Source organism: Chionomys nivalis, chromosome 5 (assembly GCF_950005125.1).
Source record: "Chionomys nivalis chromosome 5, mChiNiv1.1, whole genome shotgun sequence".
In the NCBI taxonomy this organism is placed as follows: Eukaryota; Metazoa; Chordata; class Mammalia; order Rodentia; family Cricetidae; genus Chionomys; species Chionomys nivalis.
In genome coordinates this window covers 90864893-91332974 of record NC_080090.1, presented here as the reverse complement: position 1 = coordinate 91332974, position 468082 = coordinate 90864893, and the positions used below count along the sequence as shown (strand labels likewise).

Genomic DNA, 468082 nt, shown 5'->3' with positions numbered 1-468082 from the left:
AAGTCCAAATGGATCAAAGACCTCAATATCAATCTGAACACACTGAACCTGATAGAAGAGAAAATGGGAAGTACTCTACAACATATGGGCACTGGAGATCGCTTCCTATGTATAACCCCAGCAGCACAGACATTAAGGGCAACATTGAATAAATGGGACCTCCTGAAACTGAGAAGCTTCTGTAAAGCAAAGGACACTGTCATTAAGACAAAAAGGCAGCCTACTGACTGGGAGAAGATCTTCACCAACCCCGCCAGAGACTAAGGTCTGATCTCCAAAATATATAAAGAACTCAAGAAACTAGACTTTAAAAGGATAATTAACCCAATTAAAAAATGGGGCACTGGGGGGCTGGAGAGATGGCTCAGTGGTTAAGAGCATTGACTGTTCTTCCAGAGGACCTGAGTTCTATTCCCAGCAACCACATGGTGGCTCACAACCATCTGTAATGAGATCTGGTGCCCTCTTCTGGCATGCAGGCATACATGGAGGAAGAATGTTGTATACATAATAAAAAAAAATAAAAAAAAAATCTTTAAAAATGGGGCACTGAACTGAACAGAGAATTCTCAACAGAAGAAGTTAAAATGGCCAAAAGATACTTAAGGTCATGCTCAACCTCCTTAGCGATCAGAGAAATGCAAATCAAAACAACTTTGAGATATCATCTTACACCTGTCAGAATGGCTAAAATCAAAAACACCAAGGATAGCCTTTGCTGGAGAGGTTGTGGAGAAAGGGGTACCCTCATCCATTGCTGGTGGGACTGCAAACTTGTGCAACCACTTTGGAAATCAGTGTGGCGGTTTCTCAGAAAAATTGGGATCAACCTACCCCTGGACCCAGCAATACCACTCTTGGGAATATACCCAAGAGATGCCCTATCATATGACAAAAGCATTTGTCCAACTATGTTCATAGCAGCATTATTTGTAATAGCCAGAACCTGGAAGCAACCTAGATGCCCTTCAATGGAAGAATGGATGAAGAAAGTGTGGAATATATACACATTAGAGTACTACTCTGCGGTAAAAAACAATGACTTCTCGAATTTTGCATGCAAATGGATGGAAATAGAAAATACGATCCTTAGCGAGGTAACCCAGACCCAAAAAGAAGAACATGGGATGTACTCACTCATAATTGGTTTCTAGCCATGGATAGGGGCCACTGAGTCTATAATTTGTGATCCTAAAGAAGCTAAACAAGAGGGTAAACCCAAGGAAAAACATATAGATATCCTCCCAGCTATGGGAAATAGACATGACTGATGGGCAAAAAATTGGAATCTTGGGGGTGGGGTGGGATGGGGATGAGGGGTGATGGGGAGAGAAAAGTGTGAAGGAGAGGATGAGGGGAACTGGGGGAATCGGGGTGATTGGGGATAAAGGAAGGTTGGATAGGGGAGCAGGGAAACTCATACCTTAGGTAAGGGAGCCACCTAAGGGGTGGCAAGAGACTTGAACTTGGAATGGCTACCAGATGCCCAGGGCAATGTCCCCAGTTAGTTCATTGGGGCACCTGAGGATAGGGAACCTGAAATGAACCTATCCTATAATCATGCTGATGAATATCTTGCATATCGCCATGGAACCTTCATCTAGCGATGGATGGAGATAGAGCCAGAGACCCACACTGGAGCACCGGACTGAGCTCCCAAGGTTATAATGAGGAGCAGAAGGAGAGAGAACATGAACAAGGAAGTCAGGACCATGAGGGGTGCACCCAACCACTGAGACAGTGGGGCCGATCTATTGGGAGCTCACCAAGGTCAGCTGGACTGCTACTGAAAAAACATGGGATAAAACCGGACTCTCGGAATGTGGCGGACAATGAGAGCTGACAAGAGGCCAAGGAGAATGGCACAGGAACTTTCAACTGGCGATAGATCGAGAGAGAGACAGAGACCCAAATTGGAGCAACGGTCTGAGCTCTTAAGGTCCAAATGAGGAGCAGAAGGAGGGAGAACATGAGCAAGGAAATCAGGACCACGAGGCGTGCACCCACCACCCACTGTGACAGTGGAAATGATCTCTTGGGAGCTCTTCAAGGCCAGCTGGACTGGGACTGAATAAGCATGGGTTGAAACTGGACTCTCTGAACATGGCGGACAATGAAGGCTGATGAGAAGCCAGGGACAATGGCACTAGGTTTCGATCCTAATACATGAACTGGCTTTGTGGGAGCTTAGCCTGTTTGGATGCTCACCTTCCTGGGCCTGGATGGAAGTGGGAGGACCTTGGTCTTCCTGTAGGGCAGGGAATTTGGACTGCTCTTCAGTATCAAGAGGGAGGGGGAATGGACTGGGGGGAGGAGAATAGGAGTGGGGATGGGGGAGGGGAGTGGGGGGAGGGGGCAATGTGTGGGAGGAGGGGAGGGAAATGGGAAACGGGGAGCAGTTGGAAATTTTAATTAAAAAAGAATAAAAAAAAAAAAGAAAAAAAAATTTAAAAAACCTCCACAATATGCATAATCCAGACTCTCTGTGTATTTTCCATCTTTACATGGCTTATTTTTCTACTCTATTACTTTTTAATATTTATTTTATTATCTTTATTCCTTTAATCTATGACTGTACTCTGTCTCTTTAAAGACTGTTTTATTAAAAAAAACCATTTACTTCTTTTTATAAATCTCTATACTCTTTTTCTTCTCTCTCCCAAGCCTACATACATTTTTTAAACACACTGTGACCCATTTAGATGTGTTTTTCATCTGAATCTGTCTTTATTGTGTATCTGTAATTATTTTCTGACCAGGACCAATTCTTAAAATGCTAAGTGGGTGTGGCTAGGGACAACATGGCCCTGCTTGCTTGCTCCACCCAATCCAGCATGGGGAAGACATGTTCACTGCCTCTGAGAGCCATGCTCACAGCTCCATTTTTAGGCACACAACAGGTCTATGTTGCCATTAAGCAAGTTGTAGCACTCTGCTCACATTGAAATGCTCCATAGCTGGATCTCCCAAAAGAGTCAGAGCTGTTTGTGCTGGTGAACCAGGATGCCGTCGTTTTGAAACCTCAGAGTTTGTTTTTTTCTTTTGTTACCGCTAAATCAGGAAGACCTCTTTTAAAGGAGCTGCAGCATGCTGTCAGCAAGCAGAGCCCATCTGGAAAAAAATGCATCTAAACTTAAGTTTTTCAGTGTCTAGAATTCCTTTCCAAGCCCTCTCAGGTTTTATGTGGATTTAGTGAGCACACGTTTGAGTGCCAATTTGTAGTAGGAGGCCGCTTGTTTGTTCCTGGCTGCTCAGTCCTGAAATAACCATATAGAAACTGTATTAATTAAATTACCACTTGGCCTATTAGCTCTAGCTTCTTACTGGCTAGCTCTTATGGTGAGGGAGAATTGTCTGTATTCTGTCAATCATGTTTTAAATAAACGCTGATTGGTCAATAGCCAGGCAAGAAGTATAGGCAGGAAAACCAGACAGGAAGTAGAGGTGGAACAATGAGAACAGGAGTATTCTGGGAAGAAGGACGCTCTTCCCCGAGACCTGCCCAGATTACGGAAGCAGGATGTGACCTGCCCCGCTGAAAAAGGTACTGAGCCAATTGGTTAATATAAGCTACAAGATCTAATAAGAAGCCTGAGCTAATGGGCCAATCAGTTTATAACCTAATGTAGACTCTGTGTGATTTTCTTTGGGGGCTTACCAGCTGTGGGAACTGAGCAGGACAGAAACCCCAACAAGCAGGCCCACATGCTACACTCTTACATCTTAATTTAACCCTTTTCTATTAATCTGTGTATCGCCATGTGCCAGTGGCTTACCAGCAAGGTTCCATCTGGTGTCTGATGGGCTACATGGCTTCTCCTGACTCTGCCTTCTTTTTCCCAGCATTCAGTTTAGTTTTTCCCACCTAGCTCTACTCTGCCCTATCACAGGCCAATGCAGATTCTTTATTCATTAACCAATAAAAGCAACACATATACAGAAGGACTTCCTACATCAAGGATCTCTCAACTCTCAATCTCAGAGCTGGAGGATACGTCTGGTTTTGTCAGCCATTCCCTCTAGGGATCTCCGGTCTCGCTCTTCTGGGACTGAACTAGAAGAGGTAGGATGCCATTTGATATGGGCTTTCTAGTCCCTAGGTCCAGATATTTCCTTTTCTTTTCTCAGAGTTCAGGATCTTTCAGAGTTGAGTCCATCCCCCTTTACAGTTTTTTTGTTTGTTTTTGTTTTTTTTTTTTTTTGTTGTTGTTGTTGAAGTCCCTGAGGGGTTGACTCTGCACCCATAGCTGTCTCCTTCCCTGACTGTGCACTTCTGCACACAGGGGTGCTCCTGCCATGCTCCTGTTCTCGCAGGTCCTCCACTTGTTCTTTGTTAGTTTCTTTTTGAGACAGAATCATGAACTACAGGCTGACCCCAAATTCACAAAGTCAAAGATGACCTTGAACTCCTGATCCTCCTGCCTCTGGCTCTCCAATGCTGGGATTACAGGCCTGCACCACCAGGTCTGGTTTCTGTGGTACTAGAGATGAAACCCAGAGCTTTATGCTGTTATTCCCAAGTCACACAGAAACCCCAAAGACCACCACAGAGCCGATATCCAGTGCAAACACACTGGGGTTTACTCATGTTAGCTTGGACTGTAATCCAACACAACGAAGCAGAGCGTGGGGGAAAACGGCCCCGAGGCTTCAGGGTAGGGGGCTTTTAAAGGGAAAAACCATAAGCAGGTGGCACAAGAACAAGCCAGGGTGGAGCAAGCCAGGGTGGCACAAGCCTTGGCGTTTCGAGATTGGGTATGGATATTCACTTGGGTTATAAGGGAATTTCAAAACAGCGACTGTCAGCAGACAAGAATTTCAAAACAACAGTTAATCAGATACCGGCAAGGATGTTTGTTTGAAGCAAGCAGATGTTGTTTGGACACCCTGGTGGGTCACTTTGACCAAGGCAGGCATGGTTTCTTGGGTATGTTTATGAATTTGCTGGGCTGCATTCACTTCCCTAGTTAGGTCCTGTCTAAAATGGAGTTTGTCCTGCTGCCTTAGTGCTTTCTAGGCAAGCATTCTACCAATAGACCTACATTACCAGCTCTGAACACAAATCGTCTTTTCTCCCCCACTGCAGCACTGGGGACTGAAGCCAGGGCCTCACACACCCTTCCACATCCTCTTCTAGTCTTAGCCCCCAAGTGCTCCCCTTGGCACACACACAGGGCAGCTTTCCTTCAGACTGATGGGACATCCCTGGGGTCAGCCTCTGCCTGCCTTTATTTTCAGTTCCCTAACCACTCATGTCAATGCAGCTGGTGGGTAAAGCAGAGCAAACCAGGGGAGGCGAAGCCACTGAACTGTGAGGGAGAGAGGGAGATGAGGCAGCTGGGGAACCTACATGGCAAATGCTCGATCTAGACAAGAACCCAGCTCCATGGATCATACCATAAAATGTGGGGTACCAGGGAAGACTGCTTGGACATAGGTTTAAGGCAACAGAAGATCTTTATTACCTAGCTGGTGACTGCATGGGTGTTCAGGATCCCAGCATAGTCAGGAGTCCTCTGAAGACCAGTGAATGCCCTTCCCACTGGGTCGTCCCTCCAGTTCATCACTTAATTCTTCACTGTTACCATTGTATTTTGAGTGTCTAATCTTCTGATTATGTTTTTATATAGTCAATTTTATCATCATTAGTCGTGTGTGTGTGTGTGTGTGTGCGCGCGCGCGCACGCGCGTCTGCATGCATGGAGAACACGCATGTAGAGGCCGATCTCTGACTAACCCTGAAGCTCACCCTCTCACTGTTCCTCAGGGAGCTCCAGGGATCCCTCTGTTTCTGCCTAATTGGTGCTGGGGTCATAGACGTGCCATCACATCAAGGTTTTTATACAGGTTTGGGGGTTCAGACTCAAGCTATCAGCTTCTGTGGCCAGCACCTCATCAATGGAGCCATTTCCCAATACCATCATCACTTTATTTTCGAGACAGGGTCTTACATGTTACATGACCGTGCCTGGCCTGAAACTCACTGTAGAGAGCTGGCTGACCTTAAACTCACGAAGACCCACCTGCCTCTGCCTCCTGAATTCTGGAATTAAAGACATGCTCCACCATGACTGGCTTGTCATCTTTTTAAAAGAGGTACCAGAAATAAATTTCATAAACTAGGATTCAGAAATGGAGAGATGGTTCAGTGGTTAGGCGTGTTTGTTGCTCTTCCGGGAAAACATCAGTTCAGTTTCTACCACTCTTGCTGAATGGCTTATAGCTCCCTGTAATTCCAGGTCTGGCAGATTAAACTGTACTCATACCTCCATACAGGGACACAGAAACACATAACTTTTTAAAAAATCTTTAAAAAGTACAAGATTATTTTAAAAACAAAATATTGCCAGGCGGTACTGGCACATGCGTTTTATCCCAGCACTTGGGAGACAGAGGCAGGCGGATCTCTGTGAGTTTGAAGTCAGCCTGGTCTACAAGAGCTAGTTCCAGGACAGGCTCCAAAGCTACAGAGAAACCCCTGAGAGAGATGCAGAGAGGGGAAGAGATAGAAGAAGAGAGAGACAGAAAACTGCCTCCTCAGAGAAATGGCAGAAAGGAAGAGAGAGGGAGTAGGCGGGACTTGTCTCTTAAAGGGACAGGGTGCTGTCTGCCATGCAGGCAGGCCTGACGCAGGACGTAGGGCTTGATGCACTGTGCCAGGTTCCCAAGGGGCAGAGCCAAGGTGTGCCTGGATGCAAACACTACCAGACAATGAAGACCAGGAGACAGAGGTTCTTTCGATAATTAGCCTGGTTTTACACATAAAAACAAAACAAATGGAAAAAAGTAACATGCAAGCAAACAGAAAACTAGACCATAAGAGTTTGGTGGCATTGTATTTTATGTTCTATCTCTGTTCCCATGATCGCCCAGAGCATACAAATTGTACACAGAAGCCACTGTCACAATTAGCTTATTTACAAAAGTATCTTCTCAAGAAAGATGGCTGGCCCAGAAGGCAACATCCTGAACACACACAGCTCTTCTCCAGGAGGCAGGCTGGCCGTGGTTGGTCCAGAGTTCCACAGTAATGATGGCTTTCTTCCAAAATGCCCCTGATTTTTCTAGAATTTCCATTTATACCCCACAATCCAGAACTAATACTAACCAAGAAGCAACTGCCAGGTATTGGGAATATATTTATCACATATTACATGCACAGTGCAGCGATGAGGGCGTATAAGGGGAAACAAAAGCTGAACAAAGTTTTCCCGAAACATGACTGACAACCTCCATGGAGTCCGCAGACCACAGAAACGCTTCCCATCACTCCTCAGTTCCTGCTAGCTGCTTCATTTTGAGAGCACTTAGCACAAAGTCTAAATTCTAGCTCTTGATGATGTTTAAACACTTTTCACTCTTAAGATACGAGACAAACACCAAGAGACATCTCGTCAGCCCCTCTACCTGCAGGCCATTTGCTCTGTTTACCCCGCTACTTCTTCACCAGAAACCGAGTGATGTCTGACCCGTGCTTCATCGCCAGGGAACGTCGTCTCGCCTGACTCCTTTCCTTGGCTTGCTGGGCAGTTCTCTAGAAGTCAGCAAATGCAAGGTTCAGGTTAGGGGAGACTGCGCTGCAGTGGCGCATGGCCAGAGAGCCATGAGTGTTAAGTGAGTGAGCTACCCACTGAGCTGCATTTTCAGAGAAGGAATGAAGAGGGTAGCAGCCATCCCACTTCTGACTGTGCGCTTCCACGGAGCCATTGTCAGGAAGCACCTCACATGTGCTCCCAGATGGGGCTGCAAGCTTGCCCAGCCTCGCCCACCCGTGTGCACAAGTTCCCCCCAGGGCTGCTTGGACTAGCACACACGTGTGATTGTCACTGACCTCCCTGTGGCACACGGTGCAGAGAGTCTGCAGGTTGTCCAGGGAGCACTGTCCCCCTCCCTCATACACTGGCTTGATGTGATCCACCTGCCAGAAGTGGCCTTCTCCTGGGTTTCTTAGCATTTCATTTAGCTGCAGGAAGAACATATAATCAGCAAGGAGCTGTGGCCGTGCACTGTGCAATCCCTTTCTACAGCAAAAGCACAGGAGAAACACGTCAGGACGCCTTTTATAGCTGTTGTTGTAAGTTAAAACAAACCATAGAACTCAAGGTTAGCAATTTGAAGGCAATAAAATGTTCCTAAAGGACGTTTTCCCCCATATTACCTAACATATTTGAGAAATCTTATAACCAAATACAAGATACCAAGGCTCCTGACAGATTGGGGGAAAACTGGTTGCTTTTTTACTCTTTAAGTTGCTTTATATATTTATGAAGCCAAAAGTGAGAAAATAAGAACAGATTGGAAATTAAAAGCTATATTAATACTAATAAAAGCAGTATTAATAACTAAATAACCATCCATTATTGACCTAAATGCATTTGTTCCTATATCAACGGCAGGTTAACACTAATATCCACAATGTTTTGTTTGGTCTTATTTTCTAGGAAACATCTTTTGTATCCCAGGCTGGGATCAAACTAATCAAGTAGCCAAAGATGACCTTGAACTCTTGACCCCCCTCTTCCACCTTCAAGTGCTGGGATCAGAGCCTGCAGCATCATGCTGGGTTTATGCAGTGCTGGGCATGGAACCCAGGTTTCCATGTGCACTCGACAAGCTCTCTACTGAGTTGCATCAGCTCTGGCCAGAACTTTTGTTATTTACCAGACAAGTCCTCAGGTTCCATGGACTGGCATGGCACAAAATCTCCACAAAACGTCTGTACCTTACGTATTTGGAATAAACGAAGATATCTGCTTTAAACAGTCAGTATCTAGTCCACTCTGCACACACACTTAGCTAGTGATCCCCTTTGCTATAATGAGATATATTTGAACATTTTCCTGAGATAGTAAAACCAGTGTGCACGAGGGTACTGCGACTGTTTAAATCTCAGAGATTAGCATGTACAATGTTTTTTATTTTTTTAGTCTTAGATAAGAAACATTAAAATTAATTTTATGAGTGCTGGCCATAGGAACCCATGATTAGATCTACCCTAAAGCAGAAACACAGCTAGAGGCATCATATTCCTGACCTCAAAGTGACAAAGACAGTATACTGCTGGCACACAAGAAGACACACAGACCAGTGGAACACAACAGAGGACCCAGAAACAGACCAATTATAGACACCTTTTTTTTTTTTTTTTTTTTTTTTGACAGGGTTTCTCTTTCTCTGTGTAAAAGCTCTGGCTGTCCTGGAACTCACTCTGAGACCAGGCTGGCCTTGAACTCTCAGAGATCATCTGCCTCTGCCTCCTGAGTGCTGGGATTAAAGATGTGCGCCACCACCGGCCGGCTTGGACCCCTAATTTTTAACAAAAGTTCTGTGTGGTTTGACTAGGAATGACACCTATAGACTCATGTGTTCAAATGCTTAGCCTATAGAGTGGCAATATTAGGAGGCGTGACTTTTTTGGAGTAGGTGTAGCCTTGTTGGAAGAAGTGTGTCACTTTGGGGCCAGGCTTTGAGGTCTCATATGCTCAAGCTAAGCCTAGTGTGGCTCATAGTCTCTTTTTCCTGCCTGCGGATCAAGATAGATGTAGGACTCCTGGCTTCTTCTCCAGCACCATGTCTGCCTACATACCACCATGTTTCCTCCCATGAGGATAATGGACTAAACCTCTGAACTGTATGTAAGTCAGCCCCAAATAAATGTTTTCCTTTATAAGAGTCACTGTGGTCATGGTGTTTCTTCACAGCAATAAAACCCTAAGACAGGTGTCAAACATAGACCCTGGAAAAAAGACAACCTTTCAGTAGATGGTGCTGGCCAAGCTGGACATTTGTAAGGCACTTTAGTGGACCAGTGACCTGACCAGTAGCGCCAACCCGAGGAGTTCTCAGGCGGCAAGCTGGTGCAGGGAACTTTGTCCTGATAATGTTAGTCACTGCCTGACTTTCTTTCTTCCGTACTGAGCTTCCAGCCTTCTGTTAGAAGGAACAGATTGAGTTTAGAAGTAGTGACAAATGTCATTCCAAATGGCATATTCTTAGAAGAAAAGAATCCATTTGCTTCTGCCCTTTGCAGCCATTTTTTTTTTCTCTCTGAGCATCTTTAACTGGCAGATTCAATGGTCCAGAAGATGTCTTTATTTTCTCTGGGAAATGCACAGCAGATCCCCGGGGGCCAGCTCTTATCATGCTGAATTTGCCTCATGAAAAGAATCCTGTTCAATGTGAGCCTCCTGCTGAGGCTCCTCCCTTAGCACTCCTGGGAGCAGCGGCTAACAAGCAGTGGCTGCTACATTCCTAGACAGGTCACTTTCAAAATGATCGTGAGTCTCATGCATCTTTAGAAGTCTGCTTTCCCAGGCAGCAGGCAGTGTGGGAGCTTGGCTGAGGGGTGCAGTTAAACCAGGGGATATCTCAGGAATATTGCTAGAGAAATAGTGTATTTCTTGAGATCCCACAGATACATTAAGTCATCGTTTAGAAACAAATGTTAGCTAATTCTATCATAATGTAGGAGGTAAATTAAATTAAAATATATAATTTGTTTTTTAATTAATTAATTCTAGTCAAGGTCTCACTACGTAGCCTTCTTGGCTGTCCTGGAACTCACTCTGTGGACCAGGCTAGCCTTGAACTTGCTGAGATCCTCCTGCCTCTGTTTCCCCGAGTAAGTGTCGGGATTAAAGGTGTGTGATACCACACCTGGTTAAAAATATATAATCTGTATAGCTGACAGGAATTCCTCTGATATCTTAGTGGCAAGGATTGCTTGGGTGACCCTTTTTTGACTAAGCACACCACAAAATGAGACATTTTCGTTTAGTTGGAATCTTAGAATAGTTTTTGTAAGAAGATCAGACATCTGATTGTGCTTCGGGAAGCTAAGTGAATACTGATGAGTGTGCTAGGCAGGGTAACTGGCCAAAAGCTTTTACTAAAGTCATATTGTGCAATGGATCACACACAGCCTTTTCATTATAAGCTGCAGTTTGGAGTTACCCCCTTACGCCTGGCCCTAAGATAGGAACATATTGGAAGTAGCTCAGTGTCTGTGTTTGCAGCCATGCACCACACTTAACCCTTAAGACAGAATCAGAATCCGAGCACACGCTAGATCACAGAGCCACTACTGAGGAAAACAAGTCGGGACGTCATGTGGACACAGCGAGACACAGAGTGAAGGGATCTCTACGGGAAATGGTCCTGTTTCTTTCCTCAAGCAACAGTACAAAAAGGGAGGGGATGCCAGAGACTAAACAAAGCATAAATGGCATGACAACCAAAACAAAGATGTATTTTGATCCTAATTTGAACAAAATAAATGCGGTAATCTTGAAAAGCAAACATGCACTCACTCTAACTGACAACTTCTCATTGTTGGCTGTAGCCATTTGTACTGTGATTATGTTTTTACACAGGAAGAGCTGAGAGAAGAGAGGGAGGAAGAGGGAGGGAGGAGAATGAGGGAGAGGCAGGGTAAGAGAGACAGGAAGGGAGGGGAAAGAAGGAAAGGATGGAGGGAGAAAAGGGGGAGGAGAAGGAGGGAAGAAGAAAGGAAGGAGGAGGAAGAAGGAGGGAGGGAGAGAACAGAGGGAGAGAAGGGAGGCGGGCGGCAGTCATTGCCCATGAGATGCATAATGAAGATGAGCTGACTGGACGAAGTGAGAGACAGATGCAAGCGGAGAGCCACATGGTGAGCGCTAAAGCTGGTGATGGTGTGGGTTTTCTATTTTCTCTCCCTCTGTACACGTCCGTCAGCACTCACCTCAGACCGCGCCACTGTGACAGGCCCGCGCCATACCTGTTCCAGTGGGAGCTCTGCGGCCCAGGCAGCGTCTAGAAGACTCTTCCTCTGACTTTTAGGGGCGCCTCTCACTCGCAGAAAGAGTTCCTGTGCATTCAGCCCGCAGAGCTGACACACGCCATGTTCTGCTGCAAACACCTGGGCTCGCAGGTAACTGTTATTGGATCGGATCCAGAATTCCTCCTGACATTCCAGGGAGCAGAAGCGTGAGTCCCAGGCGCTAGACCCTTGCTCAGGCTGGCAGGTGGGATGCTGGCAGCGGAGACAAAGCGGCCTTCCTTCCTTATCCACAGCCTGAATGTAGCCTTTAGATGGCGACGGCTCAAGAGCAAGATCAGCAGGGCAGGGTTTTGGAAATGGGAGGCAAGCACTGTCAAGCTTTCTACAATAGAACAAAACACTGTATAGTAAGTAGAAAGGCTTTGGAGAAAGGCCTCGGATCAGGAATTCAGTCAGGAGGTGAAATGGCTGTGGTCGGTAGTACCCCATAGTCCAGCCTACTTGACAAGAACCATGCCACAAAAACTAATTTGACACAAGCAGCCTCTTTTATGGCTGAGGGGCCTCCCCACTAAGCACTTCCAGACATCAGATGAGATATACTGGAGATGATGCTGGACCATGGGATGGACTGGAAATGCTCATCCAAACTAATGTGAACTCTCTGGAACCCTACTGGCTGCGCCGCTCCTCACTCAGCTGGCTTATACACCTCCTCAGCCTCAGGACACTATGGATTCTGTTTTTTGTTTTTTTTTTTTTTCCCTGCCTTACAGAGCGAAGGGACTGTCATAGCCAGAGTGATAGAGCAGAACACTTGTTAAATATCAGGTTTCTCCAGGTAAACTACAAGTTGATCAGACAAACACTAGACGTGAAACACAACAGGACACACGCTCACTTGAGTGGGGCCCCCAGCCAGACTGGGCTGATATAACCGGAACAATGCCAGGCTGGCAGACAGAGTCAGGTCTAAGGCCAGGTCTCCTGGCATCTTTACCCACCTGGGGCAGGTGACATAGGCTCCTGGTTTTGAGTATTCCTCGTCTCTGATGTCTAAGATGATGAGCTCATGGGCCGAGGAGCATTGTTAGGAGGCCTAAAAAGCTAGTAAATCCTGACACTGCTTTGTGACCTCTGAAGTGGTCACACCATGGGGGCTATTATCACAGAAACTGGTGTGTAAGTTTGAAGCAGTATTTTTCACTGGGTGGAAGTGTCACGGGGCACTTACTTTATAGAAGAATCCTGTGGCTTGGACTCCTTGGTGATCAGACGGACGTGGCCCCCATCGATTTTCACTTTATTCATGGAGGCCGTGGCAACATCTTCTTTAGTGATATATCTAGAACAATTAGATGTTGAATATGTTTTTCTCCACTCGGGAGGCAGAGGCAGGCGGATCTCTGTGAGTTCGAGGCCAGCCTGGTCTACAGAGCTAGTTCCAGGACAGGAACCAAAAAGCTACGGAGAAACCCTGTCTCGAAAAATCAAAAAAAAAAAAAATATGTTTTTCTCATATAGGAGTTTCTGGGGAGGGAGGGGCATTCTGAGAGTGTAGTCGCTGGTGAGGTATCCATGCTCTAGAAACTAAGTCTTCAGCCACGCTCCTGTAAGTACCCTGAATACGCTCAGAGTATTGTGGTCACACACACAAAGGCGAGGATACAGAAGACAGACTAGTTAGGAAGAGGAAGGGGTCAGTGGGAAAGGAAAGGGAACAAGAGAGGGTGATGGGGTGAGTCTGAACAAAATGCATTGTCTGTATTATATATGTGAATGAAAACATCACAGTGAAACCCATTATTATGTGCAGTTAACTCGGAGTAACAACATAAAAAGAGTTTCTATACTCTTTTCTGTTTTGAGTCCCACTGTGTAGTGGTCCTAGCTGGCCTGCAACTCCCTAGATAGACCAAGCTGGCCTTTAACTCAGAGATCTGCTTGCTCAGCTTCTGAAGTGCTGGGATTAAAAATGTACAGCATTTTTGCTCAGTTATTTTCTGTATTTTTAGAAAATCCTTACAATTGTAAAATGATGTATGTGTACACACACACACACACACACACACACACACACACACACAGTGCATGCAGTTCCTACAGAGGCCAGAAGAGAGCATCATATCCGCCCCCTACCCCGGAAATGGAGGGCTATGCAGTCCAATGTGGGTGCTGGAAACCAGTCCAGATCCTCGGTAAGTAGCTAGTACTCCTAACTGCTGAGCCAGCTCTATAGAGCCTTAAATCCTTTTAAAAATGACCCCTTTCTCTCTGTTACAAGTCAGCTTTGTTTTCTCCTTCTAACATGTGGGTTCTAAGGATTGAACTCAGATGCCTTTACCCACTGAGCCATCTTGCCAGCTCATAATGGATCACCAACACAGTCTCAACTTGGTGGTTGCCTCCTTTCCCCCTGGTACCAAAGACTGACTCTGGAACCCACCTCATGCAAGCTAATCAAGTGTTCTGCACTGAGTTATACTCTCAAGAAGTATCTGTAACTCATATTCACCGTGCTCCTGGTGAAAGTAAAGGAGCAAAGGAAAGATGCAATTGTTTCCTAGCTGACCGTGACGTTTGAAAATGGGCTTGTCCTTCTGGCTGCTGTTTGTTATGTGGGAAATAACAAGTCAGTTGTCACAATATTCGTTTCTCCAAGAAAGTCAAGAGTCATTCATAATTTTTAATTGTCAACTCTGCACAGACTAGCATTACCCGAGAGGAAAGTCTGGCTGAGGAATTACTCAGATATGCTTACCTGTGGGCATGTCTGTAGGGACTGTCTTGACAGTTCATTGGTGTTGGAGGTCCCAGCCCACTGTGGGTGGCACCATTTCCTGGCCAGATAGGTGATCCCACATTGTAGAAGAAAGCTGCAGAGTGAGCCAGAGAGCTAACTAGGAAGCAGCAAACCTCATGGTTCCTTCTCAGTTCCTTCCTCAAGTTCCCAACCTCAACCTATTTTTCCTCACTAATCAGAGTGTGGCCTGGAAGTATAAGCTGAACAGACCCTTTCCTGTCCAAGTTACTTATGATCAGAGTATTTTACTGTAGCAAGAAAACCAGACTACATAAACTCTCAAATCTGTGGGAAGAAAGGAGTGGATGTGGGCATAAGAAATGATCAAATACACGTACGGCCGACAGCCGTAAGGAAACTGCCTCTCAAACTGCACAGAGACTTTCCAGGTGTGCCCCTCCTCTTCTGAGCTTTGAGGTCCCAGCAACTCAGCTCTGTCAGCTACAACACCACACAGCTTTCGTGTAAAGTGATTCTTTTAGTTAACCGAGTTCGACTGGATGTCCTATAAACTCGAGGTTGCAGCCCAAGGCAGCAGCCCCTTAACTTGCCAGTCTTAGCAGAACAAAGCCCTCTTGATGTGGGAGCCAGACCCTCTCACGCACTATCAGTAACACCTGGTCTAGATGTGGGAAGTAAAAAAGAAAGTAATTCAATTCAAGGTAAAGGGGTATTAAGTAGGTGAAATGCAATTACCCAATTAATTTTTTCTAATTAGCATGACCCAATTTCTTGGCTAGTTTACCCTTATTGTAGATATTTTAAATTCCACATGAACTTCTTCATGCCCAGCCTTTTGTTTTGTTTTTTCACACGCGTGATGGGGATTTGAACACTGGCCTTTATGCTTGCAAAACAAGTTCTCTTTACTCACTGAACTATATGTCCAGCCCTCCCTATTCATTTTAATGGTTGCATGCCACTCCACTATCACCATGTGATAACCTGTATACCTAGTTTCTGATGAGTGGCTGTCAGGCAAAAGCATACATTTACCCTACCACATTTAAAGATGCTCTAGACTCTAGGGGGGACATGGGTCTCTTACAATACTTTGGTTTATGTGTATAGCTGTTTTGCCTGCACACACATTTGTGTACCACTTGTGCCTAGTGTGTGTGGGAATCAGAAAAGGGAGTCCAATCTCCTGGAGCTGGAGTTACAGATTGTTCTAAGCTGCCCTGTGGGTGCTGGGAATTGAACCTGGGTCTTCTCGAAGAGCAGCCAGTGCTCTTAACCCAAGTCATCTCTCCAGCCCTCCACTGTATTTTTTATACATGAACTGTATATATAGAGATTAGGGAGATGGCTTAGTGGTTAAAGTGCTTGAAGAGCAAGTGTGAGAAATAGGATTTTGATCCCCAAAAATCCATCCAATTGCCAGATGGGTGTGGGCGCCTGTAGTTCTGCTTCAATGGCTTGCCATATAGGTAAGCTCTGGATTTCAGAGACATGCCTCAATGAACAAGGTGGAAAATTAATTGAGGATGATTCCTGACATCTCTATATGCGCACACACACATACACACGCACGTGTACTCCACACACACACACACACACACACACATAATGGAAACAGAAACACACACATATATTAAATTCCCAGAACTAGAATCTCTAGGTTAAAAGTCTTGGCTGCTGTGAGCTGGGTTTAGAGTCACACACCTTAAATCCCAGCACTCAGGAGGCAGAGAGGCAGAGGCAGGTCAGCCTGTTCTTTGTTGTGAGTTCCAGGACAGCCAAAGAATACAATGAGACCCTGTCTTGAAAAAGCAAAAAACAACAGTCTTGGTTGCTTTATGTGTGACAGACTGTTCTCTTCAGCAACAAATAAGTCTACAAGAGCTAGCTTCAGGACAGTCAGTGCTGTTACACAGAGAAATCCTGTCTCAAAAAACCATATATATAGTGTGTAGCTGTGTGTGTATATATACACACACAATATATGATATATCATATATGTACATAGAGAATTAAATATTATTTGTTTATTTTTGTACTTATGTCTGTTTCTTTTTTTTTTTTTTTGGTTTTTCGAGACAGGGTTTCTCTGTGGTTTTGGAGCCTGTCCTGGAACTAGCTCTTGTAGACCAGGCTGGTCTCGAACTCACAGAGATCCGCCTGCCTCTGCCTCCCAAGTGCTGGGATTAAAGGCGTGCGCCACCACCGCCCGGCTTTATGTCTGTTTCTTGAAGCAAAACTCAGGCTTACTCATAGTGAGTTACCTTGATCTTCTAGTTTCTAAGCCTCCTTCTTGGCCTCCATCCCCCAGCCACTTCATTTGCAGACAGAAGCATCTGCTAACACATTTCTGAGGGTTCTAAATGACTCAGACTTCCTCAGCTTTGCAGAGTAGGGGCTGTCAAGCCTGGCCTTGGGTACTGTCAATGGATAAGAGCTCGGATGTCTAATCCAGTCATTTCAGAGGTGCTGAGACATCTAGTCAGAGTTAAAAATGGAAAATAACCACTTGCTTTCGTGGAGAAGGTTTAAACGTAAGTTTCTGAAAACTACAAGAAAAAGATTGACCCCAAAGAAGGGAAATGACACATTTTAAAACTTAGTGTCATGTTTCCAATATTTCATTTTTCATTGTGGCTTCCAGACATTCGTAGAAATATGACAGCTCCTAAAGGGATTATGGTAAATCTCAATTTTGGCAAACAGAGAAGGAAGACTGCTACCCACAAAACCAGTTTCTGAATAAGATTCCAGTAAAAGATAGACACTTATTTTTTTTAAGATTTATTTATTTTATGTATACAAGTGTTCTATCTGATTGTGCACTCATCAGAAGAGGGCATCAGATCTCACTATAGATGGTTGGGAGCCACCATGAGGTTGCTGGGAATTGAGCTCAGGACCTTTTGGAAGAACAGCCAGTGCTCCAAGCCATCTCTCCAGCCCCCAAGACAGACATTTTTGGAAAGTGGCTCATAGTGATGGCTATAATCCTGAGCTTTCGGGTGCTAACCTGCTGGTAGAGGGTCTAAGGTAATAGAGCTGCCACTAAATCTGCCTGGCCTCTGAGAAACGGAACTCATTCAGGAACCATCGCAGTTGTTGCTGGTCTTGGTCATTTCCCATCATCCTAGACTGAGTTACCTAGAAGCTAGCTACAACCTCAGGTTGGATAAGGCCTAAAACTGCTGGGGCTGTTTGGTGTTTGCTGGGACATAATTTTGTGGGGATCTAATCAATTTTTCAGGAATCCCAAAATTTCATGTCTATGTCTTTTTTGTTATTGCTCTTCTTGACATACTTAGTGTGTGTGTGTGTGTATGTGTGTGTGTGTGTGTGAGAGAGAGAGAGATGGAGAGAGAGAGAGAGAGAGATGGAGAGAGAGAGAGAGATGGAGAGAGAGAGAGAGAGAGAGAGAGAGAGAGAGAATATCTGTCTCTGTGGTTGCATGTAGATGCATGTGTGCGCGGAGGCCAAGGGTTGATCTCAGCCGTCTGTTGCTGGACCACTTTCCACTTCACCAAAGCTGGGTCTTTTGCTGAATCTGGAGTTCAATCACTTGGCGAGTCTAGCTAGTCAACTTGCCCAAAGGATCCCTGTCTCTGTGTCCTGACTGACTGCTGGGTCGACTTAGCTTATAAATGGGTCTGGGGATATGAACTTCGTTCCTCATACAGGTGATTTACACACCGAGCCATGTCTCCAGCCTGACATTTAATGTTTTATAGAAATGACTCCTCCCTGTGCATGCCTAGGGAGTGAAGGGTGAAGCAGCCCCCTTCATGCCCACTGGGCTGAGGGTTTCTAAGAGGCTCTTGGTTAATTTCTCTAAAATAGTCAGACAGGGTGACAAGGGGAAAGAGACTGGAGTCTAAGGCAGTCTCAGGTGGCGCTCTGCCGTTCGGTCTTCCACACCTGCTCTGTGGACACACTCTTCCTCCTGCCACTGCTACTCACCAAGGCACCCACAGGACGCCAGTGCTGAGCTCTTCCCCTCTGTGGCTACAAAGGTTTCCCTGAAAGACTTCCCTCTCTCTGACCAGTCACAAGGTGTCTAAATGAACCCCGTGAACAGCTTTCTTCATTCTCCTCCTCCTGTTCACAGGGCCAACTCCTTAACCAAGCTGGTCTCTAGGTATGTTCTGCAGTGTGATAACCTAAAATGTCCTCAGACGTTTCGACACTCAGGAAAACTGACCCTTAGGGCAGCTATTTTCCACTTTTGGAAACATGGTGCCTATGGAAGCCAGAGGAGGTAACTAGATCTCCTTGAGCTGTTATGTGGGTGCTGGGAACCAAACCCAGGTCCTCTGCATCCTTCTATCCTTCCCTCTTGACTAGCGCAAATGTAGACTTAAGGAGGAAGGTGTATCAGGCAGGTTTGTCACTCTGTACAGAGCAGCTGGCAACCTCTCCTGGCACTCTGTTCCATGCTAGGAGAAGCAGGGTTTCTGATCACAGAGACACGGATGTTTACAATGTCACACACACAGGGAGTAGAAACGGGCTTTTGGTGAAGATGGCAGATGATACTAAAAATGTGTCACAATTAATCTTTATTTTCCAGTCTGGGAACATGGTGGTGTGTTACAATGGGACCAGCCCCCTGCTGCAAGGCAGATAAGAGCCCCAGGGCATGCTCTGCCCTCTGGGGTAAAAGTCTCTGTTATATCACAGGTACACCAACCCCTGTCTCTGGCCTGTTAATGAGCAGGATTCCTGGTAAGTAAAATCCAGACAATCTGATGTCTCCCAGCAGATCTGACTGAATTCGCTATATATATAGCTATGTTCTATGAAATGATATAGCTATCATTTTAAGTGTAATTCTTTCTCCCTTCCTCCCTCTCTTAAAACAAGGTTCTTGTTATCCAGACTACCCTTGAACTCCCCATATAGCTGAGAATGACCTTGAATTCCTGATCCTCATGCCTCCACCGCCTAAGGGGTACAATTACAAGTGTGTAACCCACAACTGGCTTATTCATTGCTACGAAGGAATGCAGGGCTTGTAATGAAAGCAATCTACCACAAGATGCGAAGGAAAGGCACGCTTACCTTTTAGCACTGCTTTCTTTGGCCTGCTGTTTTGTGATCTCTTCTAAGACCAGGACTGGGCTGCAGAACAGCTGCCCACTTTTCCTGATCATCTTCTGCTTCATGGCTGTCAGGCTATTCCACTCTCGGACAAGCCTCAAAATCTGGCAGAACAGAAGTGATGAAGAGGTAACCGTTCTTCATGTACCTTCCTTTGAAAGTCGTTACTTACATGAGAAAACCGATGTCTTACAGCATCCCTCAAACAAGCTGAGCCCTATAGTTTGTCTCCAACTTGATACTACTTTCATGTTATAAATTGCCTATGGCAAGTTCAATCCAGAGTCTCTAAAGGCAGTTCAGCATATGATCTGAACACACAGACACCAATAGGGAGAAGTGCTCACAGAAACCAAAACAGGGTAGAAGTATGGACCCCTGCAGCCGCCCTGGAAAAGCTAGCCTTAGGGAGGCAGATCCTGCAGGGGCCGCAGGGGATGGTGCAACTCCCCATGATCACACTGTGTTAGATGCCTCAGACACCAAAGGATAAAAGCCAGCAATAAATTGAGGTTATCACAATTGTTCTTTATCAGTCAGTTCTGGATAACTGGTTCAATGGCTTTGGTTTTATTATCTATCTGTCTGTCTATCTCTCTATCATCCATCCATCCATCCATCCATCCATCTTACCATCTATTTATCTCTATCAATCATATATCCATGTATCTAATGCATCTATCCAATCTATCTAATCTAGCATCTATCTGAACCTGAGCATCAGTATTGAGTGATGCTAAAGAAAACAGTTCACTGCTACCTCTTCCTACAAGAGGGGTGCAGCTGACCTTCAGGTGCTACTTCATTTCCACAAACAGGGTAGTAAAAGCAAAAACAAGGCAACAAAACCTCTGCTACTTTCTTATAAATACAAATGGTGGTGTGCAATGGAGGTTAAGGTCTCCCTGGCAGCTGGCTGACCTGCAGCTGCAGCACAGAGGTCACTCTGACAATGAGTCCAGAGTCACAGTGTGGCATTATCCTGGCTCTTGGCATGTGCCATTGTTAGAATTTAACCTTAGAAGACAAAATGTGATTCTGACAGATGTGTCACAGCTGCTAATCCGATGAATGAGAGCGAAAAGATGTGAGGACGATTCTGTCCTCAGCAGCCGCACAGGTGTGATCACGCACCAAGGAAACAGATGTCACATTTATTCTTAGCACCAGTGGAATTAACAGACACTGTCTGGATGGACAGAAATGCAGCCTGCAGTCTGACTCTGCAACAGCTGGAAGGTTTGTTTCATTAAACTAAAAGTGATCTCTAAAATTCCTAAATTTTATTTCAAATAAATGCAACTGTATTATTTAGAACTCTTCCTACCTGTGAGCGATTCTGTTTTAGCTGAAACCTTGCTGGCAAGTCTTCCCAAAGGTCTAACTTTATATCCAAAGGAATGAAATTACAGTTCATCGGTTTTCCATCCTGAGAACAGATGAGGAGACACTGTTAGTGCAATTCAGCCTGTAGGTACTAGGAACTACTTTATAAGAAAACTCAATTATGATGCAGCATGACCATTCTTCTCAAAAATACACCAGGAGGCACATTCTAGACAAGGGTGTATCCAACACGAGCCCCCTGTAGAGCTGAGGTGGGAGGGGAGGCTTTTATTTTGCCTGTACGCAGCCCAAGCTTTCTGCTGTCAGCCTGGATGCTGTGCTTCTGCCCCAAATACTTCTCTACTGCCTAACCTTGGAAATACACACGGAGATGATGAAACTGTAAACTCATACAGAAGAACAGCTCGTCCTTGGCATTAACACAGGCACCTCCAATCCCCAAGTGATCTTTACAGTATTACAGACATGACTCCTATCAGACAACAGCACCAATAAACATCTTGCCATCCCTTCCCAGGTGGTTGACACATCTGCCCATTGTTATTGGCAGGAGGAGAAGTGAGACAGAAATTCTAGAGACCTATTTTAAAAATCTGCTTCTCCGCCGGGCGGTGGTGGCGCACGCCTTTAATCCCAGCACTCGGGAGGCAGAGGCAGGTGGATCTCTGTGAGTTCGAGGCCAGCCTGGTCTACAAGAGCTAGTTCCAGTCCAGGACAGGAACCAAAAAAAGCTACAGAGAAACCCTGTCTTGAAAATTAAAAAAAAAAAAAAAAAAAAAATTTGCTTCTCCAAAGCTATACTACACTGCTGCTTCGTGAAGACCAGCTGTCCATGCCCCTGGCTGGAGAGGAAGATACGACTGCATTGAGGAGTAATATCGGGGGGAATTATCTGCCCATCAAGCTCTTACTCCCTCATGATTGAGTCTCCTTAACAGTCTTCCAGGTGAATTTCTGAGTTCAAGGCCAGTGAGTTCCAGGACAGTTGGGGTGACACAGAGAAACCCTGTCTTGAACCCCTCCCAAAAAACCCCCAAACCAAACAAAAAGCACATGTTATTTATATGAATGTTAGTTATTTTAAAACTAATAATACATCAGTATTTTAAGTGTCTTCATTTTGCTTCAGAATGGAGTAACTATCAATAGATATAACCCATATCAACAAGAGCTCTTAGGGTTTTCAACACATTTCCATCATGGAAAGGGTCTTCAGACTAAAACGTGTGACCTTTGCTAGCCCAGGCTACTGCAGCAGTCTGAATGCTCACTTTAGAAAGCCTATTCTCTGACATTCGGCATGGAGGCTGGGGTGGGGGTGTGAGATATGGGGAGTGGGGCGGTTGGAGGTGAGGTGTTAGGCAGCCACAAATGTTGCTCCAAATGCTGAGTGATCTACAGGGATGAGCTTGTTCTACCGTTGCAACAAACCCTCCCTACATTTTACAGCTGAGGAAATGGAAGCCCATATGTTCAGGATCATGCTAAATGGTAACACTGCAATCGAGGTCTCTTTCCCTGAAGTCTTAATGACTCCACTTTGACATCTCTTTGTCTTGTGATTTGACGGGAATTTAACAAGTCATATGCAAGCAGAAAACTGGGTGCCTGTCTCACTGTTAGGATCTCTACTGGAAAGTGAAGAAAGGAAGTCTGGCTTTATATTCTGAGACACAGATCTGTGTGGCACTTGCCTGGGTATAGAGGTGGATCCGGTCTGTGTTTTTACTTGCACAAAACATAAAGGTCTCACACGCTGGCAGGGTGCCCGAATCATTCTTTTGCTCTAATGAAGAAAACAAAAGAGAATCTGAAAAGCCTGTCTACTCTCTGTCTAAAATAGCATACTTGGGGTCTGGAGAGATGGCTCAGCAGCTATAAACATCTGTTGTTCTTTCAAAGACTGTGGGTAGCTCACAGCTACCTATAATTCCAGCTTCAGGGGATCTGATGCCCTCTTCTGGCTTCTCTGGGTATCCACACACACATGGTCATACACATGTTCAGACAGATAAATAAAATATAAACAGATCTTCAAAAAGCAGCTTATTTCACTGTTTTGCAGGTTAGAATAATGAAATAGCTATGTTTAAAAACTAACACATTCAATAAGCTTGTCTAGGCTTGAATGAAACTTTCAAGGAAGGTCTTTTTTTTTTTTTTAAGATTTATTTATTTTTTATGTATACAACATTCCTTCAATGTATGCCTGCAGGCCAGAAGAGGGCACCAGACCTCATTATAGATGGTTGTGAGCCACCATGTGGTTGCCAGGAATTGAACTCAGGACCTTTGGAAGAGCAGGCAGTGCTCTTAACCGCTGAGCCATCTCTCCAGCCCATCAAGGCAGGTCTTTTAAGAGCATGGCATATTTGGAAACTGGGCCTTCTTTGCTAATGATTGAACAAGAAGTAACAGATCCAGAATCATTTGGAAAGATATGAGTGTGTCAGAAGGGATCTTTCCCTAATATCAGAAATCATTACCAGACTTGAAGGGTTTTAGAATTTCTCCCCTTTGCTGAGCATACTGCAGCTGGGACAAAATAGTCCCCATTTGATTATGAGTATCAGGACAGCACCTGTTGAGTGCCACCGATGCGCCTGGGTTGGTCCCATTACCCAGAATTCTTCAGGAGAGAAAACTTGTGGAGGCAAGTCTACATGATAATTAGAGCTAAAGGGGCTGAGGCTGCAGTCCAGGAGTAGAGTATTTGTCTAGCATGCCCGAAGACCCTGCGTTGGATCCCAAGTACAATTAAAACCAAACCCCCAAAGCACAAGTTAAATAATGAATGCAGTTAATGCCTACTAAACACACCAGTGGCCCAGGAACTGTGCTAACTGCTGTCTCCAGTTCATTTCTCACACATGAAGAGCACATTTTAACAGGCGGAATCTCAGCACATTAACCTGCTTAATAGGAAAGGGGCTCCAGAGCTTGTACTCTTAAAACTCACTATTTTTATTTATGCGATGTGTACACCTGTGTGAATTTATGTGCACTGTGTGCATGCAGATGCCAGTGGGGCCAGTGGGCATCAGATCCTAAACTAGAGTTAAGGTGATTGTGAACCCCCTGGTTTGGGTGCTGGGAACCAAAGTCAGGTCACTCTTGGTCACTGGCTATCTTTCTAGTTGCCGAGTTTATACTCTTAATTCAGTTGTGGTTGGTCAGTGACTTCTGAACATTCTTTCCTAGGTCGAGAAGCTCAACTTTACTTGCCATTCCCCTAGGCAATACCATCACCGTAGTAATTTTCTAGTAGACCTATTATATACCTATTAACAAAGCAGCTGAAGGCAGAAGGCACTGCTGGTCCTGATCCCCAGGACAAACAACAGTCACGGCCACAGGTGGCATGTCTGGGCTTTGTAAGGTGCTGGGCCACGGTTTAATGGGAAGTTCTTTCTGCCGACCTTGAGCAGAAGAGCATTTGTAATCAGTGCGTCTCCATATTTGAAGAATTAGGCATTAATGTGTAAAGATTAGAAATCACTCTTTGACTGCTGGAGAGAAGGCTCAGCAGTTAAGAGCATTGGCTGCTCTTCCAGAAGTCCCTGGTTCAATTCCCAGCACACATGTGGTGGCTTACAACCACCTGTGATGAGATCTTCTGGCCTGCAAGCATACATGCAGGCAGAACACTATATACATGATAAATAAATGAATCTTTTGGTTTTTGAGGCAGGGTTTCTCTGTAGCTTTGGAGCCTATCCTGGAACTCGTTCTGTAGACCAGGCTGGTCTCGAACTCACAGAGATCTGCCTATCTCTGCCTCCCATGCTTGCAGGGCAGGCACATTACCCACTGAGGCATCTCTCTAGCTTGTTTCAGACAGTCTTGAAATTATGTTCCTTAAAATTGTTTCTTAAAAATGCTAGCTGAGCGTAGACATCTAAAAGCATCCATGTGAAAAAGGTTAGTGATCTGCTAAAGGGCTGTTGACTCTGTCAGTCTCATTACTGTGCCCTGATGTACCACCCAAATAAAAACAGCTCTCTCCCTGTCAACGAGGTCACTGTGGTTGCACAGGGCAACATTCTGGTGGCAGTAGCAATTTGTTGGTTGTGATACCGTGTAGTGTTGATGCCAGCAGAGAGTCCTCTGGTATTTAAAGATGTGTTTTAACATAAAAGGGAATAAAAGGTACATGGCATAAGGTATCAATCACGAATCTAGTAACAGCATTATGTATTAAAGTATACGGCACTTCTTTATTTAGTTTTTTAATTTTGAAATAGGGTCTCATTATAGCCCAGGCTAGCCTCAGATTAATTACACAACCAAGGACGACCTTGATTTCATAGCATTCCCATCCCTTCCTCCTGAGTGCTGGGCACTAAGGTTGTAGACTTATACGTGGTAGCTACGAACTCTACCAACTGAGCCACAGCCTTGGCCCTCACATAGTTATTATCTGAGCACTAGAAACAAAAGCAATACTTACCATTCCCTGCCTGGGACGTCAGTCTGTCCTTCCTCTCATCTTTCCATGTTTCTTCCTTGCTATTAGTCGACTGCTCAGGTTCTGACTGTTCAGGATGTTCCTTTACACAGTCCAAATTAGCCAGGTCATTTCTGGGGGCGTTTTTCTGAGAATCACCATCCCCATTTTTATTGCCATCCTGCATACGGTTGAGGACAGCTGGAATTATTAAAATAAAATAAGTTACAAGCATAGATTAAAATGTCACAGCTCAATTTTATTTTTTAAAAAAGGAAGAAATAGCGAGCTTGGTGGTGCACACCTTTATTCTCAGCACTTGGGAGGCAGAGGCAGGCAGACTTACAAACATCAGGAAGGACTGACTATTCGCCTTTCCTCCCGAGGATCTCTTCTAAGATGCATTTTTACACAAAAGTGTAAACAAACAAATAAAAACTGTGTCTAGCCATGCTCTCAGAGAGTCCCACCAAGCTCAGAGCTGCTGCTGCCCCTAGCTAAGGGCTTACACTGTTGGGTATACTCTACACAGAACTGGAGAGCAACGGAGACCTTTAGAGGAGGAATGATGATTGCAGTTTGGTTGGTGGTGGTGTTTTCCCCCAAGGTCTCCTGTAGCCTTGGCTGGCCTGTACTCATAGAGATCCGCTGACCTCTGCCTCCAATCTGCTGCTAAGCCCAGCCAATCCGTTATTAAAGGGTGACTCTGTTTTGCATGGAAAGATCCCAAAGGGCAAGACTAGAGGATGCTACTGGGTCTTGATCAGAGCTAATGATGGCTTTTATGTGGCAGCAACAGGAGGGGTTGGAGTAGAGATACACTTTGTAGTTTAACAACTGAGAGGAGGTGAGAAGGATAAAGGGTACCACTGGATTTTTTATTATTTATTTTCATTTTGTGCATATGGGTATTGGTCTACATGTATGCCTGTGCACCATGTGTGTGTGGGGTCCATGGAGGTCAGAAGACCATGTTAGATCCTCTAAGACTGCAGTAATAGACTGTTGTGAGCAGCCATATAGATGCTGGGAATCGAACGTGGGTCCTCTGGGTCCAGTTCTCTCCAGCTGAGCCATCTCTCCAAGCCAATGCTGAAGATTTTAATTTTTGCAACACACTTGTGCACATGTGTGCACACATATGCGCGTGCACACACCACATGCTGAAAGTTGACATGTGGTGCCTTCTTCAATCATTTCCCACCTTATTTTGGTCTCTCACTGAACCTGGAGCTCACTAAATTGACTTTCCTGGCTAGCCAGTTGGTTAGTTTCAGAAATAGGCCTGTCTGGACATTCCCATGATGGGGACGTTTGCTGTGCCTGGCTTTCTATGTGGGGGCTGAGATTTAAACCTGGGTCTTAATGCTTGTGCTGTAAGCAGCTGAGCGACTGGGATCTCTGAACCTTCAGGATTCTAGCCCGGGCCTGTCAAGCCTGAGGCTCCATTGGGCTCCAAAGTAAAGTGGTCTGTAGGCTGCTTTGGACATAACCACTCTGACATTCAAATCAGAGATGCAAAACTGGGCAATTTCAACTGTTGTTGAATATTACCATCCCATGTATCCATACCACATCCACTCCAAAGTAGCATGCTGCCTCAATAGACCGCAACATCCTAATATGGCTCCTCTGATTTTTTGGATTCTTCTGTTTAAGTAGTATTAATTCTGTCTTTCAACACTTTGGGGACACAAACAAACCAAGGTAGGCAATTGTTATGTCAAGGGTAATAATGTAAAGCTGACCACTGCAATGTTGAGAATACATTGTTACTTAAATTTTTTATTTTTTTTCTCTAAGCAGATTGTCTCATGTTCAAAAATGTGTTTATTTTTTAAAGTTTCTTGGCAGGTTGCTTATTGAATCAAAGGTTTAGAAGCTTTCATTGTTGCTCTTTGCATCATAAGGAAAAAATCAGAACTATCAAACACATAATAAACTATGATTTTTTAAAAAGTTAGCTATTTAATTTTGATTTTCCCCCTAAGGTCATCACCTTATACTCTCACTGTGAGCTGTCACCATTCTAGAGTCACACGTTGCTGTATTTCATTGTCTGCACCAGCTGGGGACTGCAGGGGTCATGTTAACTGGGCAAGGGCACTGCATGGAGAAAATGTGTGGTTCTGGTTTAGTTTCAGAGAACAGGTGCCCACGTAACACACACAACTACCCAGATGGCCATTTGTCAATTTTGAGTTCTCAGAAGTGAGAGACTGATATATTGTCAGGAGCCATTTCAGGCTTCTCCTTTCTCACATCTCACAGGGCCTTGAAGTAAAAATCTTGAGACAGAAAACTTAAAGTTAGCCAAAACATTACGTGCTGACCGTGGAGACTCAAGCTCTGGAAAGCACCACAGAGTGTCTTCATGGCTTGCTGCTTATCACTAACGGCAGGTGTTCTAGCCACTGACCTTGCAACTGCCCTGCTTAGCTGCCAAACTGCCCCGCTTAGTTGCCCAGCTACCGAGCCCCTCCTTTCCTTCCTCCTTTTCCCCCTTCCTCAGTTCCCCCTGCCCGAGCTCCTCACTGAGGAGTATATAAGACATCAAACTTGCTTCAATAAACGGATGCCTTGACAAGGAATACTGCTTGGCGTCCGTTTCTCTTTCCTCCCGTGTCTTTCAGATAGTGCCTCTTCAAGACCCTGGAGTAACTTAGGACCTGCTGGGCGGGTCGATATATTTTCCTTCAGATCAAAACTAAGAGAGAAGGAGTAGGAACATGGCAACACCAGAGTTCTCTTAGCTCCGTCTTCACTAGAGTCGCTGTCGGAAGAATGAATCTACATGGAGAACTGACGTGAACAACTGTGCAGGCCTTTAATACAGCAGCCACTTCTAGTGTCCAAAACTGGCCACCCGGCCTTTTTTTCATTGGCATAAAACATTCTCTGAAACTGAATGCTAAGGACATTTTTTCTATTATATTGTATTTATTTTGTGTGTGTGTGTGTTGGCAGATTCCTTTAATAAAATCTTGAGAAGAATTCATGATTTGTCAAACAAACAAACAAAAAACATGGTGCAATGTATACTAAGCAGGCAAAGCAGTTACAGAAAAGATTCCATTTAAATATAGAAATCCTCTATAATTTCCTTAAAAACAAGAATATCTATGTGTTTTATAACAGCAGGCCTGTGACGGGCAGCACATTTGCTACCATAGCAACACGGCTTCTCCTGCCCACTGAGCTCACATCCTGCTGACATTAATCAGAAATGCCCACTTGCACTAAATTAATGCCAAGCCAGTGACACTCAGGATATACATTCTTGACAGAACAGGAGTCATTCACATTCCACAGGGGATGAATTTACAGTCGTCACTCAGTGAAATTCTTATTCCATTTTAAGGGCTGCAGGCTGCTGAGTCATAGAACACTTTGCATCTGTAACAGCCGTGTCTGAAAATTTGTTCTTCATACACCGCCACTGCCCCATCCCCTCACCTTCACCTTCTGAGTACTCACCAGCTCGGCCCCGGGGGCTCTCACACATCTCACAGTAAGGAAGGACTAAGTCATTGATGAATGTGCAGAAGCCACACTGCCACCCCTTCTCGGGAAGGGATGGGGAGGCCGGTGTGGACTTGACCTCAGGGCCGTCCACGGATGTGGCTCTGACTTGCAAGGGTGGTCTTCCCTCCAGCGCACTGCTGAGGGTCTTCAATCTTTTAGCTTCAGGTTCAGAACCATTTCTGTCATCAGTGCAGTCATCTGCAGTCACTTCTCTAGGGTCTGAGGCCACTGTAGTCTTCTCCTTGAACGTCTTGGATGTTTCCAACTGTCTCTTTGTCGATTTTGGTAAGAAGAATGATCGAATGTCATGTTGCTTTTCTTTTTCAAACTAAAAATCAGACAACAGTTATCAAATGAGGGAGCAGTTCTTCCTAAATGAAAGGACTTAGCATTTTCATTAATCAGACTGACAGGAAATGAATCTAACTATAGTGCAACTCTTCATAAATACAGACAGCTCAGGGCAATAAACAGTCGTGCACTGAGTGAATACAGCCATGTACTTCCCATGTCTTTTTGCTTAGCACTATGTGGGCTGAACTTATTAACCCTACTGTGAAATCAGCATTCAGGTGAGGAAACATTTTAGAAAAGTTAGGAACTTAGCTAGAGTTATAAAATAAAAATATACTTTCTAAACTACCTGCCTTAGATGCACATCAGGTAAAAGAAGGAATTGCATATGTAAACATTTCAGGCATATAAAATAATATCTTAAGTCAATCAAGAACCTAGAAAAATACTTTCACGCTCAAACTATAAACACACTGTACATAAACTAGGACACTCGTATTAAAACAGTACGCTGACCAGGAAACATTTTTCAAACAGCATTAAAATATTCATTCTGACCTCTACATGCACACATATACAAACGAATGTGGATTCTCACATGTATTTCACATATCTGCAAGCATACAAACATACATATATAACACACATACAAATGAGAAGGAAAAGAACGGTGAAATAAAAACAGATCACCAAGGATGAATGAAGGAGAGAGCCAGACAACTCACGGGGATGACTTAGCCTTCCGTTCACTGTCGCTCCAACTGTGAGCTTTGATATCCTTCAACTTCGAGCCGATTTCTTATATTACTTTGCTTTCTCTATATGCCCCCCCTTTTTTTCTGGGGGTGTTTGAGACAGGGTCTCTTTGTATAGTCCTGGCTGTTTGAAACTTGCTCTGTAGACCAGGCTGGCCTCAAAGTCTCTGAGATCCACCTGCCTCTGCCTCCCGAGTGCTGGGATTAAAGGCGTGCGCCACCACCACCCGGCTGCTTTCTCTGTATTTTCTTATGTTCTTTCTGGGTGCTTTCCTCCTTGTCTTTTATTCCTTGTTAAATCATTAATTTTGGCATACAAAAGTTGTTTTCTGTCCCTATTTGCTGACTTCTCCCTTACTTTTTTTTTTTTTTTTTTTTTTTTTGGTTTCTCGAGACAGGGTTTCTCTGTGGTTTTGGAGTCTGTCCTGGAACTAGCTCTTCTAGACCAGGCTGGACTTGAACTCACAGAGATCCGCCTGCCTCTGCCTCCTGAGTGCTGGGATTAAAGGCGTGCACCACCACCGCCCGGTTCCCTTACTTTTCATAGATCCAATAATCCCATTTATTTTTCTGTGACTATTAAGGACGCTTTTACTTTGTTTTGTTCTGCTTTCTTCATTCACTGTTTGTTTTACCAGTGGCCCTTTCTTGGAATAAAGAATTCAATCTGATTTTCAAGTGAAAAGTTTTACACAATGCTGGTGGCCTTTCATCACCACTAGAAAAACAAAGCCCTCTTCTAATAAATGAATCACACACAGGGCCTAAAATATAAATATCCTTAATTAGGTTATTCCTAAAAGTATTTTAATTACATTTATTATTTTGTATGTGCATGTATACATGCAGGTGCATGTATGTATGTGTATGTGGGAGGTCAGAGGACAATGTGCAGGAGACAGTTCTCCTTCCACCATGTGTGCTCCGAGGATTAAACTCAGGTCATGAGGCTTGGTAGCAGGGTTCTCTACCCACTGAGTTATCTCACCAGACCTAATTAAGCTATTTAATGTGTCTGTTCACATTTAAAGAAGTTGTACATGGAAGACTTTACAGTATCGTCATCAGTAACTATTGGGTCTAGTCTAGTTGTCTTTTCAAATAACTGCCGTGGTGGTCACCAGGGAGCAGACCACACAAAAGTGATAGACATCTTACATTAGCTAGAGTCTTTTCCTCCATCTGTTTCCTTCTGATGTTGTGACATTACCCCCTCAACTGCCTCCTTCCTCGCTTCCTCTCTCCCTCCCTCCCTTCCTTCCTTTTCTTTCTGTTTCTTTCCTTCTTCTTCTCTTCTTCCTACTCCTCCTTCCCTTTCTTTTTCAGGTTTTTCGAGACACGGCTTCTCTGTGCAATAGCTCTGACTGTCCTGAAACTCCCTTTGTAAACCAGGCTGGCCTTGAACTCTCAGAGGTCCGTTTGCCTCTGATTCCTGAGTGCTGGGATTAAAGCCACTTGCCACCACCACCCCGTGACCTCTTTTTGTTTTGATTTTTTTGGGGATACATGGTTTAAAACTTTTTTTAAATGAGGATCAAATAAAGCATATGTCAGTATGAGGGCTAGTCTTGGTTGTCAACTTGACTACATTTGGAATTAGCTAAAACCACCAAATTGAGGGCACACCTCTGAGGGATTTTTGCTTAATTTGAAGCAGGAAGCTCCACTTCTAATAAGGATCTCTGAGGTAGGAAGATGTGCCGTTAACCCATTTCTTTCTGAGAGGGGGAAAAGGCGTGCCAGTAATCAAGGTCTCAAGGTAGGAAGACACACGTTTAATCCAGATCTAATCTGGGCCACACACTCTGCTGGAAGCCTATATAAGGACATGGAAGAAGGAAGCTTTGGCTCTTTGCTAACAAGTCCACTCCTCTGGCATTAGAGCTACTTCCTCAGGATCCCAGAGTCTACTGAAGAGCAGCTGAGACATTAGCCCCATGGGCTGAACAACTACTGGACTCTTGGACTTTCCTTTCACACGCAGCCATTGTTAGGTCATATGGACTGCAGTTTATAAGTCATTCTGATAAATCCCCTTCTATATAGATAGAGCCATTCCGTACGTTCTGTTACTCTAGAGAAGCATGACTAACACAGTCAGTATAGTTATATATGAAATACACATTAGTGAGCTATCACATACATTCAATTGTGTTTAATAATATCAGCATCTTTTGAGCTCTCTGCTTTACTGAACTACCATCATCGTTGGGTGCATGTTGTGTAGTCCTGAGATTGATCGAGGGTGTCTTTCGCAATCACTATCTTATAAACGGAGGCGGGGTCTCTTCTGAACCCAGTGCCCACTGTTTTGGCTAGTCTGGCTGGCTGGCCTGCCCTGATGATCCATGTCTCCACCTCCTTTGTGTTGGGATTACAAGTGGGCCACCACGGGCACCTGACTTTAGTGGTTTCTGGAGACCCAAGCTCTAGTCTTCGTACTTGCACTACGACCGATTCCCCATGAATCACCCCAATCCCTCAGTCTATGTTTTCAATAATTTATTTTTTTACAGACTTACCTAGCCAGCTCACCACTGAAAGGGGAAAAATGCATATAGGAGTTCTTGAAAGCAATCCCCCCCTCCAAAAAAAAAAAAACCCTTAAAGAAATCTTTAATGACTTCTCAGGGCCTTCAAATATAGTCGACCTTAAGGAAGCCATTTACTTAAGCTATTTATTTTTTAAAAGAATTTTTTTTTTTAAAAAAGAATTAACACAGGGCAGCACTTGGGAGGCAGAGGCCAGAACTCTGTGACTTCGAGGCCAGCCTGGTCTATAGAATGAGTTCCGGGACAGCCAGGGGTACATAGAGAAACCCCGTGCCAAAAGAGGAATAACTAGTTTGGGAAAGTAGCATCTGAGAAATTCTCATTTTGTGCTAGAGAGAACGGAGAGGGATGTGCAGCAGTGAGAGACTGCACTCAGAGAGGTCAGCTCTGCCATGCTCGAGGTCACCAGCAGTGTGTGGCAGTGACGGGTGAGTCCTGTGTACGTGCTGATTGGAACCCACGTGCCGCTGGGTATGACAGTCCGAGACCTCAGCAAATAAACTCCAGGAACATGGCAGTGGCTGGAAAATAATTGTAATAATTTCTCAAACAAGATTAAGATTCTTGCAAACAAAGCACTAGCGAGGACGCTACCTAATGCTACAGGGACGGCTAAGGTGGATGACGAGGATGCTGTGACCGCAGGGCTGGAGGAGCACAGCGTCCGTTACAGTCCTCAGTTAGAGACCTGATCCCAGCATCAGCTAAACTTTCTGATTAGAGCCTCTGGGCAACTGAGAGGCACTGATGAGGTTTCTTTGACATTTAGCAGCCATGACTGGTAGAAAAACATGGCAGAAAAATCCCTTTGATACATCCTAAAGATAATTATTATGTACTGGTTGGGAACAGAAAAGGATTAGTGATATATATTCTTGCAGGCCACAGACAGCCTCTAACTATATACACTTATTTGAACTCTGTAACCCAACTAAGATGAAGTCGTGAGAATAAAATGAGTTTTACTAGCTCCATTTCTCTTACCAAGTTAAAGTAGATAAAGAGGGACCAAGTGTTCACACGTGAGAAATGTACACTGGTAGTAAATGAAACCTATATATGAGTGTATGTCCATGCATGTAGTTGTGCAGGTGTGTGCATGGGAGTGATGCCCACGACTGCCCCGGGAGGCTGGAGGACATCTAGTGTCCTCTCCTACTTCTCTCTGCCTTATTCCACTGACTGAACCCAGACCTCACCACTTTTCAGACAGGATTGCTGTGCAGCAAGCCCCAGTGAGCCTTCTGTCTTAGCTCCCCAAAGTGCTAGTTTTAGGTGTTGGGGGCCATGCCTGGCTTTTTATGTAGGGGCTGGGGCTCTGAACTCACATTTGCACAAGAACTCTTACCCACTGAGCCGTATCCTCACCCTCAATGAAACAAAGTATGAATTTTCTCTTTTTGTTTTCTATTTTGAGAGATGGTACTTATACCCAGGCTGGCCTGGAACTTGTTCAGTAGCCAAGGGTAACCTTAAACTCCCGATCTTGCTGCTTTTGCCTCTCCAGTGTTAGGATAACAGGAGGAGACCACTATTTCTGGTCTTTTATTTCGCAGCAGTATCTGAACACTTCTTGCAAATCCTTCCAACTTCAAAGATTAATATTTTAAGGCTTGGTAGATACATACGCAGAGGAACTCCTATGCAGCCACAACTCATGCCACTGTAGGTTCTCTGTACATCACTGAGACTGCACTCGGAGAGAAGAACGGGCACAGGGGTAAGAACTGCCACACGGCTGAAAGAGGGACACTGTGCATGAGATGAGCAGAGAAAAGTGTAAGGACTCTGGGAAACCACTGTACTGGAAGGAGATAGGGGACCCAGATGTGGGCGTTGGAGAGATGCTTAGGGGCCAAGGGCAAGCACTACTGCAGACGACACGAGTTTGGTTTCTAGCACCCACGTCACACAGCCCACAGACACCAGCTCCAGAGGATCCCATGCCTCTGGCCTCCAGCAACACCTGCAATTACAGGCATACTCCCCCCTCTTTTACACACACACACACACACACACACATTCTTAAAGAAAAAGAACTCAAATGCCATGCAGCTTAAAACAAAACATGCTGTCTAATATTCTGAGATGAGACACAGTGATGGCACTGTGCCCATCGGCAGATAGGTAGGTGTTAGGACATGGCAGGTTAATAAGAAGCCAGGTATGGTGCACCAACCTGTGAAGTCAGGAGGATCAGAAGCTCAAGGGCATCCTTGGCTACACGATGAGACTGAGCAGCCTGTGATACATAAGATGCCGGGGTTTTGTTCGTTTGTTTGCTCTTGTTTTGTTTTTTAAAAATGCTTCTAGTAAATTTTTTTTTTGAGACACTCTTCTGTAGTTCAGGCTGGCCTTGAGCTTGATATAGAGCAGAAAGAGACCTTGAATTCCTGGCCCTCCTGCACCTACCTCTTGAGGGCTAAGACTGTAGGCAAGAACTACAATATCCCTTTCTCTAATGATTTCTATATTGTTCTTTATTATTAAGCTGAGTTTTTATTCAGCATCCACTTTTAGTGTTGGTGACTGCTGGAAGCGGATGGCGTCACGTGTGAGAGCTCTGGGTGCTGGTAAGAACACTCAGAGAGGACTGGGCCTGGAGGTCTCAGTTTCTCCGGAACCCGGGACTGCTCTTGGAATGTGTTTGCTCCTCCCAGAGGTATCAGGTAGGAGTGAGTTCACTCCAGATTACTCAGTATTGCTTCTGCTGTTATTCAGTTGAATCTTTAAACTATCCTTTATTTGCCTCTGTGGAAAAAACGTGGTTTGCCACGAGCAGCTTGTCCTTGTGATTGTGCACAGCTTGAACTCGTGGGAACGTTACTCAGAGGACCTTCTCAACCCTCAGGGTTCATACTGTCTGAGGTTCTGGATAAAGCTGGCCATTGCATGAGATTTTAGCCCACCTTATTTACTGGCTGCCTTCTCCCAGGTGCCGCCGCCTCTAGAGTGGTGACACCGACATTCCTGGAGTACTTGGATCCAGAGATCAAAGCGTCTGAGGACAAGGCACTAATATTTCCCAAACAATCATGTTTTCTAAAAATTTTACCCTTATCAATAATGTAACTCCCTGTCACTTAGAGGCTAAAGAAATAAGTTTGTTGGTCTCACTATGACAGGCCAGGATCTTCAAATTCCAACATCCAACTTGACAGCTTAATGTTTAGCATATCATGCTGCCAGGATACTTATATTTTTTAATTTATTTATATTTTATGTATGAGTGCTCTGCCTGTATACCTGTATGCCAGAAGAGGGCATTAGGTTCTATTATAGATGGTTGTGAGCCACCATGTAGGTACTGGGAATTGAATTCAGGACCTCCAGAAGAACAGCCAGTGCTCTTAACCACTGAGCCATCTCAACAGCCCCATGGATACTTATTTTTTTAAAAAGATTTATTAGTTTTAATATTATGTGTATGAGTGTTTTGCCTGTATGAATGTCTATGTACCACATACATGCCTGGTGCCCACAGAGGCCAGAAGAGGGCACCAGATCTCTTAGAAGTGGAGTTGCAGACAGTTGTGAGCTCCTGTGTACTGGGTACAGGGAATCACACTTGGGTCCTCTGCAAGAGCAGCTAGTGTTCTTAACCAACATGCCACCTCTCCAGCTCTGTGGTTTACTTTAAAATGAATGACTTTATTATTTCCATTTTTCTTAGAGAGGCCGTAACACAGAAAGGCAAACTATTTTTATTAGCTAGTAAAGCTGTATTACTGGACAGCTTATGTCATGCTTGCACTTAGAAAAGCCACTACAGTAGGGTCATGGACAATATCCAATTCTTCATGACTAGTTGTCTTTTAATCCCAGCAAGTGATTCTCTTTTTGATTAAAAGTTGGCATTTTTAAATAGGAGATAGGATCTGACCCAATAGACATTTCATCACCAATGAGAATCCAAGTTCCCAGAGAAAAGTCACACCTGTGATGAAGCGCCTACAGGCTGATGGGCTGAGGAGCACTTCCCGGACTGTGGGAGGCTGACAGCACTTCCCAGACTGTGGGAAGATAAAAGCTGCAAAAGTGGAGCCAAAACTTTCTTGTGCAATCTTTAGTACCCCATCCCCTCCTTCTGTTGAACACTGCACAGCCTGGAACTTGCTATGTAGACGAGGCAGACCTTGAACTTGCAGCAACCTTTCTGCTTCTGTGTCCTGAGCTCTAGGACTATAGGCATATACCACCACACCCAAGTTCTAGGACTATAGGCATATACCACCACACCTGAATTCTAGGATTATAGGCATATACCACCACACCTGAGTTCTAGGATTATAGGCATATACCACCATGCCTGAGTTCTAGGATTATAGGCATATACCACCACGCCTGAGTTCTAGGATTACAGGCATATAACACCATGCCTGGCTCCCTGGCCTTCTTCTGTGAGGCTTTCTGGGACATACAAATACACTCCCAAGCTTCCGCCACTCCAAAGCACCCATCAGCAGACAGCATCTGAAAACGATAGCAGAGCTTGCCCCACTCTGCTGGAAGCTGCCTGCCTCCTGTTCTACTAGGGTGTCAGAATGCCTTGACTTATGACTTGTTTCCATCCTGTAACCATAAAAACTTCATGGAACCATTTCCAGATTGGCCCTTGCTATTTGGAGCAGCCCAAATGAACGCTGCCAGGCCATGGGCACTCACATTTATCTCAATAAAGCCTAAGTTCCTTCTGAGGTGAAGCTGCTTCTTGGGAGACAGAGAAGAAATTCCTCTCTTTGGTTACACGGCTAGCAGTTGCTGTGTCCCTATCCTCTGTTCAGTCATTGTTCAATAAAAACAAAAGAAAAATATTGCCTTTGGTGAGCAGTCCTGGGAATGAGAGTTGCGAAATGCATACGGTGGTTGATGCGTGTTTTCTCTGAAAGGTTGGGGACCTCAATCAGCTCTCTTTGGCCTCAAGGTAAATGCAGGGTCCTTTGAGATAAATCCCCTGGCCTTGATGACAGGAGTAAAAGTCAGTTATTAGAGCTGAAAAGTGGAAAAGGAAATGCAGACAAACTCATAAAAACAATAAAGCACTTCAAAGCTGGTGCTGATCCAGCAGGGAGCAGGCCGCCGACGTGAGGGAGCGCCGACGTCACGGTTAATAGACTCTGATCAAAGGCCTCTGCAAGGAGCCATCCTGCCTCCTGTCACTCGGCCCCATTTCTAACAAAATTAATAAACCTGCTTTACAAATGCTGTCTGGGGCATCAGGCTGACCTCCACAAAGACACCAAATGGATGACTGGAACAGCAACGGAAGACACTTCACATCTGCAAACTCCACAAAGAGTCTGTTTTCAAAGGAGGAGGGTGACAGAGTAAGGATTTAATAAGCTAAGTGAAAAAAATGTATTTAAGGTACCTTGAAAAAGAAATCATTGCTTTCTCCATCCCTCTATTTTTTCTAAAAAGATCAGTCCCACATAGCTGAAAAACTTCGACAGTGACCCACTCCTAGGTACACCCAGTTTCTCTCTGCCAGCACAGAGATAAAAGAACAAAAGAAACCAACTCTACTCTGGTTTAAAACAAAAGCAAAAAATAAAATAAATATGTAAATAAAATGTAGCTGGCAAGATGGCTCAGAGGGTAAAAGTATCCGTGGCTTACTCTAGAATCCAAGTGGGATCCCCGCGACCTACAACGGGGGACAGAATGTGGATGCCCGCAACTTGTTCTTTGGCTGGCACACGCACAGTACATATTTAGCTTTCTGTGCAAATATATGTTTTCATGCAGTTTTTCATGTAGAAAAAAAAGCCCTGAAACAATGATATCCCAAAGGAGTAAAAAAAAAAATCCCAATTTTCAAATAGTATCTTATAGTAAAAGGAAGTAGGAAGCTCCTTAAAGAAAAGGCCAGCTCCAATTCTGGGCCAAATAAAATTCAAAGTAGAGCCTATTTAATCATAGCACTCAAGAGGCAGAAGCAGGAAGATCTCTCTGAGTTCGAAGCCAGCTTGGTCTACAGAACAAGTTCTAGGACAGCCAACACCGCACAGAGGAAACCCTGTCTCAAAACAAAACAAAAAGAATTTTTTTTAAATTTTTCTAAGGTCAGCATCTCAATACATTTTTTTGTTACTTGTGTATTTTGAGGCAAACCATTATCCTTCCCCACCTTCGAGGTCATAAAAATATTTTCTCCAGTATTATTTTCTGAAGATTAGATTCTATTCAGGTTGTTTTTCGAGAGAACTGAGCATTAAGTTTTGAAACTGTTGGAAAATAGCAAAGTCCAGTAGCAAAGCTAATTTTTGGTTCTTGACATTTTCTAGCTTTGAGCAAAACAGCCTCTCATATAGAGCATAATTTATTACGAATTTCTGTTTACAATGATAAAGTACATTTTCCAGTAGAGAAAAGGGGCAGGAGAGATGACTCAGCAGGCAAAGTACTCGCTGTGAAAGCAAGTGAAAGCCTCTGCGCACGCACACACACACACTACACACGAGTGTGCACACTCGCGCGTGCACAGATAAAGCACACGTAAATAAGAAAGTAGAAAAAAATTCTCTTACATGAGTGAACACAGCATCCTTGCTGAGCTCTTCACAACTGTCACTTGGGGTCCATGCTTCAGCAAACTGCAGAAAACCCCACTTTTCCTTGTCTTCTTCTGTAGCCTGGAGTTTCTCCTTCCTGCCATTCAGTGTGCTCCCAGTGACTTGAGCCTGTGAGCAGACACATGAAGACCAGATCATACCACAGTCACCCCACAGCTGACTCTGATTAGTGCCCCGATTCTGCACTGAAGTCACAAAGGTACCCCTTTATGACTCAACATTTAAGAAATCGCGACTTTAGTAATAAGATTATTCAAAATCAAAATTATAATTTAATTAGCAACTGTTTGGGGAGATTTAACAAAAACATGGTACAATATTCACTTTCCTCATGAAAATTTTATTTTAATGTTTATATACTTGAAGATTTTCCCAAAATATGACGGGTCATTATACATATATTTATATTCACTACTCAGAACTCACTAATTATACATATACATATTTATATTTAATACTCAGAACTCGTTTGGCTGGGCGGTGGTGGTGCACGCCTTTAATCCCAGCACTAGGGAGGCAGAGGCAGGTGGATCTCTGTGAGTTCGAGGCCAGCCTGGTCTACAAGAGCTAGTTCCAGGACAGGCACCAAAAACTACAGAGAAAGTCTGTCTCAAAAATAAAAAATAAAAGCCGGGTGGTGGTGGCGCACGCCTTTAATCCCAGCACTAGGGAGGCAGAGGCAGGTGGATCTCCGTGAGTTCGAGGCCAGCCTGGTCTACAAGAGCTAGTTCCAGGACAGGCTCCAAAACCACAGAGAAACCCTGTCTCGAAAAACCAATAAATAAATAAATGAATGAATGAATGAATGAATGAATGAATGAATGAAAAAGAAGAATGTTCGTTTGTGCCCTGACCTTGTCTCATTACAGTGAAATCCTTACTTTCTTTTCCATTTGCTGATGTTAGGACACGGCGTCTTGGGGAAGTAATTAGTCATGAATGTCGGGTCCACTTCCATGGGACTAGCAACAGACTACATTTCTGTTTATTTCTATGGTAGTTTATTGTAGTAGCTCAAATTACTTATACAGAAGTTGGTGCTCCAAAAGTGTGGTTGCTGCCTGGAGGTGTGCGAGTGTTTACAAAGTAGGTAATGGGTAGAGGCTGGGAGTTTAAGTACGCATGCTGGGAAATTCCACAAATGGAAATTTAAAGGTATTTCCAGTCAACAAGGAGAGCAACAGAGCAAGCATCTCTCTTCTTAAAGAACACCCACATAATCACGAACAGAATGTTGATGGAATACAGATTGCAAAGGCCGTTCTGATAAGGTTTCAGATGGAAATGAAAAACACGCTATTGGAAACCGGAGGAAAGGTCACTTTATTCAAAAGCCAAGAACTTAACTGCGGGGACAATGTTCTAGTTATTTCTCAAAGAACTTGCAAGCAATAAAACTACATCTCTCTGAGATTTCCGAGGACGTGCTAAAGGGGCAGTATGGCTCCTTCTGACTACATGGGGTAAACAGAAAAGATAAATACAGACAAAATTGTTAAGCAAAAAAGTAACAATTTCAATTTTGGAAAATTCTTGGCCCATCAAGACTGTGCAAATGAGAAAAAATGTTTTGCAAAGAACATTGAGGTATGTCCAAGAGGCCATGCGAAATAACAGCTGGCATGGACAAGAACGCAAATTTAATCAGCCACCTTAATAAGAGTGAGAAGCAGACAGGACTGCATCCGTAGAAACAGTGTCAGCTGGGAAGCAAGCACTCACAGGCAATGGGACAGAGCGAGGGCAGCCTGTCAGTCTTCCTCACCTGCACAGACCTGCAGCACAGCACTGCCTGGCTACAAAACCAAACAAGGGAGACTACCAAGGCAAGTTGGGGATCCTCGCCTCGCTTCTACAGCAGCAGGAGCAGCCGTGAAAACACTTGAAGCATGTGTGAGGCACAGTCGAGGCCCTGAGTCAACCTTAGCACATGAGAAAATCAGGAGGAACAGGAAACAGTAGACAAAGGGCTTCCAGAGGAGCGAGAGGGAGGACTCAGAAGTTAAAAGCTCTAGCAGAGCACCCACAGTTGGCTCCTTGAACCCACAGCCTTTGTAACTCCAACTCCAGGGAAACTGATGCTTTTGCCTGGCCTCCATGGACACCTGCATGCATGTGTACACACCCCAACACGGACATGCATGCATGCATACACCCAGACAACAGAGCTAAAAATAAATCTTCTTGGCTGGATGGTGGTGGTTGCACGCCTTTAATTCCAGCACTCAAGAGGCAGGTGGATCTCTGAGTTTGAGGATAGCCTGGTCTACTAAGTGAATTCCAGGACAGCCAGGACTGATACACTGAGAATACACTGAGAAACCTTGTCTCAAAAAACAAAAAAAGAAAGAAAGAAAGAGAAAAAAGAAGAAAAAAAGCTTCTTTAAAAAATGAAAATAAAAAGGGAGGGGCTTGGAAAAAAATAGCCAAGGGAAGTAGAAAAAGACAAAATCTTCTGAGTAAATTGGGACCATTGGGATAGGGTTGAAGGGGAGGGGAGAGGCATGGAGGCGAGTAGAGGAAAATGTAGAGCTCAATAAAAATCAATAAAAAAATGTAAACACTAAAAAATTAAAATTGTTTGATACTACAAAAAAAAAAAAAAAAGCCAAGCTTGGAAAGTGATGCCTTGGTATGGCGCTTCAAGTAATGAAGGACCAATTGAGTCCTTTATCATCTTAGTCTCTACTACTGTTATTCTGGTATACGTAAGTAGCCTTTGCCTGGACACATTAAAATCCAGCCTCCTAACCCATGTGGTACACAGACCATTAGAACTCAAGCACTACCTTTCGATTCAGCAGCGCCCACATTAGGCTGTCCAGAGTACCGTTTGCAATAAGATAGTGAACATTCACAGAACTGCACTGTCCAATTCGATGAGCGCGGTCTTCAGCTTGTTTGATATGTCCAGGGTCCCAGTACAACTCAGCGAAGACAACGTGACTTGCAGCAGTAAACGTTAGACCCTGAGCAAAACAAAGCAAAGTAACTGAGGCACAAATAAGCTGAGCATGAGATACATACACAGAGCACGAAACTCACGTGTAATATAAAGCCTTCCTGAACACATTAAAAGGAGAGGAAGTAAGAGTTCTAGTCAGCTTTAACTGTCAGCTTGACAGAAAGTAGTCATCTGAGAAGGGAGAAGACAATTGAGTGACTGCTCAGGTCAGCCTGGCCTGTGGGATCATCCTGACTGTTACTAACATAAGAGGGCTCAGCCCGCTGTGGTGGCACCGTCCCCTGGGCAGGCGGTCCCTGGCTTTGGAAGCCAGCTGAGCACGAGTGAGTAAGGCAGCAGTGTTCCTCCTTCAAGCCCTGCTTGACCTTCCTGAATGACGGACTATAACCTGTAAGCTGAAGTAAATCCTTTCTTCCCCTAAATTGCTTCTGGCCAAAGTGTTTTTATCACAGCAACAGAGATGAAACTAGAACACTAAAACTTAACACAAGTGAGTCATGCGATGTAAGACAAATTAAGAAGATCTAATTCATGAACGGCAGATGAAGGCTTCTTATTGCAAAATATTCAAGTGAGCTACGAGAAACATATTTAAAGACATTTCAATAGGCAGGTTTATGGGCACTGAACATACAAACAAAACCAACTTTATCCCTTGGAAGAGTCTGATTCACTTTACTGCTGGAAAAATCTAACGAAATACATTATAAAAGAGAATATGATTTGTAGCGCATGGTATCCATGGCAACTAGGCATCAAGCACTGACACGCTCTTCATTTAATTCAATCCACTGTGCTGGAAAGTGAGAGGAACATGTCTCTAGCCAAGCAATTTCCTCCTGTGAAATCTCCCATGCGACAACTCTAAGACCCTCGAGTTTATTGCCACTAGTCTCAGTGTGTCGTGCAGCTGCTGTATTCTCTGTGCGACTGCCGTTTACATGAACATGAAATACTGTGGCGGGAAAACATTAAGTCTTACTTCACATCCAATCCATGAAAATGTGTCAGGACGCACAGCTCCTACAGTGGTGGGCTGAGTGAGCTCTGAAGCATGCATACAGCCAAAGGTGTGGGCAGACGACAAAAAGTCTACCTCGCTTTAGAAATATGGTTTAATTCATGTTGTTCACAAGAACTAGAGCTTCTATGAGGGATGGTTCTCAGAACCCACATAAAAAGCTGAAGCCGGGCGGTGGTGGCGCACGCCTTTAATCCCAGCACTCGGGAGGCAGAGGCAGGCGGATCTCTGTGAGTTCGAGACCAGCCTGGTCTACAAGAGTTAGTTCCAGGACAGGCTCCAAAACCACAGCGAAACCCTGTCTCGAAAAAAACCAAAAAAAAACCAAACCGAAAAAAAAATAAAAGCTGAGTGTGGAGGTGTGCACTTGTAATTCTAGCACTCGGGAGGTTGAGATGGACAGAGTCCTGGGATTCATTGCCTAGACTAACTGGGGAGCCCCACCCTCAATACCATGTCTCAACAACACCAGATGCAAAAGCCCAGCATGGTGGCGTGCGCTTTAATCCTAGCGCTCAGAAGGCAGAGGCAGCCTGCTCTACTAGTGAGTTCCTGGACAGAGAGCGAAACATAGAGAAACCCTGTCTCAAAAACCCCAAAATAGAGAAACAAAGAAAAAAAGAAACAAACCACCTAAAAACAAGGTAAATGATTCTGGAGCTACAATTCCAGACCCCTGAGACTCACACATGACCATGCTTGCAAGATCACTATCATTCTAAGAAGTAGTCAGTCTACAGTATGAGATATCAGCCAGGACAACACCCTTGCTTCTTCCTTTTGTTCTTACAAGCATATTAGTCTTCAAGTATACAAGCGTTGACTTATGTAAGCGCTTCAGGAGCACTACCCTGAATAAAATATGAGTGCCCTGTACATTCTTAATTTCAAACTGTCATTTATTTTTAATCATATTTTAAGCCCTGCCTTTCCTGTCTGGTTTCGTCTTACTTATCATGTCTCCTGACAGGGACAATCACCCATATCTAATTTTAGGTTCTTGGTAAAATTCTGTATGGCTAGAATATTCTAACTGATAAATATGTCAGATTTTAGGAAGCTTAATCCAACATAAGGAAATACTGAGACAACTCCTCGTGGGTCCTAAACACTTTTTCTATACACAGAATTTTATAGACCTCAACTAGCTGGGTAAAACTGCTTTTTAACATATAACAGGTGTATGCCAGTTAGCCTCCCCCATGCTAAATGAAATGATATGGTTTAGACATTCACATCAAAACATAAAAACAGCATAAATCCAAAATGATCCTCTCTTGCACAGTGAGGCTATAACTGCCACTCCTTTATGTAATACTTACTTTCCTAGATCTTTTTAACATGACACCTTACTCTCCATGGGCAACCTGGAATGTGATGGTCTGAATAGGAATGACCCCTATCGGCTCATATAAACTGTTTGGAAAGGTTAGGAGGTATGGCCTTGTTGAAAGAAGTGTGTCAGGCTTTGAGGTTTCAAAAGGCCATGCCATTCCCAGTTTAATCTCTGCTTTGTGCCCGTGGATCAGGATGTAAGCTCTCAGCTACTGCTCCAGCACCATGCCTGCCTGCCTGCGCCTGTGCTCCCTGCCATGATGATCATGGAATATAACCCTCCGGAAGCATAAGCTCCAAATTTCCAAATTACAGCCTTCCTTCCTTCCTTCCTTCCTTCCTTCCTTCCTTCCTTCCTTCCTTCCTTCCTTCCTTCCTTCCTTCCTTCCTTTTTTAAATAAATTGCCTTGGCAATGGTATTTTGTCACAGCAATAGAAAAGTAACTAAGACAAGGACTAAAGACTGCTCGTCCCAGATGCCCTTGTAGTTAGCTGGGGCCATGAACTAACTGCTGTTTACTGAGAGGCAATGTACCTTCCTTCCCAGGAAGCCAATTGGACTACAGATTTGAATCTGAGGTCCTTGTTTGGGGGCTGGGCATGATGGCGCATGTCTTTAATTCCAGCCCTGGGGAGGCAGAGACAGAAGGATTTCTTTGAGTTAGAGGCCAGCCTTATCTAAAAAGTGAGTTTCAGGACAGCCAGGGCTATTACACAGAGAAACCCTGTCTTAAAGTAAAAAAAGGTGAGATCATTGCTTGGAGTAGAAAATTCTGGAAGAAGCCAGATGTGGTGGTGTATGCTTTTAATCCTAGCACTCTGAGAGGCAAAGGCAAGTAGATCCCTGTGAGCCCAAGGCCAGCCTGGTCTACATAGTGAGTTCCAGGTCAGCACGGCATAATAAAGTGAAACCTTATTTCAAACAACAAACAAAAAAAGAAAAACAAACTGCTAGAAGGGATGTGGCCCTAAGGACTTTGGGGGACAATTATTGTGCAAGGCAAAAGAATCTGCATGATAAAATTACACTAATTAATTAAGTGTGTGCATGCACTGAGGCCAGAGGACAACCTGAGTTACTGTTCTTTGTGGTTCAGGTGGTCAACGGTAGGAGGCCCATGCCCAGTGGCTGACTCCGCACGCATGTGCACAAGAGCAGCACTAACTGGACAGTCAGTGGGGTATTTAGGAAGGAGATGCATTAGATGAGGGTGAGAGGAGCTAAGAGAAGGGGATAAGGGGCAGACATGACTACAATACATGCATGAAGTTTTCAAAGAATAAAAATAAGAGGCTGCCCTCTTATGTTTTCTAGCACTCTGACATAGAACTTATTAGAGCAAGCATCCATATATAAAATACAATTTTATAAACCAAAATTAGCATTAATGGACTCTTTGTTATTTTCATGACACTTTCTTATCAGACTTAGACCTGAGTCTCTTACCTGGCCAGCAGCCTGAATGCTCAGAATAGCCACATGAGTATCGGGGTCCTTCTGAAACTGATTAACCAGGTGAATCCTTTCTGAAGATGGAACACTTCCATCTATCCTGATGTAACGAGCCTAGAATAAGGGTAATGGCAAAATTAGACAAGCCCTAGGCAGCCTTCTTATTCTATATATTTTATACCTTATTTTAGTAGTCATATAAAGATACAAACTGGTTAAAATGGCACATCAGGAAATGTCACACAGTAAGAAATAACAGAATATAGCAACTTCTTACTTAAAACTTTTTATATAAATGTGTGTGTGTGTGTGTGTGTGTTTGGGCACGCACACGTACATATATGGAGGTCAGAGGACAATTTACAGGAGCTGCTTCTCTCCTTCTACCATGTGGGTTTCAGTGACTGAACTCAGGTTATCAGGTTTGGCGACAAGCTGAACCATCTTGCCTACCCCTATTTCTGACTTTTTAGCCTACTTGAAGATAGGCTGTTTAATGCATTTAATGCACTTTTTTTTTCCTTGAGACCAGGTCTGTATAGCTTTGGAGCCTGTCCTGGAACTAGCTCTTGTAGACCAGACTTGCCTCGAACTCACAGAGACCTTCCTGCCTCTGCCTCCCAAGTGCCGGGATTAAAGTGGTGTTCCACCACAGCCCAGCTATGTTTAATGCATCTTAATTCCACTGTGGTGGTCTGAAAGAGAATAGTCCCTAGAGATTCACATTTCTGAACGTTTGGCCCCTGTTGGTGAGACTGTTTGGGAAGCACTGGGAGGCGTGGCCATGTTGCAGGAGGTGTGTCAATGGTGAGGGGTGGGTTTGAAGGTTTCACAATCCACACCATTCCCAGGTTAGCTTTCTCTCTGCCTTGTGGTTGTCTCAACATGTAGGCTCTTGGCTACTGCTCCAGCACCGTGCCTGCCTGCCACCATGCTCTCTGGTATAATGGTCATGGACTCAACCCCTGAAACTGTAAGCTCAATAACTCTTTTCCTATAAATTGCCTTGGTCATGCTGTCTTTATACAGTAATAGAAAAGTAACTAAGATAGCCAACAATGCCAAGGGCAATTGCTTTTATGCAACAGAAGCTCTATAAATATTTTTTAATAAAGCAAATGTTCCTTCAGTAAAATTCTATCAAAGTTCAGAGGCAAACTTTAGGCAGTAGGTAAGAGTAACTTTAGGGTCACAGGATTAGTTACTTCAGAATAAAATGAAAAGTAGATGTGAGAGGAGAGATGATTTTATTCAGGTATTAGGGAAGTGCGGAGACTGGTATAAGTGTTTCTGAAACACAACCAAACATTACTTGGGAAAGTAATACTCTAAATCTACCATTCATGACCTCTTTTTCCACATTATTAAACTCGAAAGAACTATGTGAGATGACTGTATCCATTGAAGAGAGGAATTACGACACCCACAGACACCTTTAAAAAACGGAGACTCATTAAGTGTTAAATTGAACAGACTTGTCTTCAAGAACAATTTCTGCTGTGAAAAGAGTCGTGTGTTAGAAATAGCTAAAAAGAACAAATCCAGCCTCACAAAAATAAGTTAAGCTGTCAGTCTGCAGCACAGTGTGGCACACATCTTTAATTCCCAGCACTTGAGAGGCAGAGACAGTGGATCTCTATGTTCAAGGCCAGCCTGGTCTACAGAGTGAGTTCTAAGACATCCAGGACTACACAGGGAGACCCTGTCTTGAAAAGCCAAAAGAAAAGAAAAGTTAAGCCCTAATTTCCAAATCAAACTGTCCAAGTATCATTAAATGATTCTTAAAAACAAAACAAAACCAAACAAAACCCTACATACCTGGACATATGTGTGAGTGTGGGTAAGTGGTTGCCCCAGTGTGGAGGTGGAGGTCAGAAAACAACCTCAAGGGTTGGTCCTGGCTTTCCACCTTGTCTGAAGGGAGTCGCTGGTTTTTCCACCGTGCACAGCAGGCTAGCAGGGTGCTCCTGTCTTGTTTCCCATATCACAGTAGGAGTGCTGGGATTAGGACAGCAACTATGTCCTGGTTCCTCATGCTCACAAAGCAAACTACTCACTGAGTCCTCTCACTGGCCCTAAATTAGTAACTTTGCTTCTTCACAAAGCATACATAACCTGACCAATGAACCACTCAGTATCCCTTACAGATCTTTCTAAAGAAAACCCTTGGTCAGAGTGTGGGAAGATGGAGAGAAATCCATCTTGCTCCATGAACAGCTACATTTTTAACTGCAAAGCAGAGTGAGAAACCAGCACATCAGCAAAAGAGCGAACCGCTGCGCCCGGGTCAGAATCTAGGAAATCTACGATTAAATATAGGAAGGGTAGATACGGGAGCAGCGAAGTATATATCCTAACTAAGGGAGCCATCTTAGGGTTGGCAAGAGACTTGACTCTAGAGGGGCTCGCAGGTGTCCAGGGAGATGTCCCCAGCTGGTACCTTGGGCAACTGAGGAGAGGGAACCTGAAATGACCCTATCCTATACTGATGAATATCTTGCATATCACCTTAGAACCTTCATCTGGCGATGGATCGAGATAGAAACTGAGACCCAATTTGGAGCAACGGTCTGAGCTCTTAAGGTCCAAATGAGGAGCAGAAGGAGGGAGAACATGAGCAAGGAAGTCAGGACCACGAGGGGTGCACCCACCCACTGTGACAGTGGAACTGATCTATTGGGAGCCCACCAAGGCCAGATGGACTGGGACTGAATAAGCATGGGTTGAAACTGGACTCTCTGAACATGGCGGACAATGAAGGCTGATGAGAAGCCAAGGACAATGGCACTAGGTTTCGATCCTGATACATGAACTGGCTTTGTGGGAGCTTAGCCTGTTTGGACACTCACCTTCCTGGACCTAGATAGAAGTGGGAGGACCTTGGTCTTCCTCCAGAGCAAGGAATTTGGACTGCTCTTCAGTATCGAGAGGGAGGGGGAATGGAGTGGGGGGAGGAGAAGAGGAGTGGGAATGGGGGGGAGTGGGGGAGGGGCAATATGTGGGAGGAGGGGGAGGGAAATGGGAAACGGGGAGCAGGTGGAAATTTTAATTAAAAAAGAATAAAAATTAAAAAAAAGGGGCTGGAGAGATGGCTCAGTGGTTAAGAGCACTGGCTGCTCTTCCAAAGGTCCTGAGTTCAATTCCCAGCAACCACATGGTGGCTCACAACCATCTGAATTGAGATCTGGCACCCTCCTCTGGCATACGGGCATACGTGGAGCAGAATGTTGTATACATAATAATAATAAAAAAAAAGAATCTAGGAAATCTACGATTAAATAAATTCAGAATGGGAAAGTAATAGGAATCTATTCTTTTCAATGACTTAAAAATTACTTGTAAGGTTAACGAAGTCTTTCTCAGAGTGAAAATCAATAGAACCTTTCACGTTAAGACATCACACTATGCTATCATAAACCTGTCTGTGAAGGAAGACACCAGAACGTATTACAAACACACTAGCTAACGACTAGCACGGTTTAGTTCTGTCTTTGAAAACACTGGCTGTACTGGCTGTATTGCTCCAGGTGTGCAAGGTTCACACCAGTTGCCAGGATGTTTCTTGCAGCTGCTGCCACACACCTGTGCAAGCCCCAAGCACACACAGGGCAGATGGCAGGCAAAGCTTTGAAATGAACAATGGGAGATGCCATCTCTGATGTGAATACTGGAAACTGAAGTGGGTCTCAGAGGATTCCGGGAAGATCACTGACCTTGCGGGTACGGCCTGGTCAACTGAGTGGGCCACTCACATGAACCATGTGCTTTAATGGGTCCATACTCATTTGTAACGACAACTTCCCATAGAGTATATGGCCCGTGAGCTTAAAAGGTCTGAAAGTTTGGGGACCGTGATTTTCATCACTGTGTTCTCTCCCATTCGCGACATTTAGGTGTGTCTGCAATCATACCACTCTTGTGTGCTATCTCCAGGAACAGGGAAGGTCTCCCTTAGGGAGTCAGGACAGAATAGCTTCGTCAACTCAGATAAACTGGACAAAGGAAAATTTAAGATTGATATAAAGAAGAAAACAATATACCATGGTATTAATATAATATTACTAAAATTTGTAAGAAAATATTCAATTATTGATAAAACAATATATTATAAAAACATCATCCACATAAATCATGGGACTAAAAGTGATTTTCAGTACGGTGAAAATATGCATTCTAAAAATTGTTTTATAAAAAAAAGTCACAATACCTTGCTTTCGATGACTGCTTCTGTGCAAGCTTGGAGCATAGTTAAATGGTGAGCAAAGACCAGAAATTTAAGTGACTCATTCTGGAGCAGCATCTTAATATAGTCCTTCACTGCACCTGCCTGAATATAAAGTCAGGTTTTAGTAACATCATCAAAATTTGTAATAAAGCACAGTGTCACTTTAATAAAGGGAAATCAGAAAGCTCCCGACCCCAGGAAGCATCTTCAGACCACATCTCCGCGCCTCTAGCTGGCGCCCTCGGGCAGCCTGTGGAAAAGCTACCCGAGTACGCGCGCTGCTGTTTGGTGTGCTGGAGGGACAAAATGCGCGGAGAAATCCATTTAAAGCATAGGAAAATTATTTTGGTGCCAAGTTTCCTCCCAGTCCCCGGTCAGCTCCGAGTACTGGGAAGGCAGAGCATCATGGCAGGCAACCTGTGCTGGGGGTGCAGCTCATCTCCCCGCAGCTCCACGGCAAGGGGGAGGCATCGTGGACTAGATACACACCTTACTTACCAGACTTAGAAGCTGTAAGGTGAAAAGAACGCTTTCCTCCCCAAGATGCTTTTGGTCATGCTGTCTGATCATAGTAATAGAAATCATGATAAAACAAGAAAGTTCTGGAAGAACCTGAAGAGACAGGCTCAAGAGCACAAGAGGGAGGACTAAGATAACAGAATGAAATGGAGGAATTGATGTAGAAAGAATAAACATCATGAAAATTAACATTGAATCGGCATTCTTAGGTAAAGTCTCTCCAAGTTATCCAGCAAGAGTAAGAAATAAGGAAGGGGTGACTTAAACTTAAAATATGAATATACTATCCTTTAGCTGTTACTGGTTGATTGTGGTAGTATATGCCTGCAATTCTAGGAGGCTGAGCCAGAAAGATTACAAGTTTACGACTAGCCTGGGTTATACAGTGAGTTCAAGAATTAAAAATAAACAAATAAATAAAAAAGGAGAGGGGCTGGAAAAATGGTTCACTGATTAAGAGTGCTTGCTCGTACAGAGAACCCAAGTACTGTTTCCCAGCATGTACACTATGTGGCTCACAAGCACCTGTAGCTCCAGGGTGTATGATGCCCTCTTATTGCCCACAGGCTCCTAAGTGCATGCACAAACATGAACATACACATACACATATAGAGGCACATACACATATATAAATAAAGTTAAAATAAATGTTTTAATAAACGAATGACAAAAATTTGGTTACTCAGAAATTTTGGATAAAGATGTCAGGCTGAACTCACTCAAGCCTACTCCTTCTTAGTCTAAGAAGGGCAAAGGACACAAGCCCAAAGTCAAGAGCAAAATCTAGGAAGTTAAGAAGTACATGATGCCTGGTAACTGATTCTCCATCCTGGGAGATCCTAGGCTGGCAATATGGGATACACAGGAGTACCTGGTTTCTCCTACAGCCGCCATGTAAAAGGCCCAGGAGGGATAGGGTGAGGGGGAGCTAGAACAGGGACAAGCTAAGGAAATGTAGAAGTAGGGGGCTGTGCACAGCTTGGGCCTCATCCTGAACATATATGTTCCATGCCACAGGTACAGACAGCACCCATGCTGGCAGAAAACTGGAATATATTGTTCAGATGGGGGTAAAACAGGAATGAGTGGAATCCTGCACTGAGGGTAAGCAGTAGGGTGTGAAGGCGAGCTCAAAAAAGATAGACTGGGCGTGTAATCCCCAATGCAACAGTGGTGAGTGGCAGGGTCAAAAAGGTTATGAGGTTTCTACACTCATGTCCAGCCTCCAGAACTGTGAGCTAGATAATTGTACATTGTTTATAAATGTTCCAGTCTCAAATGTTGTGCCATAGATGCACACAAGTGAATCAGGGAGAAGGCACAGTGCATAAAAATTGTGAGTATTAGCCGGGCGGTGGTGGCGCATGCCTTTAATCCCAGCACTCGGGAGGCAGAGACAGGCGGATCTCTGTGAGTTCGAGACCAGCCTGGTCTACAAGAGCTAGTTCCAGGACAGACTCCAAAACCACAGAGAAACCCTGTCTCAAAAAACCAAAAAAAAAAAAAAAAAAAAAAAAAAAAAAAAAAATTGTGAGTATTAAAATAAAGTTATATTAATAGATACTGAAAGACTGGGCATATAATTCAGGGACAAAGCACATATTTTCCTAGTGTTTACAAATTTCTAGGCTTGATATCTAGACATTAGAAAAGAAGGAAGGGAGAGAGGGAGGAAGGGAAGAAGAGGAGGAGGAAGAGAAGAAGGAAAAGGGAGGGAATAGGAAGAAGAGGAGAAGGAGGGGGAAGAAGGAGGGGAGGGGAAAAAAGGATGGTGACAATCTTGAAAGAAAATAAAATGAGTCACAGAGAAAAGAAAGCTCAATAAATTAGAACAAAGCAAGACATTCTGGTGTGCTGCTACTACGCAGCTGTGGATACCGACGTGCATATTTCAAAAAGCTAGAGCTAGAGAAGGAATTTTAAATGTTTTCACCATAAAAAATGACAAGGCACTACATGCTGCCCTGATTTAAGTATTATATAACATATTAGAATATTACATGGCATAAAACAAACTAACAGTATATCCCAAGGCTTACCTGAAAATATTTTAAACATGGGTCTAATAACATATGTAGTGAATACTGATCAGAACAAAATTAGCATAACTTTAAAAGTTAGTAAAATTATACCACTTGGATGGAAGGATGGGAATAAGAGACAGGTTTGCATCTGGGGAGGGGGCAGAGACATAAGGAGGTGACGTTTTTATCAAGGCTATTGGCAAGTAAATTGACACGGCTGGCACTAAAAGGGAAGCTGTAATGCAAACTAAGATGCCACAGAAGCAAGGCTGAGACTGAACGAATTAGCACAAAACAAAGGCCAGCACTCAGCTTTCACAGGAACTGGAAGTGACAGTTAACGGTACGGGACTTACTTTTGAAGTGATTATTTTCCATTGTTAACATAGCTTTAGTAATCTTTAAATTAAAAATTTGAAAAATGCCTACCTAAAATTTATATGTATTAATTACAAATCTTCAAAAGGTTTATTCTGCTGTATTTTGCATGCCTGTTTTCTGAACAATGGAATTCATCACATAGTGAGTCTGGAGGTTGGCAAAAGCTTTAGATGTCAGTGCCTCAGAAAGTGGAAAAGAAGTTCTCTCAAAACAAGCAGCTATAAAGTCTAGATATGTTGTCATGGCAACTGAAGCACTTTAATAAAGTGCATGTTTGCCTAAAGAGCTATATTTACTGGGATAAGCTTTTCAGTAAGCACATGCCAAGCTGGAATGTGTCAAGGGGACATTCATTACAATCCAAGTCTAGATTTACAAATGGAACAATTGTTGTAACCTGGTCTGACATGCCTTCTTCCCAAGTGAGACCTATATCTATATCTATATCTATACCTATATCTATACCTATATACACACACATGTCAAGCCCTACCATTCCCACCTCAGCCCGAGGCTCAGAAAAGGTGGGGCAGAAAGAATAAAAAGAGCCTGAGGATGAAGAAATGTTATAAAAGTGCTGTGCTCCAGACATGGCATAGCTCTGGTACACGTGAATTCACAAGAGTTGTGGCTACCTGTATAACCAAGTCAGTTACAGCTCCAGCATGAATGAGGGAGGGACACCTGAGACCCCACACCTAGGTGAGGCTCTGCTGATAGTTAATGGCTGGGAGGCAGGCAGCCATGTTTGGGATTGTAGCCACCAGTAGATTGCCCATGCACTGGTGTGTAGCTCCACACCTATGAGCAGCACTAACTGGACTCAGTGGGTTATATTTAAGGAGGGGCTAATGTCAGGAGGGAGATGTCCTTGGGGAGCTTATGGAGCTTTAATGAGGAGTGGGGGTGGATATGATCAAGATATATTATATACATACATACAATTTGAAGAATAATTTTTTAATAATTTATTTCTATTTTATGTGCATTGGTGTTTTCCTGAATCTCTATCTGTGTGAGGGTGTCTGATCCCCTGTACCTGGAGTTACAGACAGTTGTGAGCTGCCGTGTGGGTGCTGGGAGTTGAACCTGGGATCTCTAGAAGAACCAGTGCTAAGCCATCTATCTCCAGCACTGACGAATAATTTTTAAATGATGATTGGATGGAGTTTTGAGTTAATTGCACAACAGGTAAATCAAAGTTATTTGTATGTATATGTGTGCATGCACATAAAGACATACGCTTAAAACATTCAATGTATGCATAGAGCTGCTTTTCCAAAGTTAGGCCTGATGTGGAATTTCCCTCTGTATGCTGTGATTACCATTAATGAATAAAGAACTGCTTTGAGCCTATAGCAGAGCAGGGCGGGGTAGAGCAGAGCTAGGCGGGGAGGACTGGACTGAATGCTGGGAGGAAGGAGGCAGGATAAAAGAGAGACACCATGTTGCCCTGCCAGAGACAGATGCCGAAACTTTAGCCAGTAAGCCACAGCCATGTGGCCATACACAGATTAATAGAAATGAGTTAAATTAATATGTAAGAGTAGGCAATAAGAAGCTGGAGCCAATGGGCCAAGCAGTGGTTTAATTAATACAGTTTTGTGTGATTATTTTGGTTCTGGGCAGCCAGGACAAACAAGCGGCACTCCTCTAACGTAAGTCTCTACAGAGTATGCAGTATATGATCTCAGATACAGCATGGAGGAGGCAGAGGTTGGTGGAGCTCTGTGAATTTGAGGCTAGCCTGGTTTACATGGAGTTCCAGGCTAGTCAAACCTGTCTCAAAAAAAGAAAAACATTAGTCTTAAAAGAGATAAAATAAGCTAGGACTGACACAGCAACTGAAACACCATTTGAGATGTTGATTTCTAGGAGCGAATGCATTTGGAATGCAAAATACCTACATAGTAAGTGAACTCTAAGGATTCTTTCAGGTTCTGAAATTAGCAATGGCATGGATTTGCATTTTATTTTGCTTTGCAAAGATTTGTTTTATTTTTAATTATGTGCACGCATATAAGTGTGGATACCCACAGAAGCCAGAGGTGTCAGCGCCTTTATAGCTGGTGCTGGGAACTGAACTCTGGTTCTCTGGAAGAGCAGCACTCGCTCTTAACTGAGTCATGTCTCCATGACCCAGGTTGGCATTGTAGAAAGTATTCTACATGCATTTTTACTATATTTCATTTTAACTAGCTATCAATGCCATTGCACCGCCAGATTTTAAATGATCTGAACAAGCATTTGCTTACAATGTTAGTAGGTGTGTGTGGTGGCGGCCCTGGTAAGGATCAATGCCTTAGTGATGCTGGCTCAGGCTTTGTGGTAGTTTTAGAAAAAGCAAGAATTCACAACTGTTTTATTTTACTGAAATGAATATCTGTCTGTTAGGTCAAAGCCTTGGTAATTAGTGGAGACCACATACTATATACCTTATTTAAAGAAACAGTATTTTTAACTGTTTGTTTGAGATGGGGTTTTGCTATACAGAGCATGTTGGCCATGAAGCCCATGAGAATATGCAGGCCCCTGACAGTGGAGTGTGTACTGTCACATCCATCTGGGAATGTTTTTCTTTATGTGTGTGTGTGTGTGTGTGTGTGTGTGTGTGTGTGAGAGAGAGAGAGAGAGAGAGAGAGAGAGAGAGAGAGAGAGAGAGAGAGAGAGAATGAATGCCACATGTCCAAGTGCTTGCAGAAGCCAGAAGAGGGAGTTACATCTCATGATGAGATGCCCAGTATAGGTGCTGGGAACTGAACTTCTGCAAGAGCGGAAAGGTATTCTGAGTCATATCTCTGGCCTCAACTAACTAACTATCTTTCTTTTTCTTCCTTTCTTTCTTTCTTCCTTTCTTTTTCTTTTCTTTTTTTCTTTTCTTTTTTTTTTTTTTTTTTGAGAAAGGGTTTCTTTGTAGCTTTGCAACCTGTCCTGGAACTTGCTTTGTAGACCAGGCTGGTTTCAAATTTAAAGAGATCCGCCTGTCTCTGTCTCCCAAGTGCTGGGATTAAAGGTGTGTGATGTCGGCCAGCAATTTTCAAATATTTCATAAGTAAAGAGGTATATGTCATACATTGTGAAATAAAAAGTGAAAAAAAAAAACATCTTGGCTCTCCTTCTTCTGTTTTCTTCAGCGTGGCCGCGCTCTCTCTGGCTCTTTCCCTCTCTCCCTCTCTCCCTCTCTCCCTCTCCCTCTCTCTCTCTCTATCTCTCCCTCCCTCCCTCCCTCCCTCCCCCTTTTCTCCCCTTTTAATAAATGCTTTTATGGCTAAAAAAAAAAAAAAAAAAGTGAAAAAAACTATATTGATTGACAACCTGATAAAAGGTATTTAAAATTGTCAGCCTTAAATCAAATAATAACAACAGAAAAAAAGGCATAGGAGGGGTACAGCAAGACCAAATTTCAGTCAGCTTCTCCTAGCTCTCAGATACTCCTGCCCTTGTCGGATCTGCCACTCAACCCCAGAAGATTCCCACTGTGTCTGTCATCAGGATCCTCCACATTTGATAGGTGGTCAGTTGGTGATCTAACCTAACTCCTCCTTCTATATTGGCTGTGTAAATTCTTGGCAACCTAAAGGCAAGAATCCTTCCGGGTCAGGGGACTGGGAAGGAAGCTGGCTCAGTGAGCAAAAGTGAGAAGGACCTGAGTTCAGGTCCCTGATGTGGGAGTGTCATATCAATCTGTTGATTTCATTGGTTAATCAATAAAGAAACTGCTTGGCCTGATAGGTTAGAACATAGGTGGGTGAAGTAAACAGAACAGAATGCTGGGAGGAAGAGGAAGTGAGGCAGATGCCAGGCCGCTCCTCTCCAGGGCAGACGCGATGAAGCTCCGACCCAGGATGGACGTAGGCTAGAATCTTCCTGGTAAGCGCACCTCGTGGTGCTACACACATTAATAGAAATGGGCCAAGCAGTGTTTATATGAATACAGTTTGTGTGTCGTTATTTTGGGCCATAACCTAGCAAGGCAGCCAGGAGCCGGGCGGCAGGAACACAGCCTGCAGCTCCTCACTACAGGTTCCCCAGACCCATGTAAAACTGGATGCAGGAGAATGCATCTGTAATCCCAGAGCTCTGACAGTGAGAAGGGAGATAGAGACAGAATCCCCAGAAACTCACAGGCCAGCCAGCCTGGCATAAGCACCAGTGAACAAGAGATCCTATCTCAAATAAGGCAGAAGATAGGGACTGACACTTGAGGTTTTCCTCTGATCTGTATATGTGTACCATGCACTCCCATGCTGCCACTCATAAATGAGTACCCGTCCCCATACACAAATATTTAAAAAAAAATAGAATTCAGTCAGATCAGTTTTACAAGAATCCCCCAAGCCATCATGTCTCTTTAATCAACTGCCCATCCACTCACACATCACTCATCTTCTTCAACCTACACAAATTCCCACTTGTCCTTCCCTATTACAGCTGAGGTGTCCATCTTGCAGAGTATTCTTTTTTTTTTTTTTTCCCGAGACAGGGATTCTCTGTGGTTTTGGAGCCTGTCCTGGAACTAGCTCTGTAGACCAGGCAGAGTATTCTTTAGCTCAACAAGTGTCACAGTGACCTCTGTTTTAACAGTCATAACTGGCAGGGAATGCAGGCATAAAAGAAACCTCCTCTAGTCCTCTGGCTGGGATGACAGACATGCTAGATTTCCTGGGGTTCTGGGGATCCCAACTCCAGGCTTTACATCTGCATGGCAAGCACCTTAACCACTGAGGCATCTTAGCCCTAATCTCAGATTTTAAGCATCTGGGACTCCTTATAGGAAACTGTTTCCTCTAAGATGATATTAGTATTTTATTTGTACTTTATTGATTACTGCTGACTGCTTCCTACTAATGAACAGGAGGCAGGCTGTCTGCTCCTGGTTCAGCCTGACATTTCCCAAACCACAGATCAAGCACAGGAATAGGCCCTCTGCAGCCTTGGCTCCTCCTAGGCCCTGGCAGTGGAAAACTGTAATCGCCTTATTTTCCCTTATTGCATTTTAAAGTGGGATTGTACTCATGTTAAGCTGCTAAAGCAATTAAATAGAAAACATTATGTACCTTAAGGGAACATGTTTAAAGAAACTTCCCTTCAGCAAATAAGGCACGGAAGAATGCTACTATCCCCAAAGTGACAGGAAGTTTCAAATTATGGCTTGGTTTTAGTAATTTTCATTAAAAAACTGGCATTTCTCTTTAAATAGTTTTCTCTAAAACTGAGACAATATTGTAATGTGCTCCCAATAAGTGATAATTGGCTGAACCAAATATACTACATATATCTTGTTTATAAAAAGATTTATTCGAGGGCTGAAGAGATAAGTCAGTGGATTAAGAGCATTTGATGCTCTTGTAGAGGACTCGGGTTCAGGTCCCAGCACCTACATGGTGGTTTATAACCACCTGTAACTCCAGTACAGGGGAGTCTGACCCCATTTTGTCCTCCACAGGTACTGCATGCATATGGTGCCCATACAGGTAAAACACCCACACACATAAAAGAAATAGATCTTTAAAAAGATTTTTTAAAATTATGTATGTACATGCTGCTACAGATGCCCACAAGAAGGTGTTGGATTCTCTGGGGCTGGAATTAAAGGTAGTTGTGATCCAAGTGATGCAGATGCTTCAAATCAAGTCTGATCCTCGGCAAGAGCAGTATGCTTACTTTATCTCTGACTCATTTCTTCAGCCCTGAATATCTGCCGCCTCCTCAGAGGCTATCATGCTGACTCTAATTCTGAGGAATCCTCCTTGTATCAATTTCATTCACACTAAATATGATAAGATACAATAGACAGAGGAAAAAACAGTCTTTCGTGTTGGAACTGGAAAGCCCAGTGGTGGGGGTGCTTGCCCACCTAGTTCTGGTTGTAGGTGACTGTCTATTTCACTGGTCTCTCCTAAAGGCTTCAGATTCTTTGAGAAGTCGACACTGTGCTATTTTCATCACGCCCCTTCAGCATGGTGAAATAGGGATTCAATGTTACACTTTTTTTGTTTTGTTTTTAAAAATGAAGCTTCAACACTAATGCATACACTGTAATAACCCATCTAAAATCTCTATGACGCCGGGCGGTGGTGGCGCACGCCTTTAATCCCAGCACTCGGGAGGCAGAGGCAGGTGAATCTCTGTGAGTTCGAGACCAGCCTGGTCTACAAGAGCTAGTTCCAGGACAGGCTCCAAAACCACAGAGAAACCCTGTCTCGAAAAACCAAAAAAAAAAAAAAATAAAATAAAAAAATAAAATCTCTATGACTTCAATTCAATTTTCTTTTTTTCTTTTTCTTTTTTCTTTTTTTTTTTTTTTTTTGGTTTTTCGAGACAGGGTTTCTCTGTGGTTTTGGAGCCTGTCCTGGAACTAGCTCTTGTAGACCAGGCTGGTCTCGAACTCACAGAGATCCACCTGCCTCTGCCTCCCAAGGGCTGGGATTAAAGGTGTGCGCCACCACCGCCCGGCCTTCAATTCAATTTTCAAACTGGTATGTGAGAACTCAGCAACACATTTTGTCATAGAAAACAGAAGTGGCCTATAAATAGTTACCCCATAGTAATAATTCATAATAAACCCACTTAACCTACATGGTGGATACACTGTATTATTCACAGTTAGAGCAGACATTAACTACTGAAACTCAATAACATATGGGGGGAATGTATTAAGCATCCCAATTTTTTTTTAACAACAGGAACTAATGGTTTCTTGCTGTATCCAGGAATAGAAAAACATCGAAAATACATTGGTGGCTGAAAACAGAGCTTCTGGTGTGGAAGGGAAGAAGGATGACTAAAATCTCCAGAAGCTGAGTGCCAGGAATTGGCACTTTATTTTTAAGATTGCAACTCAATTTGGAGACAGTTGATTTTAATCTCTTTTCTTTCAAGGGTCTTAATAAGTTAGATGTCAACGTCCTACTAACAACCATCACTCACAACTGACAACTACAGCTTCTTAACACAGACAAAAATCACCTAAAGAGTTCTTTCTCACCATGCAGTGATGGCTCATGCCTTTAAACCCAGCACTCAGGAAGTACAGGCAGGTGGATCTCAGTGAGTTCGAGGCCAGCCTGGTCTACAAAGTGAGTTCCAGGATAGGCATGACTGTTACAGAAAAACCCTATCTCAAAAAAACAAAACAAACAAACAAATGAGAGCTCTTTCTCTTATTTTAAAGAAGCATTCTATATTTAGCATTAAGCACAAAGACAGATAAGCAAACAAAACAAGCACATGGTTATTAACAGCAAGAAAAACGCTGTCAGCGAAATGGAGTTAGAGCTGGAGGGGGATGTGTGACTGTCCGTACAATGTGAACAGTGACCACCAATCAAATGAGAACTTATGACAACTACAGCACGGGACAATGAAGGCGCGAAAGAATGTAGATCTTTTCTTCCAATTAATGTTTTGCATTTTCATTCCTATAAAAATGTCTTTCAAACATAAAACTTAAAAAACAAAAGTTTAACCAAAAGCAATCTACAGATTCAACACAATGCCCATCAAAATCTCAGCAAAATTCTTCAATTATCTCAAAAGAACAGTATTCAACTTCATTTGGAAAAGCAAAACAATCCAGGATAGCCAAAACAATCCTGTGCAATAAAAGAACTTCTGGAGGCATCACAATCCCTTACTTCAAACTCTACAACAGAGTTATAGTACTGAAAACAGCCTCGGATTGGCATAAGAACAGACAGGAAGACACAATGGAATCAAATAGAAGACCCGGATATCAATCCACACATCTTCAAACATCTGATCTTTGACAAAGAAGCAAAAAAAAAAAAAAAAAAAAAAAAAAAACAAATGGAAAAAAGAAAGCATATTTAACAAGTAGTGCTAGCATAACAGGATATCAACATGTAGAAGAATGAAAATTGACCCATATCTATCACCATGCACAAAACTCGAGTCCAAATGGATCAAAGACCTCAACATAAAGCCAGCCACACTGAACCTTATAGAAGAGAAAGTAGGAAGTACACTTGAACACATTGGCACAAGGAACCACTTCCTAAATACCCCAGCAGCACAGACACTGAGAGAAACAATTAATAAATGGGACCTCCTGAAACTGAAAAGCTTCTGTGAGGCAAAGGACACGGTCAACAAGACAAAACGACAGCCTACAGAATGGGAAAAGATTTTCACTAACTCCACATCAGACAGAGGTCCAATCTCCAAAATATACAAAGAACTCAAGAAATTGGGCACCAAAAGAACATATAATCCAATAAAAAAAAATGGAGTACAGACCTAAACAGAGGACTCTCAACAGAGGAATCTAAAATGGCTGAAAGACACTCGAGGAAATGTTCAACATCCTTAGTCATCAGAGAAAAGCAAATCAAAACAACTCTGAGATTCCATCTTACACCCGTAAGAATGGCCAAGATCAAAAACAATGATGACAACTTATGCTGGAGAGGTTGTGGGGAAAAGGAAACACTTCTGCATTGCTGGTGGGAGTGCAAGCTGGTACAGCCCCTTTGGATGTCAGTGTGGCGATTTCTCAGAAAATGAGGAAACAACCTTCCTCAAGACCCAATAATACCACTTTTGGGTATATATCCAAAGGATGCTCAATTGTGCCACAAGGACATGTGTTCAACTATGTTCATAGCAGCTTTGTTTGTCACAGCCAGAAACTGGAAACAACCTAAATGCCCCTCAACTGAAGAATGGATATGGAAAATGTGGTACATTTACACAACGGAGTACTACACAGCAGAAAAAAAATAACGACAGCTTGAATTTTGCAGGAAAATGGATGGAGCTAGAAAACATTGTGATAGGACAATGGAGCATTATGATAGAACAATGGAGCACTGTGATAGAACAATGGAGCACTGAGACTGAACAATGGATCACTGTGACAGCACAATGGATCACTGTGATAGAACAATGGAGCACTGTGATAGAACAATGGAGCACTGTGATAGAACAATGGAGCACTGTGACGGAACAATGGAGCACTGTGACGGAACAATGGAGCACTGTGACAGCACAATGGATCACTGTGATAGAACAATGGAGCACTGTGATGGAACAATGGAGCACTGTGATAGAACAATGGAGCACTGTGATAGAACAATGGAGCACTGTGATAGAACAATGGAGCACTGTGATAGAACAATGGAGCACTATGTTGGAACAATGGAGCACTGTGATGAAACAATGGAGCACTGTGATAGAACAATGAAACAATGTGATGGAACAATGGAGCACTGTGATGGAACAATGGAGCACTGTGTTGGAACAATGGAGCACTGTGATGAAACAATGAAGCACTGTGATAGAACAATGGAGCACTGTGATGGAACAATGGAGCACTGTGATGGAACAATGGAGCACTATGTTGGAACAATGGAGCACTGTGATGAAACAATGAAGCACTGTGATAGAACAATGGAGCACTGTGATGAAACAATGGAGCACTGTTATGGCACAATGGAGCACTGTGATAGAACAATGGTGCACTGTGATGGAACAATGAAGCACTGTGATGAAACAATGAAGCACTGTGATAGAACAATGGAGCACTGTGATGGAACAATGGAGCACTGTGATGGAACAATGGAGCACTGTGATAGAACAATAAAACAATGTGATGGAACAATGGAGCACTGTGATGGAACAATGGAGCACTGTGATGAAACAATGAAGCACTGTGATGAAACAATGAAGCACTGTGATGGAACAATGGAGCACTGTGATGAAACAATGAAGCACTGTGATGAAACAATGAAGCACTGTGATAGAACAATGGAGCACTGTGATGGAACAATGGAGCACTGTTATGGCACAATGGAGCACTGTGATAGAACAATGGTGCACTGTGATGGAACAATGAAGCACTGTGATGAAACAATGAAGCACTGTGATAGAACAATGGAGCACTGTGATGGAACAATGGAGCACTGTGATGGAACAATGGAGCACTGTGATAGAACAATGGAGCACTGTGATAGAACAATGGAGCACTGTGATAGAACAATGGAGCACTGTGATAGAACAATGGAGCACTATGTTGGAACAATGGAGCACTGTGATGAAACAATGGAGCACTGTGATAGAACAATGAAACAATGTGATGGAACAATGGAGCACTGTGATGGAACAATGGAGCACTGTGTTGGAACAATGGAGCACTGTGATGAAACAATGAAGCACTGTGATAGAACAATGGAGCACTGTGATGGAACAATGGAGCACTGTGATGGAACAATGGAGCACTATGTTGGAACAATGGAGCACTGTGATGAAACAATGAAGCACTGTGATAGAACAATGGAGCACTGTGATGAAACAATGGAGCACTGTTATGGCACAATGGAGCACTGTGATAGAACAATGGTGCACTGTGATGGAACAATGAAGCACTGTGATGAAACAATGAAGCACTGTGATAGAACAATGGAGCACTGTGATGGAACAATGGAGCACTGTGATGGAACAATGGAGCACTGTGATAGAACAATAAAACAATGTGATGGAACAATGGAGCACTGTGATGGAACAATGGAGCACTGTGATGAAACAATGAAGCACTGTGATGAAACAATGAAGCACTGTGATGGAACAATGGAGCACTGTGATGAAACAATGAAGCACTGTGATGAAACAATGAAGCACTGTGATAGAACAATGGAGCACTGTGATGGAACAATGGAGCACTGTTATGGCACAATGGAGCACTGTGATAGAACAATGGTGCACTGTGATGGAACAATGGATCACTGTGATGAAACAATGGATCACTGTGATAGAACAATGGAGCACTGTGATGGAACAATGGAGCACTGTTATGGCACAATGGAGCACTGTGATAGAACAATGGAGCACTGTGATGGAACAATGGAGCACTGTGATAGAACAATGGAGCACTGTTATGGCACAATGGAGCGCTGTGATGAAAAAAATAGAGCATTGTGATGGAACAATGAAACAGTGTGATGAAGAATGGAGCACTATGAGAAGAATGGAGAGCTGTGATGGAACAATGGAGCACTGTGATGGAACAATGGAGCGCTGTGATGGAACAATGGAGCACTGTGATGGAATAATGGAGTACTGTGATGGAAAAATGGAGCACTGTGATAGAACAATTGAGTACTGTGATAAAACAATAGAGTACTGTAATGAAACAGTGGAGTACTGTGATGGAACAATGGAGCACTATTATGGCACAATGGAGCACTGTGACAGAACAATGGAGCACTATTATGGCACAATGGAGCACTACGACAGAACAATGGAGCACTGTGATGGAGCAATGGAGCATTGTGATGGCACAATTGAGCACTATGATGAAATAGAGCTGTGGTTCTCAACCTACCTAATGCTGCAACCATTTAGTACTCACGTAATTTTTAGAAAAATTTTATGTGCATTGGTGTTCTACCTGCATATGTGACAGTGCCAGATCTCGGAATTACAAACAGCTGTGAGCACCATGTGGGTACTAGGAACTGATCTAGGGTCCTTTGGAAGAGTGGTCAATACTCTTAACCAACAACATCTCTCCAGCAAGTCCTCATGCAATCTTATAGCCATAAAATTACTTTTGGCCGGGCGCATGCCTTTAATCCCAGCAGAGGCAGAGGCAGGCGGATCTCTGTGAGTTCAAGACCAGCCTGGTCTATAAGAGCTAGTTCCAGGACAGGCTCCAAAACCACAGAGAAACGCTGTCTTGAAAAACCAAAAAAAAAAAAAAAAAAAAAAAAAAATTTGTTGGGACCGCAGAGACATTGTAATTTTATAGTCATAAAATTATTTTTATTGGGGCTGGAGAGAGGGCTCAGTGGTTAAGAGCACTGGCTGTCCTTCCAGAGGTCCTGAGTTTAATTCCCAGCAACCACATGGTGGCTCACAACCTTCTGTAGTGAGATCTGGTGCCCTCTTCTGGCCTGCAGGGATAAATTTAGGCAGAACACTGCATACATAATAAATAAAAAATATTTTTGTTGCCTCTCCATAACTGTACTTTTGCAAATTTTATATATTTGTTATGACTTATAATGTAATCATCTACACTTTTCCAGGTCTTAGGCAACCCCTGTGAAGGCTGTTCTACCTCAAGAAACACTGTCACTGGAGAGAGTCATGGAGCACTGTGACAGGATAACAGAGCAATTTTGGCACAGTGAAACGGTGTGATGTACAGCAGAGTACTGGGATGGCACAACAGAGCTCTCTGATAAGAGAGAAATACCCTGGGAGAGGATAATGTGGTGTAGGAGGCTCTTCTGTATTTGTGTTGCTTTCATTGGTTATTAAAGAAGCTGCTTGCCGGGCGGTGGTGGCGCACGCCTTTAATCCCAGCACTCGGGAGGCAGAGGCAGGCGGATCTCTGTGAGTTCGAGACCAGCCTGGTCTACAGAACTAGTTCCAGGATAGGCTCCAAAAAACCACAGAGAAACCCTGTCTCGAAAAACCAAAAAAAAAATAAAAAGAAGCTGCTTTGGCCTAGTTGATAGGGCGGAACACAAGTAGGCGGGGAAGACAGAACAAAACTCTGGGAGTGAGAAAGCAGAGACAGGCAGACGCCATGAATCTCCGGCCTGAGATGGACATAGGTTAGAATCTTGCCGGTAAGCCACCATCACGTGGTGATACGCAGATTTAATAGAATTGGGTTAATCAAGATGTGAGAGTTAGCCACTAAGAGGCTAGAGCTAAAAGGCCAGGCAGTAATTTAATTAATACAATTTCTGTGTGGTTATTTTGGGGGTTAAGATAGCTGGGTGGCGGGACGCAGCCCGCTCCTCCTAATACAACAATAGCGGAGAATGGTGAAGGAACATTGGAGCGTAGGTGGACAATGGAACATTATGATTGAGCATCAGGCCACTGTGACGGAACAAGAAAAGCATGTGACAATACAAGGGAGCGAGCGTTGTGATGGGATAATGGAGTCTGTAACGGGAATGGAGACACACACACACACCTCTTAAATTAAAAAAAAATCTTGAATCTCCATCTTTATGTTATGTAAAGAATTAACTCTAAACTGGGAGTGGTGGCTCACACCTTTAATCCAAGCACTTTGGAATAAGAGGCAGGAGGATCTCTGTGAGTTCAAGGCCAGCTTTCAGGCCAACTAGGGCTACCTATTAAGATCCTGTCTAAAAACAAAAATAAAAATAAAACAAAACAGAATTAACTCTCAAAATCTTCATAGACTTCATATTCATGCTAAAGCTATAGCATTATTAGAAGAAAATGTGGTATCTTTGTAAATTTGTATTAGGCAAAAGTTTCTCAGGACTCAAAAATCAAGAAAAGAAGAATAAAAAGGACACACTGAAATATTTTCTGGGCAGTGGTGGTACATATCTTTAATCCCAGCAGTCAGGGAGGCAGAGGCAAGTGGATCTCTGTGAGTTCGAGGCTAACCTGGTCTGCAGCGAAACTCTGTCTTGAAAAACCAAAAAAGAAATATTTAAAAATTACAAATTTCTGTTCTCTAAAACAGCATTTAAGAAAGTAAAAATAGGGGCGCTGGAGAGATGGCTCAGTGGTTGAGAGCACCAGCTGTTCTTCCAGAGGACCCATATTCAGTTCCCAGCATCCCATGGCAGATGACAGAACTGCCTATAACTCCAGTGCATGGTGGCACACACCTTTAATTCCAGAACTCAGGAAGCAGAGGCAGGTGGATCTCTGAATCTGAGGCCAATTTGGTCTGTGTAGTAAGATCTAGGACAGTTAGTGCTATGCAGCAAGAACCGGTCTCAAAAACCAACAAACAAATTTTTAAAAAACCAAATAAATAAATAAATAAATAAATAAATAAATAAATAAATAAATAGAATACACAGGGTTGGGGGCGAAATTTGCAAAGATATCCAGATCTGTATGAAGAGTCATTCCTCAACATAAAGAATCCTTATAAGCCAATATTAATAGGAGACTAATTTAGGTAGATAACTCACAAGAGAAAATAACTAACTAAAAGGAATATAAAAATATGTCCAACATAACATCGACTTAGGAACAAACAAATGAAAACAAAATAAAAAGGCACTTCATAGTTGCAAAAAATGAAAGATGACAACACCATGTGCTGACCACGATGTGAGACAACTGGAGCTCTCAGGCTATGCTGGCAGAAATGCAAAGTGGTAAAACCGTCTGTAACATTTTGGCAAAGTGTTTTGGGAGTTAAGCATGTGTTTCTCTGACAATTCTATATCTAGATTTCTACCCTTCAAGAGATAAAAATGATGTCTAAGGCTGGAGAGACGGCTTAGTAGGTAAAAGTGCTTGTTAAGTTTGGTGACTTCAAGTTGGTCCCTGGATTCCGTGTAAACAGCTGGATATGGTAGCCCACACCTGTAACCTCAGCACTCTTAAGGCAGGATGAGAGGTGGGGATAGGAGAAGTAACAGAAGTCTGCGGGCCAGCAAGCTCGGAGTAGGCAGTTCAGCCACAGAAACCAGAGACTGACATAGAAAAGAGAGGAGAGAACCAACTCCTGAAGTTGTCCTCTGACTTGTACAATGAAAAACAATGAAAGTGATGACAAAATAAGCAGATACATGGATGATGATATTATTTTTATTTATAATAGCATATCCTACTATTGAGGGACATCCTAAAATTTGGAATGCCGTAAAAGTCTACTAACTACCTGAAGATATAAACACTAAGCTGTATTTTGACACATTGGAGGAGACACAGGGTGTGACAGAAAGAAAAAATTACTTATGTTACATCCTGGATTGAACTAAGAGCTTTAGAGAACATGAAAAAACTGAACTCAAGGCTTTATACTGTGTTCTGGTTTTGACCTATTTTTAAAGAGCTATTTATTTTTATTTTATGTGCATGAGTTTGCCTGCATGTATATCTATGCACCCACCACATGTATGCAGCACTCACAGAGGCCAGAGGAGAGAGTAGGGTCCCCTGGAACAGGAGTTACAAATGATGGTTGTGAGCCACAATGCAGGTGCGGGGAACTGAACCCAAATAAATCCTCCAGAACAACCATCAACCCTCTTTATGGTCCCTAGCTATACAAGATGGGATTTCACTGTGTAGCCCTGGCTGTCCTGGAACTCCTTCTGTTCCTAAGGCTGGCCTTGAACGTACAGAGATCCACCTGCCTCTGCCTCCCAAGTGCTGGGATAAAGATGTGTACAACCGTGGGCTGGCTTCCGATCTATACAGTTTTTTGTTGTTGTTGTTGCTTGCAGAGGCAGGCAGATCTCTGAGTTCAAGGCCAGCCTGGTCTACAGAGCGAGTTCCAGGACAGCCAGGATTTTTACACAGAGAAAATCTGTCTTGAAAAACAAAAACAAAACAAAAAGATGATTGGTTCAACCTTTTAAAAGATTATTTGCAGGAATCATATAGGAATCATTGCCAAAAGCTAATAAGAGGACCATCTGTACATCCTTAAAGAAGGCGTGTATGGGAAATTATAAAAAGTAATGTTCTCCTACTGCTGTCTGTTTTCAATAGTTTGGTTTTCCATAATAATTAAAAAATGGGAGAGTTATGTTGTAGCATATAAATAACCAATTGGGTAAATTAAAACACATTGAAAACTTTTTATGAAAACGAATACATAATGGCCCAATCAGGAGTACCTTGGCAATCGCAGTCTGTTTAAACATGCGCGTTATCAACCCCATAACTGTCTCCACGGCACCTGAATTTGGAGCTCTCATTAGTTTTTGCCATTCTTCAAAGCTGGCATTCAGTTCCTACATGGGAAGGAACAACACTGTTTAAGAATATAGCATCAAGAACAGAACAATTAATTCAATCATGCGGCAGGTCCTACTTCCCCCTTCTCTGTAAAGAAAGGGTTTTTTGTTTGTTTGTTTGTTTGTTTTTTGAGACAGGGTTTCTCTGTGGCTTCAGTGCCTGTCCTGGAACTAGCTCTTGTAGACCAGGCTGGCCTCGAACTCAGAGATCCGCCTGCCTCTGCCTTCCAAGTGCTGGGATTAAAAGCGTGCACCACCACCGCTCAGCTATAGAAAGTTATAAAAAGAAAATTCCCGCCAGGCGGTGGTGGCATACGCCTTTTTGGGAGGCAGAGGCAGGCAGATCTTTGTGAGTTCGAGGCCAACCTGGTCTACAAGAGCTAGTTCCAGGAAAGACTCCAAAGCTACACAGAAAACCTGTCTCGAAAAACAAAAACAAAAAAAGGGAGAAAAAAAAAAGGAAAAAAGAAAATTCCCATAGATAACAATGTGTTCATCTAAAATCTAAAATCACAATGCAGAGATCGGCAAGATGTCTATGCTAATGAGAGAAGGCAGTGACAAGCTATGTCATACCATAATTCAAACAACTGAAAGTTCCTCTTTAAAAACAGTGTATGAAGCAAAAAAGATCTGAACACATAAGAAAACTGGGTGGTACAATTTATATTGGTAGTAAGATGTATTATTTAAACAAGAATAAGGATGAAAGAAACATTAGTTACATAAAATATTATATGATCATAAATTGATTCTTCATTTCATTTTTCTTGCTAATGTTAAAATAGCAAATAAAGAAAATAAGATCATTCTTATTTGAGAAATACCATAGTATCCAACGTTTATAAGACACTTATTTAACTTCTAAGATGTAACAATGAAAAACTTCTTGTTCACTCAGTCACATCCAGAGACTGTATAGGTACAGTGCTATCCAAAATTAAATCTAGTTGAGGAACAGGGAAAACAAACATTTGGCTTTCATATATGCTAAATATTACATCCTGCAATGTTACCACTGGGGTTTCAGATTTCAAGAACAGGGGTATATTCAAGTTATTCTACGATATAGCTATTTATACTTAAATTTTTTTCATGTGTGTGATGTGTGTGTCTCTCTCTGTGTGTACATGTATGCATGCATTCATGCACTCTATGGCATATGTGTAGGGGGCAGTCAGGGACAACTAGTGTGTGGGTCTCACCTCCCCGCTCACTTGAGACAGGGTCTGCTGTTGTTCACGCTATGGCCTGAAAGTTTCTGGAGACTCATGTCTCTGCCCCATCTCATTTTGGCAGCCCTGGAGTTACAGATGCACCTACTATGGTACCAGTTTTACTTGGGTTCTGAGATGCTCAAGTCAAGTCCTCACACTTGCATAGCAAGCATTTCACCCATGGAGCCATCGCCCCAGCCTCGGCCCCAGCTTTGTGTGTGTATGTATCCACAGAACAGGAAACACAGTATCTCTCACTAATTATATTATGAATCCTTAATACTATATAGTTTTAAAATCATAGAGGTTTTTCCTATGTTCAGTAGAAATTTTTTGAATCACTAGGAACTTTATCTGTTCAAATATTTGATAATTAAAATTTTCTTGTGCTTTTCCTGAAATGATAAAAAACCAATAGAATTCTACTAATCAAACCTGTTTTAAGAAAGCATTCTTTTCTGTGAAGTATGATATACAATCTTTAATAGCTTAATTCATAAGGTTTAAAGTAAGACTTTCAAGTAAATACAGGCGCTCACCTTGACAGCTGCTGGCGGGAGGTCGAATGGAATGCGTTGTCTGACTTTAGGGGGCAGCTGGCTGAGGACTTCACTCTTTAGTCTTCTGATCATTACGTCACTTAGCAGCTGGTGAAGTTCGCCAAGGTTTGATGCCCCTCTACAATCCCACTGACGCCTTTTACCAAAGTATCTGTCAAGATGAAAAGACAAGCAGCAAAGCTGAATGCCAGAGTAGGAAACCCATGTATGCAGTATGTCCTTCCTTTTAATAAGGAACAAAGGCCCTGTTTCCTGTCATTTCCAAATGAAAACCAGTTTCAAAAAGCTAGTCTAAGGGGCCAAAGAGATGGTTCCGTGGTAAAGATGGCACAGTGATCTTGCAGTAGACCTAAGTTCAGTCTCGGACTGACATCAGATGGCTCACATCTGATAGCCTCAGAGTCTGTCTGTCTGTCTGTCTGTCTGTCTCTCTCTCTCTCTCTCTCTCTCACACACACACACACACACACAATTTAAAAATAAATCAAGTTACCTAAGTAGTATAATCCTCACAACTCTAATTCTAGGACTCAAGGGACTAAGGCATGAGGATCACTATGAATGTATACTAGGCAGGCACGCTCCCAACTGAGCTACACCAACCTGACATATTTTCATGCTAATGAAATATTTTGCTTTCTTTAATGTTTGTGTAGTCATATTTAAAGATCTGTGTACAGATTAAGCTGAGAAAATGCTGAGCAGTGGTGGTGCATGTCTTTAAGGAAGGCAGAGGCAGGAGGATCTCTGAGTTCCAGGGCAACCTGGTCTACAGAGCAAGACCCAGGACAGCCAGAGCTACACAGAGAAACCCTGTCTTGTGAAACAAACAAACAAAGCACTGGAAAAATGCTTGCCAATACCTGATTCTGTCACAGATTTTTTCCTTTCAACCACATCAATAACAGAAGAAACCTAAGATTCCAAACTGCCGCCACAGAGAGAAGACGTTGGAAGGGCTCTTTAATCTTGAATTAAAACGGACTTTTGTTTGTTTTGGTTTTTTGAGATGGGGTTTCTCTGTGTATCTCTGGCTGTCCTGAAACTCACTTTGTGGACCAGGCTGGCCTTGAACTCACAGGATCCACCTGACTCTGCCTCCCAAGTGCTAGATTAAAAGCACCACCACCGCCCTGAAAATGGACTCCTAAGCAGACTATCTGAAGGTTCATGGGATAAGACTGTATACAGACAGGCACAGATCGCCTTACAGGTGTTGTCTGTCTCCTTCAGAAACCAATACCCGAGTTTCAGAAGCGTAGACACTTGAGCATCTCCCCTGTGACACTAATGGCTGAACCCAGGGTCTCGCACATGCTAGGCAAGTCCATCCCCAGCTTGAAGTTTGATCAATCTAACATCTGACCGCCACAGTACAGTGTTAAGTGTCATGGGGGGCTTCTCCACTCTTCCTGGAGACTATGCATCGCATGAGCAATTGTTTCCTGGGTGTTTTATCTCAAGCTTATTGTAAACCATATGATTGGCATGGAGTAGAGATTACAAAAACCATTTCTGACTGCAATCTATCTCCACTACACCTATTCATCAGATGCCAAGAAGCCAGAGGTGGCGCATACTCTAAAGAATACTGGAAGCCTGGGAAATAGGGTGGGGGTGGATCTGGAAGGAGTGAGGGGGAATTAAGGGAGGGATGAATATGGTCAAAATACATTGTATGAACATATAAAATTCTCAAAGAACAAAACTATTCTAATAAGGAGGCTGGAGGCTGGGAGTGGTTGCCCCCTGCGATCAATTCCACCACTGAGGAAGCAAAGGCTTACCTCTGTGAGTTTGAAACCAGCTGGGTCTATGTCAGGCGTTTCAGGCAAGTGAGACAGGGTCTTAAAACAAAAGAATTCCTAAGCTCATATTTGGGAAGCAAAGGGAAATGCAGAATGGGCTAGAAGAGCCACCACGCAACAACATTATATTTGAAAGTGATTATAGATAACTTTTATAAAATTGCATTTGTTTGTGATGGGGCATATACCATGGTGCATGTGTGGAGGTCAGAGAACAAGGTGTGGGAGTCAGTTCTCTCCTTCCATCATGTGAGCTCCTTACCTGCTGAGCCACCTCACCAGCCCGAATATTCTACTTTTAAAACCAGCCCTATTGGAAACAGAATTCACACTTCCATACAAAACATGACAAATGCAGAGTTCAGTGGCTTTTTAGATATGCATAGATTTGTAGCAGTTTAACTGCTACAGATATTAGAACATTTTTATCACCTCAAGAAGGAATCCTATGTCCTTGGCTGGGGTTGCAGCTCAATTGAATGCTTGCCTGGCTCTAGCCCCTGCATCACATAGGTATGGTAGTACACACCTATAATACCAGCACCCAGGCATTAGAGGCAGAAAGATCAGAAGTTCAAGGCCATTCTCTTTTACATAATAAGTTTGAGGGCAGCCTGGGCTATATAGGACCACTTCTTAGAAAACAAAGATGGGGGTAGGTATGAAGGAAAGAAGGGAGACAGGAAGGAAGAAAAAGACCCCATGCCCTAATCAAATACTACTTTACTCATTTGGGGGGGGATTATTATTATTGCTGTTGTTGTTGTTGTTGTGACAGCGTCTACTGAGCACTGGCTATCCTGGGACTTACTATGTAGACTATGTTGGTCTCTGACTCAGAGACCCTCTTGCCTCTGCCTCATGAATGCTGCGATTAAGAGGATGGCTACTAAACCCAGTTTACTTATTTAGATTTTGTTCCAATTAAGTTGCTTGTTGATTCTTATTTATGAGTGAAACCATATACTGAATGCTCATTTATGGTCGCTTTCCTTCACTAAATACTGTTTTTGTTTTTTTTTGTTTTTTGGTTTTTTTTTTGGTTTTTTCGAGACAGGGTTTCTCTGTGGTTTTGGAGCCTGTCCTGGAACTAGCTCTTGTAGACCAGGCTGGTCTCGAACTCACAGAGATCCGCCTGCCTCTGCCTCCCAAGTGCTGGGATTAAAGGCGTGCGCCACCACCGCCCGGCTGTGTGTTTTTTTTAAAATTTCCATGTACAGCAGCATTAATGGATCTTCTACCCTTTTAATGGCTGAATGAAATTCCATTGTACAAATAGATCACAACTTTTTAGCCATTCCCACTGAAGGACATCTGGTATGGTCCCAAGTTTTGTATCTAATGAATAAAGCTGCTCCAGGCATCCAGGAAAGTGAGCAAGTTGTGCACTTCCATTTCCCTGGGGTATATTCTAGGCTGGAAGACTGAAACAGTAATGTTTGATTACTGAAGGAATTACTAGGTTTTCAGAAGCAATGCATACACCTACCAACCATAGAAAAGGGAAACCAGGACACACCATGTGACATATCCTCCACACCAACATGTATCTATCTAGTCTTGTGGGTCTTGCCAGGTATACATATCTCTCTTGTAGTTTTGAGTCACTTCCTCCGATGACAGAAAGCATCTTAAAATGTTTGTTAGTCATTTATATATCTTTTATTGTGAAATGTCTATTCATATCGCTTGCTCATTTTAGTTGAGTTGGTCTTAGTACTGAGTTCTAAGAGCTATACCCATATTAGACACATGTCATCTACCAAGGGCACAATTTGCAAATATTTTTCCCATTCTGTGAGTACTCTTTTCAAGGTACCCAGGTGGACTTCAATTTTGTGATTCTCCTGCCTCAGCCAGGTAGAGCACTAGGACTACACCATGCCCAGTTCAATTTCTTAATGGTATCTCTCTCTCTCTCTCTCTCTCTCTCTCTCTTGGTTTTTCGAGACAGGGTTTCTCTGTGTAGACCTGACTGTGCTGGAACTAGCTCTTGTAGACCAGGCTGGCCTCGAACTCACAGAGATCCGCCTGTCTCTGCCTTCCGGGTGCTGGGATTAAAGGTGCGCATAACCACAATGATCAGGCTGAATATCTTTCCTAAACATTTTTTTTTACATTTATTTATTTTATATATAGTACAGTACATGTGGAAGTCAGACAACCAGTTCTGAGAGTCACTTCTCTCCTTGTACCAGGTGGATCCTGGGACTCAAAGTCAGGCTATCAGACTTGGCAGCAAGTGCCTTCACATATGAGTCCTCTTGCCAGCCCTAGACATCTGTTCTTGTATAACTACCATACTGCCGTGAATAATCAGTACAACCAAGCCTTCTAGTCAATTTTTCTTTTTCATGTTTAGGTTATTCTGGGTCCCTGAAAATTCCATACAAAATAAAGCCTCATGTGGTGGGGTACACTTTTAATCCCAGCACTCTGGAGACAGGGGCAGGCAGATTTCAGAGTTCAAGGCCAGCCTAGTCTACAGAGTGAGTTCCAGCACAGCCAGTGCTACATAGAGAAACCTTGTTCTCTGTGTACAACCATGTGTGTATGTGTACAACAATAATAATTAGAGAAAAAGAGCTCGTGAATTTAAAAGGGAGCAGGAAGGGGCATGGGAGGAATTGGAAGCAGAAATGATATAATTATACTTCATTTAAAATAAAATAAACTAAAAACAAAAAATAAAAAAAGATATATTATTTAGCTTGTACATCATACCATGATGTGGATAAATAAAGTATATATCTGATGTTAGCAATAATGATAAATGTTGTTGGGTGGAAAAGAGCTGAACAGTTTGTTTACTATGTAATGTTTTCCTCCTTATTTTATTTTATTTTTTTTAATATTTATTTATTTATTATGTATACAATATTGTGTCTGTGTGTATGTCTGCAGGTCAGAAGAGGGCACCAGACCTCATTACAGATGGTTGTGAGCCACCATGTGGTTGCCGGGAATTGAACTCAGGACCTTTGGAAGAGCAGGCAATGCTCTTAACCACTGAGCCATCTCTCCAGCCCTCCTTATTTTTAACCTATACCTACAAACATAAATAATTGGGGCTGGAGAGACAGTTCAGCAGTTAAGAGTACAGGCTGACTTTCTAAGACCAGTGTTTGGTTGCTAGAACCCATGGTAGGCAGCTCACAACTACCTGTAACTCCAGCTTCAGGGGATCTGAAGCCCTCTTCTGGTCACTGCACTTGTGCACAAACCAATATACAGATACACATATACACATAATTAAAAATTTAAAAATCTTATAAAACCATAAACATTTCATCTGTATGGAGCACTATATATTCAAGTACCATTTTTACTACTTGCTTCTAGTAACCAAAGGTGATGGCTAAAAATAGCAGTATGTATAGAGAAAAAACCGTATGGCCAAGGTGTCTGCACTAATCTCTGTAAACCTTTATGCAATTGAGGAATTGCTTTTGTACAAATCACAGGCCCTCTGCTGTCTCCGCAGGGGTCCATATATACATTTGGTTGCAGCCACTATCCTCCCCTCCACCGCCCCAACCCAATACCTCTCCTCTGTTTCCCTTCCTTTCCCCCTTCCCTTCTTCCTTCCTCATGATTTTTTTTATTTACATTAAAAGACAGCGTTTCTTGAGCCCAGGGTGACCTCAAGATCAGTAAATATGTTCCCAAGGATGACCTGTCAAGTCCTGAGATCACTCACAGGAGTACCCCACCAGGCCTAGCTTCAGAGACTACTTTAGACTAGCATATGACATTTAGGTACTGTTAACATTTCAGAGCTTTATTTTAAAAGAATATTTTTATTAAAGCAATACATACACAAAGCTCCAAAACTAAGTGAAAAGACTTTCACACAGTGTGGAAACTTTGATGTATCAGGGTGGATAAACAGAGAGAGAGCACAGAAGTTCACATCTGGAGACAAAGTCAAGACAAGTATTGCTGCAGCCCAGAAACAAAAGTGTAAAGTGAGAACTGAAATAACAAATCTACTCCTTTTATGCCTAAGAACAGGCAACAGCAGCTAAGAAGACTATTTTTGTACAACTTTATCATATACTGCATTTTTCTAGATATTGTAAATAACGTTAGCTAAAAGGGATATCCTACATTGTTTGGTGGGAAACTCAACTCAGAATACTTTGTCAGTGTGGAAAACCAGGCCAATGACCCCAAAATACTCTGGTGGCTAAGCTGTAATACATATAACTGTGATTTATTAACTACTGTTTGGAGACATCAGTGTAGTACTGGCTACCATCTGGACAAGACGTGGTGTACTGGCTATCATACAGACACAGCTGTGGTGTACTGGCTATCATACAGACACAGCCGTGGTGTACTGGCTATCATATAGACACAGCCGTGGTGTGCTGGCTATCATATAGACACAGCCGTGGTGTACTGGCTATCATATAGACACAGCCGTGGTGTACTGGCTATCATATAGACACAGCCGTGGTGTACTGGCTATCATATAGACACAGCCGTGGTGTACTGGCTATCATATAGACACAGCCGTGGTGTACTGGCTATCATATAGACACAGCCGTGGTGTACTGGCTATCATATAGACACAGCTGTGGTGTACTGGCTATCATATAGACACAGCTGTGGTGTACTGACTATCATATAGACACAGCTGTGGTGTACTGGCTATCATATAGACACAGCTGTGGTGTATTGGCTATCATATGGACACAGCTGTGATGTGCTGGCTACCATCTGGACAAGCTGTGATGTGCTGGCTATCATATGGACACAGCTGTGGTGTACTGGCTACCATACAGACACAGCTGGTATATATTAGCTTTCGTAATAACAGTATCCACAATTCTAAACCCACCAAATTTTCATCAATTTTATGATTTATATTTCTCTAAATTTATATACCTGGAATTTACATTTGAGCAAATCAGTTTAGCTTCAGAAATTATCCTTTGGTGGCACATAAAATAATAGTGCATATATCATAATTGAAGAAGTTTCAGATTTCATATAACCATAAATACAAACTTATTTATTATACTCATTTTAATTGTGTTCTAATATAGTCTCAATCTACTTACATATTAAAGTACATGTTTTTAGTTACCTTAACTTATTTTCTCTCTGCATTATGTTGGATCCTTTCTTTATTTGAAATTACAAGTGGCTATATATGGTTATGCACATGAAATTCCTCCCAGAATAGAGCTGAGAAATGCTGCTGCTCAAATAATAACCACGTCTTTACTTATGGCTACTGTGCAGTACACACACAAGATATGTTAGGTTGAGAAGAGACAACCCAAGGAAATCTGCATTATTGAAATATTGAATTGCTAATTAATATTCATATCTAAAACAGAGAACACCAGGCCCAGGTGGACTTACTCTTGAGTTCTACCAAACACTCCTGGAAAAAATTATACAAGCCATCTAGGAGGACTGCGCAGTAAGCAAAGTGCTGGCCATACAATCATGAGGACAGGGGTTTGGTCCTCAGAGCCCTCTCCTCCAATTCTACATACATAACAAGTTTTAAAGTTCTCGAGTTAAGCCAAAATCTACAACCTAAATAAGTTTCACTACTGGCCTAGTTTTCTCTTAGTGACACAAAGACAAAAAAGTCTAATTCCTTTAAAATGTGACAGAAAAATGTGACAGAGCTTTAAATTTAATTTAAGAACTTGTTCCCCTAAGGTCTCCTTTTCCAAAATTCCAATAGCTTTGTAAGATTGAGCACCATCTAGGCAGGCGGAACTTTGTGAGTTTGAGGCCAGCCTGGTCTACAAGAGCTAGTTCCAGGACAGGCTCCAAAGCCACAGAGAAACCCTGTCTCGAAAAACCAAAAAAAATGCTTCCTAGGAACAAGGATGACACCAATAGACATGATAACTTGAAGGGATAACGTTCAGGAGGCCTCAACCCTAGACAAATACCACAGGCCACTAAGGAATGCCGCGAGGGGAAGAAATAGTCCTCCCAGGGAGCACACCAACTGGTTATCCAATACGGACTAGTCAGCCCTGATAGCATACACACACAAGTAACATTATATGGACTGAGGAGGTTATATGTACCTATTTAGGAACATACACGCACGTATACACACACACACATACACACACACACACCAAAATTAAAGAAAAAGAGGCCATGAATTTGAGGAGAGGGTAGATGGGAGGGAACAGAGGGAGGAAAGGAAGAAATGATGTAATTATGACCTCAAAAGAAAATAAACTTTTTAAAATATGATTTTCAGTTCTCTCTTACATCTTTGTTCTTCTTGTCTTTATGAGCGCCTACAAGCCTACTCCCTGCACTGCGTTTTCACAGCTATAATCTTACCCAGAAATCAGCTCTATCTGAAAAGCTGAAAACTACTCTTGGAATTTGAGAGATGATTCAGTACTGAAGAGACCTTTCTGCTCTTGCAGGTAACAAGAGTTCAATTCCCAGCACCCACATCAGATGGCTCTCAATCACTTCTAATTGCTGTAATTACTGTAAAATGGCAAGAGTGAGGACCGCAGCAGGTGACTGAGTACACCAAGCAGAAAGACCTTGAGTGTGGAGATAAAGGGAATGGGAAGAGAAGCCAGATGTGGTGGTGTCTCTTTAATTCCAGCACTTAGGAGGCAGAGGCAGGCAGATATCTGTGAGTTCAAGGTCTACAAGATTTACTTCCAGGACAGGCTCCAAAACTACAGAGAAACCCTCTCTCGAAAAACCAAAATAAACAAACAAACAAAAAAAGAAATGGGAAGGTAAGAAAAAACAGAGAGAAAGGAAGGGTTGGGGCGGGGAGAAGGAGAGAGACAGAGATCTGGTTCTTCAGAAGAATTGATGGGAAGAGAGAGAGAGATCAGGAGTGGGCAGAGCTTGTATCTTAAAGGACCTTTGCACTTGTGTACAGATTAGGATTTTGGGCTGGCCAGGGGACAGCCTGGGTACATCCTGCCAGATGACAGGGCAGGCCAGCATAATGCCTGAATTCTAACAACTACAGTTCCTCTGGCCTCCATAGGCACCAGTACTCATGCGCACAACCTCCTTTTCCCATTTTTAAATGGCTTTGTTTCTACTCCAACCAAGCAGCTGCTTCTTATCTACCCGCCAAGATGATGCTGGCCCTGCAGAGCAGCATATCAGGCATGCTGTAAAAGATGTTCTAATTCCAAAAATGACGAGACAAGGACAGAGAGAGGTGTTCTGAACAAGTCAAATATTTTACTAAAAGTTACAAGGATGCCAAAATCCATATGTTAGTAAAATGCCAGAAAGGAAATTCTGCATTGAAAGGATGTCTAACTGCTGATTATAATGATGCAGCCGTTGATGAAGAATACAAACTGGACCATCTCAAAGAAAGGAGAGAATTCAGATAACCAGGAATTCCTGCTGAGAAAAGGCTACAGAAGCTTCCAATAAGCATGTAGGCAAATATTTAAGTGAGTCAGAAACTTCTGTTTTTATGGAAACCATTTATAATGTCAACTACAAGTAGCAGACAGAAACAATGTTTACTTTATCCTAATTGTGAAAATACTGATATTTTATGAAATAAAAATCTTTATTTCAGAGTTCTGGTTTATTAAATACAGGATAGGAGAAAAAAAAATAATAATGATGATAATAATTCTAGTCTCTGCTCATTCTACTACCATTCATTTGCGCTGCACGGTACCCTGCTCACCATGATGTTCTGGGCACGTGACTGTTGCAGCCTTCCTGTTCCCATGCTGGCCTCTGAGTCTAACCAGGATAACCAATCCTCCTTGTCCTTCAGCCTCTCGTCCACTGGAAGTTGGTACAAAACTCCCAGTGTTAGATCCAACTCTAGGCGTACTTCAGGCCTATACCACACTGCTGTGGAAGTTCACCGAGAAGACCGGCCCCACCACTAATCTGTGACACTGATCTCAGCTGGAGACTCGGCATTGCTAGCAAACCTATGCTACTAATCTCACTGTCTCAATTTCCATCCTGCACAAGTTCAGACCATGTCAACTTTTGGATTTTTAACCCCCTACTTCTTCATTTCTTTAAACAAGACATCTTTTTGATAAGAAAATGTAAACTCCCTTAAGCCCTATTGCTCCAGAAAGTATGTTATAGCCCCAATAATATGCCACTTAATGATGCAAACTCCCTCATATCTCTGGCATCTCTGAAACTAGAGTATAATCTCTACAATATGACATTGCAACTATGACAAATATTTATGTAGAAAAAAGGGTAAAAATTCAAAAGTACAAAAATGCTTATGTTTTTAATACACTAATCTCTTTTCCAAAAATATGAATGCTCTTACTCTTCTATTAGTTTAAGATTTTGAGCCATGTAAAAATATAACAAAGAAACTTGTAAATCTTATCACACATGACTCTCCCACACTTTACAAGTTCACAGTGCAGAGGCTGAATTAAGAGATGGAGACCACTGTTGAATAGGTACAGAGATTTAGATTAGGATGATAAAATGTGTTAGCATTAAAAGTTCTGATGGTTTGCAACAACAATATGAATGTTATTTAAGGCTATCAAACTATACTTAAAATGATTAAATAGTACATTTTCTTATGTATTTCTATTGCAAAAACAAAACAAAAAAAGCCCACAACAATAATAAGTAACACTCACAAAAGAAACAGAAAAACGGAAGCCACCTCCAATGTCTTCCTATTCCCATTCTGATGAACTAGATTGTAATTTGACTCCTACCTAACTCTATTTTTGTTTAACTCCTAACTAGCTGTCTTTGTCTAAAGATCTTGGTTTAGCTCTAGGATGATTGTTCAGCTGAGCAGGACTTGCTTTAGTTTCTCAAGGTAGCAGTGAGTTCTCGTTTTGGCTTTAGCGTACAGAACTCCCACGTCCTGAAAAGGAAGGAAATAGATTTGCTCACAGGATGCTTCTGAGCTATCTTTACTGGTTCGCTCTGGCGCCCTCAGCCACAGCACCCTTCCCTTCCTTCCTCCACCCTTTCCATGACATTCATCAAAACTGCAATTATACAGCTAGGGCCCGAACTGACAATTCAGTGAAAGCTCGGATTATTTTTGTTTGTTTTTCAAGACATAGCTTCTCTATTTGGCTCTGGCTGTCCTGGAACTCACTCTGTAGACTAGGCTGGCCTCAAACTCAGAGATCTGCCTGCGTCTGCCTTCCGAGTGCTAGGAAAAAAGATGTGCCCCATCACCACCTGACAAGTTTGGATTATTTTGATCTCTGGAGCATATCTGATAGCTAACATTATAGCCTAGTATATAGCAGGTAACCTAAAAATACATTTTATTTTATATATATGAACTTTGCCTAAATGTAAGTCTGCGCAAAACAAGTGAGCTTGGTGTCTGTGGAAGCCAGAGGAGGATGTCGGATCCTCTGCAACTGGAATTATAGATGGTTATTATAATTGTCATGTGAGTGCTGGGAGTTCAACTGGGGGCCCTGAAAGAGCAGCCAGGGCTCCTAACCACCAAGTCATCTCTCCAACCCCCCAAAATACTTTTTGAATGAATGGATTAATTAAAAATCAAGTCAGAGGCAGTAGGGGCATGAAATGGCCTCATACACCAACTCAGCATAGGAGGATTCAAAATCAGAAGTCTGTTGGAACTGAAATAAAGACACTGTGTTCTCACATCGCTTCAACACATATCTGACTTTCCAAGGACAAATGCAGAATTTATCCTACGTCTTATTTAACTATTACTCAAACATACCTTGATTATTCAGTATATTAACTATTATTTCAGATCTGAGTCATTTGCACATGGAACAGTGCTGGAGATACATGGAGGTAAACATAACCCCAACCATGCTGTAAATGGAATTAACGCCTTGAGTATATTATCAATCTGCATTTTCCCTCTCAAGAAAATTTAGACAAGTAATTCTCCTAAGTAGTGGAGCTGGCATAGAACTTGATACCCCACCCCGGGGAAAGAACCTTGGACCATGTGCATAAGAAGCAAGCACAATTTCCCCAAATCTTCCTAGGATAATTTAAGTTTTAAGCCCAACATAAAAAAGGACAGATGACTTCCCAAAGCACAACTTTGTTTTTAGTTTGAGACAGTGTCTCCCTATGTAGCCCTTGGGTGGCCTAGAATTCACTGTGTAGACCAGAAGAGCCTCAAACTCAGAGATCTACTTGCTTCTGCCTTCCAAGGGCTGGTATTAAAGGCTTGTGCCTTAACACCTGGCTCCAAAGCACACACTAAGGAGAGTTCTTGCTGGAGGATGCTTGGCCGCATCAGCCACACGTCTTCTTGTAAGTACAGGAATATTTAGTAAAGTTGCCACTTCTGAAGTCTCTCATGCTGAGAGAAAAAGTCAAGAACAATGGGGAAGAAATACAAAAGAAAATAGCAAGACATAGGGTAAGTGATTTAACCCCCAAAGTGCACATGGGGACTAAGTGGGCTCTAAACCTTCCCATGCTAGAACAATGTTAATCAATTTCTTCACTGTGCTTCCTTCTCCAGATCCCATGTGTATTTATAGTTGCCTCTACATAGAATTCAGAAGAGTGACTAACGTATGGCATTTGGGTAAGGGTATCCTGGTTGAGTGATCCCTTTTCCCTATGCCTCTCAAATCATATGGGGTATGTGGTATTTGGTTACTTACACCCTAAGTTCTTTTTTCAGATTCTATATGCATTAACATGCTTCTTTAGGGCATGTCTCTGGAATTTAATAAGTTCTTTAAAGACAAAGTTAACATTCTTGCTCAAGCATTTCACTAAAACTTTATTTTGAATGCAGCATGACATTTCAAATATAAAATATGGGTCTAGGATGGAATAACGATCCATAATTGCATTCTGTAAAATTATAGTGTGAAAATGACACCTTTCCAGAATAAAAACACTGTGGATGAAAATAAAGCATCCCACAGCCTAACTTGAAATGTCAGGAAATGCCTTGATCTGAATAAAAGATTATGGAACCACAGTGCTTTCAAGGTAAAGGAATGAAGGAGTAGGAAGACTTCTGAAATGGGTGTAGAAGAAAACATCTTCAGAGGGCTGGAGATCGCTCAGCCCTTACGAGCACATACGGCTCTTTCAGAGGACCTAAGTTCAGTTCCCAGCACCCATGTGGGATAGCTGAAATGCCAGCTCCAGGAGGTCTGACTCTCTATCCTGGCCTCCATGATACCTGCACTCACATATGCATATACCCATTTACAGACATACACATGTACACATAGTTAAAAAGAAAGAAAATGCTTTTGAGAAGCACAGTGCCCTTGAAATGACTTTATCAAGTAAGTAGAAAACAGAAGATAACCTACACCAATACACAACATTTCACAGAGATGAGATATTTCTCTCTTGGCATTAATAAGTGAGGTACACACTACTGTTGTCATATGACATATAGTAATCAAGAAACAGACAGTAGGGGGCTGGAGAGAGGGCTCAGCAGTTAAGAGCACAGGCTTCTGTTCCAGAGGACCCAGTCCCACAGAGCAGCTCACAGCTGTCTCTAACTCCAGTTCCAGGGAATCTGACTCCTTCACACAGACATACATGCAGGCAAAATACCAATGCACATAAAATTAAAACAGATAAATTTTAAAAAAGAAATGCACAATAGGACAGACTTGCCGATTAAGTGTTTAGCCTGTTCTAGTTGTCCAATGGGAAATGTAGGTAATATATATCATGTGAACAAATTTGGCATCTCCAGTGCAAAGGTCACCATTAAGGTTGTTTGTTCAGTTGCTTTTTTGTTTTAATCAACACCTAGACTATGTCAAACAGACCTGTCATGGCAACAATACAAATATTAGGAAGGATCATGTATGGGAATCATAATTGTATCTAAAAGGAACTAAAACTCTGAATTAAGTTAACTTCCTAAAACAAAACTATCACAACACATAACAAGAAACAGTGCAGGACGGCCCCTGGACTGACTGATACCAGGTTCTATACATCTCTCCACTTACGGTGCTTTGAATGAGAACAGTCCCCATAGGCTCATATATTTGAATGTTTGATTCTCAAGTTTGAGATTTCAAAAGCCCATACTAGGCCCTGTCTAGCTCTTTTCCTCCAACTTGCAGATCGATGTAGACATAAGCTTTCAGCTATTGCTTCAGCTCCATACCTTCCTGCCTGCCACCTTACTCCCACCATGATGGTCATGGAACTGTAAGCATGCTGCTAATTAAGTGCTTTCTTTTTATGTTGCCTTGGTAACAGAGTCTCTTCAGAGCAAGAGAACAGTAACTAAGACATCACTGTAACACCAAATCCTGCCTCATCTAAGCCTGACACCCCACACAGTCAAACGAATAGCAGGACAACACACCTCCATGCACACACACACCTCACAAACAGGCACATCTTCTTTCATCCTTGACAAGGACTCACTACGTATTGGCAAGTATGGCCTCTGGCAATTCGACTCTTTACTTCCCAAGTGCTAGAATCAAAGACGTGTGAACCACACCTAGCTATTTCTTTTACATTTTGTGTAGGTCACCTACACAAGTTTTTACTTAAAGAAATCCTTTCACAGCTACAGTAAGTTTGAAGACCACTGGAATGAGGAATGATAACAGCGTTTAATGCTTAGAGTTTCAAGGTTGTGCAGATAAAAGCTTATGGAGAATAATCCTACCTGACGTGTGCATTGCAGTATCTTTTAGCATACTCGATCCAAGTTCCAAATTTTTGTGGGAAGAGAGCCTCAATCTGCATGAAAAGCTGGAACAATACAAATGTTCTTAATATATTGCAATATTTCCAACTAAATTATTATGGTAATAAAAGAAATTAATAAAAATATTAAGAGGTATAAAAACAAAAATACTTTTCCCTCAAGGCCTTTCCTTTCTCTTTACTCCCACCCTATCCATTCTTCAGGGATAACAAATGTATATACACAGACACACACACACAGAGAGACACACACATATATATAAAGTGTGTGTGTGTGTGTATATATATATATATATATATATATATATATATATATATTTTAAATCTTGGAATCTAGCATGTTTATTATATACATCTGAAGAGGGGGCAGGGTTATTGCTTACACTTAATGAAGGAGGTAGAGCTATTACACACAGACAACCAAGGAGGCAGGGGTATTCTATATAGCTGAACAAGGAAACAGGCTTAGCTAATCTTGGTAAGCATTCTCCGTGGGGAAAGTCTTCTAGACATGACATAACCATCTAAGAACAGAGAGATATGGTAGACATTTCTGCACACAGTCAACATTTGCTTTCAACATTACATTTCTTAGCCTCCTGGCTGTGCCACTCCTCACTCCCATGGAGCAAAGGTGTAAGTAGTTGATATGCTCATGCCTATGTCAAACAATACAAACAAAACACATTCATTTAGGACTTCACTAACCCCCAACATAAAGAAGAAGACCAGTGGAACATACTAGGCAATAAAGCGAAAATGTGTCAGGACCAAGGTCATGCTGAGATCGAACAGCAGTGTACAAGGTATGCTTAGGCTGTGTCTTGGCTACTGTTACGATCAGCATATAATCTTCCAGGTTATCTTGTGAACAAAAAGATAACATTTACAAAAAACAGGAATGCTCCAAAAAAAACAAAACAAAACAAAACAAAACAAAACAAAAAAAATAAACCAAGCCAGGCGATGGTGGCGCACGCCTTTAATCCCAGCACTCGGGAGGCAGAGGCAGGCGGATCTCTGTGAGTTCGAGACCAGCCTGGTCTACAGAGCTAGTTCCAGGACAGGCTCCAAAGCCACAGAGAAACCCTGTCTCGAAAAACCAAAAAAAAAAAAAAAAACAAAAAAAAACAAAAAACAGGAATGCTTCCATATAATGTTTCCTTATGCCGGTGGTCTGCTTGGGAAGAAAGCTCCATCTCTGATGCCCTAAGTGTCACATACCATTAAAATTCTTATCGTCTTTTTTTTTTTTGGTTTTTCGAGACAGGGTTTCTCTGTGGCTTTGGAGCCTGTCCTGGAACTAGCTCTGTAGACCAGTCTGGTCTCGAACTCACAGAGATCCGCCTGCCTCTGCCTCCCAAGTGCTGGGATTAAAGGCGTGCGCCACCATCGCCCGGCTTCTTATCGTCTTTTATGCCTTCTCTATGACTGCCTAAGACTTGTAGTCCTTAAGTCCTTATCCTTGAGAATACAAACAGGCATAGGAAATTATTTTACATGCATTTCAATTATATCCTTTCACTTTCAAACAATGATTTATTTACTTGTTTTGAAGTACCAGGTATAGAACACAAAACCTCACACAAGTCAAACCAGGGTTAAATATCACCAAGAACTAAATATTTCCATGAATTTGTTGTAAAGACATTGATTTCCTAGATATTCTTTCTTTATTATCATGTCTTATCTGTCTATATGGAAAAAAAATCAGTCAGGCTTTCAATTTGGCATTGCACTTACCATCATAAAAATAGAACATTTTTCCTAAAACTTTCTGTAGATAAGGCTGGTCTCAAATTCACAGAGAGATCCACCTGCCTCTGCTTTCTGAGTGCTAGGATTAAAGGCATGCACCACCACTGCCAAGCCCAGCTATTTTTTCTGATTTTCAAAGAAAATCTGATTTTCTGATTTCAAATTTTTAAAATAAAATTACATTCTATAATTGCAACACAGTTCTGTACAACAGCAAAGAAACTCCTTTGTGATTTTCCTTTATATTAAATACATAATTTTAAAGTGTAAATTTCCAAGCCGGGCGGTGGTGGGAGGCAGAGGCAGGCGGATCTCTGTGAGTTCAAGGCCAGCCTGGTCTAGCTAGTTCCAGGACAGGCACCAAAGCTATAGAGAAACCCTGTCTCGAAAAACAAACAAACAAACAAACAAAAAAAAGTGTAAATTTCCAAGCAACAGTGATTATGGAATGGAGAATGAATATTCTTTAATTATTGGGTTATCTGATCATCATCTACCACACTACCAAGTATGTTTATGTTAAGAAAAGGTTTATAAATACAGAAGGGAAATTCGTTACTACTTGTTTATTTTGTGTCCATGGATGTGTCTAATCTACACTTTAAAAGGTATTTTTTTCTTGCCGGGTGGTAGTGGCACACACCTTTAATCCCAGCACTCGGGAGGCAGAGGCAGGCAGACAAGACAGGCTTCAAAAGCTACAGAGAAACGCTGTTTCTAAAAACAAAACATTTTTTTTTCTCATTTTAAAAAGAGTATGAGTATATGATGGAATCAGCCAGAGACAATGCAGATAGAAGTTGCACTTCTAGGATACTTATATATGATTCACAGTATCTCCAGAAGGACATTTAGCTAAGATGATAAATGAGTCCTTTTACTTGTTCTACCAGAATACAAAGAAAGTGAGTGCATATTTGCTTCACTTATAGGACTTGCATAATTTATAGTTCAGATAGACATAAAAGATTTATTTTTATTTATTCTTTTATACAATACATTCTGACTACAGCTTTCCTTCCTTCCACTCCTCCCAGTCCTCCCTCACCTCAACTCCCACCACCATCTACCCCCCAAAAAGAGCAGGCCTCCCAAGAATATCAAAGGAACACAGCACAGTAAGATACAATAATACTAGGAACAAAACGTCACATGAAGGCTGGGCAAGGAAACCTAGTGGGAGGAAAAGGGTCCCAAAAGCAGACAAGAGTCAGAGACACCCTCACTCCCACTGTTAGGAGCCCCCACACCAAGCCAACCGCCGTAACTTATGTGCAGAGGACCTAGTGCAGACCTATATAGGCTCTGGTTGTCACTTCTTTCTCTGTGAGCCCCATGAGCCCTGCTTAGTGAATTCCTCTCCTGGTGTCCCCCACCTCTCTGGTCCCCATAATTCATTCCTCTTCTCCCTCTTTGCAGGATTCCCCAATTAACTCTCTCATTTTCATCATTTTTCTCAAGAAACTAGACATCAACCAACCAAACAATCCAATTTAAAAAACAGGTACAGATCTAAACAGAGAATTCTCAACAGAAGAATCTCAAATGACTAAGAAACACTTAAAGAATGTTCAACATCAGCCAGGCAATGGTGGTGGCACACACCTTTAATCCCAGCACTTGGAAGGCAGAGGCAGGCAGATCTCTGTGAGTTCGAGGCCAGCCTGGTCTACAAGAGCTAGTTCCAGGACAGGCTCTAAAACTACAGCAAAACCCTGTCTCGGAAGAAAAAAAAAAAAAAAAAAAGAATGTTCAACATCCTTAGCTATGAAGGAAATGCAAGCGAAAACTACTTTGAGATTCCACCTTACACACATCAGAATGGCTAAGATCAGTAACACAAGAGATAGCTCATGCTGGTGAAGATATAGAGCTAGGGAAACACTCCTCCATTGCTGGTGAAGATGTAGAGCTAGGGAAACACTCCTCCATTGCTGGTGGGAGTGCAAAAACTTGTACAGCCACTACGGAAATCAGTATGGCGGTCCCTCAGAAAACAGGCAATCAATCTACCTCAAGACCCAGCTACACCACTCTTGGACATAAACGCAAAGGATACTCCATCCTACTACAAGGACACTTGCTCAGTTATGTTCATAGTTGCTTATATTCATGAAAGTCAGAAACTGGAAACAACCTAGATGTCCCTCAACCAAAGAGTGGGTAAAGAAAATGTTGTACATGTATACAAAGGAGTATTATTCAGCAGTAAGGAAGTGAAATTTGCAGGCAAAGGGATGAACTAGAAAAAAACCCATTCTGAGTGAGGTAACCCAGACCGAGAAAGACAAACACGGTGTATACTCACTCATAAGTGCACATTCGCTGTTGAGTTAATGATAACCGTGCTACAATCCACAGACCCAGAGGAGGACTCATTAGGGTTACCCTTGCAGATTCCAGGGAGTTTCCACTGCACTAGGTTTCCACATCCCACCCCATGCCCTCCAATTCCAGTCATCTCTTCCAATCCTCTCTCCCTATATTCCCCACCCCATCCCTCCTATTCCCATCCCCACCAGCCTTGAGTCTCCCCACAAACCCTATTCTATTTCCCCTTCCTAGGGAGACCCATGCATGCCTGCTTGACTCCTTTATATATTTTGGATATCAGCCCTATGTTAGATGTGGAGCTGGTAAAAATCTTTTCCCATTCAGTAGCCGCTGCTTTGTCAGTCTGACAGTGTCCTTTACCTGACAGAAGCTTTTTAGTTTCATCAAGTCCCATTAATTATCTATCTTAGGGGCTGGGCTAAGTGGTGTTCTTTTCTGGAACTTGTCTCTTGTGCCAATGCATTTAAAGTTGTTCCCCACTTTCTCTTCAATCAGGTTCAGGGTATATGGTTTTATGTTGAGGTCTTTGATCCATTTGGAGTTGAGTTGCGCACAGGTGATAAATACAGATCTGTTTGCATTCTTCTGTCTTTGTTAGGGTTTCCACTGCTGTGATGAGACACCATGACCACAACAACTCTTATAAGGAAAAGATTTAATTGGGGTGGCTCTCTTATAGTTTAGAGGTTCAGTCCATTATCATCATGGTAGGGAGCATGGCAGCATGCAGGCAGACATGGTGCTGGAGAAGCAGCTGAGAGTTTTATATCTTGCTGGCCACATGAAATGGTCTGGCATACTGGGCAGTATCTCAAGGAAACCTTCCTCCAACAAGGCCATATCTACTCCGACAAAGCCACAGCTCCTAACAGTGCCACTCCCTGTGAATTTATGGGGGCCAATTACATTCAAACTACCACATTCTATATGCTGATATCCAGCTTGATCAACACTATTTGTTGAAGATTTTTTTTTATTCCATTGTGTATTTCTGGTTTCTTTATCAAAAATCACATGTTCTTAGGTGTGTGGATTTACTTTTGGGTCTTTGATTCGATTCCATATATTAATGTGTCTTTATAATACCATGTAGTTTTTATTACTATCACTCTATACAGCTTGAAATCAGGGATGGTGATATCTCTGGAAATTCTATTATTATTTAGGATTAGTTTACTTATTTTGGATTTTTGGTCTTTCCATATGAAGTTGAGTATTGTCCTTGTAAGATCTATAAAGAATTGTGTTGGAATTCTGATGGAGATTGTGTTGAATCTGTAGATTGCTTTTGGCAGTAATCTTTTTTTTTTTTTTTTTTTTGGTTTTTCGAGACAGGGTTTCTCTGTGGTTTTGGAGCCTGTCCTGGAACTAGCTCTTGTAGACCAGGCTGGTCTCGAACTCAGAGATCCGCCTGCCTCTGCCTCCCAAGTGCTGGGATTAAAGGCGTGCGCCACCACCGCCAGGCTTTGGCAGTAATCTTGTACTTCCAAATCATGCTTGGTAGTAACATGGCCATTTTTATCATGTTAACACTACCAATTCATGAGCATGAGAGATCTTTCCATTTTCTGATATCTTCTTCAATGTCTTTCTTCAAATCCTTGAAGTTTCTGTCATAAAAATCTATCACTCACTTGATTAGTTACCCCAAAATATTTTATTTGTGGCCTTTGAGAAGGGTGTGCTGCCCTCATTTCTTTGTTTGTCATTTGCATATAGAAGGGATGTTGATTTTTTGGAGTTAATCTTATATTCAGCCACTTCATTGAAGGTGTTTATTAGCTGTTAGAGTTCCCTGGTAGAACTTTTGGAGTCTCTCATATATAATATCATATCATCCGGACATAGTGATACTTTTGACTTTTCTTTACAATTTGTATCCTTTTGATCTCTTTCAATTGTCTTATTGTTTTATCTAGAATTTCAAGTACTATATTGAGTAGGATTGGGGAAGAGTGAATAGCCTTGTCTTGTTTGTGATTTTAGTGGAGTTTTTCTCCATTTAATTTGCTGTTGACAATAGGCTTGCTGTAAAATGTCTTTATTATGTTTAGGTATGTTCCTTATATCCCCAATCCCTCTAGGATTTTTATCATGAAGGGGTGCTACATTTTGTCAAAGGCCTTTTCTGTATATAAAGAGAATATACATATATATGTGTGTGTGTGTGTTTTCTCCAATTTGTTTATATGGTAGATTACACTGACTGATTTTTGTATGTTGAACCATCCCTGCATCTCAGAGATGAAGCCTGCTTGGTCATGGATAATCTTTTTGATGTGTTCTTGGATTCAGTTTTTGAGTATTTGATTGAGAATTTTTGCATTTATTTTTCATAAGAGTGGACATAAATGTGTTTGGGTATCATGGTAACTGTGGCCTCATAAAATGAATTTGTCAATGTTCCTTCTGTTTCTATTTTGTGTAACAATTTGAGGATATTGGCATAGCTCTTCTTTAAAAGCCTGGAAGAATTCTGTGTTAAAACTGTCTGGTCCTGGAATTTTTTTTTTTTTTTTTTTTTTTTTTTTTTTTTTTCTGGGAGAATTTTAATGACTGTTTCTATTTCCTTAGGAGTTATAGGTCTACTAAAATTGTTTATCTCATCCTCATTTAACTTTGGTAAGATATGTCTATTGAGAAAATTATCCATTTCTTACAGATTTTCCAATTTTGTGGAGTACAGTTTTATCAAGTAAGAACTAATGATTCCTTGGACTTCCCCAGTGTCTGTTGTTATATCCCCTGTTTCATTTCTGATTTTGTTAATTTGGATATTCTCTCTTTGTCTTTTAGTTTGGATAAGTGTTTTTCTATCTTGTTGATTTTATCAAGGAACAAACTCTTTGTTTTATTCATTTTTTGTGTTGTTTTTCTTTGTTTCTATTTTATTGATTGCAGCTCTCAGTTTGATTATTTCCTGCTATCTACTCTTCTGTGTGTGCTTACTTCTTTTAGTTCTAGAGCTTTCAGGTGCTCTGTTAAGATGCTATTATGTGATACTGACGTACCCCACTATCAATGTATGAGGGTTGATGTGTGATTTAAGCTTTAGTAGTATCTCCTTTAAAATGTGAGTGCCCTTGTGTTTGTGGCATAAATGTTAAGAACTGAAACATTTTGACCGTTTTTCCTTTAATGAGTATGACGTGCCCTTCTCTCTCTCTCTCTCTCTCTCTCTCTCTCTCTCTCTCTCTCTCTCTCTCTCAAAAAACCAGAGAGAGAGAGAGAGAGAGACAGGGTTTCCCTGTGTAGCTTTGCAGTCTATCCTGGAACTCACTCTGTCGACCAAGTAGCCTCGAACTCAGAGATCCACGTGCCTCTGCCTCCTGCCGGGATTAAAGGTGTGCACCACTACCACTTACTTGGCTCTCTGACTTTTTTGATGAACTTTGGTTAAGACTTTATTTATGTATTTATTTTTGATATTAGAATGGCTATACCAGTTTGTTTCTTAGGTCCATTTGCTTGGAAATTGTTTTTCCAAAGAAACTCTTTTTTTTTTAAAAGCTTTTTAAGATTTTATTTATTTCTTAGGTATACGTATTCTGTCTGCATGGAAGAGAGCACCATACCTCATTAGAGGTGTTGTGAGCCACCATGTGGTTGCTGGGGATTGAACTCAGGACCTCTGGGAGAGCCTAAATGCCAGTACAACAACACCGTCAACAATAGCCAAAGCAGTGTGTCTCCACCAGAGCCTAGCTATCCTGAATATTCTAACACAGCAGAAACATAAGGGAAGACCTTAAAACTAACTTTATAAAGATGACAGGCAACCTTAAAAGAAAAATGCATAAATATCTTAAAGAAATTGAGAAAAAGACAAAAATTTGGAGGAAATAAATGTGGTGGTTTGAATAGATATGGCCCCCATAGACTCAGGTGTTTGAATGCTTGGCCCATAGAAAGTAGGACTGTTAGGAGGGGTGGCCTTGTTGGAGTAGATGCGTACTTGTTAGAGGAAGTGTGTCACTATGGGGGCGGGCTTTAGAGTCTCTTATATGCTCTCTGGTTTTCTGACTGGTGTGGCCTGTGGTTAAGAAGGTAGTTTCCACCCGAGTTGGGGCTGGACTTCTGGTGGCCAGTATGGCCTCTATGGTTGAACACAGGGGTCTCCACCAGAGTTGGTGGCTGTGCTATGACACAGCAACAAGGAGGGGTGGGGGGTTGGGGATAGAGTGTGGGGTACAGAGAGTCAGTGGTTGGTCCATGGGCAGGTGGCCTACTTGGATTTCTGGTGGCTGGAACGACACCTTGTTGCATGAAGGTCTCCACCCAAGTTTAATAATGAAGAACTTTTAAAGCGCTGAATAATCATTTATTGTTGTGTATATATGACAAAATATTTATTTATTCATGCATTTTATGTGTATGAGTCTTCGTGCATACCAGAAGAAGGAGTCTGATGCCACTACAGATGGTTGTGAGCCATCATATGGTTGCTGGGACTTGAACACAGGACCTCTGGAAGAACAGTCAAGTGCTCTTAACTGATGAGCCATCTCTTCGGCCCCGACAAAATATTTAAACAGATGCCTGTTAATGAATAAATAGGCTATTTCTATCTTTTGTGCAGTCATAAAATTAATAATTTCGTATAATTATATTTGTGTATATATGTTATACATGATTATCAGTCATCTATTTATTTATCCATTCATATGTATTTGTTCATTTGAAATGGGGTATTTATGTAGCTATTATGTAACCAGGCTGGCCTCAACATTTAATCCTCCTGCTAGGGCTTCCTGCATGCTGGGAGTAAAGGTATGTGACACCAGACTTCCAACCTTCTAGCTGCATCCTTATCGGATGAGTTTTATATAATTTTAGAAATGGAACAGGTGGTTTTAGGGGTTAAACACAGATGCACAGTAGGCAAGTTCTACACTACTAAGTTTCATCACTGGCCCAAGGATTATGCTTTTCCTTTTCTTTTGGAATTTTTGTCTCTGTGTGTAGTGTGTACGTTCATGTGGAAGCTTGAGCTAACATCAGTGTCTTCTTCAATTATTCTGAACCTTATAAGTTGAGACAGAGTTTCTCACTGAATCTGGAACTTGCATTTCTGCGTGTCTAGCTAGCAGCTTGCTGGGGTATTCTTTGTCTCCTTCTCTCACACTGGGATTACTGCCTGACTTTGTATGGGGTCCCGGGGATTGAACTCTGGACCTCACATTTGTGCATTAAGCATTGTACCTGCTGAGCTATCTTCCCAGCCTAGACATATGCTTTTAAAAATTATTAAAGTTTAACATGTAAGCCAATAGTATTATTGAGCTTTTTCATCTTACAGCTCTGATAGGCTGCACACAATAATATTTTACTGTTATTTTTAATAAGCACTTCAACATAATGGCTTTAATGATATTTAATATACCAATTTACCATAAAGTTCACTCTTCAAGTATGAAATTCAGTGACTTTCAGCACAGTCACAAAGATGTACGTCAAACACTGCTCTTTACACAACACTGCTACTATCCTAAAAAGAACCCACCTCCATTAGTGGTCAAAGCCTCTTCCCCTCCCACCTGATCCTGGCAAGCATTAAGCTGTTTTCTAATTTCATAAATCTTTCAATTCCTGGCATTTCACATACAAAAAAACCAACCACAGTACAGACGTTTGCTGAATACACCTATGTTAACATGAAATAAAGATCTCCAATCAACAACCTAATTTCCCAGCTAGCAAGGGAAGAGCAAGCTAAGTGAGAAGGCAAGAACTGAAGGAAAAACACTAAAAGCATTTTGATGAAAATAAAGTAGAAAAGAGAAAATTGGCAAACCCAAGTTGGTTCTTCAAACAGTCATTAACACAAACTAAATGGTAGTCAATTACCCAACGAAACAAAAGCTTTCAAAAATTAGCAATGCATAAGGAAATTCTACCACCAATCACAGAGATACACAGTAGTAGGGTTTGATACTATACACAACTGTGTTGTGGGGCAATGGTCTTTTATCCTGTCAGTTGTATTATTTTTCATACAATGCTGATTGGCCAGTAGCCAGGCAGGAAGTATAGGTGGGGTGACAGTGAACAGGCAGGAAGTAGAGGTGTGGCAATGAGAATTATGGGAAGAGGGAAGTTTCAGTCTGCAGTCATCACCCAGACAAAAAGGAAGCCAGACACAGAGCGAGCAAGATGTGACTGCTTTGCTGAAAAAGGTATCAAGCCATGTGGCTAACACAGACAAGAATTATGGGCCGATATAAGTTATAAGAATTAATTAATAAGAAGCCTGAGCTAATGGGCCAATCAGTTTATAATTAATGTAGACCTCTGTGTGATTCTTTGGGACTTAATGACTGCAGGACTGGGTGGGACAGAAACCTCGGTCAACACGAATGTTTTCCAGTAAATTAGATTCCTCAGACAAAAGGTTCAGAAGGCACCAAGGGAGACTGAAGAAGACACTCTGAACATGGCCTAGTCAAACTATGAAAGACCCCAGCTTAGCTGCTGTTATGCCATTTTGCAAGGCTTTCACACAAAAATGTAAGTTCAAGGTAAAGTCGGTACTCCTAGGCTGCCAAACAGGATACATCAGGCCTAGGAGGGGAACAAAAAGTTCTGGGAAAAACTACATGTGCCCTAGATAGGGCCAAGTCAGCTATTATCAGATCTACATGTCCCCGAGGAGCTTGTCCCCAAGTGAACCCATCGCCTCATTCGAACTGACCAATGGGATCCCTGTAACCATCCATCTGCTTCTATATGCCTGCCTCTGCTGCCCTTTTCCTATAAAAAGACCTTCTCCCAGACTGCAGGGCGCGCAAGTCCTCCGAAAGACTTTGCCGCCCGCAGGTACCTGTGTACACCCAATAAACCTCTTGCTATTTACAGCCAGTGGTCTCAGACTGTTCCTTGGGTTCAGGGGTCTCCTCCTGAGGGAAGGTCCTCCCCGAGGGTCTTTCAACTAGATACCTCACCCTGCCTGCAGTGCACCCTAGCTTGTTCCCACATTCCGAAGCATAGCTGCTAGAGGGGATAAAGAACTATAGACAAGGTCTGTAGTGGGTAGACACAGATATCAGGAGCTCACTGACCAGCTGGCCCAGCGAAATTATGGCACTCCAGGCTCAGTGTGAGAAGCCATCTCAAAAAAGAAGGTGGAGAGTTACATATACACACATATACATATACAAAGTAAACTTCAACTCTAAGACTTTTTTTTATGTAAACTAGATAAAGTAACAAAAAAGCCCCAGAAACATGTGATCAGCCTTGAAAATACATACTAAATAAAGAGATTTTATAATTGGGCGTGGTAGTGCACACCTTGAACCCTAGCATCAGGCAGGCTGAGCACGACGAGTGGTCTACTACACAGCACATTTCAGGCCACTCAGAGCTGCATAATAAGACCTCAGGTCAGAACAAACAAATAAATAACAGCAAAACAACAACAATTTTAAAAGCAAAGAGAAAAAGAGAAAAGGAAATGCTATCCTAAAGGGAAAACTATTTTATGCCTACTTGTAAGTAAGGCTAAGACTTACGAATAAATAGGTTTGTAAAACCCACTTATAAGAAAAATAGTGTTTAATCATTAATAGTGCCCTGGAAAGTCCCAATCTCCTATTTTGGCATTTGAAGCATCCAACTCGAAACTAAAACTTGCCAAGCAGAAGACAGAATCAGTTTTCCTATTACACTCAAAGCACAGAAATTCTAGTACCTCCTCAGGCCTTCCCAGAGCTGGGGTTCCCGTAAGAAGAATGGCTCGCCTGGCTTTCTGCACCAGAGGCAGGAGAATCTTGCTGCGGGCAGCAGTTCTGGACTTCATGTAGTGTGATTCGTCCACTATCACGACTCTGAAGTTCTGGCTGTTCAGTGCACCTATCAAAGTCTCTGCGTCTGTGGTTAGAAGACCATAGCCTAGAACAGTCACTCTGCTGGTTGATATTCTCCTAGAAAAGAAAATTCGCCTGCTTAAAAAATATCTCAGCAATGAATCTATCACAAGCAAAACAACACTCTTGGCTGGGGGTGGGGTAAGAGACGGTCCTACTGCTGAATCTCAACTATTCACATAGTTCAGATTTTACATTTCTCCAATATGTTAAGCCAAGACTTAGAATTCTGGTCAAGTGGTTTTTGGAAGACTTTGATAACTAGAAAGCCACATTTTACTAGGACAAGAATATTACTTTATAGCCCGGCGATGGTGGCGCACTCCTTTAATCCCAGCACTTGGGAGGCAGAGGCAGGCGGATCTCTGTGAGTTCGAGATCAGCCTGGTCTACAGAGCTAGTTCCAGGACAGGCTCCAAAGCCACAGAGAAACCCTGTCTCGAAAAACCGCCTTTGCTCTCTATGATACACATCTGCAAATGTCTTTAATTTCTATTATGAATTTATTCCTATACACATTTCCTTACTATGTAGGAGACCAGTGAGGGCAGGAAATGTGTGTAACTCATCTTTATACACAAAGTACTTTACTCCTAGTGCAGAATGAAGTAATGAGACAAGCTCATGAACACTAAAATGTACCGCTTTTTCATTCTCTATTATCACTAACAATACAGGACTTCACCTGCCGCTTTGTTATTCTGTGCATGTGTGCTTGTATGCATGTAGCCATGTGTGTGTGTGAAGGAATGTGCTTGCTTAATGCAATGGATGCTAGAGGTTGATATGAAGCATCCTCCTCCACCACTCTCCATTTATTCAATATCCAAGGCATCTTGCTGAATTCAGAGCTCTCCAATTTGGCTAGTCGAGCTAGCCAGCTCGCCCTGGGGCCCCATGTCTTTTCTCCACAACTCAAGGACTGGGATTACTGGCAGGCTAACATGCTAGCCCAGTTCCTCGGTCAGATTCCTTGTCTTCACCCACCTCTCTAGTGTGAAGGCAGGCCACCATGCCCATCTACCACTTACACTGAGGCTGAGGATTGCAAGTGTTTACTCTCACGGCCATCCCCTACCCCCTAGACCCATTTTCTATCCTCCACAGAAATAGTGAGAGCTCCTAACTTGTGAGTAGCATTTGAAGGTCTGGACACATCTAAGAGAACTATGATTTCCTCCATGTGCTCAGATAGCAGAAGAGCCCACAGAAGAAAAGTATGGGCTTACGAGCCACTAGGGTACACTGTGAATAATATCCATCAGATAAAGGTATTAGAGGTCACTTTAGCCATCTTGATGGCTTCTAGTCTGACATAGGGCTGGGTGATAGTTCAGCAACAGCTGGCACTAGGAGTAATCTCTTTATGTAGTGCACATATACCAACATAGGTTGGTACAGATCCAAATCTACTTTAAGGATCTAGAAGACACCAAGTAATTTTTATGACCTTGGTTAACATCTTCCAAAAATGTACACTTCTATGTTGTGGTCCTATCTACCACATCCAGACAGTATATAAACAAAGGCCAGTACTACTAGGCACCACAAGAGTGTATTCTCCTAAATAATAACAAGAAGCAGATGATCCAATGCCAAAAAAGATGTCAAAAAATAGATTTTAAGAAAATGTCAGCCGGGCGATGGTGGCGCACGCCTTTAATCCCAGCACTCGGGAGGCAGAGGCAAGCGGATCTCTGTGAGTTCGAGGCCAGCCTGGTCTAGAAGAGCTAGACAGGAACCAAAAAAAAAGCTACAGAGAAATCCTGTCTCGAAAAAAAAAAAAAGTCAATATAGACATTTAAATTAAGATAAGAAAGCCTTAAACATTTAACATTCTCTAAATTTGTATCTTTTCAATTTTATGCAGTTTTTCTGGAGAAGTAACCAATTAACAAGAATTGCCAGCCGGGCGGTGGTGGCACACGCCTTTAATCCCAGCACTCGGGAGGCAGAGGCAGGTGGATCTCTGTGAGTTCGAGGCCAGCCTGGTCTACAAGAGTTAGTTCCAGGACAGGAACCAAAAAGCTATGGAGAAACCCTGTCTCGAAAATCCAAAAAAGAGGCCGGGCGGTGGTGGCGCACGCCTTTAATCCCAGCACTTGGGAGGCAGAGGCAGGCAGATCTCTGTGAGTTCGAGACCAGCCTGGTCTACAAGAGCTAGTTCCAGGACAGGCTCCAAAACCACAGAGAAACCCTGTCTCAAAAAAACAAAAACAAAAAAAAAAAAAAAAAAAGAATTGCCTACATTTTATTATAGTAATGCAAATAGGGCCTACTTTGCCTTGGATTCATACATATAAATGCTAATGAGTTAGGGATCCACGGTTAAAAGAGGTAAAAGATTCTACATCTATGCTGTCTGCTTCCTCCTTCTCCATGCAAGCTGAAGTTCCCCTACAGACACTATTTATATTCACAGCGTGAGATGACACAGTCCAGAACACTATTACCAGGAATGATCTAAGATCTAACAGAGACTTATTTCTGGTAGAGGTGTTATTTTTAAAGCCCAGAAAGTGGTAATTTGTGTCACCCCCATCCTTCTTTTTTTTCCCTTCTAACACAGGGCTTCTCTGTGTAGCCCTGGCTGTCCTGCAACTTGTTCTGTAGACAAGGCTGGCCTTGAATTCACAGAGATCTGCCTGCCTCGGCCTCCGAATGCTGGGATCAAAGGTGTGTGCCACCACCACATCTGACTATATTTTTTCTTCAAAACAAGTAAGTTCTTCTTACCCAATGTCAGTTTTGTTCATGATGATATTGATCTCCTGTGGCTCTAGTTCTGGGATCCATTTTTCTAGTTCTTCTGTCCAAGGGTACCTCAGAGATGAAGGGACGACTATCAGCAGAGGCCACTCCTCTTTGTAGAAGTAAGCAACTGCAATTGCCTGGATTGTCTTCCCTAGCCCCATCTGCATAAAAAATTTTAAAAATTATATGTTACAAATGAAACCTATATCCTGAAAGAAATTACTAAATACTAAAAAGTGTTACATCAAGAATTTTATTATAGCAATTGGAATATATAGTTAATAAAAAGTTCAAGATGCTAGGAACTTGAAGAGTCATTAAAGATATTATATATATATATATATATATTTTTTTTTTTGATTTTCGAGACAGGGTTTCTCCGTAGCTTTTGGTTCCTGTCCTGGAACTAGCTCTTGTAGACCAGGCTGGCCTCAAACTCACAGAGATCCGCCTGGCTCTGCCTCCCGAGTGCTGGGATTAAAGGTGTGCGCCACCACCGCCCAGCGATATTATACTATTTTAAAGATCATTTGTGATTATAATTAAAGGCAGATGACCCCTAGATATAAACATTATACCGATTTCATCTGCAGTTTCTCCTTTTTGAGAACAGAACAATAAATGCATTACCTGCTGAGCAGAGGACCATGTTATTTAAAGTAAAATAACTGTGAGTCATACATGTTTTCTAAAGAAACAGTAAGATAGAGAGTTGGAATTATTTAAACCACAGCTAACTGATACAAAATTAGGATGAGATTCCAGGTCTGTGATATCTTTTTCCTCTGACCATCTCTATGCTAGTCCCACCAGCCCTTCCTAAGCTGTTTCCATGGCAAAGGAAGCTCCTAAGTGAACTTTTAAAGAGGTCTTCTCCACAATAGTCAGAAACTAAAGACAATTCAAATGTCTTTCACCTGGAGCATTCTAGTCAAATGTTCACTGATGAAAGGGAGTAAAATGTGCCAGGGTGTCTGTGGCTCAGCACAGATCAGGAGCAAATGGAAGCCACTAGGCTCAACCTCCGGCAACCCATGCCCTGATTTTTAAAAAAGAAGTAAATTACTGCCGTCTATGATACTGTTGGCATGTTACTGTGGAAAAGGCAAAACAGTAAGCACAGTCAGTGGGGGGAAGGCAGCAGTGAAATGGCACCTTGATTTCAGAACAGTGACATGGCTGCACACATTGTCAGAAGTCATGGACAGTTTAATAAACACAGTCAAACGGGCTGAAGAGATGGCTCAGTGCACAAAAGCACTTGCTATGTAAGCAGAACTGAGTTTGAATTCCCAGCACCCATGCAAAAAACCCTGGCATGTCTGCATGTGTCTGTAGTCCCAGTGCTGAGGGGCAGAGATGGAGAGAGAGGTCCTGGGAGCTTGCCAGCCAGTGAGCCTAATCAAATAAATGAGAAGAGTCGTGATCAGTGAGAGACCTGTCTCAAGGACAGAGTGGCATAGCAGGACACTAGACATCTTCCTTTGGCTTCCATGTATACACAAGTGCACACACACATATGTCACACATACTATGTTGAGGACAAACTGGTCACTGAGGAAGCGAAGCAGCACTTGGAGACCTTTTTAATGCTAGCAGGCCTGGACAGAGCTAGTGCTCAGAAAAGTCTGGCCAGTAACTGCAGTGGCCACTTGCTGACAGTCTCTGTGTTTCATGGCCACCAAGTGGAAACTTCATTGTATTTGGGCATATCTTCCTAAGCAGGACTGGTATGGGCAATGAATATGTTTTCTTAAGATAGTTTTGTGTTTGTTCTCTCAACATAAGGGATTTGGTTGGGGCTTGAACAGGTATGAGAGCAGAATTCAGCATTTCTAAATATATTGGAAGTAAAAAAAAAAAATTTTTTTTTTTTTTTTTTTTTGGTTTTTCGAGATAGAGTTTCTCAATAGCTATGGAGCCAGTCCTGGAACTCACTCTGTAGACCAGGTTGGCCTCGAACTCACAGAGATCTGCCTGCCTCTGGAAGTAAAATTTTAATTTATTTTATTTCTATGTAATCCTAGGCAGGAATTGTTATTTAAGTGTCTTACAGTAAGACAGTAGTTTGACTAATTAGGTGTATATTAAAGATAATAAATGTGTAACATATTTTTGTTTCTCCTTTAACTATTCCACTCTCACACATAATAATTAAAAGTTAAAAAATGGAGCCGGACAGTGATAGCACACACCTTTAATCCCAGCACTCAGGAAGCAGAGGCTGGCGATCTCTGTGAGTTAGAGGCCAGTCTGGTCCAGAAGAACTAGTTCCAGGACAGGCTCCAAAGCTACTGAGAAATCCTGTCTCGAAAGAAAGAAAGAGAGAAAGGAAGGAAGGAAGGAAGGAAGGAAGGAAGGAAGGAAGGAAGGAAGGAAGGAAGGAAGGAAGGAAGGAAGGAAGGAATTTTAAAAAATGGAACACATACATCTTACTTCACCTTATTTACCCATGTAGGTAAATTACACCACAATGGTCCTTACATTTACAAAGAAATTACTATAATAAACAAGTCTGAAGAAAAAGACTAATAGATATAGGTTTTGCATGACAGACTATTCAAAAGAAAAAAAGATAGAAACATAAAAGAATAAGTTTCAAATGCTAAGTGAGATTAAAGAAAAGAGAAAATGGGATCTTTATCAAGTCTATTATAGAAACTGTTTTTCTTTATATATATGATTTTATTTTTGTTTTTATTTAATTTTATGTGCATTGGTGTTTGCCTGCATGTGCGAGGGAGTCAGATCCCCTGGAACTGGAGTTACAGGCAGTTATGAGCTGACATGTGGGTGCCAGGAATTGAACTCGGGTCCTCTGGAAGAGCAACCAGTGCTCTTAACCACTTAGCCATCTCTCCAGTCCTCTATGAGTTTTTCCTTTAACAAGAATCTTGGTTATCTCACTAGGATAATTGTTTCCAGCTTCATTCATTTACCTGTGAATTTTACAACTTCTTTTTTCTTTCTTTTTTTTTTTGGATTTCTTTTTTTTAATTGATATTTATTGAGCTCTACATTTTTCTCTGCTGCTCCCTGCCTTTCCCTTTCCCCCAGTCAATCCTCCCCCAAGGTCCTTATGCTCCCAATTTACTCAGGAGATTTGTCTTTTTTTTTTTTTTTTTTTTTTTTGATTTTTGAGACAAGGTTTCTCTGTAGTTTTGGAGCCTGTCCTGGAACTAGCTCTTGTAGACCAGGCTGGTCTCGAATTCACAGAGATCCACCTGCCTCCGCTTCCCAAGTGCTGGGACTAAAAGCATGCACCACCACCTCCCAGCAACTTCATTTTTCTGAACAGCCAAATAACATTCCATTTGTATAACCCAAATAGAAAAGACAAACACCATATGTTTTCTCTTATATGTGGATGCCAACTTTGGATCTTTAGATATGTGTGTTTCATCTGGAAAAAAGGGCAGGAATCTATAAAGGACAACGGGGAGGAGCTCTCAAGGGAGAGGAGATAGAATGCAGTGATACAAAGGGGAAAAGAGGAGCACTCTGAGCTACAACAATGACTTGCCTGGCAAGATATGGTCAGCAGAATAATAATGACATAAATGTTACAGAAGCAACCAAACACAAGATATAGCTTATATTTGAGACTATTATGGGATCTAGGAACCTGGAGTTAGATAGGCTATCGACCCCCAGGGAGAACCTATTACTATTATTCTTCTAAAAGGACAGAGTATTAAACCAACTCCTACTGACTTAGCTCTATATTCATAGATAGGTGCATCTGTCAGCCGTGAGCAGAGATAGGTGCATCTGTCAGCCGTGAGCAGAGATAGGTGCATCTGTCAGCCCGTGAGCAGAGAAGTTTCTTTTTTGAACTGGGACCCACTGTTCAAAGAAAAGCTTCTTTCTGCCTTAAACAGAGATTAACATAGAGATCCACAAATGGTCAGTTGTCAGAGACTAAAAGTCTTAGGAGTGCTTGGCACTAAAGGGACATCTATATCACAGCCCTCCCCCAAAAGCTCAGGGATCCTCGAAGAAGAGGAGAGAGGTGGAAGAGGTGGTAGCTGATTACAGTGAAATTTTGAGCACAGCACTGCAGCTGCATTTATAAGCACTGACAAGATTTGTGCAAACTCAAGCCAGATTCCAGCATGGGAGAGCAGGTGGGTTCGCCCAGGCTGAGGAAGGATTGGAGATTGATAGCTGATGCTTCAGGGCAGGCTCCACACCCAAAATGATTTGGGTAGCAGAAATACGACTCAAGAAAAAGGGCTAGAAGTTGGGTGGGTGAGGATAGTTAAGGTAGGAATTGGGGGAGAGGGGCTGAATATAATCAAAGTATACTGAATGACAGTCTCAAAGAATTTATTAAAAATTATATATAAAAATACTCAGTGGGTAGAGTACTTGTCTAGATGAAGCACTGGGTTCAATACTGTCCAATAAACTGGGCATGGTGGAACAAGCCTGTAATATACATTTATGAGGTAGAGGCTGCAGAGGCGGGGGTTCAAGGGCATCCTAAGCTACACAGAAAGTTCATCACCATTGCCATAGTATTATTTGATAGCAAGAGTGAATGGATGCTTTAGGGAAAGACAAGCAACGTACATTCCCTGGAGTTGATAACCTGCAGATGAAGAAGGTGCTTGCAGTTCTAAATGGGCAATGCAAAAGCTTTAAGTCCAGCAAGGCAGTATGACCAGTTACCATTCAGCTTCAAGCCACGTGGAGTGGAAAGAGGGAACTCAAGTCTAACAGGTTTTAATACTGAGGAAGATCCAGCTGGAGAGCAAAATCTTTGTCTTAATCTTTTAAGGATAAAATTGATATGGCAGGCATAGAGGTGCAGGCTGAAGCAGAAGGCTCTGGGTTTGAAAACATCCTGGACTACCTTGTAATTTCAAAGCCAGCCTGGGTTACAAAACCAAGACCCATCTCTATGACAAGGCAAATTTGTTCTAGAGAAACATTTGCTAATGGGAAGATGACTGCCTATAACTATGTTTTATTGCTGTTAGATACAAATGTTTAAATCATGGATTTAGAAGTCAGTATACTGAGGAGAATTTAAAACAACATAACAATTAAAGCACTAACACACCACTTAATTTTGGTATATGAAATAACTACACTCAACAGGGAGCTCAAAGCCCCTGGTTTTAACCAAATTTCAGTTTGTTAAAGTGGAATCCTCCAGTGTTTCTTCACTTAAGAATGAATCACTATTAAGAACTAAAGTTGGCTCAATCATAGAACAGATGTCTACATAAGAATTAAATAGAATATATGAATGTTAATAGTACATTTTATCAATGTTTTCAAAATAGTCATCATTCAGTTTGGAAGAATAATTTCAGGTTTTCTATTAAAATTAAGAATAATTAACAATGATCTTTTTTATTTTTATTTATTTTTTTAAAATTTTTTTTAGATTTATTTATTATGTCTACAACATTCTGTCTCCATGTAAAGACTTCTGCCTCCTCCCCGCCACCGCCTCCCATTTCCCTCCCCCTCCCCCGATCAAGTCCCCCTCCCTCCTCAGCCCAAAGAGCAATCAGGGTTCTCTGCCCTGTGGGAAGTCCAAGGACCACCCACCTCCATCCAGGTCTAGTAAGGTGAGCATCCAAACTGCTTAGGCTCCCACAATGATCTTAATATGGAATTTTAATTTCAATTTTCTATGCTGTGATTGCTTTTATATAGCAATTTTTAAGCACAGACAATGCCATCTGAGAACCGTCTGAATTTGGAAGAAATTCAAGCTTTAGAGTTAAAAGCAGCTAGCACTTTTTTGGTGTGGAAATGGGGGAGAGAAGTTATTTTTAAACCGGATGTCCTATTTGTTCTGGAAGAGGCTCCCTGGGAAAACCACTTTAAGTAAGCAGGTTTAAAAATCTTAAGAGATTTAAATTAAGGAAATCCACATAGGGAAATGTAAGATTTAAAATCTATTTTCTATTATTTATTTTTGTTTTTTGGGTTTTTGTTTTGTTTTGTTTTGTTTTTGAGACTGGTTTTCTCTGTGTAGCACTGGCTATCCTAGAACTCACTCTATAGACCAAAGTGGCTTTGAACTCAGAGATCCAACTGCCTCTGCCTCCTGAGTGCTGGTATTAAAGGCGTGCACCCACCTGGCTATTATTTATTATTTTAAGGAGCACATGTTTTAGTAGAACTGTCTTTGTGAATTTACCTTTGAGTAACTAAATTACAACTGTCTTTCCTACTAGGAGTTACAGGTGGCATATGTGAAAGTTACAGTGTTAGAACTGGTGTGCCACACGAGACCTGCAGTGGAGCAGACCCTTGGAAATACATTCGGGTCCCTTTGTTTTCCTCAATACTGAAGAGCCATTGAGGTCACACTTCAGGAAATCTGTCAGCACCTCACTGGCTTACCCTTTGACAGGGTCAGGCTTTCTCTTAGAGAGAACTCACTGGTTAAAAAGGTCAAGGGCTGTGCAGAGTTAGCAGGAAGGGAAGAACAAAACACCTATTTCTCTCTCTCTCTCTCTCTCTCTCTCTCTCTCTCTCTCTCTCTCTCTCTCTCTCCCCCCCCCCCCCCTCCAAAAGCACCACATGTTGCTGAGCAGTCTCAAGTAGGCCTGCAGTCTAAAGAATGGCTTTAGGGGAGCTCTGCCGGGCTGTGCCAAAGCAGAGAAGGCTGTAGAAAGGCACTTGCATTTTAATTACTCTGTTTTTCTTTTAATAATCTACTTTTCGGTTCATTGCTGTTTTGCCTGCATGTATGCCTGTGTGAGGATGTCGGGTCCCCTGGAACTGGAGTTACAGACAGGTGTGAGCTACCATGTGGGTGCTGGGAATTCAGCCTGAGTCCTCTAGAAGAGCAAGCAGTCAGTGCTTTAACTGCTGAACTATCCCTCCAGCGCCCTAGAAAGGCCATTTGTAAATGTCTGTGAGCAAAACTGTCTTAAGAGAAGTTATTTCTCGCATGGTCAGATGCTAGGCTTTTAGGATGGCATTCCTAACTAAAGTTTCTAGGGAGCTTTTTTTAGAATCCCTTTATAAACGAGATAAAAGTTATCAGCACAAGAATGGGATAAGGAGTGATAAAGAGATTGAGGTAGGTATGAATGCATACATACATACGGACAGAAGGATAGAATCATTCATCTCTTCTCAGCTCTTCTACAATTGTGAAATTCCTTCTAAATAAACGATGGACAAGCACAAAGACACAGTTCTAGAAGACAGCATGAGCTTTACTCAGAGGAAGGACAAAAATACTGTTCTAGGGCTGGAGAGATGGCTCAGCGATTAAGAGCATTGCCTGCTCTTCCAAAGGTCCTGAGTTCAAATCCCAGCAACCACATGGTGGGTCACAACCATCTGTAATGAGGTCTGGTGCCCTCTTCTGGCCTGCAGACAGAATATTGTATACATAATAAATAAATATTAAAAACAAATACTGTTCTATCAGGAATGGCCAAGAAGAAAGGACTTTACGCTATTTCAGACACTGATCAGAGAAAAGGTTTCCAAATTCTTACAAAAATATTTTACAAGACAGTGTAATATTGATAATAAGACAAGCAAAGCAGCAAAAAGAGATAAATTCTGTATGTAGGCATTGGTAAAAACATTGTATAAGCATTGGGAAAACATTTGAAGTAGACTAGTAGAATTCAGAACTCAGTAAAATATTTTTAAAAATCCTACCTGTGGGGGTTTGAATAGGAATGGCCCCTCAGAGTGTTTGAATGATTGGGACAGAGGGAGTGGCACTATTAGAGGCCACTATTGGAGGAAGTGTGTCAGTGTGGGGGCAGGCTTTGAAGGCTCAGATGCTTAGGCCCAGGCTCAGGGGCACACAGTTCTTACTACTTGTGGATCAGGATGTAGAACTCTCAGCTCCATCTGCAGCACCTGTCTGCCTGCACACTGCCATTCTTTCCGCCATGACAATCATGGACTACACCCGGAAACTGTAACCCAGCCCCAATGAAATGTTCTCCTTTATAAGAGTTGCCGTGGTCATGGTGTCTCTCACAGCAATATAAACCCTAACTAAGACACTGACCAAGAGTTCTAGTTCAAGAACTATTCAACACAAGAAAATCCATTACTATAATGCATAGTAGTGAAAAGGAAGAATGTTTAACGTGTGTGTGTGTGTTTGCTACAAGTAGGAAGGCTCCTTCGGAGGCCACAAGAGAGCATCAAATCCCCTGAAGCAGTATTTTTCAGCCTTCTAAATGCTGTGATCCGTTAATACAGTTCCTCATGTGGTGACACCAACCATAAAATTATTTTGTTTCAACAACAAAAAAAAAAAAGTCAGATGGTGGTGGCACACACCTTTAATCCCAGCACTTGGGAGGCAGAGGCAGGCGGATCTCTGTGACTTCAAGGTCAGCCTGGTCTACAAGGCAAGTCCAGGGCAGCCAGGACTGTTACATAGAGAACCCTGTCTTCAACAACAACAACAACAGAGGTTTTGTTGTTACTTCATAACTGTAACGGGATACTGTTATGAACTATGGTGTAAATATCTGACATGAGACCCCAAGGCCTGTGACCCACAGGGTGAGAGCTGCTGCCCTAGAGCCAGAGCTGCAGGAGGGTAGGAGCCAGGATATGCATGTGAGGAACCAAACTCGGGTCCGCTCTCCAGCTCCCATACGATTCTCCTTAAATGCTCAACAGGCAACTGGCAAAATTTAATTTTCATTCCTAAAATTTTAAAAAGCTCAAAAATTGTCAGGCAGTTATGGTATACACCTTTATTAATCCCAGGACTTCAGAGACAGAGGTAGGTGGATCTCTGTGAACTCAAGGCCAAACTAGTCTACAGAGCAAATTCTAGGATAGCCAACACTAGACAGAAAGCTGTGTTTCACTTCTTAAATATAACCCCAGCAGCACAGACACTGAGAGAAACTATTAATAAATGGGACCTCCTGAAACTGCAAAGCTTCTGCAAAGCAAAGGACACAGTCAACAAGACAAAACGACAGCCTACAGAATGGGAAAAGGTCTTCACTAACTCCACATCAGACAGAGGTCTAATCTCCAAAATATACAAAGAACTCAAGAAATTGGACACCAAAAATCACATAATTCAATAAAAAAAAAAATGGAGTACAGACCTAAACAGAGAACTCTCAACAGAGGAATCTAAAATGGCTGAAAGACACTTAAGGAAATGTTCAACATCCGTAGTCAGAGAAATGCAAATCAAAACAACTCTGAGATTCCATCTTACAACTGTTAAATGCTTGCCTAGCATGCAGCAGGCCCCGGGTTCCATTCCCAGCACTGCATAAACTAAGTAAGGTGATAAATGGCAGCAACCCCAGCACTCAGGGGCCAGACGAGGCCTTCTGAGAAACCCTGTTTCAAGAGGACACATGGGGCTGGGGTATGTGGGAGGAATCAGAGGAGGTACGTGGTGGATGGGCATGACCAAATACATTGCATGCATCTATGAAATTCTCAAAGAATAAACTTTTTAAACCCAGAAAGATGAAAGAAGCAAGCAATAAGGAAATAAAGTGCTTAAGGATATCCTTAGCAGCTGTAAAACTGTCACAACTGGCTAGAATGAAACCCCAGTGAGTTTGGTGTATCTGTAAAGACTAAGTATAAAGGAAGTCGGGAAACCCAAGGCTGGAACTGGCAATGAGACTGTCAAAGAAGTCAGGCTGTAAACTCAACCCCATCACTCTAAGACAAGGCTATGAAACACTACGAACAGTAAAATTTGCCATTTAAAAGGCCTAGGCTGCATAGGTAAAACAAACAAAACCTGGACACAAAGGGAAAAGGAAGAGAAAAATCAATGCTTTAAAAATAAGCCGGGCGGTGGTGGCGCACGCCTTTAATCCCAGCACTTGGGAGGCAGAGACAGGCGGATCTCTGTGAGTTCGAGACCAGCCTGGTCTACAAGAGCTAGTTTCAGGATAGGCTCCAAAACCACAGAGAAACCCTGTCTCGAAAAACCAAAAAAAAAAAAAAAAAAAACCAAAAACCTGTTAAGATTAAATTTCATTCTTTTATAGAATATTTGCAAAGTTTTTTTTTGTCTCAAAGCAAACCATTCCATATCAAAGTAGATGATTTTGGGGGGTTTAAACAATACAGTTTTTTTTTCTTTATGAACATGTATAATAGAGATAGGTTACGTTGGTGGTTAGTTTTTAATTGTCAACCTAACACAAATTAGAATCACCTGGACAGGGTTCTAATCTGGGAAAGCCTGATTGTTTACTGGGGAAGGGTGCCATTCCTCGGGCAGGCGATCCTGAACTGGATGGGGGCAGAACACACCAGGAAAGGAAAGTGTGTGTTTATCGTTCTCTGCCCTTCACTAGGGGCACAACTCGGTGCTTCCAGCTCCTCCCGCTCTGAGTTTCTTATGACATTGTAGACTGGAACTCTAGACTGAAATAAACAGTTTTTTGCCCTAAATTGCTTTTGGTCGGGGCATTTTATCACAGAAAAAGAACAATTATATCTGTAGTAGACAGGTACAGGCAGTTTCTCCTACAACGCCAAGTCACCAAGAATCTTAAAATCTATTTTGTTTTTGATATTTTTCTTGGGGAGAAACACCCTACTATTTCCCCAACATTACCTAATAGATTATTAAATAACTCTCTCTTCTTTAGTAGGATTAATAATAAATAGTTTCAAATTTCCTAAACAATTCTTAAGTGCAGAATTGGCTCAAAAGTGCATAGTCTATCAATTATTATTGAATTAATTCAAATTTGATCTATAAAAGTAAACAAGATATATCAAAATTATAAGGTCATCAAGTCTTTTCAACTCTTTAACTGTGAAATTACTTCCAAATAAATGACTAGGAAGCAAAAGACGTTAGCCATGGTAGTGATTTATAAAATATTATCTGTGTCAATAAAAAAAATGACTCTGGTTTTAGGGAACCAGTTGAGTAGAACAAAGGAGATACATCTGAACTTCAAAAGAAAATGTTACATAAGAAATGTTACATAAGAAATAAATGTTATTTGAAAATTATTAGCAATTATAATACATATAAATAAGTAATAGGTGTATATGGGTTTATGCCAGGAATCTTAGCATTCAGGTTTTTAGCCAGTCTGAACCATATACTGAGTTTTGAGAAAATGTTAGCTACAGAGTGAGTCTGTCTCAAAAAACAAAAAAAGAAAGAACAAAGGAAGGAAGGGCTCGAGAGGGAAAGGAAAAGGAAGAAGGGAGGGATTTCAAAGAGAATCTGAGTTAAATACTAAGTTCAAGTCAAGCCTGGAATACATGAGAACCTAATCTCAGAAAACTTTTTTAAAAATTAAATTCATACTATGTTACAAACTAGTAAGATTTTAAAAGTTATAAAAATATTTAAATAAGGCCAGGCAGTGGTGGCATACGCCTTTAATCCCAACACTCGGGAGGCAGAGGCAGGTGGATCTCTGTGAGTTCGAGGCCAGCCTGGTCTACAGAGTGAGTTCCAGGACAGGCTCCAATGCTAGAGAAACCCTGTCTCGAAAAACAATAAATAAATAAATAAATAAATAAATAAATAAATAAATAAATAAATAAATAAATAATGATAGGAGTTAATGCTAAAATAAAAAAGTAAGGTAACTAAGTCAAGCTCAGAGTTAATGATATGTTATGAATTAAACTAAAATGTAGCTATGGCACACTCCTTTAATTCAGTACCTAGGAAGCAGAGGTAGAGACAAATAGATACACAAACACCTTATGAAGATGGAGAGAGAAAATGAAATGATAACATCTGCAAGCCAAGAAATGCCAGCCAGTCAGCCCTTACAGACAGGTTATCCCTGGGAGCTCTCAAGAGATCACTCAGGCTGATACCTACCTCAGGTTGTACCTTCATCATCAAACTACAGCCTGACACCTATCTTAAGTTGTACCCTCACCATCAAACTATAGCCCCAGCACTCTGACACCTATCTCAGGCTGTACGCTCACCATTAAACTATAGCCCCAGCACTCTGACACTTCTAACATCCAGAAAGTTGACATTATACGGCTTTAAACATATCCATTTAGTAATTCTTAATTATACCAGCAATAGGAAACCGATACACCATGTAATGCAGAAACTCCGTGATTTCTGCTCAATCCATGAAAAAACTGATGCCCACAGGATAAGTGGAGGGAAGTGGCTCGCGTACCATTGTACCCACATTATGAGCTACACCATATTCAAACCCTAGAAGAACCAAGATGTTGCTTCACTGGGGTGAACAGAAAAAAAAAACTGTGGAGGACTGGAAAGATAGGTCAGTAGTTAATAAGGTGCAGTGCTTTTCCAAGTGACTTGAAGCCAGTTTGCTGGTGGCTCACAACTTCCTGTAACTCCAGCTCCAGGGGATCTGACGCCCTCTTCTGGACTCCACAGGCAATGCACTCATATGCACATAGACATCTCACACAAACACATACTAACACACACACAGGCTTAAAAGTTAAAATGAAGCCTTTTTAAAAAAAGAAAAAAATTGTGGTATATCCATATTATAAAATAAAAGTACTCAGTCACAAAAAGAAAGAAAAGAAAGACTGCTAAGCTAAAAACATGTAGAGAAGCCAAATGCATTGATGCACACCTTTAATCTCAACACTCTGGAGGCAGAGGGAGGATCTCTGTGAGTCCAAGACCAGCTTGGTCTAATATCAAGTTCCGGGTCAGCCAAAGCTACACAGTGAGCCCCTGTTTCAAAAAGACAATACACAGCAAACAACAAGGTGTGGAGGAATCTTATGGTGGTTAATATTACTCACCAACTTGAAATGCTGGAGAGCAAACTAAGAAACTGAGCCCTGAGCATGTTTACAGATTATAAATTTATAAATGAGGGATTTTATACATTAGGTTAATTGAAGTGGAAAGATCTACCCTGAATATGGGCGGCACCATTCTATGGCCTGGGGTCCCACACTGAATAAAAGAAGAAAGTGAATGAAACACCAGCAACTCATCTCTCTCTGCCCCGACTGGAGATGCAATGTGACCAGCAGCCTCAAGCTCCTGCGGCCACGCCTTCCCCACTATGAAGAACTGTACCCGCAAACTGTGAGCCAAAAGAAACCACTCCTTCCCTGAGCTGCTTCAGTCTGGTATTTCGTTGTAGCAACAGTAAGTAACTTGCACAGCTCTTAAACATATATCACTATGAGAGTAAAACCAGTCTGAAAAAGCTTTATTTGATTCTATTTATATGACAGTTTAGAAAAGGAAAATTTATATAGGCATTAGCTGTATCACTGATGGCTGAGGTTTGTGTAGTGGGACTTAGGAACTGTGTAGGACACTGAAACCATAGTGCTATACTAGAACAGAGATTCCAAAGCACTGGCCAATGTCCACTGATGAAAATTTAATAGCTCAAAACGTAAACATAAAATATGCACATATATGTAAAAAAAATGAGGTCAGGAGATTCCAGAATGAACTGCAGAACACACTTTGTCCAGTAGACCCAATGTTCTCTTCTAGCTTCCTTGAGCTTCAGGCACAAACATGGTGCAAAAACACATGTTCAGGCCGGGCGGTGGTGGCGCACGCCTTTAATCCCAGCACTCGGGAGGCAGAGACAGGCGGATCTCTGTGAGTTCGAGACCAGCCTGGTCTACAAGAGCTAGTTCCAGGACAGGCTCCAAAACCACAGAGAAACCCTGTCTCAAAAAACCAAAAAAAAAAAAAAAAAAAAAACCAAAAAAAAAACACATGTTCAGGCAAAACATACACATTAAAGTTTTTTTTTTCAAAAGTCTGAAACAATATTATTGAATGGCATTCGGAAGAGGAGAGTGCTGGTCTGTGCAGTCTGGAAATGAATGGTACCTGGAAGCATACAAACACAGGCACCAGGCACAAATTTGGTTCAGACATACATACAGACAAACATTCACACAAAAGTAAATAAATAAATAAAATTTTCAAATATTTGAAATAAGACAAAGCAGTACCGATGAAGAGTGATGTGAAACTGTATCTAAACAAGAACAAAGCGCTGGGTGGTGGTGGCGCACGCCTTTAATCCCTGCTCTTGGGAAGCAGAAGCAGGCAGATCTCTGTGAGTTCGAGGCCAGCCTGGTCTACAAAGTGAGTTCAAGAACAGTCAGGGAGCCAGGCGATGGTGACGCAAGTCTTTAATCCCAGCACTCGGGAGGCAGAGGCACGCGTATCTCTGTGAGTTCGAGACCAGCCTGGTCTACAGAGCTAGTTCTAGGACAGGCTCCAAAGCCACAGAGAAACCCTGTCTCGAAAAACCAAAAAAAAAAAAAAAAGAACAGCCAGGGATGTTATACAGGGAAACCCTGTCTCAAAACAAATAAACAAAAACAACAACAACAAAATAACGAAACAAGAACTCACGGTAGGAAAAGATTTCCAGACTAAGAGTTCATAATGAATTCTGTAAACTGGCTAATATCCACTGAGAACACTGGAGACTCTAAAAGTTAATGGGTGGTTGTAAAACTGACCAAATGCTTGTCCTACTTCACGAGAAATTTTGTGTAGTGTGTGTGTGTGTTTAAATCTCCAAGCCGTCAAAGAGAAGGCTAATCTGGTGGCTAGAGTGAGAAAGTCTTCCAGCGGCTCACATATGTGAACAACTGATTGGTAGTCCTATTTGGGAAGGAGTGTTGCTAGAGGAAATACATGACTAGGGACGGCTTGTATAACCTGACCACACTTCATGTTATCTGTTTCCTGTGTGTAGATAAAATGTAATCAATTGAGCAGCTTTCTGCTCCTACCACACCTCCCCACCTGTTCCTATGTCTTTGCTGGTCCTGGTGGAATCCACCCCTTTGAATCCCTATGTCCTGAGTTGCCTTTGGTCATGATACCTTATCACAGCAATGGAAAAGTTACTAAGGCAGTCAAGATACAAAAGCATACTGTAGCTGTGAACTCTTGCAAGGACGTCCTTGTGAAGACTTAGCAGAGTGTTAACTTTGTATTTTATGTGGACAAAACTGGTTGCTTTTGAAAGTTGACACATATACACAAAATTATATGCATTGTACATAGACGTTTTTGAGGGGAAATGACTATTATACAAGTAAATTTATTTCTTTTTGTGTTTCCCCCACTACACCGGTAGATATATGGTTACATGAGAAAACAGAGGCAGAGTCAATACAGAAAACAGAAGACAGCCGGGTGGTGGTGGCGCACGCCTTTAATCCCAGCACTCGGGAGGCAGAGGCAGGCGGATCTCTGTGAGTTCGAGACCAGCCTGATCTACAGAGCTAGTTCCAGGACAGGCTCCAAAGCCACAGAGAAACCCTGTCTCGAAAAAAAAAACCAAAAAAAAAAAAAAAAAAGAAAGAAAGAAAGAAAACAGAAGACAGTAAATACCAGTTTTAGAGAAGGCTCAAGAGTACTTACTTCGTCTGCCACCATACACCTGGAAAAAAGAAAAACAAAATAACAAGTTAATTTCCTAATCAAAGTGACGACTATTCAGAGTTCTGATTAAGTAACTCACGACAGCACACTTTACAAAAGCTAAAGGATTACGCCAGAGAGGTGTCTGCAACAGCATGTGAGCACTGGACAGTGGTGATGTCAACTCTATGGCTATGTCTGTCTATGTGGGAGTGTCAGCGCTTCAGGTAAGTTATTACCACTACTCACCGTGGAGGGACATGCAAATAAAGACAATTGAGGAACCAAAGCAAAATGGCAAGAGATTACGAAGAATGCCTGTGCCTCCATCCTTAAACCAGAAGCCTGGCTGTTTCTATAGTTGAGAATGCTGGATTAAAGAACAGTGCGATGGTGCATGCTTTTAATTCCAGAACTCTGGAGGCAGAGGCAAGTGGACCTCTGAGTTCAAGGCCAGCCTGGTCTACATAGTGAGCCCCAGGACAGCCAGAGCTACATAGTGAGACCAAGTCTCAATTAATTAATTAACTAATTAATTAAACAAGAAAATGAAAGATTTTGTTTTATTTGTTTCTGTAATAAAGTACCTTGACAATTCTAGTACAGCACAGAACTCAAGGAGACAAGAACTCAAAACAGCTACATCTCGATGACAGGCAAGAGCAGAAAGTAATTAACGTATATGTGTTTCCTACTTGGCCAGCTTCCTCTACACCCAGTCCTTCCTCACACAGTCCAGGACCCTAAATTAGGAAACAGTGCTGCCTACTTTCAGGCCAGATCCTCTGACATTAACGAATGCAATACAACAAAAGCACACAGTCAGGTCCACAGGCCAACCTGACCTAGACTCACAAAGACTCTTCCCAGGTTATTCTAGATGTATCTAGTTGACAATACTAGCCATTACACTGACTAGCAACCACATTTTGGCACAAATCTGAGATCTGATTTTATATGCCAAATCTAAGTATGTGTGCTATAGTTCGGTCTTTGTTGTGATGAATTTGATTTCTATTATTTTGCTAACTTTATCTTGTGTGGAGGAGTGAAGGTGTGTGTGTGTGTGTGTGTGCACACGCACATGTACATTTGTGATTTCTATGTGTTCCCAGACATCTAGAGGCCAGAATGGAAGGTCTCTCCAACCTCCTATTTTGAGATAGGTTTTCTCACTGAAGCTGGAGCTCACTGACCTGGGTAGGCTAGTTGGTTATTTTTTAGCACCAGGGGAGTCACCTGTCACCACCTCTCCAGGGCTAGGATTACAGACGTACAACCCCTCATCTGGTATCAGAACTCAGGTCCTTACGCTTGTGCAGTAAGCACTCCACCAAGAAAGCTATCTCCCCAGCCTATATCTGCTGTATTCTTTTTTAAAAACTGATTTCTAGAAGTAAATTTGATCCAGTGTGAAGTGAGCACTGGGCTCATAAACTGAGATTTTAAGTAAGAGAAACAGAGAGAAAAAAGAGCACAGCAAGCATGGTCAGGATAATCAGTGACCAGCTGCAGGCAGCAAGTGCAGCATGAGGACAAAAATAATCCCAGCTAAGGGAAAGTTAAAATACAAGTAATTTAGTAGAAATTGGTTTACTACACTTTTTAGAGAAAGTAGAAAATTAAGTAACACGGCATTTTCCCAGACAGATTCATGAATTTTAAAACATAAGCCAAAGGCTGGGGAGATGCTCGCCATGCAGGTGTGAGGATCTGAGTCCAGCCTATAAAATACACATAAAATCGGGCATGCTGGTGCTCACTAATCCCAGCATGAAAAAAGTAGAAACAGGTAGATGTTTGGGGTTCACTGGCCAGCCACGCTAACCAAAACGGTGAACTCTGGGTTGAGTAAGAGACCCTGTCTCAAAAATAAAGTATCAAGCAATACAGAAAGATAGCCGAAGTCAATCTCTAATCTCTACAATTGCACATACAAGAAAATAAAACCCAACTGAAATTAAACATGTCTCTTGAGGAGTATATTATTTATTCAGAGTCAAATGTGTAGATATCACTGTGCTGGAGAGATGGTGAACTTCAGTCTTTCCCTTATGTTGTGTGATATTTTTGTTGTGTTTTGACCCATACAGCTTGCTTGGAGTCAGAGGGTGGAGCCAGCCACTAGTGGACCAAAATTAACCATAGAAGTTTGGAGGACTGTAGACAGAGAAGAGACGGGAAGTAGCAGGGTGGGGCTGAGAGTGGACCAGCCCTTTTGGGACAGAGGAACAGAAGAGGTAGGAAAGGACGGGGCTGCTCCCTGCTTCTTTGACCTTTCAGGTTCATACCTGGGTATCTGACTCCCAATTTTTTATTGATAAAGATTAATTAGATTAACGCTTCACCCTTAAGTACAGTGACTGGAAGAAAAAAATACTTGATTTTGGTGGCAGTACGTCCTCTTTAAAACCTAAAACAAGTGAGGCATAATAGAGAATAGGGAATGAAGGGAGGCAAGAGTCATGAAGGAGTCTAAAGGAGGAGTGCTTTAACAGGGATAAGAAGTGCAAAGGCCCACCAGCCTGGTCTACAAGAGCTAGTTCCAGGATAGGCTCCAAAACCACAGAGAAACCCTGTCTCGAAAACAAACAAACAAACAAAAAAGAAGTGCAAAGGCCCAAGAGATGCCCAATCATACTACAAAAGCATTTGTTCAACTATGTTCATAGCAGCATTATTTGTAATAGCCAGAACCTGGAAACAACCTAGATGCCCCTCAATGGAAGAATGGATAAAGAAAGTGTGGCACATCTACACATTAGAGTACTACTCAGCGGTAAAAAACAATGACATCTTGAATTTTGCATGTGAATGGATGGAAATAGAAAACACTATCCTGAGTGAGATAACCCAGACCCAAAAAGATGAATATGGTATGTACTCACTCATTAGTGGATTCTAGCCATAAACAAAGGACATTGAGCCTAAAGTTCGCAATCCTAGAGAAGCTAAGTAATAAGCTGAACCCAAAGAAAAACATATATAGATCCTCCTGGAAATTGGAAGCAGACAAGATCACCAGGCAAAAGTTGGAGCATGGGGGTAGGGATGGAGTAGGGGAAGGGGAGAGGAAAAGAGAGAGAAGAGAAGGGGAGGGTTGGGCAGAGTTTGGGATGGTTGAGATGGAGGAAGGATGGATATGAGAGCAGGGAAGGAGCTATCTTAATTGAGGGAGCCATTTTGGGGTTGGCAAAGAGGCTTAGCCCTGGAGGGGTTCCCAGGAGTCCACGGGGATGATCCCAGCTAGGACCCTGGGCAGTAGAGGAGAGGGTGCCTGAACTGGCCTTGTCCTGTAGTCAGACTGATGACTATCTTCAATATCACCATAGAACCTTCGTCTGGCAACGGATAGAGACAGAGACCCACATGGGAGCACTGGACTGAGCTCCCAAGGTCCAGTTGAAGAGCAGAAGGAGAGAGAAGATGAGCAAGGAAGTCAGGACCACGAGGGGTTGGTCCACCCACTGAGACAGGTGCTTGATCTAATGGGAGCTCACCAAACCCAGCTGGACTGGGACTAAATGAGCATGGGGTCAAACTGGACCCTCTGAATGTGGCTGACAATTGGAGCAGACTGAGAAGTCAAAGATAACGGCACTGGGATTTGTCTTTACAGCATGTACTGGATTTTTGGGGTCCTATTCTTTTTGGATGCATACCTTCCTAAGCCTGGAAGGAGGGGGAGAGGGTCTTGGACTTTTCACAGGGCAAGGTACCTTGCCCTTTCTCAGGACTGAGGGGGTGGAGGTGTGGGAACAGGAGGGATGTGGGAGGAGGTAGAAATTTTGATTGGTATTATTTATAAAGTAATAAAAAAGACAAAAAAAGATTTGTCTCGTGCAACCAAAGAACAACACAAATGCTCAGTAAATATAGATCCACACTGGAAAAAAAAAAACAACTCTAAACGAGTTAGCGTATTTAAAAATATACATTGGCTTGGGAGAGAGAGAAGAGAAAAGGTATATATAGTCATAGATTAAAAAATAGTTTAAAAATAATAAAGTTCTTAAAAGAAATAAAGTAATAATAATAAGCCACATAAAAATGAGAAATACACAGTATAATGATTTCAGTCACATAAGGCTGATACTTCTGGGTTCTAGGGATCATGCAGGTGCAGAAAAGCTCTCAGGCAGAAGTGCCTAATGGGCCCAGGGGATGTTAACGCCCCCACCTACCCCTGCATGACCCACGTGTGGCATGGATTACATCATCCACGTATGACTCAGCTAAGCCCTTGTGCACATGCGTGGTTGCATCACCCACTTATGACTCAGCTAAGCCCTTGTGCACATGCGTGTTAGAATCATCCACGTATGACTCAGCTAAGCCCTTCGTGCATGTGTGAGCCCCGTCATCTGCGTATAAACGCAGCCATGTCAACCCCCTATGCGCATGTACTAGGCAGCTTTTAGAAGCTGAACAGGCCATCTTCCTCTCTCTCTGAACACTGACTTCCCCAGGCCTGTGCATGCCTCCTCTAATAAACTCCTAAGCAGATTTGTTGCGTGTTCCTTGTTTCCTTCTCACTTGCACCAGGTAATTTCAAACAGAGATACTGTATGTTACTTTGTTATCTTTAGATTTCTGATTGCTAGTGAAGAAACAACAGCTACTAAGACACATTGGATTACACAAACTGCTGGATTAAACCAACATATATATTTTAAAAATGTCTTGACTTCAAAATAGAAGCCAAAAGATATGTGACTTTGGAGAAGAGGCTATGCTTTTATTCCCGTAGGAAATGAAAGGCCATAGATTCATTCCAGGTCGATATGGATCAGATCTGACCCTAGAAGACCCTGAAAATCCTGGCTACAGACAATAAGAAATAGACCTAGAAAAGTTACAAAACACATAAAACACATTTTACCTGCCGAACATAAGACAAAAAATAATCTTTGGCTAACTTGCATATTGTGTACAGTTTATACTTGTGTGTGTGTGTGTATGTGTGTGTGTTATCTCTAAAAAATTTATGTATTTTCAGAACAAGGAGACCAGAAACCAATAAAAACAAATGGCCTAGGTGACCCAACACCTCAAAATACCTCTGTTAGATTTTCCTCAGAACTCTGCATCCAGACAGCTTCAAGGTTGCTGGCTGAGATGATTCAACCTCACAAATTACTTCAGTCAAGACTTTTCTAATTTCTCAAGGTTTCGCCAAAGATACCAGTGCCCACAAACAACACAATGCCCACATTTCCATGAGATGGGGTATGAATTGTGGGTTTTCGTTATTCAATGGGTTATGCATGTTTGTCACTGTTTGGGGGGGGGGGGTTACAAGTTACTTTTTTTCTTTTCTTTTCTTTTCTTTTTTTTTTTGTTTTGGTTTTGGTTTTGGTTTTTCGAGACAGGATTTCTCTGTGGCTTTGGAGCCTGTCCTGGACCTAGCTCTTATAGACCAGGCTGGTCTCGAACTCACAGAGATCCTCCTGCCTCTGCCTCCCGAGTGATGGGATACAAGTTACTATTGATCATAGTCAGAAAAAAAGTTAAACAAAAGAGTTAAATTCAAAGATTTCTTTCTAAAGAAAACCATGGTGATATGACACAGAAATGAGATTAGATTACTAAATCTACTTTAATCCAAAAAAAAAAAACCCACTATTAATCTCAATGTATTTTACATTGGTATGGATTTTGGTTTACTGATACAAATTTAAGGGGTTTTTAATACTGTCTACACGTTTCTACCCTTGTTTAGGGTATTTTGATTATATACATTTAGGTTATTTTGTTAGAATACACTGTACATACATTTCTTCTCTTGTTAAAGGTATGGTACCTATACAGCTCAATTAAAATGTAGTGTAACTTTCTAGTCCTTGAGAGACATGGAGGCCGGAGCAGTGAGTACACAGTCAGCAAGCAGAGAGAGGAGTATGGCATGCAGTTTGCCTTCTCCTTTGCATTTAAAGGCCCCAGATCATGGAATGCTTTGCCCAAATTCAGGGTGGGTCTACCCTCCTCTGTGAAGTCTTCTTGAAAACCTTCACAGACACCTGCAGAGGTGTGTCTCTTAGATGATTCTGGAAACAGCTAACTGGACAAGCAAGAGTTCCCAACACAACAGTTCTTACAATTTTTCACTTTATTAGAACCTTCCTATCATGTTTGATGGAAACTAAAGTCTACTTTGTAAAAGGGGCAAGCTGCTAATAGTTACAGTCACTCACAGAAATGCAAACAACTGGTTTCTTTACAGAAAAATGGCAGATAGGGGCTGGAGAGACGGCTCAGTGGTTAAGAGCACTGGCTGCTCTTCCAGAGGATCTGAGTTCAATTCCCAGCAACCACATGGTGGCTCACAACCATCTGTAATGAGATCTGGCGCCCTCTTCTGGCGTGCGGGCATACATGGAGGCAGAATGTTGTATACATAAGAAATAAATAAATCTTTAAAAAAAAAGAAAAATGGCAGATACAACTCCAGTTTCGATTCTTTAAACCACAGTTGTAAAAAAAAAAAAAAACCAAACCAATCTTCCTGGCTTAAAACTACCCATTGTGGGGGCTAGAAAGATGGCTCAGTGGTTAAGAGCACTGGCTGCTCTTCCAGAGAACATGGGTTTAATTCCCAGGACTCATATGGCAGCTCACACCTGTCTGTGACTCCAGTTCCAGGGCTTCTGACACCCTCACACAGATATGCATGCAGGCACACATCAATGATCATAAAATAAAGAAATAAACTACTAAAAACAAAAACAACAAAACAACCCTATCTGCTGTAGGAACTCCTTCAGCCTGTAGCCTTTAAGATACTAGCCCACTTGGGTGTGGCCTCTTATAATATAAAGGCCGAAGTAAAGCACATTCCTGTTCCCCGTTTGTTCTGAGGACTGTGAGTCTACCCCTAAATAAACAATCCTTTACTATACTCAATTCGGAGCTAGTGTGGGATCATTTTTTTAGCATCCATCTTTGTCTTTCCACTGTGTTTGCCAAACAGTAAGTATACCAACAGCCCTACAATTCTACTGATTTCACAAGCAATTTGGCTTTCCACTATTTAAAAAGAAAGTGAAATAAATTCATTGTTAATTAGTTGCATTGTAATTTATCCAGCTTGACTGCAGATATTAAAAAGCCTCTTTGCATTTTACTGAGCTGTTTCCAAAGCCTAAGGCTCCTCACACTCATCAGCCACTTACAGTATCAGCATGGACCCCAGTGTGCGCAGCAGACATATCTTATGGTGCACATTTCGGTTATCTTTAAATTCAAATTCAGATACAGACAGGAAACAGAAAAGTGTATAGCATTATACTTTCTGAGAATCATTTTATATACTATCCAGTTTTCTATTCAAAGATACATTTAGCTAAATGATTTATATCTAACTTGAAGCTTTTCAATTTCTTGACACAAGAAATAACTTTTCTATCATCTCCGTATCTCTTCAATAAATTACATCTATACAAAGAAAACAGACTCTACAAGAAAATACTATACTTCTACCTAAGATTCTATGAGGGGTACAGACATAAAACGGGCACTCTTCCTCTGTGGGGAATCCTAAATACTCTGAGCTTGCTACCTGAGAATAAGATGTGCTTAATCAGTTATCATATAAACTTGAGCTTCAGACGTAGGCTATTGTTGCAGAGAAATTTTTGGTCTATTAGGTACTCATAAAATCATTCCAATAGTAGGAATCAATTCCAAATTGTGTGTGTGTGTGTGTGTGTGTGTAGATGTGTGCATGCATATATCCACACTCATGCACATACACATTCTTAAAGTATTTTACCAATTTTAACATAGTAACACAGGTGTTATAAATGGGGTAATATTGTCACCCCTTCAAGGCCAAGTGGAAATTTTAGAAAGGGGTGGAAAGAACGTGAGAGCCGAAGGCGGGAAACTCACATGAAGCTAGCTGTCTTCTGGACACCACATGGCCACTGTACTATTAAGTCACAGCAGATGTGGCTTGACTTTGTACTTATCCCAAGACTCTTCCAAATTCTTGTGTAGCTTTCTAGAAATATCTATGCATATAAGTTACTATATATCACAAAGAGCTTATCAGCTACAACTTCCCTAATTTAGTATAAAATCTGAAATATATAAAAATACATAAAACAATATTGCAACATCACAAAAACTAAGATAAAGAAAATTCTGATTGAAATAAAAATGCTCTGTGTTTGCCATTGCTTTGGCAAATGGAAGTATGCCCTGTCCTTCCAGCTTCAGCTGTTCTGAGCTTGGCCTCTTTGAGGTCTTGGACAGAAGCACCAATCTCTGGAAAGTGTGAATGAACTTCATCATCTTGGTTCTACTTGGAGCTCCCTTTTCTGCTTCTTCCCACCCTCACTGGTGCTCAGTCCTGAGTCACGTTTCCTTCTATTTACCTCACAGCCAGGATAGCATTCACCCTCATATGTCTAAGACCCATCTATGTACAAGTCCTGAACTAGTAAGTACAAAATCGATATAGATGAAGATACATATTTAAAAACCTGCATGGGGCCTGGGAGATGGCTCAGTGGGTAAAGTGCTTGACATGTAAGCCTGAGGATACGATTGAATCTTCAGACATACATAAAGTCAGGGTAGCCCTAAACTGTAATCCCACTACTCTCGGGAGGGATGGGAGGCAGAGACAGGACACCCCCACCATAGAAGCTTGCAAGTGAGACAGCCTGGCACATGCAGTGGTGAACATAAGAGACAATGTGCCAAACAAGGTGTAACTGAGGATGGACATCCAAGGTTGTCTTGTGATTACCAAGTTAATGTCCTTAAACACATACATATACACTCTTTTGGGGAATGCTTTCTTAACCTAGATACTCTGAAGTAATTATAACACAGAATGGATATTGATTATTTGACAAAAAAAATTTAGATTTAAAAAGTCGTAAAGAATTATTTGAACAATTGAGTCTGAGATTCTTACTCTTTTCTCAGGAATTTCTATATTGAAAACTATGAACACTAGCTTTTATCTCGCTTGCATATCAAATTAGTTGCTGCATTTCTGGAAAAGCTCAAGGAACTTATTTTCAAGCCTATAATTATAAATACCTTACCAAGTCCCTTTTTGAAAAAATGACTTATTTGTTTGTATGTGTATGGGTGTTTTGCCTGCATGTGTATCTGTGTCGGATCCTAATTGCAGGTAGTTGTGAAACATCTGGTATTAGGAATCAAACTGGGTTCTCTGGAAGAACAACTAGTGCTCTTAATTGCTATCTCTCCAGGCCCTAGACTTGTCTTCTTACTCATCCTTTGTAAATGAAGAGTATCGTAAAACCCTTATTGTTGCTTTGATGTGAAGCTAAGTTCTGTTTGACATAAACCAATAAGCTATGTCGTCTTGCCCAAGAATATCAGCAATGGTTATACAGGAGTAGCAGAGAATGGTAGCTTCAGACTTAGCTGTTATAACTAAAAAAAAAAAAGAAGATTGGCTTAAAAATAGTTTTTAGAAACTCTGTCAATCATACTGCTGACCAAGAACCAAAACCAAACTCAAAATGACTCAATTGCTAATAGGAGTTCATTATTTAATATATAAAAGGAAAAAGAATGGGACAGGTCAAAGATCATTAATTCTAGAAGCTTTGTTGGCTAGTTTTAATTGTCAAATTGACACAACCTAGAATCATATGGGTAGAGAGCCTTAATGAAGGACTGTCTAGATCAGGTTGGCCTGTGCACATATCTGTCTATAGAGGATCGTCTTCATTGCTAATTGATATAGAAGTCCCGGACCATGGTAGGCAGCACCATTCCTTAAACTGGATCCTAAACTGTAGAAAAGTAAAGAAAGCCAGCAGCAAATACAAAAAAAAAGACACTCTCTTTTTGTTCTTGACTGCGGATGTGACCTGACTAGTTTCTTGAGGACTTGCCTTGAATGTCCCCATATGAGGAACTGTAACCTGTGATTGTAATCCAAAATAAAGCCGTCCTCCATGAAGTTGCTTTTGGTCAGTATATGTTATCACAAGAGACATAAAACTGGAATGGAAGCCTTATCTCATCCCTCTAGTCTAATGGTCCAGACATGTCCTCATCCATCAACCTCAGGAGCATATGGAAGGCACACCCATACAATCCTAAATGAGACGAAGAGCTGAAGCAAATGGCTACCAGCTAAAACCTTGAAAAACAAGTTAAAATAGCATTTAGTGTTACTGTTCATCTTAGCCCTTTGTTCATTTAGAGCTTTTACCATTATTAGTCAAGTTCAGGAAAGACATAAAAGCTTCTGATGATTTCTGAATAAATGAAGAGATGCAGGGTAATGCCAATAAATCTTGTGTATGTCCTGAAAACCTAATGCATTTTTAAAAGAATTGCCTCATCTGTTTATTAGCTTCAAAAAAATTAAACTAGTCTCTACTTTTTTTTTTTTTTTTTTTTTTGGTTTTTCGAGACAGGGTTTCTCTGTAGCTACAGAGCCTGGCCTGGAACTAGCTCTTGTAGACCAGGCTGGCCTCGAACTCACAAAGATCCGCCTGTCTCTGCCTCCCGAGTGCTGGGATTAAAGGCGTGCGCCACCACCGCCCGGCTTAAACTAGTCTCTAATGCTTAGTAATATAATGAAAATATTATGCTTCATTAGTCTGACCTCACTAGCACAAAACTGCCATGTAGCTTTTACCAATAAAGAACAGAAAAGCAATTAGTCTCTGTGCTACTAGACAGCTGGAGAAAGAAGGTGTAGTTCACCTGTCTTGAGAAGACATACAAAAATTCCCACCAAGGGGTTGGAGACATGCCACAGTGGGTCCTCTGCAAGACCCACTTTAGCTCTCAGAACCCATATGATAGCCCACAATCTTCTCTAACTCTAGTTTCATGAAATCTCATACCTTCTTTTTTTTTTGGGGGGGGGGTTCGAGACAGGGTTTCTCTGTGGTTTTGGAGCCTGTCCTGGAACTAGCTCTTGTAGACCAGGCTGGTCTCGAACTCACAGAGATCCGCCTGCCTCTGCCTCCCGAGTGCTGGGATTAAAGGCGTGCGCCACCACCGCCCGGCTCTCATACCTTCTTTTGACTTCTGTAGGTACTAGGTACACATGTGGTGTATATATATGTACATATGCTGGCACTACATTCATACACATAAAATAAATACATCTTTAAAAAAATCCTTCTGAGCTTATATTAGTTTTTACACAATTATCTACTGTTGTTTATAAAACTTTAAGTAAAAAAGTTGACTATCCCTGTAACAATTCATAGAGAATTTTTATAGCCCAAATAGACAGTAACATTTATTTGAATATTATAGAGTTAAAAAAGCAAAATATAACTACATAAAATATTGAGGCCAGTGAGACAGCTCAATGGTTAAGGCCCTTGCTACAGAGCCCGACAGCCTGAGTTAGATGCTCAGGTCCCGCACAGTGGAAGGCGACCCAACTCCACCAAGCTGTCCTCTAATGAGCATGTTCCTGCCAGCCCTGCCCCCAAAAATGTAAAAACAATTTAAAATAAAAAGTAGCTCAGATATGCTTGACTGAGTCTATGGAAATTACATAAGTAAAGCAAAGCAATTTACAGTATTATAACTGCTTCATTTGTAAAGACAGACAAAATAACTTCAATTTCATGGACAGATAGAAGAATGAGGTCGACAGTGTTGGTAAAAATCAAAAGCCTCTCAGACTATAATGGGGTCACTAAGCTTTCTGACTTTGGACACAATGTGATCAGCCTCATGTCCCTGTCACCATGTTTCCCTTCCAGGACAGACTGTACTCTCAAATTGTAAATCAAAATAAGCTTTACATCCATAAGTTGCTTCTGTCATGTATTCTCTTGGAGTGGTGATAAAAGTAACTCATATAAGAGAATAAATTTCATATTACAAATATTTTTTTTCGAGACAGGGTTTCTCTGTAGTTTTGGAGCTGGTCCTGGAACTAGCTCTTATAGACCAGGCTGGTCTCGAACTCACAGAGATCCATCTGCCTCTGCCTCCCAAATGCTGGAACTAAAGGCGTGCGCCACCACCGCCAAGACATATGAGTATTTTAACACAACAAAAATTATTTTTCAAAGTAACAAAACCATACTAAAATGCCAAAATATGAGGCTTTAAGAAAGTCAATGATATAAACATAAGACATTCTAAAAGGCACACAAGGAATGCTTATGAACAAAAAGTTTAGTTCTTATTTCCTTATCATTTATTTTTAAATGGATTAAATGTGGACACCACCATGCCTGGCTTACTTTAAGATTTTTAAAAGATCACGGTACTCAACTTCATATGAAAAAGCAAAAAACCCAGGATAGCCAAAACAATCCTATACAATAAAAGAACTTCTGGAGGCATCACAATCCCTTACTTCAAACTCTACTACAGAGCTACAGTACTGAAAACAGCCTGGTATTGACATAAGAACAGAGAGGAGGACCAATGGAACCAAATAGAAGATCCGGATATGAATCCACACATCTTTGAACACCTGATCTTTGAAAAAGAAGCAAAAAATATCAAATGGAAAAAAGAAAGCATATTTAACAAATGGTGCTGGCATAACTGGATATCAACAAGTAGCAGAATGAAAATACACCCGTATCTATCACCATGCACAGAACTCAAGTCCAAATGGATCAAAGACCTCAACATAAAGCCAGCCACACTGAACCTTATAGAAGAGAAAGTGGAAGTACACTTGAATGCATTGGCACAGAGAACCACTTCCTAAATAGAACCCCAGCAGTACAGACACCGAGAGAAACAATAAAAGGGACCTCCTGAAACTGAAAAGCTTCTGTAAAGCAAAGGACCTGGTCAACAAGACAAAACGACTGCCCACAGAATGGGAAAATATCTTCACTAACCCCACATCAGACAGAGGTCTAATTGTTGTGAACCAGCTGCTCTCATTCCCCCTGACTGACAGCGGAACTGCCTTGTGGTCTGTAATTGACAAGGATGTTTATGTTCTTTCTGGCTGTAATTGACAAGGATGTTTATGTTCTTTCTGGCTGGTGGGTCTCCACAGAAGGAGTAGAGGTATAAAAAGTTGCTGGGCAAAATAAAGCTTGCTGTTCTTCCACCTGAAAAGAAGCCTCTGTGTCTCAATCCCGGCACACCCCCCCCAGTCTTGGCTATCCAGGCTGCGCTGACTGCAGCATCTAATCTCCAAAATACACAAAGAACTCAAGAAATTGAACACCAAAAGATCACATAATCCAATAAAAAAAAAAAAAATGGAGGCCAGGCGGTGGTGGCGCACACCTTTAATCCCAGCACTCGGGAGGCAGAGGCAGGCGGATCTCTGTGAGTTTGAGACCAGCCTGGTCTACAGAGCTAGTTCCAGGACAGGCTCCAAAACCACAGAGAAACCCTGTCTCGAAAAACCAAAAAAAAAAAAAAAAAAAAAATGGAGTACAGACCTAAACAGAGGAATCTAAAATGGCTGAAAGACACTTAAGGAAATGTTCAACATCCTTAGTCATCAGAGAAAAGCAAATCAAAACAACTCTGAGATTCCATCTTACACCTGTAAGAATGGCCAAGATCAAAAACACTGATGACAACTTATGCTGGAGAGGTTGTGGGGAAAAGGGAACACTTCTGCATTGCTGGTGGGAATGCAGGCTGGTACAACCCCTTTGGATGTCAGTGTGGCGATTTCTCAGAAAATTAGGAAACAACCTTCCTCAAGACCCAGTAATACCACTTTTGGGTATATATCCAAAGGATGCTCAATCGTGCCACAAGGACATGTGCTCAGCTATGTTCATAGTAGCATTGTTTGTCATAGTCAGAACCTGGAAACAACCTAAATGCCCCTTGATCGAAGACTGGATAAGGAAAATGTGGTATATTTACAGAAAAAAATAACGACAGCTTGAATTTTGCAGGCAAATGGATGGAGCTAGAAAACACCATTTTGAGTGAGGTAACCCAGACATAGAAAGACAGTTATCACATGTACTCACTCATAGGTGGTTTTTAAACACAAAGCAAAGAAAGCCAGCTATAAACCACAATCCCAGAGAATTTAGACAACGATGAGGACACTAAGAGAGACTTACATAGATATAATCTACATGGGAAATAGAAAGTAGAAAAAGACAAGATCTCCTGAGTAAATTGGGAGCATGGGGACCTTGGGGGAGGATTGAAGGGGCGGGGAGAGGCAGGGAAGGGAGCAGAGAAAAATGTAGAGCTCAATAAATATCAATAAAAAATTATAAAAAAGATTTATTTTTAATTTTATGTGCATTGATATTTATCTACATGTATGTCTGTGTAAGAATGCTAGATTTCCTAGAAATGGAGTTACAGACTAAAGGTGCTGGGAATTGAACCCAGGTTCAGGCCCATTTGAAGATTTTTAAATTGTACATATATGTATGAAACTGAGTATGGGTTGTTGCACACGAGTGCAGATACCTGCAGAGCCCAGAAGAGGGCATCAGTTCCTTTGGAGGCACTCAAACTAGACAATGGAAACAGAACTCAGGTTCACATTCTTAACCACTGAGCGATCTCTCCAAGTCTGTTCAGCACCACTTAATGTCTGTGTTTTCCTTGGAAACAGTTCCTCAACGTAAGACTCAAACAAATGTAGTAACAACACGAACAAGAAAGCTCCTGGTGATGTTCACTAAAGACAAAAAATGGAAGAAAAAAAAAACTAGCGTTTAGCAGCACTGGAAGGAAGGCGTGAGTAAATTGTGACACATTCTTAGAACAGAGTCCTGTAGAGCACCGGGAATCAACACTCTGCAGTTACATACTATGATAGGGTAAAGCCCACAGAAATCATCAGCCAAGTAGTATAGTTTTTAGAGGGAAGTCAAACATAATGCAACATGATGTGATTTTACTTATCAAATATTCTGAAATGAAAAGCAACTTTTGCAACTTCGTAGTTGCAAAAGGAGCTAATAGTGTATGAGCTCACACCTTGAACCTTGGCCAGGGGTTCACAACCTTCCTGAAGATGAGACCCTTTCATACAGTTCCTCATGTTGTGGTGGTCCAATCGCAAAATTATTTTCGTTGCTACTTCGTAACTGTAATTTTGGTACTGTTATGAGTCATAAAGGTTTGCCAAAGGGTTACAACCCACAGGCTGAGAACCACTGGGTTAGAAAAATGTATTTCTGGATTCAAATCCTGGTTAAATGCTAGTGTTCCCTTTGTGAAAAATTCACAAAGCTACTCATGTATGTTGGTGGTGCTTTCTGTTAACGTGACAAACTTTAGTTCAAACTTACATCAGGAGAAGCTAGGCATGGTGCCATAAACACGTAATTCCAGGACACCAGAGGCTGAGACATGAAGACAGCAACTTTGAGGACAGTAAATTCAAGGTGTTGTCGAGATACATCTGGGAACTTGCCTTAAAAAAAGAAAACAGCAAGCACAGTGGCACATGCCTTTAACCCCCGCACTCGGGAGGCACAGGCTGGTAGATCTCGGTAAGGTCCAGGCTCTAGGACAGCAAAGGCTACAGAGTGAGAATCTGACTTAAAAACAACTCCGCTGGGCGGTAGACATGCCTTTAATCCCAGTACTTGGGAGGCAGAGGCAGGAAGGTGGATCTCTGTGAGTTCAAGGCCAGCCTGGTCTACTAGTTCCAGGACTGGCACCAAAGCAACGGAGAAACCCTGTCTCAAAAAACAAACAAACAAACAAACAAAAAATAACACTGGGTGGAGACATGGCTCAGTGGTTAAGAGTACTGACTGCTCTTCCAGAGGACGTGGGTTCAATTCCCAGCATCCACATGGCAGCTCTCACTGTCTAACTCCAGTTCCAGGTATCCAACACCCTCACACAGACAAATGTGCAAATAAAAAAATTAAATATTTTAAAAAACAACCGCACTTATTTATTTATTTGTGTGCATGTCATAAAAGTGGAGGTGAGAGGACACCTTGCAGGTCTGTCCTCTTCTTCCAGGCAGATCCCAGGGACTGAAATCAGGTCACACTTGGTGGGCAAGTGCTTTTATCAGCTGAACAATTTCACTTAGTTGTGTTAAGAAAGTGTCTCCCACATCCTGAGCGACCCTTGGACTTACTACAGAGCCAAGGCTGGCCATGAATGACTGATCTTTCTGCCTCCTTTCAAAACAACAACAAAACTGATACTGATCTTTCTACCCCCTTTAAAAAAAAAAGTTGAAGTGTATGGCTCAGTGATTAAGAGCACTTGCTGCTCTTGCAGAAGGTCCAGAGCTCACATGACAATTAACAACCATTTATCAATCCAGTTTCAGGGGATGCAATGCCCTCCTCTGGCTTCAATGGGCAGTAAACATATATGACATGCATGCACACATGAGGCAGCATACTCACACACATAACCCCTCTTTTTTTAATGCAAGGGTTGGGGAAGGTCATTGAACCCTCACTGGAATATCCGGTACCTCCCTACCCTCTTAAAGAAGAGCACAGAGTAGTGGTTCTCAACCTCTGGATTCTGACCCTTTCAAGGGTTGACCAACCCTTTCACAGGGTCACCTAAGACCATTGGAAAACACAGGTATTTACATTACAATCCATAACAGTAGAAAATTACAGTTATGAAGTAGCAACAAGAATAACTTTATGGTTGGGATCCCCACAACATGAGGAACTGTATTAAGGAGTCACAGCATTGGGAAGGTTGAGAAGCACTGCCACCAGGTGAAGAGTAATCACATCCACTATTCTCACCATCCTCTTGCCAAAATCGATTCCACTACGGAGGGCAGTATTGATAACCCTCAATAATACGCTTCTATTTCAATTGTATCATTCATTAACTACAGGTATTATCTATTTACTCCTGCAGTAAGAGAAAATTACAAAAGTATATCTTTCCTTTCATCCTTGCCAGAAAGTATTTATGCTGAGGTCAGAGTCTTAGGTCTGAATAAAGAGCTGGTTTATGAAGAACTTTTGAAAACAGGGACAGGGTTTTGAAAGTCCCCCTGGTAGTTCAAATGTGTAGTCAAGGTTGGCTGAGTCAGAGATCTACCCAACTATCAAGAGTTCAGTCCCCAGACTCACGGAGAATAAAGAGAGAACAATTTCCAGGATTGTCCTCTGACCTTCCGTCATGTCTTATGGAACACGTACATGTGTACACTACAAAATAAATACACATATTTTTACTAAGTTAAAACCCAGGTCTCTGAATTCCCAGGTTAACAGACATTGTTGTTTATAGATTATAAGGTAGCCTAAGCTCACAATTTACTTATTAGCCAAGTCCAAATTTCAATCCTCCTGCCTCTCCCTCCTGAGTGCTCGTTTCAGTCATGCTGACCACACCCACTACTGGGGAGTGAGGATCAAACTGAGTGTGTTCTGCATGCTAGGAAAGCGTCCGCTAGTATGGAGCTTGAGCTGTACACCTAGCCCAAGATACTTCTCTTACTTTTCCCTGGAGTAACCATAAAATGACATGAGAGCATCTATGCCTTTTTTCTTATATATGTGAATAACTTCCAGGTTTTCACATTCAGAAAGGTCCAATATAGCAATGGTGGATTCAGAAGTTAAATAAAATCCCGAATCATTCTATCTGAGCCCCTCCTTTTGCCTTATTATTTTCTCAATTAAAACATACTTACAATGCTTTGGGATACAGTACCATCACTGTAGCAGTAAATTAATCTATCTAGTTTTGATACAATTTCCTCACATTCATGCTATCCAAATTATCCAGTAAAAGCTCAAGCTTAAATCGAGGAATAAGAAAAAAAAAATCACTGTGACCAGAGAAGAATGAATATCACACACATCATTGTAATTTCCTCTCATTATTAATGCCCTATTATTATTCTGTCAAAGGAAGATACAAAGAAGAAACCACGATCCTTTGTTCCACTGGAGAATGGTATTTGCTTTTTTGATTAAAAAAATAATACATTTTGTCACACTGCTTGTCATTTAAAATCTCAAAAAGAAAGTAAAGGTCTAAAAAAATGAGAGCTGAACAAAAGCCAAAGAATGTTCTGCTTCCAACACTTGCTATAACTCCTTAAAAAGAAAACCTTGTAACGATGTAATTAACTGTAAAGGGGCTGATCTAGACTGCTGACAAGCCTTCTGGAGTACTAACTTTGAAAACAACTTCAAGGAATCATGTTGATTTGATTCACACTAACCTGATGGTAGATGTAAGAATTACAAAAAAAAAAAAAAAATTCCAACAGACAAGTCTTCTGTTCATTTGTCTCAAAGATTAATCTAAACCCTGGCTTTCGACTCTTTCTGCCTTCCTCACTCATGCAGACCTCATCAGTGATGTGGCATTCCTCCTAAATGAAGCTATTCTTCACAGAAAGGGGGATGTACGAGAGAGATGATGTAATGAATGGGGAGAGAAGGTAGGGACACATGAAAATTTCAAATGTCCCTCCTTAACTTGACTCAGAATTCCTATCACATTGTATTACATACTCAGCCACACAAACAAGTCTACACTTCAGTAATAACTTTAAATTCCGCTGAATATAGATAGTATATATATATATGTGTGTGTGTATAGGGTTGAATTTAAATAAATTATACTTTTTGTACAAATCAGATTTTCAGAAGCACATTGAATTTAGTATTGTATTTTGCATTAATATTTTATGATATGATTCATCCAATATAAACTACAAATCAATAGAGCTGTACTACCCAATAGGGTAGTCACTAGTTATTCGCGATTAATTTTAAATCCAAATTAAGTGAAATGAAAACTTTAGCCCCCCGTCATGCTCTATAAGCACAGTAGCCATTAGGTGCCACATTAGACATCAAAACAAGTCGTCACTACTAAAAGCTGTAATTCAGAGGACTGAAAATGATTATGGAGGCTGACACTCCCATTAAGAGTGAAATTTCTCCATGGTTACCATCATCACTCCTGGGTAACTCACACATATACTATTCTTTTATTATGCTACAAATAAGAATGACTGGTAACACTGGTTAGATCTTTAGAAACAAAATGTAATGTTAAACAGTATACATGTAAGATAGGTTTGGCAGTAAATTCGTAAGTCAGTGTCTTTGTGATAATAAACCATTTAAGACTAAAAATAAGTCTAAAATTATGAGACTAAAATGGGAAACACTGTAACTGCACTGAGAAACAGTAGGTTCCTTGTTGCTAGGAATGATGAATTAGTTTTAAGGCATAAAACTATTCAAATATAGCTTCTATTTTTCTGGCAGAGAAACCTGAAATCCACGGAAGCTAGTTCCTGCACAAAAAAAAAAAAAAAAAAAAAACAACCCTAGATATCAGTGCATACCTAAAAACAGTTAGCAGGGTTTACATTTTTTAAATCTATGAACCATTCAGCAGGTTCTCCATGCAAAGTGAAAATTCAGTGAACATTCCTATCCTGGAAGAGATTAAATTTCAACAAAAAGGTTTCTGGATTCTAGAGGAAGGGGACGGAGTGGCACTAATTTCAAAGGCCATTCAATGGGAATAACAAGTGAACAGTACATAGAAAACTCAACGTGATTTAAGTAGAATAACAGTACTTTGCTTTATTTATTTCACATGTATTTCCCATATTTGAATAACTATCATATCTATGCATCTATTATCTATTTATCTATCATCTTATAACTATATATCAATTCCAGCATTTACTCATCAATCATCTATCTTTTAGTTATATATCTATCATTTATCAGTCTATTCTATTGATTATCTATTTTATATCTATGTATCTATCATCTATCTTCCAACTTATCATCTATCTTATATATCTAACATCAATCTATTCATCCATTTATCTACATTGTTGTGCCAATAATAAACATTTTGATGTTTATTTGATGAAGAGTTGTCCCAACATATCTCTTCACTTAGGAGCCTTATGAACTTCTCCTTCCTATAATGAAATCCTGTAAAGACTTGTTCCCAGGGTTCAGGATACAGCTTGGTGGCAGAGTGATTGCTAAGCATATGAGAGACATGGGGTACAATTGCCAGTGCTGCAAAAATAGACAAGTGCATATGTGTGTGTGCACGGGCTTTTACACACACACACACACACACACACAAACTTGTTCCCTAGATAGCAAAAAGTTGTAGCAATAATCTACTGCTACAATTTCATATAAATAATACATATACTCAGCCATAGTAAAAGCACGCTATTTTCAGGTAGCTTTCATACTAAAATCCTCTTCCTTTAACTACCTTTTGTCTAATCTGTACTCAACCAGTCTTACCAAGTCCTTCACAGGGGGAAACTATTCCAAACATTATGGGAGTCAAAGCACTTTGTTAAATTGACATAAGTCTAAGGTGTTTTGAAAAAAAGCACCAGTGATGGGGGAAAAATGAGAGGTGGTGGTTCTCCTGGGTTGGAAAGTTGCTGAGAATGGAGACAGGTCTAAGAATGATCACTATTACACCAGATGAGGTGGCACATGCCTTTAATCATTGCACGCGCAAGGTAGAGGCAGGAGGATCTCTGTAAGTTCAAGACTAGCCTGGTCTGCATAGTGAATTCCAGGACATCCAGGGATGTGTATAGAGACCCTCCCTCAAAAACAAAACAAACCAACAAAAAAGAATGCTCACTATGTTACTTCTACTCTGTTTCAAGTGTGTAAATCATTTTAAAGCAATATCTAATATTTCAAAAAGAAAAAGTTTTATTTTACATAGCCAGTTTTGCTACTCTTCCTCCCATTTTCCTACAAAAATTATCAAATTATTAGGTTGAGAACTAAATTTAACTTGAAGATAATCAAGTACTTTGATCTTAGAGGGGAAAGTTCCAAACTTATTCATCTACAAAATCATGAAAAAATATTTTAAATGTTGGGTCTATGGAAGATGCAAATTGCTGGAGGTGGTGGTGCATGCCATTATCTCAGCACTCAGGAGGCAGTGCAGGTCAAGGCCAGCCAGAGCCACAGAGAACCTGCCTTGAAAAACAAAAGCAAAGAGATGTAAATATATGCGATGATCATAATTTCGAGAAATGAAAAGGACCCCTACACACACACACACATACACACACACACAGCTGAATCAGTCTCCAGGATAAGCTACAGTTATTTCCAACTGACAGGGTCAGTTCGTAAAATTGAGTTTTTGTTACTTTACATGAATTTATCCAAAACAGGGTTTTTCTTTTTTTTTTTTTTCGAGACAGGGTTTCTCTGTGGTTTTGGAGCCTGTCCTGGAACTAGCTCTTGTAGACCAGGCTGGTCTCGAACTCACAGAGATCCGCCTACCTCTGCCTCCCGACTGCTGGGATTAAAGGCGTGCGCCACCACCGCCCGGCACAGGGTTTTTCAAAAACAGTTTTTAGGTGTAAAGAAAGGCTTTATGCCTCCAAAAAGCTGAGATAATGCTGAGAGCTGACCTCCCTACCTGCTACTAAACAGCCCCGCAGCCCTTGAGTAACTTCAGAGCCTAGCTATAGCAACTAGAGTGGCTGACGAAGCTAGAGATACAAGACGTGGTGCTTTCCTGAAAACAGAGTGTGCAAAAGGTCATGTGTCTTGCAATGGGATTTGCTTAGATCCTAGTGTGATTATGTAAAATAAGATTTAAAAATATAAATATAAAAAAGAAATTAGAACATGTCATGAAAATTCTTAGGAAAAAAACCCCGAGAAACCCAGCAAAGTTGGAAGGATCATATGAATTGGCAGTAACTGGAGGAATCCAACAAGCAGCTTCGCTCTAAGTTTCAAGGCATATGCTACTTCAGAACCAACTCCTGACACTGGAATGGGTCACCTGCCTAGTTTACATAAATTCGCTTCAGGAAATGTTGGCCAGTCCTTCTAAAGAGCACATGCGTATCAAGGGTGACTCGACACAGTACTGAAAGCTCAAAATGTATTTATCAGTCACCTGACTCACGTGTTACTAGGGTCTTTCTTTTAATTAATACTTTAGAGGACAAACAAAGTTGTCAAACGGGAACCTGTTTTGATGTGTTGGGCCATGGCCTTATGTGCATACACACACAAACACACACACACACACACACACAAACACGTATGTGAGCTTGATGGTATACAAAGCTCCTCTCTGCTATTTAGAAGCACTTGGAGTTTGAGCAGATATAGAAAACTAAAAATAGTCTCAGTCTAGGCACATACTATCTCCAAGAAAAACAAAACTCAGAATGGAAGAAAGAATTTTAGTTCTCAGAGAAGCACGAGTGTGGAACTGGATTTGCTGGGAACTGTGATGGTGAACTAGTCCCTAAGGTGTGGCAGATATTCTATAGCTGCAAAAATGGTTAAATCTTCGAAAAAAGGACACCCAGGCAAAACACCTTAGATACAAAACTCGTTGGTCCCAGTGTCACCTTCAAGTTCACACTGGTTCTTATGACAAGCTAACAAAACATGCATCCAGGACTGTAAGTCTGAGTCCTACGCAAGGGCAGCCAGCTTCAAATACATATTCAGCTTCATATTCTGAAAACTGCCCATTCCACTAGAAATGCTGAGTCCTTACAGTATTTGTTACTAAGTTCTTTCTGAGATCCTCAATTTGATTACCTAAAAATAATGATAACGATGATAACTGTGTATAAACCTGAAAGCTTGGACTTTTAAAACGTTTTCATTCAAACATTCCTAGGGATAGCATGATGGCTGTCCTAGCTTGCTTTTATTGCTGTTATTTACACTACAGTCAAAAGAAATCTGGGAGGAAAGGATTTATTTCATCTCCTACTTCCAGGTCACAGTCCATCGCTAAGGGAAATGAGAGAAAGATTTGGAAGTAAGAAGCTGAGGCTGTGAAGGAATGTTGCTTACCGGCTTCTTCCCCATGGCTTGCTCAACTACCTTATAAAACTCAGGACCAACTGCAGAGGAGCATCAATACCCACGAAGGGCAACGTCATCTCACATCAATTATTATTCAAGGAAATGCCTCACAGACCTATACACAGGCCAGTGATGAAACATTTTCTCCCTTGAGGTTCCCTCTTCCCAGCTTGTGTCAAGTTGACAAAACAAAACAAAAAAAAACCCTGCACAATGGCTCAGTGGGTAAACATGTTTGTCACTAAACCCAATAACTTAAGTTTGATTTCCAGTATCTACATAATAGAAGAGAACTGACTCTTACAAGTTGTCCTCTGACCTCCACAATCACACTTTGGCATGTGTATACCCTCCCTCGAATAAATAAAATAAAAGTTACAGTTTGGATGATCTCATCCTAAAAAATTCCTAAATGAAGAAAAACATAAATTGAAAAAAAGAATCTGTGTATGAGGACAGGAGGCAGATGTACCACAGCACACATGGAGAGGTCACAGAACAACTTCACAGAGTAGATGTTCTTTTCCCTCATGTGGGTCCTGGGGACTGAACTCAGGTTCGTCAGGCTTGTGGTAAGCACTTTTAGCTGTAGAGCCATCCCATCAGCCCTCTGATACAATTTTAAGCAAACACAATCAAGATGTTAGCAAGGAAATAGTCATATAAGAATATATATTCTATTACATCAAAAATAATAACTGACATGAAATAACAACTTAGAGTTATACAAGAGATATTCTGCAAATATAACTGACCATCTAAATTAGATATTTGAAGAGGGACATCAGTTAAATGCTGAGGACTAAGAAGAATCTGGTGAAGAAACTGAAAACCAGGACATGAAGAAATGAATAAGCATTATGAGTAAAAATGCTTTAGATGTGAGTCAGGCGTGACAGCAATCCTAAATACATATGCAAAGGCTGTGCAGCGGCAGTTTTAGTAACTCACTAAAATAGAGGCAATGTAGTGTGGGTGAAGGAACAGGGAACTGTGAGTTAAGAATATGTAGTTTGGGATGAGGATGGCCAGTGAGGAAAGTGCTCTCCCCACAAGCCTGAAGACCTGAGTCTGATGCTCCAGAATTCATCAAACCAAATGAAACAAAACAAAAACAGCTGTGGCTGTGCATGTCTTTAATCTCAGCCCTAGGGAGGCAAAAACAAAGGCTCACTGGGATTCAATAGTCAGACACTCTAGCCAAGGTGGCACAAAAAACAAACAAACAAACCCAGAGACAGATAATGAGATTCAACCTGAAGATCAGAAAAGCAAAGCAGCCAGCCACTAGCTGTTACCTCTATCTCAGCCCCAAAATGGGTGGTGCACACCTTTACTCCCAGCACTCAGGAGGCAGAGGCAGGCAGATCTCTGTGAGCTTGAGACCAGCCTGGTCTACGAGAGCTAGTTCCAGGACAGGCTCCAGAACCACAGAGAAACCCTGTCTCGGAAAACCGAAAGAACAAGTCTACACTCTTTAAGGGCGACACATTCCCATTGGTTTGGGTGTCAGGACTTCATTTCCCTGATGAACATGAGCTGTGGCTTTATGTCTCAACACAAGACTTCTTGAGGTTGTTTACACTCTTGCTTCACTTTTCCTAGCCTGAAGCTTTGCTAAGCAGGTTTCATTATCTACTTCCAGGTAAACACTTCAGCAGAGCATCAACCCCCTTCTGTATCCTAGGTAGTCAGGCTTTCTCCATTAAAACACTCAGAAACCAACTCTCCATCCAGCTGTGAAGATCCCCACTGTGCTGTGAAGAGCACTTTCAACTAGTATGAGCTCAGAGGTACAGTAGACTCATCTCCAGAGATACATTCCAGGAACCCCAGTGGATGCCTGCAAGCTCAAATGTTCTAAATACTAGATAAATGATGTTTCTCCTATACATACACCTACAATAAAGCTTAACTTACATGACAGACACAGTAAGACATTAACAATAGAAAACAATGCAATTATAACAATTTGGGATAGTGAAAGCTATATGAATGTGTTCTCTCACATACTCTCTCAAAGGAGTTACTTAAACACAGACACGGTAATTCTGTGACAATGGATCTGATAACCAACATGGCTAACAGATAGGTAATGTATACAGTGTAGACATACTAACAAAAGATAATTCACATCCCAGATGGGTTAGGGTAGCATGTTGCAAGATTTCACCATATTATTTTAGAATCTCATATAGTTTAATATTTACAAATTATTTACTTTTGGAATTTTTCCTTTCATATTTTTAAAATACAATTGATGCAACTGAAGTTATAGAAAGGAAAACTGTTATGAGGGAGGATTTTCTTGTCCGTGACTACTTAAAGTATTCTATGTACAAGCAAAGTAGTCCAAAAAGCTGACCCAGAGATAAACTAACCACAGTTAATTTGGCAATGCCAATCTTAGCTCTTATCTACACTGCATTCAAGTCTTTCTATCCTAGGTAGTATTCCTTCAGGCACTACCTAACTCCAGATCTCTCTTCTTACATTCTCATAATAGTTCAGTATTGATTATCTCTTCTTTGACCTATTTCTCCTTCTCTTTGCTGAACAGATTCTATTAGCATTTATACATGCAAAGCATTGCCACTGTAAATAAAAAGAATTCTCCCCTGCTCCTTACTTTGCCTCTCCAGCTCCCAGCTGATTGCTGCGCACCGTGGTCCCAGTCTGCGCTCTACGCGCTAGATCCCAGTTCGTGAGCTTCGGTCAAGGGGCTGGAGGTTGAGAACACAGACGCAGAGACAGACTGACAGGCAGACCTTTTATCGCTGATACCAAAGCCGCTCTTTATTAGCACCATGTAGGCTTAAATACAGTGCGGTCAATGGCCAACAGGTGAAAATCTCATCCTCTGATCCTCTAAGCTAGACACAGCTTCTAGTAACTTTGATTAGAAGGTTCTAGGAGGGAAGAGCAGCTGAAGGCCAGGACTCATTAATCCCAACATTCAGCTGAAGGCCAGGACTCATTAGTCCCAACAGCTGCTTTCCTCCAGTTCCTTACAACCAAGGCTCTAGCCTCAGTTTTTGTTTTTCCAAGTCCCAGTTCTCAGATCCAATGAGCTACAGTAAGTTCTTTAAGCTCAGACTCTGAAAGCAAATGGATGCACCTTCCAGCATTTCTGTTGGTAAGCCTAGCTGGATCAGCTCACCTCTGGGCCTTAGTTCAGAGCACATCAAGTGGGGCCACCAACTTAGCAGATTATACACTGATAAATAAATCTGTGCCTAACTTACATTTTAAAAATATGCAGTAAGAGTAATATCAGCACTAATCTAACTGAGACAGAAAGACTGCAAATTCAAGGCCAGCTGGACTACATAGGAAGTTGAAAGCTGGCCTAAGCAACATAGGGAAACCCTGTCTCAGGCACAGAGGCGCGCGTGCACACACACACACACACACACACACAGAGCTAATGCTTAAATATAAACTTAGTAGAAAATTAGGCATCTCAAGTTGGGCAGCGGTGGCGCACGCCTTTAATCCCAGCACTCGGGAGGCAGAGGCAGGCGGATCTCTGTGAGTTCGAGGTCAGCCTGGTCTACAAGAGCTAGTTGCAGGACAGGCTCCCAAGTTACAGAGAAACACTGTCTTGAAAAATAAAAACAAACAAGAAGAAGAAGAAAGAAAATTAGGTTTTAGAAATAAAGAAAACATGATTCTATATCTGTTACTCACTTGTATCATTAATGCTTAACATTGACCAGACATGGCTAGAAGAGAAATCAGTGCAAATGCAATGTGGTTAAGGGTGAACGAAGTCTTTCTTAAAAAGAAAACAAAACAAAATAGCAATACTCTTAACATCTGCGGGCTGGTGATGACTCAGTAGATAATGGTGCTTGCCATTAACTTTGATGACGTGTGGATTTCAATCCTTGAAACCTACAAAGTGGAAAGAGACAACTCCACAGAGCTGAATCTGAAAATCCAAACATCCCCTACGGGACACACACATACACACACACACACACCAAACAATAAACAAACAACAAATAAAGTGAAAAGTCGCATTGTGGTGGCACACACCTCTAATCCCAGCCTCAGGAGGCAGAGGGGCAGGTAGATCTCTGTGAGTTTGAGGTCAGCCTGGCCTACAGAGCAAGTTCCAGGACAGGCTCCTAAGCTATAAAGATACCCTGTCTCAAAAACCCAGATAAAGGGCTGGAGAGATGGCTCAGAGGTTAAGAACACTGACTTCTCTTCCTGAGGTCCTGAGTTCAATTCCCAGCAACCACATGGTGGCTCACAGCCATCTGTAATGAGATCTGGTGCCCTCTTCCGGCCTGCAAGCATACATGGAAGGAATGTTGTACACATAATAAATAAATATTTAAAAAAAAAAAACCCAGATTAAAAAAAATAAATACACAAGTAAGTAAGAAAGCAAGTAAATAAATAAATGTACAAAAGGCTATTCTACAAAAACAAGAAAAACCTTCTAAAATAACACATGCATTTCTCGTTAACAAATCTCCCTATGTGCTGTGCTCCTTTTTTGCCTAAAATAATTTCATGAAAGCTCCCTGATGGGGTTTTGTAGCTCTAATATAAAATATTCAGCTTTAATAAAGGGAAGAAGGGGAAATTACAAAACCTGGGTTCTAGCGATTCAGGAGCGCAGGAAAAACAAAGAGGAGGAGACAAACGCACATGGATATTTATATGTTTTCTTTGGCCCAAGGGAACATGCCCAAAACAGAATGTGATTGGCTGAGGTTCCCCATCAGCTCCCTTCCTATAGCCTACCTTATTCAGTAAGTAAATGCATATTTGACCTTAAAAATCCAGTTTGTAGCAGTCCTCTGAGAACTAGTTCCAGATCACATGTGTTTCTGGCTTCCATCTGTAATTAGGATGCCCTGTACACTCAACACGCTTAGCATCTCTTACAGTATCACTTACAGCATCACAGTACTTTTGTGTATGTTCTGCCAACACGCTTAGCATCTCTTACAGTATCACTTACAGCATCACAGTACTTTTGTGTATGTTCTGCTACTGGACAATGAACTTCTTGAATATAAGGCACTGTCATTCAATTCTATATTCCAACAGCCTCTCTGTGGCCAATACCCAGAGAGCCATACATTATGTGAAGTCATCTCAGAAAGAAAGCAAGGTATTTCGACCCTAATTTGAGAATGCAGGTTTAAGAACCACATCCATCCTTTCCAGGTGGCAGTGGTGCATACCTTTAATCCCAGCACTCAGGAGGCAGAGGCAGGTCAATTTCTGTGAGTTCAAGGCCAGCATGGTCTACAGAATGAGTTCCAGGACAGCCAGGGCTATATGGAGAAACCCTGTCTCGAAAAACGAGAGGTGGAAAAAAACAACACATCCAATTCTAAAAAAATCTCTCTCTCTCTCTCTCTCTCTCTCTCTCTCTCTCTCACACACACACACACACACACACACACACAACCATATACTCAAATAGTTAACATCTTTAAAACCAAAATCACCAAAAACATTCTATTACCCATATCCAAACACCAGGTTCATAACCGTAAAAGCTGCCCTACAGTTAGTTGGTTTGTATGCTTAAGGATTTATAATAGGTATAATAGTGTTACCAATCCTTTAAACTTTTGATCAAGTTTGTGTTCTCTTAGGATGAAATAATTCCATCTCAAGTTAACGAGCATATGCAATTTCTAGCCCATACCAATGAGAAATGTGAAAATCTAAGACCTGAGCCGGGCAGTGGTGGCGCACGCCTTTAATCCCAGCACTCGGGAGGCAGAGGCAGGCAGATCTCTGTGAGTTCGAGACCAGCCTGGCCTACAAGAGCTAGTTCCAGGACAGGAACCAAAACCACAGAGAAACCCTGTCTCGAAAAACCAAAAAAAAAAAAAAAAAAAGAAAAAAGAAAGAAAAAGAAAATCTAAGACCTGTCAGTGGGGCCTTAGGCATCCAAGGAGCTGTATTCCTCCAGCAGCAGGGGCAACAGACCTACACAAGATTTCAGCGTATCCACAAGTGGACACATATCCATCAGCTCTCCTCAAGGTTAAGAAGGAAGAAATCCTTGAGGGGACTGTATAGAGAGCCAGCAGCTGGGGCTGCAGCAGTAACTACAATGTGAGAACAAACAAAGCAAGCAGGCTTCGCATCCATAGGCAATAGGCAGGCAACAATACTTCTTAGGTAAGTGAGTAGAGAAAGAAGGGAGCCATGGGCAAACTGGTTCAGACCAGTGGCTGTCAAGATGAATATTAAGTGACTGAGAACTGTCCTTAGCTTCATTAAGACCACTTCGTAATTCTGTTAGTTTTGAGCCCTGTGTAAATGAAGCATATACAATAAGAGTCCCGTCCTTACCAAGAAAACCAGCAGTACTCAAAACCTTTCCTGGAAGGGCCATTCAAACTCTTCGCCACAAAATGAAATGTACATTTGTTGTTTAGCTACTCCATCAGCTGTGCCCTTCCTCCTACAGCTTGCTCTGCCTCTGATGTAACCTGCTGTTTCTCTTCTATAATAAACTTTCACTTGAAAATAACAATAGCCCCAAACCAAAAGCCAACCAAAGAGGAAAACACCAGAAAATTCTCCATATCAATAAAACCTTATTTGTAATATTCAACTTAAACATATTTTGAGCAACAGAAGAAATATAATTAAGATTATGTAATGTTAGCATGCAAACGTGTGCCTTTATTAAAATTGAAGTCTCAAAAGGCCTGTCTCTGAGAAGTGAACACTATATAATACGTTGTCAGTAAAATAGCTTGGTCTGTTTTTCAGACTGTGGATGTGACGTGCTAAAACATTATTTAATTGTACTGATATTTTATTTTAAAGATAGCCTAAAATACTCTCAATTTTGGTTTGCTTTATTATGTGGATTTTAAGTTAAAAAAAAACCTGAAGCAGAGCAAATTGCTTCAAATTTGGAATAGGCCCTTTGTCGTATTAAAAATGTTCAAGATTTAAAAGATTTTAACCTTTAAAACAGATATTTGCCACGGTAATGAAGAAATTACTGAAATTTGTTTAATGAATACTGTTCCATTAAGTAGACTGCTGGAACGTGGTATAGAGAAGAACAGCACATACTGGCTGTCTCTGGTGTGGGTGTCCTGGTATCCTCAGGATCTTCACCCACTCATGAGTCAGTTTTACATAACACAGTAATGTATAATTTCCCTCCTACGCACAAGCCACCACTTTGGAGATAACATTTTACCTGTGTTATTTAAAGAATATGGTAATTTGGAACATTTTAATATTTTGCAAAACGTATAAACAACCAAATTATTATCGTGTCTGTAACAAAGTTCTTTGGCTTCAAAGAAGCATTCCAGTGTATTTTAATGCTGTAATGATTTAGGAAAAGGTATTTGGAAAATATATAAATTGTAACAAAATAAAAACGTTATTTGTTAGAGGTTTTTTCTATTTGATTCTATGTATGCATGTGTGTCCATGTGGTGTATGTGCATATGGTGCCTGTGGACAGGGGTAGAACCCTAGAGCAGGAAGAACAGGCAGCCGTGGCTGATGTGGGCTCTGGAAAACAACCTCGGGCCCTCTCGAAGAGCAGCAAGTACTCTTTACTGAGCCATCTCCCTAAGGAATAACTTTAAAAAAAAAACCTAGGTAAAATTGGTCATTTTTGGTCATGGGAAAATCAAGAAAATAGACAGCAATTTAACAATGATATATTAAATGGAGAATTGTTTCCATATATACCTACTAAAGGTAAGTAATATGGTTCCAGAAAAGTAAGGTGGAGCAGGAGTGCAGGACAGGCTTGGTTTTCTCCACAGTATTATATTCCTTTTCTGAAGAGCAAAGATAAATGCGTGGTGTTTACCACAAATAATAACTGAATATCTAGATCAATTTGTTGTTTATGCTAAAACTTTTATACTCATAGTATTACTAGAATTTCATTCCTTGACAAAACTTTAAAAATTACGACTATAATAACACCTTTCTCATTTAATTATTTATCATGGTGGAAAACTTTTCAATTTTCTAGTATTAGAATGAAAGGATAGTCCAAAAAGAAGAAAGAAGGAAGGAAGGAGAAGAAAGAAGTAGGAGGAAGAAGAGAACATGTATAAATGAAAGAAGATACTTAAAACATCAGATAGAGCCAGGCTGTGGTGTTACACGCCTTTAATATCAGTATTTAGGAGGCAGAAGCAGGTGAATCTCTGAGAGTTCGAGGGTAGCCTGGTCTACAGAGTGAGTTCCAGCTACTGGGAAACCCTTTCATAAAAAACAAAAATAAGCAAAACTGCCCGAGAACTGCAGATAGGTTTTAAGAATGGCCTTCATCCCTCACAGATGGTAGAGACCCCAGGGCATTGGGAAGAAAGATCTTGTCTTGGTTTCTTACTGCTGTGACAAAATCCCCGACAGAAGCAATTTATGGGAGGAAGGGTTTACACAGATGGCACGTCCATCATTAGGAGAGAACATGAGGTAGGGACACGATGCAGCTGCCTACATTGTGTCTGCAGCCAGGAAGCAGTGATTTGGTGATATTCAGCTCACTTTTTCCTTTTTCTTCCATCCAACACCCCAAGCCATCGGATGATATCTTCCACAATTAGGTGTCTTTTCACTTCAATTAACCCAATCAACAATCCCTAACAGGCAACCCTATAAGCTGATCACCCCTCAAAAGTATGCCTGGGGCCAGGTGGTGGTAGCACGTGCCTCCCAGTATTTGGGAGGCAGAGACTGTGGACCTCTGTGAGTTCAAGGCCAACCTGGTCCACAGAGGGAGTTCGAGGCCAGCCAGGTAACACAGAGAAACCCTGTTTTGAAAAACCAACAAAGAAAAGAAAAGAATGGTTGGAAGCTTGTCTTCTATGCTTACAATTAACGCTGACCATCACAGGAATCAACAATATCTGATGGAAAACGGACTGTCAAACAAGAACAAAGTGCTGCAGCAGATGGCATCACAGCACATGAAGTGTTCTCATCTTATGCGTTCTACACAAAACAGCTATGACTTGCTTGAAGGCAGTAGAGGCTGGGATTATCTCAGGATGATCAATCTGTCAAGAGCAGATTCTTCCCCCTTTCTGGTGAAGAACCATGACACGTACTCCATTAAAATCTACAGCTGCAATTTTCTCATGGAAGGCAGACTGGGAGAGCCAGGGAAGCAGGAATGAGAAAGGGAGAGAAAACAAGGAAATCAAATGCATGTCAGTAACAAGGAAAAAAGGAAGTGGGCCTAAATCTAAGATGTTTTTGTATGTATGTGAGTTTACAAGTCCTTAAAACATACTATCCTGAGAGTTAAGAAATTGAAAGTTGGGCTGGAGAGATGGTTCAGCTGTTAAAGGCTAGGTTCACAACCAAAAATATAAGAGTTTGGTTCCCAGCACCCACAGCTGGCTCTCCAGCCACCAAAAATAAAAAATTAAGAAGAAAAAAAAAATTGAAAGTTGGGGCTGGGGCTGGAGAGATGGCTCAGAGGTTAAGAGCACTGCCTGCTCTTCCAAAGGTCCTGAGTTCAATTCCCAGTAACCACATGGTGGCTCACAACCATCTGTAATGAGGTCTGGTGCCCTCTTCTGGCCTGCAGGCAAACAAGTAGACAGAATACTGTATAAATAATAAATAAATAACCTTTTAAAAAAAAGAAAGTTGGGGCTGGTGAGATGGCTCAGTGGTTAAGAGCACTGGTTGCTCTTACAGAGGTTCTGAATTTAATTCCCAGCAACTACATAGTGGCTCACAACATCTATAGCGGGATCTGATCTCTATTCTGGAATAATAGGAAGTAGCACTATTCCATAAAACTCATGTAATACATATTACCTTTGTTTCATGATTGTAATATTCTTTAAAAAAAAAAAAAAAAAAGAGCTGGGCAGTGGCGCATGCCTTTAATCTCAGCACTTGGGAGGCCGAGACAGGCGGACACCCATGTATCCAAGCCAGCGTGGTCAACAGAGTGAGTTCCAGGATAGACAGGGCTACACAGAAAAGCCATATTTATTTCAAAAGAAAAAAAAAGCAAAGAAAAAAAAAGAGAAGAAAAAGAAAAAAGGGCCGGGCGGTGGTGGCGCACGCCTTTAACCCCAGCACTCGGGAGGCAGAGGCAGGCAGATCTCTGTGAGTTCGAGACCAGCCTGGCCTACAAGAGCTAGTTCCAGGACAGGCTCCAAAACCACAGAGAAACCCTGTCTCGAAAAACCAAAGAGGAAAAAAAAAAAAGAAAAAAAAAAGAAAAGAGAAAGAGAGAGAGAATATGAGAAACACATTGTGGTGATATTTGTTTGTGCTGTGACGAATAAAAGCTTGCCTGAAGATCAGAGTGTGGAGCTAGCCGCACTAGTTAGCCATACAGGCCAGGCAGTGGTGGCACACAGCTTTAATCCCAGCAGAGGCAGGTGAGCTCTGTGAGTTCAAGGATACCCAGGGGTACACAAATTAATCCAGTCTAAAAGAGAAACAGAGCCAAGCTTTGATAGTTCACAGCTTTAATCCCAATACTTGCGAGTCACAGGCCTTAAATCCCAGCACTAAGAGGATAGAGGCAAGAAGGGATATGGCTGGGCAGAGAGAGGAATGTAAGGTGGGAGGAGACAGGAGAGCATTGCGTTCAGTCTGAGGACACATAGAGAAAGGATCATTCATTCGGTCTGAGGATTTCATAAAGGTAAGAACTAGGGCTGGCTGCTCTGATATTTCAGCATTTACCTCTCTATCTGACTCTGGTTTTTATTATTAAGACCAATTAGAAACTGAGCTACAACACATTGTCTCTAATTTTTTAAAATAATATTGCATCATTCTGCATTAAGTGAAGATTATTCTGGTAACTACAAGATCACACGCATTGTCTTCATACTTGTCTTAGTAGTATCATGGTCAGTGTCAGAGACTCCGGCACTGGCTATACTGCCATGGCAGTCTTTCTACCGCTGCCGACCCCAGCAACGTGTCCCAGAGCTACTGACCTCACAACACAAAAACATCACCTCTTATAAATGAACCTTATTCACCTGACAGGAAAGCAATATCTGAAAGAGCTACTGGAGGATGCTAAAATCTAGAACAGTTACTATGGGTTCATCTAAGTTTAAGTAAAGAATATGAATTCACCAGATTCTGCCATGTTTGACCATATTATGAGCCCAAAGCTGTTAGAACAGACCCCACCATAGTTTTTCCTCTACTTCACAAGGACTTTAGGAAATAAATGATTGTTGGGGGAAAGAACAAGCCTTTTCTTCAGTGCTACATGGAAGCACTGATAAGTTCCTGTAAATAATCCTTCATCCATGATCCTCTAAGAAACCCTAACTAAATCCACTGGAACACACACACACACAGACATAAAAGCAGAAGGGGCTGGCTGAGAAAAGAGACAGCAGAAGCGGGGAACAAGCGAGGAAACTGGGGCAAATATGATCAGAATGCTAGTAACGTTCTAACGAGGTCTATGGTTCAGGAATAGAGGACTGGCTCGCAGTTTAAAGCACTTATTGTTCTCTCAAAGGACTTTGCTTCCCAGCACCTACATGGTGCCCACAAGCACCCATAATTCCAGTTGTAGGGAATCTGAAGCCCTCCATTTCCACAGGCACCAGGCATGCATGTGGTATACATGCAAACATGCAGGCAAGCACCCACATACATAAAGTACAGATAAAAATATCTTTAAGAAATCAGTACTCACTCATAATCGGTTTCTAGCCATAAATAAAAGACATTAAGCATATAATTTGTGATCCTATAGAAGTTAAATAAGAAAGTGAACCCAAAGAAAATCATATAGTCATCCGCATGGAGAGGGGGAAGTAGACAAGATTGCAGGGCAAAAACTGGGAACTTGCGGGTGAGGTGGCATGGGGCAAAGGGGAAATGGGATGAGAAACATGAGAAGGGGAGGATGGGAGGAGCTCGGGGGATTGGGATGGTTGGGATATAGGAAGGATTGATACGGGAGCAGCGAAGTATATACCCTATCTAAGGGAGCCATCTTAGGGTTGGCAAGAGACTTGACTCTTGAGGGGTTTGCAGGTGTCCAGGAATATGTCCCCAGCTGGTACCTTGGGCAACTAAGGAGAGGGAACCTGAAATGACCCTATCCTATACTGATGAATATCTTGCATATCTCCTTAGAACCTTCATCTGGCGATGGATCGAGGTAGAGACAGAGTCTCAATTTGGAGCAACGGTCTGAGCTCTTAAGGTCCAAATGAGGAGCAGAAGGAGGGAGAACATGAGCAAAAAATCAGGACCACGAGGGATGCACCCACCCACTGTGACAGTGGAACTGATTTATTGGGAGCCCACCAAGGCCAGCTGGTCTGGGACTGAATAAGCATGGGTTGATTCCGGACTCTCTGAGCATGGCGGACAATGAAGGCAGATGAGAAGCCAAGGACAATGGCACTAGGTTTCGATCCTAATACATGAACCGGCTTTGTGGGAGCTTAGCCTGTTTAGATGCTCACCTTCCTGGAAGTAGACAGAAGACCTTCGTCTTCCCGCAGGGCAGAGAATTTGGACTGCTCTTCAGTATCAAGAGGGAGGGGGAATGGTGTGGGGGGAGGAGAAGAGGAGTGGGGATAGGGGGAGGGAAGTGGGGGGAGGGGGCAATATTTGGGAGGAGGGGAGGGAAATGGGAAACGGGGAGCAGGTGGAAATTTTAATTAAAAAAGAAAAAAAAACAATAAAACAAAGCAAAACAAAAAAAAAAAAAAGAAATCAGTTTTAGTTTTAATCACACATTTGCTAGCACAATAAAGTATCACATATTTAGGTGTCAGGAGCTTTTTTGCTCTAAGCTACAAATAAAAAGTGAAAGAAGAAGGAGGCTGTATTCATGATACAGGGACAACCATTGCTTTGTTCCCAAAACACACCACCTACACACACCTATTCACCCATTATGACCCTGAGCAAGACACTGGCAGACTTCTGCCTATACCATTACGAGAAGATAGGAAACTCAGTATTTTCCTCTACAAAGACATACACCTGTGCATGTTTGTGTGTGTATCTGTGTGTGTGTGTGTGGGGGGGTGTATGTGTGCGTGAGATATCATGGCACCTGTCTTTCTTTCTTTCTTTTTTTTTTTTTTTTTGGTTTTTCGAGACAGGGTTTCTCTGTGGTTTTGGAGCCTGTTCTGGAACTAGCTCTTGCAGACCAGGCAGGTCTCGAACTCACAGAGATCCGCCTGCCTCTGCCTCCCAAGTGCTGGGATTAAAGGTGTGCCCCACTACCACCCGGCGGCACCTGTCTTTCATAGCACTTGGAAGGTAGAGACAATAGGATCTCAGTGAGCGCAAGGCCAGTTCACTGTGAGCTCCAGGACAGCTAGGGCTACACAGAAAGACCATATCTTAAAACAGCAATGAACCCCCCAGCACTCCCACACTTTTGTGGTGTTGAGGATCCATACAACTATTCATTCTCATTGATGTAAGTTTTTCACTATGTAACATACCACAGTTATGCCCTACTTTCTGATAATGGACAGTTTAGTTAGCTATATGAACAATGTTTTGCTAAACATATATACTCCCATAAACTCAGAGATGAACTACTGGATGATACACAGTAGAAATAGTCAAACTGTTTTCCAAAGTAGTTAGCACAATTTCCCTTTATAAGCACAGTGCAACATAGCTATACTTTTCACATCTTTACTGGAACAATACATCTATATCTCTCTATATAGACATTTGAGCCATTTGGGCGAATGTGTGGTTTTCTAATTTGCTCTTATATGTATTTTCAACAAAAACTATGCATGTTCAATATAATTTAATATTATTCCTTAAATTTATAGGCTACAGAGTTAAAGAAGGCTATTTCCTAACTAGAAGTAAAAAAAAAAATCTAATGGAGATTTAAAAACATTATTAAGTTAATTTATTAAAAAGTAGAATTAGCTGGGCAGTGGTGGCACATGCCTTTAATTCCAGCACTTGGGAGGCAGAGGTAAGCAGATCTTTGTGAGTTTGAGGCCAGCCTGGTCTACAGAGAACATTCCAGGACAGGTACCAAAGCTACACAGAGAAACCCTGTCTCGAAAAAACAAAAATAAAAATGGAGAATTATAGGGATTAAGGAGATTTCAGTAAGTAACGTGCTTGTTCTAGAAAAATAAAGATCTAATTTTGGAACTCTAGTACTGATATAAAAAAACAAGTCGAGCAGAGCATGTCTATAATCCCAGTACCGGAGAGGTGGGAGCAGGAGGCTACATGGGGCTTGCAGGCCAGTCACTTTAGCAGAAATGGTGAATTCCAGGTTTAATGAGAAACGGTATCAAAACACAAGCTGGAGAGCGATGAGAAAGAGACCCCGTGCTGATGCCTGGGCTCCACAACGCAGGTACGGCACCCTCAAACGTGTATATGTATGCATATATCACACAGAATTTTTGACATATGCATCAATAATACTTTCAGACACAGGGCTCAATAGATACTCTGTAAAGTTCTATTCTGATTGGGGACCAGGAAAAATAATGAATTCACTCTACAAAACAAATTGTTTAGAGTGCCAAGATTTGGCTTCTTCAATGACACTATTAGACTGTATGTAATCAACTAGCACATCTTTCTAAAACTTACTTCTTTCACAAATTAAGAGTCATACTTGAATGCTACTCACATTTATCCTAATTATCCTTAGATTATTAAATTCAAACGATAAGTAGGAAAATTAATGCCTTAATATTAAAATAATTTAACAAAGGATCTTTTTTTGTAACAAAATCACCACATGCTTCAAAATTGAATATGTCTTACACCAAACAAATTAGGATTATAGCACTACACCTAAATATAACAGAAAACTTCAATTTTAGGAAAAAAGGAGAAGAATGAAAGAAATTAGATTGTCATCGGTGGTCCATTCCAGGACACCAAGTTACTACAAATGGTTCACTTATATTTTTGAACAAGAGTTAGTCTTCTCCATGTAAACAGAGAAATAAAAATAAATTATCCTACCAGTATTTGCAGAAAAATGAAAAATGAAAATCCATTTTATGTGAGATGATATCTACACACAACAGCTAAGGATGAAGGCAACAATCACAGGATGCGACACCAAACCTTGTACCAACTCTTTCAGGACAAGCAGGCTTCATCTATTGCCTTAGATGTAAATAAACAATAGCTAAGAAACTTTGTTCAACTGTATGCTAAAAACTTCATATATTGCTTCTCAATCACATATACACACAAATACACACATGTAAGCCTAAATATGTACAGAGAAATAGCTGTTCAATAATTCCATAGTTCATTTCATACTGAGCATGGTGGAGCAGAGGAGGAAAGATCTGAAGCAGTTAAGCATCATCTTTGAAAATGACAAAACAGGAAGAATAGTTATAACCATATTAAATATTGGCCTGCAAGATGGCTCAGTATAAAAGCACTTGCAGCCACGCCTGGTGATGTAAGTACAGTTCCTAAGATGTACACAGTGGAAGGAGAGAACCAGTCCCCACAAGCTATCCTCTGATTTACACACAAATGCCACTGTATGCTTTCATGCACACCTATACGTAGACACACATACACACACCCACATAAATGGAAAAAATAGGTGTTATTTATTTTAAAAACTTTAAAAAAGAGCACTTTAGTAGCCTAAGGAAAACAAAGCAAACAAAACCCAGTGGGACACAGTCCTAAAGCTAGAGTTTCCACCATTACCAAGTTCAGAGACTTTGCAATAACAGAGGATTGGAGGACTGGAAGCCAGGATGTGCCTAGACCAAATCTGGCTAGAGAAGAGGTGCAAGGTTCAATGACACAAATAAGAGGAGTTTTATTGCCGGGCGGTGGTGGCGCACGCCTTTAATCCCAGCACTTGGGAGGCAGAGGCAGGCAGATCTCTGTGAGTTCGAGACCAGCCTGGTCTACAGAGCTAGTTCCAGGACAGGCACCAAAGCCACAGAGAAACCCTGTCTCGAAAAACCAAAAAAAAAAAAAAAAGAGGAGTTTTATTGATCTAGCTGCCCTAGAAGCATCCATTTCTTTCTACTCAGGAGGAATATAGTTAATGGACCTAAACACTCAGAAAAGTAATATACTAAAGAGGGGTCAGTATAGACCACAGCTGTGTCCTCTGCAAGATGCTCTTGCAGCTACAGCATCATGAAAAGTATATTTTTCCTTAACTGGTGTTGGGAGGAAAATTAACCAAAAATAAAGTAATAGGAGCCGGGCGGTGGTGACGCATGCCTTTAATCCCAGCACTCGGGAGGCAGAGGCAGGCGGATCTCTGTGAGTTTGAGGCCAGCCTGGTCTACAAGAGCTAGTTCCAGGACAGCTCCAAAAGCTACAGAGAAACCCTGTCTCGAAAAACAAAACAAAAAAACAAAACAAAAAAAGGAAGAAAATAAATAAAGAACTAGAACATGGAAACAAAATTTAAAAACCTATTATTTTTATTTTAATTTTTAGTTGTTTCAAGACAGGGTCTCACTGTGTAGTTCTGATTGTCCTGGATCTCATTGTATAGACCAGGTCAGGCTTACTTTGAACTCAGAGAGATCTGCCTGCCTTTGCCTATCAAGTGCTGGGATTAAAGGTGGGTGCCATCATACCAGCTTGAATTTTTTTTTTTTTTTTGGTTTTTTCGAGACAGGGCTTCTCTGTGGTTTTGGAGCCTGTCCTGGAACTAGCTCTTGTAGACCAGGCTGGTCTCGAACTCACATAGATCCGCCTGCCTCTGCCTCCCGAGTGCTGGGATTAATTTTTTTTTTTTTTGAGACAGGGTTTCTCTGTAGCTTTGGAGCCTGTCCTGGAACTAGCTCTTGTAGAAGAAGCTGGCCTTGAACTCAGAGATCTATTTGCCTCTGCCTCCCAAGTACTGGAATTAAAGGTGTGCACCATCACTGCCCAGCAAAATAATAATAATAATTACTATTATTATTATTTTAAGAAAATGTTAGCATGGACAGATTTTTTTTTTTTTTTTTTTTTTAAAGACAGGGTTTCTCTGCGTAGCCCTGGCTGTTCTAGAACTCACTCTGTACACCAGCTGGCTTCAAACTCACAGAGATCTGTCAGCCTCTGCTGGGATTAAAGGTGTGTGTCACCACTGCCTGGGGAGAAATAAAGTTTAATTAAAAACTTTGTCATGAATTTACACATAGAGAAGCATGTGCCGCTATAACCAAAGAGAGATAAAGCAGAAGCTCAGGTGACTATCAGAAAAATTGATAAACAAATGAAATGTCAGCAGACAGGACAGACAAACACAAATAACTGAAACGAAGTTCAGCCCAGCCTCCTGGTGTCTGCTGCAACCAGTGCCGCTCCCAGGGCAGAACCAAATGGAGCCCTGGAGAGCTGGCAGCAGTGGCTGGTCCAATCCACTCCAGACAGGAAAGGACAGGCGGGGGTCTGAGGTAGGGCATCCTCTCGGGTCTAGAACTTTACAGAGCGAGGACCTGGAGCAGAAAACGAGCTAAACGTCTCAGTGCAGAACAGACTGACATGAAGTCAGAATCTTAGCCAATAGTCTGTGCAGGCCTCAGCACTGGTTTTTCAACCAGCTTAAATACATACTGTGGATGACCTTATTTGTAATGTAATTGATACACAGGCGAGGGGCGTAATTGGGAAATTAAAAATTGACTGGGGGTAAAACAGATTGCTAGTAATCAGAAACATCAAGCAACTGACTTTGTTAGCACTGGTCTTCACTCAGCAAAGCTTTGAAAGCAGACAGAAGGATGCCACATTCAAGTGTGAAGTGTGTCTTAGTTTCTTTTTCCTGGAAAAAGGGTGTGACCAACTCAAACAGCAGCTTACAGGCATTCAAATCACAGCTTCCTATAATCTCGAGATTTTGAAGACAAGGCAAAAGGATTAGAATTTAAGGTCATCCACAACAAGTTTGAGGCGAGCATGAGCTACATAAGACACTGCTTCAAGCGAAAGAAAAAAAGTAAGCTGCAATTTACAGAAATAAAGAAAATGTTAGGCAATAGAAAATCAGAAAAAGAGAGGCATAAGGATTACCACTAAAGCATACTATGCTCTTGAACTGCCAAATGGGAAGTGAGAAAGAAACACTGATCACTATGGAGGAAAAGCTAGGGAGCTAGCTGTCTTATTTTTCTATTGCTATGAAGAGACACCAGGACCAATGTTATAAAAGAAAGCATTTAGCTGGGGTCTTCCTTACAGTTTCAGAGGGTTAAGCCATGATCATCACGTTGAGAAGCATGATGGCTCAGAGGCATGGGACAGTAACTGAGAGCTTACATCTAATTTATAAGCATAAAGCGTGCACAGAGAAAGAGGGGGGGCTGGTGAGGACTTTAGGAACATCAAAGCCCACCCTCAGTAACACCTTCTCCAACAAGGCCACACCTCCCAATCCTTTCTAAACTCTCCACCTACTGGGAACACAGTCTTCAAAAATATTAGCCTATGGAGGCTTTTCTTGCTCAAAACAATGTAAACACTAAACAACGTATACACTAAACAATGTATACACTAAACAAAAATGAAATTAGAAAGAAAAGCACTGTGGTGAAAGAAGTCAGCGCAGGGTTGTCAAATTTAGAAGAGCTGATTAGGAACAGGTGTAATGTGTTTCATGAACACATTCTGTGGTTAGAAAACCTATCAGAACCTTAATAAGTACACACAGAAAGCCTGAGCATTTTATTAAATTAAACATTGCCTAAATTCTAAGTCAAAGAAGCAAATACATCTGTCATGATTTGGTAATCAAGTTCAAAATTGTAAAATGCTAGATAAAGTGGTGAACATGACAGCCTAGCACTTAGGAGAGAGTTGGCAGGTCAGAAAGACAAGACCTGCCCTTACCCACATAGAAAGTTCAAGGCTAGCAAACAAAAATCAAAATCACAGCCCTAAAGTTGCCCTGAAAATGAATTTGATATTTACGTTACATAGCTGACCTGGGAAAGAAGGGAAGAACGAAGTTTTGCTAATCTCCATTCTGAGAATTTACTAACCAAGCCAGGTGGTGGTGGCACAGGTCTTTAATGCCAGCACCTGGGACATAGAGATACGTTGATCTCTGTGAGTTCAAGGCCAGCCTGGTCTACAAAGCAAGTTCCATGACAGCCAGGACTACACAGAGAAACCCTGTTCAAAAAACAAAAGAGAACTTACTAATCATTTAATTTTCTACATATTAAGATTCTTAACTACTGAGAAAAGTTATGACACCAGAAAATACATTAGGTTTCCTAGTCAGTTTTCACTGTCAAGCTGATACATCCTTAAGTTGCCTAAGAAGGGTTCTAATCGAAGGACTATCCGATTAGATTGGTCTGTGCATGTGTGTGTGTGTGTGTGTGTGTGTGTGTGTGTGTGTGTGAGAGAGAGAGAGAGAGAGAGAGAGATCACTAATTATGCAGGAGAGCCCAGCCCACTGTGGGTGACCTGGAAATATAATTCAAATAAACCTTTTTCTTCTGTAAATTGCTTTCAGTCAAACTGCTTTATCATAGCAACAGAAAGGAAATGAACACTAGGAAATAAAATATATAGAACAACAAAAAAACAAAATAGTCCTCAATATATAAATAAAATTCTAAATATATACAGAAATAAAGACAGAACTAAAACATGGCATGTAACAAGACTCAGAAGACTTGTTTTGGATATGCTAGATTTAAAAATATACTGCTGAAATTAAGAGCAGGGTTCACAATGCTCCTACTCTCTAATTGTGGGAAAAGAAAGGACTAACTGTTCTTTGACATTAGTCAGCTAATCCCTGAGCTGGACACAGAAGCCCAGCCAATCCTAAAACATTCCTTTTCTGAAAGTCTCCATCACACTTACCAAAGCCTGGTGTGATGGCAACTGTTCTGTGTAGAGAATATTTAGTAATACAGCTCTCCCATGTGAGCAACAAAAAACAAGTGGTTTTAGTTTCACAAACACCAGTAGTTCCTTTCTCGGGACAAGAGTAGCAAAAGGTAGTAAACTAGAGTGAAGGTAAGCACACACGTGTGCTAGTCTCTAGCTCAGAGACTAGGTGTACGGAAGGCCTCGTCGTGTGAAATGTACACAAACAGGTAAATATAGGGGCACATCTACACACAGATGTTTATATATGTAGAAGGCAAAATCTAAAAATAAAACAGAGTAGGAGATATGAAGGATACTGACGAAAGGTCTAACACAGATGTAAACAGAGCCCAAGAGTAAGGCATGGGACAAAGACATGACTGGGAGCTGGCCAGATGGATCGGTGAGTAAAGTCACCTGCTGCCAAACCTGATGATCCTAGTTTGATCCCCGAGATGCCACATAGTGGTAGTAAAGAACGAAAGTCCCAAAAGTTGTCCTCTGACCTGGTTGGTACATTGTGGTATGTACATGTAAATACAAGCACACAAACAAAATAAATATACGAATGTGATTCTTTAAAAAGATACCGGTACAGGTAACAACTGTAGAATCTTTAATGTGAATGCATAGTATCACCAAGTCAAAAAATAGAACAAAGAAAATCATACGAACTAAAACTTCTGGAGAGTGAGAATATAGGAAAAATTACAACAGAAAGATAATTTACAACAATCCGAGGATTAACTATGGTAGTTGATATGGAAGATCTAGTCATTGTAGACTAAGAAATATGGGCTTGTGGGAAAAGATGCAAGAATTAAAGTTTCCTTTGTGGGACTGTGAATGAAAGTTGGAACCACAAAAAAAAAAAAAAAAAAAAAAATCAGATTACTCCAAAGCAAAAAAAAGGAAACAAAAGCACCAAACAGACAGTCTGTCATCAAGCACAGGCTGCCGAGGATATGCAGGGCGTGGAGAGCTACACAAGGTTAGTAGGAATATAATTCGTGCAGGTCCTGTGGAAATGACTATGGAGGCTCCTCAAAGTACTAAAGGACAGTCAGTGCACATCTGCAACCCTAGCACACAGGAGACAGGGCAGGAGGATGTGAGATTGAGTTCAGTCATGGCTACATAGCAAGTTCCAGGCCAGCTTGGGTGACAAACATAACGTGATCTTCTCTCAAAATCACTTAATTAAATAAAACTCTACAGAACTAAAAATACAGCCCCTATAATCCAGATCAACCACATCTGGGTAGAGAACTAAAAGTCAAAGACAGCAAACAGGAAACATATATGCACATTCAAGTTTACTGAAACACTATTCACAATAACAAGCCACAAAATCAGCCCAAATGCCCAGCAACAGATGAAATGGTAAAGGAAGTGCGGTCTATAACAAATATTATCATTAATATGTAATAATAAGCACATTTTATTAAATCACATACATCAAAAATATGTCATTTCTAGGAAAATGGATGAAACTGGGTGTTACCATGTTAAACAAAGTAAGCAAAACTGAAAAGATAAAGATCACATGTAAAATCTACATGAAAAGTAAAAAGGGAACTGTTTGGGAAGCAGAAGGATACCAAACTGGGGGCTAGGGCAGGCAAAGGTGTTTGCCATGCAAACTTAGTGGCCTGAGTTCAATCCCTTGAACCTATCTATACATAAAGGTGGAAGGAAAGAACCAATTCCACAGAGTTGCCCTCTGACCACTACACTCACGTAATGGCACATGTGCCTTCCTTAATAATTAAAATAAATGGGCCTGTCCGTAGTGGCTTACGCCTTTAACCCCAGCACTCGGGAGGCAGAGGCAGGTGGATCTCTGTGAGTTTGAGGCCAGTCTGGTCTACAAGAGCTAGTTCCATCCCAGCACTTGGGAGGCAGAGGTAGGCGGATCTCTGTGAGTTCGAGACTAGCCTGGTCTACAAGAGCTAGTTCCAGGACAGGCTCCAAAACCAGAGAAACCCTTCTCGAAAAACCAAAAAAAAAAAAAAAGAGCTAGTTCCAGGACAGGCTCCAAAGCTACAGAGAAATCGTCTCGATAAACCAAAATAATAATAATAATAAATAATTAAAATAAATGAAATTAATATTAAAAATAAAGTCTGGAAAGAGAGTTCAGCAGCTGGGAGTACTTCCTGTTCTTGCAGAGCTCAGCAGCTGGGCGTACTTCCTGTTCTTGCAGAGGACCTGAATTTGGTTCTCTCCACCCAAGCAGCTAACAACTGTTTTTAACTACAGCTCTAAGAAATCTGATACTCTCTTCTGGCCACCGTGGGCACCTGCACACATGTTATACACACAGACATGTAAGCATATACATAAATAAAAATAAAATAATTGAAATTAAAATTGGTGGGCTAAAGAGATGGCTCAATGAGTAAAAGAACTTGCTCTACAAGCATGAGGACCTGGGTTCAAATGCCCAGAAGTACATAAAAGACCAAGAATGACTGTGCATTAGTAAATTCAGAGCTATTGGGGACAGAGACAGGAGGATTGCCGGGACTTACTATCTCCCAGTTTAGCTCCAGGTTCATTGAGAGGCAGTGTCTCTAAGGACTATGATAAAGCAGGATATCCAATATCCTCCTCTCACCTCCAGGGGCATGTGTAGCTTTTGGTTCCTGGCCTGGCCTGGAACTAGCTCTTGTAGACCAGGCTGGCCTCAAACTCACAGAGATCCGCCTGCCTCTGCCTCCCAAGTGCTGGGATTAAAGGCATGCGCCACCACCGCCCAGCAAAACAAACAATTTTAAAAAGATACAAGAAGACCTGAGTTTGATCCCCAGAACTCACATGGTGATTCTGGCAAGCCGACCTCAACAAGTACATGTTGCTATATATGTACAGCAAGCATAAATAAACCAAATGCAATTGAAGCACAGTATTGTTCAATGTATTTCCACCTCAAGTATAAGTCAATTACAGCTTATGGATAAAGTCTATTCATTACAATCACTTTGACTATACAAAGATTTGAGATATTTGGAAAGAATGGATTAAATAGAGGTTGGCTTTTTTTTAGTGATTTTTTTTTTTAAAGCAATTTTTGGCATGCCTTATTAAAGTACTTTACCTGCCGTCTCTTCTGAGGGCAAAAATGATGCCATCTTTCTGGAATGGAAGCAGCTTTTCTCTAAGTTTATCAGGTAAAAAATCCAGCTGTGTATATGATTCGCTTGCCAAAGAAGAAATCTGAGGTGTAGGAGCCTTCTTTTTGTTACCAGCTGTAGGCATGGTGAGCCTGGATACAAGGAGCTACAACAAACAAAAGGGTGGGGAAGTCATTATTAACCACATTGCAGAATCCCACACGTAACACTGAAAAAGAGTCATATAGCAACTGGATTTTTACAAAACTAGCAACATTTAAACCTTCTGAATTATTTTCCTTTTCTGTCTGTTATGGTGCTGTGGATGAAACCCAGGACTTGCTAAAGCTAAACAAGTGTTCTACTACTGAGCTAAAATTCCAGCTCGGATAATTCTTTAAAAAAATAGAAAAATGAATGCGCCAGGTGGAGGTGGTGCATGCCAGCCTTTAATGGGCATTCCGGAGGCAGAGGCAGGCTCTGTGAGTTCAAGGTCAGCCTGGTCTACACAGTGAGTTCCGGGACTGGTTCCATAGCTACTGAGAAACCCTGTCTCAAAAACAAACAAACAAACAAAAACAAACAAAGAAAAATAAACCAAAACAACGACAACAACAGTGAATGCACGTCTTAGGTGATTTAAAAATTCTTGGGCGAGCTGACTCAGTGAGTAAAAGTGCTTACCCCACAAGCCTGAGGACCTGAGTTTGATCTCCAGGCCCCGTGTGAAAAAGAACCGACGACTGCACAAAGTTTTGCTCTGAGCTTTGCCTGTGCCCCAACATATAAAATAAAGCAACAGTTATTGTCTAGGAAAATTTGGGGAATGAAAGATACAGTAGAGTTCACTTTTAGATAATTCTCTTAAAAAGTAACACTCGCACTGTGCACAGTGGTGCCAGCACTCAGGGAGCCAGTCTGGTCTACACACTGAGTTCCAGCTCAGCTAGGGCTACGTGGTGTGAATTAGTCTCAAAAAGAGGGTGAAAAGAAAATGATGTATCTAGAATGGTAAAATCCAGAACGGCAAAATTCTCAGACCATATAGGCAAAATAAAGCAAAAGTGAGGCAAAGTTGTAGGTATTTCCTCTATTCGTCATCGGAAATGTGCCCGAGTTACACATTCTGCTTTGTGGCTAAATCACAGTAAAAAATACCTGTTTTTAATAGGTAGAATATTTTCCCTAAAGAGAGCCATAATTTAAAATGCTTAGCACCCAACCTCTTGAACTCCATGGCACTGTGCATTCAGAAATAAGAGTCTCAGCCGGGCGATGGTGGCGCACGCCTTTAATCCCAGCACTCGGGAGGAAGAGGCAGGCGGATCTCTGTGAGTTCGAGACCAGCCTGGTCTACAGAGCTAGTTCCAGGACAGGCTCCAAAGCCATAGAGAAACCCTGTCTCGAAAAACCAAAAAAACAAAACAAAACAAAACAAAAAAAACAAAAACAAAAAAAAAAAAAGAAAGAAGAGTCTCAGTATACACACAGAGTAGACTATGTGCTGGACTCTGGCTATCTAGTAGTAAATACAGATGCTCTGAAAAAAACGTCTGTAGGAAGGTACTTGTATTGAGCTCGGACAGAAGAAGGACTTGTTTTTTTATATCTGGGGGTTTAGAAGAGAACACACACACATACACAAACACACACACACACATATATACATATGTTAATATGCATATACATTAAAATTAAAGCCTGAATAATAAACTTAGTAACTAAAACAGACGGGATCAAAAAGAGTTCTTGGAAGAAGTATAGCATATACAAAACCCTGGCTTAGGAAGAAAAGGAAGACACATCTTGGGAAAGAATAATGAGTCTTCGTCTTACTTATTGGTCCTTCCATTGTAGTAGCCCTCCCCATTTAATTGTATTTTCACTAGAGTCTAGAACACAGACTCAAAGTTCTCATCCCGCCTCACTTGTTAAGAGTCTAGAACAGACTCACAGTTCTCATCCCACTCACTGGTTAATAGAGTCTAGAACAGACTCACAGTTCTCATCCCACTCACTGGTTAATAGAGTCTAGAACAGACTCACAGTTCTCATCCCACTCACTGGTTAATAGAGTCTAGAACAGACTCACAGTTCTCATCCCACTCACTGGTCAATTATTCTCATCTAAACTTCACTCCTGGACTAGGGCTCAGTTCCTAGTAGCTTTCTTTATTCTTGAATGTTATCTTATACAAGGTTTAAAATAATATTTCTCAGACAACAATTTCTACATTTATACAAGGGAAACTCTTGTAAACTTCAGATTCACACATCTGACTAGACATCTCTACCTGGCTAATAGGCATCTCTAAGGTTCCAAAAGTAGAAATCCAACTCTCTTCCCTAATCTTTGCTTCATTCATTGCATCCGTTCAGGTACTCACAGTTCTGTCTCAAACTCCACACCAATCTATCAGCAACTCCTGTTGACTCTACATTCTTTTTTTTTTTTTTTTTTGGTTTTTCGAGACAGGGTTTCTCTGTGGTTTTGGAGCCTGTCCTGGAACTAGCTCTTGTAGACCAGGCTGGTCTCGAACTCACAGAGATCCGCCTGCTTGACTCTACATTCTGATTATATCCAGAACCTCACCACTTCTAATCATTTACAAATCTACTTGCCTGATATGAGCCACCATTGTCTCTAGTCAGAATTTTTGGGAAAATTTAGCTATTACCTGTGTCCACCTTGCCTTAATACTTTTTTTGCAATACAACAGTGGGGTACTCTGAAAGAGACCATTTGATCATGTTATTTCTCAGAATACTTCTTGCCTTAACTCAGATTTCAGTCCCGCTATAGGGTGTTTTTTTGTCTGTTTGTTTTGTTTTTTGTTTTTTTTTTCAAGACAGGGTGTCTCTGTAGCTTTGGAGCCTGTCCTGGAACTAGCTCTTATAGACCAGGCTGGCAGAAATTCACTTGCCTCTGCCTCCCAAGTACTGGGATTAAAGGTGTGTGCCACCACCACCCGGCCCCACTACAGGCTTTCAATGTGTTGTCCCCGCCACCTGCCATGACCTCTCCATCCCTTACCTGCTTTTATCAGGCTAATGTTCTTGTTCTTTCAGGTCTCAGAACTTTTCACTAGCTGATCTGTCTGAATAGCATTCTACCTCCATATACCTGCACATCTGATCTGAGCCACCATTTCCAGCATCCTTCACACTCCTCTAAATGATCATTTATCAATAAATACTTTAACCACTCTATTTAGATTTTAACTCCTCATAGCTCTGCCCCGCCTCACTTTTTTTCTCCTCGATAGCCCCTATGAATTTACAAAGTACTTACTATACAGTTTACATCTTTTGCTGTTTATTTCTCTTAGTTTGGACATAGCTTCATAAAGGCAGGGGTTTATTGGTGTTTTTGCTTTTTTTGTAATAAGGATTGAATGAGGGCCTAAGTTTTGCTTTGAATTTTGTGTGTGTCCCAACACATAAAATAAAACAACAGTTATTGCCGGGGCGGTGGTGGCGCACGCCTTTAATCCCAGCACTCGGGAGGCAGAGGCAGGATCTCTGTGAGTTCGAGGCCAGCCTGGTCTACAAGAGCTAGTTCCAGGACAGGAACCAAAAAGCTATGGAGAAACCCTGTCTCGAAAATTCAAAAAAAAAAAAAAAAAGAAAGAAAGAAAGAAAGAAAGAAAGAAAGAAAGAAAGAAAGAAAAGAAAAGAAAAAAAACAACAGTTATTGTCTAGGAAAATTTGGGGAAAAAAAGATTTAGTAGAATTCTTTTAATTAATTCTCTTCCTTGTGCATGCTAAACAGGCACTATACGGCTGAGCTGTATCTCCAGACTTTTACTTTTTATTTCTAGACACGGTCTGACTAAATCAACCAGGCTGACCTTGAGTTTGTGATCCTTCTGGTGCAGCAACCTCTGAAGTAGGTGAACCCAGCAACTCAAGATTTCTTTCTGTTTTGTTTACTAATGTTAAACACCCAGAAGTTCCTGGCACTAAGTAGTCACTATTATTTGTCTCTTGAAAGTTTTAAAGGACAGGCTTTAATCCCAGCACCAGAGAGGCAGAGACAGATCTCTGAGTTCGTGGTCAGCCTAGTCTACAGAGTGAATTCAACGAGAACCAGGGCTACAGAGAAACCCTGTCTTGAAACACACACACAAACCACCACCAACAACAACAAAAACCACCACCACAACAACAAAAAACCCACCACCACCACAACAATAACAACAAAGGTTAGGAGGTCCATGCTGGGTCCAGAGGTAGGAGAGGGTCTAGGGATGAGAAGCTATAAATTGTGGCCATAGGCGTGCACAGTGCTAGTGTGCAACTAGAGTTCACGAGAGATGCGGCAGGGGGAACTAAGAGACAAGTACAGTGCTCTGCATGCTTATAAGTAGAAGTCACTGTAGTATATACAAAATATACACTAAATTCAATTATAATACGTTAGTGCATTTTGCAGAGGGATTAAGATTAGAACCAGTACTAAACTACCCTCCAGCCCTGATACAACTATATTTATAGGTCATCAGTAAACTAAATCCTAAATCTAATAAATTGGGATGTTCAATTGGCAAAATTTAATATTATATAATAGCATATCAATTGCAATAGAATTACATAATATTTTCTGACTTGTTTATCACAAGGCTTCCTAAGCTGCTATATCAAATGTCAATTACTTTAAAAGCAAAGATACCTTTCATTCCATAGGCAACTGTTTTCAGAAGAAAGATAAAACAACTCCCATTTACTGGAAGGCCGCTATGCTCACCAATATACCATCAACACATCAACTCCCACTTACTGGACAATTAATCTCTTCCATGTAGGCACTACGCTGACGCATTTTATAAAATCTCTGCATTCTCAAAGCAACTTACAAAGCATTTATTTTTAACATTTATTTATCCAGTGGTGTGTGTGTGTGTGTGTGTATGTGTGTGTGCCCTTGAGAGCGCTGTAACATCTGTGTAGGGATCAGAGACTTATCCCGGTCCTCAGCCTTGGCAGTAAGTGCCTTTATCCACTGTGCCATTTCACTGGCCGACAAAATACTGTTATCTGCATGTTGAAATTGAGATTTTGGACTAATAAGTAATTTACACAAGTCTTAGAACTGACTGGTGATGACACCGAGTCCAGGGCTTAGACTGGTCTGATGTAAAAGTCTGAACTTCTCCATCCTACAGCATTGCTTCCAGATCATCACTCATCTGACAATATTTAAGGAGGGCATAGCACGTGCTTGTAACGCTAGCACTAGGGAGGTAGAGACAGGAGGATGGGAGTTCAAGGTCAACATCAGCTACATAGAGAGTTTAAGGCTACTTGAGGATGATCTAAAAACAAGACCAAAAGCTAGCTCAGTGACAGAAAGCTGAAGACCTGTTAAATTCCCAGCACCTTACAAAACAATCCCAATTGTGTTCTTTAAACCAAAAAACAATATAAGTAACTAGAAAAAAAAATGGGAAAAAATTAACGATACTTTTCTTTTTTTTTTTTTTTTTTGTACACCGGAGAGAGGAAATTACTTTTGACACCACAGATAGACACTACAAAAGAATGAAGCTAGACAGTGGTGGCACTCGGGAGCAGAGGCAGGTGGATCTCTGTGTGTTCAAGGCCAGCCTGGTCTACAGAGCGAGTTCCAGGTCAGGCACCAAAGCAACACAAAGAAATTGTCTGGGGGAGGGGGGAAAGACTGTTAGATTTGAACACTAAAGTAATTATTTAAACTCATTTCAGGGGAAAAAACCCAGCATTTAAAAGTTAAAAAGAAAATTTTAAATGTGAGTAAAAGATTCCCCAAATATGTGAAAAAACTGAAGTATTTCTTTAAAATGATTATGATGCTAGGACAGTAATAGGCTTCTTAAAAGAAACTATACATCAACAGGCAATATACATATAAAGCATATTCAGCACCAGGGGGATTCAAATAGATACAAATTGCATTAATGAGTCATCACTTTATAATCGGACTAGACAGAGTAAAGAGACAGGAAATGGGGCTCAGGAAATGGCTCAGTGGGTAACATGTTTGCTGTACAAGTCTGAGGTCCTGAATTCAGACCTCCAGAACCCATATAAAATTAAACTATAACCCAAGCACTGAGGTGGGTGGGGTATATCAAGGACAACAGGGTCCTGGCAGTTCCTAAGCCAGCCAGGATGATATGGGAAGCTTCAGGTTGGGTGAGAGACACTGTCTCAAAAAGTATGGTGGAGAAGAGATTGAGGAGACACCCTAGAGTGAAAGTCTAGTCTCCACAAGCACGCGCACAAGTGAGTGCAGCTGCAGACCACAAATACACAATCACACACATAAGTGGGAAACAGGTTCTCTCCAAGAGTCCTACAGCAAAGGAAATGGAAATACTTCTTCTGAAGAACAATTTAGGGATCACAGAAGCTCTGCAGCTAAACCTACTTTTAAAAAGTTGGGTAGACGAGACGGCTCAGAAGGTAAAAATTCCTGCAGCCAAGCCCAGTGACCTGAGTTTGCTCTCTTGCCCCACACAGTAAGAGAGAACTGACTACCACAGCTCCACACAGAGTCTACAGTTCAGTTTGTGCACACACATATACAAAGAATTTGCACTCCCATGTTAGTTGCAGCACTGGCCACAAAAGCCAAGAGTGAAAAGCAACCTAAATGCCTACCAGCAGATGAATTCATTTACATAGTGTTAGTACCAGGGATTCAGGAAATCCTACCACATCCTACATGATGAACTCTGGAGACATTAAGTTAAATAAGCGAGTCACAAAATGTTCAACACTGCAGGATCCTGTTAAATTTGTATGAGGTATAAAACAAGCTCTTAGAAACAGAAATCAAGGGGTCAGGGAAGAGTTTATGAAAAAGCCCAACTAAGCAGTTAGGGATCATAATGCTAAACACCATGAGAAATTCCAAGTCCACAATGGGACGATGCAGCTCAATGGCACCTTCTGCTTTATATGCAGATTGTACCGGAGGTTCTGTGCTGTGGGACAATGGTCTCTACCCTGTGACTTGTATTTTAAATAAATGCTAATTGTCCAATAGCCAAGCCAGGAAGTAGAGGTGGGACAACCAGGCAGAAAGTACAGGCAGGGCAAAGAGAATTCTGGGAAGAGGGAAGTTTGAGTCTGCAGTCATCACCCAGAGGAAGAGAACACAAGATGTGACTGCCTTGCCAAAAAGGGTACCAAGCCACATAGCTAACACAGACAAGAATTATGGGCTAATATAAGTTATAAGAGTTAATAAGAAGCCTGAGCTACTAGGCCAGTCAGTTTATAATAAATGTAGACCCCTGTGTGTTTATTTGGGACTAAACAGTCGTGAGTGGTGTGGCTAACACAGAAGGACCTGGTGTCAACAGAAAACCCTGTCAACAGTAATGAGTTCATTAACACACACATACACACTCACACATGCCAAAGTATCACATTAAAAAACAAAGACTTTTTCCCCCTTAACAAACAGAAAGCACAGCTAGAGCCGTTACACAGAGAAACTCTGTCCTGAAAAACAAAACCAAACAGGAAGTAAGACTGCTTTGGGTGTATGCAAGTTACAGATATATTTCTGTATCTAGGATTGCACTAGTTAAGAGTTTCATTCATGTGTTAAACACCTCTTATGAGTACCAGGACACAAACTTGATAGAACTTCAATAAAAATAATGGAAATAGACAATCATTTTTTAATTTTAAATTTAAAAGTAAAAAGCAAAAAGAAAACCAAATCAACACACAAATCAGGACTTTGAAGATGCTGGATTTAAGGAGATATTAGAAGACATTTTGTTTAATCTTTCTCTTCCTCACGCTTTTTAAACAACAAACATTAAAAAAAAACCTTACCTTTCTCTGCACTGTTGTTGAACCCTTTAAGTCTGGTACACTCACTACTAGTGTAAGTGTTCAATAAATATTTACAAGAAAAGTTGTAAGACCAAGTCTCCAGTAAAATGATGGGAGAGACTCTGAAGGGCATCAGACTTGAGGTGAGCAGTCTGGCATGCCTCATTTGCTAAGTTTACTAGGCTGTGAATTCTGAAGCCTTCTTGATGATGTCTTTTGGTCACTTGAGTATTACAGGAGTCACCTGACCGCCACTTAATATTATGAATGGGTTACTCAAAACCAGAATGGCAACAGGACCATTCCATTAGTCTAACAACCCTGAGCTTTCTTCCTTTAAAGGCAACTTCTGGAGAGTGTTTGTATAAATAGGAGGAATTAGCTCAGGACTTTGAAGTCCTTCCAGTCAAACTGAAGATACAAACCCCCGCTGCTTCATGTTCAGTGGATAAAAGCAAATTAAAGGGCCCTCTACAACTCAAAAGAGGTGCAATCTTACTAGTGAGCGAAACTGATAAACAATGGGTCCGCAGAAATAAAAAGCAGGATAGGAAATTACATTAGGGGCTCGGAAATTACACTCATGTCATCTCACCTCTCTCTCTCTCTCTCTCTCTCTCTCTCTCTCTCTCTCTCTCTCTCTCTCTCTGTGTGTGTGTGTGTGTGTGTGTGTGTGGTGTTAGACAAGGTCAATTCTGCAGTCCCAGCTATTCTAACACTCACTTTGTAGCGCAGCTTGTGAACTCGCGTCGATCTTTCGGCTTCTTGCTGTGATAGGCATGAGCCACGACGACTCTTACCCACTTTTTTCTTAAAACGCAACTAAAATATACTCAATATCCCACCTCTTGCCCCACACAGCACTCCCAGGCCGCCAATACTGGTGTGCTAATTTGAGAATCTGCAACTCCCGCCAAGGTTTTTGCAAGTGTCCTCGTCTAGGCGGAAGTGACGTCAGGAAGCGACCTGCCAGTGGGTGAGTTCAAATATCAGCACTCTAAAACCCTGTGGAGCTCCGAGAAAACTGCCCACCCTTCTTTTATATTTTCTCTCCTCTTTCAGTAAGGCGAAAAGACCTGAAGAAAACCTTGCGACCTCATTCGAAAGTCCAAATTATTCAAAACTTTACCCCTACCCATTTGGACAAGAAGGGCGCGTGGTAACATCTCAAGAACTACAATTCCCATGAGACGCGACAGGAAGCAAGAGGAGGAAACTGCTCGGGGGCGTCGCGAAGCATCTTGGGAACTGTAGTTCCACAAGCCAAAGCACCCCCGCAGTCCTGCCCTCCACCACTAAGACTGGAGAAACCAGGTGTTCCGCTTGGAACCCGTTACCGCTAAGGGGAGGAGCCACATCCTTAAAGCCTTCCCCACATCTCCCACAAGACGGACAAAATTCTCCTTTCCTCCTGAGGAGCTCTACAAATATTCCCTGAAGAAATATAGCTGCCTTCCATATATCCAGTGACTAAAATCTCCCGGAACTAGTCTACCTCACGGTCCTTACTCGTGGGAAAAGGTGGTTCTTTCACAAGTGGGCAAAATGGCTGTCCTCCCAGCTTCATCATTGGTTGTCTATTGCGTCCTTCAAGAACGATCACTTGCCTAGGATTGGTTCTTTCTCTTTGGGGGCTGGAGATAGACTTAGCCCAGTTCTCCCGCGGCCCCGCAGTGATAATGGGGTGGGGCTAAAGTGGTTTTTCAAACTACGATTGGATAAACATTATGTCACTCAGTGTTCACCCAGCGTATGAGGGAACCGGCTACCCGTCACCGCGAACGGGGAGGCGGGGCTAGTGCGTGGTGGGAAGGGGCGGGATCCTGCCGCCGCGGCTGCCGCTGGAGCCGGTGTCCGGGCTGGTGATGGGGTTAATTCCCTTCCGTGAGACTCTTCCTTGCAACCAGCCGGCCCCGCCGTCGCCCCGCCACGCCGCGCTCACGCCGCCTCCTCCTGCTCCTTCTCCTCAGTAACGCGGGTAAGCGATGTCGTCCCCTCCCCCGCGGCGTCCCGGGAATAACGCGCTTGCTCCCCTCCCCCGCCCGCCGACCGGTAGCGCTAACGGAGCGGGAGAGTCAGGCAGCCAGCGAGCGACGCGCTGAGGAGCCAGCGTCCCTCTCGCCACCCCGTCGGGGGTCGTGGGGTTCGGTGGCGAGCCCGCCCGCTGCTCCCACCGCGCCGTGCCCGCCGGCCCGCCGGGGGCCATGTGCAGCGCCAACCCCTTGAGGCCTAGCGGGGGAACTGGGGACAGGTTCCCCGAGCGTCCCTGATGCAGCTGCTGCTCTCGTGAGCCCCGCAGATCCGGAAAGGACCGAGGGGAGAAGCAGCCACAGCCAGGCCGGGCCGGAGCTGGGGCCGTTCGTGTAGCTGTTTTCCGTGGCCCGGCGCAGATGCCCAGGGCTGGTAGCCCCGCTCCGGGGATTTGTCACCCTCGCCGATAAGGAAACAGCTCGTTGAGCCTGTGCTGCGAGAAAAAAACATAGTGGAGAAATTAGCAAGAAAGTTAAATGACTGTCAGGGCCTTGGTCGCTCATGGTCCTACAGGGACGTTATGATGTTGTTCACTCCCCTCCCCCCTTTCCATCCCTGTGTATTGGAAGTTTTTTTTTTCTCATTTCTGCTTTGTTTGTTTTCTTTTTTGTTGTTGTTGTTGTGCTGATTACGTGCAAGAGGGTGTCACTGTTGTTTGAACTTGCTTTTATAGATAGACAAATTGGGCCTGGCTGTTGTGACCCCTACGATTTGGGCCCTGAGATAGCAAGCCTTCTAAACTAGCTAGAGGTGAAGAGGTATCTTTCAAACCAGTAAGGTTTAATTAAATAAGTTGAATTTCTGAAGAGGAAAAAATGAAGTTCCAGTATGAATGAATATGCACAGAAACGGATACCCCAACACTAAGATTGTAGTTGGAATGGGTGAGTTTAAAGAATCTGTGCCCCCCCCCCACACACACACACTCACCTTTGGGGGCATGGTGTTCCAGACAGGGTCTCTCTGTAGCCTTGGCTGTCCTAGAACTCTTTATGTAGACCAGGCTGGTCTCACAGAAATCCATCTTCCTCTGCCTCCCAAGTGCTGGGATTATGGAGGAGTAAAACCCCCACCCAGCTAAAGAAACTCCTTAAATTTAAATGTCATTGATTTCAAGAGCACTGTGTCATTAAAAAGATGATTCAAATCAAACTGGAAGTCCCTTTTTGTAATACTTGCCTCAATAAAGTTCATGTAGCTACACATTTAACTGAACAAACATTATTAAAATTTTTCGTCTTTAGCTATATTTTAGGGAGTTTTCTTATAATTGTATCAGGCTTTGATAGTGTGCTCATCTTTTCAAGTTCCACTGTTTTTGGCTTAGGAAAGTATAACTTAATGAATCTGATAATCTATAATATAATGACTACAGACCACCCCATTTCTAAGATTTACTAGTTTCTAGAGTAAACTGAGAAGTCTGCTCTTTGACTGATAGACTATTTCTTCAGGGTCGGAGAAGTCTATAGTATCTTAGGAATCTGCCATATTCTTAAAATAATGCAAGTAGGTACTGAAGTGAAATAGATCCATTAATTTGGATCAAGAAGTAATCTGCTTGTGTGTTATTATTTTTTTAAATGTAGTACATAGCTTTGGAAGATTAGTTCCCTTAGCTCTTCTGTGAAGTTCTTATACATTGCCTAGCATATTTCTCAGAACCTGATAATTAACTGGTAATTTATGCAATGATATTTTTAGGTCTCATGAATTCTTTGCAGGGAAGAACTGATGAAAATACAGGAGACTACATTCTTTTACTAGTTGTAGGATCCTTTTGTGAGTCTCTGTTAGGTTTCCTCATCTGTATAACGGGGGAGGATAATGCTTAATCTATGGAGTTGAGAGGCCTAGATAGAGAATATATAAAGTTACTAGGATTGTTTCTCATACATAGTTATTTTATTACATTAAATTTAATTTTTGTTTTCTCATTTATTTTCATATTTAGAGAATGAATTTGTTGTTCATGTGCACAGGGTATTGCTTTAGCCTCAAAATTTCTTCTGCTGTTGAGTATTGTAGGAGCGTTAACATACACAATGACCTAAAATAATAGCTTATAGCCATTTTTGTTTGTTTTATTACATTTACTTAGTGGGTGACACACACAACTGCCATAGCACATCTTGGGAGGTAGAAGACAGTGGTACAATCTGCGGAAGTCATTTCTGCCCTTGTATCATGTTGGTCTCTGGGATTGAACTCAGGCAATCAGATTTGAAAGTGGAGTGCCTTTATGCACTTAGCCATCTTGCTGGCCTCTAGCTATTTTTTTTTTTTTTTAAACAGAAACTACATGAGAAATAGTCATTGGGTACCTAAGAGAATTTTTACAAGATTTTTTTTCTTTTGTTTTAAAATTTCTGTTTTTGAAATGTATTTCAAATAGATTACCCATAATAACAATTTATTTTGTGTTGTAGTAGTTAAGTGTTATGATATTGTCTAAATGGTTAATATGTTTCAAGATCTAGTTTACAGTTGCTATCCTAGCCCTTGTGCTGCCAGGGAAGGCAAGTGCCTCTTTGATACAAAATTAAAGTTGAGCAAGTTATTCGAATTTATATGACCATACCAGACTGTTGCTTTGTGCTCTTCATATTTGTTGGTTTGGTTTTGGGTTTTTGTTGTTTTCCTCAGTGCTGGGGATTGAACATCTCACCTCACACATTCTAGCAGATTCTTTGCTAATAAGCGAAGTCCTTGCTCTTTAGTTTCAGCCCATTGTTAGCAGTCCTTGAATGTTTCTTTTCTTTGAAATAACATGTTCCTTTCTGTTCCCCAGCTGTTTTGAAAATATAGTGGGTTTTCACACAATAAAGGTGTCCTTGGAGTTTGTGCAGTTGAGGCAATTTTAGATTAGCAAGCGAACAGTTGTGTTGTGAAGTGTTGATGGCAGTGATAGCCAAGGTTGACAGCATCTGAACAGCCAAATGGTACTTGGGTTCTTCTCTAAGGGGACTTACCAAAAGAAATTTTCTTTTCAGTTGGTGTTTTAAAATATATAGCTATAGTCCCAGCCCTTGGGAGGCAGAGACAAATGAATCTCTGAATTCGAGGCCAGCCTGGTCTACAGATCAAGTTCCAGGACAGCCAAGGATATACAGAGAAACCCAGTCTCAAGTGGGGGGGGGGGGGGCAATCCTGTTATAGTCATTTGTGTTAATATTAACCTTTAATTCTCAGAAGTAAGGAAGTTTAGTAAGGGTTGATAGTTTTTTTTTTTTTTTTTTTTTTTTTTTTTGGTTTTTCGAGACAGGGTTTCTCTGTGGTTTTGGAGCCTGTCCTGGAACTAGCTCTTGTAGACCAGGCTGGTCTCGAACTCACAGAGATCCGCCTGCCTCTGCCTCCCGAGTGCTGGGATTAAAGGCGTGCGCCACCACCGCCCGGCTGATAGTTTTTTTTTTTAAGTGTTATACAAATCATGCTAAAGACTTAATGAGTCTGTAATATACTGTACCTACTTGAATAGAAAACTTTCTTATTAACACTATTGAACTATTGTACAATGTCCAGCAGTCATATGTCACAGAGGTGTGGTTATGAATGGGAATGAAAATTTTGCTCCTGTTGCAAACCACAGAACGAGTGATGTGTCTATAGTCACTCTTATCTATAGGAAGAATGATGTACTTACAGCTTTAGGTAATAAATTGACATGGCAGATGAAAGAAAAGGAAATGAGTCCATTTTTCCTGGTAATATTAAACTTAAAAAATATTAAATTGTCTTTCACATAATCCTTGAGGTTCACTGTAATCTTTTATCAGTAATACATGTCATGCATCAAATAACATAAATGAAATTTCTATCAAATTAACTTTGGTTCTCATATAAAGTACAAATTAAACAAAATTGAACAAATTTGCTTGTATTTGTGTTAGCCTACATATGAATATGTGTAATCTCCAAAATATGGTTTAATTAGTCACCAACGGACAAGTGACATGACATACTAAACCCTGGTTCAGAGCTAGTTCTCGCCTGGCTTTCCCAGCAATTTGATTTTTTTCAGGTTTTTAGTATTTTGCTGTCGTTAATCTTCACATACGTTGCATTAAACATCTCCTTACATTTTATTTTGTTCTTTGCTTTATTAGTTGGCAGATGGGTGCCTTTTAAAAAATTATTTACTAATACTTTCGGTGTGTGGATATTTTGCCTGCATTTGTCTGTGTACCTCTTGTATGCCTGGTGCCCTCAGACTTTAGAAGACATCATCTGGAACTTGAATTATAGACTGTTGTGAGCTGCCATGTGGTGGTAGGATTTGAATCCAGTTTCTCTGAAAGAGCAGCCAGTGCTCCTACCCCACTGGGCCATCTCTCCAGCCTCTGTGACCTCTTGTCTTAATTTTGACCGTAAACTCACTTCTCCAGACAAATTGTATGTTTTGAACCTCTTATTCTGTAAATACTAGGTCACTTAGCATTTTTAAAGGGTACTTCTTTGGCCTTCTTAACTTATGTCATCCACAACTTGCTATAATTTCCTTCCAAAAGAAATTAAATTGAGAAATTGTTTGTATTCCTGACCTTGAGAGGCAGTTATCTGAAGTCTAGTGTAGGGGAAGTTCAACCATTTGACTTCTGCTGGTTTTAGTTTACCGAGTGACAGAGCGAAGCTGCCTTTGCAGACTAGCTGTGCAGGTAGCTTTACTAGCCCGTCTTCTACATGAAAGGGGCTCCATAACTACACTCAGGTGCCACCTTGTAGAGGTAGAAATTTAATCAACTGCAGGTTCTTCTTGATGGTCATCATAGTAAGGGAAGATCTAGAATATAAGAAATTTAAATAAAAAGTTTGTTTTTTTTTTTTTTTTTTTGGTTTTTCGAGACAGGGTTTCTCTGTGGCTTTGGAGCCTGTCCTGGAACTAGCTCTGTAGACCAGGCTGGTCTCGAACTCACAGAGATCCGCCTGCCTCTGCCTCCCGAGTGCTGGGATTAAAGGCATGCGCCACCACGCCCGGCCTAAATAAAAAGTTTTAATGTGAAATTAAAATTTTCTGCAAGAAATAGCTTAAACAAGTGTTAGTCCCCCCTCCTCATTTTTTTTTTTTTTTTTTTTGTTTGGTTTGGTTTGGGTTTTTTTTTTAGTCTTGAAAAAGGAACTTCCATGTTACAGAATTGTTGTTTTAAAAAAGTAATTGAGTAGTTGTTTTCTGGAAATAACCCCAGTGATCCTCACTGAGTAAGTTAAGCTGATATATCCATAGCATTCTAGGCATGGAGTACTGTGCAGCAATAAAGGGGGCAAGCTATTGGTACAGCAGCATCTTGGAAAATAGGAAAACTTAAAAAAAAATCTTAGAAGGTTGTATGCCATATGGTTCCGTTTATATAACATTCTTGAAAGATAAAGTTGGGATGGTGATGGATGATGATGGGGAAGGGTGTAGTGGTGAAACAGCTCTGTATCTCGATTATGGTGGTTGTTGGTAAATTAACCTATACATTTCATAGAATTGTACATCACCACACTCTCAGATAAGTCTTGAGTGTGGTTTTGCTTTGTTTTTTGGTTTGGGGTTGTGGTTTTGAAACAGGGTTTCCCTTTGTAGCCCGTGGCTGGCCTGACACTCACTACGTAGTAAGTAAGTAAGGTTTTAAACTAAATAAATAGCTAAAAAAGTAGCTTTGATAGTAAAAGGTATTCTTGTTACGGTATTAGGGGAAGCTAAATGAATGGTACATTTTAGATTTTACTATACTGTTTTTGTTTGTTTTCAATTTCCTGTGAACCTACAGTTATTTAAAACTTAAAATACACTCCGGCGGTGTTGGTGCACACCTTTAATTCCAGCACTCTGGAGGCAGCGGCCGGCGGATCTCTGTGAGTTCGATCTACAGAGTTCTAGGACAGGTTCCAAAGCTACAGAGAAATCCTGTCTCAAAAAACTAATAAGTACATAATTAAAGTTGGGAACTAGGCTGTGCTATTTAAAAAGCTTTTAAGAATTTGCACCTAGTATTGTGGCACACACCTTTAATCCAGCATTTGGGAGGCAGAGGTCTCTGTGAGTTTGAGGCCTGGCCAACATAGAGAGTTCCAAGACAGCAAAGGCTGTTACACAGAAAAACCCTGTCTCCAAAAATCCTAGACAAATAAATAAAAATATTAAAAAGATAAAAAATTTAAGTTTTGAGAAGTAAGGCTTTTTGGGTTTTGATTTTAATTTTGGTAGCGCTGGAGATGAAACTCAGAGTTTCCATGTGGTGTTAAGTACTCTACCACGCATTGTTTGTGTATTTGTTTATATTTTAAGATGATGTTGCCCTGTTGCCCTGGCTGATCTGGAGCTACTGAGCGCAAACAATCCTTGTAACTCCTCCCATCCCCCTCATCCAAGTAGCTGGAACTACAGGGTCATGCCATTATACCTGACGGAAATAGAACATTTTAATAACTAGTTTATTTTAACCAGTGTTCTCATCCCTTCCATGCATACTTTCTTGGTTATCTAAATGATTTTTTGTGTTTGAAAGTCTTTGTGGAGTAAAATATATTCGAGCTGGAAGAAACTCATTAGATTTCATTATGAAATGAAGCACAGTACTCGATTCACTTTTCATAAAGTATGTTCCTTATGAAACAGGAAGATGGATGGAAATATCAAGGCCAGTCAAGGCTATATACTGAGTATCAGCCAACCAGGGGTTAAAATAATGCAACATATAAATAATATTAGATTTAGCCAGTATAGAGTTCCTTGTGCTACTTTGTTTTACACAGCTTTGGGGGATAATCCACATACCTTAAGAGTTATGAATTTGAAGTATACAGCTCACCAGGTTTCGTGCATTCACAGGCTATGACAATAGCCACAATCCAACTGTAGCCTCCTCATTGTCCAGATAGAAACCCTGTACCCATCAGAGGTCCTCTCACCACCACACATGCACCCCACTTCAATCTGGGATAAGCAGAAATCTTTGTCTCACAGTTGTCTGTTCTAGTCATATGTAGATAGCATTGTGCAACATGTGGAAATCTTTCCCTTGGTGTGTTTTCAAGGTTCACCCTGTTGCAGCATTGATCAACTACTTGGTGTCTATCTTTACATATAATCGTGCTAGTAGATATTTAGCGGTGTCTTCATTTTTTGATTTACATTTCTCTACAGGGTAAAGATAGCCAATAGCTTTATATATGCTTATTGGCCACTGTTAATTTTATGTAGACTTTGATATTTAGATGTTAGTTGTATAACTCTTTTCTATTTACTCAGGATTCTGAATGTGTATTCCATGTAAAAATACAGGTATGGGTGTGAACATATCAAAAGCCTAATTCTAAAGCCAAAACAAAGAATTGGCTAGTTCTTGTTAGGAAGAACATCTTTTTTTAATGGGCATGTATTATATGTAAAAGAAAATAGAATGTGTTTTTCAAAGTGTACTAGTCTTAGATTGGGGTCGTATAAGAAGGCATGAGCAAAGCTGAGCTCAGCAATGTTTTCCATCTAGTCTCGTGAGTAGTGAGTATAGAGGATGTTTCTCATATATATATGCAAGAAATAAGAATTAGTGGGAAGGCTGGGCGGTGGTGGCGCACGCCTTTAATCCCAGCACTCGGGAGGCAGAGGCAGGCGGATCTCTGTGAGTTCGAGGCCAGCCTGGTCTACAAAGGGAGTTCCAGGACAGGCTCCAAAGCTACAGAGAAACCCTGTCTCAAAAAACCAAAAAAAAAAAAAAAAAAAAAAAAAAAAAAATTAGTGGGGAACAAGAGATAGGTAGAAATGCAATTTTAGATTCTGAACCATCCAAGAATGAATATAGAATGGTATCACTGTTTTTTTTTTAATATGGAGGTCAGTAGAATTGCATAATATTTAGGCATAGGTCATCTGTAAGCCCAGCACGGTTTTGTTGTTGTTGTTGTTGTTGTTGTTTTTGTTTACGTATTTTTGAGTCAGGCTTTCTTTGTGTGGACCAGGCTGGCCTTGAACTCACAGAAAACCTCCTGCTTCTGCCTCAGGCACCACCTCCCAGCCAAGCCCAGCCCTTTTTAAGATGGTCATTTGCATAGACCTATCAGATGCCTGTCTGGGTTTTCAGATGTATGTTTCTTTTCTTCTTATATAACTGTTGTTGAGAGTGAATACTTTGACTTAGTATGAATACACTAAAAATTGTAGATGCACTGATTATTGTTGAAAGATTTGTTTTGCGTCGTTAACATTTTCTTACTTGAATGATTAGAAATAATGGCACATACTTAAGAACAGTTATCTGTATCTCAGAAGATACAGATACTTGTTACTGGCTTGAGATTATGCATTAGGTAGGAATTTGAGAGTGTTCTTAGGCCATAACACTAACTTATACTGCCTTCGGTATAATTATTTACACAGCATATTTTATTGAAAAATTCTTTAGATCAATGAGAAATCTGTTACCAACTTTTAAGGTATAATTAGCATACAATAAACTATATACATTCAAAATGTATACCTTGAATTTTTTTGTTATTGTTATTTTCTGTTTTGTAAGACAGCATTTCTCTGTGTAACCCTAACTGGAACTTGCTTTGTAGGCCAGGCTGGCTTCAAATTCAGAGATCTGCCTGCCTCTACCTCCTGAGTGCTGGGGTTAAAAGCTACATCCTCCCAGCTGAAATTTTGTTTTGTTTTTTGAGATAGGATTGTCCTGGAACTCACAGAGATCCGCCTGTCTTTGCCTCCCAAGTACTAGGATTTAAGGCATATACCACCAATGCCTGGCTTGAAAATATTTTTTAATATATTATTTTTATTTTATGCTCATTGGTGTTTTGCCTTGATGTATATCTGTATGAGGGTGTCAGAAGCCCTGGAACTGGAGTTACAGACAGGTGTGAGCTGCCATGTGTGGGTGCTAAGAATTGAACTGGGTCCACTGGAATTAACAGCTGATTCATCTCTCCAGTTGCAAAGAAATACTTTTAAATTTTTACTTTATATGCATAAGTGTTTTACCTGCATATATGTCGGTGCACCGCTTACTGGACTCCAGATGGACATGAGCTGAATTAAATCAGGAAGAGAAGCCTATGCTCTTAAGCACTGAGGTGTTGACTAAGGTTTCTGTCCTGCCTGGTTCCTGCAGTTTTTAAGTCCCAAAGAAATCACACAGAGGTCTACATTACTTATAAACTGATTTTCCTAGTATCTCAGGCTTCTTATTAACTCTTATAACTTATATTAACCCATAATTCTTGTCTGTGTTGGCTTTTTCGGCGAGGCAGTCACATCTTGCTTGCTTTGTGTCTGGCTTCCTCTCTGTCTGAGTGACGACTGCAGACTGAAGCTTTCCAATTTCCATAATTCTCCTCACCACACCTCTACTTCTGGTCATTGTCACCCTGCCTATACTTCCTGCCTGGCTACTGGCCAATCAGTATTTTATTAAAAATAATACAAGTGACAGGATAAAAGATCATTGTCCCATAGCACTGAGGCATCTTTCTAGCCCTTAAAAAGATTTCTTCTAATTAATAGGATGGTCAAAATATAGATTATAGTTTGTCTCCTGTGCATGTAGGATCTAGATAGAGAGATAAAATATCTCCTATGCTAACTCTGCTTGTCATCTTGGTTAAGACATGCCTAGTAAGTCATACTTCTGAGTATATCTGTGTAGACATTTCCAGAAAGAATGAAGAGGGGCAGACCATTAGTGAATGTGGGTGGTAAAGGAATAAGTCACAAAACAATCCCACACCAGTTTGGAATTATGATTAATAAAAGGGTTATTTATTTAAAGGAAAAATTTACAGATCACCGTCCTAGACAACAGCCCTCTGCACGACCAGGAAAGAGTCTGTTGGCCAGAAGCAAGAGAGGGAGCACATGGCTACTGCTGCTTCCCCCCCCCCCCCCAAGCCAAAGAGACCACGCCCAAGTGGGCTGGTATCTTAAAGGCTATTGGCTGAAGGAGCGAAAGGAGCTCCTGCAGCAGGGTGGCACTGTCTAGTAAGCTAGGGACTCAGATGAAATTAAAAGGGAAAGAAGGAAACAGCCCACAGACAGGTGTATTCATCCCAATGACTCACCCACCGTCCGTCCGTCCGTCCGTCCTTCCTTCCTTCCTTCCTTCCTTCCTTCCTTCCTTCCTTCCTTCCTTCCTTCCATCTTTCCTTCCTTCCCCATCCTTCACCTTTTTCCCCTTCCTTCCCTCCCTCCCTTCCTCCCTCCCTCCTTTCTTCCTTCCTTCCTTCCATCTTTTCTTCCTTCCCCATCCTTCGCCTTCTTTCCCCTTCCTTCCTTTCCTTCCTCTCATCCATCCATCCATCTATGATGGACTGTCTTCTGCCATGCTCTCCTCACGAAGGTGTACTAAAACGTAGGAAACTGTGAGCCAAACTAAATCTCTTTCCTCAAGTTGTTTGCTTGGATATTTATCTCAGCAGCACAACGGTTAACTAACAGCAGAAAATCAGTCTAGAAAAGCTCTAGGATGCTATAAGCAAAGCTTAGTGAGTGATTCTGATCAGGGTTCAGAGGATCAGAATATGGATATGAATGTCAAGAGTGAAGACTTCTCCTGAGGTTTAAGATGAGAATAAAGGCTTCTTCTATTAGAAATTGTGCAAGAGGGAGTTCATGTTACATTATGGCAAAGAATGCCATAATGTCTGCATTTCCTTTGTGCCCTTAACCTTTATATGAAATTAAGTTTAAAGATGACGGAAAATTCAGTAAGGAAATTTCAGAGTAGCCTAATAATATTTAGGCTGCTCTATGGTTAGTGCTGGCTGCTTTTACGCATTATTTATAGTCTGAATTTAGAAACAAAAGCAGACCCAAATGAATTGGTTTCCCACTTCTGTATGCCCAGACTCCCAGACATTGTGTACTGTTGAATATGTTTGTCTTCCTGGAATTTGTTCTTACCTTGGTTCCATCCCACCTTTCTGTGCCCTTGTTCCTCCATTTTGAAATAGAAATGTTTACTCTGTTCCATTTTTCTCAGGAGTATATAACTTATTTTGTAATTTCATACAGGCTCATAGCTAACAGTTTGCCTGACTCAGAAGAGGCTTAGGGCTTTTGTGGAATGCCGAAACTATGTTGAAACTATACGAACTCCTGCAGCTAGATTAAATGTATTTGCATTATGAGATGGAGGTGAGCCTTTGGGGATCAGGGGCAGAATGCTGTGGTTTGAATATGAAATGTTTATATGATGGGTTTGGTTGTTAGCTGATTGGTTTTTACAGAATGATTGCACCTTGAGGGTTCTGACCTAAAAGGGGATGATGTCTTGATTAAATTTATAATATAATGACTTTATTAGGAGATGGTAAAAGTAGGAAGGAATTGGGTGGGAGGAATTTGGTCACTGGTCACTGAGGGTGTGTGGCTGGGAATATGTATCGTCCCTACCTGTTTACTTCTTTCCAGTTGGCATGAGTTCTTATACTTTGCCATGCTGTGGTCTTCCTCCATCATGCTCTGCTTCACCACAGGCCGAAAAATATAGCCAGCTGACCTCAGGCTGAGGTATCTGAAACCCTGAGCCAAATAAATCTTTTTTCTTTCAAGCTATTTTTCTTAGGTGTTACAGTGATAGAGTCTGACTACCCAGCTGTTAATCTGAGAGAAAAAAAAAAAGTCATGAGTTGTCCACTAAATGATGTTTTACTTTGTGTTATTTTTAAGATTTGTCCATTTTTATGGAGTAGGTCCTTGTCTACCTAGTGTCTTTTAATGCATACATCTTTATTTATTTATTTTTTTAATGTATTTATTTATTATGTATACAGTGTTTTGCCTGGGTGTATGCTTGTACACCAGATGAGGGCACCAGATCTCAATGCAGTTGGTTGTGAGCCACCATGTGATTGCTGGGAATTGAACTCAGGACCTCTGGAAGAGTAGTCAGTGCTCTTAACCTCTGAGCCATCTCTCCAGCCCCTGCATACATCTTTAAATGAGAGAACGTGAATAAGTATTAATATGCAGGCATCTGTCCTGGCCTGCCCTTAGGGTCCTAATAGGATATGTCCTCAGCTGCAGTCACTAAGATCACCCCCTGTGCATATTTGCTGTGTTCGCTTTTAAAAGGTAGGCCTCACCCCCCACCCTTCTCTCTTTCTCTTCTGCCAATCTTGTCCCCCCTCTCTGCTCCTTCTTTCTCTTCTTTCAGTAAACCTATGTGAGCCTTCTTGCATGGTGTGACTTCTCTTTGCGACGCTTTTAAATAAATTATAACAGTAAGTACATGTCATATTGACCACATGAAATAGTAAATGCTCAAAAAGCAAATGGTGGCTAGACTGGAGGATTGGGGGTGTTATGAGACATACAGTAGATCATGAAACAAAAAGACTGGTAGAAGCAACAGTGCTTTGGAGCCAAGAGCCTAGAGAAGAGATGTGACTCAAGGAGGCTATGGCTGGAAAGGGATCTAGAGAGCAGTCATATGGCACACAAAGTAACTGCTCTAGTGTGGCTGCAATTCAGGACAAATGAGAAGTAATCAAAATGGAAAGTTAGGTGTGGGCATGATTATAGTGGACTTCCTATTCCTAAATATCTTGATTTCTTTCTTTGGCTTCAAGGGAAACTTATGAGGGTACTTCGGAATAATGTGATAGTAATAGATTTCATCATGTTTCTCAGCCTTCATTTCTCTTTAAACATTTGCAATGTCACCTCTAACTCTATGTTGTGAATCATTATCCTTCCATAACTGTGGTTGTAGTGATCAGGAATTTAAAAATGTTATTTTAGCCGGGCAGTGGTGGTGCACACCTTTAATCCCAGCACTCAGGAGGCAGAAGCAGGTGGATCTCTGTGAGTTCAAGGCCAGCCTGGTCTATAAGAGCTAGTTACAGGACAGGCTCCAAAGCTGCAGAGAAACTCAGTCTTGAAAAACCAAAAAAAAAAAAAAAGTTATTTTTTTACTCAGTTTATCACTTCCCTGTTTTTCTCAGTATTATCCAACCTCTTGGCTTTTTATAAGAAAGAGATATTATTAATACTGTTAAAGTTTATCTTAAATGAGAAAACATTACAACTTCAGGCAAAATACATTCTAGGCAATCAAGTCTGGAAAAATCAGTGATACTAGACCTCCAAAAATGTAATATGCCAGGATTATACTGCCTCCTTATTTCTTCAATCTTTATTTTAAAATTTAAAGAGACAGTAGATTATTACCACCCCATATTGCTTTAAAATCAGAAAAGGACTGGGCATTGGTGGTGCATGCCTTTAATCCCAACACTTAGGAGGCAGAGGCAGGCAGATCTCTGTGAGGTGTTTTTTTTTTTTTTTGGTTTTTCGAGACAGGGTTTCTCTGTGGTTTTGGAGCCTGTCCTGGAACTAGCTCTTGTAGACCAGGCTGGTCTCGAACTCACAGAGATCCGCCTGCCTCTGCCTCCCGAGTGCTGGGATTAAAGGCGTGCGCCACCACCGCCCGGCTCAGATCTCTGTGAGTTTGAGGCCAACCTGGTCTACAGAGTGAGTTCCAGGACAGGCTCCAAAGCTATAGAAAAACCTGTCCCAAAAAACCAATGAAGGAAGGACGAAGAAGATAAAATCAGAAAAAATATCCATCTAGTTTTATTTTTTTCATTCATAGGTTTTTTGGTTTTTTTTTTTTTTTTGAGTATGTATTAAGGACTTAGGAGACAGTGTCCCACTATGTACTCTAGGCAGGCCTTGAATTCGTGATCCTTCTGCCTTGACCCCACAAGTGCTGGAATATTGGTGTGTGCCATTTTGCCTGAACAGCATTAGAATTTTGATAGGGATTATTTTCATTATTTTTGGGTCTTTATTTTGCAGGCAACTCAGTTGAGAAAATAGTCATGTCCTCCTGCTTTTCCTAGTATTCCTTGTTAATGACAGATTTGTATTATTTTGCCTGAGATTCTGCATAAACCACTACCACCTAGCATCATCACTAGGCAGGAAGATCTTGGTGGCGCCTGTGAGGTTATGTTCTGTATTCTGAGGTTAAAGTGTTCTGCTAACTGTACTCTGTAGTCCCATGAGATCCCACTGACTGCACTCTGTTGGATAGGGGTGCTGGGGAGTTTCTTTAGTCATCTCTGAGCAAGCAGGATTACTGGTTGTCTTCTCTGTTCCTCTGGAACTGTTTTCGGTTTGGGTTGTTTTGGCCGATGTAGATGGTTACACTAGTTTAGTGAGGTCTCTGGGTTTACAGCTTTGCTACTTGCAATGGGCCACATCAAAAGCATGCTCCGTAGATATCTGTATACTGAAACTTGCTTTCTGTTCTGAGGCAGGTGTAGTAGAACACCTGTATTTGATTGAGTCACCACTTTGCAGCTAACATGATTATGGTCACATACTTATCTATAGGTTAACTGCTGACCTAGAACTGTCTTAACTTGGAAATTTAACAATAGTATCATACCCAGGCATGGGTTCTGTCTAGTACTACTAGCTTGAGGCCTGTGACCTATGACCTAGAAGATCATGGACTTTGTTGTTGCCACCTAATGCCTTGATTAGCTTCCTTGGAGTGACACCTTTGTTGGGCAGAATACAAAGAAACTGTTAAGATCCCCAAGATTGTAGCATTGACAGATGAACTCCACCACTGTTTGTGTCTTAGTGAGTTGAGAGGTTTAGCCCTGTCAGTGTTATTACTAGTGCTTCTTGGGGGATCAAACTTGAGTGAGTTTCCTGAAAAGGTTCTTAGGGTGACTACAGTAGATCAGGGATACCTGAAAAACTCATGTTTCTGCCCAGTTAAAGTTCACTGGTTAACACTGCCCTGTTTTAAATTCAGGAGTAGGGGAAGTGCAGTGTAATTACTAAGGATACTGCTCTTGATCTTAGAAGACTGTGAAGTGATAAATTAAGGGTAAGGAATATTAACATGAAAACAAATGTTGCTTTGTTAAGCCATACATAAAATTTCCCTTAATAAGAATCTTTTCAAATAAGAGATTTGCCTCATTTTTCTCTTCAGAGTTGATTGAAGTCAGTGCCTTGACCTTAATTTATGGCTCTCTCATGGTACCCTTACCATGCTTCTTCTGGGATACCAGTGATATTTAGCCATGTGTGGTTTTAAATAACTGTCTAAATACCTGTTGAAGGAGGGTATTGGTCTCTAATTTCAGGTGAATATATTCTCTGTTTTTCGAACTTCCCAGCTTTCCCTAGATCTGTCAGTTCCTGACCACACACGTCAGAGAGTGATGGACAATAGAAAACGCTTGCCCACAGGACTGTACTTGGGCTTCCATCCATCTGTTATTCTCATCCTTAGTGATATATTTTACTTTTTCTTTCTAAAACAAATTTTTAAGTGGAAGAAAGATTGTTTTCCCTTAATATGGGATTCCCCTCTGTATGCTGTGAATATATTTTATTGCCAATGGCTTAACAGAATATAGCCAGGTTGGAAAAGAGAATAGGTCTGTTAGTGAGAAAGATGTGGGAACCTTGCCCGTAGGCCACGACCTCATGGTGATGCATAGATTAATAGAGATGGTTGATTTAAGGTGTAAGAACTAGCTAGAAATACACTTAAGCTATTGGCCAAACAGTATTGCAAATAATATATAGTTTCTGTGTGATTATTTCGGGTTAGGGCAGCAGGAACAAATGAACGGCCTCTGCCAACATTCCTTCAAGGAGATAAAAGGAAGAAATTTCTTTCTTTTTTTTATTTAAAAAAAATTTTGTTTGGTGTCTTTCTGCATGTCTAGAGTCCATGGAGGACAGAAGACTTTGGGTATCAGATGCCTGGGAACTGGAGTCACAGGTGGTTGTGAACCACCATGTGGATGCTGGGATTTAAGTTCTCTGCAAGAGCAGCAAATTGCTTAACTACTGCTCAGCCATCTCTGAAGCTCCACCATCCTTTCCACTGTACCATCTTAATCATTCCCTTGGAGATTTCTGATAAGAAAATGTTTTGTGTGGTAGTAAGAAGATCAAAGAGATGAAGGACTCTGTGGTCTTTTTTATTAATCCTAGCCTTGAATAAAGATGAATTTCAACTTTTGTGTGTTATATAAACATCATTCCTTTCTCATATAGACTAGTCTAGTATCTTGTAACACAGTACTAAATAGACTTAATCTGAGCTGTTCTTTTTTTTGTTAATATTTATTTATTATGTATACAATATTCTGTCTGTGTGTGTGTCTGCAGGCCAGAAGAGGGCACCAAATCTCATCATAGATGGTTTGAACCACCATGTGGTTCCTGGGAATTGAACTCGTGACCTTTGGAAGAGTAGGCAATGCTCTTAACCACTGAGCCATCTCTCCAGCCCCTGAGCTGTTCTTTAGTAATATAGTTATGGGTTAGGGTGGGTAGATGAATACATGTATAAATGCATATAATGTACACAACCCTAAATCATAAAGAACATTTGACACTGTGAGTAGTTGCCAAGTTTTTATTTTTTAATGTGATAAAACACATGTAATGAAAATTATCACCTTAACCTTTGTAACCGTTATATAGCCATTTTTATATAAACTTGTATAGATTTAAGTTGAAGAAAATTATACCTTGATATATGTATCAAGTTGACTGCTACAGTTCAGTTCATATGTCTGTCTCTTCACAGTTACTCTTTTTTGTTTGTTTATTTTTTGAGACAGGGTTTCTTAGTAGCTATAGAGCCAGTTCTGGAACTCACAGAGATCTGCCTGCCTCTGTCTCCGAGGGCTGGTATCAAAGGCGTGCGCCACCACCACCCAGCCACAGTTACTTTTTTATGGTCTAGTATATTAACTCAGATAGTTTATTAACTGCACCATCATGCTGTATTTTAGTTATGTAGAACGTCATCATATTTGTGCAGCTGAAATTTTATATCCTTAGACAAGTTTCTCCCCATCGACCTGACTTTTGGCCTCTTTCCCTTCTGTAATCACCATTCTTTTGTACTTTTATGAATTTGATTTTTGTAGCTTAGATATATTCATGACCTTGCAAGTTGTGTTTTTTGTTGTTGTTGTTGTTGTTGTTTCTGTTTATTTGTTTTGGTCTTTCAAGACAGGATTTCTCAGTAGCTGTAGAGCCAGTCCTAGGACTTGCTCTATAGAACAGGTTGGCCTTTAATTCACAGAGATCCTCCTGCCCTCTGCCTCCTGAGTGCTGGGATTAAAGACTTGTGCCACCATGGCCCAGACAGATTTCCTTTTCCTCCTCCTCCTCCTTTTTTTTTTTTTTTTTTTTTCTGTTTGTTTGTTTTTGAGACTGGTTTCTCTGAGTAGCTTTGGCTGTCCTGGAACTTTGTAGACCAGGCCATCCCAGGCTGACCTCAAGACTCAAAGAGATCCCCACCTTCCTCTGCCTCCGAGTCCTTGGTGTTAAAGACACAAACCATCAATGCCCAGTTCAGGATTCCTTTTTATGTTTGTGTGTACCCTTGTCCTTCAGCATGTGTTGGAGATTCGTTAGAAAAGTACCCCTCTATAACTAAATCCACAATTGCCCTAAAGTCTCTGTTTGTATATAAATTATGCACATCCTTCTATATATTTTATATTATCTCTACATCATACATGATACCTATTACAGTGCAAATACAATGCTTTCTTACACCTCGAATGTATTCATGGCAGTACCAAAGGACTCGGCATGTGAAAAGGCATTTTTAAAGGTATATAAGAGGACTCTTGCTGGGCGGTGGTGGCCCAGCACTCAGAGGCAGAAGCAGGCAGATCTCTGTGATTTTGAGGCCAGCCTGGTCTACAAGAGCTAGTTCCAGGACAGGCTTCAAAGCTACAGAGAAACCCTGTCTCCAAAAGAAGAAGACTATTATTTTTCTACCATCACCATTTTTAAATTACAATATTTGTAACACTGGTGTACTGAACTGTCTAAAATTGATATGCTGACAGTTCAAGTCTCACTACCTCCAAATGTAACTTTACTTGTAAATAGTCATTAATTAGTTAAGATGAGGTTGTAGTAGAGTATTTTAAGTCACCTGTCCAGTATAACTGATAACTCTAAAATGGAAATTTAGAGACAAGTGTTCATTCAGTAAAACATCATATGAACATGAAAACAGCTATTGGTAAACCAAACAGAGAGGCCCGAAACAGATCATTCAGAGCACTAGAAAAGAACCAACCTTGCTACCATCTTATTGGACTTTTGGTTTTAAGAACTATGGATATTACATTTCTGCGGTTTGTTATACTTTGTTACTGTAACCTTAATAGGCTAATAGATGGGTTTATTTATTAGCCCCTGCCCTTTTTGTCTTAGAAATTTACTTTCTCCTTTATGCTGATGACCATTCCTGCTAAGGGAAAACAGTTAAAAATCAGGTAGACAAGTCAGAGACCTTTGTCATCAGCATATCCACCGTAGTGATGTCTGCCGGTACCTTGACTAGTTAAACACTTAAATGATTGAATGGGAGTTCCCTTATAACTAAAGAATTCCATATTCCTAAGTAGAAATTGAAGTATGTTCACAAGAACTTGTATATAAATGTTCATAATGAAATAGCCTTATTTGCAATATTGAAGAAAGTAAAACCAACTCAGTGTCTATTACCTGATACATAAAATACGACTACACATGTACATTGGAATAGTGTATGGCTACAAACATTAGTAAAATCGTGTTTTATTCTATAATATGGTTGCATCTTGAATAACATGCTAAATATTAGTAATGATCCCAGGTATGTGCTGTATCTCAGGTTATTTGTGAATCTCTGATTTACAGAGATTGAGAGACTTAGGTTCTGACTTAGAGAGAAAACTTATAAAATAAAATATTGTTATTTTGAAACAGTGTATTACAATTCATATTTTTAAAGCTTATTAAAATTGTAATATATCTTTAAGTGTTTACAGCTACCTATATACTAATTCATATTACTCTAGTTTTAACTATGTATTTTCCCTTTTTTACAGAAAAGGGCATTGTTTAATGATTGAAAACCATAAAGCAGACTGCTGTCTAAGACCACACAGATAACCCCTTCCCTAAATGACTTTCAAACCTCTGCTTGGCTCTAATGAAAAATCCAGAACATTGCTTGATTCCTCTTGTTTTTTAGGGGCAATTAACAAATAAAGTGACCCTGAAGGAAGTAGTTGTTTGCTGTTGACTTACTTCTGTCTCTTTTTCTCTCTGTGTAATTTGTAGGTTATTTACTCTTATTTTAGTGGTTATCCCCTTTTAACACATATAGCTAGTAATATAGGTATATTCACACTTTTTTTACAAATAATATAAGATTCAGAACTCCTATAGCTGACGATTCTACCCTTGTTCTTTTTAATTGTATGAAAAGAAATCCAAAACATCCTAACTCAGCAAAGGATGAATTTATTAATTCATCTGAATGCTAGCTCCCAACGTTTAAGCTACAGCTAGGCCCTTAAGAGTAAGCTAGGGGCTTACCCTTACTTTTATCTCTTCTCTGCACATGTAGCACAGCTTCGTGTTTGTTGTCTGGACAAATATCTGGTCCTACCTAACTTTATGGCTCTGACTAAGTAGAAATGATCTGATGACAGAAAATATCATGAGAAACATTGAGTGACCCAACTTAAGAACGTGTTCAGTTCTGAACTATGGCCAGAAACTCCAGTATGATTTATTTCTAAATCATACATTCATTCCTTGTCTAGTAGTGGAGGTTGAGTTCAGTGCCAGGCAAAGCTATTGACAAGAGTGATCTATTCTCAGATGAAAAGGAACTGAGCACTAAGGACCCAAAGGTAACAAGGGTCAGTATATATAGTGAGGATTTGTTGAACAAAATACATGAACCCATGTACAAGATAAATTTTTGACATCAACTCTTTACAGTAGATATGGGATATGGAATCCACAGTGCTAGAGAAGTACACATTTTAGCTGAGTTGGTGGCAGATGCCCCTAACCCAGTTGAGAGAATGAAGGTCAACCTAAGCTATAGAGTGGAAGGAGGGAAGAAAGGAGAGAGAGGGATTGATTTTAGAAGACATATTGTAGATAGTAAATAGCAGTGAGTAGGGGGAAGATAAACCATTGGAAATATTGAAGTTAAAGTATACTGTTCATTTGTAAGTATGTTTGTTTTCACCTTAAGGCGTACTACATGGTGGTTAATATCATAAAGCAGTGTTGTCCATCTGTATCTTTCCACAATAATAGAATCATTCTATGTCAGAACGTCCCAACACAGCATTATTAGCACATTGGTCCTGAGCACTTGAAATGTATCTAACATAACTAAAGAATTGACTTTACATTTCTATTTAATATTAATAAAATTTTAATAGCCACTTGTGGCTAAATATGTACCTTAGTAGAAAGTTCTGGATTGCACTTCTTTCTCTCCTTCCCCTGTATTTAGTGCTTGTAATATGTAAAAAGCTTACTAAACTTTCCCTGCCCTTAATTTCTGCACGTGTAAGATGAAGATTCATGTTTTATGTATCTCAGGTGAGATATTTTGAAGACCTAATGACTTAATTCATGTAAATGTGGTTGACATTTCTCTGGCATATAGCATTTAGGTATTAGTCTTTGTTCTTATTTTCACTGTTAGAACAGAAGCTAAAGAAACAGGGTCAGCAATCCAACCACTAAAGAATTTTATTGGACAGTTTTTGGCATATGGTACTTGATCCATTTATTTCCTGTGTACACATCATAAGTATAGAAAACAGAGTTAAAATACTTGGTAATAACAGTATGTAAAATTTGTTGCCAAAAGAGAGAATGAGATTTTTATCAAACCAAAGTTTGGGCATGACTTGATGTATACAACAGTATATGGTATAAAACAGTATCATTTAAAAAAAAATTTTTTTTTAAATATTTTAAAGTTGTTTACTTGCAATACCAATTTATCTTACTAATTCACTTCTTTATATGTTGTATATGTAGTGCTATGGTTGAACCCCAAGTCTTGCGTGTACTACTATATAAGTGCCCTACCACTAAACCGCATCCCCAACCAACCTTTCTTAAAATTTCATTTTGAGGCAGAATCTTTTTTTTTTCTTACTCTTTCAAAATGGAGATTTTATTGGTTGAGGAGTAAAGTACACAGACATTTCAATTCTTTTTTTTTTTTTTTTTTTTTTTTTTTTTTTTTTTTTTGGTTTTTCGAGACAGGGTTTCTCTGTGGCTTTGGAGCCTGTCCTGGAACTAGCTCTTGTAGACCAGGCTGGCCTCGAACTCACAGAGATCCGCCTGCCTCTGCCTCCCAAGTGCTGGGATTAAAGGCGTGCGCCACCATCGCCCGGCGACATTTCAATTCTTAAAACATGTACCCAAGCTCTGAGGAATCATACATTGTGTTCACGTACCCAAGAGCCATGTGTTGTTGTTTCTCTTTGAACTTACTCCAAGTGATGTTCCATCCCCAAACTTGGCAAGTCTTCCCTAAGACCTCACATAACAGTCAGATGCTCACAATCCTCAACTCCACTGACTCATTTTTTTGCCACATGTAGTACACACTCAAAAGTTCAATTTTTCACAGCACATTATTACACTTGTTAGGAAAATGGACCACCATGATCAGAGACAGTCCTGACAGGGCAAGGACTGAGGAGTGGATTTTTAGCTAACAATTCTACTAGAAACACAAAACCGGATATAACTGAAAATATTCCAGACACACATGCATGACCAAGATGCCAAATTACCATTTAGAATGCTTTGTGTTGTAGGATATAAGACTAGCCCCCTCTATGGAATGTTATGGTGACCCCCCCCCCCAAGACAGTCACAGCTTCTCCTGATTCAGTATCCTGCTATTTTCTGGTTTTACCAAAAAATAAACAACCAGCAAGTAATTTAACCTCTTAAAAAAAAATCATTTACACTTAAAAAATGGGATGAGAGGCCGGGCGGTGGTGGCGCACGCCTTTAATCCCAGCACTTGGGAGGCAGAGGCAGGTGGATCTCTGTGAGTTCGAGACCAACCTGGTCTACAAGAGCTAGTTCCAGGACAGGTTCCAAAGCCACAGAGAAACCCTGTCTCGAAAAACCAAAAAAAAAAAAAGAGGGGATGAGAAGGGATTTCTCGCCACCTTCTAAAAAACTCACATCTACAAAATAGTTGATAAAAATATTCCTCTGGATTACACAAGAAGGGTGCGGGGACGCTGACAGGCATGGTAGGTGGTCAGTCAGACTTGGCTTCTTTCTCTTCTGCTTCAGAGGCTAGTCTCTGTTTTCAGTCTTTCCGTTCTCTGCGGGCAGATCTGTGGTTTGCTGGTCAGCCACTTTGGAGACAAACTCTTTCTAAGTCCCATACATTGGCCTTGAAGTTGCTGTACATCCCAGGTAGGTGTTAGACCTGTAATCGTTCTGCCTCAGCCTGCTGACAAGCTTGAATTATAGACTTGTTCCTACACCAGCCTGAAAGGAGATTTGTAAAGTTAAATTGCTAAATTACCAGCAGTACTGAACTCCTTAGGCTTTTTCATTTCTCTGCCTCCCACACTATAATTTACTGTAATCTTCAGATAGTTGTATAGGGGTTGGTTGTCTCTCATTATTGTTAGGCTGTAGAATCCATTTATCCTCAGACATATTTGAAGTATATGCTGCAAGACCCTGATCTTAGGCTTTTCATGATAATAGTGGTAGACTTTACTTAACGAGCTAGTTATCATATATTGAAATCCATCAAACTTCTTTGAATTTTATGTCTTTCTCCATTTGGGTTATTTCCTAAGATATACCATATTAGGATAAACAAGACTAATTTTTTAGTTTGATTTTGAGATATGGGCTTTTAAAAATTGTTTTTTAGTCTTTCTTTTCTGTTACAAGTAACATTCTCTTTGTGAGTTAACATTTTTGGGTTTCAATATACTTCTTTTGTCATATGTATATAGTTTACTGGTTTGCATAGAAGTTAGTATTTGGATCAATATGCTGACCTGTGGTTTTTAAATTCTTGGTTTTAATCCATCTTGAGTTGTGAACTAATTGTTTAATGCTTTATGTTTTTGTAAGTGAAATCTTCTGACCAAGGTATAAAACAGATACATTAGATTAAAAGGAAAAGATACTGTTTTAGTATACACATTAGATACAGATGAACAGTGTAGAAAATCCTTCACTATCATGTATAATTCAGCATTCATATCTTCCATAATTTACTGTGTCAGTTCAAGGAGATAGTTGGGATTTCTTAAATAGCTGTTTTTCTCTGTAATGATGATATATAAATTATTTTAACTTTTATTTACAAAGTCAGCACACAGACATACTTCTCTTCAAGACTTGAAGATCTTTCAGTTATAAATTACAGAATGTTTAAAATTTCAACCATTTTGATTCAGTAGTAATATGTAGGCATACTCATGGAAGTCTATAAATGAAAGAATTTAAATATACTATAGGAAATAATTAGATTCCTTTGTTTTAGTTCTAACTCAGACAAGGCTTTTATTTTTGCTTTACTGCCAGCCATTTTGAGTTTTGTCTTTTTTAATTTATTTTTTAAATTTCATTTTATGCTCCATCCACAGTTCTACTCCTTCCTCCCATCTTCCCCAGCTCAAACCCCATCCACTTCTCTCAATGGATAAGGGTTCCCTTGGGAAGTCAACACATTAAGTTGGGGCAGAACCAAGGGCCTCCCCTCTGCATTAATGCTGAGCATGGCATCTCCCAGCTAATAATTTGATATTACTTTCTGAATCCATTTTATTTTTAATTCCATGTTATTAAGTTTTCTGGTAAAAATGAACATTATACTTGAGATCTTTATAATTGTACAATGTTTGAGTACAGATAAAAAATATACATAAATCATGGTAAGGTACTTAGCCATACTCATTACTCTTCTGCTTCATGGGCATCTGGAATCAGACACAGCCATCCCTACTGCAGCTTGGCAGAAGCATGTAACTGGTTCTGATTGTGAGCATAGAAGCTGCATAGAAGCTGTGTGTTGAAATGGCAGAGCCACTTATGAGAAAGACACCGGAATCAGAAGGTAGAATCAGCCTGCATCTGAGTCACCATGTGGAAGTCACAGAGTAAATATTTCAAGACCTGTAAACCATGTTCCATTTCTGGGCCATGTTCTTCTTCCTGTAATTGTTTTATGTTGTACTCACAAATTAAAAAAAAAAAATCTAAAAGTCTTCCGCAGTGTAAGGAACATAGAGAAAGCGGGCATGGACCTTCATTAATATCTGTTGTAGAGAGTCACTAGAGTGATACAAAGTCTGTAGTGTAGGCAAAATGGAAGTCTGTATGTTAATCTGGTAAAGGTTAGGTGTTTATCATCAGAGCATAACCTAACTAGCACATGGCTGATCTCAGCTAACACATGGCTCTCGTATGTCCAAACTGCAGTCTGTAAGATGGCCTATTGTTGGAGACTCCATTTATAAAAATCCTTTCTAGTGGCTCAAGTCTTGGTCCCATTTGACCTAGGATTTTGTACTTAAGCCTCTGGGTGGAAATGACATGTCCTAGAAGCTTCACTATCCTAAGACACTTTTCAAATCTCCTTTAATTTGTCAGTCTAGGAAAAGTTATGTATTGTCATTACTGCTACAAAACACTAGGCTCAAAAGTAGTTATTAGCTAGAATATAATAAAACAACAAGCATTTAAGTTTAGAAAAACAATTACAGCCGGGCGGTGGTGGCGCACGCCTTTAATCCCAGCACTCGGGAGGCAGAGGCAGGCGGATCTCTGTGAGTTCGAGGCCAGCCTGGTCTAGAAGAGCTAGTTCCAGGACAGGAACCAAAAAGCCATGGAGAAACCCTGTCTCGAAAAATCCAAAAAAAAAAGAAAAGAAAAGAAAAAGAAAAGAAAAACAATTACACTAGTGATAAAAATACTTGGTTCCAAATTCATGAGAAGCTATCAACTCAGTATAAAGTCATAAGATCACATTTATAATATTGAATTGTAGTTTGTGTGTTTGGTTTTGTTATTGTTTAGGACAGCACTTAGTATCGGTAGAACTGTGTAAGGACAAATTAACAAAGTTGACCTCCAGAATTGGCCACCAGAATGGTTAGGCAGAAGTCTGGAAGCCATATCATAGAAGGAATTATTGAAAGGAATTATGAAATTTTTATTTTTAAAGAGAAACAGACAAAACTAATGCTAAGGTGGTTAAAACGAAGTTCCTCTGATCTTCACAGTAACTGGCTAATCGCTGTTTGTTGTGCTGAGGTGCATAGGCCACTCGAGCTTTGAATGTTACCAGTAGAACTTTTCAGTTGATAACTTTAACATAGACTAAGCACTTACTACAAAATTGATTGTTAGATATTTGTTATCATCTTTTAGTGCTTTTGCACATCATCCCCAAAACTTGTAAGGATATTTGGTAAAGATATTTATTACTTTTTGGGGGGGGCGGGGTTCAAGACAGGGTTTCTCTGTGGCTTTGGAGCCTGTCCTGGAACTAGCTCTTGTAGACCAGGCCGGTCTCGAACTCACAGAGATTCACCTGCCTCTGCCTCCCAAGTGCTGGGATTAAAGGCGTGCGCCACCACCACCACCCGGCGCTTTTTTGAGACAGGATCTCTCAGTGTAGACCAGGCTGTTGTCCTTGAACTCACAAAGATCCTCCTCTGTTATTAAAGGTGTGCGCCACCACTTAATCTCCTAAAGAATTTTTAATTGGAGTTGGAGAGATGGCTCAGTGGGTAAGGGTGCTAACTATGAAAGCAAGCCAGCTTGGTTTCACATTCCCAGCGCACATACAAAAAGCTGGGCATGGTTGTTGGTACCTGTAACGCCAGCTTTAAGGGGTAGAGGTAGTGGATCACAGGAGTTCACAGGCCAGCTAGCTTACCCTAAAGAGGTTCTCTTCCCAGGTGGCCCTAACTTGTGTGAAGCTGATTTAAAAAACAAAACAAAACAAAAAAAACCCTATCATACCAGTATACTCTTCTTCAAGTTAGATTTTAGTTGGATGTTAGATTATAGTTAGAAATATGTTTGGTGAATAGGCCTCAGCTGGAGGAAAAATAATTGGTTGAATTATCTGATAGAAATATGTTTGTCCTAGAGGGAGAAAAAACACCAAATGCTTTGTACCTAGATACAATCAAACGTGAAAGAATGTCTTTGTAATTTTAAGAGGATCAGGAGTAGTGCCTGTAGTGCTGGTGACTATGTGAATCTTGCAGTGACTCTGCAAGATCCTAGACTATACAGCACACAAGCTGGAAAAATTTTTGTTATTTCTCTTTATAGACTTTTTTCTCTTAGGACCCAGTATATACCCAAGCACTTTGAATACCGTTGGGCAGTAGCATGATTTGTTCCCAAACACAGATGATTACATTGTGCACATAGATAATGTAAGCCTTACTTCCTACCTCCAAAACATGATGTTCACCTAGGTTTCTGTCCCATCCAGTCCCAAAGAAATCACACGTTAATTATAAACTGAATGGCCCATTAGCTCAGGCTTCTTATTAACTCCTATACTTCTATTAGCCCATTATTCTTGTCTGTGTTAGCCACGTTGCTTGCTACCTTATTCTGCAAGGCAGTCACATCTTGCTTTCTCTGCATCTGGGTCACAACTGCAGACTGAAACTTCACTCTTCCCAGAATTCTTGTTACCCTGCCTCTACTTCCTGCCTGGTCACCCCACCCATACTTCCTGCATGGCTTCTGGTCAATCAGCGTTTTATTAAAAATAATGCAAGTGACAGGATGAAAGACCATTGTCCCACAGCACTCCTCTCCTTTTTTTCCCAAAGAGATTCCTGAGCCTACATAATTCCCCACCACCACCCTATACTAATTATAATCAACCCCTAAATGATGTCCCTAACCCTGAGGACAAACTTGGTTGGGTGAGGGTATGTCATCTTCTAGAATTACTTCCAGCTGTCATGGGGGCAGTGTTCTCTCTATGGGATCCTGTGAAAGTAAAATGTTGGTTAAGTTCCACGATGACTGTCTGGTATAATTGCACATAGTCTCTGAGTATTCTCATGATGTACACCAGTGTAGAGAACTGCCTGCTTACTACTTGCCTACACATACCAGAGCAGTTACTTGGTAGTCACATACCTTTAATCCCAGTACTAGGAAGGTGGAAACAGGAAGGGATATGACTGGGTGGGAGGAGACAGGAGCTCAGGGCATTCATACTGAGGATTCCTAGAGACAGGATCGCCCCTTTGGTCTGAGGATTTGGTAGAGGTAAGAACTAGTGACTGGCTGCTCTGCTTCTCTGATCTTTCAGGATTTACCCCTGTATCTGACTCGGAGTTTCTATTATTAAAACCAATTAGAATTTGTGCTACAGTACCATACATTTTTTTATTTAATAGCAAAAATAAAACAAGCATTATTAATTAATTTCATGTAATGAGTTATCAGACACTAAAATCTTTTTAATGTAGGTACAGGCTAACTATTTTTCAACAAAGGAAACACTGAGATCCTGTGATCTTAGTAGAATATGTATGTGCATGTTTAGCCTAAACAAGACCCTGAATTCAATTGTGGACCTGAAAAAGATTTCTGTAAATGCTTCATGAGAACTGGCAAGACGGCTCAGTAGGTAATTCACATGGTAGGAAGAATCAACTCCACAGAGTTGTCCTGTACATGCATGTGTACACACACAAACACGCACTATAAAATGAATGAACAAACATTGGGGCAACGTTTTGAACGAACATCAAATTATGCCTTAAAATAGCTGGAGAATAGCCGGGCGGTGGTGGCGCACGCCTTTAATCCCAGCACTCGGGAGGCAGAGGCAGGCGGATCTCTGTGAGTTTGAGACCAGCCTGGTCTACAAGAGCTAGTTCCAGGACAGGCTTCAAAACCACAGAGAAACTCTGTCTCGAAAAAAACCAAAAAAAAAAAAAAAAAAAAAAAAAAAGCTGGAGAATCATTTTAGCTAGACATGGTGCAGGAAAGATGGGGATGAAATTCTAGGAAAGAACATTCTTGGATCACAAGTCCAATAGACTCTATTTCATGGGATTCCTAATCCCTTCATATTTATGTACTCATATTTGCAAGTCATTACGTAAGAGTTAAGCAAGCCAACAAACGGGTAAAGCCAGGTTTGTTGGAGGCATCACCCCAGTAATGTGTCAGAGACTGTTAGTATAGATTCTCATTAGCTGGTTAATCTTACTACAAGCCGACTTGATGTAAAACGGATCAGATGCCTGAATTTTAGTTATTGACCTGTAAATAAGGTATGGAATGGAATGCTTCTGGGGTGTTTTCTAACTGAACAGTTACTGTGTTTCTATTTTATTTCCTGTCAAGCATCATATTATAGATGTGTGTGCTGTTTAAATAAGAGTTTGACAAACCAAACCTTTGTGCTTTTATTGTTTATTGCCAGTTATTGGGAATATGTGTTTTTATTGAGAATATTATGCTGTTTAAGAAATTAAAAGTAAGTGAAAAATTATTCAGTCAGACTTCTAGAGTATCTGCTTCTAGAGTATCTGTTTCTTAACAAGTTTCTTTGTAATTTTAAAGTAAAGATGTCTCGAAATTATGCATGCTATAAGAAGCAAAGATTTTATCTGAGAAAAATCACTTGTACCCTGGTACAATAGGAAGCCCTGGTTTTGGTTTCCATGTTACAGAAAAAAAGAAAAAATAGATCACAGAAAGTAAATTTCTTCCTTTTGGATGTTATAATTTCCTGTTTAGTAAAACAGACATTTAAGGGATGAGGGAACCACTTCCAGAGTTTAAAAGCTTTGATCATCCTTTTTGGTTGCCATGGTGTCTACAGCACAGGATGCCAGGTAGGTGGAGGCACAGGAGGGCAGTACTGCCTGGAATCAGGTAGTAGGGGGAGCCTTAGCAGGACAATGCCACATATTTCATTTTAGATTTCTATGTGAGATGTTTTTTACTTCAAATCTGTTTCAAAAGTAGAATGTATATGTACTGATAGCGAGGTATTACTATATAATGGTCTCCTTGTCCATAACATTGTTAAAAAAAATCTTGGGTTGTATTTGTTGTACACATACATTTAAAATCCTAGGGCTGGAGAGACGGCTCAGAGGTTAAGAGCATTGCCTGCTCTTCCAAAGGTCCTGAGTTCAATTCCCAGCAACCACATGGTGGCTCACAACCATCTGTAACGACGTCTGGTGCCCTTTTCTGGCCTGCAGGCATACACACAGACAGAATATTGTATACATAATAAATAAATAAATAAATATTTTAAAAAAAATAAAATCCTAATAAACACATCATCACAGTTTAAAAACATTTTTGACTTAGTAAAGGATTTTACCTCACGAAGGAAAAAAGCAAGCCAAGCATGATGAAGGAAGATTCTGAATTCAAAACCTGAAGTCAAGGCCCTTTGATGTTGCCAGGGAGTGAGTTTGTATATGTGTGCATGTGTGTGCGCATATGCGTGAGCACGCACACACACAGCTTGGCAGTTCCCCACGCCCATCTCTATCCATTCCTGGATTTTTCCTCATTTCTTCCCTCTATTTTTATCATACCCGAGAAATTTAACATTGGTTAAGTTAGTTAGTATTGGTTAAATTTCTTTAATTTTCTTGGTTAATTTTCTTTTAATTTCTGTAATTAATAAAATACATTTTTAATATACTAACCATATTTATACCATGTTTTTCCACAATTATCCTCAATTTTGTTGTTGTTGTTGTTGTTTTTCGAGACAGGGTTTCTCTGTAGCTTTGGTGCCCGTCCCAGAACTAGCTCTTGTAGACCAGGCTGGCCTCAAACTCCCAGAGATCCGCCTGCCTCTGCCTCCCGAGTGCTGGGATTAAAGGCGTGCGCCACCACCGCCTGGCTATCCTCAATTTTTAAAGCATCTAAAATCAATCTAATATAATGCTTTAGTTCACTTTCATGTCTTTTTTCTTTTATAAAGTTTATTTATATATTGTATATATAAAGATTCATTTATACATTTTATGTGTGTGAGTCTGTTTGTATGTATGTCTGCACACCAGAAGAGGGTATCGGATCCCAGTATATTAATGGTTGTGAGAGTCCATGTAGTTGTGGGAGTGTTCTTAAACACTGACCTATCTCTTTATTCCCCTAAATTTTATGTTTTTAAAAGTTTAGGATAGCTTTCTTAAAGAATGGTCAATAGTCTAAACTATATAATTGTTACATATTTAGGGTTGAACACAGCATAAATGACTGTATTATATCAGGAGCTAAATAATAGCTTATGCTAGAGTATCTTGTCTGAGGAATTTCATATTAATTTGTCTGCAGTTTCCTTCCCATTCTCATTTCTCCATTGTACTATCCTTTATCATGTATGTTCTGTTCAGCTATTTAAAAAATATTAAAATTGAATGCTAGCCTAAGTTCCCCCAAATCAGTCATCCCAGCTCAGTTTTTCCAGAAATAGTTACTGCTTCTAACAAAGGGTACATGATTTTTCTCAGAAAAAATCTTTGCTTCTTATAGCATGCATAATTTCAAGACATCTTTACTTTAAAATTACAAAGAAACTTGTTAAGAAACAGATAGACACACTGACAGATAAAATAAAACAAAGCAAGGCACTTATGGTATGACAAACCAAAATGCTTCAAATGATTCCCTTTTTAAGATTTTTAAATTACTAGGTCTTATAAATTCAGCATTCATTTAATTATGACAAATCATAATTAAAACATTTAAAATAGTTTTATTGTTGTCAAGTGCAAGCTTCCCTTTAATATATATGTGGAGTTTTGTTGTTTGTTTGTTTGTTTCTTTTTTCGAGACAGGGTTTCTCTGTATCTTTGGAACTTGTCCAGGAAGTAATTCTTGTAGACCAGGCCGGCCTTGAACTCACAAAGATCCAACTGCCTCTGTCTCCCGAGTGCTGGGATTAAAGGCGTGCAGCACCACCGCCTGGCTATCTGGTTTTTAAAAAAGGCTTTTCTGCTGATAGTAAAACCCCAGTGGTGCACAGTGCTTATTGAGCAGCCGAGTTAGGCTGGACGTAGTCCTCAGCACTGAAGGGGGAAAGCAAACTCCAGTAATAAACAACCCTTTTTAATCTTTAACTTCTAAGTTAGACACAGAACCTTATTTTCAGTGCTATACGATTAATTATCTAAGTTGGCTTTGTTACCCTATGTTAAACTGAGTTAGAAAGGTTCTTTTCTCCCTCTCTTCATTTCTTTTATGAATTGTTAGATCATCTTTGTTGAATAGTCAGAGAAAAGTTTGTGGATTTATATATATTTAAGTTCTGTGAACCTGAACCAGAGCTTGTTGTTTTGGGTTTTTTTGGGGGGGGAGGGGTGTTTGTTTGTTTGTTTGTTTTGGAGAGGAATATAATAGTACTTAGGCACTCTAAAGTCTGTATCTTTTGTCTTAGTGTTTGTCCCACTTCTAAAATGAGCCCAGCTAGCTGATCTCATAGACTGTTGCGTTATACACTTCATATAAGACATTTTAGTTTTATGATTTCTAGCTAATGGTTTGCATATTTTTCTTCAGTTAGTGCAGGTATTATGTGAACATTGTCAGATGGGATCCTTCGAGCATTTCTGCATGCTTGTGGAGATGCAGTCTTTGTGAAACAGAATAGGAAACTAAGGCAGATAAGAATAAAAAGACCCGTTCCAGTTATTCAGTGTTTTACCCAAGAGATGGAAATTATTTTTTTCATTTTTTTTGTCTTCTCATGCTTAATGAACACCAAGGTTTTTTTTTTATTTCCGTTTCTTTTATGTCATCCTTGTACTAAGGGTTGACATCTGCATCTGACTGAGCCACCCTGTGCCGTAGCTTGTCACTGTCTCCATCTATTGGTGTGAAGAAGTAATGCTCCTGCCTGGATATGCAAGTTGTTTTATTTTAGCAAAAATAATTTAAACAACAATGAATTGTGCTCTAAATGCATTTTTTTTTCAGTTTGAAGATGCTAAAGTGTCATGTAATTTTTAGCTTTTGGAGACAGGGTGTGTATGTGTCTGTCTGTGTGTATGCATGTGTGCCTGTTGGGGGGCTTTTAATGATTAAATTAGAGAGTTGCTTAAAATTTATATATATTGTAGGTGAGTGTTGTGGTGCACACCTTTAATTCTAGTACTCAGGAGGCAGAGTCAGATTTGTGTGAGCTCAAAGCCAGGCTGTTATTAAGTTCCAAGACAGCCAGAGAGCTACTTAGTGAGATCCTGACCTGAGAAAAACAAAATCCTAAAATTATATATATATATATTAATCATACCAGATTCGTATTTTATTCTTTAGAAAATATGACCATCTTGCCTTTTTGCATCGTGATGAGATTGGTATCCTGGTGCAAAGATATTTTAATAGCAAGAAATTTCCAAAATTCTGACAGTCTTTGTACATTGAGATTCTTGGATTTTATATCGTTGCTTCTGACTTGCTAATGAAGACGCTCAATATAGCTTCTGATGCATTCCAGATACTCTGAATGGTGACTGGCTAGAGAATTACTGACATCACAACATACAGTTGTTGATTTCTATTGTCTCTTAGTCTTCAGTAAGTGCTTTATTCTGCTTCTGGTGCCTGACTAATCTGAGTGTGTGTGTGTGTGTGTTCATTCCCAGTCATACATGTGTGTTTGACTCTGTAGAGGAGCAATGCAGAGCCACAGTGTATAGACAGTATGGAATGTGAACCTTCAGTAACTCTGTATGATGAAGCAAATACCAGGGCAATGAAGGTATGTGATTTTGAACTCATTTGTTAAATGCATATGAAAGGCAATTGAAAAGATAAATTATGTTTGTTTCCTTAGTGTCGTCATTTTTATTAGTGGATATATGCAATAAAATCCAAAATTAGGGCGTTTAAAAATATTTATTTTTACAAAGATGTATGTACATTTAGATGGGTAAGAGTCATGTACTTCTCTACAGGAATGCCAGTTTTTCTCTATACCTCAGTTTTTCAAAAATATTTTTATATCATGTGGATGTAGCGATTTACATCTTGCTAATTTGTGTGTATATGTGTATATATATATATCAAAATATAGTTTAAAATGTCTTGTTCAGGTTCATTATAAAATGGGCAGGTTATTGACTTGTTCAATTTTTAAATGTCTTTATGAAATAAATGCAATGTGAATGGGATACTGGTTGGAAATGAAGAAATTGAGCACCTTAACTCTCAAAACTCATGTTACTATTCGTGTCCTTGATTGGGAGGGTGTAGGTAATTTTTTAAGCACTTAGGGGAAAAAAAACCTAGATATGTCTTTGCTGTAGTTGGCATAATGAAATACCATGTTACAAAAAGAGGAAAAATACCAGTCTACCTCTAATTTTTGCAATTATCTGTTGTCTGAAAACCTTGACATCCACTTTGTTTTCTGGTTCCTCAAAACTGGACTCTTACCTTCTGGGTTATGCTAATAATGACAACATGTCCCCAGTGGTGTAACTGGCTTGTTTATAAAATTTTATAGGTAATTTTTAGGAGTTTACATGCTTTTTACCTGGAATTAGTTGAAATTTCAAGATTTGGAATTGCTGTGCTATTTTTAAACATCTCCCCTTGTATAACAGTTCTTTTGTTCTTAAGAAACAGTTCGTTTTAGAGAACATAGAAAAATCACTAAATGGCTGTTTATGAATATTAGGTATCATTTTTCTTCCTCCTCCAGTTCTCAGTTCTATTTGTAATTAGATTCGTAAATACACTAGTACCTATTATTGAATCTAGACTTTTATCGAAATTATCATTTCAACCTCATGCTCAGAAAATCCTATCACTATTTCTTGTTTAGCTTCAGATTTTTTCAATTTTATATTGAAAACTTCAAAAAGGACTAAAAGTTAAAACAAGCAGTACTTACCTTTATTCTTATATATTCTTAACAACTGCTCTCACCCAAGCATCCTAGCTCTCTTTACCCCGTCCCCTGTTCCTTTATTGTTTCTTGTTGTTGTTGGTTGTTGTCGTTGTTGGTTTTTTTTTGGTCTGTGTCTCTGCCTCTTCTATTGTATTCATCCCCCCTCTTCCATCTTCTGTCTCTCTTTGTCTCAGATGTCTCCGTCTATTTGGTGACTCCTCCTTCCCCTTTCTGATTCTATACTAATTTCTTCACTCCTGTTCTCCCTTCCTCTCTTTTCCCAACATTCACTGCTTTTTTTTTTTTCTTTCCCTCCTTCTCTCTCTCCCTTTCTTCTAGTCTCTGGTCTGTCTTTCTGATGACTTGTGTCTGACCTCATGTTTCTTCCTTTCTCTCCATACTCTCATCCCTCCTCTGGCCTCACCTCATTCTTCTGTGCTTCTTTCATTGTCGTGTCTAAAGACCTGCCTCTGACTACTGGTCTTTGGGGTTTTTTGTTTTCCATTGCTCGCTCTCATGGCTCTTTCTCCCACTGCTTCATATATAAGGTTTCAATTTTCATTTAATGTAGATGTGCAGTTGATTTTAACCTGTTTTTCTTGTCATCGCTGTTTAGTCAGCAGCAGTTACTGGTTGAATTTAATTTATGTTAAATTCTGTTCTCTCTCAAACTAGTAAGTAAAGAGTTATGATCCTAAGGTTATATATCAAACAGACTTCTAACCTTTTTCAGTTTTCTTTAGAGCTTCATGCTTGAAGCATTGTAATTAGATTGAAGTTATTACATACTGAGAAAAATTTTAAATGCTTTGTGTTCCCAAGTTGTACACAGACAGGTCATTAAGAGACAGAGGTTTTTCTCTTAAATGAAAATGTCTATTAAATTTTCAAGTCTGTAGAAAGCAGTTAAAAATAAAGATACCTGCCGGGCGGCGGTGGCGCACGCCTTTAATCCCAGCACTCGGGAGGCAGAGACAGGTGGATCTCTGTGAGTTCGAGACCAGCCTGGTCTCCAAGAGCCAGTTCCAGGACAGGCTCCAAAACCACAGAGAAACCCTGTCTCGAAAAACCAAAAAAAAAAAAAAAAAAAAAAAGAAAGATACCTATAGTTAATTCCCTCTTAGTAATATTGTAGGTTATGAATAAACTTGTATTTTTCAATACCTCTGTGGCCTTTTTATATCATTATTTAAATCTGTTTTAACATATACCTCTATCTCTCACTGCCGAAATCAAGCACTTATTACTTCTACCTTCTTTTAATGACTCTACTGCTTTGTTACTATATGTCTCTGCTCTATGATTAGATCCTTGATGTGGAGGTGAAATTAGATCACCCCCCCCCCCCCCCAAAAAAAGTTCATTGTCTCTGTAAGTTTTCTCATTCCTCTGGAGCTAACCAATACTCATTTCAATTGATTTGTGTTAATTTTGCTACAGAATATAGTCTGGCCATTCCTAATTCCCAAATCCAAAATGCAAAATAATCTTTCTGAGGAAAATGATGACATAAAGAAAATTCTACGCTTCATCTTGTGTAAAAGTCAAAATGAAAGGAATGTTAAAAATATAAATAAAACTACTTCTAGGCAAGGAAGACAGACACCCTATTGTTTGTATGTATAAAGGTTGGATATACACGCATATATGTACATGTATATGCAAATGTCATTTAAAAAGGTATGTATGCATATGCCTACTTGTCTGTATATGTATCATGTATGTTCAGGTGCCCAAAAAGGCCAGAAGAGGGTATCAGAGTGCCAAGAGTTGGAATTCTAGGCAATCATGAGCCACCTGATAATGGATGCTGGGAACTGAACCTAGGTCCACTGCAAAAAGGACAGATGTTCTTAATCTCCAAGCCATCTCTCCAGCTCTAAAATATGGCATAATGTTTTTAAATACAAAACACTGCTGATCTTTAGCAATTGGACAAAAGCTACTCAATCTGTATACTCAATATTATTTACCCCCTAAATTTCAAGGAAGCTCAGTTAATATCTCAGTACTTAGCCCTATGTTCTCTCTTGAGCAGAGCAAGTTTATATGCATGTAAATATATATTTCTTAATTCTTAGTTCTCCAGATGCATATACATGACTAGCATACAAATATAGTTGTATATTGTGTACAAGATACGGTTTCTCTATATATTTCAAACTGGCTTCAAAATTGCTGTCATGTAGCATTTGAAGTGCTAGGGTTACAGATAGGCACCAACAACTCTTATTTTATACATGTGTGTTATAAAATGGGATGCATCATATAGTATTATAAATATGTCGCATTAAATGGTGTTATTAAATCTGATTTATACAGTTATACATCATTTTATTATGTGACTTGCATATTTTTTGACGTATTTATATGTCTACATGTAGCTAATATAAATCTTTGATTGTACATTTATATAATATGCATGCAGGAAATAAAAATCAAGGTTTGTTAAGATTTATGTGGTGATTATGAGAAGCCATGAATTCCTAAAATCACATGGTCTCTGAGTCTGCATGTGGGAGGAAACCACTGTGATTTTCAGGTGGTTTTTGTTGTTGTTCACCAAAACAGGGTCTCATATAGTCCAGATGGAACTTGAGCTCTGTGTGTAGTTGAAGGTGACTTTCAACTTCTGATTTTCCTTCCTCCCCCTCACAGCCACACCGGTTTATTCAGTGTCTGGGTATGGAATGCTGTCTATCAACTGAGTTACATCCCCGGCCCAGACTTGTCTTCAAAGTAAACAGTGACCTACAATAACTGAGCATATGATATCTTAGATTTCCACAGAGTCACCCGGGGGAAGTAACAGAACATTTTATTGTTCTAGTACTTTTATGGTACTGCAGACCATGAGCAACAACAAAAACTGAACAGTGAATGAAACAGTTACAGTACAAAAGAAATTTACTAAGTATTGACTACAAAACGAGGCATAGCTAGAAATAAGAAGTGAAGTCGTTTTAAAAATTAAAACATTACACCCTTTCTATTCATTCAGCTTGCAGCCCTAGGAAGCTGAGCCAATATGACAGCTCAGTATGTCTTGTGGTGATGAGTCTCTAGATACAGTGAGCAGCTGAGGATTGTTTGTGCTAAGCAGCAGCCCCTCACGTACTTTATAGGACTTGTAACTTTATGGCATATGAGGGTCGGTAATGGCTGTTTTGAAACTATTTGTTACTAAAATCTAAACTGCTCTTTTGTTTTGTTTTCAAGACAGGGTTTCTCTGTAGCTTTAGAGTCTGTCCTGGAACTAGGACTTGTAAACCACCAGGCTGGTCTCAAATTCACAGAGATCCTCCTACCTCTACCACAGCCCCACCAGTAAACTGCTTTTTTACCAAAAGGAGAAACAAAACCTTTTGAGTCCCCCACCTTGTGTGATCATCCTTAGAGATGCTGCCTTGAGCAAGGGCTTTGTTTTTATTTTTTTTTATTTTTTTAGAAAAAATGTAGTTGACAATTTAAGTAAAGGTAGCACATTAAGTTATAAAACAGAGTGTTTGCCAGTTGTTGCATATTTAATAATTTTATAAAAGAAACATGATGCATCAGAAAAGGAATATCTTTACTCTCCTCTTCATTTCATCCTTTTGTTCTAGTCTGTCCATCTTTCCATAACTGTATATTCTATTTCCCCTTCCTCGGGAGAGCCTCATCTCTTACCTAGACCTTTATTCACCTAACCGCCTTGATTTTATGGATTATAGCATCATGCCTATCGAAGAATTAAGAGCTAACATCCATATTAAGGGAATATATACTATATTTCTCTTTCTGTGTCTAGGTTGCCTCTCACGTGGTTTTTTTTTTTCCTAGCTCCATTCATTTACCTGCAAATTTCATGATTTTGTGGGATTTTTGTGTGTGTATTTTTATTTTTGAAACAGGGTTTCTCTATGTAATAGCCCTAGATGTCCTGAAACCCACTTTGTAGATGACACTGGCCTTGAACTCAGAGCAATCCACCTGCCTCTGCCTCCCAAGTGCTGGGATTAAACACATGCACCACCACCACTGCCCAGGAGGTTTATTGTTTTTAACGACTGAATTATATTCCATTGTGTAAATTACCACATTTTCTTTATTCATTTATTTGCTGATTCATATATGTCTAGGCTGTTTTCAGTTTCTGGCTATTATGACTGAAGAGAGCACCAATGAACATGGATGAGGGAGTGTCTGTAGTAGAATGTAGAGTCCTTTTGGGTTCCAAGGGTGGTATAGCTGCGTCTTGAGGTAGCTCTATTCCCAGCTTCCTGAATAACTGCTATATGACTTCCATAGTGACTGTACAAGCTTGTACTTTTACCAGTAATGGAAGAGTGTTCCAATTACCCTACATTCTCGTCAGCAGGAGCTGTCATTTGTCCTATTGATCTTGGCCATTCTGGCTGATATATATTGAAATTTCAGGGTAGTTTTGGTTTGCATAAATGCTTCTTTTTAAAGCAGTTTTTGAAGAGTTTGTATAAGATGTGAATTGTTCTGTCATGCATGCACAACTGTGTTACCATTAGTGCTGTTTGTATTAGATCTCATTATGCTCAATTGTTTTACCTAAAATTATATTATTCTGTTTATCTGAATATTGTTAAAGGAAATTGGAAGAGCCATGTGATCTTTTTCAGTGTTTTCTTCTTGCTTAATAACTTTCACTTGCACCAAACAAAATAAAACTGACTTTAAAAATACATGTGAGGGCTGGTGAGATGTAGAGTGAGTCTAAATAATTTTTTAAAATGTTTTAAATACAATATGGTGAGAATTTTGGGTATTGATTTTTATAGATGTCACTAAAACTCATTGCACCCTTTATACATTTTCTTTTATCAGGCACAATGGATTTCTTTGGGAGCATTAAGTGGATTATTACAACCTTTCTTCTTTTAAAGCTCCAAGATATACTATTTTTATCCTGAATTACAGTCTTCAACCCATAGTTAGAGTTCTAGGTGAAACCCTAGCTCTTGGCCTTAAAGTGATTGATAAAGTAGGGCTGCCGTCTTCCCTGCTGCACTAACCATGCTGTGCATTTGTTGCTTCCTCTTCTCTCCCCTCTGCCTTTTAGATCAGCTCTGTTGTCTCATATAACTCCTTCCTTAAACCTCAGAATTAGTTATAACATTCTGACCCTTGTTTAGAAAGTAGTGTGATCTTCAACACTAGCTCTTTAATTTCTAAGTTACTGTAGAGTGTTCCATTTCCTGTCCTGTTTGTTTATTTGTTTTAGTTTTTTAATGTTTTTTGTTTTTCTTGTAGGCCACTGGAAGGTATGATATATTTGATCCAAGACAGTCCATTTCAGCCCAGGAATCTACAGTGGTGACAAGGACATGGGACTCCTCTCGCGAGATTACTGCTGGCTCAATACAGTTGACACCCTGGCTGACAGCTGTGAAAAGGAACATTGGGCTATTTTATTTTATTTTTGTGGAACACCACAATCCCAGATCCATAGGACACATCAGGTAATGTTCTTCTGTGTCTTTGGGTAGCCTGTATTCTTTACAGTTCATTCAGAAGGAAATGAAGGAGCTTGAATATCTTTCTTAGCCACCTTCTCTCTACTTTGCAACCTGAATTGTTTTCAGAATGAGCTAATGTACTTCTGGTTTGGGATCAAATTACAGATGACATTTTGGTTGCTTGTTTGCTTGCTGGCTTGTTAGAGTACCCCAAAATACTGCCAAACTTATCTTACTACAGGTGAGTCAGCCCTCCCTCTCATAGGTGCTGCACTGCAACCCTGTCTAAATAAGATGTGGCTTTGTTTTTATTCTTCTAATTCAGATTAGTCTATGATTTTATGAATTATTTCTTTTGTAGTTTTAAAATGTATTTATCTGTTAAGGCTTTTGTTTGGGGGGGGGGCTTTTAATTTTCCAGCTTGTTAAAGAGAAGACAGATTTACTGACTTTTTTTTTCATCGTGACTTAATTATAAAAACTGTCAAAATTATAATAAAGTTGAAAGGATTTTACAGTGTGTCTGATAAACCAATCATTCATTCCTTTGTTTTGTAGTTGACAGTTTCCATACCAGTTTCACCCTATTTTCCATGTGTCTCTGCCTCTAGTTTTTGCTTAATCTCTGATGGATTCCTGTTCCTGATAGCTGGGATGAAATTCCCCCTTTTTCTCTTAGATTCACCAGTTACATGAAATATACTAATGTCCGTGTCTGATCTCTCAGAAAGTTCATTTCTTTCCTTTTTATTTTCTCATATATTACATCCTGTTTGCAGTTTCCCCTCCCGTTCCTACCCAGCTTTCCAATCCCCCTACCTCTCCACCTCCCTCTATCTCCGCTCAGAAAAGAACAAGTCCCCACAGGGACATCAACCAAACATGACATAATATACTACAGTAAAACCGGGCTGGATGAAGTAACTCACTAGGAGGAAAACAGTTCCATAAGTAGACAAAAGAGTAAGCTCCCTCCCCTGTTCCCACTGTTAGTAGTTCCATGAGAACATCAAGCTATTCAGCCATAACAAATATGCAGAGGACCTAGGTCAGACCCCTACAGGCTCACCATCTCTGCCTGCCTCCATGAGTCCCAGTCATTTGATTCTCAGGAAGTTCATTTTCTAGAGTGCATGATTATACATGTTTTTTGGCATTGAATCACATGAATCAAAAGACATTAATGCTTTGTTTACATTATAAAACAGAATTGTTAGCCCAGACTCACAAATGTGTTTTATATAGAATGTTTGCTTTTCATTTTTATGATTAAATCAGGGCAGGTTTTTTTTTCCTTTTTGTTTTGTTTGTTTTGTGATACAGGGTTTCTTTGTGCCTATCTTGGAACTTCTCTGTAGACCAGGTTAGCCTTGAACTCACAGGATCTGCTTGCCTCTGCACCACTGCTGCCTGACCAGGAAAATTTTTAAAGCTTGGAATTTTAGGAATCAAGGTGTAAACTGTGACGGGAAAATGCATTTCCTATATGGGAATAGTGAATACTCAGAGTAGAGGAGGATGTGGGGAAATGTTGAGAGTATTTGTTTAAGAAGGATACTTTAATGCTACCTAAGTATATTTAAGTAATCACTCAGCCAACACTTCTCATCTTGATCTAGCTCAGGTCTCTTCGCACTGTATTATAACATTTTTAAGGAACACCTTCCTTGAAGGTAGGAATTTTGCTTTTGCTTCTGTGCATTCGGCATTGTTCTTGGAAATCAGAAGTCTTTAGTTAATATTATGTAGTAACTGAATATAAAGAATGTTTCAAACTAAATTAAGATTACTTTTCTTTTTTGCCAAGGCTTCAAGTTCCCTGTAGAATTCTAAAATAACCTTTGCTAATGAGGATGTCTGATATTGTTATTATAAAAGATGAAACTGAAACAATGAAGGATTTGGAGGCAGAAGTGAAAGATACAACCAGAGTTGAAAATCTTATTAAATCAGAAAACTATGGGAAGATTTTGGCAGAGAAGAATGAACATTGTATTGACAACAATATTGATTTGCAGGTAAATAGAGTTTTCTCCATGGCTAAAATTATCTAACATTCATTGTATAGTGCGCTTCTTTTTATATCGAACTCACTTTTCACATACTTTTTTTTTCTCTTTTGGTTTTTCGAGACAGAATTTCTCTGTGTAGCTCTGACTGTACTGGAACTAGCTCTGTAGACCAGGCTGACTTCGATCTCTGAGATCAGTCTGCCTCTGCCTCCTGAGTTAAGGTGTGGGCCACCACTACCTAGTCACTTTTAAGAATTCTAAAAGGGCCAGTTGACTCTTCAGCTGACATATTTACTAGCATATTTTTGAGTTATCTTGACAGCTTGCTGAGTCTTAGGTCTTTGATTAGCTTATATGTTTCACATGGTATGATTCTTTACATTCGTGTAGCCAGTATGTTTTCATTGGCTTTCTACGTTTACACTTCACTTCTCTTCCTGTGCTGTAATTAATCAGAATTTAACCTAAGAACTCTTAGAGGAGAGAGAAATAGAGTGATCAAACCTGCAGAAGATTTACTCTGAGTAAAGAAGCTTGTGGGGAAGGGGCAGATTTTACCTAATGTTTTTGTTGCTGTGCATTCATGATAATTTAGAACCAACCATAGAGAAGGTTTTTATTTCCAGGTAGAGACTAGAAATTTAAGTTTGAGGAAATACTCCTGGTTTTTTGCTTAACCTTTCTCTTTCCTTTTTTATTATCTGTTATTTATTTTTGAGCGTTCATTACTCACCTCTCCACTTATAGTGTAATTTTTTTATGGGGTCCCTCAACATACTCTCTTGTACACCTAGCTACGCTTTTGTGCATTTTGGGATTCACCTCTTGCCCCACGTTGGGTACCATATGTCGGGGACAAAACACTTCTTGCCAGGATAAGGGTGTGGGGATTTAGAAATGTTAGTAAGGAATATGAAGACAAGTGAAAAATAATAAAACAAAAACCGTAGAATAGTACCGGGAGGGAATTCCAATGAATACCGAAATTGTCTGCATTTAAGTTTCCATGTGCTTTTATACCCCAATATAAAAAAGGGTGAGAAAAGGCAACCAAAATATTTCTTTAACATGGTACAAAGAACAAAGTGTTAATGCTTTAAGGCATCAAGTCATTAGCATTCTGTTATTTAGGCAGTAAAGCCACACTAGACCAAGTATCCTGAAGGAAGCCATTCCCCAGGTAACCCCATATTACCAAAAAAAGGAGCAAAAGTATGCTTGAATATCCTGACCATCTGTCGGGAGGGAATGAATCTACTTGTATGAGCCATCAAAACAACAAACAAATCATCACATCCTGAGTCAGGATGTGTAGCTACACTTGTCAGCCATTTTGAGCAACCTCCAAACTCTCTGACCATCAGATAAGGTAAAAATAGGCTCACATTTTCGGGCCTCCACCATTAAAGTTGAAAATTAAGATTAACCATCAGGAGCTAGGGAGATTGCTCAATTGGTTAAGTGTCTCTTGCACAAATTGAGGACCTGGACCCGAGTTCATGTCTTCAGCAGCATTGTAGAAGCCAAGTGTGGAAGCAAACAGGAAAACCGCTAGAGCTTGCTGGCCAGCCAGTTTATCCACTTCATTGAGAGATCCTGACTCCAAATGTAAGATGGAAAGTATAGAGCACCTGACATTCACTATTGGCATTCATATGTGCATGCACATGCAGTACACGCACAGAGGTACTCATCATACTTATGAATAGGGGATCCTAATTGAGAAAATACTGTCATTTGTATGTGTGTCCATGATTTATGTGGGCAGGTATGCCACTATACACTAGTGTAGTTCAGAGGATAACCTTTTAGTCTTTGTTCTCTCTGTCCACCTTTATGTGGGCTTTTTAGGTATCAGACTCAGGTTGCCAGACTTTAGAAACAAACTGGGACATCTTTCCAGCTCTGTTCTGTCGTTCTTAAAATAACCAGAGGACTTTAGCAAATGCAGTTGCATGTACCTATTATGCGTGTTCTGGGGTAGTCTGGGCAACATTCTGATACCCTGTCTCAAAACAATGAAAAATCATGAACACATCAAAGTAAAACAGACCTTGACGGCTACTTACCAAAGGTTATTGTTTCACTTCATTTCTGTTATTGCTCAGTAAAGTTCCTTTAAAGGGTGCCTCATTCTTGTGTTTCCTCATTCATTCTTAAGTTTTGTATTTTCATACCATGTCTGACACCAAGGTAGACAATGATGTTAATTCCTACGGCTTTAAAAAACATTTAGGGTTTTAAACTGTTTTCCATTAAGTATAATCAAAGGGTAATCTTTTTCTCTTTTTCCTTCTTCCTCCTACCCCCCCCCCCCCCCGTTTGTTTTAAGATACCAAGTCACGTAGTCTAAGCGAGGCTTAAATTCACTGTGGCCCAGTCTGCCCGTTAATTCCTGACCCTTCTTCCTCTGCCTCTAAGTGGCACCATGCCTAGCTTAAATGGTAATGTTCTAAGAAATCAGGAGACACTACATTTTTTTCCATTTTTAGTTAAACTCTTTTTAAAACAAGAAAATTACCTTCTCTAATCAGTATGCTCTTTAGCAGTGCGCCACTGTTCTGATTTCATTAGAGAGAGTTTACAAAAAAATTTTGCAATTGTGATTAAAATAATAAGGATTTGACCTGTAAAGATGACACTTGCTGCTTTCCAGAGACCTGAGGTTCTGTTCCCAGTACCCAAATGGTTGCTCACAACAGGATATTTGACACTCTTTGTAGCCTCTTGTAAGTACCAGGGATGCACATGGTACATACATGTATATAGGCAAAACATACATATATACACATAACTTTTTAATTAAATAATGTCTTTAGTACAGTCTCTGTTCTGCATCTTATATGCATTCTCATGCTTATCCTTATCAATAAGTCTGAGTGATCAAGTCAGACTACTGCATTCTACCGTGTCTGTGTTTGCTCTGAGAAATAATCTCAGGAGCATTCCTGAATAACACCAAAGCTCAGTTAGACTTCAAGAAAAACCTATGGTTTTGTATGTACTAGGCAAGCACTCTACCACCTCCAAACCAATACAAGTATTTATTAAAAGACTACTTATTCTTTGTACTGAATGAACATGTTGTTTGCCATATGTACTATATAGTTTATTGACTGTAAAGAGGAAAGTAGATATGGAATTCATTTTATTTTAATCCACCAAGTCTCTATAAACCATGTCTTCAAATGTTTTCTTAGAAGTTATTCTATATAAGAATACTGACTTTTTTTACCTTTTCAGACCAGGTACCTGGCAAGACTTATTACAGTTGAAATAACTTGTACAGAAAATACATAAGTAATAGGAACACTAGAAAGTAATCTATCCTGTTTATATTAAGTAAGAAATAATGGCTCTGTTTTAAGAAGAGTGGTTGGGCTGGAGAGAGGACACAGCTGCTAAAGGCTAGGCTCACAACCAAAAATCTAAGAATAGTGGCTAATTGACTATCTTAAGATGATCACAATAAAAAATAGCCTAAACTATACAGTGAGACCTGTCTTAAAATAATAGTGTGGCTATTTCCATATTTTGTTAGTAACTGTTATGGGGTAAAAGAGAGTAGTTTTTGTTAACACATGGTGTTTTGGTACCTGAAGAGAAAAACTCCTTAAAAGCCTGAATAAGTCAGTATCTGATGGGACTTTCCCAAGCAGATTAGGGGGAAGTATCCTTAGCTTCACTTGGTTTGAGTTCTTTTTTTTTTTTTTTTTTTAAGGTTTATTTAGTTAGTATGTCTACAGTGTTCTGCCTCCATATATGCTTGCACACCAAAAGAAGGCATCATATTTCATTATACTCATTATAGATGGTTGTGAGCCACCATGTGGTTGCTGGGAATTGAACTCTGGACCTCTGGAAGAGCAGCCAGTGCTCTTAACCTCTGAGCCATCTCTTCAGCACCTGGTTTAGTTTTTAAGAGCAAAAAAAAAAATTGCTTTTAGTTTTTAAAGGCACTTGTGACATATACAGAAAAGCGGCTTTGCAGATCTTCAACAAACAAGCATTGTTTACAGAAGCAGCAAGATAGCAGTTAGTCAAAACAGTTAACCTTAATGTAGGGTCACATTGTATTGGAATTTAGGGCTGTTCCAGAGACCAGTTTTATCCAAGATAGTTTTAGCACTTAAAGTCTTTTTGGAACATTTTCATGAGATGGCATAACTATAGTTCAGTAGCATACTACAATTGACCTGTTTTCAGGGTACATAAATTTTTATCTGATGTGTATGATTTTTTTCCCACATACATAGTATCAATTAAACTAGGTAGTTAGTATAGTTTATTTCTAGTAAACTGTTTGGTGAAACTCCGACATTGTACTTCTGAATTACTTGCAATGCTTTCCTTCAAAGGGGATTGAGGGAACCGAAGCCATTCGGAAGTAGGAGGATGTGTTGGTCCAGGTCATCTTGGTTACATTTGAAGTTCAAGTCTATTATAGGCTAATCCTATATTGGGGGGGGGGGCGTGGAGAAAGTAAAACACATCAGGGCATACCTGAGAGGGGTTGAATAGGCAACAGATTTCTTAACTGATGAAACAAATGCAAAGTATAGTATTTGTCTGATCAAGTCCAAAAGAAACTGGCTATCTGTGGTACCTATTAGTGTGCCAAAGCTTATGCTAACCTTCAGTACTACTTTGATTTCTTCTGTGGACTATTCCACTTGCCTCTGGCTTTACTCTCCCTCATATCTATAAGAAAAACCTTACCCTCAACTGTAGCTCAGTTTATACAATATTATCTTTATAATCTTGCTGTTATCAATTACTAAAAACACAGCTACACAGTTTCTCAAATTTCTCCCTTCATTGTCATACAAGATAGAGTTTCTTCAACAATAAAGCTTGTTTTTTAACACCTTCCCAAAATTACAATTTCAACACAACTTTAGTCTTTTAAGCCTATTTATCTGGTTTGCTTTTATTGAATTTTATAAGCATTAAATAAGTTTAACAACTTTAAAAACTTAGAATTCACTTTCCAAAATAATACATTATTATTTAAAATTATTTCTAGAATTCGTCATTCTCAATTGATCTTGGGTCATATACAAATAATGGTGATGGCATTTATAAGCATGGCGATAAAGAAATACTTGAGTATAGTTTTTTACATTGGATAATTTTTATATATTCACCGTTATAATGAAGAACTCTTGTCTTCATTTAAGATGTGGAATGATTGACCATGTGACTGTGATGAGTTTTCTTGGGAACTTTGTTTAAATTTCTAAGATAAACCTTTGGATTTTAACCTCATAGTCTATGGCTGAAAGGATTAAGTGGTAACATTAAATTGGTGATTGTGTTTGGCTGGTTGATTTATTGACTTTCTTTTTCCATCTCTCTTAAGAAAACATTGTTTTCATTTTGATAGGAATTGTCAGCCTGGCGTTGGTTGTTTTCACTCCCTATTTTTATCTTTAGCTAAGTACTGAATTCATTCTATTCTTCCACATAATTACTCTTAATCCTTACTGTTGTACAGAAATGCAGTGCAAATTAGTAACCTGCAAGGTGTGGTCTTAGTAAAAAAGTTTCAAATGTTACAGTTCATTTTGTTAATTGAATGAAAAAAGAAAAAGGAAAGGACATGGCTGCTTCTAGGTATGATGGAGGAGAAAGCTAATGGAAATGTAGGAGAGCACAGTTAGAGGCAGGGACATCTGGGAGAGTTCACAGTGGTCATGACCTGAGTGAGCTGGGCCACGTGGGAAAAGGGGGAGGGGAAGGAAGAGGCAAGAGGGGAACCAGGAGCAGCAGATTATGTAGGGAAGGGTGTTCTGGCCAGGAGGGTCCTGTAACAGTTAGGGACTGGGGGAAGTTGGGAGAACCTGGCAGCCAGGTCTGCTTTGATATGTTAAGTAGGCACCTCAGCCATTTGTCCTGGGTTTGAACCTAACAATAAAATTACTGGTTATAAATAAAAATGACTCCCTTCATGAAATAAGTTGGATTTCCTCTAAATTGAATGATACTGGATTGGCAAATAGTCTGTGCTAGCACACAGTATAAACATGAAGATTACTTGGATCTTCCTCAGTTTATCTCCAAACTCTAGTAACTGGTGTCTCTGCCAGTGTGTTATCAGTTTAAAACTAAGAGTTCATTAAGAATGTTCTATATTATGTACCCATTTGTTGACCTAGTTTCTGTTTGTTCTTTGGTATAAACAGGATAAACTATATAAATTGGGGCTTGCCCTTCAGCTCTCTAATTCTAATTCACTCAGTATTTCTCACTACAAAAGAGTTGCCATATTTTTACTGTCAAAATAAGGTTCTACTAAAAGTGAAACATGTGCTCCGAATAAATAAAATCCACTTAACAAAATGATTGTAAATCAAACTGTAAGAATTGCTATTCAAAGCCAAGTCAAACTGGCAGCAGAATAAAAATAAATAAATGAGGGACATTTATTTATATAAATAAATATATATAAATATAAATATATATAAATAAATGATTTTCTCTGCTCTATTGTGTATGCTGGTGCATATGGCAGATTTTCTAGTATATATTATACAATATGTATCTTCTATTTGAAATGGAAAGAAATAAATAATTTTATGCAATAATGCCACTTTGGCACTTTACTTAAATTATTAGTATATTCGTTTTCTCTTGCTGCTTATCAGAACCTTAGAGACTTACGGTGACTCCCCATTAGGAGTTTACAGTAGATTATATCCGGGTTTTCTGCTTAAAGTTTTACAGAGCCAAAATCAAGAGTGTTAGCCACCCTGATCATCTTTGGAAGGGTTTGGGAAGAATAGGCATCAAGGTACATTCCTTTTTCAGCAGACCTCAGTTCCAAAGTTGGTATAAGGTCCATGTTTCCTGGGTAGCCTTTTTATCTTCAAAGCAAGCAGTGCATTTGAATCTTTTAAATCTCTCAGACTTGACAGTTTTGTTTCAACCAAAGAAAACTCAGCTTTTAAGAGGCTCACTTTAGTTGTGACCAGGCGATCAACTACTACTGTAAAATCCCTTCACAGCAGAGCCCAGCTTTGCATATCATTTAATTATCAAAAGGATGGGAAATCATTCTTGGGAAATGTCTTTGGATTTCTATCTCCCATATCTGTATATTTGTCACATACGTGTATAGGTGGAATGTGAGGTTACTGGACTGAGATTCAGAAGCACTTAGGTTGAGTTTGACTAATTTGTAACTGTTTCTGGACTGTGAGACCTTAAGAGCAGGCAGGAACTGTGTCTTTCTTATTTCCATGTGACTAACTAAAAGTCCACTTTTAACTCTCTGTTAGTCACAAGGAAATAAAGGGAAGAGGAGACCAAGTTGAAATTAATACATGGATGCTAGGATCCTCTTAGGGCAGTACTCCCCTTTGCAAACATATTCAGACTGCTTTTCCTACATTAGCACTAGTTTTTTTTTTTTCCTTTTCTCTCTCTGTTTCTTCATTTTTGGTTTTCTGTTTCTTAGGTTTTATTGTCTAGAGTCAAAATTTTAGGAATATGGTGTTTTAATCTTTTAAAGGCCTTAAGATCCAAAATAGAGGTTTTGGCATTTTCATTCTCTGGCCTGTATTTCTATTGGCCTCACGAATAAGTCTTTTGGGATGTTAGTATACAAAATATCTTTCTCCATTTTTTAAAATGTAAAGCTTACTATCCTGAGGATTAGCTTGAAAATGTATTGTGTTTGATGCCTAATTGGCTCCCTACTACTAATGAGAATAGATGTTTGGTCCCTGCCCTATGGGGAGCCAGAGGTGAAATAATGGATAGGAAGGAGTTTTAAATTTGTCTGGTTTGGAGTTACACTATAGGTTCTACACACTATAGGCTCTGGTTCTGAGTTACACTGGAAGCTTAATAGGCTCAAGCACAGATTACGCCTCGTTGCTTCTGTGAGCTCTCTGATGGTGTGACTAATGATCTGACTATTTTGCTAACTACCTTTATTGGAAGTCGGCCTTCTTTCTTTCCTTCGGGCCTCATTGCCTTACCCAAAACCCAGTGACTAGTTTTCGTTACTAAACTGGTGGTGTGTCCTTCATGTTTTACTGAAAAGGCTCAGCAGTTGAAAGATGACTCTTTGGACTATTCGAACTTTTTCTTAGTGAGGTTGAACCTTTCTGAATTCAGCTAATAGAAGTTGCTGAATGGTTTGATCTGTCCGCTTACCCCAACAATAATAAAATACTGAAGAAACGTACTTTATTTTGCTATGAAAAAGTCACCTTCAAAGTTCCGTATAATGTTCATTTAATACAAAAATTTGCTGATTTAAAGAAAATGCCAGTCCACAGAGGGGTTTAGTAACCAGTGTGTGTCTGGAGGAATCAATACTTTTTCCCTGAATCATCTTTGATTTTCTCGTTTAGCAAATTCTGAGGTTTAGGTGTATGAATTAAGAAGCAATTTTTCTGTTTGAGTGTGAAATTTAATAAAATCTTTCTTATTGTATATTTAGCGGCCCCTGCAGTCATTTGGACAGACAGGAAAAAGGTCTAAGGTATAGTAACTATTTGGTGTGCTGGCATGCAAAGGCCTTCCTTCATGCTTGATGAATTCTTGTTTTCATACAGCACTACATTCAGTTTAGTTATTTTTCATCATTTGTTTGGGGCAGAAAGCTTCTTTTGTTTTATTTGGGTTTTTTTGTCTTGCCTAGTCGCTTTTGTGCATTGCTTTTAATTATCCTTGGTGGGGTTTTTGTTGTTGTTCTTTTTTTTTTAACTATAGAGGAAAAAGTGCTTTCTCACCATTTGTTGAATTTGAAATTGGAATTATTCTCATTCTTGCTATTGCTATAATTTTTAAAACCAGTTGTTTATATTCACTTTGAAGGGTTTAGTGCTATTTAATGATACATCTAACTACACATTTCATCTGCTTTCTTATCATGGCGGAAACTAAAAAGAAATTTAGACACTCTCTAAGGGGCTTTTGAATATGCCCTAATTTATGAAATGTAGTGTTAATTTTAAATACTTCTCTTTAGTCAAGCTCAAAGTTAAAGCTAGTTCGGAGCCTTGCAGTATGTGAAGAATCTCCACCACCCCCTGCAGCAGAGATTTCACAGGAGACCCAGGTAAACAACAATAAAGCGAAACAAAAATTATCTGGAGCCATTCTTTGATATAGGTCAATAAAAGTTGAGTGTGAATATATTCTTACATTTCTAGTAAATGAAACTGATTTGATAATATTTGTTAATGAGAATCCAGATGAGTTAGGAAAATTCTTTAGTTCAGTGTGAGGCTTACAATAGACATTCTTTTGGGAAACCCTTTGAGATTATATGATTATCTAGGAATGTGACTTTTAAGAAAGCTAGAGGGTGGTGGTGGTGCACGCCTTTAATCCTAGCACTTGGGAGGCAGAGGCAGGCCAATCTATGTGAGTACAAGGCCAGCCTGGTCTACTGGGCAAGTTCCAGGACAGCCAGGACTACACAGAAAGATTCTATCTTGAAATAAAGGGGGAGAACGTTATAAGTTATTATTCAAAAGTATTCAGTAGTAAAGTACTTTCAGTGATTATAATTATGATATAATTCCCCTTTCAATTTTGGGCTTGGGTGGGGAATTTGTTGTGTTATTGTTGTTTCTTTGGGAACTACCCTGACTTCTGCTTACTAATTTGGTTAGCTTGAGTGCGTAGTAAGGCCAGTATCCACTTTGTATGGGTCTTTAGTAGTTGTCTAATACTTTTCTGTTTGTTCTTATAAAACATAAGGTAATGAGATTTAAGCAAACTACTGAGTTTGAAACCTATACTCTTTTTTTTCCTTTTTTTTTAGTATTAATCGTAACTGCAGATGGGCTTTGAATAGTACTTTCAGCTTCGCTGATGATTATCAATGTGGCTACTAGTGAATGGCTTCTATTTCATAAGAGGGTTTTAAGCAACTTAAAATTAAGTTTCTAAAGAAGCAAGACAACTGATACTTATTTAAGAAACCAGGTGAATTTTTTTTTAAAAGAGAAGGTCATGACATACTGTACATCTTTTTAAAATATGAAATGCCGTGCAGGAGCAGTGGGGTACACCTTAATTCAAGCACCCTGGAGGCAGAAGCAGGTGGATCTTTTTGATTAGGCTGCCTTGGTCTATATAGCAAGTTCCAGGCCACCCAGGGATAAGCAGTGAGCCCTGTCTCCAATTTAAAAAAAAAAAAAAGCCATGCGATGGTGGCGTACGCCTTTAATCCCAGCACTTGGGAGGCAGAGGCAGGCGGATCTCTATGAGTTCGAGACCAGCCTGGTCTACAAGAGCTAGTTCCAGGACAGGCTCCAAAACCACAGAGAAACCCTGTCTCGAAAAACCAAAAAAAAAAAAAAAAAACAAAAACAAAACTTTTGCCTTAAAAAAAAATGCTTTTGAAGCAAATGTCAGTTGTACAGTTGTTGATTCAAGCAAACCTTTTCTGCTTTCCCATGGATTAAGCAATGATCCTGAAGAAATAATGTAGATGCCTAAGCTAGTTTTGACATGCTTATACTGTGTCTTACGTTTACAAATTATTATATTTTATTTCTAAGATGCAAAAAAGGGGAAATTTTAATTTATAGGTAATAATAAACTTTAAAAAAAATTGGTAGTTCAGATATTCAGAATTCATTTGATTTTTTTTTTGCATTGGAGGTATATAAAATATGCATTAAGTATGTATTTGATTAAATGTATTTAGCAATTTTTTTTAGCAAGGTCAGAAATAACGTCAAACTGCTTCACTGAGTGTAATTGCCTTTAAAATACTTTTAAGCTTAATCCTCTGGGCCTTTGTTTTACATAATGTAGTTGTTTCATATGAAGCATTACATGGCTGATTGTTAGTAAAGCTAGTGAGTTATGGCATAGTCTGGAAGGAAAAAAACAATAAAATTGTTCTTTGAAATAGCAGTTTTTAAAAGTTCTCTTATGGACTGGAAAAATAGCTCAGCGGTTAAGAGCACTGGCTGCTTTTCCAGGGAGGGGACCCATATTTGATTCCCAGCGCCTACATGCAGCACATCTGTAACTCCAGTTCCAAGGGATCTGATACCTCTTCTGGTTTCCTTGACACCAGGCATGTTTGTGGTACAGAGATGCACATCTAAAACACTCATACACATAGAAATAAGTTAAACAAAAATATTAAAGGAATTTCTTTTTTGCTGTTTTTTGTTTGGTTTGGTTTTGGTTTTTGCTTTTTTTTTTTTTTCAAGACAGGGTTTCCCTGTAGCTTTTGGAGCATGCCCTGGCACTCACTTTGAAGATCAATATGTGCTGGTCTCAGACTCAAGAGATCCACCTACCTTTGCCTCCCGAGTGCTGGGATTAAAGTTGTGTGCCACCACTGCCCAGGGTGGAATTTTTTTTTAAGATTTATTTATTTATTATGTACATAGTGTTCAGCCTCCATGTATGCCTGCAGGCCAGAAGAGGGAACCAGTCTCATTACAGATGGTTGTGAGCCACCATGTGGCTGCTGGGAATTAAACTCAGGACCTCCGGAAGAGCAGTCAGTGCTCTTAACCTCTGAGCCATCTCTCCGGCCCCCGGAAATTTCTTTTATAAGTTAGAAATGTATACCTTCTGAGAAAAACCATTGTAATCTTTGTTTTTAATTTTCCATTTATTTTACAGTATGTGAAAAATGTTAGGGGCAGTGGGGATTGTCTTATACTACAGAAACCTACATAGTGAAAATTCTTTTGAAAAATATTTACTAGGATATGTGTCAGCTATTAGTATATATATTGGTCATAGAGGGTTTTTTTTTTTTAAAAGAGTTACACCATCTGTATAAGATGTTATTCAGAATTCAGTTATTCCACTTACTATGTTGTTTCTCAGTTTCTCTTAAACATAATCATTTTTGTTTGGATAATAATGTCTTTTGCCCCTCTGAATAAAAGATACTTTTTTAAAGTAAAAACCTTTTATTCATGCCTTAAATTGACTAAAATGCGCCTGAAAAGGAACTAGAAAATAAGTGTTCTGCTCTCTGTTCTCATCCTTGGTATGGTTTCAACAATTTTCCCCATGGCGTAGTAATTTTTGGTGATTTAATATGGCATAAAACTCATAAAAAAAAGTTGAGAAACAATTACAAGAGAGATGTCACTTGTGTGATGAGAGTTTCTAATAGAGAAATGACCTTAATCACAGATGTTATAAATGTCATAGTAAAGAGTAAGGTGATTGCAGTTTCCTGTGTACATGTTCCCATTATTTATAGTTAGAAGAATTTACATTACAACCCAGCATTCCGAAAGGGTTTTCTTTATTCATGTACTGAAAACAGGGTCAGCTGATGACAAGACACCAGCCTTCTCTACTAGAATTGCAAAATATAGTTTAACTTGATTAAGTAATTTAATATCTATAAACAGATATCTATGATTCAGAGAAAATAATTTAGAAATGAAATCTGCTAGTCACTAGAAGCACATTTTAGTGAGGGTTTAAGAATTTAGTGTGGAGTCTTTTTCCCTACATACATTTTACTGGACTATCCACCTGAGTAGTAAGAAGCTTCAAAGAAGAGCACTCCTAAATGTTCTCTTACAATATAATTCTATAGCCATTTATAAATATCTGAAAACTATGGTAAGAATAGAAACAGAAAAAGGCTTAAAAAATAAATCAAAGTCACAAAGTCACAGTATATACAACATCCTGTGTTTGGTAAGAAAGACAGAGAAGGCGGAAAGCAAGTTCTCATCATCCTGGTAGGAACTTCCAGTGGGTAGTGTTTACTGTGTGTTCTGAGCATGATTGTGCCACTGAGCAGATCCCCAGGCCCTGAAATTGGAATATAGATGGAATGGAAGAAAAAACAAAAAAGAAGAAAACATTAGCAAATTATCTTACTTAATATATGTATAATTATGTATACATAACCAAAATTCTACTAACAGTTGTTTTGAAAATAATTTTATGTGTGGTGGAAAGAAGTTTAAAAGAAATTCTACTGGCAGTAAGTTTGAGAATCCTGATGTTTGTTTACTCTATATTGCTGACCACTTCTACTACTGCTTAGAAAGGTTAAGTAATGTACAACAGTATAATTCAGTCTAAGAATGGGCCACACTTTTATCTTTTGTTGAGTTTATTGTATAGTTCTTGTAATTTTGCCTGAATAAACATAGCTCAACGTAATCTTTGCCTTTCAGGGTATGTAAGTTAATTTCCTAGTAATCTCTGCTGGCTCTAAAATTGCTTTAATGACATTATTTTCAACATAAGTATTCTCCATTTTGATTTGAGATGGTATTATTACTTTATAGTTGTTACATATCAGGAAGAAACAATGTTATTTGGTATCTTTCTAAAACAGCTATGTGATAATTAAAGGAGGCACAGTGATACATAAACCTCAAGTGAGAAAACAGGTACCACAATTTTGAAAATTTTTCTGCTTACATTTTTCTCTTTCAAGAGAAAGAATGGAGTGTGCTTATATGGGATACTCAAAAAACTAAACCTGGGCTAGGGATACAGCTCAGTTTGTAGAATGCTTGTAGCATTCACAAAACCCTGGATTTCATCCCTAGCACCATATGAATTAGATGTACTTTGCACACTTGTAATCCCAGCACTTGGGAGGTGGAGGCAAAAAAATTAGACATTCAGGGTCATTCTCGTCTATATAGCAAACCCGAAGTGAGCCTAGCATACATTAGATACCATCTCAAAAAGAAGCTGAATTTTGTTAATTGTTTTCCTGGTACCAACATATTTCTGTTGTCATGGTTGATAATTGTGAGCATCTCCACTGGAACAATAATAGGTCAAGAAGACCTGAGTTCCGACCTCTAGGGTGTTTGTAAACAAATGCACTAAACTGTAATGGTAAACATTTCTTTTCTCCAAAACAATTATAAAGGTCTGCTTTTAATTGATACATTCAAATGAACATATTTGATGTAGTTTTGGTTTTGTGCGCCACCATACCTAACTGAACAAACTGTTTTAACCTTTCTTCTCAGTACATTTTTTAAGTGTCTTTTTTTGTTTGTTTTGAGGTGGGGTTTCACAGTGTTGACCAAGCTGGCCTCGAATTCATAGTATTCATAGATTTGCCTGTCTCTGCCTGTGAGTGCTGATATTAAAGGCCTGTACCACCTTCTTCTTCTCCTTTTTTGTCCTTCATACAGTTTTAAGTTATTGGTATTGGGAAATACCAATAATTAATATTGAATTAGTTTTTATAATTTCATGGAGTAACTAATTTTTTCTTCCAACAGGAAAAAATTCAAATCCAGTTAACACAATCATTTGAAAAAGAGGAAAAGCCCTCAAAAGATGAAACAGATAAAGAAAAAGCCAGTGATAAGTTGCCCAGAAAAATGTTATCAAGAGGTTAGTAATTTATTTTTTTAGTTTTTAAATAAAAGTTTAGTTTCATTATTAATAATTCTTTGCCCCTTGAATAACGTGTCACATAAATATATTGAAAATGCCATAGCTGACTGGAGAGATGATGTAATATTTAGTCATCTGGTTTATCGTGGTTATGTATAATATTAAGATTCTCCAGGCAAAAATTATAACATAAATCTCAGTTACTAAAGAATATGGTCATCAAAGTCAGTTCAAGTCTCACTCATATTCAAATTCCAGAATCATAGTTTGTGTTATATTGTTCATTACAAGAAATCGGTATCATATTAAGAATATTGTTGAAAGCCCCAGAATGTTTGTCTTCATAAAAAGTTTTGAGGATTTTCATTATTGAATACAAGAGTTCAATCAAAATGTTAAAGCTTATAAATTCTGTCGCCGGGCGGTGGTGGCGCACGCCTTTAATCCCAGCACTTGGGAGGCAGAGGCAGGCGGATCTCTGTGAGTTCGAGACCAGCCTGGTCTACAGGAGCTAGTTCCAGGACAGGTTCCAAAACCACAGAGAAACCCTGCCTCAAAAAAATAAATAAATAAATAAATAAATAAATAAATAAATAAATAAATAAATAAATTCTGTCATATTGACCATTATTACCAGCACATTCCATTTATGGGGATAAATACACATGAGTATTTGTAAAATATTTTTAAACCAAACCTTTGGCACTGAATTTCAAGAATCTTGAATAAATAATGTTAGAACTAAAATTTTCCCAAAGTACTGTTTCTGCTCATATACATTCAGATGAATTGAACTCTTTAAATTTGCTACAATAGAAATAATTATCAAAATCATTCATTTTTTTCACCTCAGAAAACATGTTTGAACATGAGAATATGATGAGTACATGAGGATCATTAAGGAAATCAGGATAAATTTAGTCTGACATTAAATTTAAGAATGTGTATGTACATGCAGTTGAAAAATAGTAGTCCTCTGCCTTCATCATAAATTTCATTTTCTTACTTTGTCATTTATTTTCTTTTTCTTGGGCATCTCATTTTATTTAAGATAGATAGAATGTACAAAAGGGGAAGGGATTTGTGTTCAAACAACTTTATACTGGGTTTTTGTGTTGTTGTTTTTTAGATTCCAGTCAAGAATATACTGATTCAACTGGCATAGATCTACATGAATTTTTAGTGAATACATTAAAAAACAATCCCAGGTAAAAATTAAACTTATAATATTTACATTGTTTCTAGTACCATAATCTTGCTATATATGTTTCCATTATTGAATTTGAGTTTTAAGGTAAGATTATAGCTATATGCAATATAACAAAAACATTTTAGTTTCTTAGGACTAAGATGTTGGTCTACTAAATGAAGATATATAAATATCTTTGCATTATGCATGTTATAATAATATGCAGATCATTCCTATTCTTTAGGAATTTCTAGAAGTACAGGTCACCAATATATTTAGACTCTGAATTGGGATTAAGAGAGAGATTTATTCATGCGTGTCTTTCCATAATATCCTCCATCCACATAAGAACTCTATAACTTATTATGTGTAAATCTTGTTCTCTCTTGCTTAGTTTATAAACTTCCAATCAAAAGCCGTTTACACTGTTCATTTGAGTCAATACTTAAATTGTGAAATCCATTTTGCCTAACGTAGGAGGTGATTACTTTTAAATTTCTGGCAGGGACCTTTAAAGACCCACAAAAAGGCTATATACGCACAGTGCACTTACCGAGGCTGAGAATCTTTCCTCTAGTTATTAGCTTCACAATGTGGTAGTCACATAACCGTGGAATAAAGATGAGACAGTGTCAGTAGGAAGGAGCAGCTGTGAGGTGATGTGAGTAGTGTCTTTAGTGTCTCTGGGACTTTGTTCAGTTGTGCTCCAGCATGATTGTTGACTATTGCTCTCATTCAAATTTGCTGTGTGTACTACTCACTTAATTTTCAGTTTTGTACTTAGCCGCTGAAGGAGATCTACCACAACCAAAAATGGTCTCCTTTACTATGAATTTGAAAGAAAACAAGGAGGCTATAAAGGAAAGATTGAATGGAGGGAAGGGAAGGAGGAAATGATGTAATTATATCAAAAAATAATTTTATAAAGAATGGTCTTATGGGGCTATGCACGGGGTGCGCACCTTTAATCCCAGTAGGAGGCAGAGACAGGCGGATCTCTGAGTTCAAGGCCAACCTGGTCTACAAGAGCCAGGACTGTTATAGAGAGAAACTCTTGTCTTGAAAAACCAAACAAAAACGAGAGAGCGGGGAGGGGAGGGGAAAAGAAAAGAGGTCTTATTTCAGTGATGAGACCTGAAGGACTATAGGTCTGAAGTGACCAAGAAATTTTGTGAAGGAGATTGTTTCGGCTGCTATAAAAACCAAAGGGAGGGGTTAGAGAATGGCTCAGCTGTTAAGAGCACTTGCTCCTCTTCCAGAGGACCCAAGTTCTGTTCCCAGTACCCACCCTCATCAGGCAGCTCACAACTGCCTGTAATGTAACTCTAGCTTCTAGGGATCTGACATCCTCTTCTGACCTCCATGGGCACCCACATTTGTATATACACAGTCATACACACACACATATATAAAATAAAAATCTTAAGCAGGGCATTGTCATTGACATACACTTGTTTGTTTGGTTTTGTTCTTCTAAACATAGGATTTTTCCTTGCAGTCCTGGCTGTCTGAAACTTTGTAGAGTAGACTGACCTTGAACTCAAAGACCCAACTGCCTCTGCTCCCTGGGTGCTGAAATTAAAGGCGTGTCTTACCTCTGCATGTTCGACACTTTAATACTGAAGAAGGAGGATTACTGAAAGTTACAGGGCTACAAAATAAAACAGATCTTCATGTTGTGGTGACAACTATTTTCGTTGCTACTTAATAAATGTAATTTTGCTACCATTATCAATCGTAATGTAAATATCTGATATGTGGTATCTGATATGTGACATCTGTGAAGGTGTCATTCTACCCCAAAGGGGTTGCAACCCACAGGTTGAAAGCCATTGTTAGAAGTATGCATGCTCTTTGAGGACTGGAGCATCTACATCCTGCCATCGTAAATTTTGCTTATCTAACAGACCACTTACCTTTGGGATGTTTGGAGGGATGGCTAGCTAAATTTTACTTGGTGTGATTTAATGTCTCCTAAGTAAATCTATTGGTACATCCTTTATTATGTTAATTATATTAGTTTTAGTTTCTTCTACATCAAGAGAACAGTTTCACAGAAGATAAAACAACAAAGAGCCAAATAGATGTACCCAAAGTATCCCATTGGAATGGGAAATTAGAAAGCTACTGACTACTTTAGCATGTTTTTCTTGCAGAACTGAGTGGTTCCAGGAATAAATGAGAAAATAGGAGATTCTTAGCTAGTCTGAGTAAGATCCAAATGGGTAAAACTTTCCTCATAATCTTTATCAAGAACAACCAAACAAAACCCAGCAAGCGACATTCTCTGTTCTGTGATTCTGTTTCTGTTTACAAATATAATAGCTTTTTAATTATCTTCTTGTCCTTTTTAATGTGTGACTTAATGCTTTTAGTATATCCACAGGTATTTGTTGCTATAAAAGAAAGTTTTTAGAGCTTTTTGTTCACATCTTTTTATAAAAACAACCTTTAGCTGTCAATGTGCTTTCTGGTCCTATGTTTTTTTCCTCCTCTGGACCATCATTTTAATCATCTTACCAAATACATGGGTCTGTAGCACGATTAATGAAAACCCAGAGACAAATATTGGGGTTCAACCTGAAGACCAGAAAAGCAAAGCAGTCAGCCACTAGCTCTTACTTTTACCTCAGTCCCAAAATGGTGATCCTGCCTCCAGGAATCCTCAGAATGAAACCTGTTTTATATTCCTCTCTAGTGCTGGGATTAAAGGCGTTCACCACTATACCCAGTTTCTATGGCAAACTAATGTGGCTACTGGGATTAAAGGTGTGTGCCACCACTGCCTGGTCTGTATGACTGACTGATCAGTGCAGCTGTTTTACTTTCTGATCTTCATGGCAAGCTTTATTTATTAACATACAAATGAAATATCACTACAGTGGTCTTCATTTAGTACTTTGTCCATTGCTCACCCATTGCAGCTTTATCAGTGTGTTATTTCTTCTGTGTATGCAGTTCTATTTAAGCTAACAAATGGGTGAATAATTTATTTAATGCCTGGCATATAAGTTATTACTAATGTCATTGTTTTAGGGGTTTAATTTTTTACTAAATCACTGAACTCTCAAGCAGATGATTATTACTTGATACACAATTAAGTACAGACGATTTTTACTAAAGGTTTCAGGATTTGGTATATCCTAGAGAATTCTACTAGATGCCAAATATATTTGTCCAATTATTACATTTACTAATACATTTGTTTATTCATTTTGAGTGCATGTATGTGGGTGGGTGTGCCTTCCATTGTGACTATGTATAGGCCACAGAACAACTTTTCCAAGTATGTGCTCTGCCTCCACCACAAGGATCCAGCCAGGTCATTCGACTTGTCAGCAAGCTCTTTTACCTACTGAGCTATTTCACTAGCACTATACTTTTAGTTTTTATATATTTTTATTTTTAGCAGTTATGGAGATTGAACGGTGGGCCTCATGCATACTAAGCTGACTTACAGCCCCAACCTTTTGATTTTGTTCCTTTATATCGTTAAATCTCTGTTTTAATTCTCAGACTATTAAACTTAATTTGAAATGGTAAATAATGAAATATTTAGAATTTCTGTTTGCAAGAAATATTTTCTATGTGTTTGACAGAGTTACATATACTGACATAATCTTACACCTTGTTAGTTTAAGTTTAATTTTTTTATTTTATTTTATGTGCACTGGTGTTTTGCCTGCATTTATTTCTACATGAAGGTGTCAGACCTCCTGGAACTGGAGTTACAATTGTGAGCTGCCATGTGGGTGCTGGGAATTGAACCTGGGTCCTGTGGAAGAGCAACCAGTCTGTTTGTTTGTTTGTTTCTTTGTTAAGGGCAGGGTTTGTCTGTAACTTGCAAGCCTGTCCTGGAACTTGCTCCATAGACCAGGCTGGCCTTGAACTCACAGAGATCCATCTGCTGTGATTAAAGGTATGCGCCACCACTGCCTGGCCAAGCAGCCAGTGTTCTTAACTACTGAACCAGCCCCCAATATTTGAATTTAATAGGTAGAAAAGTGTTACAAGTAGCTATATTGTGTAAAATAATGGAGGAATAAGCAAGACCATGGATTAATCGTGGTAATTTTTTTAATTAATATTTTTTAAATAATTTAGACTTGCTCATATTTAGCTATGTGTTTTTGTAAAATATACCTAAAAATTACTTTGATTGGAATAATGTTACATCACTGTTACAAGCCCCTCCTCACTGCATCAAGCCTGAACATAGTATCCCATCATAGGGAATAGGCTCCAAAAAGCCAGCTCATGTGACAGGGATAAATCCTGGTCCCCCTTCCAGGGGCCCCTCAAACAGACCAAGCTACACAACTGTCAACACATGCAGAAGGCCTACTTTGGCCCCATGTACGCTCCCCAGATGTCAGTCCAGAGTCCATGAACTCCCAGCTCAGGTCAGCCGTCTCTGTTTCCCTATCTTGATCTTGACCCCCTCCCCCCAATTCATATTATTCCTTCTCCTTCTCTTCAACTGGACTTCAGCAGCCGGGACCAGTGCTTAACTGTGGATCTCTGAATCTGCTTCCATCTGTAAATGGATGAAGGTTCTGTTGACAGACCGCTGGGGCTGCTGAAAGCCCACATATTATTGCTCCTTTATTTAAGTAGTTTTATGTCGTTTTGATTGAAATCCTTGTTTTTATGTGTTTAATGATAGCATATATTAGTTCATTTTTTTAGCTTATGTCTATTACTAAAATATTTATAACCTTGCTTATAGATGTGAAAACTTAGGATATTAGACTACTACAGTGATTAAAAAGTCAAGTGTGTAGAATTAAGATCTTGGGAAACTTACTGCTCCTTATGTTTCTAGTACATTCTACTAACAGTGGGGAAAATTATTTAAAATGATTGGGTATGATAATGATAGAAAAATCGCCTGCAATCAGTAGGTTACGCCTGACTTTCTATCGTGGCTGATAGAATCACATTCAACACAAAGATCATTTGAAATATCTTTCATCCGCGATTTATTTCCTATACAGAAAACCAATTTAAGTGCACTGCTCTCTGTGAATTCTATTAAATAAAGTGCTGCTTCATAGTTTCTTATTCAATTAAAGTTTATGAAACTCAAAAAATTGATGAAAATTATATCGTCTCAATTTGACCCCAAAAGTTCATATGGAAAAGATCTAGGGTCTGGAGTGATGCATCAATGCTTAAAAACAAGCCTTCCCTAACTCCAGTTCCACAGGATTTGATGACATCTGTCCTCCACAGGTTCCAGGCACACACGTGGTGCACAGATGTACATGCAGGCAAAACATTTGCATCAAATAAAGTAAATAAGTCTAAAAGTACAAAGAAATTTAAAGAAAAATAAGACCTAACCATTAAGAGGATAAATCTGTTTCATGGGGCAGATTGTGTGGAAGAAAAAGTTCTTTATCTTTTCTAAAATGTAATGGAAGAAGATTATGTAAGGACTTTCTGAAATAGTTTTATTTATCCCATGCAAAACATAATTTGTTTAGAACCTGTATATTATATATAATCCATATATTTATATAATGATAACTATGATGTATGCTTTTAAAATAGGAACAAATTTTAAGAGAATATAAAAGGCTGTTCTGGGCAAACAGCTTAAGGAACAAGGTAGTTCAAGAGTTCCTTAGAACCATGACAGAGGTAGTCCAGATGATGAGAAATTTGTGAGTTCTAAAAATGAAGCTTATCTTGTGCCTAGCTTGTAGGATCATTACAGAATTTGAATTCTAAAAGCAATGGGAAACCTCTCACAGATTAAACCAAAGGAATGCTGTGATTACATAAGTACTTTTACAAGACTATTATGCATGTTCCACATAGAACAGGTTAGACCATCACAAGAAAAATGTTGAAATCCTGATTGCTGGGACACAGGAGCATTGCAGTAGAACCAAAGAAGGTGGATAAAACTTGCAGCAATAGTTAAATCAATAGGAGAATTACCTTGAGGATTGTGTGGAATGTGATGATGTGTACCTTTAGTCTGAGAATTCAGGAGGCCAAGGTAAGAGACTTAAATTTGAAGGAAGACAGGATTACATAACAAGACTATGTTTAAAAACAAAACAACAATAAAAAATTGGGTTCTAATGATTCTGCAGTAGCACCTACTCAGAGGGCTGAGAGGCAGGAAAATCACAAATTCAGTAATTTTCTGGATCTCAACTTGAGTTCAAGGCCAGCCTGGACAAGTCATTAAGATCTTGTCTTTTAAAAAGAATGAAAGAAATCTGTAGGAAAAAAATGGGACTGGAGAGATTGATTGCTCAGTAGGAAAAGTATTTGCCACACAGATATGATCATCGACATTTAGATCCCAGCATTCATATGAAAAGCTAAGCTTAGGCGCTGCAGTAACAGCACCATGTAACCTTGTCTATCTTTGATCTCGCTCTGTAGACCATGCTGGTCTTGAACTCACAGAAATCCACCTGCCTCTACCTCCTGGGTGCTGGGTTAAAGGCGTGCGCCACCATGTCTGGAATAAAATCTTTTAAAAATAAAAGCTGGGCATGCCTATAGTCTCAGTGCTGAGAGATGGATACAGGATAATCTTAGGGGCTCAGTAGCTAGCCAGTCTAACAAGTCTGAGTTTCAGGTTCAGTGAAAGACCCTGTCTTTAAAAAAGGAAATAATACAGAAAGTCATCAAGAAAGACAACCCAGCTTAAACTCACTCTGCATGCTTATATGTATGTGCATGCCCACATGAACAAATATACATACTCTCATGTTTCCATGTCATACACAGACACAAAGGAAAATTCTTGTTCTGCCATACCACAGTAAATAGAAGGTGGTACCATTTATTAAGATGACAAATAGCAAAAAAGAATCAGGTCAGAGGGCGAAATTGAATGTTACTAGAATTTGCACTAAAATGTACTCTTGTTTTTGGATTTGGGTTTGAAATTGTTGAAGCATAATTTTCTCTTTTTGTACATATTGTAAATATAGAAAGTAACTTTTTGTTGAATAAATGAATAAACTAAAAGGTATTCTGTTTTATGGGACTTGTTTTGCAGTGCATGGGGAGTGTCAAACACAGTATTTATGCACAGACTTTTAGGTGACTCAAGAATCAACTCCAACTCTTGTGTTAAATTTTAGGAGTTTCTTCTCTGTAGTGTTTATTTTAGAGAACTTTTTGGGCCATACTATTTGTGAACTTAAAATCTTTAGAAAACAATCTGTAAAGCTATCTCTGAGGTTTTTTGTTTTGTTCCCCACATTAACATGAAATCTGCAATGAGTAGAGGAAAACCGTAGAGCCATATTTTCAATGTATATGAACCAAGAGGAGTCGGGCAGTGGTGGCACATGCCTTTAATCCAAGATCAGTAAGCAGAGGCAGACGGATCTCTGTAAATTTAAAATCTGCCTGCCTGGTCTACTGAGTGAGTTCCAGGACATCCAGGGCTGTTAAACAGAGAAACCCTGTCTCAAAACAAAACAAAAGAACCAAGAGGAATGACTCCATTGACTTTTAGAGCCTAAATGCCCTGCGTAGGACCCTAGTCATCTGAAGGGGCACATGCAGAAACTCACTTGAGACTGATTCATTTTAGATGGTGGATGTATTTGCTTCATTTTGTGAGGAATTTTCTCAAGATCTTAGATATACATAGTAGCAGCCTACAGAATGAGAAGTAAGAGCATTGACTTGCCATAAGTGTTCGTTACTATGAACAGAATCTCATGTTCTTTAGAGCATTGTTTCTGAGGAGCTAAAGATAACATAGTTGGGCTCTTAGAGTGTACACTGTCCTGTCTACATTTGTGTGTGTATGTTTGTGTGTGTGTGTGTGTGTGTGTGTGAGAGAGAGAGAGAGGGAGAGAGGGAGAGAGGGAGGAGAGAGAGAGAGAGACTACCATAAAAAGTTACACTGAAAAAATTTTCATTCTCTTAACTCTTCTTTTTTAGGGAGCTTATAAATACACTAGCATCAAGCTTGTATTATCTCTGAGCGTGTTCTTTTTAGGGGGGGAATTAGTAAATTTCATAATCTGTTGACATTTATGATTACTTCGGTGCTAAGTTTATATGTAAGGGTCTCCATCCTTTCTTTCAGGGACAGAATGATGCTGCTGAAATTGGAACAAGAAATTTTAGATTTCATTGGTAATAATGAGTAAGTTCTGACATTTAATAAGAAAAGGAATTGTCATTGTAGTTCTCCTTGAGTTATTAAATTAGCTGTTCTCTTCCTTCAGGTCCCCACGTAAGAAGTTTCCCCCAATGACATCTTACCACAGGATGCTGTTACACAGAGTGGCTGCCTACTTTGGATTAGACCACAATGTTGATCAGAGTGGAAAGTCTGTCATAGTGAACAAAACTAGCAACACAAGAATGTAAGTGTTCAGTTATGTTGTCTGTGAACTAATACTTGCCTTCCTACAGCACCTTCCATTTGTGGTAAATTCCATGATAACTTTGTGTGATGGAGCCAAAAAGTACATTTATCTCGCTGTGAACAAAATGCAGACCTGGATTCAGATGAGGAATATGAGCTTTGTCTTAGGCACAACTACAACAAACACCTCGGAGAACATATTATCAACCTTGTTTGACAGCTTAATGAATTTTTAAAGTTAATTTAGGTATCCACGGCCACCTTTAGGCAATTTGTTTAAATAATTTTAAAAAAGAAAAAGCGTTTCAGATTTTGACACCCTCACATCGTCTACCACTTTGTTATCATTTCCAAAATCTTGTTTCGTTTTGTTGGTTTGTTTCGTTTTTGTTTTTTTTCCTTGTTCGACGTCAAATATGAAGAAACTGAAACTCCAGTCTTCCATACTGCTATGTTCTTTCTTGGGCCATATCTGATTTACTGAGGAAAGTTTTTAAATGGTTAAAAGGAACCCTTTGCTTTAAAAGTAATTGCTTTTTGAAAGCCCTTTAAAAGGCTGGGCTTACAGCTCAACGGTACAACACATGACTATGCTCAAGGATCTGCACTCAGTCCCTTGAATTATAAAAAAGTCCTCTAGTCTCATTCTCTGTAGCACTGGGATTATAGGTCTGTGCCAGCATACATGGTGCAATAGTATTCTCTTTATCATTTTCAATAGACCTAAGACAATAAGTAGCACTCAATTTCAAGTGCCATGAATAATGTTCTTCACTTCATTATTTTTTCTGCTTTTCCTCAGGTCAAATACCTCCCAGAGTCTTATCTGTACCATTCATTTTTACATGGTTATATTTAATTTATCTAGTCCCTTCAATTACCATAGTCTTTGCCAGTCTAGGTGCCATATTGCTTGATGAAGCAAAATAGGGGCTCCTCAATTTCAGATAGTCTTTATCAACTAGATAGGTGTATTCCATATTTTAAATGACCATTCCTACAACACAAAATAATAAATTGCCTTGGGCAGAAAGTCCTTATTAATTTCTGGGGATTATTAGAAAATACAAATCTGATTTAGTTTCATCGTGTCTATTCATTAATCTTATTGAAACAGCTTTTATCAATTAATCTTTTCCCAGTTAATTATATAATGACTAAAACAGGATAGTATTTAGTAAGATGTAGGTGAATTGAAAGTGCTAGAAATTACTCTCTTTAACCAGTACCCTTCAACATTACTTAGAGCTGCTGGATGCCCAAACACATGAACATTAGCAGGCATTTTGACTAACATTTTGACTGACAACTCTCTAAGGTTTTCAATACAGTGTAACTTCAGTTATTTGAATTCTATAAATGATGTCAGAAAAGTTTTTAGGGTTCTATTTGTAAAAGTAATCAAAAATTTAGTTAAGCAGAGATATTTACAAAGTATGGGTTAGTGTAATTATAACTGTTTCAGATCATTGAAGTTACACTGTATTCTTACTTTATATCTTCTGGGATCTGAAGAAGGTTGTAAATCAGAAAACCTTAGAGATCTGCTCCACATTGAATAAAAACAAACTTACCTTTTCCTCATAGGGAGATTACCCGCTCCAGCCTTGAACCAGTGGTGTTGTGGATGTCAACAACCGGGTGTCCACTGGGGTGTCTCAATGGAGCGGGAAGTTGCCGATTGCAGGGCAGTAAATTCAGGCATCTTTAAAAGAAAGAGGTAAGACAGTCTTAAGGTTAGCTGAAATGCCTGCCATATTTTGTGTGGGAATCCAGCTGTTCTTAGAAAAGTTGCCAGGGCCTTGGTTAAACTGTAGAGCTCACTTTAGAATAAGAGTCTCTCACTCAAATACAGATGCCTCAAGTAAGAACATGTGACTTTACACAGCTACAGCTATAGGTAATAATAGTAAATAAATCAGCTCTATGACAAACGGCGTACTGTCATGGTCGGTACTAAATACATAACTTGAAACTCTGAAGGAAACGGACTCTCATCGTTTTGGTCATGAAGCGTTGTACTCTCACCTTTTTTACTTTGATATGGATTTTTTTATCTGCTCTGTTTCATTCGTCATTTTACAATACATTTTTTTCATCTTGTTTAGATAATTTTCATCTTTAAAACTCCCTTTGTGTAATGTAGAGGAGTCAACTACAGTGTTTTATTAAAAATTGGTAAATTGATCTGAGTGTGGTGGCACATGACTTTAATCCTAGGTCTTAGTGAGTAGAGGCAGGGGAATCTCTGCATTTCTGGTCAGCCTGATTTACATAGCAAGTTTCAGACCAGCCAAGGTTATACAGTGAGACCCTATCATAAAAACAAAAATTAGTCGCTAAACTGAAACATGTTTATGCATGTGTTTTGGATTCTATTTATAATGAAATGTCTGATCTTGGTTTGCTGAAACATCATTGCTTGAGTTTATGATTAAAATTTGCTGATTGCCAGGCATGGTGATGCACACCTTTAATCCCAGCACTTAGGAAGCAGAGACAGGTAGACTCTGGGAGTTAAGGTCAGCCTGGTCTACAAAGCAAGTTCTGGGCTAACCAGAGCTACACAGTGAGACACTGTCTCAAAGAAATGAAATTTTATTCATGGTGTTCTCGTATTGCTTATATTATATATAAATATGTAGATATGTATTTGAACTATACAGAAAATATATATTGTATTGTTTATGTTAGCATATGTAGTTATGTATTAAATAGAACTGTATAGGGAATTTATTAGATTTTCTTTAAATATATTAAAATGTTTAGTGTTATATTTCAAAACAGTAATTACAATGTAAAATGGTAATAGGTTGTACAATATTAGTTGAATTAACTTGTTGGAGCTCAGAATATATTGTCAGAGGTCAATTTTAACATAAGTTGAATGTCTAAGACCCATGACCTTCCAGGTTTAGTGAAGCTTCTAACATTTCTAATCTGGAAAAACTATTATGTTACAGAAGTAGTACTAAACTCCACAGTCATTGCTTTGGTTTCCAGTGTTAATCTCTACATAAGAGCTTACCTTTTCTAACCTGTTTAAGTTAGTGTAAAACAAAGTTATACTCTGATGTAATTTAGAATTTTGGGCAACTTGAAAATTTCAAGTTGTTTCTTAGGTTTTCAGTTAATTCTGTACAAAATCCTTGCTTGCTTTCATTCTGTGGCATGAAGACTGTAGGAATATAATGCGTGTGATACAGTACTTAGCTTTTCTTTGTCTGTGCATAGACAACATAGACAGGATATCAGCCTGGGAGTGTGACCCCATGTGCTCCACCTGTAGCATTGTCGTGTACTTACCCTTTGACTTTCCACAGGTGCTTTCCCCTCTTGAAGCCCAGTTTCCTCGGGGTTTATTATAATGACAAGTTCTTCTGGGTGCTCTTTCTTTACTGTTAATTTCAACTTAGAACAACCCTGTAAAGTAGATAAATGCATTATATAATTCTCGTCTTACATATGAGAAAATGGGAATAAAATATTAAATAATTATGCATATCTTAAAGCCAGTACTATGTTGAAAAGCTAGACTTGAACCCAAACAGTTTCTGAAAAGCCTCTACACTATCCCGTAGAGTAGCGTTTGCTCAGAGGAGTCTTACGATGATGAAGTGAGGTGATAGTAGTGTGTCTGAAGCAGCACTGATAGATAACAATATTACTTTTTTATTAACTTGCATATATTGTTTTACTTGTTTATAAATACAGTACATTAAATTTTTTGTTCCTTTGTCTTGTTTCTTTTTTTCAGACCTGATCAGAAATTTAATGAACACATTAAGGATGATAGGGGTGAAGACTTTCAGAAACGATACATCCTTAAGAGAGATAACTCTAGCTTTGACAAAGATGATAGCCAGGTAATCTTGAGAAAAATGCTACATTCTTTTTAAGTGCGAGCTTTAATTATATCAACAGTTCATTTTTCTAATAATCATTTTTGCCTCTTTAGATGAGAATACGTTTAAGAGATGACAGAAGAAGCAAATCTATAGAAGAAAGAGAAGAAGAATACCAGAGAGCTAGAGATCGGATATTTTCCCAAGATGTATGTGCTAACTTACCCTTAGGACTTTATCTAACAACATTCTAGCCCCCCCCCCGCAAGCTATTGATCATATTATTTTTAACCATATCATATCAGGTCGTGTTTTTGAAATAAGCATATTGTTCCTCTTAATTTGATATAGTACATTGGAACAATACTATGAAGTTTTACCAATATTGAAAACAGGTGGACCACAGGACTCAATAGAGGATGGGAATGAGTTGCTATTTTTATAACTTTTTTAAAGCTTATAACAAATGAGGTTTTTACAACATCAGTAACTATAAATCTTGCATTGTTTGTAGTGGCCTTAATCTTAATAAATACTTAAATAAGGAAACCAAGGCAACAGAAAGCTATGCAAAGTAGCCAAAATAAATATACCTAGTTAATGGCTGAGTAGGAATTTTAATCCAGATCTGCTGAACTCAACATCTATATTAGATTAATGATTTTCAGTATTTTATTTATTTATTTATTTTTTTTTTCTTTAGCTCTTAGTTAAAATGTGTGATTTTCAGTATTTTATAAGCTCGATGGCATACTGCTGTTGACAGGTTGACAGGTAATACAGTGTGTGAATCACGGAGACACGTAAAAATGTAATAGAGTCACAGTAGACAGAGAAGTACTACAAAGTTGAACTGGGGAGGGGATAGGAAAGTAAGCTTCTGAGAGCCCAAAGTTCAAGTAGGAAATCAGTGTTTGCAGAGGCTCACAGGAAGAATCGAATGATTTAGAGTAGCTAGAACATAGCCTGGCAGGCAGCATAAATAAGGAAGCTTTAGACTGGAATATATTTCAGGAACTTGGCCCTAAACCTTTGCTATGGTAGCTGAACTTCAGGTGTGGGTTTTTGTTTTTGTTTTGTTTTTCTGTAAAAGGCCATGTGATCGATATTTTAGGCATCTTGAGTCACACATGTATATCTGCTCAAAACTGACTCTGATGTGACAGCCACCATAGTACATAGTCATGGTTGTGTTCCATTCAATCTTTATTCGTTGAAACAGGTGGTTGGCCTGTTGTTCCTGATCCTTGTACCAAGGAGCCATGAGAGATGGAAGAATTACATTTTAGAGAGCTTGCTTTGGCTCCTGATCTATAAAGTGAATGAGTAGGGCAAATTTAGAAGACTGTCGCAATAATGCAAACAGAAGTGACTTAGAGTGACAACACTGGAGGAATTTGACTGCTTATTCTCTGCTTTATCCCTATTTGCTGTGTGTTAACTACTTCCACAAATAGAAATGGCCACTGTGTTACAGTGAATTAATTAGCCTTTGCTTTTTACATTTATTATTTGTATGTGTATACACGTGCATGAGAAAGGTCAGAAGACAGCTAAGTCATAACTAAGGTCATAAGTTAGTTCTTTTACCATGTGGCTTGGACTCAGGCCTTCTGGCTTGGCATCAGGTGTCTTTACTTTTGGAACCATTTTTCCCATGCCCTCTGTTAGCTTTTGATTACTGCTAATCAAATATTTGTGAATAAGAGAGAATCTGTAGACTTTAAATATATGATAAGTGAAACTTGAATCCACCCCCATTAAGAAGATTTATTTAAATTTCAAATCCATTTTGACAATAAATGACTTCTAAGATAGGTATCTATTAAAAATAATCATCATATCTCCAAGCCATGATAAATTCCATTATCGTTCATTGGATCTTTTTGGAGGTATACTCTTATATTTCTAGTTGTAAGCCTAGTCTTTAGCTGCTAAGCCATCTCTTCCGCCCTTGGGTATACTCTTAAGTTACTGTATATGATTTTTGTTGTTACTATTAGTATACAAAAGACCATGTATTTGAAAAACTTTATGCCTTTCTTTCTTTCCAGTCCCTGTGTTCCCAAGAAAACTATATTATTGACAAAAGGTAAGGAAATCTTTAATATCTATTCTGGTTGTTATCTAATGGAAGCTAATAACAATTTGCGTGTCTTATTAAAATGCCAACAGAATCCAAGATGAGGACACTAGTGGTACCCAGCAGAGGCGCCAGATATTTAGGTATTGGAATGTTTTCCAGTCAGTGGTAAAAAAGTTGCATATTTTTTCTTTTTCCCCCTACTAGCTTTTCAATGTTTTATTTCTAAATTACAGAGTTAATAAAGATGCTTCAGGGAGATCAACCAATAGCCATCAGAGCAGCACTGAAAATGAGTTGAAATACTCAGAGCCACGACCCTGGAGCAGCACAGATTCAGACAGCTCCTTCCGGAACCTGAAACCTGCTGTAACCAAAGCCAGCAGCTTTAGTGGAATCTCGGTCCTGACAAGAGGTGATAGTTCTGGAAGCAGCAGAAGCATAGGCAGGCTTTCAAAAACAGGTATAAGTATCTACCGAGAACTGTACAGTCAAAATGTTACTTTGGGTATAAGTATCTACCGAGAACTGTACAGTCAAATGTTACTTTGCCTAAAGTCTTAGCTTCTCATCACATGATGCTGATTATCCCCCAATGAAATGTTACCTCTAGCTTAGTTACCTACAAAGCACAGAAGGAGTGATGACCACAGCGACTTTAGGATTCATTTGGTCCTGGAGATAAAAATTACAAACTGAAGTAAAGCACCTTGGCTGTTGCTCTATAAACTTAATCTCATAGTTCAGGGATTGATTTCTTGCGTAGAGGAGGGGACTGGAAATTCTTCTTTGCATGGCTTCTCACCTAGGATTGTTTGACATTAGGTGTTTCTCATACTGCCAAATGTTGATTGCACTCTTCATGACTTACCTATAACAAATGAATAAGATTGCTGAGAAATTTTTGAGGAACTTTAAAACCAAAGGAAAATAATATACATACAACTATTATAAATAGAAATTTAAATAATCTGTTGATTCTTTTGACTGCTTTGTACTTTTCTCTTGTACAGAATTTATTGTGTCTTTTAGAACTTTTGTAGATATTTATTTATTTATTATTTATTTATTTTTATCTCAAAATAAAGATAGAAGACAGAAATGGCCATTTCTCCCTAACCTGTTTAGATTAGGTTAAACATACAGTTAGTTTTGGGCAGCTACTTTTGGAAGGTATATTAAGGCAGCAAAAAATTTTAATATAGTATATGCTTTAAATTGCTAATATTTGTGAATTTCAGTTCTCACCTTAAAATATAAATCTATTGAAAACGTCTTAGTGGATATGTTAACATTGCTAAAGACAATAAATTTTTTGAATGTTTTTGAAATTTGTATACTTATCTGTGTATACTGCAATTTGGTCATAAATGAAGGAAAATAAATCTCTGTTGTGAGGAAGTCATTTAGAGAGTGCAAAATTCAAGCTTCTGCCTTCTGGGTGCTGGGATTAAAGATGTATACCCCCATGCCTGGCCTAAATTAAAACATTTTAATAACTTGGGACCACTGAGGTTTCCCAGTCAGTCAGTATACTTTCTGTACAAATCTGATGGCCTGAGTTTAGATACCCTAGTAGAACTAATTCTCGAAAGTTGTTTTCTGAGCTCCACATGTTACACACACACACACACACACACAAATAAGGAAAAACTAAAAATAACTTGTGCTATCTTATTTTAAGAGACAATGTATGTTTTAATCCTTTAATAGGTAAAAGTGATAGTGTGTCATTCCCCCCCACACACACACACACAGTAGTGCACACCTTCAATCCCAGCACTCTGGAGGCAGAGGCAGGTTGATCTCTGAATTCCAGGACAACCAGGGCTACACAGAGAAACCCTGTCTCGTAAAAAGAGAAAAAGAAAGAAAGCAAAGTGGTAAAGTTGACATGTCATTTTTATATGACTTGTAGTAAAAGCTTTCTTCAGAAGGCAGTCTGTATAGTGTATCGTAATTATTCATTACATCCATTAGAACCTTCACCCCAGAGTCAGCCCTTAGTAACAACCTAACTAAACTACAAGTACTGTCTGAGTCTGTATATTTCGTTGTCTCCTTGTCCACCTCATTTATTATGCTTTAAATGTCAATAACAGTTTCAACCTTGTCCCTGTGAAATAGACTGTAGGCTTGAAAGTAGCTAAAATTAAAGTTTTAAATAAAGTAAGAAATAAATTTTAAGGTGGTCCTAACATAAATAAATACTTGGGATGCTTTTCATACTATTTATGTCACTAGTTAAAAGAGAAAGGTGGTTGAGTTTTTATTATAGGAGGATGCTGATTTTCAAGATGAAATTCTATAATGAAACAGCGTTGCTTCTTTCAGTAGATAATTTATTATTTATATTGTTTCCCATACCATTCTTAATCTTTCTGTGTTCTTATAGATAAGGGGTTCTGATACGTGAGGTTTGGGGCATTTGACTGTGCTAAATTCTTTTTCCTGGGGAAATTGTAATCTGTATATTCTTAAGTGTTAAAAGGTAAAATATATATAAAACGTGTCCTTTTGAAAGTGTCAGTAGTACACTTTGTTGGCTGTCTGTGACTTGTGTTACTGTAAACTCGGTAATTGCATGATTTGGCTATGACTTCCTGACAGTTTCTGTGGCGCTACTTGTTGCGCTAAACATTTAGGAGGATAAACAAGAACCACTGGTCAGTAAATCATAATAGCTATTGCTGTTATGTTGTAAGTGCATGTTGTAGAATATGAATTGTACTATTAGGTTTTAAACCTGTACTTTCCTATTAAAAGTTTTTTTTTTTTTTTAATTCCATGTTTTTCATTATTCTCCCTCTAGGATCTGAGTCTTCAGGTAGCGTAGGGTCCTCTACAGGCTCTCTTTCTCACTCCCAGCAGCCTCTCCCAGGTTCAGCTCTTAGCCAACCTTCTCATGGCGCACCTGTCATCTACCCAGCAGCCAGCACTCACAGTTCTCTTTCCTTTGATGGTGGCCTCAGTGGTCAAGGTGCATCTCCTAGCACTAGCTTCCTTTTGCTTCCCTTGGAAGCAACTGGCATACCACCTGGCAGTATTCTGATCAACCCACAGACAGGTGGGTATCCAGAGAGAGAGTTTATTTCAGTTGACATAGCAGGAAATATCTGTAAATTAGAGTACCTTTTAAAATGAATTATTTTAAAGTATATATGTTAGCTTTTTAATTTTGATAAATAAGTGTCATTGTCTTGACCACTTTAATAGAGGTGTTTAGGCTGTAAAATGTTATAAGTTTTAATCATATTGAAATAATTCTTCCTATTTGACATCTATGTATAAACTAGATAAATAGCCTGACTATAATTAAACAATTCATGCCATTGAAATGAGTCAGTTACCTTTGAGAGAGCTTTATGTGATATAGCATTTTTATTCTGTAGCCAATAATATGTTCTTTATGAAGACATAAGTAAATAAAAAATATATAATGTTCTTGAAAATATGGTAATTGCTTTCTACATAAGAAATAAAGACATTTGTTTTTATAAAAGGGAGTTGTTATAATTTAATATTGACAATATATGTTTTTAGTCCTTGACATAAGCTAATAATAATTTTATTGGACTTTTACTTTAGACCATATCCAGTTTGATAGGGTATTGCGCCAGACCCTACTGAGCTCATTATAATCAAAATATCTTCTGAGGGCCGTAGAGGTGACTCAGTCATTTGAAAGCTCTGGCTTCTCTTTCTGAGGACCTAGGTTCAGTTCCCATCAATCACATATTCGTACTTTAAATTCTTCATTGATGACCTTTTTAATGCCCCTTTAGGTAGCGAAAAACCCCATTTACAGCAGGGAAATTGAAGTATGTATAGATAAGGTTGTTATATAATGTTTTGCTATGCATAATCTATTGCTATTAAACTGATTTCATAATTACATGTTTTAAGCTGTCAGTTATCTACATTTTCAACCTATTTTTTTAAGTTGAATATATTCAATGTAGACAACAACCTTGATTATTTCCCATCCCCTTGAAAATTTTTGAATGGTTTCCTGATATCTTAGAATCGGGTGTTTTTCTTTTGAACTGAAATGCACACAAACCCTAATGACCATGGTAAGGCTAGCCAAGGGTGGGAGTGCTGGGTCTTTTGAATGTTGCTGACCCTTCTCCTTTGTTTATAGTAACTGAATACCTGGAGCAGAATGATATTCGAAACTCAAACTTTTTAGAAAATATTTCTTTCAAGATTATTTTTATTTTATATGTTTTGTTGGAGTATATGTTTATGCACCTTATGAGTGTCATGTCTGCAGAAACCAGAAGAGGGCATCAGATCCCCTGGAACTAGAGTTATAGATGGTTGTGAGTTGCCATGTGGCTGATGGGAACCAAACTTGGGTCCCCAGGAAGGGCAGTCAATGCTCTTTAACTGCTAAGCCATCTCCCAGTCCTTCAGAAACATATTTTGATTATCCAGTGAGCTCAGTGGGGTCTGAAACAACACCCTGTCCCACAAACTAGTAACATTTGAATATTTATACTAACAACAAAAAAAAAATAAAGATTGTTAATAGCTTCTTTTCAAATCAAGATACTTGCCAAGCTAAGAAAAACTTTTGGCTTAAGGACCTGGGAGTTGTGGTTTGTGCATAAGGAATTTATGGATGTGTTTTATAAATCAGCAGTGACAGTTTTATTTTCAAACCCTGCTGTATATTGGCTTTTTTCTCTTTTTTCACCTTTTCAGGTCAGCCTTTCATAAATCCAGATGGAAGTCCAGTTGTGTACAATCCTCCTATGACTCAACAGCCAGTTCGAACCCAAGTGCCTGGTCCTCCACAGCCACCTCTGCCACCCCCACCACCTCAACAGCCAGCAGCCAGTCACATTTTCTCACAGGTGCACAAATCCATGATTATGTAATGCTAAGTTCATCTGCCTTTGCACATGTAGGGCTAATGACTGAGATAGCCAAGTAAGTATCTCTTACAGCTTTAATATTATGCCCCTATGACATCACATTCAGTAGGCACAGGAAGAAAATGGTAAAATTAAACACTTTCAACTAATAAATACTGATAATATATTAGAAAAATTATCATGAGTCATTTTATCTCATGAGCTTAACTAGTAAGTAATTTATCCCTGTTTTACAGCAAGAAGTAGACAAGGCAGAATAACTACAGATTGCTCTTTGACCTAGTGAGTAAAGTGCGCTATTAAGATTGAATAGATTCAGCAGAAGAAACTGCACTAGGTTGCTCAAGCCATGCAGAGTATTCTATTGCAAGGGTGAAGTGGGGTGGGTGGGTATTCTGAGAGTCAGTTCTTTTTTTTATTAAATGAATTAAATGAATACACACTGTATGTGTGTGTGCACACGTGCATGTGCATGTTTGGGCATGTGTGTGTTTATGTTTGTTCCACATCATGCATTTACTTGATCAAAGAACAGCTTAGAAAGAACAGTTGATTCTTTCCTTCTATCAGAACTCAGGTTTTCAGGCTTGTCAGCAAATACTTTTGCCTCTTGGACCATCTCTTGTATTTGCTTTTATTGTCTTTACACTGCTATGTGTTTTACCAGGAGTTTTATAGGACTGACTGCCACTTTTACTTAATTTGATGGAAATAAGATTAGTACAGCTTTTGAGATTTCAAAGATTTCCTTGTTATAGATTATTGTCTCAAATTATTATCTCTTAGGTATAATTTTGCCTACCAATCCTCAGACTTGAGGTTATGATCAAGTGTAGAAATAGCTTTGTCACATGTAGTTATGATGACATCCTGGATGAAGGAATAGAGAGTAGTTTGGAAACAGATTCATGAAAGAGCTAAATTTCAGGTGTTGAGGTAAATATCCAACATTCTGATTGATTTAACTTGGACATTTTTTGAAAGTGTTGCTGTTAGATCCTCAAAGAAACAAAAAATCATTAACTAAATGATACCCAGTTTCTATCTTTCACATATTCTGAGATAAATGATTTGTACAATCTCACATAACCAAACGCACTAAATGTGGGAATTCCAAATATAGCCCCTTCTATTTTCTGAACATATAGCATAAAACCAGCCACTACATGGATGTTATTTCGTAGCCACAGTTCAAGTAGGAAAAGGAAATGCAAAGACTTTTCCTTGTCAGTGTGGCCTCAGGGTTTTACTTTTTCAACCACTCTTCTAATTTACAGTTTTCTCTACCATGTAGCACTCTTGGATACATTCACTTAAACCATAGGTTCTCATCTCAGATTCCTTCTATTCTCCAGCAGATCTAAGTTTTTGTTCATCTGACACTTGAGTTGGTCAGACTGACTGACTGAAGAAAGATCATGTCTTACTGTTTATTTGAGTTAGTGCATCAAGTAGCCAGTGGTAGGACTTAGGATTTCCAGCAGTCACACCTCGCTAGTGTGCTTCAGCTTCCTCGGCTAGTGATTCATGGCCCACTAGCAGTTCTGCAGATCACCCGGCTTTACTTCTTTCCTGCTGTTCTTCTACACCCTTTTTTCTTTTATTGACTCTAAGCTGATCTAAACCTTCTATACTTTTAGATTATTCTGTTAATTTTGTGGTTAAAAAAAAGTCTGTGATCACTGTAAATCTTAGTTTTTACAAATGGTTTTCTTTGTTTATTCCCTGGACAGTTTCACTGTTACTTGCATTTTAAGATTATTCTTTTGGGGAACTTTTTCCAGTGCAGGATTCATTTGTAAATACATACTTTAATCAAATGAGTTTTTAATCACATAAGAATTACCTGTGTTGCCGGGCGGTGGTGGCGCATGCCTTTAATCCCAGCACTTGGGAGGCAGAGGCAGGTGGATCTCTGTGAGTTCGAGACCAGCCTGGTCTACAAGAGCTAGTTCCAGGACAGGCTCCAAAACCACAGAGAAACCCTGTTTCGAAAAACTTTAAAAAAAAAAAAAAAAAAAAAAAGAATTACCTGTGTTGTTGTTGTTCTTCTTTTTTTAAGATTTTATTTATTTGTTTGTTTGTTTGTTTGTTTGTTTATTTTTTTATTGTGTGCAGTGTTCTGCCTGCCGACCAGAAGAGGGCATCAGATATCATTACTGATGGTTGTGAGCCACCATGTGGTTGCTGGGAATTGAACTCAGGACCTCTGGAAGAACAGCCAGTGTTCTCAACTGCTGAGCCATCTCTCCCGTCCCCTCTGTTGTTCTTCTGCTTGCTTATCTGGCATAGTAAAAGTCACTTTATCTTACTGTGATTTTTTTTTTCATTTATAAAGTAGATTACAGTAGATAATCACCAAGTTTCTTATACCTTTGGAAAGCTTTTTTTTCCTGAAACAGAAGAATATTTGGCTAAAGATTTCTGATATGTAATTTCTCATGTCCTACCATGAATTCTTTTAATTAAAATGCACTTACCCACAAAGAAAGGTTTTATTTTTTCCTTCATAAAAGATGTTTGTTTGTGTGTATGTAGATATGTTTCATCCTGATGTGGTTATTAAGATTTATTTATCTTATGTGTATGTGTGTTTAAATTGCCTGTATATATGTGTACGTACTATGTGAGTGTGTGTTGCTTGTGGAGGTCAAAAGGACATCAGATCCCCTAGAACTAGAGTAACAGATAGTTATGAGCCAGCATGTGGGCCCTGGGGACATGTTCTGAAGCACTGACACAGCCCTCCAGTCCCTGAGGGATTATTCTCAACAGCTTTTCTCACAAAACACTTAAATTTTAGGAACATTGTCTCTGAGAATTTAAACATGTTTTATGAAATAGAAGAGTTGGTACAAATACTATGTAGATTTATAAGGTTTTTGTTTATAATTTAGTAGTATAGAGCAGCATAAACATAGGACAGCCCCTTCATAAAAAATCAGAAATAATAGTAAGAAGTTTTGTTTTTATTGTCATAACTCTGATATTAAGATTTGAAATGGCTAATTACCAGTTTCTATTAATATGCACATAATTACATTTATGACATAAAAGTTATTATTCTCATTATGACATCAACTTGAGCCTAGGTATGTTCTTGCTGTGTAGAGTTCTTCTTTGGGTACTGTTTTTCTTGTTGATTCTCTTGTATTTTTTAATGACTTTATAAGTGTTAAAGCTGTTGCCCCAAAGTGTACATTTCCATGCTATGCAATTCTTGTAACATTTTCTTCTGACATTAACTGTTTGCCCACCTGTTATTCCTAGCCTGTTGGTCCTCTGCAGTCCTCTTCTCAGCCTGCTCAGTGCTCTCCAGCCCCCTACCCATCCCCGCTCCTGCCAGTCTCACCCACCCAGCAGTACTCCGTGGTACTGTATCTCTTTTCACCTCGTTGTTACAGTGTGTAATGAATGCTTCAGATTGTGATCAGTGTGATATGCTCTTTTTTTTTTTACAGGCAGGTGCATAAGTAACAAAGGTGTTTTCTAATCCATATTAATAATAACTTATTCCTTTTAATAAGACAGTGAGTATATCAGCTATCATAGTGCCTGTTTAAAGGATAATAGTCCTGATTTTTCTAAAGGATAAGTTTCAAGATGAGTGTTCTGAACTAAAAATATTCTTAGATATTATAGTTGCTTTTCTTTACTGATGCCAGTTTTGAATCTATGTAGTCCTGGAATGCACTGTCATGGGGTTTCTGTTGCTCTAATGAAAACATTATGGCTAAGAGCAACTTGGTGAGGAAAGGGTTTATTTCATTTTACAACTCTCAGGCCACGCTATCTCTGTGGGAAGTTGGAGCGTGAACTCAAGGCATGAACCTATAGGCCAGAACTGAAGCAGAGGCCATGAAGGGGTGCTACTCACTGGCTTGCTCCTCATAGCTTGCTCAGCCTGATGTGTTATACAACCCAAGACCACCTGCCCAGTGGTGGCACCACCCACTATGGAGTGGGCTTTCCAACATCTTTCACCACAGACTTGCCTCCCGGTCCGTCTTCCCAAATGACTCTGTATATGTTGAGTTGACATAAAGCTAGCCAGGACAGGCAGCTTTCCTCTTGTTCATATTAAGTATTCTTTTTCCAGTGCTGGTCAGAACCAGTTAATTTAGATGAATTGTAGCCTGTACTACAGAGAACTCTGTCTGATTTTATTATCACTTGACGATTTCTGACTCTAAAATTATACCCTTAATCAAAAGTGTGTGCTGAATTCTAACTGTAAGCCTCTGTAATAGCTCAGGCTGTCACCCTGAAACATTGTGTCCCTTTTCATAACTCCATACATGAAGTAGCTTTTACATTTAAACAAAATTGCTTTCTTTAAAGTGAACTTCCTGATGGCTTGCTTGCTTTTACTAGGGATAGTCTATGTTGCTTCCATTAATTGTTCCATATTGAAACTGTGCTTCAAATCGGATTATAAACTATAGCTGAAAAACCATTCTCAGTGCTTTTTGGAAATTGCTCTGTGGAGGGTGCATTCCTTTTGAACTGGGCAGCCTTATTTACCAGATTCATCTCTGAATGATTTTCTCAAATAACTTTCTGTCTACACAAAAGAAATAATACTTTTTGTGAGTGACTCTTGACAATAGTATGTATATACACTACCTCTTGTAAAAATATTTAGCCGTATTACTTTGTAATTTAGAACTCTTAGGTATTTTAATGTTTAGAAACCATTTCATATGCTGTTACATTCCATTTTCCTCTATACTGTCATTTGAGGGACCAAGAAGAACTAATACTTACGCTGTCAAGTTAGGAACTATGTATGTCATACGACCCATAAATTTTAAACCCTGCCTTGGCTGGATACCACTAGTTGCTCACCAATGATCCAGAAACAGGACACTTTGATTTATATTATTCTGCTCTTTTAACTTACATGACAGACTGAGAAACACTAAGAACAGAAGTTATTAAAGAAAAGGAATGACTGGTTGGACATAAGAAAGGCATAGAACCTGAACCCTGCTTTTTAGAAAGAGTTATTTAAAAATAACTCCTTTCAGATTATATATTGATTATATAATATAAAAGTGTCCAGTTTTACTTCTGAACCAAAGTCAGCATTTGAAGTTCATTAAATAAATGTAGTTTTTTTTTTTTTTTTTTTTTTTTTACTGAAGAGGCACCCTAATCTTTTCGTCATTCTATGATTTCCATTAAGTATATTTTCCTTTTTTTGTTTGTTTTTTTTTGTTTTTTTTTTTGTTTTTCGAGACAGGTTTCTCTGTGGTTTTGGAGCCTGTCCTGGAACTAGCTCTTGTAGACCAGGCTGGTCTCGAACTCACAGAGATCCACCTGCCTCTGCCTCCCGAGTGCTGGGATTAAAGGCGTGCGCCACCACCGCCCGGCATATTTTCTAAATAATATGTAATGATAGCATTATTGCATACCTTCCCCCTCCTGCATTGGAATTCTCATTTTCTTGAACCTGTTCTCTCATATCTTACCTATTTTACATACGTATGATGTCCATACATACACTGCTACAGCTTGCTTATTAATGTATAAAGTATAGGGCCTGGGAGATATAGCTTAGTTTGGTGAAGTACTTGCCTTGGACAGAGTCTTGGGTTCATTCATAAGCACAGCACAAATCAGACATTGTGGTTTACACCTGTAATCCCCTCACTCAAGAAGTAGAGACAGGAGGACCAGAAATTCAAGTCATCTTCAGCTACGTGAGTTTGAGGCTAGTCTAGGCTACATGAGATACTCAAATGAAATAATGTGTGTGTGTGTGTGTGTGTGTGTGTGTGTGTATAGCACTTTTCATAGATAAATGTGATCCATGAATGAAAGACTACTGATGGCTAACTTCTTTTCAACAGGATAACCTTGGCTCTCAGTTCAGCCACATGAGTCTTGCCCGCCAGCCATCAGCTGATGGTTCTGACCCTCATGCCACCATGTTCCAGTCTACTGTCGTTCTTCAGTCTCCACAACAGTCTGGTTACATTGTTACGACAGCACCCCCACATCCTCCCCCGCCTCCTCCACCACCTCCCCCTCCTTCCCTGCCTCCTGGGCAGTCAGTCCCCACTGCCAGTTTCTCTGCCTCTGGACATCCTGTCAGCCAGCCTGTGCTCCAGCAGCAGGGGTATGTTCCTCAGCCCTCACCGCAGGTGCGTTGCTTTTGCATGCTCTCTCTCTCTCTCTCCTCTAACTTAGGAACAATTTATGAGATAGTATAAGTAAAGAGCCCTTGTTACCTCTGTAGATTGTCAAGTACCTGGGGAGCAGCCACATGACAGGTAACTACAATTTAGTTAGGTGACTTAAAATATGTGTCCTTGCCTGGTGGTGGTGGCACACATCTTTAATCCCAACACTCAGCAGGCAGAGGCAGATGGATCTCTGTGAGTTCGAGTCCAGCCTGGTGTACAAGAGCTAGTTCCAGGCCAGGCTCGAAAAAACAGAAATAAATAAATAAAAATAAAAAGGTATGTGTTCTTTGAATTTCCCTCTGACTCTGGTAAGTGTGTTTTGTTTTGTTTAATTATCTTAGGAAAACATAATAAGTGTGTGTTATTTCGGGTTACTATTGTAGTAAAGCATGACCAAAAGCAAGTTGGGCAGGAATGAGTTTATTTATTTATTCCACATCACAAATTCATCATTTAAAGAAATCAGAACAGGAATTCAAATCAAGGTAAGAACCTTGAGGCAAGAGTTGATGCAGAGATCATGAAGGGATGCTGTTAACTGGCTTGTTCATCATGGCCTGCTCTGCCTGCTTTCATACAGAAGCTAGGATTCTTTGCCCAGGGCACCACCCATAATGTGCTGGACCTTTTTTCCATCAATTACTAATTAAGAAAAGGCCCTACAGCTGGATGTTATAGCAGCATTTTTCTCAATTGAGGTTTCCTCTTTTCAGATGACTCCAGCCTTTGTCAAGTTGGCATAAAACTAGCCAACACAGTGTAAAAGGACTGGAAAGTATATATGACAGCATTTCAAGAATACACCAGGTTGAATAGAAGTAGCATCATAGTATCAACTTTTCAGTTTAGGAAAAAAAATTTGTCACTTCTATCTTAATTTTTCTCAGTATTTTTTGCGGTGGGGAGGGCAGCAGTGAATTGGAGATAGGGTTTCTCTCTGTGTAGCGCTGGCTATCCTGGACCTTTCTCTGTAGACCAGGCTGACCTCGAACTTAAGAGATCTGCCTTTCTCTGCCTCCCGAGTGCTGGGAGTAAAAGTGTGCACCACTATGCCTAGCTATTTTGCCCTTTTCATTAGATAGATATTCCACATTTTATTAAGAATACTTGAAACATTTAATGTTTTAGTTGCTTCTATAAATGGGACTTTTTAAATACATTTTTTTATTGATATTTATTGAGCTCTACATTTTTCTGTGCTCCCCTCCCGGCCTCTCTCTTCCTCCCCCAAGGTCCCCATGCTTCCAATTTACTCAGGAGATCTTGTCTTTTTCTGCTTTCTAATTCCCATGTAAATCAGATCTAAGAAAGTCTCTCTTAGTGTCCTCATTGTTATCTAAGTTCTCTGGGATTGTGGTTTGTAGCCTGGCTTTCTTTGCTTTATGCTTAAAAACCACCTATGAGTGAGTACATGTGATAATTGTCTTTCTGGGTCTGGGTTACCTCACTCAAAATGATGTTTTCTAGCTCCATCCATTTGCCTGCAGAATTCAAGGTATCAATTTTTTCTGCTGTGTAGTACTCCATTGTGTAAATGTACCACATTTTTCTTCTCCATTCTTTGATCAAGGGGCATTTAGTTTATTTCCAGGTTCTGGCTATGACAAACAAATCTACTATGAACATAGTTGAGCACATGTCCTTGTGACACGATTGAGCATCCTTTGGTTATATACGCAAAAGTGGTATTACTGGGTCTTGAGGAAGGTTGTTTCCTAATTTTCTGAGAAATCGCCACACTGACATCCAAAGGGGCTGTACCAGCTTGCATTCCCACCAGCAATGCAGAAGTGTTCCCTTTTTCCCACAACCTCTCCAGCATAAGTTGTCATCAGTGTTTTTGATCTTGGCCATTTTTATAGGTGTAAGATGGAATCTCAGAGTTGTTTTGATTTGCATTTTCTCTGATTGACTAAGGATGTTGAGCATTTCCTCAAGTGTCTTTCAGCCATTTTAGATTCCTCTGTTGAGAGTTCACTGTTTAGGTCAGTACTCCATTTTATTTAATTGGATTATGTGATCTTTTGGTGTCCAATTTCTTGAGTTCTTTGTATATTTTGGAGATCAGACCTGTCTGATATGGTGTTAGTGAAGATATTTTCCCATTCTATAGACTGTCGTTTTGTCTTGTTGACTGTGTCCTTTGCTTTACAGAAGATTTTCAGTTTCAGAAGGTCCCATTTATTGATTGTTTCTCTCAGTGTCTGTGCTGCTAGGGTTATATTTAGGAAGGTGTTCCGTGTGCCAATGCGTTCAAGTATACTTCCCTCTTTCTCTTCTATAAGGTCCAGTGTGACTGGCTTTACATTGAGGTCTTTGATCCATTTAGATTTGAGTTTTGTGCATGGTGATAGATACAGGTCTATTTTCATTCTTCTGCATGTTGATGTCCAGTTAATGCCAGCACCACTTGTTAAATATGCTTTTTTTCTTTTTTTATTTATTTATTCATTATGTATACAATATTCTGTCTGTGTGTATGCCTACACAGACCCCATTACAGGTGGTTGTGAGCCACCATTTGGTGCTGGGAATTGAACTCAGGACCTTTGGAAGAGCAGGCAATGCTCTTAACCTCTGAGCCATCTCTCCAGCCCAATATGCTTTTTTTTTTCCCATTTGATATTTCTTTTGCTTCTTTGTCAAAAATCATGTGTTTGAAGATGTGTAGATCAATATCCCGGTCTTCTATTCTGTTCCATTGGTCCTCCTGTCTGTTCCTATGCCAATAAGATACCAGGCTGTTTTCAGTACTGTAGCTCTGTAGTAGAATTCGAAGTCAGGGATTGTGATGCCTCCAGAAGTTCTTTTATTGTACAGGATTGTTTTGGTTATCCTGGATTTTTTGCTTTTCCATATGAAGTTGAGTACCATTCTTCCGAGGTCTTTGAAAAATTTTGCTGGGATTTTGATGGTCATTGCATTGAATAATGGGACTGTTTTTAAATTTTACTTTTTTATCTTCCATGATAAAAAGAATTTGAGCATATTGATCTTATATCCTGTGAATTTTCTCCCTCCCCTGTTGTTTAGCTTTTTTGTCTGAATTGAAGCATTCCCTCTTAATGGGAGGAAGGAAGCTTATACACTGAGGAAACTTACCAAGCTTCTAAAACTAAGAAGACTTACAAAGGCCTCCCTGATGTTATAGTGATGTGCTAAGGGAGGAGCCTCTCCAAGGAGATAGTAACTGCCTGTGGTCCTTCCCAGGGAGTTCCAGTGATATGGTTTTCATGAGTTGTCACCCATGCTTCAGTGGAGTCTTCAGTGGTACAAAATCACTTCTAGTCATCCAGTAAACTCCTGGGGTTCACTAAGCTAGATTTGGGTGGACTCATTTCTTTGGTCTGTCTGTGTCTTCCTGGGTATCTAGGGAAAGTAGGCATTTGTTCCCATCTCCCTGCTGGGAAAGAATCACACAACACTTTCCCATGGATGTTCATTTTCATAGTATATTTAAGTTCTTTGTTCATTTTTTGTTGTTGTTGTTGTTTTGTTTTTATTGTTTCTGCAGGTTAATTTGTTTTGTATTTGCCTTTCCTTTAAACAGCCATTTTTAATCCAATCAATGATTTTACACATAGTAAGGAAATACCCTGCTATTAAAATACAGCAGCCTTCCTGTAGCCTTTTTATTGAGTTATTGTAGTGAGGATTTTGGTTTTATAGGCTGCTTAGAACTAAGTATGTGACAGATCATTTCTTTATACAAGATTGTTTCCAATGCATTTTATTTTTTTTCCTCACTGCAACTAAACTAGGTCAGGTTAACTTAAAAGAAATTTATACTGGTTATGATGGCACTTTCCTTTAATGCCAGCTCTCAGGAGACAGAGGCAGATGGATCTCTCTGAATTCAAAGCCAGTCTGATCTACATACAGAGTTCCAGACCAACCATAGCTACATCATGAGACCCTATGTCAAAAAAAGTAAAGAAAAAGAAGTGTGTAATATCTAAACGTGCTATCAAGACAATGTTCTGGTCCTCTGGTTCTTCTTACAATCTTTCCACTCACTCTCTTCAATGATTTTCTTTAAACCTAAGATGTAGGGAGGAAAATGTTTCAATTTGGGATGGTCACTCCATGGTTACTTACTCTCTACATTTTAACCATTTCTAAACAGAGTATAGCTAGAAATGATATTAGTTTAGTAAAATGATAGTCATGGGTTCTTCATAGGGTCTCTAACCTCTCCAGACACAGATAGTTGGCTAGGTTCACTGCACCAGGCATGAACTCCCTCCTACTGAGTGGGCATTGTTAAGTCTAATTAGATAATTTCTGCTATCCACAAGACAAAAGTGCTGCTCTTGCAGCATTAGCGATATTTTTCAAGGCTGTCATTGTTGTGATTTGTAGGGGTACAGGTGGATAAGGCTATTATTGATTGCTTTTCTTCCTTGGCAGCTTACATAGCACTTTTTGATAGTATGTGAGCTCGTCCTCAGGGACGAGGTTTCCAAATCAGTTCCAACTCAATTTCTCCCAGTCCCAGGTCTAAAGTATATGTTGTAAGGTCTTGTCTTCAAGGTCTGGTAGACAACCAAGGACAGCAGCAGTTCTCAGTAGTTTTTCAGCAAAGCAAACTTTGTTTTATAAAGAGAAATGTGAAACTAATACAGCTATAAAATTCACATCTAAATGGGATTGGTGGGCACAGCGGTAAATGTACTTTGTTCTGTTTTGTTTGATTTGGGGGGTTGGTTTGGTTAGGTTTGGTTTTTGGAGACGGTCTCTGCATAGCTCTGGCAGGTCTGGAAATCACTATGCAGACCAGGCTGGCCTCATACTCACAAAGAACCACTTGCTTTACAAATGCTAGAATTAAACAGCCATTTTTAATCCAATCAATGATTTTACACATAGTAAGGAAATACCCTGCTATTAAAATACAGCAGCCTTCCTGTAGCCTTTTTATTGAGTTATTGTAGTGAGGATGTGACCATGCCTAGAGGAGGTTATCTTTTTAAAGATATCTTATATCTGGACTTTATAGTTTTAAATTTAGTTAAATATAGTAGATTTTACAAGTCAGTTGGTTTGCAAAGGGTTCGTACTAAAATTATTGCTCATTGCATCTTGTGTGCCTCATGGGAAAATTACTCTTCCAAGTAAAACTAATTTATGTCCTCAATGCTTATGATTGTAGATGCCAGCCTGTTACTGTGCTCCAGGCCACTATCACTCCAGCCAGCCCCAGTACCGCCCTGTCCCTTCTATCCATTACAGTTCACATCTAAACCAGCCACTGCCACAGCCTGCACAGCAGACAGGTGAGTTATGTTCTGATACCAGGATTTTTAGCTATTGGACATTAATATTTCCAAATTTATTTCAGTATTTACAGTAAGATATTATCATGCTCAGTCTTTGAAGATATTAGATATATGCGTGTGAGTGTGTAAGCCAGTTACATTTAAAGGAGTGGAAAAATCATACATTCTTCAGAAATTCTACACAGATTTGTATGATAAAGGGTTGAATAGGAAGGTTCTGCATGGCCAACAGTCTTGGAAGTAGCTGTTGGAACCCCGCTGCCATGGTAGTAGGAGCCCTCTTTGCATCCTATTAATTCCCCAAATAGAAATGGCTGGGAGACCTTGTGCAACTAATCAGAATCAAAGCCTGCTAAATTTGATTCATTTGAATTTTAGCTAAAGGATGACACTTTAATGTAAAAGATACTTGTTTGATGATGTGTATTCTTACACATACTTCTGTCTCATTTTCAGTTTGATAATTATTTGGTGAAAAAGAAACAAGTAGAATCTAATACTAGACATAATTTTAAAAATCTTATTTCCTTTTTGCCATTTTCTTCAAGAATGTATTGACTTGAACCCCAATCTCATTTTTAAATGAGTAATAACTTAGCATATAGAATGAGTGCTTTGCAAACTTGGGCACCTGCGTAGGGTCCCCATCACATAACAACAGGCAGAGTATAATACCTGTAATAGAGCACTGGCAAGGCAGAGACAAATGGATTCCCGGAACTTGATTCCCAGCCAGCCTGTCTTAATTGATGTATTCAGAATAGTGAGAGACCTGTTTTAAGAAAACAGAGTAGATTGGGGGAGGAGGAGGGAAATGGCGGGGAGGAGGCAGAAATCTTTAATAAATAAATTTAAAAAAAGAAAACAGAGAAGACAACTCTTGAGAACCATACTCTAAGACAAACTCTGGTTTGTACACGCATGTGCAGTCATAAATGCAATTCCACAGACATATAGAAAACTATCTTACTGACTCTGTTTCCATCCTGGTTTTGTCTTGTTACAAATATTTAATAAGGTGTTTAGCTAAAGCCTTGTTTTACATAAATTGGATAATTGAACTTAGATTTTATTACCTATTTTTATAGAGCATTTTGAGCTATTTGTTATTGTTGGAGGTATGGGTTTTGTGCAGAGGCATTTGAACTCTACCTCCATGAGGGAGTCTGCTGCTTCAGTACTATCTGCTCACTCTTGAGAACTACTTCTGGGCTGGCTCTTCCAGTAAAAGTACTCTTCCTTCTTGTGCTAATGCGGTCATCAACTTCCGCTGTCAGACAAGAGTTATCGTTACCACAACTCTGCAGCCACGCTTTCATGTCCTTAACCTGTTAGACCTGGAAGTTTTCTTGTTCTTAGTATGCGGGCTCTTTTCTTCTTTGTATGGAGATACCCTACATTGTGTGTACAACAGATGTGTTTTTCTAATGGAATTTGGCCATCATCTGACCATTTTAGCTAAGCTATAATTTGTTTGGTTTTAAATTTGACTCCTTTTAATATCAGATTTCCCTGAAGCCTACTAATACAACTCATGTCAAAAATATAAACCGTATATAATCTCAGTTCAAAAGACATCAAAAGTTGTTCCTCACTAGCTCAGCAGGTAAAGTTGCTTTCTGTGCAAGCCTGACAGTCTGAATTTGATGTCCATAACTTTTATAATGGTAGAGGGGGAAAGAACAAATTCCACAAAGTTGTCTCTGACTTCCACACATGTGTTGTGACACATAATGTAACATCCCTCCCTCTCTTTACACATATGCACACATCTTTACAGTAATAAATTACAACTTCTTAAAAATGTTTTTACAATGATTCATCCTGAGGCCAGATGTGGTGGTACACGCCTTTTTATCCCAGTGCTCAGAAGATAGAGGCAGGTGGATCCCTGAATTCGAGGCCAACCTATTCTACAGAGAGAGTTCCAAGACATCCAGAGCTGTTACACAGAAAAACCCTGTCTCAGAAAACAAAGAATTGTTCATCATTAAGAACATTGATCATAACATTGCTCATTTAAAGTAACATATTGTTTTCTAATAAAAATGGTATTCTAGCTGGAACCAGTGACATATGCTTACAATCTCAGCGCTCTGTATCTGTTTTTTTTTAACCTTTCAAAATTATAACAACTAGTTTGATTTTAGTTATTTTTTTTCTCCTATGGTTCTGGAAATAGGACTCAGGGCTTTGTCTATGCTAGGCAGACATTTACTGCCTAGTGGCATCCCTACCTGTGATGGCTCAATAATTTTGAGTTTTGGAGAGATGACTTAGAGGTCAAGAGCACTTGCTGCTCTTTCAATTCTCAGCACCCACACAAAGACTTAAAATCATCTGTTAACTCCAGATCTAGGGAATCCATCCAGTGCTCTCTTCTGACCTCTGCAGGCACCAAGCATGTGTGTGGTACACATACATGCAGACACACACTTAGACACATCAAATAATAAAATAATCCAAAAATTGTTTAATAGAAAAAAGTAAATTGACCTTCATGCCATTCATTGAAGTCCCTTTTATGTGACTTTCTGTTTTAACAAACCCTGGTAATAAAGCAGCAAAGATCGTCTGCTATGTATTTATGAAAGCTTTTGTCTTATTTTTTTGGTAAAATTTATTTCTTCCCATAATCAGACTATCTACAAAATAAGGCCTTAACCACGAGTTGGGACTGAGATGCTAATTCAGTTCCATCTCTGCCCACAGATATTCCCACTTAATGGGAAATAATTAAAAAGGCCAAATAGGCATAATATCTATGTGGTAGGAAGGTGTTTATCACTTGTGAGAGTTTGTGGGTTTTCTACTGTTGGTCACGATGAGAGAGAACAGAACAGTAAACCAGACAACACAGGTGCAGAAGAGGACAGCCTGTAAATCATTGTGATGAAAGCCCACTCTTTACCATATTCTCTGTGTTATCCTAGTAATGTATAGCTTGATTCAGTTATGCCTCATTCTGTTTAAAGAATAAAAGGGAAGTCCTTAAACATTCTTATCTGAAATGACAGATAATTTTTTTGTGCCTATAAGTGTAATAGAAAATAGAAAACTTCCCTTTAAGGAAATGTTCAACCACCAGAATCAGTGATACGTTGGTAATTATATTAGCCTCTTCATAGAACTGGTAGGAATTTGAATTCTTTTTAACAAAGTTGGAATTTTGGGGGGTTTTGTCTTTTAAGACAGAGTTTCACTGTATAGCCTTGGCTGTCCTGAATCTCCCTCTGTAGACTAGACTGGGTTTGAACTCTCAGAGATCTGCCTGCCATTGCCTCCAGAGTGCTGGGATTAAAGGCATGTGCCATCACACCTGGCTCAAAGTTGTATTCTTATTTATTTATTTATTTATTTATTTATTTATTTATTTATTTATTGTGTATACAATATTCTGTTTGTGTGCCTGTCTGCAGACCAGAAGAGGGCACCAGACCTCCTTACAGATGGTTGTGAGCCACCATGTGGTTGCTGGGAATTGAACTCAGAATCTTTGAAGAGCAAGCAGTGCTCTTAACCACTGAGCCATCTCTCCAGCCCCTCAAAGTTGTATTCTTAAAACTCAGTTTCCTAGATTTTTTTATACCCTAGCTTTGTATCTGAATCCTAATATAATAACAAAGAACTAGCCGAGTAGTAGAGGCAGGTGGATCTCTGTGAGCTAGTTCCAGGACAGCTAGCGCTGTTAAACATAGAAATCCTGTCTCGGGGGAATAAAAAACAGAATTAGGCAATTTCTGTTTCTATTTTTTTGTTTCGTTTACTGATTTCTGTCCCAATTTTCATATGTAAACATAGTTTCTGTTTTTTCTTTTAATATGCTTTATTTCCTTATTTTTTTACCATCACAATTGATTAAATATAAACTTTACCAATTTTTTTTGGTTCTTGTCAACCATGCTTATGTATTCAAAAAGAACTCACAAAGGTTGTTACAATTTTTTTGATTTCAAAAGAAAATGGACTAATCATTGAGACAAATAATGAAAAATTGCAGCAGATTTTCTTTGGCCTGGCACCATTAATACTTGAATGCTTTTATATGAATTTAAAGAACATTTCCCCTAAATTAACATAGTCAACTGAGTTGAGTTAGGCGGTGGTGGTGCACACCTTTAAACCCAGTACTCTGGAGTCAGAGGCAGGTGGATCTCCGTGAATTCAAGGCTAGCCTGGTCTACAGAATGAGTTCCAGGACAACCAGGGCTGTTACACAGAGAAACCCTGCCTCGGGGTTGGGGGAGAATATTCTTCTGAAACCACATAGACAATGGAAATAATAGGTTTACTGTTATTTTCCTCTTTGTAGAATAAACATCGGGAAATTCTTTTTAGAATTTCTAAAATTCTAAAGTTCTAGCCTTGTCTGTGCCAATATTGATCTCTTTGAGAATAAAATTCCATCTACTGTGGGACCCCAACTATAGCAATATTAGATAGGGGAGTGTATGATCTTGTTCTCTGTTGTGAGTGAAATTACTGACTGTGGTCATTCAAAATAAGATCGAGTCAGCACTTGTTGACAGTCACTCAATTTTTTTTCTACACAGGCTGTACTGGAACTCAATCTGTAGACCAGGCTGTCCTTGAGCTCACAGAGATCCGCCTGCCTCTGCCTCCCAAGTGCTGGGATTAAAGACATGCACCACCACCACCCAGCAATTACCAGACTATTTTTGTTTGTTTTTTGATTTGTTTGTTTTACATGTATGGGTGCTTTGCCTTTATGTGTGTCTGTGAATTACATTCATGCAGTGCCCAAGGAGGCCAGTAGAGTTTCCTAGGACTAGAGTTACAGACAGTTGTGAGCCATCGTCAGCGAGTGGATGCTGGGAATAGAACCTACGCCCCTACAAGAGCAGCCATCTCTTAACTAAGTCATCTCTCCAGCCCCCACAGTCGTTTTTAACTAGTGGCAGTTATCTTAGTTATAAAGCCTGGGGCTTTTGGTTTGCTCCCTTTATAAAATTAGGGTTTGTTATTTATTGTCTAGCCTCTGTGGACTCAAAAGTTGGAGGATTTTGTGTCTCTTTTTAGTCATTTCTTGTTTAAAAGGTGAACATCAACTGGACAGTAGTGACACACTTTTAATCCCAGCACTTGGGCGGGTTGGGGTTGGTGCAGAGGCAGGTAGATCTCCGTGATTTTGAGGCCAACCCAATTTACAGAACTAGTTCAAGAGCAGTCAGGACTACACAGAGAAACCTTGTCTCGATAAACTAAAAAGAAAGGTGAACATCAGAACTTAAAATAGCTTAGTGTCTTAATGTTGTTAATAACTGCTGTTATGCAAGCAGCTATTTCAAAAGATCAGTAACTTGCCAATTGCAATACTACAAATTTATTATTTTAACCCTTAGTGTAAAAGGTGCACCATGGATATTATACAGTACAATGGACATACTATAAGGAGTGTAAAGAAATGAACCCACAGGTAGTGACTGTAACAAAACCTCAGGTTCTGGCTCTATGATACATAGCTGCTTTCATTCTTAGGACTCTTTTGAAAAGTTTGCAGCTTCACCATATGTATGTGTTTAATATTTTACAATAATTGGCCTTGTCCTGAGCTGTTGGATTCGGGGCCGTAGCACTGTCTGAGAGGTGTACATTTCTCACAGTGAACCGGTCTCTTTTTCAGCTGCTTCCTGGCTTCTTTTTACTCAGGGTTTCACTGCTTTTTGCTTTTTTTGTCTTTTTAAAATTTATTTATTTTTGTGCTATATTAAATTACTGATGTTTGTTTATATTTTCCTTTAACTGTAATTGCTTTTTACTCTCATATCATACTAAGAAATAATGGTTTGAATTTAAATGGCAGCCTCATTTACCTTATAAAAATTCAAAAAATTCAAGAGAGCTATTGCTTTCATTTCTTTTCCAAAGCTTTTTTGGATGGCAGATTCAGTTTGGTTTGCAGCGTACCTATAAAGTTTAATGTCTGGGCTGGAGAGATGGCTCAGTGGTTAAGAGCATTGCCTGCTCTTCCAGAGGTCCTGAGTTCAATTCCCAGCAACCACATGGTGGCTCACAACCATCTGTAATGAGGTCTGGTGCCCTCTTCCTGACTGTAGGCATCCACAGACTGAATATTGTATACATAATAAATAAATAAATATTTAAAAAAAAATAAATAAATAAAGTTTAATGTCTTAAGCATTCCAAACTCACTAGTGGATGTCAAATTTGACTATTTCCTTCTTGTTATACAACTTCTTAGGAGAATAATTACTCATTTAAACATGGACCAAATAGACCAAAGGCATGCATTTTAAGTTGATTGAGCCCTTACCAAGATTTATAATTCAATTTCTCCCAGAAATGTTATTAGTGCATGCCTATGAGAAACAAAATAGTTCTCTGAAACTGAATCCAATTTTAGTTTTATAGCCAGCTGGTACATTTAATTAATATCATTGAGTTATATTTTTAATCTTAATTTTTCAAGTAACTCAGAACCATGTGATTATACAGTACAGCAAACTGTGAGAGCATAATGGTGAACTAAACGGCGTAAGGAACACTTTAGAATGAGCAGGATTTCCGGTGTGCAAAGAATAGGAGTGGTAAACATATACACACACACATATAGTCAGAATTGCAGGCCACAGATTAGGAAGTTCCATCTCCAGCACTACATACACTGCATTTTGTAGGTGGTGTCTTATTCCCAGTATGTAGGAGGTAGAAGTTAGAAGGTCGAGGTCATTCTTTTCTACACAAAGAGTTTGAAGCTAGCATGAGATAATTAAAGCTGTGTCTTAAACTAATAATGAAAATAAATAAATAAAAGTAACTAGGATGTGAAAACTAGGAAGAGTCTACACTGTGGGTGAACAGAAGCAGATCATACTGATAAGAGGTTCAGTTAGTCACACAGGGACTGTAAGAGCAGAACTGATCATTTCTCTGTTGATAATTTTTGACCCGTATAATAGGAATCTTGTGTTACTAGGTGATGGCCTGATTTTACTTAGTTTTTTTGTTGATTCTGTGAGCATTTCTTAGTTTTGCATGAGCTGCATAAATTCAGAAATTGTATAATAAGTACAATTCCACCTATTTCCCTTTCCCCTCTTCATTAAATCTGCTGCCACTGAAATATGGAGCAAATGTGTTTGGTAAGTACTTACAGGTTTCCTTGAGTTGTTTAGGGTAGTTATTTAAACAACTAAGAGCTGTAACATCTTTGTGGCTGATTTTATCCAGGCTAACTTTTGCCAACCTTTCCGTTGAGTGAAGCGTGAGAGGAGAAAGATTGGCAGAGGAGAAACACTAATGAAGCTGTGTTGGCAACTATGTCTCTGCCCAAATACAAGTGAGAATTGACTTTGATTGAACTTGCCCATATACCAAATAGTACCAGACAAAAGACACGCCTGGTTTATAAAGTTAAGATTCTTCTAAATTACCATATCAACACCTAGCTCAAATAAACTTTAGATTCAGCAAAAATACTTTTTAAAAGCTTAACTTCCTTCACAGTGCTTCTTTTGTGCAAGTCTAATCTGGAAAAATTGTTAGTACTGGTAAGGAAAATACACTTAGATTCCTAGTGATGGTCATGTTGATGAAGGATTTCTTCAGCTTGTCTTGCTATCTGATAATGGCTAATCTGTTTTGAAGGATGCTTTCTATTAACACAAATTCTAGTACTGGTCACCTCTGATAAGTAAATCTAGCTTGTTAGTCTAGATAGCACTTTTCTGCTGAGCACTGTTTCCTTCTTCCTTCTGTTGAAATGAGAGAGAGTTAAAAATAGAGTATTCTTTGTCTTCTTCCAGGGTCATTCTTGAACCATTAATTCATAATGCCCTTGTTCTCTCAGCTTGAACCATTAATTCATAATGCCCTTGTTCTCTCAGCTTGCAAAATTGTTGGTGCTTTCTTCAGAAAGTCTTGGCAGAAGTGGACTAATACTGCAGCAGTATAGTCCTTTAACAAAGAACAGTAGTGGTTAAAAAAAAAAAAACTAACTGGATGTTAGTTAATTCTGTTTGTAATCACCCACTATTGGTGTTGTTTTTCCACCAGATTGACAGATTTCTATAAAAGATACCTTACTTTTCTCTAACTTTCTGATTATTTCTAAATAAGTCACAAAGAAATTTTTTTAAAAAAAATGTTTAAATCTCTCATACTGAAACTACTTTTTATAAAGAATAATTTCTGTTGTATTGGGGGTCTGGTGTATTGTATCAGGATACTAGAAATGCTGTCAGCACTTTTTTAACCCAATGGTCCTTTTCTTTCTCTAGGAATCCACTTCTCCTTCCTTATCCTCAGTCTCATACTTGGCAGTCTTCAGACTATATTTTTGAAATTATTGAAACGATGTACCCTTTCCTCTTGTCTGAGATTAGATAAGGAACTTGAACCACAGAGCCAGTTGTCATAAGCGACACTCCCTCATTATCCAGTATTATCCAGGCTTAGTACTGTAAAACTCCTTTGTTTAAACAGAAGTTCTGAGAAAATTTTCAGAAGTTTGAACACTTTTTTAAAAATATGAATTTTGTTCAACATATGCACATAAACTGAAACATGCGTGTCATTAATGTCATGGGGTACTAAGTGATTAATGACTTTTGGCTCCATAAATAACAGAAAGTGTGTTTTCTGTATTTGAAATACAGTATTATGCCTCTCCCCCATGGTTTTAGTCTTTCCATGTTTCTAACTTTCTTTACAGTTATAGTAAACTTTGGCCAACAGGTCCCACAGTTATCTTCCATTATGGAAAGCTCAATAATCTTTTAATATCCTGCTCTTTAGAAAGTATAATTCAAAGACACATACTTGTTAGCCATTTCTTGGGTATTGAAATTACTGGAATGAAGGATCAAACATTTCATTATGATTTAAAAAATAAAAACAAATCAAATATCTTTCCTCATAACATTAAAATTTCCCTCCTAAATATTAGTTTTATAGAGGATATGTTAAATGATGGTTTTAGTTGTGGTAGTCTTTAAAAAGTTCCATTGTAAATGTTCCTGATGTCTCTCCTACCAGTGTGGTTCAAACCTGGTATGTTTTCCTGCCTCAATGCCAAAATAAATAGAAAGCAACTCTTCTGATGGTGAGAGAGGCCATTGTGAGACAACCCCTGCATATGAGGCGTCCTAATTAAAGCGGGGAGGCCCACTGAGTAAGTCTTACATCGTGGAGAAGACAGCCCACATCCATGAAAATCCATAGACTCATCCAGAATATGGCAGCACAGTCTTTTTAAGCCAAAGCAACCTCAAACAAAACTAGAAAGCTGAGTCCTCAAGATAATGGCTGTAGATTAAAAGGGGGAAGCACTCAAAATTAGAGACACCAAGCTGCAGGGATCAGCCTGGGATACATTATCCTTTGGGCTTCCTCTCCCTTTCCTGATTATTTTCTACTGAGAAATCTAGTCTGATAATAAGGCAAAAGCATGGCTTTGAAGTACACAGATCACAGGCCATGCCAAGATAGTGGGGAGAACAATGAGGACAGCGTGGGGTAGTCGTAAAACCTTTATTCTGGGTGACTTTTTAACCCTTAAGTCCATGTAGCTGCTTTCTGGACTAACTACTTACTCTGCTTTCTATTTTTGATAATTATGCTTGTTCTCACAAATACTCATTAATTCTCATGAACAATTAGTTGTCTGGCTGGTTTACTCATTTATAATAATTATGTTTTCTAGCCAGGCATGGTGGCACATACCTTTCATCCCAGCACTTGGGAGAAGACAAAGACAGGCAGAGGCCAAATTGGTCTACAGTAATGAGTTCCATCCAGGACAGGTAGGGCTACATAGTCTCTATCTCAAAAGAAAAAAATAATAACGATAATAGTTAAACAATAAAAGAAATGAATTCTAGATTTTCCTGCAAGTAAACTTACCTAGAAACTTAGGTGTGTTAAACTAGAGTAGATGTCTTCTCTAACCAAAAGTCTCAGAAAATCAAAGATCACAGATCCTACTTACTTGAGTACTTCTGTAGTACTCACTCTGCTTCAGCACTTGTTCTTGGGGAAGGGAAATCTTACATGCAGATCTCAGCTATATACTGACCGGCTTGTGACCTTGGACTAAGGTATGAAATTTTCTGTGCCTTTGTTTCCTCACCTGAAGATGAGGATAATTGTGTCGGTTTAAAATAATTGTATCTATGAATGTGGAATGAGTTACTTCATGTGCACAGAGCAGTGCTGACATGTAATGAACTTATGAGTATCAGCTGTTAATTCTATCTTTGGATAGCTTTGAGGCAGTGATACTTACCTGATATTCTAAATGAAAAGGCATAAGAGTTTTGGACTAAATTTAATGCTAAGGGCAAGAATAGCAGTTTCCTGAAGTAGTGAGTCTTTTTAGGTTCTTAGTACATGCTTTCATCCTTAAAGTATGTTAGAGATCAACTGAGTTAATTTCTTACCCTTTAGTTGTTATACTTAAGAGTAAGTGTTTTGTTTTATGTTGTGTTGTATTGTTTTGTTTTGGGATCAGGGCTCACAGTATCACCTTGGCTGGCCTAGAACTCACTCTTTAGATAAGGAAGGCTGGTCTCAGACTCACCAAGATAACCTCTGCCTCTTGAGTGCTGGGAGCAATGACATGTACCACTACTCCTGGCCGAATCATAATCAGGTCTTAAGATATTTTTTAGGGGCTAGAGAGATGGTTCAGCGATTAAGAGCACTTCCAGAGAACCTGTGTTCGGTTGCCAGCACTTACATGAAAGCTCACAACATGCTAACAAGCTGTGCATTCAGTTCCAGGGTTCCTGATGTCCTCTTCTGACCTCTTTGATGGTGTACATACATCTAAGCAAAATGCCTATGCACATAAATAAATCTCAGGAAAGGGATTGTCACTTCAAAATAAATAAATGTAATGTTTTAGTTTAAAAAAAGAAAATTTATTTAAATATTTCCCACTACATTGTAAAGTTAAAATTTCTCTTAATCAGATTTAGAAGCATTAAAGAAAAGGCAAGGTTAACCACACAGAAACAGTAAATAGTGATTATAGATAAATGCTTTGCAAGTTTTTTTTCTAAACTTTCTACCACGAGTGTCTTTTATCATCACCTGATTATCATATTTGTTTCAGAAATGTTAAAATAATTCTTTCAAAATTTGCATATTAGATACAAATTGAAACAGCTTCATAGTCTTCCTGATCAATTCACAACTTCGTGTCTCTGCTGCTGGATAGTTTCCTAAAAGACGTTTAATGCACTAGTGAGCCATAAACTCAGATTGATGGAATTTGTATTTATGGAATTACCAGTTTAGTGAAAGAGACTAAATAGACTCAACTTCATAAATTTAAATGTTATATTAACATATAATATTAAGTTATATGTTATATTATAATATTATATTAAATGTTATATATGTTGGTCAAGAGTACTTAAACTATGGGGCTGGAGAGATGGCTCAGACGTTAAGAGCTCTGACTACTCTTTCAAAGGTCCTGAGTCCAATTCACAGCAACCACACTGTGACTCACCACCAATTGTAATGAGATCTGACGCCCTCTTCTGCCTGCGGGTATATATGGAGAAAGAACACTGTAAACATAACAAATAAATAAATCTTTAAAAAAAATTAAACTTTTGCCATCAGAAAGAATTACTAAAATGGGTTGTGAGAAACTGGCCTTTCAGCACATAGTAAGTCTGTGGATTTGTGTAGGAGAATGCTTTGTTTCTACTCTAAAATGTGTTTTTCACCATTATTTTAAGTATGCATGTTGAATGTCTACATTTTACCTGAGTGACAGTTAATATTAATTACTTTGTTCTGAAAGGGCAATGATGGCTGTAACATTTCTATCCATTTCCTTTTTTGAACAGTATACACGAACCAAACCATGAAAGGAAGAATTAGAAAGAACAAGTCCATGTTACCAGTAGTTTTGGGGGTGGTCTATAAGGCAATAGACAGAATTGACACAAGAGAGCATCTTAAGGAAAAGGCATTTTCTTTTAAAGTACCTATCATTTTTATTTTCAATAAACCTCACTGTTGGTTGAGGGTACATTCACAATCTGTATTGCTTGTGAATGAAATATTAATGTAAAAATGCATCCCCATCAGTCAGTGGGGCGTTTAATGAATTTCAGTCCAAAGGAAGTGTGGTTCACAGCACAGCCATAACATCCTACTCCCACTGAATCTTCTCTGATCTCAGAAGCAGAAAAGTGTGAGGCTCAAACTTGATTATCAACTTTACTAGGTGGAGAAACACTTAGAAAGTTTGTGCTCCTTCTCCCTCTACATCTGTGTGTACCTGTAGGGGTCTTTCCAGATACAATTAAGTGGAGAAGACCTAGCCTGTGTGTGATTGAAAGGCTGGGGTTTAGAAAGGAAGGGGATGAGGGAGTAGAAAGGCTGCTAACTCAGGCATTCTTTTCCCTGCTCTTTGGCCACCTGTGTGAGCTGCTCTGCTCTGCCCTTCCCTGCATGATGGACTGAAACTTCTGAAACCCTGAGCCAAATAAACCCTTCCTGCCTCAGGACAGAAGGGTAACTCTTTGCATACAGTATCTCTCCACTGAGTTCTTTTTTACCTTTATTGTGGGCCATTCAGTCCACACTCTGTATCTGACACTTTCCATCCATCAAACACAGTAAATTTCCCCTTTATTCCAGCCCTTTACTTTTTGTTGGAATATTCTTTTTCTTTAAACCAAATCACAGACATTAATACAGTATAAATTCCTCTCCCTCCTTCACAACATTCTGTAGTTTCGTGGTTTTGTCCTCTCAGAATCGTCTTTTCTTGAAGATGGTCTCATTCTCGTTGCTCATGTCACCCCGCTGGCAGTGCAGTACAAGCTCTCCTCTGCACACGATGACGAGGCTGCTCAGATGTGTGGGATGTCCTGTTACCTTATCTCCAGATGTTAATGATGCTAGTTTATGTTTTAGCATGTGGCAATTAGTAAACATAGAAATGGGAATTTCGTGATGCAAATTCTGTAATGTACTATCCAAGTGATCCTACATTAAACCCTGCCACGTGGTCTCTGTAGCTCTTCGCTTGAAAACCTTCTATATTGGTGTATTTTCAAAATAGTTTTAGGAAAGATGCCACAAAGACGGGTCTCCAAAACTTGAAAAGTATAAATAAGGCTTTTTTTGTTTTGTTTAAAGAACCGCATTTGCAATGTAGACTGGCTTTCCCCCTTACATACCGTTTTTTTCCCCTTAAATAGGCAGTCTTGATCTTTTTTAATAAAATGTAAAGATAACATTCTGACTGGGAGTTTAGTTCAGTGGCTCATACATTACATTGCAAGTGAGAGGTCATGTGTTTGATTCTCCCGCACTACTCCAAAAAAAAAAAAAAAGAGTTAATGTACAAAACACTTTATTGGTGAAATATGACCAGTCAATTCTGCCAGGTAGGGTGTGTGTGTGTGTGTGTTCTGAAAAGTGGCATCTCAGACATAATGTCTCATGGTCGTTTCCCATTTTTGTTTCTGTCTTAATTGTTTTTAAGGATGAAAATGTGTTAGTGTACTTGTATTGATAGTGCTTGTGATTTATAAATTTGTGTATGAATTTGAAGTACTTATTATTTGATGAACTGAAGATAGGATTGAATACTGTTAGACCAAAATGTTTTTCAACTCTTCTGACCATGTCCAAACTTAAGCAGTGTAGGAAATGCATAAGAGAGGAGATATGACAACATAGTCTATTTTTTACAGAGAAGAATCTAGAATATGTATTTTTATGCAAATTAGAATGCCATGAAGTCAACTATATTGATGCTTCTGTTTACAATTAATGCCTGAGGTTTTGATATAGTTCTTCTCACTTTAAAGTTAAAATTTATTTAACAAAATACATGGTGCAATCGGGGACACAACACAATTTCACCAAACCTTTACCTGTTGACATTTGCATTCGCAGCACTGGTGTTCTTTGTAAAAACTTTTTTCAGTGCCCTGAAGCTAAATAATGACTTGTTTTCAATCAGGTTTTCTTTTTATTTTTCTTTATTTTTTAATGAAAGCATCTTTTGGTAATGTTTAGAAATCTTTCTTGTGCTAATTGACATTCACAAGAGTGTTCTTAGACTCGGGAAACAAAATATAATCGATATTCAAAGCTTATTCATCATTGTAGATTCTTGTAAGTCAAAAGTAAACACGTTCTTACTACTTATGTTAGTAATCAAGCTTAATCTTAATGATCTGATTCTCTGTCAGCTGAAATTAGTAATACAGTGAGATCCCTAAAAATGAACTGAATGGCTCCATTCACCCTATATTTCTGAAATACTCCTAAAGAAATTTGGTGTGGTTTGTTGTTGTTAAAAACAAACAAACAAAAACTTCCGAACCTTTCTTAAAACCTGGCCTTTATATATGCATAGTCTTTTCTGTTTCCCAGCAGAGGCACTGATGACATGCAGCTTACACAGGTGCATTGGTATACATCCATTATATCTTTAATGTTCTGCTCTTACTAAAAGAAATTCTTAATATTTTTTTAAAGGATTGGTGCCTATTTCCTTCTTAGACAGGGCTCTAACAAATTATGGAAGGCATTCCAATTCCCAGAGACTAATTGTCAATAAGCATTGTGATACAAACTAAATATGCTTGTTCTTTGTTAAAACAAGTCTGTGACCCAGTAAATTTCCTAACCGTAGAAGGAATCTTTATATATACATATATAATATCAATAAATATATATATTTTATTTGAATAGAGTTGGGGGAGGGTCGAATTTTATTTCATGGTAAACCTTGTAAATCTTAAGTAATCTTGGTTATTTGCTGATTAAGTAAAATGACATTTTGAGTCATACAGAGCTTGCTTTAAAATACAGAATACACTATTATTTACAATGAACTCAAACCATTACAGGTTATCAAGTTATGCCCAACCAGCAACAAAACTACCAAGGAATAGTTGGAGTTCAGCCACCCCAAAGTCAGAGCCTCGTGGGAGGCCAGCCAAACAGCACTGGAAGTCATATCCAAGGAGTGGTCATCCCCTACCCTTCAGTGCCATCATATCAGGTATGTTTTCTCTCACCTTCTTTAAAGATAGATAATTTCTGATCAGCTAAATCTATAGCTGTGGCAAGGTCACGCCTATAATCCTGCACTTGAAACACTGAGGCCAGAAAATTGTAGGTTTAAAGCCAAGTCTGGGTTTAGAAAACTCCATGACAGCCTGGCTAGCCAGAGGGTTCCTGCTTCAAAAAATAAAATAAAAAGCATGACTATAGTATATTATTTCTGTTCTTTTGTGTCTTTGCTTGTTTTTAATTTTTGGTTTTGGTTTGAATTTTTGAGAAAGAGTCTTATTACTGTAGCCTAGGCCAGCTTTGAGTTCACTGTGCAGTCTCAGCTGTATTCAAGCTTATGGTTCTCCACAGGCATATGCTATCACACTCAGTTACTCTGTTCCTTTAATGTTAGGGAAGCGCTTTTGTGAGACAGAGAGCATTATCTTCTTAAGAGTTTTGTTATTTCAACTTCATTTACCTTTACTTTATTGCTTTTTTTTTTTTTAAAGGTTTATTTATTTATTATGTATACAACATTCTGCCTCAATGTATGCCCGCACGCCAGAGCAGGGCGCCAGATCTCAGTACAGATGGTTGTGAGCCACCATGTGGTTGCTGGGAATTGAACTCAGGACCTCTGGAAGAGCAGCCAGTGCTCTTTACCTCTGAGCCATCTCTCCAGCCCCTACTTTATTGCTTTATTCATTTGCTTTATTAATATTTAGAATATTTGAACCACATTGATAATGGCCTATAAGTTTTACCTGGTACTGTGTTTCCAACTATACAGCTATATAAGCAAATGTCCTGCTAAATTGTTCACTTCCCTAGAAAGCCTACTGTGGGAAGAAAGATTAGGCAGGAAAATAGAAGTGATAAATAAATGTTTGATATAATAAGATGGGTATATCCACAATAAATCCATATTTGTAGAATTTGTATTTATGTGCAGTTTTCCAAACAAGACTACTGTTTACTTCAGTCCCAAACTGGTATGATTTATTGTGTATTTAAAATGCCATGGTAGGCTAATTATGGTGACACACATCTTTAATCCGAGTACTCAGAAGGCAGAGGCAAGTGAATCTCTATGAGTTAAAGGCCAATTTGGTCTATGTAGTGAGTTTCAGGACAGCCAGAGCTATATTGTCAGACCCTGACTCAAAAACAAAAACAAGAAAAGCCATGGAAGACCAGTCATGGTGGTACACATATGTAATCCCAACACTTGGGTGGTAAGGTTAAACAGGTGTGTGTGAGTGAATTCAAAGCTAGCCTGGCCTACGTAGTGAGTCAGTGAGTCAGTCAGAGCTACATAGTGAGACTTCGTCTCAAATAAATAAAATTAAAATGTTTGTTTTGTAGATCTAGAACAGAAATATTTATTTGTTTCCCAAATAAATAGACTTCTTTCCTGTTTTTGTTTTGTTGTTTTTGAACACGGGATTTGTCTTTGTAGCCCTGACTGTCCTGAACTGAATCTGCAGACCAGGCTGGCCCCAAACTTAGAGATCTGCCTGTCTCTGTCTGCCTCCCGAGTGCTGGGATTAAAGGCGTGTGCCACACCTGATCTAAATAGATGTCTGTGTTATATGACATTTTCAGAAATTTGCTTTTTCTCCCTTCTTCAGGGAGTGTCCTAGTTTACTTTCTATTCCAGTGATAAACACTGTGACCTAAAGCAGCTCGCAGGGAAAAGGGTTTTTTCATCTTAACAGCTTATAGGCCATTTATCAGAGAAAGCACTCCAGCAGGGTGGGAACTTAAAGCAGAAGTCATGAAGGAATACTGCTTTCTAGATAGGCTTACCTGCATACCTATCTGTCTTGTGCAATCCAGACCCACCTGTCCACAGTGGTTGGGTTCTCATACATCAATAAGTTATCAAAAAAATGCCACCATACAACCATGCTCAGTCTGATGGATGCAATTCTTCATTTTAAGTTCCTCTTCCCCATGTATCAAATTGACAATAGAAACTAAACCAGTACAGGAAGTAATTTGTAAGTGGGTTGAATCTACTAGCCTGCCAGTTTTCCATAGCTAAGGAATGGAATGTTAAGAAGAGTCCAAAGGTCATTGTTATTGAAATAAAAATTTAAACTTATTGTGAAAAGAAAATGTGCATAGAAGGGGCTGGAGAGATGGCTCAGCGGTTAAGAGCACTGGCTGCTCTTCCAAAGGTCCTGAGTTTAATTCCCAGCAACCACATGGTGGCTCTCAACCATCTGTAATGAGATCGGGTGTCCTCTTCTGGCCTGCAGGCATACATGCAGGCAGAATACTGAGACTACAGTATTCATAATAAATAAATAAATCTTTAAAAAATGTGCATAGATTATATCTAAACGTAGGTAAGCAAATTGGTTATCTTGTTGAACAGACTAATAACAGAGAAACCACAAGTGAAGCAGTGAGCCTGTGAAAGGCCTACTGCCAAAGACTGGGAAGTTAGGTGTTAGGATTCTGTGCAGGAGAGAGCTCTTGGCAGGAGAGTCCAAACCATGTCAGGTGAGGGATAGACACGCCATGCAGACAGAGCTTACATGGGAAGTTTTAGTGAGAGAAAGGGAATGGAAAGGGATAAAAGTGAGGAAAGAGACCGGCCTCTGGGGATAGGAGTTGTGGAAAAGGAGGGAGAAAGGGGAAGAAGGAGATACAAAGAGAGGAAGAAGACAGGGAAGTAGGTGGAGTTTCTCCTTTTAAAGGGACAGGGTGTCAGGTCCTCAAGGGCCAGGGCCAGGTGTACATGGATGCTAATATAAGGATCCTTCAGCTAGTGGTTGGTCATAGTGGTGCATGGTTCAGAAGGCAGAGGTGGATGTCTATGAGTTCAAGACCAGTCTGATCTACATAGTTCCAGTGTAGCCAGGGTTACACAGAGAGATCTTATTTAAAAATAACCTTCAACTATTTTTACAAGAAAAGTCAAGGCATAAATTAGCTGTAAAGATATTCAAAGGATGGAGAAGGATGTAAGCGATTATGTAAGCATATTCCTTATAGTTCCAGAAAAGTTAAGTATTTGCAATGTGGAATTGTGCAGGAATTTTGATGAAGTAGTTTGGAGTATCTGGCTTTGCAGCTTATTGATAATATATAGGGATCAAAAAACAAACACCATTAAAATAGTTTCACCTCTTTTTCTCTCCCTTATGTCCTCTGTGCCTTTTATAAAACCATCAATTCTTGACTTAGTCACATAATCCTTCCATTCCCTAGCCAGAACCACTGCCTTCTACAGTTAATCCAGAGCATCAAGCATTCTCTTCTGATTCTAAATATTCAGGGAAAAGAGATTTGCCCTTAGTTTTTAGAGACTCACAGTCTATTTCAAGAAATGTTATTTTAAATAAGGTATAGCTTTGTTAATATAGTTTTTTGTTGTTGTTATTTTATTTTTTGTTTTTCAAGACAAAGTTTCTGTATGTAGCTGTCCTGAAAGTCACTCTGTAGACCAGGCTCGCTTTGAATTTAGAGATTTGTCTGCCTCTGCCTCCTAGGTGCCAGGATTAAAGGTGTGAGCCGCTACCACCCAGTCGGTATAATAATTTTTAAATGGAGCTAGATGTTGAAAATAGTTATATTTTTGTTTTTGGAGAGAAACTTTGGTTTTGTAGTTCTGGAGTTTAAAGCATTAAGCTTGTGTTATATCATGTCTTTTTTTTTACATGTTGTTCCTTATAGTATATCAAGCAATCCTCACACTGGGTAAATTTGAAAGTAAATGATAAGAGAAAGTGTTGTGGCCATCTGTGAACGGAAGCTTTCTTTGTCATGTTTCCACCATTTTGAGTAGATGGGTACAATAGTGATAAACTACCATCTGAAAAACAGGCCAGGCAAAAGACTTATCCTTCACAGTGTGTTCTTGTGAACGGAGACTGCGCTTTAGTTTTCCGGCTGCCCAGACCCGAGTAATTCCACAAAAACTGTATTAATTCCAACACTGTTTGGCCAGCACCTTAGGCCAAACTCTTCTAGCTTAAATTAACACATTTCTATTCATCTGTGTATCGTCACTAGGCTGTGACTTACTAGTAAGGTTCTGGCGTCTTTCTCCTTTGGCAGCTACGTGGCATCTCTTTGACTCTGCCTTCTATATTTATCTCTGTTCAGATTTCCCACCTGTCTTTACTCTGCTAAGCCATTAGCCAAAAGAACTTTTTTCATCAACCAATAAAAGCAACACGTATACAGAAGGACATCCCATACATCATGTTCTGAAGCCACACTTTTTATTTTTTAATTTTATTGATTCTTTTTGGATTTTACATCATGTATCCTGATTCTACTCACCTCCCTGTCCCCTTGCCTCTGGCATCTGTCCTTTTGACCTCCCCCACACACACACCCCCCACACAAAAAAAATTTTAAAGTATAATGTCAAAACAAAGACAAAGGGAAAAAAAAGGAAATCTCTGCATGGAAGCCATAGTGTTCCCCATGAGTCATACAGTATACCCCTTAGTCCATACATCTTGTAAGTGTTCTTTGCAATGGTTCTTGATCTGGTTCGATACCTCTGGCTTCTGCTGTTCTACCAACACTATTATTTGTTATTCAAATAATATTTGAATTATTAATATTCCTCCTCGGAACTCCTCCTGGATATGTATTGTATAGCCCGAATTCTAATTGGTCTTGATAAATAAAACCCAGATTCAGATATTAGGGGGTGAAAGCTGAAGGACCAGAGAAGCAGTGCGGCCAGCCACTAGAGAAACCTTTTACCTCTCCCAATGCTCAGACAGAAGGGGAGATCCTGTCCTCAGTCTGTCTCCTCCAACTTCATCCTCAGACTGCAACTTTCTCCACTAAATCTTGTACCACACTGAGTTCCTGTCTCCTCTCACCTTATATTCCTCTTTCCTCCCAGCCATATCACTCCTGTTTCCACCTCCCTAGTGCTGGGATTAAAGGTGTGTGGTTCCCAAGTGCTGTGATCACCTTTGTGTGGCTCTCTTTCTCTTTTAGACAGATTCAATCTTAATATAGCCACGATGGCCTTGAACTAACAGAGATCCCTCTGCCTCTGTCTCCTGCTTACTGGGACTAAAGGTATGTGCCACCACTCCCTGGTCACTAGTAGCTTAGTGCTGTCCTCTGATCTTCAGGCAAGCTTTATTTGTTAAAACATGAACAAAATATCCCTACATTCCCCCTTTTATAAAAGGAAAATTCTTTTTTTTTTTTTTTTAAGATTTATTTATTATTTTATTATGTATACAACATTCTGCCTCCATGTATACCCGCACGCCAGAAGAGGGCACCAGATGTCATTACGGATGGTTGTGAGCCATCATGTGGTTGCTGGGAATTGAACTCAGGACCTCTGGAGGAGCAGCCGGTGCTCTTAACCTCTGAGCCATCTCTCCAGCCCCTAAAAGGAAAATTCTAAAATACAAAAAGGCTATAACTAACATAAGAAAAGTTATAAACAGTAAGTACAGTAACTGTATAAAATATGTACAATTAGATCAACATTGTGTAGTCCGTTTGCATTTGACAAATTCAGAGAAAATACTCCATTATCTGTCCTATTTTAGTGAGTTCAAAGTCTTGTAACTAATTTACTTTCTATCATAACTTGCATTACCATCCAAAACTATCTTTTGATACCTCCCAACTAGTAAATTTCTTTTCTGCATCTGGTTAACAATGAAACTACAGCTATCTAGTCTATCTAGTCTTCAGCTCCCTCAGAGACCTGGAAAAGGAAACATCATTAACTGAGTAAGCAGGAAGTACAAGTAAGCGACTTCCAAAAAAAAAAAAACAAAAATTCTCCTTTTTCTTCAGATGTCTCATTTGTCCAGTGTTCTTTGGATTCCTTGGCTGGATAGCTTTATTCTCCTGAAAAGACAGAAACAAAACCCTACCCCAACCCTAATTTGGGGGAGATTCTCTTTTGCGCAAGTTATTTCTGATGAAATGAAAAGCATTTGTTAGTGTTATAGGTTAGTTTAAATAGCCATGCTGTTTGATGAACTATCATCTCTTCTAATTGAGAAGTGTCTCTTGTTCAAATCATATCTTTATCCATCTTGATTGTATCCATAGCTTTTCTTCTCCTGTGAAAACAAAAGCAAAACCTTCCCCAACATAATACATGTCCTGGTTTTCCATTCTGAAGTCAATAAATCTTTAAAGTTTACTGGCTGATTTAATGCCATAGTATTTTTAAGTATCCAATGTCTTCTGCAGCTATAGTTGCTTTCTCATTGGTACTTAGAAAATTCGAAGTTAATAAAGCATTATGCAGTCTGTTTCTGGGGGTATTTATCATCCCTTTCTGTTTATTTAACATATCCTTTAGAGTTCGATTTGATTTTTTATAACCTCCTGCCCTATAGAGTTATGTGGTACATGTGTAATATACTTTATATTAAATAAGCAAAAATGTGTGTTTCATTTTCTTAGAGACATGTGCTGGAGTATTGTCTGTTTTTATTTATAGGTATACCCATGATGGCCATAACTTCTAGAAAATGTATGATTACTGAGTTAGCCTTTTCCAAACTCAAAGCAGTTGCCCATTGAAAACTTGAATAGGAGCCGGGAAGTGGTGGCACATGCCTTTCTTTTATCCCAGCACTCAGGAGGCAGAGTCAGGAGGATCTCTGTGAGTTCGAGGCCATCCTTGTTGGTCTAGAAGAGCTAGTTCCAGGACAGGCTCCAAAGCTACAGAGAAACCCTGTCTCGAAAAACAAAATAAACAAACAAAAAGAATGAAAGAAAGAAAGTCTGAATAGGTATCAATTGTGTAGTGTACATATTTTAGTTTTTCAAATTCTACAAAATGGAACACCCATATGCCAGATTTCATTCCTTTGAGTACCCTTTAGGTTGTTACTTCCTGCAGGTAGTGGTGTTTGATTGTTTAAAGAAAAAGTAGGACATTTCCATATAATTTTAGTGGCTTGTTGCCAGGTGATGGAAGAGTCTTTTTTTTAAACCTTTGGTATTGAAATGATTTTTTTTTTTTTTATGAAATTCTGGGTCCTTCAACACATTTCCAGTCAATAATCTAATCTCCTTTGTTTAGCTTTTTTCCTGACCATTTTTCGTAATAACTTGCAATCATCACTCTGAACAACGACAAACATCCATAATCTGGTTTGGGGGTTTCTTTGTTTTTTGCGGGGACCGGGAGGGATGTGAGCATAGTTTTCTAGGCCATTTCCTGCTGATTGGAGGTACTGGTAATCTTTGGGGGACCCTGAGAAAATTTAGGAGTGTGATAAATCCTGACTGGAGTATTCTGTGAGGCTGAATCACCTCAACTAGTCACTTTGAAGCCGTTATGGATGTAGAACTTGGGGAACTACAGCAGAGGCACTCTGAGAAGTTGGATCATCTGGGCAGTCTGTTTCTATTGGAGACTTTAAGGGGGGGGGGTCTTCCTTGATCAAACCTGATTTTTCTTATCCCAGAATGAATCCACAGCCTCTCATTTCTTGTGCATATAAAAGCAGAACCTCTTTGCCAACGTAATATACCTTTTGACTTAAATTTTGAAGTCAGGATATTTTTAAAATAAATAGGTTGGTTTAATCCAACACTTTTTATAATCAAATGTCTTTAGCAGCTGTTGCTCCTTCCTCAGCAGTCAAACAATTCAAAGATAACACATTAACATACAGTATTCAGACTCTGTATTTTCTATCTTTACTTGGCTTTTTTATTCTATTTCTTTTTTAAGGACTTTCTCCATCCTTTTTCTTTTCTTTCCCAAGCCTACATATATTTTTAAACACACAGTTATCTGCTCAGGTGAGGTGCAGTGCCAGTTTTCCCACTCTTATGACTTTATGACCCCAGAGCCAGCTCTCCCACCCACCACAGATAACAAGGGTTTGGGGAGAAGAGAGGTCTTCTCTCCCTTGCCCACTTAACCATATGGCAAATGAGGGATGGAGATTGATCTCCCATGCGCTATCACCAGGTCTGTTCACCTGCACCTGTGTCAACAACCTCAACTCTACTGTGCTGCCCAGACTAAGTTTAGGGCCCACTCTACTGAATGCTCAAGCCAGTGAGGAGCCAGATCAACTCTCCCACTCTCATGAGCCTGAGACCAGCTTTTCCCACGTGCTGTAGGTTGGGAAGGGGAATAAGGGTATCTTTCCATTCCCAGCATCACTGTATGACAGATAGTGGGGCTAGCTCTGCCACTCTCAAGCCTTCAGGGTTGGCTCACTTGCATCCATACTGACAGGGCCAACTCTACTGTGTTGCCCAGGTGAGGTACAGGACCCACTCCCCCAAATGCTGCAGTTGGTGACAGGTAGGAGGACCAGTTCTCCCTAGAGCTGCAGCCAGTGAGGGGCATGGCCAACTCTGCAGCTCTGTCCTCACTGCTTTCTGTGGCGAACCTCATCACTGACTTGGACTATGTCAGGGTCATGGACCCACACATAGCCTCCCACAGCAACCCTTGCCAGGGCAACACCATGTTCCTGGATGGCAATACAGGCTACTCAGATCTATATGGCCCTGCAGATGCTCAGTCCTTGGGCATTAAGATGGCCCTAGGTGGCAGCCCAGACCCCCTGACATCACATGGCTCTTGGTGGTAATACCAGCCATGAATATCCACACAGACCCCAGCTGTTATTGGACCATGGATCCAGACATGGTCCTTTGGAGCAGCCTGGACCTGGATGGCACTATGGCTTCAGTTAGCAGTGCAGGTCACTCAAACTGGCATGGACCTAGAGGGAGTGGATGCCACATAATCTTAAGCAGAATCCAACTATGTAGGTCTGGCTCTCCTAGAACACACCATGTAGAATTCACTATGTAGACCAGGTTGGCCTTGAGTTCACACAGAGATCTACCTGTCTCTGCCTCCCAAGTGCTGAAATTAAAGGCATTTGCCACCATTTCTGGCAGGTGTTTTCCTTGTTAGAAAATACATTTGAAGCCGGGCGGTGGTGGCGCACGCCTTTAATCCCAGCACTCGGGAGGCAGAGGCAGGCGGATCTCTGTGAGTTCGAGACCAGCCTGGTCTACAAGAGCTAGTTCCAGGACAAGGCTCCAAAACCACAGAGAAACCCTGTCTCGAAAAACAAAAACAACAAAAAAAATTTGAGTGCTAGAGAAATGGCTCAGTCCTTAATACTGCTTCTTGTGTAATTATCAGGACCTGAGGTCCATCTTCAGCATCCACAAAACAAGGGGCAGCAGTGCACACCTGTGATTTCAGTGTTGGGTAGATGGAAACATGAGGGCTCTGGCCCAGCCAGCCTACTGGAATTGGTGAGCTTCAAGTTCAGTGAGAAATTTTGTCTAAAGATACAAGCAGAGTGACTGAGGTACATGCAGTGTCACCCTGTGTCTTCACTGTACAATATATGGACACACAAAGTCAACTAGATAAAGCTTTCCTTTTTCACTTTAACTTATACAACTGGAAATAATCTCAAAACATTATATACCTCCTTAGTAAACAGAAAGACATTTCAGTTATATTTTACAAAGATGGATAAATCAAATACATAGTTATTTGTTTGTTTAATTTGGAATAATTGCACCAAAGGGAAAGTAATTAACAGTTTTGTATTTTGAGATGACTGATTACAGGTTGTATTTTAGAGATAAGACTTAAACTTAATTTTAAGTCTTTTTTTTAAAAAGGCTAGGTTTTACTGTGTGATACTGACTAGCCTAGAATGCAGTAAACTTTAGAGAAATTATGTAATTACAGTCAATTTAATAAAACAGAGATGTTGCCCATCATGGTTGCACAACACCTGTAATGCTCTACTTTAGAGGCAGAAGCATGAGGATTACAGCAAGTTTTAGGCCAACCTGGTTTGCAATGCAGTTTTAAGACCAGTTACAATAGCAAGGCCCTTTTTCAAATAAAACCCAACAGCAACAGGGGAGAAAAGAAAAATAAAAACCTCAAAAGGAGGGCCGGGCGGTGGTGGCGCACGCCTTTAATCCCATCACTTGGGAGGCAGAGGCAGGCGGATCTCTGTGAGTTCGAGACCAGCCTGGTCTACAAGAGCTAGCTCCAGGACAAGCTCCAAAACCACAGAGAAACCCTGTCTCGAAAAACCAAACCAAAAAAAAAAAACCTCAAAAGGAACAAGTTTCCCAAGAATTTATGAAAGTAGTTCCATAGGTTGTTTGGGTGTTTTAATGAGATCTACACAAAGCACCTGGAACCTGGCAGTAAGTGCTCAATAGTGTTGACCTTCACTGTCACCATCACTGTGACAGCGTCACTATCATAAGTTTATATGTTGGGTTTATTTAATAAAATCACTATTATTTTATGGTACATTTATAAATCAGGATACCTTATTATGCCTGTGTGGTTTATGATTTAGAAGCTGGAGAACTGAAGTAGAGTGTTAACATGACCATCCAGTTGCTTTTAGTGAATTGAAAATCCACTTCCCAGATGCTTACTGTACCCACTCCTTTAGCCGTTCTGTCTCTGCTCAGAGCAGTTTCCAGAGTCACTTCCAGCTTTTCTGATGTGGAACTGAGGGCCCTTAGTGTCTCTTAAGTGGTCAAGTGAGGAGATGGGGCCTCTTTTGGACAACTGAAGCTCCATAGCTCTCACTGTGACCTAGTGTGCTTCACTAATACGCTCCCTGAATCCTTGTCAACTTTGCCTGAGGTAAATTGGATGTCTCTTCCTTGTCACATGATCATCTTTTTGCTCAGGACTTCTTTTTCTAAATAACTTTTTAAAGAATAAATCATGTTTTTCAAAAATTGAATACACTTAGCCTATTATGATTTCCATTAGTCCAAAACAACTCGTCCAAGGGCACATAGACTGTTAGGGTAGTATTGTGGTGAGCTTCTCCTATCTACCAGTGCTTTACAAGTTCATAGCAACTGGACATGAACATCTGCAAGGTTAGAAAAACATTTTTGTATTTAATTGTCTTCCAATTTTAGGTTTCACTGCCTCAAGGTTCCCAAGGAATTGCCCATCAGACTTACCAACAGCCTGTTGTGTTCCCTAACCAGTCTAATCAAGGATCTCTACCCACAACAGGAATGCCAGTCTACTACAGTGTCATTCCACCTGGCCAACAAAGTAATGTAAGGTGAGTCTGACTACAAAAGCTCCCGTGCACAGGAGTATGGTGTGCTGCACCAGAGGCCTACAGTTGACTAAATTACTAAAATGATTTTCTATTATAAAGCAAAAAATGTATGATGCTATTTATCTAGTAATTTTTTAGATTTATTTATTTTTATTTTAAATATGTGTGTATGTTTTTCTGCATGTACGTAAGTGCAGCACATGTATGCAATGCCCAGGAGGAAAAGAGGGCATTGGATCCCCCAGAACTGAAGTTACAGTTGGTTGTGACCCGTCTGTAAGAAAATCTGTGCTCGGCCGGGCGGTGGTGGCGCACGCCTTTAATCCTAGCACTCGGGAGGCAGAGGCAGGCGGATCTCTGGGAGTTCGAGGCCAGCCTGGTCTACAAGAGCTAGTTCCGGGACAGGCACCAAAGCTACCGAGAAACCCTGTCTCAAAAAACCAAAAAAAAGAAAAAAGAAAAAAAGAAAAGCTGTGCTCTTAACTACTGAACAATTCTCAAGCCCCTTTTCTAATAATTTCTTTTTTTGGTTTTTCAAGACAGAGTTTCTTTGTGTAACAGCCCTAGGTGTCCTAGAACTAGCTCTAGGACTTGGCCTGTTATTTCCTCATTTACTTCCTGTTACCAGGTACTGAGGTGCCCTCACTAGGCTTCTCCCACATTTTGGGACATTCCTGAACCTTTCATGACTAATGCTAATTTGCTTGTCCCTCCCTTTGACAATATATGGTGAGGTTCAGCTTTAGAGCTGAGGTACCAGCAAACTGACTGAGGCTGAGACTCAGGCAAATGGATTAGAGGTCAAATCGCTGGGTCAGACATGGTCTAGAGTTTGAAGAATGACGTATAGCACTAACGAAGGAGGCTGAGAAGCAGGCTCTGAAACCTCATCATTTATTACCATAGCTAGTTTTAATTGTCAGCTAGGTTGTTACCTCGGAATCTCTTTGGAAGAGAGTCTTAATGAGGGAATGCCTAGCTCAGACTGGCCTTGGGCATGCCTATGGGTAAGGGTAGGGTTGTCTAGCTGACCTCAATTGATGTGGGAAGATTTACCTAAAAGGGGCCCACACTATTCCTGGGTCCTGATTTGTTTTGTTTTGTTTTGTTTTGATTTGATTCTTGGTTTTGTTTGGTTTTTTTCAAGACAAGCTTTCTGTGTGTAGCCCTGGATGTCCTGGAACTCACTCTATAGACCAGGCTTGCCTCAAACTCAAAGATTTGCCTCCTTCTGCCTCCTGAGTGCTAGGAGTAAAGATGTGTGCCACCTCTGCCCAGCTTACTACATTTTTCAAGAAACAACATTTCTTCTCTGAGTCTCATTATTGTCAAATTGTCCATTCTTTTTTTTTTCTTAAGATTATAACTTGATTGCATTTCTCCCTTCCCTTTCTGCCCTCCAAATCTTCCCAAATTGCCCATCCCCACTACCCTTCGTATTCACATTCTCTTTTGTGTACTTCCATAAACTCCAATTACATCACTTTTTATTTTATAAATTAGTGATTTCTTTTTTGTTGTTGTTTTGGGTTGTTTTTTTGGTTTTGTTTCTTTTCCAGACAAGGTTTCACTGTGCAACCCTGGCTGTCCTGGACCTTGATCTGTAAACCAGGCTATCCTTGAGCTACCCGTTTCTGCTTCCCAAGTGCTGGGATTAAGAGAAAATATTGAACCACCATTATGTAGCATGACTTCTTTCTTAAATCACTACTTGATCAATACTATAGAAATGTTAGAATCATCATAAAATTTTCAGTATCTTGGTCAGTGCTGTGAATGAAAGTGGTTTTTACTGAGTGATCACAGAACAAAGAGTTAAATGAGGTTTGACTCCTGCCTGCCAGTTTGAAAAATACATCTATTTAAATACATTTGAAGGAATTTTATTTCAGACTTTTTAGTTATCTTCATTTCATTGTACTGTTTTCTGTGTTTGGTGTTTTACCCTGTAGCTCTACAGTTGGTTACTTACAGCATCCAGGGTCAGAACAAGTACAGTTTCCTCGAACCACATCACCATGCAGTTCTCAGCAGCTCCAAGGCCATCAGTGTGCAGGTATGCCTAACAGCTGGCACAGATTCGGGTTCACTCATTTGAGAGTAGTTGACTGGTTCTCAGCTGGCAGAGTGCTGACGTGCACTCAGATGTCTCATGTACTGTGCTGAGTCAGGGTAGCATGTGCAGGTCATGTCCTCTAATACCTGGCTCATTCTTCTGCCTTCATTCTCCCTGCTCTATGAGGTTGGTAATCTTGGGGATCCTTTTCCTAGTCCTTTCTAGGTTATTTTCTAGAGCTTTCTGTATAATCAGATTAACCTAAGGCCTCAGCTATTATTTTTTGATAACATCTGGTAAATCTTGCTCCTGAAACAAAATCATGTAGCCAATTTCTACTGAACATCTCTACCCAGAAGTTCAAAATCATGTCAGGCTCATTATTTCCTCCTTTTTACATCTCCTAGCATAGCCTCTATCTACTGACTAATGCAGAGGTCTCAGAACCATGACTCTCTGTGACTCCCTGTCACACTCACAGAGTCACTATTTCCTCAGTGGCGTCTTCCCTGCTGTGGTCATTTTTAATGCCTTTGCATTTCCCAACACACAGTTACCGATCTATTGTCCTGTAACAAAAATTACTTCACGTCATTCTCTGAATAAAAAACTCAGATATGGGCTGGAGCTATATAGCTCAGTTAAGTGTTCTTGATCAGTTAAGAACACTGGTGCTCTTCAAAGGACCCTTGTTCAGTTCCTAGCACCCATATGATGGCTAACATCTGGCTTTAACTCCAGTTCTAAGGGATCTATTCCCCTCTTATGAAATCCTCAGGCACTGCATACATATAGTGCACTCACATATAGCCACACAGACAAAGCACCATACATATAACATAAAAACAAATCTTAACAAAACAAACTCAGATATACTGCCCCTTTTCCCTTCCTCACTAGCAAACCTCCCAGTTACACATGCATGCTCAGGTGCACAGAACCTAATTTCTTACTGCAACTGTATGTTTTTTCTTTTTTACTCCCTTTTGAGACTGTGTCTTTCTTTGAAACCAAACTAGCCTACAGCTCATTCTGCCTCAGACTTGCCTCAAATTCAAGGCTAATTTCCTTTCTCAGCCTCTTGGGTGCTGCAAATTACAATTTTTCACACCAGAAGTACTTATTTTACTGTTTTTCCATCTAGGAAAGACTATCCCCCAGATCCTCTCTTTGTCAAATGTTTCTCCAAGTCTTTAAAAAGCTGTAATGCCTCTCTCTGCTTGTTTACAAATCTTTAGCATTACACTGTATTTTCCTGTGATAGTTTGTTGACAGATGAACAGTAAATGACTAACGTGGCTGTATCCAGCCTGGGCCACTTTCAGTTCACACTTAGGAGACCTTGAGACATCCTGCCTAGTCAAGCTGGTTTTATATGTAGGGAACTGGAACCACCATTAGGGTTACTATAGTACCAACTAAGGTCCTTTATCGGGGCACAGATCTATATCACATAGCTTAATGTTCCTGATATCTGGTAAAGCACATACTTGCTACTAAAATGGGACCTAGGATATGACTCAGTGGGTAAAGGCACTAGCCACCTAAGCCTGACAATCCAGGCTTGATCCGTGGAACATGCATTTAAAAAAAAATAAAATAAAAGGTGCGGTGGTGCACACTTTTAATGCAGCAAACAGTAAGCAGAGGTAACTAAATCTCTGACTTCAAGGCCAGGCAGGTCACATTTTATGAGACCCTGTCTTCAACCACCACTACCCCGCCATGCACCCACAGAAAAACAAAACAAGCAAACAAAAAGGCTGGATGTAGTGGCACACGTGTAATCCCAGTACTTATATGCTAAATAAAAGGCAGAGTCACTGGGAAGCTCAAGGGCCACGAAGCTTGGAGTATGCAACACAGCTGAAGACCTTGCCTCAACAAGGTAGAAGTTGTCCTATCTCCTTACATGTGCCATGACTCAGTGCATGTACCCTTGTACACACAGGGTACATATGTACACACACAAAATAAGTATATTTTTAAATGCAGTAGCAGTAGTATCTATGCAAGAGAAATAAGGTACCCGTGTTTATTTTTCTGTACTGAACAATTAGTAAAGTGTTTATTAGGAATGTCTGTCTTGACTCTATGGTACGCATGTGAAAGTCATAGAGCAACCAACTTTCAGGAATTGTTTGCTTCCCCCATGTAGGTCCTAGAGACCAAATTCAGGTTATCTAGCTTGGCGACAGGCACCTTTACTCACTGAGCAATATGGCCAGCCCTCAGCAAGGTATTTTTACATATATACAACTTTTGCAACTCTATAAAGTCAACCTTACTAGTCTTTGATAACCTCCTTTTTCAAGTGAGAAAGCAAACTAAAAGTGGTGAAAATATTTTCTGGGGTAGAATTTTTCAGAGTACTAAAATTGGGCTCTCTGACCCCCTGAGCCATATTTTCTCTGCTAGTTCACCCTGTACAAGTGTAACCTTTCCTCTTATTTTTGGTTTTATTTTCCTGTTGGTTTAGTTTAGTTTGGTTTTTTTGTTGTTGTTGTTGTTGTTGTTTTTGAGATAGGGTTTATCACTGTAAATAACCCTGGCTGTCTTGGAACTCTATGTAGACCATGCTGGTCTCGAACTCACAAAAATCTGTGTGCCTCTTTTGGGATTAAAAGTATGCATTACCATGACTGGCCTTCCCCTTATTTTTGGCAAAATACTCATAAAATTTGTTTTTATTTGGAAAACATCTACTTTAAAAATTAAGAGCATTTATGCCGGGCGGTGGTGGTGCACACCTTTAATCCCAGCACTCAGGAGGCAGAGGCAGGTGGATCTCTGTGAGTTCAAGGCCTGGTCTACAAGAGTTAGTTCCAGGACAGGAACCAAAAGCTACGGAGAAACCCTGTCTCGGAAAAAAAAAAATTAGGAACATTTATAAAGTATATATTTTGTGCTGTTTTCTACTAGGCCATTTCAGATGTTTAGGTCTAAAGAATTTTGGTTTTTTTATTGTTTTGAAGGTTTTTGTTTTGTTTTGTTTTTTTTAAAACATACCACTTATGTGTAGCAGGCTACATGAGAGCTTGAATTTAGCTTATATACATAGTTATAAAATCTAATTCAGAAATTTGAAGTTAATGTTGTTTTCCTAGTGTTAAACACGCTGATTTCAGTGTGCTAATTCTCCTGATTTCCAGCTGTGCCACAGCAGCCCCCTGGTGGAGGAATGGTGATGATGCAGCTCAACCTACCAAACAATCCACAGTCTCGGGCACACTCACCCCCACAGTGGAAACAAAACAAATATTACTGTGACCATCAGAGAGGGCAGAAGTGTTTGGAATTTAGCAACATAGATAATGTTGTTCAGGTAAGATATTTGTTCATTATCTATTTGTTGTTTGTTTATGAGTCAGTCTCATTGTGTAGTCCTGTGACCAGGAAATCACATTGCTCTATTTGCCTCTGCTTCTGAGATTAAAGCTATAAGTGACTTGGTTTGTTATTTAGAAACAACCCTTTCATCACATTTGAAATCCTCCTAAGATTAATAGGGACATTTGAACAGTCCTTACTCCAGACATATCAGTATCCAAATGCTATTTTCCAACTTTTAAAATAAGGTCTTCTGTAGCCTAGACTGGCCTCAAACTCTTGATCCCTATACCTCACTTTTATTTGCCAATTTATTTACGTTCAAAATAAATTTGACCTAGAATATATCAAAAGAGAACTGGGCATACTTGTTCATGTCTTTAAAATTGCAGCATTCAGAAAGCTGAAGCAGAGGGCTGGAGAGATGGCTCAGTGGTTAAGAGCATTGCCTGCTCTTCCAAAGGTCCTGAGTTCAATTCCCAGCAACCACATGGTGGCTCACAACCATCTGTAAAGAGGTCTGGCGCCCTCTTCTGGCCTTCAGTCATACAGACAGAATATTGTATACATAATAAATAATGTTTAAAAAAAAAAAAAAAAAAAAAAAAAAAAGAAAGCTGAAGCAGAATTTCATGTTTGGCAAAGAAGAAGATTGAAGCACCAGGTGTCTTGTTACTTTTCTATTGCTATGAAAAGGCACCATGACCAAGGCAACTTATAAAATAAATCATTTATTGGGACTGCTGTCCCAGAGGTTTAGAGTCCGTGATGATCACATCAGGGAGCATGGTGACAGGCAGGCATGGTGGTAGAGCAGTGTCTTAGTGCTTTCATTCACAATCACAAGGCAGAGAGGACTAACTGGGAATGGTGTGAGCCTTTGAAACTTCAAAGCCCGCCTCCAGTGACATGCCTCCTCCAGCAAGGCCACACCTATCTCCTAATCCTTCCTAAACAGTTATATGGACTAGGGATCAAACTTTAAAAAGTGAGCCTATGGGAACATTCTCATTTAAACCATCACACCAGGCATGGTGTTACTCACCTATAATCCCAGCACCTGGAAGTTGGAACAGGAAAACAAGAAGTACAAAGTTGTCTTAGCTATATAGTGAGTTTGGCCTTCAGACCCTCTCAACAGAGAACAAGTAAAAATTGTCAGCATGCTAAAACCATTAAATAAAAATGTTAATGGCGAGCCGGGCGGTGGTGGCACACGCCTTTAATCCCAGCACTCAGGAGGCAGAGGCAGGTGGATCTCTGTGAGTTCGAGGCCAGCCTGGTCTACAAGAGCTAGTTTCAGGACAGAAACCAAAAGCTACGGAGAAACCCTGTCTCAAAATTCAAAAAAAAAAAAAAAAAAAAAAAAACTGTTAATGGGGCCTTTAAAGTAGACAGATAGGCAAATAACTTTGAAACCAGTGAACAGTTGTACTTATCAGTTGTCACAGTCACTAAAGGTGACTCAAATATTTACCTTTTAATGTGATATGTGAGGAAGTACAAGTCACCTAAAATGTGCTTTTATCAAAAAAAGAAAAGAGAGAGAGAGAAGAAAAAGGAAAGTAAAAATTGAACCTAGTCTCTGAAAGCAGAGGCAGGCAGATATCTTAGTTCACGGTCAATCCAGTCTATATGGAGAGTTTCAGGCCAGCTCAGGGGTAGGTACATAGTGAGACCTCTCAAAAAACAAACAAAAACAAATCTAAATACCTTTTGAACCTAAATTTAATCAATACTTTAGGCCCAGAGGATGGTATATAGATGTATAAAAAGCTACTTGTGTGATTTAAATGAGATATTTAGTACAGAAATTAACCTTTTACAAAAAGTCTTTATCTTTTAATTACTTGTTTATTTTACGTGTATTTATATCTACACGCCTGGTGCACTTAGAAGCCAGAGGAGGGTGCCAGATCACCGTCTGGGTGTTGGAAATCAAATCCAGGTGTTCTGGAAGAACAGCAAGTGTCTTAATTGTTGACCCATCTCTCCAACCTATTTGTGGTTAAGTTTTTTTGCTATTAGCATTTTTTAATTTACATAATTTTCTCCCTCCAACTCTCCTTCCATGCCCCTTCTACTCCCTCTTCAGTGCACCTCATCAAATTATTTAGTTATTATTGTTACATATACCCCAAACCTGGATCCTATGCAGGAGCAGTAGCATTCTTACCTGCTAAGCCAACTCTTCATGCTCCATCACTCTTTTTTGGTAGTGTTTGTTCTTGTTTTTTCTAAGACAATATTTTCTAAGGCTCATATTTAATATTTAATATACGATCTCTGAAGCCTTCTTGATGTGGGACACTCGGGTTTAAATTTTTTCTCTTGGAACTGCTTTTTATTATATCCATAAATATTGATATGTTGTGGAGTTTTTTGTTATTTTGGTTTGGTTTGGTTTTTGGTTTCTCGAGACAGGGTTTCTCTGTGTAGCCCTGGCTATCCCAGAATTCATTCTTTTGCCCGGGTTGGCCTCGAACTCACAGAGATCCACCTGCCTCTACCTCTTGAGTGCTGACATTACAGGTTTGTACCACCATTGCCCAACATTTAACTTTTTTCTTGATTTCTCCCTTAACCTAATTTTCATTCACAAGTGGGTTATTTAGTTTCTATGAGTTTGTATACTTTCTGCAGTTTTTGTTGCTGTGATACCCAGCTTTATTCCTTTGTAGTCCAAAAGAAGACAGGATGTTATTTCAGTTTTCCTAAATTTGTTGAGACTTGCTTTGTGTCCTAATATATGGCTAGTTTTGGAGAAAATTCCACTGGCTGCTAAAAAAAAGTATGTTCATTAATGTTTGATGGAAGTTTGTGTAAATGCATTTGATATATAGTGTCATTTAGCAACCGATTTTTATTTAGTTTTTGTCTGAATGACCTGTCTATTGGGTTCAGTTCCCAGCACCCACATGGCAGCTCACAATTGTCTGTATCTTTTTCTAGGGGATCTGGCTCCCTCACATGGACATACCTGCAGACAAAACACCAACGCACATAAGATAATAATAAATTATTTTACAAAAGAAAAGAATTGACATGTCTTCTGGAGGGTTTTGCTTTAATCGCTATGAAAGTCCTTCACTGCCTCTTATTAGTTATGGTTTGAGGTTACTTTGTCAGATATTAGAATAGCTATACTTTCTTGTTTCTTACTTAAATTTGTTTGGAATCCCACCCCACCCCCCTTTGATTTCTTAGAGATGGGGTTTTTCTGTGCATCCCTGACTGTCCAGGAACTCACTCTGTAGACTAGGCTGGCCCTGAACTCACAGAATTCTGCCTGCCTCTGCCTCCCTAGTGCTAGAATTAAAGGCATGAATCACTAATGCCCAACAGGAAATGCCTTTTTCTATCCTTCACCCCAAGTTGCTGTATATTTTTGATAGTGAGGTATGTTTCTTAGAGGCAGCAAAAAGAAAAAAAAAATGGGTCCTGTTTTCTAATCCAGTCTGCTAATCTGTCTTTTTATTGGGGGATTTATGTCATTGATACTGAGAGTTACTATGAACATACCTATTAATTCCTGTTATTTTGTTATGGTATTTTCTTGGGCCTCTTTTGATCATCAACTGTTGTAGAGTTGTTGAATTTATTACTTGTGCCCTCTCTGGTCCATCAGTCTTCTCTTCAGACTGCAGTATTCCTCAGTACCTCTGTACAGCAGGGGTGGGTTATTCTAAAGGGCCTGTCTTTATATGTAACTTGGTATTTCTCTCTTAGAGTATCATTTGTTTGTTTTGAAACAGATTCTTGCTATGTAGTTGCTGGCCTAGAACTCACAATTCATGCCAGGCTGCTGGCCTTGAAATTTTCTGACTTTGCCTCCAAATGCTAGGATTATAAGCACCACACTTATATAGGATTTTTTCTTTTAATTTTTTTAGATTTATTTGATTTGATGTGTATAAGTGTTATGAGTGTTTTGCCTGCATGTATGTCTGTACACAACACAGGTCAGAAGATGTCTTATTCACTGGAACTGCGCTTACAGGTAGTTGTACACCACCTTGTACACTAGGAACCAAATCTAGGTAATCTGCAAGAACAGCAGATCCTCTTACCTTCTGAGCCATTTGTCCACCTACACACTAGAACTTTTTAAAAGACCAACTAGGAGAAAAATAATTTTTAGTACATTTGATAATATCTTATATAGATAGCTAAGTAAACACAGACAGTTTATGTATAGATTTGCTAACAAACTATAAATGGCCATTAAACAATTAAACTATGTTTACTTGGTTTGGGGGGTTGCTCTGTGTGTGTGTGTGTGTGTGTGTATGTGTGTGTTTTGCTGAGGAATAGACCCAGGGAGGGCCACATGCATGTTGGGCAAGTACTCTGACACTGAGCTTCATTCTGATCTTAAAGTTCTTCATATGTCAAATTGGGAAAGTTCAGTGAAACAAAATCTAAAATGTTCGCAAACACCTAGCTTTAAGCTCACTTAGAGTTTCTGAGTTGTAGTATAAATTAATACAACTTTTTGGAATGCCAATTGGTGACATTTCCCCATTTTCTAAAATACAAGGTACAAAGTCTAGTTACAAATCCTCTTTCGGGATTTTGTCCAGTAAAAAATGGTGCAGCAAGCCAGGCACAGTGGTGATACATGCCTTAATTTCAGTTCTTAGAACACTAAAGTAGGATAATCATGAGTTCAAGGCCAACCTGAGCTTGAGCCCCTATATCAGGGAGAAAAAACAAAAGTCAAAATACACTTTAGAAACAAGTCTTCAAAGATGTCAGCTCTCTGAAGGAGAGCATGTGTGGACCAGAGAGTGCAGAAGCAGCGTAGTAGCTCCGGCTCGGGACAGCTCTGGTTCTCGTCTGAATGCTAGAAATGTAGGGACTCTACTGCTTCTCTGTTATTAGAAAGGACATTATTCGGGCATTTGTCAAAATTTAAAAGAACTCTGTAGTTTGGGTCGTAGTATTATACTATTCATCTCTTAGTGGTGGTCCTATAAGGTTTTATAAGAAATTCTTATGGACTGGAGAGATGGCTGATCAGTTAAGAGCACTGGCTGCTCTTCCAGAGCGCCTGGATTTGATTCTCAACCCCCCACATGGCAACTCACACCTGTCTGTAACTCCAATTCTAAGGGATCTGATGCCCTCTTCTGACCTACATTGGCACCAGGCATGCACATAGTACTACCTTATATACATGCGAACAAGATACCCACACATATAAAGTAGAAAGTGTCATTATATTTAGAGACTAGACACTTACTAATTTCTCCTAAAGGAGTATCATGAGCTGCTCAAATTATTTTCAGGAAAAAAAAATAACATGCATATGTTGTACTCCACATCATTATTTCAGTCAGTAAGTAGTATAAACATTGGTCAAGAGCATAATAGTCAGCTATGGATGTAGCTAACTGGTAGAGTCCTAGCCTAGCATGTTTGAGGTCCTAGGTTCAATTCATTGCCCTCAAAGAAAATAGATCATAATGGAACTGAAAAATTCCTGTCATCTTGCACCATTGCAATGATCTTGTAGGTGCACTTTAATGATTACATAAGGTGGTGTGTTGGCATATATATCAGAAGGTTCTCAAATCACAAAGTCATATAATTATAAGAGAGAAAGCAAATGAATATAAAGAAGAAGTAACCTGGGTATTGCAGCGCATGCCTGAAACCCAGGCAGAGTTGGGAAGATCAGAAATGAGTTTGAGGCTAGCTTGGTCTACATATTAAATTTGAGGCGAACCGGGGCTATACAGTAAGACTGCAAAAAAAAAAAAAAAAAAAAATCACCATTTAGGAAACTTAGGAATCCTTTGCATTATACTCTATTTTCCAAGGATGAAATTATTTTGAAATAAAATTTTGTAAACATTTAATTTAGAAAAGATTGAGATAGATATATATTCTTACAAAAGCAGCAGCATTATTGCCAAGTTACAAAGCAAGTTTCAACAATATAATAGTCTGTTCTCATTTTTGTAATGATGATGTGTAAATACAAATGCATAGGGATAATCTGTTGCTAGTGTTTGAAGGTGAAGATTATTCATAATGATTGAACTTTTTAAATAGGTATCAATTTATTATTCAGTGAATAAAAAATTTGTCCAAATGGGAATTTTCCAGCCTGCCCACTGCCTAATTTCCCCCTCAACTGTGATTGCAGCACAGCCCTCAACTTAGCAGCCCCATCATTTCGCCAGTGCAGTCGCCAGCACCAGCTCAGCTGTCAACACTGAAGACCATCCGTCCCTCAGGACCACCACTTTCCATCATGTCCCAGTTTGCTAGACCTTTTGTTCCTGCGCAGGGTAAGTGTTCCTGAATCTGGTCACCATCCTCATGATACCTGCCAGTCTTCTCTTTATAACTGTGTACATTTGTTTAATTTGCATGAGTGTGTGCTACATGTGAAAATCAGGAGTTTGTTCCAGGGATCAAACTTGTGTTATCAGTCTTGGTGCTAATACTTAATTAGAAACTTAGTAATTCCCTCATAGTAATGTACACAATGTTTTATATTTGTTCTGTGTTTATAGTTTGCTTATTAAGAAATTGATTTAGTAAGCATTTATACAAAATTTGATGTGCCCCCACTTTATGAATAAAGAAAATTTGTTATTGTCACTGTGCCTCGATGTCCTTAGAGGAACAGATAGTCATGGGGATGATTAATAGCTACTGTGGAAATCATTTACCTAGGGCCCAAAAAAAGAAAAGAAAAAGATGAAAACTTACATGTCCATCAGAAAGAAATAGGTACATAATAATTTGGCCATTTGGTACACTGTTTCTTTATTAGAGACATGCTTTGAAAATTTTTGTTTTAAATGATGTATTAGGGTTTGTGTTTGTTTGTGAGTGCAGGTATCCAGAGAAGCCAAAAGTTTCAGAGAGTCCCTGGAGCTAGAGTTACAGATGATTTTGAGTTGCCTGCCGTGGGAGTCAGGAACCAAACTTGGGTACTCTAGAAAAGCAGCAGATGCTAATCACTGAACCATCTGCTTATCATTTATGGGACTGGAGAGAATGCTCATGTATATCACTTCTTTTACAGAAGACCTGAGGTTTTCTAGTACCCACATTAGGTGGCTTACAGCCACCCACACTTCCAGTTCCAGGGTATCCAACCCCTCTTTCTGGCCTCTTCAGGCATGCACTCATACACAGATTCAAACACACTTTGCCCATAATTTTTTTATATAAAAAGAATTATTAAATGGGGAAGCATTCACCATATGATTTTTGTAAAGCAGGTTAAACAGGCATTTCAAAAACCAATATACAGGTTTCTATCAAGCCCTTGATAAGTTAATCAACAAAGCCAATTGCTAAAGAAATTTATATTAAAAGAAGAATGAGCCCTTATTTTATGCCCACTAGAATAAGTATGTCGAAAAAGGCTGTCAACACCAAAAGTTGAAAATACAGAAAAAGCAACTTTCTCAGTTTAGTGATGAGACTATAATAGAATATAAACACTTTGCAGAAAGTGGAAGTGGTTTCTTATAGTTAATAACATGCCACACAGCTCAGCCATTCCACTCCTAGCTGGAAGGAAAAATGAACTATGTTCACAAGAACATTTATAAACAGGGTGTGGTGACACACACATTTAATCCCAGCACTCCAGGGGCAAGCGAATGTCTGTGAGATTAAAGCCAGCCTGGTCTTCAAGGCAAGTTCCAGGACAGCTAGGACTGTTACACAAAGAAATCCTGTCTCAAAAAACAAACAACAAAAATAACATTTATAAATATCCCAAACTGGACACGACTTAAGCATTTATCACTCAGAATGAATTATGTGTATAAAAATACTGCTTAGCAGAAAAACCTTGTGTCATATGGAATACATAGTATGACAGCATATAAATAGATAGATAGATAGATAGATAGATAGATAGATAGATAGATAGATAAATAGATAAATAGATAAATAGATAAATAAATGAGCAAAGCAAACACATATATAAATAAATCTTATTCATTGTTTTGAACAAAAATCGAGACTTGTAAGGAGGTGTACTGTATGGTTCTAATATATGAAATTTGCCTAATAAATTAATCTAATCTGTAAATTAGAAATCAGAAAGTGAAAATGAAATGTAGAAGTAACTGGTAAGGAAATAAGAGGGTAACTATTTGGAGAATGCAAATATCCTTTGCTCTTGGTAGTCATGGTTATATAGACTTCCTACTGTCAGAATTTATCAAACTCTACCCTTCAAATATCCATTTTTCTCGTATGTTATTTCTACCTCACTTTTTAAAAGAATTATATATTATACACACAGTAGACATGAGCACACAACCTGGTGGTGGTAGCACACTCCTTTAATCCCAGTACTCTGGAGGCAGAGGCAGGCAGATCTCTGAGTTCAAGGCCAGCCTCGTCTACAGAGCAAGTTCCAGGACAGCCAGGACTGTTACATAGAGAAACCCTGTCTCTGAGGGGGAAAAAAAAAAAGAGCACACTTGTATAATAGAACAAAGACTGAAAATATACATACCAGAATATCAGAATTGATAGAATTTCCCGAATGGCTTGTATTTTCTCCTTTTTAAAAAATCTTTTTTCGTTATTAATATTTTATTTCATGAATATGGATATTTTACCTGCATGTACATGGCTGTACCTGTATGCCTGGTGCCTGTAGAAGCCAGAAGAGGGTGTCAGGTCCCCTGGAACAACATGGTTGTGAGTGAGTGAGTCACTGTGTGGGTGCTAGGAATTGAACCTAGGTCCTCTGGAAGAGCAGCCAGTACTCTTCTAGTAAGTGATTTCTCCAGCATGATTTTCACCTTCATAATTCTGTATACCTAAGTTTTTTATAGTTCAATTACTTTATTTTTTAATTTTATTACTTAGTTTTATTACTGTACATGTATGCCATGGTGGTGAGCACACATGAGCCACAGCTTATGCGTAAAAGTCATAGGACAACTTTGTGAAATAATTCTCCTTCTACCTTTATATGGGTTCTGGGAATCAAACTCAGATCATTTGCACAACAAGCACTTATATTATTGAGCCACCTAGCTAGCCCATCAATTACAGTAATCCAAAACAAGAATGCTTGTTATAAAAAAGTAAGTGAGAGATGGCACATGCCCAAGCAGTGATGGTGCACACCTTTATTCCTGGCACTCGGGAGGCAGAGGCAGGTAAATCTCTTAGTTCGAGGCCAACTTGGCCTCTAAAGTGAGTTCTAGGACAACCAGGGTTATACAGAGAAATCCCAAAGCAAGAGAGAAAGAGGGACAGAAAGACAGGACCCCTTAAACACATTTATATGCTTGGTCACCACAGAGTGGAACTCTTTGATAGGATATGAAGGATTAGGGGGTATAACCTTGTTAGAGGTAGTTTGTCCCTGCTACTGCTCCAACACAGTGGGTGCCATTATGTTCCCCACCATGGTAATAATGGGCTAAGCCTCTGAAACTGTAAGAAAGCCCACAATTAAATGTTTTCCTTTGTAACAACTGCCTTGGTCATGGTTCAGAATACTAGCTGCTCTTCCAGAGGATCCCAGGTCCATTCCTAGCACCTAAATGGCAGTTTATAATTTTCTGTAACTCTAGTTTCAGGGAATCTGTGTTCTCTTTTGGCCTTCATAGCACTACATGCGTGTGGTACACAGACATATATGCAGACAAAGCATCCATACACATAAAAAAAAGGTGTGTTGGTGATTTTGTTTTCTGATTTTGTTTGTTTGTTTTGTTTTTGTTTTTTAAGAGTGCATATTGTTCTCATAGATGAACAGTTCAGTTCCCAGTTCCCAAAACTCACATCAGGCAACTAACAATGACTTCCAAATTAGTGCCATGAAATCTAGCACCTCTGGGCTCCTGCACTTGTTTGTACATACACACATGCAGATATATGTATATCATGCATACTCATGATATTTTACATATTTTTAAAATAGAAAATAAATAAATTAAAATGGTGAAGAGCACCTAACCCAACCCAGTCTTAATCTTAACATATTGGGAATAAATTCTGTCATATACAATCAAATCTAAGGTGTCATAATTTTTAAGCAGCTTGCTGTGTATTGTAAGTTTGAGAATTATTGCTTTTTTTAATTTCATCATTGTGACATACTTAACTCTAACTTGTTTATAGCTGTTGTGTTTGTGTTTCTTCACACTGTACATTGTGTCTGAGATTAGTTGGAGAGCTGAGGGATGGGGAAAAACCAAGTCATTCACTCTAAGCAAGTACACATGCTAAAAACACACATAAAAAACTGGGGGGGGGGGCGCTCATACCTTTAATCACAGCACTTGGGAAGCAGAGGCAGGCAGATCTCTGAGCTCAGGGCCAGCCTGGTCTACCAAGTTCCAGAACAGCCAGGGCAACATGGATAAACCCTGTCTCTAAAAACAAGAAAGAAAGAAAAGAGAGAGAGAGAGAGAGAGAGAGAGAGAGAGAGAGAGAGAGAGAGAGAAAAGAAAGAAAGAAAGAGAAAGAAAGAAAGAAATGTATATAAAAATAAATAAGAATACATATAGAAGCACATATTTCATTGAAAGGGAAATGAGAATAGATTCATACCTAGAATGTAAATGTACCTATTGTTGAAAGTGTAGAAATGCTGGGAGGCATGCATGGTGGCAAGTACCTTTAGTCCCAGCACTTGTGGGGCAGAGTCAGTCAGATCTCTGAGTTGGAGGCCCCATGGTCTACATTGTAAGTAACAGGCAGGGTTACATAGATCTTGCCTCAATAAACAAAAAAAGAAAAAAAAATCTATGGTTTATTAAGAGTGAATTTGAGGATCTATAAAACTTAATGTACAGATTCATTGCAATGCCCCCCATCAAAATCCTAGCAAAATTCTTCAAAGACCTCGAAAGAACGGTACTCAACTTCATATAGAAAAGCAAAAAACAGAGGATAGCCAAAACAGTCCTGTACAATAAAAGAACTTCTGGAGGCATCACAATCCCTTGACTTCAAACTCTACTACAGAGCTACAGTACTGAAAACAACCTGGTATTGGCATAAGAACAGACAGGAAGGCCAATGGAACCAAATCAAAGACCTGGATATCAATCCACACACCTTCAAAGACCGGATATTTGACAAAGAAGCAAAAAAAGATGAAATGGAAAAAAGAAAGCATATTTAACAAGTGGTGCTAGCATAACTGGATATCAACATGTAGAAGAATGAAAATAGACCCGTATCTATCACCATGCACAAAACTCAAGTCCAAATGGATCAAAGACCTCAACATAAAGCCAGCCACACTGAACCTATAAAAGAGAAGGTGGAAAGTACACTTGAACGCATTGGCACAGGGAACCACTTCCTAAATATAACTCCAGCAGCACAGACATCGAGAGAAACAATTAATAAACGGGACCTCCTGAAACTGAAAAGCTTCTTTAAAGCAAAGGACAGGATCAACAAGACAAAACGACAGCCTACAGAATGGGAAAAAATCTTCACTAACCCCACATCTGATCTCCAAAATATACAAAGAACTCAAGAAATTGGACACCAAAAGATCACATAATCCAATTAAAAAAAAAAAAAATGGAGTACTGACCTAAATAGAGAACTCTCAACAGAGGAATCTAAAATGGCTGAAAGACACTTGAGAAAATGCTCAACATCCTTAGTCATCAGAGAAATGCAAATCAAAACAATTCTGAGATTCCATCTTACACCTGTAAAAATGGCCAAGATCAAAAACACTGATGACGACTTATGCTGGAGAGGTTGTGGGGAAAAGGGAACACTTCTGCATTGCTGGTGGGAGTACAAGCTGGTACAGTTCCTTTGGATATTAGTGTGGCGATTTCTCAGAAAATTGGGAAACAACCTTCCTCAAGACCCAGTAATACCACTTTGAGGTATATATCCAAAGGATGCTCAATCATGCCACAAGAACCTGTGCTCAACTATGTTCATAGCAGGTTTGTTTGTCATAGCCAGAACCTGGAAACAACCTAAATGCCCTTTGATCGAAGAATGGATAAGAAAAATGTGGTACATTTACACAGTGGAGTACTACACAGCAGAAAAAAATAACAACATCTTGAATTTTGCAAGCAAATAGATGGAGCTAGAAAACATCATTTTGAGTGAGGTAACCCAGACCCAGAAAGACAATTATCACATGTACTTACTCATAGGTGGTTTTTAAGCATAAAGCAAAGAAAGCCAGGCTACAAACCACAATCCCAGAGAATTTAGACAACAATGAGGACACTAAGAGAGACTTAGATCTGATTTACATGGGAATTAGAAAATAGGAAAAGACAAGATCTCCTGAGTAAATTGGGAGCATGGGGACCTTGGGGGAGGAATGAAGGGGGGAGGATAGAGGCAGGGAGGGGAGCAGAGAAAAATGTATAGCTCAATAAACATCAATAAAAACATTTTTAAAAACTTAATGTATCTATTTTTTTAAATTTATTCTTATATTTAATACTATTTCGTGTGTATGGGTTTTTTGCCTACATATATGTCTATGTACATTGGTGCCTGTGAAGGTCAGAAGAGGGAATAGGGCCCCTTAGAATTGGAGTTACAGATGGGTGTGAGCCACTATGTGGGTTCTGGGAACTGAAACCAGGCTCTCCATAAAAGCAGCTCTTTCTGTTAACTGCTGAGTCATCTCTCTGGCTCTCAAACTGACCGCAAACTGGCGTGGAAGAATTGTCTGTATTCTGTCAATCATTTTTTAAATAAACGCTGATTGGCCAAGCAGGAAGTATAGGTGGGAAAATCAGACAGGAAATAGAAATGATGCAATGAGAACAGGAAAATTCTGGGAAGGAGGAAGTTGATTCCTCCCACTCCTGCCCAGACTCCAAGGAGGCAAGATGTGAGCTGCCCTCTGAGAAAGGTGCCGAACCATGTGGCTAGCATAGATAAGAACAATGGGTTAATATAAGCTGCAAAAGCTAATAAGTAGCCTGAGCTAATGGGCCAATCAGCTTTATAACTCATAGAGATCTCTGTGTGATTTTCTTTGAGGCTTGCCAGTTGTGGGGTACCGGGCAGGACAGAAACCCCAACAAGCAGGCCTCCATGTTACAGCAAACTCAGAGATCTGCCTGCCTCTGCCTCCCAAGTTCTGGGCTTAAGGGCATGTGCCCACCACCACCCTACTAAAATTTATCTTTTAATAAATAATACATTGCCATGGTTCAAAAGTAAATGGAAAGATGTCTCAGTGGTTCTTTTGCTCTTGCAGAAGATGAGTTTGGTTCCAAACACCCAAATCAGCTAGCTCACAACTGCCTATAAGTCGATTTCCAAGGGAATCCAACACCTGGTTTCCTGAGACACCTGCCTTCCTATCCACTTAAGGAGACACACAGGCACATAAAAACACTAAGGAAAGGTTGGCAAATGGTTGGCTTATAAGGACACTTGATTTATAAGCCTGACAACCTGAGTTTGATTTCCCAGTACCCACCTGGTGGAAAGAGAGAACTGAGTCCTGCAGTTGTCCTCAGACCTCCACTCTTGTGTTATGAGAAGTGCATGCCCACACGCAGTAAATAGTAAATAAATAAATGAACTTTGTTTTTAAGTAAATGATGGAGCTAGAGAGATGGCTTCTCAGTTAAGAGTGAATACTGCTATTGTTGAGCACCTGAATTTGGTTCCCTTGGGCAGCTCATAACCCCCTTAATTCCAGCTCTAAAAGATATACCCTCTTCCAGCCTCCTTGGGCACCTGCACTCATGTACACAGACACATAGACAGAACTAAAAAGTTGGCCGTTTTCTGGTGTATACCTTTAATACCAACTCTTTGGAGGCAAAGACAGTTGGGTTTCTTTGAGCTTGAGGCCAACGTGATCTATGTATATAGTTAAAACCTTCAAAAACTTTTTTATAGTAAATGCATAGTTTCAGGGCATACAATGCAATTTCTCCATCCCTTCTCCTATTCCCCTGTCCTTTCTACTCAGGTGTAACCCTGCCGATGGTAGCTCTTCTCCTTTCAGAAACTTACACTGGCTTGAAGAAGTTAAAGAATATTTTCATTTAGAAACAAAAAAAAAAAGTATATCTGGTTCAGTAAGATGGCTCAGCAATTGAAGAATTAAAGGATCTTGCCTCCAGTTCTAATGACCCCAAGTCCAATTCCCAGTACCTACATACTAGAAGGAAAACACTGCCTTCCACAGGTTGTCCCTGGCTTCCATACTCCCTCATAATTTATTTAGCATGCACACACATACAGACACTCAAATAAATTTTAAAAATACATTTATTATCAATACCTGTTTCCCACCAAACATGTTTTCTGTGTTTATCTTTATCTTCTTTCTGAACAGTTTACAGACTCTGGTAAGTACATTATAGTCAAGAAGAGGGAACCATGAAAAGTTTTTTGGGTGTGTGTGTGTGTGTGTGTGTTTTGATTTTTTTTTCTTTGTTTGGGGTTTTTTTGTTTGTTTGATTTTTCAAGACAGGGTTTCTCTGTGTAGCCTTGGAACCTGTTCTGGGACTCGCTCTGTAGACCAAGCTGACCTCGAACTCAGGGTGCTGGGATTAAAGGCATGCACCACCCACTGTTCAGCCTTGAAACGTGTTTTTAATGACTTTCAGGAGATGCCAGGTATCCACTACTTGGCCAACCCCTACAGTACAACCCTCCTACTGTTCTGCATGGACACATTCCACACCAACAGGTATGACAAGCAGTTCCTACTCCACAGACTTTGTTGTCAAGCATCCTAACTGTTTTTGATGTCAGAGGTGCTAGGGCCAGCTGTCTGCACTGGCTGAGTTCTGTGATGCTTGTTAGCACTGGCCCAATATAGAACAGAGCAAGGGACAAGGTGGCAGCTGCACGGCTAAGTGTTGCTTCGCGACTGATACCAGAAAATGGTGGTAGCCACAGGTACAGCACCATTGTTTATGAAAGACAGTCTGCAGGGGAGGACCTAGTGAGCTGAGCAGTAGAGGCCCAATGTTATAAAGCAGATCCAGCCTGGGACTAGTTTAATCTCCCCTCAAGTACAAAACCCAATGTTTGCATAGCTGCTATGCTTTCAAATATCACAACTTAGTTTGCAACTCTTCCTTTTGTCTAGGGTCAGTCTGGCAGCAGGCATGGAAACCGAGGACGCAGACAAGCTAAGAAAGCTGCATCCACCGACCTTGGAGCTGGCGAAGCAGGTGTGTCAGTAGATGTTGGTCTAAATATTCATCCCACCACACCACAAACATGGGCTCCGTTTTTCTAGAGTTCTTAAACAAGTTCCTCGAAATTACTCCACCTTCAGGTTCTTAGATGTGATGTGAGGGTAAACACTGTAAGGCCTTGGCAGTTAGCTTTAGAAGCAGAAAAGAGGGCTACAGGGAAAAGGTATCAGAGTAGCAAAGAGACAAAAGGCTCATTCTCACCAGTGGAGAACTGTGAGATGTTATCATCCTTCTGTGCTTTTGCCTTTTATTTGAGTTATGCTGAGCAGTGATGGTGCTGAGGGCAGGTGCTCTTCTCTTTATTTCACACTGGAGTGGAAAGCTCAGAAAAGATTTGCCCAGTGACCTGCTCTAGAGAACACCACTGGCTAATGCTATACTTTATCAGTGAAGACTGAAATCAGTGGCATAGCACTTAATGCTGAGTTGTAATTATTTTACAGAGAAAAGGAGATTTTGTGAGTTTACATAATATCAGAACATTGTTTCCTGTGTCCTTAGGACAACAACACTCTTGATCCAACGTCTCTGGTGATAGGTATGCATTAACTCTCACCTTTTCCGTGCTAGTTGTTGGCAAGGTCTTGGAAATCACAGAACTACCAGATGGAATAACTCGAATGGAAGCTGAGAAACTTTTTGGGGAACTCTTTAAAATTGGCGCCAAGATCCGATGGCTCCGCGACCCCCAGTCTCAACCCCAGCTACGTCGTCATCCTCTCTGCTGTGGCAGTGGGGATAGCACTGTCAACCCCGAGCGCTCTAAACCCAGTGACCTGGCCTCTACGTACACTGTCTTAGCCACGTTCCCCTCCATTTCAGCAGCACAGAGCGCACTGAAGAAGCAGATCCACTCAGTGAACAAGTTTAAGCTGAGAATGAGCAAGAAGCACTACGACTTCCACATTTTGGAAAGGGCAAGTTCTCAGTAAACCAGCCACTTTTGGACCCCTCTATAATTCCCCTGCCCTCTCCCATCTGATTGGCTTGATATGTGGAGCGGATGTTAATATAGAGACTCCAGGGATGTGTGGCCACATGTTACAGCTTTTGGAAAAGGCCAGGGACCCAGTTAAGGAAGGGGGATATACCTATTCCACCCCAGTGACTATAGGAACCCACACAGAAATGATACAGAGTTAGCAGCTTTTCTAAGGAAATGCTGTTCAGATGCCTCCTAACTTTTATAGTTATTTTGTTTTATATTTCTGAATTCTTGTATCAGATCCAAAGCTCTATGTACAGCAAATTATTCTTCAAAGTGATTATAACCAGTTGCAACCTGTATTTCTTTTTGCAGCCAGCACAGTGTGAACCAACTCAGACTTTGGGAGAAAAAGAATGCAGGAGTGGAATAACCGAGTCAAAACCATGTCAGAACTATCCTTTGGGGGCTGCTGAGGGTGTTAAGGAGACCCACAAATAGATGATTATTCCTCCACTGAATTGCTAAACACAGAGAAGTTTTGCAGGAAATCCAGAACTCCCTAACAGGGTCCTTCCTTCTTCATTTAGGTAGTATGGCCATTAAGTGTAAGGTAATTATGTTCTCAATGCCTCTTAATCAAACCACTTAGATTAAAAAGAAATAGGAATCATCCTAGGCAGGAAAATTATTCCACTTTTTTTTAAGTGTCCTTCCAATAACTCAATGCCACTCATCTGCATTCTCCTATGTGGATATTTTATCTCCTGAGGAAATGCACTTGACGAGTGCTAAAAACTTAAGTGGTTTAAGTTTTGTTTTCATTGTTTGCAGCAGATTACTGGACATCAAAGATTTATTGCACAAGGAACATATGAACAAGGAACCTTATTTTTAATTTCTGTGTAATTTTGCAAGGCTGTACAATGTGCTGATGCAAGCCTTTTTCAGTTCAAGAGAATAAATGTTTACAAATGTAGACTCACTTTGTCTTTTTTTAACCGGAAGCATCTCTAGGGGCTGGTAAGGTGGCTTATCAGGTGAAAGGACTTGTTGCATATCAATCTCTAGAACCCCTAAAGGGAGGAGAGAACCCACCCCACAAAATTGTCTTGTGGCGCCAGTGTGTTTTCCCATGATGCCAAAAGCAGTAAGAAAATAATTAGTCACAGCTGACAACAAAATAGGATCTATACTCTCATTCAGGCCAAGGAAAGTTAGTTTTCTTGATCCCACCAATGAGGGACCTGTATCCTGTGAACAGTTGAAATATACCTCAGAATAAAAACCCACCATTCTTGTGTGCTTTGATGTAAGTCGAGGCAGCATATCCACACTGCTGCACAAAGCAGCTAAGTAAGACCTGAGCAGAGGCCAGCCAGGAGGTCTTTGTGAAGGTGGTCTGAACCTTGCATCCCAGCAGTCTTCATGGTCCAGTACCCAGTTACTCAGAGTTGGCCCTGTGTCTGTGATTCTTAAAGCTTTGAGAACTGACCCTGAAAGAAAACCTAAGGCATTGAACCCATCAGCCTTCACCAGCATAAAACATTGTGGCTGCATTGTTTCTGACTTACTTCTTTTTTGGTAGGGTGGGTTTCAAGACAGGGTCTCTCTGTATAATATCTGTCTGTCGTGGAACTCTTCATAAACCAGGCTGGCCTCAAATTCACAGAGATCGCCTGTCTCTGCCTCCTGAGTGCTGGCCCTAGGTTTGTTCCCCAGCACCACATAAATCGGGTGTGATGGTACTCATGAAATCTCAGAACTAGGGAGGTGGAAGCAGAAGAATTAAAAGGTCATCTTTGGCAAGTTTGAAGACAGCCTGGGCTAAATGAGACCCTGAACCACCAACCTGAAGTTGTTGTTGGTCTGACTTGGCTCAAGTCTTTTTTTTTTTTTAAGTGGGAGGTGGGAGGGCTGGTCATATGCTTTCTGAAGATAGGGATAAAGATGTTGTCCTCAAGAAAGCCTCCATAGACTTAAAGTGACCATCCTCAAGACTAAAATACAAGGGTCACAAGGTGAAAGGATGAACACTGAACAGGTAGAAGCCTCTAACCCCTATTTACACATTTCACTTGAGCCTATAATCCCAGCACTTAGGATACAGGCATGATAATGGTTGAAAGTTCTCTACCAGCCTGGTCTATATAGTAAGACTGTCTCAGATAATAATAATGATGATGTTCCTGGACCAGAAAGATAACCAATTGAGAAAAGACACCTGCCACCATGTCTGATTAACTGCAGAAACCATATAGAAAGAACAAACTTCTGAAAGTCATCCTCTGGCTTCCATGTGAATACCATGGCAGGCATGCATCCCTTATTATACATACATAACACGCATGAAGAAATAAATATAATGTAAAAATAATAAAGCATTAATGTGTCACTAAGCTATATTCCAATGAAGCTTGAATAAATTAAACGTAAAATGTGGTCAAGACAGCACACACCTGTAATTCCAGCACTCAAGAGATGAAAGCACAAAGAATCAGAATTAAGATTTTCTTCCTCTGCTATACAGTTTATCATGAGACTCTGAAAAACCAGATTTAACATAAAATTAGCCATGGGTCATGGCTAGAACAATAGAAACTGGTTTATATACTATGTAACATACTTGGATTTGATTTTAAACAATAATCTCTGATTTCACTTCCTATAATTTTAGCCACCTGTATTCTAAAAATATATAGAAAATTTGATTAAAAAGCAATTTGTGTCTTTTAATTTAGCACCATTCTGAACACATGATTTGTGATGAAACCCTGTACCATCCTGCTGTTATTTTTAGTAATCATACCTTTCTGTACAGAGTACCTACACCATTGTGCAACCCACCTATAAGTCACCACATAGCTATCTCTAATAAGCACTGCTGTCAAAGTATTTGAGAGCTTGTGTTCAAGTTGCTCTTTTATTGCCTGATATTGGCTCTGCAGTTCAAGAGTAATGATCCTGGGGACTGCCAGAAATGTAGTTCAGTTGGTAGAGAGCAAGCTTGCCCAGTGTGCATAGAGCTCCAGGTTCCGTCCACAGCACTGCATAAGTGAAATGTAATAGCACATACCCATAATCCCAGCACTTGAGAAATGAAAGATCAGAAATTCAAGGTCATCTTCACTGCAGAGTACCTTAGATATATGCATACACCCTAGCACAGAACTTTTGAGAATTACTTATATTTGTGGTAAAGGGACCTGTGTAGGTTCTCTTCTACCACATGTTCTGGCGCTGACACAGGTTCTCAGGCTTAGAGGCAGGCTTTATCCACTGAGCTATCTTGCCCCAAGACTAAAATTCTAAGTGGTGTCAGACAGTATGACCCTAGAAAACTGGGGTAAGGCCCTCTATCTTTACAGTCCAACATTATCTCCTGCACAATACATGTTGTGCAGTCTCAAATGCAGTGAAAATCAAATGTAGATTCCCGATATAAAAGTTTAAAAACGCAGATCAAGAGCTGGAGTGCTTAGCTTGTCATCTTACCACACCTAGTGTTGTAGGGAAAGGCTAGACAATGGCACGAGGGTCCTCAGGGCTCTGTTTGCCCTCAGTACCCTAACCAGCCACTCTCCACACTCAGGCTGAACTTTTCAGTAGCATAAATCTTATCATGTATGATAACTCAATCAACACAAATCATCTATGGGGGCTAGAGAGATTGCTCAGTCATTAAGAGTCTTTGCTGCTCTGTCAAAAGAACTGGAATTCAGTTCCCAGTACCCATGCCAGACAGCTCACAAACACCCGTAACTTCAGCTCCAAGAGTTGTGTTTTGGATTTGTTACTTTTTAAGATCAATTTTGAGGCTGGGGATTTAGTTCCGTGGTAGAGCACTTACCTAGCAAGCACACAACCCTAGGTTCGATCCTCAGATTTGAGAGATAAAGTTATTTCTATGTGCAGGTACCCACAGAGGTCAGAAGATGTTGGATTCCTTGGCTAGAAGTAGAGATAGCAGATGGTGGTATGCTGCCTGATGTAGGTGCTAGAAATCAAACTCTGGCTCTCTGCAAGAAAGAAAGCATTGCTAATCACTAAACCCATCTCTCGAACCTCACCCCAATGTTCCTTTTTGAGATAGGCTGTATGTAGTCCTGATTGGGCTTAAACTATGTAGCCCAGACTTGTTTTGAATGCATAGAGATTCACCTCGAGTAATGGGATTATGTCCAGTGCTCCAAGGGAATGTGTAGCCCTCGTCCGAACTTTGTGGGCACTTAACGCATACACCCAAAAACACAAGCACATACATTATTTTTAAAAATGTTAAACAAATCCTCCTAGGTCTTGCCAGCTAGGGCCCTTGCTCCCCTCCTGACCTTTTGTTGCTATTTTTATACTGTTTCATGAAGCCCAGGCTGGCCTTGAACTCTTGTAACTCAGGATAACTGAACTCCCAGTATTTCTTTTTTTTTTAAATATTTATTTATTCATTATGTATACAATATTCTGTCTGTGTTACCAGAAGAGGGCACCAGACCCCATTACAGATGGTTGTGAGCCACCATGTGGTTGCTGAGAATTGAACTCAGGACCTTTGGAAGAGCAGGCAATGCTCTTAACCTCTGAGCCATCTCTCCAGCCCCAACTCCCAGTATTTCTGTCTCTACTTCCCAAGTACAGGTGTTACAGATGTGCACCGACCATGCTGGGTTTTGCTTTCCTGGTCTGGTATGTGCCCTCTTCTGCTAAGGCTTTGTTTAAACTGAATTATGCCATGTTCCCCATGTTTTGCATGACATTTTCTGTCTCCAGGGTTCTATACAGTGGTATCTGCTTGAAACTGGAATTCTAGTTTGTGGCAGAGATTTTTTTTTTTCTACACCAAACTGAGATATAGTGTGGCCTTTAAATTCTAGCACATGGCCAGACTGTTCTTATCTCATGCAACTAGGTGAGATGCTTCCAAGTGTCTATGGGCCGCTGGTAAAATTGGAGGTGGAAACTAGTAATTATTAGTGCCATTTGAGGGTCTCACACAGTGCAGAATCCCAAGCCATTGTAGATTGACTTTACATTGTTCCCAAGGTCTCCAGGCCCTCTGAAGAAGTAGCAAGTCACAGGTAGACAGCTAATAGACATTTACAGAACACTACAAAAGTGGGAAATCCTGAGTTCTTAACTGACTGTATGGAGCAGAGCCCCTTGTATCAACACCCCTTTTCACTCTTCTGTTGCATTCGTCTGTAGAGTAAGAAAACTGCACCTTTGGCAGATTGGTGAAATAGTGCATAAAGTGTTTTTGCTGTATTTGACCCCCAGAACACATTTTAATCCCAGCAGAGGGAGGCGGATCTTTGTGAGTTTGGTCTACAGAGCGAGTTCCAGGACAGCCAGAGCTGCACAGGGAAAAACTGTTGGAGGCCATGGAAATATACAGCATATGGCAATTGATAATTTAGATGTCAACCCACCAGAAGAATGACTCTGATGGAGGTTAATCCTGTCCAGGCAAGGACTACAGGACCATCAATTCTGGAAACTCACTTTTGCTAAATCAGCTTGGTACCTCCCAATACCTGCACTGTAGTGTGCAATCTCATGTGATGTGTATATGTATTCTCATGATTACATCTCAGTTGTATGGGCACATATATCTGTGGATGGTCAGGAAGATGACTTTTAGCTATATAATCTTGATATATAGAATATATACAATAACATGCTTCATAAGTACATCTATTTGTCCCATTAGGACTGTAAACACTCAAAAGCCTTTTTTGTTCCTTTTTCTCAAACTAATTGGACACAATTAGTTCACTTTCACCTCAGAGCAAGTTCAAACTAGATTAATGATGTTTTGTAAGTAAATCATAAGTTTAAATTTATGTTCTGCCGTGGCACTGACTGTACCACGAGGAACAACCATCTAAGCCTTGGCTTCACTGGCACCTAGAAGATTAATCACCAGAGTCACAGACAGCCACAACCACACCAATTAGAAAAAAAGATGAGTAGACAAGGTAAGAACACACACAACACCACAAAGAGCAATACAACACCAGTAAAATCTAGAGACCCTACAACAGTAAGACTTGAACAACTTGAAGCAGAAGAAAATGACCTTAAAAAATAGCTTAAGGAGAATGTTTGAGACCCTTAAAGAGGAAATGAGAAATTCCCTCAAAGAAATGGAGGAAAAGCCAAAAAAAAAAAAAAAAAGGAAGACATCAGTAAATCCCTTAAAGAAAATGAAGAAAAAAGCCGGGCGGTGGTGGTGCACACCTTTAATCCCACCACTCGGGAGGCAGAGGCAGGCGGATTTCTGGGAGTTCGAGGCCAGCCTGGTCTACAAGAGCTAGTTCCAGGACAGGAACCTAAAAGCTACGGAGGAACCCTGTCTCGAAAATCAAAAAAAGAAAAAGAAAAAAGAAACTATTCAAGACCTGAAAACTGAAATATAGACAGTAAAGAAAACACAAGCTGAGGGAATTATAGAAACAGAAATCATGAGAAAACGATCAGGAAACAGAAATGCAAACATAAACAGAAGAATACAAGAAGTGGAAGAGAGAATCGCAAGTGCTGAAGATACAATAGAGAAAATAGATTCATCAGTCAAAGAAAACATTAAATCTAACAAAAGCTTAAAACAAAATATTCAGGAAATACGGGAAACCATGAAAAGACCAAACCTAAGAATAATAGGTATAGAAGAAGGAGAAGTTCAACTCAAAAGCACAGAAAATATATTTAACAAAATCAAAAGAAAATTTTCCCAACCTAAAGAAAGATAATGCCTATGAAGATACAAGACTCATAAAGAACAGTAAATAGACTGGATCGGAAAAAAAAAGAGTCACCACATAATAATCAAAACACTAATCATACAGAAGAAAGAAAGAATATTGAGAGCTGCAAAGGAAAAAGGCCAAGTAACATATAAAGGCAGACCTATCAGAATTATACCTGACTTCTCATTGGAGACAATGAAAGCCAGAAGGTCGTGGTCAACTGGTATGCAAACATTAAGAGACCACGGATGTCAGCCCAGACTACTATACCCAGAAAAACTTTCAATCAATATAGAAGGACAAAACAAGATATTCCAGGACAAAACCAGATTTAACCAGTACCTAGACACAAACCCAGCATTACACAAAGTAATAGAAGAAAAACTCCAACCCAAGAAAGTTGACTACATCAACAAAAACACAGACGATGATCTCACAGATGATGAATCCAGAAGAAGGGAAGAACACAAATTAACATCACCAACAATAAAAACTAAATAAACAGGAGATAGCAATCACGGGGCCATTAATATCCCTTAATATAAATGGACTCAACTCAGCTATAAAGAAAAAAACACAGGCTAACAGATGGCATACAAGAACAGAATCCATCCCTCTTCTGCATACAAGAAACATACCGCAACCTCAAAGACAGACATCGCCTCAGATTAAAGGGTTGGGAAAAAATTTCCAATCAAATGGACCTACCTAAGAAACAAGTGGGTGTAGTTATCCTAATATCTAACAAAATAGACTTTAAACTAAAATCAGTCAAAAGAGACAAAGAAGGACATTTCATATTAGTCACAGGAAAAATCCATCAAGAAATCTCAATGCTGAACATCTATGTTCCAAAAACAAGGGCACCCTTATATGTCAAAGAAACACTTCTAAAGCTTAAATCATATTAAACTCCACACATTAACAGTGGGAGAATTCAACATTCAACTCTCACCACTGGACAGGTCAGTCAGACCAAAAATTAACAGAGAAATAAGGATAGTTATGACTCAAATGGACTTAATAAACATCTTTAGAATATTCCATCCAAAGAGAAAAGAATATACCTTCTCAGCTCCTCATGGAACCTTCTCGAAAATTGACCACATACTCAGTAACAAAACAAACCTCAAAAGATACAAAAGAAATTGGAATAACCCAATGTACCTTTTCAGATCACCATGGTTTAAAACTATTATTTCATTAGCAATACTAATTCCAGAAAGCCCACAAACACATGGAAATTAAATAATGCTCGCCTGAATCATCAATGGGTTAATGAAGAAATAAAGGGAGAGATTAAAGACTTCCTAAAATTCAATGAAAATGGCCACACAACATACCCAAATTTATAGGACACAATGAAAGCAGTGTTAAGAGGAAAGTTCATAACAGTAAATGCCTACATAAAAAAGCTGGAAAAAAATCCCACACTAGTGAATTAACAGAACATTTGAAAACTTTAGAACAAAAAGAAGCAAACTCACCCAAGAGAAGCAGATGGCAGGAAATAATCAAATCGAGAGCAGAAATAAACAAAATAGAAACAACACAATACAAAGAATCAATGAGACAAAGAGTTGGTTCTTCTAGAAAATCAACAAAATAGTCAAACCTTTATCCAAACTAAAAGGCAGAGAGAGACTATCCAAATTAACAAAACCAGAAATGAAAAGGGGCACAAAACAGACACACAGAAAATACAAAGAATCATCAGGTCATATTTCAAAAACCTGTACTCCACAAACTTGGAAAAGTTAAAGAAAATGGACAACTTTCTGGATAAATATCACTTACCAAACTAAATCAAGACCAGGTAAGCAAATTAAACAGACCTATAACTGCTAAAGAAATAGAAGCAGTCATGAAAAGTCTCCCAACCAAAAAAAATCCAGGATCAGATATGTTTTCAGCTCAGAAATACACAAGATTTTCAAAGAAGAACTAATACCAGTACTCCTCAAATTGTGCCTCACAATAGAAACAAAAGGAACATTGCCAAGCTTTTTTTATGAGGCTACAATTACCTTGATATCCAAACCACAGAAAGACATTACTAAGAAAGAGAATTACAGACCAATCTCACTCATGAACTTTGATGTAAAAATATTAAATAAAATACTGGCAAATCGAATCCAAGAACACTTTACAACCATCATCCACCTTGATCAAGTTGGATTCATCCCAGAGATGCAGGGATGGTTCAACATAAGAAAATCTATCAACATAATCCACCATATAAACAAACTGAAAAATAAAACCCACATGATCATCTCATTAGATGCTGAAAAAGCTTCTTACAAAATACAACATTCCTTCATGATAAAGGTCTTGGAGAGAGCAGGAGTACACTGAACATACCTAAACATAATAAAAGCAATCTAGAGTAAGCCCACAGCCAACATCAAACTAAATGGAGAGAAACTCCCAGTGATTCCACGGAAATCAGGGACAAGACAAGCTTGCCCATTCTCTCCATATCTATTCAATATAGTTCTTTTTTTTTTTTTAGGGGTGCAATGAACTTTATTGATGGTATTCAAGAGAGTAGGGCTCCCTAAGCCCCTCCTGCTATTCTGGGGGTCTGGGATGGAAACTGTGAGGGAGATGCTCAGTGTCAAGGGTTAGTTAGGACAGGGACTGCTCAGCAGCCCGAGGGCCTCTCTCTTGCTGTGTCCTTGCTGGGATGGGTGGTCCAGGGTGGGCTTCTTACTCCTTGGAGGCCATGTAGGCCATGAGGTCCACCACTCTGTTGCTGTAGCCAAATTCATTGTCGTACCAGGAAATGAGCTTTACAAAGTTGTCATTGAGAGCAATGCCAGCCCCAGCATCGAAGGTGGAAGAGTGGGAGTCACTGTTAAAGTCACAGGAGACAACCTGGTCCTCAGTGTAGCCCAGGATGCCCTTTAGTGGGCCCTCGGATGCCTGCTTCACCACCTTCTTGATGTCGTCATACTTGGCAGCTTTCTCCAGGCGGCATGTCAGATCGACGACAGACACGTTGGGGGTAGGAACACGGAAGGCCATGCCCGTGAGCTTCCCGTTCAGCTCTGGGATGACTTTGCCCACAGCCTTGGCAGCGCCAGTGGACGCAGGGATGATGTTCTGGGCAGCGCCACGGCCGTCTCGCCACAGCTTCCCAGAGGGGCCATCCACAGTCTTCTGGGTGGCCGTGATGGCATGGACTGTGGTCATGAGTCCTTCCACGATGCCAAAGTTGTCATGGATGACCTTGGCCAAGGGGGCTAAGCAGTTGGTGGTGCAGGAAGCGTTGCTGACAATCTTGAGGGAATTGTCATACTTGTCATGGTTCACACCCATCACAAACATGGGGGCATCGGCAGAAGGGGCGGAGATGATGACCCTTTTGGCCCCACCCTTCAAGTGGGCCCCAGCCTTCTCCATGGTGGTGAAGACACCGGTCGACTCCACAACATACTCGGCGCCAGCATCCCCCCATTTGATGTTGGCGGGATCTCGTTCCTGGAAGATGGTGATGGCCTTGCCGTTGATGACAAGCTTCCCATTCTCAGCCTTAACTGTGCCTTTGAACTTGCCATGGGTGGAGTCATACTGGAACATGTAGACCATGTAGTTGAGGTCGATGAAAGGGTCATTGATGGCAACAACCTCCACTTTGCCAGAAGTGAAGGCAGCCCTGGTAACCAGGCGTCCAATACGGCCAAATCCGTTCACTCCGACCTTCACCATCGTGTCTCTGGAACGAGGCTGGCACTGCACGAAAAGAAGCGGCTGTCTCTAGAACAGGGAGGAGCAGAGAGCCTCAATATAGTTCTTGAGGTCCTAGCTAGAGCAATAAGACACCAAAAGGAGATCAAGGAGATACAAGTTGGAAAAGAAGAAGTCAAACTCTCACTATTTGCTGATGATATGATAGTTTACATAAGTGATCCCAAAAATTCTACCAAGGAACTTCTACAACTCACAAACACTTTCAGCAATGTAGCAGGATATAAGATTAACTCAAAAATATCAGTAGCCTCTTGTACACAGATGATAAAAGAGCTGGGGAAGAAATCAAAGAAACAACACCCTTCACAATAGCCACAGATAGCATAAAATATCTCATAGTAACTCTAACCAAACAAGTGGAAGACTTGTATGACTAGAACTTTAAATCTTTAAAGAAATAAATTGAAGAAAACAGCAGAAAGTGGAAAGATCTCCCATGCTGTTGTTTAGGCAGAATTAACATAGTAAAAATGGTAATCTTACCAAAAGCAATCTACAGATTCAACACAATGCCCATCAGAATCCCAGCAAAATTCTTCATAGACCTCAAAAGAACAACACTCAACTTCATATGGAAAAGGAAAACATCGAGGATAGCCAAAACAATCCTGTACAATAAAAGAATTTCTGGAAGTATCACAATCCCTGACGTCAAACTCTACTACAGAGCTACAATATTGAAAACAGCCTGGTATTGGCATAAGAACAGACAGGAGGATCAATGGAACTGAATCAAAGACCTGGATATTAATCCACACACTTTCGAACACCTGATTTTTGAAAAAGAAGCAAAAAATGTCAAATGGAAAAAAGAAGGCATATTTAACAAATGGTGCTTGCATAACTGGATATCAACATGTAGAAGAATGAAAATAGACCCATATCTATCACCATGCACAAAACTCAAGTCCAAATGGATCAAAGACCACAACATAAAGCCAGCCACACTGAACCTTATAAAAGAGAAGTACACTTGAACACATTGACACAGGAGACCACTTCCTAAATATAACCCTAGCAGTACAGACACTGAGAGAAGCAATTAATAAATGGAACCTCCTGAAACTGAAAAGCTTCTGTAAAGCAAAGGACACAGTCAACAAGACAAAATGACAGCCTACAGAATGGGGACAAGATCTTCATTAACCTTACATCAGACAGAGGTCTGATCTACAAAATATACAAAGAACTCAAGAAATTGGTCACCAAAAGAACACATAATCCAATAAAAAAAATGGAGTACAGTCCTAAACAGAGCACTCTCAACAGAAAAATCTAAAGTGCCTGAAAGACACTTAAGAAAATGTTCAACATCCTTAGTCATCAGAGAAATGCAAATCAAAACAACTCTGAGATTCCATCTTACACCTGTAAAAATGGCCAAGATCAAAAACACTGATGACAGCTTATGCTTGATGTGGGGTAAAGGGAACACTCCTGCATTGCTGGTGGGAGTGCAAGCTGATACAGCCCCATTGGACATCAGTGTGGCGATTTCTCAGAAAATTAGGAAACCTCAAGACCCAGTAATACCACTTTGGGGTATATATCCAAAGGATGCTCAATCATGCCACAAAAACATGTGCTCAACTATGTTCATAGCAGCATTGTTTGTCATAGCCAGAACCTGGAAATAACTAAATGCCCCTCCACCGAAGAATGGATAAGGAAAATGTGATCCATGTACACAATGGAGTACTACACAACAGAAAAAAATAATGACATCTTGGAATTTGCAGACAAATGGATGGAGCTAGAAAACATCATTTTGAGTGAGGTATCCCAGACCTAGAAAGACAATTTTCATATGTACTCACTCATAAGTGTTTTTTAAACATAAAGAAAACCAGCCTACAAACCACAATCCCAGAGAAGCTAGAGGATAATGAAGACACTAAGAGAGACTTACGTAGATCTAATCTACATGGGAAGTAGAAAAAGACAAGATCTCCTGAGTAAATTGGGAGCCATGGGGACCTTGGGAGAGGATTGAAGGGAATGGAAATGGCTGGGAGGGGGGCAGAGAAAGATGTACAACTTAATAAAAATCAATAAAAAAGTTTTTATGTTGTGGTGGACGCTCCATCCTGGCCCATGGCATCCATATACCCAAAGAGTCTGAAATGTTTTGGTAGAAGATCCACCCAAAACCTACTCTCCCATCTCTTTCCAAACCCTGCCTCATCTCAGAAATCCCACCAAATGATGACTCATCCCCTAGAGATGCTCAAGACCACTCCCACAGAGTATTTAAACTGTTCCCCAGAAAGTAGACAATGTGTTTTTTTTTTTTTTTTTTTTGTCTCTCTTTTCTGTCTCCTGGGGGGGGGATGGCGGGCGTGCTGGTGCTGGAAAATCATCTGGGAGTCATCTTTTTAGTCATTAAACCTTGACCTTTTTTTTTTTTAATCATCTTTTTGTTTTGGTTTGGTTTTTGAGATAGGGTTTCTTTGTAACTTTGGAGCCTGTCCTGGGACTCATTTTGTGGACCAGGCTGGCCTTGAACTAACAGAAATCTGCCTGTCTCTGCCTCCTGAGTGCCGGGATTAAAAGTGTGCACCACCACTATCCATCAACCTGGGCTTTTTCTAATTCCGATTGATTTAGCCTTATTTGTATTGCTGCCTCGGCAAAGAGGCTTATTGGAGTGCAGAAACTTTCCACTTTATAGCTAGCTATGCACAAGGTCAGAGTCCTGATATCTAACCAGGTTGCTACACAAAGCACCCTAAGAAAAGCATCCCAATTCTTTTTTTTTTTTTTTCCGAGACAGGGCTTCTCTATAGCTTTTGGTTCCTGTCCTGGAACTAGCTCTTGTAGACCAGGCTGGCCTCGAACTCACAGAGATCCGCCTGCCTCTGCCTCCCGAGTGCTGGGATTAAAGGCATGCGCCACCACCGCCCGGCAGCATCCCAATTCTTTACTTGCCAAGTCTGCTGACAATAGACCTATGCCTCAAAGTGTGTCACTGGGCACTGCACCTTACTCCCTCCCCGGTCTGGAAACCCTTATCTTGCCACAGTAAATGGCCTGGCTCCTTATTTGCTTACCCTAGGAATGAGCTTTTGACCAATGAGAGGTAACTCTTGCAATTTTTTATTATTGCTCCAAAGCCTTCTGGAAGAAAGAACGTTTGGAGGCTAAAGGAGAAGCTAGGAGGAATTAAAATCAGGACAGGAGAATTAGAATAAAAGTAGAGCAATAAGGAGACCGATTCAGAAAAGCACAGAGTGAAAGAATTTGTTTGTTTACCCTTAGCTAACCTAAGGGGAAAAGTTCATTTCATTTGCTGTAGCATCCAGTCTGAACCCTGAAGAGGGTCTTAAGGCTAGACCCCAAAGGTTCTTAATAAAACAACAACAACAACAAAAAACCTGACTGAGGTGGGGATGGCAAGCAAACAAGCAAGCAAAACCCTGTGTAATGCCAGTGCTGGGGAGGCTGAGACAGGCAGATAGATCCCTGGGCCTTGTTGGTTACCCAGCCTGGTCTACTTGGCAAGCTTCATGCCTGTAAGAGACCCTATCCCCAACAGATAATGTGAACGGTTCTTGGGGAATGACAACTGAAATACCATGAGCTTCCACACACATGCTCACAAAAGTATACACACACAAAACAAGTGGGCATTCAGAGCACAAAAATTTGAGGATTTTTTTCTGTATTTAACTTCCACCTAAAACATTTATTCTTCCCACCTGGCATTTTCCAGTCAATTTAACTCAGAAAATAAAAAAATTTATCTCAATTACATATGTGTATATTTGTTATGTATACATGTATGCAGAAGCCAAAGGAGGTTATGAGATCCCCTGCAGCTGGAGTTACAGGCTGTGGTGAGCCACCAACTCAAGTCCTCTGCAAAAACAATGTGTGTTTTGAAACCGTGAGCTCCTCTCTCTCCATAAAGCCCCTTAATTCATATTTAAATACTACTTCCTTCAAGTGATCAATTTCAGTCTCACGTGAGGCTTTTTTGTTTGTTTGTTGTTTTTTGTTTGTTTGTTTGTTTTTGTTTTTTTTGTTTTGAGACAGGGTTTCTCTGTAGTCTCTGTAGCGTTTTTTTTGGAGCCTGTCCTGGAGCTAGATCTTGTAGACCAGTTTGGCCTCAAACTCACAGAGATCCACCTGCCCCTGCCTCCCAAGTGCTGAGATTAAATGCATGCGCCACCACTGCCTGATTTACATGAGGCTATTTTTGGTAAATGATAATTAATGACTTAATAATATCCTGAAGTTCCTCTTCTCAGCTTTTATTACAGTGGCAATTATAAAAGTAATTGGCCAATTCATTGCTTAATGTTTTGCTACACTTTGGAATGTAATCCTTGAGATAGCCTTAGTTTACTAATGCCTCCTCCACACCACTAAAGCATTCATAAACAAGTATTTGTCCAATGATTAAATTTAGGAACTATCTAGCAAAACAAAGTCTTTGAATTCTGAAAAGTACATGCATAGTTTTCTTAAACGTGATTTGGGCAGGCATTCTGAGACAATAGCTAACATGTGTAAATTACCAAGTACTTGCTAAGCACATACAAGGGTTTCTCTGTAATCGCATCGTCTGAAGGGCAGGTTCCCTCATGGCTCCAGTTGTCTAACGAGGCAACTGAACTGTCAGAAAGGTTCGGAAATTTGTACAGGGTTCTGCTGATTATAAATGGAGGTACTCATGACCTCAGCTGACTGTTTTCTGACATGGACTTCACTCCCTGTTATTGCCCCACATCTTGCCACTAACTGCTTTATATTGTCACTCTGATCAGCCACTGAAGCAGAAGAGGAATGTCAAAGTGGTTTACATAAGAAAACTTGATTTTTGAATGAAGCTAGGACAAATGCAAATGATTTTTTCTTCCATTTTTATTTCTTAAACCTTACACAGTTAGTTATCAAGTTATTTTCTTACTGGCCTGTAGGCAAGCTGAATTTATTCCATATAGACACCTTTATTTATACCTCTCTTACACAAGAAAAAAAGAACAGGAATATTTTTCTTTGCATGATTTTCATATAAATTATTAAGTATGGCCTGCCATGATGGTGTATGCCTTTAATTCCATCACCTGGGAGGAAGAGGCAGAAGGGTTCCTATGAGTTCAAGGCCAGCCTGATCTACAGAATGAGCTCTGTTGGGTACAGGGGGGTCGCGCAAAGATGGGGACAGACCACCAAAGTCTAATAAACCAGAAGCAAACTTTATTCCAGAAACCAGAATCCAGGAAAAAAATTAAAAAAAATAATAAAGTAAAATAATCCATGGGCCACAAAAAGCTTATCAGCTAGCTGAGATCACAGATAGAGAGGGATTTTGTAAGGCTGTGTCAAAGGCCAGTTTCTTTTTTTTTTCTTTTTCTTTTTTTTTTAAAAGGAGCTCTGGTAAAGTTTTATTAAAGGAAAACTTTTCACTTTTCACCAGTCTGTTCTGGCATGCTTCTAATAATGTCAGAATCACCTGGGTCAATGATGGCCAGTGTGCATACTCTGTAGTATTTTCCACATGCTGTGCCCAACTCAATGTTATTGCCAGTAGTGATGGACACCAGTTTTAGCCAACATGGCATAGTATTCTATTTCAGATTTCCTCAAGGCGGGGCAGTTGTTGGCGAGGATCACCAATTTCGCTTTGCCCTGTCTGATCATCTTCAGAGTCTGTTTGTATCCCAGCACATACTTCCCACTTTTCATAACAAGCTGGAGCCGAGAGTTGATTGACTCCAGAGACTTTTTCGTCTTCTTTGCGGCCACCATCTTCCTGCCTTAGGTGCGGGACGGCCCCCAACCAAGACCAGCCGCCAAGATCGCTGGGGAGCCAAAGGCCAGTTTCTGAACCCACCTTTTTATAGTAGGGGCACCAAGCATTCGGTCTGAACAAAGGAATTTTTACAATCTCAGGTAAAACTCAGATACAGATTGCCTTACTTTACAATCTCCATTAGCAGAGTTTTTCAGTTAAACTAGTGTATGTGCTTAATCTATTGTCTTCCTTGGTACTTCCAGGCAGTGTTTACTGAAGCCCTGTGCTCTCCCCTTTGATGCTGCCCGTTTCACATAGCAGGGACAATGCGTAACCCAGAGGTCATGTATCTATTTCCTAAAACGTAACTCAGCTCACATCTGTAGGCTAGCACTCAGTTTGCAGAGAGATGCTCTGGCCTTCTAAATAGAGCTCTGGGCTGTAAAACAGAGTAACCCATGTTAATGGTTAATCCTTAAGCTGCTAACAAAGCTGCTGACAGCCTGCTCTCATTCTTCTAGGCGTACAACTTCATAGTTCTTTATTTCTGCGTTTCTATTTCTGGAATCTCTAGTTTTGTATTCTTATTTTTGGACCTTTAAAGCTTGATCCAGAAAAGCTAGGACTACATATTCTCTATCTCAAAAACCAAACAAAAATTTATAAATCCATGCATACAAATCAAAATAAAATGCTGTTTCAAGTAAGACATGGAAACTTTATTATTTTGAGACATAATGTCGTTTGTATGTTCCAGGTTGGCTTCAAACTTACTATTTAGCAAGGCATGTGGGATTCCCTGCTGTATGCTGTGAATATGTTTTATTATCATTGGTTAATAAATAAGCTCTGTGGCCTGTGATAGAGCAGAATAGAGTTAGGCGGGCAGCGGTGTGTTGGGGGGACTAAATTGAATGCTGGGAGAAAGTAGGCGGAGTCAGAGAGATGCCATGTAGCCACTGAAGGAAAAAGACATGGACCCACCTTACTGGTAAACCATGAGCCTCATGATAAAATACAAAATATAGGAATGGGTTGATTTAAGATGTAAGAGTTAGCTAGAAGTATGCATAAGCTAATAGGCCAAGCAGTGTTGTAATTAATATAGTTTCTGTGTGATTATTTCGGGTCTGGGCAGCTGAGAAATGAACAAGCAGTCTCTGCCTACAAGCAAGAATAACCTTGACCTTGTGAGCTTCTTGCCTTAACCTCCCCAAGAGCTGGGATTAAAGTTTTGTGACACTCCATCCAGTTCATGCCTTCCTGGGGGTGGCACCCAGGACTTCAATCCTGCCACTTAGTTATACCCTGAGCCTAAGTTATTTTTAAATGATATATAAAAGCATAAAGTTGTGTATATTAATGGACTCCCATATGTCTTCAGTACATGAATACATTGTAGAATGTTTAAACCAAGTTAAACGAATCTGTCTCATTTACCATTTCTTTATTGTGAAAACTCAAAGTCCTACCTGATTGCAGGTTGAATTTTAGTAAGTCCACACAGCTGGAGTTGTAGAAGCATGCTTGCCTACCATACATAAGACCCTGAATTTTGTTCCTAGCAATGGAGAAGAGAAGAGAGAAAAAAATAAAGTGAAAATTGAAGTGAAAAAAAAATCAATTATTAATTTTCGAAAACGGTGTCCTATATAAGGAGGGAATCATTATGTTTCAGTTTTTTTTAAATTGGCTGAAAGAAACAAACCCTGAGTTGTAATTTGTTAGCTATTTTTAGGTAAAATATAGAAAAGTGTCTTTATTATTATCTCCTTAGTCCCTTAAAGACTGTCAGATGCAGGTAGGTAAATTTGATGTGGAAAATGTAATTACTTATGCAACGTTAAGTCACATAAATCCTCAGATCTTATTTAAGAAAAAGCATATATGTGATGAAAGTAGTAAATATAATAAACATATTTTAAATATAAATATAATATAAATATATTTATTTTCAATGTCAAACAACCTCAAATTGCCATCTTTTAAGACATTCTCAAATAGCAACAGAAATGAAACCATTACTTTCCTCTTTTGTATTACCATAGAGAAAGCAGCTAGAAAATAAGTGTTCAAAAAGTGACCATGGGCGGGGCTGTGGTGGCACACACCTTTAATCCATCCCAGTTCTTGGGAGGCAGGGGCAAGCAGTTCTCTGTGAATTCGAGGCCAGCCTGATCTACATAATAAGTACCAGGATTGCCAGAGCTATACACAGAGAAACTCTATCTCGATAAAGCAAAAAACAAACAAACAAGCAACAACAACAACAACAACAACAAAAAGAACCCAACACACCAAAGGAAAAAAAAAGTGGCCATGGACTAGACATGATAGCACAGGCCTATAATCTCAGCACTATTAATGCTGAGGCAGAAGCATGGTGGATTAGTTACTTGTGGCTGTGATTAAATACTTGACAGAAAACAACTTCAAATTTGGCACTGTTTACCATATGACAGAAAAGACATTGTAACCTTCCCCTTTTCTATTCAGTGTGGACCCCGGGACTGTAAGGATGGTGTCACCCACATTCAGAGTGACTCTTCCTTCTTCTGTTAAACTCTGAAAACCACCTCACAGATAGCCCAAAGGTTTTATCTCCTAAGTGAGTCCAAATCCAGTTGACAATGACGATCATAACAGATGTCCATTCCAAAACCAGCCTGGACTGCATAGCAAGATTGTTCTCATGGGAATAAAAATAAATAAGTTGTCTCAATAGTATAGTGTCTAGAGATTTTAGAATGTCCTGCAGTTAGTCAATGCCCATTATATCCTCGAAGGTCAGTATTCTGCCAATACCGCCCCTTGTATATGGGGTTTATGGTAATATACAAACTACGTTTGTGCCTTTATCCAGTCTTTTTCTTCTTTCGTTTGTTTGATTTTTGATTCAGGGTTTCTCTACATATCCTTCGTGTCCTGGAACTCACCATTTAGACCAGGCTGGCCTCCAGCTCTCAAAGATCCAACCACCTCTGCCTCCAGAGTGCTTGGGATCAAAGGCATGAGCCACCATGCCACTCTGTCTTTTTCACAGGTCACGGTAAATAGAAACCAAAGGCTTCCGGTAAGCCCCTGTAAAGCTTATTTTTATTTCTTTGTGGAACAAAGTAAGAGAGTGATAGCAACTCGCTATCTAGCACTTATTCTTACAGCGTTGTGGCGCCCACTACTGCCCCCTTTCGTCGTTTATATTTCAACAACAAGAAAATAAACAAGACTCGAAAGACTACAACTCCCAGGGAGCCTCACGGCAGGCGACGCCAACGTGCCGTAGCGGTTAGTCATCCTTCCTGAAGCAACCTTCCACTTCCTGGACTCGGAAACCTGGCTTTGCGGGCGCGCGCGCAGGCGGATTTACCTAGCCAACCAGGCACCGGAGCGCGCGACCCCGGACGACGTGTGTTGTCACGTGACACGGGGGCGTGCTTTTTCTGCCGAGCGCGCTCCTGTGCGCGTCCCCAGGGGGGCGGCTGTCGGGCGTACCAGTCAGTGAGGAGCTGGGTCCTCAGACGCGGCGTCCGAGCAGCCGGTGGTTCCCCGAGCCGCGAGGCCGGAAAACGAGGAGGGCGGGCCCGGCTGCGGGACCGCGGCGACGACACACCGAGCGAGCGCCTGGGCCTGAGGGGAGCGATGCTGTGGTTCCAGGGCGCCATTCCGGCGGCCATCGCGTCTGCTAAGAGGAGCGGCGCGGTCTTCGTGGTGTTCGTGGCAGGTGACTGGGGAGTGGGCCTGAGAAGGAAGGGACTGAGGTAGTGCGTTTTTCCTGGTTCTCGTTAGCGTCGAGTGGACCAGGTGGGAGGACCCGCGCTGCGGCTGGGCTCGGACAGCCTAAGCCTGTCGCCAAGTCCGCTCGGGTCTGTTCGGGTCCGCTCGTCTCCGATCGGGGCCAGTTAGGTTTTCTGTTGCTTGGCTCCGCGCTTGTCCCGGCTGCGGAACCGACCCGGACGCCAAGCTTCTTCAGACCGCGGGCGGGCTCGGGACTCCTCCGTGTCTCTGGCTCTGTTTGGGACGCCGGCCTGACCCTTGTGCTTCTGTGTGGGAAGCGCAGTCCAGGCCCTGTCCCCAAACACTGAACCCTGCGAGGAGAAGCGCCCTGTAGGCCCCGGCAGTCGGTTTGTCGCCCGCAGACCCCCATAAACCCCCGCCCCGGTTCCCCCTTGGTCCTCTAGGACCCCTCTTTCAAGGGGGCTTGGACGTCCTTTTAATTCTTGATGTTCAGGTGGGATTGGGACGAACCACTAGGCAGACAATTGGGTCTAATTAGTTGTGAGCTGTCAAGAAAGCTGTGTCATCGGTAAGCCACAAAGAAACCACTTGATGTCCACAGCAGCTGTCTTAGAATGTTCCTGAAACATAAGCTTCGTGGGGGGGGGGGTAATCTTTTATGATAGCGCTAGGAGGGTAATCTAAGATATAACTTAGATTTATTACAAGTTGACTCTACACAATACACACACTCTTTTAACATAGTTTTAAAAGTACATACTCAGTCGTGATTCTTACTTATCTTCTAATGTAAAGTCTAGTTTTCCAGACATGCGCTAACTCATTACCCTGTTTCTCTGTATTATTTTGTTCCATAATCTGTTTTATTTCTGAAGTCTTGTATATTTGCAGTCAACCATCTGCTTCTCTAGTTTTCTACATTCTTGTTACATGGAACACTTTGGGTGTCAACTGTTAATTTGAAGTGTATTTTTTTATTTTATGTTCATTGGTTTTTGCCTGCATGTATGTCTGTTTGAGGGTGTCAAAGGCCTGGAACTGGAGTTACAGACAGGTGTGAATTGTCGTGTGGGTGCTGGGAATTGAACTCTGGTCCTCTGGAAAAGCAGCCATTAGTGCTCTTAACTGCTGAAATGTATTTCTTCACCTACTTGTGTTTAGTAACATTGTACTCATAATTGACCCTCATCTCTAGTAATTCTATAATTTGTCCATTTTTATAAAGAAAAATGACTGAAATATGAATTTATTTAGCCTTAAAATTTAAATGTCTGATTGTTATACTAAATTTTTAGCTTGATACTGTTAAGTTAGAGCATAAATCATTTAGATTCTATTGAAGTTGTATTATGCATTAAATAAATAAATAAGTCTTGTAATCCAGTAAGGACATAAGTCTTGTAATCCAGTAAGGACAATAGTCACGTAAAAATGAAAAGACTATGACACTATAGTATGAAGTCAATAGGCTTATGAGATTTTAATATGGTCGTAAGCCATCATGTGGGTTTGGGAATTGAACCCAGGTCCTCTGAAAGAGCAAGCAGCTAATGCTTTTAACTACTGAACTATCTCTACAACCCTAGTTTATAACATTTTAAACTGTGTTCTTCACAAAATTTCAATAGCTTTTTTTGGGGGGGAGTATGTGGTATTTTATTTTCACTGTTTCTATAATTGAACATCTTAGGTCCAGTGTTGTAAAGTAACTTGAACCAGGCTCAGAAAAATTGGTTGGTTGGTTTTTATTGCTTTGAGACAGGATCTCATAGATAGCCCAGGCTGGCCTTGAGCTCCCAAGTGTTGGGATTATAGACTTGTGCAACCACACCAGATTAAAATTTACATTTTAACAGTGAGGGGAATTTTATTTTTACAGGGTTAAACTACTCAGAGATCTGTCTGCCTTTGCCTCCCAGGTACTGGAATCAAAGGTGTGCACCGCCATACCTGGCTTAACAGTAAAATATTTTATCCACTTAGAAAAAGTATCTTGCCTTTGTTCATTTGTTTTTGAGACAGGGTCTTACTTTGTAGTCTAGGCTGACCCCAAACTCATAATTGTCTTCCTTCTTCAGCATTCCAAGTGCATAGATTATATCTGGGGGCTTTTTTTTCTTTGTTTTTTAAAGACAAAAACAACAACAACAAACAGCTGTGTGGCGGTGGTACGTGCCTTTACTCCCCAGCACTCAGGAGGCAGAGTTCCTGGGTAACCAGGGTTACAAAGAGAAACACATCTCAAAAAAAAAAGAAGGAAGAAAAGAACAGTTGTAGGTTATATGGTAAAATAAATCAGTAGATAAATGAACTCTAGAATCATAGGATTCATGTTTTTTTAGCAGAACATGCGATTGATGATACTTAAACATTCCTAAAAAGTACTAAGGCAGTCAGTTAACTTGAAAGAAAAAAGTTCCCCTTCATGGGTGCTTCCAAACCTGGGGCTACATTCATGCCAGGTAATTGTTCTACTAAAGAACTAGACCCCTAGTCTAACTTGCTAGATTTGATTAACAAATATTTGAAAGCTGTAGAAATATACACACTCGGGCTGGAGAGATGGCTCAGAGGTTAAGAGCACTGCCTGCTCTTCCAAAGGTCCTGAGTTCAATTCCCAGCAACCACATGGTGGCTCACAACCATCTGTAATGAGGTCTGGTGCCCTCTTCTGGCCTGCAGGCATACACACAGACAGAATATTGTATACATAATAAATAAATAAATATAAAAAAAAAAAGAAATATACAAATATACACACTCCTCAGTTAACTTTACTGAAATTTTCTGGTATTAGATATATTTAGAATATCACCAAGCATTGAATGTTTGCAGAAATACTGTTAGGAATGGACAGTGGGGTCTGTCCCTTAACCTCTTCCAAGACCTAGAGTTTTAGCTAGGTCATCCCAACACAAAGTAGGAAAAATGTTGCTCTAAGAATGTATAGACACGGGCTGGAAAGATGGCTCAGTGGTTAAGAGCATTGCCTATTCTTCCAAAGGTCCTGAGTTCAATTCCCAGCAACCACATGGTGGCTCACAACCATCTGTAATGAGGTCTGGTGCCCTCTTCAGGCATGCACGCAGACAGAATATTGTATGCATAATAAATAAATAAATATTTTAAAAATATGTATAGACACATCCCGGTGGTGGTGGTGGTGGTACACACGCCTTTAATCCCAGCACTCGGGAGGCAGAGGCAGGTGGATCTTTGTGAGTTTGAGGCCTACTGGTCTACAAGAGCTAGTTCCAGGACAGGCTCCAAAGCTACAGAGAAACCCTGTCTCAAAAAACCATTAAAATAAAATAAATAAAAATTAAAAAAAATGTATATACACTGGGATCATAAAGCAGCAACATTCTGGTAGCACCTAACAGGTAGGCCCCATCTTTTGACATTGTGACATGACACTGCTGTCCATGGGGTTCACACCTTAGAACCTCAGAATCAAGTTACACCGCCATCACCACCCCATCCCCAACCAAATAGTCCTCAAGATATTTTAAACAAGTTCACAGGACTTTATATTGTACCATAGACATAGCTATTCTCTTATGCTTTGATGCATGGTTATACATGCCTGGGCCCTAGAGCTTTGTTCTTAACTTGAAGAATATGTCTAGAACTTAGGATTTTTTTTAAATTTATTTATTATGTATACAATATTCTGTCTGTATGTATGCCTGCAGGCCAGAAGAGGACACCAGACCTCATTACAGATGGTTGTGAGCCACCATGTGGTTGCTGGGAATTGAACTCAGGACCTTTGGAAGAGCAGGCAATGCTCTTAACTACTGAGCCATCTCTCCAGCCCCTAGGATTTTTTTTTTTTTTTTTTTTTTTTTTTTTTTTTTTTTTTTTTTTTTTTGGTTTTTTGAGCCAGGGTTTCTCTGTGGCTTTGGAGCCTGTCCTGGAACTAGCTCTGTAGACCAGGCTGGTCTCGAACTCACAGAGATCCGCCTGCCTCTGCCTCCCGAGTGCTGGGATTAAAGGCGTGCGCCACCACGCCCGGCGCCCCTAGGATTTTCTTGATCTGAGATCCTATTAATAATATATCAACCTTTAAAAAATTCAACTTATGTATAAAAATTCAGTTTATTGCTGGGTGATGGTCACATACCTTTAATTCTAGCACTTGGGAGACAGAGGCAGATGCATCTTTGTGAGTTCAAGGCCAGCCTGGTCTACAGTGTTGAGTTACAGGACAGCCAAGGCTACACAGAGAAACCCTGTCTCTAAAAATGAAACAGACAAACAAAATTCAACTTATTAAGAAATGTAAAAGGTAGCTATAGCTAGAGGAAGTGTTTCAAGAATGTTCAAAAACTATTTCAGGTACACACACACTGCATACAGGGACTGGAGAGATGGCTCAGTGGTTAAGAGTGTTTATTGCTTCTGCGGAGGACCTAGGTTCAGCACCCATGTGCAACTTAGAACCATCTACAACTCCAGATCTAGGGGATTTGATGCCTCTTCTGACTCCACAGCCTTCTGTACATATGTGATCTACATAAACACACATAAATATTTTTTACAAATTATTTCAGGGAAAAAGTTTTAGGCAAGTTTTTATTTTATGAAATTGTTTCCTTTTACTTTTTTAGAGGCTAAGTCTTGCTATTGCCCAGGCTGCCCTTCAATTCCTGGACTTAGTAATCCCCCTAGCCTCAGCCTCCCAAGTATCTAGGACTTTAAGCATGGGCTACAGCATCTAGCTTTGATTAATAAAATTTTCATGAATGAAGTAAAATTAAATATTTAATTTAATTAAAAATTAAATAATTGTAGAGTTGTATTAGAAGCTAGAGATACTTCAACTAAATTAACAAGAATTTCTAGTTTTAGCTGTTTAAACTGAAAGATGTAAAGACAGTTGTACCATAGTACAAAAGTCTGTTGAGGAGACTTTGTAGCAAAGCTTTCTGTTTAGTCTGAAAATTGTTCATGTCTGATACTGTTGGCTGCCCTCTTTGGTTAGCATAGATCACAAAGCCTATAAGGTTTGAGCATTTGAGATTTCTTTCTTAGATTGGGTGGTGAAAGACTGCAGCTGTCTCTGCTTCAGAGTTTGTTGGCACACTTTAAGTGTCTTCACTTTGGATGTTGATGCTACCATGTATAGCATGTGTTCTCCTAAAATCTTAGGGTCACCTGATTTTAAAATGTGGGTGATAGTTTGATTAAAATTAAGACACAAAAGATACTGATAATGGCAACTGGTAATTCTAGTGGAACTTAGTGTTAAGAAGCTTCTCAACCAGGTGGTGGTGGCGCATGCTTTTAATCCCAGCACTCAAGAGGCAGAGACAGGCAGATCTCTGTGAGTTTGACGCCAGCCTGGTCTACAAAGCAAGTCCCAGGACAGACAGGAGTGTTGTAGAGAGAAACCCTGTCTTGAAAAACCAAAATAAATAAATAATAAATTAGTAGAAAATTAGCTTCTCCTGCTGCCGCCATCACAAGGCTGAGTCAGGAACAGATAGTGCCAGTGGGACTGTGACTCTGGGACCCTAACCTAACCACTGTAAGGTACTGTGCTTTACAAAATAGCAAAACAAAAACGTGGTCTATTTGGGATTGACTTCATTTGTTATTCTCCCTCAGGGTTTCTAGCTAAATGTCACCATTGTACCATCTGTTAGATTATCCATGATGTGGGTAGCCCTCATTAGCTTTTCAGTTTCATTTCTCTCCTGTTCTCCATTGTTTATTATTTTCCTAGCCACACAGATCTTTCTCTGTACATGTATTCTTTCTGCATGCTGAACTTTTCTGTATTTGGTATGGCTCAATTCTTTGGTCCTATCTTAAATGTCACCTTAGAGATGGATAAGGTGGTGCATGTCTTTAATCCCAGCACTTGGGCATTCAAGGCTAGCCTGTTCTACATAGTGAGTTCCAGTACATCCTGGGCTATGTAGAGAAACCCTGTCTCAGAAAAAGGAAATAAAAAGAGAAATCATCTCAGAAAAGTCTTCTCTGACCATGATAGATTTTATTTATTTGTATGTGTGTTCACATCCTGGGAATCAAACTCAGATCTTCTTGTTACTAACAGAACTGTCTTCCCAAACCTAAACACTCTCATTCATAGCAAATACTGCTTTATGAATTGGTAGTTGTCTACTTGTTTGGAAATACACATACTTTTAATTTATTCATTTTTATTTTATGTGCATTGGTGTTTTGCCTGCATGTGTGTCTGTGAGAGAGTGTCAGATCCCCTGTAACCTGTAAATGGAGACTGCATATTTGTTTCCCAGCCGCCCAGATCCTAATAATCACACAGAAACTATATTAATTACAACACTGCTTGACCAGTAGCTTAGGCGTATTCCTAAGCTCTTACATCTTAAATTAACCCATTCCTGTTAATCTATGTATCACCATGAGGCTATGACCTACCAGTAAGACTCCAGAGTCTTCCTTAGGCAGCTACATGGCATCTCCCTGACTCTGCCTACTCTTCTATCTCTTCTGATTTCCCACCTAGCTTTACTCTGCTAAGCCATTGGCCCAAATAGCTTTATTCATCAACCAATAAAAGCAACACATACACAGAAGGACCTCCCACATCAGGAACCAGAGATAGACAGTTGTGCACCTGGCATATGGGTGCTGGGAATTGAACCCAGGTCCTCTGGAAGAGTAGCCAGTGCTCTTAACCTCTGAGCCATCTCCCCAGCCATATCATTAGGTTTTAAGCTGTGTTGAGAACAGTGTTTTATATCTAGTACATAAGCCAAATGCCAGAATAGAAGAACTGAAATAAAATAAAATAGTAAATAAAAGAATGATTACATAAGATTTCTCACTCTTTACTGTCTCCTTGAAATGCTTACAGAAAGAATGTTTTCTTTTTTTTTTGTTTTTTTTTTGTTTTTTTTGTTTTTCGAGTCAGGGTTTCTCTGTGGTTTTGGAGCCTGTCCTGGAACTAGCTCTTGTAGACCAGGCTGGTCTCGAACTCACAGAGATCCGCCTGCCTCTGCCTCCCGAGTGCTGGGATTAAAGGCGTGCGCCACCACCGCCCGGCCAGAAAGAATGTTTTAAGTAGCTATTTTCTAGGTTGATAGTTGAGTATTTTCTTAAGAATTTATTATTTCTTCCTACCCCATTGTCTCTGGAAACTCATTCAGAATGCTTTCATTTGCAAATGGAAACTTTCCTTTATTTTCTTTGTTGTAACTTCCATGAGTTAGTTAAAAGGGTATTCTTACTGGTTTTGATCTGTCCCATTTCCATGTCCAAATTTTTCATAGGCTGTCTGTTGAGGACTGGCCTCTACAAAAATACTTCATACCAGGGTAGGAGCGTGGGAATTGAAGAAATATAAGAATATGAAGGCACATAAAAATAACAAGATAGAAAACATAGAAAGTATTGGGAGGGCATTTCAGTGACTGAAATTCTGAAATTCATTGGGTTTATTTTTCCCCAGCTTTTATACCCAATGTAAACTGGGGGAGAAGGTAACAAAAGACTTTATTAACATGATACATAGGATAACTCACACAGTCAATGGCCTTATCACTCTGAGACATTAAATCATTAGCAATCTGTCATCTAGGTAGCTAATGTGTTCTAAGTCACATAAGCTGAAGACCCGCCCTTCCCTAGGTTGACTTCATAGACAATAGAAGGAGCAGAAGTACATTTGCACATCTTGACTACCTGTCAGGATGGCATTGAGCTCTCGTAATTTCAAAAGACCTTCTGAGTTAGGAGGTGCAATTACACCAGTCAGTCTCCAAACTCTCTGACCTTCAGACAAGGTAGAAATGGGCCTGCATTTTTCAGCCGCCACAGCTCTCATTCAGATGTGCAGTCAAGTATTGGTAGGCACGCCTGTATGCTCACTATGCTAGACATTTAAATGTTCATTTCAATAAACACTGAATACCTGCTATATGCCTAGATACTTACTGCTTCAGGTTCTGTTGTAGGGATTTCATGAAAAACTGTCTTTGCCTTCATGGACTATTTTCTAATTGGGAGAAAAAGACAATAAACAATAAAGATAATTAAGGTGCATAGTGTATTAGAAGGTGGGTGACCTGAGATGGTTTTCATTGCAAGTTCTAAGTGTTAAGTGGTGCTGTAGAGATGGTTCAGTGGAAAAGAACATTTGCTGCTCTTAAAGAGGCACCAAGTTTAGTTCCCAGAAGCTACATGGTAGACAATTGCTGTGTAAGAATAGATAACCCTAGTGGGACTGGACAAGCTAAGAGCACTTATTCTTTTACAGGTTCAGTTCCCAGCATTGCATTGTAGTTTACAACTGTTCATAATTCCAGTTCCAGGAGAACTGATGCTCTCTGTCCTCTTCCTCAATCTTCCCCTCACCCACCATTCCCCACCACCACCATTGTCGCGGCCCCCCTCGTCCAGCAAGGATGACGCGACCACCGGAGCTCTTCTCACTGCAGTTTTATTTCAGGACCTTTTGACAATTGTAAAATTTCTCTCTCTTTTCCCCCTCTTTTTCCTCTCTTTTTTCCTCTCTCTTTTCCTCTCTCCCCGGGCAAACCTCTCCCAGCCCTTAAGTAGGCCTGGGCTACCAATCCTGGATTGCTAGGTGGGCACTGCTCATAGGTCCACGCATATGCAAGCAGCTGATAATCATTGCGTGATAATAGCATAAGTCAGGCCTAGTTGATATTAGGAGTTGATTATCACAGAGCACTCGCTTTCGGGATCGCGGAGGGCGGGAGCCAGCACCATCATGTGCGACTCCACGCAGCTCTCTACATTGCCATCAGGTGTGGCTTCACGCAGCTCGCTACAACCATCACTACACACACCATGAGGTTTCTTCGTGTAGCCCTGGCTGTCCTGGAACTCACTCTGTAGACCCAGCTAGCTTCAAATTCGAGAGAATTGCCTACCTCTGCCTCCTGAATGTTGGGATGAAAGTGTGCACCTTTATTTGCCTGGCCTTTTCAGCCTCTTTGAGTACTAGATATACATACGTGTGATTTATATGTGTGTGCGTATATATGCAGACAAAACACACATAAAATAAAAATAAATAAGTCTTAAAAAAATGACCTAGCAAGGAAGACTCATTTAGGTTTCTATGTTCATCTGCTTTAGCTTTGCTAAATGTGGTAGCAGTGGAAGCTATAATAAGCAGTAGTTTCATTTGTATGTATTTTTGAAATAGTCAACTGAAGTTATGGATAAAGTGTTTTGGGCTTGTTTGTGTGTTTGCTCTGCTGGGGGTCAAAAGGTTTTGTGCATTCTAGATAAGCCTCACCCTGCTATGGGACCATAACCACAGCTTCAGTAGGATCAGTTTTCAAGTTTGGTGAAGAGAATACTTGCTAAACTGGGTGTGGTAGTGCATGTCTTTAATCCCAACACTTGGGAGCAAGAAATAGTGAGTTTCAGGATTATATAGATACCCTGTCTCATATAAAACAAAAACAAAAACAAAAAAAAAAGGAAGGAAGGAGAAAAATATTTACTGTTCTTACAAAGGACCAGTTTGGTTCCCAGCACTCACATGGTAGCTCACAACTGTTGTAACTCCGTTTCCAGGGTTTCCAAAGACAACTTTTGGCCTTCTCAAGCACTGCACACATGTGATACTCTTAAATACATGCAAGGCAAAGAGCTTATACACATAAAATAAAATTTGAAAAAAAATACTTGTGGATTATATTTTATTTGAGTTCTAGTTTCACAGGGGGATGAAATTTAGAATTAACAGTCCTGACCTCGGCATTTCTAAGAGTTCTTAAAATATGTTCACAGGTGATGATGAGCAGTCCACGCAGATGGCTGCAAGCTGGGAAGATGAGAAAGTGACAGAAGCATCTTCAAACAATTTTGTTGCAATTAAAATTGATACGAAAAGGTGTGCTTATACTTTAATGTTTCATTACTTTTTATTTCTAATCATGTTTTTTGTTATTTATGATAATATTCTTGAACTATTAAGAATGTTCATTTTATAGGTACAGATATCTAAGGCACTAAGATATATTAGGAACTTAAATTATTTTTTAATTTTTTGAGTGTACCACCACATCCAGTTAATGGAATTTAAATTATTTTGTTATGATTACTTTTTATACTTTATTATTTGACAACTTTTTTGTTTTGTTTTTCTAGCGGGGTTTCCCTGTGTAGCTCTGTCTTGAAATACAGTATGTAGACCAAACTGGCCTCAAAGTCACAAACTCACCTGCCTCTGAGATTAAAATGCTGAGGTTAAAGATGTGATCCATCACTGCCTGGCATGGATTTAACAACTTTCTATACCTTTCCCCCATTCATTATTTTAGATAGTTTTTCTTGATGGATATTTAGGATGTTTTAATCCTTCTTATTACAGAATATTATGTCACTGTATTTTGTTACAAGCTAAGGTTGCCAGGCATGGTGGCGCACGCCTTTAATCCCAGCACTTGGGAGGCAGAGGCAGGCGGATCTCTGTGAGTTCGAGACCAGCCTGGTCTACAAGAGCTAGTTCCAGGACAGGCTCCAAAACCACAGAGAAACCCTGTCTCGAAAAATCAAAAAAAAAAAAAAAAGTTTTTTTTTTAAATTTTTTATTTTATGTGTATTATATGAGTATTTGCATGTATATCGGTGCACCATGTACTTGCAGTGCCCAAGGAAGTGGAAAAGGGTGTTGGATTGCCTAGAAACAGAGTTATAGATGGTTGTGAGCCACCACATGGCTGCTAGAAGTCAAACCTGGTCCTCTGGAAGAGCACAACTGAACCATCTCTCCAGCCGCCAAGATTTTTTAATGTATTTACTATTTAAGGAAGCAACATGAGATATTTTTTTTTCCAGATGGTTTCTCACTATATAGACCACACTGACCTAGAAATCATAAAAATTCTCCCACCTCTGCCTCCCTGGCACTGGGATTAAAGGTGGATGCCACCACACCCAGCAAGATAGACATTTTTAATTTACAAACCCAGCCACCACTTTGTGGGTTATAAGAAGAAATGATTGTTTAATCTGAAAGTTATGAGACAAAAATTAAAAAGAACAAAATGTTTTGTAAAATAAAATTCATATTTATGTCCTTCCAGCATATTCCTATGTAATTTTTAAAATATACTTATGATTGGTATAGTAAATTTAATGAATGCAACACAGTTGAATTCATGTTGTGATTTTTCTTTTGATTTTTTTTACAGTGAAGCTTGTCTGCAATTTTCACAAATTTGTATCCTTTTATTGAAGCATTGGTTTCATATAGATTATATTTGCTTTTCTTTTTTTAATTAAAAAATTTGGGGATTAATTTTATTTGGGAAAACTTACCTTTTGATAGAAGCAATGTTGCAGTCTTTTGTATTAGCTATATATAATACATTATAGCTAATGGCAAAGTATGTGTTTTTTTTTCTTTTTTAAATTTATTTTTATTTTATGTGCATTGGTATTTTGCCTCTATGTACAGCTGGTTGAGGATGTTGAGTCCTTTGGAACTAGAGTTACTACAGATAGCTTTGAGCCATCATGTGGGTGCTGTTATTTTTTTGAATTTTAAGTTTTCTTTTTTATGATTAATTTTCTTTTTTTACATTTTCTGTACATTGCTGTTTTGCCTGCATGTATGCCTGTGTGAGGGTGTTGGGTCCCCCAGAACGGAAGTTACAGACAGTTGTAAACCACCATATAGGTGCTGAGAATTGAACCCAGGTCCTCTGGAAAAGCAGTCAGTGCTCTTAACCACTGAGCCGTCTCTCCAGGCCTGATGTTTTTCTTGTTTAATGTGAATATCTGAAGAGCAGTATGGAATAATTTGGTTGAAATGTTAAAAGTCTGTGACTCCAGGCAAAATGGATATAATGATGTAGAATGAAATGCATTTTTTTACTCTAATATGCTCTACAAACCATAAATCATTTTACATATCACATGTACTAGAGGCATGAACATGCTAGTCACATTGTAAAGTCCACTAAGGTGATGTGTTTTGCTTTGTTATTGTATTTTATAAAACTTGTTGTTTCAAGCCTGAATTATTAGACTTAATTAACCTGTACAGATCCTGTAGTGTGTGTTCCATCCAGTTTCTTTATAGGAGACAGCGGAATCCCTTTGGAAGTAATAGCAGGGAGTGTTTCCGCAGAGGAACTTGTTACAAGAATTCACAAAGTTCAACAAGTAAGAAGGAACCAGAACTTTTTGGGGGTTGCAGAGGGTTTCAAGATAGGGTTTCTCCCTGTGTAGCCCTGGCTGTCCTAGAACTCGTTCTGTAGACCAGGCTGGCCTCAAAGTCACAGAGATCTGCCTGCCTCTGTCTCTCACGTGCTGTGATTAAAGGCCTGTACACCTACCTCCTGACTTCTTTTTTTGTTTGTTTCGCTGTTTCATTTTGTTTGGTTACTTTTTTTTGTTTTGTTATTTTTAAGATTTTGTTTTTAATCCTCAGTAGCCCATTGGAATATTTTTTTTTTAAATCTGGCTTCAGTTTCATTAATTGTTAGAGATCTGTTTAAATTGTTTATATATGATTTTTGCTTGGTCATAGGTGTGCAGTGAAATACATGTTTTGTCTAGAGTTTTTTTTTCAGTTTTATTTTTATTTATTTATTTGTTTATTTTGGTTTTTGGAAATGATTTCTCTGCATAGCTCTGGTCACTTTATAGACCAGGCTGATTTCAAAGTTGGAGATCCTCCTGCCTCTGCCTCCTGAATGCTGGGATCAGAGGCGTCCTCCAACATACCTGGTGATTTTTCAGTATATATATAATTTTGTGTGTGTGTATGACTGATTATATATATGGGCACCATATGCACTCAGGTGCTAGAAGTGGTCTGAGTGCATTGGATCCCTTGAAACTAGATTATAGGTGGTTGTGACCATCTGATGTGAGTGACCCAAATCCTCTATAAGAGCAGTAAGTGCTGTTAACCTATGAGCCATCTCTCCAGCCCTGAAATTTTCCAGTTTTTTTAGATTAAATCTTTAATTATTTTCTGTATTTCATTGACCTCTAGAGTAGAGTAACCTCCCCTTTTCATATTACTTATTTGGGTCATCTTACTCTTTCTGTTGCACTGTTGCATTAGTTGACTTGGGAGATGACTAGGGTTCTCTCAATGTTACTTGGGATTTTTGTTTTTGATTTTTTTTTTTTTTTGGTGTTTTTGTTTTGTTTTTGGTGGGGGTTTTTGTTTTGTTTGGGTTTTTTTTGTTTTGTTTTTTTTTTTTTTGGTTTTGTTTTGTGTTTTCAAGACAGGGTTTCTCTATATAGTTATGGCTGTCCAGGAACTAACTTTCTAGATCATGCTGGCCTCAAACTCACAGAGATCTGCTCGCTTCTGCCTCCTGGGTGATGGGATTAAGGGCACTACTGTGCCTGGCCATTAATGTCATCCTTATTATTTCTTGCTGTCTGCTGCTTCAAGGTTTGGATTGTTCATGTTTTTCTGGAACTTTGTGGTACAAGGCTGTTTTTTTTTTTTTAAATTTAATTATTTGAGTGTAGAAAGCAGCCACAGCACTGAGATTGGTATGGCTTTTGAGTTTTAGTCACCCTTCTAGAGGGATGCCAATGTGAGTATCAGTTACACTCCTAGAACCTTACTTCTCAGACTGACTACAGCAGTGAAGGTAAAGAAGAGTGACTCCAGGATTTTATTCACTCTGTCCTTAAGTTCAGAGCTCTTAAGCTTCAGGTTAATTCTCAGTTGGTGAACTCTGTTTCTGGCCACTGAGTGTGCAGGGATGTCTCTTAACACATTTCCTAGTAGTCCAAGCCAGTTTCCTACCACCTGCACACCTCAGCCCATGGGGTCCTTCCCTCCTGTGCCCACAGCTGTCTGTTTGGAGTTTAGGGACTGTGGCAGGCTGAATTGATGCTTCCCAACCTGTGTATGTTCTCTGATCGCAGGCCCCTGGGGTAGCTCAATTTTAAACAATAGATACCCTCTGAAGATAACGCAGAACTGCCCTCTGAATCCTATAGCTTGACAAAGATTATCCCAACCAGTGACCCATCTATCAGAGGAAACAGTCTCGCCAACACCTGCAATGATTTGGGACCCTTGAGAGAAGTGAGCTTATCCTGAGGGTGGTACTACCCATCTTCATCTGCCTTGCCTTTGGAAATGTCTTGAGTCCCGTCCCCTGGCCAGATGATCAATCACTCTGCTTTAAAACCTTTTATGGGCTGGAGATACAGCTCATCCCCCAGTACCAAATAAGGAAAATTATGCTTTGGCCAACTTATAATTGAATTCCATAATGTGATTTTGTTTTTGTTTTGAGGAAGGGTCTCTGGATAGCTCTGGCTGTCCTGGAACTTGCTATGTAGTTCAAACTGGCCTTGAACCTTCCACTTTTCTCTGCCTGGGATTAAAGGCTGATGTGCCCCCATGTTCATACCATACTATGTTTTTTGTTTTGTTTTGGACTCTCTATTTCCAATTTGTCTTACTGAGAGTTTAGTATTTCTACTTTTGTGTGTGTGTGTGTGTGTGTTGATAACTAATCTACCATTAAATGGCTATAGAGTGTCATGTTAAGTTGCAATATGTTTTCTCCCGAGATGCACTCATCAAAAGGTGAAACATCAGTGACAAATGACAACCAGTCAGAAAGTTCAGTATCTACCCCATCTGCCTCATTTGAACCTAATGATGTGTGTGAAAATACTGAGTCCAGAAATACAGAGCTTTGTGAGACACCAGCGGCTTCTGACACAAAGTCAGATACTGCAACAGGTACAGGAAGAGTATTCCTTACTTCATATTTAAGGACATGGTTTAGTCTCACTGTAGCATCCCAGACAGATAATAGCAAGCCTTTCAAATGGGGTTACACCCTGATAAACCCAGCCAAACATGAGGGCTTAGCTTAGCTGGTGGAGTGCTTGTTTGGCATTCCATTAGGCACAGTGGTACATTTATGTCATACTACTATTCAAGAGAAAAGGTTAACAAATGGTTTATATCTTTTACAAGTTGTATTATTTGTAGTATTCTTATTTTGTTTTATTTTAATAATTAAGGAGGAGAATGCTCAGGTCATGACAATCCCTCCCAGGAACTTCCTGGATGTTCAAACCAGAGACCAGCAGAGGATCTCACTGTCAAAGTGGAAAGGTTTGCTTTTACTTTTGTAGATAACATTTTGTTTAAAAAAAATTACAGTTTCTAGTTATTTTGTTAACTTGTATGAAACCTAAATATAATGCAAATGAAGACTCAGAATTGCAGGTCTAAGTTTTTGATTGCCTCAATAACCCAACTATTCCATGAAAATTAAAATTAGGGTACAGATTTTCTGTATCATTGAAGTTGTCAGTCAGCTATAGACCTGAGCATTTCGTTCTAAGAGCCCCTTTTGGTATATGCGTGTGTGTCCTTCTGTCACTTTTGCTTATATCCCCTTATGCCAGAATAATAATAAGCTCCAGATGAACAAAAACTTATGTCGTATTATGCATATGTATTAAGAAGGGGTGCTGCACAACTACTAAACGTCATTTTTTATTGGTTGGACTAATAGTAAACATCTCTGATTCATTATACTTTCTAGGTTAGGGTTTATAAAAATGTGGTAATGATGAAATGTGTTTGTTACGCTGTTATTAAAAAGTATGAATTAATGACTAATATTTCTAATACTAGCCTAACACCTTTTAATATTAGGTAAAAAATTAAAAATGCTTTTTAAATTTTTCTTTAAAGGAAATTAATTTAATTTAATTAATTTAAATTAAATTTGCCCCTTTAAATATTTCTTTAATTCCAGCACTCAGGAGGCAGATACAGGAGAATCTCTTGAGTTTGGGGCCAGCGTTGTCTGCAGAATGAGTTCCAGGACAGCCAGGATGGCTACACAGAGAAATCCTGTCTAAAAAAATAACAAAACAAAATACTTCTTAGAGGAAACTAGAGTCAGTGTTAGACTACTTAGCCGACATGAGGTCCTGGGTTAAATCCTAAACTCTGCAAAACAGTAATAATAACATAAATAAAATTCCTTCAAAGAAATTGGTGTCTTCTTGGTCAGTTGCAACTGTAAATACAGGCCGTTGTGAGATTCAAGAAGTGGGCTATGGGAATCGAACTTGGGTTCAATGCAGGAACAATATAAACTGTTAACTGCTAAGCTTTTTCTCCAGCTCAAATTAATATATTTTTCAAGCATTAGAATCATCAAAAAGTGAGGACTCTAATAGTAAATGATGGACTTCTGTTAGACACCAGTGGGTTCCTGGATTTCTGCACATGACAGGAGATGGACAGAGAAGCTGTTGTATTTTCAGGGGGTATGTTTAGGTTTCTATATTCCCCTTTGTTTTAGCAAAATAAAACTTTGAGACAGTCTGATTATGTAGCCCCTAGTTAGCCTCTGCTTCCTAAGTGCTGATGTTAAAGGTATTCACCACCACGTCTGCTGCCATCTCCATCCCCCCAGTAAAATTCTTAGTTATGTTTTGAATAATGGAATCTATCTTGGTGTTTTGTTTTTTTAAACAGACTAACAAAAAAGCTTGAAGAAAGGAGAGAAGAGAAAAGGAAGGAAGAAGAACAGGTAGAGCTCACCCTTAGCATTGGTTCACTCTGTTACTTGAGGGAATTTTTGATTTGTTGTCCAATTTAGTAGACTCGGAGTGATATCCTTAGAGGTCAGTGTTGTATTGTGGTGGAAGAAATTATCTGTTCTCTGCACTCAATTTGTACTATATACATTTTAGGATCTTGGTTATTATTGTTTGCTTCTCTGTTTGTCATGATTGCTATGCAATCTATACTGGCCCAGAAATCATAGGGTTGCAAGGAGTTACCATGGCTATCTGTTTCTTTTTTTTATAAATTACCAGCAACAATTGAATAATCTTTTTTTTTTCACTCTGTGGATGGATCTTTTCAAATTAAGTATCTAAAGGAAGTTGATCTAAAATTGCTAGATTTGAGGAAAATCAAATTTGTAGACATTCTCCTCAGTTTTTTATCTAATGTTGCATTCTAGTATACTCATCATCTTTCTCACAGTAATTGTACCCATCTCTTTTGGGTCTCATTTAGATTATCATTGTTTTCAAGACAAATAATTGATTGCCATGTTGTCCTTAGAGGACAGCACATTTGCTGTAGAATCTAAAGGCTTGTAATTCTGCTTGGATACAGATTACATTGAGGACACGATACTCTTAACAGAGCCACTGACAAAAGTTTACAAGTTGATAGACATTTGATCATTAATTATGCTGCCAATAAAAGTATTTTTTAAATTATTTTATATTATTGGTGTTTTACCTGCATGCATTTTTCACACCACTTGCATGCCTGGTGCCTGTGGAAGCCAGAAGAGGATATCAGGTCCTCTGTAACTGAACAGTTGTTATCTGTCATGTGGTTGCTGGAAATCATATCTAAGTCTTTAGGAAGAACAACCAGTGAGCTTAATAACTTGAGTCATCTCTCTCTATCTCTCTCCTTCTCTTTCACTCTCTCTCTCTTTCTCTCTCTCTCTTTGGTTTTTCAAGGCAGGATTTCTCTGTAGCTTTGGATCCTGTCCTGGAACTAGCTCTTGTAGGCCAGGCTGACCTCAAACTCACAGAGATCTAGCTGCCTCTGACTCCCGAGTGCTGGGATTAAAGGCGTGCGCCACCATTGCCTGGGCCTGAGTCATCTTTTTAGCTCCATTTTTATTTTATTTATTTATTTTTCTTTTCAAGACAGGGTTTCTCTGTTGTACTCTGGCTGTCAGAGAACTCACTCTGTAAGCAAGGCTGGTCTTGAACTCAAAAATATCTGCCTGTCTCTGTCTCCCGAATGCTGGGAATAAAGGCTTATGCCACCACCACCTGACTTCTTCAGCTCTTTTTAAAAAATTACTTTATTTTGTGTGTGCACATGCACACACACGTGCATAGGCACATATGTGGAGATCAGTGGAAAACTTGCAGCAGTCCATTTTCTCTTTTCATCATGTGGGTCCATAGTGTAAACTTTGGCGCCAGGCACTTGTACTCACTGACCCATCTCACCAGGATATATTTTCCGAAGTTTAATTTTCTTTGGTTTGGTTTGTAGTGGTTTTTGAGACAGGGTTTCTCTGTAGCTTTAGAGCATATTGTAGAACTCACTCTGTAGTACAGGTTGGTTTTGAACTCACAGAGATCCACCTGTCTCTACCTCCTGAGATCTGGGATTAAAGGTGTACTCCACCACCACTAGGCTGAAATTCTATTCTTTTAACTATATTCTATAATCAGTTTTCCTTATATCAGAATATTGTCTGGGACAGAAGATTGGATTATGGTTTGGGTTCATCACACTTTTCTTTGATTCAGAGAGAGATTAAGAAGGAAATTGAAAGGAGAAAAACTGGAAAGGAAATGTTGGATTATAAGAGGAAACAAGAAGAGGAATTAGCAAAAAGAATGTTAGAAGAAAGAAGCAGAGAAAAGGCAGAAGACAGAGCGGCTCGAGAGCGCATCAAGCAGCAGATAGCCCTGGTGAGCTTCGCTGTGTGCTCCTTCATTCATGTTGAGACTGCGCCTTTCTGTGTGACCAGTAGAATCCCTGAACTCTCTTCACTGAACCAGCTAAGTGCTGGGACCAGAGAAGTGAGCCACTGGTGTCTACCTTTATCTGAAATGCTTGATCCTCTGACGTTTGTAATATTGTTTCTCTATGCAGGCTGATTGTTTTCATTCCCTACCACACAGTGCACACAATAGCACATTTAGTAATTGAATATCAATCTGGGCTTCTGTCTTCAAGGAATTCTGTATTGAATTGAAATAGTTAAGAAAAAATGATACATAATTATTTTAATTTTCAGTTTTTTTCTCCCCCCCCCCACCCACATGACTACTCCTCAAAAAAATTGTTTCGTAAGATATATTTCCCATATATGAGTGTCTTGTTTATTTATTTCCCATGTATAAGTGTTTCGCCTGCATGAATGTGTGTGTGCCAGTTGTGTGCCTGGTGCCCTCACAGGCAGAAGAGGGCATCAGATCTTCTGGGATGGTTGTTAAGTCACCATGTTGGTGCTGAGAACTGAACATGTACAAGAATCCTATACAAGACTGGCAAGTGCTTTAAACCACTGAGTCAGCTATGCTCCCAACCCCATCAAAATCATGCATGCACGTGTGACATATTTGGACGTCAGAGGACAACAGTGTGGAGTCAATTCTCGCTGTCAACCTTCCTATGGTTTCTGGGGCTCAATCTCAGGTCACCAGGCCTACGCTTTTATTTTACCCTTGAATCCATCACACTAGCCCAAGATAGGGTTGTTTGTTTTCTTTGGGGCAGTTTTATTGTTCTTTGTTTGTTTCAGATGTATTTATATGTTTCATTATATGTAGGTGTGTGTATCTGATGTGGACATGTACATGAGAGTGTAGATATTCTCAGAGACCAGAGGTGTCAAATCCCCTGGACCTGGAGCTACAGATGGCTGTGAGCTCCCTTACATGAGTGTTAGGAGTTGAACTCTGGTCCTTTGAAGAGCAGAAAGAGCTCTTAACCACTGAGCCATCTCTCTGGCCACCCAAAACCATCTTAAAGTTATTTTCTTCATGTTATTTTATTCTTTGAGACAGAATCTCACATTATAACCCTGGCTGCCCTGGAACATGATGTGTAGACCAGGCTGGCCTCAAACTCACAGAGATCTGCCAAGTGCAGAGTTTAAAAGCATGTGCTACCCCACCCTCTCCTAGTTAATAAGAATTTTCTAAGAAGGCACAGCTTTTAAAGATTCTGTAGCTGGGCATGGTGATGCAAGCCTTTAACCCTGGCATTCAGGAGACATGGAGATGGAGCTCTGTGAATGCAAGGCCAGCCTGGTCTACGAAGAGAGTCACAGGCCAGTCAGGGCCAAACACTGAAACCCTGTCAAAAAAAAAAAAAAAATCCAAAGAAAAACAAAGAATTTGTAAATTGTAGTCTGTATAAAATCATTAATTTTGAGAGAGAGAGAGAGAGAGGCAGACTTTCAGAAGATTTAGGCATAACTAAAGGGTGACGATGGTTTTATAGCAATTGCTTTTCTTTTTTAAATTTCTTTTTATTGTGTATAAGTGTTTTGCATATGTATATGTATGTACACCATATGCATGCAGCGCTCATAGGGGCCAGGAGAGGGTGTTGGGTCCCCTGGGACTGGAGTTACAGAGGTTTGTTAGCTGCCATGTGGATGCTGGGACCCTGCGTCCTCTGGAAGAACTGTCAGTGTGCTGAACCACTGGGCCATAACAAGCTCGGCAGCTGCTTTTTAAATTAACCTATTGTATACATATCTAAATACTGTTTATTCCTCTGACCATTCAACAAACACTCATTAAACATCACCTTTGTGTCATACTTTGTTCCTGGCTATGGAGGCAGTTCTTTTTTTTCCCAAACAACTCATATTCTTGACACTTGCCTAAATGAAGAAAACAAACAAACAAAAACCTCAGATCTTAAATGTGTAAAGTCTACACATGAACCTAAGGAATTTCATATATTGTGTTTATCCCTTGCGTTTATAAACAGGTAGGCTCTGACAGAGAGAAGTAATGTGTCTAATGGTGTTTCCTTCAAAGGATCGTGCAGAGAGAGCTGCTCGTTTTGCAAAGACAAAGGAAGTAGAGGCTGCCAAAGCTGCTGCCTTGCTGGCCAGACAGGCAGAAGCAGAAGTCAAGAGGGAGTCTTCTGCTCGAGACAGAAGGTACTTCTTGCTTTATAAATGTCACCCCGAAATAGCCATGTGTCTTTGCTGGCTAGTGTTACTCTTATTTGTTTGTTTGTTTGTTTTTATTAGTTATTTTTAACACATTCTCCCTAGGTTGTTCTTGCTAACCTGAAACTGTTTATGTAGACCAGCCTGGCCTTGAACTCACTGACATCAAACTGCCTCTGCCTCCAAACTGCTGGGTATAAAGACATAGGACACCAAGCCCAGCTCTTGGTTAGGATTTATGTGGTTTTTTGATATTGGACAATTGCTAACTTTAATGACCTTGTGTGGTGGTGCACTGGGAAGGCAGACAGATCTCTCTTCTGAGTTTGAGGCTAGCCTGGTCTACATAGTGAGTTCCAGGCTGGCCAGGACTACAGGGTGAGACCCTGTCTCAAAAATACACTTTTTTAAACTTTTGATTTCTCATAAGGGCTGGGGAAATGGCTCAGAGGTTGGGTGAGAGCATTTGCTGATCTGGGAGAGAACCTGAGCTCAGTAGTTCCTAACACCTACATCACGTAGCTTAAAACCACCTGTAGCAACTCTTGCTCCAGAGGATCTAACACTGTCTTCCTGCTTCCAAGGGGACCTATACTTATTGACATACACTGACACAGACATACACTGACACATATACATAAATAAAAACACAATAAATCTCAAAAATAAAGAGAATTCAACTTGCTTAGAAATTGCAATAAAGACAGGCGATGGTGGTGCACGCCTTTAATCCCAGCACTCTGGAGGCAGAGGCAGGCGGATCTCTGTGAGTTTGAGGTCAGCCTGGTCTACAATAACTACTTCCAGGACAGGCCCCAAAGCTACACTGAGAAATCCCGCTTCAAAAAACAAAACAAACAAAAATTGCAATAAAAAAGTATGTTAAATCAGCTAGGCAATGGTGGGGCACACCTTTAATCCCATCACTCAAGAGGAAGAGGCAGGCAGATCTCTGAGTTCTGGGTCAGCCTGGTCTTCAAGGCGTAGTTCCAGAACAGGCACTAAAGTTACACAGAGAAACCCTGTCTTGAAAAAACAAAAACTAGGCCTGGAGGGATGGCTCAGCCGTTAAAGGCTAGGCTCACAACCAAAAATATAAGAGTTCGGTTCCCAGCACCCACGGCTGTCCCTCCAGGTATAAAAAAAACAAACAAACAAACAAACAAACAAAAAACAAAAACTAAAAGATACTGCTCTTTAAATATTAACTATACTGCTTTTAAAATATTTGATAAATTTAGCAACAGTATAAGTCTTTAAGAATAAAAAGAAGATTATTGAAAAAATTATAACCAGAATCCATGGGGAAATAGTCTGTTCTGTCCTCAGAAGTCATAGTATTTAGGTGGTCACACTTGGAGCTGCAGAGATGGCTTATCAGGTTAGAAAGGTCACTGTGCGGTCATAAGGACCTGAGTTTAGATCCCAGCACTCATGTAACAAGCCCGGAGTCCACCAAATGTCTAACCCAGCTCCAATCATGGAGCAGACAGGAGGATGGCTAGCACTGGCTGACTTCCAGGCTAGCTGAGACAGTATAGGCCCCAGGTTCAAAGGACTAGGTGGAGAGTGACAGAAGACAGCCTGTGCCTTCTTCTGCCTTCTGTGAAGGTGTGCATGCATACATGTTTGCATATGCTCTCCACAGACACATACAAATTAAACCTCTCTTCTTTTAATCTCAAAAGCAACTTCTAAGGGGTGAAAGATGATGTTGGTTGGGTGCCTTGAAGCTACAGTCAAGGCAGCTCCCAACCCTGGCGGCTGGGAACCAAATTCAGGTCCTCTGCAAGAGCAGTGAGTTCTCTTAACTGCTGAGCCATCTCTCCATTCCTGACTTTTACAGAATTTTTAATCTTGAAATTTATAAGGTGAGGTGAGATTTTCCTTTGTATGTTGTAAATATATTTTATTACCATTAGTTAAAGAGAAGCTGCTTTGGCCTATGGCAGGGAAGAATAGAGCTAGGCAGGAAAACTAAACTGAGTACAGGGAGAAAGAAGGCAGAGTTGTGCAGGTGCCGTGGAGATGCCGAATGAGAAAGACACAGGAACCTTACCCATAGGCCACAGCCTCGTGGTGATACACAGATTAATAGGAATGGGTTAATTTAAGATTTAGGAGCTAGCTAGCAATACACCTAAGCTATTGGCCAAACAGTGTTTTGGCCATTAACCAATTCTAACCCTTGGTAATTTCAGTCAAGAACACAGCAAGTTTGAGGGATGCTTGGGTTATATATGAAGTTCCAGACCAGCCTGGGCTACATAGTAAAACTATCTCACAAAAAGAAACAGTACAGGGCTGGAGAGATGGCTCAGAGGTTAAGAGCGCTGACTGCTCTTCCGGAGGTCCTGAGTTCAATTCCCAGCAACCACGTGGTGGCTCACAACCATCTGTAATGAGATCTGGTGCCCTCTTCTGGCATGCAGGCACACATGGAGGCTGAACACTGTGTATACAATAAATAAATAAATCTTTAAAAAAAAAAAAAAAGAAACAGTACAAAAGATTGAATATTATACCACCTAGGATAATTCTGTTTTAAAAGACAGTAAAAGTTTGCGCATGATGGCCCCTGCCTTTAATCCTAGCACTCAGAAGCAGAGGCAAACTGGTCTCTGAATTCAAGGTCAGAACAACAAGTGCTAGGCAGGGTCTACACAATGAGACTGAACAAAATCCAATAAAGTCAGTAACAAGTGTTGGTGAGAAGGAAGAGAATTTGGAGCCTCTCTACATTATGAATGGGCGATAAAATGGTGAAGCCATTTTAGAAAACCATTTGGTAATTCCTCAGGATATTAAACATGGAGTTACCAGGTGGCCCAGCACTCACTCTTAGATATATATCAGAGTGGGTTGTCAAGGTTAGGGTTACTATTACTGTGATGAAACACCATGATCAAGGAAGTTGGGGAGTAAAGGGTTTGTTTTACACTTCCACATCACAATCCGTTACCAGAGGAAGTTGGGACAGGAACTCAAACAGGACAGGAACCTGGACACAGGAGCCTGCTTACTCATAGAATTCAGGTCCACCCTTCCCAGGGATTGGGTCCTCCCCAGTTGGTCACTTATTGACAAAATGCTTTGCAGCTGGATCTTATGCAGACATTTGCCCAATTGATGCTTTTTCCTCTGATGACTCTAGCTAGTATCAAGTTGACATAAAACTAGCCAATACAAGGATTCATAATATGTCCACAGAAAGCCTGTCCATAAACATTAATGGTATTCAAAAAAGCTACAGTGTGATAAAATTTATCAGTTTAGGAGGAGATTCACCAATAAATCAAGAACTTACAGAGCATTTGATGAATTTTTGATTACATAATACTGTATGAAATACATACATACATAATGCTGTATGAAAAAAATGTTTTTTTTTTGTTTTTTTTTTAGATGAAAGGTTCTGACTACGTGAACCAGTTAATGGTTGCTAGGGCCTGGGAAAGGAAATAAAGTGATTACTAATATGCTCAGGGTTATTTTGGGAAGTCATAAAATATTCTACTGTTCCTGTGATAGCTACATGGTTTTGTTTATTTTTTTTTATTGTTTAAATTTTTTTTAACATTTATTTTGGCCCTGGGATGGGTGTTGTGTGTGTTCCGTGGAGTCCATGTGAATGTGAACAGTAACTTTCAGGAATTAGTTCTCTCCTTCCTCCATGATGGAAGGGTCTCAGGGACTAAACTTAAGTCATCTCACTAGGCCCTTGTTTTTGTTTTTGAGACCAGGTTTCACTGGGCACATAGCCTGGGCTTGCCTCTAACCTGGGATCCTCCTGTGATAGGATTGCAGGGGTTGACAGGCTTGCATGGCAAGTACTTTACCTGCTGAGCCATCTTGCCTGCCTCAAAACATCATTTCTACTTTCAACTGCATTTAAGGAGACAGAAAGATCAAAAAGAAACGAAGGAAGGAAGCAAGGAAAGAACGAACTATTTATGGGTGTGGGAGCAGCATGCCATGGTGCATGCATGGAGGTCAGATGACAGCTTAGGGTTCTCTCCTTCCACCATAGGAGCAAGGTCATATCACTAAGCTAGGGAGCAAGTGTCCTGGCCTTTCTCAGCGTTATTTGTCTGGTGGTGAATGACACTGAATGCAGCTTGACGGTTTTCTTTTTTCTTAGCACCATTGCAAGAATTCAGTTCCGGCTGCCTGACGGCTCTTCCTTCACAAGTCAGTTTCCTTCTGATGCTCCATTAGAAGAAGCAAGGCAGTTCGCTGCACAGGTGAGTTCATAAAGACAGATTGTAAGTTATTAAAATCTTGCAGGAGAGGTTCCAAAGCAGAAGACTGGCAGGAAATAGACTGAGGTGGCTGGAGTATTATACGTGATGACAGTGTGCGGCAGACTTGGGAACGTTCCTTTAGCAAGAGCAGTGAAAAACCAGTGGTCTAGTCGCTGAAAGGAAGTGGGTTCTCTTTGATTTCTCATGGGTGATTAGTGTTTAGCCGTTTTTCTGTTTACCAATCGAAAGATCAGGAATTTACTTTAAAAGTGTGGGCTTATTCAAAATCTAACTGGCACATGAAATTTGATGACATTACAAGTTAGGTAGGAGCAGTTTCTAGTACTTTTATTCCCTTAGTCCTGAGTAAATGGATCGGGGCTGGAGAGATGGCTCAGTGGTTAAGAGCATTGCCTGCTCTTCCAAAAGTCCTGAGTTCAATTCCCAGCAACCACATGGTGGCTCACAACCATCTGCAATAAGGTCTGGTGCCCTCTTCTGGCCTTCGGCATACACACAGACTATTGTATAAATAATAAATAAATATTTTTAAAAAAATGGATCCTGGTTACAAATCATCCTTCAGGATCTAAGCTTTGTATGTACAGTTTGGTTCTCATAACGTCAAGGTTAAAATTAGGAAGTTGGCCGGGCGATGGTGGCGCACGCCTTTAATCCCAGCACTCGGGAGGCAGAGGCAGGCGGATTTCTGTGAGTTCGAGACCAGCTTGGTCTACAGAGCTAGTTCCAGGACAGGCTCCAAAGCCACAGAGAAACCCTGTCTCGAAAAACAAACAAACAAACAAACAAAAAAAAAAAATTTAGGAAGTTGGCTGTGTTTTCACGGATGCAGCTAACTTCCTGGGTTGGAGCTTCTTTTCTAGTTCCTTCTTTAGGGCTGTGTTTGTGGATAGGTATTGTTTAAGTTTGATTTTCTCAAGGAATATCTTACTGATAGGCCATGCTTTTGTTGGCACCCGTGGGAGTCCTGCCCCCTTCTGAACAGATGTGGATTGCGTGAATTGGTAGAGGGAAACAGGAGGTGGGAGAGGGGATATGAAGCTGCTATCGGGATGTAAGATAATTGAGAATTTTAATTAATGAGAAGAAATACAGGAACCCCATGGATGGGTATTTTACAATATATTCGTATAATCATAAAGAAAATTTAGCTCTATTATTAAAACATAATTTTAATGACTAAAAAAATGTTGGGATATTGGGCTCAGACCTTTTCACCAGACTACTCAAATAGTCTTTCCACCATGTTGAGTCACAAGAGGACATGATGCCTCAGCACGGCAGAATCCAACTCAGGTGGTCGTTCTTTGCTCTGATGTCCTGAGGACCCTACAGCACTCCTCTGTCTTCTTTTAGTATCCAAATGGTTTAAGAAAACTTTTAACATCTAACACATGACCCCTGTCTTGCTTTATTCCGACTGCTGCAGGTAAATGGAGGCTGTGTGGGGAAAAAGCTTTCTTCTGTGGACCAGCTGGACAGCTCATGGATTAAAAGTGCTTGCTGCCATGCCTGACCACTTGAGTTAGGTCCCAGGGAGAGAACTGACTTTTCAAGTTGTCCCCACACATGTGCTATGGTGTGCATGTGCCTCCCCTACTTCCCACATAGTATTGCAAAACAAATAACAAATTAGCAGCTGTGCAGTCAAGTCTGTCAGCAGCTGGGGTCTTCAATAGCGTTTGGAAAACTTGGGCTAATGACTCACCAACATATTTGGACTGTTACCAGTTTTTCTTATAAAATATTTGAAATGGTTTTGCATACAGATTGAGATCATGTCTCCAAATACATACATTTTTTAAAAAAATGACAATGACCATTATTTCCCTTAATACAAACCATTTCAGAATTCTATAGATACCATTTTTCATATTTTTATTTATAACTGTTGTGTGTGTCTGTTTGAGTGTAGGTGTGTGTATAAATGTGGGCATGCATGTTTGTTTTAGTCAGCTTTCATTGTGGGTTCCAAGAGTCAAACTCAAGTTATCAGACTTTTATGACAGATGGTCAGTGCACATAAAATAAAAATTAATACATTTTAAGAAAACTTCCTTTTCATGCTGAGATATAAATGACTCACCATACATATAATCTCAGTTTCAGGAACTTATACGGCAATGGGGTCTCACTGTTATCATCAGAAGAGGCTGGCCTGGAACTTTTTACATATATGAAGCTGGCTTTGAACTCAGATCCTCCTGCCCCTACTATCAAGCCCAGCTTAAAAAAACTTTTTCTTTTTTTAAGATTTATTCATTCATTTATTATATATACAGTGTTCTGCCTGCACGTATGCCTACACAACTGAATAGGGCACCAGATCTCACTATAGATGGTTGTGAGCAACATGTGGTTGCTGGGAATTGAACTCAGGACCTCTGGAAGAGCAGCCAGTGCTCTTAACTTCTGAGCCATCTCTCCAGCCCAAAAAAAGAAAAACTTTTTAGCTGGGCGTGGTGGCAGGCCTCTTTGATCCCAGCACTTGAGAGGCAGAGGCAGGCAGATATCTGTGATTGCAAGCCCGGTCTGGTCTATTTCTTTGATCCCAGCGCTTGGGAGGCAGAGGCAGGCAGATTTCTGTGATTGAAAGTCCAGTCTAGTCTACATAGCCAAGGCTATGTAGAAAAACCCTGCTAATAAATAAATAAATAAATAAAGCAAAGTATGGGTCCAGGCGGTGGTGGTATACACCTTTAATCCTTATGGTCTACAGAGTGAGTTCTAGGATAGGTTCCAAAATCTACAGAGAAGCCCTATCTGAAAACAAACAAACAAAAACAAAAAAATCCATAGATCTTTCCTTGTTCTTTAACAAAGATAAAATTCAGTCCTGGCACAGAGGAGCTTTAGTGGGACAGGTATCTTTTTAAAAGAGTTTTTACAGCATTTAATTTATGTGGGAAGTGGGGGAGGCATATGCACACCACAGCACATATGTGGGGGTCATAGGACAACTTGAAAAGTCAGTTCTCTCCCTGGGACCTAACTCAAGTGGTCAGGCATGGCAGCAAGCACTTTTAAACCGTGAGCCATCTAGCTGGTCCACAGAAGAAAGCTTTTTCCCCACACAGCCTCCATTTACCTGCAGCAGTCGGAATAAAGCAAGATGCTGGCCTACTTTGGGCATGGCCTTGGGTACTATAAAAACAGATGCCTGCCCTCTTGGCTGCTCAATTCAGTTTTTGTTTCCTGCTCATGCAAAGGACTGTAGATCTGTAAGTCTACCCCTAAATAAAGAACCCTTTATTATACTTCATTCTGAGCTAGTGTGGGACTGCTTTATTGTAATTGCCAACAGCAAGATAATGGTCATACTGTAGATGTTAAAAGCTTTTTAAAACCATTTGGATTTAGTATCTGCCAACTACTTTTTAAAACATTTTTTCTTAAGAGGTTTTTGAATTTGTGTCTAATTGAACTTTTTAAATTAACTTTTCTAACAGTCATTTTAGAATCAAAAATTATGCAGATTGTTAGTACCTTACTTTTTAAAGGTTTACATCCACTTCTCTGTTCCAGACTGTTGGCAACACTTATGGTAATTTTTCGCTAGCGACCATGTTTCCCAGGAGGGAGTTCACCAGAGAAGACTATAAGAGGAAGCTGCTGGACCTGGAGCTCGCCCCCAGTGCCTCCGTGGTGCTGCTGCCAGTATGCACACAGTTCTGGGTTCTGCTCTTTGGATTTTCTGTCTGTTCTATTCTTGGTCATTGCTTAGAATTGGTGGAAGAGAAAAAAAAAGGCTGTGGGCAATTAAAATACAAAATTGGATCAATTTATAGTACCTTTATTGTATGTTTTATAAATTTGCAATCTAATGTTTTGTGAGGCTTTGAGTTTTCTTTTATTATTATTAAATTTATTTATTTATTTATTTATTTTTTGGTTTTTCGAGACAGGGTTTCTCTGTGGTTTTGGAGCCTGTCCTGGAACTAGCTCTGTAGACCAGGCTGTAAATTTATTTTTTAAAAATAATCTTTTCTCATTTTATATACATGTGAGGCTTTGAATTTTCAACTGTTTTGTATGCAAAAAAATTTACAGAAGAGAACAAATATTGAGTTGTTTCTTCTGTGAACTCTTAGCCTATGACTAGACAGTCTAGCACAGTAAAAATATATGTCTAACAAAAAATTAGATTTAATTATTAAGTATAGCATGCTTTTGGTTTTTGTTTGTTTGTTTGTTTGTTTTGTTTTTTTTTGGAAAGGGTCTTATTGTGTTATTGAGGTCATTGTATAGACTAGGCTGGCCTTGAACTCAAAGAGGTCTTCCTGCCTCTTCCTCTTAGTGTCAGGACTGAAGAAGTGTGCCACTATACCCAGTAAGTTTAGTACTTTCATCTCTCAAGGAGAAAAGGGGGTCAGAAAGCTAAGATGTTACCAGGGTCCTACCTGAAGTGTCCTGGGTTTTTACGTCCTGGTCAGTGTAGTTTCCCTACTCTAAACCAGAGCTGCCAGCACACTTGAAACAGCCCTGCAATCAGAATTCCATGGTATTTGCTGGATTTTAAATCTTAATCTTTTAGTTACTTATTTTTCTTTGGTTTGGTTTTTTTTTAAAAAGCCTTTCTCTTTTAATTGGTGAGACTTTTATTATCAAAGTTATTAATTTTATTGCCAAAGTTTAATTTTCTTAAAAATAGTTGGTTCGGAGCTAGAGAAATGCCTTGGCAATTAAGAGAAGGTACTGTGGGGACTTGAGAGATGGCGCAGTAGTTAAGAGCACAGACTGCTCTTCCAGAGGACCCAGGTTCAATTCCTAGTAACTCCAGTTTCAGGGTACCCAACACCTTCATGCAGGCAAAACACCAGTGCATATAAATTTTTAAAACACAAAAGAGAGAAGGTGCTGCTCTCCTAGAGGACACAGGTTAAGTTTCTGCAGACACGGAGCAGCTCTGTAACTTTGGATCCTGTCCTGCAACCCAATCTACCAGGCTGGCCTCCAACTAACAGAAATCTGCCTGACTCTGCCTCCTGAGTGCTGGGATTAAAGACGAGCGCCACCACTGCCCAGCCCAGATGTCTTTTTCTGATTCACTGGGCACCAGGCACACATGTAGTAGACATAGATAGTATATAGTATACAGGCAAAACATTAATACACATAAAAGAAGACTATTCTTTTTTTTTTTAATTGATTCATCCAAGTGTGGTGGCACATCCCCTTAATTATAGCATGTGGGAGACAGAAACAGATGGATCTCTCGAGTTGAAGACCAGCCTGGTTCACATACTAAGTTCCTGGCTAGTGTGGGTTATATTGTGACACCTTGTCTCAAAACATAAATAGGGCCTGGAGAGCTGGCTCAGCTGTTAAGAGCACTTGCTGCTTTTGCTAAAGACCCAACTTGGGTTCCTAGTGTTCATATGGCTGCTCACAACTGTCTATATACCCAGTTCCAGGAGATCCCATGCCCTTTTCTTACTTCTGTGGGCTCATGCACACATGTGATGCACATACATAAATTCAAGCATACCCATACACATAAAATTATTTAATTGCTTTCTAAAAAGTAAAAACAGGTGTGGTGATACATGCCTTTCATCCCAGTATTTTTGTGGCAGAGTCAGAGCCAGGCAGATCTTTGTGAGTTTAAGGCCAGTCTGGTCTACAGAGTGAATTCTAAGACAGCCAGGACTACAAAGTGAGGCCCATCTCAAAAAATAGAAAGAAACAAAGACAGGTAACTCTAGGAGTCCACCTAAGTTCATGGGACATAGAAATCAGTAAAGATGATCATTTTCACTTTCTGGGATTGAGACAGTCTGTAGAGTCTCATTTTTAGATAAAAGAAGCATCTAAGTCCCATGTAGGATTCAATTGTACTGACACAGTCTTCGCTTGCTTGCTTGTTTGTTTGTTTGTTTACTTACTTATTTATTTACTTTCTAGGCAGGACGGCCAGCCACATCTATTGTCCACTCTTCCAGTAGAGACATTTGGACATTACTGGGGACGGTGCTTTATCCATTCCTGGCCATATGGAGACTAATTAGCAACTTTTTATTTAGTAATCCTCCTCCTGCACAGACTTCAGCAAGACCCACATCCACAGAGCCTTCAAACCCTGTGTCATCCAGCAAGTCAGAGAAAAGGTATATGTTCTTCTTTTCTCTGGTGGTTAAATACCCGGGTCATGTCCAATAGATCTCTTACTTTCTGGTGCTAGAAAAGCAATGTTGCCTCTTTTTCCCCCATTCACTGAACTCTCTTTATTTCATAATTACTAATACAGGTTTTCCTCCCATGTATGTAATTTCTTTTTTGCTAGCCATGTTTTTCTGTTGTCATTCATTTGATTTTAAGATGAGGTCTCTGTTGCCCTGACTGGTCTGGAACTTGTTATGTAGATCAGATTGATCTGTTCCTTCTCCTCTCTATTTCCCAAGTGCTAGGATTAAAGGTTTGTGCCACCTCACCTGGCTTTCTTGTTAGCCATATTTTGCTTAATACAATGGCACTGGTTGCTTATAGTCTTGCATAATTTCTTTCTTTGTTTTGAACTATAATTTTTATTATTTTTCTCTTACATATCAATCCCAGTTTCTCCTCCTACTCCCCAACCTTCCTCCCACCCTAGCCCCCTTTCGCTCCTCAGGGTAAGTCCTTCCTTTCCTGCTAATTCAACTAAGTCTGTTCCAGTACCTCATTGAGCTTGCATAGTTTCTCTTCAGGAATCTGAAAATAGAGAATTTTAATCTGAGTTTTCTTTGATCTACTGCCTGATTTTCTTTATTTGAGTCACTCAGAAGAAAATCACACTGAAAAAAACAAGTACACCCTTGAATATGGTGCTTCTAAGCCAGACTTATCAGGGTGCACAGTAATCTCTGGCACTTGAGAGCCTGGTGAGTGGGCGGGTGAGGGTGTGGATCATGAATTTGAGTCCTTTCTAGGTTACACATTGAAACCCTGAGCCAAACAGAAGATGAAAAACAAGAACTGAAAAAAAAAAGATGCCTTCAGACTTGATTCTTTAACCAAGAGGCATTATTTTCATCACAGATCAAAGATTTCGTTATACAGACCGCACTGATAGCTTTAGCCCATATTCTGATGGCATATTCTAAATAGGTTAATAGAAAGTATTATCCAGACGGTGAGGGTATACCACCATCTGACAATGCTTATTCTTGTTAAACACACTCTGTTAGCATTTGTCTTGCAGGGGGTGAGGTGTTTTGAGATGCAGGGTTTCATATAGCTCAGGCTGACCTCTTAACTACTTGTCTATAACCTTGAACTCATGATCCTCCTGCCTCCATTTTCCAAGTACTAGGGTTACAGCTGCTACCCACTACATACACTCCCACTTCTCTTGGACCTATAATAGACATTGTAGCAAATCTATCAGCCCTGGAAGCCATTGCTCTGCTGTCTGGGCACTTAGTCTAATCTTGCACTGATTCTGTGGTTGGTGATTTATATGAATCCTGTGATTAGCTGATGATTAGCTGATAGAGCATTTATCTTGAGTGTCAGGCAACAAGATCAGTAATATCCTTAATCTTCCTGAAGAGTAGGTGGAAATATTTAGTTCTGTATACTATAGTATGGAATAGGATTCCATGTGAACTGTTAAAACTTTCTCAAGTGAGTGGACTTGAGGCAGAGGGTAGAGTGTGTGTGTATGAGAAAGGGTAAGCCTTTATGTTCCGTTGTTTTTACACTTTCTGTTGCTAATAAAATTCTTTAAACTTGCTGGGTGGCAGTGGTGGCGGCATACACCTTAATCCCAATGCTTGAGAGGCACAGTCAGTCAGATCTCTCTGAATTCAAGGCCAGCATGGTCTACAGACCAGGACAGCCTACAAAGAGAAACCCTGTCTCAAAAAAAAACAAAAAAATTCTTTAAACTTAAGACTCCTTCCTGTTTGGAATAAGGAAGTCCCATGTGTTCTTGGCTGTAAGTTACTGGGAAAGGTTTTGAAAGGATTGCAAATGACTGGCCATTTCTATATGTTAAGGTACAGCTTCAGCTTTGTGTAGCTTCTAGGGTGATCTCTAAGGTAGATCTTAGTATATGTGTCAGCTTGTATGCGGTTTTTAAATTTAGTTAACTAAATTCATGTTCTGAGGTTCAGTAAGTCATCATGAAAATGGACAATATGATTTGACTGGTTTGATTTATAGAACTGAGGAGATTAAATTACTAAAGGCTAATAAAATTGATTATTGCAGGAGGGACATACAAATACTGCCCGTAGACTTCATTGTTGAGTCAAAAATAAAATATAGTTGCCATCATCAGAAATGTGAAGAAACACTTTGTATTGTTTATGTTTTATGTCCCCTTCCCTCTTTTCCTTCTTTTTCATATCAGGGAACCAGTCCGAAAAAGAGTGCTGGAAAAACGAGGGGAGGACTTTAAAAAGGAAGGAAAAATATATAGACTGAGGACTCAAGATGACGGCGAAGACGAAAACAACACTTGGAATGGAAATTCTACGCAGCAGATGTAGTATAGCGGCACAGTGTGTGCAGTCTTCACTGTTTCCCTTGGGGCTCCACTCAGACCTTTGCTGGAGAAGTGAATCTGCTTGTTTTCAGACCATGTATACAGCCTTTATTTCTGCTTAGAGGTTATGAGTTAAAGTTGTTTAACCTGAAAATGTCAAAACATGACATAGCTGGATGCTAGGTCCTTATATAGGGTAACCAGCTATTCTCCCAGCCACCTACCAGTTCCTGCTCAAACTTTACAGCCCTCTAGCCCAATGTTTTATTTAGAATACTTTTTGCTTCAAGATTTTTAAGCCACACAAAGTAATTGGTATGTCACTGGGTAATGTGACCCTAGAGCACTCTGCTAGCTGACCAGGTGATAACCAGTGTTTAGCGTTTCTCTTTGCACTCATCAACGACAAACAAAATCTTGTAGTTTTGGTCTTACTTAAACCTTGAATAAAAAAAGTTTTCTAAAAATGAGAATAATCTTATTTTTGCTGTAAGCATCTTTCTGTTGTACAGGGCTGTATCAAGGTCACTTTTGTCTGACTTTTTTCCTCCCAGTGCTGCCCTGAAGATGTCAGCAAAATGACTGGCTACCTTTTCTTTAAAATGTAAAAATTTAGGGATTCTAAATGTTACAGAGACCAAATCCCAAGTGCCCTAGGTCACTGAGGCATTTATTTATTTGTTTTGTAATCTTTTCTCAAGCAGTCGAGAATGGCCAGTCTGCAGCTTAATTTGCACACTCACATTCATTATAAAGTTTCACATTTCTAGGACCTAGTGTAGACTAGGGTAGAGCACTAACACACACCTTCCTTCACTGAGGTTATTCATACTAAGAGTTTGGAAGACGTTTTCTAATTGAACTTCCACTAAAAGTTGTAATGTTTGAATCATGGGGTGGGTATGTGTGACAGTTCCTCTGTTCTTAGAACAACTGCATGTCAAGGAAGACTGACTTGGATTTGTGATTGGAGGAAGAGCTTTCTCCCCTGTGGGATAATAGGTTTGTAAGATGGGAGTGTTGGCAGGAAGTAGAATAGCTGCTGAGCTGCTGGGGGCAGCAGACCTTTCTGAAAACATGCCCAGAAACTTTAATGTTTTATACTTTAACAATAACCTTTTCTAAGTAGTAATGATCATCATTGCAAAAGTTCAGCTATTACTAATTTAACTTAGGAACTGGAAACAACTAAATGCTCTCCGTGGATGTAATTTCTGCTGAGAAGTGGTACATACTAATGCAGCACTTGCCGTGTTTACTGAATGTCTGCTGTGTGTTAGTGAAAAGAAGGTAGGAGACCTAGCATAGGCTGAGTCCAGCTTGTAAGTTTTCTGTGTAGAGGACATTGTGTTAACATGTATGTAAAGAAAGAGAAACATTGATAATGGATGACTATATGTCCTAGTTTTCTTGTAGTCTTGAATTTTTCCAGTCTTCTGTATTGATCATATTATTTACATTATTTAAAGAGAGTTTTGCCAGGTGTGGTTGGTGGCTCACACTGAAAATCCCAGCACTTAGGAGTCAGAGGCAGTCTAATTCAGGGGCCAGCCTGGTCTACATAGCAAGTTTAGGCCAGCCAGGGCTACAAGATAAAATCTTGTCTCAAAAACAGCAAAAATGTGAGTATTTAAAAATTGCTAGCAACTGATTCATTTAAAATCCAGTCTTCTAAAAATGCAGCAAGCAGGGTGTGGCATCCCATGTTTGTAGTCCGAGTACTTATCCGAGGCAGAGGCAGGAGTATCAAAAGTTCAAGATTATCTTCAGTCAAGTCCAGCATAGGCTGAATAAGATCCTGTCTCCACATCAGCGAGTCAGTATATGATTTTTTTAAAAAAATACTTGTCAAGTGAGTATAAATCCTGGAAAAACATTAAGTACCTCAAGTCAGTTTGTCTTGAAGAAAATCATATACAAATCTTAAAATGTACATGATTCATGTTTCATTAAGAGGGTTCCTTCTCAACTTTATCTCTTAAAAAAGTACACATGGTTGAAAAACCTCCAAAATATAAGATAATGGTGTCTCTGTCATGGTGTCATACCCCACTACCATTCCTCAGAGGCAACCTCTATTAATAATTTCTAATGTAATTTTCAGAAAAAATTTATGCATATAAGCAAATATGTAATGTTTATTTTTAAATAAATTTGATCATATTGTATGTACTTCCCTGCATCTTGCTCCTTCTTTACAGTCCTGAAGATCTTGACGTGTCCACAAGCAGCTAGCTGCCTCATTCCTACTACTGCCTGTTGAAGTTTGCTGAACATAAGGACCCAGCTGATTAATTGTAGTCTGTGGTTATTAAAATGGACTTAATTTGAGCCAGGCAGTGATGGCACACACCTTTAATCCCAGCACTTGAGTGGCAAGTGCAGTTCAAGACCAGCCTGTTCTACACAGTGAGTTCCAGGACAGCCAGGGCTACACAGTGTAACCCTATCTTGAAAAATGGGGGAAAGAGCCGGGCGGTGGTGGCGCACGCCTTTAATCCCAGCACTTGGGAGGCAGAGGCAGGTGGATCTCTGAGTTCGAGACCAGCCTGGTCTACAAGAGCTAGTTCCAGGACAGGCTCCAAAGCTACAGAGAAACCCTGTCTCGAAAAACCAAAAAAGAAAAGAAAAGAAAAGAAAAATGGGGGGAAAGAAGTTACTTGATTAGGCCAGGTGTGTTAGCACAATATTTTTTCAAAAAATATTTATTTATTTATTTATTATGTATACAATATTCTGTCTGCGTGTATACCTGCAGGCCATTATGGTTGTGAGCCACCATATGGTTGCTGGGAATTGAACACAGGACCTTTGGAAGAGCAGGCAATGCTCTTAACCTCTGAGCCATCTCTCCAGCCCCTAGTACAAGATTTTGATCCCAGCATTATGGGGGCAAAAGGAGACCAGCTAGTCTGCATAGTGAATTTCAGGCTGACCTACGTTAACACAGTGAGACCATGTCTCGTAAACAAAATAGTAATTGCTTGTTTGGTTTTTCTGTTACAAACATGAACACCCTGGAGGGGAGATATATTGTGTCTGAGAAAATGGACCCATGGAACATGGTTTGTTACCTTAAAAATATTTGACGTTCAGAGTATGAAAAATGCCATATGAGTTGTTGGAGTGAGAGGGGAGCCACTTGTTCCTCCCAGCCACCCAGAACCGAAATAACCACACAGAAACTATATTAATTTGAACAGTGCTTGGCCTATTAGCTCTGACTTTTTATTGCCTAACTCTTATATTAATTTAACCTATTTCTCATAATCTGTGTATCACCACAAGGTTGTGACCTATCAGCAAAGTTTCAGCATGTCTGTTTCTGGCAGAGTCGGGTCCATGATGTTCCTGACTCTGTCTTTCTTTCTCCCAGCATTCAGTTCCATCTTCCCTGTCTACCTAAGTTCTGCCGTATCAACAGGCCATGGCAGTTTCTTTAATAACAAATGAAAGCAACAGATAGACAGAAGGACCTCCTACACCAATGAGCTCTTTTAAAGACTGTATAAATTACAATTCCCTCAGTGTGTGAGATCAGACCCCACTCCTCTCCATCTGTGCCTTTTTTTATCTTTGTCAACACTATAAATGAAGGATGTGTAATTGTTGTTTTTTGTTGTTGTTAATGTTGTTTTGTTTTTCAAGATAGGGTTTCTCTGTGTATCTGTGGAGCCTATCCTGGAACTCTCTGTAGACCAGGCTGACCTCGAACTTACAGATCTGTCTGCCTCTGCCTCCTGAGTACTGGGATTGAAGGTGTGCGTTACCACAGCCTGGCTGGTATGTATAATTTATTTGCACTGTTTATCTTGAGTGAATATGGACTTTGTGGGGTGTGGGGGAGGAGTTTGAGAAAAAGTCTCACCACAGACTCACTGTATAGGCCAGGCTTTGAACTCACGATCTGCCTGCCTCTCCTGAGTACTGGGATTAAAGATCTGTAGCATGACTAGTGAGGTGGTCGACTTTCAATGCTCCTGGACATGCTGATGTACTTTGAAACTGTCCTCCAGTTTTACTTGTCTTTTTCCTACTGAATTGTAAAAACTCTGCACATAAGAAAGCCCTTTACTAGCATATGCTATGAATATTTTGCCCTTTAATCTTTCTTTTTTAATTTTAAAGGTTTGTTTTTTATGATGTGGGTAGATGCCTCCCGAAGCCCGAAGAGAGTTTTCGAACCCCTGGAGCCGAGGTGACATGGAACTGAACTAAACTCAGATCCTCTGCGAGAGCAACATAAGTTCTGAGAAATCTTTTCAGCCTCCTGAAAATTGTTTTTCATTATAGGGAGGGAGGAATGGAGGGAGAGAGTAAGGAGATCAAAGGATAATTTGTGGGAATCAGTTCTTCCCCTATACGTATCCTAGGTGTAAGCTCAGGTTGTAAGATTTGAACTGCTGAGCAATCTCAGAAGCCCTTTCTTGTATGTGGTCAGATACTAGGATGGTTCTTTTTATCCTCTAGTTCTTAAGTCTCACAGACATCTTTCCCACTTCAAAACCTAAGTTTTTATATCCTAATATTCTTTCGGGGGGTGGGGATGGGGGTGAAACAGGGTTTTTCTGTATAGTCACAACTGTCCTGAAACTCTAGACCCGGCTGGCTTTGAATGTAGAGAACCGCCTGCCTTAGCCTCCCAAGTGCTGGGATTAAAGGCATGTGCCACCACTGCCTGGCTATGCAAATACTCTTAGAGTTCATGTTCTTAAAAAAAAAAAAGATTTATTTTTAATTCATTTGTATGAATGCTTTGCTTAAATGTATGTAAAGGTACTACTTGTTGCCTAATGCTTGCAGAGCCAGAGGAGGGGCCATAGTCCCTGGAACTGGATTAAGGGTAATAACTTATAGGCCATTGTGGGTGCATGGAGCTGAACCCAGGACCTCTGCAAAACTAGCGAGTGCTCTTAACTGCTGACCTATCTCTTTAGTTCCAGTTGATAACATTTGGTCATGAATTTTTCTGCCCAAGGAATGCCCTCAGTATGTTTTGGAAACACCCACATTTAGCACATGGTAGTGCATGTCTATAATCCCTATATTTTTAAACACGGGCCTAATTAAAAGCTAACCCTACATTGAAGACCAGTTTTTTTCTGCATAGAGTTCCAAGGAAGCCGGGGGTACAAAGTGATGCCCTCTTTCAAAACATGCAAAATCAAACCCATTTGGCAACTTTTCATACTGACAGAAAAAGAATGCGTTTGCCAAAGAATTCTTGATTGCCAAGCTAGTCATGGAACCTTTGAATAGCATTTTTAAGATAATATATGTGGATAGTGCTTTCCTGCATGTATGTTTGTGTACCATTTGCATGCAGTAACCACAGAAACCAAAAGAGATTATTGAATCTGCAGACACTTGTTAGCTGCTGTATGGATGTTGAGACTCAACACCCATGTCCTCTGGAAGAGCAGGCAGAACTCTTAACTCCTGAGCCATGTCTTCAACTCCCTGGATAGGGATATACTTTATATACTTTAGGTTAGGAATGCTTGTAAGAAACACAACTACAGACATAATTATTCTTACTTTTAAATTTTTATTGTTTTTCTGTAGAAGGAGCAGCGGGCTGCGTTCCTGCTACCCAGCTCCCGGCCGCCTGGCTAGCTTATGCCCCGAAATAATTTACACGGAAACTGTATTCTTTTAAACACTGCCTGGCCCATTATCTCTAGCCTCTTACTGGCTAACTCTCACATCTTGATTAACCCATTTCTAATAATCTGTGTAGCACCACGAGGTGGTGGCTTACCAGGAAGATTCTAGCCTACATACATCTTTGGTCGGAGTTTCATCGCGTCTGCCTTACTGCCTTCTACCCAGCATCCTGTTCTGTCTTCTCCACCTATCTAAATCCTGCCCTATCAGAAAGCCAAGGCAGTTTCTTTATTAACCAGTGAGAGTAACACATAGATGACTCTCCTCCATCATTTTTCTGTATGTGTAGTGTCCCAGCATATAAGTCTATACTTTAATGAGTGCCTGGTTTCCACGGAGGCCAAAAGAGGGCATTGGATCCCCTAGTTCTGGAGTTTCCTACATGAGCTGTCATGTGGGCATTGGGAATCAAACTCAGGTCCTCTAAAATAACAGCCGGTGCTTTTAATTGCTGAACCATCTCTCTAACCATATAACAATCTTTTAAAGTTAGCCAAACACTGGTGGTGAGGGGCTAGGCCAGATCTTTCTATTTGATAGGCAAGTATTTTTCCATCATACCATCTGGGTCCCTGACCTCTACTGCCCCCTGTCCCTGCTCCCTTTCACTCCAAAGCAGGATTTCACTATGTGATTGTGGCTGGAATCAAACTGGAGCACCTCCTGCCTCAGCCCCCTGAGTGCTAGGATTATAGGCAGACATGTAGTATCACAGCTAGACCTGCTTTTCACTTGCACTTATCTAGTTTGGAGTCTGCCATCAGACACTGAAATGAGCACACAGAACCGCTAGACAGTTGGGTCTCATTTCCACAGGGGACCTGGAAAGCTTCTTGAAGTCTACAGGAAAATTGCTAGTACTGAAGATGCTTTTTCATTTCAACTGAGAACTTAGAAAGCTTCAAGATAAAAACCATCTCCCACATTGCAGGAAGCCTTGATGAAGAGATCCATTGTGGTCAGGAGTCTGTGCTAGCAGGCACAGGGCACAGGGCTTCTCTGCACAACAGAGGAGCTGGCGACTCCTCAGAAGGAAGACACTGGACTCAGCTCACTTTGGCTTGGCTGTGTTTCCCGTTGCTTGGAGCGCTTGCAGTATTTGTACAATAGAAACACCAAGCTAAAGACTCCAAAAAGCAGAAGAGCGAAGAGCACATACAATGCCGTCTGTGCTTCTGTAATGCCCAGCATCAGCCCCAGGAAGGGCACTTCTGCCTTCGCAGGGCTGGCAGTGGGTTCAGCATCTAGGAAAGGACAATGGGGACTCAGGCTCTGGCATTCTGGAAAGGTCCCGCTGATCCTGGATCAAGAGACTGCATAGTAGCCTCCTCCCAAACATACACAACAAAAGAAAGCTCAAGGCTGTGGTGTCAGCATGGATCACCTTCATGGTTGTGTTTTTGTATGTGCATACCATGAGGCTCATGTATGGACAGAGAATAATTTTCAGGAGGTCTCTATTTCCACTTAATATTCTAGTTTAGTGCTCCTAGTATTAAACTCATGCCATAACGCTTTTCCCTACAAAACCATGAGCCATCTCACTATGCCACCCCACTGCCACATCCTTTATTCAACTGAGACTGTTCTCATGTATCCCAGAGAGACCTCAATTATGCCAGGTAGTCATGGATGATCTTGAACTTCAAATTCTACTGCCTCTTACTAGGTACTCAGATGCAGGGCTGGGCAACTGTACCCTCTTTGTATAGCACTGAGTATTGTCATAGCCATTTCTGTTTTATACTCACCCACAAGTACTACCCAGAGTATTCATACAATCCTTAAACTTGACCTAGAAACTGCCTGGAAGCGTCTGTCCTTCTCAAGGAAGGTGCTGCAGTGAGTGAGAGGTAGGACTGGAGGAATCTACCTCTGCTCATTCCCACAGCAGGGCCCAGGGTGAGACAGGCTCTGGAGAGACCTGCAGCAGCCAAAAGGCGCCTGGAGCGCATGCTTGTGAATGGAGGGGACAGAAGGGCAGGAGAAGGCCAGGAACTAGAGGAAGGCAGGTGGAAAGAGCAGCTCCCTCTCACCCTTGACCACACAGTGTTGGTCCCTCCCAGCGCCACCTACCCTCTGGTTGCTGGAGACAAGGGTGAGGTCCTTGTGCAGGGTCAGGAAAGCCATTGCAGCGCGCTACAGAGGCATAGAACTTGGCTGATGCCTTAGGGATCCTTGGCAGAGAAGGCTCCGAGCGGTTCACAAAGTGCAGACCAAACCTCTCTGTAAAGCCTGTGAACCATTCGAAGTTGTCCATCACACTCCATACCGTGTATCCTCGAAGGTCGACCTCATCCTGCACAGCAGCTAAAAAAGATGCTGGGTGTGAACACTCACATCAAGACACCTGTGTGCCAGGTCTCCTGAAGCCGGGCTCATAGATGTCTCTATTATTCTGCTTTGTAGAGTGTGAGTTCCAACTCTGAACCCTTCCTGTGTGCTAGCAGGTTCTCTACAGTGGACATGTGGGACCATTGGTATCTTTCTAGAAAGGCTCAGTTCTGAATGGAACTAGGATGGCCTGAGCTAACCCCACAGCTTTCTTCTGTAGCTCGTGGATTGGTCTGAGTCAGGACCTTGAAATACCCATGGAGAAGCAGGAGTGTTTAGAAGCAAAAGATCTGAGCCATAGTTAAGACTTCCCATATGTTCCCTTGAATGTAGAGGAGCCCGGGCTTTACATGCACACACACATGTATATGTATATACATAATATATATGTATATGTGTGTATACTATATATATACATAATATGTATATCACATAGTTTGTAGCTATGTGTTCATATGAGTGCTGTGTGTGGTGCATGTAGAGGCCAGAGGTGAGCCACAGGAGCTGTGTCCACTTTGTTCTTTGAGACAAGTAGCTAGGCTGTCAGGCAAAGAGACCCAAGGATCCTCCATTATCTCCCTCCCCAGTGCTGGGATTACAAGCACCCACCACCACGCCCAGCTTTCCTCACAGTGTCTGGGATTGAACCCAGGGCTCACGGTTGTACAGTGAGCACTTTCCCACCTGAGCTACCACCCCAGTCCTTCTACCTTGCAAACAAAAGGCTCTAGAGCCACCAGACAACTCTTGCCTGCTCACAGAGAAAAGCAATGTGCAGAGATGCCAAACAGCAAGAAAGACTAAGGTTGCAGAGGACTCAGGTCAGGAACAACTCAGGCCAGTTCAGGAAACTGGGTTTACTTGCTGTGTGTAGATGAGTCTAGGAAGGAAAAGACCTCTGATTCTAGCCTCAAACAAATGCTCAAACGCCTCCGAGCAATGGGCCTTGTCATTAGTGTCCCTGAGGGACCAGACTGCCGTCCTGCAGACACCTATGCTCCAGCAAAGAAGGGGCTCACTGGGGCCAGGCAGTGAGGTGGGAGCTCTTACCTTTGAGGGCTTCATTGATGTAGCTGCGGAGGTAGTAGATCCTGTCGGTATCATTGAGTTCTGGGTCCCCTCGTCTGGTCACCCCGTTCTCTGTGATATATATTGGAGGGTTGTTGTATTCTTCCTTCAGCCAGTTCAAGATCCTCCGGAAGCCAAAAGGGGTCATCTTCAGCCAGAAGGAGCCAGAGTCTGGCCAAGAGCTGTCTGCAGTAGTGGCAACACCCCTGCAAGTTCACAAGGTAAAGATACCTAGTTTATAAACCCAGAGGATGGCCCGGTTGTGACATCTAACCCTCTGTCACATAGGGTACCTCACAGTAACATGAACAGCTCCACATGTTTCCTGGTGAAAGTAAATGCTCCCATCAGAGAGTGAGTCCCCATGTAGTTGCTGTGATCTGAACTCAGGACCTCTGGAAGAGCAGCCAGTGTTCTTGACCACTAAACCCTCTCCCCAGCTTCATGCAAGAATATCTTATTCTGGTTTCTCAGTGTTTCCTCCATGCATTTGTACTATTTATATAGCACAGATATAATAGTTTGGCCTTTGTGTTGAAAAAGAAGCCAAGGATATGTGTTAGGGAAAGCAGCTGGGAGATGCAATGTCACATGACTGTCACGTGCTGTAGCCATCAAGCAAACCCTGGTATACAGACCACCAGGTATGTTCTGAGGACAGACAGACCTGATTACACGCTAGGCAAACGACACTTGCCTACTTAGGTATCATGTTGTTTGTCTCACCTGTCTGCATCAAAGGAAGAGATGTCAGCAGGATAGTCGAGATTGTAGGCCAGGACAGTGGTGTAGTGGTTGAACCCGAAAAAGTCAAAGGTGCCGTTGATCCTCTTCTTCTCGCTCTCTGTAAATTCAGGGAGCCTGGGAAGAGGGAGCCATCAGGGGAAGAATCAGGAGGAATCACACTTTGAGGAGAGACTGTCTGCACAGGGTAGGGGTACTCAGAATCCAGACACGTGTTATCACTAGAGCAGCTCCACAAAGGGAAGCTCTGCAGGTGATGCTCCTGCCTGCTGCTCCATCCCTTCTCCTCCCCAAAGAGCCCCCTGCACACTGGTCTCACTGTGCTGGGTACACTCCCTACGGGCTGTCCCCCACGCCCGCCCCATTACCTTCCGACATTCTGAGTTTTATTATGTAAGATAGGTTTGACAACCAAGCCTGCATCTGAGGTAATTTAACTATTCCTTTATGCGCTTAATTTAGTCTTTGCCATTCGTGTCCTCCCAGCTCACACTTTGCTCCTCTCTTTTCCTGGGCTTGCTTCATTCAGGTGTCCTCTGCTGTCTGTCTTACTAACGGGGAAGTTTTGATAACTGAATGTTGGATTGTGGACTTTCGTGTCTGATTATTACACTGAACTGTGTTCTCAACCCTTGCTTCTCTCTCTGGAGTCTGTAATGGCTCCTCAGCTATGACCTCAAGGCCATGTCCCTGTCCAGCTTCCATGTGGCCCTGCCCTGCAGCAGGCTCCTTTCAACTCTGCTGTATGTATTCTGCTTAGTCTTCCTCTGTCTGACTCGTAGCCCTGAGACACAGCAACTTCTGCTGCCCCAACTTCTAGTTCTGGGGCCCAGCCCTCCAACACCTTGCCTTGGCTTGAAACCCCCAGCTCGACCATCCTCCTGGTCTTTGGACTTTTCTCTGTTCTGAGGAAACTGAGGACTCGAATCCCATGCCAGGTCACCTTCCCGCTGGCTGTCAGCACCTGGAGTAGCTAGGCTCTGCCTATGGACAATACCACTTAGTTCTGACCCTGGTGTGCAGTAGCTGCTGACACAGCTGTGTGCAGGGTCCAGAATGCCCACTAGCAGACTGCTACATCAGACACAGTGGCACAGCCTTGCCCATCGGGACCGCTCTACATAGGCCAGGTGCGTGCTACAAGGTAAGAACTACAATTTTGTGGTAGAAGGCAGATTTGGGAGGCAGAGTCCAAGGCTATTAGGAATGGATGTCTGCTGAATTCCTATCATCCTCTGCCAGACAGCTGAGCTAGAGCTGGGCTTTTGAGTCTTTCCCCGAAAGGCCAGGAGCCATCTCTTGGATCCTTTTGTGGAAAGGTTTTGTGGATTTGGGTTTTGAAGATAGGCAGCCTTGTTCTGAACATCACTTTGGTGGTGGAGCACTCTGGCCCCGACCTTTATTACTCTCTTTAGTATTTAGAGCACCTTGGAAACCATAACTTCCAGCTGCTGCTCCCAGGAAGAGAGCAGAGCAGGTAAACATGGATGCCCTGTTGTCAACCACTGCCATCTGCTGGCCAAAAGACAAAAAGCACGTGCCTGACAGTCCCCAAGCAGTAGATTTCTCTCAAGGTGATAAACAGACCAAGTAAGCAAACTGGGGAACCAGTTCTTGAGCAAGGCAATGGAGTTGCTTATTACTCGATTACCTTGAGACAGTTTGTGCGGCTCTCCTGGAGGACAATAACAATAATAGTGACTGTCTCACCAGGCATATTCCTGTGCCAGGATTGAGCTCAGTTTTCTTTTGTTTTAATTAAAAAACTTCTTTCTTGGGCTGGAGAGAAGGCTTAGAGGTCAAGACCACTGTCTGCTCTTCCTATGGTCCAGAGTTCAATTCTGACAAACCACCTTGTGGCTCACAACCATCTAGAATGAGATCTGATACCCTCTTCTAGTGTGTAGGCATGCATGCAAACAGAACACTGAATACATAATAAATAAATTTTATTATAAAAAAATTTTTGTCCTACAAAATGTTTTGAATGTTTCCCCTCCTCCAGCTCTACCCTCCCCACCTCCCTTGCTCACCCAATTTTGTTTCCGTCTATTTCAAAAATAAAAATCAAAACAAACAAAAAGCCCCATCCATATATCAGTGGCTCACTCGATCTCATCAGAAAACGCTCTTCCTGCACTAGATGGGATTAACAGAGAGCCACAACTGGACAAGGTGCAGAGGGGGAGACTTTGCAGCACTCTCATGAATGGGTGTCACCTAGAACCCGCCCTCCCCTTGAGAACTATGTGCAAAGAGGAAGTGGGAAGATTGTAAGAGTCAGAGGTGATGGGAGACCATAAGCGTCTTCCTGAGTTTTACAGATGCTATTACACGCCATCTTCATAGCAAGGACGCAAGTTCTAGGCACGGTGACCTTCCTGGCACTGACACTCACACCGCTCACTCCCCGCTGAGGATACAGCACTGACCTCGACTTGTTGAGGTTTTCCGCCAGGCTCCTTTCAAGGATCCGTGTCTTCATCACCTCTGGGTAATCTCCGTTTTTGAAGATGGGGTGTGCAAACCAGCCTCCCATGAACTGTGTGGGGGTAAATCGCTGTTGAAACTGACATGGGAGGGAGGCATCTCACCTCTCCCGGGCACCAGCAGGCTAGGGGAGCTGTACCATCGGGGTCACTCTCTCCCTCCTGTCAGGGGTCTTCACTGAACATGACTGTTTCCTGCTGGCATCTGCTTACTATAGTATAGACTTCCAGGGGCTGTACAAGCACATTCTTCTTCTGAGAATTAGAAATGAGGAGCACTAGAGTTCCTCCGAATTTAAGGAACTCTTGGCACCCAGAGGTGATGGCTACAGCTACTGTAGGCAAAGCAGGAGGTCATAGTGGAGGAAATTAGCATCAAGTCAGTGCTGCATCCAGTGAGGCCTACACATGACAAGGTCTCCCTGCAGCACAGCCATGCCTCAGACTTGCTATGCAGCCAAGGATGCCCGTGCACTCCCGATCCTCCAAAGTGCTAGGCTCACAGGCACGCGTCACCACCACCAGGCTCATGCATAGATGAGATAGAACCTCAGGTTCCATGCATGCTAAGCAAGCACACAACCAATGAATTTCCTTGTTAAATTATCATCATCATTAGTGGTGGCGGTGGTGGTGGCAGCAGCAGCTGTGGTGTGCGCATCTCTGTGTATGAGGTGGAGTGGAGGTGGGTGCCATGGTGGAGGTCAGAAGACAACTCTGTGGAGTCTCTTTTCTCCAGCCTTCCTTATTTTTAAGTTCATTCAGTTGTATTTTATGTACATTGGTGTTTACCTGCATGTATATCTCTGTGAGTTACAGACCCTGTGAGCTGCCTTGTGAGTGCTGAGAATTGATCCCAGGTCCTCTGGAAGAGCAGACAGTGTTCTTAACTGAGGAGCCATCTCTTCAGTCCTAGAGAAGAACTAATTTCTTTCCCGTATTTTTTAAAATGTGTGTGAGTGCTCTATCTGGTGTATTCCTTTCTGTGAGAAGAGGGCATCAGGTCACACTACAGATGCTGGTGAACCACCACGTGACTCGGGAATTGAACTTACGGCCCCTGGAAGCAGCCTAGTGCTCCTACCTGATGAGCCCTCTCTACAGCTGCCTCTCCTTCCTTATTTTTTCAGCCCAAGAAAGGGCTTCTCTGTAGCTTTGGTGACTTTCCTAGAACTCACTGTGCAGACCAGGCTAGCATCAAACTCACAGAGATCTTCCTGTCTCTGCTTCTTAGGTGCTGGGTTGAAGGCGTGTGCCACCACTGCCAGGCCTCTTTCCTTCTTTACATGGGTTCTGAGAATAGAATTTAAGCCACCAAGCTTAGATTGGCAAGCACTGAGCCATCTTGCCAACCCACAGACAATTTTTTTTAAGACTTAAAACACAGTCTCTGGCTGGAGAGAAGGTTCAATAGTCAAGGAACTTGCTGTTCTCCAGAGGACCTGAGTTTGGTGCCCATTTCCATTTCCCTGGAAATCTGATGCCATTTTCCGACCTCCACAGGCTCCTGCACTCACGGGCACACATGCATACACAGAATTTAAATAAATCAGGTGGTGGTGGCACACACCTTCCAGCACTCTGGAGGAAGAAGCAGGAAGATTTCTGTGAATTCTAGGTTAGCCTGGTCTACAAATTAAGTTCCAGGACAGTCAGGGCCACATACAGAAACCCTGAATCCAAAAACCAAATAAATAATTAAAAAGGATCTCTATAATAAAAACAGTCTCTTAATACTCATCCCCTCTGTCACAGGAACCTCTGAGTAAGAAACATCTAGTTCACAGTTGACAAACCTGAAGAACAGAACAGTTTATCATTTCCCTTCAGAATCACAAAATCAAGTAAGAACAAAACTGGCTTAGATCTAAACCTTTGATTCCTGGTCTCCATCTACTTCTTTCCGAGCCCAGTGGGAGAGGATACAGTCAAGAAGAGAAGGTACCCAGAGGACACACCTGGACGTGCCTCCTGGCAGCCTCCACGTCCTCCTGCTTGGAGGGATCCCTGGGCTCAGCCCAGTCACTGCTGATGGTGATGGAAATCACTCCTCCCTGGCTGGCACGGTACTTGTCGTTGTAGAGATGCCAAGCCTCAGCGTGAGCCTTTATTAGGTTGTGGCCTACAGTGTATGGAGCCGTGCCAGGCCTGGAAGAGATTCCTGGAAACACACACAGGATGTCAGCAGAAAACACCATCCTCCCTGTGTATGGGATGAGGGATTTGACACCTGGGAGACAGGCACTCCAATCCCACATCTCCTTCCTACTGGATGGCAGCCAGTAGTCAGCCTCATAGCGCCTTTCCCAGGAGAACAGGCAGCAAAGAGTGCTTGTAAGAAGGGAATGGATTGTTTGTGGGCAGCAGCCAGCAGCACTCTGGCTGAGAGAAGGTACTTGATCTATGGTGGCTTATGTCCCCACCTCTGGTGGGACTTCTACTGTGACGTATGCTCAGTTGACATCCTAGAGGTCTAGGGGACCACTGTGAGGTCAGGACTGGAGGACACACCCAATGGCGACAATAACCACATCACAAGAACAAGTGCTCAAATCAAAGTGCCAACTAAGAACCACAGAAGATGCATCTATCTGTGATTTGAGAAATACCTCCCAATCCATTTCAAGCTTAGTGTGTGTGTGTGTGTGTGGTCGCAGGCCATGTGTGTGTAGGAGCATGTGTGTGCAGGAGCATGTTTGTGTGCAGGAGTATGTGTGTGCAGGAGCATGTGTGTGCAGGAGCATGTGCTGACATGTGTGACTGTAGGTGGAGACCAGAGGACAGCCTCAGGTATCATTCACAGAGAGACCATCTACTTCTCTTGTGGACTTAAACTATGCTGGACTGAGGGACATGGGAGCCCCAGAGGGTCACCTGACTCTGCCTTCCCAGGTCTAGGGTTACAAATGTGTCACTGTACCTGGTTTTTCTGTTTGTATATTTTATGTTTTGCCTGAGTTCTAGCAAGAAATCAGACCCCCGCCTGCACGGTAAGCACTTTAGAGCTGAGCCCTCTTCCCAGGCCCATGGTGGTAGGGACTGCAACAGGACTTCTTTTGATACCTGGATTCCAGGGTGTTTCACTGTCCTGAGAATGTCATTATCCAAACAGCTGTCAAGTTGGATCTAGGATATTTACCTGGAGCATACATCCCAGTGCTATAGCCATGAACAGCAACGACGTAGGGCTCATTCAATGTCATCCAAAACTTCACCTTGTCCCCCAGCCTCCGGAAGAGCACATCTGCATACTCCTTAAACAGCTGCACGATTGTCTCGTTCTCCCAGCCCCCGATGTCTTGCAGTGCCTGGGGCAGGTCCCAGTGGTACATGGTCACCTGGGGGGAAGCCAGAACAATGTTCTCTCCACCATTTCCTCAGGAATCCAGTGACATGAGACATGCAAGGACACTGACATGGAAAGGTTCAGGGAGTTCTGAACTTTCTCCACTACAGGGAAGAAAACATTTCATTCTCTAACTCTGCACCATGTGAATCTACGGACAATTCAAAATCCAAGTTACAAAACCATTTTATTGCTAAGGTGATGGCTCATCAAGTAAAGGTGCCTGCAACAAACCTGATGATTTAGGTTCAAACTCCAGGATACACATGGGGGAAGGAGCGCGGTTACTCCTATAAAGATTTTCTCTGATGCACACACACACACACACACACACAAATTCTGGAGTTGGCAATAGAGTCTTGCCTAGCATGCAGCAAGCCCTGGCTTCCACCCATGCAGCATGGTGGTGCACACCTGTAAGTCTAGCACTATGAGGTGTGGGATACAGAACAGAAGTTCAAGACCATCTTCAGCTGCATAAGGAGTAAGAGGTCTGCTGGGATAATGGAGACCTTGTCTCAAATGTAGATAAATACATAAATATGTAAGACCATATCTGATAAATAAATAGATATGAGAAGCAGGCAGCACACCTTAAAATATATAGAGTAAATGAATAAAATAAAATCCCAGCACTTGTTTGTATATTAAACACTGCCTCCAGGGACCACCCTCACCTGTGGTGTGATGCCAGCAGCCAGCAGTGCATCTATTAATCGAACATAGTAGTTGAGGCCTGCTTCATTGATGAACCTGGTGGTTCCATCTGGGAGGACTCGAGGCCAGGAGATGGAGAACCGATAGTGGGACACACCCAGGTTCTGAAGGGCCACCACGTCCTCATCAATCTTGTGGTAACTGTCGCAGGCCACATCTCCATTGTCGTCATTCTCAATCTTCAATGGTGTGTGGGAAAATGTGTCCCAAATACTGAGTCCTTTGCCATCTGCTCTCCAGGCACCTTCGATCTCAAGATGACAAGAGGTAGTCTAAGCCATCTGATCAAATACATTCCCTTCTGCAGCTCTCTGGGGAGCCTTCTCTGCACACCCTGCACCAAGTTACTAAAGTTGCCCTGCACACATGGCGGCATCACACTGCACTTGCTACTGTGCTGGTTTCCCATATCACCATGCTGTGTAGGCACATGTGCATGTGTGTGTGTGTGTGTGTGTGTACACGCGCATACGTGCCAATGCACACGAGAAACAGAGAACCTCACATAGCCTAGCTGGCTTTGAACAACATGTAACAAAGGAACCGAGTACCCTACTGAGTCACATCCCTAGTTCTAAGAAAGGGTATCGCATTTTAGTGTACAAATTAATACTGGCAGTGGGGTCTGGCATATGGTGGGTACTCACCAAAGGTGCTGAGTGAACAGTTTCACATCTGCTACTACCTTACCTACAGCCAAGCCTACTGCAAGGATGCTGGTATGGAGAAAGTATTTGTAGTCCAGATGTACATGGCTGTTTCTATGCCTTCCTCCTCCTCTCTAACTCCCTTCCGATAAGACTTTGGAGAACGCCCCTCTGTGGTGGTCAGTGAGTAGATAAGTCCCACATCTGTAATTCACTTTCAAACATTTCAACAAATATGGTGGGACAGCAAATATGACGTCACAGCTGAGAGGGTGTTGGCATTCTAGTGCTGGCTCAGAGAGGGTCAGAGTGGAGTCAATAGGAGAACTGCCATAGGAACCATCTCTGTGGAGGTGGAGGAGGCCAGGACCAAAGGCCAGGAGCTAGATTATATATATACATTAGCACGGAGAGTTCTTCACTGGAGAAAGGAGATGCAAATATGGAAAATGAAAGGGCTAGCATTTCCCTAGAGATATGAATTGGACGCATGGATATGAACTCATGGCTTTAAAGACACAAAGTGTGGGGTTGGAGGATGTGGAGAAGTTAGATGAGGCAATGATTGCCATACATGAGGCTGTGGGCTCCATCTCCAGCACTGTGTGTGCTGAGAGTACTTAGGCACGCTAGTAAGCCTGGGGTTTGGACAGTAGAGGCAAGAGTGTAAGAAGTTCAATGTCATTCTTGGCTACAGAGTGAGTTGGTTTACATAAGACTCTGTCTCCTGTATAATTATTTAAGGAATGCAAAGTGGGAAGGCTGAAGGGTAAAATGACAGAAATGTCTGTTTGGGAACATCCATGTGCTGTGCAGTTCCGACTACTGAGAGGTCCTACAAGTTGTGACACTCCAGGGGCAGTTAGGACACCAGAGGACAATTGTTGGCTGCTGTGTAAAACAGCTGTGTCGCACAGAGAAATGGCTGCTTAACAGCTGGGGAGGAAGAGGAACAGAGTAGCCCACTGTGCCCGAAGGGATAGGAAGTCAGACTGGGGTGAGACTCAGCTGGTGGAGGCTTGTCTAGCATGCGTGGATCCCAGGCTATCCCATGCCAGCACTGAGAAACCAGGCCTAGCGCTGAGAAACCAGGCCTAGCGCTGCACACCTGTAACCCCAGCATTCGAGGAAATAGAGGCAGAATGGTCAAGAATCCAAGAATATGGGCTACTCTGCAAATTCAAGGCCAGCCTGAACTGTATGAGATCCTGTCTCAAAAAAATTGGAAAAAAAGGAGGAGGAAGAAAAGAAGAAAGGCAGAGCACCAAGCCCTCTAAAGGGTCACCATGCCTGCACTGTCCTTGCCCTCTGTCTTTCATCTTTCCTTTTCCTGAGGAAAGAGAATCACAGCACCATATGTTCTGTGTTCACCTCCTTGTCGTGAACTCAGTAGCAGCCCCAGGTCAGAGCATCAGAAAATGCCCGGATTGACTCCTGAGCCAGTTAGGTCAGCTGTCTGCACAGATGGAGCCTCCAGGGAGATTATGTGTTTGCATGTTCTTTCTGAACCTTCTGTCATGGCTCTACCTGATCCATCTGTCCCTTCAAATGTCCATCTCAGTCCTTGACAAGATCTACAGACACCCAGAAATCACCATTAATGTGGGCAATTACAATTCAGTGGCTGGACTCTACCGAATAAAACTGAGAAAGTGAGCTGAGCACCAGAATCCACATCTCTCTACTTCCTGACTGAAGATGTCATGTGATCAGCTGCCTCACCTGGCTGCTGTCAGGAATTCCCCTCAGCCTTAAACTGTGAACCTGAATTAACACTTCCCTCCATAGTGGCCTGTGTCAGGAACCTCACACCACAGCTACTAGACAAGGAACAAGATAACCTTACCCACAGGGATATCACTGAATTTGGGGTCTGAGCACCTGGATCCTCACTTGTCTGCGCAGGTTCACTAGCGGCTCCGACTTGTGAGCCTCCAGTCCTGTGCACATGCTTGGCACCCAGTACCCAGTAGGAAAGTGAGCTCATGGCTCCACACTCCTCACCTGATAGGCAGCAGTAGATGTACTCCAGATGAAGCCCTTGGAGAACTCTCCATACAAAAACTCGTCCTCCTTGGCCAGGGGCATGCCATTGTTGGTAATGACCTCTGTGTAGTAGCTTGCCGAGGCTCTTGCTGTTCGAGGCCGGGTCACATTGTCAAAGTCAACATGATACAGTCCAAACTTGACCGTGTAGCCTGACAGCCACTCGAAGTTGTCCATCAGCGACCAGGCAATATACCCTCGAAGGTCCACACCATCCAGCCTGTAGGCTAGGAAATGCCAAAGAGAGCAGAAGAAACCATTAGCCAGTAGGCAGGGCTCTTGAGAAACCAGTCCTGTGCTGGTACTGGACTCCAGGCTATGTCCTGTGCTAAACCACGCAAGTGTGCAGTCACATGCTTCCTGAGAGAGGGACATGTCACCTCATCACTCATACTTTCTGCTTTTTGTTGTTTTGTATTGGTCTTTGTGGAATTTTTTTTTCTATTTTGAGGCAGGGTGTATCTGTGTCTCCCTGGCTGTCCTGAACACACTATGCAGACCAGGCTGGCCTCGTACTCAGAGTTCAGCCTACCTCTTCATCCCCAGCCGCGTGATTAAATCCTGCACCACCACCACCACCACTTTTCATTCTTACTCTTCTTAGCCTCAATGACCTTACAGCAAGTGTTATTTGTTAAGGTAAAGGGATAAGCCTCAAGTTGAACAGCCTCAGCCCACGTAGCTAGTAAGCACACAAGTGTGAATTTCTTGATATCATTTGAAACGTTTAGAGACAGGAACCCAAGAATAAACCTAGATTTTTTCTGCTCCTCCTGCCCCTAGTGTTCCAGTGTGGGATTGCAGGCTGCACCTTGTCCACTCTAGGGCTGGGAGTAGAGACTGGGGCTGTGTATTCTGGGCAAGCAGTTTAGTAACCGAGCCTCATCCCCTGCTCTAGAAGTAAAAACTATACCTTTTTATGTAAATGTGTGTGTGTGTGTGTGTGTGTGTGTGTGTGTGTTGGCTAGAACACAACCTCAGACATCATTTCTTAGATATCACTTTCTTTTAAAGCCTCTCAATTGACCTGGAGCTCACCAAGTGGGCCAAGCTGCTCAGCCAGAGAGCACCAAGAATGCCCTTTCTGCTTCCTCGGCACAGAGATTATAAATGAACCAAGTCTGACTTTTCCGTGGAAATTGAACTCTGGTCCCCATGTTTATAAGACAAACACTTTACTAGCTGAGCCCTGGCACAAGCCCAAAAGAGAGATGTTGAGAGAGCCTGCCGAAGCATGGGACACATGACAGACGGAGGACAGGGAAACTGGACACAAGAGAGGCATAGGACAGGGAGAGTGGAGGTTTAGTGAGAGGACCTTTCAGAGCCTCGTTGATATAGGTTTTGTGGTAGAATATCCTGTCCGTGTCATCCAGCGAGGGGTCGTACAGCCCGTGTCCATTCTCTGTGATGTAAATGGGAATGTCGCCATACTCTTCCTTGATCCAGTTCAGCAGCCTCCGCATCCCCCAGGGCACGGCTGGGAGCATTGATGGGGAGGTCAACGAAGAGTCCATATCGCTGACCGTCAGCTCGCGGTCATCATCATAGTTGGGTGGGTTCAGCCTTGGGGTGCTGTGCTGCACAAACACGGACGAGTAGGAGTTGAGGCAGAAGACATCAGCGGTGCCCCTGATGTACGCCTTCTCCTCCTCTGTGAAGCTGGGCAGGCGGGAGCCTGGCAGGTGCTGCAGTTCACTCCTGTTCCCGACATGCCATTTCATGACATCTGGATAGTCCCCGTTTCTAAAAATGGGGTGGGCAAACCAGCCCAGGGAAAACTGCAGCATCCGGTCGGCAGCTTCCACATCTCTTAGGACTCCTGGGTCTCTGGGTTCCACCCAGTGAGTGTTGAGGTTCAGTGAGATGACCCCCTTCTGCTCCTGCCTGTACTTCTCATCATAAGTATGATAGACTCTAGCATGAGCCTTGATGAGTGCGTGGCTGACCCTGTAAGGTGCCCAGCCGGGGTCCTGCACATTTGGGGGAAACACCCCTGAACCATAGCCGAACTGTGCCAGATACAAGGGCTCATTAAAGGTCATCCAGAACTTGACTCTGTCACCAAAGGTCTTAAAACAGAAGTCAGCATAGCTGTTGAACAAATCAATCAAAGAAGAGTTCTCCCAACCTCCAATATCCTGGAGGGCCTGGGGCAGGTCCCAGTGAAACAGTGTCACCATGGGGAAGATGTTGCTCTGCAGCAAGCCGTCAATCAGCCTGTTGTAATAACCGACACCGTGCTCGTTGACGGAACTGTTTGTTCCCGTTGGGAAAATGCGAGGCCAGGAGATAGAGAACCTATAGGCCTTGACCTTCAGGGCGCGAAGAATGTTCAGGTCGTCATCCAGTTTGTTATAGCTGTCACAAGCTATGTCTGCAGTGGCATTGTCTTTCACGGTGTTTCCCGGGCTGTGGGTGAAGTTGTCCCAGATGCTGGGTCCTTTGCCGTCAGCATCCCAACCTCCTTCGATTTGATAGGCCGAGGAGGACACGCCCCACAGGAAGTCATCTCTGAATGTGCCATGATAGAACAAGTCTCTCTCAAACTTGGGCTGTCTGGAGAACTTCTCCCACACGACTTTAGCCTGGGAGGGCACCTCAGATGGGGAGTTGTAGAAGGTTGTGGCTCTGGAGGAAAAGTCTGCTTTCATAGGCACTGGGGTTCTTCTCAGCTCCTTGGCAGGGAAACCATTCCTTTCAATGATGCCAGTGAAGACGTGGGCAGATCTCCTGGCAGTTCTCGGCCTGCTGCTGTCCCTAAAGTTGACATGGTACAGCCCGAACCTCAGGCTGTACCCTGGGGGTCCTTCGAAGCCATCAATGAGGGAACGAGCAACGTATGCACGGACATCCACCAAATCCTCCTTGACGGCTGCAAAGAGAAAACAAAGTCAGCCCTGTGCGAGTGCGTGCATGCATGTTTGTGTGAGTGTGTGTGTGTGTGTGTGTGAGAGAGAGAGAGAGAGACAGAGAGACAGAGAGAGAGACAGAGAAAGAGAGAATTCATGGGAAAACCAGAAGACAACCTCATTTGTTGTTCCTTAGGATGCCATCCTTTTTAGTTTTCCTTCCTCTTTTTTTTAATTTGAAAATCACTTTTATGTGCATGGGTGTTTTCCCTGCATGTATGTCTGTGCACCACATACGTGCAGGGCATGCAGAGGTCAGAAGAAAGCATCAGGTTCTGTGGGACTAGAGTTTCAGAGGGGTGCGTGAAATGGATTTGCTGCGGGTCCCTGGCATCTTGCTGTGGAAAGCAGCCAGTTCCAGGCAGGGACTGCGCAGGGGACCAAGCAGCAGGAAGATGGCTGGTCCCCTGCAAGTCTTGTGGGCAGCTGGCTGGTCTCCGGCTGCAGACAGTGGGTATCGGGACTGTGCAAGCCCCCAGCAGTGAGCAGCGGGAGCAGCAGGTACTAGGCAGAGACTGTCATGAGGCCTCGCCGGCAGATGGCTTGTCCCTGGGCAGGCAGGGACGGCACAGGTCTCCATGTTGCAGTGGGGGGTGGGTAAGAGAGAGAAGGATAGGCACACCATACAGAGTGGAGTTGGACAGTTTTTTAGGGGTTATGAAAGGGAAGGGAAAGGGCAGAAAGGAGGAGAGGGAGAGAGAGTGGCAGAGAGACGGAATGAGGAGAGATGGAAGCGGCTCTCCAAGAGAGAGCCAAAAAAGAGAGAAGAGGGAGAGACAGAAGCGGGGGAATGGGAGAACTGGGGAGAGAGTTGCCATTCCAGGAGGAAGATGGAAGACAGAGAGAGCTCAGGCCAGAAGCTAAAGATCACCTGCCTCAGTGGATGGGAGGGGGAGTGGGCATGGCTTGTGTCTTAAAGAGACAGAACAATCAGTACAGTGTGAGCTGCCATGTTGGTAATGGGACTTGAACTCATGTTCTCCAGAAAAGCAGCCGATAGTGCAATGTTTTTACTCTTTTGGCTTTAATAGCCACTAGCAAAACCCCTATTTAAATCACACATGAGACCTATATTTATTTATGAATGCCCAGCCTTGGATTGTTTGTAGCCAGCTTTTAAAACCTTATCCCAACTACCTTTTCCCTCTGGGCTCTTTCCTGTGCTTACTTCTTTATGTCTTCCTTTCCTCTGTGGCTGGCTGTGCTGCTGGGTCGCTGCAGCCTTGTGTCCTCCTCTCTTTGTTCTATGGCTTCTTGCTCTTGCTCTTCCTCATTTCCCCTTCTATTTATCCTCTCTGCCTGCCAGCCCCCCATCCTTGCTCCTGCCGCCCAGTTGGCCATTCAGCTCTTCATTAGACCATCACGTGTTTTAGACAGGCAAAGAATCACAGCTTCACAGAGTTAAACAAATGCAGCATACACAAAAGTCCTACGCCTTAAAATACCATTTCCCAACACAGCTGCCACCCCCACCCAAACCCCAGCCTGACTCCATACACACTACAAAAATATTAACAAGGTGGCCCAGGCTGGCTTCAAACTCTGTGTAGCTGAGGATAAACACAAACTCCTGATCCCATGGCCTCCACCTCCTGAGCACTGGTGTCACAGGGACACACACCCTAGTGGACACAGCGCTGGGGATGGAACCCACGACTGTCAGATGCTAGGAAAGAACTCTACCACGCTACCTCCCCCAGCCTATTTAATTGTTTTTAAGACAAGCTGTCATTAAGTATTCCAGGATGACTTAACTCTCAATCCTCCTGCCTCTGATTCCAGCTGCTGGGAATAAAGGGATGCACCACCATGCCTACACGTGTCCCTAATATGGAGGCATAGACTGGTATGAAGCCGACCTCCCCACTCTCCATACATAGAATGTGGCTGGAGAAGATAAGGAAGACTGGGCTAGGCTATTAACCCTGTCTCCTCTGATGGTCGAGTCTCTGCAGAGAGCATCCCTGTCCCTGCTCACTGGCTTCTGTGAGTGACAGCCATCATGAACTGATCTAGGTTAGTGACTGATGTGCTGAAAACCACTTGCCATCCTTTCCCACTTAGATAAGAAGATGCATTGGGTCCGACTGAGCATGTATGCACGGCTCACCTGCAGAACAGGGAGGTGCAATGCAGACTGGATAGCAGCTGAGGGTGATGGGGGTCGAAGGGGGCAGTGCCCTGAGGGGAGTCAGTTTGCTGGGGTCCTGTCCTAAGTGTCAGTCCATGCTGTATCCCACTGTGGACTGAGTCTCCTCAGAAAAGATGACATTACTCAACTACACCTTTACTGTGGTACACAGTTCCAGGCTCCTCATGCTCTCAATTAACACTGATTAACTAAGAGTGAGAACACTGGACTGGAGAGGCTGAAATGGCTTAGGAAGTAAAGGCTCTTGTTGAGCAAGCCTGAAGGCCTGAGTTCAACCTCTGGTCTGTCCCGTTACACAACTGTGAAGACTTGGGGATCAGCAGGTTAACCTTCTTACCCTTGAGCACCTCGTTGATGTACAGGTTGAAGTAGTTCACTCTCACCGAGTCGTCAAGGAGATCCTCTCCCTCCCCCACCGGCATGCCATTCCCAGCCAAGAAGATTGGAACTCTTCCTTTCGTGTATTCCATGGAAGCAAACCGAAGCAGCCTCCTTATGCCCCAGGGCACCACCCGGATCCAGGGAGATGCAGTCTGGGGCCACGTGGGGTCCACGTGCTGGGAGAAGCCTCCGATGTTATCATAGCTGGGGATGCAGGTCAGCTGCGCAGCGGTGCTGACCAGCCGGGATGTGTAGTGAGACAGACCAAGGAAGTCCGCAGAGCCCTTCAGGAGCTGCTGTTCTGCTGCAGTGAACTCTGGGAGTTGGGCCAGAGGACCCCCACACTGCTGGTTTACCTGCTGGATCTGGGCCCGGAGGGTGGTGGGGTAGTTCCCATCCACAAAGATGGGGTGAGCGAACCAGCCCAGCATGAACTGTAGGAAGCGCTCAGCAGCAGCAAGGTCCTGGGGACTCTCCCCATCCAGGGGCTCTGCCCAGTCGGAATTGAGCACGATGCCCACGCGTCCCTGCTGCTCTTGGCGATGGTGAAGGTCGTAGTGATGCCAAGTTCTGGCGTGCGCCTTGAGGATCAAGTGGGCCACCTCGGGAGGAAAAAACGAGGAAAATAATGTCAACAGTGGCACCAGCAAGTGAGAAGTGTGAACAAGTCCCTGCTGAAGTCAGCAGAACCAGCAATGGGTCTGGGACGTGGCAGGATTGGTAGACAGCCTCCTATTCACAAAACCCGGGGCTCCATTTCCTGCACTAATGAGCCTGGCATGGTGGTGCAAGCCTGTACTGACAGAACTCCTGACGTGGAGCAAGAGGATTGCTCGTCCATCCTTGTCTGCATAGCAAGTTCAAGGCCATGTCTTTTCTGCTATGGAGGACTGCAGCTTAGAACCGTTAGGCAAAGAAACCCTCTTTCCCCCAAGTGATTTTCGTGGTGGTATTCTTTGTATTTCAAGACTGGGTTTCTCTGTGTAGCCCTGGCTGTCCTATAGATCATGGTGGCCTTGAACTCAGAGATCTGCCTGCCTCTGCCCCCTGATTACTGGGATTAAAGTTGCATGCCACCACCACAAAGTCTGTAAGTGCTTTCGACAGGTGTATTGTCCTAGCACTTAGAAAAGGAACTGCTACAGACGTGAGGAGAAATGAAGACGTTCTCAGCCTGTATACAATACATATAAAATATCACAGGAGACACTATAAACACTCAGGAACTTCTCAAAAATAACAAAAGCTTACCAAAGCCAGCTGTGATGGCTCAGTCTGTACTTTAGAGGTCGAGACAGGATGATTTGTGTGCTGAAGACTGAAAACTGTGTGTTTCATGTTAGCTTGAGCTACAAACTGAGACCCATCTCAATAAACCAATGCAAATAAACTACAGCTGAGTCATATGAACAGAAGTACGTTCCTGAAATGCAGAGTCCTGGGTCTACCCAATAAAACTGGGCACGGGCAGCACATGTTTGTCATCGCAGCACCATGAAAGTGGGGACTGAACCCAGGCTACGTGTGTGCTAGGAAAGAGCTCTACAGCTGAGGAAAATCCTCCTAACCCGGAACTGGTCTTTGAGGTCCAGGAGCCTTGACCAGGCCTGAGGGTGTGGCTCAGTTGGCTGAGTGCTCGCCTGTTACAGAAGAAGCCCTAGTTCTAATTCTCATCCCTGTTTAAAACACAGGCTTGGTGGGAGATGCCTGTGACCCCAGCTCTCAGAAAAACAAGAGGTCAGGAGTTCAAGGTCATCCTCAGTTACAGAAGGAGTTCAGTAGCAGCCTGGGTGTAAGACAACACTAACACCACCTGCTTATCCTTCCCTCTCGTTTTTTCTTCCCAGGGCTGGGAGACCACAGCCTGCTGTGTCTTCTAATTGACAGGAGTTGAGGGATGGGAGGAAGTACCTTAAAAGAAGCCACTCCCGGGTCAGAGATGCCTGGTGGGTGCTGCCCAGTGCCATAGCCTGCATAGCTTATCACCCATGGCTCGTGGAAGGTCACCCACAGCTTCACACGGTCCCCAAAAGTGGAGAAGCAGAAGGCTGCATAGTCCAGGAAGGCATCCACCACACTCTCGTTCTGCCACCCGCCTTGGTCCTGCAGGGCCTGGGGCAGGTCCCAGTGGAACAGCGTAGCCATGGGCTCGATGTGGGAGTCCAGCAGGCTGTCTATCAGTCTGTTGTAGTAGGCGACACCTTGCAGGTTGGGGCTGCTCTTCTGCCCAGTGGGGAACAGCCGGGACCAGGAGATGGAGAATTTGTACACCCCAGCCCTGAGGCCTCGGAGCAGGGCCACATCGGAGGCTGGTTTGTGGTAACTGTCACTGGCCACCTTTGCTGTCGCTTGGCCCTTGGCAGCGTTCAGGTCACTGTAGCGGTCCCAGATGCTCGGTCCTCTGCTGCCTTCTGCCCAGGCTCCTTCCACACTAAAGGCTCCCGTAGACACGCCCCAGAGAAATCCTTCTGGGAACACATCTTGCAGGAAGGCATCCCTTTCTGCCCTAGACTGGCTAGCAAAGGCTGCCCAGACTCTCTGGTAGGCTGAGACGGGGGAAGAGGGCACAACTGCTGTCTCCTGCTGCTGCTCAGTCTGAAAGGCCAGGCTGTCGGTTAAAGAACAAGATGGGCTGTGGGGAAGAGTGACATCAAGGGACACAATTAATGACTGAGTTACAAATGCCCCACAGGGTGAGTCACGGAAGCTCATGCCCTTATCTCAGCACTCAGGAGGCAGATGTGGACAGATGTCTGTTAATGTAAGATCAGCCTGGTGTGCAGAGTGAGTCCCAGTCCAGCCAGGGCTACACAGTGAAACCCTAAGGAGAATGAGAAAAAGAAAAAGGAGAAGAAAGGAGAAGACAAAGGGAAGAAAAAAGAAGGATGAGGAGGAAGAGAAGAAGAGAAACCAAGCAAGAAAGAGAGAAAGAGAAAGAAAGAAAGAAAAAGAGAGAGAGAGAGAGAGAGAGAGAGAGAAAGAAAGAAAGAAAGAAAGAAAGAAAGAAAGAAAGAAAGAAAGAAAGTAAACAACATAAGAAAGTAAAGAGGGGCAGAAAGGGAAGAGGGTCAGGAGGAATAGAAGGACAGTTAGGAGAAAGATACGAAGAAGAGAAAAAATGAAAGAGAAAAAAAGGAAGGGAGAAAGGAAGAAAAAGAATGGAAAATTAAGAAAGGAAGAAAGAAAAGGAAGAGAAGAAGGAAAGTTTGGGGCAGAATGAGGAGAAGGGTCCGAAGGAGGAGGGTCAGGAGGAGAAGGGTCAGGAGGAGGAGGGTCAGGGGAGGAGGGTCAGGAGGAGGGTCAGAAGGAGCAGGGTCAGGAGGAGGGTCAGGAGGAGCAGGGTCAGGAGGAGGAGGGTCAGGAAGAGGAGGGTCAGGAGGAGGAGGGTCAGGAGGAGGAGGAGGGTCAGAAGGAGGAGGGTCAGGAGGAGGAGGGTCAGGAGGAGGTGGATGAGGAGGAAAAGGGTCAGAAGGAGGAGGGTCAGGAGGAGGAGGGTCAGGAGGAGGTGGATGAGGAGTAGGGTCAGGAGGAGGATCAGGAGGAGGAGGGTCAGGAGGAGGAGGGTCAGGAGGAGGAGGGTCAGGAGGAGGAGGGTCAGGAGGAAGAAGACCATCTCTGATTCCAGCACTGTGGTAGGAAACATTCCCACCATTCTTTGCTCTTTTTGCTTGTTCTCTGCTCAGGCCCCCATGCTTGCAGAGAAAGCACTGACAAACTGAATCTCCAGCCCATTTGATCTGAGAACTCTTTAAAATAAGGATCCCTTGGACCAGGCTCTGCTTCCTGTCAGTGCTGTGCTTCAGAGAAGGTGTTCACATCTCACACTGAAGAACTGGGCTCAGGAATCTACTTATGAAGCTTCAGCGGGCTGCTCAGGTCTGCACCTAAACTGCCCTTTCTTTTTTTCTTCTCTTTAATAAAATTGCTATACTTATTTACCTTTTAAGTTTCATTATTGATTGCTGTGGTTTTTATATATGGACAACTTCATGGGGTCTGTTCTCTTCCTCTGCACTTACATGGGACCTGGGGATCGAACTTAGGTCACCTGACTTGCCTGGTGAACTGCTTAGTTTTTGTCAACCTGACACCAAGCTGGGGTCATCTGAGAAGAGGAAACCTTGACTGATAAAATGTTTATGTCTGACTGGACTGGACACAAGTCTGTGGGCATCTTCCTGATGTAATAATGGGTGTGAGAGGGCCAAGCCAACTGTAGGTAGAACGACCCCTGGGTAGATGGTCCTGAGTTGTACAAGAAAGCAGACTGGGGAGCTGGAGAGATAAGACAGCTCAGAGGTTGAGAGCACTGGTTGTGTTCCCAGAGGTTGTGAGTTCAAATGCTAGCACCCACATGTTGATTCAGCAATGTCTATAACTGTAGTTCCAAGCAATGCAGTGCCTCCTCTGATGTGCATACATGCAGACAAAGCACACAAATTCATAAATTAAGAAACCTTGAAAAATAGAAAGAGGGCTGAGCAAGCCATGGAAAGCAAACAAGCAGGCAGCACTCATTCTCCCATGGCCTCTGCTTCAACTCTGCCTCAAGTTCCTGCCCTGACGCCCATCTTGGAGGACTGTACGCTGTAAGATGAAATGAGCTCTGCACTCCCCAGTTTGCTGTAGTCACTGCTTTATCAGAGCAACAGAAAGCCAACTAGGACACAGGCAAGGGCCTTTCCCCTCTGAGGCACCAGAGTCATTTATTCATTCATTCATTCACTCATTCATTCATTCATTCATTCAGAGACCCTGTGTGTAGGGTGTGCACACGGCATGTGCGGAGGTTGGATGACAATTGTAGGTGTCAGTTGTCTCCTTCAAACACGTGAGCCTGAGAGATCACAGTGAGGTCATCAGACTTGGGCACAAGTGCCTTTACCCATGAACCATGGAGCTGGCCCCATAACCTGCTTTCTCTGCCACATATGTGCACACTTCCCCAGCATCCTCATCTCAGCTCTGCTAAATATGCAGACCTAGGAGAGTCTGACAGTGAGGACGCCGGACTGTGTGGGCCCAGGCACATCTCCACGAGCTACTGCTTCTCCAGCCTCCCTCTGAGCCTCAACCTCTCATCTCTTAAATGACTGTGACCTGTTTGCTGTCCCAGGAGGCAAAGTCAGGACTGGTGAGATGGCTCAGCAGTTAAGACGAATCACTGCTGTTACAGAAGGCCTTGGTTTAGTTCCCACCATTCACATGGGAATTTTAGTTCCAAGGGATCTGTCCTTCTGACGTTCTGACCTCTGTGGGCTCACTCAGGCAGGTGGTGCACTACATACTCACTCAGGATCCTGCATGCGCACACAAACTCCAAACAAAAGCAAAACACAAGGACAATGGTCCCCAGTGATTGCCCATGTACACAACAGAACCCATAGTAACCGTTCCTTCTTGTTAACGGCACAAGCCAGCATTACCTCTCCTCAGAACTGGATGAGCAGCTCAGGAATGCACTGATGTCGAACCCAACGGTCTGTACTTGGTCTTTGTTCATGACTGTAAGAAAAGCAGTTTGTTAACTGTGTGTGGAGCTGGAGCAGAAACTTGTAACCGGTAGTTTACCTCATTTTAAAACCACTCTAACCCAAGTGACGATGCTAAGACTTTCTGAAGATACCATTGATGCGTCTGGTCTGCTTAGAACTAGAATATTGGTCCTCATATTACAGGGTGAATATCAGTGACGCAAAAACTTCAGAAGACAGCTGGACCCACCCTTGAGTCTTGGTCCTAGGAACATGTTCATACCTCCTTTCGGGCTTTTTTTTTGAGATAGGATTTCACGATGTAGCTCTTAGAGCTGAATGGCTTTGAACTAAGAAATTTGCCTATCTCTGCCTCCTGACTACTAGGATTAAAAGTGTCTGCCATTGCCACGTATTGTGAAATTTTTGAAAAAGAAGGCTAGGGAGTTATTGGTAAGGTGCCTTCTGGGTAAACATGAGGAATTAGCTCAACCTCCAGAACCACACAAAAAGCCTGGCATGGGATAGGCGCCATAACTCTAGATAAGGAGCAAACTGTTCTTCTAGAAGACCCGAGTTCAGATCCCAGCACCCAGTGTAGGCAGCTCACAACTACTTGTGAGTAACTCCATTTCCAAAGGATCCAACAGCCTCTTCTGTTCTCCTCATGTACCTGTATCAATATGTACACACACTCATACAAACACACACACACACACACACACAGACACAGACATGCACACACGCATGCACCAACAGACTGCCCTTGAGTTCAAAGCCTGGCAGGACTACACAGTGACCTCTAGACCACAAGGTCTAGAGATTTTCAGCATCTTAGATGCTCCCAAGACTGCTCAGAACAGGGGAACACAAGGCTGTTTCCACGCTGACAGTTCACACCTGAGTCAGGAACATTTCATATTGGGCACCCTTGACATCTATACAGGACCACTCTGTGTACCCGGACAGGAGGAGCTCACTGCCAGGGGACTTATGGGACTAGAGCCTCACCTGGTAGGCTCTTAGTTCAGCCATTTCCCTAGGCCCCTCCCTCAAGAGAACCCTCGACGTCAATATTGCTCCCTAACACGCCAGTGTAACAAATGCCACTCGACACCTGCCACACGTTGGTCCACTCACCTTCAAGCAGGCTGAAGAGCAGTGAGGAGGGGCTCTTCCCTGTGGATGGGCAATCCTGAACTTTTAGGGTATAGATGAAAACCTTCATTTTGGGCTCAACATTCTAGAAGATGAAGACCAACAAGTATGCCTTTAGTAATGGGAGCAGGGAAGACACTACATGCTCACCTTCTAGAAACAACCTCGAGTCACCCCGCCTACTGAGGGCAGAGACTTGGACTCTGGAGAGCAACACTAGTCAGTACCACCGACCACCAGCCCTTCCTAAATGAAGTGATAACCATAGCAGCTCATTTTACACGGAGCACTTTATACGCCAGCAAGATTAGGGTCAGGACCAAGGTTTCTGCTTGTGTAGGAGCCTGCACTTCCTAAAATGTTTAACCAAGAGGCCGCATAACCATGATCATGACTGTTCATGGTTTGCTGAAAAAATACTCTGCTTTGTGACGTTGAGAATGTACTTTGGCTGGTAGAGTGTTTGTCTAGAAAGTGTAAAGCCCTGGTTTCCATCCTCACTGTTACATAAACCAGGTATGGTGGCGCAGGTATACAATGTCCGCACTCAAGACAAGGAGGCAGGAGAATCATAAGTGCAAAGTTAGCCACAGAAGGCCAGCCTGACCTACATGAAAATCTGTCTCAATATATAAACTTTAGAAAAAAGAAGATACACCACAGACAGGTAAAGAAGTTGGCTACGGCAGAACAAGATAGCCATGTCTTCACAGGAGATCCTATACTTTCCTTTCTTCTTTGGATTTGTTTCAAACTTTCTGTAATAAAAAGTCAAGCAAGCGGCTACAGAGATGACTTGGTGGTTAAGAGCACCCACTCCACAATCATGAGTTCAGGTCCTGTGTAAGAAGCAGGCCTCCCACAAATGCCTGTCACTCCAGCTCTGAGGGATGTGATGCCCTCTTCCAGCCTCTGTGCACCCGGGGCAATACCTTTCCCTCCCAGCAGGAGGCACGTGCATTTACACAAATATGCACAGTCACACTGAACCATACACACACACTGTTCTCAAAAGTTAGAGGCGCTGTCACTGTGAGATCTCAGCTCCTGTGGCTGATTTCCCTCTGTTCTTTTTGTTTCTGAGAATGACATTTAATTGCAGTATTTCTTTCTTCTCTTTCTTCCCCCCAAACCCTCCAATATACCCCTCCCTCCACTTCTTCAAATTCATGAGTTCCGTTTTCCTCCATTCTTATTGCCTGCGTAGGTGTATTTGTAAGTATGTTTATATACATACATATCTAACCATAACCTGTTCAGTCCGTACACTGCTATTTGTATGTATGTTTTCAGGCTGACCATTTGGCACTGGACAGCCCACTGGTGTGCTCTTCCCTGGGGAGAAGCACTGTCCTGCTCTCAGCACTAGTGTGCCCTGTAGTTCTCTGTGCAGAGCTGAGGCTTCATGGGCTGTCCTCCTTCATGTTGGTGACACTCTATGGCTGCAGCTTCTGATGTTACTGGGAGAAACCATCTCACAGCAAACTTGCTGATGCTCTGCCTCTCACAATCTTTCTCTCCTTCCCTCTATTGTTTTCCAGCATCTTCGGTGTAAAAGGAAATTATCTTCAGGCTGGTATGTTTGACTTCTCTTTAAAGTAGCTTTATTGGTGGTGGTTTTGGGGCCTCTGCACAGACCCTTTCACAGGGCAGCTGTTCTCTCTTCTCCATCCCTCTCTCTCAAACAGGGTCTCAGGTAGCCTAGGTTGGCCTTGACCTCATTGTTTAGCTGACAATGACTCTGTACTCCGGATCCTCCTGCCTCTACCATCGGAGTGCTGGTATTACAAGCAAGCTTTACTACACTGTTTTGTGCTGTGCTGGGGATGAACTCAGGGCTTTGCTCCTGTAAGGCAAGCAGGCTACTAACTGAGCCACAGAGCACACCCAGGGACTGCCCACAGGGAACCCACATCAAGCCCACATCTGTAAGTGGGAATCTCATGGCTGTTATGAAAGGCTCAGTCCACGCCTTAGGCAAATGTCACATTTCTGATAAGCTGTCCACTCGCCATCACGATGGAAAAGCCCTCACATTACCTGCAGGTCACTCAGCTTCTGTGGTAGAGTCGCCACACTCTGGCATGTAGGAGTCAAATCAAGAGAGAGGAAGTCAACCGAGTCCTAGAAACAGGGAGAAGAAGCATTAGAACAAGGCCTCCTCACAAGTGTGCTGGTTCTCCCCATGACTGCGGATGAGTGTGCATGTGAGTACAGCAGGAGTGTGGTGAACTAGTAAGTGTGAAAATGGGTGTGCTGGGTGTGCGGTGCCTGCAAATGGAAGAGCACCTCGTGAGATCAAGGCCAGCTTGTGCAACAAGATATCTTATCTTGTAGAAGAGGAAGAGGAAGAGAATAGTGAGAGGGCCTAGCAGCTATAAGTGCCTGCCCTCAACTCTTATGATCTGAGTTCCCCCCCCATTACACATGAGGGTAGAACCGAGACTCCCAAAATTTCACTCTGTTCTCCATAAGTGCCCTAGGATGTGCACACCTATATACAGACACACACCACACACACACATACACACACATATACACACACATACAACAAATAATACATGTACACCACACAGACACACAAACAGACACACACAGCAAATAACAAACACATACACCATTCCACACACAAAATAAAAATGTAATGAATTTTTGAAAAATCAATGACAGTCGTGAAGTGGTGGTACACACTTTTAATCCCAGCACTTGGGGGGCAGAGACAGGTGGATCTTTGTGAGTTCGAGGTCAGCCTGGTATACACAGCTAGTTCGAGGACAGGCTCCAAAGCTACATAAAGAGGCCCTGCCTCAAAAAACAAAACAAAAGTAAAGAGAAGGGAAGAACAGGTGGCTTAATCCCAGGCCCCAGGAGGCAGAAGCAGGCAGATATCTGAGCTTGAGGGCACCTGGTCTGCACGGCAAGTTTCTTGCAACCAGGGCTACACAGAGAAACCCTGTCTGGAAAAAGAAAGGAAGGAAGAAACTTGAATGATTTTTCCATGCTTTCTGACACCCAGTACCCCCTAGTATCTAAGAGCAAGTCTCATTGGTTTTGTAGTTGTTTGTTTTCTGAGCAGCCTTTGGATGACCTAGAATTCACTTGTAGGCCAGGTTGGCCTTGAACTTCTAGATCTGCCTGCAGCTGCCTTCCAAGTAGTGAGACTAAAAACGTCTGTTAACAAGTTCAGCCAAGAGTATGTCTTTAACCTGAATGCTGGGAGATGGAGATAGGTGTGTCCTGGGGGTTCACTGACTGGTCAGTTCAGTCAAATCAGTGACCTCCGAATTCAGAGAGACTGAGACCCTGTCTACAAAAAAAGGGGAGGGGTAAAAAGTGACCGAGGAAGACACCTGTACCATCCGTACTACTACATGTACTACGGTACAACGCCTGTAGTGCGGACCCTGCACTACTACGTGTACTACGGTACAACGCCTGTAGTGCGGACCCTGCATTACTACGTGTACTACGGTACAACGCCTGTAGTGCGGACCCTGCACTACTATGTGTACTACGGTAAAACGCCTGTAGTGCGGACCCTGCACTACTACGTGTACTAAGGCACAACGCCTGTAGTGCGGACCCTGCACTACTACGTGTACTACGGTACAACGCCTGTAGTGCGGACCCTGCACTACTACGTGTACTACGGTACAACGCCTGTAGTGCGGACCCTGCGCTACCGGACCATTCCCGAGTGGGGCAAGGGCCTGGGGATTTAAACACACAAAGACACACAGACAGAGACACGGGTCATCCTTGAAACTAGATTGCCCCCTTTATTGTGTACCAGAGCCGCTTACATATGGTTCCTTAACTGATATCCATGCCCCAGACAAACCCACCAGATACCACTCCCCTTCATCAGGAACTCCTGAGGGTCTCATGCTCAGAGTAGCTGCAAACAGGAAAAGCAAGTTGTTTTGCTCAGAGCTGCTGCAAGCATAACAGTTTGTTTAAAGGAAATTCAGGGTCTGGGTCAGCCCCCAACAGACACCCAGTGTTGGCCTCTGGCCTTCACAAGCACCTGGACACACACAGATGAGCAGGTTAGTGCACCTGCACACACATGTAATACATTAGTTAGTGCACACAGGCACACACAGAGAAAAACAATCATAATGTAAAAGACAAGATTCTACCTGTCTGTGGTTTATATATGTGCTGTAGGAAGGCTTGTAGCTTGTGATTACCTGCCTACTGGGGCGTGGCCTCTTACACTATATGCACGAATGCAGAACCTGCATCCGCCCCTTTTTTCCTTCCTTCCTTTTCGCCAGCTGCTCATTCGGATTGTTGGATTGCGCGATTGGATCTCTGTCCCCCGTTCAAGCAGAGAATTCTGATTTGTGAGTTTACCCCTAAATAACTATTTCTCCTTTCTGAGCTAGTGTGGGATTTCTTTCAAGCGTCCATGCATCACTAGGTCCTTTCATCACATACGCTTGAAGAACTTTAAATTCAGGATCTAAGCATGAGAATACAGCAGTGTAATTGACACATGCGCGCATGCACATAGTCACACAACACACACACACACACACACCTGCCTCCACAATCCTGACTGGCCACTCTATTTTTGACCAGAATCTCACAAGCTGATAACTGCCCTTCCCTCCCACAGCTCAGCTGTCTCATAGGTCAGGCACCAACTGGGAGCCACGTGTCCCGGTCCAGTGCCCTAGCACCCAACCCTCACTGGCTCCCCAATGCCTTCTTATCAAGTGCTTCCCGGTGTCCACCAGATTCCACATCTGCCAGCTCAGGAAATTGAAAACCATATACAATAAGGTTCTAGATAAACAAATCTCTTGCTGACTGGATGCCATCTAAATTAATTTACTTCATAATAATTGCTATCGACAGACCAAAGGACTGATCATAAAAATCTTTGTCCAGCAATAGCCTTTGAACTGGTATTTCGCCCTCTGCATGCAGCGCACAGATCAGGGGTAAACCCAGGACAGTGTCTGGGTTCCTTCTGAGAAGTGCAAACCCTGGGGCCTTCAATGGGCCTGAGCAGTGTGTGCCTTTCTCTGGCTCTGGACTCCCTGCTTTGCCCTGTGTCTATCTAATGCTGCAGCTAGCTTCCTACCCTTACATCATCCCTGCCTTCCCTGTTTTCCCTCCTGTTCTGTCTCTTGATATTTCTAGCAAATTTCTCCCTACGGTTAACACCCACACAAAAGTGTCCTCCAAGGCCAGAGTGATGGGACATGCCTTTAATCCCAGCACTCAGGCGGCAGAGGAAGATTGATCTCTGAGTTCTGAGTCGGAGGCGACCTAGACTACAGAGTAAGTTCCAGGACAACCAGGGCATCTCAAAAAAAAAAAAAAAAAAAGTGTTCCCCCAATAGGAGGCTCTTATCTGGGCTCCCCTCTCTCCTGAGGTGCTCTTTCCCTACTGGCAACTATTAGCTTAGACCAGTAGAGACCCTGGGCTGTGGATGTGGTCCAGGAGGGATGTTTGCCTAGCATGCACAGAGGCCTTCATGCCTATAACCCAGAACTTGGGGATAGAAGCAGGAAGTTCAGGAGTTCAAGATCATCCTCAGCTATAGTGACTTAGGCTAGCCTGAGATACATGTGGCCCTTTCTCAAAAACAAAATGAATAAGCAAATAAATAAAGAATAAACACCAGTTACTAGAGGAAATGTAGGGACACCTGAGTCTTTAGTAGCTGGAGGCTGAGACAAGAGGATTGGCCAAATCTGAGGCCAGCTTGGGCTACTTAGTGAGAACATTTCACAACAAAATACGGTAGCTTCGCACACGGTGCTGCATGCCTGTAACGCAGACATCAGAACGGTAACCAGAGACCAAGAGTTCAAGGTCAGCCTGGGCTACCGAGGGAAGCCCTGCTCAAAAACAAACAAAACAAAAAAATAAGTTATAATTTAAAAATCACAGAGGATATAAATCAGGGTGGTAATCTAAGAAGTATATTTTGTTTATAACCTTATTTATTTTCTTTTCTATATAGCATGTGCAAGGGCCCAAGGGGGCCAGAAGAGGGCGCTGGTTCCCTAGAACTGGAGGTTACAGAAGGTTGTGAGCCATCGAGTGGGTGCTGGGAACTGAACCTGGATCCTCTGGAAAAGAGCAGCCAGTTCTTTTAACCACTGAGTCATCTCTTCAGCTCCCAGAAGTATATAAATATACATTTTAATAAATTACTGTCTATTAATATTTTTTTTTCTCTGTGGGTATGTGTAGACCAATTGGGTCCCAGAAGTATATCTGTTTTGTTTTAGTTGACACAGAGTCTCAGTATGTATCTCTCCTAGGCCTGCAACTCACTAGTAGCCCAGGCTGGCCTCAAACTCACAGAGATCCCCCTGCTTCTGCCATCCTCTGTGATTGATCATAACCTAAGGAAAACCCCACCCCTGCTCCACTCAGGAGACTAACAGCTCCAATTTCCCCAAGTCAATGTCATGAAGTCAGCACAAGTAGCATTCCTGCTTGTCCTAGATTAACAACAACTCTGGCCAAACCAACCCTCTGCCCTTTGACCAACCCTCCTCCCAATCCCTGATAAAAACCCTAGCCCATGGGGAAGTTCAGTCTGGTCTTCTCTGGTGACAGCCCTTCTCAGGTTGACTCAAATACACCTGTGCCACTGTCACTGAGCAGCCTCGCGCTCTTGTCCTCTTACACAGGCCTCATCTCAAAATAAATAAATACAATCACATTTCACCCTAAGCATTACAGATGCAGCATCTACCTTGGTGAGTGCAGCCGAGGATGGGGAGAGCAGGAGCTCGGGAATATCTTCAGCCTTAAGAACGACAGAGAGCCTCCCTCCTGGAACCAAACAGGAAAGAGCAGTAGTTGAGGGAGGGTTGGGGCTTCTGAATATATAGATCAGGACCATGACTTCTCTTTAGCCAACTGACAGACTCCAGAAAACAAAGTGTCTAAAATACAATATCTCACTAAGAGACTAGGTTGGTTTGGATTTTTTTTAGACCATGTTTCTCTGTGTGATCCTGGATGTCCTGGAAGTCAGCTGGCCTTGAATTCACAGAGATCTGCCTGCCTCTGCCTCCCAAGTGCTTGGACTAAACCTGTGTGGCACCATGCCTGGCTAAGAGAATGTTGTGTACGAATTAAGACCCACATAGAGAGCACTTGGAAAAATCAACATAAAAAGAATTACCCTAAGGTGACAAGAGAACCCTTTTTCAAACTCTATTTAAAGATAAATTGCTCCAGACTGAGGACGGAGGTCACTTGGCAGAGAGCGTGGACCAAACCCAGGTATTGATTGATTGACAAGCCCAGGGACTGATAGCCAGCACAGCATAACCAGGCATGGTGGCGCATGCCTGTGATCCCAGTACTTGAGAAGGAGAAGCAAGCAGGATCAGAAGCCTGAGGTCATCTTGGCTATAACCCTGCTATATCTCTGGATAATCAAGACAAGAGCTGCCACCTAACACAAACAAAACCGAAAGTCAGGGTGCTCTCCGGAACCTGCTATGTCTTTGTCCTCACTGCAGCTACTGTGCCTTGATGGGGAAACACAGGAAATACTGATGTGTGCACTTGTTTTGTTTAGCTCTCCGGCAGCATGGTGAAGGCCTCAAGCTTGTGTGTGCACCACAACAGCCTGGAGAACAGGGGTAGAAAATACAGAGCCGCTGGGTGGGGGTGGTGCATGCCCTTAACCGCAGCACTTGCAGGGCAGAGACAGGGGGATCTCTGAGTTTGAGGTCAGCACAGTCTTCAGAGTGAGATTACAGGCTAGTCAGGGCTACAGAGAGAAGCCCTATCTTTTTTTTAACTAATATTTTTTAAAATATTTATTTATTATGTATACAATATTCTTTTTGTGTGTATGCCTGAAGGCCAGAAGAGGGCACCAGACCTCATTACAGATGGTTGTGAGACACCATGGGGTTGCTGGGATTTGAACTCAGGACCTTTGAAAGAGCAGGCAATGCTCTTAACCACTGAGCCATCTCTCCAGCCCGAGAAGCCCTATCTTGAAAAACTAAACCAAACAAAACAAAAAATAAAAAACAAACAAAAATAGACCATTAAATTTATTTACTAAGTACACACACACACACACACACACAAATCTTAAACTCAAATAAAATAAGAAAAACCTGATCACATACAGAACTAATATATGAAATTTAGGAAAAAAAAAAGAAAAAGAAGAAAGCTAACGTCAGGACCCACCTTCAGATTTAGAGTCAAGAGTCAAGATACAGATGTGCCTATGAACAAAGCAACCCTTTTAAAAATACACAGTTATTTTATTTATGTGGATATTTCTATGTCTATGTGATTATATGAAATGCATATATAGATGTCAACAGAGGCCAGAAGAAAGTGTGGGATCCCCTGGAGCTGGTATTACAGGTGGTTGTGAGCCACTTGATGTGGGTGCTGAGAACTAATCTCTGGCCCTCTGGAAGACAGCAATAACTCTTAGCCAATCAGGAGCCATCTCTCCACCACCTTGACTCCCAATGCCTTTTTGGAGACAGGGTTTCAGGTAGTCCAGGCCGGCCTCCAAATTTCCAAGTGAACGAGGATGACCTTGATTTGAATTGAATTGATCCTTCTGCCTTCAGCTCCCAAGGCGACCTTGAACTTCTGGCCCTCCTGTTTCCACCTTTTCATGCGATGCAGGTATTGGAACCCAGGGCTTCCTGCATGCATGGCAAGTACTCTGCTATGCAAGCTCTCAACCCTAGTGCTCATTTAAGTTTTTTTTTTTTTTGATGATCGTTTTTTGAGACGGGATTCTCTGTGTAGCTGTCTTAGAACTCATTCTGTAGACACTCAAACTCAGATATCCACCTGTCTCTGCTTCCTAAGTACAAGGATTTAAGGTTTACATCATCATAACCTGATATGGTATTCCCTTCTGTATGCTGTGAATACCAATGGCTAATAAAAAAAAATGTCTTAGGCCTGTGATAGGGTAGAGTAGAGCTAGGCAGGGAAAACAAAACTGAATGTTGGAAGAAAGGAGGCAGAGTCAGGAGAAGTCATGTAGCCCCACCAGAGACAGATGCTGGAACTTTACCCAGTAAGCCACAGCCACATGGTGATACACAGATTAATGGAGATGGGCTAAATTTATATGTAAGAGGTAGCTAATAAGAATCTAGAGCTACTGGGCCAAGCAGAGATTTGATTAATACAATTTCTGTGTGGTTATTTTGGGGCTGAGCAGCTGGGAACTAACTGGCAGCCTCTTACTACAAAAACCCACCTAGTTTTTAAACATTTAACAGAAAAAGTTAGATTCTTTTTAGTTTTTGTTGGTTAATTTTGGGGTTTTGTTTTGTTTTTTCCACCAAGACAGATTCCCAGAATGTAGACCAGACTCTTCTTGAACTCACAAGGTCCACCTGCCTCTGCCTGCAAGTACTTGAATTAAAGGCTTATGCACTATGTCTAGCTAAGAGTTTATTGCTTATATTCACACTATGTATAACAAAAATTACCTCATTTAAAATTGACAGAATAGGATAGAACATCAACATTGTAGCAATGGTGTAAACAGCATTATGCTTTGAGGTCTTAAAGAACGCCGGTATGTTAAAACACTGGCTTCGTTTTTTCTCTCTTTTCTTATTTGGGGGGATGGGGATGTCACTATGTAGCACTGGCTGGTCTTGAACTCAGAGATCTGCACACCAGGTTGACTTTGAACCTAAAATCCTCACACTCAGTCTTCCAAGTGCTAGATTTACAGGTGTGCACCTCCACACCTGGCTAATTTCAATTTGAAGGTGGTATCAGAAGGAATGATCAGAAGGTGGCAAGAATTTACACACAGCACTAGTCCCTGTGATATATTTTGTTCATAGTAAAAATAAGTCAGTACAGTTGTAGAGCACTTGCCTCTCGTGGGCAAGGTTTTAGCTTTAGTCTCCATCGAACATTTACAAATCACAGTCTTCTCACTACGCATCGGTGTGTTATTTATCTTTGCCTCGCTTGATGCACTGTAAGCTCCAACTAAAAGGTACACACTTGTTTCCGTAAGAGAAGGGGAACCACAGTCGGGTCTCCTTGTAGAGACTCAGGACAGCACTGTCTCTCCAAGGCAGCTCCAGGTTCAAGGAGCAGTTAGAAGAAAGTGGGAGGAATCCTGACTTTAAAAACTTCTCTTCAAGGAAGGGCAGAGAAAGACAGTTGCACAAACTTGACCCTGAGGAAGGGTCTAGAAGACAGTTTTCAAGGGCTGGAGAGATGGCTGAGCAATAAGAGCACAGGCTGCTCTTCCAGAGGTCCCTGGTTTGATTCCTGGCACCCACATGGCAACTCAAACCCTCAGTAACTCCAGTTCCAGGGGATCTGAGGGCACAGGCATGCACATGGTGCTCAGACAAACATGTGGATAAAACACCCACTTATCGAAAATAAAAATAAAATCACACACACAGAGACAGACACACAATTTTCAGGAGCTTAGGATATGGCTCAGTGGTTAGAGCGCTTGCCTGGCATGCACAAACCCCAGCCCTGCATAAAACTGGTTGCGGTGGCATGTCTGTCATCTTGGAACTCAGGATGTGAATTTGGGAGGATCCGAGGTTCAAACTTATCTTCTGACCTCACAGTGAGCCAGCCTGGACTACAAGAGACACTATCTCAAAGGAAGAGAAAAGGCGTTTCAGACAAACGCTGTGTGTTTATATCTTTGTCCCCTTTGGGAATGGATTCTCACCAATGTTGAGATCTGGGGTCTCCTGGAAGGGCAGAGATGGGAGAGACATCAGTTCCTGCCTAAGAAGCAATCAGAGGATGGTGAGGGCTGCTGCCGGGCCACCATGTCCGTGTGTACTCACCCTGAGTAGAGAACTCTCTGTGGTAAACTTCAAAGGCTTTCCTGTGGGCATTGCTGAGGGTTTGCAGAGCAGAAGCTTTCGAACCCTGAGGGGCAAGATCCATGATCACTTTCTCCAAGTCGCTGAAGGTGAACCAGATCTCAACAAGGTCCCCAAAGGACTGGAAGGCGAACGTGGCATAGTCGGCAAAGAGCTCAGCAAAGTCCCTGTCTCTCTGGATGGTGCCACGGGTGGGTGGCGTCTGGTGGCACAGGACCATCATGGGCTGAAGCTGGGCAGCCTTCAGGGACTGCAGGAGTTGTCGGTAGCACCGCACCGCTTCCTGGTCTGGATTCTTGGGGCTTCCCGTTGGGAGAAGCTGTGCCCATGATAGAAGTACTTTGTAATGGGTGACCTGACTGGTACGAAGACTGCTCAAGTACTGTGGCAAGAAAGAGGGCAATGGCTGCTGGCAGACGTAGAAGTCCTTGCTATCAGGTCGAAAACCGGAGCCTTGGCTTTCCAGTGGATGGCTCAGGTTAAACACTAAGTCATTTGTAAGAGGACCAGCGGCTGAAATAAAATTTCTGTCGGGTTCCAGGTCAATCCCCTGGCATGAAAGACTCAGGAGGACAGTGCTCAGGAAGAGTGCTGTCCAGGGCAGCTCCATGTCCAAGGATCTGTTAGAAGCATGTGGAAGAATCCAGACCTTATAACACTGATGAGGCTATAAAATACAGTGATTATCCACACAATATTTAACCGTGTTATCTAGAATCATTAAATCAGAACTTTGTTTAACCAGCATAATCTTTAGAAAAAAATGTTTTGTGCTTCTGTATACATGTTCAGGAACTTGTGTGTGCACAAACATGTGGAGGCCAGAGGTAGATCTTGGGCGTATTCCCCGATTGTAAGCCCTAGGGAGCTGCCTGTCCCAGCCTCTTCAGTACAGAATTACAGTTGTGTCATCGATCTTGACTTTCCAAGAGCACTGAGCATCAAAACTCAGGTCCCCATTGCTGTACAGCAAGCACCTCACCATCGAGCTGTCTACTCCACCCTAGTCTTTACAAATGTACAAAACATGGGACAATGTTATTGGATTAGGTATAATGATATAATAAATAAAGTTTTCCTAAATATCAGAAGGGCAAAGGTAAATCACTAGAGGTCAGGCAATGGTGACACACACCTTTAATCCCAGGTTTTGAGAGACAGAGAAGATGGATCTCTGTGAGTTAAAAACCACCCTGGGCTACACAAGATCAATGCAGAAACATATCCAGGTGGCGGTGGCTCATACCCTTAATCCCAGTTCTAGAGAGTCAGATGCCCTTAATCCCAGCACTACAGGGAATATAAAATGGAAGGAGAGAGGGCTTCGTCTGCTTAGTCTGGGGTCGCCCAGCCTTGGGAGAGGAAAAACTTCTCTAGTGGCTTAGCTGCTTTGCTTTTCTGGTTGTTAGGTTGAACCCCAATATTTGTGCTCTAGTTAGGGTGTCCGAACCCTGGCATCCCCAACAGGCTAAGCTCAGTCACTAGCCCCCCCAAATGCCAGATACATAACAGTGAAAAAACAGAAACAATTATTCACTGTGGGCATGGTGGAGAGAATAAAGGAGTATGTTCAACTTCTAACTTCTAGCCCCACATTCAGTGTTGTGACATGAGTTTTGTTATTTTTAAAGATTTATTGCAAGATGGTGGTGACATGTCCTTAATCCCAGTGCTCAGGAGGCAGAGGCAGGCAGATCTCTGTGAGTTTCAGGTCAACCTGGTCTACTAAGCAGTTCCAGGACAGCCAGGGCAACACAGAGAAACATCACATGCATGTCAGGTAGTCTCAGAGGCTAGAAGACAGTGTCAGATCCCCTGGAACTGGAGTTATACATGGTTTTGAGTCACCACACGGATGCTGGGAATCAAACCGGGTCCTCTGCTGAGCAGCACTACTGTTCTTAACCACTGCGCATCTCTCCGGTCCATGAGGTTTAAGGTTAAATAATGGGCACAGTTCAGCAGTTCTGGTCAAGGTGTGGCCCTGCCCCTCACTGACCATTCAGTTTCTCTGGCAGTCTGAAAAGTATTGACCTGTGTGCCTGTGTGTAGTTCCTTCCCTGAAGACAAGTTCCCTCCCTGACTGGAACTCAGTTTCATCTTCTGTTCTTGCCCTACCTCAAGGCTACATGGAATTCCCGGGGAAATCCTAATTCCATGGGCTTCCCTGTTCAAACTGTTCTCTAGACATAAGAATGGGGTTGTAGGTCTCTTAAAGAATCTTCATTCCTGCCAGGAACGAAGGTTACAACAACAAGCTTCAAACTCCCCACTTTTTTAATTTTAGTGATTTAATTTTATGGATTTTTATTGAGCATTTTTCTCTGCTCTCGTCCCTGCTTCTCCCCTTCCAGTTTAACCCTCCCCCAAGCTCCCCAAGCTCCCAATTTTCAGGAGATCTTGTCTTTTTTTAATTCCCATATAGATTATATCTATGTAAGTCTCAGTGTCCACTTTGTTGTCTAAGTTTTCTAGGATTGTGGTTTCTAAGCTGGCTTTCTTTGCTTTATGTTTAAAAACCACCTATGAGTGAGTACATGTGATAATTGTCTTTCTGTGTCTGGGTTACCTCACTCAGAATAATGTTTTCTAGCTCCATCCATTTTCCTGCAAAATTCAAGATGTCATTATTCTTTTCTGCTGTGTAGTACTCCATTGTGTAAATGTACCACATTTTCCTTATCCATTCTTCAGTCAAGGGGCATTTAGGTTGTTTCCAGGTTCTGGCTATGATAAACAAAACTGATATAAACACTCCCCACTTAATACAAGGATACTTACTTGAAAATACCAAGAGAAAAAAAAATCATTTGTGTTCTGACAAACCAAAAGTAATCTGACACAAGAAACACGAACCCCTCTCCAATCTGTTCCCCTGTGAAACATGGGTAATGCCCATCTTTAACTCAGCACTCAGGTGCGTGGATTTCTGAGTTTGAGGGCAGGTGAGCAAACATAGTGAGTTTGAGATCTGCCAGAGCTAGTAAGTCTGTCTAGAAAAACCAAATTCAGAGAATCAAAACGGGCATGGGAGTGGGAAGACGGCTCAGTGATTTAAGGACACCTGTTGCCTCTGCAACCCATCTTTTCTTTCCGTCATGTGAGTCCATAGAGTAAATTCTGGCGGCAGACACTTGTACTCCCTGAGCCATCTCAGCAGCAGACAATTTTATGACATTCTAGTCTTTTAACTACGCTCTACAATCGGCTTTCCTTCATCAGAATATTGTCTGGGACAGACGATTGGATTATGGTTTGGGTTCATCACACTTTTCTTTGATTCAGAGAGAGATTAAGAAGGAAATTGAAAGGAGAAAAACTGGAAAGGAAATGTTGGATTACAAGAGGAAACAAGAAGAGGAATTAGCAAAAAGAATGTTAGAAGAAAGAAGCAGAGAAAAGGCAGAAGACAGAGCGGCTCGAGAGCGCATCAAGCAGCAGATAGCCCTGGTGAGCTTCGCTGTGTGCTCCTTCATTCATGTTGAGACTGCGCCTTTCTGTGCTGCCAGTAGAATCCCTGAACTCTTTTCACTGAACCAGCTAAGTGCTGGGACCAGAGTGTTTGTGACATTGTTTCTCTATGCTGACTTTTCAGTCCCTACCACACAGTGCACACAATAACACATTTAGTAACTGAAAGAATATCAATATGGGCAGCCTATAGAATGGGAAAATATCTTCACCAACCCCACATCAGACAGAGGTCTAATCTCCAAAATATACAAAGATTTCAAAACATTGGTCATCAAAAGAACAAATAACACAACCTTACCCCCCCCCCCAAAATGGAGTACAGACCTAAACAGAGAACTCTCAACAGAGAAATCTAGAATGGCTGAAAGACACTTAAAGAAATGCTCAACATCCTTAGTCATCAGAGAAATGCAAATCAAAACAACTCTGAGATTCCATCTTACACCTGTAAGAATGGCCAAGATCGAAAACACTGATGACAACTTTTGCTGAAGAGGTTGCTAGTGGGAATGCAAGCTGGTACAACCCCTTTGGATGTCAGTGTGGTGATTTTTCAGAAAATTAGAAAACAACCTTCCTCAAAACCCAACAATACCACTTTTGGGTATATATTCAAAGGATGCTCAAACATACCATAAGGACATGTGCTCAGCTATGTTCATAGCAGCATTGTTTGTCATAACCAGAGCCTGGAAACAACCTAAATGCCCCTCGACTGAAGAATGGATAAGGAAAATGTGGTACATTTACACAATGGAGTACTACACAGCAAAAAAAAAAAAAAGGTATCTTAAAATTTGCAGGGAATTAAAATTTCCACCTGCTCCCCATTTCCCATTTCCCTCCCCTCCTCCCAAATATTGCCCTCCCCCCACTTCCCTCCCCCTATCCCCACTCCTCTTCTCCTCCCCCCACTCCATTCCCCCTCCCTCTCGATACTGAAGAGCAGTCCAAATTCCCTGCCCTGCGGGAAGACCAAGGTCCTTCTATCTACGTCCAGAAAGGTGAGCGTCCAAACAGGCTAAGCTCCCACAAAGCCAGTTCATGTATTAGGATCGAAACCTAGTGCCATTGTCCTTGGCTTCTCATCAGTCTTCATTGACCGCCATGCTCAGAGAGTCCGGAATCAACCCATGCTTATTCAGTCCCAGACCAGCTGGCCTTGGTGGGCTCCCAATAAATCAGTTCCACTGTCACAGTGGGTGGGTGCATCCCTCGTGGTCCTGATTTTTTGCTCATGTTCTCCCTCCTTCTGCTCCTCATTTGGACCTTAAGAGCTCAGACCGTTGCTCCAAATTGAGACTCTGTCTCTACCTCGATCCATCGCCAGATGAAGGTTCTAAGGTGATATGCAAGATATTCATCAGTATAGGATAGGGTCATTTCAGGTTCCCTCTCCTTAGTTGCCCAAGGTGCCAGCTGGGGACATATTCCTGGACACCTGCGAACCCCTCAAGAGTCAAGTCTCTTGCCAACCCTAAGATGGCTCCCTTAGACAGGATATATACTTCGCTGCTCCCGTATCCATCCTTCCTATATCCCAACCATCCCAATCCTCCGAGCTCCTCCCATCCTCCCCTTCTCATATTTCTCATCCCATTTCCCCTTTGCCCCATGCCACCTCACCCGCAAGTTCCCAGTTTTTGCCCTGGAATCTTGTCTACTTCCCCCTCTCCATGCGGATGACTATATGATTTTCTTTGGGTTCACTTTCTTATTTAGCTTCTATAGGATCACACATTATATGCTTAATGTCTTTTATTTTATGGCTAGAAACCGATTATGAGTGAGTACATCCCATGTTCCTCTTTTTGAGTCTGGGATACCTCACTCAGGATAGTGTTTTCTATTTCCATCCATTTGCACGCAAAATTCGAGAAGTCATTGTTTTTTACTGCTGAGTAGTACTCTAATATGTATATATTCCACACTTTCTTCATCCATTCCTCCATTGAAGGGCATCTAGGTTGTTTCCAGGTTTTGGCTATTACAAACAATGCTGCTATGAACATAGTTGAACAGATACTTTTGTCATTTGATGGGGTGGGGTGGGGGTAAGGGGAGAGAGAGAGAGAAGGGAGAAAGGGAGGATTGGGGAGAGCTTGGGGGAATGGGATGGTTGAGATGGAGGAAGGGTGGATATGGGAGCAGGGAAGAAGATATCTTAACTAAGGGAGCCATTTTAGAGTTGGCAAGAGACTTGGCTCTAGGGTTCCCAGGTGTCCAAGGAGATATCTACAGCTAGGTCCTTGGGCAACAGAGGAGAGAGTGCCTGAACTGGCCTTCTCCCATAGCCACATTGATGAATATCTCGAATATCACCATAGCACTTTCATCCAGCGATGGATGAAGATAGAGACAGAGACCCACATTGGAGCACTGAACTGAGCTCCCAAGGTCCAGATAAAGAGCAGAAGGAGGGAGAACATGAGCAAGGAAGTCAGGACCACGAGGGGTGCGTCCACCCACTGAGACAGTGTGCCTGATCTAATGGGAGCTCACAAAGGCCAGGGGGACTGGGACTGAACGAGAATGTGATCAGACCAGACTTTCTGAATGTGGCTGACAAGGAGGGCTGACTGAGAAGCCAATGATAATGGCACTGGGTTTTGATTCTATTGCATGTACTGGCTTTTTGGGAGCCTAGTCTGTTTGGATGCTCACCTTCCTAGACCTGGATGGAGCGGGGAGGGCCTTGGACTTCCCACAGGGCAGGGCACCCTGACTTCTCTTAGGACTGGATACGGAGGGGAGGGGGAGTAGTGGGAGGGAAATGGGAGGAGGGGAGGAGGTGGAAATTTTTAATAAATAAATAAATTAAAAAAAAATTTGCAGGGAAATGGATGGATCTAGAAAACATCATATTGAGTGAGGTAACCCAGACCCAGAAAGACAATTATCATATGTACTCACTCATAAGTGGTTTTTAAACATTAAGCAAAGAAAACCAGTCTACAAATCACAACCCCAGAGAACCTAGACAACAATGAGGACCCTAAGAGAGACATACACGGATCTAATCTACATGGGAAGTAGAAAAAGATAAGATCTCCTGAGTAAATTGGGAGTATGTGGACTAATGGAGAGGGTAGAAGGGGAGGGGAGCCAAGAAAAATGTATAGTTCAATAAAATAAATTTTAAAAAGTAAAAAAAATATCAATTTGGTCTTCTGTGTTTAAAGGAATTCTTCATTGAATTGAAATAGTTAAGAAAAATTAATACTTAATTAGTTTAATTTTAATATTTTTTCTTCCCCACTCCACATGGCTAGTCCTTAAATTTTTTTTAATTCATTTATTTTTCATGTATGAGTATTATGTCTGCATGAATGTATGTCTGGTGCCCTCAGGAACCAGAAGAGGGCCTTGCATCCTCTGGGATGGTTGCTAAGTCCCCATGTTGGTGCTGGGAATTGAACCTGTACAAGAGTCCTATACAAGACTAAAAAGTGTTCTTAACCACTGAGTTAGCTCTGCCCCCAACCCCATCATTAGCGTGCCTGTGTGTCATGACATATTTGGATGTCTGATGGAGGAAGGTCATTTGTCAATAAACAAACTGCCTTGGCCCATTTGATAGGCTACCCCTTAGGTGGGTGGAGTAGACAGAATAGAATGCTGGGAGGAAGAGGAAGTGAGCTCAGATGCAGGGCAGCTCCTCTGAGAAGCAGACGCCATGCTCTCCTCTCCAGAGTAGACGCAATAAAGCTCCGACCCAGGATGGATGTAGGCTAGAATCTTCCCGGTAAGCACACCTTGGGGTGCTACACACCTGAATTGAAATGGGCCAAGCAGTGTTTAAAAGAATACAATTTGTGTGTTTTTATTTCGGGTCATAAGCTAGCTAGGCAGCCATGAGCCGGGCTGTGGGAAGAGGCCCACAGCTCTTACTACAGATGGCGCCCAGACATGGGGCACTGAATCTACAGAAAGCCTGAGAAAGCTTGGGAAAGAATAGATTAAAGCGTTTTTTCTTTGTAGCAGCAATTTCTTGGGTCTGCTCTGCTTGCTAGATGCAAGCAAGTACTCTCATCTAAGAGAGGCTTCCTGACTCAGCTTCAGCTGTGAAACCTTGCAGCTCATTTAAGAGGTCCTGCCATGAAACACTTAAAACGGTGTTGGTGAAAAGCTGAAGGCATGCTTTTCGGTTTTCAGCCATAGCAGGAAAAAAATTGTGCTGTTTTAAAATGCCGGCTTTCTGGGCCATCCTGCCAGGGCAAACTCTGACTGTTTGAGGCAGGAGGGCTGACTACAGAGAGAGGACTTGAATGTTGTCTGTGGATATAGTATTGCAGCTTGTTTGCTGGCAAGGACCTTGAAACGCCACAGAGTTGTGGTGATAAACATGGCTACAGCCGGTACCTCAGCCATGAGGCTGGAAAGCTAAGGAATGTGCTGAATCCAGCCGTCAAAGCCACGGCTTTCGTCCTATTGATATTGCTTGGTAAATTAAAGACTCATGTGGTCAGAAAAAGAGAGATATACAGTAAAGAGAGATTCAAAGACAAAGAAAACTTTAAATGATTTACAGTGTGTTTAAAAATATATGCAGGCTGAAAGTTAAAGTTCCTAAAAGTAAAATAAGGAAGAAATAGAGTAGTTGGGTGTGGTAGTACACACCTTTAATCCCCAACACTTGGAAGGCAGAGGGAGATTGACCTCTGAGACTTCAAGGTGTGGTAGCACACGCCTTTAATCCCAGTGCCTAGAAGGTAGAGACAAACTGATCTCTGAGAGTTCAAGGACAGCCTGGTCTAAAGAGTTATTCCAGGATGAAGATATACAGAAAATATAAAATAAAAGTAAAAGTAAACGAAATAGAGGTTAAAATAAAGCTGCACAAGATGGAAAATACACAGAGAATCTTGATACTGTATGCTATTATGCTCTCTTTGAGTTGTTTTAATGCTGAGGAAGGAGCAACAGATGCTAAAAGATATTTGTTTATAAATGCTGCTGAATTAATCCAAGATAGATATTTTCAAAATACCTTGACTTCAGAATTTGGATCTAAGGATATGATACTTTGGAAAAGAGTTTCTTCTTTTGTTTTCACAGAAGATGAGACTCTTTGGATTGCTTCTTCGATCCCAATATGGTATGATAGACCACGTCCTCCTGAAGGGTTGCTGTGAACACCTTCAAAAAATTACTTTGCTCAACTGCCGACTGAGAGGAACCTAGCACACAGGTTATACCATGAAAGACTTGATTAACAGCGCCCCCATTCAGCAGGAAGCAGTTTGGAGAGAAATAACTGCGCCCATATTCCCAAATATTGTTTATAAATGTTCTTTTACATTTCAAGAGGGAGATGATATAGATGTGAATAATTTGCATTGATATGAATCTTGGTTTACTGACATTAATTTAAGGTCAATTTTATTATATGTATATGTATTTCTGATATTGATTAAGGTATTGTGATTGTGTAGTTCACTTAAAAATGTAATGTCTATAGGTTGTTAATGGATAATTATCAATAATAGTCAAGTTTGTAGTCATGTTAGTTAAGATTTTCTAGATGTGCATGCATATATTTCAGATAGGCATTCATCATATCTTTCAAAGGCTAGAGAATATGGTATTTTAAATGTTTTAATAACTTAGGGTTTTTCATGACAATGAGACACTCTGCTCCTGGCAGCACCAATCTACTTCAAGAAGAAGATGGGCATCAAAGAGGATCCTTATGGAGTTTGATAGCCATTTGGGCAAGAAACTGCTCTTGCCTGGACTATTGTATAAACTGGACACAACCCGCAGAGAGAGGACTGCTGAACTTGCCTAAAGGTGAGATGATCTTTCGGGGTTCCTGATTCATGAAAGAGTCTGCGAGACATTCTGCAGGACACAGCAGATAGTGACTGAACTGCCTTTAAATTTCCTGCTTCATGGAAACGTCTCTGGATACTATGGACCTTTAGGCCGAAGATGGATGCCCCAACGGTACAGAGGAACTTTGGGTGACTGTCCAGGCAGTGAGATGTCTCTGTCATTTCTAGAGTTTAGAAGTTGCTTACTTTTTGTTTGCTTAGGTAATATTATATTCTTCTGGAGTCTTTGATGGAGTTGAATAATAGATAGATAGTTATAGTTATAGTTTTCCTTAGTTATGATAAAGATAAAATAGATGTAAATATTGTAATTTTTACTTGATAACTGTTTTGTTATATGTAATTTTGCTATGTTAAAGTTAAAGCCTTCCTTTTTTTTTTGTTTAAACAGAAAAAGGGAAATGATGGAGGAAGGTCATTTGTCAATAAACAAACTGCCTTGGCCCATTTGATAGGCTACCCCTTAGGTGGGTGGAGTAGACAGAATAGAATGCTGGGAGGAAGAGGAAGTGAGCTCAGATGCAGGGCAGCTCCTCTGAGAAGCAGACGCCATGCTCTCCTCTCCAGAGTAGACGCAATAAAGCTCCGACCCAGGATGGATGTAGGCTAGAATCTTCCCGGTAAGCACACCTTGGGGTGCTACACACCTGAATTGAAATGGGCCAAGCAGTGTTTAAAAGAATACAATTTGTGTGTTTTTATTTCGGGTCATAAGCTAGCTAGGCAGCCATGAGCCGGGCTGTGGGAAGAGGCCCACAGCTCTTACTACAGATGTCAGAAGACAACGGTGTGGAGTCAATTCTCGCCTTCAACTTTTTCATGGGTTCTGGGGCTCAATCTCAGGTCACCAGGCCCATGATTTTACCCTGAATCCATTGTAGTAGGCCACGATAGGGTTGTTTTTTGGGGGGAGGTTTGCTGTTCTTTGTTTATTTGTTTCTGATGTGTTTGTGTTTCATTATATATAGGTGTATATATCTGATGTGGACATGTGCATGAGAGTATAGATATTCTCAGAGACCAGAGGTGTCAAATCCCCTGGACCCGGAGCTACAGATGGTTGTGAGCTCCCTTACATGAGTGTTAGGAGCTGAACTCGGGTCCTTTGGAAGAGCAGCAAGTGCTCTTAACCAATGAGCCATCTCTCTGGCCACCCAAAACCATTTTAAAGTTATTTTCTTCATGTTATTTTATTCTTTGAGACAGAGTCTCACATTATAACCCTGGCTGCCCTGGAACATGATGTGTAGACCAGGCTGGCCTCAAACTCACAGAGATCTGCCAAGTGCAGAGATTAAAGGCATGTGCTACCCCCCATAGTTATTTAGGGTTTTTTTTTTTTGTTTGTTTGTTTTTTATAAAACACAGCTTTGGGGTGCTGCGGCCAGCGCAGCCTGGATAACCGAGACTGGCAGGGGCTGCCAGGATTGAGACATGGAGGCTTCTTTTCAGGTGGAAGAACAGCAACCTTTATTTTTCCCAGCAACCTTTTATACCTCTACTCCTTCTGTGGAGACCCACCGGCCAGAAAGAGGGCAGCTGGATCACAACATGGGGGGCTGGAAAGATGGCTCAGTAGTTAAGAGTACTGACTGCTCTTCCAGAGAACCTGGGTTCAGTTCCCAGCACCCACATGGCAGCTAACAACTCTAACTGCAAGATCTAACACCTTCACACAGACTGATACACATAAAATAAAATAAAAAATTTAAAAAAAAGAAAAAAGAAAACATAGCTTTTAAAGATTCTCTAGCTGGGCATGGTGATGTGTGCCTTTAATCCTGGCATTCAGGAGACATGGAGATGGAGCTCTGTGAATGCAAGGCCAGCCTGGTCTACGAAGAGAGTCACAGGCCAGTCAGGGCCAAACACTGAAACCCTGTCCAAAAAATATCCCAAGGAAACAAAATTTGTTACATTGTTATCTGTATAAGGGATCAATTTTGAGAGAGAGAGACTCTCAAAAGATTTAGGTACAACTCACGGTCACCCAGACCCGAATAATCACACAGAAAGTATATTAATCACAACAGTGTTTCGCCAATAGCTTAGGTGTATTCATAGCTAGCTCTTTTATCTTTAATCAGTCTATTTCTATTAATCAGTGCATCACCACAAGGCTGTGGCCTACAGGTAAGGTTCTGGAGCCCTTCTTTCGCAGCACATGGAATCTCCCTAACTCCGCCTACTTTCTCTATATGTCTCTGTTCAGATTTCCTACTTAGCTTTACTCTTTTAAAAAAAGGAAATGAAAAAAAAATCAATCTGGGCTTCTGTTTTTAAAGGAATTCTGTATTGAATTGAAATAGTTAAGAAAAATTAATACAGAGTTAGTTTAATTTTCAATATTCTTTAGTTGGTATTTATTTATTTTGTTTTTGCTAAGAATGGTTGTAATGGGCGTAATAACCAGACTAGCTTAATATGAAACAGCAAATTTTAATGAAGAGATAGCTTACAACACCAGGGATCCAGCGAGGAGTAGCAAATACAACAAAGAGAGTGGCAGGGCTCACGCTCGCCAGATTTATACATAAACATTAGCCGGAGGCGAACACGCCCCCAAATGGGCAGGGCTAACCCTACAAATGGTTAACAATTGCTGCCTGCCACAGTACATTATTTTTTTATATTTATTGAGTTCTACATTTTTCTCTGCTCTCCTTGTATCCCTGCTATCTCCATGACCTTTATCATGAACGGATGTTGTATTTTGTCAAAAGCTTTTTTGGCATCTAATGAGATGATCATGTAGTTTTTATTTTTCAGCTTGTTTATATGGTGAATTACATTGACAGATTTTCATATGTTGAACCATCCCTGTATCTCTGGGATGAAGCCAACTTGATTATGGTGGATGATGATTCTGATATGTTCTTAGATTCAATTTGTCAGTATTTTATTTAGTATTTATTATTTAGTATATTTAGTATGTTCATAGTAAGATTGGTCTGTAATTCTCTTTCTTAGTATTGTCTTTCTGTGGTTAGGGTACCAGGGTAATTGTAGCCTCATAAAAAGAGTTTGGCAATGTTCCTTTTGTTTCTATTGTGTAGAATAATTTGAGGAACATTGGTATTAGTTTTTCTTTGAAAGTCTTGTAGAATTCTAAGCTGAAACCATCTGGTCCTGGACTTTTTTGTTGTTGTTGTTGTTGGGAGACTTTTGATGACTGTTTCTATTTCTTCAGCATTATAAGTCTGTTTAATTTGCTTATCTGGTCTTGATTTAATTTTGGTAAATGATATTTATCCAGAAAGTTGTCCATTTCCTTTAAGGTTTCCAATTTTGTGGAGTACAGGTTTTCAAAATATGACCTCATGATCCTCTGTATTTCCTTCGTGTCTGTTGTTATGTTCCCCTTTTCATTTCTGATTTTGTTAATTTGGATATTCTCTCTGTCTTTTGGTTAGTTTGGATAAAGGTTTGTCTATTTTGTTGATTTTCTTGAAGAAACAACTCTTTGTCTCATTGATTCTTTGTATTGTTTTCTTTGTTTCTATTTTGCTGATTTCAGCTCTCAATTTGATTATTTTCTGCCATCTAGTTCTCTTAGGTGAGTTTGCTTCTTTTTGTTCTAAAGTTTTCAAATGTTCTGTTAATTTACTAGTGTGGGATTTTCCCAGCTTCTTTATGTAGGTGTTTAGTGCTATGAACTTTCCTCTTAAGACTGCTTTCATTGTGTCCCATTAATTTGGGTATGTTGTGTGGTTATTTTCATTGAATTATAGGAAGACTTTAATTTATCCCTTTATTTCTTCCTTGACCCATTGATGATTCAGGTGAGCACTGTTTAATTTCCATGTGTTTGTGGGTTTTCTGGAACTAGTATTGCTGTTGACTTCTAATTTTAAACCATGGTGATCTGATAAGGTACATTGGGTTATTCCAAATTTTTTTTGGTATGCGTTAAGGTTTGTTTTGTTACCGGGTATGTGATCAATTTTTGAGAAGGTTCCATGAGGTGCTGAGAAGAAAGTATATTCTTTTCTGTTTGGATGGAATATTCTATAGATGTTTGTTAAGTCCATTTGAGTCATAACATCTGTTAGTTCTCTTATTTCTCTGTTCAATTTCTGTCTGACTGACCTGTCCAGTGGTGAGAGGGGAGTTTGAAGTCTCCCACTATTAGTGTGTGGGGTTTAATATATGATTTAAGCTTTAGAAGTGTTTCTTTGAAATACGAGGGTGTCCTTGTATTTGGGGCATAGATGTTCAGTACTGAGATTTCCTCTTGATGGATTTTTCCTGTGACTTATATGAAATGACCTTCTTTGTCTCTTTTGACTGATTTTAGCTTGAAGTCTATTTTCTTAGATATTAGGATAGCTACACCCACTTGTTTCTTAGGTCCATTTGATTGGTGTATTTTTTTCTCAACCTTTTACTCTGAGATGATGTCTGTCTTTGAGGTTGAGATGCATTTCTTGTATGCAGAAGAAGAATGGATTCTGTTTTTGTATCCAATCTGTTACCCTGCACCTTTTTATAGATGAGTTGAGTCCATTTACATTAAGGGATATTAATGACCAGTGGTTGCTATCTCCTGTTAATTGAGTTTTCATTGTTGGTGACGTTAATTTGTGCATTTTTTTCTTCTTCTGGATTTGCTGTAATGAAATCATCAATTGTCTGTGTTTTTGTTGGTGTAGCCATCTTCCTTGGGTTGGAGTTTTCCTTCTAGTATTTTGTGTAGGGCTGGGTTTGTGTCTAGGTATTGGTGAAATCTAGATTTGTCATGGGATATCTTGTTTTGTCCTTCTATGGTGATTGACAGTTTTGCTGGGTATAGTAGCCTGGGCTGGCATTCGTGGTCTCTTAATGTCTGAATAATGTTTGACCATGACCTTCTGGCTTTCATTGTCTCCAATGAGAAATCAGGTGTAATTCTGATAGGTCTACTTTAATATGTTACTTGGCCTTTTTCCTTTGCAGCTCTTAATATTCTTTCTTTACTCTGTATGTTTAGTGTTTTGATTATTATGTAGCTAGAGGACTTTTTTTTTTCTCCAGTCTATTTGGTGTTCTGTAAGTTTCTTGTATCTTCACAGGCATATCTTTCTTTAGGTAGGGAAAGTTTTCTTCTATGATTTTGTTAAATATATTTTCTGTGCCTTTGAATTGAACTTCTTCGTTTTTACCTATTATTCTAAGATTTGGCCTTTTTATGGTGTCCCATATTTCATGAATATTTTGTGTTAAACTTTTGTTAGATTTAATGTTTTCTTTAACTGATCAGTATATTTCCTCTATTGTATCTTCAATGCTTGAGATTCTCTCTTCCATTTCTTGTATTCTGTTGTTCATGCTTGCATTTGTGGTTCCTGATCTTTCTCTCACGATTTCTGTTTCTATAATTCCTTCGGCTTGTGTTTTGTTTATTGTTCCTATTTCAGATTTCAAGTCCTGGATAGTTTCTTTTATAAGTTTGATTTCTTTTTCTTGGTTTTCTTTAAGTGATTTGCTGATGTCTTCTAATTTTTTGTTTGTCTTTTCCTTCATTTCTTTAAGGGAATTTCTCATTCCATCTTTAAGAATTCCAAACATTCTCTTGAAGTTATTTTTTGGATCATTTTCTTCTGGTTCATCCATATTTGGTTGTTCAGGTCTTGCAGTTGTAGGGTCTTTAGGGTTTACTGGTGTTGTGTTGCTCTTTGTGGTATAGCATGTGTTCTTACCTCTTGTACTCATCTTTTCCTCTAATAGTTGTGGTTGGGGCTGTCTGAGATTCTGTTGAATAGTCTTCTAGATGCCAGTGGATCCAAAGCTCAGGTGGTTGTTCCTCCTGGTACAGTCAGTGTCACAGTTCTAGTTACTCCATTGGTTATTCCTGTTCCTGGAGGTCGCTCAGTGCTCCTGTGCTTTGGTCTGTTCCCTTGGAGTTTGTTGTCTCAGGCTTACTTTGGCCTAGGCTGTTGGCTTTGATCTGTTTCTGTAAATTGTGGTCTGGATCTCCTCCTGCAGAAGTCCCTAGCTTGGGGTTGGGCCTGTTCTGGTGGAGATCACTGACTCTGGATCTGGTTGCTGGTTCAGTCCTGATCTGCCAGTGTCTTGGGACTGGGTTGGCTCCCAGGACTGGATTTGCTCCTGTTTTCTGCTCCAGGTGGAGCTTGTCTCCCCAGGCCCTCTCTGTCCTAGGGGTCTCGTTCAGTTCCACTCCTGTGGAATTTGTTGCTCAAGGTGGAGTTCCCTGCCTCAGGGAAACTTTGGCCTAGGTTACTGGCTTTGACCTGTATCTGTAAATCCTGGTCTGGATTCTCCCCTGCAGAAGTCCCTAGGTTGGTGTTGGACCTGGAAAGGTTTCTGGTTTCGGTCTACTGCCTCGGAGGTCCCAGGCTTGTGTACACCTGAACCTGGAGAGGACCTGCTTACTTCCTCAGAGATCCCAGGATGGTGCTCAGACCTGCAGGGGTTCCAGGTTCCTGCCTATTCCCTTTGATGTCCCCGACCAATGCCCAAACCTGACTTGGTTCAGGCCTACTCTCTCTGAGGTCCCAGACTTGCGCCTGGGCATGCCGAGATATCTGGTTCCTGCCTTTCCCTTGGAGGACCCAGATTCACTCAGGCCAAGGGTGACAGAGGTCCTGGCTCAGGCCTAGTTCCTGGGAAGTCCTAGACTCTCACCCAGACCCACCGGGTCTACTCCCTTGAAGGTCTCTGATTCACATCCGGACACTCAGCAGTCTCTAGCTCTGGCTCACTTGCTCAGCCGTTACTCCCCTGTACCTGTTCTGAGATTGTTGACTCTGGATCTGGTCGCTGGCTCAATACTGATCTGCCCATATCCCAGGACTGGGTTTGCTCCTGGCTTTTCTCCTGGTGGAGCCTATTCTCTCTGTGTCCTAGGTAACTGGTTCAGTCCCACTCTGGTTCTGGTGGAGATCAGACTCTGAGTCAGGTTGTTGGCTCAATCCTGGTCTGTCAGTGTCCCAGGACTGGTTGGCTCCCAGGGCTGGATTTGCTCCTGGCTTCTGCTCCCGGTGGAGCTTGTTTCCTCTGGCCCTCGCTGTCCTAGGAGTCTTGGAACTGTGTTCTAAAGTAACATGAAGTATCTTTTCAATGAGGGTAAAATGACACTAGAATTTTTTGTTTGTTTGTTTTCCTAGACAGGGTTTCTCTGTGGCTTTGGAGCCTGTCCTGGAACTAGCTCTTGTAGACCAGGCTGGCCAGTCTTTTCATACTAACAGAAAAAGAATGCATTCACCAAAGAATTCCTGAGTGCCAAGCTGGTCATGGAACCTTTGAATAGGATTTTTAAGATAATATATGTGGATAGTGCTTTCCTGCATGTATGTTTGTGTACCATTTGCATGCAGTAACCACAGAAACCAAAAGAGATTATTGGATCTGCAGACACTTGTTAGCTGCTGTATGGATGCTGAGACTCAACACCCATGTCCTCTGGAAGAGCAGGCAGAGCTCTTAACTCCTGAGCCATGTCTTCAACTCCCTAGATAGGGATATACTTTATATACTTGAGGTTAGGGATGCTTGTAAGAAACACAACTACAGACATAATTACTCTTACTTTTAAATTTTTATTGTTTTATGTGTACTCTGCCAGCATGTATAACTGTACATCACATGAGTGCCTGGTTTCCAGGGAGACCAGAAGAGAGCATTGGATCCCCAAGACCTAGAGTTTCTAACAGTTATGAGCTGCCATGTGGACATTTGGAATCAAACTCAGGTCCTCTAAAATAACAGCTGGTGGTCTTAATTCCTGAACCATCTCTCTAACCATATAACAATCTTTTAAAGTTAGTCAAACACTGGTGGTGAGGGGCTACGCCAGATCTTTCTATTTGATAGGTAAGTATTTTTCCATCATACCATCTGGGTCCCTGACCTCTACTGCCCCCTGTCCCTGCTCCCTCTCACTCCAAAGAAGGATTTCACTATGTGATTGTGGCTGGACTCAAACTGGAACACCTCCTGCCTCTGCCCCTGAGTGCTAGGATTATAGGCAGACATGTAGTATCGCAGCTAGACCTGCTTTTCACTTGCACTTATCTAGTTTGGAGTCTTCCATCAGACACTGAAATGAGCACACAGAACCGCTAGACAGTTGAGTCTCTGCATTTCCACAGGGGACCTGGAAAGCTTCTTGGAGTCCCCAGGAAAACTGCAAGTACTGAAGAAGATGCTTTTTCATTTCAACTGAGAACTTAGAAAGCTTCAAGATAGAAACCATCTCCCACAGTACAGGAAGCCTTGATGAAGAGATCCATTGTGGTCAGGAGTCTGTGCTAGCAGGCACAGGGCACAGGGCTTCTCTGCACAACAGAGGAGCTGGCGACTCCTCAGAAGGAAGACACTGGACTCAGCTCACTTTGGCTTGGCTGTGTTTCCCGTTGCTTGGAGCGCTTGCAGTATTTGTACAATAGAAATACCAAGCTAAAGACTCCAAGAAGCAGAAGAGCAAAGAGCACATACAATGCCGTGTGTGCTTCTGTGATGCCCAGCATCAGCCCCAGGAAGGGCACTTCTGCCTTCGCAGGGCTGGCAGTGGGTTCAGCATCTAGGAAAGGACAATGGGGACACAGGCTCTGGCATTCTGGAAAGGCCCCCTGATCCTGGAGTCAAGAGACTGCATAGTAGCCTCCTCCCAAACATACACAACAAAAGAAAGCTCAAGGCTGTGGTGTCAGCATGGATCACCTTCATGGTTGTGTTTTTGTATGTGCATACCATGAGGCTCATGTATGGACAGAGCATAATTTCCAGGAGGTCTCTATTTCCACTTAATATTCTAGTTTAGTGCTCCTAGTATTAAACTCATGCCATAACGCTTTTCCCTACAAAACCATGAGCCATCTCACTATGCCACCCCACTGCCACATCCTTTATTCAACTGAGACTGTTCTCATGTATCCCAGAGAGACCTCAATTATGCCAGGTAGTCATGGATGATCTTGAACTTCAAATTCTACTGCCTCTACTTGCTAGGTACTCAGATGCAGGGCTGGGCAACTGTACCCTCTTTGTATAGCACTGAGTATTGTCATAGCCATTTCTGTTTTATACTCACCCACAAGTACTACCCAGAGTGTTCATACAATCCTTAAACTTGACCTAGAAACTGCCTGGAAGCGTCTGTCCTTCTCAAGGAAGGTGCTGCAGTGAGTGAGAGGTAGGACTGGAGGAATCTACCTCTGCTCATTCCCACAGCAGGGCCCAGGGTGAGACAGGCTCTGGAGAGACCTGCAGCAGCCAAAAGGCGCCTGGAGTGCATGCTAATGAATGGAGGGGACAGAAGGGCAGGAGAAGGCCAGGAACTAGAGGAAGGCAGGTGCAAAGAGCAGCTCCCTCTCACCCTTGACCACACAGTGTTGGTCCCTCCCAGCGCCACCTACCCTCTGGTTGCTGGAGACAAGGGTGAGGTCCTTGTGCAGGGTCAGGAAAGCCATTGCAGCGCACTATAGAGGCATAGATCTTGGCCGACGCCTTTGGGATCCTTGGCAGAGAAGGGTCCGAGCGGTTCACAAAGTGCAGACCAAACCTCTCTGTAAAGCCTGTGGCCCATTCGATGTTGTCCATCACACTCCATGCCGTGTATCCTCGAAGGTCCACCTTATCCTGCACAGCAGCTAAAAAACGTGCCGAGTGTGAACACTCACGCGGAGACCCTGTGTGCCAGGTCTCCTGAAGCCAGGATCATAGATGTCCCCACTGCTGTGCTTTGTAGAGTGTGAGTTCCAGCTCTGAACCCTTCCTGTGTGCTAGCAGGTTCTCTACAGTGGACATGCAGGACCAATGGTATCTTTCTAGAAAGGCTCAGTTCTGAATGGAACTTGGATAGCCTGAGTTAACCCCACAGCTTTCTTCTGTAGCTCGGGGGATTGGTCTGAGTCAGTACCTTGAAATATCCATGGAGAGTTTTGTGAACTAGCTGCCCTCATTCCCCCTGACCAACAGACCAACAGGGGAACTTCCTTGTGGCCTGTAATTGACAAGAACGTTTGTGTTCTTTCTGGCCGATGGTTTTCCACAGAAGCAGTAGAGGTATAAAAGGTTTCTGGGAAAAATAAAGCTTGCTGTTCTTCCACCTAAAAAGAAGCCTCTGTGTCTCAATCCCGGCAACCCCACCAGTCTCGGCTATCCAGGCCGTGCAGGCATGGCAGAGAGGCAGGAGCAATTAGAAGCAAAAGATCTGAGCTGTAGTTAAGACTTGCTGTCTGTTCCCTTGGATGTAGAGGAGCCTGGGGTGTACATACATATCTCACAAATAGTTTGCAGCTTTGTGTTAATATAAGTGCTATGTGTGGGTGCATGTAGAGGAGCCTGGGGTTTACACACACAAATATAACACACACATATATATTTTTATATGAACACATAGCTACAAACTATTTGTGATATATATGTACATATATGTATATATATGTGTGTTCATATGAGTGCTGTGTGTGGTGCATGTAGAGGCCAGAGGTGAGCCTCAGGAGCTGTGTCCACTTTGTTCTTTGAGACAAGTAGCTAGGCTGCCAGCCAACCCAAAAATCCTCCATTATCTCCCTCCCCAGTACTGGGATTACAAGCACCAACCACCACGTCCAGCTTTCCTCACAGTGTCTGGGCTTGAACCCAGGGCTCACGGTTGTACAGTGAGCACTTTCCCACCTGAGCTACCACCCCAGTCCTTCTGCCTTGCAAACAAAAGGCCCTAGAGCCACCAGACAATTCTTGCCTGCTCACAGAGGAAAGCAATGTGCAGAGATGCCAAACAGCAAGAAAGACTAAGGGTTGCAGAGGACTCAGGTCAGGAACCAACTCAGGCCAGTTCAGGAAACTGGGTTTACTTGCTGTGTGTAGATGAGTCTAGGAAGGAAAAGACCTCTGATTCTAGCCTCAAACAAATGCTCAAACGCCTCCGAGCAATGGGCCTTGTCATTAGTGTCCCTGAGGGACCAGACTGCCGTCCTGCAGACACCTATGCTCCAGCAAAGAAGGGGCTCACTGGGGCCAGGCAGTGAGGTGGGAGCTCTTACCTTTGAGGGCTTCATTGATGTAGCTGCGGAGGTAGTAGATCCTGTCGGTATCATTGAGTTCTGGGTCCCCTCGTCTGGACACCCCGTTCTCTGTGACATAAATTGGAGGGTTGTTGTATTCCTCCTTCAGCCAGTTCAAGATCCTCCGGAAGCCAAAAGGTGTCATCTTCAGCCAGGAGGAGCCAGAGACTGGCCAAGAGCTGTCTGCAATGGAGGCCACGCCCCTGCAAGTTCACAAGGTAAAGATACCTAGTTTATAAACCCAGAGGATGGCCTCAGTTGTGACATCTAACCTTCTGTCACATAGGGCACCTCACACTAACATGAACAGCTCCACATGTCTCCTGCTGAAAATAAATGCTACCATTAGAGAGTGAGTCCCCATGTAATTGCTTGATCTGAACTCAGGACCTCTGGAAGAGCAGCCAGTGTTCTTGACCACTAAACCCTCTCCCCAGCTTCATGCAAGAATATCTTATTCTGGTTTCTCAGTGTTTCCTCCATGCATTTGTACTATTTATATAGCACAGATATAATAGTTCGGCCTTTGTGTTGAAAAAGAAGCCAAGGACATGTGTTAGGGAAAGCAGCTGGGAGATGCAATGTCACATGGCTGTCACGTGCTGTAGCCATCAAGCAAACCCTGGTATACAGACACCAGGTATGTTCTGAGGACAGACAGACTTGAGTCCATGCTGGGCAAAGGACACTTGCCTACTTAGGTATCATGTTGTTTGTCTCACCTGTCTGCATCAAAGGAAGAGATGTCAGCAGGATAGTCGAGATTGTAGGCCAGGACAGTGGTGTAGTGGTTGAACCCGAAAAAGTCAAAGGTGCCGTTGATCCTCTTCTTCTCGCTCTCTGTAAATTCAGGGAGCCTGGGAAGAGGGAGCCATCAGGGGAAGAATCAGGAGGAATCACACTTTGAGGAGAGACTGTCTGCACAGGGTAGGGGCACTCAGAATCCAGACACGTGTTATGACTAGAGCAGCCCCACAAAGGGAAGCTCTGCAGGTGATGCTCCTGCCTGCTGCTCCATCCCTTCTCCTCCCCAAAGAGCCCCCTGCACACTGGTCTCACTGTCCTGGATAGGCTCCCTGCGGGCTGTCCCCCACCCCCGCCCCATTACCTTCAGACATTCTGAGTTTTATTATGTAAGATAGGTTTGACAACCAAGCCTGCATCTGAGGTAATTTAACTATTCCTTTATGCGCTTAATTTAGTCTTTGCCATTCGTGTCCTCCCAGCTCACACTTTGCTCCTCTCTTTTCCTGGGCTTGCTTCATTCAGGTGTCCTCTGCTGTCTGTCTTACTAACGGGGAAGTTTTGATAACTGAATGTTGGATTGTGGACTTTCGTGTCTGATTATTACACTGAACTGTGTTCTCAACCCTTGCTTCTCTCTCTGGAGTCTGTAATGGCTCCTCAGCTATGACCTCAAGGCCATGTCCCTGTCCAGCTTCCATGTGGCCCTGCCCTGCAGCAGGCTCCTTTCAACTCTGCTGTATGTATTCTGCTTAGTCTTCCTCTGTCTGACTCGTAGCCCTGAGACACAGCAACTTCTGCTGCCCCAACTTCTAGTTCTGAGGCCCAGCCCTCCAACACCTTGCCTTGGCTTGAAACCCCCAGCTCGACCATCCTCCTGGTCTTTGGACTTTTCTCTGTTCTGAGGAAACTGAGGACTCGAATCCCATGCCAGGTCACCTTCCCGCTGCCTGTCAGCATCTGGAGTAGCCAGGCTCTGCCAAGGATCCTACCACTTAGTTTTGACGCAGGTGTGCAGTAGCTGCTGACACAGCTGTGTGCAGGATCCATAATGCCCACTAGCAGACTGCTACATCAGACACAGTGGCACAGCCTTGCCCATCAGGACCGCCCTACATAGGCCAGGTGCGTGCTACAAGGTAAGAACTACAATTTTGTGGTAGAAGGCAGATTTGGGAGGCAGAGTCCAAGGCTATTAGGAATGGATGTCTGCTGAATTCCTATCATCCTCTGCCAGACAGCTGAGCTAGAGCTGGGCTTTTGAGTCTTTCCCCGAAAGGCCAGGAGCCATCTCTTGGATCCTTTTGTGGAAAGGTTTTGTGGATTTGGGTTTTGAAGACAGGCAGCCTTGTTCTGAACATCACTTTGGTGGTGGAGCACTCTGGCCCCGACCTTTAGTACTATCTTTAGTATTAAGAGCACCTTGGAAACCATAACTTCCAGCTGCTGCTCCCAGGAAGAGAGCAGAGCAGGTAAACATGGATGCCCTGTTGTCAACCACTGCCATCTGCTGGCCAAAAGACAAAAAGCACGTGCCTGACAGTCCCCAAGCAGTAGATTTCTCTCAAGGTGATAAACAGACCAAGTAAGCAAACTGGGGAACCAGTTCTTGAGCAAGGCAATGGAGTTGCTTATTACCCGGTTACCTTGAGACAGTTTCTGCGGCTACCTGGAGAACAATAACAATAATAGTGACTGTCTCACCAGGCATATTCCTGTGCCAGGATTGAGCTCAGTTTTCTTTTGTTTTAATTAAAAAACTTCTTTCTTGGGCTGGAGAGAAGGCTTAGAGGTCAAGACCACTGTCTGCTCTTCCTAAGGTTCAGAGTTCAATTCTGACAAACCACCTTGTGGCTCACAACCATCTAGAATGAGATCTGATACCCTCTTCTAGTGTGTAGGCATGCATGCAAACAGAACACTGAATATATAATAAATAAATTTTATTATAAAAAAATTTTTGTCCTACAAAATGTTTTGAATGTTTCCCCTCCTCCAGCTCTACCCTCCCCACCTCCCTTGCTCACCCAATTTTGTTTCCATCTATTTCAAAAATAAAAATCAAAACAAACAAAAAGCCCCATCCATATATCAGTGGCTCACTCGATCTCATCAGAAAACGCTCTTTCTCCACTAGATGGGATTAACAGAGAGCCACAACTGGACAAGGTGCAGAGGGGGAGACTTTGCAGCACTCTCATGAATGGGTGTCACCTAGAACCCGCCCTCCCCTTGAGAACTATGTACAAAGAGGAAGTGGGAAGATTGTAAGAGTCAGAGGTGATGGGAGACCATAAGCGTCTTCCTGAGTTTTACAGATGCTATTACATGCCATCTTCATAGCAAGGACGCAAGTTCTAGGCACGGTGTTCCTGGCACTGACACACCGCTCACTCACCACTGAGGATACAGCACTGACCTCGACTTGTTGAGGTTTTCCGCCAGGCTCCTTTCAAGGATCCGTGTCTTCATCACCTCCGGGTAATCTCCATTTTTGAAGATGGGGTGTGCAAACCAGCCTCCCATGAACTGTGTGGGGGTAAATCGCTGTTGAAACTGACATGGGAGGGAGGCATCTCATCTCTCCCGGGCACCAGCAGGCTAGGGGAGCTGTACCATCGGGGTCACTCTCTCCCTCCTGTCAGGGGTCTTCACTGAACATGACTGTTTCCTGCTGGCATCTGCTTACTATAGTATAGACTTTCAGGGGCTGTACAAGCACATTCTTCTTCTGAGAATTAGAAATGAGGAGCACTAGAGTTCCTCCGAATTTAAGGAACTCTTGGCACCCAGAGGTGATGGCTACAGCTACTGTAGGCAAAGCAGGAGGTCATAGTGGAGGAAATTAGCATCAAGTCAGTGCTGCATCCAGTGAGGCCTACACATGACAAGGTCTCCCTGCAGCACAGCCATGCCTCAAACTTGCTATGCAGCCAAGGATGCCCGTGCACTCCCGATCCTCCTGCTTCAGTCTCCAAAGTGGTAGGGTGACAGGCACGCATCACCACCACCAGGCTCATGCAGAGCTGAGGACAGAACCTCAGGCTCCATGCATGCTAAGCAAGCACGCAACCAATGAGTTTCCTTGTTAAATTATCATTATCATTAGTGGTGGCGGTGGTGGTGGCAGCAGCAGCTGTGGTGTGCGCATCTCTGTGTATGAGGTGGAGTGGAGGTGGGTGCCTTGGTGGAGGTCAGAAGACAACTCTGTGGAGTCTCTTTTCTCCAGGCTTCCTTATTTTTAAGTTCATTCAGTTGTATTTTATGTACATTGGTGTTTACCTGCATGTATATCTCTGTGAGTTACAGACCCTGTGAGCTGCCTTGTGAGTGCTGAGAATTGATCCCAGGTCCTCTGGAAGAGCAGACAGTGTTCTTAACTGAGGAGCCATCTCTTCAGTCCTAGAGAAGAACTAATTTCTTTCCCGTATTTTTTAAAATGTGTGTGAGTGCTCTATCTTGTGTATTCCTTTCTGTGAGAAGAGGGCATCAGGTCACACTACAGATGCTGGTGAACCACCACGTGACTCGGGAATTGAACTTACGGCCCCTGGAAGCAGCCTAGTGCTCCTACCTGATGAGCCCTCTCTACAGCTGCCTCTCCTTCCTTATTTTTTCAGCCCAAGAAAGGGCTTCTCTGTAGCTTTGGTGACTTTCCTAGAACTCGCTGTGCAGACCAGGCTAGCATCAAACTCACAGAGATCTTCCTGCCTCTGCTTCTTAGGTGCTGGGTTGAAGGCGTGTGCCACCACTGCCAGGCCTCTTTCCTTCTTTACATGGGTTCTGAGAATAGAATTTAAGCCACCAAGCTTGGATTGGCAAGCACTGAGCCATCTTGCCAACCCACAGACAATTTTTTTTAAGACTTAAAACACAGTCTCTGGCTGGAGAGAAGGTTCAATAGTCAAGGAAACTTGCCGTTCTCCAGAGGACCTGAGTTTGGTGCCCCATAGCCTGGCTCACAGATTCCTGGAAATCTGATGCCATTTTCCGACCTCCACAGGCTCCTGCACTCACGGGCACACATGCATACACAGAATTAAAATAAATCAGGTGGTGGTGGCACACACCTTTATTAGCAAAACTCTGGAAGCAGAGGCAGGTAGATCTCTGTGAATTCTAGGTTAATTTTATCTACAGTGGAGTTCCAGGACAGCCAGGATTATACATAGAAACCCTGTCTCCAAAAACCAAATAAATAATAAAAAAGAATCTTAAAAAAAAACCCTCAGTCACATAAGTCAAATAATTCATCCCCTCTGTCACAGCAACCTCTGAGTAAAAAACATCTAGTTCACAGTTGAAAACACTGAAGAACAGAACAGTTGATCATTTCCCTTCAGAAGCACAAAATCAAGGAAGAACAAAACTGGCTTAGATCTAAACCTTTGATTCCTGGTCTCCATCTACTTCTTTCTGAGCACAGTTGCAGAGGATACAGTCAAGAAGAGATGGTACCCAGAGGACACACCTGGACGTTCCTCCTTGCAGCCTCCACGTCCTCCTGCTTGGAGGGATCCCTGGGCTCAGCCCAGTCGCTGTTTATGGTAATGGATATCACGCCTCCCTGGCTGGCACGGTACTTGTCATTGTAGAGATGCCAAGCCTCAGCGTGAGCCTTTATTAGGTTGTGGCCTACAGTGTATGGAGCCGTGCCAGGCCTGGAAGAGATTCCTGGAAACACACACAGGATGTCAGCAGAAAACACCATCCTCCCTGTGTATGGGATGAGGGATTTGACACCTGGGAGACAGGCACTCCAATCCCACATCTCCTTCCTACTGGATGGCAGCCAGTAGTCAGCCTCATAGCGCCTTTCCCAGGAGAACAGGCAGCAAAGAGTGCTTGTAAGAAGGGAATGGATTGTTTGTGGGCAGCAGCCAGCAGCACTCTGGCTGAGAGAAGGTACTTGATCTATGGTGGCTTATGTCCCCACCTCTGGTGGGACTTCTACTGTGACGTATGCTCAGTTGACATCCTAGAGGTCTAGGGGACCACCATGAAGTCAGGACTGGAGGACACACCCAATGGCGACAATAACCACATCAGGAGAACAAGTGCTCAAATCAAAGTGCCAACTAAGAGCCACAGAAGATGCATCTATCTGTGATTTGAGAAATACCTCCCAATCCATTTCAAGCTTAGTGTGTGTGTGTGTGTGTGTGTGTGTGTGTATGTGGTCGCAGGCCATGTGTGTGCAGGAGCATGTTTGTGTGCAGGAGTATGTGTGTGCAGCTGATAGAGGAAGGTCATTGGTTAAATAATAAAGAAACTGCTTGGCCCTCATAGGTTAGAACATAGGTGGGTGGAGTAAACAGAACAGAATGCTGGGAGCAAGAGGAAGTGAGCTCAGATGCAGGGCAGCTCTTCTCAGAGGCAGAGGCGATGAAGCAAGCCGCCAGGTCAGACATGCTGAATCTTTCCCGGTAAGACTGATGCTACACAGATTATTAGAGATGGGTTGATCGGGATATGAGAATTAGCCAGTAAGGGCTAGAGCTAATGGGCCAAGCAGTGTTTAAAAGAATACAATTTGTGTGTTGTTATTTTGGGGCATGAGCTAGCTAGGCTACCAGGAGCTGGGGTGGCAGGAACACAGCCCGCAGCTCCTACTACATGCAGGAGCATGTGTGTGTGCAGGAGCATGTGTGCACAGGAGCATGTGTGTACAGGAACATATGTGTGTGCAGAAGCACGTGTGTGTGCAGGAGCATGTGTGTTCAGGAGCATGTGTGCGCAGGAGCGTGTGTGTGCAGGAACATATGTGTGTGCAGGAGCATGTGCTGACATGTGTGAGTGTAGGTGGAGACCAGAGGACAGCCTCAGGTATCATTCACAGAGAGTCCATCTACTTCTCTGTGACAGGATCATTGTGGACCTAAACTAGGGTAGACTGAGGGACATGGGAGCCCCAGAGGGTCACCTGGCTCTGCCTTCCCAGGTCTAGGGTTACAATGTGTCACTTTACCAGGTGTTTGTATGTTTGTTTGTTTGTTTTGGATTTTGCATGGCTTCTGGGAAGAGAACTCAGACCCCCAGACCTGCACGGTAAACACTTTAGAGCTGAGCCCTCTCCCCAGGCCCGTGGAGGTAGGGAATACAACACACTGCCTGTCAGTGACTTCTCATGACACCTGGATCCCAGGGCTTCACTGTCCTGAGAATGTTATGATCCAAACAGATGACAAGTTGGATCTAGGATATTTACCTGGAGCGTGGTCCCCCCTGCCATAGCCTTGGGTAGCAACGACGAAGGGCTCATTCAGTGTGATCCAAAACTTCACCTTGTCCCCCAGCCTCTGGAAGAGCACATCTGCATACTCCTTAAACAGCTGCACGATTGTCTCGTTCTCCCAGCCCCCGATGTCTTGCAGCGCCTGGGGCAGGTCCCAGTGGTACATGGTCACCTGGGGGAAGCCAGAACAATGTTCTATCCACCATCTCTCAGGAATCCAGTGACATGAGACATGCAAGGACACTGACATGGAAAGGTTCAGGGAGTTCTGAACTTTCTCCACGACAGGGAAGAAAACATTTCATTCTCTAACTCTGCACCATGTGAATCTACGGACAATTCAAAACCCAAGTTACAAAACCATTTTGTTGCTAAGGTGATGGCTCATCAAGTAAAGGTGCCTGCAACAAACCTGATGATTTAGGTTCAAACTCCAGGATACACAAGGGAAAAGGAAAGCGGTTACTCCTATAAAGATTTTCTCTGATACACACACACACACACACACACAAATTCTGGAGTTGGCAATAGAGTCTTGCCTAGCATGCAGCAAGCCCTGGCTTCCACCCATGCAGCATGGTGGTGCACACCTGTAAGTCTAGCACTATGAGGTGTGGGATACAGAACAGAAGTTCAAGGACATCTTCAGCTACATAAGGAGTAAGAGGTCTGCTGGGATAATGGGGACTTTGTGTCAAGTATAAATGAATGAATAAATAAATGACACTATCTGATAAATAAATAGATATGGGAAGCAGGCAGCACACCTTAAAATATGTAGAGTAAATGAATAAAATAAAATCCCAGCACTTGTTTGTATATTAAACACTGCCTCCAGGGACCACCCTCACCTGTGGTGTGATGCCAGTAGCCAGCAGTGCATCTATTAATCGAACATAGTAGTTGAGGCCTGCTTCATTGATGAACCTGGTGGTTCCGTCTGGGAGAACTCGAGGCCAGGAGATGGAGAACCGATAGTGGGACACACCCAGGTTCTGAAGGGCCACCACGTCCTCATCAGTCTTGTGGTAACTGTCGCAGGTCACATCTCCATTGTCGTCATTCTCAATCTTCAATGGTGTGTGGGAAAATGTGTCCCAAATACTGAGTCCTTTGCCATCAGCTCTCCAGGCGCCTTCAATCTCAAGATGACAAGAGGTAGTCTAAGTCATCTGATCAAATACATTCCCTTCTGCAGCTCCCTGGGGAGCCTTCTCTGCACACCCTGCACCAAGTTACTAAAGTTGCCTTGCACACATGGCGGCATCACACTGCACTTTGCTACCATGCTGGTTTCCCATATCACCATGCAGTGTAAGCATGTGTGCGTGTGTGTGCGCGCGCGTGTGTGTGCGTGCACATACACGCCCATGCACATGAGAAACAGAGAGCCTCACATAGCCTAGGCTGGCTTTGAACAATCATGTAACAAAGAAACCAGTACCCTACTGAGTCACATCCTTAGTTCCAAGAATGGGTATCACATTTTCGTTCCCCAATTAATGCTGGCAGTGGGGTCTGGATATGGTGGATACTCACCAAAGGTGCTGAGTGAACAGTTTCACATCCACTACTACCTTACCTACAGCCAAGCCTACTGCAAGGATGCTGGTATGGATAAAGTATTTGTAGTCCAGATGTACATGGCTGTTTCTATGCCTTCCTCCTCCTCTCTAACTCCTTTCCGATAAGACTTTGGAGAATGCCCGTCTGTGGTGGTCAGTGAGTAGATAAGTACCACATCTGTAATTCACTTTCAAACATTTCAACACATATGGTGGGACAGCAAATATGGTGTCACTGCTGAGATGGTGTTGGCATTCTAGTGCTGGCTCAGAGAGGGGCAGAGTGGAGTCAATAGGAGAACTGCCATAGGAACCATGTGTGTGGAGGTGGAGGAGACCAGGACCAAAGGGACAAGCCTAGGTTGCCAGGAGATATATATATATATATATATATATATATATATATATATATATATATATGTATGTATGTATGTATGTATATGTATATGTATATATATGTATATATATACACACACACACACACACACATTAGTATAGAGAATTCTTCACTGGAGAAAGGAGATGCAAATATGGAAAATGAAAGGGCTAGCATTTCCCTAGATATTTGAGCTGGATGCATGGATATGAACTCATGGCTTTAAAGACACAAAGTGTGGGGTTGGAGGATGTGGAGAAGTTAGATGAGGCATTGATTGCCATACATGAGGCCATGGGCTCCATCTCCAGCACTGTGTGTGCTGAGAGTACTTAGGCACGCTAGTAAGCCTAGGGTTTGGACAGTAGAGGCAAGAGTGTAAGAAGTTCAATGTCATCCTTGGCTACAGAGTGAGTTGGTTTACATAAGACTCTGTCTCCTGTATAATTAATTAAGGAATGCAAAGTGGGAAGGCTGAAGGGTAAAATGACCGAAATGTCTGTGTGGGAACATCCATGTTCTGTGCAGTTCCGACTACTGAGAAGCCCTACTGATGGAGGAAGGTCATTGGCTAATAAAGAAACTGCCTTGGCCCATTTGATTGGCCAGCCTTTAGGTGGGTGGAGTAAACAGAACAGAATTCTGGGAGGAAGAGGAAGTGAGCTCAGATGCAGGGCAGCTCCTCTCAGGGCCAGACGCGATGCAGCCAGCCACCAAGTCACACATGCTGAATCTTTCCCAGTAAGCACACCTAGTGGTGCTATGCAGATTATTAGAAATGGGCTAAATTAATATGTGAGAATTAGTCTAGAAGAGGATAGATATAATGGGCCAGGTAGTGTTTAAAAGAATACAGTTTGTGTGCTGTTATTTTGGGTCATAAGCTAGCCAGGCGACCAGGAGCTGGGCTGCAGGAACGCAGCCCGCAGTTCCTACAACACCCTACAAGTTGTGACACTCCAGGGGCAGTCAGGACACCAGAGGACAATTGTTGGCTGCTGTGTAAAACAGCTGGGTCTCACCAGAGAAATGGCTGCTTAACAGCTGAGGAGGAAGAGGAACAAAGGAACTCACTGTGCCTGAAGGGATAGGAAGTCAGACTGGGGTGAGACTCAACTGGTGGAGGCTTGTCTAGCATGCGTGGACCCCAGGCTATCCCATGGCAGCACTGAGTAACCAGGCCTAGCGCTGCACATTCGAGGAAATGGAGACAGAATAGTCAAGAATCCAAGAATATGGGCTGCTCAGCAAATTCAAGGCCAGCCTGAACTGTATGAGACCCTGTCTCGAAAAAATATTTGAAATAGTGGAGGATGAAGAGAGGAAGATGAAGAAGAAGAAAGGCAGAGCCCCACGCCTGCTGAAGAGTCACCATACCTGCACTGAACACACCCATGGCCCTCTCTCTCTCTCTCTCATCTTTCCTCTTCCTGAGGAAAGGGAATCACAGCACCATATGTTCTGTGTTCACCACCTTGTCATGAACTCAGTAGCAGCCCCAGGTCAGAGCAACAGAAAATGCCCAGATTTACCCCAGGACCAGTTAGGTCAGCTGCCTGCACAGATGGAGCCTCCAGGGACATTATGTGTTTGCATGTTCTTTCTGAACCTTCTGTCATGGCTCTACCTGATCCATCTGGCCCTTCAAATGTCCATCTCAGTCCTTGACAAGATCTACAGACACCCAGATAACAAATCTGGCCAATCTATAAAGCAGTTTCTAGACTGAATTAACTAAGGGAGGAAAAATCACCATTAATGTGGGCAATTATAATTCAGTGGCTGGACTCTACCGAATAAAACTGAGAAAGTGAGCTGAGCACCAGAATCCACGTCTCTCTACTTCCTGATTGAAGATGTCATGTGATCAGCTGCCTCACCTGGCTGCTGTCAGGAATTCCCCTCATCCTTAAACTGTGAATCTAAATTAATCCTTCCCTCCATAGTGGCCTGTGTCAGGAACCTCAGAACAGCTACTAGACAAGGAACAAGATAACCTTACCCACAGGGATATCACTGAATTTGGGGTCGGAGGCACCTGGATATTAGCGCATACACTTGTCTGCGCAGGTTCACTAGCGGCTCCGACTTGTGAGCCTCCAGTCCTGTGCACATGCTTGGCGCCCAGCACCCAGTAGGAAAGTGAGCTCATGGCTCCACACTCCTCACCTGATAGGCAGCAGAAGCCGCACTCCAGATGAAGCCCTTGGGGAACTCTCCATACAAAAACTCGTCCTCCTTGGCCAGGGGCATGCCATTGTTGGTAATGACCTCTGTGTAGTATCTGGCCGAGGCTCTTGCTGTGCGAGGCCGGGTCACATCATCAAAGTCAACATGATACAGTCCAAACTTGACCGTGTAGCCTGACAGCCACTCGAAGTTGTCCATCAGCGACCAGGCAATATACCCTCGAAGGTCCACACCATCCAGCCTGTAGGCTAGGAAATGCCAAAGAGAGCAGAAGAAAGCTTTAGCCAGTAGGCAGGGCTCTTGAGAAACCAGTCCTGTGCTGGACTCCAGCCTATGTCCTGTGCTAAACCACGCAAGTGTGCAGTCACATGCTTCCTGAGAGAGGGACATGTCACCTCAGCACTCATACTTTCTGCTTTTTGTTGTTTTGTATTGGTCTTTGTGGAATTTCTTTTTCTATTTTGAGGCAGGGTGTATCTGTGTCTCCCTGGCTGTCCTGAACACACTATGCAGACCAGGCTGGCCTCATACTCAGAGTTCAGCCTACCTCTTCATCCCCAGCCGCGTGATTAAATCCTGCACCACCACCACCACCACTTTTCATTCTTACTCTTCTTAGCCTCAATGACCTTACAGCAAGTGTTATTTGTTAAGGTAAAGGGATAAGCCTCAAGTTGAACAGCCTCAGCCCACGTAGCTAGTAAGCACACAAGTGTGAATTTCTTGATATCATTTGAAACGTTTAGAGACAGGAACCCAAGAATAAACCTAGATTTTTTTCTGCTCCTCCTGCCCCTAGTGTTCCAGTGTGGGATTGCAGGCTGCACCTTGTCCACTCTAGGGCTGGGAGTGGAGACTGGGGCTGTGTATTCTGGGCAAGCAGTTTAGTAACCGAGCCTCATCCCCTGCTTTAGAAGTAAAAACTATACCTTTTTATGTAAATGTGTGTGTGTGTGTGTGTGTGTGTGTGTGTGTGTGTGTGTGTTGGCTAGAACACAACCTCAGACATCATTTCTTAGATATCACTCACTTTCTTTTAAAGCCTCTCAATTGACCTGGAGCTCACCAAGTGGGCCAAGCTGCTCAGCCAGAGAGCACCAAGAATGCCCTTTCTGCTTCCTCGGCACAGAGATTACAAATGAACCAAGTCTGACTTTTCCCTGGAAATTGAACTCTGGTCCCCATGTTTATAAGACAAACACTTTACTAGCTGAGCCCTGGCACAAGCCCAAAAGAGAGATGTTGAGAGAGCCTGCCGAAGCATGGGACACATGACAGACGGAGGACAGGGAAACTGGACACAAGAGAGGCATAGGACAGGGAGAGTGGAGGTTTAGTGAGAGGACCTTTCAGAGCCTCGTTGATATAGGTTTTGTGGTAGAATATCCTGTCCGTGTCATCCAGCGAGGGGTCGTACAGCCCGTGTCCATTCTCTGTGATGTAAATGGGAATGTCGCCATACTCTTCCTTGATCCAGTTCAGCAGCCTCCGCATCCCCCAGGGCACGGCTGGGAGCATTGACGGGGAGGTCAACGAAGAGTCCATATCGCTGACCGTCAGCTCGCGGTCATCATCATAGTTGGGTGGGTTCAGCCTTGGGGTGCTGTGCTGCACAAACACGGACGAGTAGGAGTTGAGGCAGAAGACATCAGCGGTGCCCCTGATGTACGCCTTCTCCTCCTCTGTGAAGCTGGGCAGGCGGGAGCCCGGCAGGTGCTGCAGTTCACTCCTGTTCCCGACATGCCATTTCATGACATCTGGATAGTCCCCGTTTCTAAAAATGGGGTGGGCAAACCAGCCCAGGGAAAACTGCAGCATCCGGTCGGCAGCTTCCACATCTCTTAGGACTCCTGGGTCTCTGGGTTCCACCCAGTGAGTGTTGAGGTTCAGTGAGATGACCCCCTTCTGCTCCTGCCTGTACTTCTCATCATAAGTATGATAGACTCTAGCATGAGCCTTGATGAGTGCGTGGCTGACCCTGTAAGGTGCCCAGCCGGGGTCCTGCACATTTGGGGGAAACACCCCTGAACCATAGCCGAACTGTGCCAGATACAAGGGCTCATTAAAGGTCATCCAGAACTTGACTCTGTCACCAAAGGTCTTAAAACAGAAGTCAGCATAGCTGTTGAACAAATCAATCAAAGAAGAGTTCTCCCAACCTCCAATATCCTGGAGGGCCTGGGGCAGGTCCCAGTGAAACAGTGTCACCATGGGGAAGATGTTGCTCTGCAGCAAGCCGTCAATCAGCCTGTTGTAATAACCGACACCGTGCTCGTTGACGGAACTGTTTGTTCCCGTTGGGAAAATGCGAGGCCAGGAGATAGAGAACCTATAGGCCTTGACCTTCAGGGCGCGAAGAATGTTCAGGTCGTCATCCAGTTTGTTATAGCTGTCACAAGCTATGTCTGCAGTGGCATTGTCTTTCACGGTGTTTCCCGGGCTGTGGGTGAAGTTGTCCCAGATGCTGGGTCCTTTCCCGTCAGCATCCCAACCTCCTTCGATTTGATAGGCCGAGGAGGACACGCCCCACAGGAAGTCATCTCTGAATGTGCCATGATAGAACAAGTCTCTCTCAAACTTGGGCTGTCTGGAGAACTTCTCCCACACGACTTTAGCCTGGGAGGGCACCTCAGATGGGGAGTTGTAGAAGGTTGTGCCTCTGGAGGAAAAGTCTGCTTTCATAGGCACTGGGGTTCTTCTCAGCTCCTTGGCAGGGAAACCATTCTTTTCAATGATGCCAGTGAAGACGTGGGCAGATCTCCTGGCAGTTCTCGGCCTGCTGCTGTCCCTAAAGTTGACATGGTACAGCCCGAACCTCTGGCTGTACCCTGGGGGTCCTTCGAAGCCATCAATGAGGGAACGAGCAATGTATGCACGGACATCCACCAAATCCTCCTTGACAGCTGCAAAGAGAAAACAAAGTCAGCCCTGTGCGAGTGCGTGCATGCGTGTGTGTGTGTGTGTGTGTGTGTGTGTGAGAGAGAGAGAGAGAGACAGAGACAGAGACAGAGAGTGAGAGAATGCATGGGAAAACCAGAAGACAACCTCATTTGTTGTTCCTTAGGATGCCATCCTTTTTAGTTTTCCTTCCTCTTTTTTTTAATTTGAAAATCACTTTTATGTGCATGGGTGTTTTCCCTGCATGTATGTCTGTGCACCACATACGTGCAGGGCATGCAGAGGTCAGAAGAAAGCATCAGGTTCTGTGGGACTAGAGTTTCAGAGGGGTGCGTGAAATGGATTTGCTGCGGGTCCCTGGCATCTTGCTGTGGAAAGCAGCCAGTTCCAGGCAGGGACTGCGCAGGGGACCAAGCAGCAGGAAGATGGCTGGTCCCCTGCAAGTCTTGTGGGCAGCTGGCTGGTCTCCGGCTGCAGACAGTGGGTATCGGGACTGTGCAAGCCCCCAGCAGTGAGCAGCGGGAGCAGCAGGTACTAGGCAGAGACTGTGCATGAGGCCTCGCCGGCAGATGGCTTGTCCCTGGGCAGGCAGGGACGGCACAGGTCTCCATGTTGCAGTGGGGGGTGGGTAAGAGAGAGAAGGATAGGCACACCATACAGAGTGGAGTTGGACAGTTTTTTAGAGGTTATGAAAGGGAAGGGAAAGGGCAGAAAGGAGGAGAGGGAGAGAGAGTGGCAGAGAGACGGAATGAGGAGAGATGGAAGCGGCTCTCCAAGAGAGAGCCAAAAAAGAGAGAAGAGGGAGAGACAGAAGCGGGGGAATGGGAGAACTGGGGAGAGAGTTGCCATTCCAGGAAGAAGATGGAAGACAGAGAGAGCTCAGGCCAGAAGCTAAAGATCACCTGCCTCAGTGGATGGGAGGGGGAGTGGGCATGGCTTGTGTCTTAAAGAGACAGAAGAATCAGTACAGTGTGAGCTGCCATGTTGGTAATGGGACTTGAACTCATGTTCTCCAGAAAAGCAGCCGATAGTGCAATGTTTTTACTCTTTTGGCTTTAATAGCCACTAGCAAAACCCCTATTTAAATCACACATGAGACCTATATTTATTTATGAATGCCCAGCCTTGGATTGTTTGTAGCCAGCTTTTAAAACCTTATCCCAACTACCTTTTCCCTCTGGGCTCTTTCCTGTGCTTACTTCTTTATGTCTTCCTTTCCTCTGTGGCTGGCTGTGCTGCTGGGTCGCTGCAGCCTTGTGTCCTCCTCTCTTTGTTCTATGGCTTCTTGCTCTTGCTCTTCCTCATTTCCCCTTCTATTTATCCTCTCTGCCTGCCAGCCCCCCATCCTTGCTCCTGCCGCCCAGTTGGCCATTCAGCTCTTCATTAGACCATCACGTGTTTTAGACAGGCAAAGAATCACAGCTTCACAGAGTTAAACAAATGCAGCATACACAAAAGTCCTACGCCTTAAAATACCATTTCCCAAGACAGCTGCCACCCCCACCCAAACCCCAGCCTGACTCCATACACACTACAAAAATATTAACAAGGTGGCCCAGGCTGGCTTCAAACTCTGTGTAGCTGAGGATAAACACAAACTCCTGATCCCATGGCCTCCACCTCCTGAGCACTGGTGTCACAGGGACACACACCCTAGTGGACACAGCGCTGGGGATGGAACCCACGACTGTCAGATGCTAGGAAAGAACTCTACCAAGCTACCTCCCCCAGCCTATTTAATTGTTTTTAAGACAAGCTGTCATTAAGTATTCCAGGATGACTTAACTCTCAATCCTCCTGCCTCTGATTCCAGCTGCTGGGAATAAAGGGATGCACTACCATGCCTACACGTGTCCCTAATATGGAGGCATAGACTGGTATGAAGCCGACCTCCCCACTCTCCATACATAGACTGTGGCTGGAGAAGATAAGGAAGACTGGGCTAGGCTATTAACCCTGTCTCCTCTGATGGTCGAGTCTCTGCAGAGAGCAAACCTGTCCCTGCTCACTGGCTGCGGAGAGTGACAGCCATCATGAACTGATCTAGGTTAGTGACTGATGTGCTGAAAACCACTTGCCATCCTTTCCCACTTAGATAAGAAGATGCATTGGGTCCAACTGAGCATGTATGCACGGCTCACCTGCAGAACAGGGAGGTGCAATGCAGACTGGATAGCAGCTGAGGGAGATGGGGGTCGAAGGGGGCAGTGCCCTGAGGGGAGTCAGTTTGCTGGGGTCCTGTCCTAAGTGTCAGTCCATGCTGTATCCCACTGTGGACTGAGTCTCCTCAGAAAAGATGACATTACTCAACTACACCTTTACTGTGGTACACAGTTCCAAGCTCCTCATGCTCTCAACACTGATTAACTAAGAGTGAGAACACTGGACTGGAAAGGCTGAAATGGCTTAGGAAGTAAAGGCTCTTGTTGAGCAAGCCTGAAGGCCTGAGTTCAACCTCTGGTCTGTCCCGTTACACAACTGTGAAGAATTGGGGATCAGCAGGTTAACCTTCTTACCCTTGAGCACCTCGTTGATGTACAGGTTGAAGTAGTTCACTCTCACCGAGTCGTCAAGGAGATCCTCTCTTTCCCCCACCGGCATGCCATTCCCAGCCAAGAAGATTGGAACTCTTCCTTTTGTGTATTCCATGGAAGCAAACCGAAGCAGCCTCCTTATGCCCCAGGGCACCACCCGGATCCAGGGAGATGCAGTCTGGGGCCACGTGGGGTCCACGTGCTGGGAGAAGCCTCCGATGTTATCATAGCTGGAAATGCAGGTCAGCGGCGCAGCGGTGCTGACCAGCCGGGATGTGTAGTGAGACAGACCAAGGAAGTCCGCAGAGCCCTTCAGGAGCTGCTGTTCTGCTGCAGTGAACTCTGGGAGTTGGGCCAGAGGACCCCCACACTGCTGGTTTACCTGCTGGATCTGGGCCCGGAGGGTGGTGGGGTAGTTCCCATCCACAAAGATGGGGTGAGCGAACCAGCCCAGCATGAACTGCAGGAAGCGCTCAGCAGCAGCAAGGTCCTGGGGACTCTCCCCATCCAGGGGCTCTGCCCAGTCGGAGTTGAGCACGATGCCCACGCATCCCTGCTGCTCTTGGCGATGGTGAAGGTCGTAGTGATGCCAAGTTCTGGCGTGCGCCTTGAGGATCAAGTGGGCCACCTCGGGAGGAAAGAACGAGGAAAATAATGTCAACAGTGGCACCAGCAAGTGAGAAGTGTGAACAAGTCCCTGCTGAAGTCAGCAGAACCAGCAATGGGTCTGGGACGTGGCAGGATTGGTAGACAGCCTCATATTCACAAAACCCGGGGCTCCATTTCCTGCACTAATGAACCTGGCATGGTGGTGTGCAAGCCTGTACTGACAGAACTCCTGACGTGGAGCAAGAGGATTGCTCGTCCATCCTTGTCTGCATAGCAAGTTCAAGGCCATGTCTTTTCTGTTATGGAGGACTGCAGCTTAGAACCGTTAGGCAAAGAAACCCTTCTTTCCCCAAGTGATTTTGGTGGTGGTATTCTTTGTTTGTATTTCAAGACTGGGTTTCTCTGTGTAGCCCTGGCTGTCCTATAGATCATGGTGGCCTTGAACTCAGAGATCTGCCTGCCTCTGCCCCCTGATTACTGGGATTAAAGTTGCATGCCACCACCACAAAGTCTGTAAGTGCTTTCGACAGGTGTATTGTCCTAGCACTTAGAAAAGGAACTGCTACAGACGTGAGGAGAAATGAAGACGTTCTCAGCCTGTATACAATACATATAAAATATCACAGGAGACACTATAAACACTTAGGAACTTCTCAAAAATAACAAAAGCTTACCAAAGCCAGCTGTGATGGCTCAGTCTGTACTTTAGAGGCTGAGGCAGGAGGATTTCTGTGTGCTGAAGACTGAAAACTGTGTGTTTCATGTTAGCTTGAGCTACAAACTGAGACCCATCTCAATAAACCAATGCAAATAAACAGAATCGTAACGGCTCTGACTACAGCTGAGTCATATGAACAGAAGTACTTTCCTGAAATGCAGAGCCCTGGGTCTACCCCATAAAACTGGGCGTGGGCAGCACATGTTTGTCATCGCAGCACCAAGAAGGTGGGGACTGACCCAGGCTACGTGTGTGCTCGGAAAGAGCTCTACAGCTGAGGACAATCCTCCAAACCCGGAACTTGTCTTTGAGGTCCAGGAGCCTTGACCAGGCCTGAGGGTGTGGCTCAGTTGGCTGAGTGCTCGCCTGTTACAGAAGAAGCCCTAGTTCTAATTCTCATCCCTGTTTAAAACACAGGCTTGGTGGGAGATGCCTGTGGCCCCAGCTCTCAGAAAAACAAGAGGTCAGGAGTTCAAGGTCATCCTCAGTTACATAAGGAGTTCAGTAGCAGCCTGGGCATAGAAGACAACACTAACACCACCTGCTTATCTTTCTCTCTGTGTTTTTCTTCCCAGGGCTGGGAGACCACAGCCTGCTGTTTCTTCTAATTGACAGGAGTTGAGGGATGGGAGGAAGTACCTTAAAAGAAGCCACTCCTGGGTCAGAGATGCCTGGTGGGTGCTGCCCAGTGCCATAGCCTGCATAGCTTATCACCCATGGCTCGTGGAAGGTCACCCACAGCTTCACACGGTCCCCAAAAGTGGAGAAGCAGAAGGCTGCATAGTCCAGGAAGGCATCCACCACACTCTCGTTCTGCCACCCGCCTTGATCCTGCAGGGCCTGGGGCAGGTCCCAGTGGAACAGCGTAGCCATGGGCTCGATGTGGGAGTCCAGCAGGCTGTCTATCAGTCTGTTGTAGTAGGCGACACCTTGCAGGTTGGGGCTGCTCTTCTGCCCAGTGGGGAACAGCCGGGACCAGGAGATGGAGAATTTGTACACCCCAGCCCTGAGGCCTCGGAGCAGGGCCACATCGGAGGCTGGTTTGTGGTAACTGTCACTGGCCACCTTTGCTGTCGCTTGGCCCTTGGCAGCGTTCAGGTCACTGTAGCGGTCCCAGATGCTCGGTCCTCTACTGCCTTCTGCCCAGGCTCCTTCCACACTAAAGGCTCCCGTAGACACGCCCCAGAGAAATCCTTCTGGGAACACATCTTGCAGGAAGGCATCCCTTTCTGCCCTAGACTGGCTAGCAAAGGCTGCCCAGACTCTCTGGTAGGCTGAGACGGGGGAAGAGGGCACAACTGCTGTCTCCTGCTGCTGCTCACTCTGAAAGGCCAGGCTGTCGGTTAGAGAACAAGATGGGCTGTGGGGAAGAGTGACATCAAGGGACACAATTAATGACTGAGTTACAAATGCCCCACAGGGTGAGTCATGGAGGCTCATGCCCTTAATCTCAGCCCTCAGGAGGCAGATACGGACAGATGTCTGTTAATGTAAGACCAGCCTAGTGTGTAGAGTGAGTCCCAGTCCAGCCAGGGCTACACAGTGAAACCCTAAGGAGAATGAGAAAAAGAAAAAGGAGAAGAAAGGAGAAGACAAAGAGGAAGAAATAAGAAGGATGAGGAGGAAGAGAAGAAGAGAAAGAAGCAAGAGAGAAAGAAAGAAAGAAAGAAAGAAAGAACGAAAGAAAGAAAGAAAGAAAGAAAGAAAGAAAGAAAGAAAGAAAGAAAGAAAACAACAGAAAGAAAGTAAAGGGGGGCAGAAAGGGAAGAAGGTCAGGAGGTAGAGGAGGGGAAGAAGGGTCAGGAGGAATAGAAGGACAGTTAGGAGTAAGAGACGAAGAAGAGAAAAAAATGAAAGAAAGAAAAAAGGAAGGGAGGAAGAAAGAAAAAGAATAAAAAAATTAAGAAAGGAAGAAAGAAAGAAAAGGAAGAGAGGAAGGAAAAAGGAAGGAAAGTTTGGGGCAGAATGAGGATAAGGGACAGGAGGAGGAGGGTCAGGAGGAGGAGGGTCAGGAGAAGGAGGGTCAGGAGAAGGAGGGTCAGGAGAAGGAGGGTCAGGAGGAGGTGGATGAGGAAGAGGAGGTTTAGAAGGAGGAGGTTCAGGAGGAATGGGGCCAAGAGGGGACCATTTCTGTCTCAGCACTGGGGTGACAAGCATTCATTCATCACCATTCTTGGCTCTTTTTGCCTGTTCTCTGCTCAGGTCCCCATGTTAACAGAGAAAGCCCTTGACAGACTGAATCTCCAGCCCAATTTGATCTCAGAACTTTAAAAATAAGGATCCCTTGGAGCAGGCTCTGCTTCCTGTCGGTGTTGTGATTCGGGAAAGGTGTTCACATCTCACACTGAAGAACTGAGCTCAGGAACTTCATGAAGCTTTAGTGGGCTGCTCAGATCTGCACCTAATCTTTCTTTTTTCTTTGATTCAATAAAATTACTATATTTATTTTCCTTTTAAGTTTCATTATTGCTGTGGTTTTTATATATGGACAACTTCATGGGGTCTGTTCTCTTCCTCTGCACTTACATGGGACCTGGGGATCGAACTTAGGTCACCTGACTTGCCTGGTGAGCTGCTTAGTTTTTATCCACCTGACACCAAGCTGGGGTCATTTGAGAAGAGGAAACCTTGACTGAGAAAATGTTTATGTCTGACTGGACTGGACACAAGTCTGTGGGCATCATCCTGATGTAATGATGGGTATGAGAGGGCCAAGCAGGTAGAACAACAACGGGGTAGATGGTCCTGAATTGTACAAGAAAGCAGACTGGAAGCTGGAGAGATAAGACAGCTCAGAGGTTGAGAGCACTGGTTGTGTTCCCAGAGGTTGTGAGTTCAAATCCTAGCACCCACATGTTGACTCAGCAATGTCTATAACTGTAGTTCCAAGCAATGCAGTGCCTCCTCTGATATGCATACGCAGAGAAAACACACAAATTCATAAAGTAAGAAATCTTGAAAATTAGAAAGAGGGCTGAGCAAGCCATGGAAAGCCAACAAGCAAGCAGCATTCATTCCCCCATGGCCTCTGCTTCAACTCTGCCTCGAGTTCCTGCCCTGACGCCCATCTTGGAGGACTGTACGCTGTAAGATGAAATGAGCTCTGCCCTCCCCAGTTTGCTGTGGTCACTGTTTTAACAGAGCAACAGAAAGCCAACTAAGACAAAGGCAAGACCTTTCCCCTCTGAGGCACCAGAGTCATTCATTCATTCATTCATTCATTCATTCAGAGACCCTGTGTGTAGGGTGTGCACACAGCATGTGCGGAGGTTGGATGACAATTGTGGGTGTCTGTTGTCTCCTTCAAACACGTGAGCCTGAGAGATCACAGTGAGGTCATCAGATTTGGGCATAGGTGCCTTTACCCATGAACCATGGAGCTGGCCCCATAACCTGCTTTCTCTGCCACATATGTGCACACTTCCCCAGTATCCTCATCTCAGCTCTGCTAAATATGCAGACCTAGGAGAGTCTGACAGTGAGGACGCCGGACTGTGTGGGCCCAGGCACATCTCCACGAGCTACTGCTTCTCCAGCCTCCCTCTGAGCCTCCACCTCTCATCTCTTAAATGACTGTGACCTGTTTGCTGTCCCAGGAGGCAAAGTCAGGACTGAAATGGCTCAGCAGTTAAGACGAATCACTGCTGTTGCCGAAGGCCTGGGTTTAGCTCCCAGCATTCACAAGGGAATTCTAGTTCCAAGGGATCTGTCCTTCTGACATTCTGACCTCTGTGGGCTCACTCAGGCAGGTGGTGCACTACATACTCACTCAGGATCCTGCATGCGCACACATGCCAAAACACAAAACAGAACCAAAACACAGGACAATGGTCCCCAGTGATTGCCCATGTACACAACAGAACCCATAGTAACCGTTCCTTCTTGTTAACAGCACAAGCCAGCATTACCTCTCCTCAGAACTGGATGAGCAGCTCAGGAATGCACTGATGTCGAACCCAACAGTCTGTACTTGGTCTTTGTTCATGACTGTAAGAAAAGCAGTTTGTTAACTGTGTGTGGAGCTGGAGCAGAAACATGCAATCTGTATTTAACCTCATTTTAAAACCATTCTAATCCAAGCGACGATGGTAAGACTTTCTGAAATTCCCATTGATGCGTCTGGTCTGCTTAGAACTATAATGTTGGTCCTCATATTTCAGGGTGAATATCAGTGACCCAAAAACTTCAGAAGATAACTGGATACACCCTTGAGTCTTGGTCCTAGGAATGTGTTCATACCTCCTTTCGGGTTTTTTGTTTATTTGTGTATTTTGAGATAGGATTTCACGATGTAGCTCTTAGACCTGGATGGCTTTGAACTCAGAGATTTGCCTATCTCTGCCTCCTGACTACTAGGATTAAAAGTGTCTGCCACTGTCATCTTCTTGTGAAATTTTTGAAAAAGAAGGCTAGGGAGTTATTTGTAAGGTGCCTTCTGGGTAAACATGAGGAATTAGCTCAACCTCCAGAACCACACAAAAAGCCTGGCATGGGGTAGGAACAGTAACTCTGGATAAGGAGCAAACTGTTCTTCTAGAAGACCCGAGTTCAGATCCCAGCACCCAGTGTAGGCAGCTCACAATTATTTGTGAGTAACTCTGTTTCCAGAGGATCTAACAGCCTCTTCTGTTCTCCTCATGAAACTGTATCATTATGTACACACACTCATACAAACACACACACACACAGACATGCACACACACATGCACCAGATAGACTGTCCTTGAGTTCAAAGCCTGGCAGGACTACACAGTGACCTCTAGACCACAAGGTCTAGAGATTTTCAGCATCTTAGATGCTCCCAAGACTGCTCAGAACATGGGAACACAAGGCTGTTTCCATGCTGACAGTTCACACCTGAGTCAGGAACATGTCATATTGGGCACCCTTGACATCTATACAGGACCACTCTGTGTACCCGGACAGGAGGAGCTCACTACCAGGGGAGTTATGGGACTTTAGCCTCACCTGGTAGGCTCTCAGTTCAGCCATTTCCCTAGGCCCCTCCCTCATGTGAACCCCCGACGTCAGTATTGCTCCCCAACACGCCAGTGTAACAAATGCCACTCAACACCTGCCACACATTGGTTCACTCACCTTCAAGCAGGCTGAAGAGCAGTGAGGAGGGGCTCTTCCCTGTGGATGGGCAATTCTGAAGTTTTAGAGTATAGATGAAAACTTTTATTTTGGGCTCAACATTCTAGAAAAGATGAAGACCAACAAGTGTGCCTTTAGTAATGGGAGCAGGGAAGACGCTACATGCTCACCTTCTAGAAACAACCTCGAGTCACCCCGCCTACTGAGGGCAGAGACCTGGACTCTGGAGAGCGACACTAGTCAGTGACCATCGGCCACCAACCCTTCCTAAATGAAGTAATGACCATAGCAGCTCATTTTACACGGAGCACTTCATACGCCAGCAAGATTAGGGTCGGGACCAAGGTTTCTGCTTGTGTAGGAGCCTGCACTTCCTAAAATGTTTAACTAAGAGGCTGCATCACCATGATCATGAGTGTTCATGGTTTGCTGAAAAAATACTCTGCTTTGTGACATTGAGAATGTACTTTGGCTGGTAGAGTGTTTGTCTAGAATGCATAAAGCCCTGGCTTCCATCCTCACTGCTATAAACCAGGTATGGTGGCGCAGGTATACAATGTCCGCACTCAAGACAAGGAGACAGGAGAATCATAAGTGCAAAGTTAGCCACAGACAGCCTGGGTTACAGGAAACTCTGGCTCAGTATATATACTTTAGATAGGAAAAGAGATTGGACAGGTAAAGAAGTTGGCTACGGCAGAACAAGATAGCCATGTCGTCATAGAAGTTCCTATACTTTTCTTTCTTCTTTGGATTTGTTTCAAACTTTCTGTAATAAAAAGTCAAGCAAGCGGCTACAGAGATGACTTGGTGGTTAAGAGCACCCACTCCACAATCATGAGTTCAGGTCCTGTGTAAGAAGCAGGCCTCCCACAAATGCCTGTCACTCCAGCTCTGAGGGATGTGATGCCCTCTTCCAGTCTCTGTGCACCCAGGGCAATACCTTTCCCTCCCAGCAGGAGGCACGTGCATTTACACAAATATGCACAGTCACACTGAACCATACACACACACTGTTCTCAAAAGTTAGAGGCGCTGTCACTGTGAGATCTCAGCTCCTGTGGCTGATTTCCCTCTGTTCTTTTTGTTTATTTTTGGATAGTCATTTAATTACCACATTTCTTTCTTCCCTTTCTTCCCCACAGACCCTCCAATATACTCCTCCCTCCTCTTCTTCAAATTCACGAGTTCCTTTTTCGTCCATTCTTATTGCTTGTGTGGGTGTATTTGTAAGTATGTTTATATACATACATTTCTAACCATAACCTGTACAGTCCGTATACTGTTATTTGTATGTATGTTTTCAGGCTGACCATTTGGCACCGGACAGCCCACTGGTGTGCTCTTCCCTGGGGAGAAGCACTGTCCTGCTCTCAGCACTAGTGTGCCCTGTAGTTCTCTGTGCAGAGCTGAGGCTTCATGGGCTGTCCTCCTTCATGTTGGTGACACTCTATGGCTGCAGCTTCTGATGTTACTGGGAGACACAATCTCACAGCAAACTTGCTGATGCTCTGCCTCTCATGATCTTTCTCTCCTTCCCTCTATTGTTTTCCAGCATCTTCGGTGTAAAGGGAAATTATCTTCAGGCTGGTATGTTTGACTTCTCTTTAAAGTAGTTTTATTGGTGGTGGTTTTGGGGCCTCTGCACAGACCCTTTCACAGGGCAGCTGTTCTCTCTTTTCCATCCCTCTCTCTCAAACAGGGTCTCAGGTAGCCTAGGTTGGCCTTGACCTCATTGTTTAGCTGACAATGACTCTGTACTCCTGATACTCCTGCCTCTACCTCCCGAGTGCTGGGATTACAAGCAAGCTTTACTACACTGTTTTGTGCTGTGCTGGGGATGAACTCAGGGCTTTGCTCCTGTAAGGCAAGCAGGCTACTAACTGAGCCACAGAGCACACCCAGGGACTGCCCACAGGGAACCCACATCAAGCCCACATCTGTAAGTGGGAATCTCATGGCTGTTATGAAAGGCTCAGTCCATGCCTTAGGCAAATGTCACATTTCTGATAAGCTGTCCACTCGCCATCACGATGGAAAAGCCCTCACATTACCTGCAGGTCACTCAGCTTCTGTGGTAGAGTCGCCACACTCTGGCATGTAGGAGTCAAATCAAGAGAGAGGAAGTCAACCGAGTCCTAGAAACAGGGAGAAGAAGCATTAGAACAAGGCCTCCTCAGAAGTGTGCTGGTTCTCCCCATGACTGCGGATGAGTGTGCATGTGAGTACAGCAGGAGCAGGAGTGTGGTGAACTAGTAAGTGTGAAAATGGGTGTGCTGGGTGTGCGGTGCCAGCAAATGGAAGAGCACCAAGGGAGGGAATCACTGTCTGGAGCTTCCCCCAGGGATTCCCCCTCCCCTGACCTTTGTGATATCTGGGAACTCTCTTGGGGCTGGGGTTTGGTTTTAATTTCAGGCCACAGTTTGAAGTCCACCCCAGTCAAGCCTGGCTTGAGCAGTTCTACTAGCAGAAAAACAAGCTACACAGCCCTGATCACCCGTGCTCTCTAACCCATAGTCTAGCTAGGGACTCCTGCTCACTGAGCATGTAGCTCACTAGGAAGAATGCTTGCTGAGCGTGTGCAAGGCTCTGGGTCTGTCACCAGCACCGCATTAACAGGGCATGGTGGTGCCTGTCTCTACTCCAGCATGCTCATCCTTGGCTACCTTGTGAGATCAAGGCCAGGTTGTGCAACGTGAGATCTTGTCTTGAAGAAGAGGAGGAGGAAGAGAATAGTGACAGGGCCTAGCAGCTATAGGTGTCTGCCCTCGACTCTGGTGACCTGAGTTCACCCCATCACACATGAGGGTAGAACTGAGACTCCCCAAATTTCACTCTGCCCTCCACATAAGTGCCATATCGTGTTCATGCCTACATAGAGATACACAGATATAGACAGATACATACACACACACATACACACACATAGCACACATAAAACAAATAACACATGTATACCACACCACATACACAGACACACAAACAGACATACACAACTAATAACAAACACATACACCATACCATGCACAAAATAAAAATGTAATGAATTTTTGAAAAATCAAGGACAGTCGGGCAGTGTTGGCACATACTTTTAATAACAATAGTTGGGAGGCAGAGGCAGGTGGATATATGAGTTTGATGGCAGCCTGGTCTACACAGTTCCAGGACGATCTCCAAAACTACACAAAGAGGCCCTGCCTCAAAAAACAAAACAAAACAAAAAGCAAAGAGAAGGGAAGGCCAGGCAGCTTAATCCCAGCCCCCAGGAGACAGAAGCAGGCAGATATCTGAGCTTGAGGGCACCCTGGTCTGCACAGCAAGTTTCTTACAACCAGGGCTACACAGAGAAACCCTGTCTTGAAAAAGAAAAAAAAAGAAAGGAAGGAGGGGACTGGAGAATGGGCTCATTCAGTGAGTTTTTCCCATCCTTTCTGATGCCCAGAACCCACTGAGTATCCATGAGCACGTCTCATTAGTTTTGTTGTTTGTTTTTTCCTTAGCATCCTTTGGCTGGCCTAGAATTAATTTGTAGGCTAGGTTGGCCTTGAACTCCTAGATCTGCCTGCATCTGCCTTCCAAGTAGTGAGACTAAAAATATGTGTTACCATGTTCAGCCGAGAGTATGTCAGTAACCTAAGACGCTAGGAGATGGAGATAGGTGTGTCCTGGGGGTTCACTGACTGGTCAGTCCAGTCAAATCAGTGAGCTCCCAATTCAGAGAGACTGAGACCCTGTCTCCAAAAAAAGGGGAGGGGTAAAAAGTGACAGAGGAAGACACCTGTACCATCCGTACTACTACATGTACTACGATACAACGCCTGTAGTGCGGACCCTGCCCTACTACGTGTACTACGGTACAAGGCCTGTAGTGCGGACCCTGCACTACTACGTGTACTACGGTACAACGCCTGTAGTGCGGACCCTGCACTACAGGACCATTCCCGAGTTGGGCAAGGGCCTGGAGATTTAAACACACAAAGACACACAAACAGAGAAACGGGTCATCCTTGAAACAAAAATGCCCCCTTTATTGTGTACCAGAGCCGCTTACATATGGTTCCTTAACTGATATCCATGCCCCAGACAAACCCACCAGAAACTACTCCCCTTCATCAGAAACTCCTGAGGGTCTCATGCTCAGAGTAGCTGCAAACAGGAAAAGCAAGTTGTTTTGCTCAGAGCTGCTGCAAGCATAACAGTTTGTTTAAAGGAAATTCAGGGTCTGGGTCAGCCCCCAACAGACACCCAGTGTTGGCCTCTGGCCTTCACAAGCACCTGGACACACACTCACAGATGAGCAGGTTAGTGCACCTGCACACACATGTAATACATTAGTTAGTGCACACAGGCACACAGAGAAAAACAATCATAATGGAAAAGACAAGATTCTACCTGGTCTGTGGTTTACATATGTGCTGTAGGAAGGCTTGTAGCTTGTGATTACTTGCCTACTGGGGCGTGGCCTCTTATACTATATGCACGGATGCAGAACCTGCATCCGCCCCTTTTTTCCTTCCTTCCTTTTCGCCAGCTCTCATTCGGATTGTTGAATTGCGCGATTCGATCTCTGTCCACCATTCAAGCAGAGAATTCTGATTTGTGAGTTTACCCCTAAATAACTATTTCTCCTTTCTGAGCTAGTGTGGGATTTCTTTCAAGTGTCCATGCATCACTAGGTCCCTTCATCACATATGCTTGAAGAACTTTAAATTCAGAATCTAAGCATGAGAATATAGCAGTGTAATTGACACATGCGCGCATGCACATAGTCACACAACACACACACACACACACCTGCCTCCACAATCCTGACTGGCCACTCTATTTTTCTCTTGACGAGAATCTCACAAGCTGATAACTGCCCTTCCCACTCACAGCTCAGCTGTCTCATAGGTCAGACACCAACTGGGAGCCACGTGTCCTGGTCCAGTGCCCTAGCACCCAACCCTCACTGGTTCCCCAATGCCTTCTTATCAAGTGCTTCCCGGTGTCTACCAGACTCCACATCTGCCAGCTCAGGAAATTGAAAACCATATACAATAAGGTTCTAGATAAACAAATCTCCTGCTGATTGGATGCCATCTAAATTAATTTACTGCGTAATAATTGCTATCGACAGACCAAAGGACTGATCATAAAAATCTTTGTCCAGCAATAGCCTTTGAACTGGTATTTCGCCCTCTGCATGCAGCGCACAGATCAGGGGTAAACCCAGGACAGTGTCTGGGTTCCTTCTGAGAAGTGCAAACTCTGGGGCCTTCAATGGGCCTGAGCAGTGTGTGCCTCTCTCTGGTTCTGGACTCCCTGCTTTGCCCTGTGTCTATCTAATGCTGGTGCTGGCTTCCTACCCTTACATCATCCCTGTCTTCCCTGTTTCCCTCCTGTTCTGTCTCTCGATATTTCTAGCAAATTTTTCCCTACTGTTAACACCCACACAAATATGTCCGTCAAGGCCAGAGTGATGGGACATGCCTTTAATCCCAGCACTCAGGAGGCAGAGAAAGGTTGATCTCTGAGTTCTGAGTCAGAGGTAACCTGAACTACAGAGTAGGTTCCAGAACAAACAGGGCATCTCAAAAAAAAAAAAAAAAAAAAAGTGTCCCTTAATAGGAGGCTCTTATCTAGGCTCCCCTCTCTCCTGAGGTGCTCTTTCCCCACTGGCAACTATTAGCTTAGACCAGTAGAGACCCTGGGCTGGGGATGTGGTCCAGGAGGGATGTTTGCCTAGCATGAACACCCTAGCACGAAGGAAACCAGGCTTGGTAGTTCATGCCTATAACCCACAACTTGGAGGATCAGGAGTTCAAGGTCATCCTCAACTATACATTAACTTAGGCTAGCCTGAGATACATGTGGCCCTTTCTCAAAAACAAAATGAATAAGCAAATAAATAAAGAATAAACACCACTTACTAGAGGGAATGGTGGGGACACCCAGAGGATTATGCAGCCTAAGGCTGAGACAAGAGGATTGGCCAAATCTGAGGCCAGCTTGGGCTACTTAGTGAGAACATTTCACAACAAAGATGGTAGCTTCGCACACGGTGCTGCATGCCTGTAACCCAGACCTCAGAACGGTAGCCAGAGACCAAGAGTTCAAGGTCAGCTTGGGCTACAGAGGGAAGCCCTACTCGAAAACAAACAAAACAAAACAAAAACATAAGTGATAATTTTAATAATCACAGAGGATATAAATCAGGGTGGTAATCTAAGAATTATATTTTGTTTAAAAGCCTTATTTATTTTCTTTTCTATACAACATGTGCAAGGGCCCAAGGGGGCCAGAAGAGGGTGCTGATTCCCTAGAACTGGAGGTTACAGAAGGTTGTGAGCCATTGAGTGGGTGCTGGGAACTGAACCTGGATCCTCTGGAAAAGAGCAGCCAGTTCTTTTAACCACTGAGTCATCTCTTCAGCTCCCAGAAGTATATAAATATACATTTTAATAAATTACTATCTATTAATGTTTTTTTTTTCTCTGTGGGTATGTGTAGACCAATTGGGTCCCAGAAGTATATCTGTTTTGTTTTAGTTGACACAGAGTCTAAGTATGTATCTCTCCTAGGCCTGCAACTCACTAGTAGCCCAGGCTGGCCTCAAACTCACATAGATCCCCCTGCTTCTGCCATCCTCTGTGATTGATCATAACCTAAGGAAAACCCCACCCCTGCCCCACTCAGGAGACTACCAGCTCCAATTTCCCTAAGTCAATGTCATGAAGTCAGCACAAGTAGCATTCCTGCTTGTCCTAGATTAACAACAACTCTGGCCAAACCAACCCTCTGCCCTTTGACCAACCCTCCTCCCGATCCCTGATAAAAACCCTAGCCCATGGGGAAGTTCAGTCTGGTCTTCTCTGGTGACAGCCCTTCTCAGGCTGACTCAAATACACCTGTGCCACTGCCACTGAGCAGCCTCGCGCTCTTGTCCTCTTACACAGGCCTCATCTCAAAATAAATAAATACAATCACATTTCACCCTAAGCATTACAGATGCAGCATCTACCTTGGTGAGTGCAGCCGAGGATGGGGAGAGCAGGAGCTCGGGAATATCTTCAGCCTTCAGGACCACAGAGAGCCTCCCTCCTGGAACCAAACAGGAAAGAGCAGTAGTTGAGGGAGGGTTGGGGCTTCTGAATATATAGATCAGGACCATGACTTCTCTTTAGCCAACTGACAGACTCCAGAAAACAAAGTGTCTAAAATACAATATCTCACTAAGAGACTAGGTTGGTTTGGATTTTTTTTAGACCATGTTTCTCTGTGCGATCCTGGATGTCCTGGAAGTCAGCTGGCCTTGAATTCACAGATCTGCCTGCCTCTGTCTCCCAAGTGCTTGGACTAAACTTGTGTGTCACCATGCCTGGCTAAGAGACAGTTGTGTACGAATCAAGACCCAAATACAGAGCACTTGGAAAAGTCAGCATAAAAAGAATTATCCTAAGGTGACAAGAGAACCCTTTTCCAAACTCTATTTAAAGACAAGGTGCTCCAGGGTGAAGACAGAGGTCAGTTTGTAGAGAGCGTGGACCAAACCCAGGTATTGATTGATTGACAAGCCCAGGGACTGATAGCCAGCACAGCATAACCAGTCATGGTGGCACATGCCTGTGATCCCAGTACTTGAGAAGGAGAAGCAAGCAGGATCAGAAGCCTGAGGTCATCTTGGCTATAACCCCAGCTAAATCTCTGGACAATCAGAACCAGAGCTGCCACCTAACACAAACCAAACACCAAATCAGGGTGCTCTCCAGAACCTGCTGTATCTTTGTCCTCAGTGCAGCTACTATGCCTTGATAGGGAAACACAGGAAATACTGATGTGTGCACTTGTTTTGTTTAGCTCTCCGGCAGCATGGTGACGGCCTCAAGCTTGTGTGTGCACCACAACAGCCTGGAGAACAGGGGTAGAAAATACAGAGCTGCTGGGTGGGGGTGGTGCACGCCCTTAACCGCAGCACTTGCAAGGCAGAGACAGGGGGATCTCTGAGTTTGAAGTCAGCACAGTCTTCAGAGTGAGATTACAGGCCAGTCAGGGCTACAGAGACAAGCCCTGTCTTGAAAAACTAAACCAAACAAAGCAAAAAAATCAAAAACAAACAAACAAATTTAGGACATTAAATCTATTTACTAAGTACACACACACACACACACAAATCTTATACTCAAATAAAATAAAAAAACCTGATCACATACACAACTAATATATGAAATTTAGGGGAAAAAAAGCAAAAGAAGAAGAAAGCTAACGTCAGGACCCATCTTCAGATTTAGAGTCAAGGGTAAAGATACAGATGTGCCAGGGACATAACAACCCTTTTATGTGGATATTTCTATGTCTATGTGATTATATGTAATGCATATATAGATGTCAACAGAGGCCAGAAGAAAGTGTGGGATCCCCTGGAGCTGGTATTATAGGTGGTTGTGAGCCATTTGATGTGGGTGCTGAGAACTAATCTCTGGTCCTCTGGAAGACAGCAATAACTCTTAGCCAATCAGGAGCCATTTCTCCACCACCTTGACTGCCAGTGCCTTTTTGGAGACAGGGTTTCAGGTAGTTCAGGCCGGCCTCCAAATTTCCAAGTGAACGAGGATGACCTTCAATTGATCCTTCTGCCTTCAGTTCCCAAGGCAACCCTGAACTTCTTCAGGTCATCCTGCTTCCACCCTTTCGGTGCTTGGCTTACAGATGCATGTCACTATGCCCAGTATTGCAACCCAGGGATTCCTGCATGCACGGCAAGCACTCTGCTATGCAAGCTCTCAACCAGTGCTCATTTAAGTTTGGCTTTTTTTTTTTAATATTTATTTATTATGTATACAATATTCTGTCTGCGTGTGTTCCTGCAGGCCAGAAGAGGGTATCAACCTCATTACAGATGGTTGTGAGCCACCATGTGATTGCTGGGAATTGAACTCAGGACCTTTGGAAGAGCAGGCAATGCGCTTAACTGCTGAGCCATCTCTCCAGCCCAAGTTTGGCTTTTTTGTATGATCGTTTTTGAGATGGGGTTTCTCTGTGCAGCCCTAGCTGTCCTGGAACTCATTCTGTAGATCCTTGAAATCAGATATCCACCTGCCTCTGCTTCCTAAGTACTAGGATTTAAGGTTTACATCACCATAAATTGATGTGGTATTCCTCTCTGTATGCTGTGAATACCAATGGCTAATAAAAAAAAAAAAACTGTCTTAGGCCTGGGATAGGGTAGAGTAGAGCTAGGCAGGGAAAACATAACTGAATGTTGGAAGAAAGGAGGCAGAGTCAGGAGAAGCCATGTAGCCCCACCAGAGACAGATGCTCGAACTTTACCCAGCAAGCCACAGCTATATGGCGATACACAGATTAATGGAGATGGGCTAAATTTATATGTAAGAGGTAGCTAATAAGAATCTAGAGCTACTGGGCCAAGCAGTGATTTGATTAATACAATTTCTGTGTGGTTATTTTGGGGCTGAGCAGCTTGGAACTAACTGGCAGCCTCTTACTACAAAAACCCACCTAGTTTTTAAACTTTTAACAGAAAAAGGTAGATTCTTTTTAGTTTTTATTGGTTAATTTTGGGGTTTTGTTTTGTTTTTTCCACCAAGACAGATTCCCAGAATGTAGACCAGACTCTTCTTGAACTCAGAGGTCCATCTGCCTCTGCCTGCAAGTACTTGAATTAAAGGATTATGCACTATGTCTAGCTAAGAGTTTATTGCTTATATTCACACTATGTATAACAAAAATTACTTCATTTAAAATTGACAGAATAGGATAGAACATCAACATTGTAGCAATGGTGTAAACAGCATTATGCTTTGAGGTCTTAAAGAATGCCGCTATGTTAAAACACTGGCTTCGGTTTTTCTCTCTTTTCTTATTTGGGGGGATGGAGATGTCACTATGCAGCACTGGCTGATCTTGAACTCACAGAGATCTGCACACCAGGTTGACTTTGAACCTAAAATCCTCACACTCAGTCTTCCAAGTGCTAGATTTACAGGTGTGCACCTCCACATCTGGCTAATTTCAATTTGAAGGTGGTATCAGAAGGAATGATCAGAAGGTGGCAAGAATTTACACACAGCACTAGTCCCTGTGATATACTTTGTTCATAGTAAAAATAAGTCAGTACAGTTGTAGAGCACTTGCCTCTCGTGGGCAAGGTTTTAGCTTTAGTCTCCATCGAACATTTACAAATCACAGTCTTCTCACTACGCATCGGTGTGTTATTTATCTTTGCCTCGCTTGATGCACTGTAAGCTCCAACTAAAAGGTACACACTTGTTTCCGTAAGAGAAGGGGAACCACAGTCGGGTCTCCTTGTAGAGACTCAGGACAGCACTGTCCCTCCAAGGCAGCTCCAGGTTCAAGGAGCAGTTAGAAGAAAGTGGGAAAAATCTTGACTTTATAAACTTCCCTTCAAGGAAGGGCAGAGAAAGACAGTTGCACAGACTTGACCCTGAGGAAGGGTCTAGAAGACAGTTTTCAAGGGCTGGAGAGATGGCTGAGCATTAAGAGCACAGGCTGCTCTTCCAGAGGTCCCTGGTTTGATTCCTGGCACCCACATGGCAACTCAAACCCTCAGTAACTCCAGTTCCAGGGGATCTCCACAGGCATGCACATGGTGCTCAGATAAACATGTGGATAAAACACCCACTTATCGAAAATAAAAATAAAATCACACACGCACAGACAAACACACAATTTTCAGGAGCTTAGGATATGGCTCAGTGGTTAGAGCGCTTGCCTGGCATGCACAAACCCCAGCCCTGCATAAAACTGGTTGCGGTGGCGTGTCTGTCATCTTGGAACTCAGGATGTGAATTTGGGAGGATCCGAGGTTCAAACTTATCTTCTGACCTCACAGTGAGCCAGCCTGGACTACAAGAGACACTATCTCAAAGGAAGAGAAAAGGTGTTTCAGAGAAATGCTGTGTGTTTATATCTTTGTCCCCTTTGGGAATGGATTCTCACCAATGCTGAGATCTGGGGTCTCCTGGAAGGGCAGAGATGGGAAAGACATCAGTTCCTGCCTAAGAAGCAATCAGAGGATGGTGAGGGCTGCTGCCGGGCCACCATGTCCGTGTGTACTCACCCTGAGTAGAGAACTCTCTGTGGTAAACTTCAAAGGCTTTCCTGTGGGCATTGCTGAGGGTTTGCAGAGCAGAAGCTTTCGAACCCTGAGGGGCAAGATCCATGATCACTTTCTCCAAGTCGCTGAAGGTGAACCAGATCTCAACAAGGTCCCCAAAGGACTGGAAGGCGAACGTGGCATAGTCGGCAAAGAGGTCAGCAAAGTCCCTGTCTCTCTGGATGGTGCCGCGGGTGGGTGGCGTCTGGTGGCACAGGACCATCATGGGCTGAAGCTGGGCAGCCTTCAGGGACTGCAGGAGTTGTCGGTAGCACCGCACCGCTTCCTGGTCTGGATTCTTGGGGCTTCCCATTGGGAGAAGCTGTGCCCATGATAGAAGTACTTTGTAATGGGTGACCTGACTGGCACGAAGACTGCTCAAGTACTGTGGCAAGAAAGAGGGCAATGGCTGCTGGCAGACGTAGAAGTCCTTGCTATCAGGTCGAAAACCGGAGCCTTGGCTTTCCAGTGGATGGCTCAGGTTAAACACTAAGTCATTTGTAAGAGGACCAGCGGCTGAAATAAAATTTCTGTCGGGTTCCAGGTCAATCCCCTGGCATGAAAGACTCAGGAGGACAGTGCTCAGGAAGAGTGCTGTCCAGGGCAGCTCCATGTCCAAGGAATGGTTAGAAGCACTGGTAGGAATCCAGTCCTTATAACACAGTTGAAGCTGTAAAAAGCAGTGATTATCCCCACAATATTTAACTGTGTTATCTAGGATCGTTAAATGAGAACTTGGTAACTTCAAACAGTGTAATCTTCATAGAAACAAAACAAAACTTGTCTTGCACTTCTGTATACATGTTCATGAACTTGTGTGTGCACAAACATGTGGAGGCCAGAGGTAGATCTTGGGCGTATTCCTTGACTGTGAGCCCTAGGGAGCTGCCTGTCCCAGCCTCTTCAGTACAGAATTACAGTTGTGTCATCACATCTGGTGTTTGACAAGAGCACTGAGCATCAAAACTCAGGTCCCCATTGCTGTACAGCAAGCACCTCACCATCGAGCTGTCTACTCCACCCTAGTCTTTACAAATGTACAAAACATGGGATAATGTTATTGGATTTGTTAGGCATAGTGAAATTTTGTTTATATTTTAATAAATAAAGCTTGTCTAAATATCAGAAGGGCAAAGGTAAATCACTAGAGGTCAGGCAATGGTGGCACACACCTTTAATCCCAGGTTTTGAGAGACAGAGAAGATGGATCTCTGTGAGTTAAAGGCCACCCTGGGCTACACAAGATCAATGAAGCAATAAATCCAGCTGGTGGTGCCCTACACCTTTAATCCCAGTTCTAGGGAGTCAGATGCCCTTAATGCCAGCACTACAGGGAATATAAAATGGGAGGAAAAGAGGCTAAGTCTGCTTAGTCTGGGGTCGCCCAGCCTTGGGAGAGGAAAAACTTCTCTAGTGGCTTGGCTGCTTTGCTTTTCTGGTTGTTGGGTTGAACACCAATATTTGTACTACAGTTAGGGTGTCCGAACCCTGGCATCCCCTACAGGCTAAGCTCATTCACTAGCCCCCCAAATGCCAGATACATAACAGTGAAAAAAACAAAAACAATTATTCACTGTGGGCATGGTGGAGAGAATAAAGGAGTATGTTCAACTTCTAACTTCTAACCCCACCTTCAGTGTTGTGACATGAGTTTTGTTATTTTTAAAGATTTATTGCAAGATGGTGGTGACATGTCCTTAATCCCAGCGCTCAGGAGGCAGAGGCAGGCAGATCTCTGTGAGTTCGAGGTCAACCTGGTCTACTAAGCAGTTCCAGGATAGCCAGGGCAACACAGAGAAACATCACATGCATGTCAGGTAGTCTCAGAGGCTAGAGGATGGTGTCAGATCCCCTGGAACTGGACTTACACATGGTTTTGAGTCATCACACGGACGCTGGGAATCAAACCGGGTCCTCTGCAGAGCAGCAGCATTCTTAACCACTGCGTATCTCTCCAGTCCATGAGGTTTAAGGTTAAATAAGGGCACAGCTCAGCAGTTCTGGTCAAGGTGTGACCCTGCCCCTCACTGACCATTCAGTTTCTCCTGCAGAGCGGTCTGAGAATTTGACCTGTGTGCCTGATTGCAGTTCCTTCCCTGAAGACAAGCTCTGTCGCGGTCCCCCTCGCTCAGCAAGAAGGACACAACACCGGAGCTCTTCCTGCTGCAGTTTATTCAGGATTTTATTCACAACTTCTTTTCTCTCTCTCTCTCTCTCTCTCTCTCTCTCTCTCTCTCTCTCTCTCTCCCTCCCTCCCTCCCTCCCTCCCTCTCTCCCCAGGCAAACCTCTCCCAGCCCTTAAGTAGGCCTGGGCCGCCAACCCCAGATTGCCAGGTGAGCACTGCCCATAGGTCCACGCATATGCAAGCAGCTGACAATCATTGCTTATGATAATAGCATAAGTCAGGCCTAGTTGATTTTAGGAGTTGATTATCACAGAGAGCACTCGCTTTTGCCATCAGGTGTGACTCTATGCGGCTCTCTACAAAGCTTCCTCCCTGACTGGAACTCAGTTTCAGCTTTCGTTCTTGCCTTACCCCAAGGCTGCATGGAATTCCCGGGGAAATCCTAATTCCATGGGCTTCCCTGTTCAAACTGTTCTCTAGACATAGGAACGGGGTTGTCTCTTAAAGAATCTTCATTCTTGTCAGGAATGAAGTTTACAACAAACTTCATACAAGGACAGAAATTTGAAAATACCTGAACAAATCAGATGAAATCTGACACAAAAAACATGAACCCCTTTCCAATCTGTTCCCCTGTGAAACAAGGGTAATGCCCATCTTTAACTCAGCACTCAGGTGCGTGGATTTCTGAGTTTGAGGGCAGGAGAGCAAACATAGTGAGTTTGAGATCTGCCAGATCTAGTAATCTGCCAAATTCAGAGAATCAAAACGGGCATGGGAGTGGGAAGACGGCTCAGTGATTTAAGGACACCTGTTGCCTCTGCAACCCATCTTTTCTTTCCATCATGTGGGTCCATAGAGTAATTTCTGGTGGCAGACACTTGTACTCCCTGAGCCATCTCAGCAGCAGACAATTTTATGACGTTCTGGTCTTTTAACCACGCTCTAATCAGCTTTCCTTACATCAGAATATTGTCTGGGACAGACGATTGGATTATGGTTTGGGTTCATCACACCTTGATTCAGAGAGAGATTAAGAAGGAAATTGAAAGGAGAAAAACTGGAAAGGAAATGTTGGATTACAAGAGGAAACAAGAAGAGGAATTAGCAAAAAGAATGTTAGAAGAAAGAAGCAGAGAAAAGGCAGAAGACAGCGGCTCGAGAGCGCATCAAGCAGCAGATAGCCCTGGTGAGCTTTGCTGTGTGCTCCTTCATTCATGTTGAGACTGCGCCTTTCTGTGCTGCCAGTAGAATCCCTGAACTCTCTTCACTGAACCAGCTAAGTGCTGGGACCAGAGAAGTGAGCCACTGGTGTCTACCTTTATCTGAAATGCTTGATCTTCTGATGTTTGTGACATTGTTTCTCTATGCTGACTTTTCAGTCCCTACCACACAGTGCACACAATAGCACATTTAGTAATTGAAAGAATATCAATCTGGGCTTCTGTCTTGAAAGAATTCTGTATTGAATTGAAATAGTTAAGAAAAATTGATATGAACACAGTTGAACAAATGCTTTTGTAGTATGATTGGGCATCTCTTGGGTATATTCCCAAGAGTGGTATTGCTGGATCTTGAGGTAGGTTGATTCCCAATTTCCTGAGAAACCGCCACACTGATTTCCAAAGTTGTTGCACAAGTTTGCATTTCCACCAGCAATGGATGAGTGTACTCCTTACTCCACATCCTTTCCAGCATAGGTTATCATTGGTGTTTCTGAATTTAGCCATTCTGACAGGTGTAAGATGGTATCTCACAGTTGTTTTGATTTGCATTTCCCTGATCGCTAAGGAAGTTGAACATGACCTTAAGTATCTTTTGGCCTTTTAAACTTCTTCTGTTGAAAATTCTCTGTTTAGTTCAGTACCCCATTTTTTAACTGGGTTATTTAGAATTTTAATGTCTAGTTTCTTGAGTTCTTTATATATCTTGGAGTTCAGGCCTTTGTCTGATGTGGGGTTGGTGAAGATCTTCTCCCATTCAGTAGGCTGCCTTTTTGTCTTAATGACTGTGTCCTTTGCTTTACAGAAGCTTCTCAGTTTCAGGAGGTCCAATTTATTCATTGTTGCTCTTATTGTCTGTGCTACTGGGGTATGTTCATAGCAGCATTATTTGTAATAGCCAGAACCTGGAAACAACCTAGATTCCCCTCAATGGAAGAATGTATCAAGAAAGTGTGGAACATATACACATTAGAGTACTACTCAGAAGTAAAAAACAATGACATCTTGAATTGTGCATGCAAATGGATGGAAATAGAAAACACTATCCTGAGTGAGATAACCCAGGCCCCAAAAGATGAATATGGTATGTATTCACTCATTAGTGGACTCTAGTCATAAACAAAGGACATTGAGCCTATAGTTTGTGATCCTAGAGAAGCTAAATAAGAAGGTGAACCCAAAGAAAAACATATATAGATCTTCCAGGAAATTGGAAGCAGACAAGATCGCCTGGCAAAAGTTGGGAGCATGGGGTGGGGGGAAGGAGAGAGGGGGAGAGAGAAGGGAGAAGGGAAGGATTTGGGAGAGCTTGAAGGAGTGGGATGGTTGAGAAGGAGGAAGGATGGATATGGAAGCAGGGAAGAAGATATCTTAATTAAGGGAGCCATTTTAGGGTTGGCTAGAGACTTGGCTCTAGAGGGAATCCTAGGTGTCCACAGGGATGTCCCCAGCTAGGTCCTTGGGCAGTAGAGGAGAGGGTGCCTGAACTGGCCTGTCCCATAGTCACACTGATGAATATCCTGAATATCACCATAGAATCTTTGTCTGGCGATGGATGGAGATAGAGACAGAGACCCACATGGGCGCACTGGACTGAGCTCCTAAGGTCCAGTTGAAGAGCAGAAAAAGGGAGAAGATGAGCAAGGAAGTCAGGACTGTGAGGGGTTGGTCCACCCACTGAGACAGTGTACCTGATCTAATGGGAGCTCACCAAAGCCAGTTGGACTGGGACTGAACGAGCATGTGATCAAACCAGACTCTCTGAATGTGGCTGACAATGAGGGCTGAGAAGCCAATGATAATGGCACTGGGATTCTACTGCATGTACTGACTTTTTGGGATCCTAGTCTGTTTGGATGCTCACCTTCCTAGGTCTGATGGAGCGGGGATGGAGAGGGGAGGGCCTTGGACTTCCCACAGGGCAGGGTACCCTGCCCTCTCTTATGACTGGAGGGGGAGGGAGGAGAGTGAGTGGGGGAGGGGGGAAATGGGAGGAGGGAAGTGGAAATTTTGTTTTCTTTTCTTTTTCTTTTTTTAATATTTATTTATTAAGTATACAGTATTTTGTCTGCGTGTATGCCTGCAGGCCAGAAGAGGGCACCAGATCTCATTACAGATGGTTGTGAGCCACCATGTGGTGCTGGGAATTGAACTCAGGACCTTTGGAAGAGCAGGCAGTGTTCTTAACCTCTGAGCCATCTCTCAGCTTGGAAGTGAAAATTTTGAATGGTATTATTTATAAAGCAATAAAAATTACAAAATAAAGTTAATGCATAGTTTAATTTTCAATATTCCCCCCTCACAACATGACTACTCTTCAAAAAAATTGTTTTCTTAAGATTTATTTCTTTCTCATGTATGAGTGTTATGCCTGCATGAACGTATGTGTGCCAGTTGTGTGCCTGGTGCCCTCAGAGTCCAGAAGAGGGTGGTGGGTCCTCTGGGATGGTTGCTAAGTCACCATATTGGTGCTGGGAATTGAACCTGTACAAGAGTCCTATACAAGACTGACAAGTGCTCTTAACCACTGAGTTAGCTCTGCCCCCAACCACATCATTAGTGTGCCTGTGTGTCATGACATATTTGGACTTCAGAGGTCAATTCTCGCCTTCAACCTTTTTATGGGTTCTGGGGCTCAATCTCAGGTCACCAGGCCCACGCTTTTACCCTGAATCCATTGTACTAGGCCATGATAGGGTTGTTTTTGGGGGGGAGGTTTGCTGTTCTTTATTTGTTTGTTTCTGATGTGTTTGTGTTTCATTATATATAGGTGTATGTATCTGATGTGGACATGTGCATGAGAGTGTAGATATTCTCAGAGACCAGAGGTGTCAAATCCCCTGGACCTGGAGCTACAGATGGTTGTGAGCTCCCTTACATGAGTGTTAGGAGCTGAACTCTGGTCCTTTGGAAGAGCAGAAAGAGCTCTTAACGACTGAGCCATCTCTCCGGCACCCAAAACTATTTTAAAGTTATTTTCTTCATGTTATTTTATTCTTTGAGACAGAGTCTCACATTATAACTCTGGCTGCCCTGGAACATGATGTGTAGACCAGGCTGGCCTCAAACTCACAGAGATCTGCCAAGTGCGGAGGTTAAAGGCATGTGTCACCCCCCCCATAGTTATTTAGATTTTTTTTTTCAAGAAAACACAGCTTTGGGGGCTGGAAAGATGGCTCAGTAGTTAAGAGTATTGACTGCTCTTCCAGAGAACCTGGGTTCAGTTCCCAGCACCCACATGGCAGCTAACAACTCTAACTGCAAGATCTAACACCTTCACACAGACTGATACACATAAAATAAAAAATTTAAAAAAATAAGAAAAAAGAAAACACAGCTTTTAAAGATTCTCTAGCTGGGCATGGTGATGTGAGCCTTTAACCCTGGCATTCAGGAGACATGGAGATGGAGCTCTGTGAATGCAAGGCCAGCCTGGTCTACAAAGAGAGTCACAGGCCAGTCAGGGCCAAACAATGAAACCCTGTCCAAAAAAATTCAAAGAAAAACAAAGAATTTGTAAATTGCAGTCGGTATAAAAGCATTAATTTTGAGAGAGAGAGACAGAGAGGCAGAGAGACAGAGAGACAGAGAGAGACTTTCAAAAGATTTAGTTACAAGTCAAAGTTTAGGAAAATTTTATAGCAGTTGTTTTCTTTTCAAATTATTTTTATGGGTATAAGTGTTTTACATCTGTATATGTATGTACACCATATGCATGCAGCGCTCATAGGGGCCAGGAGAGGGTGTTGGGTCCCCTGGGACTGGAGTTGCAGAGGTTTGTTAGCTGCCATGTGGATGCTGGGACCCTGCGTCCTCTGGAAGAACTGTCAGTGTGCTGAACCACTGGGCCATAACAAGCTCGGCAGCTGCTTTTTAAGAATTGCTTTTATTGAGGTATATGTTTTGATCCACTCCCCTTTCTTCCTCCCCTCTGCCCTTCTACTCTTTCCTGTAACCCCCACGCTCCCAATTTACTCAGATCTTATCTTTTTCACCTTTCTATGTAGATCCATGTATGTCTCTCTTAGGGTCCTGTCTGTTATCTAGTTTCTCTGGGGTTGTGGCCTGTAAGCTAGTTTTTTTTTGCTTTATGTCTTATGAGTGAATGCGTCTTGTATTTGCCTTTGTAGGTCTAGGTTACTTCACTCAATATGATATTTTTCTAGATCCATTCATTTGCCTGCGAATTTCAAGATGTCATTGTTTTGTTTTGTTTTTTTTCTACTGTGTAGTACTCCATTGTGCAAATGTGCTACATTTTCTTTATCTATTCTTCAGTTGAGGTGAATCTAGGATGTTTCCAGGTTCTGGATATTAAAAATAATGCTGCTACGTGTGGTGGTGGCGCACGCCTTTAATCCCAGGACTCGGGAGGCAGAGGCAGGCAGATCTCTGTGAATTCGAGACCAGCCTGGTCTACAAGAGATAGTTCCAGGACAGGCACCAAAGCTAGAGAGAAACCCTGTCTCGAAAAACAAAAAAAAAAAATTTTTTTTTTAAGCTGGGCAGTGGTGGCACACGCCTTTAATATCAGCACTTGGGAGGCAGAGGCATGTGGATCTCTGTGAGTTCGAGGCCAGCCTGGGCAAGAGCTAGCTCCAGAACAAACTCCAAAGCTACAGAGAAACCCTGTCTTGAAAAACCAAAAAAAAAAAAAAAAAAAAAAAAAAAAGCTGCTATAAACATTGTTGAGTACATGTCCTTTTAGTATGATTGAGCATCTTTTGGGTACATACCCAACAGCAGTATTGCTGGGTGCTGAGGTAGATTATTTCCTAAATTTCTGAGAAATCACCAGACTGATTTCCAAAGCAGCTTACAAGCTTGCATCCCCACCAACAATGGAGGAGCATTCCCCTTCCAGCAGCTGCTTTCTAAATTAAGCTCTCGTATGCATATCTGAATATTGTTTATTCGTGTGCTCATTCAACAAACACTGGTTCTTTTGTTTTTGTTTCTGTTGTTGGGTTTTTTTTTTTCTTTTTCTTTTGGGACAGGGTTTCTCTGTGTAACTTGGAGACTGTCCTGGAACTTTCTCTGTAGACCAGGATGGTCTTGAACTCACAGAGGTTCACAAGTTTCTGCTTCGTGGGGACTTGGATTAAAGGTGTGTGCCACCCTCTCCAGACTTTCAACAAACACTCACTGAACACCAGTTTTGTGCCAGACTTTGTTGCCGGCTATGGAGTCAGTCCATCTGTTTTTGTATAACAACTCAGATTCTTGATAGTTGCCTAAATGAAGAAAGAAACAAAACAAAAAACCTCAAATCTTAAATGTGTAAAGTCTGCATATGAACCTAAGGAATTTTATATATGGTGTTTATTCCTTGACTTTTTAAACGTCACGCTATGTGACGTGTGCCTTGTACTAGTTAGTGTTTCTCTTATTTATTTTTGTTGTTTATTTTGAATAGAATCTCCCTGTGTTGCCCTTGCTAACATGAAATTGTTTATGTAGACCAGCCCGGCCTTCAACTCACAGAGATCTACCTGCCTCTGCCTCCAAACTGCTGGGTTAAAAGGCATGGACCACCAAGCCTAGCTCCTGATTAGGATTTAGGTGTTTTTTGATATTGGACAATTGCTAACTTTCATAATCAAATATTAATGACCTCGTGTGGTGGTGCACTTGGAAGGCAGACAGATATCTCTTTTGAGTTTGAGGCTAGCCTGCACTACATAGTGAGTTCCAAGCTGGCCAGGACTACATGGTGAGACCCTGTCTCAAAGATACACTTTTTTAAATTTTTGATTTCTCAGAAGGGCTGGGGAAATGGCTCAGAGGTTGAGTGAGAGCATTTGCTGATCTGGCAGAGAACCTGAGTTCAGTTCCTAACACCCACATCAGGTAGCTTAGCTCTTGTTCCAGAGGATCTAACACCGTCTTCCTGCTTCCAAGGGCACCTATATTACTGGCATACATTCACACAGACACACACTGACACATATACATAAATAAAAACACAACAAATCTCAAAAAATGGTGATAATTAAAATTTATTAGAAATTGCAATAAATTTTTGGCCGGGCGGTGCTGGGGCATGCCTTTAATCCCAGCACTCTGGAGGCAGAGGCAGGTGGATCTCTGTGCACTTGAGGCCAGCCTGGTCGACATGAACTAGTTCCAATATAGGCTCCAAAGGTACAGAGAAACCCTGTCGCGAAAAACAAAATAAATAAATAAATGAATAAAAAACAAAAACAATAAAAAAGAAAGAAACTGCAATAAATATTTGATAAATTTAATAAAAGTATAACTCTTTTAGAGTAAAAAGTAAAAAAAGATTATTGAAAGAATTAAAACCTAAATGCATAGGCAAATACTCTTTTCCGTCCTCAGAAATCATAGCATTTATATGGTCATGCTTGGAGCTGGAAAGATGGCTCATCAATTAAGAATGCTCATTGTCAGGAGGTGGTGGAACATGCCATAAGCATCCTAGCACTCAAGAAACAGAAGCAGGTGGATCTCTGTGAGTTTGAGCCCAGCCTGGTCTACAGAGTGAGCTCCAGGACAGCCAGGACTGTTTTGAGAGAAACCCTGTCTTCAAAAACAAACAAAACAACAAATAAATAAAATAAAACATAAATGAATGCTCACTGTGCGGTCATAAGGACCTGAGTTTAGATCCCAGCACTCATGTAACAAGCCCGGAGTCCATCAAATGTCTAACCCAGCTCCAATCATGGAGCAGACAGGAGGATGGCTAGCACTGGCTGACTTCCAGGCTAGCTGAGACAGTATAGGCCCCAGGTTCAAAGGACTAGGTGGAGAGTGACAGAAGACAGCCTGTGCCTTCTTCTGCCTTCTGTGAAGGTGTGCATGCATACATGTTTGCATATGCTCTCCACAGACACATACAAATTAAACCTCTCTCTTCTTTTAATCTCAAAAGCAACTTCCAAGGGGTAAAAGATGATGTTGGTTGGGTGCCTTGAAGCTACAGTCAAGGCAGCTCCCAACCCTGGCAGCTGGGAACCAAATTCAGAGAGAGCATTGGATGACTTTTGAAGACATAATGCTATATGAAAGATCACACATGATTCCTTTGGATGAAAGGGCCCAACTGGGTAAACCAGTTAATGTTTGCTAAGGCCCGGGAGAGGAAAGGGAGTGATTGCTAATAGGCTCAAGGGTATTTTAGGAAGTCATGAAACATTCTACGGTTTTCTGTGATAGCTACATGGTTCTGTATAGTATTTTATTTCTGTGTTTTTTTTAAATATTTATTTATTATGTATACAATATTCTTTCTGCGTGTATGCCTGAAGGCCAGAAGAGGGCACCAGACTTCATTACAGATGGTTGTGAGCCACCATGTGGTTGCTGGGAATTGAACTCAGGACCTTTGGAAGAGCAGGCAATGCTCTTAACCTCTGAGCCATCTCTCCAGCCCCTATTTCTGTGGTTTTAAAAGAAGTTTAACATTTATTTTGGCCCTGGGATGGGTGTTGTGTGTGTTCCATGGAGTCCATGTGAATGTAAACAACAACTTTCAGGAACTAGTTCTCTCCTTTGTCTCCTTTGTGGAGGAAGGGTCTTAGGGGTTGAACTTAAGTCATCACACCAGGCCCTTGTTTTTTTTTGTTGTTGTTGTTTTTGAGACCAGGTTTCACTGGACACGTAGTCCAGGCTTGCCTCTAACCTGGGATCCTCCTGTGATAGGATTGCAGGTTGACAGGCTTGCATGGCAAATACTTTACCTGCTGAGCCATCTTGCCCACCGTAAAACATCATTTCTACTTTCAACTGAATTTAAGGAGAAAGAAAGATCAAAAAGAAGCGAAGGAAGGAAGGAAGGAAGGAAGGAAGGAAGGAAGGAAGGAAGGAAAGAAAGAAAGAAAGAACTATTTATGGGTGTGGGAGCAGCATGCCATGGTACACGCATTCTCTCCTTCCACCATGGGAGTAAGGTAATATCACCAAGCTGTGGAGCAAGTGTCCTGGCCTTTCTCAGCGGCCTTTGTCTGGTGATGAATGACACTGACTGCAGCTTGACTGTTTTCTGTTTTCTTAGCACCATTGCAAGAATTCAGTTCCGGCTGCCTGACGGCTCTTCCTTCATAAGTCAGTTTCCTTCTGATGCTCCGTTGGAAGAAGCAAGGCAGTTCGCTGCACAGGTAAGTTCATAAAGACAGATTGTGAGTTATTAAAATCTTGCAGGAGAGGTTCCAAAGCAGAAGAATGACAGGAAATAGACTGAGGTGGCTGGAGTATTATATGTGATGACAGTGTGAGGCAGACTCGGGAACGTTCCTTTAGCTTAATTAACAAGAGCAGTGAAAAGCCAGTGGTCTCCTAGTTGTTGATCTGAGGACTTGACTGTCCTGGAAAGGAAGTGGGTTCTCTTTGTTTTCCTTCTTTTTTTTTAAAAAAAAATATTTATTTATTATGTATACAACATTCCTTCCGTGTGTGCCTGTAGGCCAGAAGAGGGCACCAGATCTCATTACAGATAGTTGTGAGCCATCATGTAGTTGCTGGAATTGAACTCAGGATCTCTGGAAGAGTAGTCAGTGCTCTTAACCTCTGAGCCATCTGTCCAGCCCCTTTCTTTGTTTTCTGATTTGTGCCTAGTCATTTTTCTGTTTGCCAATACAAAAGATTAGGAATTTACTTTAAAACTGTGGGCTTACTCAAAATCTAAGTGGCACATGAAATTTGATGACATAAGAAGTAAGATAGGAGTAATTTCTAGTACTATTTATTCTGTTAGTCCTGAGTCTAATGGATCCTGGTTATAAATCATCATTTAGGAATAAGTTTTGTATAGCCAGAACCAGGAAACAACCTAAATGTCCCTCGACCAAAAAATGGATAAGGAAAATGTGGTACATTTATACAGTGGAGTACTACATAGCAGAAAAAAATAATGACATCTTGAATTTTGCAGGAAAATGGATGGAGCTAGAAAACATCATTTTGAGTGGGGCAATCCAGACCCAGAAAGACAATTATCACATGTACTCACTCATAAGTGTTTTTTTTTTTTAACATAAAACAAAGAAAACCAGTCTACAAATCACAATCCCAGAGAACCTAGACAACAATGAGGACCCTAAGAGAGACATACATAGATCTAATCTACATGGGAAGTAGAAAAAGACAAGATCTCCTGAGTAAATTGGGAGCATGGGGACCTTGGGAGAGGGTAGAAGGGGAGGGGAGAGGCAGGGAGGGGAGTAGAGAAAAATGTAGAGCTCAATAAAAATCAAAAGTTTTAAAAAAGGAATAAGCTTTGTCTGTACAGTTTGGTTCTCAGAACTTCAAGGTTAAGATTAGGAAGTTGGCTGTGTTTTCACGGATGCAGCTAACTTTCCTGGGTTG

The 468082-nt window shown here is 41.5% G+C and overlaps 6 protein-coding genes and 2 pseudogenes across 13 annotated transcripts; 3 read left to right on the top strand and 5 right to left on the bottom strand.

The window, feature by feature from the left end:
- Positions 1–6593: 6593 nt before the first annotated feature.
- Positions 6594–169520, bottom strand: Zranb3 (zinc finger RANBP2-type containing 3). 2 transcript variants are annotated; one of them, XM_057770825.1, is made up of 21 exons: positions 169334–169520; positions 160762–160943; positions 115081–115099; positions 99708–99886; positions 96797–97028; positions 84974–85059; positions 70517–70688; positions 68641–68757; positions 50097–50216; positions 45884–46003; positions 41905–42084; positions 39071–39223; positions 28891–29266; positions 25417–25614; positions 22661–22752; positions 20947–21048; positions 19581–19723; positions 12993–13103; positions 11720–12140; positions 7832–7963; positions 6594–7534 (listed from the first exon to the last, which is right to left on the bottom strand). In XM_057770825.1, exons 2-21 carry the CDS (start codon positions 160920–160922, stop codon positions 7436–7438), a joined length of 3213 nt encoding a protein of 1070 aa, XP_057626808.1. In that variant the 5' UTR covers positions 160923–160943; positions 169334–169520; the 3' UTR covers positions 6594–7435. The 2 variants fall into 2 exon arrangements, with proteins under 2 accessions (XP_057626808.1, XP_057626810.1); XM_057770827.1 differs by having other exon boundaries at positions 11756–12140.
- Positions 79400–79769, top strand: LOC130874491 (COX assembly mitochondrial protein homolog; annotated as a pseudogene).
- Positions 169521–170423: 903 nt separating the features above from the next.
- On the top strand, positions 170424–306588 carry R3hdm1 (R3H domain containing 1). 7 transcript variants are annotated; one of them, XM_057770265.1, is made up of 27 exons: positions 170424–170588; positions 209626–209834; positions 211639–211849; positions 220296–220337; positions 220827–220916; positions 226063–226177; positions 227310–227388; positions 235447–235506; positions 235589–235729; positions 239489–239597; positions 239690–239785; positions 241631–241668; positions 241752–241802; positions 241896–242122; positions 244472–244726; positions 246370–246521; positions 249813–249914; positions 252398–252691; positions 257886–258009; positions 272889–273043; positions 283963–284114; positions 286067–286170; positions 289323–289495; positions 295655–295799; positions 304083–304165; positions 304571–304655; positions 305253–306588. In XM_057770265.1, the coding sequence occupies exons 3-27, from the start codon at positions 211679–211681 to the stop codon at positions 305612–305614; spliced, it is 3405 nt and encodes a 1134-aa protein (XP_057626248.1). In that variant the 5' UTR covers positions 170424–170588; positions 209626–209834; positions 211639–211678; the 3' UTR covers positions 305615–306588. The 7 variants fall into 7 exon arrangements, with proteins under 7 accessions (XP_057626248.1, XP_057626250.1, XP_057626253.1 ...); XM_057770266.1 differs by lacking the exon at positions 170424–170588 and adding an exon at positions 203086–203226; XM_057770267.1 differs by lacking the exon at positions 241752–241802.
- An 8423-nt stretch (positions 306589–315011) lies between these two features.
- On the bottom strand, positions 315012–316094 carry LOC130874412 (glyceraldehyde-3-phosphate dehydrogenase). Its single transcript, XM_057769717.1, has one exon. It carries the CDS (start codon positions 316062–316064, stop codon positions 315063–315065), a length of 1002 nt encoding a protein of 333 aa, XP_057625700.1. The 5' UTR covers positions 316065–316094; the 3' UTR covers positions 315012–315062.
- Positions 316095–321514: 5420 nt separating this feature from the next.
- Positions 321515–321903, bottom strand: LOC130874932 (60S ribosomal protein L30-like; annotated as a pseudogene).
- A 3278-nt stretch (positions 321904–325181) lies between these two features.
- On the top strand, positions 325182–361169 carry Ubxn4 (UBX domain protein 4). The gene is made up of 13 exons (XM_057770217.1): positions 325182–325567; positions 335347–335449; positions 336753–336781; positions 337610–337728; positions 340120–340294; positions 340582–340675; positions 342059–342113; positions 343879–344043; positions 346132–346256; positions 350410–350512; positions 354059–354190; positions 356438–356640; positions 358869–361169. Exons 1-13 carry the CDS (start codon positions 325486–325488, stop codon positions 359005–359007), a joined length of 1524 nt encoding a protein of 507 aa, XP_057626200.1. The 5' UTR covers positions 325182–325485; the 3' UTR covers positions 359008–361169.
- A 4527-nt stretch (positions 361170–365696) lies between these two features.
- On the bottom strand, positions 365697–401611 carry LOC130874817 (lactase/phlorizin hydrolase-like). Its single transcript, XM_057770322.1, has 17 exons — positions 400963–401611; positions 396867–396946; positions 392179–392262; positions 390121–390223; positions 388933–389011; positions 385418–386138; positions 383463–384108; positions 379380–380936; positions 378020–378288; positions 375329–375619; positions 374445–374643; positions 373264–373466; positions 371249–371358; positions 368799–368933; positions 368055–368278; positions 366747–366980; positions 365697–365914 (listed from the first exon to the last, which is right to left on the bottom strand). Exons 1-17 carry the CDS (start codon positions 401609–401611, stop codon positions 365697–365699), a joined length of 5802 nt encoding a protein of 1933 aa, XP_057626305.1.
- Positions 401612–418615: 17004 nt separating this feature from the next.
- Positions 418616–456016, bottom strand: LOC130874804 (lactase/phlorizin hydrolase-like). Its single transcript, XM_057770305.1, has 17 exons — positions 455368–456016; positions 451291–451370; positions 446342–446425; positions 444288–444390; positions 443099–443177; positions 439830–440550; positions 437846–438491; positions 433778–435334; positions 432411–432679; positions 429152–429442; positions 428274–428472; positions 426537–426739; positions 424485–424594; positions 422044–422178; positions 421301–421524; positions 419669–419902; positions 418616–418833 (listed from the first exon to the last, which is right to left on the bottom strand). Exons 1-17 carry the CDS (start codon positions 456014–456016, stop codon positions 418616–418618), a joined length of 5802 nt encoding a protein of 1933 aa, XP_057626288.1.
- Positions 456017–468082: the final 12066 nt, after the last annotated feature.

Excerpts from the sequence above, each read along its gene's own strand:
- LOC130874817 (XM_057770322.1), bottom strand. The coding sequence starts at position 401,611 with ATGGAGCTGCCCTGGACAGCACTCTTCCTGAGCACTGTCCTCCTGAGT. Across the intron at positions 392,263-396,866 it reads CCTCGGCTGCACTCACCAAG|GACTCGGTTGACTTCCTCTC; the intron begins GTAGATGCTGCA and ends CCCTGTTTCTAG. Across the intron at positions 380,937-383,462 it reads CATCAACGAGGTGCTCAAGG|CCGTCAAGGAGGATTTGGTG; the intron begins GTAAGAAGGTTA and ends TTCTCTTTGCAG.
- Ubxn4 (XM_057770217.1), top strand. The coding sequence starts at position 325,486 with ATGCTGTGGTTCCAGGGCGCCATTCCGGCGGCCATCGCGTCTGCTAAG. Across the intron at positions 335,450-336,752 it reads ATTAAAATTGATACGAAAAG|TGAAGCTTGTCTGCAATTTT; the intron begins GTGTGCTTATAC and ends TTTTTTTTACAG. Across the intron at positions 350,513-354,058 it reads CAAGGCAGTTCGCTGCACAG|ACTGTTGGCAACACTTATGG; the intron begins GTGAGTTCATAA and ends TCTCTGTTCCAG.
- R3hdm1 (XM_057770265.1), top strand. The coding sequence starts at position 211,679 with ATGAGGATGTCTGATATTGTTATTATAAAAGATGAAACTGAAACAATG. Across the intron at positions 242,123-244,471 it reads AGGCAGGCTTTCAAAAACAG|GATCTGAGTCTTCAGGTAGC; the intron begins GTATAAGTATCT and ends TTCTCCCTCTAG. Across the intron at positions 252,692-257,885 it reads TTCCTCAGCCCTCACCGCAG|ATGCCAGCCTGTTACTGTGC; the intron begins GTGCGTTGCTTT and ends TTATGATTGTAG.
- LOC130874412 (XM_057769717.1), bottom strand. The coding sequence starts at position 316,064 with ATGGTGAAGGTCGGAGTGAACGGATTTGGCCGTATTGGACGCCTGGTT.
- Zranb3 (XM_057770825.1), bottom strand. The coding sequence starts at position 160,922 with ATGCCTACAGCTGGTAACAAAAAGAAGGCTCCTACACCTCAGATTTCT. Across the intron at positions 97,029-99,707 it reads ATGAACAAAACTGACATTGG|GAGAATATCAACCAGCAGAG; the intron begins GTAAGAAGAACT and ends TTTCTTTTCTAG. Across the intron at positions 68,758-70,516 it reads TCCCGCCAGCAGCTGTCAAG|GAACTGAATGCCAGCTTTGA; the intron begins GTGAGCGCCTGT and ends CTTCCCATGTAG.
- LOC130874804 (XM_057770305.1), bottom strand. The coding sequence starts at position 456,016 with ATGGAGCTGCCCTGGACAGCACTCTTCCTGAGCACTGTCCTCCTGAGT. Across the intron at positions 446,426-451,290 it reads CCTCGGCTGCACTCACCAAG|GACTCGGTTGACTTCCTCTC; the intron begins GTAGATGCTGCA and ends CCCTGTTTCTAG. Across the intron at positions 422,179-424,484 it reads GAAAACCTCAACAAGTCGAG|GCTCCCTGAATTTACAGAGA; the intron begins GTCAGTGCTGTA and ends CCCTCTTCCCAG.